We start from the raw sequence: 572,488 nt of genomic DNA, 5'->3' as shown, positions 1-572,488 counted from the left end.
AGGAGTCCAGATGTCTGTGACACAAAGAAGGGCCCCCACAATGACTCTGTCGAAGTGTGCAGCTTATTAAGGGGCCACAAAGAGCAAAGAAGCATGAAATGGAGGTGATGGTCCCTGGTGGTGTCACTTGAGAAGATCTAACTTAGTTTCCTTTTAAAAGCTTCACAAGTGTGAGGAGACATAACTTTCTCGGGGATACATGGACTTGAAATGAGCCACACAAGCCAACAGATAGTTTGTTGTAGTGCCGTCAATGGAGAAGATAGCAAACAAAATGCTAGCTAGGCTAAATGTTAGCTTGTCTGGGATGTTTCACAATAAATAGGAATTGGAAAAATACAAATATTGGACAGGATCAATGGAATATTTAAAAGTACATTGAAGGGTTTCAAAACAGTCAATATTTTGAGTGCAAACTGATTCATTTGAGTTTTATGTACAAGAAGTGTAAAAACAGCTAGCGATGTAAATGACCGGTGTGTAAAATGGAGGCCGTTTCACTGACTTTGTCGTTGTGATTCAGGTAGAAGCATTTTCCTGGATTTTGTGTGCAGCACTGACAAACTGTACTCATCAAAATGTCAAGCGCTCCACGAAGAGCACATGCAATATATTTTGGAACGAGCACAAAATCCCTTAAAGCCCTAAAGCGCAGTCTATAAGGAAAGATTTACCATTACTGTCATTTTCGTTTATGTGCATGTGTGAGATAAGGAATTTGAAGTTGCCGCTGTGGGTTATGTTGTGTATTTTGTGTTACTGTCTGTGTGTGTGTGTTATAGATGGTGGGATGGAGCAGCTAGTGTGATTGCCATGAAGAATGTGAGATTCAACTTGCTCTGACCTTATGTGTCTCCTTTACCCCTTTCAAATAAAATGTATATCTGCCTTATAGCTTGAACACAACGGTTTTCTCAACGCTACTCTGTCGGGCGACTCGTCGGCTAGTGGCAATTAGCGCCTGTTAGCACGTTGTCCATTCTGGGTGGTCCGAGGTGTTGACCCGAGCGGAAACCTCGTCAGCACGTTTCACTGATATGTGTGTGTGTGCGTTTGGTAAAAGGACCTTGAAACGGTCAGATGAACTCGGTTGCTTTATTTATAGCGTAAGCAAGCTTCAGCGAAACCTTTATTAGCTCACCACTCAATATTTCACTTCCTTTTGTGTGAGTGTTTTGCAGTGAGCCGTGCACAGGCGCTGCAGGATCGCTGCCACTGTCGATGCGATAAACGGATATAATGAGCTTGAATGAGGCTATTTGCCGGACATATCACTATTTCACATTCCATTTCCTGCTATTTCACGTGACACTTCCTCGCGTGATTCCGTGGTCCTTGCACGAAAGCTCGGCCTCTTTGTTCAAATCTGCTGTTTTTTTTTTTTTTTTTTATGAATCCAGTTTCTATGGCTTTGTGCTTATCGGAAGGACAAGGTTGAGCAATAAGCCATTGTGATGCTGTGTAGCCAATTTTTCAAATAAAAAAATCCAAAGCTCTTGTCAAAATGGAGGACTAATTAGCTGGAAAAAAACGCACATTCATCATTATTAATTATGCCTCACGGGCCGGTGTCTCGCAATGTGGCCTTGAGAAAAACGTCTGGGAAAGTAGGCTAGGAGAAGTTTAAGATAACTTTATAATAATTCTGTATTCATTATTAAAAGGTGAGCTTGATTAATATTCATCAAACAAATGCCTGGAGAGAGACGACAGGAGGAATGTGTGTGTACTGTGTGTGTGTGTGTGTGTGTGTGTGTGTGTGTGTGTGTGTGTGTGTGTGTGTTTCTGCTAAAAAAAAAAAAATCCCTAGTGCAAGGTAACAAAAGAGTCACCAAACAAGAAGTTCACTTGGGAAACAAAACAAAACATCATTTGTGACTCGTATTAGTCAGCAAACTAAAAAGGAGGCTATATCACTTTGAAAGCACGTAAGAAAAGCGAAATCACAGCATAGTTACAGAACTAGGTCAGAAATAAATCATCAGTCGAGACTTTCGTATTAGCGGCGATGTAAAGACAAGAACGAGACAGATCACAATCCCTGCCGGTTTACACGAAAAAAAAATATTTGGCTAAATGATTGCAGGCGTCAACTCAAGGCTGACCCATTGCTAATAGTTAGCATAATGAAACCGAGTTTTTATTAGCATAAGCTAACTAAAAGCTTTAGAGTTAATTTTCGTAGTAATGGGGAAAAGTCCAACAAGCAAATGAGTGACAGTTAGCTGAGATGACTTCCTCTTAGCAAACACATTTGGATGTTTGCAAAAATTGAAGAGGAGGGAAGAAAATGAAAGTGTTTTTCAGCTCACAAATGTGCCACAGTTGATTGCATGGTACACAGAGACCTGCCATGTAATTGCCACAAAGCCAGAAGAGCCCATTTTTGGTTTTAGGATTTTTTTTTATTGGAGCATTTCATCACAGGCTCTTCTCTCGGCTTTATGTTTCTAATCATGATATCTACAGAAGCATTATTGCTTATGTCTGTTCCTTAATGTAAATTCTACACTAATGCACACTGCCGTGCCAATTATTACTTTCCCCTTTCTCTATTTTCCAGGCAGAGACATCCAATTTAAATAGAGAGAGGTCAGACCTGTGATTCTAGTCGAGGCTCGAGAACGCCCTCTGCTGGCTGAAAACATAAGTGCAACCCTCACCAGCGGAAGTGTCAAGGGAAGTTGGAATTTGTTGTACACGTTTACTCGCTTTTCAAGAAAGTAAAATAATAAAAAAGAGAAATTAGGAGATGAGATGAATACAAACTTGTTTTTCTTCCTTTGTGAGTAGAAGTCTAAGTTTTCAAATTTTCTAGAAAACGCATCACTTTGATTTCACGAGAGGACAAACGGTGGCTTTTCCAACATGTGAGCGAATCTATAAATGAGATGATTTCTAAATCATCAGTCCACGTGAAAGCTTTTGAAAACATGAAAACCAATCGCTCCATTGAATTGACTTCTCGAGGCTAACTGGCAGCTTGAGATTAGCAGTAAATGGAAGATAGCAGCAAACTGTCACAGCTGAAATACTCTCGACGTGCTTGGAATAATTCTGTTAAGGGAGAAAAAAATGAGCCAATGTCACAGGAAAACGCGATAAAGTAAACATCAACTTGTGATGACAGAAGGAAAAAAAACCGATCTGTCCAAATGGTGAACTTTTGTCAAGGATCCGTCCAATGTATTAGCGCATCACCAACTTGTTGTTACAAATAACGACCGCTAGAGGGCAGACACGATCAACACCACCATGTTCACCTCTGCAAGTATTGTTCATTGTAACCGTGAAAGCCACAAAGATTAACAAGGAGGAAACTCATTTTTAAAAAAAGGCCTTGAGGAGTGGACTCACATCGCAGATATTGCCAACTTTGACAATGGATACATTCAGGAGCGCACAAGGCACAAACAGATCTGAGCTTATCTTCAGATAACAACACATCTTGCTGGATTTATGACCTAAATTCTAAAAAAAAGCAGATGTTTATTTTTTTCTGGCTTCAACTAACAAACAATCAATTATTAACACACATTGAACACACACGATGGCGAAAGAGGCTGTTCCAACAAGAAACACACATTTTATACCTGGTTGTTTTTTGGGATTGGAACAGTCAAGTGCATTATAATTTCTATGTAGCAACACAAAATGGCACTCACAAACTTCCACACGATGCTATTTTCACGCAATGACGATAAACAAAGATGTACTGGGGGAGGGACAACAGATTCAACAGGACCAATAAATTGGATAAAAAAAAATTATTTTCTTCATCTGCGTCAATCATCAGTTTATGGACACATTAAAGGAATCTCTGATTCAAACTTGCTACCATAACAAAAGTTAGACTTATTTATAATGATAAGCTGCGATACCGGTGATGCGCGACAGGAGGCGCTAGAGAGCCAGTCAGGTGAGAAGGGAGACTCCACAACCAGGCGCGCGCACTCTCTCACACTCTGCTTGGCTAAGCTGCACTTGTTCTGGTGTTGGTAGTACACGACAGCACAGTTGAAGGTGAACGAGCAGCAACTCGAAAGCGGAACAAGCTCCGGAGCTTGTCATCACCGGCGGAAGCAGCGTGCCATGTCCGCCGTGATTGAGTTGGATGGGAACATGAAGCTTTTGCACTACGCCTCCTGTCGCTCCCGTCGTGGCTTCTTGTGGAGTTACCTGAACAAGAGAGTCCAAGGTGTGTGAGTGTGCTGGACAAGTTTGAAGAGGTTCCTGCATGCCTGCTTGGATGTGCATGGCGCCATGGAGACCAACTTCAGACTGCGAGCCTTGATCGTCATCTGGTGGATTGTTCAAGGTAAGATGATCAATTAAGAGAAGAAGGCTTCTTGTTTGCTCTGCATGTAAACTGTGGTTGACCCCAAGGTCAAACGGTTGCTATCAAGTAATTCCACTATTCAAAAGGACATCTTTAATGAGCTCACAGCGGTCAATTCACTTTTACTATTTGCAATTAAATTTTGCAACTTTGCGTGACTTCAAATCATAAAATACACTTTATTCGAACTTTCTTTTACAAAAGAGCGCAGAAATATGCAAAATGAAAGAAACCACACTAAAAACAATGTGCGGAATTTACAAAATGTTATTACGACAAATATATCATACTGGATCGAGATCCAGTTTTCAAGTAGATCTTAATCTATTTTGAAAATGTACCTGGATCCACATGATTTTATTTTGTGCAACCACTTGTCGGAATCGTCAATATATAGAGTACATGTTCTTTGAATTTACATTAAAAAAAAGTACAACATAATTGTTTTACCATGAAATGCTTCAAATTTACATGAGCATAGTTCAAATGCAATCTGAAAATCTACAATTTAATCTTACACATTTGCATGAAAATAAATTGAATATATTAGCACAATTGATTTCACATATTTACATAAATATTAAAAAAAAAGTTTAATTTATATAGATTTTTTTTAAAAAACGGACCCATTTTTAGGCCTATGGGGAGCCTTTATGGTGTCCAAACAAAGTTCTTAGAGGTTAAATGATCAAGTGTTGAAGCCGTTTAAGTTGAAACATGGATTTTCCCCTTCTCACCAGATGACTAAATATATGGTATGCATGTATTTGTGTTCAAAGGGAGAACTTGACTTTCTCTACAAGGTTAAAACTGCACTTCCTTCCATGTTTTGGAAAGTCAAATGCAAGAACGAGCGTGCCGATAAAATGTCTTTTTTTTTATTTTTTTTGTATCTTTAGCTCTCAATTCCACTGTGGTTGTGTCGCCTGTGTTTTGAACCAAGCTGGGAGGGGGCGAAGGGGGGAGCTGCTTTTAAGCACACAGCAGAGAAGCACTTCTTCATCTTAAGAGGGCATAATGTTGTCTCGGCACGCTTGAACGCTCCAAAAATGAATTTCGACCACGTCGAACCATGTTGCTTTATCGTCCCCGGTGAGCTGGGGAATGACATAAAAGCAGAGATTTACCTGGAAAAAAATAGAAGTCGACACGCTCACGTGATGATTTATTTATTTGGCGGATGGCAGACAGACAGACAAGCAGACAATGACTGCACTGATCTCCTCGGATGAGGTCCTGCCTAACCTCCGTGTTAATAGCGGCTGCTTTAAAAGTTACTATTTAGTAGACCAAAGTGTTAATTGCGTCACCGAGCGCACGCAAACGTTTGCACGCATTAAATATGATTAATTTCTCCAAAGCGGCTCATACTGTGTATAATTCAGACGCTCGTCGGAGAAGCCCCGAAGGCTCCTCAAAGTTGGGTGAGTCAACTGAACACTGCGTCATTTTTCATTTTTGCACTCTTGGTGAACATTTGCATTTAGTCGAGCGTCAACACATGTACGGAGAGGTCACGTCCGTAAATATTGGGACACGGACAAAAAGAAGTGGAAGCGTTGTTGTGTGACACTCTCATAAATGTTATGTCGGAGTAAAGTATTTTTTTTTAAAACTGGAAGTCAAGTCAAAAAGTTTCTGAACAATATTTGTGCTCCCGCTAGTCAAAGCGGCACTGTGATGTCATTTTCAATTGATAACAGTATCAAAATGGCCGCCGTCTGGGGTCAAATCAAAACATCTGGATCTGGCTCCTTGATTCTTATTCCACAATTAAATATTAAATGAGAAAATGTTTAAATGAACGTTCGGATAGGAATCAACATTGCGGAAATAGTGGAAAGATATTTTGTTGTCACAGATGTTAAAAGCAGAAAATGTGCAATCTCGGCAAACCCTCTGCTCTGATGATGGACTCGAACCAGGGTGCAGTTTCTTTCCAACCATTAACGCCTTTATGTTTGAGTATATGCCAGCTATGTCACATGACTGATCTCTCAAAGTGCATTGAGGACGGACGGTGCCAAGGTGACTCCAGCTTGCAGTCTGAATGTAGCGTTAGCTCCGTTTGCAAATTAGTGACACGGTTCTTTTTCAAGGCGTTTGCCCGCCTGGTGGAACCGCCATCGCGTCGTCATTGAGCTCTGAGGGTCATCTCATCTCATCATGTAGGGCTTCATTAGCTGAAGTAGAAATTAGGCCAGTGTGGGAGCAAACTGTTTTCCCATCAGGACCGCTGAATTTGGATATCTATAGTGCTTCGTAGAGGAAAATAAAATAAAAAGAATAAGCTTGCATTCAATGCCTTGGAGGTTCAGGAAGTCTCAGAGGGATTAGAAAAGGTCTTGAGGTACAAAACAATTTTGAGTTTGTAGATATTAAACCTTTATTTATTTATTTATTTATTTATTTATTTATTTATTTTGCACTGACTGGAAGTCAGTGTAAAGAATTGTAATCCATGCGGTAGCATTCTAATGGAAATACTAACTACACCACAAACATGCTACTCAAATCATTGTTTTTAAAAAAAATTGGTTTAGCTATTTTTTTTGCTAAATTTACTGTCAAACTAAATAAAAAAAAAAAAAAAAAAATCATGTTTTTCAACCACCAAACTTAAAGCCTTAAAAAAAAAAATCAACCAGCTAAACATATCATGGAAAACACCATTGACATGCTAACAGTTAGCATTCATCACAGTTTTAAAACACTAACATCGAATATTTGAATACAGACCTTTAAAACATTTACAAGCATGTTTTATGTGATCCTAGAGGTCAATAGGTCACGTGGGGGGGATTTTATCATTTGTTACTGGCAACCTGTACCCATCTCTGCAGTCTAAAAGCTCCAAGTAAGTGACATTTAAATGCAACACGATGCCCATTATTCTTCTCTGTCACTGACACTATCTCGTGTGGAGACCATAGCGCCGCGCTGTACATCTTCGCTGTCACTTTACTGAGCCGAGTCCATCTCGACAAATTACCCACACACACACACACACACACACACACACACACACACACACACACACACACACACACACACACACACACACACACACACCCCGACGCCATGCATGGCTGCATTTGTTAGGCTGACACATACCTTAGTGTGGGTGTTTCACGAGGCTGTCTAATTGACCACACACACACACACACACACACACACACACAAAGACCCCCGCAGAGGTTCGGGGGATGCTGATTACCAAGCAGGAAATGCAAATAACTCTCTAACTCTCTAAAACTAGGCCAGATTAGTTGCTAGCCTCACAAATCGTACAATTTGGAATTCAACCAATGTTATGATTGCGACATCAGCAAAACGTGAGAAGCTGAGTGACAACGCGTGTGGAAGCTGACAGGTGTTTCTTCCTGATCATGTGACTTTAAGAAGGTGGTCAAGACTAGCGTGGTGATGGATATTAGCAGTGACACGGCACAGCTTGTCTCTTAAACGGCATTTGAGGAGATGGAGGGGGAAAAAAAAAAAAAAATCGTTGTCACAGTCTGCTGGCTCGCTTCTGCTCCGTGCTTACAAATATAATACGATTACATTTTGGCCGTAAACATCGGATTCGATGCCCATTAGGTTGTTCATTCACCCCCCCCCCCACCAACCTCCTCACCGCCGCCGCCGACTCGAAGGCGAACGTGACTCCAACCGTCATTATATTCACACACCAATCAGCATTTTGCGCTGGCGAATGGCTCGCTTTGATGTTCGCTACAGTACACCCGCATTAGACGTTTTGCTATCCACGGCCCACACGTTATCTAACTGGCCTACAATGCTAATCAGCCAAAAGAATCTTTAGCGAACGCCGGGGCCACCAAAGCGCAAATACGAAGGAGCCGAGGCATCACGAGAACTTGCATTAAATGTATGTGTTGGCCTATAATCTGATTTTCTATGACGCTCCTATGAAATGATCTTCTATGGTTTAGTTATTATTTTGTATTTGGCAGTCGAGTAAATGTAACATTCAAGAGGTCCAAAAATCTTTCAGAACAAGGTTCCAGAACATCATCGTGATGTAAAGAATGCATTACAGTTCATTAACATTGTTCTTGTGTTGTTTGCTCTCCTGGCACAAATCCATTCGCTCCACTCGTAAGCTGCTCCGAATAAGCCAATTGATTGTCTGACTAATGTAAAGTGGAAGGAGCTCTAATGCACTCCATTGGCAACCATCCTGGCTGCTTTCGTTTACCCGCAAAATGACCACGCGGCATTATTAGCTCATATTTTGCTCACCTCATATCGTTGCCGTCTTCTGATTTGATGATTTTTTTTTTTCCTGCTACATGACCTCATCTACGACCTGTATTCTGTATCATAGGCGTACCTAATATTGTGGCTTTATTGCAGGTCTGTTGTAAAATGATGAAATTGTTGGACAAGTGAAGAAACTGCTGAAACATACACTCTTGGAATTTGATGTATTTGATTCCAACAATTGTGTTCTCTTATTTCCTACCACCCTCACACAAAGAGTAATTGGCAATTATTAGTTGAAGCTGCCGACCACATTCTCCGTGAAAGTCAGCGTCTCTTTTACTCCCACTTGCTCGCTGACATGTAAAGTCTTTTTTTTTTTTTTTTATGTGTGCGTCTTAGATGAATCAGTTGTGAGCTGGCTCACCAGTTGTTCACATCTTCATATGACTAACGATGCGGCCGCCGCCGCTGGTCACCCCGGTCGGACGCCCGAAGGAGATGAGACGTTCTACCTCGTTTTGCCTCCTCGTCTCCTTCGCGGGTAGGAGGACCTGAGGCGTGTGTAAAGCCGCCGGAGGTGTCCCTGCTGATTGTGGCCTATAAATGATTTATCTCACCAAGTGAGTCATCATACCCGCCCCCCCCCCCCCGTCCCCCACCGGGTGTGGGTGAGGGTCGTGATGATGCGAACCAGGTGCACGATCATTCGTGAATTCTCACTTTCAAAGTTGTTTGACCTTTTTAGTCGCTGATGTTTTGAAGCTCCATCCTCGGAATATCCTGACAGTACCAGAGGAAACCTGCCAAAGTCTCGGTTTCATCCCGACACAATTATTCTCTTTTATATGAGGAAAAGATTCGCGTCCATACTTGCTGAGACAGGCAGAATGTTTTTTCCTTTATTATGATTATTATTATTATTTTAAATGATTTCAAAAAAGATGACACCAGTAAGTCTTTGATGTGAACTTGTTTGTGTTTTATCCCGTTGAGGAAAAAAAAAAGTATTTTCTAGGGGAAATGAAACGCTGGTATGTAGAGAAAGATTTTTTTTTTTTTTTTTTTTGTCGGAAGGAAAATGGGCCGTCTGAGGGGAGCGCGTGAAGATTATTGTCTGGCTTGGCTGTTATAGTCGAGCAATTTCAGGATGGATTTTTTCTCCTCTCCCCTGCTAGCTAGGTTACTTTCAAAATGTCAGATGATGGGCAAATCGCTGCTTGCTGGAATCGTCCTCTTATTTCTCTCGTGGAGGAGAAAGCTGAGATTAGTATTCATTGAGGGGTGAGAGGCACGTTGCGCCTTTCACCAGATGGCAGGGGAGGGAGAGCGTGGCCAGATTAATGCCGTCATCTGGCTGCAGGTGTAACCCGGTGTTCCGAGCTCCGGGCACGTTCACGTGAAGGTCCCCGGGGTCACTCATCTACTGGAAAAGTCTTCCGACAAGGAAGGCTAGCTTTTGTTGCAAATTAGTTGTCAGTGTAGCTTTGCTAGTTTTTGTTAGCTTTTTTTTTTTTTTTTTAATGATGTCATTGTTTTTGTTTAGGGTTGATTAGTTTTAGTGTTTTTATTCAAGTGGAAGGTGGAGAAAGTCAATAAGTATTGTGTAGTAAAATGAAAATACAGCAACCGTGTGTGTTAGCTGTTTATGCGTGTCAAATGAGTGTCGGGTTGCTAGTTTTTGTTAGCTTCTTTTTCCATGCTAAAATTGTTTTAGTTTAGGTTTTATTTTTTTATTCAAGTGGATGCTAAAAAAGTCTTATTTTATGAAATATCAGCAAAAATGACCATTTAAAACAGTGTTAACAAGATTGTTGTGTTAGCGTGTTAGCTGTTGCGGTGTCCTTTAACAGTCATATGGAGGATTTTTTTGTTTTGTTTTGGTCCCGCTGGCTTTGAAGCAAATTGCCTTCCGAATGAATACCTTTGGCCTGTCAATGCCGGCCAGAAAAGGAATGAGAGTGTTTTTGTATGTTCAGTTATCTGTCAAAGGCAAGAATAATTGGCTCGTTGGGATGACTGCGACTTGAAGGCGGGCCCGAGTAATGACCAGACCGCCGTTTGACGTGACACTCCCGCCTGCTAGCGTCCCCGCATGCCATTAGTGCGCGACCACCGCCACGTTTGATAAGAAAGATGTCTTCTCGGCGACGTCGTTATATTGGACCCGTACGGTGGACAGGCAGGATCAATTACGGGGATGCGTCTTTATTGTCCTGTTAGCAAAGAATAGAAAGAAAATCAATGAGCGTCTGTAGTGCGGTAGCGAACCTGGCTGCGGAATTGAATAAAAACGTATGTTCAGCAAGTTCAGGGTCACGTTTCTAACCTTGGGTGGGCGATAATGACAAACGCTTTTAATTCATTCAACAAGGAAGCACATTGCGAACAAAGTACAGGAATGGAATTATTAAATGTTTGTATTTTTTATTCTTAAGAGACATGACACAGTCAAGCTTAATGGCATTGTTTTTCTGCTAAAGTAAAAAAATGGTTCAGGCAGCAAAAAAGGTTCGGAAAAAGTCATGGATGTGATTAGCGGTACTGATAACAACGTTGGTCCCAATAAAAATTCCCTAACACACTCCAATAAAGCTAATCTGCGTGTCCACATCAGTGATTCTGCCATTAGAATGAGATTAGTTCCACCACAGTATGAAGATTATTTTAATTATCATTTGATCCATTTTTATTTCACCCAAGCCAGATTAACTGTGCCGAGAATTTTCCCTCCATCGCTGCTTATTTCTCTCACCTGACCCAATCCCAAAACCGTGCCACTTTAAACTCTGACTGTTTTAAAACCCTAATTTGAAACCATAACTCAGTCGTGTTACCCAAAACCTTAATTTGCAGTCAACCGAAATTTGATTTCAAAAATAAATCCAGGTTTTTCTTGAAACGCTAAAGCCTCATCGGAGTCTAACATTCGATCGGAACATCCAGTATTTTCTTTTGCTCATTTCTATTTCCGGCTCGGGTTTTGCCGGTATGTTCGCGCGGTCATCTAAATTGCTCTGGCGAACACAGCTGTGTCTATTCTCGAAGAGCTGCTCAAACATGATTTCAAAAAAAATAAAAAACGTAACCATGGTACCTGCCGCAGACATCATACGGTATTAAGTCAGCCATTAAATGAGGTTATTCTCTGCTTGCGCACCTTCACACTTGCCATCATCAAAGCCTTCTGATTGTCATATTGTGGTACCTTAACATATGAGTGACTCAACTTGAAATTAATTTCTGCTTTGACACGCACCCGCAATAAGCAGCAACAAGCGAATAGTGAACAGTTCTCGAAAAACATTAACCTTTACGCTATTTATTGCTATGTCCAACTAAAGGAAAGAAAACATAAAACAAAGACAAATAGCTGAATTCACTCTCCTAGCTTAATGCTAACAAATAGCATCAACTGTGTGTTATGGTGATATAACCCAGGGGTGCGCACAAGCAGTGCGCAGGTGCGCCTTGGTAGTGAAAATAGTGCGCCAGGTTTAATTGGCTCGTTCGAGTCCAGAGAGTCTTTTGGATAAAAAAAAATGTGATAGCAGAAGTCAGAGGAGATGACACAGACTGGCTGCTTGCACTGATAGAAAGCCAAAAGTTGTCTTGTTTGGTGCCAGGTATCGAGAAGCATCTGCGAATGCATAAACATGTCCAAGGTAGAATCGAAAACAGGAGCTGCAGGTGTGTGTTTATAAATACATCATATGGTAATAATAATGGGGGGAAAAAAATTACATTATTTTTTTTAAATCGCCCTAAAACAGGCATTAATTCAACTTAAATCGAAAATGCTATTTTCGTCTACAACCCTAATGTTAATAAGCGGTTTGAAAGATGAATGAATGAATGATATTTTGTAAAAAAAAAAACAGCTTCAAAGTGAAAACAAGACAACATCGTCAAACTCCAGAAATGTGTCATTAGCCACCCTATATTCAAAAATATTTCCATGATTTTACGAGTTGTAAGTGATCAGAACATTTGCGCGGCTTTAGCAGGATTTAAGTGTCTTTCATTATTCATCTGTTGGCTGTCACGCAGGCTAATTATCCAAACGAAGACCAACACGGAGACACTTTTGAGTCAAATCCCGCAGCGGAGATGAGTGTCATGCCTTTAATCTTCTTCCAATCAGCCCAATGTCAGGCGAGTGGCTTCAAATGAGAGAACAAGCTTGTCAAATGAGAAAGACGTGAAAGCCTCGTCGTGTATTTTAGTGACGCATCTTTGGGACGGAAACACGCTACAGACGTTGCTATCTTTTTTGAGCACTTGATGATTAAAAAAAAAAACAAAAAAACAAAGATTCCTTCTTATCTGTGGCAAATGAACAGACATGAGTTTCCTAATATGCAGTTTGGCTTGACTCATTAGTGTGTTGTGTCCTTGATTCAATTACGATTCTTCATCACTGAACACGCATGATTTTTATTAGAAGCAAATGTTTGGAATGTGGTCTGAAAAATGCCAAATAAGTACTATCATAATATATATGTATGTTATATTAATATTTACATTTTACGCTTCTGGGAAATAAGCTTTGGGAAATAAATTCATGGATTCTAGTTCTATTTTTCCTGAAAGTTTTGATTGATGCTCAACTTTTTATTTGAAATATACCCAATCCGTCCAGGCGCTATTATTATGACGCAATACTTACACTCTATCATATCTTTCACACTGGAGCCACTCGGTGCACAGTGGCAGTCTTGTTCCTGCCACAATAGATGAACTCCCAGCCTCCCATGTCAAAGAGCCACGGTCGTGTTATGACGTTGCCTTCGTCTGCCAAAGCCAGCTTGCGCTGATAATGAGATTAAAGCGTGAAGAAGCATCTTAGTGACCCGGCCTTGGAAAACAGACCATTTCGTTTGAGACCAGGTCTCATCATCAAGACTTCAGTCTCTGATTATGACCGAGAGGCCGTAAAACCGTCAGGCGGGTGTTTTTTTTTGGGAAAACGGCACTAATTCCTTTCATTTGAGAACACAACGAGGTTTACAGACGCGTTTACGTCGGGATCTATAAAGGCCTCCTCCACAACAACAACAACAGCATATGAAGAAGGGGAAAAAGAAAGACTTTCCCCTCCATCAGTGGCTTCATCCATCTCCACTAATCAATGCTCTGTGGAATTGTGGCTGAATTAAAGGCTTAACCCCTTTGCTGCCAACTGGCTGCAAAGATCTTAACACAATCACGGCTTTAGGAAAGGCAATTTAATGCGTATTGCAACGCTCTGGGTCATACCGTGTCGGGCTGGAGAAAATCTGGTCGTTCTCCTCAGCTTTGATGCTTGACGCAGTCGATATGTTCCATTTGTGATTAGCAATTAAAGTTGCAATTGAAGACAATTGCATTTGAGTCAAAGTAATGGGTTGGAAAATTTGGAAAGACACTTTTAGCGCGCAGGTGGTTAGATTTTAGCCGTCGGTGTCGTGATGCTCATTTTGAAACTGGGAATGAATGAATTGGCTAGAAGCTGATGTATCTTTTGGTGTAGCGGTATATCTGAGTTTGGCTAGCAATTAAAATAATAATATATTTATTCATATTTTAATGTTAAGGGTCAGGTGTTGGTGGATTTTTATTTTGCTAGCTAAATCGATACCGAGCGATTTAACTGGCTAGCCTGTTAGTTACCTAGCACCAAACTGCTTTTTGGCAGCTGCCCCATGTTTGTTTGTTTTGTTTTGTTTTTGGGTGATAAACATTTTGGCTGTAGGCTGAGACCTTCTGCTAATACGATACTCTGAAATATGTCAATGAGATTATGAGTGGAAAGGTCTATAAGCAACATGAAAAATCCTTGTGGAGAAATAGGTCAACATCCACATTACGGCTGTTGAGTTGTCTCTACAAGTGTCATAGATGAATGATGTCATGAAATGTTTTGAGGGTTAGTAACAAGCCCACCCGGAGATAAGTGTTTTTACAATCAAAACAAATGAGACTTAACTAACCAGATTGAAGCATTGGCTGAATTTCTACACCCAACAGATTAAATGCCAAATCTGTTGCCATTAAGGTGCCAGATTTTTATCAACTTATTGGAGCTGAGAAAAGTAGCTCAAGAGGATTACACAAAAAAGCAGAATAAAACCTCTTTCATGTGTCTTCTTCGATCATTACCCGAAGATGCCACTTGTTTGACCTCGGGGGAGTCGGCGGGTCTTAATCCCGATGCTGAAGGCGAGCGGTGTGTTTAAATGCATTGGTAAAGCGGAGCCTCGAGAGGCTTTAAGAGCTTCTGCCAGCCCATCGATCATGTCAGGCGTGTCGGTGCCATCGAACGCTTTCACTTTTGAAATAATCCATGTGGATTGAGCTCCTCGCACCTTTCCAACGCTTGACGAGGCTCCGTAATTGGGTGGCGGGCCAGCCACACGGCAGCCGTGCTCCGAGAAGCCTTGAAATGATCTGATTAGCTGTGTCGACACTTTACGCCGTGCCGTTTGTGTTTCCGGGAAGGACGTCGCATTCTAAAGCTGAGTTATGTTGCCCATTGAACCGTGACGTGGTTTTAGGTTTTCATTCCAAACTATTTGAGCTTTTCTGTCCTTAGGTTTTGTAGCAGCTGGAGAATGGAATGGCTCATAAAATGTTTTAAGAGCAGTAGCGAGCAAAGAACCTTGGTTGTAACCTGAGCTAGAATTTAGACAATTCAATTTCGGTGGCTTTAAAATAGTTTTCAATTCAGTTTCCCCTTAAATGTGTTGTCAATAATGTCACATGGATTTAACATCTCTACTGATGCCCCCCCCCATGCGTCATTTCACACATTTGGTAGTTTGTTACACTAATTTGCAAAAGTGCATTTTCACACCAAGAAAGACACTAATTAAAAATTGGCCCGGGACCATCATCATCGTCATTGTCGTGGGACTTCTCCGTGCGTCTGTTGGCACGATGGTTGTGACAGTCATTTTCTGCGTGAAACATGTAAGAGAAGGGTGAGAACTCGAGCCCGAGGCAAGCTAGCGGATGACGTTAGCGGACGAGACAGCATCTCATGCAGTGGTCTGTCAAGACGCTAGTCTACAATCCTCGAGTCTACGCTCAACCTATTTTTCGAAAAAAAAACAGACTTAGTTGAACAGTTGTTTTTTTTTTGGGGGGGTCGGCTCAAATCAGGTTGTGGCTTAGCAGTCCTGGCTCAGCTCTCCTTAGACAACCGTCCTGATGGCACACAAGCGGGCCCCGAGCGGCCTTTTTTTTTTTCCAGATCAACTTCTTGTGTCATCCTCCATCAGGGAACGAAGCTCTGACTGGACTACCCCGGGATGGGAGAGTGTGGCATGTATCACATAAATAAATGCCAGCATGGTCACTTGGTCTCTCTCATGGATCTTTTAGGAGCTTTTGCAGTGGAAACTTTGCCGCTTGGTAGAAACAAAGTTTGACCAGTTTGTCAATTGGGATGAATTCAAGAGCTTCACTTAAAATTGCATGTCGCAGGTCTCTTGGCTGTCACTCACGTTGCCCCCCCCCCCTCCCTCCCCAGCGCAAGCGACCCAATTTCCTTGATCAGGTGAGCTGCCATCTTGCTGGATAACAGTGTCTTTAGGGCAGTTTTTCTTTTTTTTTTTCTACCAATGACCCAATTTAAAGCAGGCGAGACGTCTCCTCTGTTTCTGGCAGCCGGTTCACATTGAGTGAGAGCTGTTACCACAAGACGTGGCACGAGGCGAAAAGAGCTGAGGGGGAAGAAAATTGAGGTCTAGCAGTGTGTGTGAGCTGACTGGTAGACCCAACTTTTCTTTTTTTTTTTGTTTCCAACACAAGCTCCAGAACAATTGTTTTGACTCGGCGGGTTAACAAGGGGTGCAACCTGGTATAATTGGCTTCGGCTTCAGGGGAGTAAAAGGCCAACAGATCTTTCCCGAACCTTTCGAAATGGCTACTTGTACTCTGGAATCGAGGAGAAAGCAGAAGAATCTGATGGATAGCGATCTTGGGTCTCGTAAAAAATTAGTGATTTTTCTAATCAGTTTCTGGACTCATTTTAAGAAAATGACTGATGATAACTGTGATAATAGTATCACATCACGCTTTCTTACTAGCTAAGTAGTCTGTAAAATATACCCAAAAAAAGACCAGAAATCATTTTATTTTTTATTGTATTTTTTATTGTATTTTTTTATTTTATTCTTATTTTCTATTTTTATTTTATTTATTTTTTTATTTTATTTTTTTATTTAATATATTTCCAATATTTTAATAATTTTTATCATGTGTAAAGAATGTTCCCATTCTATCTTTTTGAAAGAAATGCCACAGTACCGACACGTTCAATCATATTGGAAAATGGCAAAAAAACTAATTACGTCATCGCCTCTCCAACCGAGCCGTATGAATCGAATCATAATCCCACTGAACCGAATCGAATCATTCCACTTTAAAACGCCCTTGAATCGTATGGCGCCTCACGTGTCGAATCATCCTTTCTCTCCGAGATTAACTCCGCGGTTGTCTTTGGACTCTCGCTGAATTTAAATACGACAGTTTTCTTTGTTAACGTATAGATTTCCACAAGCGCTTTTTCAACTCTCCCCAAAAACCGTAATGTCACCGCAACGGGTGGGAAATACGCTAACCCCGGATTATTCCGGCCGAAGCAGCGATCACCAAAATGATATCAGCGATCATTCTTCAATCCCGCGTTGAATCCTCAAGCAGTCCGCTGCATGGTCGCTCCGGCTCCTCCTGACCCTGCACCGAGACCGAAAGCACATTTTCCCTACAGGGATCAATAAAGCGTCACATTAGCCGGGGTAATGTACAACAGCCAGGCGAGAGCATTACCTGCGCAAATAGCTGCTCCATATTAATCGCGATTCGTGAGCGTGCCTGACACACCGACGTCGCTCCCGCTCGCCGCTAAATGTCACACGGGAAATGCCGCAGAGGCGCGTAGAGCTGCTGGACTAATAACCACTTGATTTTATTCAAATGACATTTAAGGTTACATGTGAGAAGCCTTTTTGTGCCAAATATGTCCGGGAAAAGAACCACTTTTCGAGCGGGTGGGTCACTTCATACGTAGGATCCAGATTTAGGCCCGTCTCTGCTTTGCTTGAGTCACTTTGAAGATTTGACTTTATTTTTTCTAACCACATTCCCAATTTAGCGGGTGTGTGGTTTTAAGCGCTATATCTAAAGACTCCAATCGTCGATTTCTTTAACCCACTTTTTTTTTTTTCTCGCTTTCCGCTATCCTGTCTTATTATGCGGCGAGAATTCCAACCGTCATGTCCTAAATACATGCTATTATTAGATATTTATTTTAAATATTGATTCGCTCTATGTAATGGCTCTTGTTAATTATGCATGACTTCATTTCAGCGCGTAAGGTAAAGACATGTTGAGACGCGTCATGTGATCTGCAAATGTAGCGCGCTGTAATTCGCACGTTAGCATGGTCTGCTGCGTTTCGATGTGCGTTGATATAAAATCCAAATAATGAAGCACCTTGAAAATAGTCTTATATTGATGTATGTGTGGGCTTTGACTCTTTCAATCCCCCCCATCCATTTTGGAGACGTTGGATTATTTGATGCAGATTATAAAGATCATCCTGTGAGTTCTCTCTGATGACGTCCCAGCGGAAATCTAAAATCAGATCATTCCACTTGTTAATTACTAGTGGCAGCGCAATAAAGCCTCGGCGTCACCCTGCGGGCGGCCGAGCGAAGGCGATGTGGACTGGTTCGCCGGGTGTGGCGGCCCGCTAGCGCTTTATCGAGATTTCCTAGGCGGCCGGTCGTGGGCTCTGTTGTGGTTGCGACATTACATGGCAGGCCTATTTAAGTTCATTGCCTTTCATTGCTTGCCCGAAAGTTGGCGAGGGAGGTCAATGTGGGAATGATGGACAGCTTGGATAAAGAGGCCGCTGGCAGCCGCCCGTTCGAGTCTGACTGACCATTCCTACATTCAAATTTACTAGCGTTGGTGTTGGATGTAAACGTTGGATGTAAACGCCCTGCTATTGGCGGAGGATAGTAACAAAGTAACAAATAAATACAACTACATGACAAATAAAACATTTCAATTGCTAATCTTAATAGTCGCTATGTGGCCATTCGAGCGCTGGATGACAGTCAAACTGATATGTCTCAGCTCCTCTTGGCTCATCAGTACGGCACTAATATGAGTCATTCTTCACGGAGGATAAAGAATATGTGACAATGCGTACTGTTATATTTTCTGCGGCGCTAATTGTGTTTAATCTGTCGCTTAAAACATTGTAGCACAGCAACGTAGCTCCTATTTAATTCGCGAAATATTATTCTATGTGTTGTAAATCCATAAAATGTCATTTTTTTTGTTAGTTTTGGTCTAGTTTGACAGTAAACTTCAACAGGGAAGAGCATGAAATCTATTTTTCGACAAATATACTTATCTGCATATCTCCATCCCAAGATAATCCTCACCAAATCGGAGGATACAAATAGACAACACAAGGAAGTTTAATATCATGTCCCACAATTGTTTCAGCTACACTCGTTGAAGTCATATTGTCATGATGAATAGCTTTCAAATGACAGTAATACATAATAGACGATATTTAAAAGCAGTTTGCCCCACCGCAGACGAGAAAGCATCGGATTGTCAAACTTGCACACTCGGGCAAAGTTGCTCGACAATAGCCGTCTTTGTTTCCGCACATAAACACCTACATCCCCAGTGTGTGCTATTTGCATGTGATCAAAGCATCAGCCCACTTTCCCCATGCTCTGCCTCAAACCCAACACACCCGCCCTCCCTTGGAAGAACCCCCCATCCCATCCGCCCCCATTCCCCCATTTGTCTGTCTTGCGTTTCATGTTTGCATCAGCTCTGCGGGCATTGTGTTAAATGTGTTTGCTTGTCAAAAGGCGCTAAGAGACACACAGCGTCGCATGCCGCCACTTCTGCATCATCACGCTTGGAAATAAAGACTGCACAAAAAGGTGAAGGACAAAGCTAGAGGACTCAATGACGGGGGTACATAATGTGATTATAACGAGGCGTCGGTGATGAAGATGGAGGCAATAATGTCTCAAATGACTTGGTGTTCTCGTGTTATAAATAGTTAGGGTGTAAATAGTTGCACTTGCGTTCTACAGAATGAATGCTTTATTCTTGCGGATTTACCGTGATGGCCCAATTATGTTGATTCATTAAGATGAATAAACATCTCCATCAAATAGATACCTGCTTTGTCCTCATGGTGATGGACGGAAATGTTCACACATGGACACGAAATAGTAACGTGATTCAGTTGCTAACCAAAACAGCAGCAAAGGAGCACCGCATGTTGAAAATGTTTGAAAGATATTACTGTGGTGATTTTTGTCAAAATTTTAATTCATAAGCAAGTGGGACAAATTTAAATAGTCATGAAACCTCAATTTATTAGCATGGCTTTGTAAAATGGCAGCAAACCATTTACAACATCTTATCATGGTCAATAATTTGTAAAAAAAAAAAAAAACTTAGTGGCGAACAATTGTTGATTAAAATAGGTCCTTCTCAAAAAAAGAGATGATACACCTCAAGGGAATCTCCTTTAAAGCAATAAACAAACAATCGTTTTTCATTTTCTCTTTATGGAGCTTCTGCTCTGACCCCGAGCTGTTACAGTGATGATAAAACTATTTATGTTTGTTGATATACTTTTAGCACGTGTGAGCATTGCTGCAAGTTGTGTGTTTGTGTGTGTGCGTGTCACCTCACGCATGCATGTGGGTGCGCGAGGAGAATCAATTTAAAACACAATCAAAAGTTAAGAGGGATTAAAGCCAGTGTGCCCGAGATAGTTGAAAATAGCTGCAGAGATTATACTAATGTAATCCAATTTAAAGGCGCCTTTCCCCAAATATTTATTATTGAGGCGCCATCTGTTTTCAAGCCTGTAGGGTCAGTCCAACATGCCGTTTGACACCGAGCGGGCTATTTTGTTGTCCTACATTCCTCCCTCCATCCTTCCTGTCTGTCAAAATCTTACAGAATAACCCATTCGCTCCATTGTCCAATCTGTCGCCAGTTTTCACTTTGGTAAAAGTGACATTTTAAAGTCACCCTGATGGATGGATGGATGGATGGATGGATGGATGGATGGATGGATGGATGGATGGATGGATGGATGGATGGATGGATGGATGGATGATGGATGGTTGGATGGTTGGATGCATGATGGATGGATGGATGGATGGATGGATGGATGGATGGATGGATGGATGGATGGATGGATGGATGGCTGCCATGTTGGCTGTGTAGGTATGATAATAATAATCATAATAATAATTATAATTATGATTATTATTTATTATTATAAAATATAATAATAATAGTAATGTATTTTTTATTTTTTTTAAAAAGTTTAGAGGTTTGAGCGATGTATGGAGACTTGCTGAGTTGGAGCTTTGGCTCTATTGAGAGGGAGTGACATGAGAGGAGCAAGAGAAGGCTTGGAAGCAACAGAGATTAGTGCATGAGATAGACCTGGGCCGCTTAAAGAGGATCACTTTATCTTCACACAGGACTTTACATGGCTCCCTCGGGGCTTTTGACTGAGCCACGCACTTTTTATCCTCCGCTTGATCTCATACACACACATGCGCGCGCGCTCACGCAGCCACACACACACCCATATTTTTTATTTTATTTTGGGGACTAATAAGAGCCGCACTCTCTTGTTGTTCCACTTTACAGCTATTTATTAGATTATATCCTGTGTTTATAATACCATTTTAATGATGATGCGATCTTATCTCCTCATTAGCCCTCCGATGGCAACATAGGAATGTGCTGCCCCCTGTGGGCAAATATTGGTATTACATAAGACTCTAAATTGAGCTAAGGGCATTTTGGACCCAACACAAAAAGATAGATATTTAGTGATGCAAATACTAAATCACCAACTTTAAAATTAAAACATGGCTATTTATAATATTTGATCTTTAAAATAAAAAACAGGTACCCAAATGATGTTTTGATTCCTCAAGCTCAATCAATCTTGCTTTTTGTCATTTACTCCCGGTGTCGCAGCTTCCTTCTGTTTTTCTGCTTCAGCTCTTCTACTCTTAAATTTGGGAATCCTCTGCCCTAAACAAATGTTGACTTTAAAGAGAATCCAATTAGCCGACATTAAGCATAACTTCCTCCGCCTTTGGGCCAAGTTGAAATTAGGACAATGTTCACGGAATCATATGCGAGCGGCGTTTATTGGCCGATTTCTCTTGAGCTGGGATTCATCTCGGAACACCTCTGTCTGCTTCTCAACCCAGATGGAGACGGACGGCTATGGATTAAGTGAAGATTTTCCTTCGTTTCATAAACAAGTGAATGACACACTAAACCGATTCAATGAAGCAGACAGAAGAGTATTATCCCCCCCCCCCACGTTTATCATCATCATCAGTCTACAGTCCACCTGATCATCCGTCGTGATTGGTCCTGCGGCTGCATGATGTTGATTAATCAAAATGAAATATTGCATCATTCCAGACGTCCTCATTCTCAAAACCTTTCCGCCCCCCCCCCCCCCCCCCCCCCATCTTCAATTTTGTTGTTGTTACATAATATTACAGCAGATCTAAGGCGGTTTATTGGTTAGCGCTTGCCGATGCTGGAGATGAAATTGCAGCGCTAACGGGATTTGTGGAAGGGAGGAAATAAAGAAATATAACAGAAGGTATAAAAAAAAAAAAAAAAGACAATTCCTCTGTCTGAACACCGAAGCTGTGCCACATTAAGAATAAAAATGGCCTGCGGCGATGATGGCAGTGAAAGATGTAAATCTCAGCCGTGCAATAGATGCTTGAGGGTGACCTCAGCAAAGGAAAAATGGGAGGAATATTAGCATTTTTTTTCCAACATTTTACCTCATTTTTATCCTTTTATTTAAAAAAGAAAAAAAAAATATATATATTTTTTTTTATAGTTAGCTAGCTTTGCCTGCATCCTATGCTGTCATGACGACCAAACAGGACAGTCTAAGCTAGCATGACATGTCATGATTCCGTGTGAAGCAAAGTGATTAGCTCTGTTCATTTTTGATTACTCTAGTATCAAAGTGTATATTTATGTTGATGCGTGTGTGAGCATTATATCAATATCATCATATCCATGTCCGGCTGAGCTGTTTTACCTCACGTGAGGTGAGAGGATTGAGCCCCGGGATTGTTCGGGGATTAGTCAACGGGATTTGACAGATTGAGAAATTAAGGAAGAGGAGCAACCACTGAGGCAGAGGTCACTTTGTCCAGAGAAGCAGCAAGAGAGAGAGAGAGAAAAAAAAAAAAGAAACACAGTCAGTCACTGCAAGTAAACTTTTTTTCAGGTCACAAAAACAACTGTTCCAAATGCGCGCATCCCCACTCAGATCAGATCAGCTCGGCCCAACCCAGCCAGCTCCAATCTCCTAATTCCTCTGCCCTGCACATGCATGGGAAAGCCAGAAGGGGAAAGATGTTTCTGACTGAACAGATGTGGACATTCAAGCTGTCCGTTTGTGGATCACAGCGCTCTCCCTGCTCTTGATTGACCATTCTCTCTTGAGCGCTAAGCTTGTCAAAACCTTCCCCGGGGAACTTGAGTCTTTTTATTTTTCCTTTTTTTTGTTGTTTTTTTTTCTCCTCCGGGTTGCTTTTCCTCCCCACAACATTCCAAACTGGAGACACACTCGGACTCCGATTGCTGGGATCATTTGATCCAGCTCCAGCTGTCTGGTTCTGGTGACTGGGCGCCTTGTGAGTCTTTTTGTCTGTCTGTCTGTCTGTCTGAATTTGAATGGGAAATGAAGTGGAGGTGCAGATGCAAATTACACAATGATTTCATGACTTTTCGGTGCTGATAGATATTTGGCCCAAAAAAAAAATTGGGCAATAGCTTAATTGGCTGGTTAATAAAAAAATACAAAGAAAGAAAGAATATCAATTACATACATACATACATATATATATATAATTTACTGATTGCTTTTATTTATTTATTTTTGTTTTGTATATTTTTTTAAATATACAAAACAGTATTATATATAAGGAAGGGGGAGTTGAAAAAAATTGAAAAGTCCCAAGCTTTTCTCCTATCAGGGGGAGGCACAGTATTGGGATTGGATAAAACCTCGTTGACAGCCACGTGAATAAGAGACATGAAAAACAACGTTTTCTATTGAGTCTTACCCATCGTGGTCAATGAAACGTCCGAGCAAATCAAGCCATATCGATTATTAATAGGCAATACAAATTTGTGCCACATTTCCAGGTGACAGCCAAAAGGTGGAAATCCCTCGGCAGGAGATGGAGGTGGTCAAGGGCCAGATGGTGGTGCTGCAAGCCTGGTACAGCCCCAGCTCGGATATTTCCAAAAACACCATCATTTGGCACTTTATTGGAAACCACTCCAAGCAGGTGAGATGGAGGCTTAAAAACACCCACAGTGAATAATGTATCACTAAATAATGCTGAAAGTACTGATCTGGAGTTGACCATGCGATGACCTCCACGGGAATTGACAACGGTGATCATCTTTAGTGGGATTAAAGACAACACGGTGATTGGAGGTCATCGTGGGCGCTGTCGAAGGAGAATACATGTCGGGAGGATATGATACGGGAAGCGGCGGTGGCCTTGTGAGAATGACATGTTTATTTAACACAGCTAATGCTAAAGCTAATTAACATTTATTTACAGTGCTTCAAACTGAACACAAATGGTTCAACGATAAAAATAAAAAAAAGTTGTAGGCGGACAATAATAACAATACTTGCCCGTCAGTCTTTGTCCCTTTTGGACATTAGTGCCTCACTGAGCTCTGAAAGGATTTGAGAGATTATAATGAATTGCATTTTCAGTTCTAGGCAAGACAACTGTAATAAAAACTCCACCAGCCCAACTCAAGTTCACTTTTTGGAAAATAATTTATCAGCAAGGATGTTTAAATTTACTTTCTTGTGGGAGGTGGTCTTCCATGTGATGTCCTGAAAGGCCATTTGAGGGTGTGGTGGGGGGGGTGATAAAGATTCTCCGTTGAGATGAACAATTTTGCAACACATGCCACGTCAAATTCATTCCGGGGAGCAAGTGAACCGAATGACATATTTCATCTGCGCTGTAAATATTAGCACGTACAAGTGTGTGTGTGTGTGCGAGTATGCGTGCGTGAGTCTCGGCATGATTAATATAATCTAAACAGTTTCAGTGTCTGATGCCTGGCGGCTTATCTCGCAGAGAAAATCGGAAAAGTCGCCGCTTGCCATCTGCACACATCAGGATTATCTTTATGATGGACGTCCATTTCTGTTTATATGCTTAATCTCGACCAGCAAATATGCCCGCCGACCAATGCAATTAGAACGTATGATATGAAGAATTTATTTGATTCATTACCAGGTGATCAACTTCAGCTCGGGGGAGGTGGGCCACGGACAGAATGATTTCAGCACGCGGGCGGGTTTCAGCGCCGCCATGCCCTCCGCCAACCTCTCCATCTTCATCAACAACACGCAGGAGACCGACTCGGGGTCTTACGTGTGCGACGTCATCATACCCGGAGGCACCGGCCTTTCTGGACAGATGCGTCTTAATGTCAAAGGTAACGGCCCTTCCCCCCTTGGCATTGCCGGATAAAGGTCAGGTGTGATCGGAAATGTCCACACAAACCACTAAAGGCCTCCCTCAAATAAACTCCTATCTTTTTTCCCAGCAAAAAAAAAAAAATGTCTTAGATGATAATCATTCCTAATTCTGCTACGTGTCGTCTTCCCAGTCCCGCCGTCCCCTCCGGTGTGCATCATGACTGGAGAGCCCGTCGTCAACGGCAACGTGACGCTGAGCTGCAAGTCCACTCATGGAAAGCCTGTCCCTCAGTATAAGTGGACCAAAACTGCCCCCATGCAGGAGGTCTTCTTTTCACCAATGCAGAGTGAGTAATCATCAAGCATAAATAAATAAATCATAAGGAAAAAAAAAAAAAAATGATGTCACTGTGCGGACAAAAGAATTGGGTCACCCAGCTTCCAAAGACTTCGCTCATTTTCCGTGTGAGTTCATTGAGTTTGGTGTTTCAATACTTTTGTCCACATTGTGCAACTTGAGTTGGAACTTTGTGAGTGACAACCTGAGGGTGCATTCACACAGGAAAAGGTCACTATGACCCAACATGGACCAACGTGACCACGATTCGTCATTTGCGCCTCGCTACACCGTCTGTAGACAAACTACTCACGGGACTTTGAAAACGCCACCCAACGATTGGTCGGACGATTTTTTGGGTGGAAATCACGAGAGTAATTGAGATGATGCAGACAGCAAAGAGATTCACATGAGGCTTAAATCAAACGTTTACTGTATGTACACTTGGAAATGTCGCAAAATAAAAGCAGGGATGATGTGAAATTTGAATTGAAGCTTACATAACATTGAGTATGTACAAAAAAAAAGCTGTACACACTCTGAGAGGATTAAACAAATGGACATGATAATTAGAGAGCTTGAGGCTTGTTTGCTGGCTCACATCACCGGCTTTCTTTTTATTTACATATTTGGCTCGTACGTTTTTACTAAAACTCGCCCTGACAAAAATACGCCGCTGAAAAGATCGACCATAAAAATAAAACAGGTGATGTTACAACTGCATGTTCTAGACGACATATTTCAAATGGTATTCTTTTTCTGATGCAAGATTGTTGTGTCAATATTTGATCTTTTTTTTTTTTCTTTTCGTAACCATGCCATCATGCATGGTGTCTAAGCAAAAGCAAACGTGACGCGCGATGCTGTTGCTGTGCTGGCCTAAATGTCACGCACTTCACTGCTGACCCCAACACAACATTGTTGACTCAGCGGCCTCACGTCAGCATCATCATCATCGTGTCCCAGACAAAACCTTTTGGGCTGCGTTTGGTACATAACAGCTAAAAAAAAAAAGGCTTTAGAACAGTACAAGCGACTCGTGAAAGCTACGAGTGAACGTCTAGAAGTAGTTATGGCAATATTTGGCTGGTTAACGTTGTCCTAGCAACAGAAATATTTTGTCGGCTACTACGGCCCTAACAACAAACAAAGGAGACTTTTCAAATTTGGATGCCGGACCTGAGAGACAAACTAGTTTTGCGCTAGCTAGCTAGGATGAGGCTAGTAGCTAAATTTAAAATGGCATTAAAAAGAAAATTTCTTCTGTATTGGCAAGAATGCAGTTAACAAAGTTCTTGTATTTTGACATACCAAGTATTTTACAGTGAACTCCAACGTCAATTGTTCTTCTTTGATCGATCCGTCTCTTATCATTTTGCTTCATCTGGCCTTTGTTGTCGTTTGTCGTATTAATGCTAAAAGCGGAAATACGGACAAAAACAAACAAACACTTTCAAATCTCCATCGCCATTTGTGGCCATCTGCTTCGGAACAACTTAGCATCCATTGATGTGCATCGTTTATCTCTTTATGGCGCTTAAGTCTTTAGATTTAGCAAATGAATGCTACTCCCTTGGATTGTTTATTTTGCTCGCAAACTCGAAAAACACAACACTAGCGGCACTTTAATGTCCGCTCGCTCTCCTTTGATACTTGCTCTCTGGTTTTCTCTTCCCTCTTTTCCTGTTTTTGTGCCTAATCTAACATGCCCCATGTCATTACTTGATCAGCCCCCTCTAAGAGCCCTAAGTTGGATTTGGGCCTGAGAGCATCTCTTCCCCTCCTCATCCCCCTCTGCCTCGTTTGCATCACGCAGTGCCATTCTTGTTCATGTTTATCTTGTTCTCTCTCTTTCTCTGATGACATCTAATACACATACACAAAACAAAAAAGAATGGAGGCCATGCCCTCAACCCATTCTGGTCCTGGGCTTTATGGGTAAGGGTTTCACCTCATTCATCCCTCCATCCTAAATCTTTTGTTTAGTTTTAAAGGAGAAAAATCAAAGTCAGATGCCAACATGATGTCCAAAAAATTGGGTCGATTTTCTCCTTTAAATCTGTTATGTGTCTTGTGTTAGTATCGCATCGCCATGTTACTCACTGATTTGTATTACATCTAAAATATTGGTGTTAGAACTCTACTTTAGACAGTTTGTTGATGTTCTACTAGCTGGATTTGTGATTGGCTGCCTTAATATCGGTTGTAGTTTTTCATCATCCCTCCACTTTTAATTTATTTATCCAAAATTAGAAATATCATTCGTGTCATGGACCCAATTGGGGTCATCTCTTGGGGGTTCCAACTAAATTTCCGCTCCTTCAGCAATTGCCCTGGTTCTCTTCTCTGGTATCATTATTTATTACAATTCCAAGAAGCGTGTTTTCAAAAATCAACACAAGATGACAACATCGCTCAATGTGTTGTCTGAAGATTGATTCGCAGATGGATTTGTCCTTCTTAACATATATATATATATTTTTTTTTTAATGGCGGCAGCTGCCGCAACAGATTTTGTAGAATGGTAATATTGTGAAAGCACAGCGGCGGACACACGCGCTAGCCGCGGTGTCGCGACCTTTGTGTGCAAAAATATGAGACGGAAATCTGCCGAGCAAACTCGCTCGTGCGATGTGTATACGCTCGCTGCCAAAGTGGCGGTTGGAAACGTATCAGAAGTGGATTAAATGGCGGATTAATGGCAGGAAACAGTAACTAATGAGTCGACACCAGCATCATTTGGGCACAATGCTGGTGTCGTGACACAGCGGGGACTAATACTTTCTGGATGGGACATAATTACATTTTCAACTGAGTTCAAATCAAATCATAAAACTTCCTACACACACACACAAAAAAAAATCCAATACAAAACAATACACACAGTTAAGAGCCCTTTTAAAGTAGTCTGAAGTTAAACTGTTATCTCCGATTGTGTTGTTGTGAGCAAGAGATAGTGTGTTGGTGTGTATTTGTGTGTGTCTATGCTCATGTGTGTCTACGCCGGTGTGTTTCGGTTTCAGACGAGAGACAAGGAACCCTGCGGCTGAGCAACCTGACCAAAAGCATGTCGGGGAAGTACATCTGCCGAGCCAGCAACACAGCCGGCACGGACAGCTGCTCCATTAACCTGGAGGTTATCACCTGTGTGTATACACACACACACACACACACACACACACACACACACACACACACATGCTCAAACGCCACTCCAGTCACAGGTCCGATTAACACATCACGTGTTGTGTTGTTGTTGTGCAGCTTCCAACGCGGGTATGATAGCGGCAGCCACGTTCGGCTCCATGGTGGGACTGATCGCCATGGTGCTTTTCCTCATATTCGTCCTGAGGAGGAAGCAGGACACCGAAGAGGAGACAGCCAACGAGATCAAGTGAGAAGTCTCGAAAATAGTGGAGATCATAATATTAGACGCCCTTCCTAAAAGGGAATTGTAATTGTGTATTGACGTTATTTATTGCATGGATTTAAAATGGCCGCCATATGATTATTGGCGGGCTGGCCAATTGAAATGTTTTTTGTGATGTCCATACGCAGAGAAGACGCTCAGGCTCCGAAAAGAGTGTCATGGGCGAAGAGCAACACAGGCTCGGACATTGTCTCCAAAAACGGAACGCTGTCGTCCATCGCCACCAGCCCTCGGCCCGGCGACCATCACCATCATCACCGCCAACCGGCCTTCAACTACCCCTACTCGCCCTCGTCCACCACCGACACGGGCTCCGTCATCAACGCCTACCAGCTCCGCCCGGGCGAGGCCAACACCCTGCGTGGCCTACCGGGTTACAATGCGGGCGGGACCCCGTCGCGTAAACATAAGCGGCCCCCCTCCGCTAACGGGGGCCCGCCTCAGTTGGTCCGCATGCCCCCCATCAGGACGGAGGGGGCTCAGCCTCAGACGCCGCCCGCCTTCACGGCGTCCCCGCGGGCCAGCTCGTCATCCACGCTGACCCGGGCGGGCACGGTGGCCGTCATGGTGCCTGCGCAGAGTCAAGCGGGCTCTCTTGTGTAGCCTCTGATTGGACAGCAAGGAGGGGGCGGGCTCTAACATTTTTCTGCCTTGTGATTGGACTTCTCTGACCTCCTGCAAGGACATCCTATTCATTCATACTACTGACTCGGCACATTTTTTTATTTTCTGGAGAGCAAACAGTTTAGGTCGTGTAGTTTTCAGGCACATTCTCGTTGATGTTTCTCAGGCTTTGTAAAAAAGAAGCTTCAATTAAGAGCAAAGAGAAAAAAAAAAAAAAAACACAAAATTACAATTCAGGTTTTTATAGAGAATTTAATGGTCGTGGAGCATAATGGATGTGTTGCCTGTGATAGACGGAATGTAAGCAAAAAGAAAAATAGTGGATATAGTTGATGGTGTTGGATTGTTTTTGGTGATTACTGACAGCTAATGTACGAGGGCCTGGCGACATCCCATAATGGGCCCCGCTTTCCGCTGGTTGTGTAGTGGAATTTAGACGACTGAAAAATTCGATATACATATGGTATTATTTGCAAATGTTGAGCAGCTACATGTAGCATTTGAAATACAGTTCGGATGGTTGCCAGTTGTTTTCCAATTAAAAAAAAAAAGAAAAAAAAGATGACATTGATTGAAAATTAGGAATTTTCTTGTCAAATGCTGAGATTTTATTTGGAGTGTCAGAATCAATTTTTTTTGTACATAATGTACATACCGTATTCATCAAGGTCACTTGAGGACACAAATTACGTGACTGCGATGTGATATAAACATATAAACAAGTTTCGGTGTGCTACTGTAACAGAAATCCTCGCAAAGTGACGGCATTGGTTTTGAATCATCGCAGAATAACGCTTCTACTTTTTTCTAGATCGAACCATTACTGTCCGACCACACCCTCAAATGTTCCTAGGGCTCTCCAAAGTAACACAAAATGGCGGTCTTCAAAGAACTCTTATCAGGAGTCGGTCAGAAGACCGCGTGAGATGATCATCCTCATTACCTCGTTGGTTCCTGTGGAGAAACGCGCAATGGAGCGTTAGAGCGTATCGGAAACATCAATGCTGGCGTAGTGGCTGACCTTCCAAGATCTGATGCACGCGGATGTCGCGCATAAACTGCTGCACGGCGTAGTCCTTCAAGTAGCCGTAGCCGCCGTGCATCTGAAGAGCTTGGTTGCAGATCTGAGCGGGTACAGAAGAATGATCTAATGATGACTCTGTCGACCATTAATAGAGAAATTCGCCAACGGTGGGGGTACACACGTTGAAGCAGTGGTCCGTGGCAAAGAGCTTGGCCATGGAGCAAATCTGCACGGCGTCCGCTCGCTCCTCCTGAAGCGCCACTGCGGCCTGGCGTACCAAAAGGCGAGACGCCACCAAATCGGTGGCCATTTCTGCCAGCTTGAACTGAAGGAACTGCAAATACAATATACGCAGAATGTACGTAAATATCACAGTTAACGTACATATCGAGAGATTAAAAAGCCGACGTGACTGACCTGGTTCTTGGAGAGCGTCTCCCCAAATTGCTTTCGAACCAACAGGTGGTCCCGAGCCAGCAGGACGGAGGCGTGGGCGGCGCCCAGAGAACATGAAGCTGTTTGAAGGTACGTTTAATGTTTACACGAAAAGCCAAAATGCTAACATTGAGCTCACCTACGTGTCATGGTCAAAACAATTAAATACAGATTGTTTGAACATCACTCCAGACCACCAGGGGGTGATGCTGAAAGTTCTTCTGTCAGAAGTATAACAAAGGAATATGGAACAAACTTGTGTTGTGAAATGAAAACTTTAGATTTGATTCATGAACTAATTATTGTATTTTTGACTCATTAAGAATATCAGCGATAATAGGATCAGTTTGTGGTTTTCACTCGAATGTAGCACTGTGCACATATACAAATAGATATGGAAAAAAAAATACACACCTCTCTTTAAATTTCAGGTTTTATACAGAATATTTAAAAAAAATTCCCCACTTTTAATGTGACCTATAATATCCTGTACGACTCAATTGAAAAACAAATATGTGCCACCTCACCAATATTAATCCTGCCTCCATTCAATCCTTTCATGGCAATGGTGAAACCTTGACCTTCGACTCCCAGCAGGTTGCTCGCAGGTACAGCACAGTCCTCAAATATGACCGCCCTGGTGGGCTGGGAGTTCCACCCAACCTGTGGAAGTCACAAACTAAAGTGTGACTGCCATCTAGTGGTCTCCCGTAGCGCTACAAAAACAATGACCACCATTACCTTTTGTTCCTTTTTGCCAAAACTGAGGCCCGGTGCTCCCTTTTCCACTACAAGACATGAGATGCCTTTCGGACCTTTGGTTCCTGTGCGACACATGACCACGTAAATGTCCGAATCGCCACCTCCGCTGATGAACGCCTGGAATCGTACACGAGGGACGCTCCGCATTAATGTTGGCAGATCATGATATCAGAATTTGATGAAAAGTTTTACCTTTGAACCATTCAAGATATAATGGTCACCTTGGCGCCGCGCACTCGTCAGGAGTGACGCTGCATCACTGCCGCTGCCTGAAATTACAATTTAATTAATGGAGTCTGAGAAGTGTATCGATTCGTAGTATCGGAGGTAACTGACCCGGTTCAGTAAGGCAATAAGAGGCGAATTTCTCCATGGAACACAATTGAGGACAGAACTTTTGCCTCTGCTCCTCGCTGCCAAAGCTGTCAATCATCCAGGCGCACATGCTGCATGCAAACTACAAGTTAGAGACACCTGCACATTTGAAGGATTTTCAAAACCTGCAGAATATTCTTGTTATTGTCAATTGCATCGTATTGAGAACCCAAAATATCAAAGTGAAAGAGACATACTTATGGATACTAATGTAGGCGGTGGTGCTGACACATCCGGTAGACAGGGCCTCGAAAATGACCGACGTGTCCAAGCGAGACAGACCTGAACCCCCGACGTCCGGTTGGACGTAGATTCCGCCGAAGCCCAGTTGAGCCGCCTTGCGCATGGTTTCCACCGGGAACACTTCCTTATGGTAAAAGCAGAATAATTTACAATAACAACCTTTTATTTGAGGAGGCGTTCTTTTGAGGGTGTTTAACCAACCTTCTGGTCCCACTCCGCCATATGTGGAGCCATTTCATTGGCTGCAAAGTCAAAGGCCACTTTCTGGAACTCCTTCTGTTCATCTGTGAGGCCGTGAGATGCTGGAATAATAATAATAATAATAAAAATACATTGTACATAGTTGCAATATGTATTGCAGGAAAAGAAATAGTGGGCGGTACTATTGAGGGGTGCGGCTATCTTTGACCAATGAAGAAAGGAGCGCCTCTTGTCAATGACATTTAAGCTAAATGTACACTTAGAAATGGCAAATCTGCATTAATTGGCGCTAAAATAACATTTGGATCGTTATGTGGAAAGGCAATTGTCTATAACGAGACATTGTTACGCAAATGAGTATTTGGATGACAATCGTTGCTAAACTTATGCGACCTTGTTTTCCATGAACTTACGATCGATGCATGAAGCTATCCCTCGTCTCTGTGGACTTCGACATGTGATAAAACGGCGACTCCTGCAAATGGTCGCTGTCAGTCGGGCGACTCTTACCAGCGACCCGACCGCCATGTTTTATTGTTATATATTTTTTTCTACCAATCGGCGTTATGTCACGCCAATCGCTAGTAATTCTGGGATATGTAGTACTGGAACGGTGAGGAAGCCAAGCGTCGCTTTTTGTGACGTCACGCATTCCGGATTTGCGCGGGTTTAAATGGCTGCTTAAAGACGTGACACAGTTGTGACTTTAAAGGTATGACTTTAAAATTAACTCTCACAGCGACATTTTAAACCTACTAAGACTTAATATAATGCCTTATAATGTGCGTGGATGTCATGATAATTGTTTCTGCCAAATTAATCTTAGCAAAACATATTTTTTGCTATCGTTAAAGAATGGATGGATGGACAGACATGTTTAGCTAATTTGACCTACTTGGACATTAAACACCAAAACTTTTTTGTAATTAATGTAATGTATTGAGATAGTCATTCTCTTAAAGATTATGTTTGCCCTGCATTACAGTTTCTATTCCTGTACTAAATGTTGTAAATGTGGTTCAAGTCTACATAAGACATGAGATTTTTATACACTTTGTTACCTACAGAGAGAAGAAATGCCTCCAAAGAAGAAATTGAGAAAACTAACAACGAATTCAGGTTGGTTGAAGCAATTTGTTAAGTGCATACATTTTGTTCAGTTTGTTTAAAAGCACAATTTGTGTCACGCAGAAGCGGACGCTAAAGAGGTTGGTTCTTCTCCAAAGCCGAGCCGCAAGAGAAAAGCTTCGTCTTCTGCCGAGGCTTCGAGCGCCGATCAGTATTGTCGCTGGCTCATGAAGTCTGAGCCAGAAAGTCGCTTTGAGAACGGCATTGACGTCAAGGTAGCATAATCGACGACTACTCGGGTGTGTGACGCGGTTGCAAACATCTCATCATCATTCAATCCACAGTTTGGAATTGAAGATCTGAAGGCCTTGCCCGATCAGACCAGTTGCTGGGACGGTGTCCGTAACTATCAGGTAGAGCCGCAAAATTAAACAGGTTCTCCAAAAATTAACTCGCAGTTTGAAGTTTAGCTCTGTCTTGGTCAGGCGCGTAATTTCATGCGGCAAATGAAAGAAGGCCAGTTGGTTTTCTTCTACCACAGCAACTGCAAGGAACCTGGCATAGCAGGAATCATGAAAGTAAGATGTATATTGTTCTACTTACCAAATGTAAATTTTATTGAATGTCATTTCCTTTTTTTGTACAGATAGTGAAGGAAGCATATGTGGACCACACTCAGTTTGATAAGAAAGATGTTCATTATGATGCTAGCAGCAAGCCAGACAACCCAAAGTGGAGCATGGTAAGAAAAATAATCAAAAAAATGTAATTAAAAAAAAAGAACAAAAAAAAAAACAAACAAACATTTTTTTAAACATTTGTAGTAAGTCCAATATACTAGACAAACTTCTTACATGAGACAAGGATTGATGGCAACGCTGCTGGTATTTTTTGACTCCTAGGTGGACGTCCAATACCAAAGAATGTTAAAGCGTTTTCTTCCTCTGGCCGAGCTCAAAGAGTACCACCTGAGACATAAGACCAAAGGTGGCCCTCTGAAGGACGTCATGCTCTTCACCAGGGCCAGACTGTCCGTGCAGCCTCTCACTACTGGTAAGTGATGAGATCATTTGAAGTTTGGCATCAGCGTAGGTGCCAACTTTTTATTATCATCCCTGCAGAGCAATTTGACTTTGTTTTGAGCTTGGAGGACCAAGAACCACTCTAAGTCTTTGATGGGCTGAAATAACTCATTGTAAAATGTTTGGGGTGACAGATAAAACTTCAATGGAAAAATAAGTGTGACTTTTTTTTTTTTCTCCCCATTTGGCATCAATTTATTTGACCATTTGGGGACAATGAATCAGTCATAAGCGCTTTGCAAAAAGATCTAAATAGCTCTACTTTCAAAGACTTCAAATCATGTTTGGTGGCAGGAGGACACACGCAGGTGTCGAACCAAACTAACACTTGGATGTGGCAGCCGAATAACGCCGCTGGAATGGCGCCTTGAACCGCTCTTATTTACACATTCGCACCCGTCGGACGACATTCGAGTGCGTTCACATTTCAGAGCTCCCAACCGGAATGTTGTTCGTTCAAAATAAACTAAATCAGTTAAAGCGTTAAGAGTACACACGGAATGGCGTTAGCGTGAAAATCGGAGGAATTATAACGCGTGAGGTGATTTAGTTTGATTCCCAGCAAAACAAACAACAAAGCTAGGACGGATGAGTCCAGTTTAGTCTCCCTTCGTTGTCATCCCTCGGACAGGAAGTGGCCTCACGGGGACCCCCGGTCCGCTCGAAGGCGAGGCTCATACCCGCCCTCCTCCTTGGCGCACTGCTCCAAGGCGCTCTCCGAGGCGGCCGAGCCTTCGTAGCGCTGGGAGGCGATGGCGGCCTGGTGGGACATGCTTTTCCTCACCACGTCGCCTTTCCGCCACAGCGTGATCTCCTGGGAATGCGAGGGGAAAAAAATAGCATTACATATCAGATAGCGGGAGGTCCCGTGCGACTTGAAGACAAAATGGCTACCTGCTGTTTAAAGTAACGTCTCTCCTCCTCGTCAATCAGCACCAGGTTTAGGTAGTAGCGTACCGAGAACTTCTTATTAATGTCTCGCATCGTGGGAGTCATGTCGTAGCCCGCCAAGAACAGCCGGATGGGGATGGACTCGCCTTAAAACAAAACACAATGTGATTATCCAATAATAATAGTGAAGGAAATTTCATTTGTTTTACCCCTGACTGGTGCTCCATCCATTATCTCATACTTGGCGATGGTGTCGTTTTCATGATACACGCTGGGGCCCGTGCCGGTCGTCTCCCGCTTAATAATGTCGATCTCCATGTGCTTTATCTTAATCCTCACCAGCAAAAAGTAGATTTTCCCCACAATGACGTCTTTCAGGTGGTATCTGTTAGAGGGAGAAGATGTAGTATGTGACCATGCTAGCTAAATTAATCTGAATTCCAGAATGGTGATGCTAATTAGGAGGTATTTGTCATCTTACTTGGATTTATTATATTCAAACTCGATGTGGAGACAGTCCTCGATACCGACTTCCATTTTAATGGAGGAGTTGAGTTCGGGATACGTGCTCAATGTGTGCACCACGATGTCCAACTCTTTGCTGATGTCGTTAAGTCTTCGGATCACAGTCGCACGCAGGAAGTACCTGCACACAAGGGGTGGGAAGTTACAGGAAATGAGCAATTTATTTGCCCCTCTCTAAAATTAAGTACCTATTCCTGCTGTGAGCTGTCGACATAAACATTTCAGAGGTCACTACGGTTTGTGAAGGTTTACCTGAGTTTGACATTTTGGCCCGTGTAGGACTCGTAAGGCTTTTCCACGTGAGTGAACTCAAAATCGAACGTCTGCGACTGGGTCATCTCACCGGGCCTCGCCAAGTCTTTCACCAGGGAAACAAATTCGTGGTGATTCCCTCTGTCGTAATACAGCTCTGAAAACACAAAGTAAGGGAATGTAAGCACACAAAACACACAAGTAACACAAGTTCACGATTGTGTACATTCACATGTACATGTGTTGATGCTTTATGATCATCTCTGTTTTAAGCACTTTGCCGCCATCTTGTGGCATCTATGCAATTACAACCAACTTTTTGAGGTATCAATTTTTTACACGTTTGTATTGTTTGACAGAAAATAGGGGTTGAGGAGATTACAGGTGTGCTACACAAGTTTTTATTTAAAAAAACAACAACCCATATATATGTTCTGACGAAACTAGGTTAGAAATGTAGGGCACCACAGCTTCGAGGTGCACTACAGTTCTTCTGATGACCACCTCATCTTCTGCATGAGATAGATAAAGTAGATTAATTCCTTACCAATCTGTCCGACAAATTCAATTTTGATGCCCTGGTGTTCCAGCCTCTTTCCGGGGCTCTTGAGCGTGACGTTGACTCTGCCGCTGACGGTCTCTCCGTCGTAGAAGAGAAAATATTTGTCCTTCTTGCCATCTTCTGTCTTGTGCTCTGCCTTCTTCCTCGTTTCGGCGTCGTTAAGCACCACGTCGATCTCCGCACTTTGTCCGAAAGTGAAGAAGCTCATTGTTGTCACCTTTTTTTTAAAAGTGTATACAGCTATAGCACAAGGCCCGAAGGTTAAATTTCCCTCCGTCCGCAGGCCGCGGTACGTTTTTTTCTTTTTTTAAATAGTGGACGTATTTGTATTGCAAACACGTCAAGTGTCCATCATGCCCAATTGCGGGAACGACTGGGCGGAACACGATAACGCTACGTGCGGCTCAACAGAAGTCAAAATGTCCATCGATTAGGGAAAAAAAAACACGAAAAAAAACACAAAGCGACGTAATTATTCTTTTTCACCGGAAATTTTTCCCCAAAATGTACACTCGATTTGTGCCTAGCCACGCAAAACACGTTCGCGACGTGAATATCGCTACATTACATGATTGTTTTGATCCGATAAGAGAATGTAGCGAGTGTTGTCAATACGCAGGATGTAAGACATCTGGGTCGACTCTACTACTTCCGGGTAAACGCGGCTACAAAGTAAGAGCATTTCAAAGCAGTTACTCACTGACCGGAAGCATAGCTACGCAATAAGAGCAAGTTGTTTAAACATTTAACTCGTACACCAGCCAATTAAATTATTATTATTTAAGAGTAAGATAACAGGAATAAATGATGTATAATAGTTAAGAAAACCTCTAAACTATAAAGAAGAAACAAAAACACTTTTCCCGGTCACATTATTTATACTCACATTATTCTCAATCACATTAAACTTGCAGCTGAAAGGACACACACTAAGAAAATAAACAGTTCAAATGTATTTTATTCAAAACAAAATCAACCATGAACAGTGGGCATTTTACAACAGTTCCTGAGTTTTTACACAAATCATGAACATTAAATAAAAAAAAAAAGTCTGAAACAGCACTGGACAGTAACTACTGTACTGTTAAATCACCATTTTGAACAGTTTATTGCCTTATTTACAATAAGGTACTGGGGGGAAAACATTTGCGCAATTATATAGAATGTTGATGCAAAACTGGACAATATGTCCAATATCTACAACCCAAAAAGTAGTAACACACAGAAGGTCACTTATACACAAACAGCACTCTAAATGTCAAACGTTGCCACTTTTTAATAGTAAATACTGAATTTGCAGCAAAGTGGGATATATATATAGTGTTCAAATCCACTGGGTAACTTGGACATATAATGTTGTCAGTCGGAAGTAACTACTGTATACTCAGGGCAGATAAATTGTGCCTCACCTTATTTGATATCCTCAGTTTTTAATCTGCTTATTTATTGCCTGTACAACTACACAAATACCTTTCCAACTCTTGGCCACTTGGAAGAAGAAGAAAAAAACACACACAATGTTTTTAAATATGACAGGACATCCGCAAAAAAAAAAAAAAAAAATCAGTCTATAAAAAAACATTAGAAAAGCGAATTTGTTCCAAAACTTGTGATGAAATGTTACTCCAACACATCCCTCGCCAACACTTTCATCATTCGGCTAAATGTCACAGCTTGGAAGTGAATGAATGACTTTACTGTCTAGTAGAAATATTCAGGAAATAAAAAAATAAACTCTACAAGTGCGAGGTGGACAATGGAAGGATTACTGGAGAATTCCATATTATAAAATCTGTCAACGCTATAAAAAACATGAACTAGTGCCACAAAAACCATATTGAACATTACTTTGGCAACTTGGTTTGATTTTGATGTGCATCCCAGAACAGAGTGTGCCATGTTACAGCTCGAACTTAACCACTGGTGCTGTTACTTCTTCGTAGGCTCAGATGATGAAAGATGACTTGTGGCGGAAATGTCCCTGGGGGAGGGGGGGGGGGGGGGGGAACAATTTTGTATGCGAGCAATTGAAAAATACATTGGATCTAAAATCCCTTCGCTCACTCCAAGAAAATTTTGTACCTCATCCGCATCGGCGTAGTCGACACCATCATTCTGCGCCGGCCAACTGAATCTGTCGTAAAGGATGACACTTTGAATGTATGTCTTGTCAACGCTGGTGTAAATACATTGCTACGAGACACTCACTCGTTTTCATTTTGGCCTTTTTTAGAGGAGAAGGCGCGTGAAAGGCAATGCCAAATGCAGCCGATCACAAAAATGACCGCTACCACGCCGCCGACAGACTTGAGGACGATATCGAGGATGTCGACATCATCTGTGGAGAAGGTACAGACATTTTTATCTTATTACACATCCCAATATACAAATAAATTAATTAGGTAGGATTGTTTCAAACTCATTCACTCCCAAAGACGTATTATACAGTCATCAACACTGCTGTTAATTTAGGCCACGGTGTCAAACTCGAGGGCCGGGGGCCAGACACGGCCCTCCAAATAATTTTACGTGGCTCGCGAAGACAAATTGTGCATTTTCATGTGTCGAATTGTCTTCACTTATATATATAAAAAAAAATTGCCAGCCATTTTTATTAGCGTTCATCCTTTTTAAAAAATTTCAACACTTTTTACTAGTCTCTAATTTCAAAACGAGCGATTCATCAGTTTGTTGGATAGCCTATAAATATAAAATATATGACGTTGACAGTCGTAATGGCCCTCTGGGGAAAATACGACTACAATGCGGCCCGCGACATAAATTAGTCTGACACCCGCCAACTGTGACGTAAGCCTCACATGACAGTCATGGTTTAATAAATATGTTAAGCACTGCGTAATAATTCATATAAATGTGTTCCTTTAGGTAATATGTCATCATACATTTTGTATGGCTTTGAGAGTACGTCATAAAAATCTAAATAGACCTCGCAGGTGTACCTAATGAAGTGTCCGGTGAATATAGCCTGGCAAATCTTTTGTGTGCGACAAATAGAAATGTTTTCTTCATCTGTTGTTTCTATCTGATCAATCCTTTTCACATTTTATGCTATCCGCGTTCTCAACGCCGACATTTTCCTCACGGTTGTCAAAAGTGTCAATCACGCGTCACTCACAGACGTCCATCCACTGGGAGGGACACTGGGCGTGGCCTGCGTCATTCTTGGCCTGGCAGTAGTATTCCCCCGCGTCTTCCTTCCTCACCCTGCGGAATTTCTAAGGGGAAATGTCAAGTCGGTCGAGTGACACTCGGCAGCATAGTCGGCAAAATGTAAAAATTCCTCGCATGTGCTGTTTACATCCGAAAACAAACCGATACAGAAAGATTTGGTTGATATGCTGAATAGATAAAATGTGCTAAATAAGGGTTTTGGGCTCATACCAGACTTCCGGTGTCGGTATTAATGGTGTATGTGGCGTTGATAAACTTGGGGGTGTTCTTGGGGTCTTGGGGAAGCTCCTCGTTGTTTTGGAACCAGCGGTAGACGGGTGCCGGGAAACCTTCGTTTTCCAGACAGCGGAGTTCCGTCGACGTGCCCACCGTGACCGCCTCGGGCACGCTGCATCGGGGCACCACGGGTTTCACTACGAAAAACATAGATGGAAGGAAACTTTAGGTGGTAGAAAGCAAGTGACCCACAAGAACTGAAACAATGGCAAAAACTTGGCTGTGCGCTAGCAGATGTAGTTTTTTTTTTTTTTTAATTTACTGTACTTCCTAAAAGAAAGTTAACACAGCAAAAACAGAGGAAGATAAATCGAGTAGATGTCGTAAATCGCCGGACAGAGAACATCCCAAGACTGCTTTTGGACTGAGTGTAGCCACTTGGGCTGAAAGCCCCGGAAACAAAGCCCTTTGTCATTAGAGACATTTTGTCATAAGTCTGGAGTCGTCTTTGAGTTATTTAAGAGTACATAACCATCGTTGGGTATCTGTTTCTAGTACTTCACATCTTTTCAATGAAGCTTAAATCAATGCCATTTACCGGGACTGTTGACTTGAGTTGAGGTCTGGAGAAGTTGCTAAGTGTTAAGTCAGCTAACAAAAAAAAAAAAACCTTTCATTTTACACACCTCTCACGGCAAGACTAATGAGAATCTCGTCAAAGTCTCTCTGGTCGTCGATGGCGGCCACTTCGCAGCGGTACTCGGCCGTATCCGCGCGGGTGGCGTTAAAGATCAGAATGTTGGCCGGCTCTCTGAGCTGAGCCCTGTTCTCCAAGTCGCCTTTTGAGAGGAAAGAAAAGGGAAAAAAAAAAAACCACTTTACAATGGCTGATTGAAAGGCACAGCACGACTCGGGTCAGGTCGCCAACGGAATTCCAAGTGGAGTTCTCCTAGCGCGCCGTTGGTTTACCCGCTATCTTCCTCTGGAAGTAAACATAGCTCGGGATGCCGTTCCTAATCTTCTTCCACTCAATCCTCGGGTTGTTGGTGGAGATGGACTCTATTAAGCAGGTCAGCTCGACGGCTGCGGAAAGCAAACGGCGGGTTGGGAAAAAAAAAAAAATGCCATGCAAATTGAGAGGCGGGAAAGAAAAGCTACTTTTGCGAAAATAGGTTGCGGCAACTTACGCTCAAACTCATTTGCCCACACGATCTTGTCGGTGGTTCGGAGGATTACCGCGAGCGATGATGGGATGTGGCCTGCGGAAAGATAGAAGAAGCAAAAAAAAAAAAACACTTAATGCTGAGTCACCCTGATGGAGTTTTCATTAGCACACATTAACAGCTGGGCTGCTCGCCTTATAAACAACGGATTATCCCGATACACACACACACACATGAGCTCTCCGCAAAGAGAAGCATTAAACGCTTCCTATTTCTATCCAAGAAGATTAACCCAAAACCGAAAGATGCTACGCATAGCATCGCATCCTCCGCGTCCCTTTATGGCGCTTAATTGGATTATAATGCAAGCGGCGCCGGGGTCACGAAAGAGGAAGCTCCCAAAGTTCGCTTGCCGCTCATAAAAAAAAACATAACGACACGGGATCAGGGAGTGTTGTAAATATTCCGGCGTTGACGGACTTTTATTGTTTTGGCTTTTCTCCAGAACGCAGGCGGAGGTTAGGAGTGCTGACTTTGAGCTTTACGGGTACATTCATTTGTCAATTTATTAGGTATGGACAACGGAGGCACTCGCGGGCACAATGGAGGCGCTCCATCAAAATGCGGTCACCTTATTTAGCCTTCGGGAGAGAAATTGGCTCTTAGTACGATGCGGGATGCAATTTCATAAACATACAACAAAGAAGATGGCCGTTCGATTAGTCCGCAATGTTTCACGCGACCTTGAGGTCCGACTTTGCTCTGGTCTTCTTCACGAGCCGCAGAAAGCGTAACGTGCGGCCTGTCAATAGTTAATGGGAAGAAAGCTAGAAGACCGCAGGAGATGTCGGAACATGAAATGAGAAGACTTCAGACCGGAGCATTGTCGTAACCATTACGTGCCGTCGCGTTGACTTGACAAACCGAAGCATCGCTTACTAAATAATAGATAATACTTTTTTTTTTTTAAACTTGAAGCTTTCCGTGCAGGTAAAGGCCTTCATGTTTAAAATGTATGCAGATTGTGAGCCATAAACAAAAATTGTGGGCAGACGTGCAAATTACTTAACCGTGCTTAAATGTGCTGCATATTTAATCATCATTCTTGTTTGGCCTGAGGCACACAGAGGCATACAGTAACTCTTAAGGTTCGAGCACGCTTTTGCTCGAGTGGACTCCTCAAAGCAATCGCTGTTATTTAAGTAAATGCCAATTTTGTTTGAAATAGACTGATGCTTTAGTGTCAAAATTGGAGCAGTAGGAGGAAAAGGTGAATCCACAAATCACGCTATCTATATAGCCAACATTATAATTTTTGTGAGAATATTTAGAATAGGTTATTTCTACTTTACTGTCGTAAAAATTACAATCGTTACAATTAAAATTTAATTTCCGAACTACTTCTCGGTTTACATCGTTGATGTTGTTAGAAATAAAAATTGTAAAATCATAACTTATGGCACAATAAAAGTTTTTGCCAAATGTTTCATTTTTAAAAATTAAATTGTGCTTCTCTATCCTCGTACTTTACTTTTGTAAAATCGCAACTTTTAGGTGGCAAACCAGTTTTCTCATGAAACATGTAAGAGTATACATAAAATATGAGAATCCATTTGCGCAATTCTTTTTATCATGTCGAAAGTCACTTTTTTTTTTTTAGTAAAACGTTGCATTTGTTTTTGTTCATTTACAACTTTTACATCACAATAGTTTGATTCTTATCATTCAAAAATGCATTTTTGAAAAAAAAAAATATATATTTGTTACGGGAATTGAAATCACAGTGACCCACAATTGAGAGTCCTTAAAAATTAGCGAATATGTTCACCATCCGCTAAATCTGTGTCGTGTTTGCGTTGATTCTCATGTAATAACAGTTCACACATGGGACTCGACAACCCCCCTGCTGGGTCATAAAGGGATGCGCACTCCCACTGGGGGACTGGATAAAAGGCAGTAAAAATGGAGGCTGAAATGAAGACAAATAAAAGCATGCCACATCCCCTTTCCTTGTTCCCCTGCAGCTTTCTGACTAATTTAGAGGTCTTTATTCAAAGCAGCCTGCTACAACACGACATCACTTCCCTCGCCTCTGAGCGGGAGGCCGCTAACATACACACACATAAAACACATCAAGTCGTATCAACGTGCCGCCGTGCGCAGATGAGACGTGACGTCCAGGTCTCGGCTTCTGTCTTCGCTCTCTGACTTTTCCCACCCGGAACACGATTGAGGCGGGAGGTGGTGGTGGGGGGGCGGACTATTTTTACTCCAGCTGTGACTGGACATCCCGAGAGACACAAACAATCCCCCATCGCAACTTGTAGATTATCTTTTAACAGCTTCGATAGGCCAGAGGTGTAGCATTATGGTTTAGCGGTCAAGCGGCGATAAAGACATGAGAGGTTGTTGTCCCACTGTGAGCCGCTTTCACAAGGTTGAGGGAAAAAAAAAAAAAAGCATGACATCGTTCACAACGACGCAATTGTGTTATTCTACGCATATGGAACACGTTCGTTCAATGACATCAACAAAACATGCTTGATGTCGCCAGAGAGGCGAACAGGTCACTTCTGTTGAGAGCCTGTGAAAGAGTCAAATTTAATTATTGATAATTTACGAGAAAATTGTTTTTAACCTCCGCAACTCAGTCCGAATGTGACAACGAGCGTTAAAATATATATATTTTTTTAATTAAAAAGAAATTATATATATTATGTTGTTATGTTTAATTGTTTATATAATATTGTGAGAATTAAATTAATTCTTTTATTATTAATTAATAATTAAATTCTATTATTACAAGAATGAAGTTATGGCGTAATTTTACACGAATAAAGTGGTTTTTCGCAAATAAATTTTTCTGAAATTTAAGTCATGATATTATGAGAATAGGGTCAATGTTACAAGAGAAAAAATATAATCATATGAAAAAAGGGTGTTAATGTCGAATATTAAAAACATAAGAATCATAATATCAAAACAATTTTCGTGGACAGGATGTAAAAAAAGAAATCTTGCCCTAGTTATATGTTGTGTGGCTGACAACATATAGTCAAAGGCCTGCCCCCAATCTAGTGACTGTCAAATATTTCCACAGTTTTATTGAGGTTACCACCCAAAGCAAAATGTAGGCCGTGGGAAACCACCAGACAATGCCAGACTAAATACTGACGGGAGAAGCCACAATGGTGTCTCTGTAACACAATGCAGGTCAGCACCAAGACAATATGAACAAATGACAACAATAATCCAGAACGTCTTAATCCAAACCCTTTCTGCGACGTGGAGGAACGTGCACGTCCCGCGATCCTCTTACGCGCCAAAATATGAACGTGGCTATAAAAAGCGCCTTTCCCAGACATTCCAGCGCAGCCTCGCCAAACACGCTGCTAGCGAGCGGACCGTTGGGATCCACTTTTGTCAAAACAACCGGCGCAGTTTAGACCGTAAGCACGTTGTCAGAACTTCTTGAGGGGGGGGGTGAGAAAGGAAGTGTTACCCAACCACTTTTATTCCACCAAGACTCACTATTCAAACAATGAAGTCACTCTGAAGGAGTAAATAACTTTGGTTTCAACCTCAACGGGGAATGACTTCACAATTAAGAAACTTTATTGCTCCCACAGGGTGACTTGTACCGATATTTCAGCTGCCCGAGAACCATAATTTCACCAGAGAACGGTTGAATCGATGCGGTAGAAGAAGAAAGATAGGAAACGTGCAGTGTTCATGTCAGCAGCGTTACAAAAAAAACGTAACAAAGTAAATTGATGTGTTTCTAACTTTATACTTACTGTTTGAGTAACCACTGTGATTTTTTTTTTTTTTTTTAAATAAAGTAATGTATTTCAGCTAGCAGGGAAGCAAGTCGACAGTGTTCACTCCCACAACAGCGCAACCCCCCCGCCCCCTTTTTAACTGGTCTCCTTTACAAAAATACCCCCCCAAAAAAGCAGTTGACAACATTCAAAATTCTTACAACACTTACAAATGAAAAATAGATGTAGCGCACACATTGCACTTAACGATTTAGCCAGAAAACTCATCGGCTAAAACGACTCGGTGGGTGCGAGAGGAGAGTCATCGCAAGTAGTCTCATAAATGCAACTCTACCTGTCAGCATGTTGATTCACACTTGGGTCAGGAGTTCAAGCCTTACGGATGCAATCTAGCGTTTATAGACGCCAGCCAACACACCCGCTCGCCGGCACGCACTCGGCAAGGTGACCGCACGCACACACGTACCACACATCATCCCAACACCGGCCGCATCCATCAGCCCGACTGGTTGTTTGTGGCGGCGTTGATGAGACGTCACCGCCTGCCGTCTATGCAACATTAGTCAGCTGATGGCCACGACGCTACATTAGCGCATACCAAAATAAACATGGCAACGATACACGTTCATTTTGAAATGCGTAAATACCTCCATGAAATCATCCAGCCGACCAGTTGAAATTAAAAACCGAATAAACAAGCCAATTTTACGGGGGGGGGGGGGGGGGTCGTAGCACTTCGCCTGTCACGAGACATCATTATTGAACGATCTATTAATTATGATTGTAGTTTTGCAACATCAAATGAAAAATAACATACCATATGCCGAATATAACAGCTTTAAGAGACTTTGGTTGAAAGTTGCAAGAATCGTGCTGATCTGTCAAAACATTCGATGTTTGTCATTAGATTTGGACTCCAAATGAATCACGTCATACTTGTAGAAACATTATTGCTCAATGTTCATGTGTAGAATGCCTGTTTTATATGCTGGCTGATTTTTCCGCTTACAAGTCAAATGAAAATCAATTCATTGGAATAAACTTCAAAGCAACAGTAAAGCTTTCATTTCAACTGACCGACGCAACAACATAGAATACTGCATAGGTATTATATTCCCGTATAGATTCTCTTGCCATCGGCACATGATATTCTTCAGGTGCCTTTACTCGCCACATTCCGTATTAAGAGTCGAACAAAAAAAGCAGCTCGTTTCAGCAAGCCCCTTTACTCACGCGTTTGCAGCCATTATTTACAATAGTAGTGAAGTGAAACAGAATGGACGCTCTACTTACACATGAGGGCACACACACGACAAGACAAAAGTGATGCCGCACACAAACCAGATGTTGTCCTGCTGCTTTCCGCTCCCGACATCTGACAACGGTCACGTGTCATATTCACAACGCCAATACTATTTGACTACGAGCGTCCGTAAAGGCGTCACACGCATATGCGCTTTGTGTTAAAAGATCGAGATCTTACCGAGGTTGGTGCACAGCACACAACACGCTATCAGTCGCACAATCGCCATCTTGCAGCGTCTCATTTGTCGTTCGCGGCAGCGCACACGCTCGCCACCTCGCAGAAGGTACGAGGAGGATGGGATGGGGGGGTAACACTGAAAGAGAGAAAGGGAGAGCGACAGACAGGACTGGTGGATGTTGCCATCGACCAGTTTCCATAGCTACACTTGGATTTTGTAAAGCCCCGTCTGTTGTCTTGCAGGCTGCAAACACCTGCTGAAGTCTTTTTTATTTTTTATTTTTTTTATCCGAAGTAGAACGTTATTGCAGTCATATTCACACGAGCGGCCTACACAATAAAACAATAACAAACAAGAAACGATTGAGATCTTCAACGGCCTTTATAGCAAGTAAAATTAAGAGGAAGGGGTGATTTAAGTAGGCGGTCCATACTTGATTTAATTGCCACTTTAAATAATGTTTTGTATCATGATAAAATGATAAAGGAGTCTGGTATAAGTCTGACTGTGACTTGTTAAAAGTAATGTAACAAAACCAAATTGTTGTGACATTTACCATTTACACAGAAAGCAGCAATCAATAAAATAAAAGAAACGTGCCTGTAAGATCAGGGTGAGGGCGAAGTCAAAGTCAAATTGCGCACAAGGGCATAGGGGCGGAAGATGGACAGGAAATGCATGTTCATCACTTTTGACAATGTGCTTGAAGATCACAGCATTTATAACCACGGAAAGACGAGAATATTGACAATTTGAGACCAATCAATAAGTCAAAAATGCAAGTGAGCTTGCACCTAAAACGATGGAATACATTATTTTCCCTAAATATGCATGTGTTTATTTTTAATTGTGTTCCACATATGTTTAAAATGCATTAAATTATTACATCAAAATTATTGCATCTGATTTTGACATGAATTGCGGGCGGGCTCCATCGTGTTTACTCAAATGAGTTGACCAGTAGATGGCGGTATAAACTAAGACTTTACTATTGCTGCGGCATATGCTGCCTGCCTTAGCTGAATAATATTAAACAATGCACAAATTCAATATTATTTGCCGTCCCCTGGTACTGGCTCCATTTTCTTCCAAACGTCATTCAAATTCACGTCACTTGTTATCGATTATTAATCACACTGCAATCTTAAATATAAGAACTAAACCTAGTCAAGGACTCAGGAGTCAAACCTGAACTACTAACGTGGACTCCGAATTATTTGTATTCTCTTTAAATCTGATTATGGTGAAGTTGCAGCGTCTTATTTGTCGTTTGCAGCTGCACACATGCTTGCCACCTCGCAGAAGGTACGGAGAGGATGAAGAGGGCGGGGGGACCAGTGGATGTGGTTTCCATAGCTACGATTGTATACGTTAAACCCTGTGCACTGTCTCGCAGGCAACAAACACCTGCCGAAGACAGTCACAAAATATGATCACATTAAGGCTGCCAATTTTTTACCCTACAAAGCAACAACAACAACAAAAATATGAATAGTCACTTTAAAAACTTCTACAGGTTGAGGTATGTGAATCCAGAAACTCAAGCTTAGATCTCTAGCTTTGAATAATTGACTTGGGAAACGGAATTTGTATTAAATCGTGGATATCTAAATTAGTTTTTTACTTGTCGATGACCAGTAGGAGGCGGTACAAACTCGGGATTGACGGCTGCTGCGCCAAGTCCTGCCCGCTTTGTCTTCATCCATCCATTTTCTACAGTTTAACCGGAGTCGGCTTCAATCGGGAAGCCCAGACTTTCCTCTCTCTAACCCTCGGGTCAGGAAAGATAGTTTGTGTTGCCCTTTGGAAAGTTGCTATTTCTGCCTTCAATGGGATTACGTTTCTGGAAGTTACTACGAGTTGTGTAAAAAAAAAAAAAGTATTCTCTAAAATGACTTCCCTCACAAAGTAGCAACGTGGTTTTAAACCGAATTGCGAGACCTGTGAATTTGCAGGCGCTGTGCGTTTGGTGCAATTAGCACTGTGTTAAAAATAGATTTGCGCAAGAAAAAAAAAACCTGAAAGACTTTAATGACTTCCTTTTAAACATGGCTGCTTTTCATCCCCCCCATTGCTGCCTTTTTGCTTAATTTTACTTTGATTGGACTCGTTCTGCGATGGTAGTGATGCATGTGACACCTGTAGAGGCATGCGTGTAAGTAACCATGGCAACTAACTAACAATGTCACTACGAAAAGTCTTTTCATTAAAAAAAAGGGTCACTTGAAGTCACTGTGGGGTGCGTTTCTCTTCCATTTCTAAAACATTAATAATTGATTGTAGTGACGTATTTTGTTTGTTCAATGGGAAAATGTATTCGTCTCATTCTGCCTAACTTCACATCGTTTTTAAGTTATGTAACACATAATTCCGAAATTATTTCTCGGGACTCCCCTTGTTTCCAAAAATCCGAAAGATTTCATCTAAAACTAATAGTTTAGTTGCGTAAGAGATTATGTTATATTTTCTCTGGCAGGAAAATCTGACTCCATCACAGAAAAAAAAAAAAATTGCCTCGTGAAGCAAATGCCCGTTACGTCACGTGCGTTTCGCCATGGAAACGCATCTCGTCAGAGTTGTTGTGTCAGCACCTCAGTAACTTCGGGTGGGAGGGGTGGAACGGGAAGTGTGTGGAGATAATTCTTACAGTGCAGATGAGGGACTAAGCTCGCCACCTGTGCAGATGCCCACAAACAATTCCTGAAGCTTGTAGGAGAGATTAAATTTTAATTAAATTAAATAAAATATTATTGTCACATTAAACCATACAAAAGTCCACGAGTTTAAATAAAAATACTCACGGGCATATACAGTATTTTAAATTTTCTGCAAACAATGGCTAATACTGTAGTCCCTTAGTTGTGAAAGTCTTCTTTGTGTTGTATTATTCTGCCCTCTAGTGGCTAACGTATGCGCACCAGAAAAAGCAAAGAACTGCCAGTTGCCCATCCTTGCGCTATTGAAAATGAACAGAATTAACCTTGTAGGACTAGAAACAGGATGCAAACACCACGTAGGGAGGCCTGAGTTGAGCATTGAACCTAGAACCTCACAGTTGTGAGGCAAATATGCTCATCCCTAGTCTCCCGTGCATGCTTGCTATAGCATACTGTATATTACACATGCAGAATACAGTCCTTGATGGTTTTCCCGGCTGGTGCAAAGCGGCATCTTCTGGAGGTGAAATAATCGCAGCCCTGTGTGTGTGTGCACATGCATGCAGAAACAGGCATCCATTGAAGGGGATAGGCGAGGGGAGGGGTGAGGAGAGGAGGTGTGTGTAAGCGTAGTAGTGGAGTTGCTGGCTTATCAGGGCTAACCATGTGTAGTGGAGGGAAGCTGCTGCATCCTCAAGCTTTATTTCTGTCGCCACACCCATGCGTCACATACAACCGCAATCACGTCACACGATTAATTCTGAAAGGCGTGGATTGTACACATGTAGATTATTATTTTTAATTATTTTAATTTTCTGCTTTTTTTTTTTTTTTTTAGGTAGAAATATGTCCGACATGTCTCTCTGTCAGTGCGCATGATTCTGCGGCTCTGCTACTACTCTACTACGGGCACGCTCCAACTCACCTTGAATGAAGCGCACAGTAGGTTCGGCCAATCCTCGCAAGGGAGGCCCGACCGACAGCCAATCAGGTGAGAGAAAGGGGGCGGGATTAGCAAGGAGGGAGCGAAGGGAGGGCGCTCGCGAGGGGGAGGGATGGGTTTGGCGCTTCCTCCCACTCCGGGGCTCTCCGCTCAGGCGCTCGTAAAGGGAGAGAGAGAGAGAAGGAGGGGAGGGGGGTGGGGGGGAGGCAAAAAAAAAAATCTGCTCCGTGTGTGGCGAGACGAGCGCGGCGGCGGCGGTGCAGGTGCTGTGTCTCATCGGGGATGCGGATGGAAGGACGGGGGAGGGAAGAAGGGACGAAGGGAGGCGAGCGCGCCGGGGAGACGACACCGGATACGAGAAGTCGCTAAAAAAAAAAAAAAAAAGGAGGAGAGAGAAGAGCTTGATAAGGAGGCGCAAGGTCGAATATGAGCCATCGTGGTCGAACGAACGGGGCACTTGGCGTGGCGATAGCTGGCTGGCAATAGTACTATGATTTGGTATGTGGCCACTCTTATAGCAAGTGTATTCAGCACCAGAGGAACGGCCGCTCAAGGTGAGTCAAGTGCAATATAATAGCTCCCGTTGCATTTTTGCACACCATCTGTGCGTGCGTGCGTGCGTGCGTCCATGCGTGCGTGAGAGCGTGTGCTGCTGCTGCAGCTCGAGACATGCGTGGCATTTTTTTTTTTTTTTCCTTGCACGAGATTCGCTCCTAAAAAGGCTTACACACACGCGCGCACACGCGCTGATACGCACACACAATGGATTACTCCGAGCGCGATTGATCATGCTTCATTCAGTGTGTAGAAAGCATGCATGGAGGATCATAGCACGGCAGGTCGGTCCCCATGCTCTTAGGAGAGGGGTGTGACCGTCTGAACCTCTTCCAAGGATGGAAGCAAGGAGCTCAATCATGTCAGATGAACGTACTATAAGAACCTGCAATTTGCACTATGGGAGGATGTCGTGGGAGCGTGGTGCTTGTCCAATATCAATTGCGCATCATCAAATGGCCAAATTACCTTCTTTATTATTATTATTATTATTTTTTTTTAGTGCGGGGTCCTAGTCGTACTCCATGTGCATTGACAGATGCACTCACTTAACCTTGCTTTCCCATTCATGTCCAGACGAGGGAGACACGGGCCAAGCTGTTGCCTGGTAACTGATCCCAGTGACTCCCCCCCCCCCCCCCCCCACGTCCACGCATACCCATCCCAGTTGAAAGTGCTCTGCTAGCACACGTCTGGCGTGAAGTCTGAGAGAAAGTAGGGTCTTAAAGCGTGGCTGCGTGTGTGTGTGTGTGTGTGTGTGTGCGCGCGTGTGTGTGTGCGAGTTTGTGAGAGGGTGCTTGGTTTTGCTGCAGTGAAGGTGACAGACTGGAGGATTTTCTCCAAAAGCCACCAGAGCTTTCGAGACGCTCAACTGCAGCGTTCCACACGTTTATTTCTTAAGCGGCATACTGGAAAGTGAAAATTATTAATTTGTCAGCTCCTATTTTTGTTTGATTATCCTAAGATTTTATCAAATGTGAGGCAAAGCATTAAAATAACCCCCCCCCCTCCCCCTCCCTCTTGACGTAAACGTTGAGGGCCAAAAAGTAGAGCTTATGCGACAAGTCGAATCGCAGATTCATGTCATGTGTAAATCAAAGCTGCCAAGACAGTAAATAGGTCAAGTTTAGATGAGATTATGATTTTTCTGTCATGTGGCTGACTGATGAGATCGAGCCAAAACGTGGATAGTGAAGTCAGTCAAGTAAGATCTGAACGGCAAGAAGTGTTGCGTGTTCACATAAACGTCCCGACGTGGTTTGTTGTGCAAACTGGCCAACGATACCCTGGATAAGCCTCAGGGACAAGTCGACTGCTGAGCATCTTTTTTTTTTTTTCTTCACCCTGTTTCACACGCTTTAAGTATGCAACATACAGATCTGTCCATTGGAAGTGTTAGCTCATGCTAACAAACGATGCTAAAGGTAATGCTGTTAAATAGTATTGATTTTTATTCTGCAATACAGCTTCACAAAGATAGCTCAGAAGTTGCTTAATAAATTTATTTCTGATTATTTGCTGCCAAGTAAGCGGGTTGGGAGTCAGGTTGGAGAGCATATGGTCCGTGAGACTGGAGGTCACTTCAACAAAGTCAACGGTAATTTGGCAACCAATCAAGGTGAAGCAGGAGCCACCGTAAGCGGTAATTAAGTGACACTGGCAGAGCGTTGCTGTTTGAAGGCGACTATTTTCAGCTTTGCGTTCCTGTTTGACAGCATGCAGAGATCTTGTGAACCGCGACTTGGTGATAGGTTTCTTTAAAAAAAAAAAGAGACAGAGAGATTGTATTTGGGTAGGTGGCGAGACTGTCAGTCACATTGTCAAAGGCATCTCGGGAGATTTGAGATTGTGCCTCAGATAGATCGATCGCTCTGACTTTTGTTATTTCTGTCTGGGACATTGTGTGAGTCTGGGATTTAGAGTGCTGATGCTTTTATTTAGGATGATGCTGATCAGTACATGTTGCATGTTCTCAAAACAAAATCTTTCCCACTTGAAAAAACAGTGTAAGAGTAACTGCCATCTAGTGGCGAATAATGAGATTACATCTTAAGACTTTTTTTTTTTATTAACTTTTTGTAAAGAATTATTTGGGTTTATATTTTGAAAATGACCTTAAGCAAATGAATTTTTTTGGGGTTATTTTTGTTATTTAATCAAGGGAGCTAGTTGTCCATCCCTGCACTAGCTCGTGTATTTAAAACTGACATTGGTTGCTATTGCATGAAGATAACATCATATGAAAACAGTGAGTGCCGCTGTGCAATCTACAGTCTGCTGACCCACTCTCGTGGCTAGCAATGGATGCAAGGTCACACACATTAACTCCACTCATAAGATTACCTTCACTCTGTGCATCACTACTACAAGGAACAGCGTTGCTTTGGTGGTGTCCGATTTCTTTTATCTGTGCAACACACCGGCGGGGCTGATGCGAAGCGTACGAGAGCCGAGATGTCAATTTTCACCAGCATTACTCTACTTTTTGCCTTCTTTGAACTTTTAAAACTATCATCAGATAGATTTGACACACCATCTCGGCCCCATCCATCTTATGGTTGCCTTTTACACACTTTTTGAACCTTGTAACTCCATCGGAGAAAAAAAAAAAAGGAAAAATATGATAGCCAATTCTGTGGACAGGAGGGCTGTAAAATAAAAATATTTGGATTGGAAAATCGAACGAAATCCAAATTGAATCGTCTTTTATCGAAATGTCAACTCGCAGCGAAAACTTTTGAAGCAACTTGTGTTTCAGCTCAGAGTATGAAATCAAGACACTTTTCATCATCATAAATAATAACATTCTAAGTTTGACTTATTTTTGGAGTTATCTTCAACCCACACGAGCACGACGCCATTTTCACTTTGTGCATACGTACTGTATCCACACATACACACGCTCATTCCCTGATGTGACCTTCAGCCACGTAGGCTGGCATTCAATTACCTCCCTGTCAATGGCCCATCCAGCCCAGTGGCCGCACGCCCTTGAGAGGCTCTCCGCGGCCATTTCGTCCAGTGAACCTTCTGCATTTGCCACGACGACGCAAGCTTACATGCAATTATCCCCCTTTTGCTAGCTTGATGCATTTGGACACTTCAAATGCAGATGATTTGACGTAGTCCGCCATGTGCTTTTGCTCAACATAACATTTGGAGTGAAGTAGTCACGAGTGAGTGGGATGCTTTTTATGTTGTTTGCATGCACTTGAAAACAAGTTGAAATCTGTGGTGGAATTAACCTCGTAGACCCCCCCCCCCCCCATCATACTCCCTGAACGACTGGCGTGTTGCTATGGACAGCTGCCTGCTATTTGGACTTGAACAGATGTCTCTTATTGGTTGATAGGGGTTATCATAACAATATGAATACTTTTTTTTTTTTGGTAGTTAGTGTGCACTGTCATGAAATAAATCTTACGGAATTACAAATTAATTTAAGCATTTACTCAGCAAAGTTGAACCTAAGTGCTAAGTTTTGAGTGATATTATCAGTATCGTTGAAGTGAAATAAGTAAATAAAATAAAGTCAAAAATTAATTACTCACCTCTTGACAAACCCTGAAAGATAAGAAGGAGATTCGGGGACAGTAAAAAAAAAATATATTCCTATTAATGGCAAGCTTATTTGGTGATTCTACTAGCGAGATTAGCAGTTACACTTTTAGCCATATGTTAATTATGTCAGCCTGTGCTTAATAAATTTAAAAAGGAAAAAAGAAAAGATTTTTAGTTTTAATTTGAAGCTAGAATAATAAGGAACAAATATGTTTATTGAGAGCATGAATATTTCCTCTCAGTAAGTGCTCACGAACCCTTGCGGGCATCATCGTGAATCCATCAAGGAAATGAAATTGCTAAACGCTATGATCGAGCCACTGCTGATTGCGCCCCCTTGAGGATCCCCTAATGAGATTGGACAATTATTAGCCCTGGAACTCTTCACGGGATCCAAAAATAATGTCCAGCCAGGAACCAGAACCATCCTGAACATCAGCACAGAAAATAACAAATTGAGTCCCCCCCCACCCCCACCCACTGAGCGATAGCTTTGAGTTTGCGTTTGACGTCAAGTGACTCTATTTAGCCAAAGCAAACAATGTGGCCAATGTGAAGTTGCTGAGGAAATCTTAACCATTCGCGAAGGCCTTGAATTCAAAAAGCCTTTGATATCTATCGACTATTCACTCATAGCAATGGTTTGAAAAAAAAAAAAAAAAAAGGGACTGTTTAATGTCAGTGCTTTGCATTTCAAAACCTTCCCCCTGGCTTCAAAAAGAAAAGACCACCACTTTTGTGTGTTCGGCTTTTATCCTAAAAACATCAGAATGCTTTGTTGTATACTTCTATATATTTCAAACTTAACATTGTCAGTGAGGACAATTATATTATGAATTCAACGGAGGAAATTGTGCATGGAAATACAACATAGCTTTAGTATGTTCTCTTTTGGTCAAAAGACACAATAGCAAAGCAGATTCCAGCAGATGAGTTTGAAAAAAAAAAAAAAACCCCCACACATAATTTGATTTAATCTGCTTCTGTTTCTGAACAGAATTTGCGCCGGCTGAAACGACCAAAGTGGATTAACTCTCTGACAGGATAAGGCCGATTAAAATGATAAACACACTCGCTAAGTGATCCATATGGCCTTTCAGATATCGAGTCCAAGCTTTTGGTTTGTCGAGAAAATTCCAAAACAATCAAACAAAAACAAATCTTACAGGTCGTTGTCGAATCATTCTAGTTTCTCCTTCCCGACTCGTTTGATCACCTTTTTAATCAAAAATCTTGAGCCGACGGTTTGGGTCAAATCCGCAATCTTGTGTCTCAATATTTTACTCTACCTTCACATCGAAATGTCAAAACGCAAAGATTGATGGATCGCAACGATCCCAACAATTATCTCATCAAGCATTATCCTGCTAATGAAAGCTTCTACTTGCATTTTGTGAAATGTCAGCATGTCCCTTGATGGCACGGCTCAATGAAAGCGTGGTCTCGGGGTGTGTGTGTGATGGGGGGGGGGGGCAAACTGGAGAAAATCCATTCCCGGAGTGATGGTTCTGCTGAGGCAGGTTGGACCGCGGTCGGGCCCGGTGGCAGCCAGCGAAGATCAATGCGACCTCTTGGCAGCTTCCGTTCCGGCACCGTCCGCCAAACGCCGCGCGCCGCTTTCTCGTCCGTGTGCAATAAAGTGTTTGAATGGCAAGAGAGTCAATTTGTTGACGGAAGCGCCTAATTACGTCCTCAGGTGCCCACGGAGTGAGAGAGGAGCCTCGGTTTGTGACGGCGCGCGCCGGAGAGAGCGTGATCCTGGGGTGCGACGTGTCCCCTCCCCTGGATGGCCAGCAGCCCCCCTACGTGGTGGAGTGGTTCAAGTTCGGAGTGCCTATTCCCTTCTTCATCAACTTCCGCTTCTACCCTCCCCATGTGGACCCGGAGTACACCGGTGAGCGCAGACTCATTGTCACAAAACGGTGATCACTTTCTGATTCGAACGCCAAGAATCTAGGAATCAACTCTTGATTCATTCTTTATGCCATGTGTGTCCCATATTTCTTATCCTTTAGAAAACACAAATTCCAAAATCACAGACGGACATTCATTGTCACAAAACGGGAATCACTTTCTGATTCGAACGCCAAGAATCCAAAGAATGAATCAACTCTTGATCGATTCTTTGATTATTGGATGTGTGTCCCATCATTTCTATCCTTTAGAAAACGCAAATTCCAAAATCGCAAACACTCATTGTCACAAAATAGGAGACCGCTTTCTGATTCGAACACTAAGAGTCTAAAGAATGAATCAACTCTTGATTGATTCCTTGATTATGGGATGTGTGTCCTATAATTGCCATCCTTTAGAAAAACACAAATTCCCAAAACACAAACGCAAAAACAAAAGCCTCCCATCAGAAATACAAACAGTGACACAAATAAACGAGCGTGCGTGATTGATGTGTGACTCACACAGTTGAGTGAAAGTAAAATCCACGCCTATTAGAGATGCATTACACGCCGCATGAATCGCATCATAACCTTAAAAAAAAAAAATCCTCCTGTGCTGATTTAGTCGATGCGTCTGCGCGTCGCCTTCAACGCGGCAGGAAATTGCTTCCTCTGATGTTGCGTTGTGTGCGTGTGTATGTGTGTGAGACAAGATGGCGAGCTGTCAGAATGGGGTCACATTTATCCCCTCCCGTTGGTTCCTCTTTACCGCTTCGCAAACCTCACCCTCGGCTCTTAATACGCTGTCAAAAGTGAGGCAAAGCATGGCTGCATTTCAAGTCTTGAATCTAAAAATGACTCTGCACTTTTTTTAAGGGGATCCTCCCCGTGTAGCTCGGTAGCGCCGATCCTACGGGGGTGTGTCATTGTTGACTTGAGCCTTTTGACCCTACGGCGGGTTTCCCGCCATGTGTAAAGTGGCGCTTTCAAAACGTATCAGCGTCCGCTTGGCCACACGTTGGGTGTGAGAGAAGAGCAAGCGTGAACATCTCAGGAAAAAAAAAAAAAAAAACAACAGGAAGTGTAATTATCTATACGGTCATTTGGTTGCTAACCAAAACAGCAGCACCTATTAAGGCGGCGCCTAATCATCAGCTACATCCTCAGTGACTCTGGCGAATTCTGGATTCCAATGAAAAAAAAAAATCTTTTTCCGCTAAACGATACACTTTACCCCCCCCCCCCCTCCCTCGCAGACTATATTATCTCCCCTTCATTACCGCGCGAACTTGTCCCGCGGCCGTATGGAAATTACAGCATTTAAAAAACATCTATTTTTGTGCCGACTCAAAGCAAAGACTCCATCAATAATTCAGTCGGGCAGCTTGTGAGATTTTTAGCGTCTGATTCTCGGGCTCTGGGACAAGCTGCCGGCGTAAGAAGATCATATATCTTTCAACAACTCCCCCCTCCTCCTCCCCCGGGGTGTTCGGAACGATGTGTGTGGAGGAAGCCACGGCCTGTAGATGTGAAATAATGTTTTGAAGCCAGACCAAACATTATTTGCGGGAAATAAACATTTAGTTCATGCAATTGACTTTGAGGTTTGAAATTATTCCAGGAGAGGTGCTCCCAAATGAAGTTTTGTATTATACGTGTTGCGAAATGATAATTAGGATGCATTGCGGTTCACTTGAGCAGCACCGACTTCCCTTGATCTCAAAAAGACACCTCCCGCCCCGACTCAGCACTTCAATGGCCGACCCAAAAATAGATCAGACTTTTTTTTAAGACCATCTTTTTTTTTTTTTCTTCTCTCTCCTCCTGCAAAACTGCAGTCGCTGCGCTCCTCCTACTCCAATGATTTTGCACTAACCCCAAAAAAAAAACGTCGTGTGTTGTACAGTTCCGCGAAAACGCACCGGAAAAAAAAGAAAGCGGGTCATATACGGCCTTTCGTTTACACATCAAAGTCTGCAAAGATTCTCCATCTCGGAACACTTGTCAAGCCCGGCAGAAGCAAACGTTGTAGTCTGTCGGGCTGTCAAAGTCGGATCGCGTGCTCGACAGACGGTCGAAAGGCGGCGGATTTTTCGCCAGGCTCGCTTTCTTCAACTTCTCCCTTCCCTTGTGATTTGCTCCCTGTTTGAATTCCAATTTAGCCTGAACGGTGAAGTAGGAGAGGGGTAAAAAAAAAAAAAAAAAATCATTGTGTGTGTGAAACCGTATGCCGACTTTGAGATAGATGGAAGGCTTTTTTTTTTTTTTTCCACCCACGCTGATACTTTTGAATCAGGTTAAATTGTGGTCTCCAGGAATGTGTCTATTTTACAGCCAGTTGGCCAATTTCACGTTTATTTGAGATGGAAAATAAACTTATTTGCACTCCACGCCGAGACGTCAGAGACTGTCACCGGCTTGTGGATTCTGACGATTGCGCGCTAAAACTAAACTGATTGGTCGCTAATGATTCGGCGTCCGCTCTGGCCGATTTATTGACGATTATGATGTGTTTCCCGCACGTCCGCAGGTCGAGCCTCTCTGCACGGGAAGGCCTCCCTGCAGATCGAACCGGTACGCTCGGAGGACCAGGGCTGGTACGAGTGCCGGGTCCTGATGCTGGAACAACAGTACGACACCTTCCACAACGGCAGCTGGGTGCACCTCACGGTCAACGGTGAGTCTTCTGCCCTCGGGGAGTAATATTCATATTTTTATGTGATATTATGACTACTAAGTAATGTGACTCCGACTAATAATGGCGGAGCTAGGATTTTTTTTCTGCGAGGAGGGGGGGGGGGCAAGGATACCAACCAGGGGGTTGCAAAAGAATCTTCAAAATATGCTGATAAAAATAGGCTTAGGTAAAATGTGGGGAAACTATCTCTGAAAAATCAGAAAATACCCAAATGTCAATCATCCGACCTTATTATCGGGGGGGAAGGGGGCAGTGCCCCTCCCCCCCCTAGCTCCGCCATTGCCACTACTGCCAACTTCTATTACTGCTACTACTCCTAATAATAAAAATAACAGAAATGTATATCAACATCAACAATGATAATATTTATAATAATGACAATATGATGATAATACCACTACTACTTACTACAAAAATACGAAGAATCATAATAGCAATACATGATGACATAAATACATAATCATATATCGACCTAACCAAAATTGCACTATATATATATATGCACCTTTTATTGATTTTTTTTTGCTCATTTATAAAAGCCTCCAGTCTTTAAAAGTTGTGGTAAAGGTCCCACTGATGTGCGTTTTCATGAGACCGGTTAGAGCCAGCCTCCGTTATTGATTGAGGTTTGTTTAAGGCAGTTGTGAGACGTCGTCTACGAGCTACCAAAGTGATGACTGGGCTGGGAAAATAACATATCTGCACCTTTGCATTTCCTCGCCAAGGCCCCCCGAGCGCATTAGTAAATCCTATGCAGTGTACTGTGTTTTATGTGAGGAGTGCGTTTTAGCTAGCTTTCCTATCAAGCTGTATTTATTTTATTTTTTTTGCACTTGTGTCCGATGCAACAAAAAAAAAAACGCCTTCCCTGCACTATGCAGCATTTTATTTTACACGAATAAAATAAAAAATAAAAAAGTTGTTCATTTTTCACCGGTCTCTTAACCTCCTGTGTCATTCGCACGTGTATTTCTGGTGTGTGAAATGTGATTATGCATATGTTTTACAGTTCCTTGCCGAGCTCCCCGTTTAAATAACCATGACAAGGTGCTACTGTGGAATCGTGTACTGTAGAGGACCATTTATAAAACCCGCAGCCCTGCATAATCACGTTGGAGTGAAACATGCTGATGTGCGTGAAGGCTCATAATGTTTTTTTGTTTGTTTTGTTTTTTCCCCGATGGCGTCGGCATGCGTTACATAAAACGTCGCCGACGCGAGAGCGTCCCCATTTTCTGAATAGGTCAGACTGTTTTCCTTTTTTATCAATGTCTCGTTGTTGTGCCGGGCATACAGCACCTCTGTCGCTTTACCTCATCGGTATTCACGCTCAACGTCCCGCTGCGAAGCTCTTCGCTCCCGTCAGGCCCTTTCAACGGCGACTAATAATATCCCTAATAACGTCATCTACATTTCGACTTTTTTTTTGTCGTACGGATGCTGAGAATCAAACCGTTTTTTGTTTTTTATTCCACTCGACTTTTTGTTCGGGCGGGGGGGAGGAAGGCTGCGAAAGTCACGGAAGAGTCGCCAATCCAGTTTGCTCTGAAGACCCCCTTAAAAGAAAATATTACAATGTTGGCGTAGGTTCAGAGTGCTCACATCAAACAAGTGGTGTGAGGGAAGCAGGTGCCGTCTTCGTCCGCATCGCTCTTTTTTTTTTTTGTTGCTTTTTCTCCTGTTTACACACACATCGACACGCGCGCACACTCACACCTCCTTTGGAGTTCCTGTTCGGTGGCCTTCGCTTCCTGCCAAGCGGACGGCGCATTAGTGCCCACTCAGTGGCAGGTGTCAGATGGCGAGGCCTTGTGCCCGAAAAAGAACACTGAGGCCAGTCTCCCTCCGGTCTGCCTCCCTCCCTCCCTCCCTCCATCCTCATCCTCTTCTTCTTCCTCCTGTCTAGTCTGCCCGGTGCTTCCCTTCGCTGTGCTTTTCACGCATCACTCAGCTTTGCAGACATCAAGACAACACTCGATGTGAGAAAAAAAAAAAAAAAAAAAACCATGTCATGGGCATTGGCTGACATTTTTTTTTTTATTCTTAGCATAAACATAGTGGACTGAGTTAACAAAGGTGAGAGATCCTTCAAAGCACAACAATGGGATGCAGATCTCGATCTTCAATGCGTATGATCGATGAGGGGAGCGCAAGTAGGGCGAAGTCGTGATGCCTGGCTGACTTTTTTTATTTTTTAAGTGGAGCGACTCCGATGTTTCGCTGCATCCGACTATAGAGTCCCAAGTTGACCGATGTACCCGCTGCCGTGTGCCGCTCGCTCGCTCGCTCGTTCCCACAATAGGCATATGAGATTGGGGTCAGAAAAAAGAACATTCGGGATGGTTACGTCCTAAAAGTAGCTCCGCCCCTAAGTGGTCTTAACGAGCATTTGCTCGCATATCCCGATCAAATTGACTCAGGAAGAAAATCAAAGAGACAGACAAGTCGGTGTGACGCCGCGTGGTAACTTTCCCAGCAGCGAGCAAGTGGCCCATTTGTCGTCTTCCTTTTAAAATGAGCACACTGCCACTATTTATCATCTGAATTACTCATAGTGGAGGAAAAAAAGGAAAGAAGGTTTTATTGGCCCCTCGGGTTGCTGGTGACGAGCTTCTTCTGCCGTTGAAGCTTCAGAGAATCTTAAGGTGATGCGAGGATATCACCATTTTAATGTTGTGATTGGATGTGAGTAAATTTTGTCTGTTTTTTTTTTTTCTCTTGATCTTCCAACAGCGCCGCCGACATTTACATCGACGCCGCCGCAGTATGTGGAGGCCAAGGAAGGAGGCAGCATCCTACTTAGCTGCTCCGCCCAGGGAAACCCCAAACCTGTAATCAGCTGGCTGAGGGAAGGGGAGGAGCTTGCCACCAACGCGAAATATTCGGTAAAACAAAAATATTTTATTTCGTTTCATTTGTTTATTTTGTAAAGAAGTCGTAATTCATGTGAATAATCTTCATGTCCACCCAAAAAAAAAAAAAAAAAGATCTCCACTAAATGTTCATTATTAATTGAGGGCATCCGTTCCAATTGTACTTATTTGACTGTTTCACTTCAATTTGAATTTTGAAAAAATCCAGAAGTGAGCCGAGTACTTATCCGCTCTCTCCTCTGATATTTTTCTTTCTGAGAAACGTGTGCTAAGAATCTTCTCCAAATGTTGGTGTGTGTGTATATATGTGTGTGTGTGTGTGTGTGTGTGTGTGTGTGTGTGTGTGTGTGTGTGTGTGTGTGTGTGTGTGTGTGTGTGTGTGCTGGTGTGTTTGCTCACCCGCATGCTCTCGCTTCCACAGAGACTCGCCAGAGAAATGCAGGAATGTGTCAGACAGGAGCTGGTGGAGGCGGATGAGTTTTAGGGGGGGGGTGGGCGGGGTTGTCATGGTGCTCGTTTTACTTAACTTTATTGCTTTATTTATGCACACGGAGGAAAAGGATCCATACATTGAAAAGAGCGGCCATATGTACAGTAGTTGAGTTTCCAACTGTCCTGCCTTCAGCGTTTTGAGGCTTTTCCAATTAAAGCGCCTTCCCAAACAAACACCTGTTCAACTTCTGCTGTGTAACTGCCCCCCCCCCCCCCCCACTCCAAATAAAGTCCACTTTAGATAAACACCTGCTGGTGCAGTTCTAGAAATGAACATATTTCTCTAAATAATGCATCCTCCAAACAAAGAAAAAAAATCAATGCCTTTCCTCCCCAAAAAAAAAAAAAAGCCTGGCATTTTCGGCAGGTACGTGAATACATTTCAAAGAAATGCCTGAAACTATCTAGTTCACAAAATAAACACGTCCCCTCTTCAAATAAATGATAAAAAAAAAAAAAAATTGGTGAAAATTTTCCTTAATTCGGAAAAAAATATCTGCCTCTGAAACAAAAGTTGAAGTCGTATTAAAATTCATCAATAATTCTATCCCAGGCATGAGATTGAATCAACTTTGCAGCTTTTCACTGTTTGTTTCACACTTTGACTCTCAGCCTGTCGCGCAAAAAACTGCGCGAGTTAATCTTGTGACCGTTCAGTCGCTTACAGCGTGTCAGACGGAGAATATGTGGCCGAGTTCCTCGAGCTTCGCTCCTTTCTCCCTCGGCTGCATAATGCATCGACTACAGCTGTTTGTGACTTGAATGGACGTGACCTCACAACCTGTTGCATAATTTATAGCGGGATGGGGGGGGGGGGGGGCGCTTCTCATATGCTCTTTTATTGGTTCTCATTGAGGCAGCTCAGCAACCGCCTCATGCAATGTTCGTATCATAATTTTTTTTTTCTCAGGTGCACGACGGAAGCCTGACCATCCTCGGCATCACCCGCGACGACAGGGGGGCGTATACGTGCAGAGCCTACAGCGACCAGGGGGAGGTGCTTCACACCACCCGTTTGCTGGTCCAAGGTACGAGGTTCATGTTGGTGGCCCGTAAATAGAAAAAAGATGAAATCTACAAACAAAAACTTGAATAGTGAACCACATGCTGCTTCACCACTTCTAAAGCGCTCCCATTGGACGTGTGTTGTGCTTGTTACTCTTTCCTCTCCATTAACTCCGATAGCCCGACATGTTGTGTCTCGTGCGCAGCTCACCTTCCTGAGAGGTTTGACGTAACGTAAACAACAAGGTCCGCTGTTGTCTTAAAAACGCAACAACGAGGGAAGTGCTAGATTTTTTTTTGGTTTTTTTTGGACGCTCTCTTGGGTCCGCGTACGTCCGCCTCGCCTGTCAAGGTTGGCCTGTCAGCGCTCTGCCAGTCAGTCAGGCTCTCTTTCAAGCGGTTTTTATGAATCACATATTATTTTACAGCGAGATTTTGATCGTATTGACTCAAACTCAATTTTGGGGCCATTAATAAACTCTTATCGCACACATGCAACAGAATCCAGCATAATAAAAAAAAATCTAATTTACTTTGAAAGTGGGGTTTAAAAAAAAATTGAGTATTATTTTAACAAGAAACAATAAGTTGCCTTCTCGGACCACATAAAATGATGTGGCGGGCCGGGTCTGGCCCCCGTGCCTTGGCTTTGACACCGGTGACTTAAGGGACCCCAAAAAAAGTTATGCAATGACCTTTTAATTGGTTATTTTGATTTTATTCTGCCACATATCATTTTTATGATGCCTGGTGAGTTTTCTTGACCAAGTTTCTCAATTTTTACCGGATTGTGCCTGGTTGTGCCTGTCAGCCGTCCACTTTTATGCTTAACGCTGGAAACGAGCGGCAGGCTTTTTTTTGTATCTGGCCCCGCTCACAAAAAGACATCTTACCTTTCATGGCTTCTGCTTTTTTTTTTTTTATGGCGAGTTAAGAGCGAGTGTGCTCTCAAGGGGGACGGAAAGGTTACAATGTGAAGCACGCGCTAGCTCGCCAAGCACAACCAACAGTGCCTGCCGTACTGCGTTGTGTCATCGCTCTGATGATTTGGAGTGGAAATGATGCATGTGCTCTCTGTAGAAGAACAGGTTAACTGTTGTACAAGTGTGAAGTTAAATAGAACCGACAAAAAAAAACATGGCACGGAAAATATTGAACAATCAGCTCCATTGTAGTGTACTTCATTGAAGCTAATTAATGTCACTACAAACAAAAGTACGCATTTTGTGTTTCAGGGCCTCCGTTCATCGTGTCCCCGCCAGAGAACGTCACTGTCAACATATCCCAGAATGCATTGTTCACCTGCCAAGCCGAAGCGTATCCTGGCAACTTGACCTACACGTGGTTCTGGGAGGAGGATAATGTCTACTTCAAGAAGTAAAGTGCCAGTCCAAATATATTATTTAGTACATCATGATCGTAAGTGTAAAGATCAGTTTGGTGTTGTAATTATTGTCAGAACCTTTCGCCATGTCAGCTTTTCTCTAATGCAGCTTCTTTGTCAAAAAAGGACAATTTCAATGAATTGAAAAATTTATCAAATAATACCTGATTGAAAATAATGCCATATTTTGAATTTGAGACAAAATAGTAAAATTATACAAACTAAATAAAAATATTCAAATAATGATTGAATCTACACGCTTAATTTTTAATTAGGAAAAAAAAATCATTCAAAAACCAGAAACCAAATTCTTTATTCATTTAAATTCAATAAGTTTAAAATGAATGCAATTTATCATTCTTTTATTGAGTGCAATGTGTCAATTTTGTCATGATCAACAGTTTGACTCTCTGCTGCTCTCTTATGGCCTCTTCATGTAACTTACACATGTGTGAGCTGGTTTGCGCCTTGACATAAAAACACGCGTGTCGCCCCATGCAGTGATCTGAAACTGCGAGTGCGCATCCTCATCGACGGCACCCTCATCATCTTCCGGGTCAAGCCCGAAGACGCGGGAAAATACACGTGCGGCCCGAGCAACAGCCTGGGCATCTCGCCCTCGGCGTCGGCCTACCTGACCGTTCAGTGTGAGTGTTGCCGTGGCAACCGCCAGCGCCGCCGGTTGGGGGTTGAGTGGAGGAGGGGAACAGCGTGGAGCCTGCTCTATTATTTCTCACTACTACGCAGCCTCCTTGCCTAATTTCAAGGTTACATCAAGACATGCTTTCACGGTATAGCCGTCTTCCTTTCATTGGATTACGTTGTCCTCTTCATTTCATTAAGGCCCGTCATTTTTCTTTCATACGGCTGCCATCTTCATTTCACGTGGCAGCCATTTTTGCGTTAAGACATCTTGATTTCATGAGGTATGAAATTGATTTTTATTTTATCATTGGCCATTTTTAGTTCACGTGGCGGCCATCGTTTTTGTCACGTCTTCATTTCGTGAGCGATACGTTTTTGTTTCCTGCAAGAAAGAAGGCCTCTCTCTCAGGCTGCCTTCAGCGCCAGCCGTTGTGCGCTAGCCGAGCTAATTTGCTCTCCGCTCGCCTCCCGCCAGTCATTGATTACCGTGCTAAGCTATGTGGGAACGGAGCGCCGAGGGGGAATTGACGACTCTGCAGCCACGGGCGCCCAATATATATATATATATTTTTTTTTAAATCAGTTGTCCCAGACAATCTGTAACTGTACAGGATGTTTCAATGTCACATTTCAACACTTAAGATTTATTCTCTTATAAACATTCTTGTGAAAAAAAAAAAAAGTCTTTAAATCATATCTTTGTAGCTCTCCTCATCATATTGTGACTTGATTTTCCTAAAATATCCACTTGATTCTCTCCAGACCCGGCCCGAGTGATCAACATGCCGCCAGTCATCTACGTCCCCCGCAAACTGCCAGGCATCATCCGCTGCCCGGCCGACGCCAATCCACCCGTCACGTCGGTAAAGTGGGAGAAAGACGGCTACCCTCTGCGAGTGGACAAGTACCCCGGCTGGAGCCTGACGCCGGACGGGAGCATCCGGGTAGCCGAAGCCACCGAAGACTCCCTGGGCACCTACACCTGTGTGCCTTACAACGCCCTGGGTACCATGGGCATGTCCCCCCCTGCCACTCTGGTGCTAAAGGTACCACGCGGAGCAGCCAATGGGCGCTTTCGATAGATTCTGACGCCGGCGTTTGTGGGTCCACTTGAAGGATCCCCCTTACTTTAACGTGAGGCCTGGGGGGGAGTACCGACAGGAGGCCGGCAGAGAGTTAGTCATCCCTTGCGCTGCTTCTGGAGACCCCGATATTCCCAGCATCACTTGGAGGAAGGTGAGACGGAAATGACATTTTCTTGTTGTATTTGGATTTGGTTTGAGTAAAAATTGTGCTTTATTCTTGTATAATTGTCACTTTGTTTGTCAAAATTATGACTATTATTTTTAATTAATTAATTAATAAAGAAATTAGAATAATAAATTATTAATTTAACTTTTTCCTGATAAATGTTGACATTTTGTCATATCAAATTTTGCTTTTAAAATTTTTGATAAATTTGTTTTTTAATTGTACAAATTTGTGGAAAAATTTAGGAGAATTGTGACTATTGGTTTTTTTTTTTTTTAATTCTTTAACTTTTTGGGCCAATTTTACAAGTGGATAGTAACATTTGAACTTAATTCGGCTTCTTGTCGTTACTTGAAAATCTGCGTGCAGGTTGGGAAGCCGAGCCGGAGCAAGCACAACATCCTCCCGAGCGGCAGCTTACAGTTCATGTCGCTCAGCAAGGAGGATCACGGCGAGTGGGAGTGTGTCGCAACCAACGTGGTCACAAGCATCACTGCCAGCACCAAGATCCTGGTCATTGGTACCATTACACACACACACGGCTCATCATTGTCAGGTCTTGAAGTTGATTATTATGGCTTTCGGCCATGTGCTTTGTGCGATTCCCACGAAGCAGCCAGCAATAGACATCTCGTAATCTGCTCGCCTCTATCCAATTTGGCCGTGGGCGTCATTAAAATTTCATTTCATCTTATCTGTAATAGCTTTATGTGCCTCATTTGAAGACTCATTTTGTAATCACAGCGTGGCGCAGCTTTTTTTTTTTTTTTTTTGTGTGTGTGTGTGTGTCCAGCCAGTGGAGCAAGGACGTCTTTACTGCAAACTGTAAAGTCACGGCCGGGCACATCGCATGGATGAGTCACGAGAATGGTTTGAGGACTAAGCACAGTGACTTTGCCATTAAATCAGCACAACTTCTGAGAGTCCCGTTCTAGTCTTAGTTTGATTATTATATGTACCATGTGAGCTGTGTGCTAAACTATGTGCATTTTTTTTTTTATATCATGGAAATATTATTTGACTATTTCCGCATTATTGTTGTAAAATGACGGCGTTCTTCCTAAAAAAAATTGCATCTTAATCCTCAAATTATTTCAAATTTATTCTCGTCCAATCTCGAACCGTTAATCGGTGCACACAACTACAAATAAACAATTATGACTCACTGGATTGATGAATCGAAAATATGTTTCTTTTCCTTTATGCTTTGTATTTGTGTGTGTGTGTGTGTGTGTGTGTGTGTGTGTGTGTGTGTGTGTGTGTTTATGACCCACTCAGGCACCAGCCCACACGCTCCCGGCAACATCCACGTTGTGCCCTCGACCACCTCCGCTAATGTATCCTGGGAAGCGGGCTACGACGGCGGCTTCGAGCAGACTTTTTCCGTGTGGTACGGTCCAGTGTGAGTACATTTATCTCCACTCGAGATTTTCTTGTTTTGATTGGCAACATTCACTGAAAACAAGCTCAAGTCTCGAATATCCATGTGTGAGCATTTTTGATCTGAGATAATTACTGTCGCTATCTTTTCTGCACAACTCATTCTTTTTTTCTGGTGGGGAAAAAAAAGGAGACATTTATTCGAGGAAGGTTTTTTTTCGTTTGTGCGTGTGAATGTCACACTCGGCTATTTATTAGCGCAAGGAATGCGTTTACAACAAGCAATAAGACTCTGTTACTGCCTTTTTTTCTTCCTGGGGGGGAAAAGCAAGCAAGGCGTTTGCTTTTTTTAACTAGATAACAAATATTCATCAATTGTGCTAGGGAACTTGTTTACAACAGGCAATAATACTCGGTCAGCACTTGTTGTTTTTTTTATGGAAAAAGGGAGGCGTTTATTTAAGGGAGGTGTTTATTTTTTGGAACAGATGACAAGTCATATTTTGTACTGCCAAACATGATGCTATTGGTATGATCACAACAATGAAAGATAACGGCACAAAAAAGGACTTCATGTCCCTCGGGGGGGGGGGGGGGGGGGGGAGTTATTTTTTTCATTACAGAGCTGGAAGAAAAAGAAGTTCTAATCAGGTGACTGTAATATTGTTTCCTTTTCGTTAGTGACCTTATTTCCCTGGTGGATCACTGTAAGTAGGTCACTTGTGTGCGCAATCCAACTTTTAACCGTGACGCTCGCCAGTTAAAAAATAAAACTAAACATTCCTTGCACTAACAAAAACACGACACAAGCTATTGTATGATACTTTCCATTTCCCTCCGCCGTGCACAGGTCAAAGAGGGTGGACTTCGGTCCACACGACTGGCATTCCATGCCGGTTTCTGGTGCTCAGACGTGGTTGCTGGTGCCAGGGCTGGAGCCTGGGACAGAGTATCAGTTCAGCGTGCTGGCACAAAACAAGCTGGGCACAGGCCCATTCAGCGAAGTTGTGACAGTCAACACTGCAGGTGGGCTTAGGTTTGAGTGGCCATCGACGTTGTGAATTTCAACAGTCCCAGAGTTCTATTTGTCTGTGTTCCCTAGGCTCTCCTCTGGGTACCCCAGAACCACTGGTGCTTCTTACCCCACCACGGTGCCTCACCGCAAACCGCACGCAGCACGGTGTCCTCCTCACTTGGCTTCCCCCGGGCAACCACTCCTCTCCCATCAACCGCTACATCATGGAGTTCCGCCTCGGGGAGCGATGGGAGACCCTGGACGACTTGATCCCGTCCACTGAGACTGAGCTAGTCGCCAGAGACCTGGTTCAGGTATTTGTCCATTTTAGTCGGGCAAATAGAAGGTTCAAGATCTTAGGTATGTTGTTTTCGGACCCCCAGGAGTCCTGGTATGAGTTTCGAGTGATGGCGGTCATGGAAGACTTGATCAGCGAAAGCAGCAATGTAGTGGGAGTGTCCAGCACGGGTCAGTATAAAACAAAAACGAAAAATGTTGACCATGAGGGAACTGACTTTCTATCCTTCCATGCTGTCCCTCAGATCCATTCCCCCCCGCGGAGGTGGCCGACGAGGGCTTGGCTCGCCCGTTAGTGGCGGGCGTGGTGGCAACTATTTGTTTCTTGGCAGCGGCCGTTCTCTTCAGCACTCTGGCGGCGTGCTTCGTCAACAAACAGCACCGGCGCAAGCTCAAACGCAAACCAGGTCACTAACCGGCGTACGCTTTCGGTTATCTCGCCACACATGTTAACCGTGAACGTCTCCCACCTCAGATCCCCCCTTGTCTGTGACACACTTCAGGAAGAGCGTGGAATCACCGTAAGTAAACGCTGGCGTCCGCAGTCCTGCATCTTCTTTGGCGTCGGTGCCGGATTTGCTCAACGCATCCTTAGCAATACTGAGATAGCAGACAAACATGCCCCCTAGTGGCTGTGGGGAGAATAGGCAGGGACATCAACGCACGAGTCGGCTTTACTCCTCAGTTTAACATTTAACAGTATTCACACATCTACGCGAGTCACGACATACAAAATTAAGAATGAGACTAGCCGTTAGCCTCGCTAGCTTCGGCCATACCGATCACTGTTAGGACCAGGACTGTTAGACCTCACTGAAGGAAGATTTTTTTTTTTTTTTTAAATGTACAATATTATACTATTTATGGCTATCTAAAATAATATGCTAGGTGCAAAAGAACACGTACAGACGTGAGCGTGTGTAGATCACAGTCAGACTAAGAGTTCAAAGCAGCTTGGTCAGCATTTAAAGCACAATGTGGCCCAGCAGCAGCGTGTGTGTGTGTGTGTGTGTGTGTGTATGTATCGATTTTGTATCTCCATGTGTGTTCTTTAACCTCAAACACTGTCCGCTCTCTGCATGACCCTCAGTGTTCAACACTTTTTTTTTAAGTTGTTTAGCTGCGCATTGACCGTACAGTGTGTGTGTAATCATCTGTCTGTGTTTAAAAAAAAATAAAAAAAATACTACAAGTGCACTGCAATTGGAGTAAAACAGGCTCATTTGTGACAACCGTATGCAAACAGGCCTCCTCTATATTTTGATACAGTTAAAGATGAACTAGGCCCGTGTTGTTTGTTTCCCGCCGCAGGCCTCCTCTCACTCCCTTGCCAGGGGTAGAGCCCTGCTGGGACGAGCCTGCCAGGAGCACTTTCTTGCCCCCGCCCGCCAGCCCCCTGTGAGTGTGCTGCACTGCACTGGCCTGGCATGCATGTTTTCATACAAACATGACCTTTTTTCTTCTTATGTTGCTTTTGCATGCCGAGACACTTTTGAGATACACGCACAGCTACTATATGGTGGTTATGCCGCTCTTGGTTTGGCCAGATTAAGGCTTTGTGTTTTGTTTGTGTGTCATCCCTGCTTTGTCTGTCACGCTCTAGTTGCCATACGCTTGTCTTTACTATCATTTGTTGCATCTTAAAAAAAAAACACACGCTTTTGGTGTAGCTGCTAGCAAAAGAAATCCAGTCACCCTGAAAGTCAAATTGAAGGATACTGCTAAAAAAAAAAGTTTCTTCTGTGTCCTTGAAAAAAAAAATAAAAAAAATCATAGGCTACAAACAGAACTTTTACATCTTTACCATTTTTGGGGGTACGTGAGAGATCCCACCCATGACAAGGTGCTTTAGATCACCTCCGAATCGGCTATAACCTTTTTTCAACCAAACCCCGTCTCTGTCCCATTCAGGTTGTCGTCAGGGAAGATCAGCCCAGAGAGCTCGCCACCATCCCGGCCTCGCTCCATTTCTTCCGAGGGTTCCCACGGACCCGGGCTGTACGTCAGGAAACTGCCCAGCCCTCAGCGTGACAAGGACAAGGAGCTCTCCTTCTACAAGAAAACCAAGCGTGCCATAGCCAGCAAGAAGTACAGCGTCTCCAAACACGAGGCCGAAATCACCACGCCCATCGAGCTGATATGCCGCGGCCCTGACGGCCGTTTCGTCATGGAAACCAGCCCGCCGCCTCGTCGCATCCAGGGCTTCCCCTTCGCCGAGGAGTCCGACATGTACCCCGAGTTCCGGCAGTCCGACGAGGAGAACGATTTCGACCCCGGGCCTCTGCCGCCCATCATGCCCACGCTTCGGCCCCAGCTGTCTCCGACATCGTCCAGCCTGGAGTCCACGCAGCCCCCGACCTACAGCCCCCACCTGCACAGGGCCATGGAAGGTATGAGCTTCGCTGAGGGCGGCGCAATCCACGCCTCGGGGCAGGCCCCGTCCGCTCGCTACAGGGGCTTCCCCCAGGTCCCCTTCTATGGGTATCTGGGCAGCCGCATCGAATCAGGGATCCCGCCGCCATTCTACATGCCCGACGTCAGCCCGCATAGCTCGGCTCTGTCCTCCCCGCCCGGCACCGCCGAGGGGCCCTTTGGCTATCCCTCTATCCCCGAGGAGAGCGGCGAGATGGAGCACCATCAGTACACCGCCTCCGGCCATTCCCTGTCTCACAGCCCTCCTCCTCGCTCACCTGAAAGTTGGCAGCATCACGCGTTACCCTTCCTGGGTCTGGAGGGTCCACGCTTCATGTTCGCCTCGCACCATCCTTTACATCATCCTCCGGACATGGCCGAGCCGCCCTCGTACGCCTCTCACTCGCTCCCGCCCGGTCGCCTCCACCTTCCTCCCCTGACGGATCCGACTAGCCCGAGACTCCTGCAGCTGGAGGTCCCCGTGGCTCCCCCGGGCAGAGCCGGGCCCCCGGGGCCTCCGGCTAGGCGTTTAGCTATGCAACAGGCCCAAAGTCTCGGCCAGCTCAGACACACGGCCCACGGAGTGGGCGTACCAGTGTTGCCTTACCCTGACTCGGCAGCCCGCGCAGGGAGCCCAAGCACAGCCCCCAGTAGTAGCCCCCAGTCTTGGCTCAGCCCGAGGGCGGGGCGCAGAGGCGACCCCGGCCTGCCCCCCTTAGTGCTCCAACCCTCCCGCCTGTCCCCGCTCTCCCAAAGCCCGCTTAGCACCCAGCCGGGTTCTCCGGATATCCTCGTGCGCCCGCCTCCACGCCCCGGCATCCTCCGCACCTCTCGGTCTCTGGAGATGGCCGAGCTCACCCTGCAGACCTCGGCCGCCGTCTCCCGGAGGTCCTCCCTGACCGCCTCGCCCACTTCGAGTCAGGGCGGCAAGCAGGCCGGCCCTGGTTACCACGCCGCCCACATGTCCTACGCCTCCACGGCAGCCAGTTACCCCTCGCAGTCCCCCTCTCCCCCGCCGGAAGGCAGGGACGTTTTCGGGCAAAGGCCGTCCCAGAGAAGGACAGAGGAGGAGATGCTACCCTCAGAGCCCTCCCAGCTCCAGGTTTCAGCCTCAGGGTAGGTGATCCTTCCACCAGAGAATAGTCTCTCCCTGTCTGCTCTATATTTTCCCAAGTAAATATGACTTCACAGGCTCCGTTAAGATGTAATTAGGACGCATATTGTTCTTTAATATGCAGAAGGCATGTAATAGCATTGAGCACGCATATCTTAATTCATCTCTTCGTCCTGCGAAAAAGTCCTTTTCAAATCGACAATGTATTTTTGATAGCGCACTTTTCGGATTATATTGACCCATTAAATAGAGATTCATTTACATAATCAAACAAAATGTAGCGAAACCTTCAGCTGAAGCGTTTTGGCGATTACTAAAGGTAAAAGTCGTTTTGAAACTTCAAATTTGTTGCCATCAGGTGTAATACAGATAGAAATAGTAAACTACCGTTACCGAAAAGCAAGCAAATGCTCAAGTCTTTACAACATTTGTCTTCATAGATACTACTGTGGAAATAATAAGCGTACCCAAATATCAATATCAATAAGTATCATACTACTCAATTGTATATTTTCAGATTTATTTCCATGTCCTCGGTTACCTTAGTTAATCTTTGCCTTCGGAATAAATTAGGGTTACAACTGAACGGTGCCTTCGGGTGCGCCTACGGAAATGACAACTTTGGATTTGTTTCCAAAAATACATCAGCGATAATTCAGTTACCAAAAAAATGTCGTAGATTTGCCCCCGTGTTGTTAGCGGCCCCTTTTCGCCAAGCATCGAGCCAGGACCGGCTGGTGCGTATCAATGACGGGGTCGAAGTTGTAGCAGTGTATAAGACTGCTGTTTGCTAGCGAGGCGAGGGTCTTACCTGATTTGTCTTTGATTGATCTCAGCTATCTGGGCAGCGTTGTGACCCGGCCCACCACGCCGCAATAGGTAAGGGTCGGACCCATGTTTTTTGAGAGGGGAGGGGGTCAGCAGGTGGAAGGCTCGAATCACTCTCTCCTTTAAAGGGGAATCGCTTTGGGTGGTGCCTCTGTGCTGGATTCAAGTGAGCGCCATTTTTTTTTTTTTTGCTAATACTGTAATCATCATGGCCGCAGGGCGCATTTGTGTCTTAAGGCCGACGTAAGCCTGCCGCGGCACAAGTTGCCGCCATTAAAGGCTTGCCAGTGGCTTTGCTTGACATGTTTACCTGCGCATAAATCATAAAAAAAAAGAAAAACAAACAGCCTTGAATCAATAGAGGACGCACTTGAATGATAGAAAGGAGTATTCCCCTTTAAAGATTTGTTCCATGTGCAAAATGCCATGCATGCATTCTCTAAACTTCTCTCTATACGACCAAGCAAATAACAAGACGAACTTGACTTCTCTCTCTCTCACATTTGTGCTTTCTTTCCTTCCGTCATGTGACCGTTTCTTTTTTTTTTTTTTTTAAATGGCCATCCTCCTTCTTTCCCGTCATGTGACTCGTCCCTCTTAACGGCCATTTTCCTCTTCCTGTCATCTCCTCCCGTCGGCATGGTGAAGCCTCTTGTGCCGCAGTGTTCATGTCGATCGACGTGTGCTGTACCGTGTTCGTGTCTATATGGAAAACGTGCTGCGTTAGAAGCCAGCACGCCGTGCCCCCCCCCCCCCCCCCCCCCCTCCCTCATCCCACCCCTCCCACAACGGTTTTGTCTTCGCCCCTCTATGCTAATACCTCTTGCTCTCTCTCTCTCCACAGCAGCAAGCCATGGACGCCATCTCTAAAAAGATCAGTTAATCCATGTAGGGCTCCACAAACTTGACCTCACTCCACTCAATACGGCCCTTTGGCTCCACTTCGAGCCTCGATTTAACTCATTCACTACCGTGGACGGCTAAACACGGCAAAAATCCCTTTCAACTGGGCTGGCAGTGAATGAGTTAAATGTTAGCTGAATAAGTTGTAATAGCTCTAAATAAGTGAAACTACACCAACTCGATCCTTTTTTTGATCAAGACTGGAAATGTACTTATTAAAGGTGTATCTATCCATCGTGTTCCAAGGATGGGCTTTTAAGGGCATGTGGGCGGCCATTTTGCTGGTTTGCAATTTGTTCTTGTTCTGCAATGTGTACAAACGGACATCAAAACAGAGCAGGACAGGATTTTTTTTGTTTTTTTTGTTTATTACAATCGCCTGCAGCCGGAACTGGCTGCCAGCCAATCACAAAGCACATACAGTATGTGAAGCTTTGACATTATTCCATTTCTAGTTACAGGCTACTAGTTGTTAAATACTAGTTTGGGCTCACTGTTTCCATACCAGGGTTGTCATGAAGCGGAATACTGACTGCAGACGATAGACCCAAGACTAGTCAAAGATTTTAGCCATCGGATACGTTGCATGCCAACAAGATGCCGGCCCACATGTCGTGATTTCACTAGAGTAGACGTTTCTTTCCCCCCCCCCCCCATCTCAAATCTTTTAATAAATACAATTCCAATGATTTTATCTGCGTAATTAAGGATCACTTATATAAGAGGTGTGTCAATCATAAAATCAAAATATTTTTTTATTCTCTGTCCATCCTTATTAAGACATATTCATTATTTTTTTTCCCCATAAATAGGAAGTGATCAATTTAGCTTTTCTGAAGCAGTCATTATGTAAAGGCAGAAACCCTCATGACATTCCAAATTGTGATTTATATCAGCAACAAATTTACACTGCACGCAGATTTATATCCCAGCAATTGACGGCGGGAATCGAGTCCTTTGTGTAACGACTGCTTCAAGTGTGTCAACTGTTTCTCTCCGTCTTTTATTGTCCTACTTGGTTGTGTCTTAACGCTTATCATCCGTCAGTGCTAATATAGTCTGTGGAGTTTTTCAGACCACTCAGTAGCAGTACGACCGGTGTGCCGCCATTATTCTGTATTTTTTCACTCTACGATAGCTCAAAGTGTTGGATTAATGCGAGGACGCCCTGTGGTGTACTCTTTCTTTTTCTCTATGCTCTCCTCAGGGAGCCTCTAGGTGGGGCTAGCGATGCTGCTGCTGGGTCTGAGAGTCTCCCGGCACTGCTACACCATTGTATCACTAAAGCTAAGGGAGTGGCCACCAACAATAATAACAACGCGACCTCTGCGAGGAGAACCGGTAAAGTTCTGGTCACGATCAGTGAAGATCATTTTTCGGATCAAAGATCAGATGTCTGATGTTCCCCTCTCAGGTGCGACTCCCTCTCAGACCCAGCAGCCATGTCAGACGCCCCACGGGGACGAGGTGCTCGACAGAACGAGAAAACGGCAAACCAAGAAGAACCCCTATCTCTATTTGGCCTCCTTGCTGCATCGCGGACGCTCCGAGGACGACCAGACGGGCATCCTGACCGGCGCCGACTCAGAGGGCCCCAATTACGGGACCCTCCGTTGACCCGAGGGGCCTGCCAAGCTGTTGAACTCCATTTCAGGCCCCACCACCACAACCCAATCTTAGTATCAACCCGATAGCTTTCGTATGATCTCTCGAGCTGATGGGGGGGGGGGGTGTTCCAACGGAGACATCGACGTGAGTACATGAACATTTAGTTTGGCTTCCCTCCATCTCACTTGAAAAGATATATCATGTATATAAATAGTCAAAAGAAGGGAGTGAAGTTCCGTACTACAGTAATAAAGAGGGTTTTTTTTTTTCACTCACGCGGGAGGGGGGGCGGGGGTCCATATGTTTTTCCAGTGATACAGTGTACTGTTATGCCCGGGTGCAACAACTCACCAACCTTTCCTACAATACAAATAGTGTCAGTATTTAAACACAGGGTTCTTTACCACCAAATATACCTCAGAGTAAACGCAGAGTTGCTGTAATTCTTGTGGTATACTGTACGTACTTGACCTTTTTACATACGGAGAAGACAAAAAAAAAAAGAATATTAAGGTTTGGGTCACGCGATGTGCTTGTTTTTTTTTTGTTTTTACCCCGACACGTTAGCTAGCGTTTGGTTCTCGCTATTAGCTTGTGTTTATTTAGCGGTACTATCCACTTGAGACCGTGTCTTAATGTGTCGATGTTATACGAGGACGGACGGACTCTGCCGACGGTCGGGAGGTTTTTAGACGAACAGGGTGACCAATCGTAAAATGTTGACAAGGATGAATTTCACTTGGTGGCACATCTGGAGGTGCCTTTTTTTGCCTTTGCGCTTTGTCTTTTTTCTAGCTTCGACTTGCCTTTTCCGTCGCCTTCTCGCATTCGTCTCTTCGGGAAGGACTCCAATACTACTGTTCTGTTTTATGCCAGAGAGGAAGCATGACTCCTGTTTGTTTTCTTTGTTGGCTTTTTATAGTTTTAACCGCGCGTTTCCGAGTCGACGTGAAGTGCGCAGGGCTACCAAAAGGGGAAAAAAGAGGCAAATAAATAAACGAATAAATAAAAGTTCATGCAGACGGAGTAAAGGTGCTGCATGTTCATTAGAAATTTAGCAAACATACAATTGCCTCATAAAGCTGGAAAGTGCTAAAAGCAATGGATTCAATACAGCGGACCCTCGGGACTCAAGTTATGAAAGCGGTTCAAGACAGTTTTTCACAATCTTAATATGTAATGATCCAAGTCCATAGATATTATTGATAACACATGTTCAAGACTTGACTAGACAGTCTGCTACTAGCTAAAATTGCAGCACCTAGCGACACACATAAAACGTCACAGATGAATTAGACGAGAGCACGGCATAATTAATGATGATTAGCATTGCGTTGATTAGCATAGCATTGAAATCTTGTGTGCATCAATATGTAATTCCCTGTAAATGTAGAAACAGAGTAGTAAACGTAGAAGCTAGCCGAATGGCGGCCTCACTAGCAGCTAGCAACTCCACCAAAAAGTCTGAAAATACAAATAGCTGTATGATGAGTCACGTCTTTGGCAGTGTTTTGTTTTGATGATTTATTCCTGTCATTTTCATTTGTCACTTTGGCCTATCATTATGGATACACACACAAAAAAAAGCCAAAATAACAAAGACAACACCACATTTGACTTCCGTCCGAGTCCCGAGGGTCCACTGTGCTCAACCGCAACCAACTTTCCAGCTACTACTCTGTATGTTTGTTAATTTTCTGACACTAGCCGATAATGAATGTATGTTTTTCGCTGTACAGGAAATGAATGTCGCGATGTCGCAGTGCATTGAATGACCGTTATTTTCTTCTTTTTTTTGTTGTTTTTTTAAGGCGCAGCCTGCATCCAGGCCAAATCGTTCGGTACTGTTAGGCCCCTTTACGAGCCCTCTTTTCCTTTAAATACTTTTGTCAATCATGCAAATATGCCACAGATAAGAAGTCAAAGCTAATGGTTGCCTGAAAGTGAGCACCCACGCAAATCGGTATATGAAACGGAAATTTAAGAAGAACGGAAAAAAAAAGATCTATATTTGTTATGTACTGTACATGTATCGTATTTGTAAAGAGAACCCGCGTTTTACGGGAAGACCTTCTTGTAATGAGGATGTACAAAAATGACGAGAGATGTAGAGAGAGAAATTAGATTATATACGGTAAATATATTAAACACACAAAAAAACAAAACAATATTTGCTTACAGTACGGCTTTAAGTGGAAATATTTAAAGGTGCCTCGTTTGTCACGCTTTTAGCGCACATGGTTTTACCCCCAGAGGAGTGAACGTAACAATGTTAGCAACGTACGATGTATTGCTTCTGCTTGTATATTTCATCCCGTGAAAATGTTAAGCTCCAGAACGTCGATAGCCGCTTTCACGCAGAGCCTGCAAAATTCCTGCAACAGAGTTGTGACAGTAAGGCTGGGTGATATGGCCTCAAAAATAAAATCCCATGAATCAAATTTCCTATTTTAACCAATTTTAGCTAAATCAATTTAGTCACAGAAATTTAATGTTAGCCTTTTAGCTAATATTCTTGAGCATGAATGGCAATAGGTGGATACACAGGTTCATTGTGACTTCTGCCATCTAGTGGAAGAACGTTGAATTGTTCTACATGTCAATATACATCGCAGGCAAAGATAGTCCAACTAAGATTCTCTTTAGATAAAAATAAAAATCCCTCTGATAAATCTTAATTTGCTCAGCGACTGTGTCAGCTGATTCTCAGCACTGTAACTTGGTGCTACGTTCAAAACTTTGTGGTGCTGTAGATTAGAAAATTACAACCTCTTTTTTTTTTATGTTTCTGGTGGGGGTGGGGTTGCTAAAACTAGAGCCGTCACTCATAACTGTGTTGATTACATTGATGGTGATAAACCATACTGGAAAAAAAAAAATTGTGTACGCTTCCAAAACGTGGGGGAAAAAAAATTAGATTTCTGATCTTCAAATGACCTCAACATGTTTCTATAGCGTGTGTATGTGTGTGCGTGCGTCTGTGCTTCCAAGGTACCCTCTTGAAAAAGTAGTGCTAATATTGAGTGTGAACCCAGCCTAAATGGGGGGGGGGGGGGGGACTCACTTGTAGGTCTACCATCTCACGTTAGCAGCAATTTTTTCTCAAGCACACCACTGCAGGGGCGTCTCTCGCCACACCACTATCGATGGAACCTTTTCACCATGACGTCACACCGTTGTTACTTTTGAATCCACGCACATTCCATAATTAATAACCGCTATTATTCTAGCAACCACCATTGCGCTCCAGAGTTCAAAACAAGCATCAATAAAAAAAAAGCTTTTTTTGTTTTTGGCACAAGTGACGGTGGTGTGACGTCACGTCGCAAAGGGCCTCGTATTCCTCGTCGTACTGTACCGGTTAGCCACATCCTCTTCTTCTAGAAACGGATTTCCTCTTCCGAGATCTTTTTTTTTTTTTTTCTTGCATTCTCCAAAAGAAACTTGTACAGCGTTAAAGATGGCTGCTTTGGACGTACTGATCAGCTCCGTTGTTTTTTGTTTTTTCGGTCACAACTTCTCTGCTTCACTAGCTCCTTTCTGAAACAAATGATACAATTCTTTTTATTGTATTAATCTTGCATGTAGAGACAATACCAACCTTTAGCAATCATTCACGGACATCTGAGCTGGTTGTTAAATGGACAGAAAGCTAGAATAATATGTAGTTTTTTCTATATTCTCTGTTTTTTATGTGTACCAGCACTGAGGAACTAGAATGTATTATGATTATGATTCTTATTATTGTAGGCTACAATAAAAAAAAAAAAAAAAGCACTACATTGTTAACTGTTTTAGCGTAAAATGCTCATAATCAAGCAAGTAAGCCACGTAGTGCTTCAGAGGAACATTTTCCATTCTCCACCCGTCCACCCGACTCTGTGCTGTACATCACGTTTACATTCTGTTTCTGGGTGCAAAATCCACATTTGTAAATATCTCGGCGCAATGAACTCGTTTATTTACTCTTTTGTTGTTCCGTCATGTCATCAGGTTTAACATGGACACATTGTGAGCAATTAACTCATACTGTATGGTGCTGTACCAAAGCCTTATGTATGATATTTGTATTACTTTTCTCACCGCTGTCAAGTGGCATCTGTAAAATCATTTTCCTTTGTGTGTGTGTGTGTGTCTGTGCGCGAGCGTGTCTGAGTGTGTGTGAAGGAAACAGAAACAAGCTAAAAAAAAAAAAAAAAAACTCACTCTGGCCTGGTTCCAACCCTTCGGCCTTTTTAAGGGAAGAAAAAGCGCCACAGGCGCTAGTTGTTGCCGAATGAGCGCACCATCTCAGCTGCGAGAATATGAACACATTCATGTCACCATATCATGTCCAACGCTTAGTCCCATAAGGAATTTTTCTCTCAAATTTTTGTATTTTGACATAATAAAAAAAGACAAAAGAGATTTTTCCTGTTGTATTTTCTTTATTGAAAACTGCATTTAAATTTGGTAACAGTCTATCGCCTGAAAGAGAACATTTAAACCACACAGTCGGAACCAAAGAAGGACAACAACGTTGAAAACCCGCTTTTGTCTAAATGTCTTGTGAAGATAAAGAATCAACTGAGATGTCTATTCCAACTTCCGATTCATTCAAGAGGTCAATCTCAATAATTATATTCATAAGTGTAGTTCACATGCCAGACACCGGGTGTAAGTGTTGTGCATTTTTGTCAACATGACCTCTTGTCAAAGCACAAAACATTTATTCAAAGTTAAATATTAATCTTCAATTTTTAGTTAATGTTTAAATTCTTTTTGTTAAGGAAAAAGCTAATTGCAGGGAAGGCTTGGGTGGAGCGACAAAAACAAATACGTCCAAGAAGAATGACCTTTGTGCTTTTTACTCAAATTCAAGAGTTCAGAGGCATGCTGGGAAACAAACACACGAACAAGTATGTGCACACACCTGGGGTAACCACCTGTTAATCCACTCGGTAAACATTGAAATAACTTAGGGACATTCTGTCTTCTGCAAACTGCTAACAATTTGAATATTACGGCTAGTATTAGCATGGTAGCCACCTCCCACCTACACACTCGCTTATATAAGCGTGCGCGCTCATGCTGGATAAAGGTAGGAGGGGGGGGTCATTTTAGCTTTGTGGACACTTACTAAACTGAGCCCCCCCCCCCAAAACGGACCCTCCTACGCCTTCATCTACTTCACAGCCTGATTTCTTGGCAGTGACTCGGCGTGGGAAACACCACCCGCGCGTTCGCTAGCAAGCGCCATCCATCCGAAGCGCGGGCACGGAGGCGGTGCCGTGCGCGCTCCCGTGCCAGAGTGCAGTGAGACACACCAGTAAGCGGAGAACCACCACAGGAGACAGGCAGGAGCTTCTTTGCCCTCCTTTTTTTGTTTTTATATTCTTTTTCATTCCGATTTTGGACGTTCTCGACAACGGACACTATCGCCGGGCGTCGATGCAGTGCCATGTCGACAACATCTTGGCGGATGCCGAGGAGCTACTCCCTTCGGCGGTTTAGACCAGCGGAGGACACCCGGCCGCAGCAGGTAGGAGGACGCACGAAGCCGCCCTCATCCTTCCGTCATGACATCACGTAACACATTACACGTTAGTCGATACACACACACACACACACACACACACACACACGTTGTCATGCTGAAATGTGGCAAGGTGAGTGAATGGGTAGAGGACACACAGCTGTTGCTTTGGTGCTCCAGGTCAGAGTCCACCTGGAAAGTTAACCCAGTTAGCTGTTACCGGCCACTTGACACTTAAAGCAATATAGTGTAATACTACCTATCAATGTTTTGTTTTTAACCCAACACACACACACACACACACACACACACACACACACACACACACACACACACACACACACACACACACACACACACACACTGTTCCTGTTACTGTACATGTCTGCAATATTATGCATCATTTTAATAGACAGCAGTTCTTACATATGACATATCATGTAAAATGTCAAAATATAGACATGTGACCAAAAATAGCGCACAAGTCACGTTTTATCAAACTGGATTAAAATTTGAGAAGTATAATAGTGTCATTGTTTGTCTGGAATTTTGTAAGTTAAATGGGTGTGACTAGAGGTGTGAGAAAGAATCACTTAATCCGACAATAAATCCGGCTATTTTGATAGGCGATGAATCATTTACACATTGGTCAATTTAAAAAATATTCTAAATTGTTTGTAGTGCGCTATGAAAACAGAATTGTTAGCTTAGTGTTAAACCAAATTTACAAAATTTTTAAGCTTTTTTGGAATAAATAGATGGAATTTTTTTTTCTGATTCATCGGAAAATAATTGACGGATCAATTGATTGCTAAAATAGTCGTTTCAGTACTCGGGATTGAATGATTGATTTCATGTATTGAACTTTCATTGAGTTTTTCAGCACAGTGTGGTACTTCCCAACCTTTATCGCTCCCATTCCGTGATTTTTTTTCCTGATCGCCAATCAAGGAAATATAATGTCAAAATTAAAAAAAAATGTAATGTCGAAAGTTTAGAAGATGCCAAATGTGCAAATTATTAAGCACACTGTGGCTGCACCCAGTAATTCAATAAGAGTGCACCGTTGCACCGCGGAATGCAGTCGACACGGGCCCCGGCAGTGTAGAGGAGGCCGCCGGTTACCATGGCAACCCCTCCCGTCCACGCCGACGACTCCAGACTGAGGATGAGTTGGCGAGAGAATGGTAATAAGCCTCCCAGAAACCTTTTGACTCGCTCAATCTGCCTGAGGCAGCGTCTTCCCCGCCCCTTACTCCTTTTCAGCCATTTTTTCAAGTGGAGGGGGGAGGGGGGGTGTCATACGATCACGTAATCTTCTCCAAATCTGCCAGATTAACTTGATGTCGACTCACACGGTGGCTCAATCTCCCCGTCGTCACACCGAGGCCAGGGTGCACGGCGATTAAGCACGCTCTGATTAAATTGTGGACAATAAAGCCACAAATATTTAATCAACACGCCCGTCCGTCCGTCCGTCTCTCACCCGAGATGACGATGTAATCCCACCGCGCTAAAAATAGACCACAAAGACAACTTTTGCCAAGACTCTCGTTGACTCCTACACCGATTACATCACTATGCGCTATTGATGAGCATTTGGATACATTCTTGGTGGACTATAAGAGAAACGTATCCGTGATTAATCGGGCTCATCTGCTCATGTTTACGCTGAGAAAATATGTCGGCAGACATTCGTCCTGTCAAGACAGCAGCAGCTGAAACACGTTCCATAAACAGCCCGCATGGAGTAAGCCCGTCCTATTTTTTGCCATGTAGGCCATCAGATAGATGTCGGCTTTTTTTTTCCTCAATGCGGGTTTTAAAAAAAAAACACCTTTTAAGTATTGGTGCTTCAAAAGGTTCCTTCCAGGAAGACTGTCTTGTTTGTTGCCGCTTTAAGACCTGCAGAACCGTGGTGGCGTCTGCTTTGCCGCAGAAGATACGATGAAATGTTACATTCGTGTCAGAGCGTGCGTTTTGTTCGACGATGACGTCTTCATGTTCAGCTTTATCAGTACGAGCCATTTTTATCTCCCTCAAGCTCGAGAGTCTACAATGTGATCCAATTTTTAAAAAATTGCAATGATAACTGTCATGGTTTATCTTGGCGCCATTTTTTTTTTTATCACGCAAAACCCTGCCATTTGCACTGGGGTGTGTAGACTTTTTATAGATCAATAAGAGTAGCACTATGCTATTGATGAAGAAATTCAAACATATCTCATTTAACTTGTCAAGCTCATGTTTTTTCAGTCGTTCACATCTTATCATGGCTAGCCTTCACATTTTAGAACACAGGATTCTTTTTTTTGTCCTCGCCGTGCAATGCTGTAGTCGACAAGGCCAAGTATTTGAACCGTAAGCTGCATTTTTCCGACATTCCCCCGAGGAATGCGCTGTAATTGCAAATATTGTAAATAAAGATAAAGTCCAAGGTGAGGCCCGCGCTTTTAAATCAAACGACACGTCAAAGGTATTTAGAGCGCTTGTATAAAAATGAATCGCAGTCCCATTCTGTCCGCCTGCTTGCATTCTGCTGAGTCATCAAGTCCGTCAACAGCCAGCCAGCGAGGCTCCAAGCCAGCCAGCCGCGTTCCTGGTGGGAAAGCGCTCCGGGGATGAGTCCACTCCCAACGTTTCAATACCGATTAGCGACGACCTGAAACGGCTTCGGCGTTTAAACGTAATGGAGCCTTCGGTGCTTCTCGCGCCCCTATGCCCCCACTCATTGTTTGTCGCCAAGCATTCATTGCAAAGCTAGTTATGGGAAGATTGCAGAGAGGACCATTAGAGAGTCTGGTTTCATCGTGTCTATGCATTCCTTCTGTTTGTTTACATTACACAAAGAGAGAAGGAATAATCATAGAGAGAGTATATCAGCCAGCTAATAGCCCCAGAAATACTTTTGGTGCTACAGTCGTTACTATTAGGATTGATCAAATGATGTCATTCAAATCCACATCTCAGTGTAGTAAAATACAATTTTCAAATCACAAAAAGCTGCATTAGTATCTCTGTGTGTTCATTTGGCTTTATTTTAGCGGCGCTAGTCTAGCATGAGCCTAACCTCTAAACTCGAAATATTTTATATGAAACAAGCCAGACTGATTATTATTATTATTATTTTTTTTTTAATATACAAAACAACGCACAAAGTTGACCCAAATAGAAAGCTGGTTCCCTTGCATCCAAATCGGGCTAATTTTTCCTCTACTATAAATGTAATGGAAGCCAACATCGCCTATTCCATTCCCTTCAGCAAGTAGACCCCCCCCGCTCCCCCCTCCGCATCATCACCGTGTCAGCTGGCAGCATCGTAGCATGACATCATCACATATTAGTTGGAGCGTTCTCGCCTCAGGAGGAGGCGCTCGCTTCCAAGCCTCTTTTCTTCTCTTCACCCACCTGCCTTCACGCGCTTTCTTTTTTTTTTTTTTTTTAAATCTCATCCCCTCGCCTTTCAGGGAGCGTGCGCTTGCGGGAGGACCACGGCATCATGGAGGCTGGCTGCGTGGTTGCCGCGGTGATCGAGAATGCCGCCTCACGGCCCCGGGGGGACCCGGAGATTCGTCGCGTCCTTGAGGGGTGAGAGCGTCTCTCTTCTTTTCTGCACTCACAACAAGTTCTATCCAATGTATGTTCATGCGTGCACAGCCTTCATGTTGCAAATCGGAGTCGTGTGCTCTCATGTCACCTGAGCTCATCATCCTGAATAAGTGTGACAACGCCTTCCGTCTTTTTTGTTGCTCATAAAAGTCCACCTCACTCTACCCGAACTCATTGAGTCACATTTGGAGTCAGTCTTTTGTGAAGCGCTCGACTGGTTGCCTGGCCGCTTTTATGGTCGCCTGAATAGGTGAGCTTCACTCCGCTCAGCAAACACAAAAGCCACACCGAGACTGCATTTCCCTCTTCTGCTTTGTCATGTCTTACTGGCGGGTTTGTTAGAATCTTATCAGTCACATGTCGAATGACTGAACCACGGCTAGTGCAGTGTCATGATTTGAGGGTGACACGCATTTGTTGACTCACTTGCCCCCTCTGCTGGCTGACTGGGAAATTACACGTTTTTTTTTTTTTCTTTTTTGGCACTCACTAAGCTTTTGTCTTAATTGTGCTTGCTGACTAACAAATCATCATAAAAACACCACCACGAGTGAAGATGTTGCTTCGGGGCGAGACAGTATTTGTCATCTCCATTTTGTTTCCCAACAGAGACGCGACAGCATCCACTCAGCCCAACAAAGACGATGTCTTACCTCAAGCTCCAAGCAGCAGCCCCACAGATGAGGGACAACCACATGAGATACAGGTAGACATTTTGCTTGCGCTCAACTGGCAAGACGCCTCATGAAAAGGGTGTTCTTTTTACCAAAGACGTGCTTTGTTGTCTATCTTATGTCATTGCGCCTTTATCGTCTGTTTAACTAAGTGCTTTTTAAGTCTCGGAGGGAAATGTAACGCCGGAAGGAAAATAAATTCAGTGCACTCGTCCGCTTCTCTTTTGTGGACTTGACCAGCCAGTTGGTTGAGTATGCCACGATGAGACCAGCTCAATCCATTTAACTGTGGTTTTAAAATTCAAATGCTAACGTGCCTCGGGCTTGTTAAGGGTCCAATCGCAAACAGCTTCGGGTTGATTGCAAACACCAAACAAGATGAACCTGTTTGCAAAATGGCTGTTTGTGTTTGCGCGGAGGCGACGATTGACTTTTCACGCAAAGATGATTTCGCTTGTCCACGTTAATCGGCGTCTATACGTTTTGGCAGGCGCGCAGTGATGACATCACAGCCGAGCCCCTCCTGCGCTCCTGCGTCAGCACGGCGAGCATGAAGGTCAAGAACATGAAGAAGTAGGTGCTCCGTGCTATTACGGGCTCCAAATCAGGCCTCGTATCCAGGCCAGTGCGATGACTCGTCTTTTGCCTCCATCACAGCATCAGACGAGCGAGCTGATGCCGTTGTGCTTTGTGCTTGCAGGTTGACCTTTCCCAAGGGTCACTTTCCCCGTCTGGCCGAATGTGCGCACTTCCACTACGAGACAGCTGACTTTGGGAACGTTGAGGTAAGCCCCCATTGACTAAAGTACTTTTTTTTAGACCACTTATGCCTAGAAATATCACCCACAACAGTTTTTACACACTTATTATGATTATTATTTGTGCCACTCCCACTAGTTTGTTAGCTCTCTCCGTTATAATCTCTTAATCCAGATCCCGCCACCGTTTTAAAGCCGTGATCTCGCCTATTAGTTTGAGAATAAACCACATGGAATCAGCTTATGACTTTATAAATCGACGTCTCGAACGCAGCCGGCGAAAGTTTAGGCGCTATCTCTTCTAAAAGCGCAGCTGGGCTAATCGAGCCTGAAACGCAATTAGCCCAAACGGTCTTGCTTTCCAAAACAATCTTTTCGACATGTCGAAAAATTCCACCATCACTGTTTGCATGCTAATGTTGCGTTCCGTGATTAGCATTCGCCTCAAAGCGCTTCTCTTGCCTCCCACACGAGCAGCGTTAGCGCTCAAGGCAGCGTCCCAATTTAAGGAGCTGCATCTCAAGGACAATCACGCAAACTATGTGCCCGTTTGGACCCGGCTGTAAAATAATGCGAAGGGTGGAAGAAAAGCAGGTGAGATATTTTGTCAGTAGTGCAGCGCGTAGTACACACAGCACTTCGAGCGAGGCTGTGACGTCAGATGGGGGGAAGGGGTTGGAAGGATCAGATCTCACTGAACCGGACAAGGGCAGCGAGGACAACCCCCCCCCCCCCCCCCCCTCCTCCTCCTCCTCCTCAACCCCTCCCACCTCCATCCTCTCCAATCTCCCTCACAGCCCCCGAACGCACTGCCAGCTTTCACGGTAGCCGCGTCCAGGTCTGGCCGAGACGAGGATTCGCATCCGTTCACCGCCAAGTCGCCTTTTGTGGCGAGACAGAAGCGCTGTTTAGAAGAGGGGAGGCGGGCGGGGATGGAAGGGGGAGGGGGCACCCAAACGGGGAGGAGGGGAATCTGAAAGGAGGTGAGACACAGTGCGGAGCATCCCCGTCTCATCTTGATGTTTTGAATGGGAGAGCATGCGCCAGCATCCAGCTAGCGAGGAGCATCGTCGTTTTGTCAAGCAAACATTTGAAGGGTTTTTTGGTGGAGCTTGTGGGAGGTCCAGGACCAAAAGAAAGATCTGCTTCCAGGTAACATGCACTTGTGCTAGCGCAGCCTTTTATGCTAATGCTTTCATGAAAACTTGGAGTGTAACCTGAGTCAGCAACTTTGTTATTGCCTACCAATTTTTTTTTTTTTTTCTGCAAGATTACATGGAAAAAAAGGTATGAGACCGATTGAAATTTTGTTTGTGAATAATGCATGGATGTGATGCCGGGCCAACAAAGAAGGACACATTGGTGGCGGTCCAGCCGATCTGCATATCAGGCTTTTGTTCCGCTTTATTTAGCCATCATAACAAGTTGGCAGCGATCCATTTGAGCTTTGGCTGAGGTGGGGCCATTCCAATTAACTCTACTAATACATTTTGTTTGTTTAATTACTGTTTGGATTACGGCGTGTGGATTTTCTCATTTTTGTCGAGGCACAAACCAAGATTTATTTTTTAACTGCCGATTTATATGAAGTTTTTTTTACTTAAATTTGAAAAAGAATTTAAAAGACAGCTTGAAGCGCTGCTTTTTTTTTTTTTGCTGCTAATGCAATTTCTACACTTTCGTCCCAAGCGGAATTTTGCACACGGCTGACATGCATCAACATATAGAGCTGATTTTTTTTTTTCTTCTTCTTTTATTTGCTCGTTGTTCCTGTTCACCGCCTCGTAGCAGTAAACTGGGTCGCCGCGCGTTGTGTAACAGCCCGTCTCAATGTGCTTCAAACTGTTATAAATACCCAGAAGCTCCCGCGACTCGTTGCTTCCACATCTGCCAATGTATTCCCAAAACTCTTTTCTTTTTTTTTTTTTCCACTCAGAGCATCACTAAAGAGGACATTTGGTTTAAGCAGACTAAAAAAAAAAAAAAACGCTCAAAGCTTATGGAATTAATTATTTATTTGCGACTGCATGATGGATGAATAGTGGACGAAACTGATCCAATTAATGTTTAATTTTTTTGCCTTAGCTGAGTTTTCAAAGTGTACAAAATGTGGCTGGATATTTTATTTTTTTAATTATTTCCAGGTCACCTCCGCAGAGGATGTCAATTATTTAGAATCTTATTTTAATCTTATTTACCCTTATTTTTCATCTGCTTCTTTCTTAGTTGGCCTTTGCAGAAGGACAGAGTGAAACCCAAAAGGGGGCCCAGGACTCCAAAGAACTTCTCTTTCTGGTCCAGATCACCTGCCAGGTACTCTCGTCGCTTCGTGTCAAGATTTCAGACATCTCGAAACACTTTGATCCTCCTTCCAGGCTCGAAACTGGCTGGTGAAGAGATCCTACGAGGACTTCCGTGTGCTGGACAAACATTTGCACTTGTGCATCTACGACCGCCGCTACTCACAACTCGCCGAGCTGCCCAAATACGACCCGACCAAGGACACGGCCCAGGTATTAGCACCTGTCACCTGTATATTTTGGATTTTCAGGCGGGTCTGAAACATAACTCGGTTCTTATTTCTCTTCAGGCAGTAAACAAGATGTTGGCCACCTACTTGTCCCGCTTCTCTGTCATCGCTGACAACAAGATCAATTGTGGTCCGGTTCTGACATGGATGGAGGTAGTAAAACCTTTTGTGTGTTTGTGTGGATAAGGTATATGTTGGAATATAGTCAATGTGTGGACATGTTTTGTAGATTGACAACAAGGGGAACCATATGCTGGTGTCTGAGGAGGCGTCCATCAACGTCCCCGCCATCGCCGCCGCCCACGTCACCAAACGCTACACAGCTCAGGCCACCGATGAATTGACCTTTGAGGTAACAGCACCAAAAAAAAAAATCAATATATCTGGATTTGTGTTTGAACCTTATATTAGATTTTCTTTTATGCTGTAGTTTAATTGGGGTAATTTTCTTTCTCGTCGTCAGGTCGGGGACATTGTTTCCGTCATCGACATGCCTCCAAAAGAGGACACAGGCTGGTGGAGAGGCAAACACGGCTTTCAGGTAAAGCAACCTTTTTGTATTATTTAATCCGCTTTTTTTTTTCCGGTGAGGAAAATTTGTGATTTTATTTGTCAGGTAAAGCAATTTATTTTTGTATAATTTAATACATTTTTTTTTCTCAGATAAAGCATTTTTATTTTTTCCTTAATAAGCTTTTTTTTTCTGGAGAGGATTTTTATTTTATTTTATTTGCAGTCATTCAAGATTCAAGAATGTTCATAATCAACATAAGAAATAGATTGGAAACATTAAAAAAAAAAATCCCACATTGATGGCCTGACATCACCTTGAATAAACGTGTCTTCTACGGACTTCTCAGGTTGGTTTCTTCCCGAGCGACTGTGTCGAGCTGATAAACGACAAGCTTCCTCCCAGCGTACAAAGCTCGGTTCCCAAACCAGGTACGCCGCCCCTCTTTTTTCTTTCCTGCATAATTGATGTACAACTTCCTCCTGGGACATGAGACAGATTGCACTCAAGTGGGCTTTTTGTGTCTCCATCGACAGTATGTAAGAAGCACGGCAAGCTGGTTACCTTCCTGAGATCTTTCATGAAGTCGCGGCCGCCGCCGCAGAAGCTTCGCCAACGCGGCATTCTCAGGGAGCGAGTGTTCGGCTGCGACTTGGGCGAACACCTCCACAGCTCCGAACACGAAGGTGAATTGCCATGAAAGCAAGGATTAAAAAAAATAAATCAATCAACGAGAAAAAATTGCTGCTATAAAATTTCAATAATGTCGATCAATGAACGAGAGCATCGGCATTAGCCTGCTTGTGTTGGTTGGATCAATTCCATGTCGGTTTTTAATCCTCTCAAGGGATTTATTCATAATCGGCGGGCGGGGGGGGTTGCACGCTTAATATCAGCAGCCACCCTCATCCAGTGCAATGAAATTTTATAGCTCACAATGACTCATGCTGTGTTGTTGGCTGTAACAAAAAGACATTTATTGCCTTCAAGCTTGCTTTAAATTGCTCCTCTTGGTGTCCGCCTTCAGTCCCTCAGGTTGTGAAGAGTTGCGCCGAGTTTATCGAAAAGCACGGCGTGGTGGACGGAATTTACAGGCTGTCTGGAATCTCCTCCAACATCCAGAAACTCAGGTTGCTTTTCAAATTGATTTGTTTATATGTATGTTTAGAATTTTTTTTTTTCATGTATGCTTATGTCATGTTTTTTAATTTGTCCACGTTCAGGCACGAGTTTGACTCGGAGCAGATTCCCGACCTGAGCCGAGATGTCTTTCGACAGGACATCCATTCGGTGGGCTCCCTCTGCAAGTTGTATTTCCGAGAGCTTCCCAACCCTCTGCTCACCTACCAGCTGTATGACAGATTCTCAGTGAGTTTTTTTTGGTGGTTGCTGACGACACAAATTAAAAAAAAAAAAAAAAAGAGAGAATGGGATTCTAAGCCTCTTTGTCTGGCTCCCAGGAGGCCGTGTCTGCAGCCACAGATGAGGAGAGGCTGGTTAAAATCCACAACGTCATCCAGCAGCTACCGCCTCCACATTACAGGTCTGCTCCACAGCTCGCTAGCACACCCTGGTGGCTACAAATGCAACTGCATGTAAAAAAAAAAAAAAACTAATGATGACACTCAATGTGCAGGACGCTGGAGTACCTCATGAGACACTTGTCCCATCTGGCCACTTTTAGTTCCAGCACCAACATGCACACGAAAAACTTGGCCATCGTGTGGGCACCAAACTTGCTCAGGTGAGTCAGACATGAAAATGTTCCATCGCTTTGCTCAACTGAGACAATCCGGCTGCCCTTTTCAGGTCCAAACAAATTGAGTCGGCCTGCTTCAGCGGCACGGCGGCCTTCATGGAGGTGCGCATCCAATCGGTGGTGGTGGAGTTCATCCTTAACAACACCGAGGCGCTCTTCAGCACCAAGCTCAACGCTATCATTCGGGAAAGCGCCGGTGAGTGAGAAAACCCGCGTGTTTGCTCCACAAGGTGGCGCTGACTCGCGTATCTCCTAGGTAACAACACTTTATCCAGACCCAAATCTCTACTGGTCTGCTCGCCATCCACCAAGCTGCTGTCTCTGGAGGAGGCTCAAGCACGCACTCAGGCTCAGCTTAGCTCGCCAGCCACCACGCCCTGCCTCAGCCACAGCGACTACATCGAGGTCGGCGAAGGGCCCGGGGCTCTGCTGGGCAAGTTCCATACGGTCATTGAGCTCCCGCTGGAGAGGTGCGTTCAAGGACCGGCCCGTCTCATTTTAGCGCTAGACGTGTTTGAAGTTGATATCGCCCTCCCTTTTCTGTTTGGTAGTGTCAAGCGGGTTCCGAGCAAAGCCAAGAAGTCTCCTGTGGGCAACTGGCTGTCCTTCTTCCACCTGGGTAAGTCGCACTCGGTGTCCAAACGTAAGCTGAAGCGACACCCCAGCGAGCCCAACGAGATAAAGAGCATCGCACTGCCAGGTGGGCTCGCTGACTCGTGCCGCCTTTTTCCATTTTCCGTTTAATCGGCGCGCACGATTCACTTTTCATACCGAAATAGGCGGGAGAGGCGACAGCGGCACATTGCGCTCGGCCAAAAGCGAGGAATCGCTCACCTCGCTGCACAATTTGGAAGGTAATCCAGTCTATTTTCCCCACGCTGCAAAGAAATGATGTTTTGCAGATTTCAAAATATTGTTTTTCTCTCTAGGCGAGCCTCCAGAGTACCAGCATCTCCGTCCCCGCTCAACCAGCGAGGCCGTGCCCGCGTCCGACCGAGACGACGTGTTCAGAACCAGAAGCAAACCTTCCTCGAGTCAAAACGGAACCCAAGAACCTTCGCCTCCCCTACCGGAGGATGACATCGAACTGGACCCGCCCGTGGCCGGAATGTCCTCCCTGGACTTTGACCCCATGTCCTTCCAGTGCAGCCTGGCTTCTGGGACTCCTCGGGCACCCCGTAACAGGGAGGGACTCAAATTCAGGAGGGACGAGTCAGACGCCACGACTTCTCCAAACAACGTCAACAGCCCCGCGCAGCTCCGAAAAGGTAAGCGAGAAAATCTCCGGCAGACGTTCCGACTTTTAACCCTTTCGCGACCCACAGCGGAAACGACAGAGTCCCGAGCGCCTTACGGACATTGCAGCCCGCGCAGCTCGGCCAGTCAGGCGTCGGCGCTGACGGACTCCACGCAAACCCTGCCGGATCCAGGTCAGTAGGACTCACCTGTAAAGTCAGCACTTCTTGTACAGTGCATCCAGGAAGGATTTTGCAGCACTTCCATTTTTCTACATTTTGTTATTTCAAAATGAGTGTCCTCCAAATTCCATGCACAAAAAAAAAACCCACATGTTGGAATGGGAAAACGTAAAAGGCAGGAAAAATGAAGTTCTCTGAATACTTTCCGCGTGCACTGTACGTAGTTAGCGTGTTTATGTAGATTCTTATGAAAGCTTTTGTGTCCTGTCCCATCACGTCTTACCATAGCTTTGTTTGTCCTGTCATACTGTAGCGTTGTTTGTCTTCTGCCCCCCCAGGAGCAGATAGACTTATGAGTTCAGTGTCTATTCTCCCTCCTCACCCTTCCCCGACGAGCGCCGCACGCAAGCTGGCCCTGGCGCTGGCCGAGTCGGCGCAAAAGGCCAGCGGCGGCTCGCAGAGAAGAAGGAACCACCCGGCTCGCCCTCTCCAGCGGCAGGAAGCTCAGGACAGGCCGGCTCGGCCGTCGGCTCTGGATCTCAAAATGGGCCCTCAGCCGTACGCCGGCGCCCCCCACTGGCAGACGCCCGCGCACCTCTACTCGCAAGCGGGGAGTAACTTCACGCCCAACGTCAGCCCGCTCGGCTCGGGCAGCCCGGACTCCCGGCACGGCGACGTCACGCCGGAGGAGCCCACCTATCAAAGCGTGGGCGTTTCCACACCCACCGAGCCCGTCTTCTCCCCGCGCAGCCCCTTGACCTCCCCCGTCTACGCCAACGCCGACTCCATCAACATCTTTAACTTCCGCGCCGTCCTGGCCGAGACCTCCGTGCCCGCCTCCATCGACGAAGTCCTCCCGCGATCTTTCCAGTCTCCCTCATTCCGCCGCTACGCGTACAGAGCGCTCGGCCCGCTCGACGACGTCCAGCGCAACCCGTGCCCTCGGCCCCCGCATCCGTTTCACTCCGGACGACTCGCTCGCTGCCTTCGACCCGACGCTCTGCCCCGTCACCTCTCGGGACCGAGACACGTGTTCAGGCAGTCCTCGGAGAGCCGCTGCGCCGCCTCCGGATTAGGACCGCCCCTGTCGCCGCAGTACCGACGCTACTACCGAGACGAGCAACTTCCGGCCACCGGCCAGCGACAGCAAAGCCACTGGCAGCGGTCCGAAGACAGCTTGGTCCTGCACCCCGCCATCAGGCGGGCGCGCTCATTCCACGCCCCGCAAATCACCCGCTACGAGCTGGCCGCTGACGTCCTGCCCCCTGATTTTTATCCTGAGCAGGAAGCGGCTTATCAGAGGCTGCTCCAGCCCCACTTTGAGGACGTCCAGGTTCAACAAGTGCTGTACAACCCTTACCCGGACTTGAACCCTAGCGACTACCGAGATGCTTTCGATCCTTTCCAACGTAACAGTATCCGCCACGGTCAGCCTTACAGGACACGCTCCACCAAGGAAAGAGCGCCGCCCGAGTTCTACTACTCCCCACGGCACGGCCACCCTCCCGAAAGGGAACTTTTCACGAACAGCGACGACTCGGTTGTTTACCAAACGCAGGAGAGTAAAATAACGTCTCCCTACGACAGTCCGGTTTCTCCGGCCGGCTCGACGGGAAGAGAGATCATGCACATAAGGAGTAAGTCGGATCCGGGAAACGGTATGCTGTCGGCCGCCAAAAGGGAAAGCCAAAGCGCCGTCAAGGCTACGCCGCCCTCCTTTCACCAGCCGCACCGCGTCCCCGTCAACGAGAACGCCTCGCAGCGTCGTCGCCAGGCGCCGCTCCGGAAGATCCCCTCGCTGCCCGAGAGCGGCTTTGCCCAGCTGAGCGACAGAAGGCAAACGGAGCCTTTCAAGAACGCCCGAGCCGGCATCCTCAGGAAGCCCGAGCGATCGCAGAGCACCCGAGAGAATCGCCATCATCACCGCCCCGCCAAATCGCCCATGGGTGCTGAACACGCCGGATCCTTTTCCTCTCAGCCCAACAGAAGGACTCAGAGCGCCAAAGTGAGGCCCGTGCGCTACGACCACACGGCGGGGGGCTTTTACGCAGCGCCCCGGCCTAAGTTCACAAGATCCACTCAAGCCGGCCCTGGGTACTCGCCGGGCCCGGACGCCACCGCGTCGGCCGCCGCCGTTCCGCACGCCAGCCACAGGCTGCTGTCCAAGGCTCTGGCTCAGGATGCTTTTTATCAGTCGGCAGTCAGGACACACTCCGGCGTCCGTGAGTGACACTCGCGCGCGGCTTTTTATGTCCATGCACAGTTGGGCCAAAGGAGAACAGCACTTTATCCTCTGCCAGACCATCCGACTGTTTTTGTTTTTTTAAGCCTTCCGTTGAACCTGCTGGAGCTGTCCAAAGCTGCCGCTAGGGGGCGGAGGGGGAAGGGAGGGAGGGGAACGGGGCGCATGCTGCTAGTGTCATCTTTCCCAAGATTTTTTTTCATTTAAAGCAGGGCTGTGGAGCCTAAGAGTCAATTTGGAAATGCTATTTTTTTTTCCAGGTAAAATAGTTTATCGAATTAAAAAAAAAAAGAATCCCCAACATCAGACCCAAGGTTCCCCAGCTCTGCTTTCGTTTTTCAATTTGACAAAATGGCTGTCATGTTTTAGTTGCGTACAACCCAAGGGAAGACAAGGTCAATTTTAATTAGTTGGGTACGCTAAAGAACGTGTACAGATTTTATTTTATCTTTTTCTAGTGTGGTTCTGTATGTTTTGTAGAAAAACACGCAGCTAACTAAAAACATGGCCAATGTACTGTGCATGTCTCATTTGCAGTGCGCTCAAAACTGGAAGCACTTTGGATGAAAACACATTGTCTTAACAATGCATCGCCGTGACGTCTACTCCAAACCTCTCGATAGAAACATCTGATTTATTTTTCTGTGTGGAAACACAAAACGCTTGCTCGCTTGCTCGGAATCGTCGCAGAATGCAGGAAAAAAAAAAAAAAAAGCGCACTTTTTAAAAACAGGGAATCGACCTCATTGCGATCGCTGACTTCGATGTTTTATGAAATCATGAAGCTACCGTATCTACGCTCTCTACCTTCGAGTGACGCAGCTCCCCCTGTGAGAAAAATCTATTTTTGTCTATTGATGTTTTGTCACATAAATGGTGGAACTGTGACATAATTATACTAAAGGTGTTTTACTCTTAAGTTATGTAGAGGATTTTATTCTAATAAGACATGTTCAATACATTTCATTTCTAGTGCTTGTCTTTAAAAAAAAAGAGAATAAATATATTATCATCCATTCCAAATAAATGATCATTATTAGATTATCAATTTTGACTTTCACCCCACGTGTAGTAGTGTTCACGGCCACTAGGTGGCGCTCGGACAAGCCTTTTACGCCAAGAACAGATCTCTGCTCTTCCCAGAAGATCATGAATGACTCATTGCTTTGAAATAGTTGCTCGGGTAACGTTCAGTATGTGTGTGTGTGTATGTTAATGACGTCACACGAGTTGACATCCGCATGTGAGCAAATGGAGCATATTTCTGGTCCGGTGCATGGTGTCAATGGTCAAGCATTTATGTGCACTCATTGATTATTCATGCGCACATTGGCATTCAAAGCGCATGCTCACTGTTCCCCTTCTTGTCTCATAAGCAGCACGTTTCCATTTTCATGCCAGTGAAGGTTGAAGGCAAATTATTTATGGCACACTGGAACAAACCGGAGACACACATACACAAAGGCGGCCTCGAGGCAAAATATTCAAAAGCAATCTATTTCTAAGGGCTCGGTCGTGATGCAGCACAACCAGATGGGTTTATTCAGCAAAGAATTGTTTTCCAAAGGCAAGAATTGGATTGAAAAGGGTTATAATATTTTTCACATTCTAGCGTAATTTGACCAAACTATTTTCAATGTGAAAAAAATAATCATAATTATACACTTTGTACATTGTACGTCAGACATTGTCCCCGTTAATATTTTCAATTGACATAACATTTGATTAGTTATTCGATTTTCCATCAATTTAATTTGTTTATTAGTCAACAGTACATGATTTAAAAACATTGTATCGTACAACAAATAATTTTATTTATTTATTTATTTATTTATTTATTTATTTATTTAACGTCATGCAGCCAAAAATGCGACTTTCTGAGGACTCAGGCTTGAGAATTTGACAGCGCACATACGGCTCCAAACACAAAGAAGTGCGTGACGCCATGTAGTGGAGTGCTTAGTAAGAAAAAAATGACCAATATACTCAGTAAAATTCTAAAATAAGTAAACAAGATGATTAAAATAAGTCAAATGTGATTATGTTGTGCATACTAACCCGATCAAACACTTCCGGATGGACACGTGGTGCAAGTTAAGGAGACCCTCGGCTTCGCACTCAAGTCATCATCAGGCAAGTCAATGTTCTGAATGGACGATGGCAATAAAGAGGCCGTAAAAAAAAAAACTAAAGTTGTCCTAAATTGCTTGGTCAATGGGAATGCATGCACTGCATTAGAGTATTCCTTCGCGACGTTGACATTGTTTGCGTTTTCTTCCCAAAAAAACCAACTTGCAGTCATTATTTTAGCTACCACCAGAGGGAGCCTGCGTGCCGTTATTGTACTGATATTTATACCACACTATTCAGAATGCCTGTATTTTAGTATTTGATCAAAGTACATGAAATTGTTCCTTTTATACATTCAATTAAACCTCAACTGTATTGATGCTTTGTCTGAAGGTGTGAATGTTTTTATTTATTTGATGTGTTCTGCAATTCACTGGCAAGTGACATCATCTCGATCCAACTCAATTGCGAACCTTGATGGAGAATTAAAGAGATTATTTTTGTACAGTGCAAAAGTATCTACATTGGCTTAGAATGTACTTGTGAGACATGAAAGACAAAAACTAAAGACACATCATTAGAAGTTTCCATTTCATTGCAATAAAAAAAAAAAAAGCCCCAATGCGAGCGTAAAAAAAGGTTTGAAAACTCTTGGAAGTGCCATGAGGAGAGTTCAAGAGCGGGTAACTTTGACCCCTGCGAAAAATGATTGGGGAACATCTGCTAGCATCCAGATGTTGAGATGCGGCAGGTGCCAGTTGAAAGGTGACGTCACCTCACCAGGGACGCCCCGGTAACTGCCACGCCAAATGCTTCTACGTGCAGTTATTACCCTAAAATCATTTCGTGCTTTCACTTTTTATTTTTAAATATTGAAAATAAGAATTTGGAACACAGTGTAAAATGCTTCTTCACAGAAAATCCGTGGTCAATCCAGCAGACGTTTCTTTTGGAATCCATTTAAATGTGTTGGGGGGGGAAATTCTCACCTTCCAATGACGCACGCCACATTTTTGTCACAGTTGCGACCATGTGGTGAACAAGCTGCAATTGCGCCTTTAAAAATAGCCACTTTAGCAACAACTTTCACTTACTGTGTAAAGGCTGAGTGGCCAACGTTAACATCAACAGTGTTTTTTTTTTAACTGTACGGGAAGAATTAACGCTTAATTGTCAATTTTTTTTTTTTTTTTTGGAGAGAACATTTATTTCACATGATGTTCACATTTCATGTGTTAGATTCCAGCTGGAAGCTTTTATATTATGAGCTGAAAATGTAAAACATTTAAATGTAAAAATATGTACATAAATAGAAATGTGTGATTATCAGCCGTTTGCTAAGTTAGCACCACAATGCCGTTTTGATTAAGAAGCTTGTTCGGACTTCACCGTGATCGACGTTGCCTGTTAAGAGATGAAGAAAAAAAAAACCCTAACAACTGAGAATAATATTTTAATCATGAATACGTATAATTAATTCTTGAATTTCATTGTTACATTTCCGAACTGGTTAATCAGCTGCCTTTAAAAAAGATAAGATGGTTCGTGCCATGAGGACACTAAAGAAACAATGCTTGATGATTGAACAAGTGATGACGCTCACATTTGAATGTATTTTCGATGAGACGTGAAATGGAAGATGCCACTTTGCTGTCGATCAAACGTTAATCAAGGAAAACCTGCATGTTGTTTTGTATGTTATTGACACTAGGTCCTTTGGCACCACCTGGTGGACTATACGTCAGCTCTCAAACCATGGTTACATCTTATAGGAGGCAATGGCATTAACCACTCGTGGATGGAATGGAAACAGATTTCGTCATATTGATAGAGTATTCAAACATTTGGCTTTAAAAGTCTTAAATGACAGCTAAGTACAAAAAAATGAAGAGGAGGATTGTGTCTGATCTGGTCGAATGGATAAAGGTTTTGCCCTTGAATACAAGGGACTCGAGTTCAAATTTTGGTCATCGCACTGTTTAATTTGTAAATGTTGGACAGAGCGGGTCTCGAATCCTTGTCGGCTGAACTTTGTGGATGGCTTGACTGATCTACAAATACATAACACAACACTCTGAGATCCAGTTATGGTCTTGTGGTTAAAACTTTCCCCTCGACTTCAGGAGGACTGAGTTTGATTCTCACACAGGTCTTTGTGTATTATGTGAATTTTCACAAAGTAACTTGTGACTACACTTTATTTATTCATTTATTTTGTTTAGCTCGTGTAGTGTACCTATTGAAATGTCCATAAAGTGTAACTAATAACAGGTCACTTTTTTTTGTCTTTGTGACGTCACTCATGGACACACCATTAGGTACACCGCCATCTTCAGGTGTACTTAATAACAGGTCACTTTATTAGGGAAAAGTCATGGTCAAAATTGAAATGAAAGTGAAAAGTGCCACACCCAAACAACCCCCCACTTTCTGATTGGCTGGTGTCTTTGTGACGTCACTCATGGACACATCATTAGGTACACCGCCATCTTCAGGTGTACCTAATAACAGGTCACTTTATTAGGGAAAAGTCATGGTCAAAATTGAAATGAAAGTGAAAAGTGCCACACCCAAACAACCCCCCACTTTCTGATTGGCTGGTGTCTTTGTGACGTCACTCATGGACACATCATTAGGTACACCGCCATCTTCAGGTGTACCTAATAACAGGTCACTTTATTAGGGAAAAGTCATGGTCAAAATTGAAATGAAAGTGAAAAGTGCCACACCCAAACAACCCCCCACTTTCTGATTGGCTGGTGTCTTTGTGACGTCACTCATGGACACATCATTAGGTACACCGCCATCTTCAGGTGTACCTAATAACAGGTCACTTTATTAGGGAAAAGTCATGGTCAAAATTTAAATGAAAGTGAAAAGTGCCACACCCAAACAACCCCCCACTTTCTGATTGGCTGGTGTCTTTGTGACGTCACTCATGGACACATCATTAGGTACACCGCCATCTTCAGGTGTACCTAATAACAGGTCACTTTATTAGGGAAAAGTCATGGTCAAAATTGAAATGAAAGTGAAAAGTGCCACACCCAAACAACCCCCCACTTTCTGATTGGCTGGTGTCTTTGTGACGTCACTCATGGACACATCATTAGGTACACCGCCATCTTCAGGTGTACCTAATAACAGGTCACTTTATTAGGGAAAAGTCATGGTCAAAATTGAAATGAAAGTGAAAAGTGCCACACCCAAACAACCCCCCACTTTCTGATTGGCTGGTGTCTTTGTGACGTCACTCATGGACACATCATTAGGTACACCGCCATCTTCAGGTGTACCTAATAACAGGTCACTTTATTAGGGAAAAGTCATGGTCAAAATTGAAATGAAAGTGAAAAGTGCCACACCCAAACAACCCCCCACTTTCTGATTGGCTGGTGTCTTTGTGACGTCACTCATGGACACATCATTAGGTACACCGCCATCTTCAGGTGTACCTAATAACAGGTCACTTTATTAGGGAAAAGTCATGGTCAAAATTGAAATGAAAGTGAAAAGTGCCACACCCAAACAACCCCCCACTTTCTGATTGGCTGGTGTCTTTGTGACGTCACTCATGGACACATCATTAGGTACACCGCCATCTTCAGGTGTACCTAATAACAGGTCACTTTATTAGGGAAAAGTCATGGTCAAAATTGAAATGAAAGTGAAAAGTGCCACACCCAAACAACCCCCCACTTTCTGATTGGCTGGTGTCTTTGTGACGTCACTCATGGACACATCATTAGGTACACCGCCATCTTCAGGTGTACCTAATAACAGGTCACTTTATTAGGGAAAAGTCATGGTCAAAATTTAAATGAAAGTGAAAAGTGCCACACCCAAACAACCCCCCACTTTCTGATTGGCTGGTGTCTTTGTGACGTCACTCATGGACACATCATTAGGTACACCGCCATCTTCAGGTGTACCTAATAACAGGTCACTTTATTAGGGAAAAGTCATGGTCAAAATTTAAATGAAAGTGAAAAGTGCCACACCCAAACAACCCCCCACTTTCTGATTGGCTGGTGTCTTTGTGACGTCACTCATGGACACATCATTAGGTACACCGCCATCTTCAGGTGTACCTAATAACAGGTCACTTTATTAGGGAAAAGTCATGGTCAAAATTTAAATGAAAGTGAAAAGTGCCACACCCAAACAACCCCCCACTTTCTGATTGGCTGGTGTCTTTGTGACGTCACCCATGGACACATCATTAGGTACACCACCATCTTCAGGTGTACAATAACAGGTCACTTTATTAGGGAAAAGTCATGGTCAACACTGAACTGAAAGTGAAAAGTGCCACACCCAAACAACCCCCCACTTTCTGATTGGCTGGTGTCTTTGTGACGTCACTCATGGACACATCATTAGGTACACCGCCATCTTCAGGTGTAAAATAACAGGTCACTTTATTAGGGAAAAGTCATGGTCAACACTGAACTGAAAGTGAAAAGTGCCACACCCGCCCTCACCCCCACTTTCTGATTGGCTGGTGTCTTTGTGACGTCACTCATGGACACACCATTAGGTACACCGCCATCTTCAGGTGTACCTAATAACAGGTCACTTTATAAGGAAAAAAAATGGTGAAAGCTTAATTGAAAGTGAAAAGTGCCTAATAACAGGCCACTTTTTTATATAATGCTCAAACCCTAGGAGTGAAAGTAAGCGTTTGATGCTGATGCAAACAGGCTGACACGGTGTTGCCGCGGCGCTAGGATGACTCATACATCCGACAACATAACAATTATGATGTGCTGCCCTATTTCCCCGCCCCCCCCCCACCCATTTCCAGCTATTTTCTTTACAGGATATTCAAATCTCCCGTGGATGCAGTGTGTTCAGGATTTGCTGAGTTGACAAAAACGACTTCAAAATAAAGAGCTTATACATGGCGAGAAACTCTGGAGCTTTGAAGTCAAGTTGTTTTCAGCTTGCCCCACTACATTGTGTCGACGTTATCACAGATAACCAGGATGGCTTCAATGCCTTCTCTCTTGGCCAAGACACTATCTAAAGCGCCGACCTACATTTACAAACTAAATGTAGTCAATGTTTGTCGAATTAAATGATCTTGCTTGATTCCCAAAAGTCGATTGTCTTTATTTCACAGTCATTGGCGACATACACTGCTTTTTTTTTTTTTGGTCCAAGTGGGTTGCCATGTCAATTTTCTCTTTTTTTTCTCCTTTAATCCTTCAGTTTTATTTTGTCCAACCTTATAGTACTGGCTGAAGGAATCTAAACTTTATTAGCCTGTTTCTTTAAACAATCAAATTTCATATTTGAACTAACACGCTCACCGAGCTGGTCTTTGATGATGTCAGCATTTTGTTCCGCCCTCTGATTGGTCGGTATGAGCAAAACTTGTTACAGTCAACTTTGACCCGCAAGAACGCTGAGCACAGCAAAATATAGCATAATGTAATCATCATCCAAAACAAAATGTAGCATAGCATGAAATGCCACAAACACGCAAGAAGAATGGAAAACATACCGTTTGACGCAACGGACGATAACAGAGCATAACGTAATAATGAAGAAAAACGTGATAACAGCGTGAATGACACAAAGCTTCAAAGTCATAATTAAGGAAGTAAGGCAGAAGGGCGGAGAATATTAATGACATCATTCAGTCCTTTAATGGAGCAGAACTGGGGGGAGGGAGGGTCCGCTTAGTTTCAACTATTTAATTAAACATTTAATACATTTTACAGCTCAACAAAACAAAGCCTGCCTGAGGGTAATTTATCTTTTTGACATACCCTTTAAAAAAACTCTACTTTAAATATGTTTAATGATGGAGAAGGGATCCGTTTAAAAAACCCTTAAGAAACAATTGTTGTTTTTGTTTTTTTTTTTATTTTGAGTTCCGCTGACTGTTGGAAAGTGTAATATATTTTAGGCTACATTAGCATTAGCCCTAAAAACATTTGTATTTAGCTTCCTCACCCTTGATTGAAACTACTCTTGGTTTACATAGCACCATCATAAGAGAAACTTTAGCTAAAGTGACGTCATCAGTGTCATCAAGTCAACACACACACACACACACACACACACACACACACACACACACACACACACACACACACACACACACACACACACACACACACACACACACACACACACACACACACACACACACACACACACACACACATTTATTTAATTACAGCTAAACAATGAACCCTGCATGCAGAAAGTCATCAAATTACCGCCAGTGATTTTTCACACACTGCCGGCAAGTAGATTGGCTTGCACCGACTTCTCTTAAATAGATGTAGATGAGATGTAATGATGTGTCGGAAAAGTCATTATGAACGTAATTGGCCAACTTTGTACTCCTCGCTATTCTTACAATCCACTAATTAAGTGTCTTCTAAGTAATTCTTTGTCTCTTTCTCGACACACCTTGTATTTTATTGGCAGTTTGAAAATAAGTTAAGCGCTAGAAATGTAAATGCACTCGCGTGTAAAACGAAGCTGACCTTTTCTACCAATGCACAATTTTCACATCTGTTTAGAAGCGTCCATTTTGTCCAAAAGTAAAAAGCGCGTGGCAAAGTCTAGTAAAAGCGCTTGACTCCAATCCCCCCCACGGCGCCTATTTTATTATTTTTTTTCTTTCTTTCCAGGTGACGGGCGTGTATCCGGCAGCGATTTAATTAAAACATGTAACTTTTAATTACCTAACTAATTAATTTGATAAGTAAAAACGAAGTGGGACTGATAAATGATGGCAGTGCTTCAAGGCTACCCTGCCAAAAGACAACACTTTTTATAATTCAAAATAATGACTAAATAAAGGTAGTGCCATTTTTTTTTTTTGGAGCCTCCACACGTGGCAGATAATGACAGCATTTGAAATGAAAAGGAAATGAATTATGCATCCACAATAGTAAATACGATGGGGAGATTAGGCAATAAGACGATAAGAAATGTGCTTATTGTGTCAGGGTGATGCCTGTGAAGCGGAACAGCAAGCCCAAATTGGCAAAGTGCTTGAGCAGTTGAGTCACCTTGGTGCTGCGAGGTGGGTGCTCGCTCCTCATGGTTGCTCCAGGGTGACGCTCCGAGCTTTCTTTGCCCCTTGTAGTAATTACACCTTTTCTCCCAGAGACGCTTAACCTTTCGCTTTTTAATTGTTTTGCTAATTCGGAGCCCTGGAAAATGTGCACTTGAACCTTTCCTTCTTTGTCTCTCAAAATACACTTGATACTTTGAATACTCAGCAGAGTCAATCACCATGGTGGAAAAAAAAAGTCACTTCAAATTGTTGCGGTTTGTATACTTTTGAGATGATTGTTGTCATGGTGACTTAATTTAAAATCTTTCATGGCAAACTAGGCAGATTGGTTTGTTTCAGGGCCTTCTCGCTGTTCTTCTCTTGGTGCTTTGGCTTTCATCAGCAGAGTCTGCCATCTAGTGGTGAGCACTGTCATTGAAGAGGCTGGAGATAAGAAAATCTCGTTGCATTTTGAGCTAATTATGCCAGTGTTGTTCTTCTAACTCATCACGTGCTTGTCATTATGACACAAGAACTTTATGAAGTGACTCGTTCTTATTTTTAACCGCACGCCGTTAAATTTAGCAGCTGCTTTGAAGGAAGCGAGCGCAGCCACAGTGACGTTTTCTTCAGTTCTCTCTCCTTGTCATCGTTGACTATAGCCAACAGTGAAAAATAACAGCCTAAAAATGTTTTATACTTGTTTCTTTTTTCACCAAATGCATTTCCTTTGGTGTGATTGAAGATGGACGTGTTCTCCCCATGTTGCTTTTCAAACTGTCAGTGTTGAAAATATGCGGACGTGGTCATGCGTGAGGAAGGAAGGCCTCATCATGAAAGACGCATGTGTAGATGTGTTTCCCGTGACACCATGACTGACAAGGACAGACTCACCGAGCTCATGTTAGAGTTTTGACAAATAGACACTTTTTTTTTTTTTTCTTTCCTCCAGGCCATAAAATGAGACCTGCATGCTGGCCGACAGGTGGGGCACTGCTTCGAGTCAAGCCGGGCCAGGAAAAGGTCATTAACATCTTTCTATTTTTAATGGGAATACTTGAACTGGGCAAACCTCACACATATTCCTTCTTGGGCTTCTTAAGTGAGTACAAAAACAACTTTTTAATATTGTGGTCAAAATAATAATAACCCTAAAACGAGCTAACCAGTGCGCCACAACTGTAACCCTGTCAAATAAATAAAAATTTAGTATTGTGGTCAAAATAATTTTGCCAAAATACCCTAACCCTGTCAAACAAAATAAATAAAAATTTACTATTGTATTGTGGTCAATATTATTTTGCCCAAATATTTCTTACTGAAGACGAAAGGCACCACCACAAGAACATACGACATATTCTTTATTAAGACAAGTACTCATCAGGTTGTGTGTATTTTTTTTTTCCTTTTGTAAAAATGTTGGTGAACCAATACAAAAGATGCATGGCCAGACGACAATCAAAAGTGTTCGCTACATGAAAGAAAAAAAAAAAAAGAAGACAACGTTGAAGCATTTTTTTTGTGGGTAGCAAAACACAAAGCAGCTCCTCGTCCTCCTTCCCCTCTTGGACATGTTACAAGAAATACATGTACATCATATCTTGTATGCAAAACATTCACAACCGAACATACGAGAGGAAGAAGTTTGAGAAACATCGACTGTACACGTGGTGCTGGTCTGCTTGATGACCAAGTCTACTCTGGCATTTTTGTGGTTGCGCAACAAAGTAGTAACAAATCCATCTACATCGGTTTGAGTAGCTGCTGTTGCACTAAAAATAGGTACACTATATACTTAGTAGGCTGGCAGGGCAGGGAGGGCTTTTTTTTTTTTTTACAATACATTTGCATTCTACCTGAGATGCAAAAACACAACTATTAACACTCATGAACCTGAGAGAGTGAACACAAACATACTAATCATCATAAGGAGAAACATCAAAAATCAAATAGGATTAGCGCAATGGGGGTTTTCCTCAATTCAATGGACCGTCATCTAAAAAAAATGAAGCAAAATAAAACCATGCAGATGACACCAAAGACTCACATATACAGAAATATGTATCATACCTTTGATTAGCCGTTTTAATTTTGATGTTGGTTGTGGAAGTAAACCGTTAATATAACAGTAACATCATTTTTATATGTCCAAAAGGAAACTAAAAAATAGAGACCATGACAAATCATTTTCAAATGATTTTGAAAAAGTTATAAAAAGCCTTCAAAGCCAAGAGGAATTTAAGTGGTGCTAGTTCTGTTTTGTCAATTTGAATTCAATTGTCCAAATGAAAAGTCTTTTTGATGAATACTGCTCAAATCATGTAACGTCCAATTTTGACTAACAGTGGGCAGTCCATTCTGGAACTCAACACTTTCTTCATTCATCAGTGCAACGTTGGACCTGTGCTCCTGAAAGTCATCTTCAGACGAAATGGATGACAAAGAAGGCAAGCAGTTAGATTTTTTCCAATTTGATTAAAAAAAAAAAAAAAACGACCCAACAACTTTAACTCGTTAGCAAACATGTCTTAAAACTGAGTTAGCCGAAAAGAAACAAATTGGTACATGGGTAAAATCGAATCACAAAATTATTGTAATTTTATGAAACTATTTTAATATGTTATGGAACATGAACTCAAAGTTTTAGTCTCTTTTTTTTTCTTTGCATAAATAATGTTGCCGTTCTATGGGCATGAACAAAAGATCGAGTAGAATTTTTTTTTTAAATAATTTTTTCTACAATTTCTAAAATAATCTTTAAAGTAGAGAAAAAAAACAAATTTTTAAATATTTTAAAATTCATTTGTCATTCAATATCATTTTATGAGAATTAGGGTTATTTTGAAAAAACTAAATCTGTGAATAATTATACAATATTAAAATGGTCCTAGATAAGTTTTGTTAAAAATATTGATTTTAATTTCAGTTTTGAAATGTTTTATCATGGTCTCTTTTATTATTATTATTTACAAAATCCTAAAAAAACAGCCATAGTTTCAATTTTATATCTACTCGTTCCTTCCGATTGGCTGCTAGCTGCTTGTTTTAACCTCATCCACAGAAGTCATCCCCATAAATAAGAAATGCTGCTTCAATGAACATTTGGAATCACCAAATTTAATAATACATAGTAAATACAACATCTGGGACCGAGCATCCGAGCATTTGTACAACATGAACGCCAGGGTCCAAAACGGCGCAGCAGTAAGCGACAACGTGGACCAACATCGCGTCCAACCAGTTAAAAAGAGGACACAAATGTACAAGATAACACTTTAACGCAGAGGTGGGGAACCATTGTCCTATCAGGGGCCCCTCTTAAAATTCTCATTTCATTTTGAAATAATTCATGAGGATTAAATTGAAATTTCATGAGAATAACAATATTTTTGAGCAGGAGAAAAAGTGGAATGACACAGAAGTTGTAACATGAGAATAAAATTGTCACATTATTTTATGAGACCAAAATTTTAATTTGATGAGAATTGTATTGTCATTTTGCAAAATTAAATTGGATCATTTTCTGAGAATAGTCTTCATGTTACAAGAATGAAATCAAGCTAATGAGATGGAAGTTGAAACTGAGCATACTAGTCAAGATGAGTTCATTTAGAATAACCATAAAGTCATGATTTTACAAGTCGTCATTCATGAGCAAAACAAAATGGATTGAACAATTCTGAGCAATTTTAAGCCAAATCTTTTTACAGCAGGTTCTCGATTGTTCAGGCTAGGTTGCCCACCCGTGCTTTAAAGTATCCGACCAACTGTATGCCTCCACGTCAAACAAGGCACTACATCAAGTCCTTCGCTCTTTTCTATCCGCGTGATTGATCGGGAGGTGGCTTTAAGGCGGGTGTTATTCGATAAACTGGATATTTTTGAAAATATCTGGGACTGTATTTTGGATTTCTGTTGCTAGGTAAGAAAACAAAGGCTTTTGAGTGAACTTTTGAGGCTGTTAGGCGACAAGTCAGGGTGGGGGGGTAGTAACAACTTGATAGAGCAGTCGGCCGTTGAAGACCAATCAAAGATGGCCTAAGGGGAACGATACTTCAAGAGATGTCTTTTTACTGCTTATAGATGACTGCAAGTCAAGAAATAGACATACTGTAACACCCTTTTGCACATTACATTGGAAGGTATTTCATATATTAACATCTAAGAATATGATGAGCTCATATCTTGGGGGAAAAATAAATAAATGACACTGCTTCTATCAGTATTATATGGGACCGTTTGTTTTTCACAGGCAGATTAATATTATTCAAATTATTAGGAAAGAAGAGATGGGGGGGGGGGGGCTTATAAGATTAAAATGTTCCTCTTTTGTTAGCATGAATGGCCACGCCAAACACATTCAACTCAACTGACAGCTACTCAATAATGAACATTTGATCCGCTATCATGTGACGCAACTTTACACCAATGCTAACCTCTACAGAGAAACTGCTGTCATGACATCTAGACTGACACACAGAGCGGCAAGTTTGAATTGGAAAAAGCCACTTTATCAGGCACACGGTGCCTTCAAAACGGCGCCCCGCCTTCTGTTTTCAAAGTGACGTTGTAAAATTACAAGAATAGAGTCATCATTTAGCCAGTGAACATCCAAATTCCCACACTGACAAACGCACTACATCTCTGGAGAACCTGCTAATAAAAATGGCTAAAACAGTAATATATACACACACATTTGTTTAAAAACGGTCTGGTTAGATGTCCACAGCGCATAACCCTCTTGAAATACTTCGGTAATTAAGAACTAAAAATTGCTTCCTAAAATGATGTCCCTTTCTTGTAAAAAATGATCTTTTTATTCACATAACTGATTTTTTTCCTTATACAAAGTTTGACATATTTAATTGTAAAATAATACACCACTTTTATGCCCCCCAAAAAATCCAATTTATTGCCCGGATAATTTGACTTAATTCAGCAGTAACCAATTTCTCATTTTGTCAGTTTATTGCAATAATAATTTGGCTTTTACTCTCATAAAATGAGGACTCACATAATTGATTGGATTTTTTTTATCAAATGTGACACGGCTTTGTGAAATTTTTATTCCTGTGATAAAGTTGTGTTTTTGTCTGTCACCATTTTGACTTTATCGCCCCAATAATTTGACTTATTCTCATAAAATTATGACATATAACGTACCACTTTTTAATGGAAAATTGTCTTGCGTACTTTAAATAGTAAAATAGTCTCATATCAACAACAATCTGGATTCGGATTCATGCCCAGACTTCAAAACTCCCTATATTTTGTATTTGGTGTTTTGAGGGCCCATGTCAACCTTCATCCAGCTTTGCTCAAGTGTCCCTAATAAAGTGGCTATTTAGTTGAACTTTTTTTTTTTCCTTTTCTTTCTTCTGTCTGACATCCACGTGTAAGCCAACGGCATCAAATATACATGTTAGTGATCGGGAGATGAAATCTCAATAATCGCTGAACTCTTAAAGGGGACATATTCCCAAAAAAATGACTTGTATACAAATATTCGGGTCTCTGGAATGCTTCTCCAAAATGCATCCGGAAGGAAGCTGTTTGGATTTTGGTTGGACTGTGATGTCACAGTGTTTGGAGACCTGCCCCCCCCCCCCTCAGTGATTGGTTTCCGATCAAAACAAGCAACAGATATAATCTATAGATGCCTGCGAACTGTTTTACAGTGGATTAAAAAAAACCCAAAAAAAAAACCCCACAATATGTCTCCTTTAAGATTACTGCAGAATAAAAAGGGGCAATGATCTTCTTTGTGCTCGGTGGCACAGACTAACACGCAATCTCACACACACACACAAACGGGCCACTTTCATCTTGCAAGCAAACATCGAAACCAACAAGCACGTGAGTGAGTGAGTGGGTGGGAGGGACGGTGGGGAAGAAAACAAACCAAAATAGAACAAGGCACAAAATAGTCTGTAAAAGAAAGAAAGTGTACAGAAGTTTCGGGCCCCAGCAGTCCAGGAAGGTTTTGAGACGGGACACTCGGCCTCTTCTCAAGATGAGGCCAGTCCGAATTTTGCTTCCTCCATAAATCCCCTTCCCCCCCCCCAACAAACAACGATCTAATCAAAGTTATGCTGCCATAGCACCACCAGCCTTCCTTCCGCACTTTAGATGTAATACTCCTTCTTCTCGTCCGTGTTGTTGTGTCCGCCCTCGGCGTTGATGATGGCCGTGTCGGCGTCGGCGGCGTCGTCCGCCCCTTTGGCTTCATGCGTGAAGTAAGTGCCTGCGCGCGAAGCAAAAGAAAAAAAAAACAAAAAAAAAACACACTCGACAATCCTATCAGACGGCAACAAAAGACACTCGCCGATGAGTTCATGGTCAAGTGGGATCGGCCGCGTTTTACCTTTGTGCCTGGCAAAGTATCGACCGAGAACAATGAGCGCGCAGAGGATGGCGAACATCACCACGGCAACCACGCCGCCGATGACGGCGTGGTCAAGTTTGGGTGGCGTGCCTTCACCCGCTCGGGAGTCTGAAAACAGGAACGTTATCATAGATCTCAACTCAAGAGACCCACATATGATTGACTCGGTGCCACATTGTCCAAATACTTTTGAGCTACCGCATCAAATGTTGAATTATTAAGGCTCCAATTAAAGCGGAACATTTTAATAACATCTTAGAGTGTTTTATTACACCGTGGGTGTAATAAAACTTGTGCCCTTCAAATATTTTGTTGATGCTAACAGCCATTAAAAGATTTGAGTGGCTAGATAAACAAAACGGGCACATTTTCTCTCCAGGCGTCGTCACTTGACCTCAGGGCAAAAGAAATTTATGTTGTTTATTGAAGGGTGCGACAATCTCACCATTTGGTGAATCCGAAACGGTTGAACTGAAAAGCCCACAAATGAACGATGAAACATTTTGTTCTTACTTAACGAGCAACACAGAGAGCAACTGGATAATTGTGCGGCGCAGTCTTTTTTTTTTTTCCCTCCGTTTGTGCTTCTTTTCAGAGCCTCAAGTGCACTCCAGTTGCATACGAGACCACGCTTCTTCACGCAGTACTTTAAAGAAATGCCGTGTTACAAAGACGAGAACTACTCTTATATCTCGTTAAATGAGCAGCTTAAAGTCGTGAAATCATAGCAACAATGTGGATTATTAAGGCCCCAATGTATAGAGATCATATAAAAATATTTATTATTGATAGTGGACCAATGAGTACACCTGCTGTGTTAGCGCTATTATATGTGCTAACTCATTCATTCATTCATTTATTTATTTAATAGTAAGTAACTGTAGTTTTTGTATTATTCTCTTAAAATATTATTAGACCAGCCAGGACATCTGTTATATTAGCGCTAGCATCGTTGCTGCTGTTGTGTTAGCGCTAATATTTGTGCTAACATGTTTATTTATTTGGTTTTTATTTAATAGTGAGTTACTATAGTTTTTGTTTTATTCCCTTCCCTAAACACGAGACTTCGGTAGCAAATCGGAGCGTTTCTATTTGCTCCAGACAATATTCCGTCCGGTGTTCTAAAACCAAAAACCAAAACAGTCTACTCCAAATTTGGGTGAGAGTTCACATGAAATAAAATATATTGTGCTTGACAAGAGGCCATTCGTGGAACTCATACAGAGCTCCATCCGTCCATCCGTCCATCCATCCATCCATCCATCCATCCATCCATCCATCCATCCATCCATCCATCCATCCATCCATCCATCCATCCATCCATCCATCCATCCATCCATCCAGAGAGTGTCTTTGAAAGAACAAGGCAATTCGGAAGCCTTTACAGAATAGCACCGAGGCCTTTATCAAGCGTCTACGATGGGAGCGATGGAGGAGCAGTGGTCGCTCGGGGTGGGAGGGGGAAATGGCGCCGCGGTCCTTTGCCGCATGAGAGAGCAGCTCAATTTGCCACCAATCTCACTAGTCATGATCTCGACGTGAACAATTCCGCTCCAAGACGCCGGCAGAGTGACAATGGTGGACCAATATCTCAGAGGTCTTTCTTTTAATTTAAAAAGAAAAATAATGGCGCTGCGAGTCAGTTATTACAGCATTTTGCTCTGATATTTATCAGCGGATTATATCGGTACTAGCACTAGACTTTTTTTTTTTTCCCCCACTGTTTGTTGACCAGCTGCAACTGCTCACAGGTTGCCAGCAGGCTTTTGAAAAAAATGTTTTGGGAAACACTCCAAAGATCAATAAAATACAATAAAATAAATAATGTATAAATAATGATGAAAGCCACATCAAAAAGTAAGCGGGATAATTATAATAATGAATAGGAATAACATGTGAGGCATTCACTCAATTAAAAAAAAAGCCCTGACCTGCTGACTACCTACTGCAACCGCCAACAAAATTATTCAAAAAATATCAAGTCTACTTGATCCTTTAAACAGATGTTAATGACATTCTCAAGTCTTTGGGCAAAAAAAATATCACATTCCATGATTTGAGGCCAGCCTTATCTGTAAGTGAATCACCCCTCTTTGGTTTCTGAAATCATTTCCATCTTACACCTGGTAGGTGTGTCCCAGGTCTGAACGGAAGAGTACGCACAAATGAAAAAGCTTGTCCCAACTGCTGGATTTAATAAAGCACTGGTCTGCAAAAGAAAAAAAAAATGGCATAATCCAATCATGTTCACTATGCTGTTTCCGTGGCAACTAGTGGTAGATTGCACATAGAAAGAGAAGGGAGAGTTGGCAGGATTGAAAATGACAAGCACAAAAAAAGTCATCATTTCTGCTTACTAAATTGGCAAATATATCAGCCCCCACCTCAGAATTGTTTTTCCACCATAGCGCCACCTGCAGGGCTTAACTGCTCTGACACCATGTGCTGTAAAAACTGTACGGCCATCCTTAAAAAGTGTAATTTGCCATCAACGTGAGCAGTCAAACTAATTAATGAGCGTTTTTGTGGAGTTTGGTTCCGCATGAGCACCCCACCCCTCTCTCCAAACCAACCACGTGGCGAGGCGCAGTGTGTTTACTGTGGCGGGGGGGGATGCCAGGAAGCACGGCCAAGTCCCAGAGGAGAGGCAAAAGCTGCACTTTAATGAACATCCACGCCGTAAAAAAAACAAAAACTCGTGCACAATGATGTCTGGAGCCTGCAAAAACTCTCCTCCACTGCCTTCCTTCTCCTCTTCCTCCCTGCCTGCCCTCACCTTGCCCCCCTGCCGTCTTTCATTTGACACATCCGCCTGAAAACATGCCTCTGCACACCTAGGGAGAGTTATTTTAACAGGTGGAGAAAAAAAATAAAAATAAAACACACACAGATCCGTGTATGCTTCCAGAATGAGGCAAAAGAAAAATTGATGTTAGAAGACCCACATAAACATATTCAGCAGTGTGCTGAACCTTTATGTTAAAAAAAAAACTATAAATATATATATATATATATATATATATATATATATATATATATATATATAAAAATATAAGATTACCCCCCCCCCCCCCCCAAAATATATATATAATGAATATATTTTTTTTATATTTATATAAATAAAGTAAATCAAACTTGGATTCTACGCTTGTTAATACGCTTCAGTCGGCAGTTGGAAATGTGCGCCCGGTGTCGACAAGGCAGGATTCTGTCAGGATCAAGAACGAGATCCCCGAGAGAGGTTCAATAAATAGACGTGCGTGCGATACATATCCCGCAATGTGTCACATTCAAATGTCATATATTATTACAACAGACAGCCGGCCGCGCTGTCCTGGCTCCCTCTTGTAATAAGCACAATTTGATGATGTCTGTAATGCGGCCGCTTGTCCGTGTTGTCAGCCAGCTACCGTTCGGTGCGGGAGCCGGCGAAGGAATCTTGACAGGATGTGAGCAGGCCGTGGGGATTTATGGCGGTGGTGTGGGGGGGATAAAGGGGATTTGCTAGTAATGCCCGCGTCTGGGTGATGGAGAAAGCAGCTCTACGTTTCCGTGTCACCTCTCTCTCTCTTGGCTTTGTACATGTATGTTTTTCCTCTCGTCATCCAATTAACAGATGGGTTCTTAACACGAAATCTAACATGTATATGATTCCTGCTGAGGGTGGTTGGAATTCCTGGAGTGACTTAGAAATACACTTGGAAAAAATATTATTAAATTTAAAAAAATTAAAATCAAAAATTAAAAAGAAAAAAAATATTCTAGAAATAATTTTATATAAATTAAGATAAAGTTAAAAAAAAAATATTGTAAGTTATTATAATAATAGTAATAAGAAGATATTATAGAAATAATTTTATATAAATAAAAATAAAATGAAAATAAATAAAATTGTAACTTATTATGATACTAGTAATATTTAATATAATATATATATTAATATAATAAGATAAATATCCTTCACTCGGTTATGAATTAACTTCCAGGGAGTCAATAGCCATTTGGGTGAGCGGAATTGAAAAACCTAGCGCATCTTTTGGGTTTGTTTTGACGGTGAAAGAAGCCAAATGAGCTGAGGAGCGAGGGTACAATGGGTAACCTTTAACCAAATCATCTGCAGAGCGTCGTACTCAAGCGCCGCAACATTGGACTTTCATTGCTGCCGGCTCGCCTGCTAAATAGATTTCGAGCGGCCTTTGTAACGACCAAGGATAATTTAACGACATACAAATGTTGTGATTTAAGAAAGGGGGAAAGAAAATATATTCAAGGTCTAATGGCGACAAATACAACCGCGAATGAAGGAACACTGTGTCGGTGAACTCGAACGTTAATTGTGCTTGTACAAAAAACAAAATCTTCGTCGTTCACGCTAAGAGATCAAGGCCAAACTGTATTTTTTCCTTCTTCAAATATTACGTGAAATTAAAAATTGTGGACCTGGGAATCCTTTAGGCTTCATACAAAATCTTTAATGTGCACTTTTTGTAATTAGTGGCAAATGCTTTATGAGAAACCAACATTAGCGTAATGAAGCTCCACTTGAGGCCGGGCTGGCATTCCCAACCTGCTACTCTCTGAGGACCAATTAAAAAAACAAAAAAAAACCTCACTTTCATTATTGAGCAAAGACAAATAGCAAAAAATATGAACTGGGAATCACACGAAACAAAGGTGTGAAAGGAGTAAGAAAAATAATTACCATTTGGAAACGATTCCTTAATTCTTCCAATGAAAAGGAAACGACACGCACGGAACTTTTGAGTTGACTGCGCACTTGTAAAATTCAACTTTAACACTGCACGCTCGTGGAAAAACATCTCATAGTCATGAAATGGACTCCTCGCACTCCATCTGGTGCATGATTCCTACATGTGTAAGGAAGTGCTACTAGTGCGAGTAAACAGAGGAAAACAAGCCAACATGCTATTCAAAAGGAGCGAGAGAGAAAAAAAAACACAAGTTCACCCAAGCAAGCGATGAGAAGAACCATATTAGTTGCAACTAGCGTGTGCCATGATTCTGCACTCTCTTAATAGACATCATGGGAAAGATTTATCTTCAAATAACAAACACTCGCACAAAAAAAGTTATAGTGACACGTCTAGACACATACGCTTCTAATCTGTGGAAAAAAACGAGCAATAATCTTCACTACTTTCGTCTTCTACACTTTCTTCATGTAAGTGCACTACACTGCCCCCACGAGGGCAAAGCATGAACAGCAGGTTTTTAAAATCGTTTTTGATCGCTATTATTTTAATGTGTTATTTTTCTTGACACTTTTTTATTTCTGCTTGTTGTTTAAATGATACATTTTCCTAACCCTGATTTCAAATCAATCAAAATAGGTGCGATTATTTCCTCCACCATGACCTCAGAAAACCCGCAAGCCGTCGGCTCTTACAGATGAGACTAGAACAAGGGAGGCGATATCCCGAGCTGCCAGTTCGGAGGGAACGTCATCTGTTCAATCAACCCGACAACCTAATTCCTTGTTCCGTACGGAGGCGGACTGGCCGAGAGCATTGAGAGTGTCTAGTGAGGGCTTAGCCGGGATCTGATGTCCCTGCCTCGGATCATCTCTGAGCATCTGACGGCTTGGAAGAATGATCTCACCGAGGATTCTGGGTATTTTCTGTCGTCGTTAAACAGTGGCTTTCAAAATCATTTCCTCATTTTTTTATAATAATTTATAAAATAATATTTTTTTTTTCCCTGGGTCACAAACCTAAATTTGTATTTCGAGCCAGATTCAGGCATGCTCCCGCTTTAGCTGAATGAAAAATTGACAATTGCTTCTGATGTCACTGACTAGGCCACGCCCCCTTAAAGGTACACACACATGTACATGCTTACGTAAACAGGCAAACATCTGCGTGTTTTTCTGGATGTGCTATTTCTCCTGTGCAATTAATTGTGTTATTTTCGCACCTTCCCGCCAATTACCCAAATTCGTCGGACCAGTTATGTCTCGTATTCCAAATTTATTTTCTATGGAACTCCCTCGGGACAACTTTATCGAAAATACACGATTGTGTTCAACCTTGACGCGGCGCAGCGAGTTGACAACATTTGCATATGCCTGATAAATCTTATGTTTAATATGAAACTTATTGCAAGAAAACTTTCAAACACATGAAACGAGGAGCACTCTTTTGAACGGTTGACTTATCTCTCTCCCGAGAGGTTTGGCACACGCGCGCAAAAACACCCTTTGAGACCCGACAATTTGAACTCTGTTGAAACTTTTCACAAACATGAAACAACACGGCAGACGTTTATTGTGCCGTTTGCTCCCGCGTCGCAGCGACAAGAAAGAAAGGGGCCTCGTCACCCAGATTCAAAGTCGAGCGCAGACGACACAACAACTGACACTTGACACCGACTAAAAGGCCTCTTTGTGCGCGACATGCTGCTTCATCTCTTTGCGGCCGTACGTGCGACAATTACAAATACGTCTGCGCCGTACATTCCGGGCGGGCTGTGATTACAAACCGAGCTGGATCTTCTGCCCGTGGCGCCGCCGTGGCTGTTTAATGAAAATTGTGCTTTATGTTACAGCAAGTGGAACTTTTTTTTTTTTTGCAGCGTTATGCCGATGAAGGAGCTGCAAAGCAATCTAGCCGCAGCCAGCTTAGCGTGGCCTCTGTGACAGGACGTTCGTAGGAGGAGGCTCAATTACATCCTCCCGGCACGCCTTGCATAAATTGCGCTAAATCCCGCTTTCGTGATGTTACAAGTTAACTGGGAAAAGTGCAGAGTAATGCACTGTGGAGTATTAAGGATTAAGTTTGTATTATCACTTTGTTAAGAGAAAAGCTAAAAGAAGCTTTTTGGAAAAGGCTGGTATGAAAAAACAAAACAAAAAAAAACATGACATTACTGGACGGATTTTGAATTCCCAAATATCATATTTTTGGGGTTGCTACATAAAACAGTTTATAACTTGAGTTGTGGGTATATTCATCCTTTTGAAGCGACATCAGTTGAGTCTCCCGCTGCGACTGCTAAACTGACCTGTTCTTTAAGCATATTTCCCCCCCCTTTTTTTTCTTCCCACAAATGTCACATTGTGGCATATCCAAATGCCACCTCCCTGGGCGTCCTCTTGGCCGCGCGTAGCTTTGACGGCGCCTTTAAAACGCGGCGGCTGCTATTGAGTAGCATTCAAAGCCAAATCAAACGCACAACATTGCGCCGAGGAGGGCGTACGTCTATTTGTCTTTCATTGACTTAAATGATTATTGATTTTTTTTTCTTTCTTTCTGGCCTCACAAAGACAAAAAAAACAACAACAACCTGAGCTGTACATGTAAAGGGTTTTCTCATATGATGGCTGGCCGGGGGTGGCGAGGTACAGCTGTTGATGCTGATAAGATAACAAAGTGCGGGCCTCAAACACACAACTGGGGGTGCACTGAAGGCACCCTGCATCCTGTCCTCAATGTCACCCATCAGCGACTATCAGATGAGAACTGCCTGTCCACAAATAATCATACACACTCACACACACTTGGGATACTGTATAAAGGGGCACGGAGGTGATGGGGAGCTGTACAGTACCTTGCGTGTTGACTGGATTGGTGGTGGGTGTGGGGATAGTAGTGGGAGCATCTAGACGAAAAGAGTCAAGAAAAAACAAAAAATAAAGAACACGTATGAGAAAGAGTAAAGAAGGCAAAGGCCATTGTTGATGTCAGGGGAAAAAAAAAAAAAAGCTAGGCTAGTCTAAGACAGGCATGCTATGTTGATAGAAGGATGGACTATCAGGCAAAAATGTTCAAATGTTACCTGGATCGTTAAATATTGTATAATGATGAAATCTTAGCACATCTTCCCTAATTTTAGCAAGCTGTTTTTCCCATCGTAATTACATTAGCAACTGCAAATTCCAAACCATAGACGAACATAATACACAAGTTTAATCCATTCATTAAATCCCCGACAACCCGTACGCGACAAAAACAAGACAAGTCACAATGAAAACTCATTCCGGAGACAAAGCTTATGTTCCGGCTAATAATAGTGTCAACTTTAAATCAATGCTAATTATCTAGCGTTACCAGATTAGCTCCGACGACGGCACGAGAGGGCGCGAAAACAGGTTTATCCAAAACAATGGAGGACGTGGTGGCTTTCTGTGCAACTTTTGCGCTCGTCAGCTAGCTTCACGCACAATAGCAGGACGTAATGAGCCGTCTTACGGTCTAATAGATTTGGGTGTCGTGCTATTTTCTGCTGAAAAAATGTACATTTCCTCAAGCATTTCATGTCCAAGGCATACTGTTTGTATAGTAGCAGAATTGCACGCTGATGGGAATGCCATAAACCATGGCAGAAAATCATTACTAGTAGCAAGTTGTGCGAAATTGTATTGTAGAGCTGCAATAATTTCACGCACGTACAAAAAACATTTGAAATACCTTACAGTATGAAAAATAATGCAATTTAAAGCTTTACTAATGTACAGAAGTATCATCCAAAAAGTGGAATATATTCATCAGGCACAGTTGCTGGATGTTGCTCACTATTCTCATTGGCATATATTCTTTCTCCTCTGTTATGAACGACTAATGCAGCTTACTTAGTTGTCTCCGTGTATTACCAATGCATAATAACGACGTACAGCCACGATTCAACGGTGCCATTTGCCACGCTGGATAATAAAGCCAAAGTGATGAAGAAACCACCGAGGTGATCTCAATCGGGGACTGCCGGCGTCGATTAGGGCCCGTCGCTAACCGGCAAACATCATTATGGGGAAAAAGACGCTCGTCTGAGGGCAAGCGAGGTAAGCGGCGGTGCCGAGGGGGGGGGGTACCTCATCAGGAGGATATATGGTGGCACTGAGGGAGGCAAAGATAGCGCGACCCCTTGCTGCGGGAGAGTCGCAGCGGGGGGAAATTGGCTGGCCGTCTCCCTGCGCTGTTACTGTCTGCATTCCATCAAAAGGCAGCAGCAGGGGAGCGCGCACTTCCAAACTAATGATAAAACATCAAGGACGATGTAATGCCGCCGGCGGCGATGCAGTGCGCGGTGGCGGGGAAGGTATCGTGGGATGGTGGCGAGATTCCCCTCTGACAACATTTGAAGAGGAGGGTGGGCTCCATTCCACTCCCGGTGACCCAAGGCGGTCTGATAGCAGAAATGTCAACGTGTGGAAAAAGGGGAAATTGGCCATTCAGGGGTTGGAGGGTCTTCACAAAGGCCCTGATAGGATGTGGCACATATAATATCAAGGCAAACAGGAATTCTCCATGGTCAATTTTCCAGGCTGGATGACTTGGGGGGGCATGTGTATTATGAAGGCACAGCTATGAAGTGTATTTTGAGGATGAGGCTATATTTTCAAGCGCTAAAGAAAAGATAGAATTTGACCACCAAGTCAAACAAACCTGTGAAATTTGTTTATATCCAACAGTGCTTGTATTTGTTTTCTTTTGGTTCTGAATTTATCCCTTAAACATCTTTTCAAATACAACCTTTAAGACATCAATGTAAAAAAAAAAAAAAAATTACACGCATAATACTACAACTACGAGTACTAATAATAGTAATAATTAGAGATTGATGATTGATTTGACTTCCCATTAACCTACCTACCTGAGCGGTATCCCACAGGGATCAATTCTCAGACTTGTAACATTAACATCATTTTGAAAACATTTCATTACCCAAGAATGAATAAACTGCTTCTCGATGTTATCTAGTATACTTCTGACCTATATAAGCCTTTCCCTACTGAGGTTTGGTTCCTGAGTCGCTGATTCTATCCATCCATTTATCCATCCATACATCGGCTGTGTTGACACTTTTTCCACATGATGAAAATAGTAACACCCTTGAGCGCTGTCTGCACATCCAACGTAAATATACAGCCAATCTTTGACTTTTGCTCCGTGGAGGATTTACAGGTCAAATAAGTCAGCGTTGGGATAAACAGTGAGCAAAGGCAGTATAGATGTGAATTATAGGAGGAAGGAGGGAGGGAGGGAGGGAGGGAGGTAGGGAGGGATGGAGGGAGGGAGGGAAGATGCTGTCTGGCTCTTCCTTCCTTCCTTTACTGCAGAACAGCAGGACAAACGTTCACACACAATACAACGAGACTTGATTTGATGGGGATTTACATGGACACACACACACATCTGACTTGGCAGGCGTGGAATGAAAGGTCATCACTTCTTCTAAAATTGTGTTGAGCAGAGGGACTGGCAGTCACGCAGCATTGGAAGCCAGCGCGGAGCAAGGCGGTTACTTGTATCCTCGCAAGGCTCATTTGTCTTCTCAGGATGGCAGAAAAATAGCAAAAATATGACTGCCTTTATGATTTCAAAGAACAGGTCAAATAGTATTTAGCATTTTTTAAAATTTATTTGATATTTTTTAAATATATGGTGTCACACAGGGATCAATACTAGGGCATCTTATTTTAGCAAGGCAATGGAAATTGTCGATAAATCTTCTGTCTGTCTTCGTACTTATCTCTCGTCGAGTTCGGATGGAACAAAGAATCTCTGAGAATGCTGGCCATATGGGATAAGTCCTATTCGAGGGCCAAATTGCAGCCAAAGAGACAAAAGCTGTCCAAATGGAAGCCTGGCAACACCGAGCATATTGACGATATTGGCAAAGTGGCTTAAGAGTGTCTGAGTGACCTCAATGGGAACCCCCGAAATGGAAGCATGGTGAAAAAAAAAATTGGGTAAAGCACTTGAAAGCAAAAGACAACAAAAAGACATCAACTTAAAAATGTCAATTTGACCAGACATGATAATGAAATTAATGGCCGACACGCTGCGAGTGGCGTTTGCAAATAGCCAGACAAGGCAGGACAAGGTTATCACGCCGGGGCCAATCCGCAGTGCACAAACACACTAATTAAGCCGCTGTAGCGGGCGTGATTACTCTGGGACAACAAAGCCTTGCACGGACCACAACATGATTTGGGATGGCATTAAATCCTGCGGAAAAGAGGAGTGGGAGTCGCAGTCATAATTATAAGCGCTTATGAGCACCTTTTTTACCAATCTCCTGTGTCTCATTAGAACCTGGCTGAAGCTGCACCGCGTCTGACATCCGCAAGCACACCAGAGAGAAACGCCGTTTAATGGAAATTGTTAAAATATGTGCAGAGCGACTCGCTAATTGAAGAGACAACAGGGCAAGGAGGATGCAGATAGTAAAAGGAAAAAAAGGTGTTTGGATGAAGACCACCTACATCTAATGGCCTTTTAGTCTATTGAGCTACATCCAGGCAGAGAAGGCGAAAGAGCAAGTCAAATATAACGGCCAAAATGTGGACAAGGCTTCGTCGGCAAAAACATTTGGAAAAAAAAACTACAGTTGGCGTAAAAAGCAGGACTACAGTGGATGGTATTCAATATTTTACAACAAAAACAAGTTGTGCTGAATGGCTTCCTTTTTTTACTCTTCTTTTGAAATTATGTTTCAAACTAAATGTTGTGCCATCTAGTGGTCAGCAGCAAAATTACACCTAATGGTATTCAATATTTTACAATAAAAACAAATTTTGCTGACTTTCTTTTTTTTACTCTTCTTTCAAAATTACGTTTCAAACTAAACGCTGCGTCATCTAGTGGTCAGCAGCAGAATAACACCTAATATAAAACAACATTAGACTGAAATTAAAGGAAAATTTGGGGGATTTTATGTTCCCAAAAAAGCTGCAAAATAGCAAGAATGCAAACCTGGGTTACTCTTTATTACATTCGAATCAGCAATTTGATCCCTCTGCTTAAGCATCTCGACATAAACGGTAAAGTCCAACGCAGCGACCCAGAAGGCAGCTTTGCCAACTTCTCTGCAGGATTAACTTCTCAAACAGCACAAATGATCTCAGAGAGTAATTACCGGAATACTGAATACTTTTCACCTAAGAGATTTGGATTAGTCAAACACTATTGTATGGCTGTGCGTATGCGTGGAGGAGGCGGGCGGGTGTGTGTGTGTGAGAGCTCACTCTCCACATTTGACCAAAAAAAAAAAAGAAAGAAAAGAAAAGTGACAACAGCACTCACACTGATCCATTCACAACTCCGGAAGGTCATTTCATAGAAACATCTGTAAAAATCAGTGGAATACTCGAGTCCTTCACAGACCATTTTGCGATATTTCCTTTTTTTTTTTTTTTAAACATACGACACTTTCTTAGTCCCCCCTAAAAAAAATTCAAATTCAGGCATTGTACTTTGACTAAAAAAAAACTTTTATATGTTGCTACATTGCGTCAATATGAGTCAGACTTTTTCCACCAAGGCTCCACCGAATTTTACTTTAACTTCCTTCAGTCGACTAATCCATTGAAATTGATTCCCACTCTGTGTCGCCTTCACATTGTCTCGCGCTTCGACTCCAACTCCCGCTATGACCAAGAAGAAGAAGAGCGACACAGGAAATGGGAGAAAGCAAATTTATTGTAATCCTACCAACGATGAATTCCTTTTTTTCAAGGACATTAGCGAGTGACTCCTTACAGACACTGACGAGTTTCTCCCAAGCTCCTTCGCTAAAAAGCTGCCAGCTACACAATTGGTGAGACGACTCAGACGCTTTTGAGGAGGGGGGGGGGACCTTTTCATTTATGTGCACAAATGCACATTCTCAACAGCTGTCATCGTAATTTGCCGGTAGGCCAGATAAACAAACGGCAACATTGTTGTTTTTTGACAATGGCTGTCAAGTTGACTTCAATGAGTACAAATCAAAACAATCACATTGTCGTGAAAGCAGCAATCAGATCTCATAAAAGGCAACAAAAAGGCCCGTTCTCGAAAAAAACAGGTTTTGCTTTTAAGGCCACGCGGCGCCTTCTCCTCACATTTTGTTCTTTGAATATGATTGGCGTGCCCGATGTCGAAATCTAACAATCTTCTTGACATACGGGAAAAAAAAAAGATATATCAACTACGGCTATCTACGTTCAAAGACAACATTAATAAAATAACTGTTGAGCCTATTTCAACACTGTTGCTAACCAAAACAGCAGCACCAGAGCACATAATGAGCGAAATCGTGACACTATTTAGCAAGTAATCCATTACTCGTTACTTACTGTTTTGACCCAAAGTTTGAATTGAAAATATGAATTTGTGACCCCAGTCCCGGAACTTTAATGACACAACGTTGCGCGGCACTACTCACCGTACACGTAGAGGACGTAGTCGTCGTAGGCCTCGCCCACCGCGTTGGAAGCCACGCAGCGATACGTGCCGTTGAAGGATTTGTTAAGGTTCTCGATGAAGAGGTCCGAGCCGGTGACCACGGCGTGCGGCGGCACGTCCTCCTCCACCCTCAGCCAGTTGATCTGATGAGGGCTACGAAGACAAGAGCAAATTCAGGGAACGCAATACGATAAATGATAAGATTTAGGCTCCGCCCCTCGTCCGGTGCACTCACTGTGGTTTTCCTCCCGCAACGCACGTCAGATCGAGATTGTCGCCCTCTCGAGTTAATCCTTGGGGATACGTCACCACAATGTTCACTTCGGGTTTATCTGAGAAATAAAAACTGATTTTATTGACTTGTATCGTAGACTCTTAATAAGGCCGGCCCCTTTTGACTGCCACGCCAAAACTGAAATCAAATTACGATTGCACTCAAAACGTTGGAAAGGGAGCAAAGGCAAAAAAAAAAAAAATAGCCAGGAGTGAAAGGTGGCGGCGGATGAAAAGGATTATCCTATGTGCACATTTGACATCTACTCAGCCAATAGTAGCTTACAGCAAAAAAAATGATTTCTCTCCCCGTTATCAACGCGTGGCAAAGATTAGCAAAATGTCAAGCACTTGCAGTGAAGCTTTCTGTTTTTCCTTGAAAGGTCAGACGAAGAAAGTGGACCAAAATGAATATTCCGCAGCGCTTACAATAGGGTGACTTAACCTTTAGGGTGCGTGGCGCCAGTCGGATTTATCAGTCACACCTAATCAGATAACCCGCCTTCGGCTATCGACGCCACCACCTTGTTGGTTATAAATAGTCTTTTTGCCGAAAGCTGAATGCTTAAGGCCAGTAGCAATTTAGCTAATTAGCGGAAGGAAAGTCACTTATCGTTGACTGGGGAAAGAATCCCAGTTAGGGCTGCAGCTATGGAATATTATAATTGGGTTTGCCCATTTATTAATCAATTCGATGAAAAAAAAAATTACAATTAAGAACTTTGCTTAGCAACAGGTGGATTCTTTTCCGACTTTGGGGACAGGGTAGAGGAGTTTTTTTTGGGCTTGACAGGTGATACTCACAAAGAACTTCCAGGTTCCTCTGAGCGAGTAGGTCGGTGGTGGCCGGATGCTCGACGAGGCAATCCACCGGCATGCCGTCGTCCTCTTTGCTGACGAGGAACCGCACGCGACTGATGACGGTAAACATTCGGTCGTACGTCTCTTCCACCGTTGTTTCTCCTGGAAAGAAGATCACAAGTAGAAACTGTAGGTTTGGGTTAGGCAAGCTGGCAGTAATCTGCCCTCCGCTCAGCCCCGTGGAGCTGTCAGAGAGGGGAGGGGGGGAGGGGGGGGGGTCTTCATTTGGAGAGCATTACAATGCCACCGGGGGCAGCGCATTAGCCACAGTGCTGAGTGTGACGCTATACTCGCGCTTAATGAAGTGGGGAAATAATTACGCCACGCCACTCTGACCTGCGTCGCACTTTCATTCCAGCCCCGGTCACAAGGGGAAATGCCGACGCACACTTACAATATGGACGGATATTAATGCAACCCAAGACCTGCTTTGGACTTCATCTGCTGGCAGTGCGCTCGGGGGGCTATTACGAGCGAATACAACTTGTAACAACAGATGGATTTCAATTGACTTTTTTTCTGCTACATTGCAGAGCTCACAGTAAGGCATTAATTGCGCAAACACTTTTCGTCTGATTATGGGCAAAACACACACCGTCGTTAGTCGAACAATCACATATTGTCAAGCCATTGTTAAATGATTTAAAATGTCAAATATTAAAAAATAGATATATAAAAAAATAAATAAAATATATATATAAAATGTAAAAAAAAAATATATATAATATACAAAATGAAAATATATAAAATAAATATAAAAAATATAAATATAATAAATAAAATATAAAATATAGATTCAAAAAAAATATAAAAAGAATACAGCCAAATATGCAGTATGAGATTTATTAAACATATATCATTGGAAATAGTTATATTAAAAATGACATCAATATTGCAGCGCTAAACGTGAGCATACTTTTCCTAGCATTAGTGCAGAAACAAAAAGTCTGGTGCCATCTAGTATGCGGCTTTAAATTTTAAAATGTAAAAAAGTGCTAGGAAGTTTTCTGAGATGAGTTTTGAAGATGAGGGTCAGAGAGTGTACTTACCAATGTTGAGGCGTGTCAATTATCAATGTCATTCGTGCGCAGATGAAGAATAAAAAAAAAAAAAGGGGCACAAATCAAACCGTGGCGGGGACTTGAATCTCAATGCGAACCCGATTTGAGTGTCACGCCGCAGACGTCTAATCAAAACACACTTGTGAGCATCAACCACTGATCAATCCCAACGCAATCAAGCGTAACCTCTGCCAGGGTGACACTTGCCGCTGTCAAACGCCGTCTGAACAGAAGATTGAATTAGGAAATCAGACGGCCTCTCAGATGACGCGTATGCAAAACAAGCTCGGAGAACGTCGCGCTAATAAATAAAACAGCAATCTGCCCAACAAACTAAGCTTCTTCACTTCGGATTTTTGTTTGTTTGCACAAAGTTTTCAATTTGCTTTTTTTCTAATATTCAAAAGCCACAACTCGTCAGAGCTCTTCCAGTTCTTTGCTTCTGCAAAGTTCTCTCCTGCGACGTCACAACAACGCCGAAGAAAAAAAATGCCAGATATGTGCTAACCAAATTAAATAATTTTTGTTAACTCATTCACCACTATTGGTGACTATACACGTCAAAGATCCATCTGAACTGGGTTGTCGCTAACATTAAGGCTGCGCACTCTACTTTTGTCTTACTGGTACTTCTAAGTCCGTTTACTGATTCCCATTTTCCCCAATGAGCAAAACATTGAGACAGTTTACGATTTCATCTTCAGCGGGCGGTTTCATATAACCACTCGCAAATTATAAACATTATTCAGACAACGGAATCAATTCCGTAAAAGACCAGCAGCAGACAAGCTCGTTTCCACATTATTGAAATCATTCTGCTGCTGTAATTTATGTTAATTTTGCCCCCCCTTGTGTGCTGATTCTCTCTCTCTCGGGCCAGAAACTGCCAATGGCAATTCTGCCAGCTTGATTATTGATTGCAAAACCAAATCTGCCATTAATGCTTAAATCAACCAGCAGATTTCTTTGTCATGCTTAGCCTGCTGGAATAAAATATCACAGGAAAAAAAAAAAAAAAAAAAAGGTCGCCCTTTTAAAAAGTTTTTAGATGTTTTTTTGGGGGGGGGAAAGCCTTACTATATATAGTCATTCTTTTTAAAGCTTTACTAAACATGATCATTGTTGTTTTTTTTTTTTTTAAAAAGCCTTACAATAATTGGTCTATTTTTTCTTTTTAATACATGCTCGTTTTTTTTAAGCATTTCAACAAATGATCTTTTTTGAACACGTGATCTCCACCCAGGACATCCAGACAGCAAAAACAGAACATTTAAACAAAAATTTATATACAGTAGCCGAACAATAACAGTCGACAAATAATGGTTTAAAAAAAAAAAGAAATTTGAAAACAAGCCAGCAGAATATTGTGGCCCACCGTATCGAACGTTGAAATTTGATCCAACCGGTGTCCGGACTCTATTAACTTCTATGTCCCTCACGTGCGCAATTCTTCATCAACTCCTCATAAACAAAGATGGAGTCGCCGAGCCAACGCTGGAGGCGGCGATGACATTTTGTATCCGACTGACTCCTGTCTAAATATTTCATCTCATGACAAGCCCAATGAAACCTCTCTATTCTAATACACACCGAATTTAACAAAAAAAGAAAGCCCGCACAGATCCACTCCGGGTAAATACAAAAATGAATTTCCTCCCCTTGCTGTACGATAATGAAAAATTGATGACCCTTAATCATAACAGAGAGGCAATAAGGATTATTCCACACACCCCCAGGTCACACCTCTGTATAAGCTGCGGAAATGAAGACGAAAGGCACAAATATGAATTCATAACAGTCGGTGAGTTTGGCTTCGTATAGATTCCTTCAAGGCAACACAATAGATTCACGGCCGTGAAATTCCATCAGCATTCAACTTGTTTAACAGAGCCGTGAGAGTAAATATTTTGGTCATTTTAAATCACGGCACGAGCCGCCAAGGCTGATGATTTATGAGAAACATTCAGCGACATGAAGCTCTTAACGCACGGCTTAATCACAGAGTTCCTCTGCTGAGGAAGCAAAAAATCATAAATAAGCAACAGGAATGGCTCTCGAGGGAGCAGAAGCTGTAGATGAGGCCAAACAATCCAAAAGATGGTGAAAAAAAAAAAATCTTGGCACTCGGGTTGTCTGTGGCAAGTAAGAGGGCATGAAGTCATGTCGAGACTTGAATTTGGACCTACCTGTCATTTCCTCATCTCCTTTCATCCATCTGATGGAGGCCGCTGGTTTGCTGCCGCTGGCCGTGCAGGTGAGCTCCGTCTCGTTGCCCTCGCTGACCACGTCCTCGCGGCTCTCGATGATCGGGCTGCCCGGGGGCACTGGTGCGGAAAAAATAAAAATGAAAAATGGCTCCAATGATGAGGACCCACAAGTTTATATATATTTTTTTTTTTCAAATTGATTTTGAAGCGGATTTTTTTATTTTGAAATGCTTAGTTCTAGTATTTTATATTTCTTTTTTTTATTTTATTAGTTTATTAGTTTTTATACTGTATAAAAGAAATGTATAATTTAAATAATATATAATAATAAATAATATAATTATATAATATATATACATAATACAATACAATATAATATAATATAATATAATATAATTTAAAAAAACATTTTCTTGTTTTCCAGAAATATAGAAGTGTGACTTCGGCAATTATGCTTAAGTTGCAAAATCTCCAAACTTAAACAACACAATGCCTATCGACGGTACAACAATAAGATTCTATCAAAAGCTCCGAATAGCAACTTTATTGTAAGTTCTCTCTCGAGTCTCCTTGTGGCCCAAACAAGTTTGAAAAGTTTCCTCCATTCGCTTTTGAACGCTGGAGCAGAGCTCACAGAAAAGGATGAATAAGTCGAGATTTAAATATGAAATAACTTATTCTCGCATCGGGCCAAATAACTCCTCCACGCACAGAAAGCAGGATACTCTTTGCTTATTGGGCGAATTAGTCATCGGGCTGAACTCTGGTTCCTTGAAAGCCCAAATGTCAGAGGGGGGGAGATCTTTGCAAGGACCCTTCAATGGAAGCTTCAGTTTAGGAGAAAAAGCACCGTCACTGTCGGCCTCCATTGTACAAGTCAAGCAATTACTTGAAAGTGCTTTTAATTCCTTTCAATCCCCGCCGGGATGTTGGCGTGTATAATAAAGCTTAACTAGAGTCATTTGAACGCAAAAGCATCAGAGTGAAGGCACAGCTGACTCTCAAAGGGGCGAATGGTTTGGGAACAGCCAAGTCAACATTCACTGGAATTCACACAGTCAACACAGCTGCCAAGGCCCACGCGGCAGACGCCATGGCTTCCAGCATCTGCTCCTTTTTCGCGCACCGAGGGTCTCTAATTGGCTGACATTTTGTTTCGGCTGCTAAAGATGACGGGATCAGAGATGACTACTACCAATAATGCGGCGAGAGTTCAAAAAAAACTGTCAGCGGAGGAATCCACTGACATAAGTGGATAAGAAGTCAGATGAAGTGTTACACAGTAGTTGGGGGGAAAAAAAAAAGTAGGATAGAATAAAAGGGTAGGAACGTATGCTTTAAACTTCATAAGTTAAATAGTAATAATGATAATAATATAAATAAAGAAATAATAATGAAACAATTTGGGTAGAATAAAAGGGTGGGAATGTATACTTAAAACTTAAGTTAAAAAAAATCTAATAATAAAACAAAATATATAAAAATAATTTGGACAAAGGAAAGGGTAGAAACGTATACTTTTAACTTCAAAAGTTAAATCAATAACTAAAATGTTTGCCAGAATGAAAGGGTGGGAACGTATACTTTAAATTGAAAAAGTTAAGAATTATAATATAAAAAAATAAAAATAAATTTAAAAAAAGTTTGGTAGAATAAATGGGTGGGAACATATACTTTAAACTTCAAAAGTAAAAAAAAAAAAAAAAAAAAAGGTGAGTCACAGTGCCATCTACCCACCCAGGACGGTAATGTCGGCGTAGGCCTCCTGAGGCGGATCGGTATAGAGCTGGCAAACGTAGCGTCCTTCGTCCGAGAGCGACACATTGGACAGGGACACCCGCAGTTCGTTGTCGGAGAAATTCACCAGCTGGAACCGGCTGTCCTTCAGGGCTGCGGTGGGACACAAACGACAATATGAAGGGAAGATTCCTCCGGGTAAAAAAAAAAAGCATCCAAAGCTGAGAATGAGCGACGCGCTTGGACGAAGACAAAAGAGGAAGCGGCAGAAAATGAGATAGGGAGCTTTGCGAGCTCTCTCCTTAATTGAGTCAAAGAAAAGTGGGCTTCAAAGTGATTCATTCGAGTTGATTTATAAAGTAGCTTCACAGTCGGCGGAGCACTCGCCAAGACGGCAAAGTGCGGGGAGCGCTCGTGAGGACTCCTAACAAGCCGGCAACTCTTAAAACAGCCCCGCTGCTCCTTGTCACGGATGAACGCGTTACACTCCAATTGTAAAAATACAGAATACATTAACCGAGATATTAAAGCACGTCAAAATATCTTTTAAGACTACTGTATTTTTTTTTTTCCCCGATACTTAGTTTTATAAAAATCTGCCAAAATTTGCCTGAGGCATTCATCGCATGTTTTCATGACAGACTGGATTAAATCCTCGTTAAGGTCGGTTGAATTCATCTTTTCACATAAACATCTTTGGCTGATTTGATGAGTACCCCGACCTCGCCTCCTTTCTCGGGTCCCGCGCGGGAAGCTAGCCAACTCCTTTTACCGCCGCCGCTTAAAACGCACGGGGACGTATTTGCTATTCCCATCAGGCTCTGCAGTTATTATCACGATCATTACTCGGGGTCTCGGGGCAGCATCAACATGAAATCCCATCTCCTCCCCCGATATAATTTGAGAGCTCTCGTGAAGGACTCAGAGGGGAACAATGGCGCTGGTGTAAGTTGGAGAGTCACAACACCTGTTAGGGAGGGAAAGCCTGACACCCCCCCGAGACGCCGGGCGGAGATTAAACAACATCCACGACGCCAGAGCTAAAGTGTTTATGAGTGCACTTTAAAAATTGATGTTCCTGCCATCAGGCTGTATTAGAACGTGGAAAATCACAAACAGTATCATAACATTAACCGCTAGTTAGCATTTCCAAAATGTAAACCGTCCTTAAAAAGACATTCTAATTTAATGTTTGGGACAATTTTGAAGTGGTAAATAAGCGTATCCTATTAGTGACTGATTTGGAAATCTCTTTTATATTTTGCTTTTAATGTTATTAAAAAAACATCCGCAAAACTGGAATGGTGTCCCGCATGGATCTCTACTAGGACTCTTTATTTTTTTATTTTACTTTTACAACATCAGTTGTTTGTTTAGCCGTCAATCTGTCTCTTTTCTGCTAAATTTGTCTTCTCTTTGTTTAAAAAAAAAAACCAACTCTGTTTCTAACCTATTTTTCCGCGTGTCAATCACACCTTAGCATCTAATTGACTTACTTTGCGGTCACATTTGAAAGAAGATTGGGACTAGCTTTTCATCCATTTAAAATCCACCTTTTTCAAAGTCAGTCGCCTCCAGAAGCGCGTCGCAGTGCATAAATAAGAGTGCCGCCTCATCCACAGAAAACCCTCGGATAAACCCTCATTTTTCCCATCACAGATGTCAGCTCTGCCAAATTGCATGTCATTTCGCATAGATCTCGCCTCGTCTCGACAACAACGTCCCGGCCTCAACCTGTAAGGTAATTTTTATTTACTGGCAGCAGTATGAATGTGTTTATTCGCTCCTTAGCGGCGGGGGTGAAGTCACCATCATGATCTCGTATCTGTCTTCCTGTGCGGTCGCCGTGTCGCTGCCGCTGGCACGCACTTGCACGCCGCCATTTTTTTACTGTCCAGCCGCCATGTTTGACAGCTAACATCGGGAATGACTGGGAGGGGGTTGAAGTGGGTGATCATTTGGTAGTCTAAAGCGCCTCGTTGTGAGCCACGAGTGCACGCGTGTCAGAAAACTTTGCTGGGTTTTGCGTAAGAGTAAAAAAAATTCAGAATCTACTGCATCCTCTGAAGATATATTCAATTCCCACAATGTTTTGGAAAAAAGGGACAAGAGGGAGCCTGTTTTTTTTTTATGAGCAAACTAACAGCTGGGCTGCGGAATAGACGGACACGTTCTCCATCACCTTGAAGGCTGGCTCATATCCTCGACAAAAACGAGTGAAAGAAGCGCAACTGGGGGTGGGGGGTTAGCAAAAAGTAGACGAGGCCCATATGCTCATGCATAATCATAACGTTCAATCTCCTAATCTAAGAGATTATCGTAAAATCGAACATTGACAAGGACACAAAAGTATTCCCATTATGGCCCGACGGAGAATTATCTCATATTAATCTCGTGCGCTTCCTGAGCTTAATGACTTGTGCTAAAGTGGCAAACGTCAAGGACAGATGGAAATCACGTTTTGCGAACGTACGACGCAAAAAAAGGCGGGCTGGGCCACGCAAGCTTTCCAGCTGCTCACATTACGAGACGCTCGGTGATTTTTGCAAACGATGCGACACTCGTGACTAAAACGGTGTGGCCTGTCGAGTCATTTCAGATCCGTACACAAATCCCGGCAAAATTCTCGGCAATTAATCGAGTTGTCTGTAATGAAGGCAGAAACTGAGCTCAAGGCCAACGAGGCCGACCTTTCAACGATCCGCCGTTGAAAGCATAGCTAATATTTCTGCATATATATAAGCCCCGAGTAAGAATATGGAAGGATTTTTCATAAAGCTAAGATAACCTTTTGCGAGAAATTAATAAGTACGAGGCTCTGACTCACGTCCTCCTATGGCAACCTCCTGTACAAACGAAAAATCGCTTAAGAGACTCATTTCAGCCGTTCTGCTGTCATTAAATTTTTGATTTAAATATTATTTTATATTTGTTAGGTTATTATTATATTTATTATTATTTATTATAATTGATATTTTTATTATTTATCTTTATTATTATTATTTATTATATATATATATTTATTAAATGTTTAATAATTACTGAGATTCCTTACGTCTGACATCCTTGAAGTAGATGGTCTGTCTGTTGGGGTTGAGCAGTTGGATGACCGAGTCGTCGTTATTCTTCACTCTGCAGCTGATGGTGGCCATCTCGCCCTCCACCACCGAAACGTTGTCCGTCGCCAGGTTCTGACCTTCCACTTCACACACACGCACACACACACGTTACCGTCTGGACATTTACTGCCTCACAAATATTTGCGCTTCTTTTGTCAACACGAGGCAACAATGCCACACAATGCCACGCTACACAAACAGGCTTTGTGTAGATTGTGCAGCCCAAGTCTAATCCGTTTAATATAAGACTGCCATGTTTGCCACTATTGATCCCCCTCCCAGTCCGCGTCCCCGGATCCGAGTGGCGGGCCCCTGTGAGTCAGCGCCAGATGGGCTTGCAAGCTTGGCTACCCACCAAGGGAAGCTGGAGAGCAGCAGCTAGGAGACAAGGGAACATAGCAGCTAGGAAACAAGGGAACGTGAAGAGTAAGGAGTGGAAAAATATATTTTATTGATAGGGCATCGGGTGTTTGACTCCATAAATCAGTGTTCCCCATCTGACATAGTGTCACGGTATTTATTTCAAAATAAGTCATCTTCAAATTTCGTGATTCTGCTCCATCCTAAATGTTGACTGACTGATTCTGACAAGGACAAAGACATTTTAGTTACGATTTAGTTCTTTTATATTTGACAATTATTTAGTCCACTTACAGCTATAAAACTGTACTTTTCCCACATTATCATCTATTGTGACAAATAATTGAGCGCATGATTTCCTTCACTTTCCAAAGACGTCTGAGTGTATTTCCTTCCGGCGTATCGATTGACACATGTTATCTTCAAAATGGCGAGCTGGATGGGCTAAGCTTTATCAGAGCCTTCCATCTGAGCGCCCATGTGACCAATGTGTGCTCAGTTTGCCGCCGTCTATCTTCTGGCATGGCAAAGAGCTTCCGAGAGGCTCTCGGTACACAAGCGCTCTTCCGAGACAGAGCCCGGGACCTTGTTGTCGTAACTCACACCAAAAAAAAAAAAAATCCTTTTTGTTCTTTCTTTCAGGTTTTCGTGGAGAGAATTTAAAGTCACCTTGTGTTATTTTTACCCGAGCCTGGAATACATTAGAAAGTCTCAGATTCACACCAGTGGAGGCACAACGCTATCAGCTGCAGACGCAGGCGCAAACATCAAAAGCGCATTTACATGCCCGAGTCGTCACGCAAAAAAAAAAAAAACTCGATTGCTTTGTGACATTTACAAAGTGGGGAGGAATAATAAAAGGGAAAAATAAAAAGGGCGGAGGGGGGGGGGGGGGCGTGCATTTGTTTCACCTCCGGAGAAATAATGGGAACAGACAGGCAAACTAACATGATTCACCATGAACTCCCGCAATAAGAAATTAACCTCCTGTGCGGAGAAAAATAAAAAATAAAAATCTCCTCAGACCAATCGTCTGATATAACCAGCCTACCTCGTTTGATTCGGGACAAAAACGAGGTAATGTTTAAAAAGGGACAAAATGTCAGCAGATAATGGAGGGGATAACGTCAACTTGGACAGTAGAATCCAGACGATGTGCTCTTTAACGCCTCCGATTCACATTTCAGATGTCAGCAATATTTACATAATATTAATAGCAAACTGTCAGCTGAGGTCCAATGTGCCCTTTAAGCGCATTGTCCCGCATAAACGTTAGCGTTGTGCTAATTGAGCTGCTAAGTAAAATACGATGCGAATACAATACGAATACGATCCAAATACGATAAAAAAAAAAATGAAGCAGATGCTAATTTATTGTTAAAATGTGCGCAAAGATGCAATACAAGACGCTTGAATTTCACATTTCCAAATACAGATCTAAAAGTTGAAAAAATCTGGCAGCGCATGGCAAGCTTACTCTGGGCTCGCCGTGATCTGGTCGTCAGAGAAAAGTAACTGTAAATAAATCCTCGACAGCCCTGAGCAATATTGGTGGCGCTCCAGCATCCTTCTCAGCTTAGGCTCATCTCCAATTCAAAACACACATAAATAACACGGCCGTGATTAGCAATCCCATCAAAGTGAAAACGGGCCACTTTGTGCAACATGGAGGGCTCTGGCGATTGGAGTAAACATTTTCAATTGCCTCAGCATCCCGCTCATGATTGGGTGCAAATGAGGAGAGACACTCATTAATCCCCGATGGTGGGCGCTGGTGGGGGTGTGGGGGGGAAGATTTGGGCACAGACGACTGGCTGATAAATGCACACTCATTCCAGCAGCTGTCTGGAAGAGTAAAGTGCCTGTAGCTCTACACATGGCCGCCTGCCTCTTGCCGCATCACAACATGGCGAGCGAGGCCAACGCGCAGCCAAAGAGGATGCGCAATCTGCCATGGAGGGCTCTGCCACTCAAAACGGGAGTAAAGACCAAATTATTTCGGCTCAAGTGGAGACCATTCCAAGATTGGCAGCGTTGAGCAAGAAGCTTCGGCCGACTGTTCATTAATGAGTGGATCCAATGTACAGGAAGTCAAACATTTCGGTTTAAACCCTCCCGGGTGGTAAACGTGATCAGATATAAATATTAGGAACCGACAAGAAATGTGGTAGACTTCTATCAAGGAGGCCATTTTGTTCTGCCAATTCTTGCTTTTCATTGGACAGCACAACTAAACCAGGCCAATTTCAGCTAACGTTTAGCTAACGGCGCTCTCTTTGATTCTTTGTTATTGTGGGAACATCAAAAGCAGATCAGGCCAGCGTCCAACTGCCTGAGTCAGCGCGTCAGCTTGCAACAAGCGCCACTACAGAACATCATTAACAATCAAACTTTTCCGTCTCTTTTTCTCCCCGCTGCGTTTCTTTATACGGCGTAGTCATTAGAGCCTCAACCTCATGATGAAACGCTTCTTCACAACTGCTACGGAGATTTGGGTCTTATAGGGTTTAATTACAACTTCTGGAACCTTTGCATGAGGAGCTTTCAAAAGGTGTCGGACTGACTAATTTGACCAACTTGATTGTGTGTGTGTAGAATCCTTGTTTAATGATTGGCTAACACAAAAGGGGATGAAAAAAGCTACCCGTCAAGCTAACAAAATCTCACATCGTGAAGAAACAAAAAAAATCACACATGAAAAGAAAAGTTCTGAAAGTCAGTAAAAAGCGTCAATTATAAGTTCAAGGGGAAGGAGAAAACTTGAAGTTATTAGCACCTATAAAATGTCATGAACTACAACGACATCCCAATCAGAGAAGAAAAGTCGCTTTTATTTTTATCATAATAACCAGTGGGAGTCAAAGGACAAAGGTTTTCCAAGTCTCGAGTGTTTTGTAGCACAACCGCCTGTTTGCTTTTTATTTATTTTTTTGCTTTTACCAATTCGACAATCGATGTCTTGAACTTGAGAAATCTTTTTTTTTTTTTAAACTTTAGAAACAAACAGATGCTCTTGCATCGCTGAAAAACTAAACGATCCGCTAACGACAGAGATCTTATTCTGACTATTCTTATCTTTATGATTTTGACAGTTTGGGAAATTGACAATAAACTTAATAATTAATCTTATTGAGTAACTTTTAATAATGTATTAATTAGCATACAAAAATTGTGAAATATCAACGTGTCTTCCTCAGAAGACATGACAGGCACTTTCCTACTACTGTTGGCGTTAAAAGAAAAACGCATAGTCTTTACAATAAAAAAAAAAAAAAGAACTCAAACTGGAATAACTCATTGAACAAGCCTGTGATGAAAATAATGGTTGCCTCCACCTAGAAAAGCACCAATGGTGACTTGTGAGAATCAACTGCAAACCCATTAAACAGCTGAGTGCTTTTGTGACTTTATTGACTTTGCGAGAAGTTTAAAAAAAAAAAAAAAAAATCAAGCCTGCCTCTCTATACATACTATATATATATATATATATATATATATATATATATATATATATATATATATATATATATATATATATATATATATATATATATATATGAATCTCAGAACAACAAATGAATGGGGCAACTAATTAACCTTATAAAGACAAAGAAATGTTGACTTGAGAGATTAAAAAATGATAGCAACTCCATCTGTGTGTACTTTCTCCTCCTTCCCCCCCCCCCCCAAAAAAAAGATCTGTTGATAATAAGCAGAAATGAGCAGTCACGTACAACCGAGGAGCGGCTAGAAAAAAGCAAAAAAAGCAAAAGTAGTACCTGTGATGGTTTCAGCAGCTCCTGATGCGGCAGGCCGGGAAGAAAAGAAGAGAAAGAAGACAGTTTAGGAGCAGCAAGCAAGCAAGCAGGAAGAAAAACTTATTGCATGGCGAATTATAGAAATCATTTACAATCAAAATTCATGTTGTTTGTTTTATAAATGCTAGTCACTTGTTGCTAAGAAGACTTCATCAGGCTCAATCAATGGGGAAAATGCAATATGGCAGTTTAGCTCACAAGGCTTTTTGAACGACTAACTACTGTATTGGCTGACGGCGCCGTGGCGTATGACCCCCCCCCCCCCCCCCCTTCCATCATGTGCAATAGACTCGGCCGTGCAGCACAAATGTTGAGCAAACTGCTTGTCTCCTTGCCGTGATTGGCGGCGTAATAAGGGTGCAAGGTGTAACACGTGTCCTTGTTCCAATCTTTGCGCATTGCCGACATGTCAGCGAGGGGTCACAGAGTTGACACCGACAACTCACACATGATGGACAGGAAACAAAGTATGCTCTGACAACGCTTGAGTGTCAGTCAAAACTTTGGTGGAACAGAAGGAATGAAATTAGCCAGTTTGGAGGGGGGCGTCGACCTCTAATGCAAATTAGCCACTGCTCGGCGCTCGTTAATTGTTAGAGCCTTGAGGCTAAATGTCAACAAGACACGTTGCCAAAAACGAACTAATAATTTTGAATCAACATAAATTCACCATGGGAAAATATTCATCATAGCAAATTCCACACAAAAAAAAAAGTCTCAAGGACAAGTCTGCGAGAAATTGATACACCGGTATGCTCCTTTCGGGTGAAGCGGCCCAAAGTGACAGCGAGGAAATAAAACGTTAGGCTCCAGTCACTTTGTGAGGTCAAATACACGGACGCAGTCGAGTTTGATGAGACTTCAAGCCAAACAGACTTGTGATATAGTCTGGCGACACCTTCCCTCGCCATCAGAGCGATCCACTTCCTGTCAGCTGCCGCCATCCAGACTATTAATAGCGCGGCGAGGCGGCGGCGGCGGCGTGTCTCCCCCCTGCGTTACCTGCAGCGCATTAGCCACAAGTTATGAGGCTCCGGCTGGCCTGTGATTAGATGTCATGGCTGTCGCTCTGCTTAGACCGGCGCTGATGGACAGATTTCGGGGCGGGAAAACGCCTCGGCGAGAGTGCGGCCGATGCGCCCGTCTGTCAATCACGCCGGATGAGAGCGGGCAGGCCAAGCGTCCTCCCAATGATGTCTGTCCTTGTCTCCTCACCTCTTTTTCATCCCAATCTACACACATTCTCTCGCCCGGGCATTTGCTGGGAGAAACAAAAGGCGGACGTGAAAGGTGCTTTATAATGAGGAGTGTCATCGGCAATGTTAGCTTTGCGGATTTTCGGCGCTATTTATTTCGGCGGCGCATCAAAGTAAGACCTTGAGATACTTAAGCGTGTCGTAGTTTTCACATTTTTTTCTGCTCCTTGTGTAGCATTTTAAATTGCAGAAATCTGGCGGTAAAGCGCTTGGCAAATAGGAAAGTAGTAATTGTGATGCTAGACTGTGAGTCATAAATAGAGAATGGAAAATATTAATAGCCAAAGCAAATCAACTTTCCATGACCTTGAATGAAGAACAAAACCAAATAATTAAACAACAACCCCTTTTGTCATTTTAGGAATGAAGTCCAAAACATCTCAAGAGCCAAGACGGTTTAAGCCAATAGGCGGCTTAGAGAAAAAGTCACACAAAGGGGAAGATGAAGAAACACTTTTGGAATATCACACTTGAAGGCGAACAAAACAACAAAATATTTGAACCATAAAGCCAAGTCGCATTCACATTTTGTCTACCGAGGTATCACATACATCATTAGAACAAAAAATAAATGGCTACTAAACTTTGGGGAATAAAACCATCTGGTATCATCACAAAACATATCTACAAGTCATTTTTAGCCAATCTAAAAATCAACAACAATGCCAAATAAAAGGGTAAAGACATTTTTTCCTAGATGTTGACTATCACCGCTAAACTTGAGAATCACCTTTGCTAGCATGCTAACGGCTAGATTTTTAACTATGTTTGCGCTGACAATGTTTTGCGTCTGATACATAGCGTAGCCCCCCCCGTCATCATGGCTCTCTGTTTGACACACTAATGAGCCGACATGTCTTCTCAGCAACCCGCATTTCAATGTTATGTTCTCCCTCGCAGGTATAACACCGCCTCCATTCGCGTGCGTACTTCTATTGCAGCCATACTGTGCGCTGCCCATTGTGCTCTCGTTTAATTAGAGGGATCAGACTTTTTTTTTTTTTCACCCTCTGCGGACTCTCAACCAATCAAAGACATTCCACAAATAAAACACAAAAACATTATTACATGCTCACACACGCCTTCTACATTCCAACTCTAATAAATCAAATATTATCTGAAGATGTTGGCGATTTATTATTATTATTGTTGTTACTGTTCCGGCATTTTTTTTTTTTTTTTTTCCCAGCAATGCTATGAACCACAGCTTCCAGTTCACGGTCCATCTCCATGACAACCCAACGGAGCCGAAATGATAATCAATCCTGTCGGTCCTCGGGGATGCTACACTTTGATTACCAGAGAGTGCAAATAATGCAGAAAACGGCAAATGTGCCTGGGCTTCATTTCCTCTCCAGTTTTCTATTCCCACGATCACTCGGTTATGTACACCGGCGCAATCGCAGGAGAGTGGAATAAAAGAAAATGCCTTTACAAAGGTAATAATGCTATATTTTGATTGACACCATCAGAGGGGGATTCATTTCGCGATGACTATTTAGTGTAGAAATGCAGTGACTCATACCCAGAACTGTTTCTAATATCTTTTTTTTTTGGAAGGACAGTGATTGGCTGTCAACCAGTCCAAGGTGCACCCCGCCTCTCTCTCAATAAAAAGTTAAATTTGGATCTTAACTGGGTTCCAAGCTTAACTATGATGATACTTAAAATAAAATAATAAAAAATAATATTGGTAATAATAATAATAATAAACAAAGAGCCCAAAAAGCATGGATTTACAACAAACCAATAAAATAGAGCAGTAGCTGATATTTACAAAAAAAAAAAAAACAATTAACCAATTGTAGATATAAAAAGTTGGCTGGTGACGATCATATTCGCTGTATTTCTAAACACTCTCCCCCTCCCAGCTTCTTTTCCATGAAAATCATTTTCCCAGAATTCTGACGTGGGACGAAACACTTATGTAATCACCAAGCAGAACATATAGATGAGTGGATGTAAACGCACGTTCCCGCGCAATCAGGTGGAATTACAGGAGCTGTAAACATCCAGGAGATGACCTTCTGTAACGTCTCACGGCATCCAGTGAGAGGCTGAATGGCATCATTAAAAAAATAAAAACAAATCTTTATGCGTACATTTAGGCCTCCCACAATGTTTGGTACACCGGCATGATAATCAGATCCAATAAAAATAATTCTGAGAAACAAAATGGTGGATTTGTCTGTTGCAATCGAACAAGAAATCGCCTAAAATTGAGAAAATTGTTTGTTTCAGAGAGATTCACCTTAAGATGAACGTAAGGAGAACCTCAAAAAGACATGGAAGTGAAAAAAACCCCAAATTGATTTTAGCCTAATGAAAGAAAAGCTCTCTTGCAGACAGGTTGTCTCAAATAAACATTGATAGCAAGCCGACAGTGAATTATGGCAACACACTATTAAGAGTGCTGATTGTGACAAATGCAGTGACTTCACCGCTCCATAAATCACAAAGCGAGCCAGCTAGCGAGCGGGCAGGCGGGCGGGCGAATTCCCTGCGAGGTGCAATGATTTCTTCCCGCCGCCGGCTGCAGTCGCGCCGCTCTCTTGTGTTAACAAGAACGGCTGACTGAGCGCCGTCTTAAAAGTCGTCGCCGCCGCCTCCGAGTGACTCATCACATTTCATTGACGTTGTCTATTTCGGGGGCCACGTTTCCATCATTTGCAAATTCTCCTCGCAAAGACTTTTTTTCTGCCACGGTCTGTTCTTTTTTCTTTTTCAAAAAAAGGCATGTCGCGACTGGAATGTTTGGGACTGCGGGAAGGGAAGTCAGTAAAGTAGCGAGTGACTTCCTCCGAGCATACGTACGACAATAAGGCACTTCAAATTTCCAAAAGATTCTCCAACCATAATTCAACAATTTTTACACCTGCTACCTTTATAGTGTAAGTTAGGAAGTTGGGTTGCTCACCTTGTTAGCCAATTTGGGTTATTTTTCGCCCAACTGTTTTACACTGTATGCGAGAAAATATAATATAAAAAAAAATCCAAATAAATGAATAAAATCAAATAAAAATACTAAATAAATACAAAAAATATATATATAAAATTATAAAATATGTGTGACCGTAATTTAGCAGCGTGGAAGAGAGTTAGGAACCCGAGTCTGATCGGCTTTTGGTAGTGCCTGTGCACAGAAAGTGTCTTAGCCTCTAAAAAGCCTTAAAGGGAATATTCCTGTTGCTGTTGTGAGGATGCATTGATAGCCTTGTCGTCTCTCCCGTGGGGAGAACTCGGACAGGCTACAAGCTTGTCTGCCGGCATATCTGCTTACTAAGTGCACAATGGCCTCAGTGTATACACAGAGATAGGTTAAAAAAAGAGAGAGAACGGTAATTAGGACATTAGGAGAAGCGTTTGACAGTGCCTGTCATCGCTAGAGTGCAAAGGAGGCCGGTCAGAGGGGCTAAGTGGAGGAGGAGGGATCCAAAAGCCGGGTTCAAGAGACAGCTGCTGCACGGCCACTCGCTGTCTGGAAGCACTCGGAGAATATTAAACCAGCGGGGCCGCGGCCAAGACTCGTTTATGAGACGCGACAAAGCCCCCCCGCCCTCCCCGCTTCGCAAGCAGGTAGCGGCTAATTTATGCCACACTTGCGTTTTACAAATTGTCCTCATTTTCAGCCACCAAAGAGCCTCTATTATTACACTAGCAGCAGCACTGGGCCGTTTAACTACCAAAATGTAAGACATGGAACGATTCGGGCAATACAATATATCTAAACTGTTCTTCAAAAGTATTGGAACAACTCCTCTTTTGCTGTCAAATTCAGAGTTAAACAGAACGCTTTGAGTGTTCCCTGTATAAAATCAAATGGAGAAATCTTTGTATTGAAATGTTTCCAAATGAGTACCTAGATTAGCGCAAAAAAAAAACCCCGATTGATTTATTTCCCGTCAACATTAGCGGTAAGACGCACACGGTTAATTATAAGGATGGGTTAATATCGCGGTGACACTGACTCGCCTTCTCCTCCTTCCAACACCTGTGCCCATTCTCTGCCCCGCCTCCGCTCCTCCGCTCATAATCACCTCTATCAGCCCAAAACGCATCCGGGGACGCTAACCACGTCCATTTGTTTGCGCTCGTAATGTCTTTTTGTGCGCCTCAATCAGGCACCTGTGTGACACGCACCTGCTGCCTCGCCGCCGCCAAAGACGAGAAGCGAGACGGAGGGGAGGCCTTTTGTTTCCTCGCCCGGTTTATAATCAGCGCGTTGTTTCCAATCTACCCACACCATTTTTCAATTTCCCATTTCCCCCTTTTTTTTCTCAGTCAAATCGCTGCTATCAATCAGGTGTGCGGCGGAGAGCCCGCCGAGCGAAACGCCGCGGCGGCGGGGTGTTGACTTCCTTGATGGAACCATCTCCAGCCCAGGGCCTCATTAGGAAGACTGTGTGAATGTTAGCACGTGTGTGTCAATGAGAACCCCGTCGGGGGACATCATTTACCCCTCGCGCACATACTAATGAAACACGTATGGCATTATATATAACATGAAATTATTTCAGAATTTTCTTCACCCGTATGTGTGAGAGGATTGTAGCAAAGTGTGTTGCCGTTGAAACGCACACAGACACACACAACCCCGTGTCGTCACTCCGGCCCACGGCTTCTATTATGCGCTGCCCTTTTGCCTCCACTGTGCTTACTGATATCACGACAGGGCGACCTATAAACGCCTGGAAAACAATCTCGCGGCGGCGCCGACGCCGGCTGCGTCATCCCACGGTCCGGCACAGCCGCCCGATGTCTAGCGATCGATGCGAATCAAACCGTTAAGCGTGATTCGTACCAATCCGGCGTGACACAAAGAGCTCGGCGAGGCACAGTGTTTGATATCGGCCCCCCCGACGCACGGACAATTAGAGAAGAGTCTCCTAGTGGGAGTTGAAAAAAAAAATGAGGCGGCAAATAGAAACGGCCAAATATGTCTGAATGTATTGATTGGAGATCTGTTTGGAATCAGAAACGTGTGTCATACTGCTATTTCCAGTCAATCCCTGATTATCGTTAAATATGACACCATATTTTGTTCATCTGCTATCAACACATTTAAACACGTCAAAACACATTTACACTCATCAACGTGTCAAAGTATTTCTTAGCACCTATTTACACAGTTCTCTAAATTTACATTTTCCAATGCTTACAAAGTAAAAAGAATGATCCGGCCACATTTATGTGAGTCCCTATCTCCAGGACAAAATGGCGCCTACAGTGAATTCACACGGTCACAATAATCTACCACTTCCCCGTTTTCATTTATTCACAGCTTGACATTTCCTCCTTTCCGTAGAGTGTACTCTTACGGCGTGCCAATGGCCACATCATTTAGACTGGACCTGCATGAATATTTAACATTAGCGTTCGTCTCCTCGAGCCAGCGGAAAATGAATTATTTTTAAGCGGGGGGGCTACGCCGAGGCGGTGTGAAAAACAGCCTTCTCTCAGGTGATAAATCGGCCGCCCAGTTGATGTTGTATTAGGCAAGCAAAACAAACGGCTATCAATCACTGGCCCGGCTTTCCCAGCTCCTCATTCCGTTGCTCTGTCAGGAATTCTGTTGACTTGGAGGGGAATCAGCTGCCTGTCTGGAAAAGGCTTCGTTTTTGGATGATAAATGAGGAGAGTAAACCCCCTGTAGTCAGAAACCACAAGTAATTGACACCCACCCAAAAATAATATGTTAGTGTAAATTTGCCCACAAACTATTATCCTATTATGGGAAGTTTAGATAAACAAAGTATGGAATTAAATGCGGCGTGCTGCAAGGATACGCCTTAGGTCCTTTATTGTTTATCTTATATGTGCTCTCTTTATGTACTCATTTGGACAAACTTAGATTTCCACGTTGTACATCTCTACATCTAGACTTTTCTCCTCCGCTTTTAGTCGCAATTTTTCCGTATAGTGACACACAAATGAAGTTTGATTGATTGATAAACCGATCGAAAAAAATCTACATTAGTTCAACTATGTGCGAAGGCACTCTTATTGGGCTCCCTGTTCAAACGTGTAAATATGATTGAATCAGATCCACATACTTGGCCTAGCAACTTTCAATCAGCTTATTTGATTACCCAACTCACTGTGTTTAACATTGGTTAATTACTCGTTAATTCAAAGCAATCACACATAGCCTTGGGTTGGCCAACTGGCAATTGAACCGTCGTGTATTCATTCAGAGACAAAACACACACTCGCACCTGTAATGGCGCCGTGACAAACTCGAGTGTAAAGATCCTCAGATTACTTGACAGTTTCATTAAAAGCCATCACAGTGAACCCAGAAGTTTTAATCTATCAGGGAGAGCAAGTCTGTTTTTTTTTTTTCGCTTCTTTTTCACACCAGCACTTCATTCCAGGAAAGGGTGAGAGGAAAAAAAACAACATCCCACCTGAAATGAGATGTGGCCCCTCTCAAACACAATTGGGATCGCTTCGATTGACTGAACAGGCTGAAGAGATCAGGTGAGGGAGTACGAGGACAACCGTGGGGCTGTTGGCCATTGTGGACACAAGATGGAGGTTGAGATACGCGGGCGAGGCTACGCACCTGGGTTGCTGAGATAGTCCAGCTTAGGAGAATTGAGCTAAACCGACGCACAACCTTGACTTGGGTGGCCACGCCTGTCTTCCCCCCCCCCCCCCCCTAGCGTGGGGGATATTTTATAGATGCGCCACGCAGCGGAGATGACAGTTTTGCAAAGACTCAAGAGTCGGGGACGCACGCGGCGAGAGTTCAGCATCTTATTAGACGGGATGGAAGTACGCTAGTGGCAGGTGAAAGAAACCCGAGTGGCGCGTTAGCTAGCGGCCTGTCAAACGTGACGGGTACGCACGTGTGTTTTGGGGCCGGGGAGCCATCAGCAGCCCATTAAAAGAAGCGACGGCGAAGATGCCACTCTCCGAGGCCGACATGAAACACGAGGAAAAGGTCTCTTTGATCACTTCCTACCTGTCAGTCCGCCCTCTACGGGGATCGCCGGTTACACAACTTGGGCAAGGGGCGGGAGAGGGAAGACGAGCGCCGCCGCCGCCACGACTGAGGCTGGTGTCGGCAATCAGACTCAGCCCCCCCGAGGAGGTATATAACCATGGCGACCGGTAGTGTGGGCAAAGCGCATGTTTAATATGCTATATTTGGATTCCAATTAGCCTCGGCGATGGAGAGGCTTGTTGTGGTCTTCAGTCATATCCTTAGCGGTGAACGAGGTAGCCTTGAGTTTTCCTACGGGATTCGCAATGTGCATCCCGGGTGATTAAATGTTGAGCACGTGTTGAAATAGCAAGTGGCGTCGAGATGTCTATTTGGTGACATTGGGCCTAAGAACGCAAATAGCCCACGCTCGCTTCGCTGAGTATTGGGAAATCTCGACAACGAAAAGACGAGTTGTTGGGATAGTTTTTGTTCAGACCAGCGGAAAAGATCTGCTCATTTGGAACTCATTTGTATAAGTTGTACTGCTGTGACTTCTCTCTTGTGCGAGACCTTGTTTTCCATTGCGGCGCCACAGCCGTAAACTCCGCTCAATATTTTCAGGATGTCAGTGACATGAGCACAAATCACATCTGCTTATTTCATGCGTTGAATTCATTATAAGTTATAACTAACCTAAAAAAAACGAGAACATCTTATGTCCTAACTCAAGTTAACTTTACTTTTTGGCCCTTTAAGGCCACCATACTACTTCGATACAAGAGCGTTATTTGCAAGACATTAACGTGGGCGAGCAAAGACGTACAGGGAAGAAGCAAGGAATTTGGAGAAATGTCAACAAAATGTTCTATACATTTTATCCAGTGTGTGTGTGTTGAAATACTTTTCCAATGTGTTTCAGAGAAATGTCAACAAAATGTTCTTCACATTTTATGCTGTGTGTGTGTCTGCTCAAATACTTTTACGACGCGTTTGAAAAAGTAACCATGGATGTTACCTCTGACTTTGTGTTAACCACTACCGCTCCGCCGTTTTCTAAACCAGAAGGCTAAACTTTGTACCTTTATCCGTGCCATCAATTGCTTCGTTGCACCTCGCTCTGTTTTTTTTTTTTTTTTTTTTTCCTTCTTCCTCCAGCATTTCCTGTTTACTCTGATTTATGATAAGCTTTCATCGGCCAACGTAACCTCTGTAATCTTCATGCGTGGGTTCAAGCGAGGGAGCGACATAACTCGACAAGTATACAAAATATTTATACACAGCCGGGGTTTCATTTCACTTTGTTGTGAGCGCCACGCGTACACACGACTCGTGTCGCTCCCCGTGGGCTGCGGCAATTTGCGCCGTTCAAAAGTGTAATGGCTTTTCTACATCTTCGCCAAACACCCATGACACCTCTGTAACTACTTTTGGAGCGCTAGCGTTAGCAAGCATCGCACTGTCAATTTAAAGTCAACCCGCTTGTGTTTATTCCAACAGGAGTCCATTTGTTTATTTGTGAGAGGAGGATGAGAGCGCTGAGGATGGAGGCGACGCGCCGGCCGAGACGCCATGCGGCGGTTTTTTTTGGTTTTTTTTTTCTGTCTGTTGTACGTGCCAAGTCTTCTGACAGGGAAAAGAGGGGAGGGGGGTGCTCGCCACATCAGAGCGTCAAATCTGGCTCCGCCACATCAAAGTCCCCTCGCCAATCAAGCGGACCACCCCGCGGTCCAAACGACGAGTCGGGCCTATACCTTAGTTCGGAGAACACATCAAAACAAACAACTGTTTTCCCGGCAAAAGATAACAAGGCTGTGTGCGACTTGAACATAATGCACTTCGCCATGACAACATGAATAATGCAGTTTGTCCACAGTGATGGAAGATCCTCCGCTTAAAGCTTACCATTGATCAATATTTTATAATAACAAAAGACGTGACAAATGACTGCGTGTAATGCGAGACGCTCCCACTGAACACACATTGAATTATCTTTGAGTTATTCCTCCATCGCGGGCTTTTAAAGCCGAGCGTAGTTTGCATTTTCGCGTTCTTTGTCAATGTTGGGATTAACCGTGTTCAATAATGAATGGTTCGACTTTTAAACAGTCCGGGCATTCCTTTCGATAGCTCGTCCAATCAAACCAATGCAACGGCTAGTCTTGCTAACGCCGTTCCAGGAAATAGCCCAGCCCCCAAAATGCCACATTCATCTCAGTCAAAAATGGCGTCACACCTGATGTGTCAAAGCACACCGGCTAAGGTACATCTCCGTGTTTACTTCCTGTCAAATCTGTATGCAAACTTCACGTCCCCCCCCACAGCGCAGAGGTAGATAGACCCCGTACGGTTACCGGGAGAAACGACGAAGCCTGACACGGGCTTTGCTTGACACCCAACGTGGCGTGTCATGGAGTCTGTCTGTTTGAGAAAGATCAGGGCTGTGTCGGAGCTGCTCGGGATCAGCATCAGAGAAGGTTTTCATCCCTCGGCTTACTGGAGTGCAGCTCTACACGGCCCCCTCGCCGCTCTTCGCGGCGACTCCCCGGCCCCGCAGAACTGCTTCTCACAGTTGATTTGTCAACAAGATGAAAGGCAGCACACTTCATTGGCAAGTCCACTTTGGGACTCGGCTGCTTTTTTTGCTGCGGTATTAGGGAATTATTAAAAAAGCTTCTAGCGTCGAGGGGCCTAATAAAACACAATGACGGGGAGGATATTTGATTTCCTGTGTCATTTCAGGTCCACCGACTCCAGCCAAAATACTCGGCAATTCAAAAAGCAATCTGCTTAAACTTCCCCGCTCTGTTTTGTATTCCGGGGTGGCGCAGGGAGCGGGGATGACTTTTTATTTTAAATGAAATTACAGTGTCAATTCCATCAATCCAAAGCACCTCACACACAACCTGGCGACAATGCGGGCTTTGCATAATGAAGTAAAATACGGGCTAAACGGATTCAAATCAGAGGAGCCGCGGGACCGCGGGGGGGGTGTGAGGGGGGGTGCCTGGGCCGACAATTAAGCTGGCGCGTGGCGCATACCGATCAGTTTCCGACACGTACTGTAAAGCTCATTTGGGTTCCGCAACACACAAGCGTTCCGTCAAACGGGGCAACACCCCGCTCAGTCAGGACTCGGCCTTTAACGCCGCCCGTTCGTTAACCCTAATGGACCGACTCGCGCTGAGTTACGGCGCTAATACATGCCTGACAAAAAAAACATTTTCATATTTTTTCCCGCTCTTTGATGGATGCTCAAATGCTTTCATCTCACAAGAAATAGCTGCTCACCCGTGGTTCTACTTTAGAAGGCTGCGAAACTGACAAGGCTTCAAAAGGAGAAGACATGCAAAAGGTCTGCCCAGTCACCTGCAACCCCGCTGCTAATGCAAGTACACCTCCACACCGACCACATACGTATGTATCGTGTGATTGACAGGGCTCCATACAGCAGACGGCTATTAAGTCACTGCTGTGGGTGGTTAAAGTTGTTAACCAGTTTGCTGCCATCGAAGAATATATTCGTCAAATACGTTTTTCGAAATACTCCTGTCGTTGGTACGATGAGTTAAGGAGTAGCAGATTAGCATTTAAAAATACAATTTGAGGTATCTGGTAGAAAAGACACAAAGGGATACGACATTTGTTATCTATAATATATAATGGTAAACTAAATAACTAATAATTATAATTGGTGAAATGAATACTATAGTACTCCCGATTGAGGTAGGTAAGTAGATAGCTAAGTAGCTAACTAGCGTGGCTAACGTCAGCTACATTCTTCTTTCAATTGAAAAGTTCTATTGTTTACTTTTCATTTCGCAATGTAAGTACCAAACAACGTTTTCACAATGTAATAATGGCACTCGATGCATTGACGTAAACGAGGCGAGTTTCGCCGAACTCCGACAATGTTTGTAATCATTGTGGTGATTCAGGTGAACGTACGCTCATTCAAGAATTATCTAATGCATCAGTGTCATCAAAGATCAGCAACAGCTCAGCTGTGTCTCGCTCTTTCATCACGGCGCCTCTTTGAATTTCTTGCCTCAGCCGCTCGGGTTGAACAATCTAACTCTGAACTTTATCCCGAAATAAACTACAGCAAAAGCTGTACCTTCAAAGCGGTTGTTTTTTACTTTCCTTTGCGGGGAGGTTCAAAGTTGAAGGAAACAACATGAACTGCTTGATGCAGCACAAACAAAAGTGTTTGACAGACGTCTTTGTCATCACACCATCAAATTTGTTTTTTTTTTATGGTGGGAAACTTATATAATGTTTCATTTCTGACGCACATGAACACACACACAAAAAAAAAACTTTAGTGCAGCAAAAGAAAATATATACCTAATCATTTTGTCAATTGATTGCTTAATTGGTTCTCTCTGGAGGGAATCAAAAGGTGATCATTACGAGCCAGATATTCAAAGTGATTTTTTGGCATGTAATTTCATTTTGACTCATTTTTGAAAAACTGTAATAAAAAAACAAAACAAAAAACATGGATTGTAGCCGAAGAGCATGGCAGCCGCTGAGTTTGAAACTCAGCCATGTGCTATCGAGAAAAAAGGGAATTACACTTTTTTTTTTTTTTTTTTTTTTTTTTTAATTATTATTGGCAGAATACTCGCAAGCTCTGAAGGAGGAGGGAAAAAAAACGAGCTTAATCTTTAAGCCTCTCAAATTTCCATTTTCTTATGACAAAGTGCACTAGTGACGTAGAGGTTTGGTTAAGGCGGAGTGCGTAAAACCATTTTGTTTCAGGGCTCGACCCCCTAAAATCAGTAGGTTGTGCAAACAGAGAAGTGAAAGAAAAATGGGGTAAATGAAGACATAATGACCTGAAAGGCAGCCAGAGTGCACTGCCGAATTGTAACATTGGCGGGGAAAATGCACTCAAAAAGTCTCACAAAACCTTAATGTTGTAACACCATAGCATCAAAAAATCTTCTTTGGGCTTTTTTGGGAGAAGAAACAAGAAGTTTCAAGACGTTACATGTTGCCAGCATACCCCATTAAAGCTTCAGTACCGAAAATATCAAAAGAAAAGGCTCATTTAATTTTTCTTTGATTTTCTTTCGAAAAGAAGCAGCAGCCTCAACGTTGAAGAGAAGATGAGATGAGAATTTGCACCAAAACTCCGCAATATGATCAAATTCAGGAGCAATGAGCCAAAATCTGTAGGAGGTATTTGTTTATCGGCACCTCAAAATTGACCCTAAAATGGGCGCTTAAAACCAAAATGGCTGACTTTAGACTTTTTTTGTGGTTCGACTAGAATAGACACGCCTGCACATCTACACTACATAAATGAATACATATACATCCATATGCAGATATATTAGGGGTGTCACAAAAAATGATTCGGTTTTTATTCGAAGAACCGAATCGTTACATTTTAAAATGATCGTAAGTATCATATTTTCTTTTTGGCGTAGCTGATGATTTGATATTTGAATAGTTTCTGCTTTGGAGATCTTCCATATGTTGTTGGATATGAATAAAAAAATATGAACGCTATCGCCGTACCGAAATGAATCGTAATCTCACTGAATCGATTCTGAATCAGATTTGAACTTGCCGCTTGAAAGCAAAATGGCAAACTTTCCATGTCTTTTCTTAAGACTACTTTCGGACGACTGTTTCCAAATTTGATGTTGCCAAGTGAAACTCGTTCCAGGGGCGCAATGTTTCATTGTCAGCTCAGTTGTAGTATGCCGCGCATGTACGCATATAGCGTACAGTAACAGCCAGTCAATAAAAAAAAGGCCGTAAACACAGTCTCGCAGGGTCAAGCGGGCTCCATAAATAATCCCAGAGAGTGCGACTCCTGCACTAAGCGTTCCTCAAAGTGGATCGATAAGGATTCAATGGTGAATTCTATTCTTTTGCTTATCAGCAACGCTCTCTCGCAGCACTTTGCGGTGATCAATTATTAAAATCAACTTCTACCCCTCAAAAAAAAGCGCAACGGGAAAAAAAAGTCAGATTTATTCTACAGGCGATGACTTTTGAGAGGCAATTTTTCATCCGAGCGGCCTTTAGCGTTTCTTATTAAAATACATTATTGTTGCAGTGGATTTATTTATGCGACGCGATAGCTCATTAGTCAGATTAATGCAACGCGTTCTCCCTCTCGCCGCAAACCGACGGCCCGCAAAGAGAGGGAAGGCTGAGTTGCCGTATAAATAAATGACGCGCGCTAAAGTTCAAGTCTCACGAGTTTGTCGAAACAACAGCTTTTTAATATGCATCTATTTTTAAAAGAGGCTAAATTTAAACCTGCCGAGGCTCAGTTAACACAGCGGATTAGCCTCAATCTTCAAAGTTTGCTTTCTGAGCAGTAACAGAGAGAAGCCGTTCGAAACCTGGCCCTTGAAATAAAGTTTTAATTCGGGGTATTTCTTCCCCGTTGTGTACCGCGTTGATTTTTCTGGAAAAAACGTACGTATATGATTTGAATTTAAGCCCCAAACAAACAGGCGAGCGATACTGAAATGATGGCGTAAACATGCATGTTTAGTGTCAGGTGTCAAACGTGAGGGATGCACACTCGCAGTTCATCAACTCAATCCCAGCGAACCTTTCGACATGGAACTGCGGGTGAGCGCTTTCATATGATAATTTATGATAATAGGGATATACATATCTCAAATAGCAACAGCTTTGGGAGGTGGATGGATCCCACTAGCACATGTCAGCGTGTCATTCAAGATGGTATTTGCTTATTATTGTTGTTATCCATTTAAGACTAAAATATAAGTCAAGCAACTGATTTTATTTTAGGATACAAGATGCCAAATATTATTGACATAATTATAGCATATAGTGCAGTACAATGCACAATATATTTATAAAATAACTTATTAAGACCATACCCAAGAAATCTTAATAATGCAGTATAATGCATCATTTATTTAAAAACATTTTTTTTAGACCATACCCAAGAAAACGTATTACTCGGTTCTATTTCGATTTAACAATAAAGTTGATTTTTCTTAATCATCCTTTAACAAAAAAAAACAACTCCATTAGATTAAATCAAATGGACGGTGCAGAAAATGCACCAGAGCAAATTGATGATTGGTTTGGTCCCTTACATATAAAAATGAAATAGACCAAAGCAAAAGCAGATTAATTGAGTATCAAAACAATTGATTTCATAAAAAATAATCATCATTCCACTAACAGTTAGCTACAGCAAAATTAAAAAACATGTATCTAATAATACCTCTCTGTCAATTTAAGACAAAAGTTGGCATTATTGTTCAAATATTAGGCCTACTTGACACATATTGCACAACTACGAACGTTGCACTACATTGAATGTTGAATTTCCAACCATCTTTTCTCCCAGGCAAACGACTGCCCATCTCCATTTGAGAAACGACTTACTCTCCCAAAGCCTTCATATTAAAAGTGTCTCAGCACCTCTTCAAGTAAAAGGTAGGGGGATAAACACGCTTTAGCAAATATTCTAATAGCGGCTCCTACGGATGATGTTGGATTCAGTGTTTGATTGGAGCCCCCGAGGCCATCGCTCAAAAGTGTGATAGAAAATACATTTGCCGCGCTCTGATTACGGATGATTATTACCAGGCCGTCAACAAACATTTGTCATGTCAACAGCTCCGGCTACGAGCTATTTCCTCCACGGCCATCTTGTTTGAATCATGGTTCTTGCTCTTAGGTATTACTCCTAAAACATTGCGGGTTGACTGCTCCGCTTTTGCATGTCATCTCTTTTCTTCCCCAACACATTTTGTCCTGTCATCTTTGGTTTCTCGCCGCTCCGTCGAGGCACGGGCGACCGAAATGTAATTACTTCTTCAATCTGACACGCACGCACGCACGCACGCACACACGCGCGTGGATTGTTGACCTTCAACGAAAGAATGCTGAAGCCAAAGCGCGTTGCTTTGTGATGATTCAAGGGGGGGGGGAAAAAATAACAAGCTATTTACCGCGGTGACTAGATGTTTGTAGATGAGCACAACATAGCCCAGTGGACATTCTCCAGTTTGTTCAGGTGCTCCAATAATTACAATTTAGTATCAGACATCTGTCGAGTATGAACAAAAACTCTACGAGAAGCCTTACTTAAAATAATATTTGTATGGAAGCAAAATGGCTGACTTACAGTTTGGTGGCTTGAGATTTTTTGTAGGTCTACTCACAACAGGCGCACTGACCAAATTTTATGTTTACAAGTGAAAATGGCTTAGGGAGCACATTTCTAAAATGTGAAAACACATTTTGGTTCTGTTTGATGTTAATTGGCCAGAAGCAGAAGTTTGAAAAAAGTTCTAATCAGAAAGATGGGACACTATCAAATTTGTTTGACATTCACTGCCAGTACAGCACAACAAGGAAATAAATAACAAGCAGAAAGTTCAGCACTTGTGCAATAACTGAATAAACATCTTCACAAACCAAAGTAATAAGACACCAGGCCACTCCGTGTCATTTTGATTCCTAGAAAATAAATGACCCCAAAATGTCTCCCGCCCTAAGCAAATCCTCTCCGGCCACAATTTACACAAATATGTTACATTCAAATGATCTGAACTGCAAGAGCTTTCTAGATTTAATGTCGATAAGTTTGGCTGAGGGTCAGGGCTTTGGGTATAATATACTTTGCAATGCCATAAAACTTTTTTCTATTAAGTTCAACTTGGGCAAGAGGCCAGCACATATTAAGTTTCAGACAAACAAAGCATTATCATATCACAAAAACAATATGTGGCAGCATTAAGAATACGACCAGACAAACAGCGAGAGATAACTTATGCAAAACAAAACATCCCTTAGGATTAATTTTATGGAACGTATTTGAACTTGAGGCGCTAAATGAGAAAAGCTGAACGTTCTCCCCTCAGGGTGAGTCAGGTTCAATGGACGCAACGAATGTTTCAACCACAAACTAAGACTGAGCCTTATGTCACAGCTTCATAATGACTAAAAATGTATTGTGATCACAAAGAACCTCATAACCTCACAGCGGCTTCCGACTTAAATTATCAGACATTTATGGGTGATTTAATCAGACTTGCTTACAACACGCTGATTGTGCCTGAGTAGCTGAATCATCCGAATTGCTATTTTCCCTAATAGGATTGTTGGATTGACTTCCATATGTTTGTGTTAAGTAACAAAACATATTGACTCCAAATTCAAAAGTGAATATATCCAAGTAAGCTCTACAAAAAAAGATGTATTTGTTAAGTTTAAATTCTGCTACCTTGACTGTGTGTTGGATTAGCAATAGCATAGCAACAGTGTTAGCAGTGTGAGATTTTCAACTTGTTATGCTCACAGTCAGTTCTCACTAAATATTGACTGCGGAGGTGTAACTTCAGAACATTATTTTAAGTAACATTTATTTTGAGATACAATTTACTGAGCTTCTCTTTTATGATCAATATTAGCATTTGCATTTTGACACGTTCCCGCTGAATAGCTTTTATTTACACCGCAATCTTTTTTTTTTTAAAGCTATAAAGAGTGACAACGGCCATAGATTCCATCTGTTAAATTGCATAAAATGTACATATTATATTATTTGGTTCATTACTTGTGTGACAAAAATGTGAGTGCAGACAGAGTATGTGTAACTTTGAAGAGACTTTTTATTGGCGAACTGATTTCCCACAACAACCCAGGGGTCGTCAAAGCTCGCTTAGTGTAGTTGCGCTCATAAAGCCTTCATAACTCCACTCTGTTGAGGTTGCTACTGGTGCCGTTCCCTGTTGTCGCCTTTTACCAAGATAAATGACGTGCAATTCACAATGGCGGTGGCCCCTCTCCAGAATGGGCGTCTGTACTATTTCGTATGTTCTCCGTGAAGACTTCATTGCAACGGGCATTTTTACTTCTGCTGTTGTCTTTGCTAATCAATATTAATTGAGTATAGCCAAAAATAGAGAGCTCAACCCTGATTTTGAAATAAATGTTCCCTTGGAAATAAACTGTAAGTCACTCAGCAAGCTGGGGCCAGATAGACAGGGCAAGCAACGCTCGAGGCCCCAGAAATGCAGTTTAATACTTTGCTTTTTGCTCCAGCACCAATATATATTCCCCCTCGCTGACTTTCTAATTCAATACATGACCTCTTGCCGGAGACTTTCAAAAAGTCTGCAGGCAAAGATCGGCTAGATTTCGGCTCCGGCCAATGACAGACGAGCCAGCGAAGCGGGGAGCGCGACAGCTTGCCCTCGGGCGAACCGCAGAGCTTTGGTCCGCCTGCAGGGGGTGAAACCTGCGACGCCGGCGGAATGAAGAGCGAGCGTAGACACTTTCATTTGAAAACGTGTCCTTTCAAAAGGCCTAAAACGCTACCCTGGCGTGCATCGCGGGCGATAACAGTAGGCGGCTGTGATGATAGCGCTGCTTTATCTTGTCGGAATCGCATCGAGGACAGACTGGATTTACACTATAGCCGGGACCAAATGTCGCTATGGATCATATTGTTTGCCACGATAAACAAAACGTTGACCATCCCTCCATTTTTTTTTTTTGTCGCCAGCGAGCTAAAGTCTGACACAATGATTGGTTGGTAACATTGACATTTACCTAATTCCAAGCTGAAGATATGTTGTTTTCTTGCCATATCCCAATTGGAAATATTTCAAAGAAAAATGGAATTGTCACTTGAACCATGTCGTGTAAGTGACAGCTGTGTACCACACACATTCTCCTTTTTAGACAAAAGCAGCTCTAAATTTAACTGGATGATGGTCACGGATCACACTCCACAGATTTTGTGATTAATGGCACCAAAGGGAGACAAAACGAGAGATGAGACAAGGAACCGTGTTGTTATCTCAATGCGACTAATTGCTGCCATGTTTTCTTCTTTTGTCTTTTGTTTCCGTGTGGACTTATTTTGGAATTGTCTAAATGAGCCAAAGCTCATCTGCTGACGGGCTCTGCAAACAAGAAGCTGAATAATAGATCTTCAAGACTAAAAGGGCTGCTTTGCATATGAGAAGCTATTCTTCCACGGACCGGTAGAAGATCATCGCTAAATGTGCATTAACGCTAAGACAATGTAGCGCATGAAGACACCTGTTTGAGGATTAAAAGACACGACCATAGGTGTCTGCCCCTACGTCTTGTTCGAGCTCATATTGTGTCATGTGGTTGTTTACGCTTACGTAGGCAGTGTAAATGAGGGCGCGTGTTCCTTTAAGATCAAAACCGCAAAGCATTAAAAAGCTAATTAGATCAAACTCTTATGAGCCTTATTCCCTCATCCATCCACCATGTATTTATTCATGAGGATGCAAAAAAAAAGCAATACGCTATCATCGGTGGTTGGTGGAGAGACCGCATTCAGAACAAATGAAGACCAAAATAGAGAGAGCAAGACCATGGCAGGCTCAAACAAAGTCAAGACTTTAAAGGATAAACATAATTTCAAGACAAAGCAATGTGGGATCAATAAAGTCTAAATCCCAAATTAATGAGAACCTGAATCAAGACCACGGCATTGGGAAGCAGAGCTAAAATAAAAGCTGAGGCAATATAACAAGACCAAGTGATTGGGCCAAAGACCCAAACTGGGACAATGAGGGGAAGAGTCAAGACGTGACCTGGGAAGAACGTGAAATGAATGTAAGACGGAACGAGATCAAGGAAACGTTTGGCCAAGTTAAGCCCGAGGCTGAGGCAATGGCAAACAGATTCAGGACCAAGGCGGAGGTAGTTTGAAGTCGAGTCAGGACCAAGACCGGGGCTAGGAAAAAAGCCGTCGTGAGGGCCATCGCAAAATTTGTACCACCACGCTACTGGAATGATCATTTACCACCATGCCGTGCCGCCATCTTGTCCTACGCACGAGGGACGCTGCCCTCTAGTCAGCCCGCCGTCAGACGGCCGATTAAACGTTAACAAAGACGACATTAGAAAGCAAATGGGCGACAGCTGGTGCAATCTTAGCACAGCGGAACAGCAGCGGAGATGTCAGACAGTTATTCTGAATCACTGCCAAGAGCCACAATATGCTTGCTAAAATTGCACTTGCATGGTCAATTTGCTTCTTTGTCCCGGAAAACCTAGCGAAGGCCCTCAAAGACTTTGTATGACATGGGTGATGAGTTCTTCGAAATGCGTACATGGGACAAAAGGTTTGCCTTAGCTTTTGGATGAAAGGCACTGCATGACTTCTGAAACTTTAGGGTTTTTTAAGGTTGGAATGAATTGGAATTTCATAAGTCCCCGGAATAGACGTGTGTGTTCTTGTGAAATACACTCGTAATCACCTTGAACATCTCCCGAGATCCAAGTGTTTCAACAAGCCAGGGGCGAATCAAACATTCAAGCCTTACAAAAAAAAAAAAAAGAAAGATGTGGAATATGCAGCTTGATCAAGTTGTTAGTCAGTCTTCGTAGGAGGAGGGAATATTCCGGAAGCTCAAAGTCATTCATGCTCATGAAGAAAGTGGATGAAAATGTCACACCTTTAAATCAGATGCTTACAGAAATTATTTTTTTGGGACACTGGCTTATTTTGTTTATCAACAAGGCGATTGGAAAATTTGAAACTATTTTTGCGTTCTGAACATTTTATGGACCGGATCACGAACACATGCCAAAAGCAACACACAGAGTCCATGACAGTCTTTAGTGGCTTGGTATGTTTCATTCATCAACTTTCGCTGACCTCTGGCCGGCGCCCTTAGCCGCTCGCCGCGGAGTGCCGCTATGATGGATGCCTTATTATACTCCTTTATTAGTGTACTTTAGCTGGAAGATAAACTTTGTAATTAATGTCTCAGTTTGAGTATATCCCATTTATTTCAATCGGATAAAGGTGACTCTTCCAGCAGACCGGAGAACAACGGTCGTCCGACGAGACGGCAGCTTGGCACCGGAGTGGTAGCTGAATGCTGAATCAGAATCTGGCCATCCATCATGGGATGCAACTCGGCGGAAGAGTCCAAACTATAAAGGATAGCAAGACTGGAAAGACCTCAGCCCTTTTTCCTTTGACACCCGGCATCGCGCACACACGGTCCAAGAATTGCTTCCGAGGAGAATCAAATTGGCTTTTATATTTCAGCGGCTTCCACGGAAATGGACTCCAATTAGACCTGAAAGCATTTGAGCAAGCTGGGCGGGGGTGCCAATATGCTCAATTGGCATTCTGCTGTAAGTATTACCCACGCATCATTAAAATCAAACCTGATGAATGACATGAGAGCACCGCCAGCGTTGCTCAGAGATGGTCTGTGATGATGGCGGGAGGTAGTCATTTTCCAGTTAGGCCAGCCCCTCCTGTTTACTTAACCTTTCTACAGTGCTCATTAACTCACCAGCGCCGGCCGCTGTGTTGGGCTTCCAAGGGCAAACACAATGAGCAGATGGGGGCAGCGCGAGCGGTCGCCGCTACGCTACCTCGCTGCTCTTTACTCCTCTCGGTCGGTTAGTCCATTAGCGGCTAGCAAATGGACTAGCTTTAATGCTTCTTTACAATCAAGGTGTAAATGGTAAAGGCATCCTTTATCTGTCATTTCTATAGGGTAAATCCTGGTACCACAAAAAGCACCTTTGTCAAACTGCTTATCTTGGTCACGTGTTATAGCATAAGAGCATGAGCGTAGCCCCAAACTAACCATTCTCAATGAGAGATTTGATGCTAACATTACATTGGATGTACTATTTCTAATCATTTCTAGAAAGCTAACATGGTAACAGATGGTTATGAAGATTTATTGATTGACCATATCTTCTGTACTATTTCAAATGAGAATCGATGAAAATGCTAACATGCCGGTGCTTCTATTTGGATGTTTTGTTGTATGTTGTTGTCCAGTGGGGCTCCACAAAACGCAGACAGAATGCAAGGGCAGCACATTGAGCTTAATGGGATATGCAGTCGTTCATCCCAGTGGTTCATGCTCTGTGGCCAAATGACATCTTGGACAAAGTAGCGCGTGGCAAAAATGGCGGCCATTATTAATCTCGAGAAGGACAGCAGTCTGATTACACACACGGCGATAAAAGACAAGTCGCAAAACACATCTAGGTAGAGCTGAACGCAGCACTGAGAGTAATCGGTAGAAAGACAGCCAAGGAGTTCTTATCACGCTAGCGTTTAGTTGGAAGGAAAACCTAAGCACTAATACGCTGCCTTTAGTTTACAAGCGACAAGCTTTACGGCAGCTAAGCAGTCGGCAGCTGGTGAGCGCAAGAAGCTAACGTAAGATTTTTTTGTGTGTGCTCATTTCTTATTAAAGCAAACCTTTAATTTGTGTTTTACCTTATTGACAAAACAGCAAAACACAAGTATACTGTAAGTGCCTTGCTTGCAATAGCCATTACTTGTTGCAGCGAAATGCGCTATTAGAGTGTTTGAGGTGATGCAATTAGCGCCCATTGATTGCTAAGTCAGCAACTTCCGCTGCTGGAAGTTGTCTTTCAGAATAAGAGCAATACAGGAAGGAGCTATGTTAGCTGTGAATCTGCCGCTAACTTAACGGCGCGAGTGTATTCATCTAATTATTTATACTTACTAACACCAAAAAAATCTATCTAACATTTTTACAATTGTAACATCCTTTTCCTACACTCTACACCTCTCCGTGAAACCTGTGATGGCAGCTTTAGCACTCCCCCGTGGGCATCACACCATACAATTAAACTAATACCCAGTTAGCAGTTAAACTTTGGAAGAAAACGGTGCTGACATGTTAGGCGTGAACGTGGTGAAAGCCAGCGTCACTCTCGCGCCGCTTGAACGCAAGCATAAGCGTCGCTAGTGACTGAGCCACTCCGTTAGTAAATCAGCACAATGTTATTCTGGGTACTAATTAATCGTCGCTGTTATTTACAAAGACAAATATGACAATGCTATTAAAAGAGCGAGAGGAAAAGATTTGAAATAGTGCCTCAAGTAGCGTAATTAAATGTTCCTGGCCGTGACTATGGTTTAAAGCCTCGGTTGCTGTCTACTGTCCGCCAGCCTCCCAGTTGGCCGGTTTAAGCAGATGGTCAACTTCCTTCTTCGTCAGCTCCCAGCGGTGACTTGAAAGGCCGTCGGAAGGTCACGTCTGCCGTGTTGGACCCGTGTTTTGTCTCTCTTACACTCTCAGCGGGACGGCACGCGGCACTCTGCTTTGTTTAAACGGGGGCCTCTGCTAAGTCAACAGAAGCCATTAAGAGCAGCGACGGGTGAAGTGGGCTCGGCGGGAGTCGGCCCCCTCGGTGAGTGATAACAGACACCCCCGTTTGACAGGATGATCGCTGAAGTTGTGCACAGAAAGATACCGAAGACAATTACAGAACAGCGGCGTTACACGTTTAATTCAAAGTGAGCAGTATCGAAAACAGTCATTAGCATAGTGTGGTAAGCGTATTCAGAGCTCCCTCTAGTGGTACACGTGTCGCAATTTTTCAACGCCATCTGACAACCAAATAGACGCCAATTAAGTAGCTAACGTCAAGACGTATTATTTACCATGGCAGCTCTTATCCGCCCGTTCAAAACGTAAACAAAAGCCGGTGAGTTGTGGTGACACGAATGGCAAAAGTCTAGCTCATTCCAAATATTGACATGTTTTCAAACATTAACGTGACACGTCGCAATGACAAAAGACTTTCCAGCAATTTAACATGAGAAGATAAACAAGCTAAATAGGCTCCATCAGGGATGAAGAGCGGTGACTTTCATGCCATCTGCTGACCTCCTTCCTCAAGAGGCGTTTCTCCTCGTAACTTCTCACGCCGCTTTCAATATCACCGCTGGGTGTCCTTCAGCCCAATTCTCGCCCGCTCCGTTCACTATGTTATACAAATACGATTACACGCAAATTGCTATTTCTCCCACCTTGGCGCATTGCTTAAAGAGAGGAGGGGAGCAGAAATTGAAAAAGCTGGCAAGGTCTACCGTACCTGACAGGGACCGTGACTATGACGAAGTATCTTCCTGTTACCGCTGTGGGTGACTTTGCCAAATATTAAGAGATCTCCACGTTTTCTCCTCCTTTGCCTGCGCTTGGGGGCTGCCAGCTCAGGAGAAAGTGGGAGGAACCGAGGCCAATGTTTATGTAAGCAATAGTAACAGATGAGGCGGCGAGGGCTTGCATCACAAATAATTTTTCACGCCACTAGCAAAGGAAAAAGTGATGTCATGAGATGAATAATTAGAAAAGGTGAATATTAAAAATATTTTAAAATGTTAAAAAAGGTCAATTGGGTCATATTTTGACCGTGCCTTAATTTAAAAAAAAAAAGAAGAAGAAATTTCACAACTACAAAAAAAACCGATGTGGAATTCAGCTTGCTAAAAGTCATTCAAATAAAGCCATTCTAATAAAACTACTGTGAAATATAAATAAGGTGAACAAAGGCGTCATAGCAACGTTCTATCACAGACGCACAAGAGTAAAATTCACGGGGCGGAATTTATTGCCCCGTCAAGGTCACAGGCAACCTAACAATTTTGCACTGAGCACAATCAGATTTCAATTCTAAAGATAGTTAGAGCAGGAGTCGTGTAAACAAACACACCGCTTTGCTTTAAATACCGGCTTGCTCGCTCTGGGGCGGCTCGGCAAAACCCGAGCGGGTTGAAATGATTACAAGTCAAGTGGATTCATTCGGATGACCCCGATGACTTGAGCAGACAGCGGCACGGTCGTTTGAATCACAGAAGAACATTTGACTTGATTCAGGTGGGATTTTTTTTTTGCTTTTCAGAGGGGTTCCCTACAAAAAGGATATTGGCGCCAATGCCCCCTTCGCGTGTCCCGGGAACTCAGCGTTATTGCCACAGGTGGCCTTCGCAGATAAAACGTTTGAGTGGGGAAATGTGATTTCCAGTTGAAGGATAGACTTTTCTTATCTTAGATAACCACTTTACCTCTGCCACATCCGCCCGAGTTGAGTTGTTGAGAAGAAGAAAAAAAATAAAAAATTTAGACATTGACTGAGTGTGTCATTGTTTGACAAGCAGGATGTGTGTTTGTGTCTCGGCATGTCAGATCCTTGCAGAAATGGGAACCGAATACTTTTTTTTTTTTTTTTCGAAATGGCCTGAGCAAAAAACCCGATGAATCTGAAAAAACTCGGCACAGTAACCTCGGAACTGCTTGAATAACTGGAGCCGCAAGTGTACTTATAGTGCTTCTTACGAGGCTGCTTTAGGACATCTGCGGCTTTTATAGGAGCTAGCGTTTGGGGAACACCCGGCATGCTGTTCGCCTTGTATTTTACTCCCATCGTTGGGGCTTACGAGCTTTACGCTGCCAGCACGAGCACCCAAAATGAGCTTTAAAAAGACACTCTTGCGCACCAGAAATGTCTCAAGGAGAGACGCCAACAATAACCGGGTGGATAAATTTGAATTTGAGGTTTTCATGAGGTGACCGCACGCTGACATTGGCTGGCTTTCCAGACACTGTTTATGGACTCAGTGGACGGTCAAGATTTCTTATTATTTTATCATAGATATATTTATATATATTTTTTCTGTATATTTATATTTTGTACATATCTATTTTTTATATAGTATATATTTTATATATTGTTTTTAATATATATATATTATGTATAAAATATATTTTCAAATAATAATATAAATATTATTTTACACAACTGATGAGCCTTGTTTAATTCCTTTGCTAACCAAAAGCCAAAAACTCTCTGAGAGGGAATTTTGAGGGACTCATCTGTACACTGAGGTCTTACGAACAAACAAACTACACCCTGCAAGATTAAATCACGCATCACATTCTGTACAGATGCGATCATCGCCGTGACAGGTCATGTCCGGACAGGGCAAAAAGTTGAATGTGATTCATGAATGACATGATGAACTGGAAAGAGATCAATTAGTGGGAGAGGCTTTTATGAAAAGAAAGGGGTTGGCCAAGAAAGGTCGTCAAAAGGATTTGGCTGCGTGCACCAACAAGATGATTGTGGAATTTATAAACTGTGACGCGTGCAGCATTGACTACTGCGGCGGGAAGTTTTCCCAAGCAGGGCTGATTAATACAAACGTATTTAACTACATGCCGGTACAGATCCGCTGCCGATGTCATCACGTCTCTATCGTCACGGCAACGGCCATTTTCTTCCCGTTGCTAACAAGGCAAAATGGGATCTGGGTTAGGCACCTGAAGAAAGCGACGATTGCGACTTCGAGAGTCCAAAAAGCAAGTCATTAACATGCACATCATGGGCTTGTAACATATTGGTTTTCAAGCTGAAGGCATTTTCGGCACAGGTGTCCCGTTTGATTAGTGGGCCTCCACATGTGCGGAACCTTGGATCATTGCCATGCAACTTTAATTAAGTCTCAGATTTCAGAAAGGGGCGGTATGTAATTTTATATCATGGGAAAAAAAAAAAAAAACGGATGCAAAAGGTAAGCCACACAAGCTGAGCTCCATCAGACAGTTTTGATGGAGCGCCGTCAGCTCGCTCCATCCATCTTACTTCCAGCGTTAACCCAAATATGACAACACACTGTCTGTCTGACACAACGGTCTGTTGCTGTCCATCGCTGAGAGACCACAACACAAAGGAACACGACTTGGCCAACATTCGAAAATCACAACCGGGTGTCCAAACTATTTTATTATAGTTATTATATTATAGCCATTTGCAAGCCCTTTGTCCTGACAATTTTACTGACAAACTACATATATACTTTATGTACTGTCATTTAGCAACATTGCAGGCTGAAAAAAGAAAAGCCGCCATCGTTGCCGTTCCTACCCACATCACGGGTTAATATGGACTGATCTGATTGACGTTGGATAACTACGGCAGGTCATTATGAGTGATTAAACTCCTCGGCAATCATCTGCGTTTCTGCTGGCTATAAGAAATGTGAGATGGAGCCGCTCGGTTGAAGAGCGGTGGGCAGCAGCATCCTGATTTACATTCATCACCGCTACTGATGGAGGAGCCCGTCATGAGTCGGGAAAGGCTCGAGGGCAGTGTGGACCTTCATCACGTCCTTGCGTGCGTTCTCAAAAACAAACAAGCTAGGCACCAACAATTTCTGAGATTCCGGGCATATTTTTTTTTTACATGATTAAAAACTTATCATTGATATACTAAATGTAGTCTAAAAGTAAAGTCAAAATCAATGAAAAACATTTTTAATCATTTCAGTACCGAGCAAGATTGTCTGACTTGAATGAAGACGAAGACGGCTATGCTAGCTTCTTACGCCTAGCTATTAGCTTGTTTTAATAGTACGTTACTGCTTGATTTCAACTCTTACTTATTGTTAAAAATAAGATGCTACATTCTGTCGGTACCAAGCAGCTTTTTGTGACAACTTATTTGAAGAGAGGGAGCACCGAGTGAACACGTACATATTAGCTTGATGTTAGCTGCATTTGCGAGCGGCTTTTTGTAGAACCGATGAGTGAAGACGTAGCTTTTTTGTTAGCTTCTCATGCTACATCACATTCAACTCATTGATTGTATGTTATAATGTGCAACAGCTAATGACAGAAAAATGGATCCATGACATTTATTACAGCTCCTAATGTGTCATTAATGTTAAGAGAGCGTTTTACCGGTCCTAACTAACCATTATTGATCAACCTCTGCTTAAATTCAAATGGCAATTTGTAATGTAAAAATGTTACCACTGTCCACCTAATGACGGTTTTACGCCGGCTGGCTCAGGAACACATTATGCCAAATGACAGATTTCCCGTTGTATAATCCGAATGAAAACGAGTGCAATTTGGACCGCGATGCATTATTTAGACTGCAGTTATCTTGTTTATTGTTTGCTGAGCCTTCTCCGGCATTGAGCGCCGCCACTTGTTTAGACTCCGTCGACCGTCTTCATCAACCGTACTGCAAAATAAATAAAAAGTCCACGACCTGATAGCAATCTATTGCGTAACCTGCTACGTGCAAAACGTTAGATCCAAATGGCTACGCGCTCAACAAAAGACTTCAGATGCAAAACGGGCATAATTGAGACATTCGACGGCGGGACCGGTCGCACTTCTAATTAGCTTCACAGCTGCGGTTCCGTGGCAATAAATGACTCCCCTTCAATTTTCTTTAATCAGATGTTTCAGCACAAAGGCTTTTTTTTTTTTCTCGCCCTCCGATAAGGATTCTTTTGCGAGCGACTGCGTGTGGGCGGGCGTGATGGTGCGTGTGCAAGACAAGCGGCTATAGTGGGCGCTTATTAGCACTAATCTATAGGCTTGCTGGCGACTTGTCGACCTAAATAGACTCAAAGGAGGTCCGTACTGCCTCCTCACTTTGGACCGCACAGTTAAGTGATGCCACCACGACGATTTTTTTGAATCGCTAAACTTTGGAGTCGTTTAAGGTAGCACGATACGGTCAAATGTTTACATCATTAGAAGTCTGGCAAGACTGCACGCAGCCTGTTGGGTGGTTTTGACTTTTTTTAAAATTTTGTTCGCCTTGAGCAAACTTTCTACCGCTCTATCCGGGGAGCGATGAGTTCTGCTGTCCAGATAGAGGTGAGACAAGGGTTGCTCTCCTGCCTCCAGCACCATCTGCTCCAGTGGGCCACTTTTAGATGCGCTGAATAGGCAATAAAGTCCGCATTATCAGTGGGGTGACATCATCAATGCAGACAAGGGATGTGTGTGTGGTGATGGGGGGGGGGAAGAACTACGCTGCATCATCATAATTGGCTTTGCTGTCAAATACAATGACCTGACTGGGAAAGCTGTCACGGATCGAGATGCATTAAAAGTAAGTCCAAAAAATGGCATCTCAAAATCTTAGATAGTCCTTAAATTTTAAAGCAAACATCCGCAAAAAAAGAGACTGCTTACTTTTTTCAACGTCCCTGAATGACCACACAAAGTAAAACAAAACGTAAACAATGACCGATACGACATAGTTCCTTGGCCACGAGATGGCGCCAAAGAAATCCAACGAACAGCCACGCAAAACAGACAACCGCAAACAAAAGGGGCTGGTTACTTTTTAACAACCTCCCAGAACGACCACACAAATTAAAACAAAACGTAAACGATGACCGATACTACATAGTTCCTTGGCCACAAGATGGCGCCAAAGAAATCCAACAAACAGCCGCGTTTTTCTTTTAACCGCGGTTTTGTCAAGGGCTTTCACCTCAACTGGCCTATTCATTTCCACTTCACACGCAGAACTTTTTCCTCGCAACATGAAGCGAAAGACTCAATCAAGCTGCAGCTCCCATCTGGAAAAATCGGGTTCCTTGTATTTCTAGACACCGCTGCACAGAATACGAGAAAGACCTCAATGTTGGGGAAGCTCCCCCTCCCCTCCTGTAGAAGATTCAGCACCTGCGCTCTCATCTAAAACGCACGTGTAAGTCACCTTGAGTTTCCCTTTACAAAAGCTTGAAAAGCTCGCCTCTCATTACGAGTACGTCGAAACAAATCAGAGCCTTAAAATAAGAGGGATGCCTCCAATCCTTTTCTCCCCAAGTCACGTCGACTCTGAGAAACAAGCCGTGCCCGCCGAGAGACAAGATCAGAGAGCCTTTGAGGAGTCAAAGCGAGCTCCGGCACTATTGACCGAGGAGGGGTGAGTTAGTAAGTGAGATCCTAGCCGGGAGTTTCCGAGTCAGTGGACTCAACTTACAGCCTTCCTGATTGACCGCGGTGACCCCCCGAGGGTGCGGGCGGGTTTTGGCGGTCTACTCGATGACAGCTGGTGACGGGTGGTCAGGGCTCATGCATAATGGAGACGAGGCCGAGCCCCGCCACCGTCGTTCGCTCTGAGTGTCAATACTGACGGGCTGGCTGCTGGAATATCAACCGACGCTTTTAGGTCGATAGCGCAATACAAGGGCAGACGTCACTCGAGAAATAGTGCGGAAACTGGGGCTCCGCCGATATGGATTTTTGAGGCCGATATTTGGGAGAATGAAATTCGGCTAGATTCTTCAACCCATTCGTTTTTTTAAAAATATATTTGAAAAATTGAAAATATAATAGCTAATTTCTTGAAACTGTACATTTTTGTCTTTTATGTAAACTACTCAAAATTATTCTTTTTTTTCCCTCTAAAATGGAAAATGTTTTTCAGAAAAATGTTTTTTTTTTGTCTCAGAATGTATACTTTCAAAATGCATATTTTCTTGCCCAACCACAAATGTTTTGATGCAAAATTTTCTCACAAATTTGACCCTTTTTTTTTTATGCAAAATTTGCTTTTTTTTCCCCCTCAACTGCAATATTCAGAATTTCCTTTAAAATTCACAAAAACCTTTTGAGTTGCCTTAGCCTTTTATTCCTAACTATACTTTTTTTCTTCTGGTCTTTCATCATTAGAAATCCATGTAGAGGAAATACGATCAGGATGAGATGAGGAAAAAAAAAAAATCAAATTTTCAAGATTAAGTCCCATCACAAATATAGACAAAGTGATAGATTTGAAATCCAGCAAAATTATAGACATCCCTCTATGGTACATGATCATTTGACTTATTCATGCGTTCCACATACTTTGTTTTCGCCGGAGCACAAAGAGCGTGTCAGCGAGATCAGACTTTGGCGTGGTTCACACCAAACCATTTGTCACTTACAAAATAAGAACCCATCGAGTCGCTGTGAGCTTTTACATTTGCACTACTGGGCTGTGTGTGAGTTGAGCAATTGCCCCCACTGCCCCCCCCCCTCCAGCAATTGTGTTGTGTTGTGTACACACTGCAGTACATCACCTCAATCAGTCACGTCGCCGCCGAAGCCGAGACAAGCGAGCGTACCGCCGCGCCACACGCATACGCACGACCCCCGCCCCCCGAGACATAGCAGCCGGAAAATGCTTACCTAGGAGAAAAAGACAAGAGAGGGCATTAAATCAGTAAGCATAATATTCAGCAGACTCACTTTCAACAGATTAGCCAATCTGGCTCCAAGCGCGTTTTAACCCTTTGGAGTGTAATTGAAACGGCGCGAGGGCAGATTAAGCAATATGTTACAGCGCCAGCTCGGCATCTTGTTTTGGAGGCAGCGCAGTCGACGTCACGCTAGCGTAGATCCCATATGGATTATCACGACCCACAAGATGAAACAGAAGCCCCTCCAAAAGTATTGGAACACAGATGCCAATTCAGGCATTTGGGGATTTGACATCAAAAGATGAGTGTAGGATGGCAGAAAAGGCTTTCTTTACAGATAAAATGGCCACCGGGGGGGGGGGGGCGGTATAATACAGTCGGACATAAAGAGGAGTTTCACCATTACTATAGGTGACTCAGCTGCAGGATTAGTTGTTTTTCGCAGGGGATAAATACTATAAGACGAATGTAGTATTGTTTTATTGTCTGTCCATGTGTGTTGCTGCACCATTTGTGCTCAAATATCCATTGCATTACAAACAAACAAAATCTGAAGATTGACTGGCCAGTTTAAAAATGTCCACTTGTAACCCTTTTTTAGGTATGCGTGTTTGGTTGTATTGCATCTTTGTTTAAAGTGTCCAACTAAATGTTTTTGTAGACTTCTGTGTTCATTTTGCTACCTTCGTGGAGTTCCATCATTCATGAAGATTAATGAGTCCGTCTCAGAGGAAGCCAAGCAAGGGGAATGTTTTTTTGACATTTGCATGTAAATAACAAAAACGGTATTCATTTGTGTTTGTTTGGGCTCTTTTATATAAAATCACTGCAAGCTCCTTAAGTCGATTTTATTTTTATAGTTATATTCTGTCAGTGGGATTTTGATGGGGCGAAGCTCAACAACAATCCATCAATGTAAATATCGTTTTTACTTTAAATTGAGGGGCAATATAAAGACCGTGAATGTTTGAAAGGCTGAGTTCTATAAACTCTCTCATTTCTTGGTTGAAAATGCAGGAAAGTCCATTTTTACATGGACAAAATATTTTGTGGAATTTCATCCCAGTTGAACATTTGATTTCAATCTGTTTTTTTACAAAATAGTCATTTTCAATAGAATTTTATGAAATTAATATATTTATTCATTTAAAAAGTAAAAGTATTTGTGAACTATGAGTACGTGAGGATCATGGGACCCACACCAAAAATGAGTTTGACACCCCTGCTCACAGTTAGACTTTGCTTTGGGATGCACTTGACATGTCACGATTAAAAAAAGAACACCACCGCCACCAAATTCGTACAAGCCGATCCTGCTAATTATTCGCCCGCTTCCTCAGTCAGCAGCTGCTCTGCCAAGCCCGAAAGAAACAAACCCAGAAAGAAAATGCAGTTTGTGTCTCTTAAGAAGGCACAGCTCGGCGTGAAGTGTTATTCGGCGGTCTTCAAAGGACGAGGATGTCCTCCAGCGCCGGATGTTACATCACACGGCTTGATTCTTCGCAGCCTCTTGTTTGGCTCTCACCGGCTGTTTGTAGCCGTTTAAGTTGGAGGAGCTCACCAGGCGAGCGCCAGCCAAGCGGCCGCACAAACGCAACTAATCAACAACACAGGCGAAGGATGCGAAAAGACTACTGAGACGCATGTTGAATGGGCGCTTGATCAATCATCCGCTTTTGATGTGAAATAGTGGCAAACAAATGGACAAGTGGGTATTATGCGGGGAAACCTGCAGCGGGTAAGCGAAGCGGAAGCTGTGGAAATGTCTTTCAAAGGCCGTTCATGCATTTATATTTAAACACGTTAGCGCTACTTCAAGGTCGCCATTAGCCAGCCATTCATGTTCACAGTCGACCCCTGAGCATTTGCGTTCGGGCACTCGCAAATTCACCCTTTACGTGGATCCTCCACCCCGGCTCGACAGAAATCAATTTTCTATAATGTAGGATTTTTCTTTTTTTTTCGTTTATGTGGAAAAGTACTTTTTTAGAAAAGTTTTGAGGTTACTGAACTATTTTGAAAATTGTAATTGCATTTTTTTCCCCCCTTCAATATTGCAATAGCAAGTTAATATGTAATTATTTTTTTCGAGGTTCGCTTCCCATGTACTTTTAAACAAAACAAGCAACACCGTATTACAAGAAATTATAAATAACTGTTTTGAGCTTGAAGGTTAGCTTTGCGCAAGGCAAATGATTAATAAGAAAAATCATTTATCTACTTCAATTAACCTTTTGCCCTTACTAGAACACGTTGACTTTGCAGCCTTTCAAACATTCATGACGACAACTTCACAAAATTCCACCAAACAAATGTGCCATAGACATCAGAGTACAAAAATAATGCAAACACAACTTTTCATGTTTCATAAAATAATAAGGAAATACTGCACTTCTCAAGCATTGAACTTATCGAGATAAAAATGAATACAAATGAATAAAAATGAATGAATAAATAAATCAATAGTTTGTCAATCAAACTACATGACTTTAAAAATCCCAGTTAAAACCCCACACACTTGGTTGGGAGTGCTGGCCAGACTGGACATCATTATAGCGATAGCGCTCACTACTTTCTCGCCACTGAACTGCGGGTCAACAGGTGTTCCATGGAAGGCTTTCCCCTCCTGTCTTTTAAATTGGCTGCGAGGTGACAGCCACTAGAACAGGACACGGACAGGCAAGCCCACACAATGCCAGCGAGACATGAGGCCAAAGCACTCGCGTCTAGACGCCTACCGATAATCAATCAGAAGGCTTCGGTCTGTCAGCCGCCGGGTGCAAGGCGGGGGAGGCGGAGGAGCGAAGTTCAAGGTTGTCCACCTGAGCGGGTCTCCCTTCGCTAAGAACTGCCAACTGCTCATTGGAGTGGCGTGACTTTTTTTTTTTGCTGCAATCACAGTTGAGCATTCGCATTGTGTTAAGCGGCGTCGCTGTCAACACTTTGTCTCTCTCGCTCAGTAGCCTCGATCAAGCGGCCGCTTAATTGTGCAGCTTTACAAAGTAATCTCAGTGTGACTTTGAAACAAACAGTCAAGGTCCCAACTCCGACAAAGTTAAACAAGTGCATCAATATCACACTCGAAATGATAATTTGGAATTAATTTACTCTCGACAGGCTGCTGGCAGGATCGGCCGGAGCTGACTTATGCTAAGCCAGTAAGCGACATAAACTAGCAAAGGCCCTGTTACATGTATAAAACCGCCAGTGCTTCCTACACAGAATATATGTATTAGCTTAAGTGGCAGGAAGCTAACATTCGATACGTGTTGTAGCTGTGCTAGCTAATAGCTGTTAGCCAACTAGCAACACAATTCATTTAGCACATAATTAATCACGCTAACAAATTCTATATGGGACCGGGGGGGTCATATAATGACATCGTAACAAAATCTTTGCAGTTCAAAAGTTAGCCTATTAGCTAATGTCAAGATGACACAGGCGAATTTGTTCTAATTTGTAACGTCGCCTCGTCCTTGAACGTCATTTCTGCCGAGCCGCGTTTGATGAATAGCAAGCTCTTGTTCTCGTGATCTCACCCACGTTGAGCGTCTCAACGTGGGGAACTCGTGACTTTGCACTTTGCATCTGGTTGTCAATCAGACATGAGAGGAAAACAACAACCCAAACGGAGGTGATTCATTTCACAGGGAGAGAGAAAGGGACAAGACAAGGGCATGGAAAAATGATACGGAGCAGCATAAACAAGATGGCTGTGTGCTTTTTAAGCAGCTCCGGCTTTATTAAACTAAAAGGGCTCCCCTCTCAAATATGCTGGTAGTGACGAATGGATGATGTCGGGCTATCATCTGGGACGCCACGCAACTAAACAGGCGTCTTGCCAAAAGACTCAGGCGACAGTCTGGGTGTATATTTAGAGGACAACTAGCCCCGGTTTCAAACTTGTTAGAGCTTCCAACTAGCGCTTCAAATACAAGGTTTGGGTTTGAGGCGTGTGTCAGAGATTCAAAACAAGGCTTGGACTTTTTAATTAAGATTTGACGTCAAGGGTGAAGCTTATTTACACCAAACAGGACTTGCCCCTTCAAAACAAACAAAAAAAATAATAGGCCGTGTATGATTCTTTGTGGTTTTAACAAAAGCATACCACATCGAACTCCAAAAGTGCTTTTAATCGTACAAACGTGACCTTCGGCCGACATATCGCTCAATTCTCTAAAACATAACCGAGTGAAAAATTTCAAAAGTGGTGTTTGACTACACGGGGCGCACAAAGAGCTATTGTGTTTCTTGGCAGCCGCGTTCTATTCATTCATCATTGACGTAAAGGTAATAGGACTTCAGAGCTATACTAATGACCAACGACAGGCTCTCTGTAAAATAGATGAAAGGTGTGCCATTATGGGGTGGGCTCATGAGAGGAAGAGGCCATGCGGCTAATGACTCATTAGAGACATCCATAGCCAGACAGGCTGGGAGCCAAAAGGCCAGGAGTCCTTTTTAAAGACTCAATACCCTAGCTGACACTAATTGTAGCCGTCAGGACAGCATGGATTTTCATGGCGCATTGTCTGCTCCCCTGACACGTCTCAGCGCGAGCGTTGGCAGTGCCAAGGAGCCCCGCCGTCCCCGTGACATGATGCCCGACAGCTTGACCGCCGATCTCGCCGTATAAAAGCGCTCTTGGCACGGACGGGGCCATTCCAACGGGGGATGCCGCCCAAAACGCCGACTTGGGAGTCGTTCCTTTTGAAGATCTCCGCAGGCATTGACTGCATTTGAAAGTGTCAACGTTTGATTTGAGTGTAAAAGTGGAAATGGGATTTGTACAATTTGAGAAAAAGTTTATTTTTCTTTCTTAAATTTCCTATTTTTTTCCACAAATTTATTTTTATTTCTAATTTGAACTTTTTGGTAAATTTAATATTTTTCCACAAATCCATTTTTTTTCCCGTTATTTTGGACTTTATGATAAATTTCATTTTTTCCACACATTTCTTTTTTTCCCAAAATTATTTTTGTATCTTATTTTGACCTTTTGTTATAGTAGCACAATATTGTACCCATGATTAAAAAAGACATCAATCAAAAATAATAATCATCCACGTCCACTTCAAATCTGCTTTTTCTTTGGCTTTTTTTTTTTTTTTTTAACGAACCCAACGATAAAAACCAAAACGCAGTGATAACCACAGAAGCGTGCGTCCGACACAACACTTGATGTACAACAGCTTGACGGCCGTAAACCAGTGAGTGCTTTGGCGCTGCTGTGACCAAAGTGCTAAAACGGGAGCGTGTGTCGAAACTCCCACCGCGGGACTCGTTTTCAATATTCCCGTCGCATCATTAGGCATCTGCAGTGGGGGCGTGGACGCATCCTTCATCTGGACGGCGCCCGGATGGCGACGTTCAACCGCTCGCTCTCTTCGCTCTGTCTGTCTGTCTGTCTGTCTGTCTGTCTGTCCCATCTCAATGGTTCATTTCCAATCAAATTCCTTCAGAGTGTAAAGAACCACAGAGAGACTACTGTATATCAAGCTCCCCTGTTACTGCGAAAAAGTGTTCCAGCATAAAAAGTGACACGGATGGTCCATTCTGTGTGACCAAATAGTCGAACAGAACAAGTTGAAGAACTTCTTCAAGAAATGTCATCTTAAGAAACGGTTTTACTGATCTATTCCAGTGAAGTCCGGGGCACCGACCACCCCAAAATCTCAACTTCCGTAGATCTGTTCACAGAAAACTATGACCTACTTTTTTTTTGTTTTTTAAATAACACAAAAACAAAATTCCATTTTAATGCGTTCTTTAAAATCGAATAATTTCAAAGTGGCCTTCCATTTTTCTCTATCCGCTCCTTAGAGGAAAAAGTGAAGTACTGGGGGGGAAAAAAAAAAAAAAGATCTGTGAGCTTCTTGATGCTGCATTTGAAGGTAATGGCAGACGCTGTGGAGGAAAAGATTGGTGGCTCTTCATTTCACTTCAAACTGGCAGCAACTCTCCCCTGGGTCGCAAGCAAAGAGCTGGATGATGTCTCTTACACACACACACACACACACACACACACACACACACACACACACACACACACACACACACAAACACACACACGCACACACACATGCACATTTCACACAGAATTTCATTGAAAATAGCTAGATTAATTGATGACCGCGTCTGCGCTATTGATCATTTAATAAACAACCGCTGACTATCAAACGCAAGAAAACATCCGAAGTGGGACAGAAATTCAATTCACGCCGCCGAGAGAATATTCAGTGCGGTTGACGCCATTCCGCTGGCACCGTGTTGCACAACAAAACCGGAAAGAGATCCGCGTCAGTGCAGTTTTTACCGCGATGGGAAATATGTCTATTGTTGACAAAGAAAAAAATAATAATAATTCAGGACTAATTGTAGGATTAACTCCAGAAATGCATTATGAATTTTCAAGGTGCCACTAGAGATGGCAAAAAAGTGTGATGATAACCCTAAAACAGGCAGCTGCACGAAATATGTCTCAAATGTCCCGGCTGGTCAGTAAAAGGATTAATTGAAGGATTAACTCGTTAAGTCCATTTTTTTTTCCTGGTCACTAGAGATGACAAAGAGGGTGTGAAGGAAACAGGACATTTCTTGCTTCTCAATACAAACTGAAATCAGGAATTAGAAATGACAAAACCTTAGAACAGGAACCGGAATAGATCATGACACGTGTTTGCTCTCCTATCTGTTTCGTACAAATGGCAATGCGTCATTTTATAGGAACAAATTAAGGCTAATTAAAAGATTCATTCTGAAAGTGTGTATAAAATCACCAGAGAGCACAAAGAGGAAATGAAATTTATCTTGACACGCCTCTGTCCGGTACATGAAATAGTGTGTGTGCCCCCCGTCCCCAAATTTGAGAAGCCCCGCTCAGCTTTATCCAGCGTGAAATCAGCTTTCAGTAAAAACACTGCCATTAGCGCGCAAAAGGAATCCTTTCCAGAAGAGCATATCAAGTAGAAGAAAAGTGACCCCACAAAGGTGTTGCTACATTCCCCGTTAAGTGAGAGAAAAGGCCGACGCTGTGTCTATTAATCCGTCTGCGGTAGCTCCTAAAGAGCTTCCGACAGCTGAATTTACCAAAAAAAAAAAAAAAAAAGGAAAGAAAGAAAGAAAGCGCGCCACCTTGCGCGAGCCATCACAGTAAGGACAAATAAATCCATAAGCACGGCCTTTAAAAGGCCACGGAACCGACAAACCTTTCTAAAGACCACCAGCGCAAAATCGAGAAAAAAAAAAAAAAAACGATGAAAGAGACAAAAAGGTCAGAGGAAAAAAATGGACTTCTTCAACAATAGTTTGACAAACCTCCGAGATGAGAAGAAAAAGGCCGCTTAATGCGCTGACTTCTCGCACGCGGCGTCAAGATGCAAGGGGAAAAAAAAATCCACAAGATTTAAGATGTTCTCACAGTAAAAATTTAAGCGGCACTTCGGAGGAATGTTGACAATTTTCATCAATATTTCAAGGTAATGATAGCAAGGGCACGGCCGGAGCCGCCTCCTGTCCGCTATTACCGGGCTAATCTGAGCTGCCCCCCCGGAGAATTTTCCAGATTTAATTTAGGCATTTGGAGGGGGATGATGCTTGCTGCTGACAAGAGCCATCCATCTTCTCTTAACAGTCCTAATCTTTATAGAGGCTCCAGACTTCAGGTAGTGTGTGTGATGGATAGCACCTCTGGCTGAGGACGGTCCATTAGCGAGGTGGGAGGGGGGGATGGGGGGGATGAGTGGAGGAGAGCGGGATGAAACCACAAATCCAAAATGCCGCTTTACACTGTCTCGTGTGCAATTCAGACAGGCCTGGGCAGCGGCGGCTAGCGCTTTAGCGAGGGGGGGCGAGAAAAACTCGTATTAAAACGCCGTCCGCACACACCTGCCACCATTTTACCACACTTTGGCTGTTCAGGTAGGCTTTTCATGACACTTTTTTTTTTTGCAGAAGCTAACAGTTAAATAAATAAATAAATTAATTAAAAATGGATAGATGGATAAATAAATAAATAAATAAATAAATAAATAAATAAATAAATAAATCTCTATGCACAACAATAATATCAATCTCACCCTTGAGGAGGTTAAAAAAATAGAACATGTTCTAATCTTGATTGGCACTATTAGCCCAAAAGTTTCTTTTTTGTTTAAGAGCCTGTAACTCGCTTGTTATTTCGTGATCTCAGTCGTGCGTGTGTGCGCGCGAGCGTGCGTGCGTGCGTAGGAGGGCTAAACGCTTTCTGCTTACAGCTGCTAACCTTGAATGATTAAGATATACTGTATACAGCACCTGCATTTAAAAATAAAAAATAAATAAAAACCTCAGGCATTAAATCAGGCTCCAGCTCAGAATCTATTGCTGATGCTAATTTGTTTATCCAGGAAAAAAAAGAATCATACAAAAATTCACAGTGACCTTGTACTGAAGTGGCATTAAGTGGACAATGTTACATAAAACAGAAAGGTTTGCTCGTTAATCAGCGAAGTGAAGAAGATCTCGGGTTTGCGTCCGTGGTGATGACCAATTAAGAGCTGTGTTTGTCACAGTGGCGCTTTCTTATTTATTTTATTTTATTCGGTTTCCGCTGCTGCAACCGCCACTTTTATCTATGCAGACAGCGGGGCACCGGTTCAAAACAGAAACATGGATTATGTATAAACTAGACAAGGAAAAAAAAAAAAGAAGAAAAATGTCATAGATGTTTGCAGAGAGACGCTTGTTAAACACTTTTGTGTTTTTTAACCACGCTTTCAATTTAGCATGATGACCGGAAGCTAAAAATCATTGCGGGGTCTGCTGACACATCACAACACAGCACGCTAGCCCGTCGTAGCTTTAATTAAACGGCGGTGCTGCAAATGTTGACAACAAACTAAATGGAGACTCTGGAAGGGAGGGGCAGAGTGTTGTGCGTGGGCAGTTACTATAGCAACCGCAACTTTGGCTTGTTACCAATAATTATGCTTACGCTATTTTTGTGCTCCATCTCTTTAGTTAATTATCAGACGCCAACACTTCCCTTCAAAATTATTGGAACGGCGAAGCCGATTCCTTTACTTTTGTCTATATTTTTTTTTTTTTTTTTGGGGGGGGTGTTGATTTGTGGGCACGTGACGTGTATTTGAAACAACTACATAGAAAACATGCTAGCTAAATGCTAATAACTTGGAATTTATCGATACCAGGAATCAGTAACTGGCAGATACCGGCCTTGTTTTAAGGTATTGGATACTCATGGATTCATCCACTAATATTTAAGGCAACATTTTTTTTTTATGTATAATTCCATTGCATCAGTCTTCCACAGCAGTAGATGGCGCTATATTGCGGCCGTTTATCACATCTGCAAATTATCATTTGCCAAAGAAAGAAAACATTTTTCATAGTTGCTAAAGATAGCACTCTAAATAACGCAGACATGGGCATCATGCATCCTGTTTTCTTGGCTTCCATTAAACAGACACATAAAGCAGATGTGTCATTCCAAATGCAGGTGTACTCTCCCCATAAAATATTCTTTTTTTTTTCATGGACACGAGTCATGATTCCATCTGGAAGGTGTGAATCTAAAAAAAAAAAAGTCACGTTTGATATTTAAAAAAAAAAAAAAAAAAGACAACTGCTCTGTCACTCAGTCTCAATTTGGACCCAGAGGAAGCAGGAAGAGCGCTTGAACCCGCAGGCTTATTTGAAAGCAAACTCGCCGCTGTGAAAGCTTCCCCTCAAGTGAGCCGGAGGGTCATGAAAGATGCTTGAACTTTACGTTTTGACAACAAAAACGTGATCTGTGTGCTGGCCAGCAGCCAAAGCGCAACTCAAAGACGACAGGCTAATCTTCAATTTTACAAAGACCCGTAGAATAGGCCAAAAAAATTCGGGTTCATTTTAATTTCTAGATCTGAGCCAGCGAACAGTGCCCATAATCTTACAGTATCAATTTAAAACAATATTTTGACTCCGACTTTAATCAAAATAACGAAAAATAATAACCAAGCTTCTTTTTTGTTTCACTCGAGACACTGTTAGAACAAAACAAATTGCTCAACTACACATAAAATATCACCACAGTCAAAAAAAAAAAAAAACCCAACTGCATTGCTAATTTTGAGTCATGAGTTTGTTTTTGCATTTCCTCTTGGCTACATCAAGCATATTTCATTCCCTTCCCACTCATATTTGTTTTCCGCTTTTAATGGCTGCACTTTATCGTTCATTCCCGATCCTAGATGAAGATATATATATCGAAGTGTCTCGAAGGCAAATAAGGGCAAAGAAGTCTTTGGCGAGAGTGACAACGAGCGGCCGCTTTGGCAGATTAGATTTTTCAAGATCAAGTGAAACGTCGGATTTCCTCAAATCTTGTCTTGCTTTCTTGTTTCGCTGGCCTTTTTTTTTTTTATCCTCTCACTCTCCAGCGCTTCTTTAATACGGGGATAATCTGCTCGGAATGACACCATATTGTTGATAGCAGAGTGGCGTATTGTCTCGCTTTCATGTGTCTGATAAAAGACACAGAGAGCCAGTGTTCCGACCGCCAGGATTGAGACCGGAGTGCCATTACGGCTTCCTCATCTCCATAAAGCCGTCCATTCATCCATTTACCTCTCAGGACCGGGAGCTCCGGCAGCCTCGAGGCAGAAGCGGTCGAGCGGAGAAGGCCGCTCGCTTCGTTCGGACTCGGCAGACTGATGCGCAGGCGGATCGGCTTTGTTGTCGCCAACAAGGGGCCCCTGCTCGCGTTCAACTCGCCGCCATGAAAGAATTAGAGCTGGCGTTCCTTTTACTTTTGTCACTTTGAAATCTAAAAGCCATAACCCATCTGTCTATCTCGTTCCAGAAGTTCCCGCCAGCAGAACCGGGGCGATGGATTTGTCTCCCCCCCCCCCCCCCCTCTCTTCATTTCGACATCCAAAGGAGTGCACTGAAGTTAGTGCGGGCTTATCTCTGCGGCACTCATGCAGAAACTGGACAGGCTGGCGGTTATCGGGACTGAATATTAATGTTCCTTAATTATCCTGCAGGGGAGATATCAGCCCAAAACATCACTGATGGGAACGCTAGACTTGCTGGAGCGTTCGGCGGAGCATTTTAACAGCTCATCCTTCATGGCGGGCGAGCTCGGGAGAAAAAAAAAAAAAGCCCGGGTATTAAAAGCCACAGCTTCCATTAAGTAAAGTGGTACCTTGAAGTTCAATTTGGTCTACTTTCAAAACCAAATCTCCAATCCAGATCAATTAAGAACAATTATTGATCCTTTGATCCCACGCATCAAGCATATGGAGCTAACCGCTAAAACAAACCGTTAGACAAACCGCAGGCCACCAAAATCAGTTTTCATTTTATTGCTCCGCCTTAGCAGGTGAGGCAACCAAAAATTCAATTCACAACAGAAAAAAAAAAAAAAAAACACCACCACAGGGCTTACTATCTCCTACATTCTACTTTCAAGGCTACGCTCCAGCGAACAAGGTTGGACCCATTCAATTCAGGACACAGACTTCCACAACCAAGTAATATGTTTACAAACCAGCATAATGGCCGAGAAAAGCTTTTGTATGCTTTGAAAGGACAGAGAGGATGACCCACACCTCACTTAGCCATCTTCATTAAAGCCTCCGGGAGAGCACAGAAAGCTGCGGGCCAATGATGAAGCTAGCCAAAAACCTCCTGTAAGTACAACAAGCTGAGCAACACACACGTCCCACGTCTCTCCTCCCGCCATAAAGTTCATCTCCAAAAGTGCAACCACCGTCTAATTGCACATTTCATACAGTGGCGAGCCTCTCAATGGAAACTGCAAATGCATCGCTAAAGATAAAAAAAAACGCAATACGGGTGAGCACAATATTATGTTTTGCCGACAATCGCGGCAGAACCACCGTCATTCAAATGACGGGAGAGTATTTTCCGGTTGATGTACCTCAAACAAGATAATCATCAGCAGAGGGAAGTGGGGTATACATTTCATTGAGCTCGCCGATGATTGTTTTATTCATTTTCCGGTGAGAAGAGAAAGCCAATATCAGATGGAATTATCTTCGCAATTCATATGCGGTGTCAAATGTTTATAGATTCATAAACTTTGGATTCACCTATGGCCCTCTAGTTATAGTGGAATCTCGATTTAATGAACTCAAAATCAACAGACTCGATTTAATGGACTCCGAATGACCCTTGGTACAGTCGCCGCCGAAGGCAGTTCAAGAATTGGCTAGTTTTTTGGGGTTTTTTTACTGACAGATGCGCCTATTTGGCAGCCATGTTGGTAAGGGTAACGTTCCCATCAAAGATAATGCGTGGACATACATGGCAGCCATTTTGGTAGGTCCCATCAAAGGGAACGAAAAGCACAGTTTCAAGCCTTTTTTTCGATATTTATTAGAGCTCATTTCAGACTTTACTGGGGCACTTTTATTTTCACAAAAATAGGCCATAAAAAAGCACTTAAGGGACAGTCAGTGATATTATACATCCTTCTATTATTTTTTTTTTCCTAAAACTTGATGTGGCTTCTTCTCATCAATTTCCCCAACTGGCTACCGCCATGTTCTCCGCATCCCTCACGTAGTTTATTCAACCTCCAGCACCTTGTTAGCAAAACTCAATTCCTCCCCAATTTGAAGAGAAGCCAACTTCTATTTACTGCGGTTCATGTTTCACCGTATCAGGCGTCCAGCTGCCGCTTCAACGTCTCACCTGGCAACAAAGAGCCTCTTTTGGGAAAGGATTAGGACTTCACATCACACGTATTGCTTTAAGATGTTGTGTTCTTGTTATTAAGACGCTGCTAAGGTTCCCGTCCAATTTCAGTCTTCTTTATTTGGTCGGGCAGGTAAAATGTGTCCGGCCGGTTTGTGATAATCGGGGGCAATGTTTTGTTTTTTTTTGCACATTTGGGGTTATTTCCTCAACTGTCACTCACGTTTGCTTGGCGGCGCTCAAGGTTTTCAGTCATCTCTTTTTTTTTCTTGTCATTTTTGTTTTTTCTGTTAACCAATAAAAAGGTTTGTCTGCGCAATAAAGCGAATTTAGATTTTTTTTTTTTACATAAAGACAATTGGCAAATACATGAAAAAAATTTTTTTTCCCACATTTCAATTCCCCAGATTTTATTTATTATATTAGTGACAGACACCGTGGAATAATTTGCCAATTCCATGTTATCAGCAGTTATCAGATCTTCGGTGGCCAGGTTAACTTGTATATGCACTCCCACTCCTCATTTCGAAGCATATCTTGGTGGAAAAATATTTGGATATTGAACTGCATAAATAATACATTTGTCTTTTTAAAATGATGGCGCATTTCTTCAAATTTTCCCTCCCACTCATACTGACTGCTGTGTAATTCTAGAGGAGAATAAATTCATCCGGTCGAAATCCACGAGAGAATTTTTTTTGTCCCACTCACTTACCTTTTGTGACCCTTCTTTCCTATTTTTAAAATGATTTTATAGACTGTGAAAACAAACCTACACCGATCTGAATAAAAGCTAGGGCGGGGGAAAAAAAAAACAAAAAACCTTTTGGAGATAATAAATGTTTGGTGGCGGCAGACAGAAGGCCAATGCGGTGGACAACAATCAATTACGTTTATAAGACAGCGAGTCATTAAATCCCACCTAGCCGCTTACATCATCGATAGACGAATCTTTGAATATATTTGATTTAAATACGGATGTAAATCTCCCCATTCGACTGATGAACAACTTATGACTCATACTCTTCTAGGCTGTTTTACTTTCTCTTTCATCGATGCATATTTAACAGCATCGGAGGGGAAAACAGGCCATTTTACAGATTTTCTCCCAGGAATTCATCAGCACTCTGTCAGGGAAATGTTTTTGGTGTCACGAATAAAGTACAACCAAAAAAAAAGGAAATTGGGACAGACTAATGATCAACCGCACTCCGACAGCACAATGAAGCCAAAACTATTCTTAGACGGGGAGAGCGTCAGATGTACAAATGGGATATCCACAAAAATAAACTTGAAGTGCCAATTCCTCACTGGCAAAGATGACTAAATCTCTTTGCGGTGTTTCGTTCTATCATCGGCATTTGTTTTGTCTTTTGTAGTTTGCACAGCCCATCGTGAGATTAAAGCACCGAGTGTGAGATGAAATGAAAATATACTGTACACGCTTTACAAACATTGCTTCCAAAATGTCGAGACTTCCTTTGTGGAACTTTTTAAATGTATAAAATGAAACAAAACAAAACACACACAAAAATAAAATAAAACAACTGACGGATGAACATGAAAAAGAAAGTTCAAAGGCGCCGCGGACTTGCTGGGCATTGCATCATGCGGGGGCGCTCTACACAGTCGTCGGGGCTCATCCCACACAAAAACCCCGCAGCCGGCTCAGCGTGAGCGAGCGACTGTGTGTGAGATTGCCCGTCGACACGTCACCTAATTTGAAACACATATGTCTCCCTGCTCAACAGTTAACAAGTCAAAGCTTATTTGTTTCAATGTTACAAAGAAAAACACAGGAAGTAGCAAACAAACGCAACGCCGGCTCAAATTCAGCATGTTTTTTTTTTTTCCCGAAGCAAAATGCATGAACGCACCGCACTCACTGATTGCCACATGATCTCCGGCAAGAACTAAAACATAGGGTGTTTTCCCTCAATGGAAGCCATAATGATATATTACTATTTCTGTTCCGGCAGCTGGTAAGCGGATGCAGCCGGAAAGTCAAAAGTTATTCTGCCTCCTTTATTTGCTCGCATTGGGAGTTTTAGCGGATGACTAAGAGTCACTTTGCAAAATGATTATCGGAGATTTGAATGAGAAATATCCAAAGGACGTTGTGTTCTGAATGGAGGGACTCTTAGCTTTGAAATAACAAAAAGTGTCACATGCATTTAGAATTTGTCGGGCCTAGCGTAGCACTAGCAGAGGATACAGTACATTTGATAAAAACCAAAGTATGTAAACAGCCTTAGTAGAAAATGAAGATAGCTCATGATGAACAGGTGCTAATTAAACATCCAGATTAAATTAAGAGAAAAAAACTAATAAACTAATAATAAAATACTGTTTAATGGACATGTACGGCTTTAATGTGACAATGATTTGATTGAAACTAATAAACTAATAATAAAATACTGTTTAATGGACATGTACGGCTTTAATGTGACAATTATTTGATTGAGTGGTGTGGGCTGCTGTGGTGTTTATGCACTCAAGTTGTGGTGGGCGACAAAGCCGCATTTTGCCAAGAAATTAAGTGGCGGAGTTTTGGCTAATTCCCTACGCAACCCAGGGTGATGGCTGCTAAAGTGGGACAACTGGTAATTTGGAACAGCTTTGTTGTTATCCCCGCAGAATGGTTGAGCATTTCTACAAAAGAGGAAAATCCTTGCATATGAAGCAGATAAAATCTTTAGCTGCCCTGAGTTCTGTACTTTTAGTCGTTTAAGATTATAACAACATATGTAGTTGATCAGATTAAACAGGCGAGGTTAGCTTTAGCGTGTTAGCACACATTACGACCATTTTTTCAAGCTAGTCTGTGAAAGACAGATTTTCTTTTCCTTTCATATAAGTATAATTACGTTTATGATGTCATTTTAGTGTAAACAGTCATAAAGAAATAGTTGTTGAGGTGTTCTGATAATGGAAGCTAACAAAATTAGTCTTAGAATAGACTATTATTCAGATTCACGTATTTGTCTTTTAAGAAAAGCTCCGGCAATATGCAGCCAGAATATCTGCATATTTCTTACTTATTCCGTGTTTTCATACTTGCCAGATAAATATTGGCATTGGTGAATTCCTAAATGACATCAATTATGTCTCTTTTGCTGCATGCAGACATGCGGCGCACTCAAAGGAAAGGAGGATATTTTCTTTAGGAATTAAATACAGCACACATGCACTCAAAGGTGAAATGAGTGCTTTCTGGCTTATTAAATCCCGAGGTGGGAGTCATTTGATTATTTTCGCTCCTTCACTTGCGCTCCTAACTCCTGTCACACCTCAAACTACAAATTAATTTGCTTAAAGATGCAAAACCTTACTGTCCTCCAAGTTCTACTCAGGCAAAAAAATATATCTTTGGCTATTTAACAGTTTTTTTCCACCGCATATATTAAGGTTTTACGCCGAAGATTGAACACCTGCTACGATTTTTACATTTTGTGGTGAAGCTTGCCGTATATTAAAAGTTTACATTAAAGTCGCGGGGGGGGGGGTGCACTATCCAATCTGGGAGAAACAGATCGCATTGCTGACGGGTCGCCAAATCTGAACTGTCCACCAACCTGCCCGGTTTATAATTCCTTTTTCAGCATATATTTAACAACGTCCAAAGAAATAAGTCAATAAACTTTAAGTGGTCCTTCTGGCAGGCTTATTAAATTAAACAGTGAGCGGGGTGGGGGGAAAAAACTGATGATTGGATTCTAATCAAATAAAACATTTTGGGATAAAAACATTGAAATTGGGTCCCTTTCTTTGCGATGTTCTTCGCCTTCCAAAAATAATTTGGCCAGTGATTTGCTCACACTGAGAGCCTCTGTCAAACATGATCAAGGTACTGTAAATAGCTTGCCTAAGTCCAATATTGATTTTGAGCTGCCACAGCGCGCAAAGTCAACTTGATCCAATTTTGATGCTTTTGAGGACTCCAAGCTCTGTTCTGTCCTGTTCCACTTGAAAAGCTCAAGCTGGAAGAAAATTATGCTGGAATACATAACAAAACAAAACTTCTTTTACTTAAACGATTATATTTAACTTTTTTTGTGTTAGCACGCTAGCGAGTTTGTCAGATCATGTAAACGTAGTTAAATAGATTTTTTTTTTTCTTTTACCACACAAAATACTTTGCGGGAAGGTTTAAAACATACGATAGCATGTTGTAGTCAGTTTATTTACCCAAAAGTCTCCTGTTCAAACAGGGCCTTCTTTGTTAGCTTGCCAGAAAGCATTATCATGTTAGCACCTGTTCAACCTGTCTTTGCTAGCTTAGAAAGTTTTCTTCAGGCAGTTATTATGTATTTAGGTGTCTGGAATAAAATTAATTAATAATTACAAAATGTTAGTATAGTTTACGTATAAAACATCAAGCTAGCTAGTCCTAAACGTTAACATACACGTGCTGGGCATGAATGCCATCATTTTACGATTTATTTAAATCTTACAACATTAAATGTTGTCCAAATTACACCTCGGGGCTCAAATATAAACACAGAGTCAGTTAAATCATTTTAATAAGTGGCTCCGCAGGTTCTAGAAAGCCTTTTAACTTCACAAAGCCGAGTGCTATTAAACAGTGGCTGACGTTTTTTTCTTTGCCAGCATGAAAACAATTTGCATGACAAGATTCACTGGACTGACCAATTCTCAGAACAATGGCCAAGGAACGCTACAATCTTACCCAATGTGTATTTCACTTTTAATCCAAATTGACTTGTCGAATGGGAGTTGCTTTTACTAAAAAATGACAAACAGCTCAATTTCGAGTGGGCAAGATCATAACAAAGGTGAGTTCATTGACTATGAAGGTGCCCCCCGCCCCCATCCCTGAACTCCAAAATAATAGATTGCTTATATTGGATTCTGGTCAAAACTGTTATTAAATGGCTGTGTATTGATTATTTTTTTTTTTTATTCAGGGCTCAGCTAAATCTACCCACAGTGAACGTCTAGATAAGAAAAAAATAAATTATTCATTGATGGATTGATTTCATTTAGTTGTTGTGGCAGCCCATTAAGGTGGCCTACTTATCATAAATATGCTGTTTATATATATCCTTGCCAGTGCACCTGAGGATAAAACTTTTCGGAGGTCATAAAAGTTGAAAAAAAATAAAAATAAATGCGGACAGATGCGACGGGAGTCACGTTCTAGGGGGCCCGGAAAATAAGAGCGAGAATATTCATGTCGCCGTCCCACTGGGAGTTTCTGGAGCCTTTTTGGCTCTTTCATGACCGTCACCCGATTCCTGCAGTAGCGAGCTCGTGGGCACCATGCCTGAACGGCGCACTCCAAAAGAGAAAGTGCAACCAGATGGCCTCCGTATCCTTTTACCCTGTGGTTTGGGGTTAACCGGGTGACGCCCACTTGGAGAGCTGCTGTTGTTTGGATACAAAAAGATCTTCAGACAAATTAGACGAGTATTTTCAGAACTGGAAAGCTCGTATGTTTTTTTTTTTTAGGGGGGGTTAAAAAAAAAAAGTGATCTCGCTCCCAAACAAATGTCAATAAAGACCTAACCTCCTCCATAACGAGTTTCCTGGCACTTAATATGAAAAAGGGTGAGCTTCATTTTCCCGGAGGCGGTCACCCAGTCCGGGCGATCTCCACCCGAGGCTACGAGAAGACAGCCGAGGATAAATTACAACCTCCCGACCGGCGGCTCTTTCTCATGCTTTCATTTGCGCGGACAATTAATCAGCCATCACAAGAGAGCTCTTTGCTTGTCAGAATGAGAATTTTATTAAGGGTGTCCTTTATGGGTCTTAATGAGACTTATGTCTTCCTTGAGTATTTCATTTGCCACACAAAGCCTCGCCGCTCGCAACCTTGAGGTGACAAGTTCTTTTTTTTTTTTTTTTTGAACGTCGAGGCTTTTTTGTTACTCTCCATGATTGTGACTCCCTCTTTGAACCGAGAGGCGACGTCGCCCTCCCTCGCGTAATTGCAAGTCGCGCCGCGCTCGTCTCGCTTTAGGCTCAATTGAGGTTGAAAGTGTTTTAGGTCGTCCTGACATCATTTCGATGCGATGGCGAGCCTTTGGAAATCGAACTGAAGTCTGACGGAATGACAAAACGAAATGTATTCAAGCTGAATTGGTCTGTGGGTGCGTCGATTGCTGTAAAGAGACATACAAGCTGTACAAACAATTTCTTGCTAAAGGGCAGTTGAATATTCTGCTTGAAATTAATTATTTTTAGTGTTAAAAAACCCAAAAATAAGTCATTTTCTTTGTGTATTTTCTTTAAGTTCGATTTTAGCTCGATTCATTGTTTATTGGAATTTTACCTTAAGGCAAGGTTTTTTTCATATATTTTTTTATTTTGTGGTTTTTTTTTCAAATAATTTCTGTAATATCAAAAAGAAAACTAAAAAAAAAAACTTAATGAAACCAATTTTCCTCGAAATTGTCTTGTTTTGAGGGGGTTGCCCTGTCTCATGTAAGTTAATCATCCTCAGCGCTCCTTTGCTGTTTACAGATGTCGTTACCATGACAACTTGCAATTGCGGCCCTACCTCAAAAGACGCAAAGGTGACCCCCCCCCCCCACAAAGCCAGCACAGAAAATATTTGGAGGCCATCTTACACCTGCCCGTTCGTGTGCAGACCAGTGAATGTGGCGCATGCGTCGGAACCAATGACAAATAAACCCCGCCCTCGAATAGACACTTCCCTTCCGCCTTCACGATAGAGATGCTTCTTTATCCTCCCTGCACAATACAACCAAGCTTGTTTTTTGGCATCGGCCCAAGGTAGAAAAAAAAAATAAAAAAATCTTATATCAATTCCAAACTGATAAGGATGACTGGAACATCGTTCAGCGACGAAATAAGGCGGCCTAAAAAGTGACCCAAAATACAATCTTGCCAGTCATAGATCAAGTTAAGACGGCTACTTTCTGACATCCCGCGTCGCCATCCATCAATAATATCACCTCATCTTCAGCCAGGATATATATTTCATCGTTTCATTATCTCCTTTTGTCACGCCGCTGTTTGTGATTAATTGTGAGCGTTGGCAATGCCAGGAGGGCAAACTTGTCAAACATATGCGTAATGAGTGTGTAATTGTCTCAATAAAACGCCGTGACGCTTTGCCGTCGATCATGTCGGAATCGGATTAGAGCGATTTTCACGGCGCGCGGCACAAAGTGCCTTAAGAGCGGGAGATGATCTATGGTGGCGGCTGCAGCCCGGCTTATAACGGAGACGTGGGGGTCCAAGGACAATCTGGGCCAAGATAATACCCAGCTGAGGCCACACACACACTGATACAGACACACACTTGCACACTAATACTACTTAGTAGTTGAGACAAACAAAAAGCACCATGGGAAGAAATCACCAGAGAATATTTTGACGTTCATGTTGTTCTACAATATGTCAAAATTGGTTATTATTCTCATTAGAGGGGAAAACCTTTTTTTTTTTTTTTTTTCAGTTTCTCGACAATTGCCAACAGGTTATATCGGTCAAGCAAAATCTTAATTCAACGTTTAAACAAGCGATGGCGCGTCGCCAATATCGCCGCGGCGATACGTCACGACGTCTGTCATCCAGCCGGATGGAGTGATGATGATTTAAAAGGCCGGCTGAGAGGAGACAGCTTGTCTGAAAGCCTCTGACGCCACAAGAGTCACCTTCACGTCTCCTCTTTGGACGCAAAACGGAGGCCCGACGGCTCTCGTAAATACACCGTGATTATGATTGGGCGACAAAGAAAGCAACTTGCTAGCCATCCTCGACGACGGTGACGTTTTAATACTCGGTAATTACGTCGCTGATGGCCTAACTGTTGGGCCGAGAGTAAATAGCTTTGTTTTGTCGTAAATGGCTGGGATGAATATGCAGAGGTGAGCGACGCGTGGCTAAATGCACGTCTGACATGCCTTTAACGAGACACGTGTCACACTAAAAGTTTGTTTACCGGCAGCGGCGGCGTTACAAGCGACGGCGAGCCGCTAATTGTGTCAGCGGCAATTAGAATAAAGTCTTGACAGACAGGCGCCGACCCGCTGACTGGCATCCGCGTAGCCGTGAAGACGCCGTCTGTTTCATCAGCTTATCGACAAAATTCAGAGTCAAAGGTGCGGCGGTTATCGCTTTGAGAAACAAACAACATCGAGCGGGACGAATTTATTGCTGAATTGCATGTTTGCGTGTCAAATGTACATGCGCACGATTTAAGCACACATTGTTTTGCACTGTTACAAAGTGATTGTCGCCTTTGTTGCTCACACACACACAAAAAAAGAAATATCTAATCAGTAATTGTGATCTCAAAGTCACGGAGGTTGAGGACTCTGACATTTAGAAAGCTCAGCCAAAGTTCAATGAAGGGGTAAAAGTTTTGACCTTAACTACTAAAAATGCTGCTTGATTCATTTTTCCACTTGGGTCCCTCACTGGACCTTGAGACCAGATGCCAAAAAGTGTTTCTCGTCTTACTAACACACACACAGACATACACACACACGAAAAAAAAACAAGGTCAAAATTTGAGCTATGAATAAAAGCATCAAGAAACAGATAGGAGCAAAACTTCCTCAACTGCAAAATTTGCCTCCTGGCTATAGTATGATCACTTGTTTTCACGATTTATTTTTGCCGAGGTTGTGCAAATGACAAAAAGCCATTTTAAGTGGCATCCAATCAGATTTTTTTTTTTTTTTAAGTGTTATTCTAACTCTCCCAAAAAGGTGAAAATATTGCTAAAAGCCTTTGTGGCTAGTCACTAGCATGAAATGGGCGCAATGAATGACACACACTTAGATTCTAGCCCAAATAAAAATCAATCCTTCAATCAAATAGAAAATATTAAGTACGGAAAAAAAATCGAAACGTGAAACTGTCAAAACCGCCGCAATCGAGGTCCTCCAATACAAACATTAAAAAGACGGATTCGCCCCACGCGGTGCACTTAACGCCATTAAAATGGAGCAGTGAAAGCCGTCTGTCTTCGTTTCAGAGTAGCAAATGGAGACACTGCAGCTTTTTATTTTTTATTTTTTATTAATTGCTCAACCAACTTTTTTTTTTCAATGCAAAAGATAAGGACAGACGCAAATGATTCATTTCAACGTTGCCCACTAACATTTTAGCTTATGTTTTATGCATACCTATTAAAGTCAAGTATGTTAACATTAAACACCAATAAAAAATAAAAAATAAAGTTGTAATATATAACGACAGGTGCACCAAAGGTGGATTCCGCATTCTGAAATCGTAGCGAGCGTTCAAATTAAATTGAAAAATTATAACGGTGCAGAAATGTAACCAAAATGAAATGATTTTTTTTTTTTTTTTTTTTAAAGCAACAACACCAATCAAAATAGATCCGTCACACCTTGTAATGAACCTTAGCACTCATTTCATGCCTTGTATTGGAAGACAATTCATTATTTATTTATTATTTCGATTTACTTGCCTGAGGCACAGACGCACAATGGCATGAGAGGAGAATGACGATTTCAAGCCATAAATGTGATCCGTTGCGAACCTTTTGAGTTGTTTACGCCAAGTTGACGGCACTGAGAAACTTTTTGCATCAACATTAAGGCCGGTAGAAGTAATTGATTTTAAATCAACATTGAGATGTAAAAAAAAATATATATAAATATTATTTTGTGTTATTAATTGATTTTAAATTTATTTTTAATTTTGGCCGGTCTGTTTTTGCAGTTTCACTCATAGATTTTCCAAAACCGTCTATCCCTTCTGGAAAAAAACAAATCTGAAATCAAACATTTTGACGGATTACGGCGAGTTAACCTCCACTGGGCCGAGGCCGCTATTTAAATAAATCTTGGCTGCGATACAGTGAAAGAAGAGCGCTGCCGACATGTCAGAATGATACACAGCCGCATGCAAATACACCGGAGCGAGCGCCGGAGCGTCTTCGCGGAACGCCGGCAAAAGGGATTTCACCCACTTTCCCCTGGCACCAAATCAGAATGGATTATGATGTTAATTGGGAGGATTCGGGTTGCTGTCACACCTTGTTAAAAACTTTTACATTTGCTGTCATTTGCAATTCAATGTCACGTCATTCTGAAGGGGAAGTTAAACTGGCAGCCGACGTGATTGGAGAATAAAAGAACCGTCGGCGCTCTCCCGGTGAGAAACAATCAGCTCAAACTTTACGACATGTTTTGATGAAGGTGACAAATAGAATGCGTGTTGTACATTTTTTACAAGTCGGAATCATCCGGAGTTGGATCGCTAGACGAGGCGAGGCGGATTTATTTAAACGGCGCATTTTCATACACAATGTGATTCACATAAAAGCGTTCATAAACTCAATCGCTAAACAGAGGAAATACAAATAGCTTAGCAAAACAACGTACAGTTTCAGAATATGATTTTCAAGGACATCTTTAAGACCTAAATGACAAAACCTAATTCCAATTAAGTGCAGCAGAACAGCTAAATGCTCCGTCACCATATTTGCTTTCGGTGGGGGCGGAGTCTAAAATAAAACATGGACTAAATATCGGCGTACGGGGGTGACGACACCCGGACTCTTAACTGGATGGGGAAACTTTCCCATGAATCCCGAGTGACACGTTGACTGATATTTTGATGGAGCGCAATACAGCAGCCTGCAGCACAAAGCCATTCATTCAGTCACAGCGCACCTTCAGGCCCGTCCAAGCGTAGCCGTCCGCTAACAAAACCATTTACATCTCGCGAGCAGGCCCATCCACCATTTCCAATAAAATGTCGGAATTGATGGATGTCATTTTGGTGCTCATAGACGTTAACTCCGCTCGCGAGCTTCCTCCCAATAACAATATGCCGCCACTTTATGAGGTCTGGAGAAGCCATTCTTTTTAATGAGGCCTGTTTACATGTATTGATGCGTTTTACATCTTCCTTCCAGAGCCAGACCGGGGGATTTGTAATTCCCTGACTTGAGTTGTAAAATGATTTTTATTCTTGTTGTCTTTATTTAAAATAGTGGTTAGCAATCACCGCCGTATCGGAATATTATAGCTAGCGTCCCCTCGGGTGGTTTTTAAGATGGTTCCGCTAAACGCACGGATGAAATGCATTCGCTAATAAATACATCTCTGTTAATGTGCTGAGTCCTGATATTATTTTTTTTCTTTTATTACACTTTTCAAAGGTAATGCTCTCACGCTCGAGAGTAGCTTCGACGCTTACGAGCAATATCGAGCCTTCAATAACAACGCGAGCCATTACGGGCATTTTAGCGAGAGTGGTTTGGGCCTTGTTCGACTCTCTCTGGACATGACATCCATCGTGACGTGACATGTATGGATGTACTCGACAGAGTACCTACTAGCATGCGCTATAGTACGGAAATAAAGCAGCTTCTCTCGAGAGGAAGGACACAATGAAGACAAAACTGGAAAAAAGTCAGTTTAACTTTCCAGTCAGGGGAAAAACAACTCAATGTGTAAAATGTGGAATTTTATGACGATGATAACGAGCAGCGAGTGCATCATCTCACGCGCACAAAACCGAGAATCAAAGTGGCGGTGACTAACGGCGGCCTTTCGTACCCACACGTGAGTGAGCGGCGGTAGCACAGAGCACTTACAACCAACGGACAGGCAGTTTACACAAGAGAGACGGATCTTTTTTTTTTTTTCCCCACCAACCCGAGACGCAAAGCCTCTCAGGGAGAAAATCCATACGCTCGATAAACAGCATGAGAGCCGAGCAAAGTTCATTTTCTGCACTCGAAAAGTTGAGAGCACCGAGGTGATACTTTGCACACGGCGTCGTGAAGCGGCGGCCATGCGGCGAAAGTCTACAAATCAAGCCCCAACTATCCGGAATTAAAAAAAAAAAAAAAATCCAAACCACAACTGCAAAGCAAACATAAACTGAGTCGAGTTTACCCGCTTTGTATCCAACTAAAACTATTGCTTGTACAAGTGCGCCGATCTCCCAGACGAGAGACAAAAGCAACCAAAACCATTTCCAGTCAACTGTGGTTTATTCTAAAGCCCATAGCTCATTAAGCAGGACCCAACAAAAACACCCCCAGAAGGAAGAAAGGAAATAGAAACAAAAACTTGGGATGATTTGGGGACGGTATTAGCCTCCAATTACTTGCCAAGTCACTGTGGGCTTATATCTAATTTTAGAAGCGTAACAAAGAGAACAATCGAGTGTTTTGTAAACAGCAAAAGCAAGACTAGGTTAGGCCTGGGTGACGACTGAGATCAGGCCTATCTCGACTCGCACGATTATTTATTCATATGTGCTTGCCATGTCGAGCATTTTTTTGGTTGCTAGCTGCACTGCTACTGCTAGCTGTGTACGTTGTGTTTGTGTATGAAACACACACTATAAATATAGCCGCCTCGGCTTTCCTATATAATATTTAGAGTCCGCGCATAAAGTACAATATTGATTATTCATGTCCGGGTTGCCACAGAGTGCTGCTCCCTATCTGCTCAGTCTCTCCGCCTGATGTCGTAAACGCATAACGTCGATATTTTGGGCTTTTTGTACACGGACGAACGCATCCATATCAGTCCCCTTATGGATCGAACGTGACATGTTTTGAGTTCACCGCTTGATGGTTTAGGCAGCGTCTTGTTAGATACAAAACACAGCTCCATTTGAAAGCCAGCACATCAGGCCCATATTTCCTCCCAAATACATTTAGCTGTCATCCACGATGTAAACAATGTGACTTTGACTTTCCCCTTCCATTAGCTCTATTGCCTCCCGTGTGTGTGTGTCTTGGTGTGTGTGTGTGTGCTGCAATGACTCAAGTATGAGAAATAATCAATAGGCTCCCGTTCTGGCCCGTTGTGCTTGGTCTGCACACTCCCGATCAGCCTGACAAAGACGGATTGGAGCGCCACGTCCGAAAGTAATTAAGACGGTCTGTCGTCGTGCGGATGAAATCATAAGCGTGACGTCCCCGAGGCAGGCGGCGCAAAAACCTGTTAAAGGGGATATATTATGGAAAAGTCATGTTTTTTTATTTCTCCTACAGGAGTGGCTCAGCCTACAGCCAGGTTCAATTCTTACTGCAGTAACCCGATTTAAGTTGTAACGCGGCGTCGCTAACCTATGCTAATGCTATGCTAAAGTTGTACATTTTGAATGGGAAACGGGAATAAACTTTGAATATAAATAATTGAACGTTGTTGCGTTGATAGGGAGCTTAAAATATAGTTAGGGAAATGGATTTGAGCATAATTTTGAATCAAATAAATTTACTACTTGTATTTTCCACCCCTTTGGAACTTTGTTTTGAGGGAACAGAAAAAGAATGGAACATAAATGGTTGATTTTAGCCAAATTTAAAAGCGCTACTATCGGCTGAATGAATAGGCTAATCAATTAATCAGTCGGGCTTAGCTTTTTAACAGGAAGAGAAATAACAATGACTGACAAACACCAAATGGAACAATAGCTTCAATTCAAACAAATAGATTTTTTCAAAGTTCTTTTCCTAATCCTAAAAGATACATTTTGACTCCTCAATTTGAAGACATCACTTTTGACTCCGCATGTAATCAACATTTTCTAACATGGCGTCGTCTGATCGGTAATGAAAAATCTTTCCAGTCGGCGCCTCACGTAGCACTTCTGCTAACAACACACAAAAGATTATTCTCGGAATATTGCTTTTACTTTATTGCATTTGCCGGCGTCGTTGCTGAAGACCCCCCCCCCCCCGTCCCATCCCTGAATGTGCTGTTCAAATAAAATTTGAGAAACATTAGAGTGTGTCTGGGAGGAGGAGAAAGGAATAGTAATGCGGCGGGAGGGGGCTACTCTAAAGTTGTCGGCGTGTTTTGCCACACATCCCGCTGCGTGCGGGAATAACGTTTCATTCCGTGTGCATAAATGCATCGGCAAACAGCACTCCAGCTGGAGATGTGTTAAGGAGGAGGAGAAAAAAAAAAAAAAAACAGTACCTGTCCCTTAAATTTCAGTGAGATATAAATCAGGGACACAAATTGATTTCCATTTTCCATTTTTATTCTTATCGGAAAGTGACAGCTGTGGCACATTATTGTCCTATTAGGCGGTGTAAAGGTTTATCGGGGACTCCTTTTTTAAGGAGACATATTATATGAACAATTTAAAACAGTTAACAGGGCTCAGCAAATTGCTCTTAAACTTGCAGCTTAGCAGATAGTGGAAAAAAAAAAAATATTTCAATAAGAGGATTCTAGCTGTTTTAATGCCGCTCCCACTTGAAACATTACTGTCAAGGAAAATAATGAAAAAAACGACAGGGTGTATTTAAAACGTGATTTAAAACTTGGCGCTAAAGTTTGCTAGCTTGATTTTTGCCACGTTTTCTGCTTTAATTAAATACACATTGGGGTGCTCCATTTAAATGTTTGTACCACGTGATACATACAGTACATAATAAATAAATAGACGAGATACTGAAGAGGAATTTTGTGATATGCCTACATAAATGTAAAATATAGCCTAGCAAACGACCAAAGCAAAGCAGTTTTTTCCCCCCTTTGTGATATGAAAATTGCATTCTAATTTGAATTTGATGAAGAGTTCAGGTCTACTCAAAAGCTATCATCCTAACTCATGCCAGGCGACTGTAATGCAAAGGTTCCGTTGAATTAAATGATAGCCTGTGCCAGAAACATTTACGACTGTGGTTTAAAAAAAAAAAAAAAAAAAAGCAAGAGAGAGAGCGCAAGGTCAAGGCGACTCTACATTCATTTAGACAGAAGCAATGGCGCGTATTGGTTTTAGCTGGGCACAAAACAAAGTGGAATAAGAGTAAGCAAAGCGTACAATGCTTATAAGAGGCAATAAAAGCAAAATGCAGAAAGTTGAAGGATAATTCTGAGTCGGGCTCCACATTGGATAAAATCAATCAGTTGTGAAAACTTGTCTATTTTGCCCATCCGACAGGATCCCAAAAATTGCAAAATTTTCAAATTACGCCCCCGCCGGTCTGGGGAGTTGGTTTCCTGTGAGCCCCGACAACCCGCCGTCTAGATGAAGCTGTGATTTTGGCGCGACAAGTGGTAGCCAGAGATTGAATGTTGTCCATCCGTGATTGCACCCAAAGAGTGTGGACGTTCGCAAAGCGCGGAAATCATTCTTTCAAATTTGCGAACCAGATGGGAGTTTGAGTTTAGTGTGTCACAAGGAAGAGGAAAATAGTTAAAGGCGGCTTGTGATTGCTCCATCAGCCAAACTAATGTGGCCTAGTCTATGTCCCATTCAGAAGCCGCCAGTTTGCCCTTCCGATTGTTAGCCTTGTTACGACCGCAGCCAATCGGGTGAGAGCAAGCGGGAAAAACAATGCGCTATTGATGCTTCCTCATTAACACGACGTAGTTATGAATGGAGGCTTCTGTTATCTTCCGTTTGCCCTAATTGACCGGTCTACATTTCAACACGGACGTGTCGGAGAGATGCTTCCCAAGGTTTTCGCGCAATTTTCTTTCTCGTTTTATTTTACCGAAGACGTGATTCAGAGTTGACCCGAGTTGGCACTTGTCTGACCTTGTAGGAGGTAGAAGAAATTCAAGGACTCAATACCCCCGCCACGTAATGAACTGTTCTTTGCAAACTAGCTTGCTACCATCGCCAACCTGAAAATTTGCTTTGAGAGGTCAGAAACCTTTGTGGCCCTGATCAATTTTACCGCCAGCGTACAGACACGCGAATGGTGTAAATCTGTAATTCGCAACCAGTGTGCTGTGAGGGAGCATCAGGTGTTTAGTGAGAAATGTTTTCTTCAAATTTAATATTTATTATTATTGTTATCATTTAGATTTATTGATATAATACATTTATATTTTTTATATTTTTATAGTCGTATTTTATATTGTTTTCATATTTTTTTGTTGTATTTTATATTTTATTTTTATTTCAATATATATATATATTTTGTTGAATCAACAACATAAAAATTACCTCGAAAAGTTGACTTGCTTCGTCAATTGAAAAATGTTGAGGTTTTTTCTTTTTTTTTTTAAGTCATTCAGCTCGACCTGGCTCAGCACAAGTTATTTAGCTCTCATGTAAACATGGAAGCAGAGCAGAACAAGAGGAAAGGATTGCCGCCATGTCAAGTGTGATGAACACAAAGGAAGTGGCCCAAATGACTCCGGAGCAAGTATCTAGTCAGTAGCACTTCTCCATGCGAAGCTCCCTTCCAATAATAAGATTAGTTAGCAGCACATTAAGTAGAGCCATGCATTATCTAGCAATTAGTAGGGGGGGGGGGGCTTATTAAGCTGTTTAATGTAAATTTAATGAGCAATAAATTCAATTTCTTTAAATAGAAGAGGGAATTATTGTTACAAATGATGTACTGGGGTGATCTAATGCAAAGGGCTCACGCGTGGGCTCTATCGATGGGCCATTAAGTGCGGGATCATCATCCTTGACCACGCTTGCTAGAATACGAGTCCTTTTATGGAGTCAGGTGTGTGAATTATTAACTGACGGATGGCAAAAATATAATGTGTAGGAGCCATCATTTAAGGAAGAATCCAAATTATTCATTTGCATCTAATTATTGAAAAAAATGATGAAATCAAATCACGTGAAAAAGGTCTCACCTTGAAACACTTTTCTATTTCTGTATTTCAGGCAACATGGTTTTTCTCACTTTGTCAGTTGTCTGAAGAATTCCTTGACACGTCTGCGCACCCCCATAAAGGGGCTGAACATACGCTTTAGAAAATGTCTCCCGACTTATTAATTGGCCATGCGACGATCAATCGATTCATGGATCACTTCCTCAATTAGAATCGATATTTGGAGTACGGTAATTAAAAACGACATCACTTTGCTTTCATTTGAATGGACAGATCCACAGACGAACAGACCGAGCGACAGACAGACGGACCCGACTGATCGTCCAAACGATAGACAGACTGATCGACAGACCCATCGACAATCGGGCCGAGCGACAATCCGGCCAACCGACAGACCAACTGACAATCCGGCAGACAGAAAGACGACAGATATTTCAAAAAACAGAAAATCATCGTCCTTAATTTCACCCATCTTTTTTTTTCATCAAACGGAAGGCCACTGAAAAAAAAAAACAAATCCTGTCTCGGTGCGTTCTAATACGACGTGTGAAGCCCCCCCAGCCACAACAAGAAGTCAATCTGAGTGATCTCAACACTTGTATCATCACCGAGGGAGCAGAATAGAGAGACGGACACGAGCGATCACTCACGCTGGCAAACTGCTGGCTGCCAGGCGGCGGTGGCGGCGAGCTGCCTTGAGTAGAGCGCGCCAACCGCAACGCCCCCCCCCCCCCCCCACCCAAACTAACAACTGTATGTTTCCTTTTGTTTCTCTGAGACGCCATCCTTCAGCAGCGCCCGCGGGCTCAGTGACAGCTCCGCATTGATCCACTTCTCCATCGCTCAGGCCTGACGGATGGTTTCGAAGCGACAATACCTTTTCTCACATGAAGCCATCTAATACGAAGGTCCCTCCCCCGGGGGAGGATGCGTCTCGACGACTCACGATTAGCTCACACGATTAGCAATCGGTAATCCAGTGGGAAAAAAAATGGAGTCGAAATACTCTGTCGATTTTCCTCGCTCATTATTTGAGCACAAAAGCGGATACATGTCGGCAACTCTTATAAAGCCGCAAAATGCTATTTATTAGCACATCAATGGCAATTTCAATTGTTTGCTAGCGTCGAGCTAAATGGACTTCATCAAGGCAAAGTTGTTTTGAATACACAGTGCAATCACTTGATGTAAAATTCAACAGGCAGCGGCGATAAACAGCTCAGGGCGTCTTTTTTAAGCTGACTTGTTTACGACAGCACCTTCTGTGCAACACTGCTGCTTGTTGTAAAGTCACTTGAGTTGACTATGTGTACTTCTTACAGTAAATTCAGAGTGTGAGCACTTTTGCCACCTCTGGCATTGGTTGTCGTTGTTTTTCATCTGCATCCAGCTGGCGCCGGTCCGAATACGAGTCCACTTACTGTGCGGCAACGACGCAAAAGCCAATACATTATTCCGTTTGACTGTGAGGTTAATTAAATTAACGCGAGGACGGGGGTAAGACAATGCTGAATGCGGTTCCACTCCAATTGGATGCATAATACAATCAACAACTGTGAAATACAAGCTTTACGTGCAGACAGCTGAAGGATGACGGCTACGCTCGTGTATAGAAAAAAATAAATAAATAACTCAACAGTGCTCACTTTTGAAAGCTGTATTGATTAACGTACTTGTTGGTTTCTACAGATTTTGCAATGTGTAAAAGCTTTCCAGCTAGTTACCGAATGGTGATGTCATTAACATGGATTACCTGAGATGCTAACCATTAGCCAACCGAGCGGCCATACCTGTGATAATTGATGTCAAGTGAAAGTGAAGAAATGAAGCAAGAAGTGAGCAGGACTGAAACAGCATGTAAACATGAACATAGTACAATAACAACACTTCAGAAATAATGACTGTGTCAAAGTCTATGGTAGTGCAAATGGTCTCTAAAGACGCCACCAGTCACATAAATCAAAATCATATTTAACACTGTACACATTCATCCAAGAGACATCTTTGGTGCTGCTGTTTTGGTTAGCAACAGAGTTGCAATCGGCTCAGCCATTGCTGCTAGAATTTCCCGAACTGTGATGACTCACAATCAAAAAGGCTATGCGCTCGTTTTAAGCAGCTTCGGAATTTTATTGCGTTTTGACAAAAAGGAAGCTCAACCACTATACCTTGAAAATACTGTGCTGATGATTTGCCACGTTTTTAGAAACATACGCACACCTTTTCCCGCGCTTGAAACACACCTACACAAGCAATTCAATTTCAAAGAAAAAAAAGAAAACATACATGCTTGCCATTTTTGCGCAAGCCAGGAAGTGACAACAGTAGCAACAACACAAAACACCGCTGCGCGGGATCGAACCCAGCAGCATGCTGACATTTTACCCGCTATACATGCGCCACTGGTGTCAGCAGGGGTATCTCACACACACACGCACGCACGCACGCACGCACGCACATACATGCACGCGCGCGCACCGTCACGCGCACAGATTAAAACCCACACGGACGACTGCAACTCTATTGCAACCGGGGAGGTCTTTGGAAGGGAAACGACTCGGCAGCCAGTGAAAGTGCACGCTCTGCTTCATGCATTCGTGCACAGACATGTCAGTTGTTAAAACACACACACACACACACACGTTGTTGAGTGTGTGAAAAACGCAGCTGCAATGCGTGTTTTCCAGCCTGGGGTGCACAGTTAAGGCTTTACTCGAATGGAATATTGCAGGACGTTCAACTTGATTCAAACTGCGCTACTTTCTTGCTGCACGTACGTCCATTTGTGCGCTACTTTCACCACACAACATTGCGTCGTAACTCCTGACAACACGCTTCAAACCGACGCCGAATTGACGGCCGGGATGCGGAACGAACCATATCGTGCGCTTTTTTTTAGTCGCGGACTTCAACCTCGGCGCGGAAGAGTGCGAATAAAAATGACGATGAAGAAAAGCCAGAGGACTCTCGTGCGCCAGCGCTGCGCGCAAACAACTTGTGCCAACACCCCCCCCCCCCCCCCCCCCCCAAGCTTTGCGCTCTCCCAAATATTTTTTTTTCCGCTCTCTCTTTTTAAGACACTGCGTCGTCAACATGGCAAAATTACAAATCCATGATGACTTACCTTTAAGGAAGAAGGCCATTGAAATGACGACAAAAGCCAGTGAGAGAGCGAGAGATCCGCTTGCCGTGCTCGCCATGTTGGACACCTGCTGGAGACTGGCGGCGTTAGATCACCTAGAGAGGGCCATGGGATGGAAATGTGCACCCATGAGGAGAAGAGAGGGAGGGAAGAGAGGAGGGGACGGGCGAGAAGAAGAAGGAGGAGGAGGAGGAGGGATCAAACGTTGAGTGTGACACCATCAAGCATTCTGCATTTGGTTTCAAAAGGCAAACAGGACATCGCACACTTGACGCGCTAAGATTATAGCAGAATGTGTTCATGGCTCAATGTGCGTCGTTTTATTTTTGAAATAGAATCGAATAAATGCGTTCTTTAGATGGAAGAAGCAACCAGTTAATACAGACAAATAAAGTATACTTATATAAATTAAGTAAATTCATTACATATATGAACATAAGAGACGTACTGTATAAACAAACAAACTGCCTATATAGATTTAATACTGAGAGATTTTTCTAAGATGCAAGCCAAACTATCAAACGTCTTTGAAACATCTCTGAATATGATTTAGTGGGAATGTAATCGCAATGACAGTGACACTCAAAAAGTCTCAGCAATATTTGCATGGGTGAAGAAAGTCTACTTTATAAAGTGAGTGCATTCATATAGACAAAATGGAATTTTAATAGAAAAACAAGTGAAATGAGAAAATGGGGGAAAAAAATGAAGATGTTGGTATGCCCTCCCCTATCATGTTCAATGTTACTACAGACTGCCCCCTGTCTGCTAATGAAGTACTGCACTTTCTAAGTGTACCTCTACTGTAGTTCTAGCATGGATCAGAGCAGAACTTCTTGTAGAATCGCAGCAAACTCAAAGAATAATTAACACAATGTCTCTTCTTTTCATAAAAAGTTAACACACTGGGAATTGGAAACGTTGCGGGAGCGTGACGATCTCCACGCATCCAAACGCCACAAAAGGCCGCTAATTGCGCAATCTATTCGGCGGGGCCCGTCGTGTCAGTCCTCATTCCATGGATGAGCAGATAGCATTTACAAGTTCACTGCTCGCTCTCTCTCTCGCTCTCTCTCTCTTTCTCCATACAGATTGAATTGCGCACATCAAATTTATTTCAGATGTTATTATCTGTGGCAGCTCGCCGGTTGCCGGTTCTGCCTGCCACTCACACACTCAATGTCTCCCTCCGCAAGGTGTTTTCAACTTAACACTCATCCGTGCAGCCCAAAGTAGGAAACGTATTCATACAAAATAGAAAGTACAGGTACTTGGAAGATTCCAGAAAAAAAAGTCGACATCAGTCATTACAGCGCCTTGTTTTTCTTGTTTTGTTTTTATAGCTCGCTCCAAAGCCGACTGGCGGCTATTTAATATGAGCTCCCGTCAGCATTTGCTTTTTTCAATTAGCGTGAAAAGTGCGAGTCAAAGATTTTCTTCAGCCCGGGTCTTTTTCTTGGTTTTAATGTTTTGATTAGAAATGCAATGCTTTTAAATTAAGATTTCTTTCCCCCAGCCCACCCCACCCCGCTCCCACTCCTACTCTTGCTAAGGGAATCAATCAAATTAGGGGAAATTGAATTATTTGAGATGCTAATCTATTTAGGCAAAAACCGTTCACCATGAAAATGTTTTCCTCCTGTTGTGAAGGAAAGAATAATTGAATCAGAGCCTTGCAACTGACCCCCGCCCACACACAAATACTACAAGATAATAAGCAGGAATGGGTGTGTCCAATTTCCGAGAGCCTAATGTAGTCGAGTCGTACACAAGCCAATTTGGTCAGGCTCCTGCTCTGTAAGCATTTAGCAGCGCTTCTCAAAGTTGGACACAATTTAGCGCAAACATATTTCTTTGCACAGGTTGGACTCTGAAAAATCACACTTAGTATCATTGTAGACAGGCCTACTGTAAGATAAGGCAAAATTTGAATTTAATACATCACTTAAAAGGAGGTGGTGTGCCTCAGGGGTCCATACTGGGCCGCCACCTTTTTAACTTTTAGCAATAATTGAGATTTGCCGCTGCAGTTTCTTTGTGTGAAGATCTCAGCTGATTCTAAACTTTATGAGCTGAGTTTATCCGGGTTAATTAAAATTTTGCATTCATTACAACTCAACTTAAAAAAAAAAAGAAACACCACAGCTGTAACAAATTTCTGTAGATAAAATACATTTTTATTGAAAATTCAGATGAGTTATAATTATTATTATGATTATCAAATGTGGCCAATCCTGAAATAAATTAGACTTCAAACTCTGCCTGACAGGCCCTCAAAGGTTCTCTACCTACAATCGCATAGAATATATGTGCTGTACATTCATATGATGGAATGAATCATGCGGTAAAAATGCCAATATATTTTTTTTTTAATAGAATCCCCAGCTAGCCCATCTCAAGCACATTGGTGAATGATTACAGGAAATGATATTCCCAAAATAACACCATAGGTCATCAATTCTTGATGCCTTTGAGGTGCACCAGTAGCAGGTCTGGTACTTACCTGCATATTGTGTGTAGCAGACCTAAAAATGATTTGCCTATTTATGACAACAAAAGCTTGCATTTTTCCTTTTTTATTGCATAAATACACATTACGAGTCTCCAACATTTGAGGACTTCCACATTTAGGCCTCTTCAAGCCATTTAGCGCTCATCTGTACTCTTATCGACCTGTTGCCCTCCCCCCCCATCGTTAATTTACTTCAAGAGCTCCATGTAGATTTTTTAAACTATGATACGAAAGTAGATCTCTGTCTCATACGCAGCACTTTGAAAATAAAGTCAAGTACATCTTCTCATCAACATCACAGGTCCTGTTTAAAATGCGGTTCATTTGCATTGAGGATCATATGCTGGAATATTTTAGTGCTGGATGGAATATTTCCTCGAGTACTGTCATTTACTTTTTGCTTTCAGTAATAAATTGTGTGTCCATTAACATTTTCTTTGCTTTTCTATCAATCAGTATTGTCTCGTGATGGCCGTGCATTAATGAGGCGAAATTGTAATTTTCTGACGTCTCACTATCATGGCTAGTCAAGTTGAATAGACCAAGTGCATCTTCACTCGGCGTGTCTGAGGACATAGACAATTCCTCTAAATAGCATTACATTCCCTATGGAACAGGACACATTTGCATATTAATTAGAGAGGGGGGGGGGGGGGGAAATGCCTGCATAAACTAAGCTTTCATCTCCTAAAATCCAGATGAAAGGCACCCGCCGGGAGGCCGCGATATCTTGTTGGGAAAATGTCCTAAAACTTCATTCAGATGTTTGATATTTCCAAATATCCTATATTGCTATCATATTTAATCCCCCCCCCCCAAAAAAAAACTGTACTCGTGGACCAAACTTCTCACATTGCCTCATTAGCGCAACATCCACAATAATAAACATGTTGCGAGATGAAAACCTCTCATGTGACATTAGTGTCCAAATATCAGTGAACAAAAGGAGCAACACATTGCAGGTGTTATCTGGACTCATGAAAGCCGACTAATATCAGATATCTTTATTAAAAGATGCAGGTGCCCAGTCCAGCACCTGCCTATTCAACGCTCACACACTCTTTCATTAAATCTGCAGGTTTTTTTCCCCTGTCATTCATCTCTCAACCTGGCAATAACTCAGCTGAGGACGTGAGCGATAGCAGCACCACGGCGGCCCTTTTCAATTAGTTTGCCAGATGAAAAAAAATATATAATCCTCATCCTTCACGCCAGGATGCTTTCACAGATTATAAGCAGTGTGTATTAATCAGAGAATTTATGAACAAGAAACGTGTATGGGGCTGCCAGTCACATCTGCGTGTGTGTGTGTATGTGTGTGTGTGTGTGTGTGTGTGTGTGTGTGTGTGTGTGTGTGTGTGTGTGTTAGCTACTCTTGAACTGGCAATACAATTATGGCTTAAACTGTGTGTTTACATTACCCCCCCCCCCCCCATTGATGTTTTACTCTAATATGATATATTTACTATGATATGCAGTACATACTTGTACTGACTCAAGAAAAAAAAGAAAGAAAAAATCCCAATGCATTTAATTGAGTGCCAATTACAAGGCCGGGCTCCATTTTTCTCCCGGAGTCCGCCTATTGAGAACCTCTTTTTCGATAGAGCAGTTTATTAACCACGTTACAATGTAGTGTCAAACATTAACAATGTGTCTTTTAGGCTGGGAGCTTTAATTAATTGAAGCAAAAGTGACACGCATGGCAACGCTGAAATGAAAGGACACTAAATTGATGAGGTCTCGCTCCTACTCTTCAAAACATGCAGCTGTGAATGTCATTTCAGGTAGCTGTTTTTTCCCCCCCAAATATTTCTATGAAAAAAGAAAAGAATAGGCAATTTAATGGTATAATGGGGGCAATCCATTTTGGTGAATTGTCACAATAATTAATTGAGAAGTGTCGAGTGTTTTAAGTGTGGAGAAACGGTGTGACGACTCCACGCTATTGGATTGGAAAGTTAATGGGGCAGGTGAGCGGGGTGGGTGGCCGATCGACAGCCTCAGCCGTCAAGACAGTTTAATTAATTAGCCTGCGTACATGTTTCTGCAATCCTGTCAAAAATGGAAAGGTGAGGGGAGTAACATTAGGAATATTTGACTGTGTCTAATTTACGATATTAGAGTAGGAGTTTGCTTTTGTATTCTTTCTCGTAAGAAAGACAAGTCAAAGCGCAGCCATGCTAACGGCTAAGCTAACCCAAGCGACCTTAAAACCAAGGTACCAATTAAATCATGATTTTTGGGGTACCATTAAATCACTTCGGCCTCCACGTAGTCCAACTTCCCCAACTGATGTAACCAAAAACTTCATTTAAAAATCGAAACTACGTCAATAGAAACAACAACACTTCTTTAAATCGTTCAATTCGAGTCACACAGACTTTTTTTTTTCAGCTAGCTTTTCAAGAGATTTTTTTCCCTTCCTTATTCATCCACAACTTCATTGTTTTTTTCTCCAGAAAGCTCTCAAAGCACTTGTAATTGCTCTTTCCGTGCAGCAACAAATGGCCTTAATTTAGCGCACACGTTCGAACGGCGTCTCAAGTGGGTTTGTACATTTGTCTGGCGAGAAACCTTTAAATGGCAGTTGAAGATTTGTGCTACCAAATTGGCTTGATCAGCTGAAATATGCGGCTGAATCAAGCGCTATTGAAAAAAAAAAAAAAAAAAGGGATGGATAAAAACAGGATAAGATTTTCTAATGGCATACACAGGCATCTGAAAATATGCCTTTATGTAAACACTATGTTTTGTGTCCCTGCACGACACTTGACGAGCGCGTTCCCCGTCGCCCACTGGCTTTTGTAGTCGTTTGAGCTGACGTCACACCCGGCATCTATTTGAGGATATGAGGTACCTTACATGTTCCGCATAGCCCAAAGGTTGAAATGGTGGTTGGAGCGCGAGTTAAAGGCACGTCAAAGATGTCTGGAGTGAAATCGAAAGCGACAGACTGCTTGAGGACTGACAGATCTGATGTGACATCACGGTTGCTGGGCCCATCAGGTGTTTAAGAAGGTTGCTGTTGTCTCTACATTTTTTTGGAGGAGGCAACAATCGTGAAATAAAAAAAGCCACATTTTAGGCAAGAGGCCTCAGTATGATGCAGTACTGCACTAAAAACTACACAATGAATCAATGAGGTTGAGATAGTAATAAAAACAAAATATTTTTGTCAATACATTGAATTAATGTAAAAATATACAACTTATAACTTACAAATAATAATCTATACTTATCTTATACTCTCTCGTTTTTTATTTTAATATTGGTCATTATGGTGATACATAGAGTGCTCAGTATATTTCCATCTAGTTAGTAACTTCATAAAATGTTTAAAAACACATGGAAGGGTTACATCCCTCCGTATAATGTGGTTACACCGCCCCCGTGTGGCGAAAACTGCACATTACGTTCATTGACACAGATGACGTCATGGCGACATCAGCACGGTCTTGTGCTCGTTTGTGACTGCCTCAATCTTTTTGAACACTAGGTGGCAGCCCATACCAAAATCATTGTAAAACCACGCAGGGTGCTTTTGAATTTTAACCATCATCTTACATATTTGACATGATAAATGTCAATAATTTATGTATTTATTTTATAAATGATGAAATACACCCTTGGGTCTCTGTGGAGGCTTATGAGTTACCCAGTATGGGACTTTCTGGCAATTAGGCCTGTAAAATAAAGACAGCTATATCTTACATTTCTAGTCGATGTAATGTTCCTCATTAGAAAGGACATGCAAGTTTGTTGAGTAAACTGTGTTGAACATACGAGCAACACAGCTCTCCTATCTTAGACACGCTCTCGCTTCTCCCATGACCTGGAAACTAATGCGTTCATATGGCCATGATGCCTTCTGCTATGCAAATCAGCGAAGTGCAGTCACAGTGAAAATCTCCTGCATGGAGCAATTTTTCTCACTGTGAAAACACAACTTGAATTTCTAAAACAGTCATTTAGGTTGGATTAGTTATTTATTTTGGAATAATATTTCCAAGTTTTTATTGAATATATTCACAATGGGTAAGAATGAAAACATTAAGACAAACCTTTTCTCAGTACAAGATAAATATTTGTGGGTATAAATAAAACACAAACAAGGTGACCTAAAATTGAAAACAAATGACATCATGTGTTCTGCAGCTTGGCTGCATACTAAATAAAACACTCAAGTGGACTATATTTGGAGGACATTTATGAGTCATTGAGTCTCTTACCTTTCGCACCTATGATTCAAGCGTCGGTCAAATCACTGCACATTTTGTCCCAAATTCATGGGGTTTTTTTTGCAGTATTTTCATCCTGAAATAAAAAAAAGGGAATTGCCATGAGGTGGAAGGATGGCGTGCGGAACATTTCCCTGTGAAGTCTTTTTATGAGACTCTCAGGTTGTGTTGGCATTCATTCAATTTTGGCTCGGTGCTTCTTTCTCTCTGCCGGCCAAAAGTACAAATCAAAGGCAAACTGCACTCTCGCAAAAAGCCAAATGCAACAGAAATTTCCCGCTGAGCAAGTAAACAACATCCTCGCCCCTCTTGCATCACTGACTGCACTGCATTGGGACCAGCTATCAGTCATTGGAGTTGTAAATACAACTCAACTTGGCTGATATATTTCATATTGCTTTTTTTTTTTTTTAAGATGTGGAAAAGCAACTTGTTCATTTTCCGCCTTCGTTGAGTGAAATATGGAAGTAAAATTTACAGTCAAGCATTTGAATGCATCTACTTAGGAGATTGCGCGTCATTGTCACGACACCAATCTTGCCTTTGTTGTTATCCGGAGAAAAAAGCCCAAGCGGAGCAATGCTGCGGACAATTTGTGGGCTCTCCATGTGAAAGAAAGCAGAGCAAAAGGCTGCCAGCGCTAACCTTGGATATTAAATCTAATGCTTCCATTGGTTCGTATGTCTACACGATGAGCCTACGGATGTAGCGAGCTCCACCGTTACAGTCACGCATCAAGGTTGCGTCTCCTATAAATATCTTTTATGAGTTTTTACGACTTGAGAAGTTTTGATTTTAGCACCTCCACATCTTCTAATCCCGAGAGGATGTGTGGAAAGACTGTTTAAGTTATTATTTACCAAACATATTTGGTTGACATTAACATCAGCTGCAATTATACACATCCGAGTATTTCTACACGAGCTTGGTCTAAAAAAACAAAAAAAACAAAAGTAGCACTAATAATTGCGGAGAAGACGATTCCCATAAAAACAAGTTGTTATCTTTCAACTAATAGTTGTAAGTGAGTTATAACGAAGATTTGATGGATTGGATACTTTTGAAAAATGAAAGTAGATATTAGACAAATAAAATTACGGAGATTTTTTTTTTAACAAATAAAGGTGGTACTGTACACAACTGAATATAACCATTGAATAAAAAAAATACAACTATTATTACAACTTAAAAGCGCCACTAGAAAAACTGTCCTTGTTTGCTCCCATTTAAGAGTCCGCACGGCTCCTTATTTGTCAATGTCATGGCTGCACTATTTAACGGGCGGCGCATCATCCCTGCCGCGCGCATTGATTCGCGCGTGTGAGCAGGCTGGGCTTGTCAGTCACACTTTAAACGGCGCTGTGGCGCTCATCATCACTAGCAGCGCCAGAAGCACCAGCGATTGGACCGCCTCCTCCTTCTTCCCGCTGATCGCTGAATGAGCCGCACGGAGCTACAGAATTTTAGGATGAACGCCTGCTGAGGAGCAGCCACCGCTTTACTAAGCCGAGGGCGACTCACAGCACTGCCTTTGGGGAGGGGAGGGGGGGGGGAAGGAGCCAGCCGACGAGCCGTTTCACCCTTCCAGCGCTCCCCTCAAGTGAAGAGGGTGGGGGGGCGGGGGGACTTTGCCATGGTCCGATCCGGGGACATCTTTGTGGCCCTGCTTCTTGTGGGCTGTGCGGGTAAGAGACCTTTAAAAACTGGCTTGAAAGTGTCGAAATTTTTTGAATAACCACGGTAATAGCGACCGGGACGCACCGTTGTCATCCTTGGGTCCCCCCCCTCTCTCTCCTTGTCTCCCTCCGCCCCCCCCCAAGGAGCCCTGTCAGGCAGGTGCTGCGGCTCATGCAAATAAGCTTACTCCGCGCCCTATTTCATGTCTCTTGTACATCCTGGACGACATGATGTTTTGTTTTGTTTTTTTAATTTATTTTTTTAAAACGTTGACTTTGCATTATTTTGCATGGCGTAAATTGTGGCGTGGTGACAATCTCAGAGGTTAGAAAGAGGGGGGGAGGGGGGGAGGGGGGGGATAATGTGTGGGGGGTAATGTGTCAAGAGGATTTATGTTGGCCTCCATCCACTGCTGTGTTGTTGTTGTCGTCCACTGCTCTTGTGTGGGACCTGTTTGTTATGGATGGGGCGTGATGTTGGGCTCCCCTTTAACATGCTCGGAGGGAGTATGTGTGTGTGTGTGTGTGTGTGTGTGTGTGTGTGTGTGTGTGTGTGTGTGTGTGTGTGTGTGTGTGACTCAATAGAAAACACTTGTAATGCACCTGTTATTGTGTATAGCAGGTGCAGTGGGGAGAAAGGGGGCGTGGGGGGGGGGGGGGGTGGCGGGGTATCCCTTGACAGGAGATGCTGGACTGCATGGAGCCCATCAAGGGTCTGTCAGTGAGAGCAACGCTTCATTTGCTCCCTCTCAAGCACACTGATGCATACCCACACGGCGCACACAGCAACTCCTACTCTGAATCATCTGTTATGTAAGCCGATTCCCCGATAAAGGCTTTGAAATGAGATCCTCTAAGTTGGTCAAAAATGTGTCGTTATGTAAGCGCAATGGTGTTGGCGGTGTTGTCAGATTACATTTGTGATAACCTCATCACCGACAATGAAGTAAATAATTAAAAGAGTTGACATGTGCGGCAAGGAGTGGCGTGGGATTGCCGTTTAATCCGTCTTGCCGAGTGGGGGGTGTTCCTCGGGCGGGGAAAATGCTGAGGGAGCGAGTCCCGGCCGTAGCTCCTCCTTGCGTGTTTATAGGCGTGCGCTTTGTTGATCACGTGCCTCGGCGCTTTTTTTTTTTTTTTGGGTGAGTAACGACTCTGTCGGCATGCACAGTGAAGGGCGGCGGGATTCATCGCTTTAGCAAATGACACTTACATATAGCCGACAAGTGTGAAGAGAAAAGCATTCAAGAGTGAAAATCGACTTTTGATTCAGTTGTACACGCATGACATCACGGTGTTTCTTTAAACCTCGGTACGACTTCCGAGATACCGTCATGCGTTTTGTCTCAAGTGAATTACGGTGGTGTTTAAAAATGCATGCTCTGCGGCAGGAAAAGGTGGCAATCTAGCACTTTCGGGCTGTCAACGGGAACAGATGCAAATCATGGACACCCGCAGAGCAATAGTTCGGAGAAACCCTGATGCGGATCGGACGAATCTTGATCGACTACAGAACCGAATCAATGAATTGTTGTTGAAAATATATTTTAAGTCCATCTGTCAGAATGTTCTGAAATCCTACTTCTCTCCTTGACAGTGTCTTATGGTTATGCATAGCCTAGGGCCGAGCAATCAATCGATATTTAATCGTGATTTGAGTTTTGGCTCCTACTCAAAGAAAAACGATTAGTTAGCCAAACTACGACCCAGCCAAGTATTTCACTCCACTTAGTCTCCGTTGCTTTAAGACAGGATTATTTCGTCGAGTCGGCACTATCGATCAAATTCCAAACGTCCCCCCAAAAAATATTCTTACGATGATCCACGTTCTGTCGATAAAAGAGATGTTTGATGACGGAACAAGAAAGACAGCTTGACATACTGTACGTCCATCTCAGCGGTCACGTTGCGGGCTGACTTGTTTACAGCGGGATTGTGTTTCTTAGTCTGTGTTACATCATCACGATGATGACACAGGCTGGTTCCATGCTGCTCCATACCCGACAGAAGATGGACGGACACACGCTGCCTTATGCCTGACTCAACACTGCCAAAAAAGCAGTGACGGCAAGATGAGCAAGCTCTTACACACTATTATCACCAGCCTTTATTTTTTCAAGCCAAATAAATCAATGTTCATCTTCCAACCTGAATGGATTCTCTTTGAAATGAGCAGAGAGCTTTTTTTGGGGGCTTGTGATTTGGCTGTCGCCAGAACCGCTCGACTCGGCGGTGACGGGGAGCGCTCCGGACAGATCCGGGTCTGAGAGCCTTGAAAGGGGAAACGCTGCCTCGGGAAAACGCAAAAAAAAAAAATGACATTACATGTTCACGTGACCTAGCGAGGCAGCATTGCGGTGAGGTCCATAAAAGGCTTTCCCTCAAGGGGGAAGCTGACAGAAATGCAGAGTCAGGGCTAACGCTACCGTTAGCATCTTTAACCGTTCCGATGACTCGAAACATCGAGCTAAGCATCCTGAAACTGTTCGACCGATCCCGCAAAGATGTCAGCCGCGTGGGGGGGAAATGAGAACGGTGTGTTTTGTCGTGTTGTCGTTAAATGAAAACGAGGCCGGAATGTTGAGCGTAGCCTCCCTGTGGACGCGTCACATTATTTTGTCAAAGCTTTGAGGCATTCCGTGGCCTCTGCTTTGAGGAAGACTACGTTTCTGTCGGAATACGCTCGGCGCCCTGATTACGTGCCAGAGTTTGGCTTTAGGCCGCCAAAGAGTTTTATCTTTTATGACCAGAAATACGTCTGTTCTCCGGTTCACGCTACCGGGCCGTTGCGATAACACTAAAAGCACTTTCCCAACCATCTTTACATTCGCATGTCATATAGTCATCACGACCAACTGATAAATTGACTGAGAGCTTCAGGTGAATTTTCTTAAGGCTACAAGAGCGTTTTGGATCATAGGTGTCAAACTCAAGGCCCGGGGGCCAGATACGGCCCACCACATCATTTTAGGTGGCCCGCCAAGACAAAGTCTTCACTTTTTAAAAATGGAGATATTGCTAGCAATTTTTTACGACCATTCATCTTTTTAAAATGAGTTTGACACCTCTTGTTGACATGGTCCAGAATGTATGTCAGAGCAAATACACTACCTAAACACATACATGTACACATTTTGGATAGGTTGCACCGATTCTGGTATTGGATTTTGAGAATAATTTTGCAATACCGATACCTCGTCACCATCTTTGGAGTGGGAGCCATGTGTGTGGAAATACTTCAAGGACACGCATGACAACACTTGTAGGCGAGGGCAAATCATGTTTTGCAAAATGGATGATAAAACCCTTTGGCAGCGGCGGGGCGTTTCTTTGATGGTCTGTCATCGTTTATAATTACTGTACATGTTCATATTCTGTTTTTTTTTTTTAATTGTTGTAACTGTGACCCGTGTCTCCTTTAAAATGACAATTTGAAGGCAAAAATCCCAATTTGTCAACTCAGATGCAGATGAAACTGTATTGGATCTGCCAGTTCTGTTGTGTTTTGTTTGCTTCTGGGTTATTCCTCACCTGTTTGTTGTGGAATTAATACTGGCTGGCTGTTCAGTGCAGCCAGCAATCTTATTTACAATGTCAGTCATGAATTGGCTGCGTGAACTGTGGTCCGGTTCTTTTTTTTGTCACTGAAAGTGAATGATTTGCTTTCTTTCCGCAAGACCAATTTGGACAAAACTTAACATGAATTGAAATGCTTTAGTTAGCATACGCTATACCATCACAATTGTAATGAATAATTTCGTATTGCTTCTAAAATGGAATTTACCCAGCAATGTAAAGTGACATGTTTGCTAAACTCAGTGTAGCTATGTAGCCGCTATACTGAAACCTTTGACTGGAACATTTCATGGAGCCGTGATGCAAGAGTTCATTCGGATAACATAAAAAAAATAAAAATAGGGAAAGATGAGACTTTGGTTACCTTCAAATTGACATCACAGTCTTGACTCACACACTCTCCAGCTAGCATGGCCCAATTTGAATGACATGCTGATGAGTCCTGGCAAGTCCAACCTGAAAGCAAGCACACAGTCTGATTGAAAGAGGCGCCGGTGGGGGAAAAGGGGGAGGGCAGGATTTATCTTTCCATTTCTTTTGTTCGGCACCGCGCGGCTTCTAATGCATCCATGCATATGGTGCTTCCGTTTTTATTGAACAACTATAGGATGCATCGCTAGGCTCGGTTGAATTCTTGGCCCGCGGGGTTTCTTCCGATGCCGTTACACTCGCTAGCTAACGTCATGGCAACTTAGAGTCAAGTCGTAATATATTTTTGGGGATTCTCATCATCAACTGTCGTTTTCAAGTCGTGACGTGACACTCGGTCGTAGTAGGAAGCCGCTCCTTGTTAATCTCTAATTAGATCACACTAAGAAGACGTTATCTCCAGGGGAGCTGCGCAATCTGAAGCCGTTTGTGATCCACTTCAAAACGGTGTCACTTATTATTCCGGATAAAAATCGAGGCGCTAAAAAAACTTGACCCAGTTGACATTTTTCACACTCTGAACTTTTGTCTGTTCCAATGTGTGTCACTGAGTTCCATGCATTCACCTCTAGTTGCATTTTTTTTTTTATACTAGACCACATCTGCAGGGATTAGGCACATTTGAATGTTATGGCTTCATAACCTTTCCATTAATATTTTAGTAACAACATGAACAAAGCTATAGTTATTATCGTGATTGTCCAAAGCCCTAGAGTAGAACTCGGTAGAAACTCAAAAAGTGAGTTAGTCATCTACTGTGTCATGAATGGCAATTGAATTATTTTGGACTGTGTGCAATCTGAGCGTTGCACATTCACCTTGACCTTTACTGAACGTTTGTGGCCGATTGATCCCGATGAATAATGAATGATCCTTGAATGGCCATTACGCCATCAGCGCTGCCTCGACTCTTAGTGGATGAATTAAAACTCTTGTCAAAGCCCTCCAAAATACACACCTCCCCATATTTACTTCACGATGACTCCGTATTTAAATGCTAACCAGTGACGATTAACTCTCAGTGACAGAGCGTGGCCCTTTTATTTTTTAATATACACGCCAGGCTCTTATAAGCGGCTATTGAGAATAATATACGTTCCCCGTTGAGGGTGCTTGATGGAAATCAGCGGTATGATCATCGAGAGCCGGCCACAGCGCTCACAAACCCAGTGAGCAGGAGGTGTAGCTAAAAGATTTGCAGAGATTAGAGTTCTCCTTTGAGTTAGAGGTCACTGGACCGCTAACAGTAAGCTCCTCCTTGGCAGGCTGACTCATTGTGTGTGGACTATATATGTCTCGTGCAACGCTAAAAGCTCTCTACACTATACGGTCTCTGTTTAGAGACTTCAGCTTAGTAGCCTAGCCTCAAAGCTAGTTCTATTTTTATAAATCTCCAGTTTGTATGCAAAATAGATGGGCAGTTTCTATCTATGGGACTTGCAATAGAGGACCAGTTAAAGGTTACATTTTATTTTTTGTATTTAAAAACAATTTTGTCACATGGCAATAGCGGCACGGTGTAGCATCGGTTAGCACGTACGCCGTAGCACCGGTTAGCATGTACGCCTCACAGTTCAGAGGTACGGGGTTTGATTCTAACTCCATAACATTTCAGAATAAATGTGAACACTCCTCATATAGCAGAAAGACATTCCCTTTGCTAATTTCCCCTGCACTCAATCCAAATCAAATCACAGTAAGAAAGTGGATGAATCATAATTTTTTTTTTCTCAGCCCTTTGACAATTCTTAAGCGATACGCAGCCTTAGTTAAATGTCGAGGTCTTAAAAGGTAGATTGCATGGATTAAACCCGCTGCAGACATTGAACGTGTTTCTAATCTGGTGGATAAGAGGTGTGTGTTATTCCCGGCCCTGTATGGTGTTGACTACAACATTACAGTATTCAAGATGGAGGCTGGTAGAATGAAGCCAAGCTGTGCATAAGCATGAGAGAAAACGTGGGAGGTGATACTTCTAACCTATGAAATAAAGACAACACGCAGGATTCCAAGCGCAATGTAATAGGTGAGGCCCCTGAAATAAAACTGCTTTTAAATGTCACTCGGCCGCCGAGGAAAATATCTTTCATGGGCTCCGTTTAAACTCCACATGATGCGTGTCGCTTGTATGATTGCCATCTCTCTTTGTCTCTCGTTCTCTCTCTTAACAATTTCCACACAGCGTGAGTCATTGGCTTCCACTGCCTGGAAGCCGTCTTACTGTCATTGCCAATAGTTGCCGGATGTGCCGCGAACCCCATCGCACATCTTTTTCATCAATGCCATCATCTATAAAAGCAGATGACAAGCCCGGAGAAGCACAAGAGAGTCGCTATGATCGCTAGCCCAATCAATGTGGGGACACTAAACCCCGGGATGCCTTGGCGGAATGGCAACAAAATTAAATCTGATGTTATCGTATATTAGAAATGCTGACATCACTTGTGTGGGGGAAAAAAAAAAAACAGAATCGGTAAATCGGAAGAAAGACCGCGTCGACGCCATCCAAAACTCCAAACTTCCAAAACAATACCGCTACCTGCCAAGTTTCTATTTTTACCCAGCGAGGAATCAGAAAGAGCTGCGATAATAAGTGTCGGAAGATCTCTGTCGTAAGCGCCGTTGCCACAGACGTCCGGAGATGCGAGGTGTGTCGGAAGAGTCACCGATTCAGGCCCAGATGATTCTTTAGATGACGCTTGTTAAGAAACATCTAGCGGCTTCTCTGTTGAATGGAAATTTCTAACCTTTCATTGACCTTGCGAGAGCATCCACATTACTATCCTTCATTAAACGAACAAAAGACATCTGAGCTCTTAGCAAACTGCAATCATCGTCCGTAACCGCTCCCACTGGAGATTTCCTTCAAAAGACCCACCGCCATTACGAGAGGAGAATATCGCCCCGGCGATGTTGTGACAGCACGTTGCGGCTTAATCTGCCTCAGAACTCAAGCGAAAACACATTTTGACGGAACAGGGCCAGGTTGGCTTTTTTTTTTTGGACAAGAGGACAAAAGTCAACTTGCTCTAGCAAACGGGTAGTTTGATATCCATTGTTGTGACATTCCACTGTTCATTGGTCCTCCTGCGCCATGTTAGAAGACTGGACATGATTCCCAAATATTGATTGAATCGCGCCGAGTTGGACGACTAGGGAACCGCACGTCTGTGTTTGTTGGTTGATTGATTGATAGCATTGCAATGTATTTTTCTTGTCTTTTATCTGCAATATCAATTTATATATTCTCAATCATGTCCAGCCTCAAAGCACTTAGAGGGTGTTGCTTTTCTTTTCTAGCAGATGCCTCAAGAGAGTCAAATCCCAAGAAGAGAATTCAAATCTCCTGTGGTTAGCCCAATCCTAGTCTATTTTTACTCTCCTGCCTCTGATTGGTCAACAAAGTGTATGTTAATGTGTGTGTGCTCGTGTGTCGTAAGGTGCCTCTGTGCCATCTGTTCTCAAAGGAGCCGTCGCAAAAACAGTCTGAGCCAACTATGTCTTTCTCACTGAAAATGCGATGCGCCAACCTTGGAACGAACGTGAGGAAGAAGTAGCGTGAACCTTGCTCGTCGGTTAATGGGCTTTGATTAAAAGTCGTCTGATGAGCGTAGTACAAGCGGCGCCATCATTTAGGATGGATGGATGGATGGATGGATGGATGGATGGATGGATGGATGGATGGATGGATGGATGGATGGATGGATGGATGGATGGATGGATGGATGGATGGATGGATGGATGGATGGATGGATGGATGGATGGATGGATGGATGGATGGATGGATGGATGGATGGATGGATGGATGGATGGATGGAAGGAACTGCTTGGAACTGACTAAGTCCAAGGAAAAGGAATTTCACGGATAAACCACAAACGGGCTTACGGTGCACTGACCCCGTTAGTTCCGATCTTATCTGAGAACAACTTCACACTGAACTTCATTCAAGCTGAGAATAACCCAAATGTGTCTTATGATTCTGTTCTTATGATTACAACCACTTGAGTTAGCACTTGGGCAACGCTTGCAAACTGAGATCATTCATTTTTTAAATTTTGTTTTGAAATCTTCAAGTTTGGTATTGGCATTTTTTTGCTGATAATCAAAATCTAATTCAAAAAAAATTTCAGTTTGTTTGCCCCAAGAAATAGCCGTTAACATCAATTGTTTGTAGATGCAGGTCAGAGCCTCAGGACAAGGATTTATACGGTATAATTTTGCAAGAGGATGAACAAATTAGCATTTTAGCAGAACAGATTACTCTTGTGCTCTGGTCAAAAGGATTTATTTTGAAATGGACGGCAAGAAGCCGGGAGATTTATTGCACGCCGCTATCAAAAGAATACAGTAAATCCAGGTGACGGCAACACTGAAGCAATTGCACGGTCTGCTAGCTAAAGATCCTCGGCCCGGAGATTATTAAGAGGAAGAATTTGCTATCACTATGCGTATGAACGCCTCAGTGAACCAGAAGACACAATCAAAAGTTGCGGCCATTTTGTAGCCACTAAAAATGTATACCCATTCTAATTAGCGTTTTAACGATGCAGACAGATTGTAAATGGAGGAATTTTCTGTTTTCTGCCTCCCTTACCGCTGCGAGATAACGTTATTTGCGTCTGTATATTACTGCCGGTCTGCAGGGAGACCAAGTCATAAAAACACCTTCCTCATTTTCAGCGCTATTATGTTGTAAAACATTCACCTCGGAGCTAGCCAGATAATGCTCTGATTTAAAACTTGATTATCGATTCCCGCACCGTGGGCGTGTCAATCGATTCATCCGTGAATTCACATTACCCCGAGATGATAAAGCGAGGTTTGTAAGTTTGTATTTATTTATGTATTTTTTACATGAGCGGTGTTAGCGTTGTCGCTATGCTATGGCTAAGGCATTAAAAAGGCCTCGCTGTGGTCTGGTGGTTTCGACCACTCCATCCTCAAGGGATTTTTTTTTCGTTCTCTTCGACTGTCAGTATAGAAAAACAGTAGCAACACCTACAAGACTTAAAAAGCGGAATAGCAAAAAACCAATTGTACACCTTAGAGGTGCTCAATCCCCTTAGCGGACTCATTTACTTTACTAGCAGAACTGATTGTCTAAGTACTCTCATTCTCAGCTCTAACCTTGATGGGGGACACGCTCAAGACAGATTATATTTTCATTAGCACTTCAATCCAATTACTGCGCCATCCAACCTAAATTTCCACCGTTCTGCATCGATACGTTGCCGCTCCTGCGCAAGTTGCCGCCCATCCCGCCAGCGCCACATAATGAGCCTTCCACTGATGCTCCGTCTCTGCTCCCCCCCCCACACCATCGAGTTCTTGTCTGGCTCTATCGAAAATGGTGCATTCCCTCCTATTGATCTCGCGGGCGGGCTTATCCGGCTCGTCCCAGCTTGTCCGCTTGGTGGACGGCCAGAAAGGCAGAATCGTGTACATGTGCCAGGAGCTTGCGGCTGAGTGGTCATTGTTTGGCATCCTGGCCTCCCCGCCCGGTCTTCGCCTCTACACGACTTATGAACCATCCATGAAATCCCACTTGTAAAACTTCTACTGTATTCTATCTATCATTTAACCAGCATTTTTTTTTTGCTTGTAGCAACAACAAAAAAAGGCGGCGTGGGCTTTCGCTGTTCACGAGAACGTGTCGTGACTAGCGATAACGGGAGGGGGGAACCACGAGGGACCCGTCGTTATGATTAGCCTGAAAGAATTAGCTTTTTTTTTAAAACACACTCTGTGGTGTTTCATTGTGTTTACAGAGACGCTAACATTTCAGTCATTGTTCGGGCCACACAGACTCGCTATTCTTCTTGGCCCCCTCCAAGAACCCAGAATTCAGTCTCCGAGAAAAAAATCTTTCCATTTCTCTGCTTACAGATGTCACTTTTATTCTTCGTGACAGACATTGTGTAGTTCACCGCTCGATCTCCATCCTTTTTTCTTTTTACCCCAGATGACAGTTTGGAATTTGTGCTCTCAAAGTTGAAAATTAATGGTGCGGTATAATTTGGAACTTTTCTGGTTCCCTTTTAACAAAAGCACAAAATCATCCATTCTACCTGGCTTTTTTTTTTTCTCTCCCCCTTCTCGCCCGTCTGAGTCATTACAGGCGTGCGCAGCATGATGGGCCGCAGACGCTCTGCTTTGCTCCTCCCTGGGCTTTTGTTATGTGATGCACAGCTGAGGCAGATGCTGAGGGGCACTTAGACTAAATTGCCTGAATGAGGGTGAATTCTGCTCCGCAACTGAAGTGGACTGCACTGCTGTTGGCAGAGTTGCCAGAGACAAAGAGGGACGTCGCTCGGGAAGGCTTAGAGTTCATTTTAATGATGTTGCGACTTTAGTATTGTTTTTTTTTTTTTTTTAAAGAGGCTCAAGCTAGCCGGTGGTTTCTCATTGAAATATAGCGAGAGAAGGGATGGGCATAATGATTGATCAATGGCTTGATTGATCAGCATGGATGCTGTTAATGAATCAAGTCTTAAATCCAAATGGACTGCAGTCCTTGGCAACCTGTCAATTATGTCAACGATGCAGTCAGAAAAAGACTTGATGAGTTGAGCTTTATTCACAAAGATCTCATCCAATTTTTTTTTTTAAATGATGTTCTTCTTTGTCATATAATGCAAGCTGTCAGGGCGTAGCATACATTTAATGTTACGTTTATGGCAGCCGATTTGAATAATTGAAACTGTGGCGTCTTAGCTTCCGCTGCCTCGGCTGCACTTTGCTTTTTGTTTAAGTCTCGGGATGACCATTTTATCCGCACGGATCAAATGTGACGACTTTGGTTGTTGCTTCACAATATTTGGTTGATTGCTCAGTTTCATACCATTGAGGTGATTACCCAAGCAAAGTGGCTGGAAATAAATACAACTTTGTCAGGTGCTCCGCTCCAGTGCTTCCACTTTTGCTGGGAGAAAAGCTTTTGAAAATACACTTTAGGGGGCTTTACTGTGAGTGTCATGTAATGGGTTTTTCTCGCAGATACAAAATACTACACGTATGAAGCCTGCCGGGGTTATTGCCGGCATCACGAGTGAATCGGTCAAAAGTGGGCTATTTAAACATAATGAGGTTTCACGGTGGAATTTAGCTCTTTTTGGATTATGTTGTGGGCAACCTGCATGGAAGTGGAACCATCACACCAACACGTCAGACCACCGAAGGGAGAGAGAAACACGTTTCCATAGCAACTGGTAGTGAGCGAGCGTAACTGCGGTCGAGAGACATGAGTAGCAAGCAAATACGGTTTTAATTCCTTGAAATGAGCAAATTATGAAGACAATCGTTTTGTGAGTTGCCTTTTGAATGCTGCTGGCATTTGGAAGTCAAAACATGAAGATTTGAGATGATCCGTGAATTGATCTGTTAAAGTCTCGGAATTGATTTTTGTTGAGTTATCTTGCGATAATTCAAAGTCAAAATGGAGCGCAGTACCTGGCTGGAGCCAGCAGAGGCACCACTGATTCAGTCTTTGATCAACTGTGACATGAAGAACACGTCCCAAAGAGAAAACAATAACGGATATGATCCAAGACCTAATTTGCCACAAGCCAAATCCCAAAGCCTTAATTAGTAAATAAATATATGAGAATGATCTGTTTGGTGTTATCATTTGTGTTTTCTTTGAAGGAAATATCACAAAAGTGATAAGGCTCGAACATGAAACTGAATCAATTTATTCTAAAGTACTTTTTGATTAGGCAAAAAAATCATTTATTATTCTGTCAGCATAATTCCACAGTGAAGCACACATGTCCAGATGAATAATTTAAGACCCGATTCAAGAGTTTGCCCTAAATTGAGCATTGTTAGATCATTTTTTGACAGCATGAAATTGGCGCCTCGTTTATTTACTTGGTGACCTTTCAAATTTTGACTAAATTATTCAGTCCCTGATGATGCTTAGCTGTAGCGAGCATGTGTAGCATGAAGCTGAAGGACAGATTTGATCTCGATCAATCGTTTGAAACAAGTAGACGTCCTGGAAGATAAATCATCTCATTTTAATCACTAATTTGAAATCATTGAGGAGCTGACCTAAAGATTTCACGACTGGGCGAGATTCTTTGAGTATCTGGTGTGACGATATTCCACCGTTGTCAACTGCCAATCGTATATATATCGTAAATTTTAATACCTACTATCGTAGCTTAGCAGCTTCAAAAAGTCTTTATTTTGAAGCCCACCTCAGGGAGGCGCTGATTTATCTCTGAGGTACTTCAACTTTTTAACTCTAACTGTCAAGTGTTGGGAGGGGGTGAACTTCACGTGAATTGTACGTCTAGGGAATCTAAAATGAGCATAATCGCGACTCACAGCTTTGGTCGAGGCTTCTTACAAAGGCTGCGGCACCCGAGGTGATGTTACAAAAGGTATCTGGAGACAGAAGGGGAAGAAGGGACCACACGCTGCATATATTTCCATCTCCATATAGTCTACTGTTGGGATATGTCCTTGCACTTATCAGTCACTTGCAGGATCACTGTGGCAAGTTAGTGCGTTCCTGTTCTGTAAGGTCCCTGAATTCAAATGTTGAAAGTCAAGCTATAGATATTGAGGTGTGGAAAAATGTTGTATTGTAATTAACATAAATCATATTATAATTAGCATTGTTAGCATTATTATTATATTTAAGTTGATGATTACTCACGCCATTTTAATTCCTACGAACGGACTTTGTCTCATTATGGAAAACTAGCTGGTAGTCTTTAAGTAATGCATTGCAGAGCCATAAATTTACCAACAAATGGAAAATCTGTTGATGACCCACGGAGGCATGAATTATTGACGCGGCGAGCCGTTTCTCGCGCTCTCTCTGTCGTCACAATTGAGCTGCATACAAATCTGACGTTGCCCAAAGCTACAGACATTTTTTTCACAAATGCATTGCAAGTGCTAGTTAAATGTTCCTTTTCGGTTACGCCCAGGTTTTGGCTAACAAGTACAAAGTAAGGCCATCTAGAACTCGCTGTCCCTTTATTTTCTTTCAGGACCAATTGTGTTTTAATTTAGGACCTTGAATTTTATTTTTTATCTGTAAGGCATATTTGGCAGAAATCATTCACAGTGCTCTGAAAGCACAAATATGAGCTGCTTTCACATTTTGGTACATTTATTTCCTCCTCTGACACGATTAGGACCACTTCGGAGAGGTCGAGTTGTTCTGTTATAGTTAGAAAAGGATTCGCCGTCGATCAAACAAAAAATGACAATGTTGACTTAACGACAGCTAGCATACATCTTCAGGTTAGCTTGCGCGACACAAGACGTTCCTTACTAACCTCTGGATTCAAAGCCAAGGCATTTTGCAAACGGAAAGACAACTAGCGGGACATTGCATGTTTTCCCAGAACCAGGTCACAATCATCTACTCGAGTTCGTTTTGGGTCTCTGAGCATGCCGAGTGTCCACAGCCCCGGAAAAAAAAAAAAAACTCGCAGTACTTCTGTTTGTAAGGTATTCCAAATTCTCTGGCTAGATTTGCCACTGAGCAAAGCTCTTCGGGCATGTGTTCCAATTTCTCGCAGTGAGTTGAATGAATCATGAAGTGCTTACTGAACATCTTTGTTCATACGCGGTTCGACATTAACGGCGGCCCGGAGCCACGGCGTGATCGTGTCGGGCCACCCGAAGTTCACTGATGCCGGCCCAACTGGGCCAGTACATATTTTCTTACATAACGCATTTTTGCTTTTCTAACATTTAAAAGTGTAAATTGTTTTATCGCTCTCCTCAGATTTGAACAAGATATTAAGTGTTAGTTATGTAGTAGTTGTTAAATCAAAAAATACATTGGCATTTTAATAAACGGCGCTCTCATCTTAGGGGCCCGCTCGTTCACTAAGCAGTGTTGGGAAGTCTCGGCTTTCAAATCGATTGCTCTCCGGGGGGGGGGGGTTCACATTCGGATTCAATTTCCAGCTGCTAGTGTCACCTGCCAGCCCCTCCCCTCCCTTTTATAAACGAGTCTGCCATCTAAAAAGACCGACGCTCCCGCGGCGTTTTCGCTTCTTAAACGTTGGCGACAAGAGAGCAATTACTGTCCGGTTCATAACCCGACGCCAAAGTCTTGCATCAGTTTTAGATCCGGGGCTGTGGTGTCATGTGATTCAAAAGAAACCCCCCCCCCCCCCAAAGCTGGCAGAGTAAACAGAAGCAACAATATTGATGATGAGATAAACGGGGATGGGCGGCTTAGCGTGTTTGGCGCTGACATTTACATCTCAAGAGCGTGATGGATGAAAACATAAAGGATTGCAGAGACGACGGAGAACCCGGTCGGTTCGTTTTCAAATGTGACTCGGAGCGTTTGCAAGCAAGTCAGTGTGACCGTCATTCATGTTTTAGATCAACAACGGTAATCTACATTTGACTGCCTGAGGGTTTTTCAGTAAGCGGTGTTTTGGGATTTGTTACAAAACACCAGAGTAGAAAATGAACTTCATTTGAAGCATTCGTCCCCCATTACTGGCCAAGTCAGTTTCTTTTTTCTCTCCAACTTCCTGCCCTTTGTAACCCTCCCTCACTTTAGTCCTGACACCCCGGCGATATAGAGCCGGATTCTGGGCCCATTTAGTTACATTTCTCAACGGCGGGAAACCCTAACTGCCCCCCTTGGGAAACAAGTGAAGCTTTGTTCTAATTAGGAAGCAAAAGGCTTCAATCCAGATCTCACCCTGTGACCAAAAGAAAAGAAAAAAAAAAAGTCTTTCCTATCCCGACACTGACAAAGAGGAGATATTTATCAATGTGCGGATTGCATCTCAGCTTAATTGGATATTATGTTTTATGAAAAGGCAAAAAGAGGCTGTAAAGACAATCGAATGAATCTCATTTTCCAACATATTTTCTCAATTAAAAAAATATATATATTCATAACTTTTCTAAAATAGTCGATGGGACATTAGCCAGTATTTGTGCCTCTACTTTAAAATCTTGGTAGGCTACTCATAAGCCAGGACTGAGATATATTTTTCTATTTATTTATTCAGATATTAATTTGATTATTTATCTATTTTTTTATTAGACCTTATTTATTTACTTATTTATTTATTGTATTTATATATCCATGTATTTATTTGTTGTTGGGTTTTTTCATTTTTTTTTTTTTTTATTACTGGCAACATAAGACAGGACAGAGATTGATTGATTGATTGATTGATTGATTGCTTGCTTGCTTGCTTGATTGATTGATTGATTGATTGATTGCAGACAACCTCATTAGCCGAGATGTATTTTTTTTATGACGATCACATAAGATTTCTGAATTTTGGGCGTTCCGATTTTGACAATGTTTGGTTATTGTTTGTCTTGGTTCTAAAATAACCATAAAATAATTCATTTAATTTTGGACCTTGTTGTGTCTCCTCGTCTAGTGTCACTGGACGTGCAGATCACACCCAGTCATGGTGAAATCAGTCTCGGGGAGTCCAAATTCTTCATGTGTGAAGGTAAGCTTAACAAATTGTCCTCACACTGTATGTCACACTTTTTCATTTTTGTACAATACACTCAAAGGATAAAATGGCCGTTATTGTCCTCCGCACATTGTCGTCGCAGACGCCGAGGAAAACGGATCATCTGAGATAATCGCTCTATATTGTATTGTTTCCTCTTGATGACAACAAGATACAATTCAGCGCAAAACGGCGGCGTGTATATTATCGTGTAATTACCGCAGACGTGTAATTCCCATTGTAAGCTTATGTAATTATCATTCAGCCTCTGTTGCTGAGTCACACGGCCGGCGCCGCTGGTGCGTGAGTTGCGAGGCCCATAAAGGAAAAGCTTCTTGTGCATAAAAAAAAAAAAAAAATAACGTCTCGTCAGCACTATTCGCTGGAGCCGATTGACTTTTGCTTTACGACTTACTTACTACATACATACATTATAGATGGACTCATTTTATTTTTGCCCGCCACCGCTCCCCCAGTTATCGGCGGAGCCAAGCACATAGACTGGTTCGGGCCCAGCGGCGAAAGGATAGAACCCAACGACCCCGACGTCACGGCCACCCGGAACGACGAGACGTCGTCCATCCTCACGCTTTACCGAGCCGGGACGGAGAACGCCGGCACGTACAAGTGCGTCGCCGCCAATGGAGATCAACAGGGAGAGTCGACGGTTAACATCAAAATATTCCGTGAGTATAAAAAAAAAAAAAAGTTTATTAAATGTGTAGTATTCTATTGACTGCTCTAGGGCAACACATTATTCTTTTGGCTTTTTTCTATTGCCAGACGATAGATTTTTCATCAGTTCGATAAATGGTCGGAAGACCATTAGAAGGCTGCTTAATGATGCTGTCTGTTTTGCAGCTTCGGTGATGAATGTCTTTTATTTTCCCGCGAATGCCGAGCATCAGCACATGTCCATCACGAGAGTTTTCCAACTCTTTTAGATTACATAGAAAGCGACCAGCCGTGCGGAGAACAAATAGAAGAAGCTATTTGCATAGTTTGATGCTTAGAAGTGAAATATTTTCCAAAAGGAAAAACCTTCCGAGCTCGAGAGCCTTCTACCGCAATGTCACCCGCTTCTTCCCCAAACAATTATTACCTCCACCTGCGGCCACAGACTGTTCCACTTTTATCTTTTTAATCTATCGATTGTCATCAGATAAGATTACAACTCAATGCGAGTGTGCAACATTTGACCCCGGTCAAGTGTTTTCAGGTCGCCGGAGTGCTTTCGGTGTCACCGGCAAACTACATCAATCCGTTGGTTACTTAAGAACGGAAGCTCACCGGGGTAAATGACGAGAGAGGAAAGCTGAGTCGATGAATTTGAAGTGGAGAAAATCTTTTTCGGAAAAACGGTAGCCATAAAATGAGTATGAACAAAGAGGTTGTAAAATGAGCGGGCCATTATGTTTTCTAAACTACCCTATCATTATTGTTGGGAAAATTAAAAACTTTATTACCCTCGGTCCACAGGCTGGATTGCTTAGTCCTTTTTGGTTGTTCAAGTTTTTTTTCCAATTTTTCGAATTCTATTTTTTGTTTTAAATTGGTCTCTTCTACCATCTGCATCTACTTTTGCATAAAAACAGTATTCAGTATATCAAAGCAGCCAATACCAAAATTAAAAAAAACAACCTCCTCCACAATGACCCTTAATGAGTATAATCACACAGTTGTTTGTTTTCAGAGAGAATCACCTTCACAAACGCGCCGTCGCCGCAAGAGTTCACCGAAGGAGACACCGCCGTCATCGTGTGTGATGTCGTCAGTTCCCCGCCGCCCACCATCCTTTGGAAGTACAAAGGAGCCAGAATACAGATGGAAAAAGACGGTGAGGTGGCGTTCAGATGAACATCCGCTCCTTTTTCTGTCAAATTGAAATGATTCCATTTTGTAAAGCGCTAGTTTGACAGTCGGAGTGGCGGATTGACGTTAGCGCCTATCCATTATGCAAAGTGAGAATTTGGCAAAATTTGATTTCTGGCCAACGGGAGATGTGAGGACATTATGGCTGGAAGGAAATTTAAATGTCATCCGACGTGACTGGAAAATAGGATGACGAATTTGTGTGGTTTTGCTGTACATTTATGACCGGGGCGGAGAAACTGCCGCGTTTTATCAGTGCCACTCAACACAAACAAATGAAAAGCCCTTTAAATGGACTGTTTCTATTTGCATAATAAAAAGGCTCATTTAAAAATTTAAAGTGGAATGGCATTTGGAAATAATCAGTGTTATGATTTTTTTATTTTTTTTTTAAAATTGGAATTACAGTGCCCGGTCAAAACAGTTGCGCAAGCACACCATTATAATGCAAATGTTTTAATAACGCCGGTTTCACTTTCGCTTTTATTTGCGAAAAATAGAAAGGTACAAATTAATTTGCTTTTTGAATGTTCAATCGAGGGTGTTATTCACCCAATGCCCCGAGCAATATCACAAAGTGTGTTTTTGTGGTTGCGGGCACATCATAAGACAAGTTCGCGCGGGGGGGTTTCCAACACTGTTTTGAATTAACACGAGTGAATTTATTAGGTCAACATTTCATCTCTTTTCTTTGAGGATTCATCTTGAATAAGCAAAAGAAAATCAGATTTCTTTTTTTACAGGGGAAAAAAAAAAAAGTTGTTTTAGTCTCTCACCATACTTTTTCTTTTCTTTATCAAGTTCGCTTTAAGGTGCTGAGCAACAACCACCTTCAAATCCGCGGCATAAAAAAGACCGACGAGGGTTCGTACACCTGCGAGGGACGCCTGATGGCCCGCGGCGAGATCGATTTACGGGTTATCAAGGTCGTCGTGAACGGTGAGCAAAGCTTTTGTTGCCTTATTGTCATCTAACTGGGTTTTTTTTTTTTTTTTTTTTCTTCCTTAGAGGTTCAAGGCACGAGTGTGGAAACAGTTTGCCCACAGCAACCGGGTAGCATGAAGCGCTCGTGCTAATGATGCGTGTCTATTTGTGACGGGGTGCCTATTATAAGCGTTCTCTTCGGGAGGCTAATTTGGGGTTCTGTTTTATGTCCCCGCTACCGTGAATGAAGTGACAACATGCCTTCTTACTTGAACTGTGTGTTTCAGTGCTCCCAACCATCCGGGTGTGGAAGTCAGAGGTGAACGCCACAGCAGATGTGGGTCAAACCGCCATGTTGACGTGTGCGGTCGACGGCTATCCTGAACCCATGGTGACCTGGACGAGGTAAAAAAAAAAAAAAAAATGTTTTCAGCCAGAGAAAAAAAAAAAGTTAAGTATTAATGAAACTTTACAGTACTACTTCAATTACTGGGAATTAATTCGTGATATAAATCACAGGTGTCAAACTCAAGGCTCCGGGGCCAAATACGGCCCGCCACATCATTTTATGCGGCCTGCAAAGACATAAACTAGAATTGCAAGTTGACTTCAATTTTAAAAAATAGAGCTATTGCTAGCAATATTTATCACCATTCATCTTGAACAGATTTCAAAACTAGTTATTGATCAGCTTGTTGTGTAGCTCATACATTGTATATAATATGAATCGGTCATACATTTATTTGGGTTGACAGTCTTTTCTGTTACGCAAACAGCGAAATGAAAAAAAACATTTGTGTCATCAAGCGTGTCTAATTGAATTCCTGCTGTTTTGCCACCTAATCTCATTTCATTTGTGACTCAAATAACATTTGTTGAATTCATTGCAACGGGATACTCATTGACGTGATATCAAATGGTGAATTTAGGCAGCGAAACCTGACGACTGACATCCTCAATAGCCACATTGTTCTGGGTGACACCGATAGGCCGGCGCTTTGTCAGACAGGTTGTGTTTATCCTGTTGCCACGGCGACCGCTTCCTTCAACTGTGTGAATGTCAGGACAATGAAAGTGAAATTTGCTTTCGTATAAAAAAGAATTATGCAAATGAGGTGGGACATTGCTGTGCATTTTAGATTGTTCGTGCCTCACTGAATTTGCTCCTTTTCTTGTCAAATGAAAAAAACAAATGTATCCGTCGCATTTTGTAAACAATCTCATCTCTGTTCACAGCCATGTTGTTTAGGGTAAGCGGTGCATGTCAGCGGGGACAAAAACAACTGATGAGGCGTTTTCACATTTCATTTGGAAAATAACACAAAAGGAACTATTTTCCATTTGTTCAAATACAGACGTCCCTTTCAAATAAATGCCGTTAACCACATTTGCATGAATACAACATTCGCAAGAACAGGATAAAATTGGACAATTTAGTGACAATGGTGTAGTGTGCCAAGGGTGCTTAAAATTTAAGGACTGGATTCATGGAGATTGTTATTTTTGTCCCGAAGGAACCAGATCCCACTGGAAGCGGGGGAGAAGTACGCCTTCAACGAGGACGGCTCGGAGATGTCCATCATGGACGTTAGCAAGCTTGATGAGGGCGAGTACACCTGCATCGCCAAAAACAAAGCCGGGGAGACGGATCAGGAGCTCAGTCTGAGAGTATTTGGTAAGCTGGCGATATTTAGTTACCATTATCACATCCTATGTAGAGTGGAAGGAAAACCTCTCCAAAAAAAAGACTTCACATTTTGGCGAAATGTAAACAAATAAAACGAGCGTAATTGCCAGATGAATTAAAGTTGAAAATCCTCACGCGGTTATCACGCTGCCGGGAGTCGACAGCTTATTAGGGTTTAGCTTCGACGCCTTCCCCCCCCCCTCGTGTGTCGAGCCTCTCATCCTCCCTTTGAACTCATCCCAGATCCGACACTCACTCTTTGCATCCACTTTTTTGTGTTTTACAGTCAAGCCTAAGATCACCTACATTGTCAACCAAAGCACCTCCGAAATGGAGGAGCAGGTTATGCTAACGTGCGAAGCCTCGGGGGATCCGACGCCCACCATCAGCTGGAGCTACGGCAACCGTGTATTCACCGACGGCGAGCAGGTAAAGCAGAAATGCTACTTTGGACTGTGTGTCTAAAAAAATATATATATTTGAATTTTTATTTCAAGAAGCAAAGTCATCGTCCGCAGCAAGGGGAAAAACAAAGTTTGCGTGTCGTCCGTCCGTTCCTCCAATTTAAGCGTCTGCTTCGAGACGCCTCGCCGAATCTCACGCAATTAGCCGGACAATACGGTATTCAACTTCCGTCGTGATTAGATTCGACTTAAACGTTTTCCAAATTCCTCAACCGGACGCCTGCTTCTTAGCGTGTTCGCTACAATGAGCGCTTGAGTGTTCATTGAGCGTTTTCAATCACATTTTTTTGCTCCGTTCATTCTCGTGATTGAAAGGGTTGCACATTTTTCCGTTGTCCATTGTTTCACTTCGAGGTTATACGCACACATCTTTTCAATTTGTTTTTTGTTTTTTTTTCGTGAAGAGCAAGCTTCCATTACAATCTTGACCAAATATTCTGCCATCATATTTAACGGTCAAATCATTCCAAAAAAGAATAAACACCTCCTCAAGGGTCTCGCTATGGCTGCCGAGTAATGAGGGGGAAAAGGTGGTGGCGGGATTTTTGGAGCTGCTCCATTACATGCGCTACATTCTCTCCCTACAGGCGCACCTAAACAGGATCTATCAGGTATGAAATCGGCGTGGCACACAAGTCTACTGTGGTAAAGTGCGCCTCCAGATTTCACCTCAAATCCAATCAGTACATTTTTAGAAAACCCCGATCACCGTCTCGACTGCTGCATGCCTAGTCCGTCAAATAGTCGATCTTAGAAGCATGACATCATCGTGGTTTGTCGTCACGTAACCCCTCCAAAAAAAAAAAAAGTGAAACACCATTTTTTCTGATCACCCCTTGTATGGTAGCATGAGGTTGCTTCATTCATGTCCATCTTCATACTCTAGCTGTCTAGACCAGACTTTCCAAAAGTCTTTTGAGACTCAAACGCCAAATCCATGGTGATCTGTTTTTTTGATGCTTTCATTTTCACAGCCGGTTTCAAAAGTACAGTGTTTTTACAGCCACCTGTCAGGCTCGCGGTGGGGGGAGCCGAGCACTTGATCATCAAAAATAGATTGCGAGCGGCGCGGGCAAGGAGAACGTTGCCGCCATATGACGCACGTCACGATATGCCTGTTTTCCCTCTGCCCACGACGCAGAGGCGTATGTGTCGCACTTTAAACGCTTCACACCTCCCTTTTCGTCCAGTTAAAGTGACCGGTGCTTAATACCCAAGGGGCTGCCAAGATCTCCATTTTACGGCTTCGAAAACATTTACTGCCACCGCAAAGATTAAAATCTGATCGTGGCCGACGAGGGAACAAATTTTGAGGGAACGAGAGAGAGAGAGAGAGGGCAGCGAGTCGCATGCGAACGTTCACGCACAGTGGCGACAGTGTGCGTGTTTTTTTTGCGCATTTCAAAGAAACGATTAGCGGCCCTATGAATGACTCGATTGTTATGTCGAGTAGCAGGATTGAAACAAAAAAAATCCATCTCTTAGTTGGAAATATGGGAACAGACATTGGGGGTGACAAAGAGAAGCACGGGGGAAATGGCTGCTAATTGCTTGGTTGTGTCGTGGCGTTCGTACGATGTCCGTCTGTCACGCCATCTGCATTCATCGCAACAGCTGTATTTCATCCAGGATGGCTGCGTCCGATCAAAGCGCATCCAATTTGGCCGTGTGGCTTGATTGTACTACGCTGAGAAGCCAGCGCATCTGTGCATTGCGTTGAACACTGAAGCTACCGTAATTAGCTGCTCGCTCGAAGGCTTTCTGGAAAACTGAAGACGAATTCGAGGGACGAGTTATTAGCGTTAGCAATATTAGCATCACACCGAAATGAAAACGTATTCTTCATGGCAAGTGGTCGACGTTACGGCGCGATATTTTTTCGATAGTTTGACCAAATTTTCGACTATAACCTTTTTCTAGTGCTTCATTTCCACTGCATGGCATCAATATTCAAGACATGACTTTATTCTTACACCAGCCAGACACCTTTCACCTTAAAGTGCATCGCTGAACAGGTAACATAAAACATGCCCTCAGTCTCTGACCCTTTGTTCTCTTGGCCATCCAGTGCGCCTCTCCACGACACGCTAACATTGTTTCTGCATTAGCAAAACCTTCGAACACAAAGACTGACTTGTCACGTTAGCCGCACTTTTCTCAAAGCAGATTAGTCGCTGCCTCGACAATTTAAAGTGAGGATACAAGGCAAGAAATGACACACGCAAAGTAAAAAATGAGCTAGCGGTAACGTTAGCTTCGCTAGCTGTGCTTCTTTGCTGATTCCAAATGATGCATTCAATGCTGTGTGTCTCCGGCGGTACTGTGCAGTGGAAAAATCGACAACAATATTTAGAAGACAGTTTCCCGCATGATGATTTTGATGCGGGGAATCCAAACGGGCCTCCGAAATGAGGCGCATCAATCCAAGTCACAACTATAACAATGAAAACGGGCCACAGGATTTAGAAGACAGAGACGTTTCCCGTCGATAAGGTTTTATTGCGACGAGACAACGGTTGTCCGCCCCGCCCCTTTAAGAGTCTGCTCCCGAGGCTGTTCATCTCGCAAGCATATCGATTCTCGTATGAAATTTCTCAGACAGACAAATCGCAGCAAGATGGACGTGAAACATTTGTCTTGTCAGCGGGGCGCGGCGTCTCACGCAAACTGGTTATAATATGCCGAGCGCCAGAGGTCATTTCCCTTCTGGTTAACTCAAAGTGACATAAAACATGCCTTTATTCATTCATTCATTCATATCTTCCTAACTGCTCTGAATGCGATGAGGAAAGCATTCCCAGTTTGCAGACGGAAAAGCATAGTGGCTCTGGTTGTAATGGCGCTTTTGTTACGGGACAAAAACTAAAGCAACTCGAGTTACAGCTGCCGCGCTCTGACAGATTCATTGTTTCCCTCGCTTAAAGACGTCTTTGTCTGGTTTCGCTCGGAGCTTCTCACGGCAGACCTCCACTGTAAAGGTTAGCGCCTAGAAACTTTTTTTTTTTTTTTTAAACCAGACTGGTGCACCGCGATAGTCGGCGTCCGCATTGTCCGACAACAGATGTGCGAAGCTCAGTCCCTCTGAGGATTACAACGGAGATTACTCGATTACGTAAATTATAATTGTGCTGTAAAACTACCGCCATGTCCGGACCACCTCGGGGAGAAGTTTTATCTGTGGAATAGTTGCGTTGTTTATTCACACAGCTATTAATGCTTTTTTTTTTTTTTTTTTTTTTTTTGAAAACATTAAGTGAGCACAGCCGGATAATGTTCATGTCACAAATTCACATTTTAAAGCAAAGTGATGGAACATTAGTTGTATGACTAAAAAAGGTTTTCTCTCTCCAATATCCAGACAGCTAATTAAATACTCAGGAAGAAAAGGAATTGTTTGATTGCTAATGAAAGGCTAAAGCCCATTAACACGGCAGCGGTGTGGGGAGGACTTCAGAGATGAGCTATAATTGCGCAATTGTTGTCTCCTTCGGAAACAAAAGGCTCCCGGCGGCTACGAAAGCTCGCTAATGCGGCGAGGCAAACTTGTTGCTCTTTCATGAGGCTACGTGTCAGTCAGAGTCCGTGAAGGTTTTTAAACATTTATAAAGGGTTTGTTCTAGGGATTCCGTCGTCACGTCATAACATAATCCCCCCCCATGTTGTTCATTTGGTTTTAAACAAACATACGACGGTGATGTAGTGCTTGCGCAGTGCGGTTTGCCTGGCGCGCCAACAAGGTGCTGATGTTCCGCACTATTAGGCCGCCCCGCTAGATTAGGGCCATAGCTCTTGTGCGTCGCGGCGGTGACAACGCGGCTAACTGCCGTCTACGCTCACGTAAGACGGTTCGGCTGCCGTCTTACAGCACAGACTGCCCACAACATTCCCATCGCTCATCATCAGACTACCAACCTGCAGCGTTTGAGCTTGAGGCGATTGATGCAACAAAATCAATTTAAACATGTTTTTGAAAAAACACCACATCATAAATGTTTGATGGCTGGTAGAAATTTGATTCTGGTTAAAACCGCACCATCACGACAATCGGCAAAAAATCGGATAATTTAGAGATGTATCATTTTTTTTTGTTGAATTATATTCCGTGATATATATCGTAACAAGCATGGCAGGTATTTTTTTACTTTTACTCGAGAACTAGCAGAACGATGGTTCTGAAAAAAATAGTCAGCGTAAGAAAGCCAGCGGCGGTCCAATACTTTTGCACAGTGTCAAGTATCGTCCCACCTACCCGCCACGTTAAACACTTAATCAGACCCGCAGATATATTTACGCGGCAGCCCAAATATATTCGTTTCGGGTTAAAAAGACTCAGTTCAAGAGTCCTCTATTTCGCCGAACTGCATTTATAATGCGCGGCTAATGAAAGATGGACTCGGCCGGTGAGTTCATTGATGCTTTCATTGGCTGTTTTTTTTTTTTTTTTCTCTTCCTTCTCACAATTATTCCAGCAGATTGCGTTTACTTGAGTTTCCTGGCTGTTTCACCTGATTCTATTTGTTACGCCTCATCTTCATGCTCTAACACGGCCGATTCAGAGCATGCCTTTTTGTAAATCTTTTTTTGTCTTGTGTCGCCGTCATTTCAAAAATGGACATCGCACGTTGTCCTGGGTAGCGCTAAAGTCTTTCTTCTGAGTGGGTTGCAAAATATGGATATATATAAGGCTATAGTCACAATGTATGTAAGCTATTCTTGCAAATATTGTTGTGCCCCAATTGCGCCCCTTTTTCACAAATAACCACCTTCCTTAAAAAGATCAAATAAATAAATAAATAAATAAATAAATATTACATAAAAAAACTAAAAACAAAGGAAAGTGCCTTTTGGTACTATTTGCGGAAATACAAATAATTAACAATTGAAAATTCTAATGCAAATGGCTTCGTTTACAGTATAATGCAGCTAAATTAGTCGACATGTTCTTGTGATGAAATATTGACAGAATACATGAAAACATGGTAGGCTAATAAACACCAATATAATACTCCCCTGTGGACAAAATAAGGAGAGTTAATGTGTGCTGTAAACATTGTTCCAATTCACTGATGTATTTCCATGGTGAATACAATCGGCACTGCCAGGATTAACAAAAGTAACGGCCAACATTTGGCCGGTTATAGAAAAAAAAAAAAAAAAAAACCACAAATTGGTCCCTAAACAGAAAGTTTAAGAGGTGGAAATGATCTATTCAGCTATCAAGTTGCCCTTCAAATAAAAAATATTTAGCTGTGGAGAGTTTAAAAAGCTAAAGTAGATTGCTCTGATGACGTTAACGGCAATCGATCATCTCAAAGCCTTTTTTTTTTTTCTTTAGCTGCTGCCTCTTGATAAACTGAAGACCTTTTTTTTTTTTTTTTTTTTTTTTTTTTAAAGCATTCTGGGCTATCATGACACCGGTAGACATGATTCTTAATAGAGCTTAGACAAAGTGTTCCAGAGCGAGGACAGGCTGGGGATTACTGAAAAATATTTCAAAACCGAGCTTTTGCTGTCACACAGTAGTCGACATCGAGTGTTTTGAACACAATCCAACTTTCACCCTCAGATACTAAAGAAGAAACGAAAAAAAAAAAAAAAGAACCCACACAGCACTTAAAGCTTATATGCTGTTTGTAGCACTACAGATTTTTTTTTTTTTTTTTTACCCCGCATGAGGTTTGCCTTCTAAGAATTACTCTGCTTCTTTTTTTTGTTGTTGTTTGTTGTTCTCTCTGTCCTCTACAGGCATCATGGACTCGTCCCGAGCAGCACAAGGTATTCTAAATGCATGACTTTTTTTTTTTTTTTTCTTACACTCATCCATCTCCCATGTCAGGGGAGTCGAATGCGATTATGGATGGATGCAGAAAAATGCTTCAAATAAAAGTCGGGAAGAAGAGTAGGAGGAGCACAATGGGATCCATGTAACTTTTTTTTGGGGGGGGGGGGGGGGGGATGAAGTCATTTCAGTTTGTAGTGGAACCTGTTTTCATGATCAATCCGTTCCAGAACGTCTGAATAAAACCGAAACTATATTCTCCCTCATAATGTCAATCCAGTTAATCGGTTCCAATTTTTTTTTTTAGAAAAGTCTCTCGGTCTGCTCGAAAAGACCCAAGCTAAAACGGTGTAACGCGATCGATCAATTGTCAGGCTTTCAAAATAAAATCAGTATGAAAATGAACTGCACTTTTTTAAACACAAGGCGGTCTTATTTAGTAGTCGCGCTGAAACTATTTTGAGCATATGTTAATTGAGCGTGACTGCAAAATGAGCCATCTTTGGCACCAACGAGAGTGTGGTTAAATGGTGTTACTATACAACTCGCTTTTATTTTGAAGGTCTGACTTTAATGATCTTGTTGTTTTGAGTTCCGGAAAGCTTGCATTGTGGAATGAACATTCCCGTCTGTTTGTACAGAAAAAAAATAACAAAATAAAATATTAACACATAACAAGAAACGTGCAGGGAATTTTAAAAAATGACAAACTCAAATTTTTACTTTTTTTTTCCACCGCTCTATAAGAGTGAGTTTTTAGTTCCCGTCCACAAGGGAGCCTTTTAAAAAGAGTCAATTTGTTTTGCTATTTTTCTCACTTTTACCCCCGATAAGCAGCCCATTTTATCGCTTCCATTATCCTTTTTTTAAATCATTATCTCATTTCCTCTATCAGTGGTGTTGCGCCACTCTTTACAGCATCCCTGAAATGGGCAATGAGTTTAATTTAGCAAGCAAAATGCACCAACTTTGGCACATGGTCTTATCTCCTCCAATGCTGCGCCAATATCTTTCCCATCGCGTCATGTTTGCCTCCATGCATCACAGCCAGCAACTGCGAGGTGGAAAAAAAATAAATAAATGCCAAAAGGGGAAACAAAAAAAAACTGCTAGCCGCTTCGCCTTAATGAGTTGATAAATAGAAGTATGGAACATATTTCTGTGGCAACCAAAGGATCAAGATCCATTTCATCACTACTTTGATTGAATATTAAAAATCTGTAATTCTCCTTTCATATCCAACCTCATTCAGTTGGAATATCAAAACAAATTTCTGGCATTCCGTTTTAATATTCAACCAAAGTAGCGATGATGAACTCACTGCTGTGTTAACATCAGCATCAAATATTGATGTTATTTAGACTAGGAGTCGGGCAGAAGCGTATGCGGCGTAAGTGGCTGCTTGGGGGCTGACTTTGTCTTTCTTTTTTTTTTTTTACACAATAAACAAACACGCTGCGAGGGGGACCCAAATCGAATTATGCTCAGGGCCCTGTAAAAGCTTGATCTTACTCCTATTTTTTTTTTGTGGACTGTAATGATCATGTGATGCCCAGAGAGTACTTGATTGGAAAATCAGCTTGAGATGAGAGGCGAGCAGGGAACCTTAGTCATCAAGCCCGGCAATAATTACAAGGTTGGTGGAAGTGAAGTCACGGATGTATGGAAGCTTTCTTGCGACTTGGCAGTGTTTGAAAAATGGGAATTTAACCTTGTTACATGGACGAGACAGTGATTGGTTTACATTGGAGGGGTGGGGAAATGGAAAGTTATCAGCCACAGAATGGGTGTGTATGTGTGTGTAGACATCCCATAATAGAAGGTAGGCAGTGGAGAGAAGAGTTATGGGCAGTGAGCAGCGTCGTGTGCGTGCCGAGCATGTTAGCGCCAAATGCGTCAGGCTCGGCGGCAGACAGGCTGCAGAGGGAGAGCTAGCCTCCTTTGCTTCGTACAGTTAAAGCTTGGTGACACGTGACATTTCCCGAAGTGATTTCACGCTTTGTCGTTCTTGGTCTTTTTTCTGCTTAAGATAAAAAATAAAAGTGCTGTATCATTTGCTTGTTTAGTAGCGATGCTACAAGCATTGATCACTAAATGAGAATAGTGTACTTGAAGCCGTGTCCAAGATAAAAAGCTTCCTGGTGATGCTGCTAGGTGGCATTGATTTTTTTCGTGTGTGTGTAAAAAATATTTTGAGCTATAATATAAAGATTTTTCTCAGAACGTTGCGAGATAAATCAAGAATAATGCTGCGGCTCAACATGGGATCAATTATGAGAATTCATACTTGGCAATATTTCCATTTTTCACATTGATGACAAAAGTCTCATTGGGTGTGTGAAAATAAATTCACATGAATAAAGACTGGAATCCACTTCAGGGTTTTGCACTGCCTCTGCCCAAAGTCAGCCGGGTTAAAAAGCTTCACCCCAAACGGAAGCCTCTCTGTCGTTAAGTAGCTCCGCCCCCTTTCCACTATCTCATTGCAACTCAAACGCACACGTCCTATAGAAAATCAAAGTCCGCTTTATTGTCAATCAAAAGTTGCTGAAGAAAATATTTCCTAAATTTAGACGCGTACACAGGTCACGTTGCCAAGCTGCAGATTCGGAAAGAGAATGTTTTCTGCACGGGGGTCAGGATAAAAGGCCATTGTGTTATATAAGCGTTGCTCCAGTGCCTCTACCCGCCATGCATAATGAATGGCGCAGACATGCGTAGCCTATTCAATGGGAATACAAACTAGCAGGGGCTCTCTTTTTACATGGCCGCCCAGGCTGCCTCCTCAATCAGCAGGAGTAAAAGCATCCGTGGCAATGCTTTGCCTGCAGCTTGGACCTCGGCCATTTGAAAAAAAAAAAAAAAATGCATTGAAGACGAGCTGCTTGAGGCGTTTGCTGCTGAAATGAGAAAATCCGACTCAAAATTAAATACGCAAAATATGCATCCTAAATCTATTCATGAAATTCAACAATAGGGATTGGCGGGTGGAGCTCTGTGGTTTTCAAGTGGCACTCTTTGACCCCCGACGGTGGAGAAGTCAGGTGTCGAGGAAAGCGGGTAGGGGGGGCATGTAGATAAGTCGCTAGCCGCTTGTTTGCCGTCAGCTTGGAACACAACCTCGCTGAATTTGATTGTCAATCTAGAGCCCGAAAACAAACAAATCAAATGACCCCGAACGGAAGTAAACACTAGCTTAAGGTGACGCTGTGGCAAATTGCTAAGCGGAAAGAAAGCTCCACGTGGTTCCTCTTGTCATGAATTATTGATCAGCTCCCTGCTCCCGTCAACTGTGCTCTTGCCTTTCCACATCTGTTGCCTTTTTTTTTTTTGTGTGCGTGTGTGTTCTTTTATCAAATGCCTTCATGCTCTTCGACATTATGAATAACATGGACGTGGCGTCTTCTCAACCGAGTTGTTGTTTACTTCTGTTCAGAGCGAGGACGGCAACGTGGTGGTGCGAAGCGACGCTCGGGTTTCTTCCCTCACGCTAAAGTACGTCAAGTACACGGACGCCGGGCGGTACCTGTGCTCGGCGCGGAGCGCCATCGGGGAAGATGACCAGGTGGCATATCTGGAGGTTCGCTGTAAGTATGTCAATAAAATTCGCTTTCCATCCCCCAATTTGAATTCTCCCGCAGTTAGCAAATATTGGAACGAAACTATTCTTCAGTCAGCCGCTTTGACTCGACTTGGAGGTTTTAGGGTGGTGCGGCATCAGGAGCCTTAATCCCCGCTTCATGTCGGCGCATGACACGAATTTGCAAAATATGTCGAAAGCGGACGGGGCTGGAGATATGCGGCCCGTCGCCCTCAGCTCATCTGACAACTTGCTGTGTGGCGGCTTCTCGTTTCCATTACCGCCTAACATTTTTCAACCATGTCGCAAAGGGAGGGAGGGAGGGCGAAAAATGATGAGAATGTCGACGTGTTCATCTAACGACAGAAGTGTAAACCCCGGTGCTTTAACACAAGGACCTTGCGCCGGTAAAAGATGCCATTTTCCTGCCTTTCTTCCTCGTTACTATTCCTTGTAACAAGACGAAGCGATAACTTGACACCTTGTGACTAGCATCTGGATTGCAAAAGCGTCAGCCGGTGCCTTTCGCACGGATCCCATCAAAGAAAATAATTACCGCTTGCGACAAGAAAGTTCCGCTACGTGATAATAAGATGACGGAAGAAAGTAATTTTTACACAAAAAGGTAGTAAAAAAAAAAAAAGAAAAGAAAAAGTGAGCCGCCGTCCCGCTTAATCGACATCTAATGCTTGGGATGACGCGAAATTTGCAATTGGTTTTGGATTTTTTTCACACAGATCAGCAGCAGTGGAAAATGCTGGCTAGAAAATATAAAGCCACACATCTTATGGGTCAAGCTGCATCGAAAGCGATTTTCCATACTTTCAATTGATGCCACATCAAATGCCAGCTGGCCTTACACAGGCGTCTGATTGCCGTGTGAAAGCACCTTTGCTGGGTTCTGTGTGAAATATGACTTTCGATGCGAATCATGGTGAAAATGGTGAATTTGCTTCCAAATCCTTTTTTGTTATTCATCAATGCAGTGCACGGATGAATTGTGCATCAAAGACGGCTTCACTTCGACAATATAACGTGATTAGTCCGTTCGATCCAAACGAGCTCTTTGGAAACGCAGTCACCGGAAATATTTGCAATAAGCGCAATCATTCCCATCTGCTCTTTTTGTTATGATTTCGCCATTTCCAGTGTCTCATATTAGTGTGACAATACTGCGGCGTCTCTTTAGCTAGCTTACGGATGCATTTTTCATTTCAAGCGTCGTTACCCAAAGAGATGAGCTGCGTAACTATCGGACGTATTTTTCTCAAGACGCCCCTAAGATCCACGGCGAGGTGGCCGTTTACACCTGGGAGGGCAACGCCGTCAACATCAGCTGCGAGGTGCAAGCTCACCCCGGCCAGGTTACCATAGTTTGGCTCCGGGACGGATTCACGCTGCCCAACGCCAACACCAGCAACGTTAAGATCTACAGATCGCCCTCGGCCAGCTACCTGCAGGTAAGATGGCCGTCCGGCCGCGCTTGCCGATGGCGCATCTTTGCGGCATCAAGATTTCATGACTTTTCTTTCAGCTTTCCATGGTGAATAATTCACCGGCGGGAAACTCGCAGTAACAAAATAGAATAAAGCGAAGCCCCTGTTCAACACAGAGAATACATTACAGAACCACCCGAAATGTCCGTATGCGTTGGATCTGGGCTAAATATGGACTGGACGATGGCAATTTGTCTCTCCGCAGGTGACGCCGACATCCGAGAATGACTTTGGAAGTTACAACTGCACCGCTTCAAACGAGATGGGCACAGAAGCCAAAGAGTTTGTCCTCATCCAAGCGGGTAAGTCTCAGAAAAAAAAAAAATCCAATCTAGTGTGTTCTTTTTTCCCCACTTCCTGTCCTTCCTTTCACCACAGAGGTGCCATCGTCGCCCTTCATCAACGAGGTGTCACCTTTCTCCACCACGGCTCTGGTTCAGTTCGAGGAGCCCGAGTCCAGCGGAGGCGTGCCCGTGCTCAAGTACAAAGCGGCGTGGAGGATTCAAGGCAGAGGCAGCTGGTCGCAGAGAATCTTTGAGCTCAAAGATGGTATGATGGAGTGTATTTTTCTTCCCCTTTCCATCTGGCCACATACACAAAAATAGCAGGTGTTGATGCTACTTTTGTCCTTTTGCTGTTTGTTCTCGCTCCTCACTCTGTCGACGCCCTTTTGTCCGCACCCGGTCTGGTGGCGTTCCAAATGAATTCCAACAAAAAAGCCACTTACATCTATGTACAAAAGTTACTCTCTACCTTGCTAACTAACTCATTTTGATATCGTTAGGCTCCTTGGGCGAGGTGACCGTCACAGACCTGAGACCGGACACCAGCTACGAAATCAAGATGTCCGCCATCAACGGCAAAGGGGAAGGCGAAAGCTGCCCAGTGGAAGTTTTCAAGACACAGCCAGTTCGTAAGTTCCTCGCACGGCAAACGTCAACTTAGCGAATTCGCTTTAGACTTCCAACTAGCCGCGCTGAGACTGTCAAACAATTAGCATTTAGCAACGGCAAGGCGGCAGAGGAAATCAGGAAATGGCTCGAAGGCAAAACTGGCAAAAGCCAAAGCAGTCATTCCTTCTCATTTGTGAACATAATGACCTCCTTTGAAAAAAATACACCTTCCTTACAATACATCACAGTTAAAGGTCATGACGGTTATTGTTGCGCTAATAAACTCTCAGCTCCCACCGGCCTCTTTTTCATCATTACTCTGTAAACACAACTACACTCCGTTTTGAATTCACATTTGCATTTCATTAGGCTCGCACAATGAATGTGACTCGGTCCATATCAATTACAACAAGCGACGTACTGTCAGGGTTGATGCTATTATTTAGCAATTAGCCCCCCCCCTGGTGGCGGGAGAAGATACTGAACTAAACGGCGGACTCAGTCATTGAAATGTAATCAACGGAATTATGGCTCGTTTTGTTTTCGGCACTCGAGCAGTTTAAAGGCTTTCCCAAGCCAAAATCGCCGATTGTTTTTCACCTCACTTTCAATTGAAGTTAATAGCGTTTGATTAAAACCAGTTTACATTTTCAAGTGTTTTTCGTGATAAGCGTGACTCAACCTCGTTTCGACCTTGATCGCCTCATTAAGCCAAATGGGAAAGCATTTGTGCGGATGATTAATTACCATTGTGTGTCTTTCTTTGTCTTAAGATGACGTTTTTGGTTTGTTATCAGAAGACACAGGTTTGTTTCCGCAGTCAGGATGATTAGAGTAGCTTGTGTCGATTAGTTGCAATCAAATGTCCCAATTAGCCGTGTATTAGTTTTTGGTAGAGACGCTTTGGAAGCCTCCTTTTACAACGGCTGCAAGAACGATATTCTTTGTGTCGCTGTTGTTTAAAAAAAAAAAATGCAGCGGCTGATAAAACAAAGCTGATATTACCCAATATGTAAAAAAAAAAAAAAAAAAAATGCCAACGTGGATTAAGGCCACCATATCTTCTGATGCGGCCATTTTGCGGCATGGCTTTGGAAAAGGAGGCTACGTCGACTCGCTTCTCCCTCATCCCAAAAGTTCTCCATATAGGAATAATAATAACCATCCAATTAGCCGTGAGTGAATTACTAAACGTCGAGAGCAAACGTTCCATTGCAAAAGACAAACATGGCTCCTCTGGGTTCAGCTTTGTGTTGTCGACCGTTTGGATCGCTCCCCTCGGCTCATGACTCATCAGTTGCTCTCAAGTGCGCTAGTAGGAGACGTCTGCTGCCCTTTACACACACACACACACACACACACACACACACACACACACACACACACACACACACACACACACAAACACACACACACACTCGAGAGCCATCTTAGCCTCCGATGCCCCGTTAGGAAGTTTTAGCATGCTAGTCCCGTGTGCTATGCTCGACTCCCCCTTTCAAACACTCCTACATGTGCAACTCATGTGACTGTTATTCTGCTTGCATGGCGCCGTGACGACCGCCCCTCCCTCCACTGTGCAGAAGGTAAACTTGACGTTGAGAGCGATTGCTTTAATCGGCCAACGCCGCTATTAAACGCCGCATTAATTGCTTCTAAGCCAACGCGCAGCAAAGTTGGAGCTAAACGCCATTAATCAATCGGGTAGGCGTCCGTCTTGGCGGGGATTAACGAGAGCCAGAATCGGTTACCTTGGCGATGTTTATCAGCGGCGCCTGAATTGTGATGGAGAGGCTGCTACCTGTGTGGGATGCATTTCATCGGTAGATAAAGTCCAACTTGCTTGCATTTCAAAGCTCATTTTCCAATAGAAAATCATGGAAAGTGAATTAATACGTTCCAAACGATGGCCGAGTCAAAACTTGATATTAGTATAACAATCTATGAATTATTTGCATATCCAAGTATCAAGATGTCAAATATTCCCCAAATATATATTGAAATCATCACTCCCCTGTTTGTTTGACAAAATCCCAGAAAAGACAGAAAAAGCTGTTTTGTTTGACATGTTAGAGCTACTTTTTTCCGGCATTCCACTACAATTAAATGTCTACCTCCCCAAAAAAACACAGCTTCCTTTCCACAACACTTTGCTCTGGTTCTCAATCGGCGGCTTTTAGTATTCACGCCGAGAGCGCTTACTAACAAAGTCATTGCCTCAGCTCGGACCGAGTCCGAATATAAAGTCTAACCACAATGCGCCTTCCTCTGTTTGTCTTTCCTTAACACGGGTAATAAACATTTGGGGATGACAGTTAATGCTACGAATGCTGCATTTAACCTTCGATATCGAAGTCTTGACGCATGCCGAGGCCCAGTCGCAGAAACAGTTATATCAGTCAGTCATCTGGATTCTGTTTGAGTGCCGCCTCGGACTGAATCGGATGCACACGCACTGGTGTGTGATTCATTCAAGAGTGTGACTCCCCCATCTGGAGGCAAAGCCACAAAGGAAACGGCCACTGACCTGAAAAGGACCACCACAACAAAAAGAGCGGAGCGCACGCTTTGTAAAACTTTCTACCTTTATCTCTAAAGACGAAACGCTTTCCCTTTCCCTCAATAACTCGCTGGGATTTTTTTTTTTTTTTTTCTTCATTGAAATGTTGATCGCTGTTGCTCCCTGCCTGTAGGAAAGCCGAGTCCTCCCAAACTAGAAGGTGCGCTTCAGCCCATCGGCAACTCCCTGAAAGTCAGCTGGATCAAGCAGGATGACGGCGGATTGCCCATCCTCCATTACCTCGTCTACTTCAAACCGGTGAGAATGTTTTCTCGGCCATAATCAAACTTGAGACTGACAATCAAAACCCTGACTAGAACCTCTAATCAGCTCACCGTAAAATTGGGCTCAACCGGATTTAAAAAATATGCTTTCAGGTTGAGTCGTCCAAATGGAAACCCGAAATCAGCATGCCCAGCGACAGCGACTACGTGATCCTCAGCGGGCTGGAGTGGGACACGACGTACGACATCTCCGTGGTGGCCGAGAACCAGAAGGGCAAGTCAGAGCGTGCCAGCATATCCGTGCGGACGTCCGTCCAGCCGGCCGTCATGCCAGGTAGGCTTCCCTACCATCCATCCCGCCCGCCCGCCGTTCTTGCTCCTGTTCTAACATTCCAACTAAAAACAAGCAGACAAAAGGAGCACCACTCAAAGCTCACCTATTTTTACCCTGAACGGTAAAAAGGACATCTCAATAGATTTACAGAAGCCCAGGGGGAAAAAAATTAAAATAAAATCTCAAATGGAGGCGAGGAAAAAATACTTTTCCGGCCGAATTTTCCCAAACGGAAGCTTTGACAGCCGTCGCTAAATGAGCTTGAGTTTGCTCCTGCGCAAGCGGGCCAGGCGGCTCCTTGAATAATTTTCATTTTCCTCAGTCTAACGGCGGAACCAGGTGGGACAGTTTGCGCTATATAACAGCTGACTAACCAGGCGGCCCGAACCGAAGCTTGCTTGTGCCCCGCCCCTCCGACGCCATCTTGTCCATTCATCTTCCTTGCTTCTCACTTCAATGCGTTGCCTTTTTTTCCTCCCTCTTCTCTTTTCTTTGATGTTTTCACCTTTTTTGTTTTTTCAGATGACATATTTTCACTTTCTCTCTTCCTCTCCCCCCCCCTACCCTTCTCTTTTTCCCACCCTCATCCTCCTTTTTTTCTCCAACGTTCCTGATCTCCGGCCCGCTTCGGGACGTTGTCATCATCCCAGCTACTCAGGGCTCTCCGTCCGTGACGTGCTGTGCCGTCTCACTCATCCTGTCCGTCATCACCGCATTGCTGCTCTCGTAGTTTCGACGGCGGCGGCCCGTACTTTTGAAAAACTGTGACAGACCGAGCGAGCGAGCGTGCGTGTGTGTGTGTGTGTGTGTGTGTGTGTGTGCGTGCGTGCGTGTGTGTGGTATTCGCAACACAAACCGAACCAAAGGCAGCGGAATCCCTCGCACGTGTCGCGCGTCAGACGACATAGACGTGTGACAATTGACAGCAAGAAACTGGAATGTGTTTCGTGTAAATGCCGAGCGATCGCTCAACCGTGTGTGTACATATGATGTAAAAACCGACTTAACCTTTACGCCAACAACAAAAAAAAACAGCTAACGGGAAATTTGTGTACACACGGCGTATTACCAGTCGTGCTATCGTGTGTCACTTCTTAAGCGACGTGTTTTTGAAATAGCTAACTATGTTAACTGAAAGGTGCTTGTTTTTGTTTTTTTTCCTTCTTCCCCACACAAAGTTGCACGCCTGTCTTAACAGTGTCATTCATACTTGACATTAAAAAAATCGCCATGGCACAAAAGCAAATATAAAGCACACAAACGCTATATATTGTGTAACACTGGAGTGATCTGGGCTTCATTTACTCACAAATGTGCTTACACGGTGTGTGTGGGTTCATTCAAAAACAAATATTTTTGGGGACCAATGATTGGTTTTACATTGACTTGACTGTAAACAGTATGAGATAAATATTTTAAAAATTCTAACATCGAATAAATACATATGTTGAATATGTGATTGAGGGCTGCTTAGCGTCAAGCGTTTATATAAAACATCATCAAGAGCAGGTGAGTGAATCGTTTGTTCCTCTAAACATTTGGCAGATTTGTTTATGGATTCACGCACTCACCCGTTGTTCGCCCCCCCCGGCTGTGTTGTCCGCGTCAGATTTGGATGAAGACGCGGTGTTCCCTATGGGGATCATGTTGTGGGCGGGCATCCTGGTGGTGGCGTTCATCCTGCTGCTCTTAGCCGTGGACGTCACGTGCTACTTTGTCAACAAGTGCGGCCTCATCATGTGCCTGTGCGGAAAGTCGGCCTCGGGCACCAAAGGCAAAGATCTGGAGGAGGGAAAGGCGGCATTCATGTAAGTTCATGGCGGACATTTTTGAAAGTGCATTTGGTTCATTTTAAACGCAGTATGTCTTAATAGGTTCATTCAAACGTTGTAATTTCATTCATCCTTGTTTTATTTATGTTTCTGACTCAAGCTGGTATTGGATTTTTCGGTTCATGTTTTATGTGTACTTTTGCTGCCCCAAAGTGGCCAAAAGGGGTGTCACAGTCTCGGACAGTCACGTTTTATATTAGGAAAAAAGAAAGATTGATTTTGTTTTTTTTTCCTATCTAGTCTCGATTCACTCACAAAGTGGCGTAATATAAAATTTGGGCCTTTTAAATGGAACACAAAGCTGATCTGTAACAATGATTTAGTCCTTGAGGATGATGTCTTTTTTTTTTATGTCCACAGGAAAGACGAGTCCAAAGAGCCCATCGTGGAGGTCCGCACGGAGGATGAGTGCACAGCCAATCACAATGCGGCAGGCCCAACAGAACCCAATGAAACCACGCCCCTAACCGAGCCAGAGTGAGTAGAACTGACAGCGGCACAGACTCTTTTTTTTTTTTTCTCTCTTTTTTTTTTTTTTTTCGCTGCTCTTAAAAATTCTTATCAGCTGTCCTACTTTGCACTCCACTTCCAAGAATTCACTTTTCACCTCTCACCAGGACAAAATTTGACCCGCTTCTATGCACTTCTTTTTTTTGGTCATTCTTGAGTGGAGTCCACTGAGAGTGTGTGGCTTGTTGACTTGTGCGATCATATACCAGTAGAAGAGAACGGACGGGACAGAAAGGCCGTTGTCCTCTCCAGTAAAGCTTAGGTGACAATGTCGCGTCCAGGTGGTTCTGCTTGGTAGTATTCTGCTGGATTTCCAGCCTTTCCCAGTCAGTACTCGTCCATGTCGGCGTGTGTCTGGAATGCCCCCGCCCCCCTTTATGTCCACTCACAGCATGTTGTTTCTCCTTAATAGTTTGCGCTTTTTTTGTTTTGTTATTGTCGTCGTTGCCCGTCTTTTTTTTATAATTTCACTTGCTTTGTGTTGTTTGTGAGGCTGACTAATCTTCTCGCATGCCGCTCGGGGCCACCCTTCCTGTGTCACAGTCACCCCGGTGTCTAGTTTGTGTGTCTCTGTTCTCTCCCTGCTCTCTCAGGCTGGCGGCTTTCACCGCTGCCCTGGCATTGGACACGCTCTCCTCTGACACGGCCACGGCCGCCAATGACCCCGCTCAAGACAGCCCCTCTAGCGAGACCACCACGCTCACGTGTAGCCTGTCCACCCCGGCCAACGAGCCCTCGCCCATCACGGCGCCGGCGCCCAGCCCGGAGACGAGCGCGGCGCCGCCGACTCCCCCCGTGTGCAGGGCTGCCGTCGAGGCTAAGATGGCGCCGTTAGTGGAGCGGAGGGGATCCGATCGGGTGACGGAAGAAGAGGAGCCCGAGAAGAGCGACGCTTCGCCGGCCACCCTGGAACGGACTCAGAAACCCGGGACGCCCATCCCGCCCAAACGGAGGCACTCTCCGAAACTTGCCGCCCTAAAGGCTAAAGCGAGCCCGCCTGTCTCGCCCTTGGCCACGGAACCACCTCTTACTCCAGACAGCAAGAAAGTAGCTCCCAGCCCGCCGCTCAACCCCAAAGACCCCGATACAAATTGCGCCTCCGACAATCCCGCCCAGCCGTCTAACCCTCTTAACCCTAACCCTAAACCTCCATCTTCAGCCATCCATGGCGCTCCCAAAGCGCCGGATGCTGAAGAGTCTTCCCCTTTGGTCCGAGACGTCCCCACCCCCGTGTCTCCCCCTCCCGCTAGCGAGCCCCTCGCATCGCCGCCTCACATGTACGACTTACTGGCCCGTGACATGGGCCTCGATAACGCCACGTTCGACTTAGAGCTGACTAACGGCACGGAGCGACCCTGGGCCATCCCCGACGATCTGATTAGCTTAGAGAGCCCGCCCACTGCCCCTTCTCTGCCCAATGGAGACGGAGCAGACCTCACCCCCACAATGGACGCATCAGAACCTCTGGCTAAGACTGCTCCACCTGTCAACGATGAGTACGGCTCCCTCTAGAGGTTTCTCTGTGTGTGTGCGTGCGTGCGTGTACGTGTGAGTGAGTAACTCGTGCATTCGTTCATTCACCACCACATGTTGCCATTCACCACACGTTCAGTAACGAGTCCAACGAGGCTGAACTTCTAAGGTCGCGCTAGTGACTGAGGAGTGAGGTTCTGATCTCACGCATTGCTCGTGTTGGGCGCGATCCTCCAAAAGCAGCAATTTTTAGTCGACCAAAAACAACAATATGCGTTTCTTGAGCCACTGACTGACCAATTGTGTAGACTAGTGGGATTCTTTTTTTTTTTTTTTTTTTCTTGACCAAATGTGAACACAAGAGGTTTGGGCCCAACGCCAGCGATATGTGTGAGTTCTGATGAGCACAAAGGAGGCCTCTTTCAGACGTCTCATTTGATACGATCGCACTCAAGTACACCTGGGAAGACATACCGAGCCAAAACCAAATGATTTGGCATCCGGCAGCACTATGGTGCCCCCAATAAGACATTGGCATGGATCGCAAAATGCTTCGAATGCAAAGTGAACAGAGTGACTTTAATTTAGCGCTCGCGTTTTTTTTTTCCATAGTCAATTTTGTTGTAAGAATTTAAAGTAACAGGACACACAGATTGATTACACTGCCATCTAGTGGCGGTGGGTCGCTCTGCTCTTCACATCACGTCGTTGGCTCGGATGGATGAACCAAGACGATTTCTAGGAAATCATTTTGGCATCAATTAATTAGACTTGATTATTTCCGGTGGCACACCTGACCATCTTTCTCGAAATCAAAGAACGCCATCGCTCGTCTGAAAGGGGCTCTAATTTAAAACGGTTTGCTAGCTAGCTAGTCAGAGTTTTGTTGTCGTCACATTTTTGGTGGAGTGTTTTTGGTTGAGGGAGGCCCGTGTGTTCCTGGATGACTCTTCCGGTTCGTAGCGACCTGTCCTCAACTCCCCGATTGTTGTAAATGGTGGTGAAGGAATATGTAAGCAGACCGTGCCAGCACACTGGGTCTTCTTACATATATATATATACGTCAACGACGTCATTTCCGGGTTCAGTGTGCGCCGACGTCATGTTTTTAACGCGTCTAACTTGAATTTTTGCTTTTGTTTGGCCCCTCCCCCCTACCCACCCCTTTCAGGACAATCTTTTTGGACGGGAAGGGAAAACCCGAGGAGGAGCTGTCCGACGCCGCCACGGAGACGCCCGCCGAACACAACAGTGTCATACAGACAAAAGCCGCGCAGAGCAAAGCATGAAAAACAAAATGAACGAAAAAAAAAACTCCATCGTAAACATCGCGCAGCTGCGGGAATTTTCATTTCCACTGCCCTTTAGTACACACAAAACACACATTTGTCCAGCACGCACTTTTAGCCCGAGGAGTTTATCTTGCAGTCACCAGATTTTTATTTTTTTAATTTAATCTAACAGGAGAACATCAGAACTCACCAAAGCATTCGATTATCATGAGAACTTAAAAAGGGAAAGAAAAAAAAAAATCGTCATTCTTTAAATTTTGTGTCGCGTGTGTGTGTGCGCCGTTCTTTTGTTTTCTCTGAGCTTTTCATTCGTGCGCCCGTCTCGTTAGCTTGTCCGTGCATGTTTGGCCTGAAGATGGTTGCTAAAAGCTTTATGGTTTCCTTGCCAATTCGACTTCCCCCCCCACACACACACATACACACAGACACACACTATGATCAATCCCACGTACCATCACTGCCTCACCAGCGTTTATTAAACAGATACTCAAGAGAGAAAAAAAAAAGGAGAAAAAAAAAAAAAAAGACATCCGGAGTGCCGATGTTGTGATCTAAATATGTTTCATTTGGCTCGTTTCTTCCCCGCACGAAACAAAACAAAAAATGAGGGGGGGGGGATTCTACTACAAAGACTTCCATCCCTGCCTGCAAGCTTGTGCACTGTGCCTGTGTGCGTGTGCGCGCGTGAGTGAGTGTCAGTAGAACGTCCTGTCATCGGTTTCTATGATAATCTGCTTTGTCGTGAGAGATTTAGCGTCTTGTTTTTATATATATGTATAAATATGATACTGTATATTAAAATGTACTATTATAATTGTTAGACAAAGGAAAGGTGTGCTCAATGGACTAACGTGGTCATGAAAATCATAAGAAAAGGTGTAGTGTTACTAAAAAGCGTCCGTCGGGTCTCACACACGCACAGCACTCTGTAAACAGCGTCAAGTCTTATCAGTGGTTCTCGTGAAGGAAGGCATGAAATCATTACGACTAACGACCAGGCACGTTGGTGGCGACGTAAATCGCTCATTTTCAGTTTACGGGTGTTGTTTGGTTGATTTTCTCCTTCAAGTGTTCTTCAGTAATGTGCTTTATCTGAGACCCTTCCCCGCCCCTCCCAATTCTCCTTGTCTTTTGTACAAACTGCTTGTCAGGAAGCAAGGTGGTCGCTCGCTCTTTTCTAAGACAGCAAATGCAACTTCAATGCCAACTGGAAGGACGGATCGTATTTCCTCAAAACGCTGGCCAATAAATGTCTGACATTACAAAAAGTAAAACAAAAAAACAAGAACACTATCTTATAGTTCACTTACATGAAAGCATTGATCCCATTTGATATCTGTTGCTAACTAAAACAGCAGCTCCTACCAAGCTGTAAAATGGCCTCTACGATGAATTTAAAGTATGGAGAGAATGTTTTTAATTACGTCAGCCATCTTGTAAACTGACTTCAGGGATCACCTGCAAGTCAATCTGAACTGTCGCTAACCAAAACAGCAGCACCTGCATAGGTCATCCCTCTAATGCTTCCCTTTACACATGAAAAAAAAAAAAAAGAGTCTTATTTAGACAGCCTCAAATAATTTACGGTTACATATTTGAGGAAATACTGTCCATTTGATCAAAACCGCTCAACTGTCCTCGTAGTCTTTACGGACCACCTTGCTTCCTTGTTTCGATCTTATGGGGTGGAAAAAATTCTGCTGTGTACAGTCTGGAGTGCTAACCCATTTTCGAAATAAAAACTTTGTTTCTCAATCTCAACTGGCGCTGGCCCATTTTGTTGTATTCCTTTGAATTATAAATAAACCATTTGTGTAACTATGACAAGTGTCCACCAGATGGCAGCACAGGTGCGCGCTGAAAGTTACGTGCTCCAGGTTTTGCTGGGTCATGGATGGACGGACGACTGACTCACAAGCACGCGCACAGTGCAAACAGGTTGTACTGGCCGGGAAATTCCGTGATGTACTTGTTCGAATGGTAAACACTTGTTGCATAATGTTTGTTCGTTTAAAAAAAAAAAAAAAAAGTAAATAGCCCCAGAGTCTGATATAATAACACTCGCTCAGCCGAGCTTGAATGTTTCTACAAAACTGGCCCCGAACGGGCTTAATGGGTTGTCATTCTGCTCACTCTCAAACAAGTGCAAATAAACATCAGTATACTCAATCCAATTATAAATAAATTATATGACGAGTTCGTGCTTGTTTCGAGAGTGACCAAATCAGACACACACTGTGATTCTGGAAAGACGATTTAACAAGTTAGCAGCAGTAAGCCACGAACAAACCGGAAATTAAATAATCACACTGACAGCGAACTATTTTCTTTAGCGAAATTTTAGGACCACTACACATAACCACCATGGGAATCAAACCACACTTAGAAATTTACCGCCTGGGGTAACGGTAACGTGAGGTACCAATGAGAATAAACGCTTTGCAATTTGATCATAAAACATCACCTTTTGTTGTCAATTAAAAATCAGCGCAATAAATCTATAGCAAATCATCAGGCAAAGTGAGTGCTTTTATTTTGAAGGCTCAGAGCGGAAGCGCCTCTATGAATTCCGTAACTTGACTCGTGTACTTGGAAGCGGGAGCGAGTTTTTGGAGCGGGCACTGTGAAATGTGGCAGCATGATGCTGCCTGGATAATCGGCGGACAGGAGCACGGGCGGACACGACAAGCGGGGTAGGACGAGCACTTTATAACTACTATTTGACTATTTACAACGGATATAGCATTTGAAATCAAATGACCTGCTTTGGTTTTGGGAGAGCTATAAGCCCCCCACCAATGGGCTTCAAGTTTCCCTGAAGCTTATATTTGCTGGAAAGAACTGCAAACGGAGTTATTTCCTTCTTTTTTTTTTTTTTTTATGACGCTCTTGCTGTGATTTGCGAGTGTGCACCTGATGCGCTCCGAAGGTTGCGGATATCCATCGGAAGGTGACAGGATCAATCAATTAAAAAGCATCTTTTATTTTCGCGTCATTCACCTCACAGACAACGCATTGTCCATGCAGAGCGGCACGCCGTTTTCACGCGTTCATCCATCTTAATAGTTTGATAACTTATTGATCGGGCGGCTTAATTGTCTGGGGTGCCTCTAATTACGAACGTGCGCTGCCTTAATGGACTAATCAGCTTTTGTCTACCTGTTGAGGGGCGTTTGAGTGTGCGCACTAGCGGGCGTGCGTCCGTGCGAAGCTTGATAAATGACCGGCGTCACCTCTCTCAGTATGCAGACGTTATTACAGCGACGATCTCGCTTGCAGACTAATCAACCCGGCAACAAGCAAACTGTTGCCGTGCGCGTGCGCGCGCGCGCGCCTCTCATCGACCTGTTGTCTGCTCTTTGAGACTTAACATCAACCTCCCCCAAAAAGAAAAGACAAAACTCAAGTGAAATGTTCAGACTGATCTGAGACTGCCTTCACATCATAAATTAGGCTACTGTCTCTATCCTGAGAGACAATCATCAAACGCACAATCAATAGAGCCGTGGCCGAGCCAAGGATCTCAATAGAATATTCAGTGAGGGAATTTCAAGCACAAATGGACCAACAAATAAAACATGAGAAATTGTCAATATAGTGACACTGTATCTTAGAATAAGGTGGAATTCAAAGTCATCTGAGGCCTGATTATGTCACGTCTCTGGAAGGGTCTGATTAAAAATGGCACCTCCAGAAATTGCGGAACAATGGGTTGACTGATTGTGTACCGTTTTAAACTGTAATACAGTCACCAGGTGACAGCTAAACAGTTAGCTTAGCTTCTTCAATTATCAACTACTTTTTCTTCTCTGTATCGTCCTTCCGTCCGGATTCCCTTGCCTGCCTCTTAAGGTCAGTCTTGGTCATACGACAGACAACTGGCATAAAACCGCCGACTGTCAGCAAAGATCATTTTTGTGGCAGTTCCCGCGCTGGTCGTCTTGAAACACAGCGATGTTTGAAGGGCTTTCTCGGGGTTTAAATAATTTGATCAAATGTGAACTTAATGGGTACTTCTATGCACTTCTCTACCGATACTGATGCCACTCTCTTCTCCACTCAAAGATTACAGACCCCCAGCTGAAGAAGGGCCAACGCCTGATGCGAGGCCGCAGCCAAAGTCCGAGCGGGTTCTGACAAAAAATGGGCGTTCTCCAGCTCCACAACCCGGCTCACCCCGACACGTTGCTGCAGCGGGCCAACCAGATGCGCCTGGCGGGCACCCTGTGCGACGTCATCATCACGGTCGACGGGCACGAGTTCCCGGCGCACCGCACCGTGTTGGCCTGCACCAGCAAGATGTTTGAAATACTGTTCCACCGCAGCAGCCTGCGCTACGCTCTGGACTTCCTGTCGCCTAAGACCTTCCAACAGATCCTCGAGTACGCATATACGGCCTCGCTGCAGGCCACGGCCGAGGACCTGGACGACCTACTGTACGCCGCGGAGATCCTAGAGATCGAGTTCTTGGAGGAGCAATGCCTGAAGGTGCTGGAGACCATCCAGGCCGAGGAAAGCGAGGACACGCTGGTGCGGAACCACGTCGGCGGAGACCACGGCGACCACGGTCGGGCCAGACACTGGCGGCATCTCATGTCCAAGAAGCATTCCATCCCGGACGGAGCAACGCGTACTACTGCTCTGCGCCAACTGACCTTGTACCACATGACGGAGAGGAGCCCACCGGGGTCAGACCCAAACGCCCCTCCAGAACTGAGTCCCAAGCTGGACATAAGCATGGACATTTCCCAGCAGCTGCTGCAGCAGAGCAGGGCAGAGGCCCCGACCCTGGAACCCATCGAGGGTATCAAATCGGAGAACATGCAGGTGGACGAAGCCGACTGCTGCGAGGGACGTTCGTCCGAAAGCTGCGCGTCGGATCCGAGCCGGGACGAGGGCCCGGGGACACCGCTGAGAAGCAGTGTGATCACCAGTACCCGAGAACTACACGCCAGTCCCGAGGAGGGCGTGGTAGGAAGCTCTCTGGACTGTTTCCCCGGGTTAGCCGAGAAGCACCTGGCATCCATTTACACCATGGCCCCAGACCACGCCGGGGAGGCCATGACCCAGGTGTCCGTGTCTCTGGCCCCATCCCTGGGCATGCCGCTGGACCCGCGGGCTTACGGCGGCTTATTGCACCAGGGCCTTCTGCACCGGGAGCTCCTGAGCAGGCTGGGCCAATTTGCGGCAGGGATGAGGCACGAGGGGTCCGTTCTTGGGCCGCAGTGTTGCGGCGAATGCGGGCTGCAGTTACACAGCCGGCAGGCCATGGAGCAGCACAGGTAACAGCAACACGCGCTACATTAGCACAAACTGAATTGAGCCAAGACTAGCAAATTGTACTAATGTCGTAATTTCAACTACGCTTAAAAAATTCCGCAACTCTTCAATTCCCAGATGTGTTTGACAGTCGTAATGATGGACGCCTTCAAGTGTGGCTCTATTTTGATCGCTGCTGTATTGACAAGCTTGTCAGCTCCGACATTATCTTTGTGGACGGGTCAATCTGTGAGTTCCTCATACCCGGCCGCTGACATTTGAGCCTCATGCCACTCCGGCATCCCGTAGGATGTTTAGTGATGTGCCGTCTTACTCACGGATACGGACGAGCGCATGTCTGCGGGCCGCCGAGCTGAGATGCCGCGGCGGTTCTGCTAGAGGACAGTGAAGTTGCGCTAGGTCCGTAACCAGGTCACTGAGCATGCACCTGGTTCGCCGATTGACATTTGGGAGTGCTTTGCTGACAGAATTTCTCCGGGAGCGTTTTCAGATGGAGAACTACAAAATTTTGAATTCTCTTAGCGGGTTGCTCCTTGTGGGATGTTGGATTATTGTACACGGGGACGAAACAGTTTACCAATTATGCATGCAAACATTTTAGATAATTTGCTGTGCCATTTTAGATTTTAATTTTTGCTACAACTCTATTAAGGGTCTTGAAGATGTTTTTTTTCCCACTTGTGTATTCTGCATATTATATTTTCGCAATTTTTATATGATATTTGACTTCTTATATAATTTAAATATTATTGATTTTTTTTATAAGACTCATATTTCAGAATATATTGTAAAAATATTTAATATTTTTGATTTAAAAATTTTTAATTGACACATTTTTGCATTTTTTATAAGATTTATATAATTTCAGAGTATTTTTAAAGAGCCTCAAAATAATACACTGTAGGTTTAGTGGGAAGGAAACTTCTAATCAAGCAGAAAAAGTTTGGCTTTGAATAAACTTGACATTTTGACACTGTCATCTTAATTCAAATTAATTTCTGGTATTAAAACAGTGAATGTGAGGGCGGTAAAAGGGGAAATTTGTAGACAAAAAAAACAAACAAAAAAACAATCATCATCAACAGAGACCTCATTGTCCTTGCCTTTAACTGCTGGGGATTCCAAATAATAGCTTTTTGATACCATAGCACATCATTTAATCTTTGGACTCTAGAGCACAGTTTTTGCAGTAGTAAAATTAATCCATTCTAAAAATGTGTTTGCTTTTTTTTTGGTGTATTTTTGCCCACAGATTTACAATGGCCTCCTTTGGAGGCCGGGGTGATGTGAGGATGAGAGTACAGATGCCTCACATACTCAGATGTGTGTGATATGATATGATGGCTTTTGCTGGCGGCTGGGCTACAGCCGCTTGTTTTTTTTTCTCCCCTTTTCATCGGAGCTGCATGAAGAAATGTGTGCGTGTATAGATATATGTTTGTGTGTGTGTGCGTGGCCCGTGTCTTGCAGAGCTGGCGGGTAGAGGCACGCGTACGTCTGCACTCTGAAATTAGCAAGATATCCCATTGTCTGTGTTCTCGCTGCATTCACGCGTTTTGTGATTCACAAACTCCGAAGGGCCTCTCACACTAATGATGCTGCATTCAGACGGGCCCCGTCTCTTTCCGGAATTTAAAAAAAAAAAAAAAAAAAAATATGGCTCTTCTTGTTAGGAAGCACAATGGCATATGGGGAGAGGATAGGGGGGGGGGGGGGGGGGGGGGGGGTGCCGAAACAAAACACTTGTGCTAATGCATCGCTTTTGTATGTCTTGAATTCTTTTTTTTCTCTCACGCAGGAGGCTGCATGATGACGAGAAGGGCCACGGCTGCGAATTCTGCGGCAAACAATTCCAGGACAGCATGCGGCTACGCATGCACATGTTGTCTCACACAGGTACAGTACAAGTTATTCAAGTTTGTCCCTCAATCGATTTATTTATTGTTTGCTTTGTGTCGCCTAACACAAACATTGATTTTGAAGTCGTCACTAGCTTAATGCTAACATGAAATGCAAAACAGCATAAACAAGCTAACAAAATTAGCATCTATTTTTCCAAAATAAACAAAGAATTTTCCAAATCTAACTTAAAACAAAACAACCCACTCTAAAAACAAAGTTCAAACTAAAACAAGAGTCAACATGAAATCCAAAGTAACAATAACGACAAATCCCAAACGATTATAATCCGACTCGGCCTTTTCAGCTCCACCTGTTCCTCTCGCTTTTACCTCTCAACCGAGCGCCCCCTCCCTTCCCGACCAGAGTCTGTGTTTTAGGACCTCTTGCCAGCTCTGCCCCCCTTCTTTTTTTTTCTTTTTTTTTTCGGAGTGATGACATCATCAGCTCGCTGCCGGCAGGCCTGGGTGTTCTGCCAGTGTTCCGAAGCGTGTGATGGCTCGCTCGCAGATGTGTGTCCAGGAACACACTGTACCCAAACGCAGACTTAATCAGACCTGACTGCTCTCCCAGCTACTTTATCCAAAATAGAGAGCGAGGAGCAGAAGGGAGGGATTGGGGATGAAGGGTGGGTGGGGGGGGTAGCATATAATCAGGGCCTAAAAATGCATCTAAAATACAAAGCTCAGCTGTGTTGACATCCTGCTGACAACTGAAAGAGGGCTCTTTCAACTTTGCCTGACTCGTCCCTTTTTTGTTGTCAAATCCACCAAACGCACACATGACACGCTTTGTGCGCAGCACCTTTAACCTGAGAGTTTCCCGACCCCCACGTAACACGACATGAAAACCAAACAAAAAAGGATGCGGATCTCATTTCTGTGTCGTGGCGTATTTGGGTAGAGCAGCCTCAGATCCCGCCGGTTGCTAAGGAGCGAGCGCTCCGCCGCTCTAATGGGCTGATTTGGTATGCAGCTCGACGCCGGCTCTTATTTTGGTATGCCAGACAAAGTGTTTTGATGGAGGACGATTGCAGCCGCGTCTGGAGACGGTTTGATGGTTTATGGATGAGAGCACACTCCGTGCCTTTGACTGCACAAGACAATGCACTATGTACCCCCCCCCCCCCCATCGCCCCCACCCCCCCCCCCTCTTTCCGCTTTTCCCCCCTTTATCATCTGAATCGCACACGGCGCAACACAACGCAAGACAACACGGCGCGCTGGACGGCGTCACACGACATTAGGATCTACCGCTCGTGTGTAACACTCTTTACGCAGTGCAAACTATAAGAGATGAACAGATTGGTGCTTTTTTTGGGTGTTGTTTTGTTTCGGCGAGGTTGGCACCATTTGTGTGTGTGTGTGTGTGTGTGTGTGTGTGTGTGTGTGTGTGTGTGTGTGTGTGTGTGTGTGTGTGTGTGTGTGTGTGTGTGTGTGTGTGCGCGCAGAGTTGAAAGAGGAGCACATTTAGGGCTGCTGCGTTCCGAGTTCCCAAAGCTTGTGGGTGTTTTAATGAGTCATTTTAACTTCATTTAAAGCCAGCTGAGCAGAAAATAGATCAGTGAATGAGCCCAGGGCCAGTATGGATCTGCAACCGATTTACATCTCACTGAGAGCCAACCCACATCCAAACAGCTGTGTGTGTGTGTGTAAGGAGGGGGGGGGGGGCACACAGCAGAACCTCCAAAGTGGAACACAATCGGTTCAGTGACTTCAAAGTTGTTCTAATTTATAAATACAGCAAGAGTTAAAATATTGCCACTCAAGGATTGCTCACATTCGTTCTCTTTTTGTGCGAATAAAATTCAAATCAAGTGTAAATATAGTTAAAAGTGGAACAAAGCTTATGAAAATGTTTTCAACGTCCAGGAATTGTTTACTTGTCATTCAAGATGGGCGGAAAATCAGTATTGGGCTGTCGTGATTTCAAAGTATAGAGCATCGCAGAGGCCGCCGATACTAGACACCGATACTTAGATCCCTTTTTCATCATTCCTCTCAAATGACCATTGAAAGGCATTTTTTGTAAGTATATGTACATTTATATGAACGCTCTAAGGTCTTTAAAATGATCTTTCGTCTTTTGAATGAAACATTTTTAAAAAATTTAAAATTTCCTATACTAAAGTACAGTCTTCACGTTTGAGCTACACAATGTTACAGTATAACACAAGTGTATCCATTTTATGGAGTAAAACACGTCCTGGTTTTTGATGACCACTTAGGCCTTCCTCATTACGGCACTTAACTGTTAAAAAATGATGAGATGCTTTTTCTCAAGTCTCACAGGATTTGCCGACGGGACGCGTCATTTCCTACGCTTGAATTTATATAAGTTGACGGTTCGACTCGGAGGTTCCGCCGCGTGTTGCCGTGCCTGCGCCTGTCGACGCCGAAACATTTCCGGCAAGGCCCACGCAACCTCGTCTGTCATCGCAACAGACGAGACGAGGGGGCCATGTATAGGTGAACTGGCGAATGTAGTCACGGTCCATGTGATGGGATTTGGGGTGTTGACGCTCAAGTGTTTTTTTTTGGTTTTTTTTCCCTACCGTTGGTTTTTTCCAGCCGATAAAAGGGCCGTGCCGCAGGCGGTAAGCGTCTGCTGTAGAGAGAGAACACCCAGTCTTTCTGTGGACTCTCAGGCAGACAGTCTGCTCTCTGTTCAGAAGCTGATAACAGGGGCACGGTAAATACAAGTCTTGCCTGGTTCTGTCGGCGAGAAGGGACCGCTGCGCCCCGTCTACCGCTTTTGTTTGTCCAATTCGTGCTTTTCTGTCGGAAAGTGTAAGGAGGGAGAAAAAAAAAAAAAAGCCACTTGACTTATCTTTTTCCTTCCGAATGCCAGATGAAGATGTGACTCACTGTGCTAAATCACACACATGCTTTTTTTTTTTTGTGTTGTTCATGTCGCTGTATTTTTATTTTTTTTTTATTCAAAATGTTCCCGCAGCTCCCGCTGAGGCTCTGGTGTGCGATCAGTGCGGAGCTACCTTCTCCTCTGAGGAGGCTCTGGATGCCCACCGGCTAACACATACAGGTTAGTCACACACACACACACACACACACACACACCCCCTCAAGACACACGCTCGAGTTACTCCCATGACTTTGCGACTGAATTTTGCTCGTCATGCTGAACGGTTTCAACTGTTCCTGTCATGATGCTCCATAATTTATCGAGAAGGAGGCGGGAGGCCCTCTCACATGTCGGCCTCTAATATCTCTCGGTATCTCGATCCACCGCGTGCTACTTGCACACAAACCACAGCTTCATAAAATAACACTTGGCATTATAGTACTAAGCCCGCCCCCCCACCACACACCACCATTTTTCATCTTACTATCAAAATCAAAATTCTGAAATTGCTCGGTGGGGGCCCGAGCAATTCAACTATGATGTTAAATGACGGACCTGAAATGGCCCCCAGACTGCGGGTTTAAGACCCTACAAAACCACCGGTGCTGTCAATAGACTGTGATTGGTCAAGTCCATGTTAACAAAATCTGCTCTGATGCAACGCTAGCGAGATGTAATTGTACCTACACACCCCACAGGGGGAAAAAAAAAAAAAAAAAAGACCAGGTTTACTGTAGCGTGATGACCTCAACTGAACTTAGCGCTTGTTCGAATCAGGCTGACATAAATGCTACTCTGGTTTCGCTACAGCCTAAAGCTAAGGTTCTTTCTGATTTGTGGAAGAGCTCAATTGTTTCCCCCAAAACGACTTCCTCCACCATAATTAAAAGTCACACTGAAGCAACATCATCTAAAGCCCAAAAAAAAAAAACTCTCGGAGGCAAATCAACTCAACAAGGAAGAACACAATAGAATGTTTGCCATTCTGTGAATTTTCCCAAACCCGGCGAGACAAGGAGCTAGTCAATCCGTGTGACACGACTCACTATTAGCGCGCAAGCTAACCTGATACCCGTCAAAACATCATGTGAACTATGCAGAGGCAGCTGAACGTTGTTTGTTACTGCAACAGCGTGTCGTAACGGCAGCCTAGAAATAAAAGCTTCAATCATTTCGGTGGTCCGCTGGCTTGTTATGAGATCCAAAATAGACTCCTGGATCATCTACTTTGACGGTTTAGGATTTAGCTTGTGATAGCGCTAGCATCAACAGCAGTCAGAACTGCGTGCACTGCTTGAAATTAGGGATTGATTTTAAATTAAACTCGAAATTAATTGTTGTTTTTGTGCGGCCGGAAAAGGAGTTGCCGATTCCGTCTCAACTCGATTGTGAAACACGATTAGATAAGACCTATATCCACACAGTGGCAGTCGTTTTTTTTTTTTGTCTCCGTGTTATTGAGATTTAATCTGTTTCTGACATTTACGGACACAGTAAGAACATGCCCCGGGTCAGAATGTCCTATGGACTTTATTACAGTTTCTAAGAGAGGGGAGGGTAAAAAAAATAAATCAATAAAAGGGTTACGTCGATTTGTATTTATTTTGTTCCATTGCGTGGAGATAAGGTTCAAATTGATAAACGGGTGCTACGTGCAAACACGTGAAAAAAAATCATCTGCTGTGTAGAACATTAAAACAAATACAAACACGAAATTTCTTCCAAAAATACAAAGACGATATTGGTTACTGCACTCAAACCAAGCGTACTGTCTCTACTTTTATCCGAACCCGCACATTTGATTGCCGCTGTCGGAGAAAGGCGATCACTCTCTTAGGAGTGTTGGCATGTAACCGTAACTCCAGGTGGCGAACACACACTATGAATACTTCATGCCAACCAGGGGCCGCCGATCATGCCCACGAGTTTCTCCCCTCGTCACCCTTCGACTTGTAAACATCCAGAGCTCGGTTTCAAGCCCTGGCGCCGTATCAAGAGCAGAGTACAGCAGGGCATTACTCTCTCACTTTGTCACCATCTCACCTCGGCCCGCCGTGACGCACGAGCCCATTTGAGTTTTTTTTTTTTTTTTCTTCAAACTACAGGTAATCTAATCGGCGGTGTTCAGGTTGTGTACTGAGAGGGGGGAGGGGGGAGGGGGTTGCGTCGAGTAAACATCAACGACACGAAATGCACGGTGTCCTTTTAAATTGCCAAATGAGTTTGGTCTCGGTAAGTTTTGTCAGCTGCTGTCTACCGCCTAATTGGAAATAATACAACTTTGGGGATGGGAGGGGGGGGGGGGGGGATAGTTTTTTCAAGTCTGTTTGGCGTTTTGATATGTCAGAGGTGAATGGCCGAGGGTCGAGAGGGGGGAGGGGTGTACTGTGGGAAAGCAACACGGGCTACATGAGGACTTGCTATTGGTGGCGGTGCGCCGGGTGCCAGCACTGAGCCGGAGGAAAACATCATGTGCTGCTGTTTACTCCTCAACACAGCGCTGTCATAGTCTCCTGACCTACTTGTCAGAGCCTAAAATAAAAGAATGGATCCGTCTCCGAATCGCTCGCACAACAAAGGCGTTTGTTTTGTCGGAGCTGGCGGAAAACAAAAAAAAAAAGACTCCGGGGCTCTTTTTGGTTTTTTTCGGAGTCCGTATCATGAGTGTCGAAACGAAGCGCGGTGCTTGAGAGTTGGCCGGTCGGCCATGTTTGTCACCTTGCCTTCGAGGCTCGGGACGCGAGTGCCGCCTTTGTGGACTCGCGGCAGCTGCACTGTGACTTCCGCCGCGGTCCTTGTAATTAACCAGCATTAAAACCCGATTCAATATACAGCCACGGCTTCGGAAGACCTTTGAGCTCGCCCCGGTGCGTCCGTCACGGCGCTACAGGTTCCCTTCAATAACTACTTGTGATTCATACACGCAGACTCCGGCCCCCGTCGGGCCGAAACGTATTTGCACGGCGATGATATGCAAAGCGCCTGGCGGCCGACTCTTATTTCTATTACGTGCAAATTATTTCGATGGAGAATGTAGCGTAAACATTCCAGGAACCGCGGCGGCGGTTGGAGAGCGGCGGCGACCTGAGTGAACCTGCTCCGCCGAATGGTTCAAACTGGAGCGGCGAAATCTCTCCTCGCGTGAATTATTGAGTCGGTTATTCGTATGTCGGGTAGATTAGCAGTCGACTGATGAGAGCCCGCCCGGGGTTGTTTAAGGTAGCGCGTGTGTGCGTGTGAACCTCCTCGGCTGTGTGCATGAGCACATACAGTAGAGCGGCTCCGACGCGCGGCGCGGCGGGTCACACGAGGTGCGTAGCCTCAACTGAGCCGAGAGGCGCTGAACGCAGCCCGGGGGCGGAGCCGCTCGCTGCTATGTGACGACATGGCGCGCGTGATGTCATTTTTTGTAAACCGTTGAGTTCATTTCCTGTCTGAAAGTGGAGTGGGGAGGTGTTGAGATGAGTTGAGCACAAATCCAATCACTTTATTTTAATTTAGACTCTAATCTGATAAATAGTTTTTAATGTGAAACTGGCCTGTGGCACAACAAAAAATAAAACGTTGGCAGACATTATGCTTTGCTGAAAACATATTAATGAAGCAACTTTGGCGTGATTTTCAGCCACATTATAAAAAAATAAATCTTTATTTGTTCAGGCTATAAGCAATTTAGAATCTTAAGTGACCTAAAAATATTTTTTTAATGAATAAGCTGATTAAGCAGTCATTAGGATTTGTCAGAGAAACAGAGTCAATAATTTATGCTCTGTATTAAATTCAATTTACTGTTCGACGATGATCATTATCCTCTTTGTAATCACGCCATCCAGCTGTGGTGGCATGAAAAAGCCAAGACAAAAGAGTCAAACAGAACTTTGGGATGTGATCCATTTGATTCACACAAAGTTGTTCATCAAGATTATCCTCCAGCTGTTGAACTAAAGCGTGAACAATTCTTTAGCTCTTTTGTTTTCATATATTTTAAAAATAAAATAAAAAAAAAAATCAAACCTCATGACTTCAAGGATAAAAGCCAGACAAAGAAATATGTGACTACAATCTCTTGTTCAATTTGCAGTGGGGTCCACTCCCAGTCCCTCGGGTTGGGAAAACTTTTGTTTGGGGTGTGAAAAGAGACAGGCCGCGCTTATTTGTGAATGAAGGGATTAGCTCCGACACTTCAGCCCAACACGGAGCATGAGCCTATCTGGTTGCCCGGACACGTGGTTTTGTCTTTTTTTTTTTCGACTCCCGACGCTCCAAGATGGCCTCTGTTTAGTCAAGCGAGGCGCACCTCGGATGTGCCGAAATAGCGTCGCGGCCTCGGCCGTTGCTGAATTATTAACCTGCTTGCGCAGTGTAACTTTCCTCCCGCGTGCGAGTAAATCATTCCTACCATTCCTCAAGACACAATGGTCAGTCAGTCGGCCTTAACGGGATACCACGGGTTATGTGCTATTGACCCTATTGAGAGCCGAGGGTCAAGGGGTCATGCTGTGCCTCAAAAGCTAAATCCCAAGACCATTGTCTGGTTAAGGGTGAGAGCGCAGGGAGGGGGGGGGGGGGTGTTGGGCAACCAACTTTAATATTCTGTGCAGAAACAAGCTCCTCTGCTCATATTAGCCACTGGAAAAACTCAAATTCATCATTTAACAGAGCGACAAAACACAACCGCGAACGCCTTGCCTGGGAAAGTCGACTTTAGTCGTTAACATTACTTTTATTCTCTGCGAAGAACAAATCGTCACCGGAATTTAAGCGCGACATCCTTGTGGCAGGATTTTATTTTGCCACGCAAAAATGTCGGCGCAGATGGCACCATAAAAAAGCGTCTTGAGTTAATGTGGTGGGATGATAATTAAAGTGGCTTTGAAGTATTTAAACATATGAGAACCAGGCCGAGCGGTCTGGAACACATTGAAACAGAGAGCACGCCCCCTGCTGGATAAAGCAAATATTAAAAATTGGGATCTCAACCGATCAAACGAGTGCAATGCAGATGGGTCCGATCTTTGCGCGTAACCTTAGAATCCGATTCAACGGCCAAACTTAAAGGATTTTCTGTACGGTCAGGAAAATATAAAAGCCAGGAGGGTTACAAAAGGGGGCATTGAGTCTGTTGTCTTTCAACTCAAATATTGTGATACGCGAGTGAGAAAAGGTCCCCGGTCATTAGGAGAGGGCATAAAGACAGTGGGTGAGGGGGGGGAGGCGGAGCCTATGACTAATGGGCTCGGTCAATGAGGGCCTGAACCTCATTGTGTGCTCTTTGTGCAGTCGGCAGCCCCAAAGCCTCTAACAGGTGCGGCTCAATCCGGCGGACGGCCTCCCTGCAGGATTGTTAAGACCAGGGAATGTCTTTCATCCCGTCCCCTAGCTGTTAATGATTACGAATGATTGGCTCTCTCCTATTAGTTTGTTTTATCGTGGCGTTTCAAACCGAGAGAAGAAAAAAAAAAAAAAACGCACCCGCGAGAAGTCATCCGTCTTCTTCACGACGATGTGTCTATTTGCGCCGGGTCTTCAAAACGACAAGATCGGGGGGGGGGAAACAATGGACGGCGATTTTTCTTTCTATGCCATGGCTTGATTTGTTTCTTTCTCTCTCGTCCGTTAACTTGATTGAACCCGAAAGCGGGCGTCTGACACTCTTCCCTCTTTAGTATGAGCGCCCTGCATCCCTTTCCCCTGCGTTAATTCCAATTTAATTGCCAGTTGCCTCAAGGCACTTCAATAACAGTAACAAATGATTTGATTTAGTGGACCTCATCAGACTGCATTTTAAATGTGACACAGCAACCCCACTTGAATTCCAATGAAGTGCTGGCACAGTCCCGTGTTTACTAATGATCCTCCGCTGGAGATGTCTGATTGAATCTCAGTCAGGAGCGATGGGCTCCGTCGAGCATCGGCGGAGGATCTGAAACCTGAGCAGACGAGACAAATAAGGAGTCTCATAATCTCGTATGAATGCCCCCCGACTGTCTCGAGAGGCGCGGTTTCGTCTATAAAGCCGCAGATTAGCCGTCTCCTCGCCGTTTGCGAGCGTATGATTTCGCCCGGGTGAATTGGGGAAGCGGCGTCCAGAGCCCGTCGATCAAACGGCCGAAGGATGCGCGTCTCGTTTTGACCGAAACCAGCCCCGCCGGCGGTTTTCCAATCTGTATTCCTCGCCACACTCGGCGCAACAGGAAAGCAGCCCCAAAGAGATGCCAGGTCACACACAGGATTAAACTGGATTGTGTTTTTTTTTTTTTTTTTTTTTTCCTGCAGTCCTGCCTTTAATGGCTTGATATCACTACTTGACATTCTGCGCAGGGCACACGTTGTAGGCATCATTTAGGGCGGAGCCACTATCAGCGGCTCTTTCAGCACAGAGGACTTCACAGGCTGCGGCTGACTCTTGATGGGGGAATGAAGAGAATAATTACACATCTAACATAGCAGGGAAGGAGCCATTGATTGTGTGATTGGCATGCGCTACGTCGGCTGGGAAATTCTTCAGGAAAACAATGACTTTCATGCTTGAAAATAGAACGTATCATACAAAAAAAAAAAAGGCTCACAGCTGAAAGCGCCGGCAGGCTTTTAGGGGAGTTGGTTTAGGTAGAGACACTTGCTCTTTGAAAGAAGCTTTTCCCTCCGAGGACTCGCACAAAGTTGAAGTGACCCAGTTTCCCCACTTAAGGCCCCGAGTCTACGCGCCGTACTGAAATAACCGCGCGCGCCTCCGTCTCTCCTTTTTGTGCTTTCTCCAGGGACTGACATGGCGGTGTTCTGTCTGCTGTGCGCAAAGCGCTTCCAGACCCAGAAGGCCCTGCAGCAACACATGGAGGTCCACGCAGGCATGCACAGCTACATCTGCAGCCACTGCGAGCGACCCTTCCCTAGCCACACCACCCTCAAAAGACACTTGCGCTCGCACTCGGGTAAGAACCACCCACGCCGTTTTGGACATTTAGCATTTCAAGTATACAAAGACACAATATACACTATGAGCAGGGGAGAAGCTACAGGGTGGCTTGGGGTGGTCGTGGCCACCCTTTTTCCACTCACTTGCCACGGTCCTATCCATCGCCACACCTCAGGGAAGATTTGGATTTCTATCACATGGTTGTGGTATTCCTAGATTCCTTTGGTATTTTTTTCAATATTTTCAAAATAATAAATTAATATTCATTAATATCAATTATTCTAAATGATAGGCAAAGTCGGTATATGTTGGTGTGCCGTTTAATTCATAAAACCCTCAGGACGGTATTATAGAGAATGGTGCACGGTCACCCCTGGCCACCCCACGGAAAATGTTCTCGCTACGCCCCTGTATATGATAACACTAAAATTGAGGACAAACAACTCACACTTTAAGATGCCTTGATGTGCCGTTCTGGTTATTATCATGCTAGTAATCGTGTTTTCTACTACGCCCATACTAGGGGAGTTTTGTGTGGTTCAAATTTAAAAAACAAACAAACAAAAAAACAGGAGATTGTTATCATTAAACATTTCCTCCATGGCGGCCTCTCAAAGCAACAAAAAGCCCAACAAGGGTTTGCACTTCAAATGTTACCGCTGACATTAAAGTCCCGTTAACTGTAAAGGCCTCTCTGTCAAAATGACTTTTGTCAAGACAGAATTTGTAGCCGTCGAGTCAGGACTGCGGGTGGATTGAGAATCGTCGGCAACTGCACTTATTCTTCCTATGTGCCTCAATTTCTTCCGTTAATTGATTAGCACGCATCATCTCCTGGCTCGCTTCTGCATCAGATGACTCACCTCTACTGTGACAGCACTGTGCCGTTCTGGCCGGTGCTTATTTTGGGCAATTTCATCGTGTTTATATTTTTGGGTTCTTAGACAGCCGTCGGGGGCTTGTGCAAATTCACGGCTGTCAGTTCCGGTGTGGTTCACGCGAGGCGATAGAGGGAACCCAAATAAATATTGAAGGGAAAAGCAAATGGAAATGACTTGTCTTGCGCGTTGGAGCCAGGGTGAGTTTTAACGCCGCGAGAAACGGAGCGATATCTGCCGAGGAGATGTCCCCCTTTCTTCTTTTACCTTAAATAACACTCTCTCAGCTGTCAGGACGACTTGATGTCTAGACGGGAGAAATACATAATTGATGTGAAGAGACAGAAGTGAGGGGATTTTTTGGGGGGGGGCCGTGACAGCGTATCTTGTTTGTGTGCCGCCATTCTGCTTGGAAGTAACATTTTGTAAATGTCAGTGTGTGTTGGGTGGGCGGAAGGGGAGGGGGGGGATATATTGGGGGGGAGAATTGGCCTGTAATGAGGAGACCCATGTATCCTGGGCTTTGGTTGTTGCTGTGGTCACTGAGATAATGAGCCACATAGGTCATTGGAGAAGAGTCAAGGCATCAGCCCGAGGAGAGAAATGGATTAACTACAGTATAGAGACGAGAGCGTCGCACGTCCGGAGGACTTTTATTAGCCATTAGCCCGCCGCCGAGAGGAGTCTCCTCGCGTCACAACATTAGCGACGTGCGGCGGCACACGTGCTCGTTCGGGCTATTCGGAAGGGGCCGAGGTCGTTGTGTTGACACGAGATGATTTTTTTTTTTTTTCAGGCGATCATCCGTTCGAGTGCGAGTTCTGCGGGAGCTGCTTCCGAGACGACGGCACCCTGAGGGGTCACAAACGCATCCACACGGGAGAGAAGCCTTACGAATGCAACAGCTGTGGGAAGCGCTTCAGCCTCAAACACCAGCTGGAGACGCACTATCGCGTGCACACAGGTGAGAGTCAAGAGCGAGATGGCCGTGCGAGCTTACGTTATGGATGTTAACACAACACTGTCTTAAAAGTAGATATCACTGGGTATATGTAGACAAATATCTGACACGTTTTCACATTTTTCTATGACAGCAATGCAACCATTCCGAAAAATGAAATTCAAAATGTGACTACTGGGCATATATTCTTTATCCCCTGCAAAGAGCTAATAATACTTGCAGCTGACTGAGTAGTTGTGACCTTCCTCTTCCTGTATATACTGTACGTATTAGTATTATAGAGCCCTCTAGTGGTCAAACTACACAACACATGCAAGCCACGCTGAATGGAAAAAAAACGTAGGCTGATTCTCATCCCGATATTTGTCATCGTAAAATTCCAGACGGACGATTAATTTAAATACATGAATAAAATATTTTGGGGTCCCTTAATATTAAATCAGACAGATATTAAGAAATGCTTTCGTCACCCTCAGCTAATCCGATTCCAAAAATGTCTTCCCAGGTGAGAAGCCATTTGAGTGTAAGCTGTGTCACCAACGGTCCAGAGACTACTCGGCTATGATCAAGCACCTGCGCACGCACAACGGCGCGTCTCCATACCAGTGCACCATCTGCCAGGACTTCTGTCCCAGCCTGGCCGCCATGCAGAAGCACATGAAAGGCCACAAACCGGAGGAGGTGCCGGCAGACTGGAGGATAGAAAAGACTTATCTGTACGTCTGTTATGTCTGAGCAGGTCTTGGACCCGGGGGTGGGCGCGTTTGAAAAATATGTCGGAGTTTATAGTGGCGACTCTTGCCGGGTCAGATTTTAAAATGCAAAAAGTCGAGAGGTAAACGTGCTGAAACGGTAACGTACTTTATGACATCGTCTGTGCCATTTAACGATAAAACCGTTGAACCATACGCGGTCTTTAAAACACGAACTCAAAAACGTGTTCAAACTGTGAAAAAAAAAAAAAAAAAAAAGGTGCAGAAAGCAACCAGCGCCGGCTGGCCCACTTGGTTCAATCGAGTCTTTGTGAGAGTATTCCGTTCCCTTAACCACACCGCAAGGAATTCCACGCAAAAGTGGCAACCGAGGACACGTTTACACGAGGACAAACGAAGAAAAATGGGAGGTGGATAGGTTTCTTCGCGAGGATATTTGTCAAGATTTGAAGTCACAGTTCCACGGTTTTCATTTTTTGCTCTGCAAAACACTGTGACTGATCATTTCTGTTCAAATGCTCCAGTGTATACTAGTGAAAGACCAGATATGTTTTTTTTTTTCCCAGGGCCCGATTATGAATAGTCAAGATGGCTGATCGCCGATATTTGAAACAGACATTAAATTTGCAGTAAAAGGGAAAATTTTGGCGTCAAAATTTAATAAAAAAAAAAAAACTGTTGAAATGACATTAAACATTTTGCTAAAATAACTTTTCAAATTTGCCATACGTTGTAGCTTTTTCTTTCAAGTCTATACATACAGAGAATAAGTGAAAATGTAAATAAAAAGTTCCCGAGAGTTAAACATTTTTTTTCTCTCATCGGCCTTGAGAAAAAAAAAAGATAATCGGTCTATCGTAGTTTACATTGCCATTCAAATACTTGAAAAATATATATTTGGGTCGTATAAAAAGGTACGCTGGTTGTTGACTGTTGAAAAGTCACATTTAATGAAGCGGATTAAAAATTTTAATTCTTTGGCTGTCACTCAGTTTGAGATTAGCAACAGTGTCTGGGCTTTTTGACCTGAGTGGCTCCCTTGATCCTTCTGTTAAATTTTCCCCGAGTATTTGATTTTCCTTGCTGTTGTTTTTATTTTATTTTTTAGTTTTACAGTTGTACTTGGACTGGTTTTTGGCTTCACAACATGCGAGCTCATAAATGGTCTTTTCTCGCGGCGGACGGCGGCGCGAGTTCCGAGGTAGCGGGCTTCAATGTCTTTCAGTGTCATTGCTATTTTGTTGTTGTTTGTAAACAAATACGTGCTGATTATCACCACCGCCGCGCGGGGTCGTCCGCCATTTTTCCCCGTTTGTTGGCAGGCAAACAGTGTTGCTCCGTCTGTGGGTTTCTTTTCCTAACAATTACCGTCACAATTTCAATGGTCAAACTGTGTCAGAAAAGAAAAAAAGTATATATAAAGAGCCTCAACATGGCTTTGATGTGTTTTTTTGGGGGGTTTTTAATCACCGTCTATAATTAGATGTCTTATAAATCAGAAAACTGATGAAAATAGAACATGAAAAGCAAAGTTGTTTTTTTTGTGTTATTTTAAAAAAAAAAAAATCCAGACAAGTGGCAGTTAGTGTGAGTTGTTGTGTATGTGTCATGTACAGGCCGTCCGTCCTGCGTTGTTGTTCCTGTGCAAGCCTTATCCTGTTGTATTTTTGTATCACGGTAATTTGCTGTCTTGTTTACATTTGAGAAACATCTTTAACGTGTGTGTTTTATACGTCTCCGATGGGGGCGGGGGGGACAAGTTCCCTTTTTCTAAGCGGAGCGTTGACATGCTTGAGTATGTGGGTCTGTGCTGTTAGTGGGTTTTTTTTTTTTTGGTTTCTCGCTCCCAAATTCGAGATGAGATCCACGTCTCGGATCATTGCAACTGGAAGCAACATACTGTGATTGTGACGCTCTGATGCAAGTTGCCAGCAAGGGCGATGTAAAAAAATGTTCAAATTGCGTTGCCGATTGAGTGAAAGTTAACTGTGAGGTTTTTTTTTTTCTTTTTTTGGGGTGAAAACGGTGTACAGCACATCGTGGCAACTTGATGCCATGACACACATTCACTGTATCTATTCTATACATGAACATGCACTATAACCAGTTTAGTCAGTGGACCAAAAGAAATAGAGCACTTTTGTTTGAGATGATTTTTTTTTTTTTTTTTTTTAAATCTTTGTATGTTGTGATAATGCAGATGTCTTTTTTTTGTTTGTTTTGTTTGTTTAGTGTGTCCTAGAAGGCTGTGATTCGCATCGTTTCGATATGTCGATGTCTGTCTACCTCAGGGCCAGGTCGAAGCTCGAGCTGGTGTCCAATCAGGGTTGTTCTTCTTGCCATGTGTGCAGTCAAGTCCCTCCTCATTGCAGCTTTTTAACACCCCGTGTGGAAAGTGTTTTCTCAGTGTGGATTCAGGCACAACTCTGTACGCGTCGGTGTTCGGTGGCATGGTCAGAAAAAAAAAGAAAAAAAAAAGAATTAAAAGACAATTTACTATTCTATGCATTTTGTCTCTTCTGTCTGCTGTTTGATTAACAATTAAATGGATGGAAGTTAGCTCATCAAGATAACAGGCTGTATTTTTTTATATCACACACATGCATATATAAAATTGACATTATAGAATTTATATTGTATGTTAACTCCACCCAAATGTTAACCTTCATTGTGTAAAATCCATCCGCCGCTGCAGTAGCTTTGCTAATTCAGTTTCAACATTGGGACTTTCACAGCTTTTGCCATCGTCACGCCGGGCAATTCCCTCCTCTTAACACTTTATTGGCTCCGGCCACAAACCTTCCCAGTGGCTTATTTATTTGTGTCATGTGGGCTGGAGTGATTCCAGACTCTGTGCTGACCCCTGATGGCATCGTGCCGGAGCCGCAGCTGGCCTGCGTCTTAATCCAGATGTGGAAGGAGCTCAAAATGAGAGTGGCGGGACTCCCAAAGCTCCATGTGCGGCACGGTGAGAGTGGCAAAGCTCAGGCAGACCTCTTAATTACAAGTGCTGGCAGCAGTTTCTGGATGCGACGACACACACACGTACCATGTTTGCGTAATACTTTTAACACCGTGCCATGGCGTCCTTTAGTCACCTTCTCCATGGCCCCATGTTGGCATCAAGTGAACCTGTGAAATAAGAGCAAATCAACTTTCTCACAAAATACCAACACAACCCAGGCTGCTGTGTTTGCACTTTTGCTGCAATCATCACCATCCTGTTTTAAAATGCCATCATGTGTATTTTGCACAGGGGGATCATTTTGAGATCCATTTTCTAGCATGACTGAAACTGCATTGTGTCAACTGTAAAAGTGATATTAAAATCTGTCTTAGACGACAGAGGGGATTTTAACCAGGCCTCAAAAGTCAAAGTTTGGAAAATGACTGATGTGGTTTTGTCACACAATTAAAATACAACAATGTCAATGTCATTATTGATCAGTAAGAAACTATAATTGTCTTTTCAGTCCACTAGATGGTAGTGACTTCACACACAACGATGACAAGTCTCACAAGTAGCCATTACAAATTTGTAAAATACGAAACCATCACCTCTGCCACTTGATTCACCTCTGTCACCAGTACAAGGACATACGCCGGGTGCAGGAGCAGATTGAGTGCAAACGTAATCTCCTCTGTTTAATTACAGCGAGCATCGTGGGCAAAAAAAAAAAAAAAAAAACATTACGGCCGCCATCTGGTGTGGGAGAAGGCCCACCCCTATCAACGATGGCATATAAAGTCCTACATGACAGCAATTTATGCAACCTGCCACGTTCAATACAGAACCAACAGCTTATTGTTTAGCGGTGTTGCGACAAGGGCAACGCTCAATTTTCACTTGTCGCCACTGTGCTGCCACGTGATGACACAAATGCGCGCGCTAATGTGGAGCTCATCCAACAATACAATTATATGTTCTCAGGTCAGACAAAGTACTCTTATTAAAGCAGTATTAGTATATTTTAATACTAACCATCTACCAATGAGCATAAAATAGTCATTATTTGAGTCTTTTCTGCTTAAACGGCACTCGTATTAAAGAGTGTTCCCAAATTTACCACATGGTGGCAGTGTAAGCAAATAAATCACATCGATACCAATCCGACGGATCACAGGTACACACATTGAACAACCTCATCTGAACTTTGGCCAATCTGTCAATTTTAGCACCATAGGCAGTAAATGTACACCATCCCACATAATAGACGACAATCACGTTCCGGATTAAAATAAGCCCGTTTCTCGGCGGCTATACTGTACATCCCGACACGTCTCTAGGGCCTCTCTTGACGCTCCCTTAAACACATGCAGCGGTTATCGATCTGAAGATTGACTGTCATAATCCGAGGCGGTGCCGGTAGTTTCCCATTTTCAAAACATCATCAACTTCCATCGACAAATGATTGATGGAAGCGGCGACTGCATGGCCGTGTAATAAATGGAATCCGGAATGACACTGAAAGTTTTACCATCTATACAGTATTCGCCATTTAATGTTTTATAAAGGTGACCTTTCCTATCACATGCTCTAAAGTAGTTAACTTCTGCCCAAGTAATCTATTGCCAATTGATGTCTAAGATTGTTCTTCAGGTTCTGACGACGGAGATGGGCAGAACAATCCAATTATTGTGGAAAGTGTGGTTGATTTCCAGGTAATTGCATGTTAATTGTCTCTTTAAAATGGAGGGCAGTGCGCGGCATTGCTCACCAATAGCGAGGGGGTCGCCCGCTCAACGACATCGGCAAATACAACACACTTAAGAATCAGCGGGTTTCTCAGTGGATGCAGGCAGGTAAATGTTATCCGAGCAGCCTCAAAAGCAGATTTCCTATTTCCTGTTGTGTCAGAACCTGGCGTGGCGGATTTGCGAGCGGGGACCCGGAGACCGCGACTGATGTTCAAAAGTTTGGATAGGGAAAAAGGCACTAACAGGAATGGTTTGAGATGAGAGCGCAGCAGATCTCCGCACGCTGAGCGGGGAAAATGCTTCCGTCTGAGCGGGGGAATAGATGTTGATCCAAACTGGGGCCCGGCCAAACTGAAGGCAGAGTGAGGTACACAAAGAAATGGATGGAAGGATTCAGCCCATAGCGAGACCCAACGGCGTTGGCTTCTGTTGTTCTAATCACCATCGGTTAGATTTACTTGCGAAAACTAAATCCCATGATGGGAAGATCAAAAAGACAAATGGGCGGTGACTTTCTGACCCAAATCGTGTTATGTTCACGTCATGAAATGCTCAGTTCTGAAATATTTGTTCAAGGGAAGTCAATGAAAACTGCAAAAGTTAAAGACAAAGTTAGGCACTTTAATCTCTCACTCTCTAATAGCCTTCTCGGATAGACAGAAATGTTGAAGAGCCATAATATCCGAAAGAACTCACAGGGTCCATATCAGGCCGCCAGAACACTGCATTCTCAGATTTCAGGCCTACTTGTGATTCTCAGAGTGTTCAAAGGCAGAACGGGAGGCAGAGCCATCAGCTATCTCATTTATTCCGTTTGAGGGGGCAGACAGTCTTTCTAGAGAAGACTGTCCGATTTGACAAAGCCCGACTCAGGTTGGGGTGAATCATGCTTTGCCTTTTGATCCCGACACTGGTCATGCTAATGCTAATCGCTAACGCTACTTGCGTTGTTTTTTCAGCCTTGCTCCCATTCCAGTTTCTCTCTCACTCCAAGTGATTGAGATGGCAGCTTTTAAATATAAAATAGTCATTGTTGTGGAGGATTCATCTTATTAAATCGATCCTTTGTTTCTCTGGCATTTATTACCTGGAAGTCCTAGCTAACCATGGACACAACAGACTAATAGCGCTCAGATCAATAATCCCTTTATTTCTTTCCAATGAAAGTGCAAAGTCTCTTTAGAAAAAAAAGAAGACAAGCTTTGATCTCTCCCACATGCTACCCAAGTGCCAGAGTCTTCTTCATCTCATCTGCTAATTATTCTCAACGATCCACTTTTGAAACACTCACACTGCCACAAGAGCGAACAGAAAGTCTCATCTGTCAGCGGGCATGAGGGAGGCACACTTCATTTTGTTTGCGAGTGCTGAGAGACAGGGACTTCGGATTCCAAACGATTGAACACGGACAAGGGTAAGACTTTTCAACAATCTCCAATCATGACCTTTCCGCAATAGCTACAAACTGTCAGATGAGTTCTTGAGTAAATACTCTTCCTGACAGAGGTAAAACATGCGAGCCCGGTATCGTCTGCAACCGGCTGGAGACGCCCCACCCCGTGCGGCACCTGACAAAGACCAGGTTCAGTTTAGTCTCCGAGGCCTAATGTCCCTCCCCTCCGATTGGACAAACAACAGCCTCATTCACTGCACCTCTGCTGACCTCATTGTCTCTTTGTGAAGGGAAAATCCACAGTTGCATTCTGTGAAGAGCACCGGACACCCGGCTGACAGTCACCGGTAGCTGGGCCACAGTCTCCAGATGAGCTTGCAAACAAAATGGTAAGAAAATGACTTGACCTACGAGTTCCTTATCAGAAGCGAATGCTACTAACAGCGGTGCTATGATTCCGTAGAGTCCCGATGGAGACGCATCGTCGGTCATTGAGAATCCGATGGTCATCAGTCAACCCTTTCCCGCCGAGAAGACAGCAGTTGTCGACCAAAGCGAGGGAGAAGGGAACTGCTTGAAAAGGTTTCGCAACGGAACACAAGGTAAGTGCCTGTCATAAACGGTTGATCACCATCTAACAACCTCGAACAGCTGAAACTTAATCGAGCTCGCCTTTTCAAATTATAAAGACACTAACTGCTGTACCAAGTATTTCTGTATTTGCTTTGACTAGACTCAGAGGTAATCTAAGCTCTGACACTTTAGTTATGTCTATAATAAGTGATTATTATTTTCACCTAAAATTTGATCGAGCTTATATTGGAGCTCATTAGATCGCAGGTGTTGTAGCGCAACAAAAAATGTTCACTAATATCAGCAAAATGTAAATCACTTGCTGCTCAGAATGTTAAATAGGGGAACTCCAGGAGTGAAGCAGCACAAAAGTTTCTGAAATGCCAGCTGGTGATGACATGCGAGCAAGCGGCGAGGGCGCTTGTAATTTGTGACTAGTGAGCATGCATATCGAAGGCAGCCAAAATGTATCAATTTGTCGCTCTAGCTCGCAGGCTGGTGAGGCCGCTGGCAGCCGTGTGCGCGCTCGGGCTCTTGGGAGGATTGGCTGTCGGCGTCTGGTTCCTAGGTGAGCGCTGTCGCTCGGATAAATAAGCACCACTTAGTCATGATGTCTACACGTTTGGCTTAGCCAGTTTACTGGTAGTATTTATTTATTAATTTATTGATGTTCATATTTATTTATGTATTGATGTATTCATGTTTCTTTATTTATGTTCATTTTTATTTCTGTACTTATGTATTTATTTATATATTTATGGATGTATTTAGCCGCACTGAGATAAAGCTATGTTTAATGTTGAGGCTACACTGTTATGCAGTTGTGTAACAATTTTACACAATGATGGTTCTCAACGGTGGCAGTCGTATTAATTAACGACATCATGTTTTCGCACTCAGTCAGGTTTCTCCTGAGGCCGTCGTCCTCCCACAGTGCAGTGGGACTGGGGGACGCAAAGGAGACGTCCTTCTGCAACGTGACAGAGGACATTACCATCGCCGACCCCAGGAAAGGTCTGTGTCAGCTCCCTTTTTTCGTCGCTAATTGGAAGCAAGATTGTATTCCGCTATTCATGAAGTAAGAAAGGGATTGTAAAGTTGCTTATTGTTTTTCATCGTAGTGAAGGCCACGGCTCAACTCTGATGTAGACTTGAGTGGAAAATTACCATTTAAAAGCTGACTGTTGTTTTCTTTTTACTCTCGAGACTTGCCCATTGACTGGCATGAAAAGACAGAGTAATTATCTGTGCTTATTTGACTACATTAGCATTGATCCGATTTTTTTTTTTTTTTTTTATGACGTTCCCCACAATCAGTTCACACCAACGGACAGTTAATTAAACGCTGGCCGAGCGCCTGCTTCTGGAGGGATTTTCAATCAATCAGGTTCAGTGTTTTACAGGATCAGCCCCGAGAACTCTCTGCTGGAGATCCAGCTGGGAAAGCTGCCCACCTGGCTGCCGGTGTGCTACGAGCGATGGAACGCGTCGCTGGGAACGCTTGTCTGCAGGCAGCTGGGTTATCTGAGGTTCGGCGCGCTCAGACGAAACTCGCTAGATTACGGCTCAAAACTCAAAGTGCTTCAATGGCATAAAATGTTACAGGCTGACCGAACACAAAGGTGTGAATCTGACCGACATCGGGCCCAACTACACGGAGGGCTTTCTCCAGATTACCTCTGAACATCGAGGCGGTCTGGAAAACATGTGGCGGTTCAGGTAACGCTTAACGGAAACCAAATTGAGGTTGGTTATTTCAAACATCCCCGAGTCTGGTTTGATTTTAGGCGGAGCTGCATCACTAACAAGGTTATCGCCTTGCAATGTTTCGGTGAGGCCGCGACGCTACGGAAAGTCCGTTTCACGTCGGGGGGACATTATCCAAATCCATTTCTTTTCTTGGCTTCTAAGAGTGCGGCATGCGAGCCAAATTGGCCAGAATAATCGGCGGAATGGAGGCTCCGCTGGGAAGGTGGCCCTGGCAGGTCAGCCTGTACTATAGCAAACGTCACACCTGCGGTGGCTCCATCATCAGCAGCCAATGGATCATCACAGCTGCTCACTGTGTGCACAAGTAAGAACGGGCTGACCTTTGCGGCGCCGACAGTTCGGGGCGGAGTACGACAGCTGCGCCGCACACGGCGTCGGCGACAGTTCTCCCTTTTATGCTTTACGTCTACAAAATGTCAGCTACAGGTTGCCGCAGGTGTCCAGCTGGGCGGTCTACACGGGCGTTGTGACGCGAAGCTCGGCGAACATGGCGGAGCGCACGGGGCACGCCGTGGAGACGATTGTGTACAACAAGAACTACAACCACGTGAGCCATGACAGCGACGTTGCCCTGATGAAACTGCGGACGCCGCTCAATTTTTCAGGTGCGTCTGGAAACCAGCAAAGGAGACTCCGCCCCCTCCCATTTAAAACAGTTCAAGGCAGCTCTGCTTACCTTGCAGCAGTCAAACGTTTCTGCAAATGCTTTACTCGTCGCAGTTTTGACGCCATTTCGCTTTGTGACACAAGGCACCCATTTCATATTTCTAGAAATAGACAAATAACTATAAATTTACTTCGTTATTTGGATTCTCCACTGCACTCCAGGGAAGCAACTGTTTATCGTAAAAGTCCTTAAAAAGTCAATTTTCCACAGTACGTCTCCTTTAAAGCTTAAAATAGTTCCGATTCGGGAATCTTTATTTATCCCGCTGGGCAATTAAGGAAGCAGCGAGTGGCACAGACAGCTAAGACTACTTTTTATTTATTGTTTAAGGAAAAAAACAGCTAAGAGTTTTATCTCTCCCCTTCTGGAAAACCAGACGCCAGAAGTCACAAAAAGCAGTACACATTGTAAAAAGCACAACAAAATAAGACGCGGTAGAATAAAGACACCTGTGCGGAAAGAAATCCCTTAGCGTCCCAAATAAAAATGTGTGAAAATAAACGTCTTATAAATTTCACACACCACAGACAAGATTGTTGTTAGCAACAGAACCTAATTAGAATGATTAGCTCAAAATCAAGCCGTTTTCTCTAACACTGTAAAACAACATCCCACTCAACTGTCAATCAAATAAGGCCACGACAACCAAGGGGGGAAAAAAATGATGCTTCTTTATCTTCCTTATGTTCACACCATGAGGCACTAAAGTGACTTCCGCCTTCTCTAAAATTAGACACAGTTCGCCCGGTGTGTCTGCCTCGGTACAACTACGACCCTCCTGCGGGGACGCAGTGCTGGATCTCCGGCTGGGGATACACACAGCCTGATGGCGGTAAGTCGGGCGTCACTCCCAAGCAAACATCTGCTACACACACGGAGCAGCTGTGCTCTCTCTCGCTTTCTCAGTTCATTCATCCGACACCCTGAAAGAGGCCGCCGTCCCCATCATAGGTACCAACAAGTGTAACAGCTCCTGCATGTACAACGGCGAAATCACAGCGCGGATGCTTTGTGCCGGATACACGGAGGGAAAAGTGGACGCGTGTCAGGTCAAAATCGGACTGTACCTTGTTTGGATGTTTCCAAGACGGGATCAGTGGGTCATGGATGATATTTGCATTTCAGGGGGATAGTGGCGGGCCTTTAGTGTGCCAGGATGAGAATGTGTGGAGGCTGATGGGGGTGGTCAGCTGGGGGAACGGCTGCGCCGAGCCTAACCATCCCGGAGTCTACACCAAGGTGGTCAGATTCCTCGGATGGATCTACGAGATGATGGAGGTGAAACCATTCAATAACATTACATGACAGTTTACATTACATTATACAAAAAGGTAGCTAGAAAAAAAGCCTCCATTTTGTTTACTATCTTTACAGACCTACTGAGGAGGGACCTCAACTTTTTTTCTAGCATCTTTCCCATTTACCATCATTTTTTTTATTTTTGAATTTGTCTTTCTCTGACGTATATATCTGCCTTCCTTCCACTGGCATCTTCTGTCGCACCGTTTGTATCAAGATGTACTGTTTTTTTATCTTTTTTATTGCACCAAATATAAACGATGTCATATGGTACCTTATTGTCAAGTGCAGTTCTTTTCTTGGCCACAAGTGACGCTGTTGTAACGCGTCAACTCGGCCAGGATTCCATGGCAACAGACAACACAGCTGGAATCGGCATTTATCGCTTCCACTAGTTTTGATGCCAATTAGTAAAGATGGTTAACTTAGTGTATTTTTTAAATGATTGATGATATTTAACCAAGACTTCTGCGCTTATGTTAGCTTGAATTAACAAAAGGGACGGTTTGTTTTTTCCCTGACTCTTTAATAGTTTTTACTTGCGAACAAGAGACCGTTAGCATTACCTAGAAACTTCAGGAACTGACGCTAATGACGAATGCGGCTTTAACTGTTATATAACTTTTTTTTTAAACGTGTGATAATAGACAAATTCTGTTATTAGTGAGTGAATAGTGTTTGGTAATTTTAGTGGGAGACGTACTTTTTTACCAACTCTCATTGTCTTGGGTTGGTAATGTCGGCCGGCGGCGTCCCAGGAGATGTTCTCCAGCAGGTCAACCAGCTGTGGTCCATGTTGGACGACCTTTGTCAAAGCGACCCAGAAGCTTACCGGAGCTTCGTGGAGAAACAGGTGAAATCCGGAATGGAATATAATTCTCCACCTCAACTCGATTCATGTATACACATCGACATATTGGTAAGTAGCGAGTTGTTTTACCAGCCGCACTAACTGCAGGTGTACCTCATTAGCGAAAGAAATTAAAATGACGTCACACGTACGCAACTCATTGCATCTTTGCCAGCTACTTCCGTATAAACAATGAGCAAATAAATAATAATAATAATAATAATAATAATAATAATAATAATAATAATATTTTTTACCAGCTCAATACAAAAAATTGTTTGAGGCACAGTGTTAAAAATTAAAGACTACACCGAAAAAATGTTTTTTTTTTCTCTACCAATGCATTATATCATAGGGATATACTGTATTGCTTTTCTACTGACCATCAGTTAGTTATTCAATACTTCCCAAGATGCACAAAATCTTTAACTGCCAACCTCCCCACCAGGAACCACACGGAGACTCGATGTACATTAACATATGCAGCTGGAAGCGTGTACCAACATCCCAGGATCCCAGCAAGCCATTACCAGTGTATGCTGGAAGCCTGGAAGCACACACAGATGAAGGTCAGAGAGATTGATAGCCATACAATTTATCATGATATGCAAAATGTAAGCACACCGTTCTGTGTATCAGGTGCCTACACTGTGCTGGACATCGCATTTAATCCCGAGGTGCTGCAGGATTGTAAAAAAGACAAGGCCGGGATGGACCAGATCTATATGTTGGCTCTGAGCTTTGCACAGCAGCAGCATGGGCTCAAATTGTCTCAGCAGTATCATGTCGTTAGCTATTGCCCCAAAAACAGCCCGGAGGACTTGCGCCGCCGTCTCGGCTTCCAGCGGCAACAACCGACACCAGACAAACAGTCAGATGCGGGTAGGGTAATAAGTCAATGCTCCGACAAGCCGCCTCCGGCCTTTTTTTTTTGTGTGTGAGCTCATCTTTTACTTCCCACCATCATTGATAACAATCAAGACGCTTTTATTTACAGCCATTCAAAGCCCGGATTCCCTCCTGCAGCAGATCAACTCTCTGCGGCTAGCCAAAGACGACACGGGGCCTCCGGTTGATATCGTCTCTCGGCCCGCCGTTCGCAAGAAGGGCTTGATCGAGGTAATCTCCTCCACCACGTACCAGCGGCCCGAGAAACCCGAGTATCGACTGGAGGTGAAGGCCAGCGCAGAGGGATTTCCATGCAAGATGGAGCTGACGGTGGAGCTGCCCAAGATTAGCTCCATGTCGGAGTGGCAGCTCAAGATGTCCAAGGTTGGCCCTGACTACTCGGTATGGTTCGGCACAAGAGATTAACGATGCCATCGAAATGTTGGTGGTTTTTTTTTTGTGCAGGATGATGTCTTGCTCGAGGTGGAGGACATTTACTACTTACTTCTGGACTTCCCAAAAGTTGTAAACGAAAACAGCGCCGTCGCCATCTTTAACAAGCGCAGTCGAAGGCTTACCGTAACAGCGGATATTTTGTGATGTTAGCGTTAAGTCAAGATAAAATCTTGAAAAGACACAAAGGTAACTTTTCAGACTGAAAATGAAATTAATAAATGGGGCTAAAGACAAACACGTTTCGGCAACTTAAAATGTTATTCTGTCCCTGTGAGGGCTGAGTCACTGCTCCAAACACGCCTCTCTATTAAGCAATTAGCGGGCTTTGTTTGCTAATGGAGCGTAGGTGTAATGGCTCCGAGCCGCCGCTACCGGGACCCGCCATTACCGTCCATCTCCGGAATAATTGACAGCAAAATGATGCATGCGATAATGAATGTTTATTAAAACATTGTTTGAAAGTGAAGAGTGGCACAAACATCCACTATTTGGCAATCTAGAACTTGTGGAAAATGGCAGTAAACATCCACCCTGTCTTTTATCAATACTGTTATTTAAATTCTTTTCATTAGGGACCATTACCATCAAATTGACTGATTTCATGTCCGGGTTTATGAGGCGTAAACGGCATCTGGCGAGCATTCCTCAACGTAAAATATTTCCCACACTTTATTTCAGTCCATTGGTCCCGAGAGTTTTCAGTCAAGTTCTGCTTCAGTGAACACAACTGAGGTTTTTTTTTTTTTTTTTTTTTTGGACTTCTACCTCCTCTCCCCATGATCTTCCTCGACCCATGCTACAATCTTTCCTTCCCAGCCAGGCACCACTGCGCCATCCTGGAATACCTGCAAAAAGGTAGATTCAAATAATTTTTCCTCATAATTCAACACACATGTATTAAAATGTATTAAAAATAAAAATGGGCGCAGTGTTATCAAATTCAACCAGGTTATTATTAGCACATCACATATTTCTGCTACGTGTTTTTTTTTTTTTTTTTGCGGCGTTATAATTTCCCACCCACCTCCTCTTTGACGGTGCCAAACTCTGGGTCGAGCGCTTTGAAGTGGTATCGGAAACTGCCTTGACGGTCCACGGCGGTCTTGAAGTCTCGCAGCGTCACCTCACCCAGCCTGACAGGACATATTAACAAAAACGAAAGATCAGAATTTCTCCCTTCATGTTCACAGCGTGTACAAACTAGAATTTATGACTTTTATTATGAGCTGGAGTTAATAATACAGGCAATAACTCCAAAATTCATCCATACACAGGGTGCAAAATGCATCAAAAGAAAAAAAAAAAAAAAAACAATCAAACCATGAGATGTCAGCATGCCTCACTGGAGCTCACTTCAGACAACATCAAAGGATTATTATTTTTTTTCCCTTCAAAAAGCCTCAACAGAACAAAGCAAAGAAAGGAGGTTTATCATCATAATATTCAAATATTGGCTTTGCACGGTTACTCTGGAATGAATGAATTATATTTCTTTTCCCCATGTGAAAAAAATGCTTCTAAATTGAGTCAATTGTTGATTTGGTTGCATGTATAGCGTCACAATCTTTTTTTGTGTAATTTGATGTTCATTTTGGTCCACTTATTTGTGTTAGTTGGATTTATTAAATACAGGAAAAAAAATCATGCTGAATTTTCTTCACATAACGTTTACCTTTTAGGTATGTTGATAAGGAAAGGGGTGAGGGAGCGATCGGTGAAGTAGAGCACTTTCGTGGACACGGCGGCATCCAACCCCGGGCTGCTGTGAGAGTGAGCCATTTCTAAAAATAAAAATAAAAGAGCATACAACAAAAAGGCTGTTAAAACATCTCACTGCCAAAAGTGTCCTGCACAGCGGAGCTATCAAACGGGGGAAAAAGAATACAAATTTTAGTGTGCCTCACTTGAGGTTGGCGGCCACGATTCTCGATCTGAAGAGTTGGCTCTGCGGCCGGGCGATTTAAATTCCTCCTGGAAAACAAGTGGTTATTCTTGGAAAATGTCTTTCCTGACCTGAGTCAATATCACCATAAGGTGCCTTTAAGACTTTCAAATAAAACAAAAGATTTTCCATGGACGTAGCTACTACTGTTCGAAATGCATTTTTGTCAAGCTCCCGCATTTTTGCCGGGTTATAAATGAACTACGAGCAGACAATGTACATGCTAACAGCAAAACTTGCTAGCTTGCTGACAGGGCGGACATTTTTAGCTAATGCCAGCATTTAATGAACACATGTTTGACCTTAGCAACTCGATTGAGTTAACAAGCAGAGTTTTAACAAATATATTTTGAACTTCTGAAAATGTTTCAAGACATTTCACTACAACATTCATTCCAGAATGTGTCAATATTTTTCACGAGGACGGAGTAATTCTCGAGGAATACAGCAAAGGCACTTTCCAGTCATTTTGACCTCCGTACCCCTTTGTTCTGCCGACGCTGGGCGTCTGAGTGCAGGCGGTCCATGAGGCTTGACACGCCCTGCTCCAAGGTATCCAGGGTGTGATGCTGGGGGTCGTGACCGGAAAAGTTGTCTCTCAAACTACGTAGTGCCTCCCTCACTAGCTGCAGCTCCTCACCCTGTGATGATTGGAAATGATGATTCGACACTTTCTGGCTACGTGGAGACATCACGTGTACTTACGGGTGTGGTGTGCTGAAATGCTGGAAGAGCGCTGCTGTAACCACCTTCACTCCGAAATGACTGTCACGTAGAAGACAATGTTACGATACAATCTGGGAGGAGAACATCTAGTTTCAAATGATTTTTTTTTAATATTAGCAACAAATGAGCTAAAAGTGTAAAAATGGGAGAGCGGGGATGACGCAAATTCCGAGATTTGAACCCAGAATCTCACAACTGTGAGGCAGACCTGTGAACTACTACACCGTGTTCTTTTTACCCAGTTGTGGCTAACATCACGCGCTTTGTGCTGAGCTTCGTCGTGCTTTTGCTGCTGCAGGATTCTGTCCTTCCTCCCGACTTGCTGCTATGGCAACCAAAGAGAAGAAAAAGACATTCGTCTGCATATGCAAAACACATCTTGAGTTTGCATCAAAGCCATTTTAAGGACGCAATACCTCGTACTCGCCAAGCAGTTTGTTGCGTTCGCTCAGCTTGTCTTTGAGCACCGCCTGGAAAGTGCGTGATACGAAATATCATCATCGTGGGTTGCGCCGGGTCAAATCATTTTGCTTACATTTTCCCCTTCCAGCTGTTCTTTGGCCATGTTGCTCCTTAGTAGCTCCTGCTTTAGCTGCAGCACAACGTCCTCCTGCGCAGACAGCCGCTGCTGCAGGGCATCCTAAGGGTCAAAGGGTCATACGGGATACGATTCAAGGACCGATTCATTAGGAACCAATGAACTGACATGTTTTAAATCAAAAGCGATTTTTCCAGTCAGATCCGCTTTCATCCCTGGTTACTATCACTTTTCCAACACTGAAAGGTTCATTTACCTTGATGGCCTGAATATGAAGCCCCTCCTGTTTGTGTCTCAGGAGCTCCCGCTACACATTGGACAAATGAAGAAAGACGTTTTTGAAAAACCGGGCAGCCTAAAAGTTGATTACATTCACTTGGCGTACTTTGAGATCAAGGGCCTCCTCCATACTTTGGTCCAGGCGGCTGCGTGTGAGAACCTTCAGAGGGAAACAGTAAGAGCATCCTAATTAGACAATTTGAGAGCTACCAGAGGGGGACGCTGACAGGGAGGCCCGAGAGATCAGTGAGATTAATTTACGCTCTCCAGACGGGAGCGACGGCGGCAGAACATCAACACAACAGAAGGGCTGAGAGTTCACACATAGCGGAGAACGTGTCGGCCGCTGCTGCGTTTTCACGACTTAGTGGACACACGAGAGGGAAGGGGCCACGTTACCAGCTGCTGCTCGCCATTGGCTCGGTTGTCTCCCAAACTCATAGATCCACCCGGGTCGTCCTCTGGGAGGGAGCCATTGAGGAGCAAAGCCTGTGGACAAACACCCGTCCTAATTGTCATTTCAGTCAAGTATCCTTCCCGTTTGTTATCATCGCTCGACCTCAGAGTCACACAGAGGACCATGAATTAGCCAGTCACATATATAATATAATATAATATAATATAATATAATATAATATAATATAATATAACATAACATAACATAACATAACATAACATAACATAATATAATATAATATAATAATATAAATACAACATCAACAATATTGACATTAATAGATATATTATTTTTTACTAATTATGATTATTGCTATTATTTCTGCAATTAAAATGTTTTTTAGACAGAAATTAGTTATCAATTAATTAGTGATCAATTTGCCATTTCAAAAGTATTTTTCCATGTGTTGAATGAACCAGATTATGCAGTATGAGTTAAGCGAGAATTAATATTGACATGCATTTGCAGAGTTATTTAGTCTACACCCGTATGTGTATTTGCATAGATACTGTAGAGGCTATATTTTGGTCTAACGAGTCCCATTTGCCGTGTTCGGGGACGTACGAAACAACCCTACAAACATCCACAAAGATCTAATAAAACATTTATTTAACGGTTGCATCAGGATTTATCATCAATTTTAGCATGGCCCTCAGAAGACTTTGTAAAACCCAAACTGGTCCCTATTTGGAAAAGGTTGCTCTTTTACCTGGAGGCGGAACACCATCCTCCTGGCTTCCTGCATTTCCCGCTCCATCTGCTCCTGGTGGACATCCAGCTGTTCCTCCCAGGACTTCTCCTCCTCTGGCACATTTTGCCCAAGGGAGGGACACAGCCCACAGAGAGAAACCTCCTCTGAAATCAGAATGTGGCTTTCACTCGAATCTTTATTTACACTACCAGATATGGAAGCAAATTACCAGCGAGGTGCTTCTTGTCCGTCGGCTCGGATTCGTCCTGGCCCGGTCCGGCTAACTGCTCTTCAGGCTGATCACGGATGGTTTCATATCCGGGCGTGTCGCCGGAGCGGATGACAGCATCCTCCTCTTTGGGGGAGTGCACGGGGCTGGCTGAGCTGAGGCTGAAACAGAAACAGATGGCGAGCGCAGGCAGCACCGTCCGTCACTGTTTGCGCTTCCTGCCAGATGAGCGTCCATAAATAGAAAATGTTGATATCACTTTTTAACGTCTCTTGGATGGTCATGGAAATGATGAATCAAACCCCATCTGGGGAGAGATGATTGCAAATGTTTGAATTTTTTTAAATACAGCACAACACCCAATGTCAACTTTGGAGTGCCTCGTTGTCAGTTGCGAGTGTGCGCATGTCACGCACAGGACGGCGGAAGTGTCAGTAGAAGGTAGTGAATTTTCATTTCATTTTTAAATTTGAAAAATGTAGTCAACTTATAAACTTGGATGTTTAAGACTGAACTTCCAGACTTGACAATATCACCGACACAGGTTGCAACATGATCACCAAGAAAGACAAGCACGCATGACGCAGAAAATTCTTCACATACTTTGCTAGCTTCATGAGTCACATCATTCTTTGAGCTTCCTAGTGGACGTTGGTCATGCGTTTAGAGCATGTCCACTCTGTTGTGTCTGCTTGGGGAGTTTCGAAAGCAGCCCGAGGACAGGCGAAGGAGGCAAACTGTCATCATTACTTTGCTTTGTTTTGACAGAAATAAGATGAAGCTACTGTAAACTATGAACTGTGGTGAGATGCTATTTACCCCCCCTCCACTGTGTGTGTGTGTGTGGGGTGGGGGGGGGGGGAACTCAGTGGGAAAGACAGGCTGAAAAAAAAAAAAATTAAACTCTCTTACTCCCCGGGCTAAACAGAGCGCGAACAAAACTGCAGGCTTAAGTGTAGTGTAGAATAAAACCACAGAACATCCGGAGGCATAGCATTAGTGGCGTAAAACATGTTGCATGATTTAGATTGAAACTGAAGAGATTTTCTTTTCTTTTTTTGAGGGGGGGGCGGCTACGCTAATCGCATTATTTCCACTCTAAAACGGGCATTGCATTTTTATCTGCTTGCCAGAGATTACGTGCTGCATAGTGCTGCTTCCCTGTCAATCAATTTACAATAATGCTACTAATCAAATCAAGTCAAATGATGTATGTAAGTGAATAATTAGGATGGACACAAACAAGGACATATTAAAGTGGCGCTATGTCGAAATGATAATTAAAGACATTAACAATTTAGGGGATGATTTTAAGTAATTCTTGGGTTTTTCCAACATAGCTGCCCTAATGCATGCATTACTTTGTCGTAGACTCGATTACAAATACACAAAAACCATCACACTTGTCAAGAGTATCAATAGTGGGGCATATATAAATATTTTTGTTTTGACATTTGATTTAGGTGTATTGGTACTGATAGATTATGTCATTTTATAAACTATATTGCTTATTTTTCTTGGAGAAAGGCTCCCCCCCCAAAAAAAAAAGACATCAAGTGAGTGTCTTATCAGAAGTTGTAGTGATTATGCTTTCAGTGTTTCTCCGAAGGGGATCAGAGGAAGCAGCCTCTCCTCCTAATCTCCGCCCGAGCTGATGACATGATGACACCATCCAGATACTTTCAGTCATCACCTAAACCGTCTCCTGCAGTCCCCCGCCTCTTGGCGGGCTGCAGACGCTCGATAAACAAACTTGTTGATAAGTTGGCGGGCTGCTTCCTAACAGGGGGAGGCGCAACGTGACTGAGGAGAAATTGGGATTTTCAATTTCAGATTAGGATTTACATGAGATTAGCAGCAGATCAGCATTGACGCGTGTGATGGGGTGAAAAGTGTGACTGCACTCGTTTGTTATTTGGGGATGGAATCGAGGTTGGGCCTTTGATTGAATTTGCTACAAGATGAGGTACTGAGCTCTTTTTTTTTAATACCAGTGAATCATAAATTTCCATCCATCCATCCATCCATCCATCCATCCATCCATCCATCCATCCATCCAACGTGCTCTCAAAATGGAAGCGAAGGTGAGAAGGAGGCAAAGGAGAGGCTGGTTGCTAGGCAATAGCATCCGGCCTCACTGAGACACACCCACATGATCCATAGCGCGCCGTAAACAGGCAGACAATCAGCAGCCTGCTCAAGCTATCACTGTCTCCTTGTACCTCGCCATGGATGACGTGATTCGTCACTGATGACAAAAAGGAGGAGTTTGCCTCCTGCTAGGTTCATGCTCATCATGCTAACATGATAGCAAGCCATTTATTGGGGATAAAAAAAATAACGCTCACCATTTCATCTGTTTGGCCCCCATGGTTGGAGTGCGCGCGCTGCGGTCAGCCGGAGCCCCGCGTCCGGGTGATGCCCTGATTCTCAGTCCGGACCATAACAGCCAGGCAGGGAGGGAGGGGAGCGAGGTAAAACCGGATGAATCTCCACGCCTCACACGCGCGGTGGGAAAGAAGAGTGGCGGCTGTGGCGGCGACGTGGTCCAAATCCTCTCATATTCATACAAATCCCAAATCAAAAAGCCCTGGAAAGCCTCCTTCTGTCCTCGCCTGGCTGGATGGTGCCAAGCTGCAAGGGGGGGGCGGGGGGGGGATCACAGACAGAAGAGAGATTGGTGCTCAGCAGCACCAGTCACTATGGTATGCCTGCCCTTTCATTGCAAACGCACACAATGCATTTGTGTCTCCAACTATTGATGCGGTTCCTCATTTGCATGTATTTTCTACTCCTGCCATTTTGTCTCTTTCTGTGTCTTTGTTATTCCTTCTTTCGTAGTCAGACATGGCTCTCTTTTCCGTCTGGGTGTGTTTACCCCCCTCCCCCCTTCTCATCTTCGTTCCTCCTCTCCTTGCTGCTGCTTCTCCGCTTTCACTGTGGAGAGGAGGAGGAATTTTGCAACCCTATGTAGAGTTTCTGAGAAGATTCATGGAAATCTATGCGGTGAAGGTATTTGTGTGCTGAAGTCAACAGCTGGATGGTTGAGGGTATATTTATGGAGCCTGAGAATATTACAGGAGCAGAAAATGCTTTCTTTTATAGATGTCTGCAATTAGTCGCTGGCCTCAGATGATGTAAAGCAGGGGTTGTTAAACTTTTTGTGTCCACAGATAAATGGAAAGAACTTTTACTTTATTTTAGTTATAGTATGCAGCAAATGACTTGCCAGGTTAAATAAAAGCTTTAAAAAAATAGAACCGCAGAGCATAAATGCTACTTATTTTTGTCATGACAAAATGTCTGACTCTAAATATTTCCAATACAGGGAATTAAATTTAAATTGCATAAATCTATTTTATTTCCCAAAGTAGATTCTACTAGAATCTATTGTTATTTTTACACAGTAGTTAACTTGTTTTAATGACCATGATGGCACCAGATGAAACATTTGGCTTTTGAATTTGCACGGTAACGTTTGTTTTGATGTATTTAGTGGTTAAGTATACTAACCTTAAGTATGCTAAAGGAAAAAAAAAGAAAGTTATTGACGCCAATCGCCAAGAAAACATTCAATTCTGTTTGAAACGCCCTCGTACGGGTCCAGACCAATCACAGTTGAGCTGACATTAAGCGGGTACGTTCCCTTTAAACCACAGGAAGGCGTTAAATAAGCCGTTACCTTCCTTTACGCTTATTGGCTGACATGAAGATTGACAAGTTTGTGTAGCCATTGAGCGACACGCTTTTACTTTCACGGAAAATACGTAATTGAATATGCGGAAGACGCAACGATATACGCGAGTGGGGTGAAATTAATCGACGCTTGCTTTTCTTTCTTTGTCATACAAAAGTTCACGCTTAGCGCATGAGACATTGATGGAGCTTTTCAAATTATAGTGTCACAGATCAAGAGTGAGTAACAATTTGTCGTTTGTGGTTTTTTAGTCTTTGCTACCTAAAGCGCTAACCCTAACTAATTCACATTTTGTGATTAGAACGAACCATTAGTGTCCTTGTCTGGTTCTCATCATGTCGAAGCAGACTCTGGGGAAGACTTTGCTGCGGAATGTTATCCGGCACACTGATGCTCACAATAAGGTAGGAGGAAAAAAAGCACACATTTGTCTTCATCTAAAAAAACAACAACAAAAAAAACACCCCACTTTGGGTCATTGACGTTTATAGTAATTTGGGTTCTATAGAACACAAATCAACTTGGATTTAGGTTGGATTAATTTCAAAGTTGTCATTTTACATGTTTATTAGTACTTGCTGATGTACATGTAATTATTATTAGCCAGATTGTACGCAGCAGCCAGGACAAGCCATTACAACCAAATGAAAAAGCAAATCACTCTCATGAAATGTGTAAATTTGCTTTTTTCACTTACTGCAGATCCAGGAAGAGTCCGAGATGTGGAAGTTGCGCGGCTGGGAGGTCCAAATGTCAAACAACAGTCACATGAGCGCCACCAAGACTATCAGGTATAGGTGCAGCTTCACTTTCAGAATTTTCTGACATTTACATTTTTTTATTTTTTTTTCCAGAGGTCAAATGCACTGCGATCGATTATCCTATCAGTCCAGAATTTCCTCGGAGCACGACGATAGGGAGACTCGATACTGGACGCGAAAACTCTACGACTTTGAGGACAACGATCCAGACAGGTAACCAACAGGACCTGGTTTTTATTTCCTGTGGCTTTCACACGGAACCCAGCAAATTGGTGGATTCTAGTGCTATCATAACCTGAAGCAAGTGTGTTGTTTTTTTGCGCAGATGGGGACACAGTGGCTTCAAGGAGCTGTACCCTGAAGAGTTTGAGAGTGACAGGTAAATTACACGCTATCACGATGAATGGACCTTGAACTAGGTGTAATTCACACCACGTCAGAAAGTTTTTTTTTTATTTTCTTCTTCTTCACATCACCCCCTCTTGACTGCTCATGTTTAATACAAGAGAGATTGAGCCAACGGGGATTCTTTTAGCAAAATTAATAAAGCTCAGTTTGCTACCATCACAAGGAGAGCCTCCTTTTTGACACGTTAACAACACTCATCAGACCCTTTATTATCTGATGATGAGCCAATCGAAATTAATTGAAGCAGATGTTTATTAGAGCGTTGCTTGTGGAGCTGAACTGCATCATACCGACAGGCGGTGATATTTTTAGTTGGGCGGCATATTAGGAATTTCCAAATGATGAATATAATTACTCTTTTATTTGCGCATAATAATTGCTCTAACAGTGTAATTTCAGATTTGATCTGCTATTATTCAAGTGGAGTTAATGTCTTTTGTTCACAAAATGGTCACCAACTGTTTTGTTTCCAGTGACAAAAGCAGCACCGTAAAGGAAGAGGGCCATAAAAGTAAAGGGTCCAAGTCCAAACGCTCCAAAAAGAAGAAAAAGAAAAAGAAGAAAAAAGAGGAAGAAGCGGAAGGAAAAAAGAAAAGTGCGGACGACAGCGATGACGACAAGACGAAAAGTCGTCATAAAAGTAGGAAAAAGGAGAAGAAAGATGAGGACCGGCGGAAACGCAAGAGGAAAAACGACAACTCGCACAAACATTCGGACTCCGCAAAGAAACACAGGAGGGACTGGAAAGCGGCAGGCCAAGAGAGCACAGATGAAACTTCCGAAGACTGAGAACAGAACTCTGTCATTGGAGCAAAATAAACTCCTCAGCATTTTTTTTAATATGTGCATTTTTTGAACATCATGTCTGGTGACATTCTGTTTTTTTTTTTTAACGTCACATAAAGCATATTGACAACAAATGTATTGCTTCAACACAATCAATTTATATATCTCATTAGCTGCCATTGACGGCTATAGCCGTCTTTTGACTGGGCTGGCAGTGAATGGGTTAAGTACAAATAAATATTTAAAATAAAAAAAATCTACCACTAAGGACCAGTTGAGGCCCTGTGATATTCTTAAGACAAAAAAAAAAAAGACATAAGTCATAGGGTCATATCATTACCAGCTAGCTAGCTAGCTGCTAGCTCTCAAAACGATGCTCTAAATGTAATTAGAGAGACGTGAAGTCAAACACGAATAGGCTGTCATTGCTGATTAGCCTGTCTTGTATCTTCCTTCCAATAGCCCCTCCCATCAATGATTGTTAAAGAACACTCCATCTCCTGCTTGACCCGACTACTCCTGCGATGGAGCACTTTTGCTTAATGTCTCCGAAAGGGGCTAAATGACGCCATTAACAGCCGTGACCCTACAAATTGAACGCCAGCCACGCTAATGAACGGCGCCGTTGAAAGCATATTCTCACGCGCCCTGCCACGGGTCACGTCTTCCCTCACAGAATATAACACTGCGGTCAGGAGACGTGGGCGAGAGATGTCTGGGCTGCTTTTTTAAACTCAATCACTTGCCAGGCTGCTGGAGGGGGAAAAAGAAAAATATGTGTTCAAAGTACGAGAAAGAAATGCGAGCAGGTCAAAAGGCTAAAATATTCTCTCCGAACAGACGAGAGTGCGCAAAAGGTGGAACAAAATTCAAATGTGTATCGACAGGCGAGGTTAAAAAGAGGTACAAGCGGAAGCAAATGCGTTCAAGTCTCTTCGGTAAACAAAATTGGATTGACTCGAGGCAATGTGTTCTTATGAAAGATGAGAACGACGTCCATTAAAGCCAAACCATCCAAAAGTTTCATATCCAAAATTCTTCATCGACCTTCACAGTGTTACACTTGATCAATATCCCATTCACTTCATCAGTGTTTTTTAGATCATGCAAGCAAACAAAACTTTAATGACAAATCCTGACGTAAACAAATACACTTTAATGGATCTTCTAACCGGCTCTGATTGGACTCCTCCGATACATTATCACACATTAAAGATTTAACGAGCTCCTCGGCAACCTCACCGGGTCGAGGCTGATTTTGTGCAGCTTCAGAAGCGAGAAAAAGCGCTGACAAAACACAAAACCGCAGCTTTATTTGGAAGTCTGGGCTTGCTCCGTAGAACTGCGGCTTCTTCCCAGCTAAGCACATTTTTACGCCGCTTTGAATGAATTATGGCCGCAGATAACGACCCACAGTATTATCTGTCCGACGTGACAGTCAACGGAACACACGCACACGCACGACACACGCTTAATAGTGTCAGTCCTTTCAAGCAAATAATTACTGTGATCCTCCTCATTGAGCTTTGTCTCCCCCTTGGGGCAGGAAAGGCCCACTGCATCTCGTTAGCCCTGCAGGCACCTCCACTGAGATCCTGTTAACCATGTTCCCTGTCTCCCACAACCTCCCCCTACTCCCCCCCCCTCCCTCTCTTCTTCTTCCTCCTCGCCTCTGTGGTCAACTCTGCAGCTTTTCACACATACAAGTGGCGTCCTTATAAATAGTACTGGCAAGATGAAATATTCATGCGCTCAACTTGATGTGTGAAAAACGCAAAAGAAATTGAACAACTCGTGACACACGAGGGACGATTCAGATTTGACTTGTGCATACATGTTTGACACATTTGGACCAAGTCTCACTGTCCAACAACAAACCTGTTTTAACAGTCACCCGTGTTTGACCCTTATTTGACCCGGTTCTGTTGACCCATGTTTGACCTATTAACCCTTTTGTGACCCGAAAACCTATGTTTGATACAATGATCCATCTCAATTTTTTTTTCTTTCCTGTCAACCAATGTAATTTGCCACACACATTCACGAGTGCTGGACGGACCCAAAAATTCAACACACGACGGAGCCGCTTGTTTGACATATAGCGAGGTGTGATGACAGGTTTTTAATGTAAAAACTTGCAGCCAACACCCAAATGCTTTGTAAAAAGTCATGTGACATTATGACTTACTTACTTTTTACATAGTTAGTACACATACACCAAATGTTTGAATATATTCATATAGGTCTTCCTTTGCGGTTTGTCGTCTTTTTTTTTTTTAATCTAGACCAGCCAGATAAGGGTTAATAATATACAGTCACATCTGGAGCAATTTCACATATTCCAGTCCCATGAGAAGCGAGGAGGAATCCCGTCACTGTTAAGAAACGTGTAAAATACGACTCCTTGTTTTTTTTTTTGAATCTGTTCAATTATTACTTGGTGTTGATACATGTCCTCGTATCTTCGTGTCTTCTGTGCACAAATGTTTTTTTGTGTTGCTGTTCACTTGAAAGTTGCGCTTTTTCTCTCTCTTTTTTTTGAACAATGAAAGAAAAAAAACATACAAACCTCACACGGACGGGTATAAACAAACAAATCGTCAAAGGAATGACGAGAGGTGTTTTTTTTTTTTGACGACAGCGAGCAGCATCCTCCATTTGTACTTTTTTTTTGTTCCGTTGGTGAGAATTAAGGCACTGCTGCATTAAAGAAACATAGGCTGACAATCTGCATATTATTCCTTCTTCTCATTTTCAATTGGCAATTGAAATACAAAAAAAATAAAAGAATGGCTGATTATTATAATTAATTTTCAAGGAGATTTTTTTTTGCCAAAAATCACGTTTTAGGTCGCCCGTCGGTTTTACGTTGAGTTTGGTTCACCTTTGGTCAGAGGCGCAACGATGAATCAATCAGCAAACTAATCAATTAGTAAATGAATCTATTATTTTCTTAAGAATCAATTAATCATTTGGAGACTTTATTTTAATTGTATTTTTTACAGTAATTATTCTTTGACTTCTGCAGTTTTCAATTAAAACCCAAATGATCTTTGTGTTGAAACCAAACAAAAACAATAGATCTGCTTTTATTTTGAAAATCAATCATTTAAGGACAAGATGTGTGGCTCGAGTTTTTTGTCACTTAGCCACACTACTCAAAAAAAAGTGAGACTTCCAGCTGAAATGCACTGTAACCTTTACGGGTGATTTCGACACCTGTGTGTGAATTGAAAAAAAAAAAAAAAAAGGCAAAATAATTAGTCCTGTTCTCATTGTTTGGATTTTCAATTGCCAACTGAAGTGGGGAAAGAAAAAAATGATGCGCAGATTGCTGACAAACCTCTCTGGCGTGTGTGATGGCGAGGCGGGATGGATGGCCGATGTACTTTTTGTCTGTTTGGCGGCATGTCCGCCCGCTCACACGGTGCTTTCCAGCATCCACTCGGTGCTGCTGAACGTCACCCGGCGGTTGGCCAGGGGCGACGACTCGGCGTCCAGCTGGTTGGTGGAGCGGTGCCACCTCATCCTGGCCCGCCGCGGGTAACTGTGGCTCTGAAATATGGAGTAGTCCCCTCCGTCGAAGGAGAACCTGTGCCGAGTTCGCGCCAGTTCGCCGGGCATCAGCAGCCCCGCGTTGGCCAGGAATCCCTTTTTGTCCACCAATTGCGGCGCCTCGCCCGAGCCGGCGCTCGGGCCGATGAGGCACAGCGACATGGTGGAGCCCGTCAGGCTGCTGTCCGTCTGCGTGTCCTCCGGCGGCAGGCTGCTCCTTCGCTTCCTCTGCGGAGGCAGTTCCACGTCCGGGACGGCGGAGGGCGCCCCCACGGCCACTAAGGCTCTGGTGTCCTCTTTCTTGTCATGGTCCACCTTCAGAACCAGCGCCATGCACTCCTTGGAACCGTCGCGCTGGCCCTCGTCCGAAGCCTGACCGGATACCGAGCGCTGCAGTCGTTGGTGGCTGCCGTTGGACTGCGATCGGACGCTGGGGCCCGTCTTGGCCTTGGTCTCCTCTGGCCCGACGTAGGCCTTGTAGCGGATCATGAGGATGACGATGAAGACCAGGACGGACGCCACGATGATGCCGCCGATAATGATGATCATGGTCCCTCCCAAGAACTGGCTGTGCATAAATCGGCATTGGCTGACCTCGCTGGCCGTGTGGAACTGGATGCAGCCGACCACGCGGGTGGCCGTCAGCGACGTGACGCCGTCGTCGTACACGGCCAGCACGCACAGGTCGTACTCGCGGCCGGCCGCCAGGTCGTTGATCAGGAAATCCTTGTTGGTGGGCGGGATCATCCTGTAAGACCGCAAGAAATACCGTTTGAGATACCCAGCACACCTGACAGAAGCAAGTTTAGACCGGGTGAAACCAGGTCTAAATTGTGGCGCAGGTGGTGTAATGCCATTTGATTCAGTTCCGGGCAATGCAAATGCCAAAAAGGCGGCGAGTGAGACTGTACTTTTGGCGAGTTACGAAAATAAGGAAATTGTCTCCGTTAAGATGGATTTTGATGCTCGTTATCTATAGATAACATTCCTCTGCGCCTCAGAACAAAACATCTCAAGGCTTTAAACCGCCTAGGATTTTGTTATGACTCATTATGTCTGATACCACAGCTCAATGACAAATGTTTTATTAATTCACCGGATGATGACGACATTAATAGATGCCGGTAGCCTACATTCTGTTTATGCATCACACATTGTGAATCACACAGTACACTTATTTAAAAGCCCTAATAAGCCCTTGTGCTCTTACTCTAGTTAAACATCAATATTTTGCCAATAAAACAAAGTAATACAATCATGTAATGTTATTAAACGAATGCATTAAGTAATACAGTACATACACGACTGGAAATACATTTCCAGTACTTAAACGTATGCAAATAAATGGAAATTCATGTATTGCAGGCATCAGAAAAAAAACATTTATCGGAGTAGAATCAACTACTGGAGTGGTTCCTTTTATTTACTACTATTTTCATATGTTTTCAAAATTCCCATACGCAGTGACAATTTTAATTATTCATTTGCATGGCATTAGCATTACAAAAAGAGCCATTACAAATGAAACTATGAACAAACCCTTTAAAATTTGGCGACCTACTTTATCATCTGACGCCGTTGATACACAACAGTAATAATGAAATCATATCAGGATAACACGCAAAATTTTCATTCCAATTGCTGAAAAAAAAAACCTTGACCGGTTAACAAGTACTTGCTTATTTTCCTGTCCCCAATAAGTAAATGACGCTGGGCTCACCGCTGCAAGCAAGCAAGCCTTTAATTAGCCAAACCGCATGTAATCACGCTTTGTGTTGCAGCAAATTAATGATGGCCTATTGCCGTTTGGCTGAGTGCGCATAGTGAAATGTTGCTGTTGTTATTTATTATGGTGTAATGATCCTGGAAAGAAGGCCCTTTACTCCCGCCGTGCAATGCTGCGGGCCAAATAGAGACCTCAAAAGATTTCATGTCAGCCAGCTTCGGTGTGGACTTTTGTGGCTTTTTGAAAAATAGCCACTGGGAATTCTTGCAAGACTTTAGGGTGATCGGATGCTTCTGTACTTTTATTGTGATAGCTGGGGATAAGTTTTATTGTTCAGACCTACTTATCTCCGTTGTTGCTTCTGGTAGGTTTCTACTTTCTTGTTTGGCTTCTCAGTCAGAACTTGCTTGATGTGGAATAGCTTAGTCCTGTCAAGTGTTGATTGACCAAGTACTTGACTCGTTACGCTTTTATACCGTTCAGCGCCATTATAACCACGATAAGTTTATATTTCCTGGTAAACAAATACATTTGCTATGGTTTAGCCGGGCGTATGCTCGGCCATCTGTTTGCGCTTTTAGTCAAGAAGGAGCATTAAGGTAAAGCTGTGTTAGCTTCTCATGCTATCTTTTACCGGTGACGCTAACTGCTTCATTATTCATTCGTGCTTGTCACTAATTACCAAAAACTTTTGGTTGCCTCATTTCAATAGTTATAAGGCCACGAATAAAAGACGGAATGAAAATCTGTAAGTACCCCGCTAGCTAGTTAGCATTTCTATCTGTGTCTTGTGACCATGTATTCATCAACTGCTGTATACTTAATTACGTTGCATCTACTGGGATTTGTCATAGAGCAGATGGTAACACGTCTCGACTAACCTGTACACCAGCGTGTCGTCGGCGGTGCTGTTGTATTGGATTTGGTACATTCTGATTCCTGGGATGTGACGCTCGGAGGGCCATCGGATGATGGCCGACGACGAGGTCAGCTCGGTGACCACCACTCTCCTGCCCTGCTTGTGCTTGGTGTCGTTTCCCGACTTGGATGAGGTGGTGATGTCGGACAGGCCCGGGTCTTCGCGCATGTGGCCCGTGTTGTTGACGAACAGCGGCAGCGGTATCATGTTGATCTCCACGGCGGCCGTGGCGATGCCCGCCGCGTTGGAGGCCACGCAGTTGAACGCCCCGCTGTCCTTCAAGGTGGTGATGAGAATGTCAAGGGTGCCGTTTTCATACAGGATGGTGCGGGAGTTGTTGTGCACCAGCTTGCCGTCGGGCGAACGCCAGTGGATCTCTGGCTCGGGATCGCCGACCGCCTTGCACTTGAGGGTGACCCCTTGGCCTTCCATCACGTGAGGCTTGGTGGTAAGGTATTTGGTAATCAGTGGTGGTTCGCAGATGAACTCCTCTTCTTGTATGGACCAGAAGTACTTGTCCATGAGGTGGTCCGGCGAGGCACAAGTTTCCAAGTCATCTTCGCGGGTCAGCCGGCGGAGCCACAGCAGCTCGCAGTTGCAGTGAAGCGGGTTCCCCCCGAAACTAACGGCCAGAGTGGACGAACTGGAGCCCTTGGCGTCGGACAGCACCTGAGCGTGCTGGAACAGGCTATCGGGCGGCAGCTTCTGCAGCCTGTTGGACGTCATATCCAGGCGGACCAGCTTGGTGAGCAGGGTAAAGGTTCCCGGTCCGATGTGGTCGATCAGGTTATGGTCCAGGGTGAGCGTGTTGATGTTAGTCATCCGGGCTATGGCTTTCCAAGGCAGGGTACGTAAGTTGTTGTTGGACAGATCAAGGTCCTCGATGGTGGAGACAAACTCGTCAAAGGACGTAGCCGCTACCTGGTGGATCTGGTTGTTCCCGAGAATGAGGTGTCGCAGGTGTTTCAGGCCTTTGAAATGATCGCTCCTAATGGCACTCAGGCGGTTTCCATCCATGTGCAGCGCCCGTAGCGAGTGAAGGCCTAAGAAGGCCTGCGGAGAAATCTGGCTGATGGTGTTGCGCGACAAAGTGAGGTGCACCAGGCTGGTCATGTTTAAGAAGTCCTTCTTGCGGATGACGGTGATGAAGTTGTCGGTGAGTCGCAGCTCCACTGTCTTGCGGTCGATGGTGGGCGGCACGAAGAGGAGTCCCGTCTTGGCGCAGAGGAGCGTCAGGGTGGGCGACAGGTGCTGGCAGATGCAGCGGCCGGGACAACTGTAGCTCTTCACCAGAGCAGCGCACAGGAGCACGCACAGGATCAGCCACTCCATTTTCAATTGCGTTCCTGCTCCTGGACACACAGACGGAATAAAAACAGGATGAATAAACAGCGCCTTTATGTGAGCCAAAAATCCAAAGATAGAAGTCCGAGATAGAAGCAAGGTATCATTGCAAAATGGAATGAGCTTTTCGCAAATAATGACACCTCGGATGATGAAAGGCTGCAGCGACACCATCATAAAACGTATCCGGGGAGATTTTGAAGGCAAATAAGCACGCTTGTGTGTCTGAAGCATATTATTTACACAACGATCGCATCTTTCTCAGTCAGCGTAGACATCCAGTGAAGAAATAAAAGTTGTTTGTCGAGATATCAGTATGACCTTTTTACACTTCTGAGCCATCTGACAAATTACACAAAATGAGGGCGCAAAACTAGGGGGAGGGTAAGGGATCCGTTAGAGGTTAGGGGTGACCGTTTAGGGCAGATCTAGACAAAGATTTAGGGTTCAGGATTAAGATTAGGACAGTTGTGCCAATCGTAGCAACAAAAAAAGCCTCGAGGTGTTTTAGACTGTCTCTTTTATTAAATGACTTCTTTTTTGAGGAAGCTCTGATTTCTATTTAGGGCTATTGATTTTACTCTCGGGGAGAAGCCGCCTGTGGTGACAGGCGGAAAATGTGATCCCGGGCGGAAGCAAACAAGAAGCCCCGGCGGCGGACAAACGTGGATGTCGTTGCCAGACGCTCTCGGCCGCGGCCTTGGCATCTGTCTTGGCGGCAAACGGCGAAAGCTTCATTGGGAATGAGGAGCGCGTGTTAGCATCAATCAAATGAAGCGATGAAAAGTGACTTTCCATTTGCGGACCAAGGAGACGACCTAAACGTGTTCCCAGCTGCCCCCTTTTCACTACCTGGAAGTGAAAATATTCGATTTAACATCTCAATTAAAAAGCAAGACGCTAACAGCCATAGACAATCCGTCGTGGCTAATTCATGCTAACCTAATTTATGCTAATCTAAAGTATTAGGAGACATTTTTTAATTGTACAATCTTCAAGCGAATTATTACTGCTTGGGAAAGAACACCCGCTGCTTGGAAAATCTATTCTTAATTGCCTTTTATTGAAAGTGAAAGATAAAAGAGTGCTAAAACTGCTGCATTGAGCTTTCTGTTGACAGTCAAAGAGGTCAAAACACGCATGCACGCACAGCGCGAGAACGTTCCCAATCCCCAAGAGAGAATTTATTTACGCAGGAAAGCCTTGCTGTTGTCAGAAATTATTTCTCCAAATTCCTTCAATTAAGAAATGGGCATAGACTTCATTGGTATGAAAAATAAAAAATGGCCGCCCACGCTTGTTTCTGCGCGACCTTGCCGAGTCGCATTAGCATTCGCACTTTAACTATGCCACTTTGCTCTCGCTTTCTCCCGAGGAGCATCTGTGCCGGAATGTTTTCTGCCACACTGCTGAGGATATTCCATTGATCTTTCACAATTTCTGGGAGGGCAAGGAGGGGCGACGTGTGTGCGTGGGGGGGGGTTGTTGCCAAGGCAACTCACAGTGTCGAATGTAGGTCTTTGAATTCAATTAAGATGATACTGAGCTTCCATCTTCATGTCAAGGTGGGAAGGTGAAGCAGATGTGAGAACTTGCAAGTAAATGACTGCTTTTGTTTGTTTCTTCCATTTTGCTTTTTTTTTTTTTTTTTTCAACATGGCTGAAAACCAAAACAGGAAGTGAAAACCTACTAAATAAAATCAAAGCAGCAGTTGCATTCATAAAAAGCCGATCCATATACAGGCCGACAAAACTCCACTAGGTACAACTTTTTGGGCGAATTGAAACTTCAAGGCGTTGCTGTTCAAATAAAATGCACGCTAACATTTGCCTTGGGCCACATCTGCACCTTCTGCAGAGCCTACCTGGCCCATAAACACGCTCCAAAATATGCGTGAAAGCCTTTATGGTGAGCGTGATTTTCTCATAGAAGTCTGAAGACGCGCAACCCCCAAAGCCAACAAACACGCTCGCTCGGCGAATCCACAGAGCCTCGACCGACATCTGCCGCCGCTGCTGTTTGCTCACGGAAGCTTGAATTACTTGGAGCGCCGCCACTTTGAGCTATCATCGCTTTAATGAAGCATGTTTACACGCAACGACCATGCCTGTTTGAGGTTTCTGACTACTATTTTTTTTTTAAAGGGACTTTGTTGTATCGCTCATTGGGAATGAGGAAATCAGTTTCAAAGTGTGATTTGAAGTCTGCGACCTTAAACGTTGCGAGACCAGCAAGCGACATTTTGTACATGGTACCTTTCAATCATCGTACCCATAAACAATAGGTTCTTCGTAAATGACCCCCAAAAAATGCAGAGGATCAAATAATTATTTCCTATTATTATTTTATTATTCATAATAATGATGAATTAATTAGTTATAATTATTCTATTATTATTAATGTACTTGCAGTATGGCAAGATATTTTTTGTACAAGAAAAATTGTTCAGTACTTTTAAGGTATAATAAACCAGCTGCTAACTATACGAGTGTTTTATTCCTTTTCTGTTTGACGTCAACAGTTGTTTTATGGTATGCGTGTGTGTCAAGATGGTACATAAAAATGTCTGAACATATGTTGGAGAAAACAGATTGGTTTTATTTCCATTCTATCCTATGTGAGAAATGTATTGCACTGCGCACAGCACACTCATTATGCACGCATGCAAGTCGGATTCTGCACCGAGCCCCTCACGTCTGATCCCACTCCAACGTGGCCACCTACTCACGCATGAACATGTAAACATGCTTTACATACTGAGGCAGTAAGTGCACCAAAAGTAGGAAACAAAGCGGATACATTAACTGTTCCTGTATGTTTGTCGTTTTTAATCAGCCCATTAAGCTAGGATGCGTTAGCGCTCTGAAAAGACGCCGACAGCAAACAAGCGTTCCGTGTCAGATGGTACACGCTTGGGCGTCTTGTTATCGTTTTTTTTTTTTTTTTTTTTTTTTACGCTTAATGCATTCATTTTTAAAAACGGGCAGAGAAGCGCAGTTAGCAGATTTGAATAGCACTTCAAAAGCTCGTTACAAACAGGAGGGAATCAATCCAATATGGCTGACAAGGTTGCCAGATAGAACAATAAATAGAAAATAAATAGAAAAATAATAAATAAATAAATAAATACATAAATGAATAAATCAATAAATAAATAGACCCAAACGGCTGGGTCTATTTCTGTCACAAATATCTTCTGTTGCATTTTTCAACATGACATTGGAGTCGAATGGAAATACATTTTCACAATACCACAAAATCACCAGTGACTGGTTTTCCAAGAAGGTTTTTGCTTGGCTACCCACGTGTATCTAATGCTGCGGATTACGTCGAGGATGCAGCCAGAGATATTAAATAATGAAGAGCTTTAAAATCCTTCATGGGCAGCGGCCTCGTTTGTATGGCGCAACAACACACACAATGTATTCATCCTGAGATCCAATACAAGCAGGAGCAAAACAAATTGAGCCTTGACAAAGATAATGATTCTTCAATACTAATTCTATGTTCTTTTCATTATTTTTCCCTCTGGTGCAACAAAATAATCCACAGAGTGGGAAACCCCCCCCCCCCCAGCAAAATGAATCACATGACATGTAATTGATCCGATAGCTCCTGGGGCTAATTGTTAATGACTCTAGAAATACGTAAGATGACTGGAAAAAAATCCACAGAGTCAAAAATATCATGGGCCCATGCGTCATCACTATCACCACTTGCCTTGCATTTCCAGTATTGCCAAATATTAAAGTTTAAGCTCGCCAGAGTTGGGAATGTGACATTGAAAACTTTATGGACAAATAATGTAGCTTCCTGCAGACAAACATAACACTAAGGAGCGTGACATTGTCAGCAATTAGACGGCGCCGACGTTGAACTGTGCTCCGGTGTGACCCTCCCCCGTCAGGATGGCGGCCTAATTGACAGCTCCACTTCGTCCTTTATAGCGGCGAGTCATTTCTGACTGCATCTCGTTCGTTTAAAAAAAGGGGGCGGGGGAGAGGCGGGCTAACGTAAACGGGGCGGTCGCATTTGCATATTATAATTACGTCACAATGAAAAAATGCGCCTGCATTTGCATTGAAATCTATCAATAAGACACTTAAACCTTGGTGACTTTGGTAATTATGTCCTCTTCCAGACGCAAGGTAGGAGATTTATTGAATAAACATGCGCCTAATTAATTGCCAGCCTGTTGTTTTCCATTTGAATACCCTACTCTCACAATTAAGGCAGCCATAATTGACAGTATTAATCATTCCCATGCAAGAAAGCGGAAAGGAGTGACTCCGACGCCAACACGTTTACCTACAGAATTGTATTCGGGCTGCTTTGTTTTCTTTGCATGTACAATGAAGTAACTCCGCCTCCATGGCAGGTTCCAAGTTGTTCCGCTATTTCACAGACGTCGTTTAAACGGTTGTTTGAACGTTCTTGTGGACTACTCACGGACTTCTAATAGACACCTTCATATCTGATTCCTGATTTATCGGTTTCACGGGTTCACCACGGTTTTAAAAAGTCAAGGTTTGAGTTACTACCTAAAGCAGAGAGGGGAGGGGCGAGAAGTTACACGAATCCCATATAATGGAGAGAGATAAGTGAACGTTAGCCACTGTGCTAATTCCAACATGGCTGCCTTTTTGGGACATTGATTAATGAGGAAAAGAACTATAGAAAATAGACAGGTGAATATTCCACATATATACATAACCGCAATTGTCACACACACACAAAGAAACCTAATCAACAAGTTACCACAGCTTAAAATATGCAAATATGAAGTAAATGAATTAGAATGATGGCGTCTCATTTTACCCAGTTAGGTAATTCGAATAAGTCACCTGTCTCCTCAGTCATTTCCAAATTTCGCTTTCTGCCTAGTGTTTCTACGTAATCAAGCTTGAATAATGTCGATTTGCATGCTAATGAGCTCGCTCCGGCATGTGAGCCCGACTTAGAGTCTCATAGCAACAGGCCAAGATTCCGATTCCGCTCACACGGCCCCCGCGAGTCATGAGGATGATGATTAGCAATGCTGTTGTTCCAGACGGGCCGCGTCACTTTTGCGCGCAGATTACTTTCCTGGCTGAGCCAAAATAACGATTTGAACAAACAGGCCGCGTTCACACCGCAGAGTCTGAACGGCTCAATTCTTCGATCCACTCACGGAAGAATATATATTTTGCTTTAGCTGCGAGGAAGTTCCATTTCCTGTTATCATGACAGTTACACAGTAGCACTTAGTCATTTGACGAGGACAATGCTTCTTGGGCTTTTTTTTGTACACTTCTAGAATCCCATTTCCCCTAATAATTTCTATTTTTTTTTATCACCCCTTCCAAATCAATCAACCTTGAGCTTCCGTTGTACACGCGCTGTATTCCAAAGCCTTCTAATAGACACCTTCATATCTGATTCCTGACATTACATTCCTGGAACGTGCACGGTGAAGGCTGAGGCTCATTGAACCCTTCAGAGAAACTGCTGAAGAATCACACACACTCTCGAAGGGGGGAGGCGTTAAAATAAGAGAGCGAGCACGATAACAGCAGGAGTCGATAACAAGGACGCATAGGCACGGTGGATGACACGGGGCCCGCTGAAGTTCTTATCTCTATTTTTGGACTGAGTTATTCTCCAAAACAGTTTTCAAATTGTCTCATTTATGTGTGTATTGTTCCTGATTGCTTTCTGGCTCCCACAGCAGCATCTTATAGAACTGTGCAATAATCATACAAATCCTGATTTATGAACACGACAAGTATGAAATCTTTTCCATTGATATTCTGTGCACGGCAGCTCAATATTTTCAAGACTTTTTCAGATGACTGGTCAATTTTAATATACGGAGGCAGAGCCTACAAGTACCTCGGTGGAATGTGACCAGTTGAAACGGCAATAAGGCGGAACTAACGAGCTGCAGCATAGAATCGCTTGGAAAATCTTGATGTTGGCAGTGGAGGAGTGAGGATTTGTATTTTTTGTGGGGGGGGGGGTCTGCAAAGCAAATATTTTTTTCTTGTTGGTTTACAAACATGAAAAAATCCTCAGAAAAGGCAGATGAAGATTCGTTATATGCTCCCTACGAGATACGGATGGAAATGTTGAGAAAAAAAAAAAGTCCCCAGAAAAAAATCCCTCCAAAAAAAAATCAAATACCTGGAGGTCGGTGCCCCTGTTGCCCCCCCTCTAGCTCCGCCAATGACCGTGCTAAAGCTAAAGCCACATGAGGTGTCCAGATTTGTCCAACATTCTTTTTTTAATTAAATAACACTAACAAACTATTGTACACAATTGCCATGGTAATAAAAACATCACTTCCTTGTTGTTTCAAAATTCAACCATTATGATTTACTCCTTTAATACTTTTGTCTGCTCTACGTTTCATCTTACCCCTCTTGAGACAGAAAACACCCCCACAGACCTGTATTATGTATGCTGCGAATCAAATTAACTCCACACAGGAGACACCATGTTTTTCCATTAGGGACCCCGCTGTTCAAATCTCGCTTCTCGTGCATCATTTTATTCCCCGCGTCAAACAAAGTAAATATCCAATGTTCTCGTTTGCGTAAAGCCTCCGTTCCGCTCTACACACTTGAGATGGCCAGCCAGTGAGAATGAAGGTAGCGTAAATCTATTCTTATTATAAAGAACTTCTTAATTGATACAGAGAGGACTGCGTGGGGTAGATAATGAGGTGACACACTTTGACATTATTTTATATCCAGACGGCTTTCACACTGCGGGATTTTTTTCTCTTGCATTGGCGTAACGACACAGAGCGATACAGGGGGCCTGAAATAAGCTACAAATAGATCTTTTTTCTTTCTTTGATAAAAATACGGTCTGCCTTTAGGAACTTTGTCTAACTTACAGGCAATGTTTTAAGTAACATTTTGTAAAAGCTTGCTGTGCCACTATAATAATTACTAGAAATAAAATGCCAATTGGGAATTTCACAAAATATAAGATGTTGATGTTTTACATTTGTAGTTATGGTTGGATTATTATTATTATTATTATTATTATTATTATTATTATTAATCTTTGGTTTATTTATTCAAACACTAAGATTAGTAAACATACCTCATGCTAGTTTATTTACATTTCAATGAGATTATTTTCACTTTTTTAAATTTTTTGTTTTGATTTTAATGTACAGTGTTAAACTATCATTGGTTGAATATTATTATTTTTGCACTTGAAAACAATAAAAAATGGGAACAATCAAGATGTGTTTCAAGTTTCAACAAAGAATATAATTTTACATTTAAGTGGTCACCCAACAGTATTTATACGTATACCTGTAATATTGAATATTATAATGTTCACAAAAACAATCAAATAAAGTTGAAACATATCTTGAATTTTTGTTATTGTTGTTACCAACCTTGTAATTTCCAACTCTCCAATCGCTTCTTTGCACATTACCCGCTAAATGTGCTCAATTTAGAAATTTGTTCTGTCTAACGCACCATGCTCAACCGCGCAGAAGAAGATGCTAATGAGCTATTTCCGCCGAACATACAAATGTCGTTCGACACGTGCAAAAGTTGTGACGCCGCCAGAGAAAAAATGTCATTTGGAATTTGACACTCATTTACACTCCCGCTTTTGACAAAGCTCTCAGTCGTCTGCTATTTTGACAATGCATCATATTAAGTTCCGACCCTTTTTCACTATTTGGCATCATCTCTGTACACAAACATAATTAAGGGTGATTTGTCATTAGCAAGTAATGGATTAACATCAGACACAAAAGGCCATTTTGACCTCGTGAAATTAATTGTTGTCGTCTCATTAAAATAAAAACAAAAAAATTACCAAGCACGGAGAGGAGGGCAATTAGTCATCAGAAAACTGTTATTGCACTCTAAAAAAAATTATATATGCTACTTGGTTAGAAAGTAGCGGTAAAAAAAAAAGAATAATTGGTTGTTTTGTGCTCAAGTGAACTTAACTACTTTTCATAGTCGGAGTAAGAAATGAAAGATTTTCTTCCGCAATACAACTGAGCCCGGCTGTAATAATGGCCATTATTTTCATAAAGGAGTAGTAAGGAGTCGAGTAATTATTTTCTTTTTTGCTACCTATGTGAAATCAACTTCAAAAGTACACTAAAGTGTGAGTGTTTTTTTTCCTTTCCCTTTACAGTTGAATCAATTATTTTGTAGAAAGTGAAACCCATCCATCCATTTTCTGAACCGCACACATTTGTGAAGCTAAGTCTTATGTACGTCGGTGATGACAAACGTAGCCCACGATGTTAGCATAGAAGCTAATACAACACGAGGTGTCCTTGCTAATCCGCTACACAATAATAGAAATACTATCATTGTGTCGACAAGAAGCGTTTTAATGCCAAATCATCACTTATTGTTGCTGCGACACACATTTATTCGGTCGAAGATGACGTCAAGCGAGCGAGTTCATTGCGAAGTTATCGCTGTGCTGCCGGGAGGCCTACAAATAATTAGATCACAAGCCGTTTGACGGAAACGACAATATCAGACATTTTCTTTCAATGTCTGTTGCTAGTTAATTAGCGCCTTTGATGAATTGGCCACTAAATCTAAAAGGCGGTCCAAAATGCCGCGCAGTTCTAACAAATTCCAAACAAAACGTTGGCATGTCACATCCAATTCCCTCGGAGTGCCGTTTTGCTGCCTTGTTTAGATGGAAAAAAAAAATGATTTGATAGCTGTTTTTCATTTTAATCTGTTTTTAAGAAACACATCAAAAGGAGCGGCACAATGAATTGGGTTGCAGCATTTAATCACGGCTCATCAACGAGTTCATCCAAAACGTTGAAACAAATGAACATGAGCTCAATTGTAACAAAAAAGCCCCCAAACTGGCCAAATTTGGGCAAGAGACAGCACAAATCCTGGAATGGTTGCAAGACACAGAGCCAACCGTTTAGTCACACCGATCAAAATTTGATTGATAAATCATTGAAATATTTCTCATTTTATTTATTTAAAAAATATATAAATAAATTATTTTATTTATTTTATTATTAAAGCTTAATTCCAAACAGGAGGGCTTGAGCCAAAATTTTTAACCCGGAGCTGCGCAATTGTAAAGCAGACACGCTACCCACTATTTCACCGCTCTGCACGAATTTGTTTCTCAATTTGTTCAAACGGCATTTCAATTAGCGTCCAATTTGGACGCTTCTTCGGCACAAATGGTCGCAGTAAAACGAACCAATCGAACCAGTTTTCTTTTGAAATAAAAGCCTCTCGCCTTAAGTGACAAATTCTAAATTGAGTAGCCAGCATGGCAATTTCATCATATTTATTTATTTTGGCTTGCACCAGGTGTGTGATCCGTCCGCTCATTACGAGCGGGGAAATGAAGGGCTCGCCGGCCAATTAGCGGCCAACATAACAAAGTCAATGAATAATAGATAAGCTTGATTAGTTTCAGGTATTCCCGCTGATCAAATCCAACCATAAAAAATCTGAAGTGAACCAGATGAAGACGAAGGCTATTTTTCTATTTTCCGCCATCCGCCACGTCCGGCTTGGCGCCATTACGCCACTTTAAGAGCAGCTCTGTGCATTAATGCTCCATCCAAGGCGGCTCATTGCGCTGCCAGGAGCACTTTACGCCATTGCCGGCTCACGCCTCCTCCCGAATAGCCAAAGCGAATTACAGTTAAAAAAAAAAAAAAATCCTAATTGAGTCTTGAAACCCCAATGGGAAATTACAAGCCAAGCTTCAAAGCCTAACATGTTTTTTTCAATATCCTAACCAGGGCTTGAACTTCTAACTTGAATCTCCAACTTTGCCTTTAAACCATAATTTGAGTCCCAAACCCGAGCTTGAAAACTCAATTGGGTAAAACTAGAATGTTTCGTCTTCCAGGAAGCTCATATTGTTTTCAAGAGCAGCTCTCAAGCCCCTTAAGTGAAAGCAACTGTACTTGTTATTGACTAAACTCCAGGCTTGACACCCACATGAGAGTCCCCCCCCCCCCACTCTGGGAGTCTTGTTTATACCCAGTCAAGAAAATAAAAGCCCTGATTATGCTATTTTTGGAAAATAATGTAAATGGATTCTAGAAGTCAGCAATAACTAACGAGTGCGTGCGGGCGTGCGGGCGGGGAGCTTGCACGTGTTTTTGTGTGCAATGCGGGGATCATTTGATGTAGCAAAACAAAACAAACTGCCCCAAGGGGGGGAGGGCGGGGGTGAAACAATGCCTTACCACCCCCCCACCAACTCCAAAAAGCCTACGATGGATAAAAGAATCAATCGACTATGAGCTGGCCTGTGTCAAGACGAATGTGTTGAGGAGACTCCACCTCCCATCGAGAAGAGATTTGACAGCGCAAGCGGCATGGGCCCGGCCCGGCCGGCTGCCTGTAAGAAAACATTCCAGCTGACTTATGCTTTGCATGTGGGTGCCTTTGATGTTTCCTTATATACACTAAAGCTGCCAAAAAGAAACGTGTGGCGTTGCACTTTATCTAGCGGCTTTTAAATTGAAAATATTTCAACATTCTTATCTGTCACAAGCACATAAACAGTCGAGCCTAACCCAGGTTTGAACCGTTACTTTGAATACCGACAACTCTATAAACTGACTTGAAAGACTTGGGGGGGGGGGGGTCATATTGACTGTCAAATGAATGGTAATAAAAATTGCTAGAAACGTCTCGATTTTTTTTTAAAGTGAAGACAATTTGTAATTTCTAGTGTTGACACAAAGTTGAGGCACAATTTGTGTTCGCGGGCCAAATTTGGCCCGCAGGCCATAGTTTGACATTCGTGCATTAGACGAAAAACCCTAACCCTGGTATGAAACCCTACTTTAAAACCTTAATTTTAAAATCAGAGAGAGGCTAGAGACACTCCTTTGAAAGCCCTACATTAGCTTGGAAGCCCACTTTGAAATCGTCTTCCTGGCTTCAAACCACACTTTGAAATGCCAAGCATACCTTGAAAACGCTACTGTTTGAAACCGTAACTCGGGCTTTCCCCTTCAGGGCTTCCACTGTACTTGGCCGTTTCAAACGGATCCGGTATATATGAAATGGAATCAGACAATATAGAAGGTGAAAGGCAAAGCTCATCTCTGAGCCGGAGAAGCTACGGTGTCTTAACACGGCGACGAGTGCTGTTGACCCGAAAGCCAAACGGCTAGCCTTGATATTCCAAGACAGAGAAGCGGGCCAAAAGAACACAAGGCAAGAAGACGGCGAGCAGGCAGGCAGGCAGGCAGCCGCAATGTTGAATAGAGAAGGCTAATAACTTGACCTCTTTTCCCTCAATCGCCGTGTGCCGCCATCCCGAAAACTTGGCTTCACTATCTACTTAAAGCGCCTTTTCACGGCTGCGGGCTAGCATCACGTTGTGCGCGCAGCCGTGAACGAGAGGGGGGAAGTTGTGTTGTTGCGCTGTGTGCCTCCACAGACTTGACAACTTGAATTAAATTCCTCTTCAAAGAACAGCAGGCCAAAAGACACCCAAATAATCTTAGCATTAAAAATATCACAAAAAAGAAAGATGGCAAAACTACAGTCTTTTTGGTTATGCATAACGACTGAAGCTACTAGAAACTCAGACGGGAACTAGCCATAATGTTAGCAACGCTAGAGGGCTAATTAGCCGGGGTTAGCCATCCCCTTTGAACCATAGTGCAAGCGGGAGCCATCCGAGATCTTTGTTCCTATCACTGAGCAATTTCCTCTAGGCTGTCCGTGGCGGGTCAGAGGTAGGCTGACTAGCCGTCTCCCACGGGTCCCTTAATGAAACTAGTGGACGCCCAAGTTGTGTGCCAATCACATGAAGGGGGGGGCGTCAGTAGACAGATGCTAAGGGGAGCTACAGGTATCCGGTGCACTTCAAATGTGCCCAATTCTTCATGGCTGACGGCTCTCTGAAGACACAGCACAGATCATTAAATCCATCCTCTCATGCACCAGCATTTAATGAACACTCGCATGTGATATGATGTAAGGCCTAAGTGTCAGCTATGGCTGCACTTTATGGCCCATTTCAACTTCAGAGACTCCACCAGCAAATGTCCTTAACCCACACGGATCACATATTTTAGATTAGGAGCGAGCTGAAGCCATCAACTTCTTCTTGGACCACCTGGATGAAAATGTAACGCCTCTCTTTTAAATGTTTACATTTAAAATACTTGTATGTATTGTTGGAAGGTTGGAATTTTCTTTCTTTTTGGTATGTTCAACGCAGGAAGAAAGGGGCGTTTCCGCCATAGTGGGAGCGAACGCTGCCAACTTGATTCCAGCCCAATTGAAGCGGTTCTGCTTATTCCTTTTAAATTCAGCAAGATTGGGGTGTGGCAAAGTACATTTTATAAGGAACCACAAGAAGATACCGTGACTTGGATGAGCAAGCAGGGTAAAATAAATGAAAACAGTAATTCTGACCTAATTCCGCCGTGGCACCTGCACTTTGACGGTCTTCCCCGTAATGAATGGCCATCTCGAATGTGCATATGTTGCAGCTGGAATGTGCTGATGCGTCACTGCTAACGCAACACTTTCCGCTAAAGGTTGAAGGAGGCAGCTGCTGAGAATCGCCCAAATTAACTCACCACAAGTCAAGCCCTGGTTTCCATTGCAAGAGTCACATCAGTATCCCGATTAGCTGAATGCCCACTCGCCACTAGGGGGCACTGGTCGCGGTGGATGGCTGGATTTAACAAGAAATAACCACCTAAGGAAAAGAAAGAAAAGTGAAGAGTTAAGCAGTGCAAAAAAAAAAAAAAAATTGGTTGAATCGGCGTTTATATCTTTCAAAGCGCCACCCAAAAAAAATGGTCGCCAGTCGGAGCGTGTTGACGTCAACCCTCGGGTCCCCCGCAGCAAAATGTTGCAGTGATTTTTGACTTTCCATTCACCAAACAAGTCAACACTGCTGTCAGCACTTTGTTCTTTCAAATCCTGAAAGGTCAACTGACTTTAAAAGAGTGATTCATGCCTTTGCCTCTGCAAGACTATTATCAAGAGTCTTTATTCACATATTAGTCAGCCTCTGCAGCTGGTCCAAAATGTCGCCCCGTGATTTTCAACAGGTCCTTGCAAACGTTACGCAACACAGATCCGGTGCGTTTTCATGTTATTCTGACGGGACATTGTGATTTCCTAGGACTGCTGTAGGAGTCATCAATTGAACACGGAATCGCTCTATAAATAATGTCGCACATTGATATTCACATCCATTTCCACACTATGTCCCCTAGTGGCGACAGAAAATAGCCAACAATGACAGGTGTTCAGTGTTTACTAGAGGGGAGAATATTTCATCTCTACAGTCAGACAGAATACATTCAACAGATGGATGGTATTAAATTTGTATTTTATTTTATTTCTCAACAGCACCGCGATCAGTTCGGATTGAAAATAAGCGAAGAAAAAAGCCTTGCCCGAGCGGGACCGATTGCGCATTCATGATTTTGTCCTAGACAGTATTTCTGGGCAAGAAGTGCAATATTCCTCAACACACAAGGGAAGCAGTCATACAGTCATAATCTCATTCGATGAACTTGCTCCTTCTTCACTGGGTGGCCTTGGCTGCGATATGAATGTTGATCTGATTACCAAACAACGGGAAGGAAGCAAAAGCAACAACAGAAAAAACAAACAAAAAAAAAAAAACAGCTTTGGGGATACTAAGCCTATGAACGTGCGTCCTGTCATTAATATTTCACTGCATCATCGTAGCTAAAGAAGAACAAAGTGAAAAAAGGAGGGGGCGGCATGAGAGGACGCGATGAAAAATGCATCGTATTTTGACACGACTTTGGAAAGGATCCCAGCACAACAAAAGAAGGACGACATTACAAAAGGCCAGATGAAGATGGAAGAACATGCGGAGTGTAATTTACTTATCCCCTGCTAGCAAGCGGCAAGAGGATGAAACCTGCCAAGGTCACCAAACTATACTTTGTCACAATCTACGAGAGATTAGCATATGCCTCACACAGAGCCGCCATGCAAATACAGAATCGCTCAAGCTAGCTTGACGCTACTGTATATCAATTTGTATTCAGAGGGTAGCGACCTGGGGGCATGTCACCTTCCGCTACTCGTCCAGCCAATGAAGAATGTATTCCGCACGGGTTTTGCATCCTTTATTTATTTTTTTCAAGTCATTGCCGTCTTCTTCACTCGGGAGCCGGTTGCTAGCATGTCGAGGAATGAATCGAGGGGAGGAGGTAAAATTGGTGGCGCCATAAATGTCACACTCATTTCACAGTCTGACACGGCACGGCGCCTCTACCTCGATATAATTTGAGTCCTCGTGTATGTGTGGATGCGGACTCCTCCCAAAGCCACCTGCACCACAGAGCAGCTACGACGCTACGATAAGTCCTTCACTCATCCGCAATGGATGAACAAGTGATTTCTTTCTAACTCCATTTCCAGGACTGAAATTGTCACCTGGCATGAGTTGATAAATCTGACAAGCCGCTCACTAAATCTCCAACATGGCTAGCATCCGCTGGTAAACCACCTTTCTCTATTCCTTTGTATTCGCACCTTCGCTTGCTCTTATTTTTCCTACCGGCAAGGATGTGATTAAAAAAAAAAAAAAGTATAAAAAAGGCTCTATGCCATACAACTTTGGACAAACGGGTGAGTCAATATCTCGCACCGTCTTCCTATCAGAGCGGTGTTAATTCTCGGAATATATGTACTTATTACTTGCATTGAAGAAGTAAAGGTTTGGTAACTTTTGATGAGAACGATCAGAGTTAGCTCATTAGCCGCTCACCGTATGCTAGCACCTGTTCCGACTACTCAGTAAAGAAGGAAAATGCCTAATTAGCCAATTAGTCATGTGGCAGAAACTCAATGTGTAGAGGCACTTGGACATTAAGGGTGTCACTGCTCTCTGGATGCTCAATTAGATTGACTTTTTTGTTTGGTTTTTTTCCCCCCCCTCTCGTTTGTTTTATAAGATCTTTTTTTAAACTACATTTGCCTTGTCTTTTTTCCAAAGTAAATGTAGAGGCGGAATAGAACGGACAACTCCATGGTACCAAACTCGGAATTCACTTAACGTATGTTACAGTTGACGCCTTTCAATGTTTCTTCTCCCTTCCGCGGGTCCTTGACTTTGATTCTGTTAGACCTGAACCATTCGAACACGAGTTTGGTTCGAACATTTCAAGTTGGTCAACATGAACGTCATGAGAAATGAGCGTCCCTTGGAGGGTGTCTGTTCTCACCCTTAAGGAATAGGATGATTAGCTCAGTCAGAACTCGTTGAGGTTATCTCTACGGTACTTCCAATGCTTCCGAGCTGGCGAGGTGTTCCTAGCAATGTCCAGCCGGAAGGTGGCCTCAGGGCAAGACTAGGACATGCTCCAGTGACAATGTTTCACGGCAGGCATGGGAGCGCCTCCCACCAGCGGGACTACAAACAGGGAAGTCAACGAATCCCTGCTGAACCCGCTTGAGCTGATGGAGCGTCATGAAATTTGGTTTGCAGCGCCAACACACCCCCAGGAACGATTCATCCAAAGGCAGCAGATAGTGCCAGTGTGATAGCGATCTATATCTTGGTCTTCTTCTAGATGAATAAATCCCAAAGATTGTATTTCTGGAACATGCCAGTCCCCGAGTATTGGAGCGTCAGTAGCATACATAATTAAAGTGACTCTTAGGTTGCAAAGTCAGTTCAAATCCAGCTAGCCCATCATCCATTCCTCAAGTCAATTCATCCATGAATCCATTCGACTCTACCTCTGTCTGCAAGCTGTCACTGAAGCAGACTCCAAAAGGTAACTCAGACGTCCTTCAACCCCCCAAGGGACCAAAACAAGTCTTGGAGAGTCAATCAATTATGGATTTGACTGAAAGCATGCATATTGAAGGAAGTCACCTTTCTCTGCGCTTCATTTCACAGATATTGACACTTGTAGCCGTTTACCCTCCAGCGGACTCAAAGAAGGTTAGGCCATAGTGGAGCAGAGGAAGGAAATTCTTCCGACTAACATTAGGAGTTTTTCTTTTAGTTTGCAAACTAGCTAAATTGATGGTTTATGTTTGGATTTTACTTTATGATCAATCATAGCAGCACTGGCAGGGTTTTTACATCAAGTGAGACTATTACCTTCATTTTTCGACGGGGTAGCTCGGCATCGAGTGACCTCAAAATCTTGGAGATGAGCCTTTCTATCACACAGAAAAAGATGCGTTGCAGAAGAATTGTTTTTATAGATCGTGGGGAGGACAGTTGTAAAGTCTAATTAGCTATTTAACGCCGCTGCTAAGCTCAACGGTGTTGCTAAAACAGAGAGAGAAAAATAAATGCGTTGACAACCCAGTTGAGACGGAGTTCATATAAAATTTTGAAAATCCGTTTTGAAGGTGGTTTGTCGGACTGGATTGAAACGGCTTTGATGATACGACGTACCTTCTACTTTAACATATGTTTGCTCGACCTTCCGTGCTTTATTCTATTTTAAACCAAAATCATTCCTGATGTTAGTCCTTAAGGATCTGATGTAGCAACAGCCAAAATCAGAGTAGGTCAAAGCTCTACAAACATCAAACATCCTCATGCGGTATTAATCAAAAGCAATTGGCCAGAGATAACTCATTAAAATATAACATTGAATCAAGCGAATCTAAATAATGAACCAAGTTGCGATGAAAATTGCGACTTAAAAACGAAAAGCTGTTATTTTGCTCTCCGCTTTACATCTTTCGTGTAGGTTAATTGTTGTCTTTTACGTTTGTTTTCGGCCTTGCGTGTGGCTTCCTTTTTGTAGTGCTTCCAAACAGTCCTCATTAGCAAAGTTCTCATGGAAGAAAAAAAAAAAAAAAAACCTCGTTAACATGCGAGCTCAGTGAGAGCTCCAACTACATCCACAACACTAATAGGACTTCTTCTTCCTTGTTGTCTTAAAGTTAAGCACTAGCTTACAAATGCAGACAGACCCATCCATCTCCATGGCGACTAAGCAAACTCCATATGCTGATGGGAAGCGGCTGAAACGGTTGAAAGCGCAGAGAGAGGGGGAAGAAAAAAAAATCAAGCGGGATGGTTTGAAGTTAGCAAATAGGCGCAAGATTGATGACTTTCAGACTGGGTTGCTGATGAAACATTGTCTCATTTCATTACAGGGAAATGAATGAATCACGCAGGAGGATTAGACTTGGCATTTGGCTCATTCTTGAGGAGTAGATTTTCAGTAGCCTATAGTTTTGTTAATTACGAGCGTAATCCCTCCACAGGTGGCTCTATGAATCTTCTGATTTCATTGTGTACAACATTTGGCAGTGTAGCCGAGCTGCGTGGCGCAATTCGTTGAAATACTAAATGCGGTTAACTGGCAGCGGAACAACAGAACGGTCGGCTTGCGTACAGAACACATAAGCGGACAAAAGACGGACTTACAATGGTTTAAAAGTGGTTTTTTTTGTAAACTGGCAGGAGTGATCATTAAATTGTCAAGTTGAATTTTGAGTGAGCACAAGGCTTTTGTTGTACTTCAATGGAACAAATCAGAAAGGGCAACAGTAATGTTGTCCAATTAGTTTTCAACAAGCACCTGAGAAAAAAAAAAGACCAAAAATTGTGACTCTAAATTGGTCTGTACTGTAATACTGTTGCAGAAACATGATTATCCATTTTCCCCCTACATAATTTCGTTGTGTACGCGAGTCTCGTTTGAAGACAAATTAAATTGTTTGCCGAGCGGCGTAAGAAAATAAGTAATCGTGTTACAAAACAAGGCAGTACTTATATGTTACAGCTTAAGTATAAATGAATGCCGTAAGAATGGTGAATCATTGATTTTGAATTTGGAGTTAAGAACTGTGATGTCATTTTCAGTCGACAAGAGGTGCTAGTACAAGACAAAATGGCCGCCCTCTGATATGGACAAAAACTAGTAGATGTTTACATTCCACAAACGCAAAGCGTATAAAACGCTGAACGTCATATTTGAGTCAGACATCTAAAAGCATCCACTGTCGAGAACTTAAAAACATTCCACACTTTCGTGTATTTGTAAAAGTCAAGTCTGATGCTCTCAATAAAGGCTTTACAATGTCCCCCCCAAACTGGTCCATTGAGCTTTAACCTGAGACGGCAAACGAGCGTCGTGAAAACCAAGCCATTTCACACCTCGCCGGCTGCCGCATAAAGTGGGCAGACACCATCTCCATCGAGAAAAGACAAACTGGATCACCGTTTAGCCAAAGTGTTCATTTGTGTTCCTAGTTAGCTTACTTCCTGACTTCATGGCGCCACGTTAGCCAGATGACAAATACAATAAATTCAACTTCCTTGTGGCAACAACAACATCAACAATGCTTCCAGAGAATAGGGTGAACATTATGCTAAACTCTGGCATCCAGACAAATGTTTAGCATGACGAGCATTAGCATATTTTGCTACACACAAACCATTAAAGAGGATTACCAAAGATTGCAAATTTGCACAATACACGAAGCGAGCGAAACAAAAAAAAAGGTACTTGTGTGGCATAAGCCCCAACTGTATCAATGACGACGATACACTGCGGCAACACATTTCGCAGGGGAGAAAACAGCTCTTTATCATTTTTTACTACCCTCTACCCTGCCAAAAAACATTTTAGCAAGCGTAGAGCACGAGCATAATTTGCGAAATCAATGTGACAACTTGTGTAAATCCTCTGCTTGTACTTTAGTGATTTTGACTCACATTAACATAATGAAATCCTCCGTTAACCCTTAACGGGGACATTTAATCCCGCCCTTATTTATACTTTATGACAAATTGTTAGCCTCAGGAAAAATAGTCAGTAGTTATGGAAGAAGCATTTCAGCCTGACACACATTTATATTTGAGTTTCATTCGCAGGATTTTTAACCTTTTACACTTCATTATCCGACACTAATAATATCACCGACCTTATTATCTCGGGAAGTGACGTTGTTGCATGCTCTAAATGAGAACATCATTTTCATGATTTTTTCAGTTTTTGATGGGAATTATTTTGAGGGGCACCAATAAGTCATTCATAAGCAGAAAGATCATTACAGTGAATTTGGACTGATAAATCAAGTGTAGGTAGACAACCTTGAATTAAAAAAAAAAAAAAAAAAAAGCAATAAAAGCAACATAAGCCCCTGGCACATATCAATGACTGTAAAAGACACTGCGTCAACACATTTTGTAAACTTGCAGCTCTTATTATTTGTTTTTACTACCCCCTCTACCCCAATAAAGACAGAAAAAGCCGAAAACAAAACAAAAAAAAAAAGGATTTGCGGCAGCCTTTAGCACGATTCTCTAAACGAATGTGACCAGTTTTGTGTAAACAAGAGCCGGTGACCAACGATGAATCACAACAGCCATTTTTAACTTGACGCCGGGCAAAGAAAAAAAACCAGCAGCACACAAACAACAATAAAAGCCGGGTTAAAGAGTAAGAGCTCTTCATTTCCGGTCCGCCTTGGAAACGTCCAACCCGGACGTGAAAATGCTGTGTAATTTGTCGCCGAAGCTTGATAAGGCCATCGGTGACACATCCAAGAGGGGAACGCAAGAAGGTTATCTGAACAAGCCGCCTTATTGCTTTGCTCTGGGATTAATGTATTTAATTTGCTTTATTGCTGTGTCTTTTAGTTTCATCCGATAAGGAGGAATAAGTTCTTTTTTTCCAAAGTGAGACTCAAAATTTGAGTAGTCATCGATACCAAGTGCCAATACCACCAAAAAATGATGCATATTTTTCCCCGTATAAACCAATGACAGATAATTTTAAATAAATAAAATATTCAATATAGCAAATTTCCTAAAAACTGCATAAAATATAAGGCTTCTTGATTGTAAAATGCCCCCAAGAGAGTTGCAGACAGCGGCAAATAAGCCTATCCCCCTCCAGCTTGAACCTCGGTGGCTTAAACTAAGATGCAGCTTAGTTTGAGATTCCTCCAAGTTCCCAGGAGTGTCATTCTGTTTTTCTCCTTTTCTCAAACTCACATTTGATCGAAAAATAATTTCCATTTACCTGTCTGCTCCATTCAGAACAGCTAGAAAATAAAGTGGAACAACTTTTTTTTATTTATTTTTTTCGACAGTCCTTACAGTAAGTTAGATAACGGACCAGATCCAAATTCGGCTATATGTGTAGTGGTGATAGAATAAGCCAAATAAATGACCACAGACCAAGGTTTGAATTGAACTGCCGGCTTATTTTAGTAGAGAAAATAGTTGACATACAATTTACAAACAATAGACAATAAACTTTTCAATCTTTTCTTCTTTTTCATTTTCTGTGACGCTATAATTGCATCCGCATCGTTCCCGCCATGTAATCCACCTGCCATCAATAAACAAAATGCTTCATATAAATAATATATTGAAGCATAAATATGCCCTGAGTGGATGGTTTCCGGCAACTTCCGACAGCCTGCTTATATTGCATTCATAATATTATTCCACGCGCACCGATACATATATCACCTTATGTATTATTGACTGACTTTGGCAAATCCGGTCACGGTGCCACTAAAAAAAGAGAGCCGTGTAGTATTTTGCAGGCGTCATCAGCGAGTCAGTCCTCCTGGTGCATTTGACAGCTGTAAACATACGCACACTGCTGGCGCGACTGCACTTGCCATCTATAATGGATATGGAGTCGTGTGGAGTGGAACAAGTCACCTCTTGTGGGATGCTGGGACTCTTGGAAACGTTCGCTTGCTTCCGCAAATCTAAGCTGCGGCTGCCAGGAATGACAACTAGAAACAATGTGGGGGAAAAAATGGCTGTAAACGGCGACCGGGGGGGGCGAGTACCGATAGCGGTACCATGGTATTGGTACTTAATAAAGTTTATTAGTGTATATATATGTTTTTTTCTTTTAATTATCTATTATTTTTTGGGGACATTTTATGTATGTAAAGTATGAGTGGTATTGGTGCTTGGTATGGGTGATTAACCAAAAATTGACTCCTGGTATCGGTCTGAAAACAAAAGTGGTATCGGACATTTCTAATCATGGTCAATTTTCACACACGGATATTAAAGGATTAAAATGCTGAGCTGATTTGGACTCAGTTTCTAACCAACGCAGATTGCTCAATGTTGACGTTTGTGCAAAACAAGCTAGCCAACATCTTGCATTGTGTTCAGTCCAACGATGAAAATGTTCCACAGCATGTTTTGCTCGATATTTATTTGTTTGTTTATTCGGCGCTGGCTGTTTATGATTTCTCCGCTTGAATCCATGTTGTTCTCCGTGAGCACAGTTGACAACGCCGAGCGTGATGACCGGGTCATCGTGCTCGGAAGCCCTTAAAAAAGGGTGCATGTCACCGCTAGTGGCCTTCAGAAGCATTTAAGTGGCAAATATATATCTTTGAAAAAAAAAAAAAGATGGATTCTTGTTGCCTCCGGCCGTGAATCATCACCTCCCCTCTCTCTACTTTGTCCGCTGCTCGACGTCTTTCAATCGATAGCGTAAAAAAGCCGCAATAAGGTTATAACAGTAATCAAATTTTTTTTCTCAAGAAGGATGGTTCTTTTGATATGAAACGAAGGTCCACTCCAAATGTCCAATAGAATTTGAGAAAAACAACATCACTTAAAATTTAACGATACAAAATAAAATGAACCTCTGCATCTTATTTCTTTGGCTATATGTTACACACAAGATTCAAACCCAACTGTGAGCCACACATTCTCACCACTATACCACCGTGCTGATGACCAAATCCTCTCCAACAATTAAACCTCTTGCTTTATATTTGAATGTCATCCGCAGATGTCACCCAAAAAAAAACCAAATTGGCGGCATGACGAACGTGTCACCCGCCCGTGCGGCGCTCACCTCATTAATTGAAGTTAACGGGTGTGCTACTTGAGGCTTAAACACTCCAGTTTGCTATTTGTAGCGGATGAAAGGTCAGCGCGTTCCAATTTACTTGCCAGAAGGAAGGAGAAGAACAGCGGGAATAAAACACACAGCTTAATCAGAGTGAAGGATGTGAAGATCCACTTTTGCTCTGTAAGCAGCATTGCTTTCACATCTGAAAAAAATAAAATAAAATGTAAACAGCACCGCATCGCGAATGACCACAAAGAATCCATCCATCTGTTACTTTCTAACCATGATGGAAGAAATCAAATAAAATGGGTCAAAAATGTCAAAGTGGACCGACCAGCTGCCACTCAACGTGGTCCTCGGTCCGGTCTCTCACCCGGACTTGAGTGACTCTTAAAACAAAAAAGTGTCACACATGACAAGCTAACGTAACCACTAGTGACCTAAAAGTTGAGCGTGAGTATGTGTGTCCCTCGGCGCTTGGAAGCCTTTTAGAGAACAGGCCCGTACAAGAGGTTATTCTCGACTCAACCTTTGACTGGAAATCCTCAAAGACACATTACCATAAATAAAACATAGTCGGTGGATTCACACTTGGATAGACACACAAAAAAAAAATCCTCAATTTGGATTCAGGGGAAAGTCACCGGGGACGTCATTGATCCATTTATTTAGCCAGCCGATGTCTTTGTTGAAAGTGAGCGGACTTCACATCGCTTTCTTATTCGCCCCGCTTGGGCGCTGTTGGTGATTAAAACGACATTTAAGAAAAAAAAATTTGCATGGTCGAGGTCTGTCTGCCGTTAGCTTCGACGCTATAAACGTCAAGGTTATAGACTATACGCGTGGATAAATTAGTTATACATTACCTTTATGGCTGCTGGGAAGTTTGGTTTTTGTTTCATGACTCTCAAGACAATTTGTGCACTGACGTATGTAATACCAATGAAGAAGATTTGGAGGAAAAAAACAAACAAACCTGAATTAAGTTGTTATTCATCACTTAATGGCGTTTTTATTTATTTATATTTGATTTCAGCGGAACTGTATTTTTAATAATGGCGTTTATATTTAATTAATGGCATGATTTATTTAGCGACGTATCTTTAATGGGCTTTTTATTTTGTAACGCCGGAGCACTTTGTAAAGTCTCAGCAGGTTTGGTGCTATAAAAGTGCAATGGAAAAAAAAAAGTCAGGAAGAAATGCAGTAAGTCAAAATTGCGTCATTTAATTTCCCCCCCCCCCCCCCCCACAACTGATAATATTGGTCCATCTCCTGTTATTATTTGTGTATTATTCTTCAATTTAAAGTGTGGGAGGCTCCTGGACGGTCAGACAAAATAAATAAATAAAAAAAATAGACCAGTTCCGCCGACAGACGCCAAATTGAGCGGGCGTCTACTATCGTAACGGGCACCGACACGAGATTGAAACAAATCACATCGCATCGCTTGTGCCTGACATCAAAGGAGCAGAAAAGAAAAACAAGTTAGGAGAGAGCTGTCCTTCACGGGCTCCCATGCAGCAAATGCTGTTATCATCTCCAACCGCCGCATTCTTTCATCCTTCCCTCGCCTCGGAAAGAAATCACGCTTCACCTTGCTATTTACATATACAGTAATCCTCCGCCCAGCACCCCCCCCCCCCTCCCTTCATGCTTATTTTGATATCCTACATATTTACGATTAGGGCTTCGGCGGCGCCTTACCGCCAGAGGACTAAATTAAGCATTAGTAGTGAGAATGCTACTCAGAGGTCACATGTATTCTTCTGCCTTTTTAAAAGGGAGCCACATCTGAGCAGAGGAAGAACACGGGCCGGTCAGACGCAAGCGAGCGCCTGTAGATGCGTCGCCTGAATAATTTATCCCTCCTTGTGTTGTGCTGCACAACGAAGAGGAGGTAGCGGGAGAGGCGTTGGTCTGAATCAAACAAAAGGGAACATGATGTCTGTCACACATCTGTGATCGGCGCGGCTCGACTCCAAATTGCTAAATTCAATTTTTTTTGTTGAAGGTCCAACGCGTGATGCCAGAGAAGCAATTTTTTTTCCGGGCTTGCAGTCTGTGAGAGGTGGCGTGCACCCTGGACTGGTAACCAGTCCAACCCAGGGCACATAATTAGGGATTAGTAAAATAAAAATAATATATACCGACTAAGTTAATGCCTCAGGATAGCCTAAGGCTTAAAACAATTAAAAAAACATTACAAGCAGAACATTTAGTATTCATTCAGCATTAAGTCGAGTAAGTCGTCTCTAATTTACAATTTTATTTTATACATGGGTGGGCTTGATATAGTATCGGTAGCTTGGTATCGTATTACCAAACAAGAAATCACACTCACATTGACACCGATGAAGCGTGTTTGTCTTCAACTTACCTAACGTGTAACTTTTTAGAACGGAGAAAACACACACAACCACAAGAAGAACATACAAACGCCACACAGAAAGACTCAACCCGAGATTCGAACCCTTCGAGTCAGTCATTTTCTATTTGTACCGAGATAAACATTACCAATAGCTCGCACTGATTTAACGCCGCCGCGCCGTGTGCATCTATATTCAATTAAAGAACGCCTCCAGACAAGTGTGAATAAAGCTGAGCGTGTTAGAAAAGCTTGTTAGCACTGCAACACCTGACAAGATGAACTAGGCAGGAGGGAGGGGGAAGGTCACAGAGGCTCCGAAACCGGCATTTGCCGCAAACGGTAACGTCATCGAGTGAACGTTATAATCACCAACAGGTACGTTAGCACACGTGAAGCGCTTTCCTGCACGTCGCCTACCGCAGAGTGCCGGTTGCCTGGAGACATTGGAGACTCTGGTTGCCACGGTAACCCTCTTTCATACTGGCTGTCCCATATTTCTCACGTCTCCATTGAGTCCTTCCGATTGTCAGGCAACGTCTTCGATCAGCCGTGTGGAATGAAGAGGTTCGATTTACCACAATTAAATAAATACATTTTTGCTGGTCTTTTTATTTGCAACTAAATCAGTGACCGGCGGCGGTGTAAATAAGTCATTATTTACTTAAAAGAGTCTAATTCCAGAGAAAACAATTTGTTTTTTTGTTTTTTTTATTATTGTGCTGGCATCACCAGATAAACACATCCAATTAGCTGCTGCTGACAGCATCGTCCGCGTAACAATGTCGATGCTCTCGCTGACCTTTCCCAGCCAGTTCAGCTGTCAGTTTTTAGACGGAATATTCCTGTCCTAACAAGCGTAGTTTTATTACAAACAAAGTCATCGATCAACAATTACACTCTGTCTGGCGTGACGTTTACGCAAAGAGGCTGCTCTTTAACCACGAGGCGTGAGGATTCTGTCAAATCGTGCGGGGATTTGCTGCGGGTGCAAACCTGAGGGGTCGACACCTGGCCAGTGAATAAATGAAAGACGGCATCAAATATTTATTGACGCACGCGGCGCCGGGCTCAGACTCTTTCAAGAATGACGGATAGGCAACTTCTAAAGTCATCTCTGTTCTACATCAAATTCTAATTTGTTGCGTGGAATAGGTCAATCCAGATTTTAGACTGTTAACAAAAGTGTAGTTAAGCCCAAAAAAATAGATATTGTACTTACTTCACACAATAGAATCAGCAGATTGACGTGGCAACATTTATCGAGCTATCTAACTCGTCATGGAGGCACGTTAGAACCAAGAATAAATATTTTCACTGGCGTGTGTGAGCCGGCCCATATAAAAAAGAGCAGTCCGCGCCGTTGTGGGGGTGAACGCGGGTCGACTTGATTCAAAACATTTCAATCTCTTTAAAAAACAAAAAAAAAGGGTAATGTGCGCCGTTGTGGGAGTGAACACGTCCGACTTGATTCAAAGCCCTTTAAATGTGGCATGAAACGGATTTGCTCCCGGCAGCTGACGTAAATTTGGATCTCGAGCTACACTGATAGCTGTGATGGGTTAAATGCAGAGGTGAAATTTGTTCCACGTCTGTCTACATAGCAAATAATGATTCTTCTACTGTTTTCTTCCCCTGTCTCGGCCGTGTGATTGACAGGTGATGAGGTCGAGTTGCACCCCATTTCTTGCCCTAACTCAGCGGAGATGGAGTCTTCAGCTTCCCGCGTGACCCCGAATGAGACATGTGCTGTAGAAATCGGAGAGATTGATGGATCATCTTGCTTGCAGGTGTCATCCGAGATGCTGATTGTGCAGGACGCGAAATTGCTCCTTCTATGTGCCTAACACGGATAATTATTTAGTTTTTAGCACCACTAGACGACTCTTTGTCATCATCATCATCATTCAGTCGGCGAAATAAACTCTTGACACAAGAGCGTATTACGCAACACCTCGGCTAGCTAAACAATTCGCGACGCTTTCATCATTTGACGTCGTCGTAATCAGAATTTCCACCAATACGATTGTGTACATTTTCATCCAAATCTTGAGCGCGGCGTTTTTGTTTCCGAGCACGCTGATGAAGATGGATCCAACGGACGAAGGATTGCAAACAAACGCGCAAAGCACATAATGGGTCCTTGCGAGAGGAGAGTCGCAAAATGTATGTTTTGATGCTCGCGGCGACGCTCGAAGAGAGCAGCTCTGCCATTTCCGAAGACATTAGACTGTCACACTGTTTGTGATAACACGCATTAGATTGAATTATGGCTTTTCAACCACCGTTTCACACAAACCCAAAATTATACTGATCGAGACTTTCCGAAAAAAAAACCCCACTAAACCACCTTGCCGGTATCTTTTTGTGTTCATGCCGTGGCTGTCAGGAAACAGATAAGTGATTTGATTGGTGTCTAGAAAGGATGCACACACACACACACACACACACACACACACACACACACACACACACACACACACACACACACACACACACACACACACACTCACACACACACACACACACACACACACAAAAACAACAACACTTGTTTAAGAAGTATACGTCATTTCTAACCAGTTTAATTTGCAAAGAAAGCGAGAAAAATCTATATATGTGGAAAAACTCGATATGGTCACTGAAAGGATTTGAAACTGAAACTATTAATAATTAATTGATTAATTCCAGTTAACTAATGGAAATGAAGCATTGCTTGATTTTTGTGGGACATCTTTCTGACAATAAAAAAAATAAAAATAAAAAAAAAACCGGGGAAAATCAAATTTAATAATTAATTAGTTAATAAATTAATTCCGGTTAACTAATGGAAATCAAGCATTGTTTGATTTTTTTTTTAGTGGGACATAATTCTACACTTTGGACTAGAGTGCCTCGTAGTAGCACAGACGGCAACAACGGTAATCAATCGAATCAAGACCGGCATTCACTGTGTTTTAAGTTCAAGAAACGAACGAATAGGAATGGAATCAATCAGAATTCCCAATCTCATTTCCTGCCCTCCATGCTCCAAAAGACAAAAATCTCCTTCCCAAAACAGGAACGTTAATTCGGCTCTTTCTGCTTGTGGCAAACTCCAAAATGACTCGAACCATGTTTTTTTTTTTTTTTTCCCCCAGCGCCCGCCTCAAAAGACATTCAACCCTAATTGAAAAACGCTCTGTTGATTTCATTAAGCCGATATGTATATGCAGGTGAAAACAACGGCAAGCGCAATGCTTTCTTACTGCTCATATTGCGGATCATTAAGTTTCTATTTTAAACCTTTGTCCGACTAGCTGATGCGGTTCCTTTGGGTTCCTGGCGCCCTCCTCCCCCGACCGAGCAGTGCAGTGCTGCAGGCAGACACTCCCACTGTGCATAAAAGCCTCCTGCAGGCCTGTCAACAGCACGATCAATTTCCTCTCGTGGTCCCTCGCCGGGTCGGGCTCAGCTCTCAGAAAACAATCCGCTTCAATATTTGCTACATTTAGCGGCCGTGACGTAGATGCCAGAAGAGATTTGGCCGCGGCTGCAAAAGTCTCAACTGTGCATTCAATCTAAGAGCCAGCAGGTAGTGAAGGAAACGGAAAGTTTTCCAACGCAAGCTGTGTCGGAAATGAAATATGTCGCGAGGATTGTTGCCGTTAAATGACGCCACTTAAGGTTTGCATAGTTCAGTGGTCGGTAGTAGACTTTCTTGTCTGGGCAAAGCTTTGTAGTCTCAACTGACAGGGGAATCGAAGTTGGGGAAACAGAACATACAATTTGTTTTGAAGCTTTGCCCTGAAGCCAGAAGATGTTCTTCTTCTTGGGCACTAAGACGGGAGGAGAAACAGTAGAAGGAGAATCTCTTTGGTATCAAGGAAAAGAAACCTCGAAACCAATTTTGTTTGACTACTTGAATAAACGCATAGAAGATGAGATAAAGCCAGTTAATCTGTTTCTATATTTCCAATTTTTAAAAGACGAAGGGGGGAGCACTGCCACCTAGTGGACGGAGGAGAGACGGGTCTTTTTACACGGGAATGTTTGAGGCCCGTGTGTGGAAATATTGTATTTATTTTGTCATGTTATTCTTCAAAAATTATTTATTCATAATATTAATTCAAATTAAATTGATAAAATTAATGAAAATATAACTATTTAAAAAAATCCACAAATATGCATTCAGCAATGTATACGAAGTATTGCAACAACTCGACAGTATCATTTCTTGGCCCTTGGGGTATGTTAAGGTCACAGACCTGTTCATGAAACATCTGTAAATTGCGAAAATGTATATAAAATGTCACCGCCACCTAGCGCTAGTCTTAAAGTGTTTATACAAAAGAATAAAGAAAAAGATGATGAAACACAAAGTAACAGATTGTGTCATTTTCCTATCGCAAGAAACATTTTGCACTGTGGGGGTTTGCAGTGTGTGTGGGGGGGCACAGCCGCATCCCAAATAGCACAAGAGCGCGCCATCGTTTGATAACTGCCGTTTACTAGCTAGCGCCTCGATGCTGTGGATTCATGTGTGGAATTCTAAGGGGACAAAATAGTCATTGGAAAGCAAGCAATCATGTTTCATCTGCTGACATTCACAAGTTTATCAAACGCATCTCTCATCTGAATCCTCCATCTGTGTTCACAGCAGAGCCACGGCTCCTCAGAGGGAGCGTTGGCCCCTTATGGGACAAGAAATTAAATCTGCTGCAGGACGAGCAAGGAGGAGAGGAAGATGCCGGGTGGCCAAGCAGCCATCTGATAATGGAACCTGCTCCCACTTGCACAGGCCATTCAAGCTCTGCCCATGTGAGCTGGGAGCTATCAGTGTCACACTGCGTGCGTGTGAGCGGGGCGAAGAAAAAATAAAAATAAAAAAAACCCAAAAAACATGACAGCTTGGATTTGAATGTGGAAAGCCAATGGGATGCCGCTTTTGGACTATTCCACCTCTGGCCGAATAGCAGGTCCGCACAAGATGTGGTTCTCAAAACAAACAAAACATTTCAATAAAAAATAATAATAATAAAAAAGAATTAAACAAAATCTAAAATTAATAACTACGGAAATGCAGTGTTCGCAATGAGGTTTTTTTTGGGTTGCGTTTTCCATTTAAAAACTCACCCGAGTATCACGACGTCGCTGCCGGGTGCTCGTCGCCAGGCTTTACTTGAAAGCAGCCCGCGTCTAGGGAAGAAAGAGGAGGTGGCGCTTTAGCCTACGTGGCACAAATAACATCAGCAAAAAAAAAAACAACACTTTTAATAGACTCACCAATCATGTTGTTTACAGCAACGTCATGCAGCTTTATTTATTTTTACCTTTACGGTGTGATAGAAAGGGAGGAACAGTTATGATTTTACATGCCGACATTTATTTGATAAATGACTGCGTGCTTTATGTCAACGTATATCTTGACCTTTAATATATTTTATTTGAGCTTACAAAAAGTCTTCCAGACTAAAGACTTCATGTAGAAGGGGAGCTTGAATCACGGTCGACTGAAGCGTCACGCAGACGCGCGATTGATAGCGGTTGCCGAGCGCTAATTAGCTAGCTGCTAAATTGACATCATCCACAAGTGAAGATTTTGCCTACTCGGCCTTTGCCGAGTCCATTTAAGCTTCTACATTGTTATCGGCGCTGAATATAAAGGCATCGAGAAGAGCCGCTTTGATTGGCCGAGAATCAACTTGGCTGCGTTCACGCCCACAACGGCGCAAACACCCATTGAATTGCTTAATGTCTCCGATAAAATGAAGGATTAACACCGAGGATCTCTTTTGTATTTTATTTTATTCTTTTATTTTATTTTAGGGCACTTTGCTTCTCCCTAAATACTGACCAAAAAAAGTTATTTAAGGTGAATTCAATGTGTGCAAATAAGAGGGAAGGGAACACTAGAGCTATCTGTTATTCTCTTGGGGGGACTAACTCAACTCTGTGGCCTACTTTGCAAGACTTTATGGCACAAAGAAAAATCAGCAAAGTTGATAGAAGTGGCTCACTTCAGTGATTTGTGCTCATCTACCGACTGGAGTGCGCATATATTTATTCACGCCGCCTTTATCCGAATGAGATATTCTGGAGTTATTGTACAGCTGGGTCACGATGGTATTAACGCATGCCGTGCATCTTATTTAAGCTGCTCCTCGGCTCTCCATACAGACAAATGGATTCCATTTATAGGCGAGCTTTTTTTTTTTATCATGTTCTCTAAAAGATGCTCACTGATGCATCATAGTTAAGTTGATGCAGATGACAGGAAGAACACGTTTCCTTCTTCAGGAATAGCAAATGTTTTCCATTCAGTTCAATTTCAAAAAGAGCCGTCTTGAAGAACGGCGGCTTCCCCGCATCCTTTCTCCTTAAAACATTTTAAGACGAACACTTTTATTCAACATGTTGCCACATAAGCAAGCAATCGCCACCTCCTTCTTCTCCCTCCGACAAGGTGTGAGCCCAGGATGACAATTTCACGCATGGCGCTTTCTCGTCGTGTTGTCCATCCTATGTTCTCTGAGGCATGCCACGCAAAAGGAATTGATTAATACACATCCACACGCGGGGAGACGGCGAATATCGCCAGAGCTCCTCGGCTGTAATCTTCCAGAGTGCGACTGCCTGCTAACTGCCCCTTCGTCTACTCGTCAAACGCCCACACACACACGCACATCAAACGCGGGTCGTCGTGCGCACGCAACGCACGTGACTCCGCAAAGGCGGCGGAGGCCTCGGCGGAATGTCGACTCTTCCGTTTAATCATTATGCCTGTCTCCCTCGCTTAAAAAAGTGTCATTTCCGAGGCCCCTTCAGCCGCGTGTGGAGTCACAAATGACAACCGAATAAAGAAATCATTCTTTGTCGTAGAAATACACAGCTAGTCGTCAAACGTTTGTAAATACAACAAAAGCAGTGGCGGCGCTAGAGGGTGGGCTGAGGGGAACACTGTCACCCCCCGGAAATATACTTGGACAAGCCAGACAATTGATTTTTGTGTAGAATTTTCCTGATATCAAATGACAGCTCTTTGGCTAGATTTTAGTAGCCTACCAGTATAAAAACTTTCCATGTCCATGATGCAAACAATTAGATGCTAGTTCATTACTTTCAGATGCAGGTTTAGGTCAGGGCAAGTTCCAAACACAGCAAATCGTCCCACCCAATAGAAGAGCGCCGGCCGACATGATTGATGACTCATTAGAATCCCCCAAGCGCAGCTGTCAGGGAGGCTGTTTGCTTTGTGTGCATTGCCTAGCTTCTCATCCGCAGCCGCCGTCAAGGACAAACAGCACATTTGTCCGGCGCTACACAGCGGTGGGCCGGCGCTCGGAGGGCGCTGAGCTTTTTCCGAGCTGTCTCTCGGTCCGGCGACAAATTGCTGTGTTCTGCGTGTGAGCATTAAACAGAGCATCTGTGTTTATCATCGAACGGGAGGTTTGGGATGCCTAAAGACGTTAGCACCCCTGAGTGGAAAACACCCTCTGGAATTGCCAGGGATAGTGGAGAAAAACTTTTTGTGGCTTGTTAGTTTAGAAGTACATCAAAGCACTGGCTCAGCTAGGATTTTTTTTTTTGTCGGGGGAGCCCTTGGGGTGGCCAAGGATACTATACTACAGGGGGGTCAAACTTATTTTTGGCGCGGGCCGCTTCATAGCCATAGTTTCCTTCGGAGGGTCAATATGATTGTAAACTTATACACAGTATAGACCACACAACAAACTAATGAATAACTAGTTTTGAAATTAGACTAGTGAAGATGTAGCAAACATTGCTAGCAATATCTCTATTTTTTTTAAAGTTAAGACAATTTGTCTTGGCCGGCCACATGAAATGATGTCACGGGCATTATCTGACCCCCGGGCCTCGAGTTTGACAACGATGCTATATACTATCATGTAGATAAGTTCAGAAGTTTGAAAACACATGTAACTATATGAATCAAATGCCATTTGCCTAAAAACGGTTTTCCTGTCAACCGTGCTGGGTCCAAATGCTTAGGTTTGGGAAAGGAAAAACAGAGCACTATTTTTCTTTCAGTATATTAAAGCACTAGAAGACGAAAAAAAAAAAAGAAAACCCATTTGCGGCCACTACCCCCAATGCTATTATAAAGCCCTCAGTAAAAAAAACAAATAAAGCAACACATATTTGATCGCAGGCCGCTGGGATCCAACGCGATTGGTCGTGTAGCAAGAGGCTAGAAGTCTAAGTGTGCCTCGTTCTTTCCTGCTTGTTTAATCATCCTCTTTGGAGGAGGCGACGACTGCGGACGGAATACAAAACAAGGCTCGGCGGCTCAGGCACGGCGAGGAAGTCTCGGACTAACGTCTACTCGTGTCGAGCCTCTGCCTAGCTGACAGCTTGACTGTTGCCATTCACGTTGAGAGGCCCCTTTTTTGTTTGCTTGCAAAAGAAATGAAGAGCCGAGTTCTGCAGCAAACTCAGCTGAGGGTGGATTTAACAGACATACGCTTCTCTTAGTCCGCCCCCGCGCTTGGCATTCCGGCCATCGCCGCTACCTCCGGGGCGGCCCGAGCAAAACCCAACAGATGAGAGCCCTCCAGACAAAGGCAGCGACTCTAGGTGAAGTCGGAGCCGCTAGCGTGGGCCGTAGCCGATAATGGCCCGAGCGGAGGAGTAAAAAAGAACGAGGAGTAATAAGTGCCTTTTTTTGTATTTTTTTTTTTTTTACGACTTTGTAATATGGCATTTACTGCGGCCTAGGATGTCGGGACGCCTCCGTCGGGGGCGGAGGGGGCAGCAGGCGGCGCAGACAGCGACCGTGGTGAGCAATAATACAAGTTGCCCGAGAGAATCACATCAAATAATGTACGCTCTAATAAACGCTGCGGTCGGTGGTGCGGCCATTTTCAAGCAAGGCTTTGCCAAAATTCTGACCAACACATACGAGCCGGTGAACCAGGAGAAATCAGTAAATAAATAAAGCACCTCTGTTATCATCTTTCCCTGATCCAACATCCCCACAGTTTGAGCTGAAGCCTATGATGATGTCCATGCCGCTATTTATACACGAAGCACCACGTAAATAACTACAACAAATGGCACTCAAAGCACCCCGAAGAGATGAGTGGCTGGTGTAATATGTCAGAGATGGTAAAAAACTGATCCACTCCATACCCGAAGGTGGCGGTAATGAACAAATATGTCAAAATGAAGGGTTTGTCAACCACCTAGCTTAGTTGCTATATTGTACATAAAAGGTCAAAATAAATGGTGGGAAATGGCTTCGAATGCAAAAGACACATTTTCATTTTTCTTATGTTACACCAATTTATTTTAATTTGGGTAAAATACTGTTGCACTCCGTTCCTGAAGGTGGCGGTAGGGAACAAAATAAGGGGTTTGTTAACCACTTAGCTTAGCTGTTATATTGTTCATAAACGCTCAAAAATGGTGGGAAATAACGTAAAACATTTAGTTTTACACTAATTGATTTTAATTTGATGGTGGATTGCATAATACTTTTTAGTGAGGGATAGTAATTTGATGTAAAAAGTTTGGGAACCGCTGGCTGGCTTGATTTGAAAAGGCAATTAATAGTGTTCCTCTTCAATCCCATCGTTCGCAATATTTGAGATTCCAAAATGGTGGACAGCTGCCAAATAGTTCAAACCCCTGCCAAAGCCAAGGACCAGTGTCTTATAGGGTGCGGTATTATCCACTTCTAAAAATGCCCCAACATTTAATCGTCTACTTTCTGGCTCGTGTCCCATCAAAGTTGAATTGGGCAAAAGCCTTGGCGTAGGTAATCGATGGGCAAGAACCATGAGTTGGCTTTAATGTAGCATCCCTAATCATTCTCCGAGTAGCAGCGGACATTTGTTTACTGACGAATGCACTCATACGCGAGGGACTGGCTCCATTAAAGGCAAGCTTAATGGACCTATTGATTGTACTGGACATTATTGATAAAGGCCTCAGCGGACCTAAAGCCTCTATCTATAACTTTCTTTCTCTTTAGAATTTTTTGTCTTGCAGGTGTTTCGGACGCAATGAAATATTTGCCGACTTGTGTTGTGGGGGAGGAAAAATGTTAAAATTCAATTTAAATTCAATTTTAAATTAAATTTCTACAACACATTCACGGTCATCGCCTGATTCGTATGAAGGCATTAAAAAAAAAAAAGTGTACGAGTCACCGGTGATGACGAGATGATGGAAGGACTTCATTAAGACTGTCCGCTATGATTTAAAGTGACAGAGTTTCGCCTTCCCTCAAATTAACAGCGACCCATTCTGTTATGACAACAATAATTTGATTCAACTTTGGCAAATGATTCGCAAAAAAAAAATCCCGATGAGGTCATATTGTGAGTACACAAAAGGGGATGTGTACATCTATTGGTTTTATTTGTATGTATTTCATTTTAAATTTTATATCGAATATCTATATAAGGAAAATATATAATGTGCAGATCCAGTAGGGAAGACTGACCAGCCTTAGCGCTTTTGTGCACGGCAAAGTTTTAAATTCATTGATCGAATAAAAGTCCTGACTTGATTTTAGTGCGAGCAGTTTTTCATTCTTTTGCTCAATTCATGCTCGGAATGAGAAAAGGGTAATGAAAGTTTGGGTGAACATTTCTTCAATGTTCCATCCATTTTAAGATTTAAATCAGTGAAGCGCTCAATGAAATAAGTCTTAAAGAAAGGTTCCAAGAAGGTGCAGTGAAGTAACGATAGGTGAGATGCAATGAAACTTTAAAGGTATCTCCTCCAGATTGCGAGAAGGTCTTCCGTTTCAACGATGAAGGTCGCTTTTGTCCCTGCCAGTACAACATCTTCAACATTTGGCAACAGCCCAACAGTCGCAGTCGTGTTCTCCGGCAACAACGGCGCTGAAAACAAGTTGCGGTCTCGGCTTAGTCACGCTGACAGAGTAGCGCTTTGACGCCTGAAACAAATCTGATTTCCTGTTTGGGTCCCATCTGAGCCCTGGCCGACTTTGTTGGGCCCTCGAGACGAGTCATTATTTACTTCCGTATCCGCGGGCCCCTAAAACACGACGCCGTTAGGTTGCAAATAAAAGCCGTTTTGGCATTCGAGCTCGATGATGTTTTGTGTCGCCAGAAGAAATTTGGTTAACAGTTGAAACATGTTTTGTCGTGGTTGTGACAGTGACGGCTCGCAAACGTTAACAATGGCTAATATCACCTGTTTGTCAACCTCTATTCATGTCAACGTCTTTTGAAGGAACGCTCTACTTGGAAGCCAGCAGATCTCACTGTGCCAGTCGGCCGCGTGTTCAATACACAATTCGACGCCTTCTCACATAATCCCGTGGAGAAAAAAAGACTTAATATGCTTAACGGAGTGCTGTCAATTGAGAGAAAACATAAATTAGCCACCATGGATGCACAATAAATGCCGGAGCTTGTTTCTTGATGTCACTGAGCAAACTATTAGCAAATGGACTTTGATTGTTGCCATTTTGAACTCTTGTTCATGCTTAAAAAAATTATGTGGTGATTCCACCTTGTTATAATTTAACAATTTAAGATGTCTGTAATATTGGTGGACCAACAAGGACACATCTCTGGCTCAGAGTTAGCGTTAGCATGTACGGTTAGCTTCTTTAGCTTTTTACTGTAGCATTTAATCACGTTCGTGTAGCGTTAGGATACACTCATTAGCCTCTTTAGCTTCCGCCGCTACTTGTTAATCAACAAATGCAGTGGAGTAATATTGAGGAACTTGGGCAAGACACTAAATTGAATCTCGCAAAATATAATCATGAGTTTTGGGGAAAAGTATGAGCATTTATTCACCACCACTTCCATAAATGTAAAGTTGGATCCGCATCTGAAATAGAGCAACCATATGGCCAAGTGTCTGTATGAGTAATAAACACAACAGAGGGAAAAAGTCGTTTGCAGAGCATGCGGCGTTTTTGACGAGGAGATGCGGCAAGAGGCGTCAAGGCCAAATGGAAATGGGAGCGCAGTCAGAAAGATTTTGTGCTCTGTTGCAGAGGGATAGCAAAGAAATGTAAATGAGCACACTTTGCCCTTGAGAACACAGGATTGCGAACATATCCAGAAAAAAAATGTCTTTGGAGGCGCACGGTGTAACATTTTAATGATTTCAATAAGCTTTACGTATTCATTATCAACTCGTGTAGGCGGACAGAAAAACTGATTTGAATGTTTCAGTTTTTGCAATTATTATAAGAGGAGGTTTTAAATGTGCAAATGGGAATTATCGGTCTATAAAATTATTCAATTTATTAACTCATCACTGTATCCCACGTGGGGATAATAAAAGCTTTACGAGGTCTTCGATACTATCGCAAAACCTTTCTTCTCAGGCGGCTCCGGCGTGGAAGCCGGAGTTTGGAACATTCTGAGAATCTTCTACTACAAATTGTAGACTTGTGTTTGGGCATGAACGCCTTAAAAAACAAACCAAAAAAAATCTGTATCAATGTGTTGCCGTCTAGCCTGAAAAGCCCGCAAGCGGTTAAAGGACGTCAGAGGCTTGGCCGCTGCCGGCTCTTTTCTGACAGAAGCCATCAGTGGCGTAGCGTTAGCTGTCAACGCGAACAAGAAGAGTCTTTTCCTAAAGAGCAACCAGGCGGCAGCGGGCGTGTACAAGTTGCTGAATGATGCACTTACGGAAAAGAAAGAAAGAAAGAAAAAAAAGACTGTCCCTCAAGGCGATGATATGAACGTGTGTGTTAAAATCATAATGGCAAAAGCCTGCACTACACAATGTAACCGTAAAAATATATAAACAAATAAATAAAAGAAGGAATGGCGACGAGTCGGACAATTTATCAAAAGCAGCAATTTTCGTCTCTTCCGTGTGTACCAGACGAATAAAGAAAAAAACAATTGCTTAGAAACGGCGAAACTAACCTTGGGTTAAAGTGAATTGATTCTTATTTTCTGCAGTGAGAGAAGAGAAAGAAAAATTCCAAACAATTGAACCCCAGAGCCAAATTCCACAGTAGACTTCAGGTTTCAAATAGATGTGGGGAAAAATATTGAAGACTTATTCTTAATCGTTATTTCCCATCCATATCCACACACCAACATCAAGAATATCAATATCATTGTTGTAGTTTGATCTAATATAAAAAAATATAATTTTTTTGCTCGATTCTGCAAATTTTCCTTAGAATCTGTTCATTCTATCGATTTATTTTCATGTAATTGCTTGAATGCTTCGTTGTAAATCTAACTGAATGTGTTTTTTTTTTCAAGTAACCGTGATTAAATGAAGTCAACATCACAATTATTTAGTTGACCATAAAATTATAGTATTTTATATATTCCGTAAAATAAAATTTACCATAAAATTATAGTATTTTATATTTATTTACCAAAATCAATGTATAGTATTTTATATTAATTTACCATCAAATGATAGTATTTTGGATATTCCGTTCCACTTTTTTTTTTTTTTAAACTCATCAATAATCCAACCCACTAAAAAATAAAATGAAAATCATAACACCTTAACACATGCAAACTGGGTTAAATGCAAGACCTATGATCCAGTTTGCATGTCAAAGACACCACTCGGCCTTTGTACGATACGAGAATGTGGAGTTGCTTGAACTCGAATCCACCGTGTTATATTGGAGCCTAATGGGAAGTCCTGCCTGTGTCTGCTCCTACTAATAGACGCACCTTAAAAACGTATCTGTCTTGGGCGCTCCACTTTGTAGCATTCGGCCGTAGTTAACGCACGCGTCCGCTTGTTAAATGGCAGCGCCGGCCGGCACCATTAGCATATAGTTTAGTGTACATATAGCACTTTGAAAGGCCATCTTTTATTTATGTCGGACCACGCCGCAATAAAACACCGACCATGCAGGACTTGGCGAGGGATTCTAATGACACTTAGTGACCCTCTGGGTTATTTTCATCAAAGCGTTTACTTGACTTGATCAATGTAATTAGGTTCGCTCTCGTTAAGACGGCACGCTAATGGAAGGTAAAGTTTTAAAAGCCAGAGCGCTCGGTGGCATTTGAATCGTGATACCAAACGATTAAATGTACGCAACTCCCAAAAGCTTTTTGGAGAGTTGTGAAAAGAAAAAACAGAGGCGTTTTTCATATAAATGAGGTCAAGAACGCTTTGCAACAGTTTACCGCATCCCCATGAGTGATCATCAACAGATTTCTTGCACAGTTCGAGGTTGCGTATTGGTGACAACAGACCCTTTTGACCGCAGAGAGGAAACTGGAAGAGATGATGAATTGAGAAAATTAAATATATTGGTAGCATTGACTACTAATGGCTTTGGAGGATAAAATGCGGCTTCGCGAGGAGGCTTAAGTGAGGAACATCAAGGTCAATTCTCCTTTTATTATCAAAAATGACCCGCTCATATGCTTCCTTAATGGCAGCACAGTAAATGTTACTGGTGGCTATGGCAAAATTAAGTGGAAAGGAATTTTCCTTGTATTTCATCTTTACTGAACTGTCTTGTATCATCTTCTCTTGTACAGTAATGATACACCGACAATGAATATGGAGATAACTACATATTGAAATAAATTATATAGTCATTTATCATTGTACAGTGTGAACAAACATCAAATATTCATATCATGCTGTACTGCATTGTCCTGTTTACTACAGGTTAACAGAAAAATAATTCAACTCACGTCACGAGCCCAAGTTATGGAACAATTTTATGAGCACTATTTGTTGAAAAATTGTAATTTATCGGTTAAATGGACTATATGGCCCCATAAACCCGTCGGTGTTAGCCGTTAGCACGACATTCAAGCTAACCAACTTTGGCAAATAACACTCCAATACACTCACATAAAATATTGAAAGTGATCAAGTTATGACTCAAAGAAAAAGAAATGCGGTATCCACTGCTTGAGCTTTAACGCATCCATTATTAAATGACAGCATCTTTGACATATTCTCATTGACACGCTAATTAATACCGCGTCACTTGTCTTCCATCACAACCAGGGAGGCCAAGCATTCAGCTATTTATCACTTAATTGTCATCATTCACATGTACGCTGGTAAGAGAGCGAGAAAGAGGGAGCGGAGTCTAATTATGTGACCCAAATCTTGTTTGATACCTCATGGGAATAACCAGGAAGGCTCATCCTGCATTGCTTAGATTACAGATTGAGTTAATCCCATTAAAAGGGGTGGAAGGAACGTCGGGATGTTTACACAGCCCAAATGAGATCAACCGAGTCAGCTCGGCAGAGCTGAACTTGTTGTTGAATGGATTGAAATAAACTCGATGAGATGATTGAAGCGCCCTCCCCCTTTATACGCTCCGTTTCCATCCCAGAAGGTGCGCATCAACACGCCGGCCACCAGACACGGCCTCCCACACCCCGCGGCTTCATCTGCGCGAGGCAGATGACGGGGTGGAGACTCGTACGATATTCACAGATGGAAGGATTTGTCACCGCCGCGTGCGAGTATGAGTGAACGCGACCGCGGCGTGGACCCGCAGCGGAAAAGGGCTAGATGGAAGAGAAGCGAGGGTGGAATGCACGCTAGTGTGACGCCAGCAGAGTAGTGGGCTGCTCGACACTGATGAACCGAGACCGGGGAAAGCGTCATCGGGCGTTAAAAATAAATAGTGGCGTAAAGAAGGATTTTCATTTTTACGCCACACGTAAAGTCCGCCGGTGATTTGTGAGCTTTAATGTTGAACAGTTTTGCTGAGCTATCAGTTCCAGGCCTGCAAAGCTTACATTAAAAAGCAAGACCATGCCTTGTCTAAAAATAGCAACGCGGGTGCAAGAGGGAATGTTGTAGAAATTCGAGAGAAAGCAACTTTTGAGTGGGTCGTTTTTCTTCGCCATTTCACTCTCAATGAAGTAGAAAGAGCAAGCGCCTTCTCATTGAGTTGCATTTCCAGAGACATGGGGTTCTGCTTGTCAACTGAGAAACAGGACTTGGCTAAACGTCAATTTGTAAATAGAATTGAAAGGTCACCTTGATGCTCCGACTTAGATGTTTTAGGATAATTCTTTGCGACGAACATGAATCCCCGAATCGAAAATTATAATTCAAGTTGCGATATCAATTAAACCACAACGACAAGGAACGCGATTGCGCAATATTTCCCAAATCAAGCCGCCGATTCGCTTGCATTAAAACGCCATTAGTGACGAGAAGGAAATTGCAAAATAGTCACGTGGTGGATCGCATTAAAAAAAAAAAAAAAACTGAAACACACCAATGAGTGGGAAAGATGTAGCGTGAGCACAAGCCTGCAGTAATGCGAAGAAAATGTGATTTGTGGTAAATGGAGCCAAACGTGCGGAAAAGGCAATCTGCCTTCTTTTAAATGCTCCGTTTGTAAATTGCGATTACAGTATGTGCGTTCGCTGTGTACACATCATTAAATACCTGAGAAAGAGCAAGATCGTCAAGTGAAAGCTCCAATTTACATTTATAGGCGCAGACGTATTTACTCGACAGTATCAACATTTACAGACTCTCAAGCACATGTCAAAGCAACTTGTAACCCCAAATATTGAACCTTAACTAAGACTGCATTTAAAAAGAAAATCATAGCCTGTTAACTCCGATCCAATTGTTGCCAATTGAAGCAATCGAAGTCAAACAACAACAAACCGAAAAAAATCCCATCCAGTGTTTGGTAAGTGTTTGGAAAGCAAATGATTTATCACACGGTCGAAACAAACGCGGAAACGCCGATCCGTGAATAGCTTGCTCCTCGACTTGACAGACGTGAAGCCCAACGCTTGATAAGAAACACGTTTTGCTATCCGGAGGGCGAAGCGTGTGAGGCGTCTTCCAACATGTTATCAAGTGGTCGGAGCCAGCTCACAGCAGGAGGCGGTAATGACTCGCTCACGGGTATCACATGACGGTGTCACATGTACATATCTGCTAATCTCCCTTAACAGGCTCCACTGGGACTATTAAGGGAGATTTTTTTTTTTAACCTCCATCATTACTATTCCTGGATTGCTTGACAGGGAACGAACTGACAGTTTTCCCGCCGTGCGGCAACGTTACTGCAGTGTCGCGTCATTGACCGCAAATGATGGGTTTGACACTTCTGTACTTCCTTGCAGTTGATAGAGGAGCTTTTTATTTACCCAACTAGCACACAACTGGATACACAGGAAACTTGATTTACATAACAGACCCAAGACCAACCAATGGACTGTAAATAGTGTCCAGCGCGTAAAAGCATTAGCTAAGCGTTAGCTTAACTCTCACACCGGAGCTACCTACTCATATCGACGGCTATCATTTTTACCGGAGCGAGGAGTTTACACAGCTCGGAAATATACAATTCTTGGTAAACAAACACAGCTGTTAAACTTTTTGACAAAGTCCTAATCTATAGCATCAAATCGGGACGGAGGTGATAAAAGCAAGCGTTAATATCGACCAAATGTAGCGACCCACAAGTTTGAGGCTAAAATAAAACTTCAAACAGTTCAGAGTTTTTTTTCTGTAATTTTTTTTTTTTATTAGTGCTTGGCATTTTAGGCTATGAAAAAAAAAATGAATTGTGTACTATATTGGGTGTATTCAGTGCAACAAGGTTCAATTAGCTTTAACACACAACCTCTTACACCAATGCCAATCCCATACATTCCACTGTACAAAAAAACCCACGCAAGCTTCAACAACTGCTAAATAAATAATAATAAAGCCCATCCGCGTGGTGGAACACACGATGCAGCTGCCTGACCACTGAAATGACCCGAGCAACGTCTTGTATTATTTAGCTGGCCTGTTGCCTTCCACACGCTTAACATTCCCACTTCAAGCCTCGGCAGAGCAGTATGGAATCAATACTTCAACCCGTCCCGCCTTATATTGGGAAGAAATTGAAAGCCAGAAAATATATTTTCACATAATGTCCTAAAAAGGGCCGCCGTGAGTGTATAGTGTGTTTGGTTTGATGACAGCCATACTCAGCCTGAGGGCAAACATCACTCACCCACGATACTTAAGCTCCTCCATGGACAGGCACAACACAGCCTCGGTGGCTCGAGGTTTTGAAATAACACCATGCGACTATACAGACCACAAACAGGCTTGAGAATTGTGTTTTGTCAATCGTGAGGTTAACCTTGATAATAAATCGGGTTGTGTAGTTAAGTCTCAACTGAATGGGCTGCAATGAAAAAGTCTCAGGCGGAGCTATTTGGATATTATTTTTGAAGTCTTTTGGAATATTGTACAGCTTCATAGAAGATTCATCTATCAGCAATGAATTCAGACGATAGCACTGAACTTCTCTGCTTTAAATGGAAGCAATAATAGTTGAAAGCCAGCAAAGGCAGGATAATTTTGAGCTACATAAAAAAAAAAAAAAGTTCTCTGAAAATCTGAAGTGCCTTGTACTACAAAATATACGTATAGCAACCAACAACTCATTAGGTACTAACTAGTTCCACTTTAATGAACTGCAATACTAAATTGCACAAGAGCAAAGTTAAGTGCAGGACAATTGCGAACCACAAAAAAGAAAGCAACAAAAGTGAAATAATAAAGTTAAATAAAAGTTCCTTATATTTCAAAGTCAATTGGGTTGTGTAAATTAAGCCAAAGCTAGCATTTCTGCTTAAATGCCACGCTAATTAAAAGAGAACAAAGTTCTTGGGCAGGATCATCTTAAAGTCTTTTTGAAGACACTTGCATAAATTGCATAACTTAATTTGCCTACCAACTTTGGGTCGAACACGTTGAGTGCACAAACTAGCTAGCTAGCCAGCTAGCTAACTCTAATTTTATTGCTCTTGCATTCGAATGTTAAGTGTCAATCTGGGGGAAAATTCAATTATGACTTTCTGCTTTTATACAGTTTGCTTAAAAACAATTAATTGCTTTTTTTTCCCTTGTAGAAAAGCAGATTTTAATGGCAACGATGGAAGCAATTAACTGTAAATGGCAAATGGAGACATCTTAATTGATTTAGAGGCATTTCTAAAAGCCTTTTCCACACAGTGTATGAAAAAAAAACTTCATTTATCTTGATTAAATAACGCAAGAAAGAGCAAGGGAGTCGTCTGCCCGCTTACAAAATTGCAAGTGACGCCTCATTAGGAGGATAAAAATGCAAATTCAGATATTAATCTATAGCGATGATCAAAGGACTGCGTGGATATTCAGAATTTCAACCTCCCCCCCATGAGATTATCTTTCAGACTCACTTTGAATATATGTTTGCAAGCCAGAAGTGGCCCTTGCACGAAAACTAACACCAGATGAAAGTTGGCATCTGCCAGCATGGAATCGGGATTCCCTGCCAGGGCCTGATAGCAATGGGGGGAGAAAAAAAAAAAAAAATTGTCGGGGTTGACGAGGAATGACACCGTCAACATGTTTGGACTTTTTTTGTACTTCATATTTCCAAAGCGGCTCCATCCATAGAAAGAGGTGAACGTGTTTGATAAAGAGCAAACGTGGGCGTTAGTGCTAATGGAACACTCTTTTGATAGACACATAAAAGCTGTGTGTATTTTTTTAGATGCCCACAACATCCAAAAAAAAAAAGAATCAGATTTTGTGGGAGCTGTGTGGAAGTGGCAGCAGGTACTAATGGTTGGTACATCAACCTAACAATATTGACATTCTGGGGTCAATAAAATGTCTAGAGGTGTCAAAACGAATCGATTTATCGACACCAAATTGATTATTAAATTAATCGTTTCATATTTTAATTATTGAGGAATCGTTTGGACCCATTTCTTTAATGACTGTCAATTCATCGATGTAACGATCGATTCTACAAATATTCACTAGTGACAGTCCTAAAACATCTAATCATAAGCCCCCATTAGATGTATTTACAATGGATAAATACATTTAAAACATATAATTATGAAATATATAATATTATATATATTATAATAAATATATGATATAAATATATATATTTTTTAACATCAAATAAACATTGCATGCAAGTCCATTTGTGATCAATTGATTAATCAAGCGTCGTGTCATAGGCCAAAAGAGGTAAAGTTACCTGCATAGCTTTAGGAGAGCATTTGAGACAAATAATGGATGACAGCATAGGAAGCGGTTGGTAGAGTACAAATAATCAACATAAATATCCCACAAAGGCTTGTGAAGGCAACAAACAGCGCTCTGTCAGCCTGCCCTCTGATTAATGACAACGCCGCAGTGTTGAGGTGCTTTTGTTTCACCGTCTTGAGACGCTTCTCCCTCGAGCTCCTCAAAAACTACATTACTACCGCCCTCACATACTCAATATAAATCAAAGCAGAGAACTTATCTTGGGCAAATAGCACATAACCAAGATAGCACTTAATAGGTTTTTCCTTTTCCTACCCGCAGATTATGTTTAATTGGTACAAAAAAAAAAAAAAGCAACATGCGGATTTGTGGTCAACAGCTGCGCAGTGAAGAGAAGAAGAAAAAACAGCCGATGTCATTCCGTGCACAATGACAGAGACAAAGGCTTGTGCGCAATCTGGGGAGAAGGAGCACACTTTTTAATCTTCTGCTACAGTTGTCCGTAATTTAATAATCAGCTCATTCGGATGTCGCTGCCACAGAGATGACGGCGGCATTGTGACTCCAGAAACAAAACATAAGCATGGCATTGTCCTCGTTTGCCATACGGGCAAGTATGCATGTCATTTGTTTTGCAACAAAATGTGATTTTTGTTCTTGTTGTAATGCTGCTTTGGCAGCATGATGAGCTCATCGGGTTAAAAAAAAATCAACTTTGACTTGACTTTTACCTTCTGTGTGTGTTCCACAACCCCTCTTAAAAAAAACATTATTGACGTTTACCTCTGAATTGTTCCCACTCAAAAATAACAAAGCTCCCTGGAATTTTTTATTTATTTTTTTCCTTTTCTCCTCCTCACATTTAAAGCCTCCCCGTTGCTCAATAATGAAGCGAACAGTGTCAGCGGCCGCCTCAATGAAGCCGCCACGGCACGACAATAAGCGCCCAGTCATTGATGACGCCTTTTCTGTAACAATAATGACTCGTGGCAAGGCAATAAATCGTGCGCACAGCCAAGCATTCAATATTTGAATGTGGAATGCTTGCTGTTGTGGAAATATCAACAAAAACGAAAAGAAAAATCAGCGGGGCAAAGTACATATTTTAATACATCATGCAACAAATGGCTGCCGAGCCCAGTCTTTACTTTCAGCGATACTAAGAAGCCACAAATGGCGTCTGGGCAAAGAAATTCCAAGATGGCCGATATTTATGTGCCTCCATTAGATCGTTGGTTAATTTCACAAGTGATTAGCGCGAGGACTCCAGAGAGCCAGCTAATTCTACGCAAACATTAATAAATCCATTTTGTGAGATTAACCTCGGCGGGTCAGCGGTGGCGAATGGCATCGTGGCCGAAATGACAGCTGCAGCGTTTCCAAAATTACGCCTTCCCTCCGGGCTTGTCTTTTTTGTGACCCGACAACCCATAACTTAACCTCATAATGTCCTCAACCGGCACGCCGCTGCGTCCTTGAGCTTTTGACATCAAAGTAGGATGAAACATCATTTTTATGGTCTTCTTGGGTGTGAGCCAAGACTGTTGTTTTTATTTGGCGAGGCGTCAAAGTGCATGTTTGCTGTCATTTGCTACGTCACGGTAATTATCCTCCAATTAGAGTAGCGACTCTAAAGTGCTGCGATTGTCGCATGCGAGAACGCTCGTGAAAAGCAGGTCCTTGTTTATTTGAGCGTTTTAAGCGCCGCTGCTAAAATAAATAACTTGTCAGCTTTCCTATGACAAGCACAGAAAGACAATATATTCAAGAAAAAGTTTTCCAATAGCGCACTGAATCATTCATCTTTAAAGCGAGCGAGCGGAGAGCTTACTTGAAACTCAAGTCCGGTCTTCATCCCACATTTAACAAGCTAAAAAAAAAAAAAAAAAACGCAGTTGGCTCTCCATTACTTTCGACAGGCACCCTTGATGCAAATGAGATGAGCTGCGGCTGAGCTCATTTACGCTTCAACTCAATTAATATCCCACACGCACACAAAAAAAAAAAAAAATAAAACAAGAAAAGTGGTGACAGTGCAGAAAAGTCGGTATCTCGTTATTTCGGAACTTCTGACCGCATTCCTGATCGGGTTGAGAACGCTGCCAAGTGGGCATCAAATCGACTCAAAAACTTTTGTGATTGGTCGGCACTATCGTCCGTCGTTACAATTGCAAAAGTGCCTTTCTTTGGTATCACCATTGGTGTCATCGATACCAAGTACCGATACCACTAGCACTTTTGAGCTATTCGTTCAACATAATGACAAGAAATTGTAATTGAATAATTTTTTTTTCTGATCTTGAGGTAAGAAATTCACAACGCCGTCCCCTCACTGGCTGGCTCTCTCCAGCTGAGAGATTTTGTTTGACGGTGACAGGCTAACGCTGCCCCACTTTCGAGCTTTACGACCCTTTGGGAACGTTCCCCTCATTCCTTTTCCCCCTTTCCTCGCCTGGCTGGTCGCGGGAACACACAGAGACTCCAGCCAGACGCAGTGAAACAACTGCACTAAAACATAGCCCTTGCCTGCAGTTACCATAGAAACCAGCGTCGGTCGCATCCCCGACTCGTCCCGCTGAATTCCATTTTGCACTTGACCTAGAAAACCCCCTTTGGAGTTAGATATTTAGTCCTGTGGTCAGTGACAATGCTGGTTGAAACAAATCACACCGGGGATGCGCTGGAGAAAAGTGACCACGTGTGAGGCGTTTCTAAATGTGCCGGATCCAAAATGTGCGCAATTGAGTCATTGACATGTATTCACTGGATTCAAAGATTCTGGTGAGTTGAATTACACATTATACATTTCTTGTTGCTAGGCAGAAATCAAGGGGCCGGCTCATCACTGCCCCACTAAACCAAAAAAGCGCTAGAAAAATTCAATGTATTATTATTATTATTATCAAACGTTTGCCAGTAGTCAGCCACAATTTAAAAATTTCGACTTCATCCCCAAATTGCACTTGTGCTGTTTGTTTTTTGCGCTCTACATGATCACAATAATTTTTGTGTCTCGACTACTTTTTGCTTATGCCACATGCAAATGTCCCCGTCACCGGGGATACGAGTAATGCATTATCTCAACATATCCCATGATAAAAGGTACGCATTGAATTAAATTCGCAGGAGAAAAAAAATGCCATCTTTTTAAAAAGTCTTTCTAAAGTGTGGAGGACTTCATTATCATAAGATGACGCCTTCATTACACAGCCAGCGCAATACGAGGTGCGGCCATTTTCTTATAGTGTACTCTGGGCACCACTGGGACTTCATTAGAGTGTTCAAATAGGTCGGCAGCATCGCATTGTGCCGCAACCGGCCGTTATATTCTGTTCAACAGTGATGGAGATTCAACATCATTCCCACGCAACCCCGCCTTGCTCGCCTTACATTTATTTGCTTTGGAACCAGCCAACTCGTCAAACGGCCGTTTTGTGACATATTAGCCGCAATGAGCATTTCGTGGAAAATGGCGCAACATGGCAGGTATGATCGCTCCCATGAGGGAAGACAGTTTTGACAGTCAGCTCGATAGCTAGCTTGCTAGTTACCTAGCTAGATACCAACATGGCCACAGGTACAAAAGCATGTAGGTATGATCACTGCCATGAGGGAAGACAGTTTTGCTAGTTAGCTAGCTAGCGACATGGCCAGAAGTACAAAAGCATTTGGGTTGGGTGTTCTAAAAATACATACGAAAGAAACAACTCGTATGGAAGTCCAATTTTTATAGTCCATGTAATATGAAGGAATGATAAAATTTCTTCTGTGCTGAATATTGTCATATAATATTCAGACACAAATCGCAATATGCACATTAGGTGAGGTTATTGATTCCACGGGGGGGACGGGATAATGTCATGTTCTCACCGCAGCGGTGTTGAATAAAATGAACAGCGGTTTCATTTAAAAAAAAAAAAAAAAGCCATTTCGATGATTTATAATCACTGTCATGTAATAATGTGTAATATCTGTGCAGGCACACAGTGAGGTTGCAGTAGCAGACTTCTCTGTCCTGATGTTTACCAGCCACACTTTTATTAATGGCCCATGTAATTGTTTCATCTCATCAGTTAATTTTTTAATACGCAAGCTAGCTAAATTGGTAGCTCTGTGATTAGCAGTCGCAAATTGATGCGTGTAAGATAACGACAGTAGTTTAACAATTAAGTCTCTGCCGCTAGTCTTTCAGTTAGTAGCTCACCTTTGACCGTATGAGCTGTCCGTGAGTCAGACGCGAGTCAAGTCATGTGACCTCACCTTTTATAATGGCTGAACGTCATAATGAAAACTGTAACTAATTGGTCATTAGTGATGTCTCATCACTGAGTCATTTTGGATCTGTACTAGTCCTGTAAAGGTTTAGGCACATTTCGAAAATGGTCATAACTCTTTAGTTCTTTCGCATTTTGTTACAGCGCTATTGCAAAATGAAATATTTTTCGCTCTGTCAAAGTTGTCCACATAAATTCCCATATGGACACCTTGAAAGAAATTGAAATATTTGCTCATTTATAATAACAAAAATACTAGAAAAACATGCTTTATATACATACAGGAAATAAGCATTGACAGATATTTTCTGAATATTCTGTCAAGACACCTTGGGCGGTAATTACAGCCTCAGGTTATTTTCAGGTTGAAAGACGAAAGTCTGTGGATCGCCCTTCTCAGATCTCTCCAGAGATGTTCATTCAGATTCAAGTCGAGACTCTGTCTGGACCACTCGAGGACATTCGCAGAATTGTCCCGAAGCCACATCTTTGATATTCCCCCCCTCACTTCCTGAAATGTGGCGACAACTATGTGCCAAATTATCTCCAGTCAACTGAACTTCAATTTGAGTCTTTGGCAACAACTCCTAAACAAAAACATCCCAAAAATATGCAAAAATGCGACACGCTGTGAACGCTTTCCCGACGCAGGCTAAGAAAAACAGTACATGCTATTTTTTCCATACCGGCGTGCAAACAAAGATGAGCTCTCGTAAACCGGCTGCTACATATTCATCTCCCCCGGTCGCTCGGCTTGTGTGCAGTTGGCGGGGGGGCGGGGGTGACTTTGCCGGCGCTTCACCTCTTTCACCCGCGTGTTCGCCCACTGCGCGGGGATTAGAGCACGGTGGCGATCTGGTGCTCTAACCTTTGCCTTCCCTCTATCTTATTATCCTTCAGCTTGGAGGAAAAAAAAAAAAAAAAAAGAACCACTCCTGAGCGATACACAGAATTGAGCTCCTGGGCTGTTCCCCCCCACCGCCCCCCACCCCTGCCATCCACTGCTTTACTGTTGTAATAACAAGCAGAATAACGAAAGCCACTTCTTATTTGGACATCACAACAACTTAGATCAGAGCCTCTCATGCTACTCGGCCGCCTGCACTCAGCATCGGATTACATTACTGGAAACCTTCGATTCAATGAGAGCAGCCTGGCCGCAGATAAACCGCACGGAACCTGCATCAGACCCGACATCCGACATCAACGGGAGGAAAGGAAAGCTCCGATGTAGAGAAGGTCTGTTTTCGATATGTGAAAGTGAACACAAATCCAAATTTTCTGAGTTCTGTATAAAAAGATGGATTTATTCTCCTGTTTTGACTCTCATGCGACAATTTTGCTGGGTTTCTGCGTGAAAGTCACAGGCAAATAAAACAGTCAACCATTCCGGTAAAATATTACTGTGCTCTGTGCGTATAGGAAAAGCAATTTAAAAAGTTCATCAGATGGCGCGAGTGTTACCTAACGTTGCGTACATTTTCCCAATCAAGTGACATTTCGAACACGGGGACTGATACGCCGTCGTCGGTGTAAGCAATGTTCCAGCTGCCAGCACAGAAAGCATCGGGACTAATAAATGGAAAGAAGTGGAGGTGGTTACACAAGTGGAATTCTGGCAGAGAGACCATTCATAATATTTGCATGACTCCATGAAAGGACTTCAAACCATCTATGTCCATAATGAACTCCAAGGTTAAAACTAATTTGACACAGGTTACAAATCATGTCGAATCAATGTGGATATGGACCTCCATTATAGCGTGTCAGCAAAAAAAAAAAAAAGTCAATGTCGGGGTTTTTTTGTTGTTTAAATTGAAAAGGGTAACACGATTAAAAGCAAAGGCTGCAAAATAAAACGCTCAATGACAAAGAGATCTACAAGAGAAGCCTGGAATGATTCGACCCGGCCGACCGACCATCCTCCAGCCTTGAGCGGCAGCTTTCAAGATGACAACAGAGCTCCGACATCAGTACAGTGGAAAGAAGCGGTAAGTACTTAATGTAATAGATTTAACGATGATATCACTCTTCGGGCATGAAATGGACTGACTGGATTTCGCTTGGATGACCTTCACTTCCTTTGCGGGCCTAAATGTGCTGCTTTGCGCAAAAGCTGGTGCGCCGCCGGCCCCTGACGAGCAGCATATGGACTCATTAGCATGGCCGATTAGACGGCCAGGTTAAGTGTCTCGCCCTCGAGGATCTGCCGCCGCCGTCCACCTCGAGAGGGGAGCGAGCGGGCCTGGCGCGACGAATCATGTCTCCGACACGCCCCGCTAAATTAAATCGGTAGTCATGGCGGGGGGGGGGGGGGGGGTAGACCATGTGATGGTTGAAGCATACAGAGATCAACTGAAGGTTCAAGCAATGCATACAAAGTCCAAATTAAGTCACATCACGTCGGCAGCATCAATGCTAGCATTCCAGAAATTAGCTAACAACGATCTACTGGACACCATGAAACCATGTGAGTGTGCGTTAAGAAATAAGCCCAATAATTGATTCCCTAATTTTTGGGGGGATGTGTGCACCAGGCATTAGACTGCACCATTCCAACTCAGTCATGTTCTTTTTGCATGAAACTGCTAATGAAGCAACAAAGCCAAACAAATGAACACCATAGCTCTTGGCTTGGCACTTTTCTTGGCGATGGTAATAAAGTTGCTGGGATCAGAGACATCCCAGTGAGTGGTGAGGCCTCCGTGAGCTAGCACAGAAGCAAATTCCCTCGTTCCTCTTTGAGGCACAACAGACAAATGGCTCTAGTTACTACAGTCTTCACTAAAATGATCATTTAACTGGCTAAAAGATGAAAAAAGAAAAAAATCTCCCTCCCTACACATGGAGGAAGGCCAAGTAAAGGACACGTCCCGTTGGTATAGCCGTGCAAGAACCCCGCACCCTCCCACCCTCTTTCTTTTTTATCCTCCAAAGGCACGCAAAAGGTTTGAGAGTAATTCCGGGGACAGGGAAAGGTTGCATCGCACCGCGTTGTTTTTGTACGCTGCCTTGCTGGTTCATTGCTCCCATTAAGTGGTGCGAAGGTGAAGCTCTGCTGGAAAAGGTAATGTGAAGCTAACAATTCCCAAAGTCCCTCATTGGATGTCGGTCACCGGTGAGAGAATCGAGGCCGCCGCCACGCTATGGCTCAAGACGGACATTTACCAGTCTCCACAGCAGACAGTGATACTTGATTACATTTATTTTTCATTGCGACGGGAAGTGTTCATTTACTCTGTTGAGGGTGATTATTTATTTATTTTTCTTAATTTATTTACCTATGTATATATCTATTTATCCATTTATTTATTTTCAATCTGTCAGTTTTTGCCTATGAAAAACAAACTTAACATAGTGCTGCTGTTTTGGTTAGCAAGCTGGTGAGTGTGAATGTCTATAACTGTTTTTGTGCACGTACATTCTACGTTTAGTCGTTAAGTGTTTACGTAATATATGATGTATCGGTGTTTATGTAGTAGTAGTTATGTACCGCGTTTTTGTTTTTTTTTGTAATATAGTTTGTAGGCAATGCCTACAGTATCGAGAGAAAATAAAGTGTAGCGAATCTGCACAGGTCAAGTCTGAACCACACCTGACGTGCTGCGAGAACCAGCGGGGAGGATGAACACATTCCAGCGTGGCAAGTCATTAGCTGAATGTCAGTGTAGTGGGTGGATGGGCCCGTGCGCGCTGACACGCTCGGCCTTGCTAGCACGCTTTACCGGATTAAAGAAGTCCTTTTGCCAGACTCAAATCATCTGCGGCCATGATTCAATAATTTATAATAGCTTTTTTTTTTTGTATTCCGATAAAGGATTTTCCACTAGAAATTCATCGCTCAAGTCTTCTGCCCCCCAGCAAAGCGATTCTTGGACTATGATAGGAGCTACTTCGTTTTCTAGCGGGAATGCAAACTTATGTGGCTGTCCAGGATTATTATTATAATATCACCGGCAGATGATTAGATACAATGTTTCCCCGACTGCTATGCAGATGGGATTGAAGAATCGTCTCCATTTTTTAATCTTCCACAGGGAAAATTAGGCAACATTTAATTTCAATGCATCTTAAAATAGTCTGTAAGTGTCTTAAGATTCCGTTTTGACGCCAATGTGGTGCACTCCGTAGAAACGATGAATTGGCAATAATTTCCGTTTGAATTCTTATCAATTATTATGCCAGTCTCTGATTTGCATGAGTTGTTTTGTGTTAACCTGATTTCAAAGACTCGACTTAAACCTCAGATGCTTTAAAAAAACGGGTAAGGCGAATTTCAAAATTGGAGAAACATCAAACACGAGAAAAAAATTGGCGAGTATGCAATAAATGCGAGTATGTTCTACATTTGCTGCGTGTTCTCAGGTGGCCTTATAAAGTTATCAAGGCATCTCAGACAAAGTGGCACGCTAGTCGTGATCCTGCCTTGCCACACATAGCCGATTATTTACACTGAGTCATTCCCACAGACTCGGCGAGACGATTTAGTCAGCAGAGCATAACGTGTAGGACTCTAAAAATTAAAAACAGGCGGGAAAGAAAAATCAACTTTTAATATTAGTCACGAAAAAAAAGTTTGGAGGGGGTCAAGATTCATAAAGGCAAATTTTTGTATCAGATTTTTGTTGTTGTTGCTCCCTTTTAGAGATTTATGTCTTCATTAGGCGCCGACAGGGACCGGGAACTTTTTAACGCGGGGGCAAAAACATGGTAACAAGATTAGTTCTCCCTATTAGGCCAACTCTGTGTTTAATAGCAGCGAGTTCTTCAGTCAAGTTAATCAAATTATAAAGGTAAGGACCAAGGTGAAGGCATTAATCCCGCGGCAATATTTGTGTCCACCTGCCAGTCAGTCCCTGCGGCCGCATTGTTGGCTGAAAGATATGGCTCCCGTATAGAAAGAAAGGTCAGAATTCAGTTCCCAGACTTAATTCCGAAGTCAGGTCTAGTAAGCGATCCTGGCGCTCGCCGCATACTAATATGCGCAGACGTCGTCCTTGAGAAGCAAGTGATTAATAATAGATACGGCGTGGCTGGAAGGCAATAGCGAGGGTACGCCTGCGGAAAGCGCCGGCTAGGAACGCCCGCAGCCCTCCCCTCAATCTGCGCCCGCGTTCCAATACAAAGAAGCAATTCCAGAAAATGACTCACACAATGGACATGAGTACTTCATCTTGAAAGTGGAGTGGACTTTCGAGTTGGAGATATTAGATGTCGCTCAGGACTTTTTTTTTTTTTTTTTTTTTTGGGCTCGAGTTACAAGCAAAAATTTGTGATGGTAAATATAAAGTATTGCCATTCCAAAGTCAGAATTTCACGATGTGTGTTCGATTAAACTACTTACCCTAGCTTAATGCTAACACTTCAAGCAAAATGCCATAGATGGGCTGACGGACTTAGCATTGACATACTAATGGTTATAGCAATTACTATGTGAACACAAACTCTGCAGCAACACATTCAGACAGACAATATGAGAATACTCGGAGGCATATATTCATTAAACTTTGATGCTATCAAAACAATGTATGATGCTATCAAAGCAATCCCATTGCTTGGCATACGTTGTTAAGTGATTAAGAACAAAGGGAAGGATCAGCTAATAAAAACATAAATATTATAAAAAATAAAAAAAACAAATATAAAACAGATATTATAAAAAAATTATATGAAAAACAAATAGAATATTATACCGCATTTTTAAATTTATTTTAGTTTTTATTTTATTTAGAATATAAGATCATGGTGATTTTTTGGTCGACACTAGACAAGTTCATGGATGGAAAATATATCAGGTTGAAGGAAAGAAAAAAAAAAAGGAACAAGCCTATTTTGACAGTCAGGATTCAAAAAGTACAGATGTCTAGTTTCCAAAGCAGGGAGTCAAAATCATGCTCACATTTATTTTTCTTGTTACATCCCACTAGTGAGCAATTCACACAGTTATTACATTCAGCCATGTTTTAGCACCAAGTCAAAGAAGCAGCTCCATGCGTCATCCCCGCCAACGGCTCACATAACAAAACCATTCTCTATCTACTAATGACTTTCGTTTCAATATGTCTATAATTAACACCATCAAACTCCTCAATGCTTCGCAGCGTTTCTTCCATGTAGTGCTCTGTGACTCATTCCTGTCCAAAACGTGACAGACATCTAACTCAATTCGAAAATGTTTGCATGGCGCCACGTCACCATGCTGCGTGACGTTTTGATTCGGTGATTCACAACCAATTTGCTTTTGCGCCATGACAGATTGCATCGTTATTCACCTATCTATGCCAGTGACATATTGTGACAGATAGAACAATTAAATGCTCTCCTGCTAAATGGCAGAAGATACGCTCAGCATATTGTACGCACCTCTTCCCAAAACAGAATAATAAGTAGCTTAACTGATTCCTCTTGTTTATCATTCTCCAAATTTTTCAGCATTATTGCTCGGTTGAGGCAAGACTCTCTTTTAGAATGTTCTGGACTCTTGTTTTGATGTCGCAAAATAATGTTTCCCTCCATTTGCCCAAGAACGACTTCATGATCAATCGTTGAATCACGATAATCTAACAATTGGCTTCTGTCCGAATTTCAAAAGAACTTAAGTGACCTTATTTGGCCCGAGAGAGTTCTGACCCGGTCGATGTGCAATTCCAGCGCTGCTTAGCAAATGTTGTATATTGTCCGCAGCATGTGGGGAGCAAATAAATTAGCCATCTGCAGGCTCATTAGCTTGAGGCTAGTCCCATGGCAACAAAGTCAGTAACTACTATAATGGAAACGCTTCGGAAAAAAGTATCTGGGCGGAGGATGACGGCGCTCTCTACCTCAACTCACTTTTTGCTTTTGTAAAACTCCACTTTTCCATTTCAAGTCTGAGCCAAGAAAACCCCAAAAAGTTCCGGAAGAACTTGAAAACAAACTCGAATGGTTCTGACTCGCAACCAAAAAGCGTTTGAAGCTCCAAATGGTTGGCAACATCCGCTGGACCATTTCAAATTCATGGTCGGCAGAAGCAACAACTTCATTACGGGGTATGGTTGGACTCCAAACTTCAGATTTCTTCCAAAAGTAAAATGTGCAGGTAGTATAAGTTAATGAGCTGGGGATGCTCCATTTTTGGAAGGACAGATGCTGGGTTCTGCTTGTGTCTGATCCCAAAAATAGAAGACGTTTCTGTTCCTGAATTTGTCACTTTGTAATGTGTCTTTTTTGTTGACATCCATGTTTTCGAAAATTCTCCAGCTTGCCGAACATGCAATTAAAACCAAACCATGTTGAAAATTTTAGCAAAAGACATCTTAGTGCTCATTTGGACTGCTTAAAATATTGATATCACGCTGCTACCGCTCAAGTAGCAACGGCATGGGTTTTTTTTTTTTTTTTGCAAGTGCCCGCCTACAGTAAAAAGACAGACAGATGGCGCTTTAGAACACGTAATTGTGTAAAAGTATATATAAATCTCAAAGGGAAATGGCGGATGAAGAAATCTCCATGTGAATCACAAAAAGGCTACATTTATTGGCACTTAGCGGGAAGCTAAAAGCTGCACGCTGGGAATGAAAGACACCATTTACTCCAACAACTTTAAAATGTTAATTCTTCCTCTTCTAGAAATAGAAATGCTCCTTATTCTTGTCGCTTTTAATTAGGCTTGCCATCACGCTAAAAAAATAATCATAAAATATTTGGATTTAGCCTTCTTGCTAACCATGGTGATTTCTCTGCATGTTGGTCCTGCGAGTGAGCGTCGGCTCAAACAAGATATTTTGCACTTTACTGCCGCTCATCTCTCAAAGTTAATGACGTGGAAAATCTGGATGTCTTTAAAAGTCAACGGGGCCGTTATACAAATCTTCTCTTTTTCCCGACAGCGCCGTCACCGCATTGACGGGATGACACGAAGGGGTCACCAGCTTATTATTTTCTCATAAGCACTTTGGGGGGGGGGAAAAAAAAAAGGGGGAACACTATCATAAAGGTTTCAATTGGTGACGCCTGCTGCTGCGACCCGTGCACTTGATTGCTATACAAACAGATGCGAGCGCCGTTGTGGGTGTGAACACAATCGACTTTTCACTTTTAAAAGATATTGTTAGCAATTTTATAACCATTCATTTTATTTAATAATTTCTATTTAATATTTCATTTTTAAATTTTTGAACCGTTTTTATTAGTCTGTTTTGAAAACTAGTTATTCATCAGTTTGTTGTGTAACCTATACTATATATAATGAGGAGTTTTTAATGAGACAATTTGAATGGCCCTTTGACGCAAACGATGACTATGACGCGGCCGGCGACAAAATTAAGTTTGACACCCCTGCCGTAATTGAAGGTGAAAAGTGGACATTTCATCCACCATCCTTCGTTCAGAGGCAAAGCATGTGGTCAATGGCTGCTGTACATGACTTACCTCACTAAGCTGGCTTATACTTTAGCTCATAGCACTTCTTAAGCTTCTTAAGAAGTAAGCTTCAACTGAGCTAATTATTCACGGGCAGCCTCCATCGAATGGGGGGGAAATTAGCCTTGCCAGAGCATCTCCGTTGTGAAACTCACTCAAACTCTTTAATTATCGTCGGTTGTTATGAAGACAAGTCTATGCATGTTTTTCTTGTGCTCCAAATGAAGTCATTCTCGCTTAAGTGTTTATCACTCTGACAGTTTTGTCAAGCATTTGGATTCCATGTTGGCGCCTTGGCTCACTAAGCTTTGATATCCTGATATTTTTTAATTAGAGTGGAAGTCAGCGACTGGCTCTGATTTTGTTTCCATTCTCTCATTCTAGAGCAGACAGCTTTTGTCCCGCACACTTAAAAGCCGACTGCCTCTGTTAATTGCCGTTTGTCTTAATATGGCCTTCCCGTGCGGGTTTGCCGCGTTCCTTTTTTGCCTTCGAGGCAAATTCGGTTGATTTGCGCGCCACCTTTTCCGTACACGGCGAGGCAATTTGGAAAGCTTTTTGCTAAAAAATAAGAGGTATTAGGGTGGCATGCAAAAGGGATTGCGGTAGCTTACGTCAAAGGAATGAATTGTAATAGTCTGAAACAGATTTAAAAAGTGAGAAGAGAATTTCAAGTGCAGTCACAAACAGGACATGAATCTAAATAAATTGAACCTAGTAAAAAGACAAAAAGGCAATCTCAAAAGTTTCAGCATTGATTTACTAAGTTTGAGCGAGTGCTCTTTTCTTTAAGTCCCTTGGTGCTTTCCTCTCACGGACGAAAGTAGCACCGTGATGATTCTTGATGAATTTGTTTCTTGAGAGAATGTAAACAAATGTCGCCTAAAAGCCTTTCACACTATATTGGACTACGGATGGATGGATGGATGGATGGATGGATGGATGGATGGATGGATGGATGGCTGGCTGGCTGGCTGGCTGGCTGGCTGGCTGGATGAATGAATACAAAAGTAAATTGGCTTTCTGTACAGTGTCCCTCTATAAAAAAGATGAGGAGAAAAATACGTTTTAGTTTCTAGGCATCCACCACCTAAAATAATTTGCCCATATTTGGGAGGCCAACCAGGAAGTAGCCTGGAGGCTTTTTCCATTTGTTTGGATATTATTTACACCATACCTGTATGCAAATTTAATTTTGATTAAGGTCGCACATTTACAATTGCTTTGCCAAAAATATTTGTATTCAGTCATAAAGTCGTAGCGTATTAAAATCTCGCTGACGATGCACTTCTCTTATCCTAAAGTCTTATTTTGAAGAATAATAAAATCAGCACTTTTTACACATTAACAATCAGCCTTTATCTTGAATTTATTTCCCATCTGTAGTCTCAAAAAAAACAACAACACTAACAGGCTTCTGCCCAGAGTCACCTGGCCTCTTTTGTTGTGTTTAGTTGCACCAGCTACATCTCCAAAGATGTTTAATGTTTTCTCTTTTTTGTTGGCTTTTGTTCAAATCAGTACAGCAACCAATATTTACAAGCAACCTTCCAAGTTGAATCATGCCTAAAAGTCGGAAGACAGCTGAGAACTTTGAACGCGCAAACCTCAGCGGATGTTCTTAACGTTTATTTGATGCATAAATCCAAAACGGAGGCGATCACCGGGGGGCGTTCCAGCAACTGTGCTGCTTTTTTGTTTGTGTCTGCAACGAGTTGCCCACACACGCTTTGTCACACGCAAACGTATTGCACCTGCAGCCAATTCCGTTTGAGCCTGTGAAGTGCGCTTGGACCAAAATGACAGCGCTACGGGCTCCTCCGCCATATGTTGGGCCAGCGATTAGACCAGACCCATGCTGAGAGAAACGCTATCCCTCAAGTCAAACACCAACGCGGCATCTGCTCGGGATGAGGAATCTTTTACATCTTCGCCTGCATTATCTCGTATGGCATTTGAGGAGGGTTGATTTAACCGCCGCTCGTGGCCAACGCATTAAAAAATCATGACAAAGTGTAAAACTTTGTTTCGCATCTTCTAAGAAAGCCTAGGAAGTTTTTTTGGGGTGTGGTGGGGGCGAATATAGAGAGAAGAAAGAGATGAGTAGCAAGTGACAGAGTATCCCTGCTGGGCTTTAAAAAAAAAAAAAGAAAAAAAAAAGGAAGATCACAATTACACACCCGCCACATTCTCCAGTTGAGAGAGCTCCACGCCACGATTGGGTTCTCGGGGTGTTTTGCTGCCGTGGCACCACATCAAATAACAGTGACGTGTTAAAAAAAAAAAAAAAAAGCCTGCACGGCAAAGACAAGCACACAGCCACAAGACCACACGGATGCTTTTTGGGACTTAATTCCATCAGACAGACGGACTCTAACGCGATCAGAGCGGAAGGAAAAAATCCACTCAGTCCACATCCTTCCATTAAAAGAGCATTTGTTGTTTGGCTGCAATCCGCCCGCACAAGGCATCACGATACCGTATATCGCCATGCATTACTCCAGGCTTTTGTGCTAATACGACAACAGAGAGGGAGGGGGCGAAGGGGGGGGGGGGGGGGGTTGTTCCACTGAGGCTTAACAGACTACCAAATTCTCATGTACTACTGAATTTCTCAAAGCAAACTATCTCGACAGTAAATGTGCTGAACAACCAGCGGTAGAGCTACACATGTAGACATATAACAGGTAAATATATTCTTTATCCTCTACAAAAAATGACAACATGTTATGAGTCACTTAACGGTAGCAAAAAGTGACTTGGCAATGATATATGTTATTCAAACATATTTAACTTACTTAACTTATTTCAAAGAAACACAAAAATCCTGCAAAATTGCCGCATAAGAATTGCTAGGAATCAAAGGAAAAATCTATTTGAATTGAAAAATCGGTTTTGATTTCAACAGTAGATGTTGAGTCCACAACATTTATCTGAAAAGAATCTCACAACGGCAGGAGATGTCTTCGATGGCGAAACGACTTCACACCAGTAGGAATGTCCCAACTGCTCCGGAATATTTCAACTCAAATTAGCCAATCAAATCCGAAACAAAAGCAATCACAAGCAAAAACTATAACAGAACCTAATGAAGGATCAAATACGGCCGCAACTATCACAGCGCATCTCGCAATCAGATCATTCCATGCCGTCAGGTCAAATGCTTCCGACGCGACAGGGTGGAGAAGTCCAGGAGAAACACAACGCAAGACACAAACGCGTGACCGTCTAATAAGACAAAGTCAGACAAGTGACAACCAGCTGCCTCACCGCTAGCTCGGCACCACCGCGGCTCTGAAGACGTTATTCCACCCAATGATTCATTTGACACGGCGGTGGCAAGCCTCCATATTTCAGATCCGCCGTCAAGTGACACGACTGTACACCGACGCCTGTAATGTAATCACGCCGGAACGGCGCTACAATCCCCCCCGATTAGGATGGAAAACCTTATTAACGGCACTGTGTTGTCAAAATATAGTGAAATCAAGACACAAGGGAAGAAAGCGCTTAGCTGCTGAGCGTCTTATCGCAGTCACTCAATCAACTTGTCCTCCTCCAGCTGCGGATCAAATGGGGAGGGGGGGGGGAATCCGTCTGCTATTACCGCGGTAATGCCCCGTGCGCTCTCAGCCGGAAGAGATCTTCGACGTTATCGTCGTTTCATCCCTCTGATGGGGCTTTTGGTTGCTCAGAGAGCTGCTCGCCACCTAATCGCTCGGCAGAAGAAGTAACTCGTCGGGAAAGGTGGGGAAAGCCGCCGTCCGATGGTGTTGACGAAAGCTACCAGACGATTTCACAGGGATATATTCTTTATCCTCGACACGATAATGATGACATGTTTAGAGTCACTTCGTAAGCAGTGAAATATCTAAAATCTGCGAGACGATTTGTCAACAGTCCCAGTCAAAATGACTGTTTTGGAACTACGACGGACACATCAAAATGTTTTTGTTTTTTTTTCCTCGGAACATGTTGCGTTCCTCTCACCGAGCCAGGGAAAAACATCAAATCCAAGGCAGGCGTAATTAGAGCTCCTTAATACCCTCTTAATTAGCATCACATTAACTCCACCGCATGATCCTACGTGTTCCAATTTGCATACGTGAAGATTTATTAATTGCGGGGAATGAACAGAAGTCATCATTCTATCGTAACGTAACCTGAAGAGCTAGTTCTGGCAGTCGCGTCACAAAAATGAGAATTTGGACGGGTTTCCGTTTGTTGTCTTGCCTTTTATTGTCTTACAAGCGAGTCCCATCACTTTGATTTTGTCAGGCGGAGAGATGAACATTGTTATAAACTGCGAGCACGCCGCAATGCTTGGATATTTTTTTTTTGTCAGGGGAGAGGCGCAAAAGTCCTCCTGGAACAGCTCCGACGCAGTACACGCAGCGTGAAATTCTACCAAATGCATCTTGCCAAACAACAAGCCCCTCTGCACCGGGAGGATTCTTTACTTTTCATGGAGCTAATCTTCACACTTGATGTCAAACCGGCAATAATTTGGATATTCAGACAAGTCGGAAACTGTAGAGTGGAATTTGGGTTTAGTCGTTTAAGGCATAAACAGAAACATGTTCAAGGAATAAAATATCAAAAAACGTTCCAAGGTTAAGGTAGGAGAATGATTATAATTGGTCAGGGTGGCTTCTGAGAGGCCTACAGGGGAAAAAAAAACGGAAAAAAAAAACAGCCGATTTCTGGCAAGTACACAATCCGCCCTACACCTGACAACAATCCCCTATAGTCTTCATTCTGTTAAAAAAAAAAAAATAGTTTTTTAATACACTAAAACAAAAACTTACCCTCTTGGCTTTTAAGCCTACAGTAAATTGCTGGAAGCTGTGGGGAGTTCTGGCAAGTACAGTGGCCCGCATCAGGAAGGTCAACCAGTTTAAAAACAGTGCCAAATAAATCGTGTCCTCTCCTCATGGGACAAGGCGAAACTCTGTCCAACATCTCCATCATCGTGTACATTACAAATTAAGAACACAATCTAACTAATTACCACAAACCAAGGCAGTGAAGAGGCCAAGAGCAACAACAAACAAGCCGCAGGGATTGCTGGCAAGTGCTGAATGTGTGCTATTTATTACATAAGGGGATCAGTCTTAAACTGGACCAAAAACGGCAACCCCAAAAGGTAAAAGCCAGAAAATTTAAAAGTCTACTACGCACATGTGACAACAATTTCCTATATTTTCAATTGGGACAAATTTTGCACACACACACAAAAAAAAACAAAAAAACACCTGCCTAATGATTATCAGGGCGACAGCAACATTAAAGGAACTGCAGGAATAAATCATTACAACAAATCGATTACAGAACACATTTGGGAGAAGAAAAAAAATTACAAACTTAACCAAACAAATACACCCACCATTATATCCCCGTGTAGATTCCGAAGCAATCACCATAAAACAAATTCATTGCGAGGTTTATTCCAATATTCCAACCGTTTCCGATGAACAAGATTGACTTTATATGTTCACTTTTACGGCACGCGGCGGTAACAAGACATATGACAATGTGACCGGGAGCTATCCCGAGCTTTCCGTCACTTTGATGACGCGCCGTAGACCTTTCATTCCGTCCATAAATACAGCCGAGTCTAACTGTGGGCTGACCGAGGTTTTTTTTTTTTTTTTTCCTCGGCGATGAATCGTAAAAAAAAGCAGTTTGAGTGCGTCTGCAGTAAATAGTACAGAAGCTGGAAGCACATGTAAAGGTTCGCACATTTGCACCATTACGCTCCATTATGGACTGAAGTACTAACTTGATTCATAACATATGAGCCGCTGGTCCAACAGAAGTAAAAGGCAAGTTTTATATTATCACCGCCTCAATAAATCCTCTTAAGGGATACTTAACTTTTTTTTTTTTTCCTACCTAGAAAGCAATTCCACCTTTTCAACAATGTCACCGTGGCCTGACTGGATTTTAATAGAAATTTAATACACGCAATCAGTTAGGTCATGCTGGGCAATGTTGTCACGGTGCATAAAGGGGAAATTTTAACATCCCTGGGACATCATTTTTGCGGAGTATTATCCTGTAATTTTAAAAATATTCAATATTTTTCTATACCGGCGAGAGAACCCATTGGACGGTTCGCCATGCTTTTCAAAAAGTTTCAGAATGTTTCACTTTCAACAACTGCTAATTATGGCTGTCACCAGTAATTAGTTGCTCTTCTATTTTTTGGGGGGGAGGTCTAAGCGGGGCACAATATGATTGCAGAGCTGAGTAAACGAGGCAAGTCTTTGAGGTTAATTGCCTTCCGTTCATTTTTTTTTTACCCCCTCCTTCTGGCGAGCGAGGAGGGGAGCGACGCGTTACGTGCCTTTCTATTCTGTTAAAGTACAATGAACTATAAAAATAATAATAGTAATAGTAATGAATAGTCCATGGGGCCAAGTTTTTGTTAAAAAATAAAATTGGTTTTATTTACGCAAATATATATATTTTTTTAAAAAGTAAATTTTTTTAGAGCTGGAATTTTGATACCGTTATACCACGATAGTTTTCTTTCTGACTGTCTATACATCACTGGCAATAATAGATGCACAAAGATACATAAATATTTCAAACATAGAATACATTTCCTTAGAATTCATTTTGTTTTTCTAGCCAGGCGGATAGTTGGACGTGACGAAAACGACCCTGACGTTTATTGCTGCCCAGTAACTAGAAAAAAAACTCAAACGAAGCAGTTGAATGTTCTTTATTAGATATAAAAGTCATCATTCAGCTTTGGCCTTCAGGATTGCTAAATTGGCACATTTTCAAAGCGTGATGTGAACCGCGACAGGTAAAAGGGCCAATAAACCTGACGGAGCTAGCTTTGAACACCAAAGTGTCGTTTGCCAGAACAAACATACATGACGGCCCTTCGGGGGCGGCTCGCGACCTCCCGCCGAAAAATCCGACCTGCAGGAGGAAGCGACTGAGGCGCTTTACAAAAGTCGCTAATCTCCGCCACCGAGAACCGTCGAGTCAATAGACAGTCAGCCCACGGCGGCCGACGTGAAGCCGTCATCCATCACGTCTCACAAGAGAGAAAGCACTTTGTCATAGCGATCTAATCACCTCGCCAAAACTGGTCAAAGGAGTCGATAAATGCAAGTATCGGACAGCTCGGAAAGGACACGCGCTGTTTGTCTTTGGGAAGATAATCACTTTTCAAAGAAGCACTAAGAAACAGTTGGCAAGATAATCGCTCTTTAAAGCAGCAACTGGGGTGAATGTTGTTTAGCTCCACGACTCCTACTACAGGCTTGAAGTGTGATTAATATTCCGGACGCAGCACTTTTTCAAACAGAGCGCCAAACAGAGAGCCTTCACGATAATAACGACACAAAATCGAAAAAAAAATATGTATGTCACTTTATATTCTCCCTTTCCCCTCGAGGCCCAGTCTTGTCAAGTTGTCGCCGTTACGACGCATCACGTTACGGCGAGGTTAAGTTTGGCACACAGCTCTGACAGTAACATCAACTTGAGCGGTGTCCCTGTTCGCCCACCACTAGCGCAGACCACTAAATACGTCGACAAAAACAACAAAGCGTTCATATCACAAGTCAACGTCAGCATGAATTTGAAAGAGTGGTAAAAGACAGCTATGTCAACAACAAACAAAAACATTGCTAGCATATTTGAAAAAATACAAATAAAAAATGCTATAGCATCCATTTCTTACACAGCCACAAAAACAATGACCAAAGCAATGTCCTAGTTGGTCCAGCAATTTACAAAGACCACTAAAGACGTCAATGAAAGAAACATTCTTCTTAATACAAACTAGCATCTGTGTAATTAAAAGATGGCGGCTATAACATCAAACTGTTACATTCGGCTGCTTTTAATAGATTCTTCCTTCGCCCCGCGGGCCCGATGGTCTCGCTGCCGCCAAAATAGCCGAGCGTGGCTTCCGTCTCTGTACGTCAGAGACGCGCAGCTGACCTTCAACTGGCTCCCGTGTCATCGTCTTGACAGGCAGGTGCAGCGAGGACGCCGCGTTGCTGTTTTGTCTTTCAACCGTGAAGTTTGGGATGATGCCGCAAACGTTACGGCCGAGGTCGCATCTCATGTAAGTCAATGTCGCCCACCTGGCCTCGGCTCGGGGACTGAATTGTAAACAAAATAGCCCCAAAGTCATTTGACAAACAATAAAACTTAATTGAGATCTGGATATCTTAAGCAGCAAGATTGTCTTGGCTGCAGGGACTACCTGAAAATGCTAAATAGAGGAAACTTCACAAAATTGGACAGTAATTTCAAGTCTGTTTATTGTCCAGGCTTATTATTTGTTGTAACCCCTCTGGAGTTCTGTAACAAAGTTGCGAGACGGCTGTGAGGCCATCTGCGACGTTGGAAGGACCTTGGGGAAGGTTATCCCGGTCTGATGGATTCTAGTAATGGGTGTAGCACTCGGGTGATCAAAACTGAACACTTGTGAAGTGGCGGGAAACTTTCAGTAGAATGCGCTGTAATTTGATGTCAGGTCCAAATCCTGAAGGTACAATTCCTCCATGTCATACCTTGAATCTGCGGCGTACCAATTTGAAAGAACTCCCCAATTCCAGGTCCGAGTTTCTTAACAAACAGTGCCAGAAGTGGGACAAGAGAGGAGAGACCATCTAGTTCGAAGGTTGACACGCGCCACATACCAGATAGCGGCAGAGAGAATGTGCTATCCCGACTGTTATTTTTCAACCCATTGCACTCTGGTCCAAATCTGAGGTGAGAGTACTTCTCCTCACAGTTCTGAAACAAGTGTGACATTTGCTGGACAGGAGGTGCGAGGACATGTGTCCAACAATAGACGCAAGCATTACACGAGCACCCTAAATGATATTTCAGTTCGTGAGTCGAGGATAGACCTAAATGTAGTCTATTAGTAGACGTATAGCTGCACAAACCAAAGTGTGCTCTTTGTTCCATGTGTTTCTTACCAAGAAACAAATAAAGCCACATCAGATATTATCGGTAGCCCACTAAATTGCCTTTTCAGGCTTCTGTTTACAGCAATGTCCCCGCCGCGGTGTCACGACTGAAAATGAAATGATGTTGTACGGCGGAGACACAATGATGCACGTATAACCGAGGCGTTGTCGCCTTCACGTCACCTTCATCCTTAAACTGTCTCATCTGTAATAAAAGCAGACGCTAATTTTCGAGCAATATACTTTTGAACAAAGAGGGCGGTTTGTGTGGGATTCCGAAGGCAGTCGCGCGGATCCGGCAGACAAACACTGAAATGTACTTTCAGCACTAATGCTATTCCGAACTGTAAATTCAAATGGTAATGAGTCAGAATGGCGCACTGCGATGCAGAAGAGAAGACGAGAGGCGTGAATTCGACTGCAAGTCGTAAAAATGTACAACTTGTGGTGGTGGCGGTGGGGGGGGGGGGGAGCTTTAAATGTCAAGTAAAATGTCCACGGCAGGGCTAATAAAATTCCTCTCAAACACAGTGGATCCTCACCAAAATTAAATCGGTTCAAATTTAAAGTTCCTGGAAAGTTCAAATAAAAAATGAGTTATGTTCATGCCAAATTTGAAGGATTAAAAAAAGAAAAAAAATCAAGCGGTTTGGCGTGTAAGCATAGCTAGTTAGCTAAATGCTAAAAACAAAAAATAAGCTAGCTAACTGCTTACTGTGAACGTGTCTGAATGTGTTAACTGCCATTGCCTAGTGAACAGTCCAGGGTGAACCTCGCCTCTTGATCCGAGTCGGGTAGAATTGGCTCCAGCTCATCCGAGACCCTAATTTGGTTTCAAGTGCTACTGAAAATGGATGGAGGGATTTCAGAGGCCGCCTCAAACAGATTGAATTCTGAAGTGATCATTCAGTATTATGATACAAGCCCAATAACAGAATCATTCTGGATGAAACTGGTCCACAGCCAAATGGTCCAGCTGCATTTTAAAATGGCCTCTCATTGCTCAGGTTAAACATGCATGAATGAGCTTTGACATTGATACGCTGGAGAGTTGACAGGAGCTGACACTCCGCCGCGATACAATGGTCGCGGCGTTAAGCTAATGACAAAAACGAGGCTGTTGACTCGGTGCGACACTGGAAAAAAAAATGTCGCGCTGTGCTGTCCACTGAGTCAGCTGACAATTTTCACAGACAGGGAACAAGCGGCGAGAAACAGCCACGTCGTTTAAAACCCAACAAAAATCAAAGATAGAAACGTCCGATAGATGTTGATCAATCGGATGGATTTCCTGAGCAGCGTTTGACACTTTGTCAGCAAGAACTTAGAAAGCAATCCGCTCAAGTGTCCTTCTGTCGGGAGGGGGGGGGAGACGAATAGCATTGTGCTGAACAACCGTTTATTTTGGCGACCTCAAGAAAAGTGCTGCTCTAGTCAAAGTGAACACACACTAACTTCATTCAGTCGCTTGCCACCACGGTCGCCCTTGGGAAATTCGACTCTCTCTCGTCGGCGAAAGTAACTGGTAAATAGATGGCAACACTGTGATCTAGTGGTTAGCGTGTTTGCCTCACAGCCACGAGGTTCTGGGTTTGAATCTCTATAGCTATAGCATGCATGAAGTCTGTGATCTATGCTAGTCATGCTAACAGCAATTTCTTTTGGGATTAAATATCCATTTTGAAAACATAAGTGCTACAAATAATTGCGGGTAATTCATTTTTCGACTCGTTTATTTTAGGGCGTGGTCCTCTCACTTTAGAACTAGATAAAAGCTTCGAAAAACTCACTCAAACAGTAGCATTTAAAGCTAAAGTTGAAAGATCAAGATATAGCAGCGAGTCCGGCAACAATAACTTTCTGCCTTCCACAATCCGGGCAAGCGTCCAACGTCAGTGCTCATCAGTGACTCAGATGTGTTTGCAACTAACAGTGTGAGTGTCGGAAACCACACTGAGCTTCATCCTTTTAATTTGGACCACCTCCGTCTGTGTCAGCCACAGGTCTGACTTCAACCAAGGCGACCGCTGCATCGTCTCGGAATTAGTGTCACTTTGATATCGCTCGGGGGCCGGCGTTTGTCGCAACTGCACACCATTAGGCGGCGCAAAGATTTGATGCGTCTCTTTTGGTCGATAAGTCGATATCGGGAAAAAAAAAAAAACGTACACACGTAATCCTGACATCCTCATTCCCCACCGGCGCTGCTTTCACACACTTAGCCATTCATGACTTTTGTCGGCTTTACTTTTGGCTGCTTTTAGACACTCGATACAGGATTATGAAATAGTGGCCGCCGTGGATCAATATGGCTTAGAGCAACACAATCGGATCACGGCAATAGCGGTTGAATATCAAAGCGGTGCGTCGCTTAACTGACAAGCAGCCGGGGGGGCTATTTGCAGCGCTGAACAAACTCACTGAACGTGAGGATATTTTAATTGTTGCTTGGTCAAGGTGATCTTCCATCACGGCTTCCCGGGGTGGATTTACACACTACAGGTGAAAATATTTCGACTGAACCCAAACCTTTTGGTGGGAATCCTAATTTTTATCGTTTACATCTTATTCCATCGATTGAATCTTCAGGGCGGGGGCCGCACAGCGATACTTGTGGTAAGCACGTCTACAATTCTGTTATCACTCCTGAACTAAATGAATACAAGAGCTGTCAGTATGGAATATTTTTTTTATTCTACCGATTATTCCATCGATTAATCGGATAAAATTTGACTTTGTTGGGTTCATCCACCCATCCGTCCACGGTGTCCTCAGCTCACTCCTAAACCAAATAAATACAAGAGCTGTCACTCTGGAAGGTTTTTTTTATTCTACAGATTATTCCATTGATTAATCAGATAAAATTTTACTTTGCATGAAAGTGTTATCAAACAATTCTCCGATTAATTTCCAGAGCTCTAGCTAAGACTCAGCTGCAAATAGAGTGCGCTTCAAAACAATGACTCAAGCACATCATCAAGATTTCCCATGAGAAATCTATGCTGCTGATGCTAAGTGCTAACATGCTAACTCAAGGACACGTCTATTAAAAGAAGTCAACAAGCTTCAAGTACGTCGACAACCGCCGCCTAATTTTCTTGGCTGCTAACAGGGACGACGACTGCGTCATTGTGATTTCACGCCCCCTTGGCAACAAACTACACGTAGAAGCTAAAAATAAAAATCCATAGTGAGACTTTACGGGGCTTTTTTTTCCCCACTCAAGTTTGCGAGTCGGTGCTACATTATGCATGCGCGTGTATTAAAAGCGGATGACTTTGAAGCAAACAGAGAAAGTTGACGCCCGCCACTCTTCACTCCGGCGGAAGAGTTAAGTGCTTCTGCTGTCTGGCAGCCTTTTAATAGGCCGCAGAGTTCAACATCTCCAGTGAGCCCCAGAACGAAGAGGTCTGATGAAGAGCGTGCACGCCGGCTCTCACTGGCAAATACATCAATACGGGAGGGAGCTCCAACAATCGCTCGTATGAAGTCGAGTGAATTCACAAAGGCATTATCTCCATCCTAATGCCCCTCCGCTAAGATGACGAGTGCATTAAACGCCGGCGCATTTGTCCAACGGCTCTTGGATTGGACGAGCACAAAAGAACGAGCGAGACCTGCGCTACACGCTCATATTCATTGTGCTTATGCATTATTTAATGGCGCTGCCAGCATTTCAAATTCTCATTGAGAGCTTAATTGGCTTTCTCAAGACGGCCAAAAGGAAATGCTTCTCCGGCCTAGGGAGATATTGATCAATAAATCCAGATACGGCTGCTGAAAGCATGATTTAAATCAATGTCACCTCCAGGTCAACAGCTGCTCACCTCTGCAAGTTTAATAGCACTAAACACACACTGCCAATGTTTCCTGTCTGCTAACACATTTGAAAACTTGGCACAACTGGATTTTTGTTGTAGCATGCATATTTAGCTAGGTTAGCAAGCTAACCCACAAAAAGCCCAAATTTGCATTTGGCACAACTGGATTTTTGTTGTAACATACATATTTCGCTAACTTAGCAAATTAACCCACCAAAAAGTCTAAATTTGTGTCTATCTGAAATGCAAGAATGCAGAAACTATGACATAACAAACAATCATCGGTTTTGCACGACAAGCAAAATGTCTGCCGATCCGATCCGCCCAATCACATTTGCGGAAAATATAAAAGTCACATTCTCTTTCAAACGGCCATTTTTTGGATTAGCATTTGACGACGGATTCAAACGAGTAACCTGGCCACTAATGATTGTTCACAAAACATTTCTACACGCTGTGCTATCTAACCACCTGTTGATTCCCGCGAGGTGTCCCTAAGCGTTATTACCACTTAATCTCCCTTGAGATAATCCTCACAACACGGTATTAGTCGACTAGCAGCGTTAACCTCTGCCGCGTGCTATGAGAAGAGCAGCTCACTTCAATCCACCAAAATATTTTTGGTAAATAAACACCTCGGAGTTCGCTATTGTCATTTTAGTTATCATCAGGACATACTATTGGACAGACTTTGTCTCCATCTTTCTCTAAATTGAAAATGTGTGTCGGGGCTCCCGCGGCGGCGGACATCTTTAATGATATTATACGTTGGGATTATGACGCTGCTTACTGAGCACAGCATGTTGCTCGATATCATCCCTCAAAGCACGAGGACCCGCCGCCGCCTCCTTCCCACCATTTGCTGTCAATCTGCATCCTTCCAGCAGACAGCTTGTTCCTCCTTCCACGTCCTTCACAAGCCGCCCACCCGACTATCCGCCGCTTTCTTCTCCGATTCCGGTCGCACCCCGGTGACTCCTTTTGACATGCGAGCCGAGTGGCTGGCTTTCCGCCGCTCACCTTGTTTTGTTTTGTTTTTTCGCTCCGTGTGGCACTAAATGACATTTGAATTCACAAACATGGATGTAGCAAACAGACTACCTGGAGTCCCGGTGGCCAGGCTTTCCGTTGCGTCTCTCCCGTTTGACTTTGTTTAATCGACGGAACATGTCCATGCGTGCAACCCCCTCTTGCGTTTGATCAATTGATTTTAACGAGACCTCCGATTTACACAAGGCAAAGATTGCGCTTTATTTAAAATGTGCAGTCCGGACAGCTTGAAATGTTCATGAAAATTAACCGACCAGTATTCTCAGAGGTCTGGTTTGAACGGACAGAATTTTTCGGGGGGGTCTGCCAAATAACTGGCTAGGTAGTGAACACATTTTGTTGATTTCAGGAATCTGTTCATTAAAAGGTAGTCAAAAGGCCAGGCCTACTTAATATCACTCGTCGGGCAGAACTCGAAGTGCAGCCCTATGCCTTTGCCATTTAAAAAAAAAAAAAATGTTTGTCCTGTAGACGTGGGGTGAAAAAATTCCATCATTTAATAAAACGACCCTGGCAAATTCCGCAAGTGTCATTTTAGCGGTGGTAAGGCCTACATTCAATTCACTTGATTTAATTGCTAACACTTTTTCAAAATGTTGAAGGCTAATTATTTTTTTGTTAATATGTCACAATAACGTCTTTGGAAGGTGAATTGATTTTGTGACATCCTAATCAGAACATTTATGCAACCTTTACTATGCGATTGGAGCGTCGAGAAGGGGGGGGGGGGTCTTGGGGAACTAGCTATTTGAGTTATTTTTCCTCTGCCAGCATCCTCTAAGGCTGTCACGGTGAGTAGCGTAACATTCACTAATCCACCATTGTTTATCCGTACCTGAATTTAAAACAAGCTTTAAATAGAAAGTTAATTTTTGCATCAGAACAAAGCTAATGACCTTCTTTCACTTTGTTTTTCTACTAAGCATGTTTGTGTACTAGCAGCATAAAAACATCACACTACACTATAGTAAATACTAAAGCTTATTTTAAAGTATAATGTAGGATTTCCCCCCTAAATAAATCACGGATGAATATTAAAAGCCTCTTTAAAAAAAAGGTATAACTAAAAAAAAAGTCAAATAAATAATGCTCATTTATTATGATTGAAATGAAGAAATTTGTTGTCAGCTGTTTGTGTTCCACACTTTTCTTTGGGATCAATAAAGTATCGACATATGCTAACCTCCCTCTCGTGTTATGGTGTTCCATAACAAATCAAGATAGTGCAAAAAATCTTAAGTCAGTATTTTTTTCTGCTTTTCTTGACATTTAATGATAATTAAAAAAATTCTTCTTTGGTTTAGAGCTATTTCAAATGAACTCCGTTTGAGATCTACTATCGTCTGGCAACCTGTCCAGTAAAGCTCCGCCTCTTGCCTGAAGCCGGCTGTGACAGGTTTCAGTTGTCCCTAGTGAGAACACGCCAACAGAAAATAGACGCATGGATGAAATATGACTTATGACTGGAGGGAGTAGGGGGGGGCTCAAGTCGTGCGTGGCATTGAAAAGGTCAAAAACGACTGCTCTCGTACTGCCACAACATACAGGACAAATTTTGCAATGTATACGTTGTACACAAATGTCAGGAAGAACATTGAAGGCTGTTAATAGTGAATGTTAACTCCTTGGAAACGAGCGAGAGCTATTCAAAGATCCTTAAACAATGAGGAAATGCGTGCGGCATCAAACGTCGATGTCTGCCCAAAGGCAGGTTTCGCCCCCATTGTCTTGTAAAGTCGACTGGCAGATCAATAGCCGGTGTTGGCTGCTGCGCTCTCATTCCTGCAGTGTCTGATAACCCTCATCTGGTCCCCAGATTTCATAAGGCCCAACACATGACACCCGTACCACAGGCGGCTGGTGTAACACAATGCAACAGAATGGCAAGTGAGAGAAGCCATTAATCTCAAGCCGGCGGACAACAGAAAAAGCCTCGAAAGTGGCCAGCCTCTTTGTGTACATGTGACTTTTGTCAAGTTTTCCGCTCAGAACAACCGCCTGGCCGAGAAACTCGCTTGGAAATGATAACCGGAGTGCTGCCCGATTGCATTAGGCCGACGTGTGACGGCAAGTGCTGGAAGCCTCTGCTGTAACATCTCGCAATACACCGAGCGGACGTCGTCAGCCGCCCTTGACAAAGGACGCATGCTAATGCTAACTGTGAGTAAACACAGAGGAAAGCTGAAGGATAGTGTCGATTTTGGCTTCTTTGAATTTCAAAAACATTAGAATCGACGTGTAGGTGATTTTGTCCTTTCTGATCGTCCTTTGAAATGTTTAAGACTGTAAAACTTCCACACAACAAAAAGGAATTACAAACATTGCCTGCTGAACGGCACAAGAAGTCGGCCATTTTGAATTTACTTTTTGCATCGTTATTCGGCGTTTACAGAGGTCGTAATTTCATCAACTCCAACTTGGATATTTTATCCAATCGTCCTCAAACTTTGGCTCTTTCATCAAGATATTTAAGACAAGGTCGACCCACAATTTTCTTCATCAAACTGTTGCCGTGGCAACACGCCGCTTGTCAACAAGAACAATGCAACAAAACTGGTCGACACACGAGCGGCAACTCGTGAATTTCTGCGCACACATCAACCTGGCAACATTGTTAAGGATTATTGAGCAATTTGTTACACCTTGCGTGAAATTCAAATCATCTTAAAGCGGACGGACACACAATTTGGATTGAAACATTAAAGCAGGTACGATGCTCCATTCACTATTAAGTCTCGACCTTTGCCGCTTGTTGACATCTAATGCATGTTTCTAGCTGGTGGCTATAAGAGGCATGTGTCACAACATGGAAATGTGCCAAGAGCCTGTGACAACTTTCATTTTTCACCTTCCTGCGTAATTCCAGGCGACAGCTGCCAAGCATTGCGTCGCCATAGGAACACGCTGTCCTTTAAAACCATGTCGATGTCATTTGCATTCTTTTTTTCAGAGCCAGCAAGCCTGATGGGGCAAACGCAAACGGCCGGTACCCCCCCCCCCCCAACCTCTCGGGATGATCACGGATGCGGCTAATTCTCCTCCACAGTAAGGCGGGTGAAAACGCCAAGGTGGCGACGCTCACTTGACTTTGAGCGGAAGCTTATTGCCATCTAACCCCGCCTGGCTCTTTTAGATTTACAACCTCACCCCCCCGCTGCTGCTTCAAACACGCAGGCGTCTGTTGACGCTAGGGGTGATGGAGTGATATTTACCCGGATCAGACACTGACCCCTCTTGTCCCTGAGATGCCACGATTGGACGGGATCAAACTTCCCGGAAGAATTCCCATACCACAGCTAATACATTGATTTATTTTTTTTTTTTTACCTAGAATGCAAAAATAGCACGGCGACCTGAGAGTGAGACAGTGCAGCACTTGGGATGATTTCAAAGATACAGCTCAGTTAAGGAACAGTGGCTGTCTGTGTGCGGTGCTGATGCAGGAACGCCCGGCGAGTGTGACATTCCCTGGGAAAGCAAGTGCCTATGCATGGGGCTGTTTTAGCGGATTAAGCCCTCCTTGGGATGCAAGACCTTGGGGTGTCGGGGGGCCCCGGCGGACATTGGCTAACAGAGCGTAACCAACACCATCAATAGACGCCTTGATGCCTTGTGATGGCTTCATTGCTCAAGTCATCGGTCAGCAAAGACAAACGTGCTTCACAGGTGCTGCTACTGAAAATTTGGCTATGCGTCACATAAGTGATGAGTTCCCGCCGCGACCCACGCGTGTTTGCTCCCACTTACCAAAAGTGACACTAATGAAGGGGTGCACATGATTCCCTCCCGCGCTGCCTCCACTTCGGGGTGGGGGGGTGGGGATTTGAGTCCGGTAAACGGGAGTTAATGTATTCCAAATTGACGCGTGGCGGTAGAGTAATGGAAGCTGATGAAACGATCCAAAAAGAGATGTGAGATTAATGTCTGAGGAAAAAAAAAACATTCAAATCCAACCTCTGGAAGATTAGCGACACACACACAAAAAAAAAAAGAAGCTCCCCAGAGTCCTTTCGAGGTGGCTTTGCGTCCGAGGTGCATTCAAGGACCAATGCGCATCACGCTTCCTCCCCACGCACGCGGTTGGATTTTATCTCCCGATAGATCCCACGCGTGCGTAAGGATTGCAGCGGATGAAAAAAAAGAGAAAAGAAGCGATCCAGAAAGGCGACACGAAAAGATAGCGCTATTAAAAAAAAAAAAAAAACATTAAACACGCAAAAGACGGCAATTGCAGCAGCCAGGGCGCAGTCAGTCTAACTTCTCCTTTGCGCAACCATGATGGAATCTCCGCCCAAGGTTTTGGTGGCACCGTGTGTTTTTTTTTTCCGTCCTCAGCACTCTCTCTCGCTCACTCTCTCTTGGTTGCTATTGCACGCGGCCGTGCGCGCGGCGAGTTTTGCACAAAAATCACCCAGCCGGCGTGCTCCGTGCAGCGGGAGGGATCGGGTGGGGGGGGGGGGAGGAAAAGGGGGAAGAGGCGGAGAAAGATGATAATGGCCGGGTAGCTTACAGAATCCCAGGCGAATCTTTCCGCGCGCGCACACACACAAAAAAGAAATGCGCCCTGTGTGTGTACACCTGCGAGAATGAGAAGCTGCTGTCACGCCATCATGTCTGGAGGGGGAGGTAGATGAATAAGAGGAAGAGGAGGGGGATGAAGAGGCGGAGGGTGGGAGGAAAGTGGCCGGTGGACACAGTTGTTGGTCCCTTTGTGCACAGTGCATCAGTTAAAGTGATGTCGGCTGGCCAAATTCACTTTTCAAATCATCAACATCCGCTTAGGGTCGACAACATTGATTCTCAAGCTCTTTACACCAAGTAACTGGACCAGCGGAACGACTGACATCAAGCGACAGTGACGTAGTGGGCCTAAGTGTTCGTCGCAAAAAGTTTTGGCAGTGTTGAAAAATTGAAATGTTTCTTGAGGTCTTGTGCTTTAACATTGAATATAACCAAACTGCACTGTACGTTTAACCCGAAAAAAAAAAATCTTGGATTTTATTATTATTTTTAAAAAGGTTTATACAGGCTGTTTGCGTAGCTGAAAACATAATTTAGGGGATTATTGGTCAATAAGATCATTTATGGCTTCGTCATAACTTCAAGCTTTAGGTTAAACGTCCGAAATTGGAGCGAATGACACATTTGTTTTGCATCAATTCAGTGCCATTTGAGTAATATTGTTCACGCTCCTCCATTTACACTGGCAATCTTTCAAAGCCAGGTGGCTCAATTGTCTTTTGATTGAATGCATGATGTCGGCGTTAAGACCAGGCAACAAATCAATTTTACCCAATGAAATGAATGGAAATTTGGTTAATCTGTTCCAACACCCCAACTGACACCAAAAAATGTCCGTATGCAATTGAATAAATTGCATTTAATAGCACTATATTATATGAAAACGTGTAGCAATAACATAATTCAAGTGAATATAAAGAATTAAACCTTTTTTCCAACATTTTTGCATTTTTCACCAGCAGGGGGCAATGCAGTACAGCACAATTAGTATTTTATGCGTACCATAAATAATATATGCATGCGTTATTACATATTTTGTAGGTGTTGCTGCACCATTTATGTTTAAATATCAGTTGTGTCAAGGATTCTTATTACCGTAAATCCAATGTGAGTTCTGTGATTCGGTTGGATATCTGCCAAACGACGTATTGCACGTTTAAGGAAAGCAGAAGAGACATTATTCGCTGATTTTCAGACATTCGAAAGTCGAGCCACTGTAGCTTGTCTGGGGTGAAGGGAGGGGGGAGGGTCTGGGGTGGGGGTGGTGGATTGAGGTGTTCCTGACGCCCACTGGGATCTTGAAGGTTGGGCTAAAAGGCCTGACACAGGGCTTGGGTGCAAGCGAGGGAGGGAGCTCAAGAGGATTGTTGCTTGTAATAGCTTCTCATGTAATTCCATCTTGAAAAAGGGCCACCATCATAAAAATGACCACCCACATCTTTTCATGCATCACCTCGTGCGTCACTTGGCTTCGGGGGCCAAGCGCTCAAACTCCTCTTGGCCCTGATCAATGGAAAGCTGATATTCACTGTGCTGAGAAATAGACACAAATGCCCACCCACTCGAAGGGAAAGAAGGACAAATAAGAATCAAACAAAAAAAAAAAGCGTGCTTAATCCTTTCTCAGATTTGAAAAACAGAAAAACAAACCCAAAAAAAAAAAAAAAAACGCGACAGCTGCTGTCTCGGCGCTGCTTAAAATGAGGGCGATGACGGGATTTTTAAAAAGCAATCCTCATTTATTTAATGGACCACTTCAAATAGTGGACACTTTATTTGGTAGACCTTGCACACTATCAAAAAAAAAAAAAACGCAAATAGCACCAGTATTTTTACGAAGATGCTACATGATCCAGATTTCTTTTTTTTATTCTTCCCATTGACAAATTTAACATCTTTGATTGCTACTATAGTGAATAGTAATACTGTGGGTGATTCAAGACAGGGTAGCAAAACGCTAACTAGAATGTCGCTAGCTCCCGCATAACAAAAACTCTGCACGCGTCTCTTTCCAAATGCGATTTAAACTCAAGTCCTCCATTTCAAACCACTTTCCAAGAGCTGCTTTTAAAGCAACGAGGAACTCGCTTGTCACGCAACATACTAGCCCTAACGCTAGCTCCCACGACCATCGCAAGGTTTGCTCCTGGTATGGCCCATCGAGCGATTTGTGACAATTCATCCACTTGTTGGACTCCTCAAGCGTCACACGGGGGATCGCTAATTGGGGAACCAGCGGGAGCCCACGGACCGCACTTTGAAAACCGCAATTAAAGATAAATCACAAGTTAACACGAACGCGTGCGGCTCCAACTTAATTATGGCGAGTCTGCTCCGCGTCCTATTAATCGGCCGGTGGGGGGAAAAAAAAACGGTGACGCAGGTGTGACTGCAATGAAATTACGATGCACAACAGGTCCCAAATGTAAACCTCCAATAAAGCGGGAACGCCGGCAAATAAAAGCACGGCAAAATTACGGCGTCGGCGCTCGTTAGGACGCTCCGCAGGTGCGCTTTACATTCTTAAACGGGTCAAATGTAGGCACAGTGAACTTTTATAGGAATATATTTTATCCTCGGGCCTTGTTGTATTTTTCGGTAAATTTCACGCCGGCCGGCGCGAGCTCGGCTTTCCTGCGGCGTGACAGGTGTCAGCGTTATCTGATGTGCGAGGCAGTTGTAATTAAAGGGCAGAATTTAATGGGCCGAGCGCCTCCGGGGTGTTTCTAATGAATCGCTGGGATGTGAAAACAGCTCATTTTAGAAGAGGAGGCTGCAATCAACAATGCTGCTCACCTTACTCGCTCTCATTAGATAAATTCTCATTTCGCTGTATTTTATGATTAGAGCACTCCAACTTGTGGTATAAATTGAAAGGAATGATTTTTGGTGTGAATCCGGGCCTCTCCGCTAATAAACGCCATACTCCTAATAGACACCCGTTATCTACCGGCAGTAATTGAATATCAGGATAATTGGGTCGAAAGCATCCTGATGGAGTGCATCAGGATTTGTTCCCATGATCCCGCAGAGTTTCCATTTACGAGAGCGTGTCGGAGCGCACGTGACGCACGCGCCACGTGCGATGAATACTGATAGCGGCGGAAGTCCAGGCACCGAGAAAGCTATTTATATCAGCGAGCACACTGGCGGTAATGCACTGTAAAAAGTGATTGATGGCGGCCGTATTGGGTGATTGTGCGTCTTCGCTGGTTGCGGCTCCCTAAAGTGATGAAATGGCGATCAACACAGAAAGAAAACCGGTGTGAGTTTCATAAGCAGCAGCTCACACATTCTCATATTGTGATCTCACTCCGTTTCGCTTTGGGTCGATCCCGACAATAGAAAACGTTTAACCTGGCATTTCTTCTGACATCCTTTCACCTTCGTCTGGACGCAAATATTTCCAAATATGATTCCCTCAGGTCGGTTCCACTCAAGCCCATCGAGGGGGCGTGTTTAATGACCCGCTAAGTATTACGCGCGCAAGATGCTCGATAGAAACACACGCGGGCATGTCTATCCACCCCCTGAATTTTTTATTTTATTTATTTTTTTTTTAAACCCACAGTTGCCCTTGTCACACTTAACAAATTGCACAAATCAATTTCCATTAAGAAGAGCGAAATTCCTCAATTTCTCCTGACCGGGCCGACCAGAGCCCGGCGGAGCAATAATGCGACGTTCCATCAGTTCAGCGTGTCAGTGAACGGTCTCGGGTGGATTCCGAGGAAGAATTAGTGCGCCGATTACTAGAATGTTCGCCTCGTGGCAGGGATCAACGCTCTGACTTTAAGACTTGCGCGCCAGTTGCGCAACCCTGCAAGGTCTGTTTTTTTTCCCCCAAAGATTTTCACAAAATCTAGTTTCAGTTAGATTTCGATTTTATTCTTTGTTAACGCAATGGTTTTTTTTTTCAATGACGGTCTAAAGCCTTCAATTAACCTAACCCATAATTTGAATTGTGAAACAATCGCCAAAATAACTTTAGTCTTTATACCAGGCTGCCCGATCACAATTTTTCAGATTTTTGGCCAAATAAAATCTCATTATAAACAAAGTATGAAATATCTTCTCGTTTCTGACCCTTCAAACTTTGTCACAGCCAAGAAAAATACCCTTGAGGCATCCCAGAGGCAAGTTAATGGTGGAGAGGGGGGGGGGGGGGGGGACGCCTCTGGCCCTCATTTTCATTCGAGAATTATAATAATAATAATAAGAAAAGTGCTGTTTTAGGCCCAGCATCATAATTAGAAGACAACCTGAGGATTATGCTCTTATGCCTCCATGCAGCTGTGCAGTTGGATGCAACCGATATAGCTAGCGTAGGCTGTAATTGGCTTGTCAGCATTGCTCTCCCAACACAAGTAAAAATAAATAAAATACACGCATTAGCGAGGTTACCTTGTTTGTATTCACACAATGCCTTTTTATGGGCGGCTGAGCAATTTCACAGCAAGCAAAAGAAGTGACGCAAAGCTACCATCAGCATCTTGAAGAGGGTTTGCTAGCACTCCGTGTCTCTTGACGGTTTAAATGTATGTATGGGCAGAAAGCGGCGTAACTCGCTCCCGTGCTGTCAATGACGAAACTTACTGTATTATTCAAAGCGCATTGTTGTTATGTGGGAGAAAATAGGAATATAATGGTGCTTTGAGATATGAGTTTATTTCCATCATTTCCACACTTGTGACGAAACGGACTAAATCTCAAAACATCATTTACCATTGTTATGGATGGGAATGTTATTAATCCGTTCCAGCCTTCCACTAAAAACAATTGTAATGTGTATGAGGAATAACAAGCGCTTCAATATATTGTACTTTTAAAAAACTTACAGTACTGATTTTTTTGTTTTTTGGGAGGGTATTAAATATGCCGCCGTAAGGAAGACGGACAAACAGTTTACGGGAGTGTCGTTATGAATCCCACCTGGAGTTCTAAGCAGTCATTGCCTCTTTGCAGCGGCCAGTCATATTGCAACAGCGCTTGTCCTGCCTAAAACAGAACTCCTAACTCATCAGTGCGGCACTAATGGGAAAAAAACAACAACCTAAAAGTATGACTGAGTACTATATTGTCTGTCTCCATGCTTAAAGGGTTAAAAGTAAACCACAAACATGCCGGATGACCTGGATAAGATAAGCTACAGTCTAATCTGTTTCATAACAATAGCTTTTTACTTTACCCGTATAAATTAAAAGTAGCCTACTTGGATACGGATGTCAGTGAAAGTTGGCCTTTACAAATCACAAAAGGCTGTCTGACAGTAGATGTGTCATTTCATTGTCACTGGCTAAGAGGATGATCCCAGGTCGCTCTGTACCATTTGTAATGAAATTTAAATCGCTTCTTGCCGTACTGAAAGACACATTTTCTTCCGCAATAAAAGGTGCACACAGAACATCTGGGCTGCGTTTAAGTGAATTCTGACAATATGTTCGGCAAGCCGCCGCCGCAGTGACTCATTCAGGAAATGTGGCTGTGACATCATCGATCATACGCGTCGTTTATCGCTTAATGAATGTTAGGAATTGGACATTTTGGTTTTGTTTCCTGACAGAGGAAATTGATGGCGTACAGGAGACCGGCCGCTGACAACAAATGAGTGCGCACGTTCGACTGAGAGGTTTCATTTCCTTTCCTCTCCTCTTTTCTACATGTAGCCTTCACTAAGATTGGGGGGCTGCTCATGTGTTGTCAAGAATATTGTATTTTTATGACGTGACCACCTTCAATTATGGCAAAGAGGCGGCATCAATCCATCTGGAATCTCTATTTTTCTCTTTTTTTATGAATAGCTCAAAACTCAATCCGCGTTTCTCGCATCCCGCCGATGCCAGGCAGCAGTCGATCGTGCATCCGATTACAGCAAAAGTGGGTCTCCGAGTCCTATTTTGAATCATGTGACGTCACCGGTAAATGTCTAACTTTAGTCAACTAGGTGTCAGCCTGCTGCGAGAGCACAAGAAAGAGGGCAGCAACCCATGCCCAAGGCCTGTTATTTTGGTTCTGCAATATTCTCCAGTTGGTCAATTTCTGCCTGGCGTCCTTCGAGATCAATCTTGGCTCTTTCAGTTTCTCTTGCCAGTATGAAATTTTGTCTCATCACGATGTAATAATTAATTGCATTTATAAAGCGCCTCTCAAGACACACAAGGACGCTGGAAATAAAATAAAATGTAAACAAATAAATACATGTCATTAAAAATGCCAAAACTGACAGAAAGTCGGCCATTTTGAATATGTCGAGACCACAAAGAGTTTGCCATTTTAGTTTGACCATTTTTACATGTACTTGAAATAAACTTGGGTTGTTTTAGGAGATTTTTTTCTGACTGCTACCAAATCTGAACCACATTTCCGGGACAGATGGTGGCTTGTGTTTGCTAATCGTCTTTTTTACTGCAACTCCATTTTAAACAAAACAGCTTAACAAATAAAAACGACGTTTTCTTTTCAGGCAGCAAAGTTTGATGACTTGCCATAAAACACAAAACTCTAATAAGACATCTCGCAGTCTGTGCTTCACCAAATGTCTCGTATGATGAATGTACATCTTGTGTGTGTCCCATATGAACTTAGCGGTGCCAGGACCCATTCATCACTCGTGTACGTAATTACATACGGTGGATCCTGCTGGTTTGGGTGATCCTGGATTGTATTAGGATCCTAGTTTGGGGTTTTGAATTATCACTAGAATAATTCTTCAACCAAACGGAGAGTATGGCTTCTGGCCGTTTTATGCTAGCTAGCGTTTTATGCTAGCTAGTATGGCTTCTGGCAGTTTTATGCTGGCTAGCGTTTTATGCTAGCTAGCTCCCTCGCGGGCCTTTTAAAACAAACCCTGAGCCAAATTACTAACATGAGTAGACCCATGAAAAATTCTGCAGAAGCCATGCATACGTCGCAAATTGGTGGTACAGAGGCCCACTTATGGCTATTTGCAGATTTAATTGGCTGTGTTAACCACCACCAACTAGTGGCCTGCAGTTGAATATGTTACTTTAAATGGCTTTTTCAGTCAATTCAGATTTTACGATGGCAACTAAAGATGTTTCCTATTCTCATTCAGTGCCCCAGATATAAACCTTGGCGATTCCGCTGTACCTGGATTGTAATCTGTGCTTTAGTCTTCCTAAATGCATCTCCCAAAGAAAAAAATCATGGGAATGAATCAATCAATGCTCCCCGCCACGGAATTGCACAGCACGAGATGCAAGGTAAATATTGTATGTACTAATTTGGTCCCAAATGGATCGCGAGGATCAACGTCTTTGCGGTAAGTGGCCAGAAAAATGAGCACTGACATCAGGGGAGGGGAAAATAAAGGGAAAAAAAAAAAAAAACATTTCAGCAGCCGATTTTTCAAGGTGCCATGGCAACAGAACATTCAAAAGAATTTTGATGAGAACAGCAGGGAACAGCGGGCTGATTACAAGCAAGACAATTTGTTACTGCAATTGGAAGAGTGCTTGCGCTCACAGACGCTTCATCAGCTATTCTTTGCGGCTGTCACTTGTGCAAATATGCCCGACATGTGGACGGAGGCCACAAGATTAAAAAAAAAAAAAAAGCGTAAGGGGAGGATCGTGTGGCTCGAAGCACATTTTGCCACCAGATTGTTGTCATGGCGATACCAGGTAGACAGCTCTCAAATTGACAGCATTTTGACAATCATTGGGCGTCAACTTGTTTTTCCACCACTCACCCTACCCCCCCCCCCTCCACTCCCTTTCCCTGGATCTCACTTTCAAAAATCACACAAGAGAAAGTGGCAATCATCATGCGTCGCCGCCACTGTCTCTCACTGTCTCCGGCGGCCACTCGCACTTGGCAATCTCACTCTCCAGTGCTTGGCAAACACCCCGCGACGGAAACGTTCAAAGTACAATGACACACACACACGCATACTTGTGCTTCCACATTTTTTTTCGCAGTGAATGTACAGCTCTCACTCTCGTGTCCTATAGGGGACGGATTATGGGAAATGTCTCTATTAATTGCTTGTATGGGAATACAGTTCTTGGAGTGTCTGGCCACGATGCGAAACGTTGAATTGCACAACCAAGTGAATTTATTTGGGTTGCCCATGCCAGAATATTTGTCATTTAAGTTTGGGCCTAATTGTCTCAATTTCCCTCTGCTCGTCAGTACGGCACTAATAGTTGTTCTTCGCAGCAGCTGAAGAATAAGACTTAGTGCTGTTATGTTGTTCTGCTACAGCCGTTGCTGCACTGTTTACGTAAAGATTATGGCATCGCAACATGCTAATTAGCATTAGGCTCGCGAACTGAAAATCTAAGCTATTTGCTTGTTTGAAATAAAATGTAATCCTTTCTGTTCTTTTTGCCAGCGTCAACGTCCAGTAAACTGGCGATAGTCTGTTGCCTCTTTTTTAAAAGATTTTTGTTTGGTCTATTTTCATATTAAAAGTGACTTGATCTGAGTTCACGTCACCATACAGGGCTTCTGTCTCAAGTTCACAAGTTGAAGCAAATAAATAAATGAATTAATAAATACAACTCTGTCAAAAAGTCAGTTCTCACTTGTATCTCATATCTTGTCATTTTTTTAATCCGTGAGGTATTTGAACCGAACCATGCAACGAAAACACCTAGGAGCGGTTTTAATTTGCGGGAAAACATCATGAAAAGTTGAACAGCCGGTTTCCAACGGAGAATCGGCAACATAATGATAACTGATTTTAATTTCACTTAAGATGGGCCCTGTTGATAAAGCACCCAAATCATTACTTCTAATCCCCGTGAAAGCAAAAAGGATTACATCGGATTTGGCCCCGCGCCGCTATGTCCGTGGAGGGTTTTTATCTCCCTCAGAGTCTCTGACACAATTGTTCCATATCGAAGCAGAAACCCCGTTCCTTTCCACTTCTATCCGGCAAAAAAAGGTCAAATGAGTCATCAAACTTTGGGGAGGGATTATCATTGTAATACTGCGAACCTCATTTTAAGTTACTTGCCAAAGCGTCGTAGCTATTATAGACTATCGGAGTCAAAACGGCAGCGTCAGTCTACCAGAGTGCCATTTCCTGACATCTCATAAATATGCATCTCTCAATAGCATTCGACTCCTCCGTTATAAGCCATCATCACAATCTAAGCGCTCCTAATGAGAGTTTTCCCACCTCTTGCCTGTTTTAATTACAAAGGGCAATAATAGCAGCATAGCGAGACGAGCTTGCGACATTCTAGGAAGTACGCACAGTCGGCGCATTCACACATGAGGTGGGAATCCCAAAGCAAATTTCAGGAAATTGTATTATTTGATTTCCAGCAGTCTATTCTCTTTATGTCAGCCGCAGGGCAAGATTGTTACGGCCAATCAGATTTCAGCTTCGATGTCGATCCATTTGTCGGCCACCTGCCGATTGAGTGGTACTGTAATTTTACATCTATAACCACTGGGACGGTTTTAACCAATCAGATTTCAGACGTGTCCTCGTGGGGGACAAGTTGTCACAGTGAAGTTCAACTAGCAAAACGCATTTGTAGCCACCTGCGCACATTCAGGCATTTCATAATCAGCATCTCTAATGGCTATAAAGCACTTTCTTTATATTTGTGACACAATCAGACAAAATATTGATTCTGACCGGCTCAAGACGTACACAGCGGCATACTTTAGTGCTGTTATAATGCTTTTTGTGTAGTATTGACGGTTTCTATAATTGCTCCGTGGTATCAGCGGTATTAAGAGGCGGATTAAGTCGGGCAAATCCCTACTGAAGGCCCAGGTAGCCAACGTACAATCCGCCGCTACAGTAGATGCATTAATTCAAGTTGTAATCTTATCAAAACGACAAGCGGAAATCCCAAAGCAGCCTGGCAGGTGAGCGCAATTGGAAGCTCGTCATTGGCTGGCCTGATGCCATGAAGTTGAATTTCAGGAATAGATGAGTGATAAGTGCAACTGCGGCGGTGGGTAAAGGTCCAACGAGGGCCCGGAGTCGCCCCCCCTCGAGAGCACCCGACTAAGTCTGCGTGTTATCAGTTCGGCGGGCTTAAAATCAGTCGCCAGCTAAAAGGTTTGCGCGGCTAGCTTTGCTGCTTGGGGTCAAATCGTCGAATCACAGAGGAAAGCTCCTGAGGCTAGTCGAAACAGCTTTGTCGCTAGCGCACGTTGGAGAGCTTCACTGATGAACATAAAATTCTGTCTATGAGAGATGCCAGAAACTCCAAATTTGATTACCGTGGAGGCTCCGCCTTGGCAAAGGTGCGCTCGTCGCCGCGTCAGCTAGCATGCAACGGGGGAAACCGTCGTGTAATGTCATCACCGCTAGTTTGACTTCACAGCCCGGCCGTTGATTTGTTTGTGCACTTTGCAAAGCTAAGCCGAGTGAAAGCTCGTAAGCAGCTGTTCTTGCACCGCTCATAATTGGAAAGTTGAATGCTACGCCTCTGGAGTAAAAAAAAAAAAAAAAAAAAAAAGAAAAAAAAAAAAGAACTGCGATGACTGTGTGCTTTCTTGCTTGATCCATAAATCCCCCCAGTTTGACAATAGCGCCCCTGGTTAAACAGCTGTCATTGTTTGCACACCCCAATTTAAAAAAATGGCGCCTCGGAACATCAACGCCAACACCTAAAAGCAGTTCTGGCCCGTCGCCCGTTTTACTTTTCTGCACCTGACATGTGATGGAGCCCCTTTTTACTTTGATACCTCATTAATTTCCCCTGGGGATGGTCGATCAATATTCAATAGCCGGTTCATTGGCCCAGCCGCTTGCCCGATTATTGTGAGAGGTGCAAGAAAGAAAATCAAAAGGCTCTGTTAGGAGAGATCAGGATGACGTTCGGGGGGAGAAGAAAATCATCATCACACTGTGTTGGTTTAACATGAATTCATTTGGGGACCATTGGACCTTATATTAGGTACACTTCACCACCACATGACATTTAGTACAAGAGCTTCAGCCAGAACACTGCCTTTCAAAAATGTAACTAGACTGGCAATCAGGGGAGCACAAACACCTCTGCCAAGTCTGAGTCTTTTGAAATCAGCACCAATTAGCACACCTACAGACATATGCCAGTATTTTGAATGCAGAATGCAAAGGGAGGGGGAGGGGGGGGGGATTAAACTGTCCAACATAGTTCATGTTGCAGTGGAAATTTTTTAAAATCCATCCATCCAACCTCTTCCACTTATCCGGGGTCGGGTCAGCAGCTTTAGGAGGGACTCCCAGACTTCCCTCTCCCCAGCCACTTCATCCAGCTCATCTCGGGGATTCCCAAGGCGTTCCCAGGCCAGTTGAGAGACATAGTCTCTCCAGCGCGTCCTGGGTAATCCCAGGGTCTCCTACCGGTGGGACATGCCTGGAACACCTCCCCAGGGAGGCATCCAGGACCCATCCTGATGAGATGCCCGAGGCATTTTATATGGCTCCTCTCAACGTGGAGGAGTAGCGGTGCCCTCACTCATGAACAAGACCCCAAGATACTTTAACTCCTCCACTTGGGGCAAGATATCCCCGATGCGGAGAGGGCATTCCACCCTTTTCCGACAGAGGACCATGGACTCGGATTTGGAGGTGCTGACCCTCATCCCGACCGCTTCACACTCAGCTGCGAACCGCTCCAGTGAGAGCTGGCGATCACGGCCAGAAGAAGCCAACAGCACCACGTCATCTGGAAAAAGCAGAGACGCGATGCTGAGGTCCCCAAACCGGACCCCCTCAACGCCTCGGCTGCCCCTAGAAATTCTGTCCATAAAAATTATGAACAGAATCAGTGACAAAGGACGGCCTTGGCAGAGTCCAACCCTCACTGGGAACGAATCCGTCTTACTGCCGGAAATGCGGACCAAACTCTGGCATCGGTGATACAGGGACCGAACCGCCCTTAACAGTTGGCTCGGCACCCTGAACTCCCGAAGCACCCTCCACAGAACCTCCCGTGTGACACGGTCAAACGCCTTATCCAAGTCCACAAAACACATGTGGACTGGTTGGGCGAACTCCCATGTACCCTCGAGGTTCCACGGCCAGGACGAAAGCCACACTGCTCCACCTGAATCCGAGGTTTGACCTCCCAACGTACTCTCCTCTTCAGCACCCCTTAAAAGACTTTACCAGGGAGGCATAGAAGTGTGATTCCCCTGTAATTGGAACACACCTTCCGGTCCCCCTTCTTAAAGAGGGGAACCACCACCCCAGTCTGCCAATCCAGAGGCATCGTCCCCGATGTCCACGCAATGCTGTAGAAATGTGTCAGCCATGACAGCCCCACAACATCCAGAGCCTTTAAGAACTCCGGGCGGATCTCATCCACCCCTGGGGCCCTGCCACCAAGGAGTTTTTTAACTACCTCACTGACTTCAACCCCACAGATTGGAGACTCCGCCTTAGAATCTCCAGGCTCTGCTTCCACAATGGAAGGCGTGTCGGTGGAATTGAGGAGGTCTTCGACGTATTCTCCCCACCGACTCACGGCGTCCTGAGTCGAGGTCAGCAGCACACCATCTCCACTGTAAACAGTGTTGACTGTGCACTGCTTCCCCCTCCTGAGACGCCGGATGGTGGACCAGAATTTCCTCGAAGCCGTCCGGAAGTCATTCTCCATGGCCTTGCCAAAGTCCTCCCACGCCCAGGTTTTTGCCTCCGCAACCGCCGAACCCGTGTTCCGCTTGGCCATCCGGTACCCGTCAGCTGCCTCCGGAGTACCGCAGGCCAAAACGGCCCGATAGGACTCCTCCTTCAGCTTGACGGCATCCCTTACCGCCGGTGTCGACCAGTGGGTTCGGGGATTGCCGCCACGACAGGCACCAACAACCTTACGGCCAAAGCTCTGGTCGGCTGCCTCAACAATGGAGGTGCGGAACATGGTCCGCTCTGACTCAATGTACCCTGCCTACCCCGGGACGTGGGAAAACCTCTGCCGGAGGTGGGAGTTGAAGCTCTTCCTGACAGGGGATTCTGCTAGACGTTCCCAGCAGACCCTCACAGAGCGTTTGGGCCTGCCAGGTCGGACCGGCATCTTCCCCCACCATCGGAGCCAACCCACCACCAGGTGGTGATCAGTTGACAGCTCCGCCCCTCTCTTCACTCGAGTGTCCAAAACATGCGGCCACAAATCCGATGACACGACTACAAAGTCGATCATCGAACCGCGGCCTAGGGTGTCCTGGTGCACACAGGACACCCTTATGTTCGAACATGGTGTTCATTATAGAAAATCTGTGTTGAGCACATAAGTCCAACATTAGAACACCGCTCGGGTTCAGATCGGGGGGGGGCGTTCCTCCCAATCACGCCCTTCCAGGTCTCACTGTCATTGCCCACGTGAGCATTTAAGTCACCCAGTAGAACGATGGAGTCCCCAGAAGGAGCGCTTTCCAGCACTTCCTCCAGGGACTCCAAGAAGGGTGAGTACTCTGAGCTGCCGTTTGGTGCATAGACACAAACAGTCAGGACCCGTCCTCCCACCCGAAGGCGGAGGGAGGCTACCCTCTCGTTCACCGGGGCGAACCCCAATGCGCAGGCGCCCAGCCGGGGGGCAATAAGTATGCCCACACCTGCTCGACGCCACTCACCGTGGGCAACTCCAGAGTCCAGCCCCTCTCGAGAGGGCCTGTACCAGAGCCCAAACTATGTGTGGAGGCAAGTCCGACTATGTCTAGTCAGAACTTTTCTGCCTCACTCACAAGCTCGGGCTCCTTTCCAGCCAGAGAGGTGACAGTCCATGTCCCCAGAGCCAGCCTCTGCAGCCGGGGATCGGACTGCCAAGGTCCCCGCCTTTGGCCGCCGCCCAGCTCACTTTGCACCCGACCCCTTTGGCCCCTCCCATAGGTGGTGAGCCCATGGGAAGGGGGACCCACGTTTTCTGTCCGGGCTATGCCCGGCCGGGCCCCATGGGCGAAGGCCCGGCCACCAGGCGCTCGCCTTCGAGCCCCACCTCCAGGCCTGGCTCCAGAGGGGGGCCCCAGTGACCTGCGTCCGGGCGAGGGAAAACTGGGTCCATATATTTTATTCATCATAAGGGGTCTTCTGAGCCGTGCTTTGGCTGGCCCCTCACCTAGGACCCTTTTGGGTGACCCAACCAGGGGTATGAAGCCCCAGACATGGCTCCTAGGATCATGGGGGCACGCAAACCCCTCCCCCACGATAAGGTGTCAACTCACAGAGGGGATTTGTTTTTTAAATGCATATTTATATATAACAACGACTAATGTTAATTTTGCAGATGAGTAAAGGGTGGCAAAATGAGAGAGGGAACACTGCGCTGTTGTGGGAGCGGCTAGAGCTAAACTCAATCATTCCCTTTAAATGTAGCGAGCTGGTTGCACATTATAACACTAACTAATTCAAATTAAAAAATATGGTCTTACCTGTCGAGCGTTGTTAGTCCCACGTCGCTATGGCCTTTTTGCAACTGCAGAGCATCCCTTAGCTCTGCTTGTAATAATTTTACATCCACCTGTTGACAAAAAGATGGACATTTTTGTCTACTCTCTGCCATTGTTTAAGCAAAGCGCTTTGAACATGAACACTGACAGTGGCCATGTTTCCGAAATTAGACTCGTGTAGGATGAAATTAAAAAGGTAAGGGGGAAAAAAAAACAGCCTACTTTTATAAGGCAAAAAAAGGTGACGAATAACGGTGAGGATGTTCCCCCGGTGAGTTTGACTTTATTGTTCGAATCAGAGAAGACGACGAGCATGACGAGGAAGATCAACCACCGTTTAATCCTGCTTTGGTGCGACTGCACGGGAGTTCTTTGGAGCAATTAAACGGGCTAATGATAGTTGAGTCGGTGTGAAATCTCCTTGAAATAGCGTGACGGCGTGGTTACTGCTCCACAGTGGCCGCAAACACACACACACACACACACACACACGAGTACTTGTTTATAGCAGTTTGGGTTTTTGTGGGTGACCTTCCAGAGGCGACAGCAATTCTTTTGCTGTCATACGGCAAAGCATTGGCGCTTTACAGGTTTGTTGGTCATGTTTTTTGTTGACGGCCAGTCAAAGTTTGTGTACTGGCGGTTGGGTGTCTGTGGTCAACAGTCAGGGTGCTGTCAAGGAGATTAAGCGTTGCGCTATGATGTCCTCGGTCAAGTGACGACATGGTTCCTTTCGAGGAATGAAATAAGGTATTGATTTTTTTGGTTTTTTTTTTTTTATTGTGTGCAGCTACAATAGGCAGCTTTCACCAAATTTAGTGGGGAACCTACAATGGGATTCTAAAAATGAATGACTTGCTCACTGGGTCAAAAATATTTGCCTTCATTCACTGAATCACACGGTTTGGAGAACTTTGTTTTTAACGCGACGTCGACAGTATATTCTGCAGCGACATCAAAGCACAGGTTTTGTTTAATGAGAGACACCTCAGAGGAGCTAAGTTAGCATCCCCGCAAACACAGAGCACTTTGTTCTCCGCGTGCCGTCGACGCGCGTACGGCATGAAAGGAGGTCTGGCCTCGCGCGGTGCAATCATCTCAAACAAAGTATCGTCGCTGAGAAGCTAGGCGTCGCCGGTGAAAACGCTCACGTGGAGGAACGCCACAGAAACACGAGCTCCAGTCACAAATGAAAGTTTGCTGCTGGAATCACAGAGTCGAAAGTGGAGAAGCTGTCAGATGGACCTTTTAAGAATCTGCCGGTGTGTTTGTGAGATTTCTTTTTTTTTTTTTTTGGACAGCTTCTGAAGTCTTGCACACACAAACCGAGTGAGTGTGACATCATGAAATTCAATTTTATTTACCTGTCAAGACTTTTCATCACATGCTGCATTGGGGGTTCAAGCACACTGGGCACCCCAATAACCAGCCGGGTGTCTAATCTCTAATCTCATTTGGCGGCATTTAACGGCTGATCTCCGCCGAATAGAATCAAGGAAAACTGCAAGCCAAGCAGCGGCAGCACGTACGTTGCCTGCCGCAGATAAATCGTATGCTAATGATGGATTTTTCATTTGAGAACAGCTGCTGGGAAAATATGAAAAGAGCCGCATTGCTTCGCCACAACTAACTGTCGGAACTGTCAATGAGTGACGATTATGCCGGGTGCCCCAACACTCTAAACAAATCTTTCACGGTAATTGCAGCGTTGGAGCATTTTGTCGAGTCGGGAACAATACGAGAGTTGTTGAGTGCGGATACAGACGCTGGTGCGGGCTCATCTGCCGACGGGCTAATTGGCTCTGACGGTCTTGTAATTGGAAGAAGCTTTCTGGCAGGCGGAGCGTTGCGCACTGGTTCGAGAGTTTCACACTTAAAGGTTAGATGGTTTGGAGTCACAGGAGGGAAAACATGGAAGTGGTATTCATTTTGTTGTTACAAAACACCCTAAGAAGATACCGAAAAAGTAAATTGATGTTGCCATGAATGGTGCTGCCGGGCCCTACAAGGAACCTCTGTTAGCGTCGATAAAAGATTAGCTTTGCTAGCTGTATCAGAGTTAGTCGGTTTTCATTTGTTTTTATTTATAGTTATATTAATTATTATTATGTAGTTTTGGCTAATTTAGTTTTTAGTTAGTTTAGTTTTGACTTTTTGAATTGGGTTACTTTTATTTTTAGCTCAAGTTCAACATGACGCTAATGTCGAATTGGTGCGGCTAAGAAGCTAAAATGGATCTGAGGGCGGAATGAGCGGGGTCCCACGAGATTCCCCGAGTGGAACTATTTAATTAAACCGGCAAACAAACAAAGGCCTGACAGTCGGAAATGAAAGGTGCTAAATGAACAGCCAGTGATTTTGTTTTCGTCTTCCTGAGACATAAAACAGAGAGAGTTGTCCTTGTGACAAAATTACCACTGATGATTGTAATTGTGTTTAACTTCAACAGATTAGCAGCCCTTAATTCAAATTTGGCAACTGGTTATTTTCCAGGTGAATAGAAACAATGGCATGTTTGTGATCGGATTGCTCGTTTCATGTAGCGGCTGGTATGTTTCTCAGAAGACCTCGTACCCTGCATTCAGCATCTGCTCTATGAAATCTCTCCTCCTACACTATAACAGAAAAATGGGCCTTTTTTTCCTGGTAACCTGAAAAATACTCCCCGAGGGCCAAGCCGTATTATATTGCATATTCCGGTTTCATTCATTAATAATTCAATAGTAGCACACATACATATCAAATGTCGAGGTAATTTTGAGGTGAAAGAAATGCAAGTTTCAGAAGAGACACGAGGGTAAAATAAAGAAATCAGTGGACGTGCTAACCTGAAAGGTAACTGCATGGGGCCTTGGAATAAATGCTGTAGAAATGTAGAAGTAAAAAAAACAAGAAATTAAATGATTATTCTAACAGTTTCAAATTGTAGTTTCAGGTGCTTTAAAGTAACTCGAGAAATTATGTTCACATGCTAACAGCTAATGCTAACTGACGTCTTAAAAATAAGCGATGCAAAGTTTGTAAAAACAAAGGCTAGTTTCAGAAGCTAACTATTAATGCTAACTGCCATTTTAGAAGTAATGATGTTGGAAGAAAATGCTAGTTACAGAAATTAAACAAACATGCTAACAGCTAATGCTAGTTAGATGCGCTGATTTACGATGCGCAACAGCTAATGCTAGTTGGAGTCTTGGCATAGACAATAATTCAAACTTGATAGTTGGTTTGCCTATTGTGTCAATACAATTTTGGCCTAATTGTCGTAAATGAAAACTATTTTTTAAAATGAACAAAAACGTTCATTTTAATTTTTGAGGTTCGTTCGTGCCTAAAATGTTTCCACGGATCAACTCTACGTTTTTGAAGGTACGCACAGGAATATTAAAAACCTGAACACTAACCCATGCTTGGAGTAAAAGCCAATTTAGGGGGATATTATGTAACCCCCCCCAAAAAAAAACAACTCATGTGGGAGCGTCTATTAGTTCCCAGTAATTTAATACCTTCAGAGTGCTAAAAAATCGTGAACCTTCAAATGAGTGATCACATCGAGGCAAATTTGAGCAACTTTAATTCATTCAGGGTTATTAATTTAATGGATTTTGTAGTAAAGTGGGTGCTCCCTCTTTCCGACAGTGGGTAATGTCTGTCGTTTCAGAATGAATAGAGTGGCGCAATTAATACTCCACTTTCATGTGGTCTTTACTATGAAACAAAAGCACATGTTACACTTTTGTGTCACATCACATGGAAATTACGTTTTGATATGTCTCCAGAAAAATCCATGACTATCATTATTACTTGACTATTTTAGTGGCCTGCTCTCTAAATTAGGATTTCTTTTCGTTTTTTTTACATGCCCACCAACAGTCTTTTCAAGTCATATCAAAGCGGCGGACATCATTACATTCATAAAGGACCAAAGACAAAGTCCTCGTTTGCGTAAAAGCTTTAAAACACGGTAAAAGCCGGCGAGATGGAAAAAATGTAATTGAAATTAAAAAGCACGGCGGATCACAGAAAGGTGAAGTACTTGCGATTTGCTTTCAAACTACTACTTATTATTATTATTATAATTTGGCATTTCACGTTGAAATCTGCCCCGATTTCGGTATGCATCTGGCCCGTTTTAATTATGATAAAAAAAAGAATTTGTTAACAACTCCTTCATAGAAGAGGCGACATGCTCCAAACGCCACGAGCTCTCCCCCGATTGAATGACTTTCTTTATCAAGTATGATTCCGTCGCCACGGCAACGCTCCGCCACCGATGCGGGTTTCTCAGGCATCACCTTGAAAAGTTCGGCGCACCGTAGGCAGCCTCGACGTTTTGCCATCCGCGCGCCAGTAATTTTCATGAGCTAACAAGGATTTATTTAGTGCGCTGATTTAAGGAGGTTTTGCCTGGCACCCGCTTCCTCCAGGTCGCCACCACCTCGCGTTTATCCCTCTTTAAGCCACCTTCAGCGCAGTATTTCAACAAGACTCTGGCAGGTAAAATGACTCTGGAGGACGGGCCACTATGTCAGCGTGACTTCTCGAACTTAAAAAGCTATCACGTCGATGAGCTCTTATGAAGTCGTCTTACTTCAAGGTTTCATTGCCTTTGGTTTTTTTTTTGGGGTTTTTTTTCTACACGCACTCATTTGAGCAATTTAGAGTGAGATGGGGGTCATTCAAATCGTGTACTTATTGAACATTATACTGCAGCGCACAAAAGGCTGCGTGAAATGGTTTTGTCATGACATGTCAGGAAGTAGCATTTGTAGGCGGGGTATTTGCCGAGCATGGAGTCACGTCACGTTGGCATTCTTCATCGTCTATTTTCTAGATCCGAGGTTTTCAGGATGTGAAGATGCCAGCGTGTTAAAAACATTACAAACCACTTCATGTTATACTATCCAAATCTATACCAGCAAAAGAGGAAAGCGGATAATCTATTATTGATGAACACATCTCAAACGACACTCGTTCCTTTTCGCAGTCGTGGACCAATTATCACTTGCACAGCCGCCTGTCTGTATATTGGAATGACGCATCCACTATGGCTTCCTGGGGAACATCTGGCGCCGCGACACCAAACAGGTTTTCGTCATTTTCAGTTACAGTTGGTGGTGGTTTATCGCATTCTCCCCTGAGACCTAGAGTTTAAAAATATGATTCAAATACCGTATAGTCATAGTTTCCCTCGGAGGGCCATTACGACTGGCAATGTCTTCTATATACATACAGTATGGGCTACACAACAAATTGATGAATTAGTTCTGAAATCAGAGACTAGTAAAAACTGTTCAAATAGTTTAAAACGATGCATGGTAAAAATTGCTCGCGATATGTCTATTTTAAAAAAAAGTAATGACACAACGTTGGTGTAAAATTTGTCTTGGCGGGCCACATAAAATGATGTGGTGGGCCGTATATAAACCCCCGGGCCTCGGGTTTGACACCTATGCTGTATAGTGTCAATCTTGCCCAAGCGCCAACGTCCTTCAATTGTTTGACACAAATACAGACTTTTTTTCAAAAAGTCATTGATTGGGCCGGTTGATAGGATGAGTGTCGCGCGCAACCTGCTGAAACAAGCATCTTCTCGGCCCGCTGCTACAAAACTAATATTTCATTCTGATGTCTTTCCAATAAGCGTACGCACGTTCGCTCGCTCGCTCGCTCGCTCGCACCCACAAAATTTACCGCCGCTTTAAAAAGTAATTACAAAGATTGACAATATAAAATCTCTTACCTCGTCATCATTGAAAACCTCACATTGTCGACTTTTCATTTTTCATTCTCGTGTGGGAAAATGTCGCATTGATTGTTGTGGTTACAATCAGAAGCCTTGGCAGCGTGATTAATAAAGACAAACCACCGGGCTTTGCTGCAAAGTGCTACTAATTGTTTCGGGTGTGGGGGGGGAAGCCAGCCTCGAAACAACATTCACCCCGTGTATGATATTAAGTCTAATGATGCACACCGTGCTAGCGATTTAGTCCTGGAGGAATAAGACGGCGCACTCTCCTTTCGTATGTGCTTTCCTTAATGAACTGCACTCCTGTGCTGTCAGGTCCAATACGTTTGCGCACTCGGATATGAAAGCTTTGAATGTGACAGCCGTGTGCAGGAACCAGCTACATACATGTATACTACATAGTGACAAGACGAAGTAACCCACCGATTCGCTCTGATTTACGATGCGCCGACTCGCCTTTATTTTTTTACGACCTAGCAACTATTCATTGAAAGCTCACCGACACACATTCGCACCCACTCGCTCCCAAACGCGTAATTTTCTGCTTTTCTTACAGCTAGTGTTTGCTACAAAATTTGTGCATTGACAACAAAGAGTAAACTTATTGTTAATTGAGCTTTAGGGAACGTCGATCCTAATTTTTGGGGCATTGGACTTTAGGAGTTGCACTCACTGGTTGGAAAAAAAACAAACAAAACAAAAAAATACCGTCACTTACCCTGCACTGCGCCACACGCGGAATTTATTCCTCATTAGGGAAACCGTAATGTCAACACCATCAATAAGTATCAGGCTGAAGTGGCATTTGCAATTTATGAATGCAGACTGTCGCTTGTGAAAGTCAGTGGATTTATATCCTGTACATGCAAGAGCGGAGCGATTAAATAAAAAAACAAACAAATGATTGGCGCTAATTGTCGCAATTGCCAGTTAAACTTGTTGGTAAATTGTAATATTTCAGTTTTATCACAAATAAAATTGACATATACTGAAATAATCATTCGCATCTAAAAAAAAATAAAATAAAATGTGCCTATCATTTTTTTATGTGTTGCTAATGAAGGCTCCATTTGATTACAATTGAGATTACATGACAATATTGAGGATCATGTGATCTTTGGTCCAGATTGCCGAGCAAAATAAATTAAAGGTTGTGGATCCGGGAATTGGCGGGATGTTTGCAAATGAATAGGCCGCGACTAATTTGCGGCCGTGACGAAGAGCCCCGCTCTGTGCATTAACGTGACGAATCATGTCCATTTGTCAGGTCGTTCGTTTGCCGCTCGTGATGAGAGCCGCGGGCGTTGATCATCACGCGTCTCACCTAGCCTGGATCCGGTCCCGGCGCCAAATCGTAAGCTGCCGGACCACGTGAAGTATTTCGGCGCGCAAAACAGCAATTGAAATGTAATCACCCTAGTTTGTGAGAAGCACAGTCTGAACCGCTGAGATGTGAAATGTTTTTCCAGCACATACTTACACAAGGTTAAGCATTGTGCCAATATTTATTTTACCTTCAGGGTTAACATTTAAAAATCAAAGGCTGAAACCCTCAAACACTATTTGCTTTGGCTATTTCCATTCACTCGGCGGCTGAACAAGGAAAACAAAAGAAATCATATTTTGCAAGAAATGCTACGCTTCAGCGGGCCAGCGGATTGAGAGTTTAATTATTCTTATAAATTATTTCAAAATCCAAAACTGCTATTTTGTGAAAACAATCTGAGGCGCCATATTAGCTAGCATCTGTAAACGCTTGCGCTAATCTGACTCGGCGGCGTCTCGTATTGCCAGGAATGGCTTTAGCCTAAATTTGAACCGACTCGCTACCTGTACCTCCAGAAGTGTGAATTATTATTACTAGAACTTTTTTATTTGGCCATTTAATGCTTTTAGGAAGCTACAAATCATGAAACTAATACGGAGACACCTCAGCGTACAGCATTCCAAATAATGGCATCGCATTGACTGTCAGGCGACGGGGCTCGGGAGCAAATAATGAGACAACGGCCATCTGCCAGCCATCTTGAGCTGGCCTCACAAATCCATGGCAAAGGCCTAAAAGTGAAATTTGACACACGCAAACACGACACCATGCAATAACCGTGGCACCGGGGCTCAGGAACGATGGCAGGTAGTGCTAATAAAACCTTGTGGCCTGTAGGAAAGGCAAGAAAAATCAACTTGCGTTTACAAATAATTGAGTGGCAAGTGCTTTGGTTTGTTCTAAACGGACGCTGCGTTTTCAATCTTTTTCTCTCATTTGGCTTTCTCCTTATAAAACCAGCTCGTCCTCTTCGCCAATTTATATATAACATAAAATAGGTCCATTTCATTTGTCTGCTTACTCATCTCAACGGGATAGCAAGGTCAGCGAATGGAAGCAAAGATGGAGCTGCTTTTTTGCACTTTTTTTTTTTTTTTTAACATTTAATTTCCCTGCCGCTGCTGAATTACCGGCAAGACCTCGGAAGCATTTCACGTTGATTACCGTTTCCTCAACCGGTGGCCTGGGGTGTTTATTGACTCAACTTGCATCAAGTACAAGACATTTATTTGTGCTGGGGTATTTATTTCTTTAAGTAGACAACATGGATTCCTTGTGACAATGAGAGCGCCGACATGCTATGTGAAGGAAAATGTCATTGGGGTCAAATTTGCCATGTTACTGCTGACTCACGACAAATGCGACAAAAGGAATTTGGAACATGATTGAATAACTCACCTTTTTGCTCATTTTCAGAGATGACCTTATTATGGCGCCAAAGCCCTGTTCAAAAGGGAAAGTGGTACCTTAATTAGTTATTAATCAGTTACACATTTAAAACACCAAAAACCAAAATTGAGAGTGGCTAAGAGGAAAATTCATCACATTGTATAGATGTTTACCAGCACGAGTGGTTGTGAAAAAGTGTGATGTAATACTTTTACAATTCTTGTTGTTAATTTACTATAAACAAGTGCAGTTACAAATGGCCGTTTGCGCCGTTGTGGGAATAAACACAAACAACTTGATTTCCAGCCAATAACAGAGGCTCCTCTCATTCATTTAAAACCAAAATTCTCTGGTTTAAAAAAAAATAAACGTGTTTTTCCTCAGATGTTGATTTTGGCCTATGGGGTTGAGCTCCTGTGGGAGGAAAAACTTCTACTTTTTTTGTTTCAAGTCATTTTTGACCTCTAAAAACCCTGGGGCGTGTGTGTGTATACGTGTCTCAGGACTTCCTCACATAACTAAACAGTCAATTTGTGAAGCAGGCAGTATAGCCTTGGAGGCTAAAGACCCCCCCCCCCTCAACACCCCCCTCATCTACTTAAGCGCCAATAATGACTGTCAAACAGCACAACATAGCCTCGGGGCACCGGAAAAGCATCGCGCGCTGCATCACAACATAACATTTCCACCCGTCTGCTAAACTAGCCGGCTCATTTGCATATTAGCCGCAGATGAGGAAAGTCCCATTTCCATGTGCTGCAGTGGGATATCAGAAGGAAAGGTAGAAGGAACATCGGATTTTTCCCGTTTCATTTTTCTGTATAATGCAGGCATGGAACACGAGGAAGTTGCCACTTCAATTTTCCGCCTTCAGATGTGCTATCAGAACAGAAACAGTGGCGGCACATGAGTGTGTATTTGACACTCCAGTTTTTTTCTTTTTTTTAAAGCATAATAATTCTATAGTATCTTACTTTACAACATGGCTAAAAATCGGCAAACTTTTTCGCCAATTTTTTGGGTAATGTTAAAAAAAAAAAAAATCACGATGGAAATTTGTTATTTACATCCGCGTGCAAACACATCCGATGAGTGTCTCTCTTTGCAAAGTCACACTCCGAAATAAACATGGATTTATGTCCTGCTGTCGAAATATCGAAACGGTCATAAATAAGTCATCGTCGGTTGCCGACCTGTTGACGTCTACCTCCACGAGGGAGACAACTCTTCTCTTTACTCAATTTATTAGCCTAAGTAATCGCTCAACCCACCGCGAGTAATGACACCAGACGGCATCATATGGTCGGCCGTTTCAAATGCCGTCTGCCGGGGATATCACCCGATGTTTTAAAAATGTCGCCCTCTATTTGTCATCGCAACGATAACATCACCATTTGCACAAAGGGTTTTTATTTGCAGAGTACGGACCAAATGTGTTTTTTTGGGGGGCTTTTTATTGGAGAAAACTGCAGCTTTTGGCGAATGTCTACAGAGTGAAATCAAATCTATTTCTCATTACAGAAGCACATTCATGCATAACCGCAATGATATGAATATGAAGCTTTGTCTGATATTTTCTTCTCTCGCTCCAAACCTTCAAAACAAGACATCCTGCACTGTTTCAAAAGTGTTAGTGATTATGTGTCCAAGCAAAAATGACTATTATGCTTTTATCTGCAGCACAGCAAAAACAAAAACAAAAATATATATATGGATATACAGTATATAGATATATTACAATATCACGGTTATTAGATTGTCTACATTTTCCATGTTTCATCTGGAAACGAATGCTGGATTCGAACTAGGGCATATTTTGATGAAACATTTTGCATTTTTACTCAATAGCTTAGTTGCAAGGCTTGGACACACATTGTCATAAATGCACATCGCCAAGGAGACAAGCAAGAATGCAAGGTGATAATGACGCCGCCCCTTTTAATCTGTTCGTATTGATTCACCTGTGATGCATGGTGAGAATTGTACAGTAATACCTTCAACTTGACTGAATGAGACGTCTGAGCACATTAAAACACGGTGGACATATAATTGGCTGAAAATGTATTTTGGTTCAAAAACCTTTTAGAGACCATTTTTTTCATTATCCTAAGTGGTTTCAGATTGGCACATGCAATTTTCATAAAACACATTAAAGCCATCAAATCTTTTGAAATAACCCTAAACAAAAGTCAATTTACTTGCTGATGGGTCGGCATGTGTGCAACTTGCTTTAGTGACAGGTTGATTTATCAAAATTAATTTGGAGTCACCAGAATTTGGAGACCAATGCGCTGCATGTAAGCGGCTAGTTAGGCTAGTTAGCTAGCTAGCTTTATATCAATTTATATCTGTTTCCTGCATGTATATTTGTACCAGAAATGTCCTTCATTTTTGTTATTACATGATGTCATTTTGTTGGCAGTCCACATTCTTAGAAACTTTTCAGAGTTAGATGTGAAAACATGTTTCAGAATGTGATTATTTCTCTGAATCCCCAAGTCAAATTATGTAATTTCGAGGACGCTCTGATCCCGCGAGTTCATATTTGCCGAGTTTTGATTGCAGATGGCCAAAGTCTATTTTGGATGAATGATAACACATTCAGCCTAGATGGCAAAGATATTGCAGAGCAGCTCACACAGTCTGTACTTCGAATGGAATTTGCCAGCAAAAACAAAACCCTATTCTCTTTCTAATAGTCCTTCCAGTAGATTCTGACCATTTAGGACCAGTTGAGCTAAAGTCACTTTTATTTGATCAGTTTGCTTTTCTCAAATTGATGATAACCTATCAAAGCTATTTTTTTTTTTTCCCACCAACTATTAACCGCGGCATTAAAACGTTTAGAGCGGCCCTAAACGAAGCTCTCCACATCTTAAAGATTTAACGGGAGGGCGCTAACACGTTTGTGTTCTTTTGCTGTCAAACGTCAAAATAGCTTTGAGGTCATTTGACAGGATGAAATGATTGAATTTATGAAGCGATGCGCTTTGAAGGTGCACCTTGTCCTGTCTTTTTTTTTTTTTTTTTTTTAATACAACAAACACCTGCTTCACACACATGCAAGGTAGATTAGGAGCGAGCACGTTATCTTTCCACTCCACATTGGAGTCTTTTACAGGGGCCGAATTTCAATTTGGGACCAGACTCTATTAACTCCTTCCGCAAAAAAAAAAAAAAAAAAAGTCAGGCAGACGCCGCTCATTTGTTGCCGAGAGCCTGTTGGCTCACTTCAAGGACTCTGTCAGAGAGATAAATCCCAGCTGGAGGGAATGGAGCCATGCTGAATCATTAGGAGGACCGACAGGTTCGCAGATGTTGCAATTAAAAAGCACTGTTGCTCATTACAAAACCAACAGATAAATACAAATTCCAACAACGTGCTCACAGGTCACAACAATACATAGGTACAAGATTCCTGGGAAATAAAATATATTTGTAATATGCTAACAGTTGACATGCTAACATATAGCTCTTTTCGAGCGAAACAGACAAACAGCCCTATAGTCACTCAGAGAACATTTCATACGTTCAAGCAGCGTTCAAGCTAACATGCTACAAAATAGCAAGAAATACAGAAAATATTGACGCAAACTACTAATGGTATCCATATCTCAACTAATTAGTAATCATTTTATTTCCAAAGCCTGATGAGGCTAGCTAACGAAGTCACGTCATAAATCCGCTGCGGTCCCCAGAGACCTTCCACAACATCAGAGGGAATCATTTGAAGAATACATAAGAATTAAATATACAATAAACAGCGAAGAGCGTCACCATGGAGAGTGGAGAAAATACGTTAAAAAGTATATATTTATTTACAGGGTCTTAGCAACATGAAAGAAACAAAATACAAAATACTTTTTTGATTCTTGTTTGTTTGATAACCAAGGACATTCAAAATGTAGCTTGCAGCACACTTAAACACTGCCATTTGTTTTGCAATGTCAGCACTGGCATCCTTAGTGGTAAGGACTCAGGACATTGTTCTATTGATGTCAATGATGTACATGTGTAGGAGGGTAAATCCCGAGACACACACACACACACACACACACACACACACTGTGCTTTTCATCGAGAAGCATCTTTGTTTGCTTTGGAAAATAATCCATTGGTGCTTGTGCTCAAGGCTAGCATGTGTACGTTCTGTATTGTGTGGTGTTTACTACACTGATGCCAAATTTAGTACCATCTTCCTATTTATTTATTTTTTTACTTCTATGTACATCTGCAGGGTTAGAGTGGAACACTGCATGCAATAAAATAGTACAGAAGAGGGGGGGGAGAGGAGACCGAAATGATGGCCATGGAATCCACACTGTGCCTTGCAGTCAGACAAAAACGTGACAACTTGCTAAAATGCTAATAGTTTGTATGGCAGCAAATAGAAGTATGGCAGATTGACAGGGTTCTTAAGACGTAAAAAAATGTCAAGGACACAAACGGATAAAAGTGTAATTTAGTAGCATTTTCCACAAGTTCTTTTGTTATTGCAATTTGGGGGAAAAAAAAACTGCAATAAAAAGAGCGCTGAGGAGGGACATGAACAATGGCCTATCGGGCGACTGCGGGCTAACTGTCACTCCTATCTGGCTTCCTTCTTCCACCGTGACGTTAATCACGTCTCACTTCTGCCGATACTTGAGAAGAGTTTGCTCGACCGGCTGCGCACTTTACAGATCTCATTTGATTTTCCCAGACGATAGCGGACTCGGCAATTTATGCCCGTGCTCATTCAAGTAGCTGGAGATCACACAGAAAAAAAAAAAGAAGCCTACAATACTTGCAGCATCTCCAGTTTCATGAGATCTACAACACGAGTCCAGGAGGAGTCATTCAGAGTCAGAAGCAATTCCCGCATCGCGGCTGTGCCCCGAGAAGCTCAGGTGCGCTCGAGGCATTTGCATCTATTTACATTTTTGTCAAAATTGTCAAGCATGGAATTGTGACTTAGTGCAATCACTGCTGATCACAGCTGAATGAATTTACATAAATAAAAATGCAGCATATATTATTCCCTTCTTGCTCATTTTACCATTTGATGAGTATCAGATTATGGCTAACATATATTGACTAAGTGCAGAAACCACCACGGAAGATCACAGGTTTGTCCTATTAACTTTCTATTTCTAATATCAAAGTCAAGAAGCAGCACTTGGGTAAATCTTACAAATTATACAACAAAGAGACTGTCCGGTGACGTTTATCTAACGAGACAAAAAGAGAATTACACGCCCTGTATTTAAAATAACCAGATAAATTTGTTTTGCGAAAATCCATTTCGCATAATGATAATGCAAAACACCATTGACAAGCTAATGCTTAGCATCCCTAGTTGCATTTGTAGAAACAACCAACGATGGAGCAACGCGTGTAGACAGACGACTATCTACTTTATCGTCTCTAACCTTGAATATTTTATCTCAAGGCAAATACGTAATGTATAAAATGCTAACAGTTTGTATGCCGACAAATAGCAAAGTGTAGTATGCTAACGGACAGCAAATTCTTTTTTCATCCAAACACCAACAACGGTAAAGTTACTGTTGGTTAAAAAAATTAGTGGCTTACGGTTTTGTCAAAGGATGGCCACGCTTGCTTAAAATAGGATTTTAAATGTCAGACGTGCCCGCTAGACGTACTCACGAATCGAAGCACAAAGGTCATAACTAGCTTGTTCTGCATCCCAGGTGACCAAAGAGGGAAAGACGAGCAGCATTGTACTAGCCTCAATTTTTAAATGACGTTGAATTCTGTTGTTGTTCTTTTACTGTAATTAGGGTCATCATTTGTGCTAGACTAAAACATGACATCTGCAAGCAAACTCCCAAGGGGGCTCAGACGACTTGAGACAAAAAAGATAAATTGCTCCAATTAGTTATTTATGAGAAACGTGAATTGTGCTTATTAAGTCTTCATCACCTTGTTCCCTGTAGACAACAATGAGCGGCAGACACTTTGTGAGACAGGAAAACGCTGCGGCGTGTTACGTGCGCATTGTTTGCAGACAGTATCCAACGCCCGGGGGCTCGGGAGTGACAACACGGGGGAAAACAAATCGATACGTATGACGACAAATAGGCATCCATGTTGATAAGAAGGAAACTAACGGCGCTGACAAAATGTCCGACATTAGCCCGATTGCTATTGTGAGTCCTACTGCGGAGCCCTGGAAATCATGAATTAATCACCAAGGTCACATGTATATTTGAATTTTTGAATATTTACTTTTAACCATTTTTTTAGCACTACCAATATAAATAGCGAATGCTAAAACTAAATAAAAATCAATAAAAAAATAATAATAATTTGTGACTCAATCTGCTGTAATTTGTTGTTTTGACAGAAGATAAAGACGACAGTGAGTATTGCGATATTGTCTGTCTTCAAGTGTTGCTCCACAATTTGTGTTCAAATCTGCCACTTGCAAATAGAGCCAAGTCCATGAATTTGCTTCTCATTAGCACCCGCATGCACACGCTCGCGTTCAAATTCTCTGCACACACTGTGCTGCTATTTATGGCAGCCTGCCCTTCTTTTATTTCTGTGGGAAAAAAAAAAAAAAAAGCCAGTAACTCCATCAAGAAGTCCTTGATTTGTACAAAGTAACGCACCCGTATGAAAGGACAACAACTTCACTCGGAGCAGACACATTTCAGGCGTTTTCTCGTTAGCCACATTGGCACTGGATGCTACAGACATATTTGTTTTCCAGACATTGCTGTCTGTCCGCTGACGGCAGATAAATCTTACTTTGAGCTGCGTGACAGGACACGGGCGACAAATACACAAACGTGGATAAAAGATTTATGCCGTCTCTCGTGAACGAAAAGTAGCAGGACGTGGCAAGAGAGAAGAAATAGCGTTCACGTCTCGGCCTTAATGTGCTGCGCCGTGTCGGCCTTTTAAAAATGTCAGCCTGCAAAAACAAAAGTGGATGCGTTTTATTTTTTTTATTTCATCCTAATTTGATCGTGACTTGCCCAAACGATACGATTAATCGACAACTTATTGATTATCGAATCCATTGATAATGACTTTTAAAAATGGATTTTTCTTTATATTTAAAATTCTCAGTTATAAATCAATTTCTGTAGTCGGTGCGATGACTTTTGTATCCGCCTTCACAAGTGAAGGCTTTTCAGTACCCACTTGGAGTCACAGGGTTTTTGCGCACGGACTCGGATGATTGATTTGATAGCAGTTGGAGCCAAAATGTGATGCGATGGGCACCGGAGCAGAGAGCACATCCAAATTCTTGTGCTTCTGTGTCATACTTTCTTCCATTCAGTAAGTCTGTGTGCTTTATTTTGTTTCGTCCTTAAAAATCTGGTCAGGCTATGCTTTATTTATTCTGTGTTCACTTTTTTGCAATCAGTGTATTTAAAAAAAAAAAAAAAAAAAAAAATGAATAGCTGCCGGTACTGATGATTAAAAGTAAATAAAAATCAGTTGACTGAGCTTGATTTTGAGTGAAAACATGATTAGCGATGCAGTTTTGAAATCAATTCAGTTGTGTTGCGTCTCATTTGCTTTTTATTCCTGCAAAATTAAACAACTGAATGAACATCATCCGAGACTGGTGACTCCATCAGTTTTACATGTTCTATAATGGACAATGGCGAGTCTCGTGGACTCATGTTAGCCACGCCCATTCGTCACCCTCAGGGGCCGCAAACAGAAGCGTGGCGCCGGACGACAGATGAAGATAGACGACTGATGCGTGGCGACGACAGCTTCTCATCTTCACACCCGCCGCGGGCCGTGTTGTCAGGCTGAAAAAAACACCCCCGCCATCGCCACTTACAAAAAGAAAACACGCCGTTTCCCCAAAAAAAAAAGGAGGAAGCACCCGCGCTTCCATTGAGGTTGACCCGGACAACACGGATCCGAGCAGATTTTCTCCTTTCATCCTTTTCCCTAAAAGCAGGTGGATGATTTGCAAGCCGGAGATTATCCCGGCTGGCATCGAGCAACGAGGCTTACGGAGATAGTCGAGGGTCTTGATTCACTAAAACCGCACGGACTGTTATCGGGCGACACAGACGCTGCTGGCAAAAAAAAAAAAGTCTATATCAGTCTCTTCCTTTTTATCTTCATAGTGTCTTTAAAAGGTGCGCGTAGTATTGACAACATGGGCAGGTTACAATGTAAATTTAAAAAAAAAAAGGATACGCACGCACAATTTTTGATATTGTAACATTTTCGAAACGACAATCTGCTGTGGTCAAGACTGACCCGTGACATGGTTATTATAGTTCACTCATCCACTGCCAGCACAAAATGGATATTTGACATCTAGAGCGGTCAATGGTAGTGAACGAGTTGACAAAAAAAGCTAAAAATCTTTTATATTCAAATTTGTTTGAATATTTTGTATGATTTTGATGCGGCTCTCGTATCAGGTCTCAAAATGTGGAGGCAGGGTAATAAATTCAGAGTGCTATTCAATGACCCTTTATGGCCCTTTTGTATTTCGGAACGCAATGAATAATGAACGCAATTATTCAATTAACTCCACCCGACATTGAAAATGAAAAAGAACAGCACGTGTACACATTTATCTACCTCGCACGACCAGCTTTACACAAAGGCTCATCATATTCGTGTGTGAACAGTTAATGAATATTGGTAGTTTTGTTTGTTGACGTCCACACCGCTAACAATTCAACAGCAATTAGCGTGAAATGGATGCTCACGCCGAAATAAAGATGAAAAAATGCGCTGTTAACGTCCGCCACAATGAGCTTACTGCTTTGTGGGGAACAACTGATAACGGGTCCTGGCAAAAATTTACAGCCGGAAAAGGAGCGAGAGACATTTTATGAGATAATAGCATGGCGGCGGCGTCATTGAAATGATAAACTAGCGACTTTGAATAATAGCTATGAACACAAGAAAGCAAACGCTACTTTTGAACCTAAATTCACTTGCAAGTAGTAATTCCATTGATAGCTAAGGCTACTAAAAGGTGACACGGGACAACACAGTCCATTATGTGAAGCGAGTTGACTTCTACGTTGGTCGAGTTTCAAAACTAGTACCACACAACCCATAGGACAGTTTGACAGTATTCGGTTGAATAGCAAATTGTATCATTTGAGGTTCCTCTGTGCACCAAAAGAAATTTCAGAACTCTACTGGCCCAAGATCAGGGCTCGGGATTTGATGGTCTGGAAGAAGATCCCGCCCACCCTGTCCTGTAAAGACCTCATTCCCAGTCGTTCAGTTTATTCAGGCTTAATCTTTATTATAGCAAAAGTTAACTTGACCGGGCTAAGCTCCTCAAGGCAAGAACGTGAAAATTTCATCTTGCATCAAGCAGCCAACATTGTTCGAAAGGGGCCCCAAAGTGTATTAATTTTAATGAAAAAATTAAATGGGAATGACGTTCACGTCTGAGCCCAGAGGCAGCGACGACTCTGACTCACCAAACTGTGACTCCCCGCAGCTGTTTGGGCTCTCGGAGAGGATCGACACCCACTCTCCATTTTTAGCTCATGGACAATATTTGTGTCTTTAGAGGGGCTCCTCGACTTATGACGCCTGACGTGACATTTCATAAAAATATTCACGATACATTTGACTGAACTGCTAGCGAGACCACGGCCTGGTGTGACTCGCGTACGAATTTGGGTGACCTTTTCGGGTTTTCAATAGGGTCGGGGTCAGGGGACTATGGTGGAAACTTTTTATACCACAGGTGTCAAACTCAAGGCCAGGGGGGCAGATCTGGCCCGCCACATCATTTTATGTGGTCTGCAAAAACAAAATTCTCCTTCGTAAATGTTGCTAAACTACCAAAAATCTCAATTTGTCTTTTTATTTTAGATATTTAGAGCATTTTTGGTGATCTATTCCCCCTTTGTTTGTTTGTTTTTGTTTTTATTGTCCTTTGATTTCGAAAATAATCTTCCAACCAATTGCACACCAATTCAAATCATTGATTTGTGTACCCTGCAAAATTGCACACCCGACTAGAAAATAACTTCTGATAGACCAAATAGAGCAATTCAGTCTGGGTATGATTTGCAACAAAATTTTACTGTGCTGATTAATACAGTCTGAAGTTGTAATAGGCCCGAGAAAGAAAACTGGGTCAGGCTTATGAAACAGGAAGAGACAAGCTCCCTTCATTTCCTCTCGCATTGATTCTCCATTACAGTATAATGTTTAATCGTGTGCAGTTATTTTTAATATCTATAGATGATCGTGACCCCCCCCGCTCTCTCTTTCTGTCTCTGTTTTCCGCAACGTCGTTCTACCGAGCTCATATGCTTCCTGTAAACGCTGCCGCACCGGCTAAACTTCCCCCGGCGGATCAATAAGGTGCAATTGAGATTTTTTACATCACTGCAAAGCAGCAGCAGCAGCGGCGGCGGCGTATTCGTTGCCGCTCAGAGTCATTTTGCTTCCACTCGGGAGGACCCCGCTGCTGAATGTAGAAGGCGACATTACGCCTGTGTGATTCAAATGTCGCTTGTTTCCAAAACGGGGCGATGATGGTTTCATTCAGGTGCGTCATTTTTACCTAAAGGAAATGGTTTGACGTGAATTCATCCCAACCGTCGTACACGTTTGATCGCCTGGAAGATTTCAATCCTATTCTATCATCAAAAGATCTTAGCGACTGAAGGATATGCTAAAGGGAAACTGCTTTTACTCGCACCTGGTGGCGTTTTATAGGCACGGATGGAACGTTGGAAGAAAATTTACTAAAAAACGTGCAAAGACTGACAACTACCCGCTGCCATCACTAGGATAAATGAAAGAACCAAAATCAATCATTTTCAGATCAATTAGAGGAAATTGTATCATCACCACAGCACGTCTACGCAACCTTACTTAGATTTGTCGCTAATTAAGAGCGGTTCAAATTACGTGTGCGCGCATCCGCCAGTGCACAAAGAAGAGCAACAAACCTCTGGTGAACCCGATCGATCCGTAAGAAGCCTAACAGGACACGAGAGTTAGCTTGGACTATATTAGCGCCAAGAGGGAGGTCAGTGAAGTCTCTTGGTGTTATGTGTGACATAACACCCACACACCCACCCACACACAATGGTCAGTGCAGAAGAGCATAAAAGTCCATTGGACATCTGAGACTAAGTCACTAATTGCATGTTGAAACTATTTGAATAGAAACACAAATTTTATAATGAAATGAATCCGATGCCTCATTTTTTTTTAGGTGATCGTTTGCCGCTTTGTTTCTTCACAGCTTTGCTCGGTTATTTCCACTCGAAATCTTTCCATTTTAATTGTCACTTTGTTTTGGTCAATTTAGTTTTGCTGCGTTTTGGAGTTTCCAATTAGAATTCGTTGAAGGAGAAAGGTTTTTTTTGGTCTGGCATTTTAATGGTCACTCCACCTATGGATTTGAATCTTTTATTGCCAATATATTTTTTTTAATTATTTTTTAATGTTTGAGGTTCCTCCACCTCTCTTCCCCCTTGCTTTAATATACAATAAACAGATTTACAATTTTATTTTTTATTTTATTTCTTATTTTGGGGGACTGCGATGAATTATTAATTCATTATAAGCAAATTAATCATAAGCTACATCAGCCTGGGCCTTATCCCCTTGCAAAGAACGAGGTTGTAGCGGGATATAATTACAGTATTATAAAGAGATATAAATGGCTAATTAAAAGAATCATTCACACCACATTGGTCGGGGATTACCTGATACTCCGATTACCTGAGGCTCTGCTACTTAAGAGGGGACCTTCCCACAAAATGACATTAAATGATTTCAACTGTAGGCATTTCATCATATTACTAAGTGTGTACCAAGATGTTTATTTGCAATATGCTTAAATATTGCAAAAGCCCACAGAGTCAGCCAGCTCATTGCCAAAGCTCCCAACGGGGTCTTTATTGATGCCACAATGAGCCCTCAGGCACCAAGTGACTCATGCTGGAATCTTACAGAGGACTGGATTAAATAAATACAATCGGGCTAGTGTAAAAACGTCTGCATTAGTGTCAGTTGTTTAAACATTCATGCGAATGAGCGAGGAGAATAAAATGACGATGCTAATTGCTACCCGTCTGATTTCAGCGATCGCTCGTGTGAAATGATAAATTTGCTCTGCGCTGAATGACGAGCTGATCAAAGTCAAAACATGAATAAAATGAATTATAAAATAAATATGGTAGTCTGGGATGAGGCCGCCTGCGTTCTTGAACTTTATAGAAAATTAATTGTCGCTTCAATGAATCATGCATTCTTACTTCCGGGCCATTTGCAAGTGCCTTGTGAATGAGGTAGAAAGTTTTTCAGGTTTGAAATGACTTCTGCTTACCTTCTTTGGCGTAATCATTAGCGGCTGTCAGAGTGAACGTTGAGACTGCAAAACAAAGGAAGTAAATTAATTGTCTTTCATACAAATTCATGCCTCATTAATTCATATTTAACTTAAAAGATGAAAAAAATTGTGTAATAAATCTATTCTTGTGTTGCTTGTTGGTAAAAAAGAAAATGCATGACGACCTTGAAAAAAAATAATTGGATATTAAATCGAAATAATAAAAATGGCGGGGGAAAAAAAATTACAATTAAATTTGTCTGTTTAGCCCGAAAATATTCAGTGGAAGTACAAGTCTGGGAGAAACAAACAAAAGTGAAAAAAAAAAAATTAAAAATATAAAAATATTCAGAGGCTCTCGGATTGCAGCAATTTCGTAAACTCCTCGCAAAAGGAAGGCCGAGACAAAGATGAATGGCCTCGTCTCCATTTTTGAAAGTGGCAAGCCTTCCTGTTTCTGCTCCCTCAACCAGCTGAGGACCACAAGGTGTCCCATCCGCCTCTGTCACTTTGCTCTATTTTGGGAAAAATGGCAAGGTCATACAAAAAAAATCCATATGGAGCAATATCAGAAGTTTTAGCTACATCGATCTGATCCAGGTTATGTACTTCAACGATGTAACGGAAGTTCTACCGTCATCAGATTTTATCTCAACACTTTTTTTTTTATATATATAAAATCCAGTCTGGTTTGATCAAATGTACTTTGTATCTGCAATATCAGAAGCGATACTATCAAACCAAGAGTGATCTAGATCTGAGCTTTAGGTCACAATTGAAATTCAATGTATGAAACTCCATTTAAAAACCATCAGGCACTTCTATCATCAAATCTGATCACGAGGCTTTTTTAAAATGCAAAAAAAAAAAAAAAGGTTGGCAGCATTTGAATTAATGCATCGCAGTCATTGCACTCCTCACACGTCCAACATCCAATCTAGCATGTATAATGTCCAAAAAAAAAAAAAAAAAACTCGTGTCAGATGAAAGTCTTCAGGTAGGCTCACATCAAAAAAAAAATAGATGAATTGCGGTTTTGCCTGCGTCCTTACTTTGGGCGCATGTATAAGTACAATTATTCATACCAGCAAAAAGGGGATCACTGATTATGAATTAATGCTGCATGTCGCCATTATTAAATTCCGCTCTGGAAGGCAGGCGGGGAAAAAAAAAAAAAAAAAGCCCACTATTCACTCCGAGCCGTACAATTTACGTTTAGCAACATCGCCTCCTCCAAAAAAAAAAAAAAAAAAAATCTGAGCGAGAGAAAAATACCCCAGCTAAACTAATGGGGTGAGAATATAATTTCATGCTAGAGTATTCAAGATGAATATTTGTCGCGACACTTGTATATTCTGGCCGCAGCCTCGGCAAACACACAGTGAAGTGACATATTCATTATGCCGGCGCCGGGGGGTGACCTTTGAAATTCATTCTCTTCTTGCACACAGATTAAAGTGGGGGAAAAATGGCAGCCTATTAGTTTGTTTATCAATCAAGCTCACCTGGATAATTACACTGCGGGATCCATGTTTCATCGTAATGTAATTATTAGGGCCCCAAAAATAAAATGCGATAGCGGCCGATCGAAACGCGGCGAGTAACTCCAGTGGCCGTGGTCCAAATCGTATTTTCTCCGGAGCGATAGGAACGACCAATATGGGACATAATGCGCACGTCAGATGCTATCAGACCAATCAGAGTGACACTGTCACATCTCTGCGGCGTGTGCGTGTGAGCGGCGCTAGGCTGATTTTATTAGAGATGCTGCGGCGCCTTTGGGAGGAGTGGATAAATGGAACATTCATTTCTTTATTTGCCGCCATCAAAACTGGCACCAACTTGCGTCGGGAAGGTCAGGGAGGCTGAAGGAATGATAACAAAAGAGCAACATTTTGGGAGACTAACTTTTTTTGAACTCCCATTGACGGTAAAAGACAGATTATTTTAACTGGGCTGACAGAGAATGAGTTAATTGCTTGTACACAAATAGTACGGATTTGAAAATTAATATAATAATTAAAAAAATATTCACGTGAATTTTTTCCCCCTCTCAATATTGCAAGGTCAGTGGAAGTGAAAATAGCCCAAATTGGGAGAACTAGCTAACCCAACACTGGGCAGGAATTTGGGTTTGCCTCATCAAAAGGGGGTGGGGGGGGGGGGGGCAGTGGGCCAAGTATTCCCCCAGCTAACGTACCAAATTAGCTTTTGGCATTAATATAGAGATAACGCCTTACAACTCATTAAACACAAGTCCTCACGATAAGAGCGAGGGGGGGGGGGGGGGGGGGGGCCCGAGTCTTGGGAGTTGACAAATCCGACATTGCGATTGAGAAGATATCATTGTTACAACACGCGCGCGCAAACACAATAACAGATCCTCGGAAAAGCGAGCCGGTGAACCGCAAGGGAACTCTCATAACAAAGCGCAAGTTGTGCAGGAGGATCACTTCGACAAGTGCAAGGAGATGTGAAGGTTAAACAGTTACGCCGCCCCCCCTCTCCCCTCTCTAATTACTGGGCCGGAGGAGCATGAGAGAAGAACTCCCTGGCGACTGCAAACCAAATCTTTGCTGTCAAATATTGTGCAAGCAATCGTGGCTGGATGAAGGAATTGTCTTTCAAGTTGAAACCGTCTTTTGTTACTATTAAAAGTCGAGTGGAACTCGAATAGAATTTAATTATGAAACCTGCGCCGAGGTCCAATAATGGTGTCAACCCCTGTAGCAAATTTGGACGCCAGTTGACACTACGCTAACACAGAATGTTATAATTACAATGTTTCGATCGATCGAAAAAAATTAATCAAATAAATGTTTTGACCCAAGGGATGCAAAATAGCTATCAAATGATAGATCTCCAAAGTCCAATTCAAAGTTTGCAGACACCAAAAAAAAAAAAAATTAAAAGCGTTAAGAAGCTGTAATCTCATCAAGCCAAGTTTGCGTCACGCTTCGTAAAGTCGTCCAATAGATGTAATCGGTTGCTAACTTTGCCCGATCGTCGTCGCTTGCGAGCTCGCGCGGCCGTTTCGAGACGGGTACGTACTCGTTTCATTTCCGAATAAACAGTTTGGGTTTTAATTGTGAGCGCTAAGTGCAGGCCTGACACCGCAGGTAGTCAACGCGTTTGCGTTTTGTCACCCTTTTGGTGAACTGCTCGCACAAACACAAGTAACACAATGATAGAGATGTTGAAATAATTGATGTTGTCTGCCTTTCTGCTGTCAATCATAAGACTATTCAGCACAAGGTTTCCAATCGACGCTAGATTAGCATTTAGGTCTTGCATAACCTCGCATTCAATCTGGTGAGGACGAGAAATGAGGCGCGCCATGTTTTTAATGTAACAATGCAGCTAAATGAATGCAAAAGGATTCGCTATTTGCTTGAACCTTCGTGGCTACATTTTTTTATTTAATCAATGTGAATTCTTTCTCAAATGACTAGAAGTTCAACACATTAATAAAATAATAGAAGGGGGGGGAATGTTCCAAGGTTGAATTCACTCATTCCATAATTCGTTTTTGTTGAGCAAAAAATGTCGATTTTTTTCGACTCCCCACAATGAAACAGATGATTAAATCGAACTGAACCATTCTTTCTGGATATGTGTCATTTATCAATGTATTTTTTATTTTAGTCATCTTAGGGCTTCAAAACTAGTTGCCAAGAAATTGGGGGTGCTGTAATTCTTGACAAAAAACAAGGAACAGTTTCAAGTTGAGAAAACCAAGTGCATACTCCTTATATTTTAGCATTTTGATTGCAATTCAGTTTCAGCACTGTGCCTTAGATGCTATTTAGCGTGAGCATTAAGATACCTAAGATACAGGGTTGTATATAAAAATATATATATATTAACAAGGTAAGGCACTAAAATATCTTTATAGTCGGACAAAATTTGATTTGCCTAAGAATTCTTCGGGAAGGAGACGGCGGCTGCTGGCTGGCGTCAAAGCCAAAACGTAACAAATTGAGCATTTGCCGCTTTGGCCGTACACCAACGAATCAACGGCCAATTCAATTCTAAGTGAAGGCCCGTTTCCAATAAATGGCCCTCATTTTACATTCATCTATCTTCATTCAGTGCCTCCATTGCATCGTCCTGTAAAACCCAAGCACAGTTTTAGACTCCACTTTCATTCGTCACCCAACATGTTGTTTCTGGGCAATTCTGCTTCGATTCCATGTTTCCTTACAACCTCTCGTGGCAAAGATTTCTCGAGAGACAATGATTTGCGACAAGCGAAACATCTAATCACAAATACTTACACACATACACGATCTCGGCAGTCACTTGCAGTCCCACACCTCGTAGCTACTTGAACATAATAAATCCCAGCCTGGCCTTGAACGAACATACACGAAAAGGTATGGCACACCCACTAATCTATCTGTACGAACCCCCAAGGTCCTCTTAAAAGGTTTTCCAAGCAATTCTGGTAATAACAAATCTGTCATCTAGTGGACAGTGACGTGTTTGCCTATACATTAATTAGCTTTAGCGCACGTCACATCTCCCCACAACAGATAACCTGAATGACTCCGAAACTATATTAATTACAAAATAAATCAAAAGAAAGTATTCTCACATGTACTGTAATATTCCTTCAATCGAATATTAGTGGGGGGGGGGGGGGGGGGGGGATGACGTCATTTAACAGAACGGTAACATCAAACGAAAGAAATGGTAGCAATTGATGTAATGCGATCACAGTCGTACTTTCCTCCATAAGAGCACTAAGCGGCTCTTCATTAAACCTCTTTATTGGGTGTTAACAGCAGGTCAACAAGAGCAAAGCGCAGTTTAAATGTAGACATTAGTGAAAATGTATTTTATACCAGATAACGTATTGCTTAAGAGCGAGCCAACCACCAATGTGAAAACGTACATTTCTGACAAACTTAGTAGGACCGGGTCAAATGAAATCTCTTAGCATTAGCTTTAGTTTTAACCAACGTCTTAACAATACCTTTTTCCTTACAGTTTTATATTGGACTTTAAATTAATAAAATTATACTTACATTTCTCCGGTGGGTGAAAGTATCGCCTCGGTCGATGAATCTTCTTCGTTTGATGAGCAACACCTGCGTCTTCCTTAGCCCCGCCCTACTCCTTCTCTGATTGGCCACTGATTCCACTCTGTCGCTATGCAACTAACATGTATCTCCTCTATGTGATTGGTTGAGAGCCATTACAATAGTTTTGTTTGTTTAGTTGGACAATTTCACGAAAATATATGTTTTTTTCATATGTGGTTTCTGTCGTAGAATTAATGAGCTAATTTAAATTTGGCTTGTAGTTTAGTTTTAGTTTGATATTTCCAATTAATGACGCATGTGGCCTTGTTTAGCAAAAGGTTAAAGCCAGTAATAAAGGAGCATTGTTCTCAAAACAAACAACGCTTATCTATAATTGTATCTGGAGAACACATTACGGCAAACAGATTATGATACATTACAAGTACCACGATAGGATCATTTACAAAGCTTCATACGAACAGCTGTTATTTGTCCATGGCACATCCCGACTGTTTCCATTAAGTAGCGGGTAATAACTTTAGAGGCTCAGCCGTGGGATAAGGGTCACCTGGTGTTATTTACGATGAAATATGCCGCGTACTTACGTGGACGACCTATTATTCCATCTCGAACCTGTCCATGCAGCTGGCTATAGAAGTGAAAGTGTAAAAAACAAAGCAAAATACATGGGAATGATGTGTCTTATAACATCAATTGTGAAAACAAGCTGTGATTGGAGAGATAGAGAAACACATTTAAAGACGTTGACTCACAACGTACTACATCAATGAGAATATTTGGTCCAAAGCATACTTTTCGGCAAACAAACATTTACACAAAGTCTGTGTGACCGTGTGTACCTCCAAGTGGGAATTGTGAAGACTTTTCAAGTAATTAAACTTTTATAAACCGAGAATGACTCAACCTTCTTTTTTGACAAGGAGTGCTTTGTATGAAAGGTTTGACGAAAATAGGCAGGTATGTTCCTATTAATTTTCAAGAAGGGGAAACTCACCAAGCCACAGTTTCCGTCAGGTGGGGGGGGGGGTTCTCTTTTATCTGCAGTGTTTCGTCTGTCGCATATTGGCCTGCTTGGTTGGAGGATCAGAAGAAAACACGTCTAGATGTAACCATCGTTGCAGGAACTGGGAATGGGTTTCATACATTCTCACCTGAATTAATGGCCTACATACACTGCACGCTGCGGAAACTGACTTCACTACATCAATGAAGTTTGGATGGAAACACAATGATGGGGTACCAATGCCCTGAAGGCCTTCTAAAAAAAAAAAAAATCAATGAATCCTTTTCTAACTCCAAGGTTATAAATCATAAAGGCAATCCAATCTAATGAAATATTAATACAACTATCTACCAGACGTAGAATGGCTACGATTCAATGAACGCGTTATTGTTATTCTTATTATTTTTGGTTCGAAGGCTGAAGTTTATGCAAATGCAATTACAGTTCTTCAGTGGTTCAGAAAGCATTGCTTATTTCATTAATCAGGTTACAGCATCTAGACTGGTTCACCTTTAAAGGGGAAAAACAGTACCATCTGCTGGATCCTCAGATGTTCTCCTGGACTGCAGCCCATCCCCCTAAAGCGGAGTTCAAACTAATCTGGTGTTTAGGGGGTCTCCACAAAAAAATAAAACAGAACCAACCAAAACAAGTCGGGCCCATGCCAGCTTGAGTCCGTTTGCAGCATTTGTTCAACACGCAAAACCCCACCAGGCGACTTGGCAGTCTGTTTGTCCCCAGATGTGAACATTCCAAGCTTCTTCTCCACCCTTTGATGCTCAGATGTAGGGATTAAACTCATAGGAGAATCTCTTACCTTAATGATGAGAAGAAGAAGAAGAAAAATGGGTGGTGGTGGTGGTGGTGAGAGGTTCAAACACACTGAAAATGTGTAGCCAATCAGCTTGGGTTTCTCCTTGAGCGCTGCTGTCCCCTCTGGACTCATTGATCCAGGAAGAAATGCTTCTTTCTTGCCTCAGGGACTCTAATACCTGCATGATGAGTGCCACGCTGTTGGCAGCTACAGCAGGGACACGCATCCTTCCCCAGCACGGAACGAAGCTCCATACAGCCCCCTGCTGTGCTCACTGCAGTATAACTGCTTAAAAAAAAAAAAAGTTGCAGTTCGCAGTTTACTTATGCTTTTATCCATTCCCATATATAAATCACTTCAGGAGCACCCCAGGGCTCTTTCCCGGGCTCTAAATCTCCTATAACCAAACTTCTGACTCCAGTCATATTCTTTATCCTCTGTGAAGATCTGAAAGAGGGTTAGTCAGTCTCTCATACTGCCCACAGGTGACCAAGGTGAGCACACCAAGTCAAGTCAAGTCAAGTTTATTTGTATAGCCCTAAATCACAAGCGGTCTCAAAGGGCTTCACATAGACAATCAATTGACAATTATTCTCAAAGCATCCCCTGATCTTGGGCTCCCAAAAGGGCAAGGGAAAAACTAAAAAACCCCTACCAGTGGAAAAATGAGAAACCTTGAGAAGGGACCACAGATGGAAGGATCCCCCTTTCAGGATCACCAGGCTGCAATGGATGCAAAGAGGGCACATAAAATACATACACCAGGAGTAACTTTGTGTTGAATTCCGCATCCTCATGACTTGACAGTATGCCCGTTTCATCCCATACAAACTTTTAACACGTTGAAGTTATTAAGAAACTAGAGGAACCATGAAGCTTCTACCCGTATTGACTCGATATGTTTTCAGCAAGCGTATTGAAATAAACGCTTAAGGCTGTATTGCAGCAAGCACAGCAGGAGCTCGTTGATAAAAAAAAAAAAAGTAGGATGGAGTGAACTGGATCTCATTAAATTTGTGCCAGTGAACCAAAAGCTGGAAGTAAAGATCGAGAGCTGAACTACTCCAGCGTCAATTAAATGCAATATGAATGATGCCTGTTAATAGGAATGATGACTTTTTTGATTCAATTAACGAAAGTACTTTTTTTTTCTTGACAAAATCGAATTGGAGTGAATTCAACAGAAGATTTTTCTCAAGTCTTCCGAAGAATCTTTGTTCTTCAGAACGTTGCAGTTCGTATCGATCATATGTAGATTTTCACCAATTGTGGGCTAGCTTGGTGACCTTTTTTTAATAGTAACCCGCTGAGAGATTGTTCTCATTTAAAACATAAATTCAAGAAGTTTATTAAAGCAGAAATAACCCAGTTTACAGAACATCTTGTCAGTGTGTTTAGGATTTTACCCAGCAGGATATAAAGAACAAATAAGTCCACTTGGGTGACTGGTCATTCCCACCCTGTGTCCAGCCTGTGAACGTGCACCCTCTGCTTGTAGTGATACTCTTTGAGGTGCTTCTTCAAGGCGTTGGGTATGGGCAGTGCGTTGATGCCGTCGTAGCTGGTGCGGCTGCTGACCACGGCGCGGCACAGCCTCTGTAGGCTGAAGGGCTGCGTGCGGTGCATGGGGAAGGACAGCAGCGGCTCGAAGAACATGCACGAGCTGGGGTCTTTGTAGTGCTCCACCAGGGCCGTGACGGTGGGGGCGTGGAAGACGCTGGGGTCGCGCACGTCGAAGCTGAAGTTGTGGTTCCATTGGTCGACGCGGGCGTGCAGCGAGCGGCCGTAGCGGCGGAAGCTGACGGAGAAGAGGTAGTCCTCTTGGGCCGAGTCGCGTAGCAGGAAGGTGCCTGCCGGTTTCCCGTCCAGGAGCGCCTCTGCCTCGTAACGGTCCATGACGCCCCAGTAGCAAGGCAGGTTGGTGATCTGCAGCAGGTCGGGGACCAAACAGTGGATGTAGTCGATCTGAGTGTGAACGTGCGGTCTGGCTTGGGGGGGCGTGGCCCTCGGGGCCGCTTCCGGGTTGCTTGTGGCGCTTATGTCGCAAGATGAGGAGGAGGAGGAGGAAGAGGATGCCACCACCTCATCAAGAGTATCCAAACAACTCTGCAGAAGGAGCTGGTGATGACGCTGGAGGAGAAGCTGCTTCTGCTCAACTCCTCCCACTTCAGCCGAACCGTGCGCCAACTTGGGCCCGCAGCGCCTGTGGAGCACCACGCCAGCCGGGGTTGTCACCTCCACCGTGTGGATCTCGGCTTTTGCCGGCCTCTCCACGCCGTGCTCGATGCTGATGCGCCGGCGCTCCCTCAACCGGTCGTCCACGTCGTCCACAGGGAACGGCGGAGGTACGGCGGCGGGGTCCGGCGCCGTGTGTTGCTTTATGAGATGCCACTTTTGAGCCAGCTCCGAGCCGGCCGCGAACGGGCAGCTGTCCAGCATCAGCTCGCTTAGGTGGATCTTCCGCCTGGAGGCGATGCCGCCTGCCGACTGGGAAAAGGCTTGATGGAGAGACGGCGCGTTGGGCACGCTCTGCGTTTTCATAGGAAAGCACTGCCCCACTGCGTCTTGGATTTTTTGCCGGAGAGTGCGACCGCTACCGCCTTCGCTGACCAACGACTCGGCTCCCGGCTCCGGATTGGATGTGGCCTCTTCTGAGGCTTCCTGAGAGTGACATTGGCAGCTAGCTCTTTGGGAAAACGAGGAGCTGCCTCCAGCCTGGTCCCTGCTCTCCAAATCGTTTAAAAAGTTCCCATACTCAAAGCCATCGCTGACGGGCCGTTCAGCGGACGGCTCACGTGGGCCGAAGCCCTTCCATCTGCCGTGAGAAGTTTTGTTAGCGCCGCCACTGCTTCGTCTCTCTTCTGAACGGCTCTGTCGCACCTTGGGGCGAGCTCCCCTCTCACGCTCTTTGCTGCGAGCCCCGGATTCCTCTGGTAATGACATGGTGGACTAGAATGAGAAAAAATATAGATGGGTCATAATATTACAAGCAGTACGTATTAATTTACAGTAAACACAATCTGGGTTGTCTTCATGTATGGGTAGAAACGAATTGGTAAAGAAAATGCATGAATGGGCGAATTAGTGAAACTTTGAATATTTCCATAATTCAGAACGTTTCGGCCAATTCCAACTTAACTGTCATGTGTGAAATAAAGTCTTGTAAAATACAAATCATTCCAAAAGTGGATGAGTTACCCTTTTTAGAAAATTACTGTTCTTATCCTGGCATGGATTAGTTACACAAGAGTCCTACTTTAAAAGATAGAATCCACACAAAAAATTTTTACACAATGAAAGTTAGAACAAATCGAAACTAATGCTAAACTTATGTTCCGTGGAGTGGCCACGAAGCTACTTGCTAGCATGACATACTCTGATCGACAAATAAAAAATGAAAATAAAAATAGTTCATTGAAACATGTGTTAGCATACCTTTTCTGGTCGTATCGAATTCAGCACAGAGTGGACTTTGGCTTTGTCTCAGAAGAATTAATAACGCTGCCAAAAGGCGGCTAGCTCGCGTTAGCTAGATATCAAACACGGAAGCTGCGGAACCCGGAAGTACTTTAAATGACGTATGAAATTAAAATACATAATGGGATAAAAAGTCTTAAAACGTTTTCTCCCCTCATCATTTTACTCTACTTTTAATGGGGTGCAGTATTTATTTAAATATGATTTAGTCTTTGTCAAGAGACACCAAAAGAAACCACCAATTCTGTTGCAAAAAGAACCGAACCTCTTTATTTGGACTGTCAATGATTCGACGAATGCTGCACTTCAGACCATTCACAAATAGGACTTAGTAAAAAAAAAAAAGACAAACCAAAAGCAAGCACGGGATGCACAAGATTTCATAAAACAGAAACTAATTGGGTAGTCTTGAATGAAATGGGGGGAAAAAAAAGAAATATAAATTGTGTTAAGACAAAAGCAACAGCCTGGTTGCATTGATTTCATCAATCAAGCTTGGCAGGGACATTGATGATCTCAGCATGACTGTAAGCACCGGTTGCAGGGATGGGGGTGAACCATTTAGTCCTCTGAGGCCCATCCTAAATTCAAGAAAACATGAGCTGACTCATCATTTGAGCTACCAGCAAAAGCTTATCCGGTTTTTGGGGTGAAATTTCATACCAAAACGCTGTACGACTTGAATCGAACCCAGAAATATAGAAAATTAAAAAGTATTAAAAGTTTAGAGGTCGAATTAAGTTGACCTTAGGTCCATTCCAAACTTTTTATGTACCATAAACCGCCGGGGGGGAGAAGGCCGCAGGTTCCCCAACCCCTGTCCGAGTGCAGAAACACACAAGTTGGAAGTGCATCAGTGGAATGTAAACATGGAGTACTCCTTGGCCTTATATTGTTGTGTAGTGTTTAACAAGTTAGTCATCAAGCGTGGCTCAGAAAAGCGTAGCGATGCATCCTAATTCCGCATGGCCACTGTACCGCATTCTATCGCAGCGTTTCGTAATGCGAGCTATATGTAACACAAGTCCTAAAAATGTCAGCTGTCTTTGAGGTCCACGTCTGGCACGAGCGTGATGCGTCTTTTTTTTTTTTCTTCTTTTTTTAATAAGTCAGATGTATCCAAGAGCCTGCTCTGAAGAAAACCGTGACTGCAATATAACTTGACACCGTGAAGCCAACATGTTAAAAATCCGCAGAAAAAAAAAAAAAGGGTGTTTGGGGTTTTTTTTTTCACATAATGACACGGGCATTATTTTTTAGAAAGATGTAAACAGGCCTTTTTAAACACACGCACACGTTGAAGCATACACACAACTTTAGTTGCAAGATGTCCGTTCACCTCTTATCTACAACAGTGCCGTAAAAACATGCGATTATAGAAAGAAAGCAGAAGTTATCCATATCGAGGGAGAGTTAAAAAAATAATAATAATAATAATAATTTCATGTATACAGTGGAACTTCCAAAGTCCAACTCATGAAAGAGTTTGGAATTAAATGGCATTTCAAATTTATTCGTTTTTTTTTGTTTGTTAGTTCCGCAAAATAGAAAATTGTCTAGCTGCTTCGTATATAATCAAAGAATACAATCAGAGAAAATTATTTTAATTTATGTCAAAACTATTTAGCTAGCAATTGCATAGGGGACATGCTAGAGTAATGTGACTTTTTAAGCGTTACGCAGAAAGATTTTTTTATTATATATTAAAAAAAAAAAATCTACCAATTCACTTAATTTGGTTAACTGAATTTTATTTTGCCAAATCTCAGGCTCGGCCTGAAAAAAATTCAAAATTGGTCCCGCCCTAGTTAAAACCCAATTTTAATTTGTCGAAACAATGAAATTGGCACACTTGAGATTGCGTTCATTCACTTTACAAAACTTCCGATTGGAATAAATCGGAAGTCAACTTTGGGGGTTCCACTGTATGACCTTCTTTACCAAAATAAAAAAACTCCAACGGTTATCTCTGCCTTACGAAGCAACCGAACAAACAAAATGATCCAAAAGAGAGACCATATCCAAAAAGGTACATGCACCTCCGCTCTGCCACATTCCAAGACAGACGCCGGGATTAGAAGACCGCTTCTTTTGTTTCTTTATTATCATTACTTTGTTTTTAAAAAAAAAAAAAAAAAATTCAACACTGATAACACGCGATAATGTCGAGGGCTTACTGAAACACAGACGCTAACGGAAAAATACGGACATCTTGGAGCACCTTGGAAACGCATGAGTCATTAAATCATCACGTGTGAGGAAAGAGGGTGTCTTTTCGAGGAGGGGGGGCGATTGTCAAGAGTTGAAGCAATTTTAAGGATTCTCAATCAGTTTTTTTTTTTCTACAGTAGATGAGCATCTTATGTCAATACGGGGTTACGAATGAGTTACTTTTTTTTCCATTGGATATTTTTATACTATTTATGGCCTGTTTTCAAATGAGGTACTGTTTTTTTTTTGTTTTTTTTTTTCACGGCATGTTTGGACTCGCGTAGAAATTGCTGTTACGCCATTGTAGTCATAAAACCAGTTTTGAAAATCAGCTCTTGTGCAATAACAGCCCAACCCTCGGCCGGCCCTCGTCTCTCGGCACGACGCGATAATTCTTCATCATTGACGCCAGTAGGGAGTTTAAAAAAAAAAACAAGGATAACGGAGACAAAACGCAGCCGAGCGTTTTCCGACTGCTTTTGAAAGTTCAACCATTACGTCGCCAGGAATTTTGTCCCCGGGTCAACCATCGACCGAACAAACCCTTCTCTTTGGCTTTAGTGGAGAGGAGGAGTCTTCAAATTAAAGGCAACGCCCGCCGTTGGGCGGGGGTGCGGACCGTAAGGTGACAAGTCGCCGTTTCTTTTCAGAAGTGTCTTCATAAGCCAATTACAGCCCAGTGCCGTTTGTATACAAGTGCCTTCCATGTGGCCGATACTACACGCGAGGCAGTGCGGAAGAAGGAAAAGAAGGAGAAATCAAAAAAGGGCCGTTTTGAAGACAGCACCCGTTCCGTCTCTGTCTCGCTCGCCATTTTCGCGCCATGTCACAGTCCTGCAAGTGACACTGGCGGCAACCTTCCTGCCTATCTTGCAATATAATAATTATCTGTATTCCTTTTTTTTTTTGTAATAATAAACTTAGCTGTATATAATAAAGTACAAAAATATTAGAGAACATATACACAGTTTTTTTGTCATTATGTAGTGACTGCTTTGCCTGGTTTGCTCGAGCGTACGTAATTTTTGTGCTGGGTGATGAGGAGCCTTTTTTTTTTTTTTTTCCTTCCCCCCTCTCTTTTTGTCTTCTTTTCATATCGTCGATGTCCGGTCAGTTCCGTCTGTGGTGGGGATGAAAACGTGTCAAGACATTTTATCCTTTCCGCTTGTATTTTTTTGGGATAGCGTATTGGGCTCACTCACCGCCTAAGGCGTGCTCCGTCATACTGAGGCACAGCGACTCCAGCGTTGGGTTGATCTCCAGGTCAGCGCCTGGAACTTGGCAATCTAATAATGAAACATAATTCGGTGTTAAATTGCTGTGGGATAACTGAATCCACATTTATTTCATCATCTCCAGATGGGGTTGTACGAAGGAGCTTCATGGGCCATAGTGGGGGCGGGGGGGGAATAACAGAAGGGGAAAGTCGTTGAGTTAAGTTGCAATGTTAACAGGATCTTTTTTTTTTAATATTAGTCGCACAATCAAGAAAGGGGGGGGGCGGGGGACGAGTAATAGTTTCGGAGATTTTAAGTGTCAGCTGTTAATATTTCATCCAACTCGTTAATATTGCATACCACGGCTTCACCAAGTGAACCAAAACAAAGAAAGAAGTCACTGATGGTATTTTAGCAACAGAGCGCCACGCTCCCTTCTGTGCCAGACACACAATAACAAGACGAAGCGAACAGCGTGTGGCTGTAAACAATCCGGCGCATTCTGCGAAGCGCGCACAAGCCCCGCTACGCCAGATGCCGTGTTACGGATTTCTCCTCTAATGGCCCTGTCGTGTTCCGACGGCATCAACGCTGACCTTTTTGGCGACACCGCCTCGCCTGTGAAAATGTTTGAGGCTGCTTCCTGCCTATTCATTGAAATACACAATGTACCTTTTTTGATTTGCCCGCAAAGGACGACAGATGCTACCGACTGGCTGTCAGGAGACAAAGCTTCTTCTCCATGATTGTTGCATGAGAAGCTACTTTTGTGCGAAAAGAAAAGGGCTAAGCATTGGGTGTGTGGAGGAAAAAGGAGCAGTCACAAGGTTTTAGTGTGTAAGAATACTCATAACGTATTTCTACAAATCATAACAGGGGGCGTTTATTTACTCAACTGCAGATGGCATCTGCGAGGCATCTAGTTCACCAAATTTTATTGCGCCAAAGCACATCATTTATAGTAGAAAAAAAAACAAAAACATAGTGGCATGGCATCAGACAAAAATGGCACACAAAGTACACACACGGCACTGTAAAAAATGGGCATTTAACAAAAAAAGTCATGAAAAGAGGAACATATCATTTAAGATAAATTCTTTTTTCCAAGTTTAATTTTACTTTTAAATTAAGCATAAAACAAAAAGAACACTGGGTACCCAATGCCATAGGTTTTTAATTGACTAGCTTAATGCTAGTGCTCATAAGAAACTATGTTGCGGTTTTAACAAGTTGAACACAAATGGTGTGGAAACACAGGTAGACAAACAATATGTTTAACGTGTATTCTTCATCTTCTAAAACTAATATCAGTGTTCTAGCAATGACCTGGTAGGAGTTGAGCCGATAAATTAAGAAGGATGGAAGATACAGTACCTTGCTGCTGGAACATGAGCATGGTTTGCGGGGAGGTGTGGACAGGAAGCGAGTGGGTCCGCTGCACGGAGCTGCGACTTTGACTTGGCATGCTGTTACTGCCTCCGGGGTTGGCAAACCACAGGCTCTAAAAATCAGAAAGGTACCGATGAGTCACGTCAGTCTCAGTCGCCGTCGACGGATAGCTGTACCGACCTGACGACCTTGGCCCGCCAGTCCGGCGGGGCTGGTGAGCGTGTGGCGAGGAGAGACGCCGCCGATCCCGCCGGGACTCAACAGACCTATGCGCCCCGCCTGGAGTCCGCGGGGGGTTATCTGGAATTGCCTCTGGCCCCGCCGGCCCACGCCTCCGCTCACAGAGCCCGCTGTGGGGAGGGAGTTGGACCCGTAGGCCCAGCTGGAAGAAAACAGAAGAACTTTGTTTTGACTTTTGCTGAAAGTATGGCGCTTCGGATGGCGAGGGGCGCCGGGCTCACCCTTTCTGTCGGTACACGGGCATGTCCAGCATGGCTTTCCGAGGGACCAGGCGGAGCAGTTTGAGGACCTGCTGCTTCCAGGAAACCAGACGTTTCTTGTGGGTTTCTGTGAAAGCCTTCAAAGAATGAAGGGGAAAAACAACAAACCAACTCATTCAATGGTTATGTGATCTCGATATTTCTTTCGGCGTCCGCGAGATTTACGCCTGTTAAGGTCTCCGCTCTCGTCTGCGGCAAAATCAATAAACGCTCCTCTCCCCCTGGACACGACTTGCAGGAAATACATCTACTACACTTACCTCGTGTATTAGACATTTCTCGATGAGCTGGAGGTAGCAGCTGATATTTTCCTCATCCGGCCTGGACACGAGCAGTTGCGTGCACACTGAAACAAAAGAAGCGAGCCCGTTCACGTGGAATGAGTCCAGAACGCTGACAAAGACAATTAATAACTTATTATATGATACAATCAACTCGAGAAAGCACTTAAGTATACTTCCATCCGTCCTGGGAAATCAATGACAATATCCACAGCAAGACACTCGTTCCTGAATGAAATGAATCTTGCATAAGATTTGGAAGCAAAGTCCTTTCTTACCTTTGCCCATCACTCGGGTGAACTGTCCGGCAATGTCACCGTCCGAGATGGGCGTCACCGAGGAGTCTCCGTCGCTGTGAGAATGGAATCCCTCGGGGGCCGCGTCTTTATCCGTGGCCGACTTTGCGGCTTCGGGAGGGGAGCCGGCCGGCTCCTGCGGGGGGGTCTGCGTCAACGTGCTGTAGGCCTTGATAGGCGTGATGATGATCTGTTGCAGCTCCTGCAGAGCGTTGCGCAGGTTGCCTCCTTCTAAAATGTCCTGCAAACACGCCACAAGATGGAACTAAAACCCAAGCGACGATAAAGGAATTTCCCGACCCGGCATGACAATGAACTTTTTTTTTTTATTATTGGGCCCAGAAAATTAACTCATGCAAACAAAATTTGTTGTGTAAATTACCTTTTCCAAAGACCTGAGGACACTCTGCCGCTCGCGCAGTTTTTGGATGCTCAAGGCAATTTTATGCCGCGCTCCCTTGGTGACGTTCTAAAAAAAATAATTAAAAAAAAGGCGATAACAAGACGACGTGTCATTTCTTGCCCGAGCTACACGACTAAAAAAAAAAAATAATCACCATCTGTTTCATTCAAGCCGAGGGGGCAGCGACAACAATTATGTGACCGGCGGGCTACATTCTTTCATTTCATGCCTCATTGAAAGGTGATGTATTCTCATCAGCTTTAAGAACACAAGAGTTTTTACCGTTGATGAGACAGCAGCCATACATCCACCGGTATCAATCCGCTTTTTATAGGGCCTCGAGTGAGCTGGGGCTCATCCCATCAATTTTCCCAACACAAATTATACATATTTGAAGTCAATTTAGAGGCAATACAGGTAATACTGTGGCGCCATCGGGTGGAATCCTGTTGTCATTGCAAGGTCTGCATGGGCTGACTGTGCATAATTATGCAGACTTCTTCATCAGCGGCTCAATCAAAATGATGAAATTGAAATTCAGGGATTCTGATCTAAGGTCAGCCTGCATTTATCACAAACCTGAGATTCCAGATGATGCTCCGTGAGAATCATCATCTCCTCGTAGCTCATTTGGGAGAAAAGCGATGCATACTTGTGAAGGCGGAGACTTTTCAACCACGCGGGAACATCTGAAATAAAGCAGAGGTCATCTTCAATCCCTGCGGCGTCGCACACGACTGAGAAAGTCCTCTGACCTTTCATGCCGCTGCCGTCTTCCTGGAAGGTGTTGCGTGCCGAGCCCTGGTCTTCCGTCTGCTCGCTACCCGAGGACGCCACGCTGCTCTGCGGGGAGAGCGGCGCGTGGTCCGTCGGGAGAAAGTTCTGCCGACTTCCCGTCTCGTCCTGACCGAGCCAATCAGAGTTACACCCCTGTGAACCGGAGGGGATGGCGGATTTCCTCAGAGGGCTGGGCTGCATCTGCCCGCCTAGTCCTGAGAATAAGTAAAAGTTTGTCAAAAAAAACAAACAATTCAAATAAAACTGTCTGTCTGCGGTTCTGGCAGCAGGAGCTAAAAATAAACCTGTATTATTGCTGTTGACAGGAGAGGACAATCCGCCCGGAAAAGTCATGTGCCCGTTCTGGCCTGCAGGAGATGTGCTGGACGAGGGGGACTTGTCGTGCCATGCTTGGCCGGGCTCCAGGCCCTCGGCCGAGCCGGCCCACTCATCCGAACCCTGACGCGGGTGGTACGGGCTGGCGGGCGCCCGTGTGGCCGGCGCATAGCCGCCCGATAGGTGTTCCTCTAGATGGTTGAGCCACATAGCCAGGGACGTGCGGTCCTCCAGCGTGGTGGCGGGGTGGATTAGCGCGTAGGACAGTAGCTGTCTGCTCTCCTCCACAAACAAGCTACTCTCAATGGTGTGACTCAACACCTTCTGCAGCAGCTTCATGTACTCACATTTGGCCTCGCTGTTGCGTGGCTGCAACAAAGGCAGATGGGACAAGAGCAAGGAAACCACTTTCTCCTTAGGCTCCTGGTGCCACTGGCTGACTATGGCTGAGGACAGAGGGACATTCCATCAGTGCTGCTTCTTTATGATGTTCACACAATAAGCTGGATATACAGGGGAACCTCCGACATACCTCGGTTCGGTGCATTTTCTTTGTTTTTTCATTTTGCACTTTCCCCGAATGGACTTCGGCAACCTCATTACACATTTTTAACATTGTTTCCAGTTCTAGCTCCGACGATATGTTCATCGATATCTTGCGACCGACCGAGGTTCCACTGTACACCGGCGCGGAAATATATGTTCATCTACCTGCATTGTTGGCCTCTGCTTCCAAGATGTGAATCTCTGTGCAGTCCGCCAACCAGTGTTCAAGGCAAATGTGTAAAAAGCGAGCCTGGGTGCGGGACACCCTCTTGAGGAGGGACAACAGGGCCACTGTCTGTTCGCACTCGTTCCAGCCCTTGAACCAGTCCGTGAGGATACCTACCTGGTCTCTGAACATCATGGCGTGCCTCCTTTTTTAGGTAAGGAGATGGGGAATGTGAGGATGGGGTAAGGGGGGATGAAGGGGGGGGGGGGGGCAACGGGGTGGGGAAGCACAATTTTCAGGGACAGACAGGGTCAAGTCTTTTCCCCAGACGCCAACTCAGAGACCCTCACATGGTTCACGTGCAGCAAAACATAATGGGAAATCTTGACAGGTCGCAGTGTGGGCAGTTTGGGGGATTCCTTGGAAAGTAATCCCGATAGAAGGAGTCCAAATAGATTGTAGTCACTCTTGCATGCTTGGGATCATATTGGTCACCTAAAAAAGCAGGCTACAGAAAGGAATATTATTAGCATTTGAATTAGGATAAGCATTAAGCAGCTTTAATATCCCAAAACTCAAGTCAACTTTATTTATAGAGCACTTTAAAAATAATCATAGCAACATGAGCCTCTATGATAACAGAATCCAACCTATGTTGTCAAAGTGAGTTTCATGTTTTTGCATTCCGCAACGTCTCGTCTTGGGTTTTTCAACAGTGTTCCGTAAGGTTAAAGTTAGAAAGGAAGTAAAACTGCCTCTCCTTTTATCTGATGGTTCATTTGTATATATTATAATATAAGCTACCCTAAAAAAATGCAAAACATTTATGTACAATGAATCTTATATTGTTTATTACAGTAATAAATATTAGTTTGTGGCTTGTATTTAATATGAAAAAATGTATACATGGGGAAAAAGACTTTGAACATATACTCGCATATTAAATCGAACCATTGAGGGTGAGACGAAAGAAATCGCAGATACATTATTCTTCAAGTCATAAAATGGGCGGTGTCATAGTGCACGTATTTTTTATTTTTATATTTTTGCTTTATACCACATAGTACATTACCCACTGAATCAAAATGTGTCCACACGTACAGTGCAGTACATTATATACAACCGGGCGACCGGCAAGTGTAATTTAGCATGTCAAAAACTCGCCCGTCACTACAAAATGGTAACACCTGTAACATTCGCAGCTATACAAACGATATTAACACTCCAACGGAGGCTTTTGGTCCGAAAACTGTCCCCAAGAATAGTCACCGGAGAATAAAAAGAGACTTCTAGACGACTCAGACAGCTGGAATAAGCTAACCAGCGCTAGCAAAGTCGGCCTTGCTAATGATTGGGAGGGATTTGTATTGTTTTTCGTTGACGCTGTTGCTGCTGCCTCAAAACACTTCAAAAAACGTGGCCACGTCTAATAAATTCCCCGAGACGAACTCAGTGTTTTTATTACCTGTACATACATGGACGAGACACAAAGTTGTTTACCTTTGTCGCTTTGTCGGTGCTTTTAGCGAGCCGAAGCTAACGCGTAATGCATAGCTTAGCGTTAGCCTCGTCGTAGCTTAGCAAGTTTTGCTAGCAATAATGTTGCCGTAGCAGCGAGAGGCGTACATTCCGATTCTCCGTCGTAGTGGTGTCCATGAGAAAGATATTCCCGCCGTGGATCCGACAAAGTCAAAGAATGTATGTACAAAAAAAAGTGTTTATTACAATACAAGAGTAGACGCCTGGCAAGAAATGTACTTCAATTTTTGTGTTTTTTTTTTTAGTTGCCGTGCGACGTAGGCGAGCGTCATGAGTGTGACGTCATACGTCTGGACGGCACGTAATAATGTCAAAACACAAGATAAGTGGTGATTAAGAAAATATTAAGTTTAACTCGTGTGGGTGACTCAGTATCGTTCCAATTATTCCCTTTTCAATTTATATTGGTTAGATTACTGGTGAATATAGAGTTGAAATAAAAAATCCACATCACTACCAAGACTAATTTGATTGCTTTAAAAGGCCAGAAAAACGAGTGGAATTCTTAAAAATGATCTTAACATTTATTTGGATGTAAAGTTATGACATGTTAAAAAAAAACAACATTTTTACGTTCTGTTTCAAAGACAAAAGACACATGAGCGATGTCCGCATCACAACAAGTCGACAGCTACACATTATGAAAATTGAAGACTTGAAGATGATTGCGCAATTATTCAGAGTCACTGGCGTCGCTGGAATCCGACGCTCTCTCGCTGGCGCTGGCGCTCGGCGCCTGAGCCTCCGAGTGCTCGCTGCTGTGATCGCTGGGAGCCGGGGAGGCGCTGCGACTCCTGACGCCGCCTCCACTTCCTCCTCCTCGCTCGTCGTCGTCGCTGGCATCCTCGCCGCTGCTCCTCTTCGGCTCGTTGTCACTGTCGTCGTCGTCGTCGTCGCTGCCAAAGATCTCCTCCTCGTCGCGCATCTCGCGGGTGCGGTCCTCGCCGCTCTCGCTTCCGCTCGACCGCCTCCTCTTGATCTTAATTTTGGCTCTGTCTCGGTCTTCATCGTCGTCGTCCTCCTCTCGCGCCCGCTTCTCTGGCTCTTCGTCGTCCCTGTCTGATTCGCTGGCGGAATTCTCCGCCTCGCTACCGCTGCCTCTCTCTTTGTCATCGCCTGGAGGGGATTTAAAAATAAATAAAATAAAAACATCACATGTTACTTACGTTATCTAAACAAAAAATATAATAAATTAATTATATTGGCGACTTTATGTAAATAAATACATTAAATATATACTATTTGGATTTTCGGAATAATTGCACTTTGGGGCCTTATCACAATAAAATAAATATGGACAAAATATCAAATGGAATTATATTTCCAGGATTTAAAGAAGTGTCACACTGCTGTTTTGAGAGAATAAAAGATGACTAACCAGAGTCCTTGTCCATGTCCATGTCTTCTTCATCCTCGGGCTCGTGGTTCTCCAGCTGAGCTTTTCGAGCTTCCTGTCGATCAAACGACCAGAGAGTCATCAGCGGTGGGGGGAGGTTATATAAAAAAAAAAATAATAATAATAAAAAAAAAAAATAAAAAAAAAGCCAGCGCGGCTTTGGCTGGTGAAGACTGACCTGGGCCTCCAGCTCTTTCTCGTTCATGTCTCTGTGCTTGCACACCAAGACGGCGTTGGTGGTGGACTGCGCGCCCGCCTTGGCTCGCCTCTTGCTCAGACGCACCCTGCGCCACACGCGGGTCAACATCAACACGTGTCGACACGCAAAACCGGTTGGCACATACGAGACACATTGGACCGTGTCGAACCTTGTTTCCAGCTCGTTGTAGTAAACCCCGTCGCCATCTCTGAAGATGAAAAAGTAATTCTCCTCGTAGCCCTTGCTGGCTTTGTTCTTCACGTTCCAGTTGTACTCCCTGGCGATCTTGTAGTCGTAGCTGAAAAGGAAAAAGGAGCCGCCTGATCAACAAAGAGTACCTAATGGAGCGACTTCTCGGCTCATCTTCTCTTACAGATCCTCGGGCATGTAGTCCAGCCCCTCGTCGCAGTCCCTCTTCCGTTTGCGAAGCGTGTCCTCGTTGGGCAGGAAGTAGGCCACAAACTGGTTCCCTTCCTCGTCCATCATACCTCTGTGTGCGTAGAAAGGTGTTGGTCACTCTATCCTGATATTTTCATCATTGTTTTTTGGACCGCTACCTGATCATGGCCTGGGACATCATTTCCACGCCCGCAATTGCCGACATGTCTTTGGGAGCGGGATCCGAGTCGAAAATGACCTGAGCGCACGGGTTGATCCACATCTGCCGAGGCACATGGACAACATTATCCATCGGGAATACGCAAAGAGTCGCCACTTTCCTTTTAGTGACCTGAGCAGATGAAAAGTTCGAAGCTTACCTTGAAATCTGGGAAGACGGGCAAAACCTCCACAGGAGTAACTCGGGGTTTGCTGTAGTGCTGAGCGATCTGAATGCAAAAGGTGCTTTTAGATATGAAATAAAATACACAAACTTAAAGTGTACGTACCCCCGTCTAGTGGTCAACACGAATATTACACTGAAGTGATGTGTTAGATCAAAATCGAATAAAAAAAACAATAGAAAAAGCATTGCAGTGTCTGCCAAGCGACTGAGCCCTCACCCCTTTCTGTGCATCCTCAAAAGTTTTCTCGATGGCGGAGATTTGGCTGTCCCTGTCCTTGTAGATTTCCTCTTCTGTGAACTGTTGCTTGACAGACACGCCGATCCTAAGCACAAAAACACGATGACGTTGCGCTCGCTCACAGACAAAACACGCGATGCCACTTGACCATCAACTCACTTGACTTCCACTTTCTCATTGGAGACGCCGTATCTGTTGAACTCGGTGGAAATATATTCCGTCTTTCTCATCCAAGGCACCACCTTGGCGTGCTGCTGGGATCTTAAAGGGTGGAGGACAAAAAATAAATCATTACAACATCTCCAAAGGCATCTCAAGCAATCTGGGTGAGCTCAGCTTTTTTTTTTTTTTTTTTACCTCTTGGAGCTGGACGGAGCCTGGATGTCCTCTTCTAACAGTTTTTCATCAGCTGGATCCAAGAGTACTGAAAGAAAAATGTTGGCTACAGCTATTGGTTTGCAAAATACACTTCAGTTGTGTTTCATTTCTAACTCAGCTTCCAGTCGAATGGAGGCCATGATTAAAGAAACTTACTGTTGGGGTCTATGCGGTACGTGTCCGGGTTGATGAGATCGATGGTGACGCCGAGGTCCGGCTCGGTCAAAAGCTCGTGCTTGTGCTGTTTCTCCAGAGATGTAGCTTTGTACTGTACAAACCTGTTACCGTGGCAACAAGAAAATGACTAACTCTGTTGATGTCAATAATGGTAAGGGTAGAAAGAGGCAATGACAGTACCTGTGCTGATCAAACGGGTATGTGATGAATTTGGGGTCAAACGGGATATCGGGCAGGCTGTTGCAGTATTTCACCCGACAGACCACACCTGACCTGTTGTGGACACAAAACGATTTGCACAAATGATTTGACATTTCCATTTAAAGTAAAGCACCACTTACCTCTCAGGGACAGTTCTGTGTGATGACGGCCGACTGAAAGAGTGTAAACAAAAAAAAGAGAGATAATTAACCAATCAAAATGAATCATCTGGCTCATCTGCCATGGAAAAATTCCAAAATTAATTTGTTTGGTCGTAGTAGTTTTCAATTGGTTTTTATGTGCAGCTGCCAGATTAGGTGTTTGAACGAACCCTAAAAAATTCTGCATACATGGGTCAAAAAGGTTTTGATCAGAACTTCATCTACAGTATGGCAATACATAATAAACTGCTTTGCTAATTCGGGAACTGGACGCACTTGTAAATTGAACTCCAAAGTTTACCACGAGATTGCATGAGGTTTAACAGACGCTTTGTTATCCAGGTACAATTGGTGTATTATGAGAACAATCGAGAATGCATAATTAACTCGCCTTGAAACAAAACCAACAATTACGCCATATTTGCTAATACGAGAGACTAATAGGTGACAAGTTAGCTGCAAAGCTAGCGTTTAATGTGTTTTACCTATGGCCGTCCTCGCGTTGTGCTTGCGTCTGAATCGTCGGTGCCATTATAGCACGAAGCGGCTTCCAAAGTGTCCGCTTTGAATAATATTCTCGACGAAAGCAACAAGTGGATCCTCTGAATAAAGGGGAAGGATCACGAAATTATCAAAATTTACCCTCCATTAAACGAACTGTGTCGGAAGTCCTTTACTGAGATGCTCTTAAAATGTAGTCGAAGTTTTTGAGAGCGCCCCCTGTTGTCTGTAGTCCTGTAACACAAGGCTTGGGTTCATTTGGTTTTGGTTTTCACGGCTTTAGGGTAAATGATGTGAAAAGATACTAGAATAAACAATTTAACAAACACATTTAGTTTTATATTTACTTGGTTACGTATAATTAAATAAAATTGGAACCAAACAGAATTCAGTACATGTTAAAATTAAAACTTTGACATCTATATTTCAACCACCCCCCGTCATTCTTGAAAACAAAAGACATCACAGGGTGTTTGTATTTGATCATGTTTGGCTCCAACATATTCAATATGTACATTTACATTTCATCACAAAACAGTTTGCTAACATTACCGGAAACATATATTTCAATCTCAAACATGGCTTCCAAAAGCGACGACCTAAACTGCATAGAACGGCAGTGTAATCGACAAAAACATCCCACAAGATTAAAATTACTAGTATATCAAACTAGTATATCAACTCACAAAAGTCACTAATCATTTCTCCATCGTCTCTACAAGTTAAAACATGAAGGCAACAGGTCCCGCGGAGCTCCAGCCATACCCTTTGATCCGTGTGCATCTATTGCAGATAAGTATTAAAAAAAAATAACAAACAAAAAAAAAGGCAGCACGGTGTGGACACACACAACATTCAGGAGGTGCTCCCAGATGTTCATGTCCAAGGGCTACATTTCTCTCTGCAAGTGGGAATCAATTCTGTAAAGAAACACAAGGTAAAATGAGATTCAAAATAAAATGCTGGTCTGGTATATGGGCTGAAGTATAACAGAATACATGTTTGATTTCTTTACACTGATCAAAACAAGAACAATGTCTGCACAGCAGGTTAGTTCACTTCAATTTGAAATTCAAAAGGTATAAAATGTCGACATACATGTGTTCAAATCACAGATTTTTTGCGATTAGAAAAAAATGACACTTGAATGTTATTCTGAGAAGTCAATGTCTCACCTATCATCCCAAAGGTACAAGGCTCTATCATGGTAGAACATTGCGAGGAAGAACCATACACTGGTCTCCACCCAGAAGATGACAAACAGGAACCATAGTGACGTGAAAATGAATTCGCACAACATCCTGAAAATAAAAAGGGAAAAAAACATTTAAAATGATGACAAATAGAAGTAACTCTTGGATCGAAATTGAGCTTCCTTGACAATTCAAAACAAATCCGACTTAGCAGTAGCATTCTAACGCTAACTAGCCAATAAATGAGGAATTTTCAAAATTTGAGGGACACCATTTTTGTTTTCAGGATTTAACATTTGAGCTCAGGTTTTAAGCGTACTATATTTTCGCCTACACGTGTCGAACGCAAGGAGAGCACTTTATACCACAATGTTATTTTGCCACCATTTCGCGAGGTTGTTGTTAGCTTTGTGGCTAATGTTAGCACACGGGCGTGTTCTTGCGTACATTTTAACAAACGTACTCACTCAAACGAAAGTCTCTTCTGGTGGCATTCCTCTGTTCAATCATGAAAACATTTGTTTACAATGTTCGTCATCCCACACGCTGTGGTTACTTCCGGTCCATGGACCAATCAGAACGCAAAAATCATGACCGTCGGGAATGGAATGCCCACGCAAAAACAAAAAAAACTAAATTAATAAATAAAATTAAACACAACGCCATTTATACTAAAATTACTTTATTACAGCTGATTTATTTTCAATAATCCCTCTGCCAACATAATGGTACATTATAATACAAACGTAATAGTAGATTTGATTCTATTCTTAATTCTTTTTAATGAATCTTTTTTTTTTTTAATACAATTCGAATCGACTTTTTAAGTATTTGAGCATCTCGTTATGTGTAGCATCTTCATAAACTCTCATGACCATCTATACAATTTAATACAGGTTACAATTTGTAGTGGTAATGCGCCAACAAAAATAAAAATACTGACATCTTCAAAAGAAATGCAATCTCTTCTCACTGTATTTGTCACCAAAGCGTGCGCGTGTGTGTGTGTGTGTGTGTGTGTGTGTGTGTGTGTGTTGGCCTCTGGATCAGATGTGACAGCTCACTGGAGGGGGGGGGGGGGGGGGGGGGGGGAAAGGGGGGGTCAGGGGGTCACCACATGACAGCATATGGGCCAGGCAACTATGGCACAGTGTTTGGACCACAGAAGACTTCAGCCCTCTCTTGTCTGTTGCCTTGTTTAGAATCCTCAATTTGCGTTCGTTCAGTCAGTCAGTCAGTCAGTCAGTCAGTAAGAAAAAAAAAAACCAAAAAAAAAAGGAAAAAGCCAAAATCAAAAACACATCCAGGTTGGTGGAGCAATGGGACATTGATAACCATCCAATCAATCACACACAAACATTGACAGTGACAATAAAAGTGAAAGTTGGCATGGGGTCGGTGAGGTTCTGCTGTGGAAAATGGTTGGTTAAGAGTCATTGACTTTTCTCAAAAACTTTATATGGCAAAGTTGTCGTGGTAGTTTCAGCTGTTTGGATTGGCAACAAGTTGCATTCATTTGCTTAACGTGGAGTCAAACTCAAGGCCACGCATTTTTTTTTATTTTATGGTGGCCCGGCCCACTAAAGCAAATTGAGTCTAATTTGGGTTTAATGTGATTTTGGCACAAATATTTTAATTTTAACATTTTTTTTTTCTCCCATCAAATTACTTCACACCAATTGGACAATAGTTGAACACTTGGGGGAAAAAAAATAACTGTGGCACACAAATTAAAATGAAGAGGTCTGTAATTTTGGGGTTAATTTCTATCAAAGGTTAATTCTTAGAAATAGGAAAATCACATTGCGTAGTTTTTGGATCATTCATTGATATTATATCGCATGGAATAAGTATCTTTAAATTAGATGTCAAACATTTCATGAAATTCTTGACCACACACTTCCTGTTTCAGATCCTTTTGGCTTTGGTCCCATCACCGAGCAACACCCTGTTTTAGCACTTTTCTTGTTGTCAACTTTGTTTTGAATTTTTACACATTTATCCTGTTCTCATTATGCATTTATTAACATGAAAAACATTTATTTCAGGGAAAAAAAAAAAAAAAAGCAAATGATTTCAAACTAACAATTTGCTTCCAAGATGCGTCCATCACAGTTGAAGCACACCGACATTGTAAATTAGAACTCACCATTGTTGCTAAGTGGGTAAAACAAAAATTTGTCATTTCCGCTTAGTGATTACAATGTGGCCCACAAAAAAAAAAATTAAAAATTGACAGCCCCTCTAACAATTTTGTCACGCAATGCAGGCTGTTCCTGCAACGTGTAAAATAAACAGCTAAGTGCTTCGACGCCACATTTGTTCATACGCGTGTGCTGGATTCAGTCAGCGGCGACATGTTGTCGCACTTTTTGCGTTGTCGCCTCACGCCCGGCCGGCTGCGCCGTGGCTTCCAGCCTGCTGTCATGGTCATGGCTTTTCAACTAATTCCACCAAATTGATCAACCAACAAAGCCACAACTCCAAATTTGGCTCCACACGTTCAGCCGACGCAGCTTTCAACCGACGTGCGCCGGGCTTGCCGTGCGCTCCGCCGCATCCCTCCGACAACGCTCATCGACCAGGTGCTTTCACCAAAATAAATCATTTACTTTAAAAAAAAACAAAACAATCTTGCATTTAGCATAAAGTGCTTTGAAAAGGCAGCAGTTTTTTTTCTCTAAAAAAAAAAAAAGGCACTGATAAAAAAATCACGATCTGATTTTGATTGTTTTTGAAGGTAAGTGTGTCACTGTGGACACTGATATGTCACCTCAAAAAAAGTACCACTGCTCTAAAAGAACTATTTAAAAAAAAAAAAAAAAAAAAGCACTATTTACACATTCCTCTCCACTTCTCACAGTTTCTTTTTAAGACTACTCGGCACATCACTACGGCGTGAACTTCTGAATATAATTGGAACTTGTGGAAATAAGAAGGATCCTAAGAATGCTCAAACGCGCACCCACACTCTGCTAACGTTTCGGCTCTTACATTTTATACATATGGCGGAGTCTATTTTAACATCACCCAAAAGAACTTATAAACACGAGAGCTTCCTTGAAATGGGGGGGAGAATACACGGTTAAGCATGAAAGTGACCCATTGGGGATTTAGCAGACTCTGAACATATAAGACCTAATATGTTTGGATTCAAACAAGCTGAAAAGGCACCGTCATCAAACTTGCGGCCTTGAACGCGAGGGAGGGGGGGAAAAAAAAAAAAAAAGGGTTGTGACTTTTGGCTGGCGGCGGTCTAAAATGGATTCCGATGGCCATCGCAGCAGGCTGGCATTACAACACTGTCTCGAAGCGGAGGGAGGGAGTGGGGGGGGTTAATATTTGAATATATGGTGATCTTTCAACAGTGTTTTCATGTGCAAAATGGGAGCCGTGAAGGACAATGTAATTAAAAAAAAAAAAGAAGTTAGCGGGTATCAGTAAAAATGTGCTGACGTCATAAACCTAAAGGATGTGTCTGCTTGCTGTGAGGGAGGTGGGGGCTGGGGGGGCTGCGGCTATTTGCAGACCATTTGACCTGAGCAACATTGATTCAACCACACATTCACGTGTGGGTGCGCACAGTAGAAAAAAAATGAAGGGAGGGAGCGGGGCGATTTCTTGGCTGCTGCGTTCGGTTGCACTTGACACGTGCGCCAGCTGAGCGACCCGAGGACTTATGTATAGGACAGGTGGGACCCGTTGGATATTTGCGAGGTGACGCTGGTACTCCTGCTCATGCCCTGCTCGCCGTGACCCCCGGGCGGTGTCCTCCCCATTCCTTGGGGGCTGTTATGCACCACGGCGCCAGTGCGGGACGCGAGCGACGAGGCTGACGGGTGGCCCCATGGCTGCGGAGCCCCTCCTACTTGCACGCCTTGACCCCAGCTCTGCGGCGTAGGTGGGCCACCGGGACTGGAGTGATAATGGCGATGGCTGCCTTGGCGGCTCGACCCCCCCGCGCCCGAGCTGCCGCTGCTCCAGTGTGATCCGTGAAAGCTTCCCGACGACGGCGGCGGCTGCTGCTGCTGTTGCTGTTGAAGATGGACGCTCCAACTTGACGGCGATCCGGGAAAGCTGTGGCCGAGGGACTCCGGGGAATTGGATAGCACCATGTTGCTGAAGCCCAGGCGCATGCTCTCGGAGTCGAAGGCCTCGACTTCTCGCGCTTGGCGCTCCAGCAGGCTGCGGATTCGCTCTAAGCGATTGTTCTGCAAGGACATCATCTCCTCCTCGATCTGAAAGGCATCGAGCGGTCAAAACCACCACACGCAACTATTGATAAATAAAAAAATAAAAAATTACAGTGACCCCTAGATTCCATTTGCGAGTTTGCAATTCTGCTCATTCTGACTTTACTCTTGGGTGTAATTCCACTTTTGGCCGCTTGGCGGCTGCCCTCAACTGTGTATATAAAAAAAAAAGGGGGGAAAAAGGACGAAAAACCAAATGTTTCAATCATGTTCCTTTTTTTTGGAGATTATATAAAGATTGCTGAATATCTCAGTCCTATATCATCCTGTGTTTTACACCTACAAAGAGCAATGGCTGTATATTCATGATGTAATATACAATTATGGGAATTATTATTGATGCCTATGCCAAATTTGACAGAACAAACCTTTTGTTCCAGCAGCGCTCTGCGTAGCGACACCCTCTGTTCCAGATCTTTTCTCTCGCGCTCGTGCTGCGCGTCCGTCTGCATCTTGATCTTGCTCTGATAGGCGTTGAGAAGCTCCAGCTCCTGCTGAAGCTGCATGCGAAGGCCCTGGCCCTGGGACTCTTGAGTCTCATCCAGGCGAAGCTGGAGGATTGAGAAATCATTTCAAATAAATAAATACCACGCAAGTGCTCGTGTGATGAATTTTCTTTTTCTGACGTATTGCTACTACTCACCGCCTGAGTGGACAACATCTCATTGATGGAGTGGTCGTACTGCTCGGCCAAGATGGCGAGTTTGCGGTGCTGCTCCTGCTTCAGGCGCTTGAGCACGGCCTTGTGCTCGGACTTTGGTGTGGTCTCCAGCAGGTGATTCCTCAGCGCTTTGTACTGCCGGGTCTGGATCTTGCAGGTGTCTTGGAATTGCTTCTTGATCTGTAGCTCTTTGGACTGTCAAAATAAAAATGTATGACTGAATCATGAACCTCATTTGCTCCAGAAAGTCATTTGCCCCCAAAATCTAAATAGAAAGGATTCGATTAAATATAAGATTACACTATGTTCTGAAGAAAGATCATGAAAATAAACACAATTAGGATTTTATAGGCTTTGTGCAGTGAGCCAAAATTTCTGAAATTGTGGTATCGATGTGAATTACCTTGAGGCTCTTGGGCTGCTGTCGGACCTCCATAACGTGCTTGCGTCTCAGCTCCCTCTCCCGTCTCTTGTTATACTCCTGCTGGTTGGTGAGCTCCGTCTGGTGCTGCAGTCGGATGAGCTCGCCCCGCGTCCTCTGGATGGTGTTGAGCTGGCGGAACTCCAGCTCTTGCATGGACTCGTGGTGCCGTAGGAGCATGGCGTGCTCCAGGTCCTTCTGGGTCTGCCGTTTGTTCAGCTCCTGGTTGTGGGCACCCAAGAAAACGATCGGTAACGACATACAGACCAATCGAGCACGGCGTAAGATCGTGGAATTCCGTGCGGCGACTAACCTCTCGCACTAAATCCTGCTCGATGTTGTGGCGAGCGATCAGAATCCTGCGTTTGAACCTGCGGGACTCCAATTCCAAATACTGCCTTTGTCGGCGCTGCAGGTTTGCCTCCTCTTCGGCTTGGAAGTGCTGGAAGTTCTCTTTCTGCTTGGATAACCACTCCTGCTTTTCCTTCTTGGGCGTCGACTGGTTTTCGTTCAGCTCCTGCAGGTGGGAAACCGAACGAGAGGTGGGCAACATTAACGGCGCATTTGTACGTGCCCTTCACCTCGTTTTATGATAACGTAACCCACCGCAATAATAATGAGTCAATATTTGTGTGGGAAACTTAAAATAGTATCCTGCTAACTAAAACAACAAGGAAGGATTCACTACTTCTTTCAGTTGCTCCTTGCGAAGTTTGTACTCCCGCTTCTGTGATTCGAGGAAACTGTTGAGCTCCTTCTTCTGCTGGCTCTGGATGTGTTGGTGGAATTTCTTCTCGTCGTTGCAGAACGTTTTTGTCTATTGAAAAGCAAAAGGCGTTAGGTGGCAGGGGGGGAAAAAAAGCTGATGTGATGCAAAACAAGACATACATCCTTCTCCATGGAGACTTGGTGCTTCTTGATCAGCTTCTCCATCTCCTGAGCGAAGCTGTTCCTCTGGTTCTCCAGCTCCTTATCCAGGCGCAGTCGGTGCTCGTCCATCTCCGCCTTCAGCTTGTTCTCCAGCGCCATCAATTGTTTCTGGTGCTGCCGCCGCATCCGCTTGTACCCCAAGATCTGCTCTCGTAATTCAGAGTCCTGCTCGTGCTCCTTGATCTGCCGGGTGAGCTGGCGAACATGTCAGAAGAACAATTTACAGCCGTTGTAGTGGTGCTCGCTCGACAAATAATGAAGTCGCTTTCCCTAATTGCGTTGTTTGAAAACAAGGACAGGTCATTTACCACCGAGGCTGTGCGAATGGTCGCAAAGTGTTCACGGTTGCGTTTGGGCCGCGGGGCGTTGGCGGGCTGGGATTGAGGCTCAGATGACCGAGCGTGAGGTTCAGAATCTTTCTTGTGGGCTCCTCTCTCCTGAAAGTTAAGAAAGACAATCGTTTGTCACTAACTGGAACGCCCACCAGCATTTCTCAGGGCACATATGTAAACAGTCGATTACATTTTAAAAATAAAAGCCAGAAAATATATTTAAAGAAATAAAAAAAATAAAAAAGGATTTCAAAGAACTCTGAAAAAGCACAAAATAACTGACAAAGCAATAGGTCATGTTTTACCGGTTTGACGTGTTTGACGGAGCTGTTGGACATGACAGTGTGGTCCCCCTCCATGTCCACCTCGCTTTTGTCATCTCCGGCGTCTGTCAGACTGTTGACGGAGCTGCTCTGGGAGCTGGCGCTGATGGACATACTGGGAATGGACTGGTTGCTGCCTACACTGTTCACCGTGCCCGTTCTGCCCACGCTGTGTTCCGGCTCCTAAAAATAGCCCGACGTGTACGGTGTCAAAAAACAAACACGCCATATATTCCAATGACGGCGACGGAAAAGGATGCCGAGCTCGACGGACCTCCTCCTCGTCGGCGGCTTCAGTTGTGGGGCCGTTGTGGGCTTCGTGAAACAAGAGCTTCTTCATCTTACGATACTGCAAATTATCCAGTTCTCGCACTGCATCTTTCGTCCGATTGATGAGGTCCAGCAGAACCGATTCGGGGCGTTCACGCTGGACGAACGCGTGCTGAAGACAGAACACATTGCCTGAATTTACTTGAGGAATATTGATTTTCCAGTCAGTGACTTTCTTTTGTGCTGACCTTTAAGAGTTCCTCGGAGGTGGGCCTATCTTGGGGACATTTCTGTAGGCATGAATCTACAAAGTTTCTGAAATAATCCGTCCTACATAAAAAAAAAAAATGACAGTCAGATGATGAACGTGATGAACGTGAATGAGAAATGCAGCTGCTGCTCACCATTCGCTGGACAGCAGCATTGGGCTCTCATTCTGCGCTATGTGATATAAGGCACTCATTGCATTCATATTGAACAGTGGCGGCTTCCTCTCAGCTACAAACAAAAGACACACATGTCAGGAGGCTAAATGAGAACAGCTCTCAGATTAAAAAAAAATAAATAAAATGCCTTTACCTAATTCAATGCAGGTTATTCCCAAAGACCAAATATCCACCTTGCCGTCGTATTGGCCCTCATCCATAGCCAAAATCACCTCTGGGGCCATCCTTAAAAAAGAAATAAAAAAAAAAGCACATATCAGTGATTTTACAAAAACATATTCACAAAAATTGATTTACAAAAAAAAACATATGCGGTGCTCAAAAGCTTGTGTCATTGGGCTTTACCAATATGGCGTCCCAACAAAGGAGTTGGCAGGACAGGCGATGGAGGCCGAGCCGAAATCAGCGAGTTTCACCTGGCCTGGCTCTGTCAGCAAGATGTTTCCTGCCTTGATATCTCTGTCAAACACACACGAGCGGGAGTGGGGGGGGGGGGGGGGGGGGAGTGAGGGGAGGGGTGGCGGGATGATAACAATTCTGCACAGAAAACAGAAAGCCCGAGGCCATCGGCGCTTGCAACACACGCTCCTGATGAACACTCACCGGTGAATCATGTTGTGGGAGTGAAGGTAGGCCAAACCTTGAAGAGCACCGTGTGTAATTGCGGCGATTTCCACCTCTTGCAGGGGCTTCTTGTGCACTGGGGAAAGGCAAGAAAACAACCGACGGCCATGAAAATCCAGAAGGGGGGGTCGGGGATTCAATTGAAAATTGCTCAACTTTCCCTCACCCTCTAACAGATCTGAAGCCGAGCCTAGACAATACTCCATCACCAGCTGAAATAATACACAAAATAAAGTCAAAGGGTGTATTAAGTGTCTCATTAAAAAGCATCCACCGGTCCAGCAGAGTTGGAACATCTTCACGGCGCTACTCACCCAAGCCGTGTGTTCTCGCAGATAACATCCTTTGTACTCGATGCTATTTGGGTGTTGTATCCTCTGCAGGAATTTCACCTCCTTGATTATGTCTTGCCATTTCTGAGGAGTATGCAAAGGGAAAGTAAGTCAGAGGGCAAAGAAAAAAAAAAAAAAAAAAAAAAAAAAACAACCGAATGACTACGCTAAGAACTCTCGGGAGTCCGACCTCGCTGGACTGCTTTCCGCTGTAGGACATCTTCTTGATGGCCACCACCTCATTTGTTCGCACATCTTGTGCCTGAATGACAAAGCGAGCGGGGGACAGATGTAATCACTTGTAAACATTTGTCATGCAAGTACGTCATGAACTTCTTTTTCCATGTCTTTGCTTGAACCGGACTTTTATACTCACAAAATATACAGCGCCAAAGCTGCCATGTCCGATTTCACGTAGGTCGGAAAAGAGCTTCTCCGGATCTTCCTTAAAGAAGAGCTCGGCGATTTCGGGGTCCTTTAGGCTCCCCGTCCGACTGCTGTTGGGCATAGTGGGGAGGTGGTAGTCGGGGGGTGGGGTGGGGTTGATGCCGCTGCCGCCGAATTATCCGGGTCTGCGACAGCGACTAAAAAGCCCCCACCGACGGCTCATTTGCAGGACAGTCGCCTCATATGTGGTCACCACTGAAAGCAAAGCAAAAAGAAAATACACATTGTAATTCCATTTTTTTTTTTTAATTCTCTGACAATTCAAATGAAATTTTCAGGAGGGGAGGGACGTATCACTCCACATCTAAGATGGTCGTTACGTTTTTACCTTTCGATGGTGACCCAAATTTCAGATTTCATTTCAAGCGAGTAATGGGAACATTGTCTTAGGTTCGGGAGTGGAGGACATCCTGGAGTAGCGCAAGATAAGTGGGTTGCCATGGCGACAACTCTAGTCATGAGATCAGGAGGGCTGTGTCCTGAAAACCCTCACCTCACACCGCCGCCAGTGGTATGCGGACGGAGCGATGTCACCCCCTGACAAAAGGTCCCGAGGTGACAACACACTGCCTCACTTGTCAGATGCCTGACTGAGACAAAGCATTCCAGTGATGGGACTTCTCGTCAAACCTGTACGCTCCTGGAAAACATGTCCTCAAAGCTACCACGGGCTAGTCTGGTTTTTTGTTGTTGTGTGTATCGTCACATGCGGGGATTTCTACGGTTTAAAAAAAAAAAATCATTGTAGCTCGCTTTATTTCTAGACAGCAGAAAAAGATTAATGTGAGAAAAGAACTTCTTTTACTTGTTATTCAAAATTACATATGACGAGGTCAACAAATCCTGTCACGTCAAAACTTTCATGTCGCGGGGGCTATTTATGCCGTCTCTTGCAAATGCCATACAGATGTAGACTGTAAAAACAAAATCGCCAAGGCCCGCTCAGATGATCAGCTGCTAGCAGATGCGAAGTCGAGGCGGGAGTCACAAGACTTTTCTTTGCCTGCCCGGGAGAACTAGCGCCTCAGATCAGGCTATCGTCTTCTAACGCTGAACAAGTCGCAACTCCAAACAAATTGAGCGGCAAAATTGACTTCATGGGTCTATACATTGTGCCGTCACTACCACAGTTTAGCCTTGCGTTGAGCTAGTAGAAGCCAGTCACCATGAACCCTCGACATCCAAGAAGAGATGACCAAGATCATGCCTGACATTATGAAGGCTGGCTCACCAAATACAAAGCTCCACCCCTAAAACTACCCTATAATTTTCTGGAATTCTTAAAGAAAGCATGGCACAAACGTGTTATTAAGACACCTGTAAGTGGTTTATATTATGTAAAAAAAAAAATGCATATGGAGGCCCAGGGGCCTCTTTATTGCCATTATTCCACTACAGCAATTGTCATGGAGCCAATTTTCATGCCACGGTACGTGACAATTCACAGTCGACATGCGTGAACGCCGACCACTCATACCTTCACGCGTGTCACCTTTTCGCGCGGCGGCACGCAGTCACGCAAGAATGCGGCAGGACGAGCCGACTGAGCTGGAGGGTTTCTCACCACTTCCTGTTCACATAGCTATAAGGCAATTAGTGCTAAAGTATCGCCATATTAGACCTTAAAAGGAATCGGTGGTGTCTGAAAAGAAAAGTAAAATGCAATCAGTGACGTTACTGAGGACACTGCAGGAAAAAAATGGCAGTGTCGTATTGTCATTTATTTATATATGTGGATCCAATGGCAATATTTCACGTATTATAGTCGAGTTGATTCCTCAGACTTTGGCTCACGCTTATCAACTGGCAGAACACACTTTTGGTAAATAAACATATGATTAAAACAGATTAGTCATTTCCTTTTGACACACAACTTGGATATCAAAGGCTCATATAGTTTCGTGTTACAGTATGTGGAAAGATTCATTACGTTACAACACACATATGTTGCAGTTATAGGCGAGATAATGCTAACTGAGTAGCCCACTTTGACCAGCAATTGTCACCAGCTAAACGAGATTATACCTGTGGTTAGTGAGTAACCCCCCCCCCCCCCCCAAACCGGTGAAGTTGCAACACAAGTAGCTTTAGAGATTATCTAATCCTTGTCACTTTTCTACGACAGACTCTCGGGGAAAATATATAAACCCACTTTATCTGTGTTATAAAGCGTTTCAAATAATGTGGATTGATCAGATCCCCCGACTACTAAACTAGCCCAGCGTTGGCTGTGATGTTAGCACCGAATTTGACGTTAGCAAGATTAAGTTACGTGTCATATGATAAAACAAGCCCAACAATGCGCGTAGTGTTCAAATCCGAGCGTGTAGTTCGGCGATTGTGAAATGAAAGGAACAAACATTGACTTCGAGTTCGTTTGGTAGCGATAAGAGATATTCAGGGGGCTAAGCTACAGGGGATGTTTGCTACGTTAGCTTAGCCACGTTAGCTCCGAACTCACCCTCTTGTGACAGGCCAACTCTCAGGCGGTGCTGCAAAAATGTCGTCAAATTCAAAACACTTAAACAAAAAACTAAGTGTTCCTTTCTTTCTCATTCCTTGGCCTTGTGGCCGAATTAGCGTGTGGGATTCTTGCGGTTCTCTAGGCTGTCACTCGATGGACACAGGAAGACGACGGAGTTTATTTAGGTGGAAAAAAAATATGACGAAAGGAAAAAAAAAAAAAAAGAACGAAAAGAGCATACACACCCTTAGAAGTGACTTGAGTTGCCAGAATGGTCGAATCCCACTCCCAGGCAAGGCAGGTCCAAAGATGGCTGCCGAGTGCTGCCTCCGCCGCCTCCCTTGTCGTCAAAAGAAAAAAGAAAAAAAACAAGTTGAGGGCAATAACGTCAGTGAAGTTCAAACGGTGCCCAAAACGGTCTTTTAAACGAGCCACAATAGTATCCGAGATGCGCTCGAGTTACGTCAGAAAAAGGCCGAGTACGTCAGCGTGGTTAACTTCGACTTGGATGAAACGAAGTCAAGTCAGATCCGAGCGTCCGCCTCGCTTCGACGCACTCGAGCAGTTCCGCCCTGCTTGTTGCCTGTTGCACTCAACTCTCTCTGACCCACAAACACGAGGAGGTGGAGACATTCCAGGCCAATAACATTTCATACACTTTTTTTTTTACTTTAATGCCACTCTTATCGACCCATTTCTCCATCCAATATATTTCATCAGTGAAATCAAAGTGCCTGTTCTGACCTTTATTGTACACCAAAGGTTGGACATGAAGGGTTGCGTAATTCCGGCCTGAGTCTGACTTTATGTTTTTTTTAGGCTGATGCTGACTTTAGGCAGAATTTTTTTTTATTATTACACACACAATAGTACCCACCCTTCAGCATTCTCTCATGGGGGCTAAGCCCCCCGCACCTATAAAACCTAGCGACGCCCCTGGCAGTATCTACAGGAGTTTCCTGGTGCATCAATTCATTGGTCTGGACTAATATGAATATGTACTCACTTAGCAATAACATTGTTGCAGTGTCTAAAGCAGTACTTATTCGTTGCTCTTGTCTGTTCGTTTTTACTCTTTGTGCTATTTGATGTGAGTGTCTAGTCACCGTGGGACGGTGGGAAACGTAATTTCGATCTCTTTGTGTGCCTTGACGTGAAGAAATTGACAATAAAGCGGACTTTGACTTTGATTGTGACTTAAAACTTGGTGTGTATCAGTCCATGTTGGGCACAGATGTTGACTAATTTCAGAATACGATGCCACTGCGGTCATCTATCTCCATATGCGCCACATCCTGTTGTGATAATTTCCTTGTTTTTTGAGGGAAGACTGAAATAATGGATGCCCTGGTAATGCAGATTATTCTTTCTCGGGTTTGTTGACTTAACTCACATAATCACAAAGATGGTGGCCGATAATGTCTATAGGAGGACATTTTGGTAGTCGAGTTGAACCAAGATCCATCTATAGAAATATCCTACAGCACAGGAACTTTTCCTTCAACAATATTATTGCCCTGCCCTTGGGCAATCTTTTTTCTTCTTATTTTTTTATTGGAAGTATTACGGAATATCCAGTTTAATACACTGCAGTGACATAACCTGTAATTCCAGTTACAAAAGTTTCATCTGCAATTTTAATTTTTGTTGCAAGTTTGTATTATCTGAGAAGGATCATCAGGTTTGAATCAGATTAGAATCATCCTCAACAATGGACTTCCCCAATAACTGGCTTCCCACACAGACAACTTCCAATTCCAATCTTTCATCAGAAGACAAAGGCATGACATTCTTCCCTCAGGGCTGTTCATGCTATTTTTGCATTCAGTTGCTTGATGTGTCATATAATAATGTTTGAAAGAAGACCCTGTAGCATTCTGAATAAGCTCCAACCAATTATCACTTATTGTTATGATCATAACATCTGCATTTTAGTGCTTAATATCATCATATTATTTCTTATTATTTTTTATTACTGTCTGATTCCCAATTTAATGTGACAAATGGCAATATACGCTTTAATTGCTATTTTGTTGCAAAACTCACTGGATGTATTTTCATTAAAGAGCTTCTTTGGATCATGTTAAAAACGGAAGAACGATTTTCGAAGAAAGATCAGTTAGGTGGCAACATACGTATTCTTATTTACTACTGAAGCATTTATTTTGAAGGAGTACCATTGAGCATTTTATTTTGAAGTAAAAATGTATCCCGGAAGTCTATGACGCAATGTTACCGTCACGACCCTACGTGACGAGTACGGAAGTCGACGGATCGTCCCAGCCCACATGTCGAAAAATGGTCGCGCAAGGGGAAAAACAACAAGGCCATAGACCAGGCGTCTATAAACAGAAAAACAAAGGCCATAAACATGGCAAGCATCGGACGAAAGGTGAAATTGAAAGAGAAAATAAAGGTGAGTGTTGTTTTCTTTTGAATAGGACTTGGGCTAGTTTTCGTTAACCTGTGTTGTGGCGGCTAACCAAACACACGTGTTAACACCTCTCGTTGAACAAATGTGCTTTCACGAGGATATGAATGACAGCGGAGATGCTAATGTGATTGTTGTGTACAGTGATTTAGAATGCACAAAACAAAACAAAAAGTGTTGTGTCCCCCCCCCCCCCCCTCACACACACACTTTGTCCAAACGATCTCTTGCAGGAAGGGTGTCGGTGATAGCCCTCACGAAAAAACAGAGAAAAGAGCAACGAAAGATTGACAGAAAGAACAAAGCTAATCAACTACGCAAGAACAAGAGAGATATGGTATTGATTTAAATCCTAATCAATGAGGCTACATTTACATCCCCGATACTCCAAAACTCCCATGCATATATTCTTTATCCTCCTAGGTCCTAACAGAAAAGCGGCGTTTAGGCAGCAGAGATGGTCCTCCTTTTCTGGTGGCCGTGGTGTCTCTTCACGCAGCGGTCGATGTTGGCGCTGTAACCAAATTGCTTCGCCAAGAGGGCGCCGGCGGCGTCGTACACCAAGAGCACTCTGCCAGCGGCGCCAGTGACAGTTTTGGACTGGTTGTGCCTCGGTTTAAACAAAGATTTACCTTTCTCAGAACCAACACAGGTAAGGATGGTTGCTTCTTGTGTTTGAATCTTGCCTTATACCGCCCTCCTACAAAAACAAAACAAATCATATGCATCATCTTTTTGCCTGCTTGTTTTCTTTCTCCCCAGACGACATGCATTCACTGCTCGATGTAGCAAAAATGGCGGATAGCCTCGTGTTTGTCCTGGACTCTGCTGAAGGCTGGGACAGCTATGGAGACTATTGTCTCTCCTGTCTCTTTGCCCAGGGCCTCCCTAGCTATGGTAAGATCAACCCTTTATCACCCAATCTGTATATTATCAAGGTTTATTGATAATCTGTATGTCATGAAAATCCACACCCCGGTAGCTCTCGTGTGTCAGGGCGTGTCCGACCTCCCCGTAAAGAAGAAGGTGGATTGCCGCAGGGCGCTGTCCAAAATCACAGAAATCCGCTTCCCCGAGGCCCGTCTCTTCTCTCTGGACACGGAGCAGGACGTGACCATTCTGCTCAGACATTTGGGCACGCAGAAACAACGAAAGCTGGGCTTCCGCTCCAGACGCTCCCATCTCCTGGCCCAACGCGTCACTTTTACGCCGAGTGGCACCGCCGGCCTCGGTACCCTTTGCGTCTCTGGGTATGTCCGTGGGCGGCCTCTTCGAGTGGACAGGCTAGTGCACATCAGTGGACACGGAGATTTCCAGCTGAGTCAGATCGACGCTCCAATGGACCCGCTCCCCTTAAACGCAACTGCGCCCAGAGCAAGCAAGCCCGGCAAGGATGGAGCGGTTGACATGATGGTAGGATTTTAGTTCAAAACGGACTGCTAAGAACTTTTATGAATTGATGTTTGTGCGTACGTTTACAGGATGGTGGCGAAACAGATGCCCCTGTACGGGTGCTGATGAAAGCCGACCCCTCTTGTCGGGAAAGCCTGCAGACTGAGGCTGAGGTGGACCCGATGGATGGAGAGCAGACTTGGCCTACAGAATCAGAGCTGCTCGAGGCTGAAGGTACAAAATGGGACCAAGTCTCGGTTTGACAGAATGTAAAAAAAAAAAATCATTGAAATTTAATCGGTGTCTTTTAGAGGCCAGAAAAAGCAAACGCGTGATGAAAGTCCCAAAGGGAACATCCGACTACCAAGCGGCGTGGATTGTGGATAACGACGAAAACGATGACCCGGATGAAGAAAGCAGCGAAGATGACGATGACTGCGACGACGAAATGATGGATGAGGCCCCCGACAATGACTCCCAGGTAAATTGTATTGCTGGTTTATTTAGAATAATTACAGCAACAAAAATATTTGCAATTTTTAAAAAAAAATATCTGAATCGTTTTGTTTTATATGACTAACTTTGACAAATATTTCCATCTCCTAAATCCAAAGTTGTGACAATGTGGCTCGCCCGTTTCTGTGCATACGTGACCCATACTCGGCGCACCTTGCTTCGACGAGGTGCTGTTAGTTTGTTGATCCAAGCCCGAGCCCACAACAATAGCGCTTTGGAGCAGCCGTCCCGAGAGAAGCCTCCTGCCTTCCTGTTGGACGCACACAACTCGCTTCCTGTCTGGATGCGGGCGGGGAGGCTGAGGCAATAAGGGAGGGGGAGACTTGGCCCAAAATGATTTATTTCCAGCTTTGCTTAAAAGAAGTCAAAATCGTTTGATGTTGAAGTTCACACACGAGAATGTGTGAGTAACAATGGGGTTCTTTATGGCGGGTTTTCTTTTTTTTTCCAGGCAGGAATGTTGGGGATATAATGTTAGAAACCACCTGATGCAATTTATCTTTACATGGTGGCACTTAAAAGTCAAAGAAAAATTGCTGACTTCCTCCGTTTCACTCGGGTGCTGTACATACAGAACAGTGACGCTGAAAACAGGTGGCACATTCTGAAAGAAAAAAATCCTCTTTGTTCAGGACGGAGGTTCAGACCTGCCCTCAGAAGAGGATGATGATGATGGAGAAGAGGAGGAAGAGGAAGAAGAATTGTGCTCCACCGAGCGAGCGGGGTCCGACCAGCGCTACGACGAACACGTGGATGAGGCGGCCGAAGAGGAAGATCTCAAACGTTACCGCGAGGCGCGAGCCAATGAGATGTTCCCCGACGAGGTGGACACACCTCTCGACGTGGCCGCCAGAATCAGGTGGGTTCGAACGTGTACTATTCAGGGTGCTTAATTTGTACTTTAATTTTTTATTTGAGCATCACTGTTTCCTTCTTCCAGGTTCCAGCGCTACAGGGGTCTTAAAAGTTTCCGCTCGTCCCCCTGGGATCCCATGGAGAACTTGCCCCACGACTATTCGCGCATCTTCCAATTCCAAAGCTTCGAGCGCACCCGCCGACGCATCGTGGCCGAAGCCGCCCAAGAGGAAGAAGGCGCCATGGTAAAAACTTTTTTTGATTTTTGATTTTGCTCAAACGGTGTTCTCGATCGTTCTACACTCTGCCGTCGCAGGTGGGCTGGTACGTCACACTCCACGTGTGTGACGTGCCCTCCTCGGTGATGGAAGGCGTGCAGGCGGGCAAGCCGCTGGTCCTGGTGTCTCTTCTCCCTCATGAACAGAAGGTCCCTGTGCAAGCGCCGTGTTTCAACCAAAATGGCCATTTTAAAAGCAATTTTTCAATTTATATTTAGATGTCAGTGATGCACCTTTTGGTAAGGAGACACCCCAGCAACACAGAGCCCATCAAATCCAAAGAGGAGCTGGTGCTCCACTGCGGTTTTCGCCGCTTCAGGGCCTCGCCTATCTTCTCTCAGCACACTTCGGGTAAGATGGACGGTAAGATCTGACCGTGTAAGCTTACGACTAAGGGATGAACTCGTTGCTATTCAGCGGATAAACACAAGATGGAGCGCTTCCTCAGGCCCGACACCCCCTCTGTGGTGTCAGTGTACGCTCCCATCACCTTCCCTCCAACAGGAGTCCTGCTCTTCAAACAGAGAGATGATGGTGAGATCAATAGAATTTTTCAATATTTAAAAATTCATGAATACATTTATTAAATAGCAAACCTATTCATGCCAGCCGCTCACTGTGGCTCCCTCTTGTGGGTCAAGGCGGAAGTCACTTTCTGTTCTTGTCAATCAGGAATATACATTTATTTTCAAATCATTTGTCTTCTTGTAAAATAAGCCAAGATATTCAAACTTTTTGCTCTCTAAATTACAATCTGTAGTTTATGCTATTATCAATCATCCTCCTAAAATTGAAATGAAAAATAGTTTGTTCAATGTTACAGAATTAAAATGGACGTCTCTTATCGTGATATTAACACTTTTCACACGTAAATGTTGACATATCTTTCTGTATAGGCGTGCAGGACCTGGTGGCGACCGGCAGTCTGCTCAGTTGTGACCCTCAACGCGTTGTGCTCAAGAGGATGGTGCTGAGCGGACACCCGTTCAAAATCAACCGGCGCTCTGCCGTCGTGCGTTACATGTTCTTCAACAGAGGTGAGCCTTCTTCACTTTCACTTCCGCACCCAACCGAGTACGACTTCCTTTTTTGTCTCCGTTGCGGGATAGATGACATCATGTGGTTCAAACCCGTGGAGCTGCGAACTAAATGGGGTCGGAGGGGTCACATTAAGGAAGCTTTAGGTAAGAAAAACTTTCACCGCAATATGCTGTAAATAGATGAAATTTGTAAATTCTCTGAAAAAAGGAACTGTGTATTTTAAGCCCATATCATGTTGTTGTTGTTGTTTTTTTTAACAGGAACACACGGTCACATGAAATGCGTGTTTGATAGTCAGCTGCGTTCTCAAGACACGGTGCTGATGAACTTGTACAAGAGGATCTATCCACGCTGGACGTATGACCCTTACGTGCCTTTGCCTCTGCCCTGGTTTAAACGGGAGTCGACGGTGGACGTGCAGGACTTGGACATGGAGTAGCGTGAGACAACAAATACACAATTGCTATTGAATCCAAGGCTCCCATGTATTTTCCTGCCTATGATTGATTGGGACACACCCAATTTAGTAGTTTTGAGCAAAAGAATGAAATCCCATCTTAAATTGAACCCTGCACACCTTTTGATTTGTAGCCTTTAGATTGCTATCTTGATTCTGGCCACTAGAGGGCAGCAATGTATAGATATTCCATGAGTTGATATGATCATGTATAAAAAGTTGGAGACTAAAGACAACTAAAATTTCCATATTGATTTGATCAATGTTTATTCATCTATTTGACATTATTTGCTCAATGCATTGTTGTTTAAATTTTAACTAACAATACAAAACTTTGAGTATTTCTAGAACACACATTGGTGTTTTTTTAATCAGGGCTTTTTCCTTTCGCTGACTTCTTCGCCCATCTGGTTGCTGTTTTCGTAACAATATCAATAAGAAAAATACCAATGTGTGTTCTAAAAGCTATTTAAAAAAAAAAAAAATACAGCTGCTCATCTGAATTCACAAATTCACTTCAGCCGTTTTCTATAATGTATTTAATCACTTGTCCCATAACAAATTGGTTACAGTATGAAACAATAGCTCAAGTATGTGAGAGGGATGGAAAAAGCCTTCCATTTTTTATTTTTTTTTAACCCATCGCAGCTTAGCAAAGAAACCTGGCACCTCTATGAAACCCATGCGAACAATACTTGTGCACACATCCTTTGAGCTGTGTCGCCTCTGACTTCTTGAGAAATGAAATCGTTATGCCCCCCAAAAATGTGGTTTGGGAGTGTGGCTTGCCCCACGTTTGACCCGATGGAGCCCCTTCCTCAGCGCGCAGTTCACAGCCTCATTGTTGCTGTCAAGACCCAAGGCCAAAAAAATGCAACGGGGGAAATGCTTGATTTATGAATCTGAGTATTTATCGCAAATCGCAGCCCCCCCCTCTTTTTTTTTTTTTTTTTTTTGCATGCTTGCAGAAACATGATTCATCCCCGCGGGCATGCCAAGATGTCTGCATGAGCAAGCGCAGGGCGAAGACGTTGAGATGGAAGCAACGTGATCCAAAGTAGAGCAAAAGTTCACCTTGTACTCCCCCCCCTTCCAAAATAAAAAAGTATTATTAGAAAAGAAAGACGATACACTCGAGTGATGTATCGTACTTTTTTTTGGAGGAGCGGCATACTTTGTGCCAACACTCACTTTATTTCCTACGTTATGCACGAATTAGGTGATAACGACGATACGTGTGCGTTTTCAAGGTCACGGCGAGGGAAGGCGCAATTCGATATCCCCTAATTGCGGCAACATATGCGGCGGACGCGCCAAAGACCAACACGGTTGACTTCCATGTTGTTTTTCCCATAGGAAAATCATGTAAAGTGAATTCATTTGTTCCAGGTGTAAACGTTCACCGTCATCAAACCTCAACAAAACATTTGATAGTGATTCCATTCATCGGTATCACAAATGATTCGTGATATTAAAAAAAATTGAGCTAAACAGCTCTTTTAAAGAAAATTGCAAACATTTGGAAGTTTCAAGTGAAATATAACTGAATTGTACTTTAGCTGTGATTCTTTCACACACCACAAGAGGGAGCCAGCACGCTACTATTGGTCCCTTTTAACAGTTTGAGATTGACCACTTGAAATGCTCACTGAGCTGAGGTCATGCAAGATTTTTCTCCATGTTGTCACCTCCAAAATGTTTCTAGCTCTATAATTAAAAAAAAAAAAATCCTCCTTCAGGTATTTTTTTCCGAAGTGTATACATTTTCTGGCACACTCAAAGCTCCCACTATACCAGATCGGGATGCCCTCGCACGTTCCATTCCCCTCGGCTCTCCCTTTTTGAGCTCAATTCCGAAGACCAACTGCAACGTGGTACATAGCGGCGAATCCAAACCGTGACTTCTGAGTGTTTGGCACATGTCTGCAGTCAGGAGACATGAATGCTGGTGACTTAGTGCTCGGTTGGCCCCAAGAATGTCTTGCGGTTCCCACTTCACTGCCACCACACTTGGAAGGCGCCCTGCTGAAGATATAACGGGTGAGATCTTTTTCCATTGGACGCAGATGAAGAGGGCGGAAGAGGAGGAAAAAGACGGCAGGAGAGATAAGACAAGGGCCAGCTTTAATAATAATATATAAAATATTGAGGGGAAAAAAAAATGTGGGCGGAAGGAGTTGGAGGAATGTAAGGGGAAAAGGGGTGTGTGTAAAAAAAAAAAAATTGCAAATTAAAATAAAAAAAATAGTGAGAGAATGTGGGAGAGTGGCTGGCGTTTATGGATTGCAGATGTGGCGCTGTGGGGTTTTGGCAGGGCCCTCGCGCGCCTAAATCATGCACCGGCTGGGTGGCACCGGGTTGAGAGCGAGGTCAGCCCAGCCGCAGCACACAAGCCGTAAAGAGTATCCGGAGGGGGAGGGAGGGGGCAAGAGCCTCAAATACATACGGCATCACACAACTTTACATACATAGCCTCCCTAAAAAAAAAAAAAAAAGATGGCGCTGGATTCCCAATTCTGTTATCGATAAACCTCGTTGATGACACTCGGGCTCGTTCAAGAAGGTGACACCCCGGCAAGCCTGGTGAACACATTGCAAAATAACAACCACACACGAGACTCATTGAACGTAACATTCTTCGGATGTTTTGGCACCAAAGTCGATCCGAGCTGGCATGACGTGACCTGCCGTGTAACCGCTAATTATTTCCCCCCCCCCTCTCTCTCTCTCTCTCTCTCTCTCACCCTTCAAGGTGCGCTCGTACCTTTCATCCACCTCCCGATTTTCCACCCGCCTGATTATCCAGGTGGGAATGAAATAGAAAGCGAAGGGGAGGGGATAGAATTTCCAACGTCCGCCGCTCGCACCCCTCGACGGGCCTCCCAGAGTGCTTTACAGCTGACATCACCTCGCAGAAAACCTGGCAAGCTTTGTCTCTATCTCTCCCCTTTTGCTTCCTGCCCCCCTAATGATGTCACACTCCATATGGTTTTCAGCAATATCAAGCCGGAAAGAAGCGAGAAGGTCTGGGAAGTGGCTCCAAGTCGGACACGGGAAAACAAAAGATTCGCTCGGGGGGGGGGGGGGGGGGGGAGGAGGTGAGGAGGACTCCTGCTTTGTGTGAGGCTTAACGAGGAGGGACCGAAAATTGGGATCCGTGTGTCGGACGCACGTTGGTCAATTTATTAGGTACACCTGCTCGCTAATGATATTCCCTGCAAACTGTGATTCTCCAAATGTGGGATGACATCCATCCAATCTTTCGATCCACCATCCATCCATCTTTCTATCCACCGTCCATTCATTCATTCATCTTTCCATCCATCCATCCATCCATCCATCCATCCATCCATCCATCCATCCATCCATCCATCCACCCACCCATCCATCCACAAGAGTCAAAAATGCTTCACAAAGTTGGAAAACAAGACTCAAAATCAAATTTTTTAGGAGAAAACAATCAAAGCCCGTTCTCTACCGTCAATTCGTATCATGAACGTGGATTTTGGGTTCTCTCCATCTCCACGTACTCATGTATCCATCTATGTACCAAATCCATCCAACCAACTCGTATTTTTATTTTTTTTGCCCGACAAACACATCGCAGTGATTGATGGCAACATAAGAGAGAGGAGACATCGAGCTTTGAGAATTTTCTCTCAAATGGCGATGGCGTCTGCTTTTGAGGTGTTAAGTTTACACGTGGCGCGTCCTGCATCGTGTCAAGCCGCAAGACAATAAAGGCCAGTGGAAATCCAAAGTGCGACGGGGGCCTCAGGCAGCCGAAGGGGGCCTGCGGCCGATCTGCTGCCAGACGTCCTCCGCGTGGAAAGATGCTTTCCACTTGATCTTCCGTACCCTGCGCAAGCTCCTCGCCGCGTCACATGGCGTGGACCTGCAACTCTTGCAGGAATGTTGTGTAATTTAGTGGCTGAGCTGTACAGCTTCTGTCTTATGTCCACTTTTTGTGCTCTTCTAGGTGGAAAGCTGCTGGACGATCTTCTCGTGGTAACCCAATTATTACTTACAACCAGCAATTTGGTGTTTATGTAAAAAAAAAAAAAAAATCCTACAGCAGTTCATAAAAAGTTCAATGTTCGGGGTTTATTAGCGCCAGACTACGGCTCGCTAAAATTGTGTTTTGACAAGTTAAAAGTCCAGCACAAGCCTCAGGAGGCTGATTGATAAGTCAGATAAAGTCTGCAAAGACAAAAGCTGCGCTGAAAAAGGGCACACGTGAGATGAGACGAAAAATTGGATTACGGAATTCAAATGTTTGCCCGACCCGCTGTACTGTAAAATCGAAAGAAACGTCAGTATCCACACAAGACAATCTATGTGACAAGTTTTTTTTTTTGTCATGACACTGTTACTCTGTGTGGAAACTATTTTGGACCTTGGATGAAAAAGTCACATCCTCCATGAAGCGTATGCGTTCTCCAGGCCGCTCCAATGTCTGTCTGCCAGTTTATCAGCAGTTCATCAGGGTAACATGGAAGCCCGAGACAATGCGCTCGTCCTCTCCTCGGCCCGGGCTCCTCGGGGTGTTGCGGATCACTTCCGCACACCGGCGGCCGGCCAGCACCTTGAACCGGGATCGGCCGCCCAGAGGAAGCCACCGGGGGCCTTTGTGACATTATCGCATGCTGTTGCCATCAAAACTAAACAAAGGCGCGCTAAGGAACGAGCCGTTCCCTGGTTGAAAAATGAGACGTTTAATCAGCTCTAGTTCTTTCAATCACACCGAGTGCTTGACACTGAGCAGATTGAAATCTCAGGAACACTCTTTGTTTATAGAGGTCATGACCTTTGCTAAGTGTAGTGTAAAAAGTGAAAAGAAAGTGATGCTAGGCATATATTAATGTGTGTATATATATATATATATATATATATATATATATATATATATATATATATATATATATATATAAAATACATATTCAAGAACATTTTTATGTAATTAATATTAAATATACATTTTATATCTATATATATACACATATGGAAAAATATTCCAAAGTTTATTAGATAAAATGTTTTTTCTATATTTCAATGTATATATATCAAATATATATATATATATATATATATATATGAAAAAAAATATATATATGGAAAAATATTCCAAGGTTAATTAGATCAAAATGTTCTTGACTCGTAGTTCAAAAGTATTTTCCTTATCATTACTCGTTTAATTGCTGTTGTTATTTATGTGTTTTATAAGCAGTTTAGATAATGGATGGATACATACACATTGACTGAATCAGGTTTTAAAGATTTTTTTTTTCCTTCCCGATTCTCCTCTGCTGTATTTCCGCCACTGGGTGTCACTGTAGGGCGTAAAGTGTCAATGTCCGTCTGTGGTTCGAGCGGACCTCAGCAGAACAAGCTGGTCACAAGTGTCATAAAAGTCCTGTCAACTCGACATATTTCACTTTATTTAAGACAACTGATTTTAAGCAAAAGCACAAACCAAGCTAAATTAAGTTGAGTCAAACTTTATTCTTTATTCAAGAATAATTGTGCAGTTTTGTTTACATTTTTTTTTTCCATAGGCTTCTTTTTGGGGCGGGGACTCAGCTCAGTTTTTCACTTTTATTGGAAGTTTATATTATTTAGGGGTAGCATTAAAAAAAAAAATCAAATACAAAAGGTATACTAAAGTTTCACTATTCGCGGGACCACCCTATCTCCCACGAAGCCCCCCCCCCCCCCCCCCCCCCCAGTAGAGTTGCCTGTCCCTTTAAGACGATGTGCGTGGAGAAGTTCAAGTTGGGGTCAGTTGAAGTTCCTGCCCTCCGTGTTACCTTCTTGCTTTTTTATTATAGACTGACATCACACTGGAGGCGAGCTCACAGAGGCTCCATTATCATCACCGCCACCACTTCGTGTGCGCCTTATTGCTGCTCCAAAATAGCTGAGGAAATTAGTAGAGGAGAGAGAGAGAGAGAGAGAAAGAGAAAGAGAAAGAGAGAGAGAGAGAGAGAAAAAAAAAAACAGGGAGGAAACTGATGCTTTTTTGAGTTGGATAGGAGGGGATGAGAAAAGAGAGGAGGGGCAGAAAAGAGAGAGAGAGAGAGAGAGAGAAAGTGGGTGGGAGGACGGACGTGATCCCGCCGACGAGAGCTTTCGTATCAATTAATAATGATAAAAAAGAGCTGGTGAAAAGCACGCTGGCATGGCTGAGTGGAGGCTGGCACTCGGGACGTCAGATATGACTGCAGCAGCCTGCTGACATGATCATTGAGGCAGACTCGGATGGGATGGCAGCAGACATCGGGCATGCAGGTAAGCCGCAAACAATTTCGAAAAGATCATTTAAAAAAAAAAAACACCATTGTTGTGCTTTGATTGTTCATATTTATTTGGGGGAGTTTTTTTTTTTTCTAAGTTGATTTTTCGACGTTTTGCTCTCACCTGTTTCAACCTGCTTCGATGCAGATTTGCGGTTGCCGATACTTTTTTTTTTGGTTTGGAGAAAATACCAAGCAGGAAATTTATGTCACTCATACGTAAGTTTTGGTTTTTTAAAAAGTACGTTTGATACGATCGCTGTTGGTGATGATTATTAAAATATAGCAAGGAAAAAGACACGGAGTCCTAAAAGTGCACCGTTAAAGATTTTTTTCACATTTCACGTTTTTTTGCTTTTGTATAACAAGTCATGCAGGTTGTAAGTCACATTTTCACGTTGCTTATTTTTAAAGATAAGTCTAAAATCATCTACGTCAAAAATGATGATGACTTAAAAGCTACTCGCCTCATTTTTACGGTTTTTTTTTTGCTTTAAAAAAGTATTCCAAGTGATCTTCAGTACACAACTGTCACAAAAAAATGGACATTTCTACCATTAAAAGTAAAGCTTTCAGTTTATCCAACTTTTACAATATTTTCATCTTTTTGCTTTGAAGTGTATGTCTAAAATCATCATTGACGATGATCAACCCTTTAATATAGGAAAACAAAAAAGAAAGTAAATCTTAAACTCGTGCATTTTTTGTTTGAAGTATCAGATGACAACCCTTAATGAATTCAGGAACTGTAAAATCCCAAAATCGTCAAGTGGGTGATCCTGTCATTCATACGCTGCGTGAGTCAAGTCTTTCCTTTTCATACTTGTCCCAAAAAGCAAATGTTGACAATTATTAAAAAAAAAAGATCTTCATCAATAACTTGTCCTTAAAGGTAAATAGAGAGACAGAAAGTTTCAGTTGAACAAATGACATTTGTCCATATTTTCATGTTTTTCTTTGAAATACATAAAGTGCTGAAAATGACCTTTTAGTGATTTGTTTTTCTTAAATTTCCAAAACCCGTAAAAGAAAAGTGTGATCAACTGACACTAGTAGTTGAATAAATGACATTTTCCACATTTTTTATGGAATGCCAAGAACATTGAGAACGACATCTTATCAAACCAGAAAAAAACATTCTCGGTACAAAAAATGTTTTTAACATAAGTACATAAAATGTGCAAATGATGATGATTATTATTTTTTTAAATCAGTAATGTTCTAACGTAAAAAACATGTCATCACATGCCAATCCTACTGCCGAAACATTTCCGTGCGTTTTGTTTGAAAAGCCGTGAAAAGCATTGACGTCCTAATCGATGAGTAACCCTTCAATGTAAAAACCAGAAAAAGAAAAAAAAGTATGTCAACGCTTTACAGTGCTGGAGAAACTGTTCTGATAGTTTTTCCATCTTTTCATACTTTTACATTTCAAAGTGGAACATGAATCCACCAATTAACAAGACATAAATGTAGAAATAAAAACAACTATGTGCAACATTTGGCTTTTATTTATGTATTTTACAGTTTAATGGCGTACATATGTCAATCCATTTGACCTTTTTTTAAAAAATTTTATGATGTGGCTTTTCTATTGAGGTTTCTGACCAATCTACCAGTGTGTGTGTTGTGATGTGTGTGTGTGTGTGTTTTCAGAATGGTTAGATTCTCATTTTGCTGTCATATTTTCCTTTTTAATTTTTGGCTTGCCCTGCTGACAGCCAGGGATTTTATTTGTCAGTGTGTCTTTGTGCACTGTTGACATGTCTCATTAGTACAGTATAGAGTTGCTGTTACTCTTTTGGGTGCGGAGTAGACGCTCAGGGTGAGGTAGGGGGGAGGGAGGGGAGGGTTGGGGGGGAGTTGCGTGCCGCATGTGTGAAGAGAACGTAGGCCGCCATGAATCGGTGTGTTGGCATTTTGCAAAGGAGGTTGATCTGACATGTTACCCAATCCGGTTCCCATCACTAGTTTGTCATCGTTTTCTACGATGGTGTGATTTTTAATTTTTTTTTTTTCTCCTCGATGTAATCAGACAGGAAGTTAGTTGATTCTGACGGGCTTTGCTGATGTGACTGAAGCGTGACCTTTTCACCTTTTGATACTTGGAGGGGAGGGGGTGCGGTTCTTCTGCAAACGTGTTAGACAAGCAGAGTACACTTTTTTTTTTTTTTTTAGCGTTCAAGTAGATGTCAGGTGTGTTGATGTGACGGAGATGAATTTGATTTTGTGTGTTCACGCTGTTAAAAAAAGAAAACTTTTTTGGGGGGCCTGGAAAAGTCATTTGAATTGGGGAAAAAAAATTGATTACTGAGGTTTATGGCAACACTGTTAGCAAGAAAACAAGTTGTTTGCTTGAAACCTCAAATGTTTAGTTGAATTGCCCGACATACCTTGGAAATTTGAGTCCAGCTTCTTTTTTTTTTTTTTTTTTTGACAGTGCACACAAAATGAAGCAGACACTTTTCAAAGGAATACTTACTATGTAAATTGTGCTCCATGTGCATTTCATTCGGCACGTTTTTGTCCTTTTAAAGAAATTTTCTTGGGACGGATACGTTCCGGATGGTTGAACATTTTGCAATTTTTTTTTGCACAGGCAGTAAGGCCTTCTTGGGCCGCCGAGTGTCGTCACTTGACTGCGAGAGTTCACTAAAGGGCTACGCTGGGTTTGATGCAAGACGGCGGCTAAAAATTTATGTTAAAATATGACGGCCCCTTAATGGAAAGCAGAAGTGGAAACGCTCCAAAATGACAGCTTGGGAAAGGATCAAGTGTGATGTCAAATTAGTTTCTTTCACATTTTATTTTTTTTTTCCAGATGAATTGGATCCTTTTTAATTAAACATGTCCTATTTGGTATTTTTTTTTACATTTTTTAAAATATTTTTGAAATCTCCTTTTTAGAAAAATGTTCTATTTTAAAATGTATTTCTTGATTCCAATGCCTTCTCTATTTTCTTTTTTTCCCCCACATTTATTGCCAGTTAACCACATCATTACTTTTCATTAAAGCAGTTTTTTCCTCTTTCACAAAAATATTTTCTTAGCCTTTTATGTCTATTGTGACTGCAAATTACTTTTTATATGCGCTCCTCCCCCTCTAACCATGCTAAACAATCAACATAATCAAAACCATGCCGCAAAAGCCCAGCTTTGTCAAACGTTTTAGGCGCAAACGTCATTTTCCGTCCGAGAAAAAATGTGACACGCTATTTATTTATTGTCGAATTTGCTTGTATTCCCAAAAACGGGTCACTTTGTATCGTAAACTGTCCTCAGATGCCTCGACGTCATGTTCCACGCGTGATGTGGTTTACTTTAGGACTAAAGTGGTGAAATTTGAGTGTTTGTGTGTGTGCGTTGGATCCCCGGGGCCCGAAAAGTCTGAAGCTTTACGCCATCGAACGCAAATCAACAATGTATACTTTGCGTTGAGCGTTTTTATTTTTATTTTAAAAGGTCACAAGGTCACGAGGTGCACGACGCAGCCCGTTTGTTCAAATTTGTGCTCGAAACCACGAGCAGACTCTAAAATACGTGTTTTGTTTCCTCTCGACTTGTCTGTGTCACGTTTCTCCCGCTGCAGAGGAAGTGAACGTGTGACGAACGGACTTGAGTTTTTTTTTTTTTTCTTCTCATGATGAGAAATGCAGCGGCTCACCTTTTTCGCTTCCCGTTGACTTTGAGCGAGCCCCCCCTTGTCGCCCCTCCCCTCTGGTATGGCTTTTCCACACTTGCTTGTTCTGCTGCACAATTGACACGACCGCCGACATATGTCAAACAATTCCGCCAGTGAATTTAGGAGGACCGCAGATTAATTACTTTCATACATGTAACGCAGCTTTGCGACTGGCTTGGTCTGTTGTGTTGTGACATGTGGCCGTTCCGCCGACGAGGGCTGAAAATGTGGAGATTTGTCCTAGTCTACTGTTGGGACCCAAGAGAGGGGCCTCCAGGCTCACTCTCGCCATTCTAGTGTTTGATGGGAGTATTCCATACAAACCCCGCAAAGCATGTCTTCTTGCTTTGTACAATTCGGAACTGACAAAAAAAAAAAACCCAAAACCAAATTGTCTGAAATGACTTTTGCTAGGCTATTTTATATTACAGTATAAATTGATGTAACCTGTAAAACCAAAACCATTATGTATATTAAATCACATATCTAACATTGTTTATTGAAATATAAATTAATGTATTGTTAAGAAAATACTGAAGAAAAATTGTATATTAAAGCTTAATTCAAATCGTGAGGAAATCAGTCAGCCATGCGAGCTAACTAACTAACTAACTAACTAACTAACTAACTAACTAACTAACTAACTAACTAACTAACTAACTAACTAAACTACTGTTCTTTGTTCGAATCAACATTCCTGACATATTCCTAAAACACACATGCCTAGTTAATTGAAGACTAAAATGAGTCATAGTTGATTGTTTGACCACGTGTGCCGGTCGGTCACTGATCTAGTTATACCGAGTTCATGTCATTCTAAGAATCCACAACTTGAGATCTCACCGCCGTGCGTTTGTTTGTAGGTGGCGGACTGAAGACGATGCTGGATGCCATGGAAGTACCAAGTCACGCTCGGGATCTCCTCCTGCAGCTCAACAGCCAACGCACCAAAGGATTCCTGTGCGATGTCATCATTGTGGTGCAGAACGCTCTCTTCCGGGCACACAAGAACATTTTGGCGGCCAGCAGCCTCTACCTGAAGTCCTTGGTGGTCCACGACAATCTCATCAACCTGGACCACGAGATGGTGAGTCCCGGAGTCTTCCGGGTCATTCTGGACTACATCTACACGGGGCGCCTCAGCGAGGGGGACCCCGCCTCTCCCAACGAGCCCAACCTGGGTGCCGTTTTGGCTGCGGCGAGCTACCTGCAGCTGCTTGACTTAGTAGCTCTGTGCAAAAAGAAACTCAAAAGAAATGGCAAGTACCCTCCTCGCACCACTCCCGCCTTCCTGCCTTACGCAAAGATGGGCGGCATGGGGTCAGGCGGCAGGTTCTCCACTCCCGTCATCCAGTCGTGTCCTCCCGGGGGGATGCTGAACAACCACACGCCCCGACCCCTGCCGCTAGAGGAGCTGATCCCCCATCGGCTGGCCATCCACGCCGGCGAGCTGTACGCCCCGACCTCTACCCAAGGCCCCCAGCCCTTCCCGTCCATGCAGTCCATCCTGCCGGCTCAACTCGGGCTACGTTCGGCGCTTCCGGAAAGGAACTGCTCCCCAAACTACGGTCTGGACCTCTCCAAAAAGAGCCCCAATTCCCAGTCTCAGCACACCCCCTCCCAGTCCCACGTGGTCAGCACCCACAACGACGAGGAGCGAGACGGGACACCGAGCGGACGCGGCAGTCCCACGCATGGAACCAACGGCAGGGCCTTTCCTTCTGAAAAAATGGAGACGACGGATCAGACGAGTTCCCTCACTCCGCCGCCGTTCCCCCACAACCAACCGCTCGGCCCCCACCTTCCCCATCTCCATCGCTCGGGCTCGCAGGCCACCGACCGCTACCCGTGCCCGCCCAGCCCGGACACCCTCACCGAAGCGATGGAATCGGGAAGAGAAGTGGGCAACATCTACCGCTGGGTGAAACACGAGCCGCTTCCCTACGCGGCCGAGGACGAGGACGAAGACGAGGACGAGGAGGAAGGCGGTGAAAACGGAGAGCGGCGGCACAACAACCACCACAAGGATGAGAGCGAAGGTCCGGACGACAAGAGCGGCTCCGGCACCGAGGAGACGGGCAGCAGCGAGGGCCGCCCGTCCCCTTCCGGACCCTTGGGGAGGTTCCACGTTCCGTACGAGCCAGAGAGTTACGGCGACAACCTGTACGTGTGCATCCCCTGCGACAAGGGCTTCCCCAGCTCGGAGCAACTCAACGCCCACGTGGAGACTCACACCGAGGAGGAGCTTTACAGCAACGCGGGCGGCGAGCTTGGAAACGGCAACATCGGCAAGAACATCAGCAGCAGCACCAACGGCTATGGCGGGTTGAGCGGCGGCGTCGGCGTCCTAAGCGCCCTCTCCATGGAGACAAAGTCCAACCAGTCCTTGGCTTCGGGGACCATCGGGGAAATGATCCGCCCGTACCGCTGCTCCTCTTGCGAGAAGTCCTACAAAGATCCGGCAACTCTTCGGCAGCACGAAAAGACCCACTGGCTCACCCGGCCGTACCCGTGCAGCATCTGCGGCAAGAAGTTCACGCAGCGCGGCACCATGACCCGCCACATGCGCAGCCACCTGGGCCTCAAACCCTTCGCCTGCGACTCCTGCGGCATGCGCTTCACCCGCCAGTACCGCCTCACCGAGCACATGCGCATCCATTCCGGGGAGAAGCCGTACGAGTGCCAAGTGTGCGGCGGCAAATTCGCCCAGCAACGTAACCTGATCAGCCACATGAAGATGCACACCGGCGGCGGCGGCGGCCTGACCTCCGAGGGCAAGCTGAAGCTGGACTTTGCCGAGGGCATCTACCCCCTGAGCAAATACACCGCCGAGCATCTGGGGCTCAAACAGGAGAAGGCCAACGAGCTCCTCCTGCAGGCGCAGCAGCAGTTGGTGGCCGACGCCAAGGCCATGGAGAGCCTCTACCCGCTCTCCAAACTGGCGTCGGAGCACCTGGGAGCTTTGGGCCACGACAAGATGGACGTCCTGTGCCAGGCCCTGCCCCCTCCCCAGCAGGCCCTCTCCGAGGCCCGCAGCATTGAGCGCTACTCGCCTAGCTAAGAGCGCTTCCCGCCACATGCCACACGCAGTATTCTGACGCCGTTCACCTCGAGTAAATAACCCCTCCTCCGCACCTGACTCCCAAGTGCCTTTCTATGCATCTAACCTTTAAAGCCTCCTAGCCCAAGGAGCGCTGGGCTATCAATTCTGTGACCAAGGGACACTTGCTTGACAGCAGTATTTATGTTTGTATATGCCAAAAAAAAAAAAAAAGCCATTGAGCCAAAGCATCAATTTTTCAAAAAAAAAAAAAAGCTTATTTATTTTTTTTGTATAATAACGACACCCAAAGAGAAGCAAATGGACAAGATTCAGGGTTTGTGTCCGCATCAGCTGGACTTTAAAAACAATGGGAGTTTTTCATTCTTGAATTTTCAACTATGTGTTCATTTGGAACCACTGATGGGCGTCGTGGGTTGAATTCCCGCCTCGGTGACGGTGTGAATGTGGTTCGGGTTAGGGAATGGCTTTAGGATTAGGGGCGGAGCTACCTGATGGTATCAATCAACATGGCCACAAAGTCATTGTTTATCACGCCGTTCGCAGTCAGCTTGCAAAAAAAAAAGAAAATGCAAAACTCAACCAATCTTACTCGCAATGCACGTTAAAAGCCAATTTAAAACGTAGAATCTTTTATTTTTTTTAAAATTGTGAAAAATGAAGTCACATTAAGTCTGACTGTGGATCGGATGGTCAACAATGACTTTTTACTTCTGTAGGAGTGCTCTGGCCACCCCACTGAAAAACCTAGCTACGCCTCTGGTTAGCGCTAGCCTGTGTGTCTTTTAGCCATGCCCCGTGATTGACTGGCGACCAGGACTAATCGCTCCATTGAGGTTAATTAAGTCGGTGACCCCTCCAACCCAACCCCCTCCCGCTACCGTTGACATGCCAAAGTGAGTGTTTAACACACACGCGCCTTATCTCCCCGGCCCTTCCCCGCTCTATTTCACACACACTTAGCAAAGCTGCTAATCTGTCAGCGATACGAGAACGAGGCCCCGGTTGTAGTCCGGCCCAGCTGTTGTGCGCCAGTAATCCCTGTGAAATCTCGCTTGCTCTCCAACAATTTGCGCACACCACGTCCCATTTCATGGCTGCCATCCTCTCAGTGCTACTTATTAGCGTCTGAAGCTTTAAATATAGCCCCCCCGCCCTTTTCTTTGCTAATATCAAAGCCCCCCAAAAACAACAATGAAAAGCAATTTTTTTTTTTTTCCCTATCGGGAGCGAGCGGCAGCCAGAAAACAAGAGCAGTTGAAGCTTGTTAAATTCCAAATGCTTTTATCCTAAAGAGAATTCCCGAGGACCTTTAAAACACTTTGACTTGTTTTTAATTCCGATTGTCTGACCACTATAGTGCCAACGTCAACCTCAGAGGGTGAATGTGAAGACTTTCAAGCCATAAACAAACTGTGATGGACCGAATGACTTTGAACTGAAAAAAAAAACGAACCAAAAAAAACCAACAATGTGCCTTAGATTTTGGGCTTTTTATTTTTATGTAACAGTCATTTAAGGCAGTGGTGGGGAACTATCCCAAATATATGAAAAAAAAAATCTGATAAGCTCGTGGGTTAAATATTTTTGGGGCTTTTTATAACAATTCCGCTCAAGTTTTTTTTTTTTATTATTATTTTTTTTATAATCCATATGTTGTGTGTTCCCCACCCCTGCTTTAAGGGGCTTCTTTGGTGTACCAAATGTCTAATAGCAAACCTGTTGTTTCCTGTCACTTTTACTTATCCAGCCAAAGTAGAGCACATGAAAACTGGTGCTTACCTCAGGACCACACACACACACACACACATATACACACACATCACACACTACCACACAAACATACAAACAAGCAGTTGTTCTGTTTTTAAACTTGTGGTTCTTGTCTGTTTATACATTACAGTTTTACAGCAGAGCGATGACATTTGATATTGCTTTTTTTATTATTATTATTATCATTATTACAATGCGCCGTACACTTTCCATTGTGTTGTCTTTACAAAAAAAAAAAAAAAAAGAGGCGTCTGCGGGTCTGCCCCGGTCGGTGGCTGTCTTCACGGGCTGTCTGTGAACATCAGAACCGCACTCGGGGCTGAGCGCCGTGCCATGTTGATGTTGTTTGGATTCAGAGTGGAGCTTCCAGGGACTTTTCACAGCCCGTTTGACTCAGTGTTCGAGAGTTTCAGGCAACACACACACACACACACACACACACACATAGGAGGCCGGCGTGTGTTTGGTGGACAATTGTGGGGTTTTATTTTCTGATGTGCGTTTGTGTTGTGAGAGAGTGTGGGAATTTTCAGCCGCTCATTCACTAGTTTTAATGAAAATCGCCCCCCCTATCCATTAAAATAACACACACTTTCCTCTGTCGCCCCAAATCTAAGCAGGGAGGGGAAGAGTCAGATAAAACTTTTTTTTTTTTACACGGAGAAGCTCCAACCCACACATACAGTATATACACACACACACACACACTGGAAGAAGAAAAAAACTTCAATTATAGATGTTTACTTAGACTGCAATAGGTCTCCAACTTTTGACCCCCCCAAATTCAAAGGTGGCCAAAGTGCTTAAGTAGCTATAGTTTTAAAAGTTTACTTGATTTAAAAACTACAAAGTCCACATTCTACTCCCGCTAACACTAAAAAGTAAACATTTTATATTCATGTCATCAATCGGAGCAAATTCTAATGACTTGGCACAACAACAACTAAAACTTTTCTCCACGCAAAAAAAGTTTCCCACTTTTATTAACTTACAATGTGCTTGTACTCAGAAGAAGAAAAAAAATCACGTTAGAGGTCCCTTTAAAAAAAAAAAAAAAAAAATCTAAGAACTAACAGCTTTGGCTCAGGCGTTTAGACTATGAAAACAACTTGTTCCCGAGCTCCCAAATGACTAACGCAAAACACTCAATTCAACTTTATTTATCTAGCGCTATCTAGATAATTCTCGAATCCTCCCAGGCCCACACATTGACCTCCATCACTGCAACGGACACATTGTGCGTTACATAAATCATGAACGTTAGTCATTAAAATAATATCAAAATAATATATTTTTTAATTCAACTATATTATGGCTCCCGTTCCATTCCTCTTTTCCCTACAGTTCCCTCTTTTCGATCACTTTCCTGAAGTTCCTTTTCCGAACTTTTCATAGTGCTGTCACTAAACGTGAGCGTGCGCGCGCCCGCGCGTGGTGCTGATGTCGGGAGTCAGCGGGCCGGAAGCGTTCGCTTGTCTGTTTATGCCATCGGAGCTTTTCGAAGCGGGCCCTAATACACGTCCTGGGAATCCAGGCGGGTGCGAAGGAGACGAGCCGAGGAGCAGGAAGTGAACTTTTGGCCGAGGCGCAGGATGTGTCGAGGCAGATAGAGAGAGAGAGAGGGAACGAGCGCGAGCGCGAGTGCGCGCACGGTGGAGCCGCAGCTATTGTCCGCCTATGAAAAGCCTGCACGGATTTCTAAAACGCTCCATTCACAAAACAAGTTGACGCTATCTTCGCTTTTTCCTTCCTCGCTTTGCTCGTTTGGGAACAGCGGCCGCACGCACTGGAAAGCGTTCAAGCGCTTTGCGGCGAGGATGTTGTAGATTTATCGTTATAGGGAGGGAAGGGGGGGGGGGGGGGGTGATGGGGTTACCAAGCATTTAGGTAGGCTATATACCAAGAAAACTGGAGTATATTTATTTAAAAAAAAAAACAATTTCTCTTCCAAAGGCAATGGAATAAACCGCGGAGGCTACACAAATCATTTTTCATTCATTATAACACTTTGCAACTGTAACAACATTTAGATTATAGACTGCCTTTGTCACTTGTTGCTAGGCAGAGTTCATAGGGCTCAACCATTTCTGCCCCATAGACCAATACACACAAAAAAAGAGAAAACTAATCAGACATGTATCATTTTCTTTATTTGTTGTGACAACTGCATTTATTTGGTACAGAAAATCACCGTAGTAGTTTAGATGAAGCTGTTTTGAAAGTGACAAAGAGGCTTTTATGAAATTCCATTCATTAGGCGAATCCAAATAAAAGTCTTTGCGATGTGGGTTATTGGATTTTTATTTGCTCATGCTTGATTACTTACGCCATTTCTATCCTTTTTAAATGTCATTGCCAGACCCATAACATTTCAAACACTGTCAGTATAGAAATAATATATAGATATTTTTAAAAAGATAGTCTGGATGAATTCCAGCAGGTAGATAGATAGACTTTTAAATCTTCCTACCATCATTGCAAAATATATATACATATATTTATTTTAGCCGCATCTAACCCGACGTTACTTAAAAAAGAAATCCCTCTGACTGTCTTTTTAGTTTTATGGATTCACGCGCCGGCTGTGCAACGTTGCCTTTTAGTGTGGATAATCATAGGAGCCAAAAGCCACCATTGTCTGCTGCCTATTTCATTTTTTTTTTTTTTTTTTTATGATGTGCCAAATTACAGAGGAAAAGCAGCGTCCATTTTCCTCCCTGAAGCTAAGAATGGCCTTCTTCCTGCATGAGTGTGCATGAAGTGAGCTTTGCCGCTAATGTTGACAGCATGGGCACTCTGTCGTCTTTTGTGCCCCCCCCCCCCCCATCTCTTCAATTACCTGGCCCACCTCCCACAAAATTTAAATTCTGGAATCCAACTTTGAGCTTGAGTCCCCATATAGTGTCAATGACCAGTACACTCATACACAAATTGTACAGCTTTAACAGATTGCCTCATGCATTCATAAAAACTTTTTAAAAGTCCCACGTTTTGCTTTCCCTCTGGCCCCGGACTCTCCCTCCCTAAATCTTCCTCACCTTCCCCCCCCCCCCCCCCCCTCTTCTCCCCCCTCCCTCCTACGCCCTGATCCACTTACTTCCAGCTGTTTCTCATGCTGAAGAAGACACTTGTCTAAATGTTTACAGCGAGGGCTACTTTCTTTTTCGCTAAGACCTGATCGATTTCCAAAACGAACTCTGCCGCCGCATGCGTTGACCTCCGCTGTATGACGGTTACACCCCTAACCCCCCCCCCCCCCCGGCCAAGAAAAGGGCCTCAAGGAGGAGATTAAAAGCAGAGGAAATGTGGAATAGGCTTTCAGAAAGATGCCAGCAAAGTAAACATGTATGAAATTGCACAATTGCGCCGGGGCCTCCGGCAGCCAAGTCATGCGCTTAGATGAAGAGGAAAAAGAAGTGAAGCCAGAAAGCAAACCATAAGAAAGGGAAAGGGGGGGGGGGGCGGGGGAGAATAGCGTCTTAGTGGATTTGAAAGTGTGCTTACCTTCAGGAAATGATGCAGGTCATTCATTGTAAGACGGCTCAGTTGTCATGTCAGCTCGCCCTCATAGCAGCAAAAGTGAAGTCTGGCTAATTTTTCTTGTATTTATAATTCGGGCAGGATCATTTTGAAAAGTAAGTTATTCCCCCTCAGTATTGTGATTTAATATGCGATTATTTGGATTACGTTTCACAATCATTCAAACAAAGCTGCCATCGAAATATAGCAAATTGCATTCCGCTACATTGCAATATTATTTTGAATTTGATTAAGTCAGTCCGAAATTCTATTCACTGTTTGCTGTGAGTGCCTTATCGGAATTTAGTGGGATCTCGTACAAAAATGTGACATCATTACCAGAGAATTTTTTTGTAGTACTTGAAAATGCCTCTTTTTTTTTTTTCCAACAAAAAATGTAGCAGATAAAATGTAGCATTTTTGTGGCAATATTTTGCTTTTCATTTTAAGATGCAGACAATACAAGACAAACATTTCCTACTAAATTCTTATTTCATGTTTGATTGACACATATAAAACAGTCACATCATTGGAGCTTCTCCCTGATTTGGGGGTAAAATATGATTATGATTATTATGCCGAATTCAAGTTATGAAAGTGTAGACACACTTTAAACCCCATCGAGAAAAGCTAAAAATATCACAAACTCATATTTTGGATTTGTCTTGTTTTTGGTCCTCATAAAATGTCTCTCCAAAAACTTAACAGACTCGTTTGGATTTGAGGCTTTTGTTGCCAAAAGACGTCCCCACAATGTAATTCACGTTAGCAGACATGCGTCCCCATATTGTGATAAAAACCAGACACACAAACACACACACACACACACACACACACACACACACACACACACACACACACACACACACACACACACACACACACACACACGCAAACAAGGCTAGCCTGCAGCCTCCAGATTAGATCAGCTTTAATGAGGTTGCCCTGCCGCGTTTGGAGTGTCGCTTCTCGTTGAAAAAGTCATCATTAAGAAACGGGCAATCGGAGGGAACACGCGTGCCGAGATCGTACACACCCTCGGGGTCTTCACGAAACGCACATGCATCAAAGATTACGTGCAAAATTGATGGATTGGGCGGCTGGTTGGATTATGAGCTAATGAGGATGACTCCGAAGTTCAGATGTGGGACACACATGGAAACACAAACACACACATTGGTAATGTCGCCATTTTGTTGTCTATCCATTGAAGCAATACAACCGAAACAGTATTTCTGCTTTTTATTTTTGACAAAAAAAAAAAAGTCAATATGCTTTTCATGAGATGAATGTATTTATTGCATGTCCAAATGTTTTTATAGTTATTTTTTTTGTGTACATTTCAACTGTGGATTTTTTTTTTATACATATATAAATATAAAATGTCATTGAATTCTGATCAAAATGATGTCGATAAGGTTTTTATTTTGAAAAATTGCAATGTGAAAACATGTTGCCATTTCTTTTGTCACTATACTCCAAATCTTCCTCGCAATAAAGTCCAGTTGCATAACAAATTTGAAAAAATATACTTTGTGTTATGTTTTTGTCCTTTTCTGATGGTACCTAATATTGTGGTAGGTGCAGCTCCACTTGGTGGCACCTCAAAATTTGAGAAGCCACACATTAAATGTCAAATGTCAAAAGGGTGTCTGATGTCAGCTGGCCTTTTTTTTTTTTTACCAACTCTGTGTGTGTGTCAAAATCCGAGCAAGAGAAGAGACTAAATCTAGACAGACATGAAGATAAAATGCGCATTTGTCCGGATGCTGGCTAATTATGTAATAATATTTTGTTCCTTCATGGGCCCAAGTTCAAGTTATTCACAAGACTTCTGAAGCAAAAAGAACATCAGGAATTGATCATAATAATATTCCGCCATAAAACATCATGTCAATTAGTGCTCACGATGTGACCATGTTCTTGCAGAAGCTTCTGCACGACGTCTGCGAGAGGTCGTGACCTTTCTCAGTTTCCAGTCTGGCACATTCTCCAAAGACTGGTGATGCCTGAAACTAGGGTTAGGGTTTCAAAGTAGGGTTTAAAACTAGGGTTAGGGTTTCAAACTAGGTTTTTTTTTCACATAAGATTTCAATTTTGATTCCTAGCCATCAACCATTTCTAGTCAATGGTGAACTCAGTCATACAGTAAGACTCCAAACCTGGTGGTGGGTTCAATCATCATGTCAAATTTCCTGCGCACTTTCATAGTGTGGCTTGCTCTTCGAGTATTGGACTCTGAACCTGAAGGTGATTGGTTCATTCCTCGAGCTAGGTGATCATATTAATGGGATGACTGTTGACAGTGACATGCTGTGAGGTTCATGACTGAGGAGACAGGGATGTCATCAAGTTCAATAAGTCTCTGCTCCATTAAACCATATGTAGTGTACGTACCTTCCCCATGAAACCAGTGAATGTTCTAGTGGGTAGTGCGTTGGACTCTCACCCCGACATCCTGAGTTCAAATCCCGGTGGGACTAAAAATGTCTTTTATCATGGAAAAATTTGAAACAGGATTAGGGTTGGGGAAACTTTGAAAGTTATTAGTGCCACACCCACCCTCACCCCCACTTTCTGATTGGCTGGTGTCTTTGTGACGTCATTCAGACACTCCATATGGTACACCGCCATTTTTAGGCGTAAATAATCACAGGCCACTTCATTAGGGAAAAATCATGGTCAAAGTTTAACTAAAAGTGAAAAGTGCCACACCCGCCCTCACCCCCACTTTCTGATTGGCTGGTGTCTTTGTGACGTCACTCATGGACACATCATTAGGTACACCGCCATCTATAGGTCTACCTAATAACAGGTCACTTTATTAGGGAAAAGTCATGGTCAACACTGAACTGAAAGTGAAAAGTGCCACACCCGCCCTCACCCCCACTTTCTGATTGGCTGGTGTCTTTGTGACGTCACTCATGGACACATCATTAGGTACACCGCCATCTTCAGGTGTACCTAATAACAGGTCACTTTATTAGGGAAAAGTCATGGTCAAAATTTAAATGAAAGTGAAAAGTGCCACACCCAAACAACCCCCCACTTTCTGATTGGCTGGTGTCTTTGTGACGTCACTCATGGACACATCATTAGGTACACCGCCATCTTCAGGTGTACCTAATAACAGGTCACTTTATTAGGGAAAAGTCATGGTCAAAATTTAAATGAAAGTGAAAAGTGCCACACCCAAACAACCCCCCACTTTCTGATTGGTTGGTTGATCTGTGACGTCACAAGGACACTCCATTAGGTACACCGCCATTTTCAGGTGTACCTAATCACAGGCCACTTCATTAGGGAAAAATCATGGTCAAAATTTAAATGAAAGTGAAAAGTGCCACACCCAAACAACCCCCCACTTTCTGATTGGCTGGTTGATCTGTGACGTCACAAGGACACTCCATTAGGTACACCGCCATTTTCAGGTGTACCTAATCACAGGCCACTTCATTAGGGAAAAATCATGGTCAAAATTTAAATGAAAGTGAAAAGTGCCACACCCAAACAACCCCCCACTTTCTGATTGGCTGGTTGATCTGTGACGTCACAAGGACACTCCATTAGGTACGCCGCCATTTTCAGGTGTACCTAATCACAGGCCACTTCATTAGGGAAAAATCATGGTCAAAATTTAAATGAAAGTGAAAAGTGCCACACCCAAACAACCCCCCACTTTCTGATTGGCTGGTTGATCTGTGACGTCACATGGACACTCCATTAGGTACGCCGCCATTTTCAGGTGTACCTAATCACAGGCCACTTTATTAGGAAAAAATCATGGTCAAAATTTAAATGAAAGTGAAAAGTGCCACACCCAAACAACCCCCCACTTTCTGATTGGCTGGTTGATCTGTGACGTCACAAGGACACTCCATTAGGTACACCGCCATTTTCAGGTGTACCTAATCACAGGCCACTTCATTAGGGAAAAATCATGGTCAAAATTTAAATGAAAGTGAAAAGTGCCACACCCAAACAACCCCCCACTTTCTGATTGGCTGGTTGATCTGTGACGTCACAAGGACACTCCATTAGGTACACCGCCATTTTCAGGTGTACCTAATCACAGGCCACTTCATTAGGGAAAAATCATGGTCAAAATTTAAATGAAAGTGAAAAGTGCCACACCCAAACAACCCCCCACTTTCTGATTGGCTGGTTGATCTGTGACGTCACAAGGACACTCCATTAGGTACGCCGCCATTTTCAGGTGTACCTAATCACAGGCCACTTCATTAGGGAAAAATCATGGTCAAAATTTAAATGAAAGTGAAAAGTGCCACACCCAAACAACCCCCCACTTTCTGATTGGCTGGTTGATCTGTGACGTCACATGGACACTCCATTAGGTACGCCGCCATTTTCAGGTGTACCTAATCACAGGCCACTTTATTAGGAAAAAATCATGGTCAAAATTTAAATGAAAGTGAAAAGTGCCACACCCAAACAACCCCCCACTTTCTGATTGGCTGGTTGATCTGTGACGTCACAAGGACACTCCATTAGGTACACCGCCATTTTCAGGTGTACCTAATCACAGGCCACTTCATTAGGGAAAAATCATGGTCAAAATTTAAATGAAAGTGAAAAGTGCCACACCCAAACAACCCCCCACTTTCTGATTGGCTGGTTGATCTGTGACGTCACAAGGACACTCCATTAGGTACACCGCCATTTTCAGGTGTACCTAATCACAGGCCACTTCATTAGGGAAAAATCATGGTCAAAATTTAAATGAAAGTGAAAAGTGCCACACCCAAACAACCCCCCACTTTCTGATTGGCTGGTTGATCTGTGACGTCACAAGGACACTCCATTAGGTACGCCGCCATTTTCAGGTGTACCTAATCACAGGCCACTTCATTAGGGAAAAATCATGGTCAAAATTTAAATGAAAGTGAAAAGTGCCACACCCAAACAACCCCCCACTTTCTGATTGGCTGGTTGATCTGTGACGTCACAAGGACACTCCATTAGGTACGCCGCCATTTTCAGGTGTACCTAATCACAGGCCACTTTATTAGGGAAAAATCATGGTCAAAATTTAAATGAAAGTGAAAAGTGCCACACCCAAACAACCCCCCACTTTCTGATTGGCTGGTTGATCTGTGACGTCACAAGGACACTCCATTAGGTACACCGCCATTTTCAGGTGTACCTAATCACAGGCCACTTCATTAGGGAAAAATCATGGTCAAAATTTAAATGAAAGTGAAAAGTACCACACCCAAACAACCCCCCACTTTCTGATTGGCTGGTTGATCTGTGACGTCACAAGGACACTCCATTAGGTACACCGCCATTTTCAGGTGTACCTAATCACAGGCCACTTCATTAGGGAAAAATCATGGTCAAAATTTAAATGAAAGTGAAAAGTGCCACACCCAAACAACCCCCCACTTTCTGATTGGCTGTTTGAGCTGTGACGTCACACCAACACAGGTGTACCTAATCACTTCATTAGGGAAAAAGTTTAAGTGAAAGTGAAAAGTGCCACACCCGCCCTCACCCCCACTTTCTGATTGGCTGTTTGATCGGTGACGTCACTCGGACATTCCATTAGGTACACCGCCATTTTCAGGTGTACCTAATAACAGGTCACTTTATTAGGGAAAAGTCATGGTCAAAATTTAAATGAAAGTGAAAAGTGCCACACCCAAACAACCCCCCACTTTCTGATTGGCTGGTGTCTTTGTGACGTCATTCATGGACACATCATTAGGTACACCGCCATTTTCCGGTGTATCTAATAACAGGCCACTTGATTAGGGAAAAATCATGGTCAAAGCTTTACAGAAAGCTTGAAATGGTACCCTCCCTTGCCTCCTCTGACCACACGTCCCTGGCTATTGACCTGCAAAATGTATCATTCTACAATTGGTGCTCAGTTCCGTCTCAAACGGGCTTCAAATGTGATGAAATGATTCAGTGTCCATTCTATTTTCATATCATATAAAGTGTTTAATCATTTTCACAGCTGGCATTCAATATGTTGGTATCACATTGTGTTTTGTAATTCATTAGGCCTTGTGGTGCAATGGTTAGCATAGGTGCTAGTTAAATTCCCAGCCCAGCTTTTTTATTAACACAACATAAGAAGTCAAAATAGTTTTTGACTTGCAACACCGCAAACTATGCATTGCTTGTGTATACTATGAGAAACATTTAAAAAATATATTGCTTTATTTGCACGAGCGATAACAAAGAGTCCATGTTGTTTGAGAGCGAGGGGCGGAAAGGAAGCCGTCGTCATGACCCTTCCATGTTGTGCGTCCTGGCATGTCCGAGGCCTGCCTCCACTCCCTTTCGAGTCAATGGAAAACATCTGCCTGCTCCCTCGCTCCGTGTGCCCAGTTGGGTTGAATCCAGTTGAGTGCAGTGGCTTCCCATCTACCGCTCCCATCTCCTCCAGCGTCCAGAGCGCTCCCTCGCGCCCCGTCCTCCTTTTTTAACAAGGTGGGGCCGGGCGGGCTGCAGCTGAAAACAAAGAAGAAATGCATGAGAACGTGTTCCTCACCCACCAGTGGAACGCTTCCCCTTTCCTCTCCCTTCTGATAGGGAAATTAAATCTTCGTGTCACACCCAAACAACTCTGACCAACACTTACAGACAGTAACCTCCTTCGGGTACAGCTGTCAAAAATGACAAACCCTTTTTCAGTGGAAATAGGACTACAAATGTCTTTTCATCAGAAGAGGAGTCAGTCAGGCCACGGTGACGTCAAATCTTTAGCGGCTAGCAAAAGAAACAGAGGAAGTTATTGCTTCACGATTTTTAAGGGGCGCCGTTACAAATGGGGTGGCCGCTTACTCGTGCCAGTTGCAACTTCCTGATTGGACGTTGGCTAATATGTAGGCATCTCCGCTCTGTGGCTTTTGACTGGTAAGCCAAGCAGAGCTGGCAAGCAACACTAGAAACACGTTGACAAACAGACTTCCTTTTTAGGGCATCGTTAATTCGTCACCAGAAAGATACTGGAAGTGAGAAGGGAGAGCACCCACAACAAACTGTTGACTGGATGTCGTTGGGTTTTTATTATTGGGAATACTATTCCGGGTTGGATGAAAAAAGAAAAGACAGTCAACAGGTGACAATGACAACTTGCGTGATTCATCTTGAGTTGTTTGGTTTCATGTATTGGGAAAAATGGGCGATCAAAAAACATAATTTTATGTAAATAAGATCACCATAGCTAAAGATTTTTTTTTTTGTTTTTAGAATTTTTGCATTTTTTCTGAATATCACAAAATGTATTATTTTTTTTGTGTAAATAAGTTGTACTAAGAGAAATGAATACAAAAAATGTAGGTTATTCAATTAAAGTGGTAAGTAAAAAAGAAAAGAAAAAGAAAGTAATCTACGTAAATAAAAAAAAAAACTCATTTTATAAAAAAAAAAAAATCATCAGATAAAAAAAGTCTGAATTTGTAATTTAATGACAATAAAATGTAGAAATAAATTTTGAAATGTTCTTATTTTGTCCATGCGACAACACCCTTTGTATTTATGTGCAAAATGCGTGGATGGAAAAACATAAACTGTAATGTGTGTGTGTTTGTCTGTGTAAACCTTGTGGGAGTTTCACGCGATGAGCAAGACTTGATGCACAAGTGTGTGTGAGTAAGTCAGCGCATGCAAAAGTGAGACTGAAGCACTTGTTACTGGAACGACAACAAAAATAAAATCAAAACTACTCAGAAGAGGCTTGACGGACGTGTCATGGAGTGGCCGGAAATCTTCCTTTTCTGGCTTTGTGCTCCCCCCCCCCCCCCCACACTGTGTCATCAATGGTGGCCTTCCATCTACCAGTTCCATTTTGATCTGAGAATATTTTCAATTGAGAGGCCTCCATTTTAGAAAAAGGCAGCCACTTTTTCATCCTACTAAAGCCGATTGTGTAACCCATCCGTAGATTAGGAGCCCATTAGTCTGAGTGGATGCTCGGCTGTTTGGATGGAGTGTAAACACAAAGCCAGAACTGGTCCTGGATGTCCTCCCTTTTTTGATAACTCACACACAGGCAGGCCTCCCTCTGTGTGTCTCTGTGTCTGTGTGTGTGTGTGCCCTCCACTGGCATCATATCATCTATTTCCTGTGCCAGCTGCAAAATCCCCCCCCCCTCCTCCTCCTCCTCGCCTTTTCTTTCACTCCCATGGCGTTCCCACGATCTCGCCGTTAAGTGTTTGTGTGCTGAGTCACGAGCGCGATGCCCGCATCTGCTGGAAATATTCTGTCAAGTGGGAAAACAAGCAACATTTGCGCAAATTAAAATTTACCAACAATATTTTGGATAAAAACACCTTTGCATGTAGTTCACTTCTTTTTACACTTTATATTATTATACACATTATATCATCAAAAAAAAGATGTGGTCATTTGAAACTCGAGGTTTTCATTTGTATTTTTTTTTTCGACCCCCTCTGCCCCAGTTTATTGGCAACGGCCTGACTTTCCGTGCCGAAAGTCACGTCGCGAAGAGAGAGAGCGAGGGAGTGACCGACCGGGGTTCGGAGGCGAGCGTGGGGGGGAGGAGGAAAGAGGAGGCCGGGGTAGCAGAAAAAGGAGGACACAGGAAGTGGGGACAGATGAAGAGCCACGAGACAATGTGATGCACAGGGGTGCTGAACCAGTGTGGGAGGATGAGGGGGGAAAAAAAGCAAGCAGAGGAGCCTTGATGGGATTGGAGGAGGGAGGAAGAGTGGGGAAGCGAGGGAGGGAGGGAGGGAGGGGGCGAGGAGGGTGTGTGTGTGCATCTGGCACAAGGAGGCAGGAGAAAGATAGCGTGGGCCAGGCTGGCCGGACGCGAGTGTTTGTGTTTGATTGAAGAGGGATGTGAGACGGAGACCCCTTGCTGGCTCACTGTTACTGGAATGCTGCCACATGAAAGATGGTCACACACATTTGCACACACATTTGTGCAGTGGGAGCAGAACAGCAACAGAAAGGAAGCGGGAGGGGGGGGTAAAAAAAAAAAAAAAAAAGATGCTAGGCGGAAGGGAATCTTTATCTGCGAGCTGATGTGGTCATTAAAAAACCAACGTGGATGTCAAATATTCACACACTGAGGTTCAAATTAAACCAGGTCACCAAAAAACTGTTGTCTCAATAAGAAGCCAACGTGAGATTTTGAAAGAGGAGGAAGCAAAGGCAAACCGGGAGGAACTAACGAGCCGCCGTGACGCTTCCTCACAAACGACGACGATAACGGCCGTCTTGTTTGTTAGCGAGGTGACGCTAGTGTCAAGGCCGCGTGGCCGTTTGACAAAACAGGAAGAACCTCGGCTCACCCTGTCGTCGCTTGTTTGCGTGGACCGCCGTGCCCGAGGGGGCGAGAGGGCGGACGGGGGAGATAGGCATGACGCCTCCGTCAGACTCGGGTCATCACCTAAAGGTGGCCCTGGATCTTCACCCATCCTCATGCAAATCAGCACTTTTGTTATGTCATAATTTTGGAAAATGTTGTCCTAATCAAAAAAAGTCCCTTTCCACATTATATGTCCAATTTAAGGTCACGCCAAGGGCATAATGTCACTCAAGGCTGGCCAGTGGAGAATTTCTTCTGCCCTCCCCCCCCTCTGGGTCACTTCCCGTGTTGCTATCGCCATAGAAACGACATTTGCAAAGTGAGTACAGGAGTCTTGAAACATTGTGCTCTTCCTTATGGCACTCCAGAGGCCACACACACACACACACACACACACACACACACACACACACACACACACACACACACACACCTTCACGTCTTGAGCGGCCAGTGTGTGGTGGACTGAGCGGGGTGGGGGTGGGGGGGGGTCCATTGTTTCAGATTAGAAGTGTCGGGAGGCGGAGGGGGTAGTGAGGGAAAGTCAAGGGGAGCCTAAATTTAGCACCTCCGCTCAAATATTTGAAATATTCCCTACGAGCTCACGTACGCGCCTTTGTTACTTCATGATGTCATGGTGCCAACAAAGCATATTTCGACTTGAGCGCAATGACAATTGGGCTTGGAGATACATGTGCAATTTGGGTTTGGGTCACTTCCTGCTAACTGTACGGTCGTGACCCGCCGTCATGGACACACACACACACACACACACACACACACACACACACACACACACACACACACACACACACACACACACACACACACACACACACACGTTGAACATGAGCGCACGTCCGACGTTGCTCGCCGCTTCCTGTCAGACATCAACAGTCGCTCAGTCGAGTGCGATCCGTCTGCTCTACATCCCTGATGTACAACACAGCTTCTGGGACAACCCAAGTCAACTTTACTGGCCCCCGGTGGGCTTTAATGGGCCCCCAGGTCACCTTTAGAGGCCCCGTGGTGGGTTTCCGTAAATGTCACTCGGTCTCATCTTTCGAGGTTCTCGGCTGAAATTTTTTTCATCCAATATGTGCTTGCGGCAAACATGGGGTCCCCAAACACCAATAACTTTTACTAACTTGTAAACGTGCCCGTTGGGGCCCTCGCAGAACCTTTATAAAGTGGACTCGGATGACTTTTGCTGTCCCTCAGTACCGATGGCTCCTACATTGGGCCCCAACAAACTTTAGGGGCCCCGAGTAGGCTCCAGGAAGTTCCCCCGATATGATTTATTCTACTTCTCCCGATCCCGACTGGGGGAGACTCGGCCCCTGAGGAGGTATCGCTAGTCCTCAGTGAACTTAAGTGACCTACTCGGGTTCCACTCAGGGGACGTTTCATTATTTGTACAATATTTACACCCTGGTTGGTCATAAACCATTCATAAAAAAAAATAAAAAAATAAAAAGATTAAAGCTGCTCCAGAATAACTTTGCAATGAGCGTTATTTACAACGTTTTTATGATGAATTCCATTCAAATAAGGGACAAGTTTGAAAGATTCACGTATAGGAACACACGCTTTCTCACCCGTAAGCGATAAATACAAATCTTATTGGATATGTTGCTGAATTACAAGCGGCGTAAAAGTTAATTTAATAAAGGTTTGAACTCGGCTGGGCGGGCGGGCGACCTGCTTGTGTGTCCGTCCATCTGGTTTACCTATCACCAGGGGCCGTGACGTGCTTCCAGCCATTGCTTCATTCGCGGGAGGCTGATGTCACTCGGGGGTTGAGGCGTCTGGGTCAGGGGCTGCGAATAGATTAGATTTGCAAATCTGCCTTTTTTTTTTAGGGAGGGGAGAGAGAGAGGGGGGGGGGGGGTAAATGAGTTGTGCGGGCCCCGAGCTTCCTCTTATTGAGAAGCAGCCGCTCGCTGTGCTGGAGTGTTTACAGTGGTTTCTTATTAACACGGGTGTTAAACAGCATGGGGCTGAGTCATGCAAGCAGGTAGAAAAACGAAAGCGATGGTACTAAAAAGATCAACATTCATCTTGATTTAAAAAAAAAAAAAAAAAAAACTGGCAGGGTGATTAACACAACAAGAGTGTTAAAAAGGAGGAATGAGACGTTTGAGGTGACGAACGTTTCAAGTTGAACATAATTTGTTTAAGCTCCCTCTAGTGGTAGGCGAAAGAATGACTGCAATAAATATTCGATTGATCTTGATCGCCGTTAATTTATTCGAAACGCTTCAACGTGTTGGTATCAATTTAAAACAGTCTTTAAAATGCTGCTCTAATAATATGTCTGAGGATTTTATATGACTGATTTACAGTTCAGTTGTATTTAACTTTGCAATTTCCGAGGAAACGGGCCTGGCAAAAATCGCAATAATCCAAATATGATTGACGGCCATTGAAATGCTTTGGGACAAAAAACTAAAAGGGAAAAATTAAATTATATTGATCGTTAGAAATCGGTAGTGTTCCATTTTGGAGGTCACGCAGGATCTGTGTTGCGTAACGACTTGCACACAATGATTGCTTCTGGTGAGCCATCCAACCGTCACGGCAATGCCCTGCACTTTCACAACCCAAACGAGGAGTTGCCCTGCAACTTCAGCATTGCACAAGCGCGCGTGTGTGTGTGTGTGTGTGTGTGTGTGTGCATTTACATGTGTGTAATGAGAACCAAATGGCGGGGTGTGTGACCGCATGGTTTCGCTCCCCTATCTCTAATCAGACAGGCCCCGGGAGAACGGTGCGAGCGAGCGTAGGCCCTGCACATAAATCAAGCCAACTGCCCAATGCATGTTCTGGTCTTCGGTATTTTTTTTTTTTTGCGCACGCTCGTGTAGTGATTAAAAGTGTGAAAAGTGCTGTGAAGTTGCTGAAACATTGAATTATCCTCTGGTGAGTCTCGAGGGAGTAGCGAAGGGGGGGGGAGTCTGGGTAGGTGGTCTCTAATGAGAAGGCCAGGTATGGGAATAAGTCACGCTGGCCTCGCTTTTGCGTTTAACAATCGACATTGTCAATCGGTTGCCATTGCGTCCACTCCTCGTCTTCCCGCAGGAGGTGGCCTAGCCCCGTCCTCCAGCGTTCCTTCGCCTCCCTCTCGCTTCGGCGTCCACATCTGGCCAGGCAGCTGGGGCTGGCCGGGGTTCAGTAGGGGGGAGGGGGGTGGGGGGGGCGGCTATCAATTGCAAAGCCCAGGGCACGGATGAAAAAAAAAAAAAAATGACGCAAAAGGGGAACTGCTAAAAAGTTTGAAGCGGTCGAGAGGGAAGGTGCATGAGAGGGGCAAGCATTTCGCAAGCTGATTTCCACATTCACCGCCGGGCCGGGCCAACGCTACCTGGTGAACGCAATCAAGGAAGGAGTGATGGAAAAAAAAAAAAAAAAAGTTGCATTTTTGGAAGCGTGGCCTTCTGCAAACGTATGGCGGGTGGCTTTTTTTTTGGCCCATCGTGTTCCTTCATTCATCTTCAACTGGCAAGGAAGCGATGAAACCAAGGAGAGGAAAAAGGCTCCAGGGCCACTTATGACATCTGCATTGTGGAATTCTCCTCCCTATTGTGTGTGTGTTTTTTTTTTTTTTTCAAATCCACTGCCCAAAGAATCCATATACTATGTGCCACGACGGCCACATGTGCTCACAGCTGCTAAACGCTCACAGATGGCATGACACACTCGCATTACACGCGTGCAGATGTCCGCCTTTTGTAGGTACGCGACACGCCGATGATTTAGCGCTCCCTACGTGCGTCATTGTTTTCCGAATTAGAGGATGTGGTTTTCTTGTGCCAGCTCCTTCGGTCAGTGCCAGGGTCAAGTCGGACTACTTATGGGACCGAGTCAACTGAACAAGAAAATAAATTTCAAAAAGGGCAATCGAGATGATGTGGTTGCAAAAGTGTGCACACCCCCTTACGATTCTCTCGATTGTCATTGCGACACACCTGTCATCATCAGAAGTACGTTAAATAGATGATGTGGTTGCAAAAGTGTGCACACACCCCTTACAATTGTCTCAATTGTCATTGCAACACATCTGTCATCATCAAAAGTGCATTAAAAAATGTGGTTGCAAAAGTGTGCACACCCCCTTACAATTGTCTTAATTGTCATGACAACACACCTGTCATCATTAAAAGTGTATCCGATGAGTGGCAAATAAAGTTCAGCTGGTTTTACGCTAACACGGGCCAGTTTTTGGTCATTCCTTTCTGGATCCGTTTTTTTGGAACCGCTCCTAAATCCTGCCATCCCGACAAAAGCTGCAAGCTGAAGAAAAACAGCCCTATAGCATGATACCTCTACCAGCATGCTTCACATTTGGAGGGGGAGGTCCAAAGGTCAAAGTCGGTTCATCGGACCGTGAGGAAATCTCCCAAACATAAGATGCCGACAAATGGAATCGAAAAGTGATAAAAGATAGGGAGCGGTGGGAAGAATGGGAAAAAAGTCTGCCGGTGCGCTATTAAATGTTCCCGCAGATGGACGGACGGGCTGTTTTCATATGGAGACATGGATACCCTCTGGTCTATTCTCATGACTCCCACCCACACGTGAACATGTGTTTCGCATTCAAAAACGGAGATGCAACGGGCCAAACGCCGCATTTGAGTGGCAGCTCGCTCCATCTCGCTCTCGGAAAGAACCAACAGAATGCTACATTTTTTTGTTTATGTGCGCGCGGGGGGAGACGGCTGCGGCCATATTGATTATGCATTCCAACGTAAAAACAATGTGGAAGGTCTCGGTCCAAAATCACAAAAAGGGGAAGTGAGGAAAATATCGAGTCGTTCCCCCCACTTTGTAGAGAAAATAGCGTCCAGTCTTGTGGGACGGCTTTCTGTGGGAATCATTTTTGGACTTGATTATTTGGTGACACGCCTACTAAATATTTTTGACAGAAATCAACATTACGTCGTTATGTGATTGGCACTTTTTTCACGTGCTTCTACTTTGACATTTCTCGACCCCAAATCTTCAAATCCAAAATTCCCATGTGCCCAAAAAATGACGTTTTCACCACCACGTTGCACATTTTCCACATTTTCCCTAAGACCCTTGACAAGTGGCTTATAAAGGAAACAGCCAGCCATGTTTACTTTTACTCGAAACAAAATATCCTCCAGTACCACCGTGTTTTTCGCAAATGCTACGTGACCTTGACCTCTGTCAAATATTAAAAGGTCACTCACCATTTGACATCAACTCGTAGAATTTCAACGTATCTTAAAATTTCATTAAAAAAACAAAACGATTTTGTTGTATAACACGTCAAGGAGCGGGTTGGGTGTGTATGGGGGAGCGGATGGGGAGCAGACACACACAAACATAAACACACATAAAAGGGAGAGTGAGCTAAAGGGAGACAGTGCGAGGAAACACATGGCATGCTCGGTGCGAGAGGGCAGCTCGTGTCTACAAACAAGGAGGCGGATAAGAGAGGGTGCCGAGACCCAGACAAAGGCGAGGATGGCGGGGTGGATGCTGCGTGGCCCAGGCCGTGTGTGTATATATATATATATATATATATGTGTGTGTGTCCCCGGTTTCTTTGTCTCAAGTTTACCCAGCTGGAGAGCCAAAGAGACCCAGACGAACTCCTCTGATGTCACCTACTGTACCCGAAAGCCTCCCGAGTCCCTCACTTCCTGTCCCCGGCCGGCCTCAGTGATGTCACGGGCCAGCTGGGGATGTCACGTCCACACACACCACCGCCACCGCCAACATACTCCCAGTTACCCTCGGCTGTCTGTCTGTCTGTCTGTCTGTCCCCCCTCTCCCTCTCCTCATGAAGTTCAATCGGAGTGGTCCCGCTGTGAATCGGCACAGCCGATGGAGCACGTACGTACTCGGGAGAGGTCACAATCGCATTAGCACATGTTGTAGCCATTAGCTTCATTTATGAAAATCATTGACAGAATAGAAAAATATAATAAGAGAAGACTTAATGGATTGGAAAAAAATGTTTTCACAATGGGAGACTTAGCTATCACATTATTTTGAGGAAAAAATGAAATTGAAATGAAAACTCTCACTCCCAATTTTCCCAAAAGAGACAAGTAATGCTTGCTTCAAGGTTGAAAAAAATGTCTATACAAAAAAAAATATAAAAAATAGTAAAAAAGTAATGCTTGCTTCAAGTTTGAAAAAATAATGATATATATATTTAAAAAAATTTACTCACTCCCAATTTTCCAAGTAATGCTTGCTTCAAGTTAAAAAAAAAGAATATATAAAAAATATATATAAAAAAAAAAAAAAGTTCACTAGCTTGTGTAGAAAGTATCAAAAATCAGTGTAAAAGTACGAATCACCTGGACTCCCATTTCAACGTCTTTTCTTTAAATTCAGACCAGATCATTCAATGAGCTCCTTAAAAAAGCATTAAGACAGCGGCAAGGAGCGACTTGACAGATTTATGGTTTAATGCGACCGCAAAGAGCTCTTAAAGCATGTTCATTCTTTTAATGAAACAGCAGCTTCAACAAGACTTTTCTTTTCTGGGCAAACAGGGTCTGGGCAGGGGGTGGGGGTGGGGATGGGGGGTCGGCGGTTGTGCCACGTTGCTAAAATAACCCAACGTCCATTTTGTGCGTTTAGAATTGTCGCTGCATTTAGAGTTTTCATTTATATGCGAAACTCGTCCACTTTGAAAGAATCCAAGCACAAAGTACGGAAACATGCACTTGGCGTATAAAATATAGTTAGCTTTTTTTTTCATTTTTATATATCACCGCCATCGGAAATGAGAACAAACATCCTAAACAAATGAACTGAAGCCAGAAGTTTTTCATTATTTTTCTTTTTTCATTCGCTGTTGTTTGCAGACAAGGTGATTTATGGCGATGATTAAGTTGTTGAGAAGTTTAATGTGGGCGGGAAATGAGAGGGGGGAAAAAAAGCTCAAAACATTCATGTTTCAAAAGAGCAAACATTTGATTATGAGCTTCGCTTTCAGCAGACGGTGGGAAACGTCATTTCGATCCCTTTGTGTGTCTTAACGTGAAGAAATTGACAATAAAACAGACTTTGATGTTATTCAAACAAACTAAACCAAAGTGTCAGATTTAGATTTGCGAACAGAGTGGCTGCTTTTTGCATTGTAGGTGGAACAAAAAATCAATTAAAACTAATTTACCTGGAATGGTTGGTTTTGTACTTGCTGATTCGTTATATGTTCTTGGGTGGAATGTGGAGAAAAAAATCCCTGGGGGTAAAAAAAAAAAAAAAGTCAATCATTTGGCCAGCCACCTGGGGGGTCCAAGCATATTTCAGAGGGGGCCAGTGCCCCTGTAGGCCCCCCATTAGCTCCGCCAGTGGATGAAAATATGTACAGTATTTTCTCTGCCATTTTTTGCATGTCTTTCAAATACATGAAGACTTTAAAGCCGTATTTCCCAAGGAGCGACTTTGAATACGTGCAGGCCCACAGGAACCCCCATGTCGAAGCAGGACACCACAAACATCTCCTCCTCCCTCTGGGACGTCCCGCTGCCCTGTCCTCTTCTACCGTCTTGCCTTCACTCGCTGGCTTTAATATGCGATCATGTTTCAGCACACTTTGATGGAAGAGGAAATGCTCACACAAACACACAAACAAAGCCATGTGTTGACTTTTCCCAAAAAGCTTGGCGATCCCCGCTCGTCCGTGGGGGGGCTTGACCGATGCATTCGCTCGGCCCCTCCCCTCCCCTTCTATCCTCTCCTGCGCTAGTCTACCTTATTGTCCGACGCTTCCGTTCCCAGGCCGGGCCGTAGGAGGCCAAGGCGGGGTGGGTACTCGTTACGATCCCGGCTACCTTTTTGGCATCACAAAAAAAGCACACCTGTGGAGTTTAAGGAAAGAAAGAAATTAGACATTTGAGGTGGAATTTTTCTTTTTTTTTGGGGGGGGGGGGGGGGGGGGGAATAAAGCCTCATGAAGTCTGCCTAGCAACAATATCATTTTGATTATTAATTTAAAAACTTAAATGAAGAATGATCAAAAACAAAGAAGTCTGCCTAGCAACAATTTCATTTGAATTATTATTTAAAAAACTCAAATGAAGAATGATCAAAAACATATATTTTCTTTTCTGAAGAAGACCAAGATGATTATGAAGTGTTGTAGCGCTGTGAGAACATGAGCCAGCACGCCGCCATGTGCTCCAGGTGACATCTCGCACACCCACCATTTATTTTATGCTGATACTTTTTCCAAAGTAAAATTTGATCACATTACCCCAATATTAGCCAATTTACACTGGCTCCCGGTCCATTTAAGATGTGACTTCAAGGTTCTTCTATTAACCTATAAATCATTGCATGGCTTAGCGCCTTCATATCTCGTCGACTTAGTTGTTCCTTATGTTCCGTCTCGTAACCTTCGTTCGCAAAACGCTAGTCTTTTAGTGACACCGAGGGCCAAGAAAATGTCTGCAGGGGCTAGAGCATTTTCTATTCGGGCTCCAGAGCTCTGGAATGCCCTGCCAATGGATATTAGAACTGCTACCTCAGTAGAAATATTTAAGACACGTTTAAAGACGTATTTTTATGATGTGGCCTTTAATTAACCTGTAGTAGCCGATTCGGCTGGAGTTTGTTTTTGCTCCCTCTCCCCGACCCCACTCCCCCCACCCCTCCCCGGCTGGGGAGGTGGTTAGGTGACACCCAAGCTGACGACGGCTATCTAGATTCTCGTGGACCAATTCAGCATGAGGGATCTGCAGCGGAATACCCTCCTAGAGGACACTGCCAGGACAATCGAAGGCACCTCCGACAGCTCTTCGCTTTGGCCTGGACATCCACTTTTTGATTTCCATATGATGTATTTTATGTGCCCTCTTTGCATCCATTGCAGCCTGGTGATCCTGAAAGGGGGATCCTTCCATCTGTGGTCCCTTCTCAAGGTTTCTCATTTTTCCCCTGGTAGGGGTTTTTGAGTTTTTCCTTGCCCTTTTGGGAGCCCAAGATCAGGGGATGCTTTGAGAATAATTGTCAATTGATTGTCTATGTGAAGCCCTTTGAGACTGCTTGTGATTTAGGGCTATACAAATAAACTTGACTTGACTTGACAAAGAATTTTTTTTTTTTTTTTGCCTCCGGGCAACTTCTAATCTGTATTTTTGAAGTGAAGCCGATCAAAAGCAATGAGTCACAATACGCAAGTTTTGTTTTGTATGAATTGAGTTGTAATTCATATTAAAGACTGTTTAATGGTTATTTAGCACAGGTTTGTCTTTTTTTTTTTTTTTTTTATTTAACAAGGGTTTAGGCTCAGTAATTACAACAACGTGTAAAACCACTGAAGCTCATAAAGTAGCTATGTGGGTTCATAAAGCGTGCAGACATGAGTGCACACAGAGTACACAGGAAACTAAAAGCTGTCAGCACAACACTGAGCAAAAAATATTGAAAGGCTACAGAATAAAATGGACATCACAAATTTGAAGGTCACTTGCATCAAGTTTCAAACATTCTAGAATTATGAAAGTCATAGAATTTGGATTAGCAATAATCATCAAACAATAAAGGCTCAAGAACACATCCCTGTGGAACTCCACACACTGAATTCACATCATCATTTGCTAATAAAAAAAAAAGCTGCATTTAGATTTAAAATAAAATAAATTTGTTTTGTCATTTATTTTGTTTTTAAAAATTAAAACAATACTTGTCACCCCATGAAATCCTCCTCCACCCCCTCAAAAAACAAAGCTGTAAAAAGCAGTGTTGAACAAAACTCACTTCAAAATTGAGCATAACCATGTAAGCCATAAAGATGAATTTCTTTTTGCTGTCTTGTCAATTGTCATGCTAATAATTGGAGTGAATGGCAGAGAAGGATTTTTAGAGCTTTGGGAACTCCCCTTCAAGTGGTAAATCGTTGCCTGCGATACATCCACTGGCGGCTGATCAAACCACTTCAATGAGAAATTTAAAGACATAAAAGCATGACAAATCAAACTGCCATCAGTCCAAAGACATTCACAAAAACGGGGATTTTTTTTCTGTTATTTCGGGAGAAACGATGAGGTCAGAGCCCTGCGTGAATGACCTTTTTTTTTTTATTATTTACAAAACCGAACAAACCGAATAAAAAAATAAATAAAAAAAAGGTGACAGGATACTTTGAAATGTTGACGACTGTTTCTGCCGGTCGCGTTGGATGCGTTGGCCCTGGCGAGTTTGGAGTAAACGCAGACGTTTGGCTTTCTTGCTCTAAATCGAGGGTGGCTTTTGTAAAACACGGCTCGGCGCAAACACACTTGACCACCGAGTGATTTCGTTTTGGCACCGACGTGCAAATTCGGAGGAAAAGAATCAACAAAGAAAACTTGTTGACACAATGACTGTTTTCGGTTTTCTTTTCCACAATCGCAGCTGCGGATGTACAACAGACGTTGAAGTGCTCCAGATTTGCTTAGCTTCATCAATCACATGATGTTGCTATGTTGCTAACGAGCAGGTCCAGCATATTCCACTGCTTCTCAAATTGTTATCACTCCGGGAGTCAAAATATATACATTGGTGCCTTTAGAAAAGAGCGCTTGCGCCGTCGTGAGAGTGAACACACCGACCGACCGATCAAAGCGGCTCATCTTTAAATTGCATTATCTCCACGACGGAAGCATAAAGGACAACAAAGTCAACACCGAAAACGATTTAAGTCTCGGATTGAATTCCTCACCGAAGGGCGGCGGGCGAGGCAGGAAGCTGCCAGCCATCTCGGAGATTACTTTGCCTTCCTCTCGGCCGCGTGCACTCGCCGTCACCCCCGTGACCTTCCTCCTCCCCGCCGTGTATGGCATACACACCGTGGGCCGACGAGCGTGCCAGCTGGTCTTAGGAAACACACACACACACACACACACACACACACACACACACACACAGGCGCTAAATCATTCCATTCAAAAACAATATGGCCTTTCCTGGCACAGGATTGGAATGCTGAAGCGTTTAGCAGACACAACACAGTCACAAATTCATATGTCAATATTTTATCCATAAGGCTCTACGCAAGTACCCTCCCCCCCCCCCCCGAACAAATTGTGGCAGTAATTTTCCTCTCTCACTGGAGTTTATGAGGCGTAATGTGAAGCACCTGTAGCCACAAGCGAGGCCAGAAATCACACACACGCGCACGCACGCACACACCTGATGTCGGCGAGGGTCCCGAAGCTTATTTAAGATGCGTCGCTTAAGGGACGAGTGACTTCGTAGCTTTGGGATTACGGTAATTGTCAGGAATCAATGGCGTCATGAGCCTGCCAGGCACTTGTGCTTTGAACGTGAAGATTTTTGGCATATCTCAAGTGAGCGAGCAGCAGGTGCATAAATCCTCAATGAGATTTGGGATGACGTGCCGTCAATATGTTAGAGTAATCAGCCCCTCCCCCAGGGGGCGCATTCTTAAAAATTCACAATACTTATCAGCTTCTTCGTGATGGATCGGTATCCGGTTAAGAGCAGATGTAAATGTTTCCTCAAGGATAAATTCAGATATTTTTTTGGAGGACAGTTGGTTGGATGGGCTACTTAAAGCATTAATATCACATTTCCCGGAATGTGAAAGATGAGGTGAGAAAAAAATACAATGAAATACAATGCGAGAGGGGTATCAAAAAGTCGGTTTTTTACAAAGGTAGTAAATTTCCTTTTTGATTCATATTGGAAGGGATGTAATCCTCGTGTGAATGTTGGGAATCTGGCATTATCGTTCCAAAAATATATATTATTAGAATCCAAATTTTCAAATGACATCACGGTTTCATTTGATTCCGTTTGACTTGATTTTGCCCAAATTGACAATTGTTTGTCAAAGAGGTTTGACATGTCTAAACAAATACAATGAACATTTTCGAAACGGCGTATAAGATCACGACATTCAACTCGCAGCGAAAGCAAGAGGTCATCAATCGGTGTACGACTATCTAACCTCCACTTTCCACTTCATCTGTTTTCTATTAACGCAAACCGTGGACTCTTCACGGCGTCTGAGTCACCAATTTTGGATGGAAACGCAATGTTTTAAATGGCTTTTTTTTTTTTTTTTTGGAGAGGGGGGGAATCCGGCTCACTTTCCAGTGAACCCTGGCAACGATCTAACCTTTCGACCCGCATCCCAAAATGAGCCCCTGGCGCGATGTCACACTGTAAAATCCCGGTACACGCTGGCATTATTTTTAGACGACCGCACGTGTGCGGTTTGGGGACGACTTTAATTACCAAAGAGAAGCGAGGCGAGGAAAAGTGAGCGCTGACTCCTATTTAATTTGGCTAATTAAAGCAGGGCCTGCCACCACACTTGCACCGCATATGGCAAAGACTCCTCGAGCAAGGGCATGCTTTACGACGGGGCTGCGAGGATGCGCTTTTTCCCCCTCCGTGCTGTTTAATCACTATTCTCTCTTGGAAATGCTCACACATGGCAATGAGCTCCCGCAGTGACCTGACTAAAAATATCAAAGTCAACGCCCCTGTGTCATCAAAACTGAAATAAATACAGATGAATTTCAAACGATGCAATTCATACCACCAAACAAAAAATATATATATATAAACTAGGTGCTGTAACCAAAAACAATTTAAATTGAATTTTTTTCTCTTGAATTATTTAAAGAAATAAGATATTCAATTGAATGATATATTTATTTAAATTCATTTCATGTCATATATGATATTATTCTTATTATATATGCAAGCTCCTAGTTCTAAAATCTGAATCAGGTAAAACGAGCAACATATTTCAATACATATAACAAATTGAATACGCTTTTGAGACTGACATATTTCTAGTCACACCTGGTGTGCTTGTGTTGGAGCGTGTGGTTTTCTTCTTCTTTCTTCGTTGTGATCCTGCTCCAATTCACTGAGACACGCTGCAGGGCAACACTTTTGTTTGAAATAGAAACGCCTGCTGCTCTTCATCTACCCTTCCAGATACCACCAAAACCCACAGTGGTGATTTCCCCTGCTGATTTATCACTGCCGATCAATTGCTGAGCGAGCGGAATTCTCGTGTCATAGTGGGAAAGTTCTCCACATTGAGGCTTCGGTGCGCTAACATGGGAACATAACAAATGTTCTTATCAGGAGATGCTGCTGCAACTGGGGCTTCTTTCGAAGCATACTATAAATATATGTGCATATATGTGTGTGCTGTCCCCACATTGTCTCTTGTCTTCATCTGCAACTCTTTTATCAGCTCTATTTGACAGTAATGTGTGCCCACCCATGTTGAGCTGCCTTGGCTTTTCAAAATGATCTCAGTCTGCATGTGTGTGTGTGTGTGTGTGTGTGTGTGTGCGTGTGCATGTGTGATGAAGGTTTATGCTTGACAAAAAGTAGGTCCCCATTATGGGTGTATACATGTCCGTGTGTGAGTGTGTTTAGTGCTCAAGTTCGGACACCGGGTCCCCACAAGTCCCTATAAATGGATTTTGGTGTGTGTGAGTGTGTTTAATGCTCATGTTTGGATTGTGATCACAACAAACACCAGGTCCCCACAAGTCCCTAGAAATGGATTTGTGTTTGTGATAAGCACACATGATCAGACAATCAGTAGAGTGTTAATTCCCCGTTTCTCAGCGAGTACCCACCATCGGGATACCGAGTCTTCCGAGATACGGAGCGAGGGGCCGTAAGCGGAGAAAGGCCCTGTTTGAAGTGGAAAGAAATCCGTTTTATAGCTTTTTCTTCTGCGTGCCCCCTCTCTCCAAGGAGAAGGATTGTCTCTGTTTTCAGCCACATAAACTTTGAGATTTGGGTGATTTATAGACAAACCAAGGCAGAGAGGGGAGCCGAGGGAGGGAGGGAGGGAGGTGGCAGGGGAGGGGAGGGGCGGGTGGGTTGAGGGACTCAAACATGATGCAAACCATTTGGAGAAAGGTTGCCAGCACAGCCTGCTCTGTTTAAACTGGAGAGGAAGTGACCGTATATACAGCATGCCAGCAAACTCCCTCGCTGTCTTCACACACACACACATACACACACACACACACGCACACATGTGCACAGAGGTCAAATGATGTCCAATGGTTGGAGAGGCTGTTTGTTATTCTAATATTATGTTTCTTTACATCACCGTGGCTGGGTCCATCACCGTTATTATCATTATGACTGTTATTACAATGTGGAAGAATAAGAAGAGGGGGAGGAGGAAGTGTAAAGCAGCGCCAAGGAGTGTGTGTGTGTGTGTGTGGGGGGGCAAATAGTGAAAAAGGGACAAGCAGAGGTCAGCGTTTTCCCTCAATGCTCGCCCAGTCAATTAATTTTATTCTGCTCGCTTCCACTTGAGAGCTTTCCAAGAGAGGAGGATGTGTGAGAGGAGCGACAACACGTGAGCGAGAGAGGAGGTGAACCTGGCGGACTCGGAAAAAGGTGAGAAACAATTAGCTCGAGCTCGTGACGGCGCTAGCTATTAGCAAAAAAAATTACTTTTTTGGGACTCTTTAAGGAAGTAAAATTCAAAAATGGCAAAGTCGGGATTTTCTTTTTCGCCAGTCCGAGGTATGCTAAGCTGCCGCCCGGCGCTCTGATGATGTCATCGCAAAACCCACTTGTGCTGCTAATTGGCTCGCCGTCACCTCCTAATTGGCTCCCGTTGGTTTCCACCGGGGCGGAAAAGTCACGGCGTTTTTAAAAAGCAGCGCCGCTTCGCCACGGCAAGATGAAAAACTAAACATCATAATATCGCCTTTGCTCAAACGGCCGACTTCTTCTGAGGGGCCCGTTTAACGAAGCCTGACCGACGACCACAGACGAGACGTGTGAGCCAAAAGAAGCCAAACTCGAGTACATTGTAACCAAAATAGACTAAAGTCAGCCATTCGATATCCTTGCTAGTAGCGCAAATGTGACGTCAAGCAGCAGCGCACACAACAAAACACAACCAGAGTGATTAAAACATTCTGACACGGCAAGAACTTTAACTATTGTCAGGCGACCTTTAAATTTAGGAAATCCAAATTGAATGATTTCAATAATATCGGTGGGCAACTAGCACGCCGCATTTAAAAGGAATGAAAGGAAGCGGTTTGATCGGTCATAATGGAAGTCAACTGACCACGCCCGCATTAGCGCAGCTCTCCCTTTCACAGATGTGCAAAATGACTAACATCAGGTTGAAACATCCCAGCCAGAAAAACACACAAAAAAAAATGGCAAACAGCTTCATCTCTCCAACCCGCCCAATCTTCAACCCAATCTACTAGCTGAAAACAATGAAAGTAACCCAATCTGCTTCAAAGCTACCCAGCAAGCGGGTTTGGAACACAAGCCAGCATTTTTGTGCACCGGGGATACATAAGCTGAACATTCTTAAGTATGCAAATGCACGCCCACATCTGACTTCAACTGCATTTATTTGTGTGTGTGTGTGTGTGTGTGTGTGTGTGTGTGTGCTGATGTTGCTGGTGGCTCAACTTCAGGATTGTGTCTGCGTGTAATAAATGTTCCTGGGTGATTGGGCCCAAAGAGATATATGACAAACAGAGCAAGAGAGAGAGAGTGTGAGGATAAGAAAGATGGGAAGAAAAAAAGGGAGGAAAAAGGGAGTCGAGGGGCAGGGGGCTGCCTTCCTTCTCCCGGGTCCCGCTATGTTTCCCATTATGTAAGCCCTGGTCACCGGCAGCATGCCAGCAGGCAAAATAAAAGAGTCTCTCTGGCTTGGCACGCCTCTTATTTTCCTATCCTCGGCTCGGGGTCAGAGAGGGGTCATGCAGCTGGATGGGGTGCTGGGGGGTAATCGGGGGATCTGGGCCGGGCTCCAAAACCCAAAAGGCCCAAGGTTCAAGTACCAGCTGAAAGCAATCACCGAGAAGGAGGGTTTGGGGGGGGGGGGGCAACGTGGACGAGGAGGGGGGGGGGGGGCGATCTGGGAGTGCCACAGCTGCGTCGTTCTACGGACTTCTTCCTTCTGTCCCATTTTTGCCCTTCGGCGCACACACGCACGTTCGACATACTTGAGACGTGAAGCAAGAAATCCTCAAGGTGCCTGTGTGTGGGCGCTCGCATGTGTTTGTGAGGTCACACAAAAGACAAAAAAAAAAAATGGGGGGGATGAAAACAATAAGCTGGCCACGTCCAGCCCAGTCCAGGCCGCCTCTTGGATTGGGCTGTTTTTCCTCCAGACGCACATGTTGGGTGCGGGCGACTGCTGTGCATCACATCAGCGTGGCTGCAGAAAAAAAAAAGAAAAAAAAAGATTCAGGTGCAGCTTTTTTTTTTTTTTTTTTTTTCCCTTGTTCGAGGTCATGACACTTCATTTAAAATCCAGCTATGAAATACCAGCTTAGAGTACCAGGCAATAAAGCACTTGCCAGGATCAAATGGAGGGTAAAAAAAAAATCTGATTCAAAGCAGGTGTTGTGAGTTTTCCTGTTCTGGTTTTGGTCTAATCTCCCCCATCGGATGACACAATAAATGCCAACAAATGCAACACCATTTCCCACTGATTGCTTCCATCCTTTGGAAACTTTCTCACTAGTCAAATTTTTTTTTTCCCTCCTTCTTTTCGGAAGATGGTGTTTTTAGCCGCGAGGGAAGCGGAGTTGATTGAACACTTTGATGAAGCTAAAAACAACGTGAAAACCTCACCTCACGCTCTCAGTGATCCTCGCTTGACGTGCTGTTTGACGGATTTTTTACGAGCTTGTCAATGTACAGAGCAGCGTAAGGAACTCGGAGGAGCAAAAATTGGAGGAAAGAAATTTACATTTTAAAATTGTAATATTTTGCAGAAAAACGTTTTTTTCCCTCCCTGTTAACATTTTTCATTATTTTTCTTTTTTGAATGTAAGTTAACTAGCGAGCCACAATCGCAGCGCCGCCATTGTTGTTGTTTGCGGGATAACGCAATACGTGAGCATGAATTGCATACTTGCAAATCAGGCCTGTGACGAAAAGCACTTTGCTCTTCCAAGCCCGCAAAAATGTTGCTTCCATCAAGACCCAAATTCAGCGTACCGTCACTTGCGACACATTGTGACACCCTTGATACAAACCCGCGGGAAAAGTCTGTCGTGTGAGAGACGTCGGGCACCTCATCGTGGTGCTGCCATTAAGCTTTTGTGTTCTTGTTCATGATGTCTGCTTGCTCCAAGTCCATTATGTCTTGTTTAATGGGAGCAGCAGATCCTCTCCTGGCTCGCCGCCCGTTCTCCGAGTTGGCACCTTGAGAATCCTCCAGGCCTCGTGTTATCATCTGGATTCTCAGCGATGCTTTCTGGACTTGCTCAACTTGTGCCCTTGGCCGGTCCAGACATTGTGGGAGGGGGGACTGTGGGTAGGAGTTAGGGGGGTCTGCAAAATAAATCATAGTAAAAAGTGCATAGCTACATACAGTATAATTAATGATCATTGAATTAATAATCAATAATTAATCAGCAATTAATTGATGAATCACTTAGATACCTTTTTTAATTAAAAAAATGTCCAAATGCTCATGTTTTCAACTTATTTTTTTAGCCCTTCATAAAAAATAAAAAAATACGTTTGTGTTAATTTTTTTTTTTTTTTACTTTGGGAAGAAGTGAAAGTCAGTGTGAATGATTATTTTTTGATATGCATATCGTGATTGGCTGGCAATTTTCTCACCAGTAAGGGATCCCTGGATCCAAGATGTTTCAGAACCCCTGTGTGGTGCAAAAAAAAAAAAAAAGAGGAAACAGTAGAGACGATTGAGCTGTGAACCAGACACAAAAGAGCATACACAAACACGCATGTGTCTACAAATAGAAGAGGGGGGGCAGGGGGGGTCTTGCCGATAAGGCGCTGGAGGAGACAGTCAATGGCTTTGAGTGACGGAAGGAGCTAGCGAGGCTGGCTGTCGTCAGGCCGGCCCAGAGCAGGAAGCGCGCTGGGGATAAGGCGGCCATGTGGCAGGATGTTATGGATTTCTAATTAGAGTCATTCATCTGTCAGCGCCAGCAACGGCGGCGCTTTCACTCCGGCCACCGCTCTCGCCTGACACTTGCATGTTCTGAGTCACTGGCAGAAATTGGATTTTTTTTATTCCTTGATGGGGAGTTAAGGATATCTTAAAAAGAAAAAAAAACACTGGTAAAGATTCAATCTACGTTTCCCCTATGGGGAGGGCAATGCCCCTTGCGTCCCCCTTCTAGCTCCGCCAGTGGCCTGAGTTGTATATTGCTCGTAAAAAGTGGAACTTTTTTCTGGTTGAGTTGAACAAATCGCATGACTTCAAATGACATCTTATCAGCGGCTTTTCTGGAAAACATAACAGATGAGCAACTAACATCTGTTTTTTTTTCCTGATGACTAAATCGATCTCTTCATCTGAAATGAGCCACCAAAAAGGAGGCGTCTTACATGCGGACAAGAGCCTCTGACTGGTATCACCATGATGATGTCATCCCTGTCAGCAGTTCCAACGGCTCACAGGGTGCGGCTCACGGGACAGCTGAGGTCAGCCGCTCCTCGGCTTTGACTGAAATGTGACCTGAATAGGAAATATGAAGCACACTTCTCCATAAAGCACTTGACTGATTGCCATCATACTCATAATCCCCCTGAGGTTGACATCAGCATGTGTTGAAAACACTTTTTTTTTTTTTTTCGGACCTATCGCAGGTGCTCATTTGCAATCGTGAGATTTGGTGGGAAATGTGGAAGGTGACTCTCCGTCAAATCCTCTCATTCCTCTCTCATCTATCAAGACAGTCAACGGGTTGCGTTGCACCAGTATGAACTGTGTTAAGCATGCATCAAATCGGGAGGAGGGGGGGGTATACTTACGCAACAATAAAGGCAACTCTGGAATTAATAAAGGCAGTGCCAGCGTGCATTATTTTCTGTCACACACTAAAGCGTCGATGACATCGGTTTGCGGCCGGCCAAATAATCCTAAGAAGCTCAGAGACGGCAAAGGAAATCAATCATGGGCGAGTATAGAATCTTACAATTTGATGACGCGTGAAATTTTCAATTGTTTTATGTAATTTGTACAAAGACCACATCAATCGTTTAGGCAATCAGAACGTCGCTCCGTGGATCGTTATTTACAAAGGAACTAAAAGTGGAAAAAATTCGTTTGAAGGTTACAAATCTGTGAAATCTGGGATGGTATATTTGATTCCAGGAAATCTCTGATGTTCTTATTGAAAACTTCTGTACGTAAATTTATGTGTATTGATAGCTTGGAAAATTGCAATTGTCCACAAACAAAACATTTTCAAGCCTGCATCTTTTGTTTATATTTGTTTTGTTTTCTTACAGCGGCTCGCTCAGCAATCGATTACGATGTAACCAAGGAACATGCGAGGGGATTTCCGATAGCAACGTTACAGAGTGACTTGAATGGTGATTTATGAGCAAATCTAAAAAAAAAAGCAAATACAGCTTGCAGCTGCACAAAATGTTGTGTTTGATTTGGTGATCGTGTCGCTAGGCAGTTTATAGGCTTCTCGTAGGCATACGTCAGTCATTTGCAGGAGATGTTCCAATTGAAAACAAACATAGCATCTATGGTTAGCATTTCATGAAATAAAGCACACAAACAAAACAACACTTCTGAAAAAAAAAAAAAGTTTGTTGTGTTTCTTAAATATGATTTAAAAGAATCAGCCACTGGCGGAGCTAGCATGTTTTCTTTGGGGGGGCTGGGGGGCGGTGCCAAGGATATCGCATACGGTCCTCATAATAACCTTTTTTTAACAAAGCCAAAGAATTCCTTAAAAATTAATTATTTAGATTCTATCAAAATTAAAATTTATTACATCTTGTGGAAATGTTGAAAACAAAAAAAAACCCCGAGGGAAAATGGTAAAATACTCAAAAGTCAATTATCCGGCCTGGGAAAAAAAATCGGGGCTAAAGTGTTTTTTGACAAGCGGTGTTAAATGAGCAAAATGACATAAAACAGTCATGCCGACACAAGACAACGGGTGAGGGTGAAGCCGAAAAAAAAGGGTGTGAGAGCGAACGTAGAGGGGAGGAAAGATGGGCAGATGGGGGGGGTGCAGTGTGAGGCCGGGAACACAGAGCAGCGGCCGGGGGGATGTTTAGATAGGTGCAGGCTGCCACTAGGAAGTCCACGCTCCAGTATAAACAGGCCGCCCGCCACACAAGCCAGCGCTCCCAACTGTGGGAGAAATCTGCCCCGAGACGCCAAGAGCGCAGCCGAGACCACGGTGGGAGGCGAGGGAGGGAGGGACGGGTACACGGCCACTTTCAGATCCCCACTGAATATATACACAGCTGACTCGCTCAGGCCTCTCTCTGGAAACATTTCCTCCCTCCCTCGCCTTGCCTGCAAGACGTCCGTGACGGCGGACTCCCGAGGCCGCGTTGGCCGCGTCTTATCTGGAGCCGTAGCGCTCATACCAAAATACACACATAGATGGACAACAACAAGTTTGAACGCGGTGGAATATTTTGAAAGGGAAAAGATGAGTCAGAGGCGAGAATACAAAGTGAGCGAGAGCAATGTTAGTAATTGGGAGCAGATATTTCTTTTTTTTTTTTGTATTGGAATTTGGAATAAACATGAGGTTGGTTGCGCTTAAGTCAAATGAACAAAGAAACTTGGTCGTGGAATTATGATATTTTTATGCCACAAATTTTTTTTTTCGTTCTTCGCTTTCTTCTTATGACAATATTTTCCCACACGTGGTGATAATATAACCTTACCATGCTGCTTTATGAAAATAACACCGTATTTGTCTTGCATACCATCTTAAAATAATAGTAAGATACACTAAGATAACAATATTTTTCTAATACCTGTTTTATGTTTCTCCATTACAACATTTAGCTAATGATAAGCTAACAATTATTGCCACACCAATTTGAACAAATTAATATTCGCATTCCATAGCCTGTTGTTGATGCTAATGCTAACAATTGCAGTCTCGTTACCAAAGCATAAACTCCATTCATTTTTTTTTTAAATGATGCTACATCTATAAAGCTAATATTAGCATTCCATACCCTGTTGTTGATGCTAATGCTAACAATTTCAGTGACCCTTATTTGCACTCGCCAACTGTAGCATTTTTGAAGGGATTCTTTCGTTTTTTTCCCACAGCAAGAACTCTATTCTTTTGGATTTATATTATGATTTTTTTTTTTTTTTTTACTATTCTTCAAACGTTTCATGATTTTTGTCCCAATGCCAAAACATGCACTTGATAGATTTAACAGCACATCTGACACAAGACGCTCAAATGTCATTTTTGGCATTCCGTTGGCTCGCTCTTGATTGGGACATTTGGTTCCTTTTTGCATCGAGACGCAATTCTTCAATTTCCAGGCAATCATACACAGACACACACACACACACACACACACACACACACACACACACACACACACACACACACACACACACACACACACACACACACACACACACACACACACACACACACACACACTTCACGCTGGTTTTTCAGGGGAATTTCCTTTGAACATGAAACCCCTCCAGCGAGCAAAGACAAACATTCCACGAGCACCAACACACTGGCATGCGCCTCCTTTCAGTCACAGGACCTCCCACTGACATGTTGTTTCTATTCATCACCTCAAGGGGGCGCACAAACAAAACACAGACATCATCTGTATTGGCGTTCACCTCCACACTATTGATAGAATCAGGCCGTAGACTTCATCGAGAACATTTTCAATAGTGAAATGAAAATATTTTTTTATTTTTGGGGAGGATAATTTTGCAAGTTCACCAGGCAGGCCTCACCGCAAGCTTCTCATGACTTCATCATTTGGACTTCACACTTCATCCGCTTGTCGGTACTTCTCACTCTATCTGTATGTGAGTTGGCCAGAGTTTTGCATACAGTTTGGCAGAGGCTGCACGTGCTTTCGACACAGCGTGAACTACGAAACTCTGAAGAGTTCAGTCGACTTCATTTCGCACGCCAAGCAATCGATTCTACACAACGTTGTAGGGGGTGCCCTTCTAGCTTCAACAAATAACCCATAAAACTGGTGCACATCTGGATAAAACTGCAGATGGGAGAATTTTGTAGTTTTTGTAGTTGTAGTTTTAGTTTTTGTAGTACTTTTTGTAGTTACAGTTCACTCTTTGTAATGCACATTATCGCCACCTACAGGACTGGAGTTCAACAGTAAGCCACTTGTGGATATAATATTTATATTTGATTAAAATAAGAAAAAAACAAATAATCCTGCAAATAAACTAAAAGTAAAATATAATAAAAAATATATTTAAAAAATATATATATAAAATGTACATTAGCGCTGCCTACAGGACTGGAGATGAACAGCAAGCCATTTATATTTGATCAGAGTACGAAAAAACCATAATCCTGCAAATAAAATAAAAGTAAAATATAATCCCCCTCCCAAAAAATTCTAATAAATATAATATAAAGGATCAGCCCCAAGTTTCCATCCTAAGTTATGGAAAATTTCAAAGGATATAAAAGTTAAAAAGAACACCAAACGTCCTCACGTCTCATAACAGACGTGAGGAGGAAGTGGACTCGGCTGCACTCTCGGTGACACACTTTTTTTTCCCAGGCTTCTCGCCGGCGTGCGTCTTGCGTCACGGCTGCTGGTCTCATGTGGTTTTGGCTGCGGTCGCAAAACTGCTCCAGTTCACAGCGCGAGAGAGAGCGAGCGAGCGAGCGTAGCTTCGATAATGTCTTGATCGCTGATCCATCCTCACAACAAGCCGTTACACACGCACACAAGTCCAAATGGAGAGCAAAAGTGATGATTGGCGGGATTATCCATGAATGAACGACATCTTAGGAGGCCACACGCAAACTTCGGTTACGGCGAAGGACGGCCCGCTGTCGACAAATTTTCCAACCGTGCCTTTTCGCTGGCAGATTAAGACGACTAATGAAATGTTTACAAACCGGGTTTCTCTTCAAGGCATTCATTGTGGCCTACCGTGGAACCGAGCCACTTTCAAGCTAAGCTAGCTATTTCGAAAACGGTACGAATAATAACGTCAGACAGTCACGGGGGGAGAGAGTCAAGCAGCATGCGCTCAACACCTCGCTGAGGCTTTGTAAACTTCTCCGCTTGACGCCGCCATACCTGTGACACACGCTTGACACGAACCAAGAAGGCCGAAATGAACGCTGTGTAAACAGTTAGCCGGGATGAGCTACGACGGGCTCATGCGCTAAAGCCCGCTGTCTGTCTGTCCCCAGCAGTTAAAGGCAGAGCTGAGACTGGCCAGCGACGACTTGGTGTATAATCAGTCAAACACAGAAGCGTCAAGACGCTACTACGGTCGAAGGAAGGCTTCGTCTTCGTCCGACTCCCGATTTTTTTTGCCGAGTCAGGTCGCAGACGCAGGTCGCAATGACAGATGAAGAGGTGGAATTTAAACATGTCAAAGGGAATTCATTTTTCTCACCAGCACAGGCTCATGGGACCGTGGATATTTATCACTGAGGGGAGGGGGAGAGACATCACGAGGGGACTCGTGCATTTGGGATGACAGTCGGAGACGAAATGTTGCAACGTATGACCGGAGAGCCAACATTTTACAAGGAACGGGATGTGCATAGACGTTCACTCCATGTATCGACTTGAATGCCAGCTACGTGTTTTTCATATGTTTTGACGACAATAGGCGCGATGAGGATGATGATCGGGAAATCACAAATCACTGAAGTGGGCATAAATGAAGCCTTGTTGATTTAGATCTCGGGTGAGAGGCCAAACATTTTTTTAGACAACCAGAACAATCCAGTTGAGATCGATTCAATGCCCTGACGATTTAATTTTCCTCATGGGATGAATAAAGTATCTATCTCAGTTTAACCGCTACTCCATCAAGCTTCCCACACTGGAAAAAATGTTTCAAACAAATTAGTTAGATGTTATTTTAAAAGTAAAAACACGCTTTTGTATTCCTCTTTTGTTTTGAGGGCGTTTTGAATTTAGTAGGGGGGGGGGGGGAAAGGGACCAAAGAGCCCAGAATATAAAAAGAATAAAAGTTTTGGAAGTTGGTTATAAAAGCGTCTCAAGTGGGAAGGTCCACACACACACAATCACACGCGTGTTGCAACGTCTGATTGATTGCGAGCGTCGTATCGTGCATCTGTGTGTGCGTTGAAGAGGGAAGGTGGAGGGGGTTTTGGTTTTTGCAGGTGGCTTGCCGAACTCTTCTGCCAAGAAAAGAGAATACCCCGGAGTGAGCTGGAATAAATGAGGGGAGCGGAGGCAAGGGGGAAACGGAGAAATGGGGGTGGCTTGATTTAAAACGGTGCTTATCATAATCGATAAAAAAAAAAAAAGTGTTTGCTCTGCTCGCCGGGCCACGTCTCTGGCCCCCAGACCCGGACCGGGTGGGGCTTCCAGAGAAGGGCCAGGCCAGATGACTTCATAGCCATATGCTATCTAACCTTTCAGTCACACTCATTTACAACAATAGCGCTCCCTTTTGTTACGCGGGCCCCCGAGTCGCCCGGAGACGTTGGGACGGAACGGCGGCCAGGAACCGAAGTGCCGCGCACACTTCACTTCACTCGCATTTCCTTCAAAGACAGGCCATAATTTTGGTATCTTAAGTGGCTGACAGACAATGAGCGCTCTATAAAAACACCCTAGTTAGCATTTAGGTCAAGCCTGTAGTTTGTCGAACATACTCGGGGCAACGTCGGGGCCGATCCGGAGAAGAAGGTGCCAGCAGTGATGACTGTGATCATGGTGCAATGCCTCCACTTGGAGAACATACCCTCCAGCGCATAAATATATCAAACACCAGCTGTGTGTGAAGGCTAGATAGTTTCTAGCGGTTACCACGGTTAGCCTAGCGGTTAGCACGTGGGCCTGACAGTTTTGAGGCTCCAAGTTCAAGTTCAGAATGCTCAGAATTGAGCAAAATGTTGTATTTGAGGTCCCAGTGGGTCACAAGCTCAAAGTGGAGACCAAAAAATCAATAAAATATTCATAATAATAATAATGAAAAAAAAAAAGGCTGAAGTCTCTCCGATAGTGGCACCGACTCCGGAATGCATTACGGAAGTGACAGAAATGGAAAAAGCCGCCACGCAGACAATCTCTCCGACTCGTCCTCGACTTCGCAACCTTCACCCTGGCTTCCGTGGCACCCTTTGAGTCGGCGAGCATCCATCAAGCTGTCCCGCGGCTTCTCCCTCGGTGCCCAGAGCGGGACGGGGGCCCGCTTGTCTCGTCTGTCGTCATGTTCTTGTTTTGCAACTATTGGCTTTGGCTTTTCTGGCAGCGCTAGAAAGGTTAGCGAGAGTGTGCTGTTGAGGCTCGGGGGTGAGTTATGGGCACTGGAGCCAGGGGGACCCAGAAAGAACATAACGAGCGTACTTTTGGGAGAAGGATGAAAGAGTGAGCCAGGGGGAGGGGAGAAAGGGGGGAGTGATCAGGGTTCACCATGCCAAACGCTGATGTGTTTGTTTTCCATCATGACTCTTTTGGGCAGTGACAAAGAGCCAGAGGGAAAAAAGGGTAACGCTGATAAATCACAAGCAGACTTTTCAACTCTTCTCAATGATGGTTCCACAAAGGAATGGTCCTTATCTCCTCCCCAGGGAGCACTCGCGGCTTTCGCTGCTTTTCTTTCTTACTACCAGAGAGACGGGGGGACTCAAGTCACATGACTTTGACGACGCAGCTGATAGTCGGTGACTTAAAAAGTGACTTTTTACAGCATTTGTTTTTTGGGGAAATCTTTTTTTTTTTTGTAGAACTAGAGTTGGTTAGCATGTGCAATTTGTTCAAATTGACCATTTGAACGGGTTTTGGTGCCGCCGACCACAGACACAAAAAAAGTTGACGAAAAATAGCCGAATGGAAAAAAAAGACACGATCCGAAAGGTCTCCCTTCAATGTCACGTGTTGAAAATCTGCAACTTTTCACCGCACGGTTTCCGCGGCGACCTGTCTACTTTTTGAACACTGTGCAGCACTTTGCGTTAAGTGTGAATACCTGTCTTTATAAGGCAGCGTGTTGCGGCGGTGGCGTCTGGCGACAGCTCCAGGCTCGCCGAAAACGGAGGGCCCGTCCCGGCGAGGTTACGCGCGGGACACGTCGGAGGGCGGCACGGCGGAGAATTAGCTGCTTGGCTCCATCATTGGCTGACACGTACTGTGCAGCTGCAAGTTGCAAAGGTAGACGCAAAGCAGCAGTCTTGGAAATATTTCTGCAACATCACTTGTTATTAACTTGACATTAGACATCAATTTACCTCCATTGTTGTGTTTATGTGGGGGAAAAAAAACAACCACATGATGGATAATCTTTCCGTAGGCGTAAAAAGCAGGATTACAGCGATAACATTCAATGGCTATCAACAAAATCGAGGCTGTGTACTTTCGGTTTCATACTTCTTTCAAATTCAGACTATTATTTAAAAAAAAAAGTAGATAAGCGTCCTGCCATCTAGTGGTCAAAGGTGAAAATACGCCGCAATATGAAGACGTATTAAAGCAAAATGAAGTTAACAGTAAAACGAAAATACAATAAAAGACTAAAGACACCCAACAATCATCCCGATTAATTTGAAAACTTCACATCTGCAAAGAAAATGTAATGCAGAGCAACAAATGTGGTTTGATCCATTTTTCTAGTCACGCTTATATAGACACTTGCTACTCGGCAAGAGTTCATAGGGCTTGATCATAAATGCTCCAATATGCGAGAGTACCGATGCACAGAATTACATTTTCTTTCCCATGTAAACGTTTTTTAAGTGTCTATTTAAATTATTCTATTTCCTCAAATAGAGGCCCCTACTTTAATAGTCCCCGTGTGGAGCCCACTTGCAAAAATAAACACGTCCCTATAATAGCCGCCTTAGAGAGAAAAGGCAGAATTATCTCACTTTGTAGACACTACTTGAACTGCTGAGCCCATTTGAACTCTGTTGCAAACCAAAAAAGCAGCACCTAACAGTCTCAAGATGGTCTATTAAGGCCGACGTGGGGTCGGCTCGACTTTTTTTTTAATGCCACATACGCACAAAATAAACAGCACGTGTGAACAAGACAAGTAGGAGTATTAAAAACTGATTATGGGATGTACGAGGGAAGGGTGGGGGGGTGAAGAATAAAGAAACAGAGGAAGGGGAAGACCCCCAGCAGCCCACACAGACCCAACCTATGTGCTGGTCTGACCCGACCGCTTTCTTATGAATGGAAGGAAATTGTCTCCATCGAAAAAAAAAAAAAAGAAAAAAGAGCCTAGTTAGAAAGCCGGAGTCGTAATAATAGAATCGACTTGAGAACGGAGTGGAGAATAGCGAGAGGAGATGAGTAGAAGGTAGAAGGACATGCGAGTTTGTTTTATTAGCCTTCAATAAATATCTGACAGATTTCCTGAGGAAATATCTGGGATCACATGTAGAATAGTTTAAGACTGATGTCAACTGCAGCAACATATGAAATCTATTAGCGAGGAGCCGCAGCAGACGCGGGAGAAAGAGAAAGAAAAGGAGAGACAAAGGCAACGCTGCTCAAAGTCAAGGGGGAGAGAGAGAGAGAGAGAGGAAAAAAAAAATATCACAACCTTTCCAAATTCTTCGAGAGGTAAAAAAGTCAGCCAAGACGCAAAATCAGAATAAGGGAGGGGAGGGGAGGGGAGGAGGAGGTGCACACACACATAGTGGAGAAGTACACGCTGGAGCAGTGATCTCCGCATCCTGTCGAGTTCAGGGCCAAGCCGTGGAAATGAGTGCCCAGACGGCCCTGCCAGCCCCGGCCGGGGGAGGCACGCCGACCACAAAAAAACGGTGTGCCCGGACTACGTGGGGCTTTTGGGCTGGCGTGGCTGCTCAGAGTGCCTCGTTGAGTACCCTGAGAAGCAACCAAATGAAAAAAGGGAAGTCACTGTGGGCGCCAAAACACATTCAAAACACACACACGCACACACACAGTGGTGTTTCTACATTTTGGAAAGGGGAACTGTAGGCCAGTGGTGCCAGGATGTCTGTGGCAATGTGGCAGCCATTGCGTCCCACCACCCTCACCCTCGCTCCTCACCCAGAGAGACCCAAACCGCAAAGCCGGAGAGAGAGGCCTGCATGACGATACCCACCGCACACATGCAGCGCGCCAACCACAAATGGCGAGTAAAGAGGCACGCTTGCGGAAAATGAGAGCGAGCGAGGTTTCCGTCTTCACTCCTTGTCTGAACGACGGGGGGGGGGGGACCCGAGAGGGCACGAAGAGTTCAAGCTCGGCAGATGAGTGAGGCCCGAACACATCAGAGGTGGCTGTGAAGTTTTACCCACATTTTCTGCCTTCTAGTGAGGAGAAGCCGTTCAGAAAATGGATGGATGGACATGATACTCGTAACAGTCCCATTTCCCCTCCTTGCAATTTCCTTCTATTCGACCGTGCTACCCAGCGCAATAAAAGTTTTTTGAAATCTCAACCCGAGTAAAACCACCGACTCTGATGTTCTACATCTGTCTTACTTGTTTGACTGCGTAAAGTGAATCTGGTTGAGTTATAATAAAAAGTGTGTGCGGGTGCATTTGCCTCCCACACCCACAACGGCGCATCTCGCCGTTTGCAAGTGTCAAGCTAAGGGTCGCCGCGCGCGTTTCCCGGCTTGTGTAACGGGCCCAGCGGATTCAAAAGCGATGAGAAGCCGATCCTGAAGCCCAAACCCGGCCCTTATATGGCGCTCTGGAGATGTTTTCGCTCCTGGCCGCTGTCTCGCCTCCTCTCCAAAAGTGCTACAAGGTCGAGAAAGAGGAGAGGACATCTCGGCGAGTCAATATATTTACATATTTTCCGCAAAGTGGGGATATGAAGCAGAGTGCTGGCAGGCGAGCGGCCAGCCGGCCGGTCAGCGGGGACGGCTGAGAGTGGACATCTGGGCCCGGGGATTCTGGCAAAAGGCCGTTTGGCTCCCTCGTCACCTTATCGTTCCACGCAGACGAAATATTAGTCGGCCGACAGCAGACGTGCAGAGGTGGGGAGTGTCGCAATGCAAGTACTTTGCTTACTGTACTCTGTACAATTAAGATGGAGAAAAAAAAAATGTAGTTGCATAAGTGTGCACACCCTCTTATAACCGGGGATGTTGTTAAGTCCACAACAAAGTAACTTATTTAAAGGTCACATTAATAATGGAAAAAGTGCCAAAAGGATTCTGCATTCAAACGGGAGAGGTGTAGACTTTTTATACCCGCTGCAAGTCATTAACCGTTGTTTCATTAGTCTCATCTTTTGGGCCAGCCGGGGTGCCCGAGGGAACTCTTACTCGCACCCCCCCTCCCTCCCTCATCGCTCACAGCTCCTGCATATGCACGGCAGCTCGGTGTTTCTCTTGGCAGAACTCTGCAGGCTGTCCCTGCGTGCCTGAAAACCAACGTTCTCCCCCTCGTCCGCCAACATTCACATTTCTCACATTTTCTGCCTGACTGTCTTTCGCGTACTCGCACTCAGCTGCAGCCCCCTCCTCCCGCTCACTCTTCTGCCAGTCCAGGCAGGACAGGGTGGGACAAAGACGTCCTCTCGCTAACATTACATCCACTCCCCCCCTCCCCTCTCTGACCTGTCTCCCTTTTCTCCAACGTCTGGCTATAATTCACGTTTTCCTCGGTCCAGATCTTGTCTCTCTAGTGGTTACTTTGCCTTTTCGCTCCGATGACGCCAGCCAACAGATCGCAGGTGTGTTGGACCGAGCACGCCGTTACGTCCTCTCCGGTTTGAAATGCGTAACTCGTTTGTTTCAAGCTCCTCTCGTGGCACACGATTCCATTTTAAAGATTGGGTTCAATTCGGTGGGATTCGATTGGACTCAGAATTTCTCGCTGTGAGTTGAAATACACCAAAGAACAAAATGTATCCGATAAAAGACCATTCCATACGCATGTCGATATACTTTAAAGCGAAACGATTCCATTTGAGTCGATTCAGTGCAGTTTGATTCAAGTCGTTTTGTTTTTTTTCTTCCAGTAAATCCACCAACACATTTGTGACCTGGAAACGTCAGATGACAGGACTGAGGACTCCCTGACCCCAATGTGTCAGTGCGGTTGTAAACCGAGGACCCCCCCCCCCCCCCCCCCCTCCCCTCGTACAAGCAGTTTGGATGTCGCAGCGAGATAAGAAAAGGTCTCGGATCGGGCCCCGCTGTGCAGGTGCAACAAAAGACGTTTGGAAGCCCACGTGCATCTTCACCTCCGTCCCACACGGCCTTTATGTATTTATTCTTTCATTTATTTTTTCTAATTTACTTGTGGAGGCTGTATTTCCTCTGCGAGACCCGGCCGGGTCGGAACATTGCGGTGTGAACGAGCGTTCTCAGAAAAGACGGAGGAGGAGAGAAGAAAAAGTGGAGGCCGTCTCTTGGGTGCCCTTTTTTGCCATCCCATTTCCTATGCATCTGGTCTGTGTTTGTGCGAGGGGGGGAGGAGGAGGAGGAGGGGGGAGGGCGAGCGGGGGAGAGGGCCGTCTGGGGCCGATTAATATCCAGTGATTTATAGGAACTTTTATGGAATAAAACAATAAGAAATGTGCATGTGCATGTATGTACGCTCGACGCCACGGACAGAGCGATGCTGTCCTGATTCGGCGGGAATCAAAAAATAAATTAGCGCCGGAGAAATTGGACACAGATGGAGGCAGGAAATCAAAACGGGGAGGGGGTGGAGTATTCCTCGGTTAGGGTCGAACAATTAATCGAGTTTAAATCGACCTTGCGATGTCGTGGAATGCGATTTGTGAATCGCAAAGGTGGCAATCGGAACAACAACAACAAAATATGATACCGAAATGTTGTTTGGATTGAATGGCGATATTTTCCAAAATGCTTTACCAGTAGAGGGCGCCGTATACGACCGGAGGTGGGTGAAAAAGGGAAGAGGGTGAGTGAGAGGACAGGGATGATGTGGAGGAAGAGCAGCGAGTGGGAGGAGGACGAAGGGGGGGGGGGGGGGGGATCAGGGGAGTTCCCATGCCCTGTGCGCAGGAAGTGGCTTGAAGAGCGAGCATGTGTCCACACTCTCCGAGTGTTTGAGAGGGCAATGAGATGAGCAGACCTCTCTCTGGCACACAGCTGCGTTTCCTTGCCAACCAGAGCCCATCGCCTCCCACCCTCCCAAACTTTTCCTCCCCATCCATCCATCCATCCATCCGTCCGAGCGAGCGACCCACACACACGCATCAAGCCGCAAGCCTCTCGGCTAAGTGGCTGTTTGGTGCGCTCGTCTCGCCGTGAAGCCGATGGAAGCGGGTGGGCGTCGCACCGCTAATAGCGGGGCTGGGCCCCGTCGTCCCGCATTTGACTGCTGGCCGCGTGGAGAGATTTTGACAAGGAAAGTGCATCCTCATTTGTAGGGAAGCTTTGCTGTATATCTGCGGCTTGGACCGCATGACTAGAAGATTATTTGGTGAGAAGATTGGACGTGCGCTGTTTGCGAGAGCTGAAGTGATAACTTTTAGTTGCTCGTATTGGTTTTTTAATATGGGGTGTGTGTAAAATTGAAAGATTTGGATGGATGAAATAAAAAATAAAACGTAATTTTACTCCATGCACTAAAATGTTGTCAGCGTTATCTTGATTTTTTTTTTTTTTGGTTAACAAGAACGTCAAGGTGCCACCGCACCACTCGTTTCATACGTCAGACGATAAGATCGGGACTGATTATCTGTCAATCACAGAACAGTTGTGAAAGTCAGATACACATTGCAAATTCCTCCTACAACATTCCTCTTCAAATTAATGTCTTACAGATGATTTGATTAGGGAGGGGGAACCACAAGTGCACATGTGGCAAAGTTTTTTTCTGGAACTTCCATGAACAAATCTCACATATTCACCAAGGCTTAATACAACTTTCCTATTCGCCACAGCTTTGGGGCCATCTTGTGGCACCTTTGGGAATTGCAGAAAGAACAATTTCTTTTTGTCATCAAAAGAAAATATTTGTGCGCCTCCCTGATTTGGATCCGACGCGTGACAGCCGCAGTGAGCGCAAGCGCTTTTCGCTACGAACGACTTCCTGCTCTGTGGCATCCGTCAAAATTGTTTATCGGAATACTGATTCATTTGTTGCTCGTGTTTGTTAAGAAATACACAATGCCAAAAAAGTGCCCGCCCGCCCACCTTGCTCATCCAATCACAGCGCGCTCCCTTGGCACCGCCACTTCCCGTTGACCCTTCTTACCTCTAATGTTGGGTTCGACTCCGGTCGCCCTCCCCCCCGCCCGGGGTCGCGGTCAGCGCCAGGAAAGAGACCGGGGTTTTTGTTGCTCGTTGGCAGGGCGGCGGAAAGTGGAGAAGAGATTGGCTGGAAAGTCCATCAGCGGCTTGGATGCCTCTCAGCTGCGCCGCGCTTTGAGCCCTCGCTGTGTTTGTCTTACTGTCACATTTTCGTAGCTTCTCAGCCCTTCAACAGAACAAATGGTGCGGAGAGAAAATACAGTGAGTCTCGGCGTTAACGGAAATCATCACGTTAATGTACAGAAATACCAATGTCAGAAAAAATATTACACGGGGAGACGAAACCCAAAGGAAAGAAAAAAAATTCCAAGATGTTTTTATGCTTATCAATTTGGCTTTAGTGACATTACAAACAAAATAACAAAAAAGCACTTTTGAAGGCAAGATTTTGTACTACTTAAAATAAATCTCCGGCGTAACAAGTTTACATTTGACAAAGTCCAAACTATTTTCAGGCGTTTTAGTTGTAGTAGTATTTAGTCGTGTGTGATGTAAATTGAAATTCTTCTTTTTCTGTGGTACTTTTTGTATCTTATACTGCCCCCAGGTGGCCAAGGTGTTTACAGCAGAATGAGAAGCAAAACTGATGAAGAAAGCGCCAACTATTTTGAATTGGATTTGATTGTCATATATTTGTATAATTACAGAATTCTATTTTCCTCAATTTATAAAACATTACCAAAATACTTCAATAACATAATAGTTGAGTGATAAGAACCCCCCCCCCCCCCCTTCTCCGAGTCGCGTGCGGTCGGATGGGCCAACCAAGCGACATCGCGACATTAGATAACGCCGGTTTTAGGAAACGACAGTCAAAACCGTCATCTTTTTCGCTTTCCCCCCCTAACCGCCGAGCGAGACCTGAAGGTTAAGTTGCTATCGCGGTTTCACAATGAGCTCGTTGGCTCCTTTGGCCGTGTGAAAATGCGTTCTGCCTTCGCTACCGTCGCCTGCCTTTAAGGCCTGAATCTTTGCAGTACAACCACAAAAAGATATCTTGTGGGGGGGGGGGGGGGGGCAGCCTGATGGACAAGAGGCCTACATGCGTGTGTGTCTGTGCACACATGTGAAAACGAGACACTTCCGTCCTTGTGTGTATTTGTGACCACACTGAAAAGGAAAAACAAGACGGGCGTCAGAGATCGTCTGTGGGTACAAACACACACACACATATATAGATACATTTATACATAGACACCCACAGACACACACACACACACCATGAAGTCAGTAAGCAAGCCACAGGTTTCACTTCTGTCTGGTGTGGCAGCACTCTCGAAACACCACAGGCACAACGGGGTTAAGGTTCATGTGCAGGTCAGGGCACACACATATCCAAATGCACATTCTGCTTTGGTGGTATGATGTTCCTAAAAAAAAAAAAAGCAGCCCAAGGGGAAAGAAAAGTCAAACGAAAAGTGGTGAAAGAATGCGTCAACGCGGTGCCAGCGTGCTTACGGGAGGGAGGCCGAGCTGGTGAGAGTGCTCAGACTTGCCCGCGTCGCCGCAGGGCGGGAAAAAGGAGCCACACAATCGGGGAATGTTTGTGGATATAGTGGAAGATGACACACACACACACACACACACACACACACACACACACACACACACACACACACACACACACACACACACACACACACACACACACACACACACACACACACACATACTTTAAATGAGAGGGGGAACTTGACCCTGCGAACCGAGGAGAAGAACACCTCCTATTTGGCTCTCTGACTGACACACTGTGTCAGCTCAGAGACGTCTGAGGGGTAACCAAATGTTTCTGGTGGTCTTCTCATTATGTCTAGAGATTGCTTCATCCACAACACACACATCCACAGTAACGCACTTGTTTTTCGATTGTTATGGGTACAACACCACCGGGGCACCTTTTGGATGGTTTCTAATAAGAGATACTGAGATTGAGCTCATTTTTGTGTCCACTGGATGTTTGCAGCACAATAATGTGTAATTCACACACTCCTGGCGGGTGTTAACGTGTCAGTTCTGCGTCGCAGCCTGCCTGTCACAGGGGAAGCACGCCCTCTTGTGGAGCAACCCCGTAACTGCATGTAGTATGTAATGTTTTTTTTTTTTGTCACACACAGACAGAATAGTACTCATTTGAGTTTTTTTTACTCCTAAATAATGATCATGTCAGGTTGTTATGGAAACAAATGAACACTTTAGGAAGACTAGAGAAGCAAATGAATGTGTTTCGGAATATATTTGACTGATGCGGGCTACTTCTCAGACCCATAATATTTTGTTTAAGGACGACATTGGGCACCACAAGAGCGGCCATTTGTCAACGGCTTCAATATGCTTACGTACAGCGAGGAGAATTAAAACAAGTTTGTACGGTAGCCTGTGGAGACGCACAAATCACCTGGAGTGTCAACACAGTGTTGAGAGTGTTTCCATAGATTATACACACTCACTTGTAGGTGTGTATACAATAGACGGGGCTCTGCCACTTTGGCGAGTGGTGAAGTCATTTGTCTCGCTATGATAAAAAGTCGACACACCCTATTCAAATAAGATTGACACAAAGTTTTCCCTGAATTATTTTGACCTATAACTTGTGTGAATGTTATGACCTAACAATCATTTTTCTCATTGCTAACAATGTGGCTTCACCCAGACTGAAAAAATGTCACGAGATCAGAATTGATAAGAGATTTTTTTTTTTTGGTCAGACATTCATCACCATGAGGTGACACCCTAATCACTTTGGCAATTGGAGATTTTCCTTTCCCCACGCCATGAGGTTCACATTTGTGGCTTATGATAGAAAAGATCGTTGGATCGATCAGTGACGTTTGGTAAACATTCAACGAGGAGGTTTTATGACTTTGGTGACAGCTGAACTTTTTACTTTGCTTCTTTGTCAAGGATGAAATATAAACTTAAACGGCAGGACAATCCACAAGGGAGTTACTAAATAAAATAAGCTAGTTAGCGCACACAATGAATAGCTCACACAAAAAAATTTGTTATTGGTCAGCAAAACTTAGAAAAGTGTGCTCTTTTGTTGGCTTTTGATTGTTATTGTTTTGCTACTGAAGATTCCGTTTTTGTTTTAATTTCCTGTTCTTATTCTCTTTGTGGTTTTGCCATTGCTATATGTGAAGCGCGTTGTTACATCTGCAGCTGATATGAAATGCGCTATATAAATAAAGTTGTATCGTAGCGCGTACAAATAAATAATTTGCCTGGAGCAAAAGGAATCACCATTCAGCAAAATTTTGAGAGCTAGTTCTAAATACTTTGCTCAAATTAGCAAATGTCAACAAGGTAGGCTAAGTAGCGTGCTGATGTGCTTTAGCGTCAATCATTAGCTTTTGCTCTTGTAATCCCATTTTAACAGGCTTTTTTTTGTATGCTAACTAACTACCTAGTTTGGTCTGGCGAGTGAGCATGCTAAGTATTAGCTAACTATCATGCTAACGATCAAAAATCTGTTCAGCGAGCTTGTTAATGGGCTCAGTAACAAGCTAATTTCCGACTAGTTTGCTTTTAGTACTTGTAAACACAATTTTATTGAGCCATTTGTTAGGCTAACGATCACTCAACTTCTAATTTATTTGGGGTTATCATATGAGATTTAGAGTTGGAAAATAATTGTAAAAAAAAAAAAAAAATTGTGAATAGAGTCCCCGTAACCATGAAAAGATATTTATGGAATCCTCTCGAGTGGCCTTCATCTTGAATACCTACTGTCTTTAATATGAAATTTCAATGACGACTAAACGTAAACAAGATCTTAGTCGAGGCCTCCCCAGAACTTTGCTAACGCACAAACAGCACAGTGACGCACAAAATAATACGCTAACGCAAGTGTGTGTTGACAGTAATGAAAAGAGTTCTCGTCTTGTACCAAGAAGTGGTTTTGTCTGCGTAAGAGGTGAGCGCTGTGTGTCCTCATGACGAGAGGCGGTAACCATAGCAACAGCTGCCTTGCCACTGCTACTGTTTCTCTCTACCCACTGATGGCCATCGCATCTACGGAGGGAGCTCTTGTCATGAGTCATGATCAGCAAAACTGATTACCCCCCCCCCCCCCAAGAGTGAGCTGCGCAGATTTAATGGAAGTTAAAACAATTTAACTCGCTTCCCATATATGTGTTTTGATGGAGAAAAACAAGCAATAAATTAATTTCAAACACAATGAACAATATCACATTTATGATAAATAAATAAGAATAAATCAAATAAAAAAAATGATAATTTATCTATGATTTTGTATAACATAAATCAATAATAAAGAAAATAAAAATAACTTATTTATGATTTTGCATAACATGTTTTTAAATTACTTTAGAGTTGTTAACTTACTAAATACTGTTTCAGATTACAACAATAATGCAAACAAATCTGTGGATTATTCACTTCAATTTTTCATGTTTCACACGACGTATATAAATAAAAAAATAAACAATTTTTACATCTCCCTGATTGCATCTACAATGTTGATTTAAATTCAAATGTGTGTGTTCGCATTGCCTGCTCTTCTTTTTGCGTCACACGCGATTTGAGACTCTGTCTATCGTCTGCGAGTTAAAAAAGGCCCATGAGACATATTTGTAATTGTTCTCTTTGAGTGCGTGAAATTGATTTGACAATGGAAAACCTCAACGATCTCCACCTTGTAGCTAAAACCTTGCTCGTACACGCGGCAAATTGCTCGCCCGGCCTTAACGCCACATGGAAGCAATATCCAAACAAGCACAAACACGCATCTTGAAACCATCTTGGGGAGAATCTTCCACAGCTTACCTTCCCCTTTTGAGCGGACAGGTGTTATCCAGCCGGGCGGCCGACGTGCCGATGAAGATAATGTCTGTTGTTTGAAAGGCGACGAGAGACGCCGTCGGTCAGCCAAGCCTCGGTGGGAGCCAACGACAGCTGCTGGTGTGTTTGATCTGGAACCGGGACCTGACAGCACGTCATAACCACGTCCAATCAGTCTCTCTGGAACAATAGCAAGCATGTAAAAGTCAACGTAGGAAAAATCCAAAAACAAAGAAATGCATCTTGGCTGATGTTGCTGAATGAGTGACTTCAAGCTCAAGTGTACGTTTTATTGGCGCATAAAAAGCCAATGGAAATCGTGAGATAGTGTGTGAGAGCGCTTGAGAATAAAAGCAAATCAGAAGAAGGCACAAAGGTCAGGAAACCTTGAGATCATTTTAAAGGTCGAGGAACTCAACTTGGAAACCTGTTTGGTGTCCCAAGACAATCAGCACAAAAAGAAAAAACCTAAATATAAATAAATAAAAACAAACATAACTAAATGTAACTATGAATAAATAAATAAATAAATGAATAAATATTCATGTAAAACATGATATTGAAAGACTGAGAAAGTGTTAGTGTGAAAATGTATTTAAAAAAAAAAAAAATGTGCAGGTTCCTCTTTTCACTGCACGTCAGAGCAAAATAAATCATGTTCCTGTTTTCGTGCTTTTCGATGTCATCAACATGGGGGGGGGGGGGGGGGAATCTTGATTGCACCTAAAAGCTTAAATGTCAATTACGTCTTTCTAACACGAAGAAGATTGTTTCAGCATTTCCTGGCAAATCATTAAAAAAAATAATTAACAATTACAAATAGATTTTAACATTTAATGTTGGAAATGTTGCCATTTGAATCGAGTGAAAGAAAGTTATAAGTTTAGTTATACTCAACTGTAACTCAAATACTACAATAGTACACGAGTACACAAAGAAAATTCACACACTCCTGCAAATGGGCAGTGGCGTTAGTTTTACTCTCATCCACGCAAAGTCTCGATTTAGCATCTTCACTTCCTCCAAAATGAAGCGCTGTCAATGATAATTTACACTTGCGGCCCACTGCTCCGTGGAATGCAACGACACATAAATCATCGGGAGACTGCTCATTTACTTTTGCTTTTAATTAGCCCTCTAAGTGTGTATGTATGTGTGTGTGTGTGTGTGTGTGTGTGTGTGTGTGCGTGCGCGCGCGTGGGGGGCCCCAAAAGTGCACCGACAGGACACTTGCACACTGCAACGCCGCCACAAACGACTAAAAAGTCACTTTTGTCAGGTCTAAATTTCCATTTGACTTAGCCGCCATTTTGTTTTGTGACATCGTTCTTTCGTAAACAGCGTTATTGTTGTTTGTGAGCGGGACGAAGCAGAATCGACTTTCCGTGACGTTTTGTGGAGTGGTGCGGCAAGGGCCGAGACAGAAATTCCATTTTGGATGAAATTTCAAGAAACATTTTTGGGGTCATTATAATTTCCTATAGTCAATTTAGACTGGACGACATCTACAATTACAAACCCCTCATGAGCAAAAAAATGCCACAAGACATTTTTGTTTCCCTCCGAGGTGACGTTTGCGAGGCAGATGAAGTGAAACTAGTCACAAAGCATCACACCGTGATAAGCGACAACCCAAAGGTCGCGACCCCGGGTCAAACCAGTGTGAAAAATACCAAAAAGTATCACTTCTAGAGAAGCGCAAGATATGCTGGGGCCCATGTGGCTTCCCCCTCGCTCACCACTTCCCCGTCTGCAAGGGAAGTGGGCCGGTGCCAAGGTCAAGTGTTTTATGGCCCAACTCGCTACATTCCCACAAGCTTGGTGACGGCCGATGTGACTTTCGACATGGCGGCCGACCGCAAGACGCGTGCTGTATACTGCATATAGATATATATCTTTTTTTTTAATTTATTTGTGAAGTGCTAAGCCCCATTTTCCATCTCCATCAAACTCCAGCAGAGCAAACACGGCACCCACGCCGCATTTAGAAGGCTATATTTTGCCACAAAAGTGCAATATTTAACCACAGACGCACTGCATTTTGTCATATTTTCAAAGCAATTATGGTTTTGCGGTTAGCTAGCGAGAAATTATTTTCATAACAAAGCATAAAAATATGGCCGTTTTGGACAAAACCAATCACCTTTCGTTGAAAATCCCACTAAACTGTTCTAATGACAGGCTTTGCGTAGGGTGAGTGCCACCGGCTTGGAGCTGAATGACCCTTTCCAAAAAGCACAGGCCACAAATGTCCCTCCCTCCTCTTGGGTTGGTCTTCTTGTGGAGCACGCCGCCTCCAAATTGAAAAGGACGCCACTGGGCGGCTTTGGAGTGTGTGTTGGCACATTGTGGGAGAGGTTGACCAAAGCAAGATTACACAGGCGGCGTGTGCGGCGCGGCGGTTGACGTGCCGTGCCGTGCCGCTTCTAAATCACTTTGGATGAAGGCCCCGGCGTCGTGACCCGCTCGCCCGCTCGTTCACTGCAGGAATGTTAAGTGCGGACGATACTGCCCACACGAGCGTCACAGCACCTGTAGCGCTATTAGGTATGCTCACTCATCCTTCCATTTTGCCAGCATCTGAGAGGATACAATAAGGTGGGCATGCAAAAGGGATGGGGGGGGGGGGGGCTTCACACCTATGAGTGTTTCAACACAAAGGGCTCAACAACACCCACGCTAGATAGACGTCTACCCCGCATTTCACCCAATAAAAGGATTCATTAAGCTTCTTTTACCCAGCAACACGTTTCAATATAGATACAATTCAAGGAAAACGGCTCACTCCCCCCCCCCCCCCCCCCACACACACTCACGTTTTTCTTGGCCAAATGCTCAATAAATACCCCCCCCCCCCCCCCCCGCTTTGCCCATTAGAATGACTCAACATCAGCTATACTAATGGATCAACATCAACGCGTGGCCACAGACAATTTGGTCGGGGCAACACTGACATCTACTGGTGGAAACGTTACACTACATGTTGAAGACGTACACGCCAGCAAGTCAATGAAAATTTTGATTTTACTCATAAACAATAAATCAATGTATCCCCAAAAATTTATATAATAATCATAATTAATATAATAATAATTGTATATAATAATAAATATAGATGTCTGAAAGGAATTAAAAATATTTCAACAAATCAATTTGAGGAAAAGTGCTGAAAAACATTACAGGATTGCTTGGTGGGTCAAAAGTGCGTCTTAACATGTTTGTCAAGCAGAGCAGTGGGGGACCTTTTTTTTCCAAATTCTCACAAATGTATAAAAAAATACATATTTCAGATATTTATGTAAAAATCCAACACATTGAACATTTGTGTTTTTGAAGAAATAACCGCTTTGAAAACGCGTGGCAGACACCACTTATGCCTACGTGGTCAATGTCGATTAAATATTTGAGGCCAAATTCCATCATGGGGTGGGAAAAAAATATATATACATAAAATGAGGACGTAGGTGGCGTGAAGCAGATCCTTGACTATGCCTTTTCACACATCTTTCTGCTTGTGTTCCTCTGTCAAGGTTATCCAGGGGAGATGACACAAAGATGTGTGCGTGCGTGGGGGAGTGGAGGAGAGAGAGAGAGAGGGGGGGGGTGACTCATCTGGATGAGTCATGTGCATTGTGTGTGGAAAGCTCAGGGATGGATGGATGGATGGATGGATGGATGGATGGATGGATGGATGGATGGATGGATGGATGGATGGATGGAGGGAGGGATGGAGGGAGGGAGGGAGGGAGGGAGGGAGGGAGGGGATGGATGGATGGATGGATGGATGGATGGATGGATGGAGAAAGGGAGGAAGGATGAGGGGGTGGATTAATACACCTTCGAACCTCCTTCACCTGTCTGAGTGCATACAGTAAGCAGATGTTCTACATTTGTGGCGACGCCCCCCTCTCCGATACATTTTGAACTGGAGTACAGGTTTCGTTGGGAACCGGAGGGGTAGGCTCATCCATATTTAAGCGGAGTGTGGGCAACTTTGATTGAAAACAAACCCTGCAGATCTGCTCAAATCAAAGTGGAATTTGAAGTTGGTTGAAAAGCGATTGAGGAAAAAAAAAAGCTGTCCCAAATTTTTGGGGTAACCATGGAAAAAAAATGAATACATTTGTCTTTTTTTGTAATTTACATTTCTAGTTCCAAATTCGAATCCAATTCTAAACATTTACTGTCCCACATGTCTCTTTTAAGACGAGACAATGTCGTGATGATGCGAGCTAACACATCGTTGGCATTCAGCGGCTTCCTCTCACCCTGACAAGTCATTTTTTTCCACACCTGCTGCATTGCCACGCAGCCTCTGCACTCACGCAGCGGCCAAGGCGACGTGTTAAGTCGCCATCCAGTTTGGGTCGTGACGAGAGTGATCAAAGCAGTCCCAAAGTATCCCATTTAGCTTCCTCCTTATGAGTCAGACAGGAGTGGACTTGAGTATTCTACCGCCGTCCATACTGTGACAAACACGCCGTCTCCATGCCAGCACTGCTTCACAAGCTTCCGGCCTGGGGGGGGGGGGGGGGGGGGGGGCGTGATGTGAACACTCTAGCACTCAAACCGGATCAAATTGATGCTTGTTGGATTCATAATGGCCTCGGCGATGTTCATAAAACGCTCACATATCGTGAGTAAGTTATGAGTCAAATTGAACTGACTGACATGAACTCAAATTGACGTCTATAGCCGTCAATGGTACCGAATGAGTCAATTATGACATGATTAATCTTTCAGTGTTGTTTTTATTTTATTTTTTTTCAAAACTAACACTTTAAATCGCATCCATCCTTGGATTGTATTATGATTCGTAATGCATCATCTTTCACAGCCCAATAAACTTCCATAGCAAAAATAAAATGGATGAAAATTTGATTTACTCGGTTTGTCAATGCACTAAATGGCACGGCCGGTGTTTGTCAGCTCCGATGAGGCAACAGAGGCCACGGACGACGGAATCCTCCTCCATCGGTGACGCGGAGCCGTGAGGAACGACGAGTGATGAAGCGGAATACTGATGAGTGGAGCAATATGTGCCAATGCTGACTCCCTCTGAAAATATGGGAGCAGCAAAAAAAAAAAAGGATGGAAGACTGCATAGATTTGAAGCTCTGGATGTTTTCATTGGTGGGATGCACGAGTGCGTATTTGGTGGTGATGTTGAGAAATAGTGCCCAGGGGTGAAAAAATGACGTAGAACATCATTTATTCATGAAACTCTGTGAGGAGAGCAATGGCGGAATGCAGCATGTCTGTGCACGAGAACTGTCCGGTGCTACCTTTGATTTCTCAACTGGGTTCGACTGGCCTCATTAGCTTGGGTAGCTGCTCGGCACGTTTTTTTTTTTTGTGGCTCACAGAGAGACAAATGGTGCCAAACCATTTCATGTGTGGATGAAAATTAGAGAAATGTTTGACAGCATTGCGGCATCATAGTCCCTCAGTTGGTTCTTATTAAAATATTGATTGCATTTGATTAAAGTGATGCACCTCACAAGGAATACATTAAAACGTGTAGCAGAATCGTAAGCAGGGACGGACCGATTCATCGATTTGATTGGGACGATATTAGCTCTTAAAAATCTGATTTTTTTTAAGTACAATACAGAATAAAGAATAACATCCAAGGAAAAAACTTTTTTTTTTTAAATCTGCTGATTATCCCCCTCTATCATAGTCAATAATCAAATTAGTAATTCATATATATTAATATTTTAAGTAAATTAAAAAAAATCTTTTGCATAAATGGAGCTAAAGTGTGCAAAATAGGAAACGTGGACCATTTCTTGACCTTAATGAAGTGAGAAGTTTGTCAGCATTTGCCCGCCCTCGTTCAGTTCAACTCCTCCACACTGTGAATATCTTACCTTGTCACTTGCCTTGCTCGTGGCTCCAGGTGAATCATCAGTGACGTGACCGCCTGTCTTTTTTTTTTTCTCCCTTTAAAATCCTTTTAATATCCTGCCACTTGCTTGCATGTTCAACGTGGGAACGGACATCTAAAGGACACCACCTGTGAGGAGATGACATGAATGACACGTAAGATTTTTTTTATTTTATTTTGTTTCCGTGCCAATGATGAGCTACGGTTGGTAACTAGGTATGAATATATATATATATAATATATTTGCCCGTGCCACCTATATATCATTTTTTTCATAGTACTTCACTTCTTAAATATCTAATGCAAATATGTTAAGCAAAAAAGTTAAATACAACTGAACTGTACGTTTTTGCTTCACGCTTGATGCATATTTTACATATGAAATAATATTTTTTTTAATGTACGGAATTTGATTAAATTGTGCAGGTGTATCTAATGGGGTGTCTGGAATGAATTACGGGGAGGCTGAAAGTGTGACGAGAGGAGGTAGTGAAGTGTGTGTGTGTGTGTGTGTGAGACAATAATGATGATTGAGTGTCAAAGACTCAAAGATAAAATAAAGAATAGGAAGATTATTTTTCAAGGGGGTTAACGTGGGCTATTATTCATTTCCCCAAATAAACAAGTTTCTCGGAGCACGACGAAGCGTCATGAATTGCACAACCAATTGAAATCTATTTTTAAAAGGTTCAATTATTTTTTTTCCCCATTATTGGTAGCGATGTGATTTCAAAGGCAAATGTTGTTTCTCGCTCGGTTTCGATTGAAGTCGCTCATAAAAATGTGGGTGTCATCCCTGTTTATTATTAGCTGTTATTATTTCCTGTCCTGAGATGCCAAAGCGTCTGCCGATGCCATAACCAACGTATGAAATCTGCTCGAGCATATTTCAATGCATGACTCACAGCTCAATCACAAAAATTTATTCATTTGAAAAAAGAGGTTATTTTACTCACTCATGTATCATAACCTGATGAGGATATAAATATTACAGATTTAAATAAGATTGGAATCAACCCTGAGTGTGAAATTCACCATGAAAATGAATCAAGTGTGTAAAAACATTCTTGATTACGCCATGTTTTTGGAAAAATATGCCACAGCATTAGTAAATGAAAACGTGTTAAAAAATAAATAAATAAATATAAATAAATATAAATATATATATTATACATACACACACACAATATATATAATATATACACGTATATACTAAAACATTATGCACAATAAAATACAAAAATATAATAAACGTAAACACACAAACACAATAAAATCCAGTCATGCAATTTTGTATGCATGTAATATTCCTTTAAAAATATTTAATACTATAAGAACTGCGCTAATTTTTTCTTTCATTGATTAATTTATATGTATAGCCTCTCCACTAGCTGTTGCAGCTAAATGAGGAAACCAGCAAGGCGATTGGATAAAAATAGTTTTAGTTTTAACTTTATTTGTGTGCGTGTGCACCGTGTCCCCTCGGGCTAAAATTACCCCCCCCCCCCTCTCTCCTTCCGCCTCTTACACACACCCCTGCCAGTTTTCCTCGATGACGTAGGAGCCCACGTAAGTGGTTCGCGGAGGTGATGCTTCTGAATGAATGAACGCCCCCCCCTCCCCCTCGCCCATCACTAGTACTACAGCATGTCTATAAGAGCTCAGCCGCGGGACAGCCGGGCGCCCAATTTCAGCGGATGACGACGCCGGCGCATCTCGATATGATATCATTTTCGGAAGCGAGGACATTGCATGCGAGTTCACATGGACATCAAAAGGTAAGTGTCTGCATGTTGCACGGATTGATTGGAATTTTAAATTAGATCTTATTCGTTAAAACTGCAAAGAATACTGATTCATATTAAAATCACTCCATTTTTTTATGAATGATACATTTGTTTTCCTCCGTTTTCTATTATTTTTGGCGTGCGTATCATGTAGAAGCTTTACGGTAATAGAAAAGAGGCTGAAAGTTACTGCAGTGTGAGTCACTTTTGCGCACATGGGCCGTCACAACTGTGTGCGCGCGTGACTGCGTGCGTGCTCGCGCGCGCGCACGTGCATTGCATGTTTACCGGCCAGCGCGGTCACGACTTAGAGCCCATTGCTCCCTAAAACCTGTAATAATATCGTATTATGGTAGAATATATGCACATATCTATTCCCCGACTTTGCCCTTCTCTATTGTATCCACTCTCACCCCCTTTTTTTTTCCATCCTTGGAGGGGGGAGGGAGGGGGAGAGTAACATCGTGACGCGTTTGCGATGAAGTCAAGTTTGCGTCACTCCTGCGCACACGTACGCGTCAGCCAATCGGGTGGTAGCAGAGAGCCTTAAAGAAAAAGTGCACCAACGGCGGCTGCACGACTGACGTTTGCCGGGCTCCCTGCGGCGGGAACACGAAGAGGGAGGGTGGGAGGGAGGATTTGGGAGGGGGGGGGGGGGGGGGGGGGTGATGCAAAATCCCCAAGGTAACTCCTGAAGGAAAGTGCAGTGAGCAGAATGACAATGAACGTGGTAGGGGGAGACCCACTGAGCCCAATCCGGCACGAGTCGCTGTCCGTGGTGCTGAAATAGCATCGTTTCAAATCACATTCACCATTTTAGAAATGCTCAACAGTATCAACCGTCAAAATAGACTCAACCATCCTCCACATTTAAGAATAACAATTCATTTGGTAACTAGCAAAGTACAGACCCTTTCAACTCAACAAAACGGCACCAGGCGCCATATTCATGTACCCCTGCTAACTTTTTTAACACCAATATTGAGATGGATAAGTTTTGATTCAAGATGTAAATTAGAAATGAAGAAGATTGAGCAAAAAAGTTGAGAAGGAAGATTAAAACTGCTGGAACAGAAAGTGCAGGCTGAGGTCATGTTGAGACACCCACACATCTTTTCATTATTCACCTGCCAAATCTGATTTTGAATCCCAAATGATGTCATTATTAATAGGACGAGACTCTGATTAAATCCCCCCGACAGTATCAAGTGTAATCCACCCCAAAATAGAAAGTCATTTACACTGTAAACCTTGCAAGGACTGCTTTCAGCACCATGGACAGCGGTCCAAGTCTCTCCACCCATTTGAGAAACAAAAACAAGGCTTGACAAGTATCTTGCGGCCCCAGCTGTTGCTCCAGCCAGTCCACTCCCCCCCCCCCCCCCCCACACACACACACACGTGCCCCACAAAAGAGGAGGGGGAAGAGGAGGAAGGGCCCGTGGACAAAAACACATCAGACGAGAGCTCTGACGTCAGTCGAGCTTGCATAAGCCGCCAAAGCCACGCCGCTCCCGGACGTCCATATCCTGTGTGACTCATGGATTATTGGCATCTGAATCAATAAGAGGGAAGGGGGGGGGGGGGGGGGTGTTTGTTTGTTGTTATTGTCAAACTGCTAGCCAGCTTCTTGCTTCCAAGCCAAGTTAGCTGCTAGCCAAGTTCTCATCATTGTCCTCTCTCTGTCACCTTGCAGTCAAATGTCATCCTTCCTTTCATTGTGGTCAGTGCATCAACACCTTGGCTCTAGACTGCTTACTGCTAAAAGTCCTTCCCAGTACAGTAACAGTCTACAGTCATGGCTACTGACGCCTGGCGAGAGCTCAGCGGGGGAGGGAGGAGGACGCCCGTCAAGTTTTTTTTTTTTTTTTTTTGCCCGACATCACTGTCATCCATCCACATCAGACGCCACGGCAACCAATGGTGTGCTCCGGCAGCCTGCACCTCTCTTCTGTCTCCATGGCAACCGTGGCATTAGATTGTTACTGTAGCAACCGCACCAGTGGTAACAGTCTACAGCCATGGTCGCTAGGCGGCAAAAAAATACACCGTGACGGGGGTGGGAAACAAGGTGGAGGACTTTCTATTCGAAAATAATTTGGTGGTCGAAATGTGTGTTGAAGGAAAGGAGCACAGTAAGTTCATAAAAAAAAAAAAAAAAAAAATTATTGTTAGAAGTAATAAGACCCAACTGATACAATTTTTGACAGTATAAAATTTGCATATGTGATTAATCGGCCAATGGAGGTCAACAAATTTTAGTTAATTTTTTGGGGATTAATTTGTTTGCATTGATTCTGAATCTGCCGGTGTTTAGTTTTCTAGCACATTGTTTTTACAATATAATGTATAATAACAACATAATCATGTCAAATGTTATATTTAGTAATAATTATAAATTAATGGTTGGGTTCAAGAAAAAATGTCCAAAATGTCAGAGCTTTTAATTGATGCATGGCAAAATTTGTATTGCGCAAGCTTTTAGATAAAAAAAAAAAAAGAAAAAATAAGAAAGAAAATATGTCAAAAACCTAACGTGCTAAAAAAGTTAACAAAAGTGAAATTAGCATTCCAAATACATTTTGAGAAATAAATCCACTAGTGATTAAAATTAGCTGTTGACCAGTGTTATTCCAAAAAGTGCATAAAACATTCTTTTTCATAGATACAAGTTACCGCCGATATATTCAATTATTTTTCAATTTCAACACAACGCATACAAAGCATAACTATAAACTTTTTAAACATCTTGACAAAGTCAGATCAAATCGGCAAAACTCCAGCCAATTACAATTCTTTTCACGATTAATCCTTCAAGCCTTAACAAATAAACGGCGGCGCGTTTATGCTTAAGATCTCTACCCGAGCGTTTCAACTGTGTGTATGTGATGTATTGTATGCACCTTTCAAAACAGAAATAAAAGATTCATGCATGCACGTGACCTTGCTTCATTCATGTGACAGCTCAGGGTTAGCCTTGCAGTCATAAATTTCATGCCACTTATTTATGAACTAAGAATGACGGTGATGGCAGCTAAAGATAAAAAAAAAAAAAAAATACATTTGGAGGTTAGAAAATAGCAAACAGCTTATTTTGACATGCAGTCCCATGTTGGCACACAACAAAGTCTACTTTTAAGTGTCCCAATTAGTTTTGAACCAAGCGGTAATGGGGGAAGTGAATTCAGCTCTATTCTTGCACTTATCCAATTACCTTGTTAACATTGGTGTATTTTCTAAAGGAACTTTTCCCAATCGTTACCCGGGCGATAAACTTGTTGCTCTCGTGAATCGTACTTTCCACAAACTGACCTTAATTACGTTGTTGCCGAGTCATGGTGAAGAAGGTTGTTACGTGACACGCATCCGTCCATACATCTTATCAAGGCCTGAGGGTGGAGCCCAAGCCTCTGACATGACCGTGGCCATCCATCCCGCTCAAGTCTCGGATCTGTGAAAGGAAGCACCTGCAGCATCCCGCGACACTCGCCAGACGCAAATGAAAAATTCCGTTTTCATTGTGCATCTAGGAGGTAATGACAAAACAACACACAACTAAAATGGATCTCTTGGGTGGCAAAATAGTCATTTACATTGTATGTTAAATAAAAAAACAAAAACAAAGGAGTGAGAGTCAAATAAAATATATTTGTTAAACTTCTGATGATACGGCTAAGAGAGGATCAACACAGGACTTAAAATTGATCCCTGCGGTACACCAAATTATTCGAGGAGCATGTACCGTGAACGTTTTGCAGGATAAAAAACAACTCCCATCTTTAGTCTAAATCAAACAATAGTGTGGTCTATGTATCAAAAGTGACGCTAAGGTTTATGATCATTTCTAAAATGTCGCTTAGCATTAACACACTTGTCCCTGTTGTTGAGATCAATAAAATCGAAATGAATCCTCATCCTTTAGAATAGGCTTCACCATCCCAGATACTTAATAATAGAGGGGGAGGGGGGGGGAAATATCTGACGCTCCACATTCTCCAAGCCAATCACACAGCGAGCCAAGACATCCTCGAGGAGATGAGATGGTGCTCGGCTCTACTTGCAGCAGCAACAAGCATTGCTCGCCAATGAGTCACATTTCCTCCTCGCTCTCTTACTGCTATTTTGTTTCCTCTTCCTTCAGCCCTTTTAACAATGACTCAGACGACTAATGGAAGTTCTTCTAAATCAGCATGATTTTTCATAACAACAACTCCACTTGTTCCTGGAGCATCAAAAGGGACATAGAAAGCAATAATCACCCCTCTCAAAGGGCATCTCGGTAAAATAATGTATCACGGGAGTTAGTTTCCTTGAAATAACATTGTACGAAGATCTCGGAAAGGTCAAAGTGGGTTCACGGAGAGGAAAATTGAGGACAGTGTGATGGCACCGTGCTGCTCGTCTAAGTGTGTGTGTGTGTGTGTGTGTGTGTGTGTGTGTGTGTGTGTGTGTGTGCGCGTCGTGGCGGTGGGGTGCTTGAGCCGAGCTCCTACGCAGGATTAGTCATCGCTTTATACCACTTATTTGTTTTCCTTCAAAGACTCCTTTTCAAGCTTCATGCACTCGCCAACCTCAACACACACACACACACACACACACACACACACACACGCACACGCACACACACACACACACAGTGGTATTTACTGTTTAGATTTCCCCAGTGGTCTTTGTCGATGAGCCTTCACTCGTGAACTAATTGCATTTGGAATTTTTCTAATTTCAACATTTACACAAAGTGATCGGCCTTTTCGTAGCTTAAGTCATATTCACACCCTGAAATAATGGCATCCAAATAATTAGAAGTAGGCGGTAAAGGAGAAGCGTCACCAATTTTAGGGGGTCTAGAATATTAGATTAGCATCTGTGCTAACTTAGCCATCGAGTGTTCTCGCACTGCACAAAAAAATAATAATAATAATTTTGTTGCCAAGGATGCAAAGCAGCTCTTAAATGCCTGACAAAGACGTACGGTATCTTTGTAGCATTCCATGACGATCCGTCATTATTATTGTCACAACAAAGTCAAGCAGCCTACTCGGCATCGATTCTTCTCCCTCATAGACTTTCTCAATTTGTCAGCCACCTACGAAGCGTCTCGACAGTTCACACGATGAGTGACTTTAAATGTAATTAAGAAAGGTTAATTAGAGAAAGCTAGGGGACAGAGTACGCTTGACACAAACAATTCACCTCTGCGTTTCCTGTCAAACAGATGCAAAACATGCACTGCTTTAAATTTTGATTGCCTCGACAGACATCAACAGTGAAAAAGTCACGGAAATTGTTAGGATGATTGTGCCGAACCACAAGGCCACTCCTGAAAGAAGAGGTGACTCACATTGTTGAAAATAAGCTGTACAAACAGTGACATCTAGTGGTCACACTTGGTAATGTAGTTTAGCGCAGATATTTCTAATCATGGTTTTTAGTGGGCTGCTGTTTTAAACTCGCTCTTGACCAGTCAAGGGGAAAAAAATGACAGTAATAAAGATAAACTATTTTTCCACTTTTTGTGAGTAACGTGGTGGTCAAAGCCTGCACACAATTTCCCATAAAATAATAAATAATTACAATAAATAATAAAAAAATAATATAAAAGCATTTCCACAATTGTCTGGCCATATATAAAATCCATAAATTATTTTGTTTTAGGAAAGTGCAATTGTTATTTTAAAGAAACCCTGTAACCGTAATTGTCAAATGTTCCTGCAGTCTCTTGATACAAAAAAAAACCAAAGTGCAAAAACCAACACAAGGGTTTTAGCAAGACTGATAATTTCTTCTTTGCTGCTGTGCATCTGCCCATATGCTCAACGTGAGACACAAGTCGAGGAGGATCGACGTGTTGCCAAGGAGACGCCGTGATGGGAAAAGTGTAGGAATTTTTTGGGGGCATTAAAACCCAATCCCACCCACGAGGGAAGAAAAGAGAGGGGGGGGGGGGATCTCAGGTTGTGTGGAGGACAGTCGGCCATTCCTGCAGCGAAATTTCTATGTGTTTTTGCTTTTCTTACATATTTATTTATTGACAGAATCCTCCATCCATAAATAATGAGGATGGAAAGAGTCGTGACTGGCAGCTATTCTCGCTCCATCTTACATTTGGTGAAGAAAAAACCCATGCTATCAAAAACTCAAACAGAAATATACATATATTTTTCATTTATTGTATTATAAATTCCCATAAACATTCTACAGAGAGCTCTTATGCTGTTAAATAAATCAAGAGCTCCATCTTATAGAGCAGATGCCACAAAGGGACTCAAAAATCAAGGTCACAAGGGTCGACCAAAGTCACTCATCCAACGCCACTCTGGGTCATTGTCTCTCTTTTTTTTTTTTTTTTCAACTTTACATTTGCAGCCTATATAAGTAAAAACAGCCGTCCGCTTCTCCGAGGGAATACGACTCATGAACATACATGAGGACATAGAAGCTATTATCTCAAGTGTGTGCATTCTGCAAAATGTGAACAAGTATAACGTGATTTGCTGTAAGAAGTGAGAGATTTTTTTTTTTTGTGGCAGGTTGTCTGGATGAAGTGCATACCCACTTTGTTCCAGTCCAAGTCTTTCAACGTGTCCCTTTTGTCATTCCGCCTGGCAACTGCAGGGGGCGCACTGCGGCCGTGTACACTGTTTGTTGGCCTTCTGCAGGGAAGCAGCTGGAGAGCGAGCCTGAGATAATAAATCAGACCAAATCAAGACGGAATAGCAGTTTTCACACACAAAAGAAGAGGTTTGGAATTCAAGGTCATGCCCCAAGCGCCACTAGGTGTCAGTATGGCCACGCGCGTTTGAAGATAGCCTCACCTGGCCGCGAGGGGGGCGAGGCGGCTGGTTGGACGGGTGGTTGGGGGTCCACGGCCCCAGGCTCTGATTGGAATAGAAGTCCATGGGGTAGACCTCCTTCCAGGCCGTCTCCTGGAGGGCCACAGCTGCCTGAGGGAAAGATGGCAAGAGCAGATATCGCTCAGGGAGGCAAGATTTGGATTTCTGCTCTTCCTCTCCAGCAAAAGAGAATTTTAAAGAGTGTTTTCATGTGCGGGTAAGCAGAGAGATTGACACTACAGAGGAGACAGGTGTCAAAATAGTCAGCTTGGCGCAGGTGAGATGGTCACTGTTTTCTGTCTGCAGCTGCACGGTGAACACAAGGCAGCACTTGCTGGAGGAGAAGTGTTGCTCTTTTTTTTTTTACTGTGCACTCTTTGACAAAAATAGAGGAAAATTCATTCCAATTTTACTTGGAAACACTGTTGTGTATTCAAAACAAAATCCAAAAGAAAATCTGCTTTGCGTAATGCTCGCAAACAATCCAAAACATTGACGGTGAAGCAACACTTGTTGACAGACAATATGACAATACTCACAGGTAAACATTCTTGATCTTCTGCAATGAATTGAATCACAGATGTACTATTCATACTGGTTTGGGTCTGCATGACTGTAATGCGCTGCCTCCTGGTGGCCAATTTAGGCACGACAGAAGGAGCAGCACAATGAAATGAATTGGAGCATAAAAAAATGAGGACTCCGTGCCGTGAAAAGATATTTGAGATGTCTGATGCTCGTGTGTGGTGTTTTTTTTTTTTTTTTTTACACATAATATATCTAACGATATTCCCCTGTCTCCCAAAATGTGATGGGCACGATTGTTAATGGACAGCGACAAAACGAAGGCCAACAATCCCACACTGAGCTAAGCGTGATTCATTTGGCCTTGACAAAGGTCTTCTCTCTATCAGTTGCCATTTTCATATCAAAGCCGGAGCGCTTGATTGATTGGAATGACATGAAGGTCACTTTTCTACTTTATATGACGATGAATGGAAACAGATTCAAATCGGTTCAAATGAAGGTGATGGGGAACAAACTGAAAAGGTGAATATTTCCCCATCTCATGTTTTCGCTCCACACACACTTCTGTCCTTCTTTTGGCGCCCCGCCTCTCCATCCTCTCCGCGCATGCTAGCTTGCGCCGCTAATCCCCACTCCGACAAGAGAGCCGAGTGCGTCTTATTGACTATAAATATAACATGAGAGGCCCTGAAAATAAGTGCCCCCCCCCCACACATACCATCCCCTCTTCTCCGAGCTCACTCTTGGCTCCTTCCCTTCCCGCCGCTGTCATCGTCTCTCTAAATGCCACAGCACACGTAAAAGCACTCACTGGCGAGAGACCGTGTGGGGATACGTTCCTTATGCAAGACCGAATCATTTGAATGCAGATGCTACAAGGGGGGGAAAAAAAAAATCAAGCGTCAAGGGAGAGTAAAGCGGACTCCCACACAAAAAAAAAAGGGGCTGGTGTGGAAAAACATTGCGGCGTATAATCAGAGGAAAAACAATAAGCATTTCTTATTCAAGGCAGCGAATCCCCTTGGAGACAATTCACAAGGATGTCGGAATTAATAGCTCACATTAGCAAACGGCGGCCGCAGAAACCAAACTCATCACAATGCTGTTTCATTTTTTTTTTTTAGGGTGTGTGTTCTGTAATAGAGCAGCAGCAAGCTTTGAAATGGACCTCACTCTCTCTGACAGCAAGGAAGGGCGGCCGGCGGCTGTGCGAGTCGGCAGCCTGTAGGGGGAGCTACTCCGCCGCTTCCTCGCCACCGCCAAGCCCCCTCTGAACAAATTTGCCGCCATTTAAAAACACTTTTGGCACCCTTAGCGATGTAGGCGCTTTAACGGCACAACTAGGCATCCGTCAGTGGCGCCGCGCGACCTCTGTGGGCGTTTAAAGAGCCGCGCTAGGGAGCGAAAAGCGGACGGCAAGAGTGAGTGGGTCATTTACCTCATAGGGAGACAGTAGCGGTTTGGAAAAGGCCGAACCCCAATCGATGGACAGGCGCGGACATGCGATCTGCACCCACCTGCAGGAGAGACGGCACAGAAATTCCCACAAATCAACCCAATAGAACTTCACAGTCAAAGTATTTGAACCATGATTTTGTCACAATGGATTTGGGGGGGAAAAAAAAACCAATGAAGTGATTGAAGTGTTGTCTTTCAGCTTCAATTTGGTCCTGAGCCAATGTTCTTCTTCTTTAGCTTAATGCTAGCACTCAATGGAATGCACCATTGAGCGGCGAGCAAGAATTAGCATTAGATATCACGGACAACCACTTTCTTCTACTCTTCATCTTCATATAAAAATATTCCGGTGCTTGCCGATATGGCAATTCAAGCGTTTCACAACCTTTCGCAAGTCGCCGAGATGCGATTAGGGAGGCGGGATGCTCTCACACGTAGTTTTCTGCCTCTCCACCTGATCTCAGGCATCTGTTGGCGAGATGTGTCCTGATTGGCAAACAGTGGCGCTTACACGGCGTGACTGCAAAAGCAGTTTAGGGATGAGTGATGCTGGGAAAAAAGGGGGGGGGGGGTGAGAGGTCGGGAGCATTTGGGGACAAGAACAACAAAATGAGGAAAGGTAAGGTGAGTGTGAATAAAAAAAAAAAGGAGAGAAAGAAGCAGCATTCAGGTCTCCATGGAGGTAGCCTACATAGCTGGCAGACAGAGCAGAGGGAGGGAGGGAAGGAGGATGCTGGGTGGGGTCTGTGTATGAAAGAGATGAGGAAGACATAGATAGCGAAGGGAGGAAGAGCAATAAAGACGGAGCAGATGGAAAGCGGGGCGCTGGGGCACAAAAGGCAAGGAGAGATTGTCTGCGAGAGAAGAGTGTTTACTCTTGAAAATGCATGAGGAGGCGAGGGGAGGGGGATCAGCTGGAGAAAAGCCACGGTGCAGGTTAGCTTAGTCGGATCAATCCCATCAGCGACTTGGTTGTCACCGAGGCAGCCCCACCTCTGATTCGAATGAAAGGCCAAGGAGATCAGGCGAGATGTTAAAAGCGCAAGTCAAAAGTCAACTTTGACAAAGTTTGCACAGTTGACACCAGTGTGAGGGTTTTCTCATTCTCACCCGCCCAAACCTTTCCAAATGTTTCTTTTTTTTCTTCCATCCCTCGTAATTTGAGAGCCTGCTGAGTCACACGCCGGCTCGCTTGCAACAACCTCCTCGCGCCCGCCGTGGGTGCGTGACCAAAGCGAGCTGTCTCAGAGGCAAACTAGCTTGTATTCATTTTGTTTCTGCGGGACTTTCTGACCCGCCCCTGACGCAATTAGGCTTTGGACATTCGCGAGAGGTTAGGCGCTCACCCAAAAAAAAAAAAGCTGTTTAATTGGGCCGTTGTCAAAAAGTCCAATGGAAAAGAGATTAAATGCAGCAATGCGTTTTGGCGCTATGGCGGCGGTCTCGTCGAGATAAGCGTGTGCGGCGAGCAGATATGTGTACAATCGTACAAAGCCTGCTCGGGGATCAGCTAATTACACACTTAAGAGAATATGATAATGGCGGCTCTTTTTTAGATGACTATGTGGGTGTCGAAAGGCAGAGAAAGCCTGCAAAGGGGCTCCGTGGAAAATTCTCCCTCGTGTTTCCGCGCCTCCCACAATATAAAGCGACGGATTGGGCACACCGAGAGACGTCCAATGGCGGTTTGTTGCGTCTATTGTAGCCGCGCTCACGCAGAAGCTCTCGTAGGGAACGACAAGAGGGAGGTGGCTGGGAAGAAGAAAAAAAAAAAAAAGCGGCTGAACAATTTCCAGCTGAGTGGATCAGATAAGCCAAAAATAAACACAGATGATGAATTACCAATGCAATTATGAAGTGTCGCTAGCTTTTGACAAGACGTCTACCCAGGTCTGAGCGCTTAAACGCTCGGGTTCACATTCCATCCTTGTCCGCCGGATACTTTTTTTTATTTTGATTGTAAAAGCAAGACAGCGTTCAGCGGCGGGTAGTTTATCACGCTGAGATCATCAGCGGTTTCACCGACGTGCGTCAACAGCTTCAGTTTGCACGGCACAAAGGAATTGGTGTTTATTTAGGTAATCCTTTGCGAGTCGACAAATACACGGCGAGTTACATACAAATGGCTCCTGATATGCTTTGCTCGTCTGCTGATGAAAGCAGACAACGTGTCACCAATACCGCGACGGTAAAACTCGCCGTGACTGCCAATTATTTTCATGAAGACATAGCCTGCTTGTTATCTTCTTGTTACAGAGAGCGATTTATGAAGATGCCCACCGAGCCTTGGACTACACGCATCAATCGTAGCGGAATGCACGATTGCTCTCGGAAGATGCCATCCGTCTGAAGATTGTTTCTTGTTGCATCGTTGATTGACGAATGGTTCCCCCCCCCCCCCCCCCCCGCCTAGTCGCTTGAGGACCAGCTTGCGATTGGAAGGCCGTATGGTGGCAGGTGACTCCGCTCACTTCACAATAAGCGGCAGTGTGGCGGGTATGTAAATATTCTTGGAATAAAACGGGGCTTCAATCTGTTTTTTTCAAGTTGTCGAAATCAAATAGAAAATAAACAGAATTACACTTTCACACATACAATGGCGATTGATCACCATCTGTGTGGTGTTGCAATGTTTCAAGCAACAGGTTGATGAACACAAAAGGTGCCGCAGCACATGTAGACACATAATAAAAGAGTATTCAGAGGCATGTATTCTTTATCCTCTGTTTAGAACTACTACTAATTCGGCCTTACTGAGAAGATGAGAGAAGAGGGGGGCCTCCAGTACAGAAGTGTTTTTATGTCGCCACCAGGTGGCCAAGGATATCATTATCATTCTATTTATATTAATATTAGAGTTGGAAAATAAAATAAATTAATAAAAATAAAATAAATTAATTATAAAATAAAAAATTTAATTTTGGGGAGGTTGTTATTTTTGTGGAGGGGAAGCTGGAATGGATTAATCGCATTTCTATTGACTTCAATAGGTAAAGATAATTTGAGATGTGAACAAATTCAATTCAGATCTCAAGGTGCACTGTGTACTTAAGTAGGCCTATTTTTTGTTGGTGTTTGTTTGTAAAGTAGTATTTTCTCAAACAAAGTTTCCAAAACACGGCATTGGGCCTCAAGTAGCTTTCTCATAAGTTGGGGGGGGGGGGGGGGGGGGGCTAAAAAACTGACCAGAAAATAAAAGGAACATATTACGGCCACAGAAGGAAACTTGTGACCTTTTCAAAGAGAGTACAATATATCCCCCACGCATCTAATGTGGCAGCCAAACAAAAGGGGAAAAGGCCACAAGGATGCTTTTATTTGCAAGCCTTAAGCAAACAACACAAAGCAAGCTAATATTCATTGTCATCGCCCAAATAAATTTCAAAATAATGCTCAATAGCACAAAGTGCCCTCGTCACCATCACACCGAATCGTCAAACTCAAACGACTTATTACAAGTGGGGAACATTTGAACTCTTAAGATGTACATGTGACCTACTTTTTTTTTATTTTTTTAAATCATGTTAGTGTGTGTGTGGGTGCATATCATTACTCACGCGTCAACATCGGGCAGCAGATCCAACTTGCTGGGGAAAATCTCGGACAGAAGAACTCTGGAAAAGCTCCTGCCCGTCGACTGCAGCTTTGATTCCAAGTGCTCGAGAGAAAACACAGGTAGAAGTTTGCTGAATTTGTAATTCTTGTCTCAAAGCGTGATTTATTTGATGCTCAAATTGAATTCCTCCAAAATGAAAAGTCACATTTTGGTCTCGTCCTAGGTGAGCAATCAATTGACTGCAAATAGTTATTTTTTTTTTCTTCTTCTCCAGACTATACTTCAAGCGTTATCTGGCACTCCACTATTTAATCTCCAGATCAATAAGGCAGAGAAGTTCAGCCCTTTGTAAATCCTTCCCCTCCTCGTTTATGCTAACCTCTCTCTTTCTCGCCATATGTCTTTGAATGTATACTTTACCGATGACATTGAAATGTGCCTCACGTAGTAGATTAGCATACGTGCTAACCCGTATCATACGTTAGGTGCCGAGCGGGTGTCTTGGAGTATCTCAAGCATGAAGGTTGCAGGTACCGTCAAGCCCTGCAAAGTTTGATAATGCTCGTGTCGTTTAAAGTCGGGCTGGGCTGTCGGAGCGGCGAGCTGCGGGAAACGTGCGGGCTGAGAAATTTCGATATCGACGATAATGTATCAACGGCGGACCTGGGTGACACAAATCTAACAAATCAGAATATGCACATAATATAATATATTTTATTATATATTTTTATTATATACATTTTTTATTTTATTATATATATTTTGTTATTATATATATATTTTTTTATCATTTTTATTTTAAATCTGTGGCCCAGTAATGATCTTTATCATTATTATTATTTGGCTTGCGCTCCACCTTGTTTCAAAACAACATTGGCTTTCTCAGAGATGATTTCTAGCGCCGGGACCTCGCGTTACTAAAAATGTCAAAGTGAAATACAAACTATTGCACAGCAGGCCTCGGGACACAAACAAAACACACACACACACAAACTCACCTCCAGAACTTTTGGATTTCCCTGCCGGCCCAACGTGCCCAAAATGAGCCCCCACCTCTGAGCCGAGCGAGCCTTGCGGATGGCGTCCAGCCTCAAGGCGCGCATGGCCTCGTGGTCGTAATGCTCCCTGGAGAAGATTTTACTGTAGGGGTCGTATCTGCACGCAGGAAAAAAAATACCATCGACGATCTGAGCGGCGATTGTTCGGGTAACTTTCCCAATGCAAGACGAGATTAAAAATGCAATCATGGAAACATATCAGGTATGACAGGAGTTGGTGTAAACTGGAGCTACTTCAGAGTATCTAATCTGCTTTGCTTAGATAGCAGGCCGTCGCTTGAGATTCAAATCTTGTTTGTGACGGAGACCGCCGAGCTGCGCGGCCGTGCGTTTACCTACAACACAATTTCACTTTGCATATAAACAAACAGTCTTCTAAAGTGCATTTTATCCTTGCCCAGTCTTATCAGGAAAAATAAAATCACAGTTTTGGTTGATAATGTCAGATATGAATTTATCGATGCTATATGTTTATGACTGTTTTTGTATTTTGATCATCAAAAGCATAATTTATGCCTGGTCTACATTCAATGCTCGTCTTGACTGACAAAATTAACAGGTGAATCGACAACTTGAGTATCACATTTTTCAACAATTATTTTAGTAATCGAGTAGTTTTTTTTCACAAAACAATACAAAATAAGCAATAATAGTCGATTAATACATTTTGAAAAACACTAATGGAAAATAAAACCTGATCCGATTTTCCCCATAATATATTCGATATTGACAGCCAATACATTATTCTTTCATGATGGATGGATGTTTCTCATTTCACGTACCTATAGGCAGGAATATCTGGATTTGCAATCATGATGGACTCCAGATGAAATCTTCCATCTCCCAAATAGCTAAAAGACCAAAAACAAATGAAGACAAGAAATCAGGGGAGATGTAAATTCAAAAATCACCTTCAACCTTTTGCCATCAATCTTTCCCCGCAGGCCAGCTTGTAAACAACGACTCGAGACCAAGCGTGCCCGGCGCCCCGAGGCCGAAGCAAAGGATCAGCCGAGCTCAGCTGTCCGGGGAACATGACCCCCACCGATCGGAACTTGCTGTTTACAGCGATCGCGAGGCCTTTCAATTAACCCTTGGCCTTCGACTGGGGATTCGGCGGACTCCGAGCGTGGGCGGTTTGTACAAACAGAAAGAACAGCCAGGCATGCAAGTGCCTGAAAACACCCAGGCAAGGCAGATCTATTTTTAGACCACAATTCTCTCCAGAGAGACAAGGAACTGCATCGTACAGCATATAGCAATAGAAATTAAATCTAAAAAAAAATAATAATTAAAAATAAAGCTAGTAAAAAAAAAAAAAAAAAAATGCTAATTACATGGGAAGGAGGGGGTTGCTAACTCAAGCGCTTTTCTTCCTCACGCTGAGATGGTTTTCAGTTATTGCCTCCCCGGAGAGCGAAGCCGGTCCACTCTGTCTGTGGATTGACATTTATTAGTCCACTCGGCACATTGTCGAGTCCGAAAAAAAACATCGTTTGTAGAATTTGTGGAAGCAGAGTGCAAAGAGGCTTTGGAGAGAGAGAGATTGAAGACATTCTCACCCTGAGTGAGGACATTGCCTGAGGTGGCAACTCCCACGGGTCGTGTTGTGCCACAGAGGAGAGACGCTCGAAAAAGGCGCCATGCGGCTTTTTGAACAAAAACGAAAAATCACGACCTTCTCTGACTACTCTCTCCCCAATGTAGACTTAAGACTTTTTGTAATGGGACTGATTGATCTCAAAATGACAAAACAGCGCCATCTACAGGGATCCGTGACTCATTCAAGTAGTTTACTCATCTGAATTGGACAGACAATCTAAACAAAACTCTCTTCCTCTTCCAAGTTCGAATTAAAAGGAGGCGTAAACACTGGACAGTCCGCACTGAGGACAATTTTACCCCCCCTCTCATTATTGCGTCCAGTCTCGGGAGGATGTGCAAATAAGCTCACTAATTGCCCGACATTTATCGCTGCCAGGAAAGAGCTGTTGATGCTTAGCTGTGTACTCTACCTGAAAACACACACACCGCCAAGATTTGATAGCTTTTTCGAGTGTGTGCGTGTTGTTGTTAAAAGCACACACTAAGAGCTCTCTATGCATGCGTTACATCACACCAAACGATTGATTGTAAAAATGCACTCTGGCGGTCTCTCTATTCCAGCGCTTGAAAAGAGCCAAGGCCCCGGTGTGATAATAGCGTGAACAATAAGCTAGCTACACTTTTGTGACAGACTCGCGCGGAGGAGACGGCTTTTGCTAAAACCTCCCTCTACCCCGTCGATCACAGCCGCCCGCCGCCATCAATAATGTATTCTTCTTATTAAGTGTGCTCTTAGTATAAGGTTTTTGCATTATGCAACGCCGCCATCTTTGCATTTGCATCTGCATATTGGGCTATTAGCAGCCGGCGTATGAGTGGATGTCGTCGATTTATCAATTATATATACAGCATGTAGTGGCTTGAGGAAGAATAACAAAACCAAGGATGTGAAAACCTTCAAATGCAATCATTACCTAAATGGATACACGGTATGTATTTAATCAATTTCAAGTTCTTTCAATGATAATTGCGGGTAAGCAATTTGGTCGCTTTGAGTCGGAACGCTCGGTCCGCATTGACGTGACTAATTGGCTCAAATTAAATACGACGGTCATGTTAAAAAAGTTTAGCGATGGTAAACAACGGGGATTTGTCGAGTTATTTTTCTGACATGGCCGATGTCAACGTGTTAATTGTATTCGGGGAAAACATGAGCGGATGAATAAAGCTCCTCGATGGAGGTGGAAACCAAATAAATACATTTGTTGTCACGATAATTATGCAGCTTTAGATGCACTCTGCCGTGTGTTGTTGTTTTTTTTTTTTTTCCCCGAGCTATGCAGGTGCGCGGGTGAGCAGAAACAGAGCAACACAGCGGGAACGCTCGAGACAGCCGAGCGTAGCAAATCTCAGACAAACCAATCGATTCTCCGCCTCATCACAGGCCGACACACATCAAAGCGAACGCACATTGGATTAGTAGGTGAAGAGCCGCAACCTTTTCGCTTTTTCTTTTTCCATCAAAGATACGTGGGAGAGCGCATACTCACACAAACACCTTTGTAGCACCTCTCCCCCTCCCCTTCGGGGCCTATCTTATGCATATAGAGTCGAGCTTGGCCTTGTCCCGTCGGTATAATCTCGTGCTCTGGGAGGCTTCAAAATCACACGGGCCAACGAGGAGCAAGTGATACGCCTCTGCGTTATTTCATCCGGGAAATGACCTACGATCATATTTTCCAGCACTCTCGTTCACCGTCAAACTAAACACAGAATACTAACGATTACATATTGTGTGTTTAAAAACAACTGCATAGTTTGGCCTTTAGTCCACTAGCTTGAGGCTGACGCTAACATAGGCAATGATTAGCATTTATGTGGTTCTGTTTCAAGCTTTTGCGCAACGGATATTTAAACACAAACGATGCAGCAACACATGTAGACAAACGATATGGTTTAACATATCCGCTGTTCTTTATCCTCTGAGACAAAAAAAAACAAACTGTCAGGACGAGAAATAAGGTTAGAGATATCGCTGGCCCCTTGAAGCAAAAAAAAAAAAAAAAAAAAATGTGGGAGGGAAAAAAAAATGAATAATGTCATGTCATAAGTCTCCTTGTGGTCGTTGAAGGTAATTTATGACTAGGAATAAAAAATAATAATAATTGAAAAGTTGATGTGGGTGTATGAGAGCGCTTGTCTGCCACGATTGCAGCGAGCGGAGTGATGTTATTTTTAGCTTCGCCTGCTTCTGGCTGCCTGTAAAATAAAATAGGCACCCGGTCCTATCTACTTGTCACACTGTGATGTCACAGCCATTATTGGTCGAGTAAAAAGGGGCCACGGCCATGGCGGTGCTAATAAGAGAAGCGTGGAGGAGGAATGCTCACATAATGGCATTCACGTCGCGGTCCAAGCGAGGAGAAGTGCAGCCCAAAATCTCTCCGGGTGACAGAGGTCGACACTGTGGCACCAGCACGTCGTACTCGGGCTTGAGGGCTGCGCTCACAGCCTGAAGGGGGAAAAAAAAAAAAAAAAAGAATTCTAACTGTTGCCGTGACGACGCTTGCCGATCACTTTTTCCATTAGCGTGCGCATTCCATTAATGCTATGCTCGCTTTTCACGCTATGACATATTCATCAAGTCGTTTCGCTCGCAGACATTTTTCATATTTCTTTGCACACGCCGGCGGGCTTTTATCATTGTTCATCGACAACCGATTGCACACGTATTTTCTCATGTTTTTGTAGCTCCGCCCACCATTTTTTCCCTCTTTCTATTCCATACAAGAGCAGAGGGAAAAATATAAATAAGAGCAAGAGGTAGAGTGAAGCCTAAAGCGGGGCAAAGTGGGAGATATATGCAAATTATATGTCGAGATTAAACTAGGGCAGAAAGTCGGAGAAAGAGGTCAGAAAAGATTACACTGGAGACGTGATCCCGAAAGTCATCGTCTCTCGGTCGTTAAGGACTTCTTCTCCGTCGCGGGACTACCGAGTAGATTTGGAAGCGCCGGGTTGTGTCACGGAATAAATCCGACTGTATATGGGATGAGAGCGGCCGAGAAGAAATTAGACGCAGCGCGCGGAGGATGACGGATGAATTGAACGATTAAAAGCTAATTTAAGGCAGCCGACGGGGAGAGAGGCTGAACTCTGAGCTTTTGCCGCCCAAATCGTCGGAGCGCTCCGGCAGCCTACGCCGGTTGGAGGCGGAGTTCATACGGTGCAGCTAAATATGTACACTTGGTTAAAAAAAATAAAAAATAAATGACCCGCACGGTTTAAGTTTAAAAGCAATTAAATGAGGGGAAACCTTTACGAGCCTGCTCCAAGGATAACATGATATAATTATAGAACGACGGGTAATAAAACAAAATCAATTTTATAGCTTATGGCAACAAGCAGCCGAGCAGGCGTCAAATTCCAAATCACTTTTTTTTTTACGGGTTTCTCCAGTTGAACTCGGTTTGCTTTTTCATATATTTTCAAGAAATACGCTGGGATATTTATGCAAGCCTACTCACGCAATGAACACGCAAATACGTGATAGTATGAAATGGAAAACGTAATGATTGCATCACAGGTTTGGGATTACACCGACTCGAGAGGGAGGAGACGTTTGAAAAAGCCACATTAACATAAAAAGGGCATAATTACGTTGACTATTTTGGGTGAGTGAATACTCCACTTCTCCTTTTCCCCTCAAGCAAAGGTATGAAATAAAAATGGGTGACCCGATTAATCGATTGACAATTCATCGATAACTAACAGATTAATGCATTCATTGATCGTGATTTTTCACAATTGCTTAATTGTTTACTTTTTGGTTTTGGAAAAGTAGTCCTTAATAAAAAAAGACCGAGTTGGCGACGGAACTCCCAACATTATTATTTTTTTTATCCGATTCATCGACAAAATAATCGATTCAATGACGATTCACTGGAGGCAATCGTAAACAGTTTAAGCTCCATCACCTGCAGCGCAGCCACAAACTGAATCGTGCTGACGAGCGCCAGGGACTGTCCGGGCTGGAAGTTGAACTTGAGCGTATCCAGAAAATGTGCGTTGTCCATCTGGATGTCCACAAATACGTAGAGCATCTTAATCCCGGCGGTGGAGTCGATGGGGACTGCGGAAATCCAAGACAAAAAGAAAAAGCCATTCCATAATTCAAACGGTTGTGTCAGGTGAGCGCATGCACTATTGATGCCGCCCTCAAACGTGAGTGCCCGGCACATGTTCGCCAGGACATACGTGTGATGCATCCGAACCTCGCTGTGAATTTACAGAGGCGTCGTCACGACGGAGCCGTCGGCCCGTCGCGTGGCGTATTTAGTGGCCTAGATTAGCGTAACGTGGGAGAGGAATGAGAAATGGATCGGCAGACACTAAAGGGGCCGTGAGATATGGATCGCGAGACAAGAACCGAAAGCAGCCGTAGAAGTGAGGGAGGAGAAATTGTTATTAAATTGAGGATGGAGGTCGAGCATTTAACGGGCACAGCGTTTCATTTCCGTATGATCCCGGTGACTACGAGCGTTACAAAAAAAAACGGCGTGTTGTCAGATAGCTGACGACGCGAGTGATTTATGACATCCGTTCCAAGCCGGGGGGGGGGGGGGGGATGGATTGGGAATTGGGAGTTTGAAAAAGGACTTGAATAGATCATGAGGGGGAGGGAGGGGTCGGAGAAGTGCAGTGGAGTCTGCAATGGAGTTTGCAGCCGTCAATTGTTTATGGGCACTCTCAAAAGGTAAAGGGCAAACAATCGATTGGCGCTGGAGTGAGGATGGCAGCCGGCCGGCCAACCGGCCAGCCAGCCGGCTTTTAAGACGCTACAATTAGAGACGCAGTCAATGAGATGGACAGAACTCACTGACCTCATCACTGTGGTTATTGAGGCTGGAAATTGTGGACGTTGACTTAATGATTTTGGGTGATTAACCAAACGCCTCAACTTCAACTTGTTTTTTTTAAATATCTACCTTAGGCTCATTATCAAGCTTAATGGGGTTAATTATATTGACATTAATGGGCATTGAGTCTTTATTGTGATGGCCAATTTTTTTTTTTTTTTTATGAAATCGTTTTTATGAGATTATTTTGAAATTATTTTTATGGGAATATTTTGAAATTATTTTTTAGATTATTTTCAAATTATTTTTATGAGAATATTTTGAAATTATTTTTATGAGATTACTTTTTATTATTATGATTATTTTTATAGAATTGTGCAAATGTGGATTGTTGATTAAATGTGTTTTTGGAAAGTTGCAAAAAAACAGGTTGAAACCAGCAGAGGTGTGTGATTGTCTGCATTTCAAGTTCATCTAGTTTTTGGACTGCAGAAGAACGTTCCTGTAGACCTCCTTCAGATCTTAGACTCTTCCGGTTTGCTGTTATTATTTTTGGTCTTTGATAAGATAAAAAATAACTCCTCTCTCTGTTTATATTGAGCATTGATTGAAAGGGACGTGTGAACATTCGTCTTAGAGTTCCAAAGCAATCTATTTTCATTTGTTTTGTTTTCACAATCTGGGTCTAGAGGAGCAATGTCGAAAAGAAGAACGATGAGTGAAAACATGAAAGTGGAAGACGGGGTCCGCTATGAGTCACAATGGTGCTTTTGATCCCTCACAGGTGTCTGTCGTGATGGAGAAAGGTCAAGACAAAAAACACGTATTCTTCCTCTCCAGTTTCAAAAATAGCTTTTAATAAACCGACGCATCGCTTGTATTCACTTTGGACGCCGGGTGGCTTGAGCAAACAACATCAAACTTCAAAATCCATTAAATATTTGCTTCTGTTGCGTTCTCCACGCACCGACGTGTCCCATCTTGGATGTAAACATAAAGCGGCATCAGTAAAACATCATCTCGCGAGTGGAGCGCATTAAAATTCCGCTGACTAGTTGTGGTATTTGGAAGAAGCGGGCGATGTAGCCGTAGCGATCGATTTGGGTTTCCTCGCTCGTTCTGTAAAAAGACGGTGAGCCGGGGCCGGAGGGGTGAAGGTCCGAGAGAAGGCGGAGGACACGTCTAATGTATGTTCCTCATTGATCCGCTGGGTCAATATTGGCCCATGTCTCGGCTCCGAAAGGTCTGACGGAGCGGAAGGTATCCTGGTACAAATGTATGTTGTGATTGATCAATACTTCTCAACCATCTTGTACCTCGTCACGATTGGATAGTTGTTAGCATTGATTGATTGATTGTCTAAAATTGAAAGAATAGCGGGAAAATGCTGAGCTGTTTCCTAACCTAAAAGCTGATCGGGTTTGGTTTACGCAAGGTTTGGTTAAGTATGTTGAGACAGCAGATTGGACTGGAGAAACAAATCCAACTTTTGGTCAAACATCATAAATGGAGAAAAGACTCACCGAGACAACTGTGCCCGTAGTGCACCATGAAGTCGGCCCCCAAGGCTCGTGCGGTGAAGTCGTCCAAGCAGCAAGCCCCGTACGTCACGTCCCCCATCACGATGGTATCCGCTTCCGTGAACCTGCCGGCGGCGAGCGACGCTAATTAGTGCAGAACCGACGCACATCCCGCTTGGCTGCCAACCGTCGCTCGGATCGATTGTCGCGGCATGTGAGAAGCGGAGAGTTGAATAAGATCAATGGCGTTCGCTTACGAGCCGATAGAAATGACCAAATAGTACGTGACATCAATCAATGGCCGAGTCGCGGCGTATCAGGAAAGTTTTTCAAGCAGACTGTGCTAGAAAATCCGTCTGAGTCCACTCCATCAATTGAGGCCTTTTGGTAGGATTGCAATTTTTATTCATTAACATCCCGCTCGGCCGTCGGAGTCCCGATCGATAAAGTGCTTCCTCGCATTAAACTTTAATATGGACGTTTAAATACATTTAAATCTGGTGTTTCTCCAGCCAACGTACACGCATCTGAATTAAGGTAAGCTTAAGAATCGATAAACTGATCGTTTGGTATTCGGGGTGTGCGATTCTTGCATCATGAGTACAAACTTCAAATCAACACATTCGTGACTTTGAAAAATTGAAATTGAAGAAAATAATATCAATTAAAATAAACACACAAAAATATAAAACAATAAAAATAAAAAAATGAATTAAATTAATTAAAAAATAAAATAAAAATGCATTAAAAAAAATACTTTGAATATTAATTCAATCATTCACCACTAAAATCTATGCAACCTCTGCTTATGGAAGAAAGAGATGACTTGCACTCCCCTCTCGCCATTTTACAACGCAGTTAACTCCCCGACACTAAAGAAACAAGACGCCTGGCATGTTGCTACGTGTAAGCAATTTAGCGTGTAATGGGCTCTTAGCAAACATATTTATGATACGAATCAACAAAACATGTTGCGGTAAAGAGAATACTCGACGCAGAGCAACGGGACAATAAATGACTGACTGCACGTGTGTCAGATCGTTTGGAACAAAACAATGATGTGATTATACCGCTGCCGAAAGACCGACAGAAGATTTGTCCGGAACAAATGGTCCGTCTCACTATAGAAAAAACGGACGCATACTTTCATTGCTCTTTATAGGCAAATAAAATGCTAAGGCGGATCGTAAAGGTTAACGGAAAATGCCCGAGGCCTTGTTCTTGAGGTGGCTGGAAATGAAGCCGCCGTTAGCTAGCTTGATTCTGACACATTTGACCGAGGCGTGAAAGAGAGACGAGACAAAAGTGGCCGAGGGAACGGAGACAAGCGATAAACTGAACAATGCGGAGATACCGACGGACGCTTGATAATAAGCCTCCCGCTGGCCAATCTTTCAAGCGCGGTGTTTATCCCCCGCTTTTGCTCCTCACAAGGGGCTTCAGTCAAAGTTTCTATTTAGCGTCCCCCTCCTTTCTCTGATGTAATCTGGTTTGCGGGCTCCCGGGGCTGCTTCTCATCATGGCGGCGTTTTTCGCTGCCTATTTTCACTGTCCCTTTTCCACCTAATGACGGCTCTCAAGTCAAGGGCGGTAGGTAGCAGCTGAGCCCCGGCAACACACACCGAACGACTCTAAATATTTGCCTTGGAAATGGGAATCACTTACCCCGACGATCGTCGAGGTTTCGTCTCTGTCGTGTGCATCGAGCCGACTGCGGGGGATAATTACGCTCGCCAAACATTCTCATCCGCTGCCATTTATTGTTCTGACATCTGACTGCTGGCATAAGCGAGCGTCCTGGCTGGCCATTGAAAAATCGACTCAAATGTTTTTCCGGGGCCATTGCTGTTCCGGGTTTTGTTTGATTCTTCAGTCGTTTTCTTCTTGAGGAGGTAAAATGCATCCTCGATTGGGTTCAGATTTGGTGATTGACTTGGCCAGCCTAAAATTTCCCTTTGTTGTGTTGGCGGCGTGTTTTCGATGATTGATCGAGCTTCTCTCGATAGTGCCGAAGCACATTTCTGCAAATTGCCAGACAAAATGGTTTTACAGAATTCAATCTGCCGCGACTATCACGAGTTACATGACAGGAGAAGATCAGAAAAATGTACTGACACTGTTTCCTTGGTCAACGATTGATGTCGATGGATTGATGCTTTTGAAGTCATCGGAGGTTCAATATCTCGCTCAAGGACATATCGATAAGAGTTTCAGAAGGTCGGGATCAGAACCTTCGGGTTGGAAGCTGACCACTGCGTAACATCGTGACTGTCGTAATAATCATTTTTCTTTCCAAACTTCGACTAGTCAAATTGTCGTCGATGCAGTTAGCATTCCCGCTACTTATGGAAATACGATTTGCGCTCTATTCATAAAAAAAAAAATCCCAGATAATCCACTGCAGAGTATGCAGAAAAATGCACACAGCGTTTCTATCTAATCAGCTATCCATCTTCTAGATATAGCGTTCTCACGTTCTCTCCTATCTCGTCATTAGCATAGCCGGTGTACTAAACTGTCACGGTAATAAACGCTTGGAATTTGATTAAGAGGCCGATACGAGACATGCGATGCCGCTCGGACAAGGCGGGGGTAATTACCGAGCCACGCTCGGTCCCGCGTCCCGACGGGACGGAGGCGAGGAGATGGAGTGAAAGACAGCCAGAGACGGAATGGAAAGAGCATCGGTGTTAATCAAATCTCCTTCGTAATACGTCTAACGCAGGAAATACAGCCCGGGCCGTTTTTAGTATACGTTATAAGGAACAAATTCGATGAAAACGTCATAATCTTTTCCTAATCTCCGATGTCAGACACTTTTCAGTTTTATGTATGGTTTCAGTCATTTCCGAGCCGACCGAAATGTCATTAAGATCTAATTAAGATGTTAGAGAAGCTTGTGAACTGAATAACAGCTCTTCCTAATTAGGTCGTCAGCGTAAGACTCAATACGGATGAGAAACTACCAAACGATCTGAATCTTTGTAATAAACTCCGAGGCCGCAAAAAAAAAAAAAAAAAAGTCGAGAACGAAGCGGGTGGATTTCATGGATGCACATATGCTCCCACGCACAAAGATTTTCGCTGTGAGTGGAATGTACTGTTCTTCTGTTTTAGCAACAGTTGAAGACATTAATAAGGTTGACAAAAATAGCCGCTGGCATGATTATTATTTTAGCGTGGCGGGAGATGGAATGATTCTGGAAAGCTCAAACTTGTTGGCGTTGAGTGTTGCATGTCACAGCAGGGGAAGAGAAGGCCGGGAAGAAAAATCACTCGGGACCAAAACATGGGCACCCAAACGGTTTGGCAAAACTATAGGCACACACGTTTTTCTTGAAGAGACCATACCTGAAATGACAATCAGTAGCGTGGATCTCTGCCAAGGCCAAACAAACAGTGTGGTGCTGTATTTGTGTTTCTTCGGCCATCTGTTTGTTTGCTTGAGCTACTAACTTTCAAGGATTGTTGACCCAGCATGCAAGGCAAGGATAAAATGTCGCCATTTTGGAGTCAAGTGATAATTAAAATTTCTCCATCTGCAGCGGCCACACAAAGTTTGTTTTTGGCGTGATCTTGTTATTAAAAAAAAAAAAAAATCAACCTCGACTCAGTTGAGTCCAATTTGGTCAGAACAATCCAAATTTGGGATTCCTGAATTTGAATCGACCACTATACTAAATCTTAATGAAGTTTTTTGCTACTATGCTAGCTAACATCGGTAATTCAATAACACAATGTCAATCAAAAAAGAAAAAAAAAAACGGTGCCATTGATGCGAGAAAAGTCACTCGGTCCTTCCCTCAATGATCTCGTTAAAACGTCTGAATTTCCAGCGTTTCCATTTGAGCATCAACTTTCCTATTGAAATGTAAATCACGGCCAGCGTGCCATTTTCCTTAGAAGCAATTTACTTCACTTTTCGAGCGCCGTTTCACTCATTCAAATAATAGCGGTCGGGAAGAAGACTAAAATCATTATGCCGCCCTAACCCATTTTCTTTGTCGTTTTTTTTTTTTTTCTTGGTCAAATGACATGTCGGGGGGGAGGGGGGGGAGGGCTTACGAGTGGCGCAATCAGAGTTTTTGCTAAACGAGGGCACGTGAAACAACGGTGAAAAGGTCGATACTGGCGACAATAATGCGGGTTGATTTTATGATGCAACGGTTTCAAATGTTTGATTTTTACATATTAAAACAAAAGACATTTTATCTTTTGGATGTTTCTCTTTGTTGTAAAGTTCATGCTATTTTTAATTATTCGGCTAATTAATCGGTTAGCGGAATCGTATTCGGCCAAACATCGTAAATGAGAATCTGAATCCAACTCGATAAACATATTGGCTGGATGAATACATCTGCGACAGTGTCAATCAAAAGATTTTTTTTTTTTTTCGAATCAGTTTGTGTTCTGGAGAGCACACTCCTTAAATTGCGGTCAATACAACAAACAACCCGAATTTCTAATTAGGGGATTTGGAATGTAATTTTACAGCATAATTAGAATGACCTTTGAAGTAATGTTGCAATATAGATCCATTCAGAACAACCTCGTGTTGTTTTGGCAGCAGCAAAATATTTACTCAGCGCGTTTACAAAATGAGTCAAAGGCACTTTTGTTGGCTTAGCATGTTCTCCCAGCGGGTGTGCGACTTTCCTCTAGCAGCTCGCTTATACTCCAAACAAATGCAAATTGGAGGATGGGAAATGTTGAGAAAATTGGAAATCCATCAGCCTTTCACTCAAACCATGCTGGGATGGACTCCAGCAGAAGTTAACCAGATGATAGAAAACAAAAAAAGAATCTAAGACTAGTCTCCCCGCGAGCAATGAGACAAGCGGGTCAGGCGAGAGGCGCGAATGCCGACGCGACTTTGCCGATGACGGAAAGCGCGTGCGTTGTGTTTGCATAGCGAGTCGCCGAGCAAAGAATCCATCCATCCCCCTTGGCTCATCTCTTATTCCATTACATTTTAGGTATCAGTAACCATCAGTCTATTTTGTATCCCAGAGTGGGCTTTTGGCACTGGACCCGAAGTAGAAGAGAAAGTGGAGCAGGGTAGAGCGGCCGTCATTTTATCTTGGTGTAATGTAATGTCTCGGTGAAAAAAAAAAAAAAAAAAGCCTGGCAGTGCTCCAAAACTTCCAGCAATAACCACGTGATTGAATTTGACATTCACTAAGTCAAGTCCCATTTGCGTTGGCATCAGAATGGCGCCGTTAAGTGCCTGTTGGGTCGTTATTGCCTCGTCTTGCCGCAATGTGTTGTTATGGCCATCGAGGGACACGTATGGTTGTATTGAGCATTAGATTGTGATTTCCGCACTTAGTGACAAGGGCGGAGTCATTTAGGAGACAACAGATGCTGATGGGCTAGGTGCTAAAAGAGTTGATGGACAAAATGAGAGAAAAAAAAGAAAAATTTCCATGAAGAAAGAAGAAGAGATGGTTTGGGCAGGATAACGCTGACTTGGCAAATCCTACTAGCGCAACGTGGAGAATAAATTGAAGCGCTACTTTCACTTTTTGTATACTTTGTCTTGGTTAAAAACCTCCCACAAGAGATGATGGTGTTTTTTAGGAGGTACTAGAACGCATTAATGTAGTTTCAATTCATTTCAATGAGGAAAACTGCTTTGACATCCAAACTAACCAGCAGCAGGGATTAAATAGAACCTACCACAGTATTTGGAATTTATCACTCGATTGTCTAAATCCCAGCGACTCGATATGATTGTTGGTAAATATTTACAAGACGCGTTGACACTTAAATACCGTACTCGCATCTTTGCGTTCACGCTCTGACAACATTATTTATCAAAGCCGCAGCCTTTTAAGCCACGTTCCCCGTGACATGAAGGATGATAAATAGCGCTAATGATTATGAAAGCTCTTTCTGGTTGCAATTGATGAGGACACATCTCTCTAATTCCTCTTTCACTCATCCCCAAGGCCGATACGCATCATCTGTCACGCTGCCGGTTCGAGTCATTTCGGCCTCGGCGTTTTTTTTTTTTTTCCCCTCCTCCTCTTATGTTGCTTGTCACAATTTCCCTGAGCTGCCGTCTATCATCTCATCTATCATTTCATGTTTGCAAACGGCCACTCGGGTTGAATTTTCGCCGAGCCTGATGAAGTTGTCCTTTATTTACGGTTTAAGAGTTTGCCGTTTTTCTCATTTCTTCGCTCAGTGGCGAGCGTAGCGCGTGAAACCATCAATCGGGGTTCTCGGTTGTCTGGCGGAATAATAATCGAGCCAAACTGGCATAATCGGAGCGACGGCGTGTTTTCGAAGCATGTGCTTAAGTCCAAAACGTTTTTACAGGCGGCGCGGATCATTTCTCATGTATACGCCATCGAGGCCACGACGATTCACCTTCGCTACTTATTCTTCGCACTGCCGTTAAGAAAGCAAAATACGTTTATATCATTGCTCCATAAATGAGAATTCAATCGTCTAACCCGGCGGCCATCTTGCGCTCATTATTATTTGCCACTTCTCATTTGGAAACCAAGTGCCGCACATTAGGAATAAACAAACATTTTTTTTTTGTCCTAGTTGAACAAGAAGCGATATTTTCTTCTCGGCTAGAACAAATCTACTTTACTGCCATGACAGTTGAGGTAATTTCCAAGTGTGAGTCGGCGAGAAGCTTGTGTATTGTACCGTGTCAGAAGCAATTGAGTTTTCAAGTCTGTTTTGGACATCACGTCCTCCTAGATGAGATGTAATTTGAGCTGAGCTGCACCGTCGGGGTTTTTATCCACTGGTCTCGTAGGAACAAAGGTGTCGCTGATTCACTTAGCACAACGTTGTCCTGACACCTAACTATGAAGTCGATTTGACCTTGTAGAAAAAAATAAAACCACCGGTCGGGAGCCGGACGTTGTGAGTTACGGCAAACAAAGACGCTATTTTTTTTGGGGGGCGGGGTGATAAATAATCAGAGAATTATTTCAGTATTATATTGTCGGAGTTGGTGAAGAATATTTAACGTGGCAATTGGAAAGGACGTCACTCAAAAGAACTTTTTGGCAAAACTGTAAGCAGACAGCAATTACTGCTTATCCCGCAGCAAGACAAGTTGAACACCGTCTTAAAAATAAAATAAAGCCATTGTTTATTCTGCTCACCCAAGCTCAGAGAAAATAAATATTTTTCACTGGGGGATGAATTTGAGCAGATTTAATGAAACTATCAATTAATCGAGTGTCAATTCGATATTAGACGACCAGCCATTTTTTTTTACGACCCAACCTTGGCAATGAAAGCAAAGGACATTTTTTGGAGGGGAAAATGAATGAAAACAACACTGATCATATCCACGCCAGGAAATCAATACACGCCACGCTGGCACGCCGACATTTATTCCCTTTGTGTTGTGTGCTGGCACCCTAGCATAAAAGGCTTTTGCTGCCACCATATGAAAGCTCCAACAAGTCCCCCTCCCCTCTTTCCTAATGGTAGTCTTGACATTTACCCCAGGAGGCGGAATGCTGCGCCTGCCGCTCCCGCAAAAAAACGATTCGAGTCGCTGTCCAGAATACAGATGGATCTATTTTGATGGAATGGAGACGACGATGACAAAAGACCCGCGGATGCCTCGAGGACTGTGTGGGCAGTCCGTACCTTGATTTACCAACACGTCGCCTCTGACAGGTCTTTTACTTTGAGCCATCCGGTACCCGTGTTTGACAGCCGTCTCGACTTGTACGTGATGGAGAGAGACAAAGAACAGCCTTCTGACGCTCTTTCGTCCAAATAGTTTAGGAATTGAAACCTGAAAGTTTTTTTTTTCCTGGTGCACTTAAGCTAGCCTCAAGGTGCTAACAGAAAACAAGGTCTAGGCCAAGTTCGGTCAACGTTATTTCAGTCCAGCCGAGCAAAGTTTTTTTGTTTGTTTGTTTTTTTTTCCCGTGGCACTGCGTTTTTCTTTCTGCGGTATTTTGCACCTTTCCACTTTTCTTGGCACTTGTATCCCACTGACACTAAAGCATCTCATCTAACAAGGTAGAGAGCGAGAATGGGTTCAGGACGGGCAGGATAGAGTAACAAAAGCTGCCAAGCGCGTTTTAACAGCTTGCGGGTCAGATTGAATCCAAGTGGATGAGGGGAAAAGACGGAGATTTGTCAAGCAAATACAAAAAAAATAAAATGTAACAAATCTTGGCCTTGAGTCAACGTGTGTTGCTTTTGGCCACAATTTACAATTATGATGGAGATTTGGTGCGACTCCATCAGCTCAGACTCTTTTGCATTTTAAACGCTATTTATAACGGGGCTTTGCGATGGTGACAAATTGCAAAATGTTGCTGAAAGATTGAAAGCCGGGGCTGGAGGACATGTCTGTGTGGGCTTAGTTACACATCTTTCTTTCTTGAGGACCTTTTTTTTTTTTCCTCTCTTCCTGCTCTTGTTTCTATATGAATCAAAATTGGGCAGACAAAATTGACCGATTTTAGCAGGAAGGATCTGCCGGCTTTTGACGTGATACAAAAATAAATGCGTGGGTGACAGCCGCTAATTGCCCTAAAACATAGAAAATGAGAATTCACCTCAACATAAACGACTGTTACACAATCAATTAACATTAAGTGCGGATTATTTGGAAATTGGATGTTGATTCATCACATCGGGAAGCAATTGAGGCAAAATGAAACGACATCTGTTAGCGAGGTTCCAAACATGCTAGCTTCGAGGTTATGATCGTGCGATCAACTAATTTGGACCAGGAGTACAAGTAGATGTGTTTGGCTTGAAGCAGACCAGATCTTGGACGAGACATTTTGATGTAGCACCAAATGCCTAGTCTGTCCCCAGGATTTGGACATTCAAGCAGCTTGCTCGCTATTGCTGTCAGCCAAGCAGCAGCATGTTGGTAGAGGTAGTTTTCAAAGCCATAAGGAGACAGCTGACACCATCAAAAGCTCCAAACCATATGGTGCGGTGACAGCGTATGAATCGCCGCCCGTCCGCACGGGCTATCGTTTATCCTGAAAGCTTTTTTGTTTACATCTTTGACTGGCACGCACTGTCGAGATCAACAAACACGCACACAAAAAAAAGTGAAGAATGAAAAAACGGAGGGAAAATTCGACATAGAGCGTTTGCGTGGCAATAAATCATCAACTTCAATCAATGGTGGGAGCTTCATGTACAATTTAACAACAATCGTCTGCTTGTGTTGTTTTAAATGCATTAACTGCGGCTGCTAGCTTGTCGTCGGTATTAGCTGACAATTCGACAGAAGCTCCTTAATCTGAGTGCGGCTTAGCCTTTATTATTTTATTTGCACTGGCCACTGTGGACCTCTGCCCCATTGATCCAAGAGGTAAGGTGACAAAAGACCATCTGTCCGTTGGCCATCACCACCCCCTCAGTCTAGAGATAACCAGTCTAGATAACCTACAAGACGGTCAATGAAAGAGTCAACTATTCTGGGTTCGGCAGTTTGACTGTATTGTGTGTTTTAACTATTTGCGGCTGCCAATTTGTCCTGAGTAGGAATAAGCTGACTATCCCACAGAAGCTCCTTTACGCTGAGGGCAGCTTAGCCCTTTTTATCTCCACTAGCTGTTGCGGACCTCTGCCCCATTGAGAAGAGTCCGGCTCGTCAGCTCGTAAGCTGGCTAGCTCAAGACTGTCTGCCCTGTCGGGCCAAAACCCAAAGGTTACGTCACCGCCTTGACAATAGCGAGAAACGCCAGGTGAGACCAACGGGATTGATAAAAGGGGGACAGGTTCGAGGATAATAGACTTAATCATCTTAAGTTCTTGTCCTCTTTGGATAATTTAGCCTTTTGACAAGATTCAGTCCAGACAAAGATCATGGGACTGCTGGAAATCACTGGAAACCGCTAATCCTGTTAGCCAATTAGCTAGCAAAGTTCGCTAGCACCTTCTCGAATTCAATATTTCGACAACATTAAATGTTTTCAGACTTTGGACCGCCTAATTAAAAACTCCTTTTCACGAGGGTCATTCTGACCCCGCTTACCCGAGATGGCCATTATCGTACAGTCTACTTGGAAGGGCAGACTGAATAGTGAAGCGGGATCAAAGGTTTATCAGCATTTGCATCTTATTTAAACACTTATCACATCACATAAATACTCGCATTGTTAGATCTCAGGGGCTGATGACTTTGCCGAAAAAGGACAAAGACGGAGAACGTCTTCGGAAGAGATAAAGAACTCCCCATCGCACTTTACTGATCTACTAAAACACTCTTGATTATAGCACGGCGGATGATTGAATGCGGCCCGGGTGCCAAAGTCCATCTGGTCTCCGTTGTCCCCGTCGCAAAAAAAAAAAAAAAAATCATAGTCGTCTCGGGAAGACGGAGCATTAAATGACTCGAGTCATTTGTGTTTTACTGATCTCGTTAGAGGGAAGAGAGTTGATAGAGCAGTTTCTATAAAAGGTTACATTCAGACCTTTCAACGTGGACCGGGGTAAGGTGTTTGATTTTGTTAGATGGAACCAGGACTGATAAGACCAAAAGCCTCGGATCTTTCCTGTTTTTACGATAAGGAAAGTTTCACGGTGCAATAACGAGTATTAGAGATGCGACGATAGACGTGCGATACATCTGGAGGAATTGAGGATGAAGTTTGTTATTTTATAATTTTTTCCTGACTCTGCTATCCAGAGATCTGATATCCGCTGAGGCTTCAAAGTTCATGGAAGCGCCGGCCGGCCATTATATCTGCTCCCATCTTATAAACAGGTTAGTATCGACTTAACATCTATAAATGGAACCCACTCTGGGTGTTTAATGACAGGAGGCATTTCCTTCAAGGCGACACTTAGCAAGCAAGCAGGCAGCCTTCCCGGGGAGCAGAGAGAGAAGAGCGTAGGGACGGCAAGAGAAACATTTTTGTCTGCGTATTCCGTCGTGGGTCTCAGGTGAGTGCTTTACAGAACGTGCGACTCAGTTTTACATGTAGGCCAAACCGCAGAGAAGACAAACTATTATGCACGGAGGACATTAATATTGAGACGGCACTCACTAAAAAAAGGTTGTCCGGGTGATGGAGTGCTTCGAGTGAAACCAGATGTAATTAACAAGAATAATATCTTCTCAGTTCTCTGTCATCACAAACTCATTTTGATCAGGCTTTCCAAAAAAAAGCCATCTAAAATACGACGTTTTCCCCGACATACCTCTCGATGATGTCGGCGATGACGCAGGCAAATAATTGCAGGCCTTCTGGAAACTGGAGAGCAACTGGAATGAGAAGAAGAAGCAAATGTTTGGGACCGTGCTTGTGTTTTGAGGAATGGCAACACGATATCAACTAAGTGTGAGGCAGCAAAGCTATTCATAGGCCAGCGTGTGCTACTGGCAAGGAATAATGACATTTCAGGGCAATTTCCCCTCTGCCACACTTGCATTGTAGCTTTATTTTACAAGCTGATGGGCTCTTGGAAATATAGCGTGAACCGATAGCCCGCGGCTTTCTTTCAAGGCGACGTCTTCCTGATGGTTCGGAGCGCCGCTATGCTTTTATTCATCCGTCCGATGATAATCGCTTACGTTTGGTTTGCATCCACCGGCTGAATTTGTCCTTTTGCTCACTTGCAAATTTAGGCCACATTGTTTTGTTTTTTTTGGTGTTGCCAACAAAGCCCCAAAGCAAATATAAAATATGGATGAACTGATTGATAAACGACTGACGGTCCTACTGATGATTCCGCATGTTTACAAATGAGGGTTGTCCAATTTCCTGACACGCCACACGGAATGAGAGGAACCAATCGTGAAAAAAACATTATTCCTGGTTTCGTGTTAGCGTGGGATTTTAATAAAGCAGCCAAAAACCGACTCGGCCGTCATCATCCTCTGCATTCTGACAGCGGGCGATGAAGCGCTGCTCTTTCAGGCATGCATACTAATTTAAGGAAGGATTACACAAATGATGACTGGGTGCAAGTTCTGCAAGATTTGCTTATGGAAATTCAGAGGCCAGTCATGCGCAAAAGGGCAGCGACTTCTAAAAGCCAGCTGGCACCTTGAGGAAAAAAAAAAACACTTTTAAAGCCGGTTCAAGTTTTTAATAAACATGACGTCTATGAAGCAAATAAAAGGTGAGATTTTTTTGGGAGGAAAATTAATAATGGATAGGTGGATAGATTTTAAAAATGCTTCAAAAGATCGCAATCTTAAATATGGCACTTCACAATCTTATTCTATTGGCATGCAGGTCTTGGTTCCACTAATTGACCCGAGTCGGCAGATCAAGTATTTACCCAAGTCTTTAAGTTTTGTGTGTATCTGCAACTGCAGGGCATACTTTAATTTTAAGCATCATTTCTGCTTGTATTTTGCAGTTTGACCCCTTTATGATCAATAAACCTGTGGGCAAGAAAGAAGTTCACAAAGCAAGGAAAAGTAAATCCAAGATATTAGCACTTACCAAGGGCGGCACAATAACAACGCCTTTGAGGCGGAAAATATTACAGCTGGCACGAGGACGGAAAATGAACAACAAAGAAGGATCAGTACGGACAATGTCTTGTGCCTCGCATGCTTCGATAAGGTCAAAGGCTTCCTCCACCGAGGCGGCGGCAGCCAAAGCTCGGGCGAAAGCGGAGGCAGCCAAAGCACGTCTGTCTTACGCTAAAAAAGAAATGTCGCTAAAGGTAGAAAAAGCGCAACTGGAGGCGAAGATGGATATGCTATCGTTGCAGCAGGAAGCAGCGGCGGCTCTGGCCGAAGCGGATGTCTTGGAAGCTGCCGTCGAAGGAAGTCTTCGGAGCAGCACCAATCTGAACCTGCAGGGGCTATTTGAGCCTGCGGTCGACACTTTGGAGCGTACCAAAGAATACGTAGCCAAGCAGGTCGAAACGCCGCTCCGACAGCCGACGATATGGAACGAGACGCAGCGTTACGAATCACCGGATGTCTACTCTGGTCGACACTCGCATAACCAAAATGGAAGCAAAACACCTTCGCGGTCACAAGACACTCCCGCCACCCGCCCGTATTCAAACAACATGCAAGACAGTCATCAAGCTTACAGATCAAACTCAAGCTCTTATCATCTCCCGTCCAGCCAGACACCTCATCGGTCTCTCTCGGATCAAACCAAAATGGCAGACTTTGCGAGATATTTAGCCCGGCGTGAGCTGGTTTCGACAAGTTTGATCAAGTTCGACGATCAGCCGTGCAGTTACAGGGCGTGGAAGCAGTCTTTTCTGAACGCAATCAAGGATCTTAACTTGATGCCGAGTGAACAGATGGATCTGTTGGTTGCGTGGCTGGGGGAGGAGTCAGCGGAGCACGCCAAACGCATCAGGGCTGTTCACGTCACCTCGGCAGACAGGGGACTAAGAAGAATATGGGAAAGGCTGGAAACGTGTTACGGCGCACCGGAAATGGTGGAGGACTCGTTGTTTGAACGAATCGCAAGCTTTCCCAAAATCTCCAACAGAGATTATTTAAAGCTCCATGAGCTGAGTGACTTTCTCATCGAACTGAAGGCAGCTAAAGCAGATGGAGACCTGCCCGGCCTTACGTATTTGGACACAGCACGAGGACTACATTTATTAGTTCGAAAGTTACCGTTCAACCTGCAAGAAAAATGGCTCACTGTCGGAACAAACTACAAACTACAGCACCATGTGTCCTTCCCGCCGTTTGATGTTTTTGTGGACTTTGTTGAAAAACAAGCTAGAATTAGAAATGACCCTGGCTTCAAATTCATAACTCATCTTGACACCTCAAAAGCAGGCAAAAGTCAACGAAAGCCGATTTGCCACAATGGCGTCTCGGTTCCTAAAACTGACGTTCTATCTTCTGTCAAGCCACGCTTCGAGGCTGACGATCCCGAGACACAATGTCCTATTCATAAAAAGCCTCAACCCCTCAAGAAATGCCGAACCTTCCGTAAAAAACCGCTGGAGCAACGCAAGGCGTTCCTAAAAGACAATGCGATGTGTTTGAAATGCACGTCTACCCAACACAATTCCAAGAACTGTAAATTCATCGCAAAGTGTGAGACTGACAAACTTCATCCCGAACCAGCGCCGGGGATCCAAGAACCAAGTCCTCCTATGCAGGACGACGGGGAGAAAATCCCTGAACCTTGTGAGGAGGTTAGTACTTGTTGTACAGAAGTATGTGTAGATCACCAGAGCTCCAGATCCTGCTCAAAAATCTGTCTGGTCAAAGTATATCCAAGCGGTCGTCCTGACAGAGCGTTGAAGATGTACGCAATCATAGACGAACAGAGCAACAAATCCCTCGCTTGCTCGCAGTTTTTTGAGGTCTTTAACATTCAAGGCCCTTCTGCTCCATACTCCCTCCAAACCTGCTCTGGAGTGACAAAAACTACTGGGAGATGTGTTTCAAATTACAAAATTGAATCTATGGATGGAAAGGTGCGTCTCTCGTTACCAACCCTACTGGAATGTGACGGTATCCCGAACAAGAGGTTAGAAATTCCAACACCAAACGACGCAGCTAATCATGCACACCTTCAATCGGTTGCTAACTTGATCCCAGAGTTGGATCCAAATGCGTCCATCATGCTCCTTCTCGGGCGAGACATCATCTCAGTCCACAAAGTACGCGAGCAGGTGGATGGTCCGCGGGATGCTCCCTATGCTCAGAAACTCGACCTGGGATGGGTCATTGTTGGAAATTTGCATCCTGGAAGTGATCGTAAGCCTGAACAAAAGCAAACAAGAGTCTCCAAGCCCCGTTCAAATGTCTTTCATCTAAAGGGGACATATAACCAGTTCCTTGCTCCTTATCACCCAAATGGAACCTTCTCAAAGGGATACAGAATGGAAGGTGATGATATTGGAGCTTCAGTGGAGACCAGAGATGAAAACAATCCATCAATTGGTAACATCCCATTCTTCCAAATCACAGAGAGAAATTTCAAAAAGAACAAGAGGAACATCTGGATGAAGTTCCCTGACAACAAAGTTCAGGCCTTGGGTGGTTTTTGCTCTCTGAGATGCAATTTAGAAAGAAAGCCAAGAATGAGACAAACAATTCTTAGCTTTACGCCAAAAAGTAAACAAGCTAAACTAGTCCAATTGAATGAAGAAAGGTGCTACCATCATCCAAGGAACATCTGTATGCCGTTTTACTACATCATCCAGCACCATTCTGTGTCACTTGATGATGTCTTATTGACAGGACTTTGCCTCAACAACAACCTTGTTGACCTTTTCCTCACACTTCAAAAGGAAGCTGTCACCATGACAGCAGACACTAAGCAAATACATCGCTGTTTCCAGGACGATAACCCATCTGAAGACATCACGGTACACAGAAAGTGGGTGTCTGTGTCTCCGGGAACTGGTCTGAGACAGTCAGTGAAGTACCAAAAGAGAAGTTTGAACGCATTCCCACCTCAGGACCGTACCATCTCAAAGCCTTAGATCGTTTCATTGATGATGGGTCACGAATCGCGTCGAAGAAACTGAACCCCATTCAGAAGATACTACTCTCGTAATTCCTGGCAAGCACCATGTTTCCACACTTCTGGTCAGGCACTACCATCAGGAAACATAATATCCGTTCAGAAGGTGCTTTACAAGATGCTGGCTTATGGAATTTTAATGGAACAACACGAGTGAGCAGGGAGATTGATGGAAGTGTCACATGGTGCGGATCATTTGATATGTCCAGTTCCATCAACACATCAGCAATTCCTAGCTATCTGGGGCCAAGTGAAACGGATCCATTCTGATAGAGGAACCGACCTGTTCAAGATTGAAGATCGACAACACAAATGTGGAAAAGTTCCTGTCCGGTAAAGCTTGCAGATTTTCAATTTGAAGTCAATGAGCGGGCCATAGAACCAGGATGGATCCTCAAACTGACTCTTTAGACTCACAGATCTAAGTCTCAAAAAAAAGGGACAGGAACAGAATGTTCCCGTGGCCAGTCACCTACAATCCTACTTATGGGGCCAGAGAAGCCATTTTGGACATTTCCGTAAACTTCTCTGTAAGTTGTCCTGTTGTCACCTAGTCGCATCTTATGCTCTACACAGGTACCTTGCAAGTTATCAGCCAGAAATGTAAGTCTTAAAATAACAGAAAAACATGAATGAGGTATGGATGTTGTCCACTTGGGAAAGTAAGCTAGCACGGATTAGCATGTCCATGAAAATATGAAGAAGTTGCTGAGAGAAGTGAAGTTGGTTTGTGATTAAAGTGATTTGAGTTATGGCCGTGATCACGGAACTGATTAAACTCTTAAGTCAAGGTACCACTGTAGTATATAGTTCTGCTTTTCAATCGTATTTCCAAAGGCGAGGCATAAAAAGATGTTTCTATCACCTCAGCTCGGTAAATCCATCAGCGGGAACACGAGCCCCTGCAGTGCGCCACTTTTCTCACATAGCAAAGTTTGAACATTTTCCAAAGCTCCGGCAGAGGCAGCATTAAACAATAAAAGGACGAGACAGAACGATAGATGGTGTGATGTATAGAGCCGAGCCCAAAGCGGCGTCGGAAAGGTTTAGAGGTCACAGGCAGACAGTGAGAGACAGGTCATTACAGGAGAAAGGGCGGTTTTATTAGCCGAGAAAGGTTTTCATAACACGCCCTCGCTGCAGCTGACAGAGGTGAGGAGCTGTCACTCTGCTGCCTCCGACAAAAGGGTGAAGAGGATGCTGCAGGAAGCGCTTTTCATTTGGGAAAGAAAAGATTAAATCAAAAGTAAAGCCCACTAGGCTTGATTTTGTCATTTTTCCAGCACACATGACGAAAAGAAAAATCACACTGAATAAAGTCAATCTCGACTCAAAAACGTTTGTTTATTAGGTTGGAAAATCTTCCAAAAATCTGGAAAAACAGCTTAAGGGGTATTTCAAAATATTTGGAGATGAAAACAATCTCAGCACTATTCTTTCCCGCCATGGTTCGCCCGATAGTTTAGAAAGTAAATTTATCACAGAAATTAAATGAGAAGCCAGTAAAAAAAAAAAAAAAAAAAAAAGACATGGCACGACTTATTGTTTTGTAGCCGTGGGAATGATTTAAGAGCAGACGATGAAGCGAGCTTCTCATTTGGCTGCCGGAGTCGTGCGAGGACCTTGGAAAACAGAGCAAGTCCCAAAGCGGTCCACGAGTCTCCCCGGGAAACACGGCGGCGAGCTTTCAAGGATGCCGAGACACTTCAGGGCCGCCGCTTGCCGTCTTTCGGGCCGCATCCACAACTTGATTAGCTCTTTGCTTTTTCTGCGCCTGCCTGATTTGCTAGTTGTTGTTTTTTTACGGCTGTCCGACCGTTGGAAAAGATGTTTAAAGCGCAATTTTGTTCACTCGACCCTTTAACCATTTGAAACCACATATAGTCATAAAAGACACAAATGTTCATAATGTTAAATACGAATAAAGCTGGGAACTGCAAGCTACCCTGAATCCAAAACAGCAACAGTAATGGTTGTCCATAACAGGGTGGTAATGACACTAAAATGGAAATGTTAGATGATTCCTTTGGGGGGGGGGGGTGAAAGAACCATTTTATGGTACAGTCTGTGCCTTTATAATATTCGCAGATGCAAATAGTGATATTAAAGGGAGCCGGTGGCAAAAAAAAAAAATCTCAGATTTTTAAGTCCTCCATTAAAGCAGACTTATATTTTGTTATATCAAAATAAGACATTGGCATTTTACAATGGGGAAACACTAAGCAACATTTTTTTCCAAGCTTCGGATGTGGACAGAACTAGTAAATGAATCAAATTTATGAAAAAAAAATTAATTTCAATTTATTTTAATATCATGTGACTTAAAGGTTTGACTCAACCCTTCTTTTGCTTATTTATACGCATAGCCAAAATAAAAATTGCTTGCTTTTCGCCATTTGAAAAGAAGTGTCAGATTTTCTTTTCGTGTGTGTCAATGCCAAGGCTGCCAGAGGAACAGATGGACGTAAAGAGGAACAGGAGGAGGCAGAGGTGATACGTCGTCTTACTTCACAGACAGAACATGAAGTTTGAGTGAAAGAAAAAAAAGAAAAAACACAGACACAGCAAAAAAAACGGTCCTTTGAGAGCTAATGCATTGCCATCTGCTCCATTCCAGCTTCCTCACACGTCCCCAAAACAGGTGCATTGAAAACACCAAATCTCAGGACAGGAGGCCGTGTCAAATATTTTCTCATATTTACAAAATCAGCAAAAATTGACTGTACCAGCTTGTGATTAGTCCCATTAAAACAATCTGATAAAAGATTCTTGGCCAAGCTCACCTCTTGTCGCCTTGGCTTGTCTCACTCGCCACACGGTCTTGGGGATTTCAAAGTTGTAGTTTGCAGGTAAGGCTTTCATTGCTTCCCGCAACTCGGGATCCTGCAGAATTTCATCCGGAATCTGATTGGCCACCCGCCGAGGTCTTTGAACTAAAAAAGAAAGTTTCAGAATGTATGAGCATACAAACCCCGAGTCACTAATAAAAAAATTTCAGCAAAGAGTGTTCATTAGTTTCCGCTGATTATCTGTACAGTAAAAGTTCAAGAATGATTATTGCTGGTTCTGATAAGCCCATTGTTGCCGTTTCATTAGGATAAAATGCTGTGTTCTTTCCATCTGTTCACTGAATAGTTATTGTTAATTGCCTGCGTTTTTAATTGACTTCTGAGAGATGAGTAGCACAATGCCTGAATCATTAAATAGCTCAGTAAAGTTATTTAAGAAAAAAAAGGTAATCTTAGTGTGCAGAAACAGCTGCATCAACAGATTGAGGAAAATCAAGTGACATAAACTCGTATTCAAAAACAAATATATATTTCTAGATTTTTGACATGTTTTGAAACCAGGGTGCGACGTTTAGGTACCCTCGTAAATCTGACTGATTTCCTTTTACGGTATTATAAAAGCTATTTTTGAGCGAATAACACTGGAAGTTAGTCAATGTTCATAACCGTCTCTATCGCTAAAGATTTTCATTTGACAGCAACGCTTGTTCACGATTACGGATATTGATTTTAGACATGTTATAGCAGGACCGATGTTTACAAAACGTTACGTCATGTGTCGCTTTGGCGTAAACTCCGTCGTCTACTTCGGGGACACTTTTAACTACACCAATCATTCACATGAATAATATCCAAAGAATTTAATTGTGGTTACCTGATGTAGGCTTTTTGATAGGAACAAGCTGCCCGTCACACGCGGGCGCCGCCATGTTTTAGCAGCGCTTTAAAAAGAAAACACCAGCCAGGCCAAAGCAGTCGATAACAGAGCATCGCATCGGACTGAATCGAGCACCGATAGAAATAAACGATTTACGGATAAAATAATCAACGGTTGTCTAATTTAACATAACAGTATTAATGTAACTGAAAATATATAAAATATCAAACATGTATTTTAGTAGCCATTCTTATTCCAAATCTGACGATTAAATTGCGTGATGATAGAACCAAATAATTTTCTTATTTCCAAGACGCCTGAGTGTCTTGTCTTTCTGCTCCGCTGAAGTTTAAATATAGTTTTGCGCCACGCATGATTGCTTTCCCCGCTGGTGTGTGTCTGGCTCTCAAGTGAGAGAGGCTGCGCCCGGAGGAGGGAGGAGGAGATGGGAGGAGGAGAAGGAGGAGGGTGAGGCGGCACAACATCACTTTCTCCCTCCTTGAGCGCAACGGCGTGCTGCACGGATGCAACGCACCGACTTCGTTTGTTATCAGAGAATGCTTTGAAAAAAATGCCATTTTTAACGATCCATGAATGGAATTTGGCTGCTTTTATTCTAATAATGATTTAATTTTGGGAGAGATTCAGCTGGAAGGACTTTGACTGGTCGAAAGGAGGATTGATTGATTTTTTTTTTTTTTTATGATAGGGGAGAAGCATTCAGTCACCAAAACCTCTTCACTGGACTTTCCGACTGACGGAATTGCTGCGTGTGGGTCCGTTTTGGAGATCATCGCCACCCCACCCGATGTTGAACACTGTGGAGAATAAAATTACACTTGCACAACGGGAGTGACATTTAAGTGACACATCAAAATCGGATCAACTTCCGAAAGTCTGGAATATTTGGATCGATGATTTCCAGAGGACAGTGGAGCAAATTCACTTAGGTCGGCAACATGTTCAAAAGGGGTAAGTGACACTGAACTTTTAATGTGCTTTTTTTTTTCCCTCCCCCTTAATTTCCTAACGCACACGTGCAAACGTGCTTCGTGGGGTGCGTGTTCATTCTCCTGTCCTGCCTGCCGGCTAAGATCGAGTGCAATTATTTTTTTTTTTGCGCGCGCGGTGTGTGTATGCACGACAATGTGCTTGTTATAACCCAGCTGATGCCGCACTGCAGTTTATATGACTTGTGCCCCGGTCACAAAGCTGAAGAATTGTTATTATCACGATTATTATTGTTGGACTTGGTGGTCCACAAGGTCATTCACCCCACGGCCACACACACCAAATGATGGTCCAAGACCTTTTTTCCACCTCATATGCAACCAAGTCCTTCTCTGAAAATACTTTAATATCAAGTTAGGGAAGGGAGAAAAAAAAAAAACATTATTTTTTTTATTATTATTTATTTATATACAAGGGCTTGTCTGCAGATGATGGATGGCATCAGCAAGACATTAATACTCATAAGTCCTCTCATCTATCGATCAGTGACTGCAATCCCTGCTGCTGCTGAACAATCATTATAAGGGAGCAAAATCAAACTAGACCCCCGCCCCACATCCCACCCCAAAGAGGCTTCCATGAGGCTCCCCCCGCCACCCACTTGAAGAACCCTTGCACAAGTACAGGCCACCACTAGGTGCGCTGTTTTAACGATCAAAACATTCCAACATATAGTTGTAAATACGATACATATGCAGTGATTAGTAATCACATGAATTATTCAGAATTTATTGATGTCATGCTGAATAGATTCCACTTAGGATTTTAAGATGTTTTTTTTTCTTGTTTCTTTTTGTTGTCATTTTAATAAGTAGCAGAATGCAGGATACTGATTACAAAACAAAACCACACGGAAATCCTTGTTTGTGACCTTGTTCTGTAGTTTTAAGACAAAAAGCAGCATATTCACTTCTTGTTTTTAAAACATCAACATAGTTGGCGGCAAGTTTGTCCCAAAAAAAAAAAAGTCAGTTCACGTTAGACCATCAATAGCTCTGTCGCGGCTTAAGCCAGAAGACGGCCATCTTACGTTGCCACAGTTACCAACAACTGTTATTTTTCTGCTGAAAACACTGTTTACATTTTACGCTGGGATTTTTGTCTGGAATAATGAGACCCTCACAAACATAGGTAACAAAAAGTATTCAGAAGTATTTCAATTAGCCTCAATTCAATTAGCTCCCTCTAGTGGTACACGACAGAATCCCTGACCAAGAACAGTTGTTTTTAACTTTTTAGTAAAATCTTAGGCACAGTCTTCCTGTTCAAACTACACCTCATGATTGTGTTATTTTCACAAACACATAGACCTACTATGCGACTGTCCATCAACATCGTGATGGTACTTGGAGTTTCACCGGTCATAAAAATGACAACCAGCCTGCCATGTCGGGTGAATTATGCAAAGGTGAGTCTGAGGAGTCATTATAAATGCTCATTGTAGCATTGCCACCACAACAAATCTACCGGTGGCCTTGTACACACAGTGCCGTCTCTTCTCTGCGCCGCGGGTCATGCTGGCACCGCAACACTGTATGGATAGATACCACCGCTCACTGCTTTTAGTCTGCTTTGTCAGACCCAATCTGTTTTGGATGTGCGTGTGTGTAGTGTGCCTCAGGGGCAGCGAGAGAAACAGCCTGTTTTCCTTTGCCATCACATCGATTATTGCTGTTCCAAGAGTCGAGATGAAACACACCGCGGTGATGAGTGCTTATAGCTGGAACAGCTTGGGGGGGCGGGGGGAAGGAGGAGGGGGGGGGGGATTGTCGAAAAACTGCCTTCTGACAGATTAGTGCAAAAAGGGATGCCGTATCGTTTAAAAGGAGTCGTCGCGAGGTTCGTGATTGTCGGCTGCGACCGACGTGAGTCACCATGCATATTTATGAACGTGCCGTTTGGGAGTTGGACGTGAGGGCGAGTATGCGTGTCGTGTTTTTGTGTGTCATGCTAATAGACGTGCTGGTAGAAAGCTATTATTGGGTCTTCTGATATTTGATTGGCTCGAGTCGGATCCAGGGGTGGCAAAGCGAGGACGAAAGAATCTCAAAGTTTTTGTATGCAAATGAGCCATCTTGAACGATTCATCGAATTTGAATCGACGTGCAATTTTCAAAGACATTTTTTGTTTTATAAATTATACGGGGGGGGGATTGCAATTTCCACAATCATTCAACCCAACCATCTTGTGCGTGGGAGGGGGGGGGGGAATCCCATTGAATTCAAGACAAATTTATTTGAGGTAGAAATTCCCCCGGTCTGCCAAAAAAAATGTCTTGAGTTGGCGGCGAGGCAGAGATGTGTCAGCTTTGGCAGGAACATCGAACAAGTTCTCTGGTGAATTTGAATGACTTTGCACCTAGAATAACACATTGCAGGGAGTCTGGTTAATGCATGAGGGCCCAGCACTGCCTGTGACAGATCCGCCATTCACAAACACATACATTGGAAAGAAGGGGGAAAAAGAAAAAAAAAAATGTCTTAGATGATTCATACACGGCGGTCGGTGCTCAGCGTGACTTTTCACGGTGGCTGCTTGTGGCTAATTATTACGCTAATCGAGTGGGAAAAGTAGATTTGGCATTCACATGACATCTGACTGCCCACTGGTTTGTTCAGTTGAGACGGAGGTGGATGATTGTCGCGACAAGCTGAGCTCTCATTTACAACACTATTATATATATTTGATCGTTTCCCCGGGAAACTAATGAAAATGGAAAGTGCGTGCCGTAATAATTGTGCCTTTAAACGTATATAAGGGTAGGTATAGTCATAGTTTCCTTCGGAGGGCCATTACGACAACAATAAATAAGTTTGAAACGGGAGACTGTTCAAATATTTTTGAAAAGATCAACGGTAACAAAAATTGCTAGCAATATCTGTATTTTTCTAAAAATGAAGAGAATTTGGAACTTTAGTATTGACAGATGAAGTTGATGCTCAATTTGTCTTCGGGGGCCACATAAAATGATGTGACGGGCCGTAACTGGCCCCCGGGCCTGGACTTTGACACCTATGGTGTATATATATGTACACACCTTACAACAAGGTCTCAGTTTGCAGGCACGCAAGCGTGAACGTCGGCTTAACTCCATCAGATTCTTTTCACAACCACACATATTTCTCAAGAAAGCATCAGTCCGTAAAGACGGCACATGCTACTATCTGACAGCAGCGGAAAAAAAAAAAAAAAAGATGTCCACCGTATGTACAGGACCAAGCCATGTAATTCCCGCGACATGTTCTGTAGGATTAATCCAGACGGGATCAGTGAAGACCTTCCGTCACGCCAATGTCAAGAAGACAAGCTTTATCTCATCTTTAACATCATCTTCTGAACTGCTTATCCGACGCCCTCTTAGTCCTCCATTCTTCAGAGTGCAAATATGACCCCGGCGGTCATCAAGTGTTTACGATAACACGTTAAAAAAAATGGCCGCCGTAACAGCCGCAAATCTACGCTCATTAGCAAAGGACAAACGGTCGCTTTACCGGAGAAGCGAGATGCTGAGCCCCGGGAGCTGGGCGAGTGATTAAGTACGATGACATGAATTTGCACGAAAGCAATAAATGCCCATCTGTCACTTAACTACGTCGCAACATCTCGGGGCTCCGTCCAAGCCCGGCGAGCCTTAATTCTATTTCAAGAGAATAGCTTGTCTAATCCTCTCAGTGTCACTCGGTGTCAAGTCGCCATTGTCGGACTCGCGTTTCGGACCGCTGACGGGAGGGCTCGGATAATGTAGAAAGCTGAGCAAAAAAAAAAAAAAAATATATATATATCAACCCCCCAAAAGCAATCTCCTAAAGCTGTCGATAAGCCGTTTGAAAAATGAGAAGCGAATCAGGACTCGGGTGGGCTTTCCTGTCTTGTTACAGTATGTGTTCATTTATAAAGATTAAGCCAATCAAAACGACCGAGGCAAAAAAAAAAAAAAAAAGTTGACTACTGGAGGGAATACTTCCGTTCTAGAACAACAAAGCAATGGAAAAAGTATAAGCAAATTGATGAATTGGTAGTCTGAAGATCTCACCTGAAGCGCATGGTGTCAACAGTAATTTACTGAAGAGCATCACCAATAATTGGATGTCTGACATTTACTTATGCCGGGGAGGAAAAAAAAAAAAATCATTGCTATGGCTTTCACATAATGCGCTGCTGGGCAGCGATGTGCATCTCAAGCATCACATTTGCACAAGAAGCCATTCACAAATGAAAAGCATATTTAAGTTGGAGCAAACTGGAGTCAGTCATGCTGGTCCATCCCGGAGTTGTTTGGATCAGGCAAATTTTCCAAAGCAAAATAATGGAAGTAGAAATAGTCATATACACAAGTATACGAATATGCAAATTATAGTTGAAACAAATGTTGTGGTCATAGCCCCGCCCCCTTCTCATTCATATTTTAGCCTGTGTTGTTAGTGGAAGTTACATACACATGCAATTTTTTTTTTTTTAATTAAATAATGTATCAATTACTAATTGCTAATAGTAATGTTTTATTATGTAATAATTTATAAGGAATATTTAACTTTCATGACAGAGTTTCCGGCACCAGTATCGGTACTAAAAAAAAGAAAGTTCCGATACAACGACACTGATACCACTTCACAATACCTTCTAGTTATAAACCAGATGCTTGAAGAACATATCAATAAAGGTGATTAATCATATTTTCTAGGGGTCCTGTTTTTGCTTTTGGGCATTTTCCCCTGCGAATACTTTGAATCGACTGTATCCGCCATTATTGCGTAAATCAGATGCAAGGCCAGTCTTTAGCTGAGGATAATGAGGTGAAAGCAATAAACAACCTATGAGCCCTTTTGTTTTTTTAATCATTATTAATAATGAATTTCTAATGATGTGGTAAATAGGACTTTAAAGGTCAACGTGACTTACGTAGATGGG

The 572,488-nt window shown here is 43.3% G+C and overlaps 22 protein-coding genes across 54 annotated transcripts; 11 read left to right on the top strand and 11 right to left on the bottom strand.

Annotated features, from left to right (window-relative positions):
• Nucleotides 1-3,797: 3,797 nt before the first annotated feature.
• Nucleotides 3,798-30,272, top strand: esamb (endothelial cell adhesion molecule b). The gene is made up of 7 exons (XM_085917178.1): nucleotides 3,798-4,318; nucleotides 23,825-23,970; nucleotides 24,952-25,153; nucleotides 25,328-25,483; nucleotides 28,497-28,619; nucleotides 28,738-28,867; nucleotides 29,032-30,272. The coding sequence occupies exons 1-7, from the start codon at nucleotides 4,264-4,266 to the stop codon at nucleotides 29,504-29,506; spliced, it is 1,287 nt and encodes a 428-aa protein (XP_085773304.1). The 5' UTR covers nucleotides 3,798-4,263; the 3' UTR covers nucleotides 29,507-30,272.
• Nucleotides 29,619-33,152, bottom strand: acad8 (acyl-CoA dehydrogenase family, member 8). The gene is made up of 11 exons (XM_085917179.1): nucleotides 32,981-33,152; nucleotides 32,568-32,668; nucleotides 32,321-32,490; nucleotides 32,085-32,194; nucleotides 31,941-32,017; nucleotides 31,728-31,865; nucleotides 31,514-31,649; nucleotides 30,969-31,066; nucleotides 30,733-30,885; nucleotides 30,549-30,651; nucleotides 29,619-30,481 (listed from the first exon to the last, which is right to left on the bottom strand). Exons 1-11 carry the CDS (start codon nucleotides 33,093-33,095, stop codon nucleotides 30,426-30,428), a joined length of 1,257 nt encoding a protein of 418 aa, XP_085773305.1. The 5' UTR covers nucleotides 33,096-33,152; the 3' UTR covers nucleotides 29,619-30,425.
• Nucleotides 33,153-33,155: 3 nt separating this feature from the next.
• thyn1 (thymocyte nuclear protein 1) lies at nucleotides 33,156-34,868 on the top strand. Its single transcript, XM_085917184.1, has 8 exons — nucleotides 33,156-33,279; nucleotides 33,635-33,686; nucleotides 33,759-33,910; nucleotides 33,980-34,048; nucleotides 34,121-34,213; nucleotides 34,282-34,377; nucleotides 34,538-34,688; nucleotides 34,757-34,868. The coding sequence occupies exons 2-8, from the start codon at nucleotides 33,644-33,646 to the stop codon at nucleotides 34,801-34,803; spliced, it is 651 nt and encodes a 216-aa protein (XP_085773310.1). The 5' UTR covers nucleotides 33,156-33,279; nucleotides 33,635-33,643; the 3' UTR covers nucleotides 34,804-34,868.
• Nucleotides 34,232-37,616, bottom strand: LOC147054157 (vacuolar protein sorting-associated protein 26B-like). Its single transcript, XM_085917180.1, has 6 exons — nucleotides 36,933-37,616; nucleotides 36,386-36,542; nucleotides 36,090-36,254; nucleotides 35,818-35,993; nucleotides 35,612-35,754; nucleotides 34,232-35,531 (listed from the first exon to the last, which is right to left on the bottom strand). The coding sequence occupies exons 1-6, from the start codon at nucleotides 37,153-37,155 to the stop codon at nucleotides 35,358-35,360; spliced, it is 1,038 nt and encodes a 345-aa protein (XP_085773306.1). The 5' UTR covers nucleotides 37,156-37,616; the 3' UTR covers nucleotides 34,232-35,357.
• A 271-nt stretch (nucleotides 37,617-37,887) lies between these two features.
• On the bottom strand, nucleotides 37,888-46,975 carry jam3a (junctional adhesion molecule 3a). 3 transcript variants are annotated; one of them, XM_085917181.1, is made up of 9 exons: nucleotides 46,784-46,975; nucleotides 41,543-41,614; nucleotides 41,325-41,438; nucleotides 41,042-41,194; nucleotides 40,350-40,552; nucleotides 40,084-40,183; nucleotides 39,156-39,285; nucleotides 39,030-39,081; nucleotides 37,888-38,928 (listed from the first exon to the last, which is right to left on the bottom strand). In XM_085917181.1, exons 1-9 carry the CDS (start codon nucleotides 46,845-46,847, stop codon nucleotides 38,893-38,895), a joined length of 924 nt encoding a protein of 307 aa, XP_085773307.1. In that variant the 5' UTR covers nucleotides 46,848-46,975; the 3' UTR covers nucleotides 37,888-38,892. The 3 variants fall into 3 exon arrangements, with proteins under 3 accessions (XP_085773307.1, XP_085773308.1, XP_085773309.1); XM_085917182.1 differs by lacking the exon at nucleotides 46,784-46,975 and adding an exon at nucleotides 46,642-46,690; XM_085917183.1 differs by lacking the exon at nucleotides 46,784-46,975 and adding an exon at nucleotides 46,594-46,658.
• igsf9ba (immunoglobulin superfamily, member 9Ba) lies at nucleotides 39,204-80,874 on the top strand. 4 transcript variants are annotated; one of them, XM_085917174.1, is made up of 21 exons: nucleotides 39,204-39,296; nucleotides 50,280-50,432; nucleotides 56,197-56,394; nucleotides 58,926-59,072; nucleotides 61,827-61,978; nucleotides 63,369-63,486; nucleotides 64,699-64,840; nucleotides 65,349-65,494; nucleotides 66,255-66,538; nucleotides 66,609-66,728; nucleotides 67,113-67,263; nucleotides 68,022-68,145; nucleotides 68,974-69,149; nucleotides 69,226-69,452; nucleotides 69,522-69,606; nucleotides 69,681-69,842; nucleotides 69,911-69,956; nucleotides 70,747-70,833; nucleotides 71,347-72,963; nucleotides 75,900-76,033; nucleotides 76,107-80,874. In XM_085917174.1, exons 2-21 carry the CDS (start codon nucleotides 50,372-50,374, stop codon nucleotides 76,307-76,309), a joined length of 4,380 nt encoding a protein of 1,459 aa, XP_085773300.1. In that variant the 5' UTR covers nucleotides 39,204-39,296; nucleotides 50,280-50,371; the 3' UTR covers nucleotides 76,310-80,874. The 4 variants fall into 4 exon arrangements, with proteins under 4 accessions (XP_085773300.1, XP_085773299.1, XP_085773303.1 ...); XM_085917173.1 differs by lacking the exons at nucleotides 39,204-39,296; nucleotides 50,280-50,432 and adding an exon at nucleotides 50,624-50,938 and having other exon boundaries at nucleotides 76,107-80,873; XM_085917177.1 differs by lacking the exons at nucleotides 39,204-39,296; nucleotides 50,280-50,432; nucleotides 76,107-80,874 and adding exons at nucleotides 50,624-50,938; nucleotides 73,798-73,840 and having other exon boundaries at nucleotides 75,900-76,035.
• A 326-nt stretch (nucleotides 80,875-81,200) lies between these two features.
• arhgap32a (Rho GTPase activating protein 32a) lies at nucleotides 81,201-96,332 on the top strand. 2 transcript variants are annotated; one of them, XM_085917172.1, is made up of 23 exons: nucleotides 81,201-81,821; nucleotides 85,283-85,403; nucleotides 86,034-86,130; nucleotides 86,589-86,671; nucleotides 86,799-86,883; nucleotides 89,083-89,169; nucleotides 89,232-89,369; nucleotides 89,447-89,539; nucleotides 89,616-89,738; nucleotides 89,850-89,927; nucleotides 90,247-90,328; nucleotides 90,434-90,583; nucleotides 90,925-91,027; nucleotides 91,121-91,265; nucleotides 91,358-91,440; nucleotides 91,534-91,641; nucleotides 91,707-91,852; nucleotides 91,913-92,126; nucleotides 92,208-92,356; nucleotides 92,436-92,510; nucleotides 92,586-92,924; nucleotides 92,982-93,086; nucleotides 93,413-96,332. In XM_085917172.1, the coding sequence occupies exons 2-23, from the start codon at nucleotides 85,315-85,317 to the stop codon at nucleotides 95,302-95,304; spliced, it is 4,464 nt and encodes a 1,487-aa protein (XP_085773298.1). In that variant the 5' UTR covers nucleotides 81,201-81,821; nucleotides 85,283-85,314; the 3' UTR covers nucleotides 95,305-96,332. The 2 variants fall into 2 exon arrangements, with proteins under 2 accessions (XP_085773298.1, XP_085773297.1); XM_085917171.1 differs by having other exon boundaries at nucleotides 92,586-93,086.
• Nucleotides 96,333-107,505: 11,173 nt separating this feature from the next.
• Nucleotides 107,506-280,506, bottom strand: cadm1b (cell adhesion molecule 1b). Of its 4 annotated transcripts, none has more exons than XM_085915589.1 (20): nucleotides 280,218-280,506; nucleotides 279,283-279,477; nucleotides 272,164-272,246; nucleotides 271,401-271,540; nucleotides 246,070-246,280; nucleotides 227,751-227,877; nucleotides 226,389-226,479; nucleotides 213,149-213,240; nucleotides 207,524-207,608; nucleotides 200,762-200,874; nucleotides 137,377-137,397; nucleotides 133,174-133,320; nucleotides 130,119-130,271; nucleotides 128,361-128,498; nucleotides 125,057-125,215; nucleotides 124,215-124,311; nucleotides 123,960-124,132; nucleotides 118,362-118,412; nucleotides 110,775-110,903; nucleotides 107,506-110,654 (listed from the first exon to the last, which is right to left on the bottom strand). In XM_085915589.1, the coding sequence occupies exons 10-20, from the start codon at nucleotides 200,835-200,837 to the stop codon at nucleotides 110,536-110,538; spliced, it is 1,263 nt and encodes a 420-aa protein (XP_085771715.1). In that variant the 5' UTR covers nucleotides 200,838-200,874; nucleotides 207,524-207,608; nucleotides 213,149-213,240; nucleotides 226,389-226,479; nucleotides 227,751-227,877; nucleotides 246,070-246,280; nucleotides 271,401-271,540; nucleotides 272,164-272,246; nucleotides 279,283-279,477; nucleotides 280,218-280,506; the 3' UTR covers nucleotides 107,506-110,535. The 4 variants fall into 4 exon arrangements, with proteins under 4 accessions (XP_085771715.1, XP_085771716.1, XP_085771718.1 ...); XM_085915590.1 differs by having other exon boundaries at nucleotides 271,401-272,137; nucleotides 272,213-272,246; XM_085915592.1 differs by lacking the exon at nucleotides 118,362-118,412.
• On the top strand, nucleotides 215,760-251,263 carry ncam1b (neural cell adhesion molecule 1b). Its single transcript, XM_085915572.1, has 23 exons — nucleotides 215,760-215,861; nucleotides 224,605-224,679; nucleotides 225,162-225,371; nucleotides 226,379-226,522; nucleotides 227,359-227,496; nucleotides 227,769-227,886; nucleotides 228,996-229,156; nucleotides 229,455-229,597; nucleotides 230,220-230,243; nucleotides 235,378-235,407; nucleotides 238,848-238,998; nucleotides 240,264-240,451; nucleotides 240,693-240,789; nucleotides 240,866-241,036; nucleotides 241,272-241,400; nucleotides 242,154-242,186; nucleotides 242,964-242,966; nucleotides 244,074-244,198; nucleotides 244,318-244,498; nucleotides 246,108-246,306; nucleotides 246,691-246,807; nucleotides 247,434-248,336; nucleotides 249,485-251,263. The coding sequence occupies exons 1-23, from the start codon at nucleotides 215,855-215,857 to the stop codon at nucleotides 249,600-249,602; spliced, it is 3,465 nt and encodes a 1,154-aa protein (XP_085771698.1). The 5' UTR covers nucleotides 215,760-215,854; the 3' UTR covers nucleotides 249,603-251,263.
• On the top strand, nucleotides 252,181-271,618 carry zbtb16b (zinc finger and BTB domain containing 16b). The gene is made up of 7 exons (XM_085915582.1): nucleotides 252,181-252,298; nucleotides 253,671-254,887; nucleotides 256,684-256,781; nucleotides 259,740-259,826; nucleotides 266,408-266,578; nucleotides 268,237-268,404; nucleotides 268,907-271,618. Exons 2-7 carry the CDS (start codon nucleotides 253,749-253,751, stop codon nucleotides 269,134-269,136), a joined length of 1,893 nt encoding a protein of 630 aa, XP_085771708.1. The 5' UTR covers nucleotides 252,181-252,298; nucleotides 253,671-253,748; the 3' UTR covers nucleotides 269,137-271,618.
• Nucleotides 275,137-279,798, top strand: tmprss5 (transmembrane serine protease 5). 4 transcript variants are annotated; one of them, XM_085915584.1, is made up of 15 exons: nucleotides 275,137-275,226; nucleotides 275,317-275,394; nucleotides 275,496-275,594; nucleotides 275,669-275,807; nucleotides 276,266-276,346; nucleotides 276,679-276,792; nucleotides 277,172-277,307; nucleotides 277,384-277,497; nucleotides 277,566-277,609; nucleotides 277,690-277,852; nucleotides 277,969-278,153; nucleotides 278,949-279,047; nucleotides 279,098-279,264; nucleotides 279,341-279,493; nucleotides 279,590-279,737. In XM_085915584.1, the coding sequence occupies exons 3-15, from the start codon at nucleotides 275,592-275,594 to the stop codon at nucleotides 279,596-279,598; spliced, it is 1,407 nt and encodes a 468-aa protein (XP_085771710.1). In that variant the 5' UTR covers nucleotides 275,137-275,226; nucleotides 275,317-275,394; nucleotides 275,496-275,591; the 3' UTR covers nucleotides 279,599-279,737. The 4 variants fall into 4 exon arrangements, with proteins under 4 accessions (XP_085771710.1, XP_085771712.1, XP_085771711.1 ...); XM_085915586.1 differs by having other exon boundaries at nucleotides 275,317-275,594; nucleotides 279,122-279,264; nucleotides 279,590-279,798; XM_085915585.1 differs by having other exon boundaries at nucleotides 275,317-275,594; nucleotides 277,975-278,153.
• pih1d2 (PIH1 domain containing 2) lies at nucleotides 280,251-283,477 on the top strand. 2 transcript variants are annotated; one of them, XR_015066605.1, is made up of 6 exons: nucleotides 280,251-280,433; nucleotides 280,813-280,933; nucleotides 281,004-281,246; nucleotides 281,362-281,636; nucleotides 281,718-282,563; nucleotides 282,983-283,477. XR_015066605.1 is itself a non-coding variant. In XM_085915593.1 (5 exons), the coding sequence occupies exons 1-5, from the start codon at nucleotides 280,251-280,253 to the stop codon at nucleotides 281,850-281,852; spliced, it is 957 nt and encodes a 318-aa protein (XP_085771719.1). In that variant the 3' UTR covers nucleotides 281,853-283,477. The 2 variants fall into 2 exon arrangements, 1 of the variants encoding a protein (XP_085771719.1); XM_085915593.1 differs by having other exon boundaries at nucleotides 281,718-283,477.
• Nucleotides 281,919-289,590, bottom strand: dixdc1a (DIX domain containing 1a). Of its 2 annotated transcripts, XM_085915587.1 has the most exons (16): nucleotides 289,305-289,590; nucleotides 288,919-289,204; nucleotides 286,571-286,731; nucleotides 286,360-286,505; nucleotides 285,593-285,682; nucleotides 285,300-285,353; nucleotides 285,171-285,221; nucleotides 284,912-285,016; nucleotides 284,793-284,846; nucleotides 284,615-284,701; nucleotides 284,356-284,415; nucleotides 284,133-284,291; nucleotides 283,613-283,679; nucleotides 283,381-283,489; nucleotides 282,733-282,841; nucleotides 281,919-282,553 (listed from the first exon to the last, which is right to left on the bottom strand). In XM_085915587.1, exons 2-16 carry the CDS (start codon nucleotides 288,939-288,941, stop codon nucleotides 282,470-282,472), a joined length of 1,359 nt encoding a protein of 452 aa, XP_085771713.1. In that variant the 5' UTR covers nucleotides 288,942-289,204; nucleotides 289,305-289,590; the 3' UTR covers nucleotides 281,919-282,469. The 2 variants fall into 2 exon arrangements, with proteins under 2 accessions (XP_085771713.1, XP_085771714.1); XM_085915588.1 differs by having other exon boundaries at nucleotides 284,615-284,698; nucleotides 288,919-289,590.
• Nucleotides 289,591-290,265: 675 nt separating this feature from the next.
• On the top strand, nucleotides 290,266-292,478 carry nkapd1 (NKAP domain containing 1). Of its 3 annotated transcripts, none has more exons than XM_085915595.1 (6): nucleotides 290,266-290,485; nucleotides 290,569-290,671; nucleotides 290,970-291,058; nucleotides 291,122-291,241; nucleotides 291,354-291,407; nucleotides 291,910-292,478. In XM_085915595.1, the coding sequence occupies exons 2-6, from the start codon at nucleotides 290,603-290,605 to the stop codon at nucleotides 292,223-292,225; spliced, it is 648 nt and encodes a 215-aa protein (XP_085771721.1). In that variant the 5' UTR covers nucleotides 290,266-290,485; nucleotides 290,569-290,602; the 3' UTR covers nucleotides 292,226-292,478. The 3 variants fall into 3 exon arrangements, with proteins under 3 accessions (XP_085771721.1, XP_085771720.1, XP_085771722.1); XM_085915596.1 differs by having other exon boundaries at nucleotides 290,282-290,379; XM_085915594.1 differs by having other exon boundaries at nucleotides 290,266-290,671.
• A 1,408-nt stretch (nucleotides 292,479-293,886) lies between these two features.
• lrfn1 (leucine rich repeat and fibronectin type III domain containing 1) lies at nucleotides 293,887-415,250 on the bottom strand. 10 transcript variants are annotated; one of them, XM_085915578.1, is made up of 10 exons: nucleotides 415,134-415,250; nucleotides 410,101-410,145; nucleotides 397,797-397,841; nucleotides 392,154-392,188; nucleotides 389,308-389,396; nucleotides 329,224-329,270; nucleotides 329,074-329,136; nucleotides 312,351-312,472; nucleotides 298,385-299,774; nucleotides 293,887-296,525 (listed from the first exon to the last, which is right to left on the bottom strand). In XM_085915578.1, exons 9-10 carry the CDS (start codon nucleotides 299,752-299,754, stop codon nucleotides 295,643-295,645), a joined length of 2,253 nt encoding a protein of 750 aa, XP_085771704.1. In that variant the 5' UTR covers nucleotides 299,755-299,774; nucleotides 312,351-312,472; nucleotides 329,074-329,136; nucleotides 329,224-329,270; nucleotides 389,308-389,396; nucleotides 392,154-392,188; nucleotides 397,797-397,841; nucleotides 410,101-410,145; nucleotides 415,134-415,250; the 3' UTR covers nucleotides 293,887-295,642. The 10 variants fall into 10 exon arrangements, 8 of the variants coding, with proteins under 8 accessions (XP_085771704.1, XP_085771701.1, XP_085771705.1 ...); XM_085915575.1 differs by lacking the exon at nucleotides 392,154-392,188; XM_085915579.1 differs by lacking the exons at nucleotides 392,154-392,188; nucleotides 415,134-415,250 and adding an exon at nucleotides 414,381-414,660.
• Nucleotides 415,251-417,538: 2,288 nt separating this feature from the next.
• On the bottom strand, nucleotides 417,539-422,425 carry socs9 (suppressor of cytokine signaling 9). Its single transcript, XM_085917293.1, has 2 exons — nucleotides 420,404-422,425; nucleotides 417,539-419,917 (listed from the first exon to the last, which is right to left on the bottom strand). The coding sequence occupies exon 2, from the start codon at nucleotides 419,909-419,911 to the stop codon at nucleotides 418,418-418,420; it is 1,494 nt and encodes a 497-aa protein (XP_085773419.1). The 5' UTR covers nucleotides 419,912-419,917; nucleotides 420,404-422,425; the 3' UTR covers nucleotides 417,539-418,417.
• A 146-nt stretch (nucleotides 422,426-422,571) lies between these two features.
• Nucleotides 422,572-428,769, bottom strand: samd4b (sterile alpha motif domain containing 4B). The gene is made up of 12 exons (XM_085917290.1): nucleotides 428,567-428,769; nucleotides 427,825-428,301; nucleotides 427,498-427,734; nucleotides 427,322-427,431; nucleotides 426,722-426,808; nucleotides 426,322-426,580; nucleotides 426,023-426,108; nucleotides 425,724-425,839; nucleotides 425,443-425,644; nucleotides 425,248-425,374; nucleotides 423,859-423,942; nucleotides 422,572-423,776 (listed from the first exon to the last, which is right to left on the bottom strand). The coding sequence occupies exons 1-12, from the start codon at nucleotides 428,760-428,762 to the stop codon at nucleotides 423,748-423,750; spliced, it is 2,010 nt and encodes a 669-aa protein (XP_085773416.1). The 5' UTR covers nucleotides 428,763-428,769; the 3' UTR covers nucleotides 422,572-423,747.
• Nucleotides 428,770-430,779: 2,010 nt separating this feature from the next.
• On the bottom strand, nucleotides 430,780-434,323 carry paf1 (PAF1 homolog, Paf1/RNA polymerase II complex component). The gene is made up of 14 exons (XM_085917292.1): nucleotides 434,126-434,323; nucleotides 433,620-433,652; nucleotides 433,459-433,551; nucleotides 433,258-433,379; nucleotides 433,081-433,147; nucleotides 432,883-432,984; nucleotides 432,703-432,808; nucleotides 432,460-432,528; nucleotides 432,259-432,362; nucleotides 432,075-432,191; nucleotides 431,871-431,999; nucleotides 431,681-431,786; nucleotides 431,485-431,557; nucleotides 430,780-431,222 (listed from the first exon to the last, which is right to left on the bottom strand). Exons 1-14 carry the CDS (start codon nucleotides 434,170-434,172, stop codon nucleotides 430,780-430,782), a joined length of 1,611 nt encoding a protein of 536 aa, XP_085773418.1. The 5' UTR covers nucleotides 434,173-434,323.
• A 135-nt stretch (nucleotides 434,324-434,458) lies between these two features.
• On the bottom strand, nucleotides 434,459-447,450 carry taok1a (TAO kinase 1a). 6 transcript variants are annotated; one of them, XM_085917285.1, is made up of 23 exons: nucleotides 447,301-447,450; nucleotides 447,083-447,177; nucleotides 444,303-444,568; nucleotides 444,117-444,188; nucleotides 443,909-444,010; nucleotides 443,761-443,806; nucleotides 443,574-443,670; nucleotides 443,316-443,429; nucleotides 443,104-443,195; nucleotides 442,929-443,022; nucleotides 442,773-442,854; nucleotides 442,529-442,696; nucleotides 442,237-442,437; nucleotides 441,908-442,036; nucleotides 441,558-441,794; nucleotides 441,358-441,486; nucleotides 440,983-441,186; nucleotides 440,652-440,891; nucleotides 440,231-440,443; nucleotides 439,956-440,138; nucleotides 435,802-439,572; nucleotides 435,317-435,442; nucleotides 434,459-435,061 (listed from the first exon to the last, which is right to left on the bottom strand). In XM_085917285.1, the coding sequence occupies exons 3-21, from the start codon at nucleotides 444,432-444,434 to the stop codon at nucleotides 439,012-439,014; spliced, it is 3,096 nt and encodes a 1,031-aa protein (XP_085773411.1). In that variant the 5' UTR covers nucleotides 444,435-444,568; nucleotides 447,083-447,177; nucleotides 447,301-447,450; the 3' UTR covers nucleotides 434,459-435,061; nucleotides 435,317-435,442; nucleotides 435,802-439,011. The 6 variants fall into 6 exon arrangements, with proteins under 6 accessions (XP_085773411.1, XP_085773415.1, XP_085773413.1 ...); XM_085917289.1 differs by having other exon boundaries at nucleotides 434,459-434,924; nucleotides 434,992-435,061; nucleotides 447,083-447,447; XM_085917287.1 differs by having other exon boundaries at nucleotides 447,321-447,443.
• Nucleotides 447,451-449,068: 1,618 nt separating this feature from the next.
• tsr1 (TSR1 ribosome maturation factor) lies at nucleotides 449,069-456,899 on the top strand. Of its 2 annotated transcripts, XR_015066740.1 has the most exons (16): nucleotides 449,069-449,253; nucleotides 449,502-449,605; nucleotides 449,692-449,920; nucleotides 450,031-450,165; nucleotides 450,251-450,681; nucleotides 450,750-450,894; nucleotides 450,972-451,141; nucleotides 451,809-452,035; nucleotides 452,117-452,276; nucleotides 452,348-452,458; nucleotides 452,528-452,660; nucleotides 452,727-452,843; nucleotides 453,206-453,346; nucleotides 453,419-453,493; nucleotides 453,611-456,730; nucleotides 456,804-456,899. XR_015066740.1 is itself a non-coding variant. In XM_085916928.1 (15 exons), exons 1-15 carry the CDS (start codon nucleotides 449,136-449,138, stop codon nucleotides 453,787-453,789), a joined length of 2,475 nt encoding a protein of 824 aa, XP_085773054.1. In that variant the 5' UTR covers nucleotides 449,069-449,135; the 3' UTR covers nucleotides 453,790-456,738. The 2 variants fall into 2 exon arrangements, 1 of the variants encoding a protein (XP_085773054.1); XM_085916928.1 differs by lacking the exon at nucleotides 456,804-456,899 and having other exon boundaries at nucleotides 453,611-456,738.
• A 2,643-nt stretch (nucleotides 456,900-459,542) lies between these two features.
• On the top strand, nucleotides 459,543-473,652 carry hic1 (hypermethylated in cancer 1). Of its 2 annotated transcripts, none has more exons than XM_085916422.1 (2): nucleotides 459,543-460,095; nucleotides 464,646-473,652. In XM_085916422.1, exons 1-2 carry the CDS (start codon nucleotides 460,044-460,046, stop codon nucleotides 466,841-466,843), a joined length of 2,250 nt encoding a protein of 749 aa, XP_085772548.1. In that variant the 5' UTR covers nucleotides 459,543-460,043; the 3' UTR covers nucleotides 466,844-473,652. The 2 variants fall into 2 exon arrangements, with proteins under 2 accessions (XP_085772548.1, XP_085772549.1); XM_085916423.1 differs by having other exon boundaries at nucleotides 459,543-460,319.
• A 58,603-nt stretch (nucleotides 473,653-532,255) lies between these two features.
• dph1 (diphthamide biosynthesis 1) lies at nucleotides 532,256-566,696 on the bottom strand. The gene is made up of 12 exons (XM_085916982.1): nucleotides 566,566-566,696; nucleotides 565,686-565,835; nucleotides 558,629-558,692; nucleotides 547,466-547,587; nucleotides 545,061-545,215; nucleotides 543,474-543,595; nucleotides 540,321-540,389; nucleotides 539,479-539,635; nucleotides 538,482-538,582; nucleotides 534,905-534,983; nucleotides 532,921-533,049; nucleotides 532,256-532,785 (listed from the first exon to the last, which is right to left on the bottom strand). Exons 1-12 carry the CDS (start codon nucleotides 566,618-566,620, stop codon nucleotides 532,699-532,701), a joined length of 1,290 nt encoding a protein of 429 aa, XP_085773108.1. The 5' UTR covers nucleotides 566,621-566,696; the 3' UTR covers nucleotides 532,256-532,698.
• Between the last annotated feature and the right edge of the window lie 5,792 nt (nucleotides 566,697-572,488).

Source organism: Syngnathus leptorhynchus, chromosome 7 (genome assembly GCF_054491065.1).
Source record: "Syngnathus leptorhynchus isolate UIUO chromosome 7, UIUO_Slep, whole genome shotgun sequence".
Lineage (NCBI taxonomy): Eukaryota > Metazoa > Chordata > Actinopteri > Syngnathiformes > Syngnathidae > Syngnathus > Syngnathus leptorhynchus.
This window is presented reverse-complemented; position numbering and strand designations above follow the sequence as displayed.

What these genes read in the sequence shown, in the direction of transcription:
- dixdc1a (XM_085915587.1), bottom strand. Translation starts at nt 288,941, where the DNA reads ATGGGGGCCAAACAGATGAAATG. An exon ending in GGACAAGAAGCACCTCGCTG is followed by an intron (nt 286,506 to 286,570) that starts GTAATTTGCTTC and finishes TTCTGATTTCAG; the next exon opens with AGGAGGTTTCTCTCTGTGGG. An exon ending in AGGAGGCCCTTGATCTCAAA is followed by an intron (nt 285,222 to 285,299) that starts GTACGCCAAGTG and finishes TCCAATGTGTAG; the next exon opens with CGGGAGCTCCTGAGACACAA.
- pih1d2 (XM_085915593.1), top strand. Translation starts at nt 280,251, where the DNA reads ATGTCGGCCGGCGGCGTCCCAGGAGATGTTCTCCAGCAGGTCAACCAG. An exon ending in GTATACACATCGACATATTG is followed by an intron (nt 280,434 to 280,812) that starts GTAAGTAGCGAG and finishes CCTCCCCACCAG; the next exon opens with GAACCACACGGAGACTCGAT. An exon ending in GGCAGCTCAAGATGTCCAAG is followed by an intron (nt 281,637 to 281,717) that starts GTTGGCCCTGAC and finishes TTTTTTGTGCAG; the next exon opens with GATGATGTCTTGCTCGAGGT.
- tsr1 (XM_085916928.1), top strand. Translation starts at nt 449,136, where the DNA reads ATGGTCGCGCAAGGGGAAAAACAACAAGGCCATAGACCAGGCGTCTAT. An exon ending in AGAGCTGCTCGAGGCTGAAG is followed by an intron (nt 450,895 to 450,971) that starts GTACAAAATGGG and finishes GGTGTCTTTTAG; the next exon opens with AGGCCAGAAAAAGCAAACGC. An exon ending in TTCTCCCTCATGAACAGAAG is followed by an intron (nt 452,459 to 452,527) that starts GTCCCTGTGCAA and finishes ATTTATATTTAG; the next exon opens with ATGTCAGTGATGCACCTTTT.
- LOC147054157 (XM_085917180.1), bottom strand. Translation starts at nt 37,155, where the DNA reads ATGAGCTTCTTCACTTTCGGACAAAGTGCGGAGATCGACGTGGTGCTT. An exon ending in GGCCAAAATGTCAAACTCAG is followed by an intron (nt 36,255 to 36,385) that starts GTAAACCTTCAC and finishes CCTTGTGTGCAG; the next exon opens with GTACTTCCTGCGTGCGACTG. An exon ending in TTTGAATATAATAAATCCAA is followed by an intron (nt 35,994 to 36,089) that starts GTAAGATGACAA and finishes TCCCTCTAACAG; the next exon opens with ATACCACCTGAAAGACGTCA.
- taok1a (XM_085917285.1), bottom strand. Translation starts at nt 444,434, where the DNA reads ATGCCCAACAGCAGTCGGACGGGGAGCCTAAAGGACCCCGAAATCGCC. An exon ending in CCGTCAAACACGTCAAACCG is followed by an intron (nt 442,037 to 442,236) that starts GTAAAACATGAC and finishes CTTAACTTTCAG; the next exon opens with GAGAGAGGAGCCCACAAGAA. An exon ending in AGCAGGATTTAGTGCGAGAG is followed by an intron (nt 440,892 to 440,982) that starts GTTAGTCGCCGC and finishes GCCCACAACCAG; the next exon opens with GAGCTGAACAAACGGCAGAC.
- ncam1b (XM_085915572.1), top strand. An exon ending in GGCATATCTGGAGGTTCGCT is followed by an intron (nt 238,999 to 240,263) that starts GTAAGTATGTCA and finishes ATTTTTCTCAAG; the next exon opens with ACGCCCCTAAGATCCACGGC. An exon ending in ACCTCGTCTACTTCAAACCG is followed by an intron (nt 244,199 to 244,317) that starts GTGAGAATGTTT and finishes ATATGCTTTCAG; the next exon opens with GTTGAGTCGTCCAAATGGAA.
- cadm1b (XM_085915589.1), bottom strand. Translation starts at nt 200,837, where the DNA reads ATGGCGAGCACGGCAAGCGGATCTCTCGCTCTCTCACTGGCTTTTGTC. An exon ending in AATGGCCTTCTTCCTTAAAG is followed by an intron (nt 137,398 to 200,761) that starts GTAAGTCATCAT and finishes CTGCCGCATCAG; the next exon opens with GAGCTGCTGAAACCATCACA. An exon ending in ATACTTTGCCAGGCACAAAG is followed by an intron (nt 110,655 to 110,774) that starts GTAAAACGCGGC and finishes CTTCGCGCGCAG; the next exon opens with GCACTTACTTCACGCATGAA.
- thyn1 (XM_085917184.1), top strand. Translation starts at nt 33,644, where the DNA reads ATGCCTCCAAAGAAGAAATTGAGAAAACTAACAACGAATTCAG. An exon ending in ACGGTGTCCGTAACTATCAG is followed by an intron (nt 34,049 to 34,120) that starts GTAGAGCCGCAA and finishes TGTCTTGGTCAG; the next exon opens with GCGCGTAATTTCATGCGGCA. An exon ending in ACAACCCAAAGTGGAGCATG is followed by an intron (nt 34,378 to 34,537) that starts GTAAGAAAAATA and finishes TTTGACTCCTAG; the next exon opens with GTGGACGTCCAATACCAAAG.
- tmprss5 (XM_085915584.1), top strand. An exon ending in TGTCGGCGTCTGGTTCCTAG is followed by an intron (nt 276,347 to 276,678) that starts GTGAGCGCTGTC and finishes TTTCGCACTCAG; the next exon opens with TCAGGTTTCTCCTGAGGCCG. An exon ending in GACGCCGCTCAATTTTTCAG is followed by an intron (nt 278,154 to 278,948) that starts GTGCGTCTGGAA and finishes CTCTAAAATTAG; the next exon opens with ACACAGTTCGCCCGGTGTGT.
- arhgap32a (XM_085917171.1), top strand. Translation starts at nt 85,315, where the DNA reads ATGGAGGCTGGCTGCGTGGTTGCCGCGGTGATCGAGAATGCCGCCTCA. An exon ending in CCGATGAATTGACCTTTGAG is followed by an intron (nt 89,739 to 89,849) that starts GTAACAGCACCA and finishes TCTCGTCGTCAG; the next exon opens with GTCGGGGACATTGTTTCCGT. An exon ending in TGGGCACCAAACTTGCTCAG is followed by an intron (nt 91,642 to 91,706) that starts GTGAGTCAGACA and finishes TGCCCTTTTCAG; the next exon opens with GTCCAAACAAATTGAGTCGG.
- hic1 (XM_085916422.1), top strand. Translation starts at nt 460,044, where the DNA reads ATGATCATTGAGGCAGACTCGGATGGGATGGCAGCAGACATCGGGCAT. An exon ending in AGCAGACATCGGGCATGCAG is followed by an intron (nt 460,096 to 464,645) that starts GTAAGCCGCAAA and finishes GTTTGTTTGTAG; the next exon opens with GTGGCGGACTGAAGACGATG.
- socs9 (XM_085917293.1), bottom strand. Translation starts at nt 419,911, where the DNA reads ATGTCATTACCAGAGGAATCCGGGGCTCGCAGCAAAGAGCGTGAGAGG.
- dph1 (XM_085916982.1), bottom strand. Translation starts at nt 566,620, where the DNA reads ATGGCGGCGCCCGCGTGTGACGGGCAGCTTGTTCCTATCAAAAAGCCT. An exon ending in TATCAAAAAGCCTACATCAG is followed by an intron (nt 565,836 to 566,565) that starts GTAACCACAATT and finishes TTTCTTTTTTAG; the next exon opens with TTCAAAGACCTCGGCGGGTG. An exon ending in GAAATCCAAAAGTTCTGGAG is followed by an intron (nt 538,583 to 539,478) that starts GTGAGTTTGTGT and finishes TTTTCTCTCGAG; the next exon opens with CACTTGGAATCAAAGCTGCA.
- zbtb16b (XM_085915582.1), top strand. Translation starts at nt 253,749, where the DNA reads ATGGGCGTTCTCCAGCTCCACAACCCGGCTCACCCCGACACGTTGCTG. An exon ending in GCACATGTTGTCTCACACAG is followed by an intron (nt 256,782 to 259,739) that starts GTACAGTACAAG and finishes ATGTTCCCGCAG; the next exon opens with CTCCCGCTGAGGCTCTGGTG. An exon ending in GCACTATCGCGTGCACACAG is followed by an intron (nt 268,405 to 268,906) that starts GTGAGAGTCAAG and finishes ATGTCTTCCCAG; the next exon opens with GTGAGAAGCCATTTGAGTGT.
- lrfn1 (XM_085915574.1), bottom strand. Translation starts at nt 312,238, where the DNA reads ATGGCCATTCATTACGGGGAAGACCGTCAAAGTGCAGGTGCCACGGCG. An exon ending in AGGTGCCACGGCGGAATTAG is followed by an intron (nt 299,775 to 312,183) that starts GTCAGAATTACT and finishes CTGTGTGTCCAG; the next exon opens with GAGCAGGAACGCAATTGAAA. An exon ending in GACGACACGCTGGTGTACAG is followed by an intron (nt 296,526 to 298,384) that starts GTTAGTCGAGAC and finishes GCGGTCTTACAG; the next exon opens with GATGATCCCGCCCACCAACA.
- igsf9ba (XM_085917173.1), top strand. Translation starts at nt 50,875, where the DNA reads ATGATTTGGTATGTGGCCACTCTTATAGCAAGTGTATTCAGCACCAGA. An exon ending in CTCCAGGTTTCAGCCTCAGG is followed by an intron (nt 72,964 to 75,899) that starts GTAGGTGATCCT and finishes TGCTCTCCTCAG; the next exon opens with GGAGCCTCTAGGTGGGGCTA. An exon ending in GACCTCTGCGAGGAGAACCG is followed by an intron (nt 76,034 to 76,106) that starts GTAAAGTTCTGG and finishes TTCCCCTCTCAG; the next exon opens with GTGCGACTCCCTCTCAGACC.
- paf1 (XM_085917292.1), bottom strand. Translation starts at nt 434,172, where the DNA reads ATGGCACCGACGATTCAGACGCAAGCACAACGCGAGGACGGCCATAG. An exon ending in GCTCCGTCCAGCTCCAAGAG is followed by an intron (nt 432,985 to 433,080) that starts GTAAAAAAAAAA and finishes CCACCCTTTAAG; the next exon opens with ATCCCAGCAGCACGCCAAGG. An exon ending in GGACATGGACAAGGACTCTG is followed by an intron (nt 431,223 to 431,484) that starts GTTAGTCATCTT and finishes AATCCCCTCCAG; the next exon opens with GCGATGACAAAGAGAGAGGC.
- acad8 (XM_085917179.1), bottom strand. Translation starts at nt 33,095, where the DNA reads ATGGCGGTCGGGTCGCTGGTAAGAGTCGCCCGACTGACAGCGACCATT. An exon ending in GATAGCTTCATGCATCGATC is followed by an intron (nt 32,669 to 32,980) that starts GTAAGTTCATGG and finishes TTATTATTCCAG; the next exon opens with CATCTCACGGCCTCACAGAT. An exon ending in CGTGCATCAGATCTTGGAAG is followed by an intron (nt 30,482 to 30,548) that starts GTCAGCCACTAC and finishes GTTTCTCCACAG; the next exon opens with GAACCAACGAGGTAATGAGG.
- esamb (XM_085917178.1), top strand. Translation starts at nt 4,264, where the DNA reads ATGGAGACCAACTTCAGACTGCGAGCCTTGATCGTCATCTGGTGGATT. An exon ending in CATCTGGTGGATTGTTCAAG is followed by an intron (nt 4,319 to 23,824) that starts GTAAGATGATCA and finishes CCACATTTCCAG; the next exon opens with GTGACAGCCAAAAGGTGGAA. An exon ending in TTGGAAACCACTCCAAGCAG is followed by an intron (nt 23,971 to 24,951) that starts GTGAGATGGAGG and finishes ATTCATTACCAG; the next exon opens with GTGATCAACTTCAGCTCGGG.
- jam3a (XM_085917181.1), bottom strand. Translation starts at nt 46,847, where the DNA reads ATGAGACGCTGCAAGATGGCGATTGTGCGACTGATAGCGTGTTGTGTG. An exon ending in CATTAGTCTTGCCGTGAGAG is followed by an intron (nt 40,553 to 41,041) that starts GTGTGTAAAATG and finishes TGTTTTTCGTAG; the next exon opens with TGAAACCCGTGGTGCCCCGA. An exon ending in ACTACGCCGATGCGGATGAG is followed by an intron (nt 38,929 to 39,029) that starts GTACAAAATTTT and finishes CCCCTCCCCCAG; the next exon opens with GGACATTTCCGCCACAAGTC.
- samd4b (XM_085917290.1), bottom strand. Translation starts at nt 428,762, where the DNA reads ATGATGTTCAGAGACCAGGTAGGTATCCTCACGGACTGGTTCAAGGGC. An exon ending in TGTCAACAGCAATAATACAG is followed by an intron (nt 427,735 to 427,824) that starts GTTTATTTTTAG and finishes ACTTATTCTCAG; the next exon opens with GACTAGGCGGGCAGATGCAG. An exon ending in GACGGAGCACGCCTTAGGCG is followed by an intron (nt 423,777 to 423,858) that starts GTGAGTGAGCCC and finishes TCCCCACCACAG; the next exon opens with ACGGAACTGACCGGACATCG.
- nkapd1 (XM_085915595.1), top strand. Translation starts at nt 290,603, where the DNA reads ATGTCGAAGCAGACTCTGGGGAAGACTTTGCTGCGGAATGTTATCCGG. An exon ending in ACACTGATGCTCACAATAAG is followed by an intron (nt 290,672 to 290,969) that starts GTAGGAGGAAAA and finishes CACTTACTGCAG; the next exon opens with ATCCAGGAAGAGTCCGAGAT. An exon ending in AGCGCCACCAAGACTATCAG is followed by an intron (nt 291,059 to 291,121) that starts GTATAGGTGCAG and finishes TTTTTTTTCCAG; the next exon opens with AGGTCAAATGCACTGCGATC.